This window comes from Topomyia yanbarensis, chromosome 2 (assembly GCF_030247195.1).
Source record: "Topomyia yanbarensis strain Yona2022 chromosome 2, ASM3024719v1, whole genome shotgun sequence".
Taxonomy (NCBI): Eukaryota; Metazoa; Arthropoda; class Insecta; order Diptera; family Culicidae; genus Topomyia; species Topomyia yanbarensis.
In genome coordinates, this window is record NC_080671.1 from 16618455 (window position 1) to 17195170 (window position 576716).

A 576716-nucleotide genomic window follows, 5' to 3' on the forward strand; every position below is an offset into this window, starting at 1 on the left:
TGCTCAAGATAACCTTGAACGCGGATTAGCACTATTCTTTGTCGATATACACCAGTCGGACTGACAATAAACACTTCTATCTCGACCGAGCGCTCGAAAACGAATGGCCTTTCATTGTTGTCCGACATCTCTTCACTTTCCCTGATACGGTCTCTGTTACTCTGATGTTGGAATCAATCTCTCTCGTGTATGTCTTTTACCTTATAATGTTTGTTTACCAATTCTAGTTAAAAAAATTCAAAATGTTTGTCATTTAATATTTCCAACTGCATCCTATAGCCTGGATAAAATTGCATTATTTTTTTGTATTATTGTATAATGAAATATTTGTACATTGAAAATGTCAGACGAACGCATTTTGTGCTCGAGATACATTCTTAACTGTTTCCTGAACTCGCATATGCTTTTAAGGGTTTATGGGAACCCTTCATGATTTGAAAAATTTATTTCCTGCAGTGTTAATCGTTGTTATATCCCCACAACCAATAGAAAGGTCTGCTAATTTCAAAAATAGGTCTGATAACCCAGTGCGTTTATAATAATTAAAATTCGTTTATTGCATCATAAGTACATTAAGTAAAACATTATAATAATACACACTTAATTTTTTCTGCCGAACCTCAGCTTTTTTGCATCTTTTGCCGAAATATCAACAGCTGAGATCTCAGTAAAAGTGACATTTGATACTGAGATTCGTAAAATATTTCGCCGAAAATCAGAAAACAAATTTCACTTTGCGGAGATATCAGTTTGCAAATTTACTGATTATACGGCTGTTGATAATTTGCCGAACCAAATTGAGTGTGTATAAAAGCATGATACTCGTTGTATTATCCATAACCAGAATTCGATCCATAGATCATGCTTAATATAGATCACTTACTGAGTCTTGGATTAAATCTGTAAGTAGCGGTTTGCTCACTACTCGGGTTCTTAATTGCCCAGTGGACCCTTCTTGTCAGGGCGGCCTAGGTGCTTTTATCGGAACTTCGGATTTTCGTAACACAACAAATAAATGGAATACAAACAAACAAATTTTACCATGTATTTTCACTCCTACTCTCCACTGCTGCTGATACGGGATCCCAATGCTACTGGTGAAGGGAGGGCGGGCGGTTTCCTTCCGGCAGGCCGGGACAACAACGACCGTGTACTAGTCCGGATTTCGTAGGCTACGCCGGCAGCGGTCCTTGTCTTTTAGCTAGGAAGGTGAGCTTGACTCCTTTGTTGGAACCCACCCTAGCAACGGTGGTGTTAAATCACCGGATCGTCTACTCGCCGTAAACGATCCTGGAAGTCACCGAAGTACACTTCCCATGGGGAATCTTTGTCCGCTTTGCTTCATTCTCCTTGTCAATTAGCTATAGAGGAGCGTTTGGCTTATTCGACTTATTCACTTTAGCAGTGATTCTAGGAGGGTCGTTGCTGGGGGTCCGCGAAGAAAATATATTTTCCGAGCGCAGATTGAAATTTCAAGTCTTGTTTCCTAACAAGCTGAAATTAACATAACATAGCATACAAAATCGATGTTTATCCGTGGGTGTCCACAGCAATCCAAGGTGATTTCTAAGGAGGTTCGCGGTACGAAAAAGGTTGAGAACCGCTGCTCGCGGTTCTCAACCTTTTTCGTACCGCGAGAACGGACGATGTCGTGATTCCTTTTTGTTTAGCCGGGGAAGCGAAAGCACTCCTTTACACTTAGCTTATCCCTATTGGCGAACCGACACCGTACACATCACTGCGCCCGAACCAAAGGCCGGCAATCTCGACAGATAATTTTACAGTCGCACGCGCGCTTCGCTACACTGGCTATCGTGGCGGGAAACTTGACGTCTGTTTGATGCCGTGGTCCGTCACTTTCTGACGGTCTTAGTTTGCCGTCGCACACGCGCGCTGAAACTTCTCTAGTAGCGGAAAACTGTCCCACATAAACTGGTTACGGACGCCTGTTAATCGCCATGGTTCGTCACTTTAAAACCTTTATACGATGGCCGCCTTCTGCACGATCAAAACAAATCGTCAAACCGCCTCGGTGCATAATTGTCATCACCCTTGCAGCCTAACCAGCAACCAATTTAACAGCAAAAGGAGAACGGTGACCTAACTAATTCCTATGTTATTTATAGAGAAAAAAAAAACAAAATTTTCTGCACCTATCTAAACCAAAAGAATCGTTCACAACAGCTAAAACAAACAAAATTTACGAGAAAAAGTGAACGATCATCAGCGGCTCTTACACATTCAATATTTTTGGCCATACACGATATTGTTCCAACATTTCAACCTCATTTGAAATCCACATCGCCTATACAACTTTTTTTCCATTACACGTACAATACTTTTGTCAATACTCTCTAGTATTGTCAAAAATATTGAATGTGTAAAGGCCACTATAAGGAACAGTGGTTTTTTTTATTCATTTCGTTTATTTGATAGGCACAAATGCGTTAGCTTGGCGGTGCCAAATTCTTTTGTTTTTACATTTTGGATATTTTAAAACTAGGAGGTTACAATGTTGAAATATTTTCTTTGAAAGAGAAAAATTTTACAGCTATCTTAAGACTAGAAATAAGATTCTATATACATGAGGGGGCAAAAGATTTTTTTTATGAAAAATTTTAAAACAAGGAATTCAATAGTAATATTTTTTTAGGAAATATTTACAGTTATCTTAAAACTAACAATATAGTTTGGTACACAAAAGGGGGAACAAATATTTATGAGAAAATTCACAGGTGTTTTAAAGCTAGGGATACAATTCTATTTACAAGATGGGGGACAATAGTTTTAACAAAGAGGAAAAATTACAACTATCTTAAAACTAGGAATACAGAACACAAATTTGAACTTTTTTAACGGAGACTTATGCTTGGTCAAGATATTCAGAGGGGGGCTGTAGAAGCAGTTGTATCAAGGACAGGGGAGAGAAAGCGTTGATGGTGACCGTGAGAGAAGAGCAAAACTTGCAACTTTCGGGCAAACGGGAGATCAGCGAAACAAATTAGCGCCTCAGTCTAATAGGTCGGATTGGCGGATGGTATTCTTCGGACCCGCGGGGAATCCTTCAAAAGTCATCGGACCTCGAGTCGCTCTCGCTTCAGTTTCCGTAGTGGTAAGTGCGACGGCGGTTACATAGTTGCAGTCTGGAGCTGATCGGTCCCAAAGGGCAGGAGAAAACTTCTAAAACGAGAAAAGAGAAAAGAGCGGGGCTAAATTGGGATATTTATCGTTTTTATGAAAGTATAAATAAGGGACATATAGGGGAAATCACGATTTGCCAGCATATCTCGGACTGGGACATTGGGTGGTCTACCTCGGGCCCGAAGGGAATCCTTTAACTGAGACCTGGCGTCCAAATACCCGGCGCATACTCAGACAACGTGCTCGATGTCGTGATAGCCCTCGTCACAAGCGCACAGACTACTCTCCGCAAGCCCAATACGCCGCAAATGCGCATCCAAGGTGTAGTGGTTGGACATAAGTCGGGACATTACCCGAATAAAATCCCGACCCACATCCATTCCCCTGAACCAAGGCTTCGTTGATACCTTTGGGATAATGGAATGTAGCCATCGTCCAAGTTCACCATTGCTCCACGAGGTTTGCCAGCTGTTGAGTGTCCTCTGACGACAAATACTAAAAAATTCGTTGAAGCAGATTGGTCTTTCGTATATGTCACCATTTATAAGGAACAGTGGTGAGCATTATGTTACATAAACAAAACACTCTACGGAGAGAGTACGCGCAAATAGGTATGTTTCCATCCAGTGCTAAATGGTTACCCTGACGGATTACAAATGATTGGCATTCACTTTCTCGGTTCGAACTGTGGCGACCCGCTTCGGCATTGGACCTGAAGAATCATCTTCAGATGGCCGTCGTTTCACAGGAAAGGTTCTCGTGGCTTGGCGACAAGCTCTTTCGATGTGACCACTATTACGCTGGTTACCGTAGGAAACTGCTGCAATGTTTGGTTGCTCCGAATCTTGGTGATTCTTCGCAAAACGAGCTTCATTAAGCTGTTTGATTTCGTAACCACGTATTTTGTCCATCAATTCAATCAAAAATTGCCATGCTTGAGTGTTTTCCATTCTGCATCTCGAACTTTGACATTGCCTGCGTGTAGTTGTAGAACATCCACAGCATTTTCAACCAGCTGCTCTTCGACATAATCGCATAGCTTGGCCACTGACATCACTAGTTTTACGTAGCCTACATCGTTTTCTCCAGATCTCTGCATTGTAGTCGCGAGAACCGAAAAATCATCCAATCGGAAAATAGCGTTCGAATATGACGCTGAAACAGCGTCAGGTGTCGTTGTAGATGACGCAGTACTTTCTAGCACTTCCAACAGTTTACGTCCAGCCTTGATTCTGAAGATGTTCATCTTCATTAATTCGTCCGATACGCCCACGAGGTTCATAGAAGCTTCAAGAAGTTCTTTTTACTGTTCGTAAGATTTTTTATCAATATCATCCTCTCCGTCGATGTGTCGACATTCAAGTAGGTTTAATGTCGCAAAAGACATGGACGTTAGTATCATGGATTCATTTCTACGGTTACTGAAATCATCTAGGAATGTTGAATGGCTTCGAGGATGAATACTCACCAAATTTATTGCTTCTTCCCGCTGTTTATTTCGACAGAGAGGCGGTACGTTTTTTCTCTAATTCAAGCGCTTTCTCAAGCTGTTTTTGGTTGGCTTCCTGAAAGCAAGAAACAATGCTTTATCATAAACTTGGCACATCTGCAGTCGAATTTATAAGTTAGTTTCACTGATAAAGTTACTTTATTTTACTTATCAACTGCTAATCCTTGCTAGTAAACATTGCTAATTCATCTTATTAACAGAAAAGCTACGTAGCTACTCAAAAGGAGTCAATATAAACATCTGTGCAGTATTCTCGTGTTCACATCGGCGCCACACCAATGTAGCGAGCAAAAAGTCACTCACGTTAGAATAGGTGTAGTCGATGCTGCACCGATGTAGCGCAACTGCGAAAACGAAAATGTCATTTTTGATTCCACTCGTGGTTCCAGGGAATCTGGCAACCGTTTCCTTTACTCAGAAGTAAACACTCACACACAAGTGGCTCTCTCGTGTAGATCACACAAACCACGTAAAGTTCGGGCTCTTCTACTCACTCACGCTAGAGTAACGGTAATCAGAACCATGCGAAGTTCGGTCTGTTTATTTACCCACACTAGGAAAAAACTGAGGTCTTACAAAAAGACCAATTCCTTGACTAAGTCTAATTAAAACCACTCAGAGATTACCTAAATTATACCCGCACAAGGGTAGCCATCTATCAAAACTTGGTCTTCTCACCATTTTCTGGATCTTAATATTGTGTCCAATTAATGTTTCGACCAAGTAACTTTCCATCTAAAATAAAATCGACTTGCTCTTGAATTCGTGTCATCGAGTTTTCTTTATCTGAATTGCTTGTAAATGTGTGTGTTTGGTATGTATCGATTGAAATTAGGGTTCGTCGCGGTGCGGATGTGGGCGGTAAATAGATAGTCCGCAACGCAACCGCAAAAAAAATAATAAAACCGCACCGCTTACCGCAACCGCATTGCATTTACCGTACCGCACCGCGCGGTAATGCGGTAAATGCGGTAAAAATTATGCATTATAAAAATTGTGTTGAAAAATTAATCATTTGTTTTGTGTAGCCATATATAGTAAAATGTTATTCTTATTTACACGAAAATTACCTTTGACGGACTCCTCCGAATGTAACATTTATGAAAATATTCAACTTTGCAAGTTTTATTAAGAGTGGTAAGGGTTTTGGCGTGAAAAAAACACTTTTTCTCGATTTTTTTGAAACTTTGCGTGAAGCGAACTGATCAAAACTTTTGTACATTATAGTGTATCATTTCAATAACATGCTGTAATTTTTCCATGCAAAAATCTGGTATCTGGAAAAATATGATTTGCGGTGTTACCTTCCATTCAAAAACTACTTAACCGATTTCTTTCAAACTTTGTCTACAGATTCCATGTAAAAATACCTAACCCGCACGTTAAAGTTTCGAGATAAATTTTCAATTAAGGCAAAAACTGTCCAAACCATGCAAAATTTGGCATCTGGGATAACTTTGACATTTGTCAGCAGACCTTGAGGCAGACTTTGAGAAACACAACAAAAATCGCAATGCCCTACACTAACTTCGAAAGCTTTACTTTCAAAAAGATACAAAATACTCCTAACTGAAAAAAATATTCGTTAATATGGTAGAAAATATTCCCAGTTGGACGAACGATGGACGCACGCGAAAAAAAATTCCTCCAAATTCGTTTGGTTTGATGATGATAATTACATTCTTTGGATTGTTTTTAAGTCATAGTATCATTAGTTCATTTCTAAGTTCTCCAAATTGATCAAAATTCACTGTCGAGAAAATGCCATTGAAAAGGATTCATAATTCCACGATTACCAAGAGGAATCAGGAGAAATGATGCATTTTGTAATTGGATTTGACAGAAAAATTCAATTGTTTTTCAATGATTGGATTTTGCGTTTTATGTATTTGAAAAGGTTCGTTTGTAATTTTTTTCTTTGAAGTATAAAACAAATAGTTTTCAAAATATGTCGTAAAAATAATGGTGCCAAATTATATTGGGCACAGCTTATAGATTTTATTTCTTAGTAACAGTATGTTTTATCATATTTGAATGACCAAAATGTAAAAAATCAAGTAGCGATAGGTCGAATACAGAATATATTCGGATTTCTTTTCAAATCATTGTCAAGTCTATGGAAATTAGAGCAATTAAATGTTTATCATGTTTCTCTATTGTAGGGTAATAGATAAAAATCGAACGTTCTGAGAGAGAGAGATGTTCCTAATAATGAGATTGCTAAGCATTCGTCCAGAAAATAAATCTAGTTGCGTCCTTCTCAAATGGTAAAAGTCATAGTTTTAATTCACTTTTTAATGCAGACTGCATACTTTATCAATTATTTTTTGAAGAGCGGTTGCGGTAATACCGCGCGGTAAATGCTCATTTCCCGCACCGCATCCGCGGGAAAAAGTATCTCACCGCACCGCAGTTTTTGCGGTGCGGGTGCAGTAAATACCGCGCGGTTGCGGTAATTACCGCAACCGCGACGAACCCTAATTGAAGTTATAACAGGAGCTTTTATTCAAAACGCCTTATCTAAAATGAGTGACTTTATGTTTACCTTCTTTCGATTTTTACGGCATCACTACAACACTTTTCACTTATTTTACAGCACCCGGACGCGGACTTAACCCGGTCGAAAAAAATGCGGACGAACATGGTCAGGCGATTTAAAAAGTTTGACGTTTGATTCAACTCGCCTGTGCTAATTGCCCCTCGGAAAAAATGCAATTTGCGAATGCGATTTAAAGGCAATTTCAATACTTAGACAAATTTACTGGCGGCTGAAATGGACATGGTTGTTTTTCGCGTTTTTCAAACATGGCGGTTCATGTTTGGCTTAAGCTTAAAATTGTTTTTTTTAACAATTGGCATGTTCTCGCATGAATTTTGTTTGCTTCGTGCACTTCATTAAGCCAACGAATGTGGAAAATTGTGGAATCATGTGTAAGTATAGTAGAACAAGATTTTTGATCTAAATTCCTAATGAACTTCAGATTGTGGTAAGTCTTGGTGTGCAATATCATATTCACCATTAATTCTTCATATAGTTCGGTGGTGTTTATGTGAGTAGATAATGAATCCGAAAATTAGCATTATTTGTAATTTTCAAAACTAAAAGCGATTAAAAAGCGCGTTCCGTGGGCGATTTGGGGGCGATTTAAAGGCGAGTAGGGCGGCAGAAAAATGACGGCGGCAAATCGCCCAAATGTTGCATTTGAAATAGCCCCCAAATTGCCAGCCCAATTGGCTAATTTAAGGGCAATTTGCGCATCCGAGTTGGCAAATAGCCACCCGTTAGCCAGCAACTAGCCCTTTTTGACTGGGAATGACTAAATGACAGCAAGAGTGGGACAACGTGTAGAAAGGAAGATGGACCCACTCACTCATCTCAAATGAAGAGGTGAACTTCCATCTGACGCAGTTTTTGTCCGGGCATGGTTGCTTTTGGAACTACCTGCATCGGTTTGGAGATGCTTCGTTTTACCCCTTTGCCCGGAGTGTCGGAATGTGCAAGAGACACTGAAACACGTGCTCTTCGAATGCTCGAGGTTGACTAGGAAGGAGGTTGAGTTCGAGGAAGTTCGAAAGGATATGCCCAATTTGACAGTCAACAATATCATCTAAGACAGTGGTGTTTGTGTATCATGTACCCTTTTTGAATATTGATCTCCATCGTGTACCTCTTTCTGATTTTTTTTTTACCAGCAGTACCTCGTCAGAATCATTTTCATTTGGATGAATACCAAACTTTTTTCCAATTTGAAACCTGTTCCTCGAGACACTCAGTCAGCATCTTAATTCTTGACACACTGAAATAATATACAAAGACAAATTTCCAGCGGGAATGTTAGGATAACAAGGTAAAATTTACCCTGCCAAATTCACTATCACTACATATCCTGGAGATCAATTCACTCCCGGTTGAAAACCACTGGTCTAAGAGATGTACTAAGACGAACATGCTTGGGTTACTGTTAACATAGTAGTGACACGGATACTCTCCAAGCTGCAGGAGAAATGTCGAAGGGATCAACTATAAGTAGCGCCAATGGCTAGTAGGCTGCCGCGAATAGCAAATCGTGTTCGGAAATTCCTTCGCCGGGGAACTCTGAGACCTCAGTTGAAAAGTAGATTTTGGGAGCGATTGCCTCTTATTAAGAAAGGCAAATTCTAATCTTTTAAAAATTGTTGTTAACAAATTCCTAGCTCTGGAAAAGCTGAATAACTCTGTCATCGATATTTATAAACATGCTGAGCAATTAACATATTTTTCATGAAAAATCGCAAAATAATGGTGATTTTTGTATTGTTGTCCCAAAACCGTACAATATTTCTAGCGATATAGCAATACATAGCATACCATTTTAATGCTGTGCTTTATGCATTATTTTCCATTCAGAACTGTTGCAGAATTGAAAATCGGCTAAATATTTTTTATTTTGTAGCCATCCAAAATTTCATTGTATTATATTAAGGAATATAGGGGAGAGAGGGTAACAATGAAACACATTTTTTCTACAATTTAATTTTGATGATAATACTTGTTATTTGTGTAACCAAAAGTGATACATAGTGCCACTCTGTTGTTAACTAATACATATATTTTTTCCAGCTGGTAAAATTCACGGGAAATAACATTTTTTGGATAATAAACAGTCGGTGGTAAAATGTATCAGTGTGCCCCATGGGTAGGAACTATGAAACACGATGTCGTCTATAAGGAAATATTCTACTTATAAATTTTATTCTTTTGTTTTGACGAAGAATGATCCTAACGCTTTGAATTTAAGTTATATTGAGGCGAAAATCGTTTGTTTACGAAAGAATTCACTATAACACTGTAACATTGAACCACCATATATGCATATCAGCTGCAATCCTGAAATAAGAGACAATTTCTACAAAACATGCCCAAATTTACTAATTTTGCACTATATGAGTAGTATTTACCGTTGAAAATCAGAACCCATTCACATTTTGAGACAGACCACAAAAACAAAAAATAATCACTGTTCCCCATACTCCTTCGTTCCACAGTTACCCAATGGGTCTATTCATGAAAATTGTGAAATTACACAGAACCATGAGAAGTTACCAAAAAACTTTGTTCGCGGCATATATTGAGCATAAAATTTGCTATAAATAGCAATAGACTAAACATTTATTCAATGAATGGTAACTCATAAAGATGGCATAATGTTTTTCATTGCAAATTTACTCTGGCTATCACAAAACAAACAAATATCCATTAAAAGAGATACAGTTATCAGATCTCTTCCAAAATATAGCAACACGTGTAAAGAATTAGAAATCGTGAAATATGAGAGAATGAGACGATTCTGATCATGCGTTATGATTTTATTGCGTTCCTGCTGATCCACTGTTACCCTCTCTCCCCTACGTCATTCGCTTATTGATTATATGAAATGCACGAAAAATTTCACTGTTGTTATATTTACACCGAATTGAAAACGTTGCTTTTGGCAGTTTTCGTTATTATGCTTCGATCGGTTGAAAAAACTACCACCCTAATAAATCGCATATAAATCCATAAATCCTATAGCAATGTGGACGGACAAATGTTTAGATGAATAATAGTTATTTAAAATTGAACGCCAAAATGTAGGCTACATCCATGTGGTTGTCGAAAATATTCATTCCCACTGTATCGCGGGTTCATCATCATTGAAGTTCTTTTTCAGTGCCGGGTATCTGTATTGACATTTCACTTGCTCCTCTCACGTTGTGCCTGCTGTCATATTCCGCGAGAGAGAGAAGTTTTGTTTATACCGTATCTTTGGCTTGTTTGCCATCGGTGCGTGACAGCAAAAGGTTCGAAATGAAAACATGTTTTTTATATTCGTTGTATTGATTAGTTCACTAGAGGTAGGAGTGCAGAGGAAATCGCATTGAACAGGTCCATAGATTTGCATTTTATTTACAATGTTTTTTAGTGCAAGTGATAACAAATGTGACCGAAGAACGGGTTACGAGCGAAATTGCACCTGCCACTGATCGCTACAAACGAGTTTGATTTGGCTAGGAAGATTATCTCGAAGGTTAATTCCAGTGCCAAAAAGCAGGTGGACTGCTGTGAAATAATAAACATCAAAAGGGAGCATCGAACGGCAATGTTTCGACTACGGGTTAAAATTTTCTACGTGTACATTATTATTTCATTTATGCTGTCCGTGTACTTATTTTATCTCATTTCGAAATACTCGGTGGAAAAATTCATCAACTACCAGCGGAACGTGAGGTTAGAGTAGTGGAACTATTCGTTTACCATCTTTCTACAAGGTGTTTCTCGTTTTAGGAGCAGCAAGTTTCAAAGCAGACCACGGATACCACAAATCGTAGGTCATTACGTAGGAGCTGGGGTAGTCGGTAATGTCTCTAAAGATTTCCTTAACACAAACAATTTTTCGCCTATCCCGGGAGCTGGTGAAAATGGAGATCCGGTTGTGATACAGGCAAGGGACCTGCTGAAGATGCAGCAGTTTTTTCAGCTGAATCGCTACAACTTACTGGCCAGTGATCGGATTGCTCTCAACCGTTCGTTGCCGGATGTCCGGAAACCTAAATGTCTGTTGAAGACGTACCCTTCCAAACTGCCAACAACGTCAATTATTATTGTCTTCCACAATGAGGCATGGTCAGTATTGTTGCGAACCGTTTGGAGCGTTATTATCAGATCCCCGCAGCATTTGATTAGAGAAATTCTGCTGGTGGATGACGCCAGTGATAGAACATTTTTGAAAACTGCGTTAGAGAACTATGTTCAGAAACTTCCGGTTGCGGTTAGTATTCTGCGGCTAAATAAACGAGAAGGATTGGTGGCTGCTCGCTTGATGGGAGCTAGAGTTGCCACAGGCGATACCTTGACCTTTCTGGATGCTCATTGTGAGTGTTCTCCGGGCTGGTTGGAGCCACTGTTGGCACGGGTTCAGGAGAACCCACATAAAGTTGTCTGCCCGGTGATCGATATCATATCGGATGATAACTTTTCATACATTAAAAGTTTTGAGTTCCACTGGGGAGCATTCAACTGGCAGATGCACTTTCGATGGTACACGCTGAGTGATGAGGAGTTAGCCGAGCGAAGAAAGGATACTACAATGCCGTTTCATACACCGTCGATGGCGGGTGGATTGTTCACAATTGATCGAAAGTATTTCTTCGATATTGGAGCATATGACGAACGGTTGAAAATTTGGGGTGGCGATAATTTGGAGATGTCGTTTCGGGTGTGGCAATGCGGAGGAGAAATCGAGATTGCACCCTGTTCGCACGTAGGACACTTGTTTCGGAAGAGTTCACCATATACATTTCCCGGCGGTGTTAGTGGGGTATGATACAATGGTTTGCGGTGATTAGATTTTTTTAAAGAAATTCTTTGCAGATTCTCAATGAAAATCTCGCTCGAGTAGCTCTTGTCTGGATGGATGACTGGGCGAAATTTTTCTTTAAGTTCAATAAAGGAACTGAAGAATTTAAGAGTTTGGTAAAGTATTCGATATATGTATATTTGCATTTCACATGTAATTGTTCGAAATTTCCTTTTTAGAATGTTTCGAATCGAGTTGCTCTTAAAAAACAGCTGAACTGCAAGTCTTTCGACTGGTACCTGCGGAAGATCTGGCCCCAGAACTTTTTCCCCGCTCCCAACAAGTTCTTTGGTCGTATTCAGCCCATCGATCTCAGTACCTTTGACTACCAGGAATACATCGTTCTAATGAAAAAAATCAATCTGATCGTGAAAAATCTTAACCCAGAGCTGAAATGGAAATTTCTCATCAAGTACCTATCGGAAAACGTTAAAAAAATTGGGGAATCCATGAAAATTGCCAAACACAGCTCATACTGCCTGCAGAAACCCAAATCCAATACACTCATCAATCAACCGGTCGGTCAATCGTTCCTGAAAAAATGCTCTCTATTGATCAACATCCTCGACGAAGAGTTCGTGATAGACGACTACGGAAGGATCATGACCGACGAGGGTGTCTGTTTGGATTCTTTTCGGAAAACATCCACCGATGGTGAGCAGCTCATCGAAGGGGAGAGGAAAATCAAAATGGTGACCTGTGGAAGCAATAAACCTGGCCAACGTTGGCTGTACGAAACGGATACCTATCACGTGAGGAACATCAACAGTAATGATTGTTTGGAGCGTGGTCTTACCCTCATAAAGGACGACAGTGAGGATAAGTTCGAGGTGTTTCTTAATTCGTGCGACGTGCGAAACGAACTGCAGAAGTGGATGCTGTTTCCGGTGGCTTGGAAGTGAAAGGATTATTTCTATTCCGTCTTTACTGAATCAAACATTTTTCTCTTAAATGCACTAGTTAACAGCATGTAACAACACCTCGTCCATAACTAAAACTTGGTTTCAACCGGCGCGTACAATTAGTATTAAGTTCAATCATTTCATCGTCTAAACGGCGCATTTCACGCAAAGGACTGTAATTTCAAAAATGCACTTTGGATAATAGGTAGTTCCGTAGATATCGATTATATTAAGTACTACACAAAGTAAGATAGTTTTCGGATAAGACTTTTGTTAGAATCGGGATTAGCTTTTGCTAACATTTTAGCGCACAGCTCAATATTACTCTATTTTCGTTCGTTAAGATTAAGTTACAATCTGTGATATAAAAGTATTGCATTCAAGGTAAATAAATATAATATTTCTTCTAGTTCGACACATCATGAAATCAACTTGTCAATTGATCTTCCCAAAAAATTTCTGTCTCGTGAATTTTGTGCTCAGGTCCGTGCGCAATGCGCCCGAGGGAAGGTTTCAATAACTTCCTGTTTGGAGAAAATTTGAATACCGTGAGCCGTTTCGAACGCGATTCGTTCGAGTGTGTGTCTGGCAGGTTTTTCCAGTTTTTCGGTACTGAAAAAAGCTTTTAAACCAACCAGGTGTTTTTTTTCTCGTGATAATGAGGTCACCGAGCACTTCTTCAGATTTACACGCCTTCAGTTTATTATATACCTATCAACGAAAACTGGATACTAATATTGGAGAAATCCTCAATATTCAATTGAGCGAATCAGATGAGATATGTAGAGATCATCCACGAAGGACAATCGTGAAGTTTTCAGCACTGGATGTACACCACTAAAGTACAGCAGAAACATGAATAGTACCAGTTGCCTTCCTTGGGATATTTATTGATATTGAAGTAAATGTGGGTACCTGGTTATCTCTTTCCCTCGATCCGTAAGGCTGGATCGAAATAACTACAACAAATATTATTGATTCTAAACGTCTGCATTTTAGTAATTTTTGTCGTGGTTCTATTTTTTAAAATCGTGAAGCCATGTTGATCTTCTTAAAGATATTGTTTACAGTGACCCATAAGAGGTTCCATAAAAACCAGCTCGAAAAAGCTGAAGCGCTCAATGAAGTTATTCCATGATAATTATTGACGTTTCGCTTATTTCCTTTTCTATGAACTGGAAACATGTTTGCGGATTTCCAGCTAAATGGAAATATGCCACTGGTAAGTGATGCTTGAGAAATGGGAGTAAGCGAAGACACCAAAATGTCGATGTGACTTTTCAAAAGGTGCGGAGGAAATCCGCTGGATCCACGATTGAAAGGCGATAGCTCTGGTAATCATTATTTTTTTTTCAGCATTGATAGCACCCAGAGTTTGATCTACGACCGGAACCGGTTCGATTTGTTTACTTTGTGACCAGAACGAAACAAGTGTAAACTCAGCTAGACAATTTTTTTCTTTTGGATTTGAGGAGCAAAACAAGGACAAATCAAGAATTTTTCTCGAAGTACCAGGACACCAGGACAGTGAGTTAAAAACCAGCACGTCTGGTCACCCTATGTATATGAATATGGTGGGATACTACAAAAAGCTCGTTAGAGCTCCTTCTCAAGGTTCAAGGAATTCTGCTGATGACTATCATGCTCAAGATTCTGATGTAATCTTGTTAGTGGCGTTGATAGTGGAAGGAGGGGATGGGGAGTAGGGTATTACTAAGGAACTTTTTCAAGTGATCATATCTAACAAGGATAGACTCTCTTTGTTTACTTCCTCGTTTGAGTATTACTACGCCATCATAAAATTTTTCAATTATTTATTATTGTAGATCGATAGATGTTTGTTTGGGCTAGCATTTTCTGCCAAGGGTTTATGGACCGACCGAAAAATGACTGAATAATAGTAAGAAAAGAATGTAAACAATGAGAGTCATTGTTAGATATTAACTATAATTTTAATTGTTCAAGTACGTTACCTAATCTCCACATTAACCAGCTATTATTCATCATTGGGATTTTTTGGAAAATTGTGGTAATATATTAATAGTAGAACTGATCATTACTTTCAACCTTCAAATTGGTTTTGACGTAGGACTACGTTTTTATGAGGTGTATTTCGCAAATTCAGTAAAAATGATATGTAACGAGAAGTGTTTAGTAGAGTGGGACATGGTTATATGAAAAAAAAAAATAAAATTTCGCTCCGAGTAACTTTTTGGGTCCCATTTAGCTCCCAGAACAACTCTGCAAATTTTTAGTTCGATCGGTGAAACTATATTTTTGCGCCCACGGTTTAAAGTTTACATGGGATTTCGTATGGGGAAAACGTCTTTTGCAAATTAATTCTTCCAAGAGTCACCCGTTACCTCCTAAAAATAAATGGATATCTGATTTTTATAGGAAATTTGTCATGGAAATAAAGTCTAGAAGACTGCAAAACAATCTGATGCTTGTGGAAACAGTTATTAAGCAAAAACCGATTGATGCCCTGAAGAATGATGAAAATTTTACTTTTCATAGCATCACTGCTGCTGATGGTCGGATTATATACAAAATTTTTAATTTTCTCTTTTTATATACAAAAGAAGACTCAATTTATCCCTCAAAACTCTTGCGAAGTGGCCAAACAGTATGCGAAAATGATTTAGACACATTTAGAGAATATCAAAACACAATTGCATACAATTGGACAACCAACAACAGTGGTGCTAGAAAAAATGAATATTTTGTCAATCGTCAGAACATCAATTGGTTTCAGCTTAATAACTTTTTTCTTAAGCGTCAGATCGTTTCGTAGTTTGCGAGACTTTGTTTCTGTGTTAAATTTCCTACAAAAGCCACATAACGGTTTATTTTTAGGAAGCAATGGGCGACTCCTAGAGTAATTGTTTTGTAAAAGTTAATTTTCCCATATAAAATCCCATGTAAACTTTAAACAGTGGGCGCAAAAATATAGTTTCAGAGATCAACCCAAGAATTTGCACAGATGTTCTAGGACCCAAATGGTACCCAAAAAGTTGCTCGGAGCTGGAATCTATTTTTTGTCCCACCCTAGTATTTAGATAGATAAAACTGATTCCAGGTTGATTTTCTCGAAAGCTATTTGGCCGAATGAGTCATCTAGTTGGATGCCGTTAGGCCCAATGTTATTTGGTTGTAAATAGCTATAATAATACTGTATGTGTCCACCTTCGCGTGTACTTCAATATTATTACTATCATCTCACATTTTTGGTAGTTGCTACAAAATGTACAATTTGACTAGTTCCTGGGATGCGTCATGCGAAGACAATATTCTTTTAATGTTGAATACATTTAAACATATATTGAATAGGGGTGTTGTTTCAAAATATCGGCTGTGGCAGCTGCGTCAGTTTTTGAACGTTAATAACTTCCATTATACTTAACAGAATAATTTGATGGGTAAGATCATTTTATTGAAAATATGCTCAGCAACGTAGGGTATACGTGCCCTTATTCATCTCATTAGTCACAATGTCACATTTTTTCGCTGATAACTCGGCTTACACTAATTGGATTGCGCTTAAATAGGTATCAACATCCTTGCTTCGTTCATAAGAAGCAGATCAACTAAAAATCTGGCTTGGAAAATGTAAAATACTCGCGTTAGAGCGAAGCGAAAAGTCGAGTACAACGCACCCTTATTCATCTCACCATTTGAGCTAATGCGTTGAATAGAGATAGCAGACACTGCTCCAGCTAATGTGTTCAAATGGGTGGGATGAATAGAGGTGCTAAGATGAATTGGGGCACAGTAACCCTAGTATGAAAATTCGAAGTATGTGTAACATGCATTAATAACGATAAAACTGTGCTTTGAAAAATCTTTCGAAAACTTCTTGGAAATGTTGAAAATTTTCAGATCATCTCGGTCAAAGCCGTCAATATGGAGCACCAAACGAACGCTTGAAAGATGAAAAGTTTTAAATATAGATCCGCTACAGATTTGTTTCTATTATCATTCGCATTTGGCTGCACCTTGCACGGCTGGTGGAAGAATAAGTTTGTGTCGTTACGTGCTACTATCAGAGGCAATCATTTTCATTACCGATTGGGGAAGGTAGTATACACACCGGGGGGGGGGGGGAGGGGGGCTGCAAGAACAGGAAGGACAGGAGTTCAGGGACTTAACGACCATCTCCCTCCGGACCTACTGCGAGTTGCGGATTCGTGCTAGTATATGGTGGGGTTTGAATAAGGCTCGGCTAAACCTCTGCAAAAGACATAATTCCGAAATCAGCTCCGACTAAGCGAGTCTGTGCCGCTTCTGCAAAGATCCTAAGATTTCGGTAATCAAAGATCTCAGCAATAAAAGCAATCTAGTCCAACCGGAGTGCCAATCGGCACTTCAGGATCGACGCCAGTAACATCCTGACTACGGCATACTTGCCAACGTCAACGGACAGGACAAGGATCACAAATTGAAAGGCTACTTTGGGCTGACAAGCGTGAAGTTCTATTCCCTGATTAAGGTAGGATGACACCGATCTGAAATGGTGAGTGGGCTAACAGCACGGTTGCCTCAGTCTCGTCAAAACCTTGTCAGGTCTCCGAGTACGTTCAAAACTCGTCGCCATTTAGTTGGTGGTACCGTAAAACAAGGGAACATTGATCACCTTTTCTTAAGTTTTTCGAATAGTTTTTTTTCAATTCAGGTAGATGTAACTGCTCTAACCGATTAACGAAGGACGAATGTCGGTTGTTATAGGAGAAGATTTTAACGCTTGGGCCGTAGAGGTGGGTAGCAGGCTGACACACGCAAGAGGTTGCAGCCTGTTGGAAGCCGTGGCGAAGCTGGATGTAAGACTGTGCAAAGAAGACTCCGCTAGCACATTCCGTGAATACGGTCTGGAATCCATCATCTACGTAACATTCTGCAATACGTCGCTGATGGATAACATGAATTGACGAGTTAGTGAGCAGTACACACATATTGACAATCAAGCGATCCACTGGCAAGCGGAAGTGGAAAATAAAGGATTTAGATAAGAACCTTTTTGTTGAAGAACTTCGTGCTGACAGTGTCACTCCAATTCCGAGCTCCGATGAGCTGTCGGAAGCAGTAGGGAGGGCATGTGATGTAACAATGCCGAGGAAAATGGAGCCAAGCAACTACCGGCTTCCAACGCACTCCGGGCTGCTTTCCTAAAAGTCAGAAGATGCGTTTAGAGAGCAAGATTTGAGGCAGTCAGAGAAGAATGTAAGGCGACATTCCGAGCGGCCAGCGCTGCTTTTAAACGCGAGATAAAGGTAAACAAGTCTACCTGTTACAAGGAGCTGTGCAGAAAAGTAGAGGGGAACCCTTGGGGTAATGCTTACCGTGTCGTGTTGACTAGGATGAAGAGTCCAAGAAAACAGTCGAAATTTGCGCTGACAAATTGAAAATTATCGTTTGTCAGCGCACATTTCGACTGTTCGGGTCTTTTCTCTAAGCACGACCCAACTGCTTGGCCGCCTACACCGTACGTTGATGCAGACGGTTGAAATGCTGATGACAATCGAGTTTCCAATGACGAGATCTTTATAGTGGCAAAAGGGCTCACGGTGTCTCTGGTAGAACAATATTTAGGCAAAAAAAATCAGTATCGCTGAAATATTCACTAAATGAATGCTTAGATACTCCTCTTTCATCTGAGACTAAATTTGATATGTTCTATCGGGGGGTCTAGAACAAATTTTTTTTTAACATTTTGATGATTATTTTTGAAAATTGCGTTTCAATGAAAAACTGTCAGAAGCAGAGTTAAAAATATTCAAATTCATTGAATGAAATTTGATCATTTTCAGCCGCATTCATTTTCAATATTCAGTGACGTAGCTGAAAACGTCAAACGAACAAACCACCCATTCATCCATGCAGATTTTCATTCGTCTCCGATTATGACTCGAAGCGACCGCGCAGCAACGAATCAAACGCATCAAAGTAGGCCGTGGCACAATGTAAGCGATGATGATTGTTGTTTCATATGCTTTACAGACATTTGAAAACATTTTCCTTGATAATTAGTGAAATGAATATATTGTACGATATTCAACTGAATGAATAACATGGATATTTGAATGAATATTTTTTCTATTCACCGCGAGTCGCATTAGGTTCATTTTCAGCAGTCAAAAAAGAGCTTCGATTATTTTTAACTCTGGTCAGAAGATATACCACTTTCAGGGGGATGGATCTTTGGACATACAGTATCAGAAGAAGGGGCTTGTTACGTTAATGAATACCTCTGAAGACACCAATGTCCGCCATTTATCCAATTTCGGGATGATTTAAATTTTTAAAATTTGAATAATATTTTTATTCGGGACATTTTTTGTCGCTGGCAGAACAATATTACCACAAACAAATCAATATCACTGAAGTACTCACTATACGGCAATTTGCTTCTATTTTAAACGAGACAAGTTTTGAATTGTTTTTCCTAAGGTTCTAGAACTTTTTGCCTTTCTCAATAGAAAGGTATTGCAATTGCTCTGAAAACCGACTTTTTAATGGAGGCCCGGAGGGCCGAGTGACATGTACCATTCGATTCAGTTCGTCGAGTTCGGCAAATGTGTGTGTGTGTATGTATGTGTGTGTATGTATGTGTGTATGTATGTATATGTGTGTATGTGACCAAAAATGTCACTCATTTTTCTCAGAGATGGCTGAATTGATTTTGACAAACTTAGTCTCAAATGAAAGGTGCAACGTTCCCATAGGCTGCTATTCAATTTCTAATGGATCCGACTTCCGGTTCCGGAATTACAAGGTGATGAGTACGAACACGCAGAAAATGTCGATTTTAATAAATTCTGCAATGAATGTATAAAGGTGAAATTTTTTCCAAAATATGACCACAACTGCTTCGATTTGTAGTATTAGGTCACTAACATCCATTCAAAGTCTATTTGGCCACATTGGCCACCATCATCGGTTCCGGAAGCCCCGGCGGAAGTATCTAAATTCAGAATAACAGTCACTTCGGTTTCTCGGAGACGGATAGACCGATTCGACTAAACTTGGCCTCAAATGAAAGGTATTGCGTCCCCGTAAATGGTTATTTAATTTCATCCCGATCCGACTTCCGGTTCCGGAGTCACAGGCTGTGGCGTGCGATCACATAGCAAATTGTGATTCAAACCGATACTCCGATGAAAGCAAAAAAGGGAAAAATTTCGCTAAAATGTCTCTCAAACAACTTAAATTTGCTGTTCTAGGTCACCGACGGCCAACCAAACTTGCGTTGACTACATTGACCACCATAGACGGTTCCGGAAGTGCTCGGGAAAAGCGGCCATCTTTCAAAATTTACGAACTCACATCAGTTTCCCGGAAATGGTTGGGCCGATTTTCACAAACTTAGTCCCAAATGATAGCTATAGTATCCCCACAGATGTCTATAAAATTTCGTACGGATCGCTTATATGGGTCCGGAAATATAGACTAAATCGTCCGGTCACATACGAAATTCCCATATACGTAGGAACTCTAAGTTTTTTTTTCAATGGGGGGACCCCATGAAGTTTCAGAAATAGAATTCGTATTTTTGATGCCAAACATCTTCAAAATGCATGAAACATCGAGATTTTATGTTATCTCGAAAACATTTTTTTAGAAAAATCGACTTTTTGGGACTTTGCCGATTTCGCACCTTTTTTCAGTTCAATATTACCGTGGCTGTTTTTTCTTTTTCAAAATTTTAGAACTCGAATAATGATTTATTTTCCTGTATATAGTTGTCATGTGATGTATAATAATAAAATGTAATATATGCATTTAAAAGTTTTTAATGAATATAAACAACGCACACATTATCGTGATTCATGATTGAAAAAGGCACAATTGCACCGCTAGGTGGATTAAAATAGGTTTTTTTAATATGAAGAATAAATATCTATATTTGTATACGTATGGACACTTCATTACTCGTTTTTACGTCGATATATGAAACTAACTTTTTTTGAAAATTGATGAATAATTAGTATCAGAATATAATTTCTTAGTTATTGATTTTTGTGTTCTTTGAATTCAGTTAGTTATGTGTATGTATTGTTTAATGCTTAAATTTAGAGCTTTTTTCACAAACGTGCGTCCCTTTGAGCGAGAAGTCATTTTGATGTGTACCAATTTCAATGATTACAGCGTTTGTTAGTTCACTTATTATAAGTACATTGGCCTAATACCTAAGATGCTACCTATTTACTAATATCTGGTTCCTACTTCCATGGTAAGTGAGATGAAACTGTCTTTGTAGATTTATCTTCTGAAATTGGCTGAAATTTTGAATGCTTTCTTTTTGGATTTACGATCAATGTACTAAATATTACTATATTTTGCCTTAAAAATAAATATATAAAAAGCGTTATAATTTTTCGCATCTACCAAGTTGTGAAAATATTTAAAATAATTTTTTTTAAATTTATTTTCAATAATTGAGTTTTTGGGCCAACATAGGGTTTAAACCTGTTATAACAACTTTTTAGAATTTCTTCAAATTCGCAAAACAATACCCTTTTGTTTATATTTTATAATAAGAGATATTTTTTGCTCGGGATTCTTTTCCGACCCTTGTCTTGCTCAAAATTATATTAGTTTTGGATTCCTCAGAATGGATTATTTTGTTTCGTTGACTACTCAAATCAAAATACTCGATAAAGTGCAATTTTCCCATATTTGCCATAATAGAATTGCTACTTTGAACCAATAAACAATCTTTAAAACACCCTACTGCTTTCAAATATTTTCTCGCCTCCTCCAAATCAGATAGTATGAAATGATTTTGCGGAAAATATAATTTTCTTCTAACCACTGCTCCTATGTGTTTTTAAAGGAAGAGTCTGTCGATCGTGTTTAAACTCGTAATTTTCAAGGAAACTAAAAACTAAAACAAACCAAATTGAGCTAAAATTATTCGAAGAAACCATAGAACAATGATAGTATTATGAATGTAACATTAGTTACAAAGAAACCCCGAGCAAAAATATATTCCGAAGAGAAATAAATTGAAGGAAACGATTTGTTTTACAAATTTCAAGACCCCTTAATACCAATGCGAAGCTGGCTAAGTGGTGTCTTCGAAGCATTTCATTAACGTTACAAGTCCGCTCCTCAGACAGTGTGTGCTCACTGATTTAACCTCCTAAAAGGGAGATGTATGTTTTGAGCTACTCATTGAAAAATTACCTAAAAATTCATCAAAATGTTGAAGAAAAAAAAAATAAATGTTCTAGACCTCCTGATAGAACATTTCAAAATTATGCTCAGTTGAAAGAGAAGCATCTAAGCTTTCGATTAGTGAGTATTTTGGCGATACTGATTTTTTTTTGTTTAAATATTTTCTACTAGAGAAAGCTGAAAGCGAAGAAAGCTCCTGGACCTGATGATATCCCCAACGTGGCATCGAAGACCGCGATTCTGGCGTTTCCGGACATTTTCAGGATAGTCCTACAGAAATACATGGACGATGGCTACTTACCGGATATATGGGAGATCCAGAACCTGGTGTTGCTGCCAAAACCAGGAAAACCAGAAGGAGATCCAGAATCGTATCGGCCTATATGCCAGCTGGATACTCTTGGTAAACTTCTGGAAAGGGTCATCATCAACGAACTACGCTGAAAGTGATAACGGACTATCGTAAAGGCAGTTTGGGTTCCGAAAAGTGATATCCACGGTGGACGCCATCCGCATAGTCATCGCGAGCGCGGAAAAAGCATAGAAGCAAAAGAGAAAGGGTAAGGGGCTATTACGACGTGGCTACGATCGACGTGAAGAACGTGTTCAACAATACTAGCTGCTCAGGGGAGTTGAGATCGTCGGCTTTACAGATGATGTTGTCCTGACGATAACCGGCGAGAGCCTTGAGGTGGTGGAGATGTTGACGGCGGAGGCAATAGGCATCGTGGAAACCTGGATGGCTGACGTCAACGAGGACAACTAACGCATTGGTAAGGATCATGCCGAATCGCGGAGGAGCAAGAGGCAGCACGAGAAGTCTCCTGGCGGGTGTCTCATCCTCAATACCAAGGTATGGCATACCGGCCTGCGCTGAACTCAAAGCGGAACCGGACGAAGTTGACAAGCACGTTTCGCCTAATGGCTGTTCGAATCGACAGTGGGTACAGAACGATATCGTCGGAGGCGGAATGCGTAATTACTGCATCTGCATCACTCTGGCTGAGGACGTGGAATGTTACCAGCAGAGAAATGCACGTAATGCAAGGAGGCTGGTCCGAGTGGACTCGTTGGATAAGTGGCAGCAAGAGTGGGATAACGCGGAGAAAGCAAGGTGGAACCATCGACTCATCCCAAATGTGCCTGCTTGAGTACATAGGAAGCATGGGGAGGTGAACTTCCATTTGACACAGTTTTTGTCCGGGCACGGATGCTTCCGGAAGTACCTGCATCAGTTTGGACATGCTTCGTTACCTCTTTGTCCAGAGTGTCTGAATGTGCAAGAGACACCGGAACACGTGGTCTTCGAATGCCCCAGGTTCGTAGAAGTTCGTGTGACAGTGGACGCTATCGTCGAAGAGATGTACCGCGACGAGCATATCTGGGCTGTCAACAGCATGGTTACGAGTATACTCTCCGAGCTGCAGAGAAAGTGGCGAAAAGACCAACAAAATAGCGCCATTGGCTAGAATACCGCCGGGAGACCACAAATTTGGTTTCGGGAGAAATTCCGCCGGGCTAACTCTCCGACGGTGTAGACCGGGTCCATCGCTGGGGACCAGTTGAGCAGTACGTGACATAGCACCAGTCTTGTGTCGTCGGGGCGTCAGTTAACCGGAAGTTATGCTGCACTCGGAATCGCTGGATGTACCTCGGCACCTACTGGCTGGCCCGTTGAGTAGGCTAGGTTCACCGCCGGGGACTAGACCGACTAGACAAAGCGGGAGCCTCACAGAAACGTACATCGGTATCGGGAGCAATCTACCGCCGACAGAATCGTGGCAAAAAGGGGAGCTAATTGGCTCACGAAATAAACACCGGTAACGAAAGAAATTCGGTTGTCGGGGAACTCTCAGTCGGAGGTGGATAATATCTGAGTTGATCTCGATAAAGCTCAAGGAAGAAGGTGTCGGTGTCGGGGAAAATTCCTCCGTCGGGAAACTATCATAGATCGTGATAAGGCAGGGAGCTGAATGACTCACGGAAGCATGAGCTAAATGGTTCAAGAAATCAGCACCTAAACGGCTCACCAGGACGAGAGCTAATGGCGACGTAGAAGATGGAGACAAGATGTAAGAGAAGAATCGAGAGTTAAATCAAAGCTCATAGTTCGAGCCATTCCACGATCCAAGTGAGGATCCGAGATGGAGCAGAAGAAAGAGGTGCGACGAAAGCACAACGCTCCTCCCCAGGAAGTAATAGCTTGTCGTAGTTCCATGGGGAAGAAGGGTGTAAAAACTAAGGATTGTTTTTAGTGGTCAGGCACGAACGTGAGTCGTGAGTCTCACACAGTGCCAATACACTACAGGCTTTTGAAGTTTTTTTTTACTATAACAAATACACACATGCATACATACATACAGACTTTATCCAATATCGCCGAACTGAGTCGAATGGGATATGACACTCGGCTCCTCGGGGCGGAATCAGGTTGACGATTTTCAGAGTGATTGCATAACTTTTCTATATTAGAAAGGCAAAATATTCATTCAGAAATTCATGTTTTTCATTCAATTGAATATTGTACAATAATATTCATTTCACTAATTGAGTTCCACAAGATGACGACACGAATGAACTCTTGATGAATGAAGTTCATGTTTGACAATTCTCGGTGGTTTGTTTACTTTGTCAGTTGCGTAAGTGCGAGTGCAACGGGTGCCCATCTGTTACATTCGAACTCACGTAACTCCCATGTAAACAAACCACCAAGAATTGTCAAACGAAGTTCATCCGGCTCATTTTGCGAGGTTATGTCGATTGGTGTAAAACCTAATTGAATACTTTACGGTGACGTCACAAATGAACTGAATGTTCATTTTTGACAGTTCGCTTGTACTGTTTACATGGACTTAGGCTCTAGTTAGGAATCTAGTCGTCCACAAATTTAACACAAAGTCTATATTAACAGTATACGCGAACTGTCAAGAAAAGTGAGGTTAACTGTGTCTGTAAAAAACCTAATTATCTATAATTTTTTTTCCAATTATGGTAAAGCATATGAAGTAATAATTATCATTGTTTACAACGTGCCAGTGCCTACTTTGATACGTTTGATTCGTTGTTGCACGCCCGTTTCGTGGAATAATCGGAGACCTGCATTGAATGAATGGGCAGTTGGTTCGTTTGACGTTTTCGGTTGCGCCACTGAATTTTGAAAATGAATGCGGCTGAATATGATCAATTTTCATTCAGTGAATTTGAATATTTGTTGCTCTGTTTGTCGGTTCTCACAGTAAATGTTAGTAGACTTCCGTGATTCGTAGTTATGCAGCCTAAGCTCGACTCCTACCAACAGAGGACAAAATATTAGTCCGTAAGTTTTTAAGCCTGTTTCTAATAACCCTGCCACTTCTAGTTAACCGATCTGTATATTGCACATCCTTGCTCTCACTTGAGTACTACGGCTCAAAATTTTCATAACTTTTCCTACACAGTATTTTCTAGCTAATTGAGTGTCGTTAAAAAGAAAAAAAGAAAATGTGACTACATATTAGTCGAAATTAAAAATGAAGTAAGCTGATAAACTTAAAAATTTAAGAAAAATACGTCGTGGATTCGAGCACAAAAATTCAATTTTCTCAAAATCTCGATATGATCCAAATCGAAAAAATATTTTTAAAACCAAATCCGTCCCTAACGCGTTGAGTATGAACGGTCCTAGGTTGTCATCATTTACCGAGAATCAAACAAATTTTTTTTTAATTAATCATTTTATTCATTACAAAGGTACACATTTGTCGATTCGCACTGTCAGATCGACGAACGACGAGCGCCGTGTGATTGGATCGCGTGATTTTAACACTATTCGGCCTGCATCGCGTATTAGACTAAGGAGTTTTGTGTGCTGACGATTTTATTTGATTAAGCATTGCTTGGGAGTAGAAGTACAGTAGGATATACCGATTCTATTTCGGATTGAATTAGTTTAGTTAGATTTTAAGGGGGATGGGACGATGGTGCGAAATGGAGAGGGTTTCTCATACTCGTTTAAACTTATTCTTCGTTGCGCGAACGAACTAACCTCTGTAGTAAAAAATGGTAAGCGATTCTTCAATTAAGTTAGTGTTCTGTAATGGTAACTTATCTTCTTGCTTGTAAACCGGTGCTCATTTATAAGAACATACTTTTTTCTATAAGGAACACTTTCTGTGAATTGTATCTGTGTAACATTTAGGATCGAAAATTATTTTGACGAATATGGTAAAGATTTTTCTTCGATATCACTAAGATTTCCTCTCGTTCACTAGGCACTGGTTCAAAAAACAAACAATACTTTCGTTCAGATCACATTTGCGTTGGAAATGGGGTTTTGAATAGCCATTGTTTTTATTTCGTTCCGCTTATTTTTCTTCTTCTTCTAAGGACTAATTGAGTAACAATCGAATATATTAAACTAGGTAAAAGTGAGTTAACAAGGGCAAAAACTTGGAATCTAATCAACTAACCAATGATAAACTTCAACAAATACTTTTAACGTTCTTGTTCGTTTCAGAAACAAATCAAACCTTTACAAAACGTGTCATCTTTTCATAACTTTTATTTCTTTTCTGCAATAATACACATATACACGTAATTTTAGTACGAATATCGCTTATTTGGCTTTGGTTGAACTTTTTATTTTGCTTCTTTCGTGTCACGTGTGCATAACTTGCTGCTGCTAAAATTTCGCCGTCTTCACTAACCCTAGCTGCTAGAAACAAAGATCATATGGCAAAACGAGTATTTTGTATTTCCTCCTGCCGTCGGGGGACCGGGTGAGTTGTACCGGAACCCTATTCGGAGGAAATAAGTGCTATTTAAAACGCGATCTATCGCTAAACGTTATCTATCATAATACTATTCGAATGAAACAAACTATAATTTCTATTTTTATAAAACTACAATTGAGTTGTTCGATTTGATTGGTTCCCTTTTTTACAACTATTAGCGCTTACAAGGACTACATTGGTAATCTACAGTCGACGAACCTTGATCCCACACCGGGGATCGAGGACTGTCAGAGAGTTTTTTATGAGAAGAGTTATAATCTTATCGAGTGCTAACAGGAATTTCATTTAATTGTACATTGCGTAACATTGCGTTGGTTTTTTGGTGACGGATTCGGGGCCTCAAACTTTAATTTTATGTAAGAAAAAATATTTGACAGGTGTTCAAAAAATATCGTAGACAAATTTTGGGACTGAAAAGATCCTACTAATTTCACGTTTCCATAGGACAAGTCACCCCACAAAAAACCGCCACCAGGTGACCGGCGATCACCATCACCTTCTTCTATACCGGACCGTAGGATTGATAGGAGCTAGCCTGCGGTCAGGTAACCTGCACCTGATCCCCCTCATCCTCATCGTCATCGTTCGCCTCCATTTTGATCTCCAGCTGTGCACTGTGTGAGCTTCCTGCAGGCGAGGCTGGATCGGATGGTGTCGAGCTGCGGGAAGAACTCTGATCCAGTTGGGCGTGTTGTTGCTGTTGCTGGTGCTGCTGTTGATGCTGATGCTGCTGCTGCGCTGCCTGAACGTGCGCCGCCAGAGGCGAATGTTGCTGGTGAAGTTGCGATTGGTGCGGCGCATGGTGCTGAGGTTGCATCCTTAGCGGAATCGGTAGCTGGGTAACTTTGCCCATGAAGGAACGAATCTCTTCGAAGTAGGAATCTTCCGGAATTCCTCGACTATTTCGTCGCGCTGCTCGGAGACGTTCGTCCAGACCTAGACCGAGACCGGCGGCGTCCGCTTCGTGCTTTTTGAGGTGGCGATCGAGGTTGGTCTGCTGACCGAAGCAACGCTCACAGAGGGCACACTTGAAGGGACGTTCTTTGTTGTGGATATTCCGTACGTGGCGTTGGAGGTTGCTCGATATACTGAAGGAACGTTCGCAGTATTTGCACTTGTACGGCTGTTCGCCGGTGTGCGTTCGGAGGTGGCGGGTAAGATTTGCAGATCGGGGGAATACTTTGCCACAGAATTTGCACGAGTAGCGATCCTTGTTCTTAGCTGCCCCGGGCGGAAGGTTATGGTTGATGCTGTTGGAGTTGTTATTATTGTTGTTGTTGTTATTGTTATTTGGGATCCCGTTCCCGTTCGCTCCTTGGCGGAGTTGCGAAAGACTGGCGGCAAGGACATCGCGTTCCTTTAACCGCTGAAGATCGTAGGCAACCGGTGATCGGGCAGGCAGGAATGAGTTTCGGTAGCCTGGCAGGGGTAGACCTGCTTTCGCGATCGCTTCCAGCATGAGCGGGTTTATTCCCGGCGGCGGGAATATAGGAGGATTGTGACCGGTTAGGTTAGATATTCGGAACTCGTCCTTAACGTTTATGTGATTGTTGTTGGTATATTTTACATTATTATTATTATTGTTGTTGTTGTTATTGCTGATAGGACTCGGGCTTTTGCGATTATTTGCGGTATTGTTATTACTAACGTTGTTATTGTTGTTATTATCCTGGAAAGGTATCACACTGCTAGGTTTGACATCCTCCGCGGACGTTCGCGGTAGTTCCTCTTCATCGGATGTCGAGCTACTGCTGTTGGTGGACTTTTTGTGATCAACCCGCAGATCCAGTGGTTGATCTAGCAAACTCTGCTGCTGGTGGAGCAAGTTTGAGGACGATGATCGGTTGTTGGTGGAGAAATCGTACGGAAGCTGGGCTGACACGGTCGAACCCATACCAAGTAGTGGGTAGACCGCCCCTTGCTTAGGACTGGGAAGCATTTTTCTCGGTGAGTGATCTTTTTCTCGCATCTTTCCAGGAAGCTTAATCACTACACGATCTCCCTTGGCATTCCTCGGGTCGGGGAGAAACCTGAAAGTAGAAGAAACAAGAAACAGGAATTAATTGAGTCATTCATTATTGTTGTTACTCTGTGGAAGAAAAGAGGTGAATGTTTTGAAAGCTCGACAACACATTCCGCACAGAACAATGAGTCGCATTCAAGCTGAGGGCAATTGTGCAGTCCAAGTCCCATAATTCCTTGCCAGGCGGATTCACAGCGAAAATAAATCCCAACTGTCTCAAAGCAAATATTTAAATAGCTATTAACTTTTGATATTGTGAAGTAGGCTTTCTTTCCTGTGCGACAGCAGCCACGACAAAAGGAAACCGCGTCGGCATCTCTCTGGCAGAAGCTGATCCGTGGTCGTCGTCGTCGTGGCGAGAGACTTTGGAAGCCGGATTGAATTGTTTCATAGTTTATTGCAAAAGCCGAAAGATTTCAAACATTTGATCGACGACAGCAGAATTGAGGATCCTTTCAAAATTGTTGAAAAGTCCCGTCCATCAGTCGTCAAACCGTTGAGCAAAGATTGATTTCTGAAAGCAAATTTCCTCTTTTCAAATAGCAACCGATTGATTCGGTACAGTTTAGTCTTCCCGTTCCAATTAACCAGGTCGGCTTTAAATTGAAAATCTCATCATGCCGATTTGACCACACCAGGCGCAGGCACACGATCAACGGAGATCGAAACGTCGCGCATAAATCTATCGCTTTCCATATTCAATTGCAAACTCCTCCTCATCCTGCTCTTCCTCTAGCTCTAGATTTCCATTTATGCATACTATTTGGTTCCCCATCAATCCGCCCTTCCTCTAGCTCCCATTGAAAGATATCCGTTAGGGCCCCCGTGTCGAAAGGGCGCACGAGGGCACTTGAACGACGTGGCACGTGGGTGTCTGAACTCGATCCGATTGACTGTACATTTTGCAGAAAATTGTATTTGGTGTTTTCCTCGATCTTCGGCGTTCGCTTGTTCTTCTTTTTTTTCTACTCCCTTCCGTGATCTGTTCGGTCTATTTGCAGACCACTTCAGGTATTCCCCGCGTGCCCGAAGAAGAAAAAGTACGCGATCGCGCGAGCCGTGCCGCATAATAGAGATCATTCTTTCGGTTAATGTTGCTGATGTGTTGTCTGCGCCGGGGTGTCTTCAACAAAACGCGCGCGGCAAGGAGGCGCCCCATCATTCGTGTGGTGGCTCCATATTAGCAGCGGCAGCTACAATGCGGCATGCCACAAACCGACCACTTCCCGGGCGTTTCGACGAGCGCCGAGGTTTGTTTGTTTTCCGTGATGTTGTTAGAGAACGACTCTCGGCTTTCAACTTTGGCGCGTGATACGAGTCGGGAAATACTATCAGCCCGCTTCTCCGGCAACAACAACACCAATAACAACAGCAACAGTAGAAAAATAAGACGCGAAAATAGAATCGTGATGTTCGATCATTATCTGGTGTGGTTTTTGAAGCAATTTTTGAAGACTCTCTTAAGAGGCTTCCACTGGAGCAACTACCAGTAACCTCCAGGCTCGGATGGGGGGGAGGGATGAGTTCGGTGGGTGGAAAAAGGTCGTAATGATTTGTAAAGACCATGGCGGAAGGTAACGATGATCAAATTGGTTTGCGATTACTCGCAGTCTCGTGCGCGCACCACGAGTGCACCCCATTCGCCATTTGTGGCCAGTTGTGAATTGATTGCATGTTTCAATCTATTTGAAGCCTAATGGCACGAGGAGCCACAACTGGATCGGGCATGCCCCAATAGGTTTCCTCCATTTATGACGGTTGTGTAGATTTATGGTAATGGTTTTCTTTGCGTGCCCAGTGTGTTGGCTAACGTCCCAGCCCAGCGGGGCTGATTAGACTGATTGAGAAATTTCTATTTTGCAACTTTGGATCGAATCGAAACAATTGAATATTTTGAAGTTTTCATCCTTCTTCCAGTTGCCATGTCGTCAAATCTTCTTGTGCGTAAGGCAAGGCTTAAATATTCATGTCCTTAAGTTGTCAAATCTTCATGTCACTAAGTTTGCAAGTAAGATTGACGTAGAGGTAAGAAATTAGCGAAATCCGGTTCAAACATAAAAAATACTTTTTTGAAATGGGTTTTATTCTGAAATGATCGCTGGAAATATTTTCAAACCTTATTACCTAAACTAAAGTTTCAAAATATTTAGGATTTTACCGAAATTTCCTGCCAGAAAATGTTAGGTTCTACGTACAGGGCCGCCGAGAGGGAGGAGGGACCGAGGTGTTCCCCCCCCCCCCCCCCCCCCCCGGGCCCGGAGTTCTGAAGGGGGCCCCGATTTTTACCAGAAACTAAAATTTTGACAAATACTGTTTCGACAAATATTTATTTGAGAATGCTATTAAAAATTTAATGTCTCGTGTATGAGGTAACTAGATTGGCGAAAATTCTAAACTACTGCATATTTGGTATCAACTATGTTTATACCAACCTAATTCTCGCATCGAAACAAGATCAGACTCGAACGGGCATAGCGAAATTTGTACATTGAATGTCATATACGCAGCTCACCTGGGTTCGAATCCCAACCCCGCACACAGGAATAGAGATTTTTATAGGAAAATTCCTAACCAGAATGCAGAAGCGAATGACCTTAAGGTTAAAATATCCATAATCGAAACAAAAATATGATCAGACTTGTAAGGGTTAACCATTTAAATGGTTTGATTAGAAGTCATGAGGTTGTCTTCAAATTTCGCCAATATGAAATCGATTTTTTGCCTTTCTCATATAGAAAGGTTATGCAATCACTCTGAAAAACGTCAACCTAATCCCGACCCGGAGGGCCGAGTGTCATATCCCATTCGACTCAGTTCGTCGAGATCGGAAAAAGTCTGTATGTGTGTGTATGTGTGTATGTGTGTGTGTGTATGTGTGTGTGTATGTGTGTGTGTATGTGTGTGTGTATGTATGTGCGTATGTGTCAAATAATGTCACTCATTTTTCTCAGAGATGGCTGGACCGATTTGCCCAAACTTAGTCTCAAATGAAAGGTGCAACCTTCCCATCGGCTGCTATTGAATTTTGGATCGATCGGAATTCTGGTTCCGGAATTACGGGTTTCAGAGTGCGGCCACACAGAAATTTCTCATAAAAACTATAGGAACAATTAAAAATAGAATTTTTATTTTTGATGCTAAATGTATTCAAGGTGCATAAAACGTCGAGATTTGATGCAAACACGAAAAAAATTTGACGAAGATTCACTTTTTTGGATTTTGCACATTTTTGCCTTTCTCATATAGAAAGGTTATGCAATCACTCTGAAAAACGTCAACCTAATTCGACTCGCGTAAGGTTTCTGGATTTTAACAGGGGCGTAGTTGATGGTTTACGGAGAGGGGTTACACCCGCCCTCTACTGTTCACTCCCCTCCTTTAAAAATCTCCTTAAATCACCCCTCAGACCACCACCTCATACCCCTCCCTTTCAACCCCATCATCTTTAAACCACCACTATATTACAAAGCATACCAATTTAAGCTGGGGAGTCGTTCGTTCATGGGACTTTCGCCCTCCTCACATACCCATCCCCGCATGACAAAATGAGTTAGCAAGCAGATAACATTGATCTAATGCTGATTAGGCTAAGGAGTATGATATTTTTTTGTTTCAAGTGTTTCACCGTCGACACGTAGCTCATCAACTTCGTGGCTGGCATGCCATTGTGTATAAGTGCAATGTGTACTAAGAATGTAATGGACATTTCCACAATTATGTTGAACATAAAAAGCCTCCGTGCCATAGTTTAGAGAAATGAGAAAGGCACAATTGCACCGCTAGGTGGATTAAAACAGGTTTTTATATATTGAATTTCCAATCTTCGAAAGCGCTGGATTAGTATCGAAAGTAATTATTGCACGAAAAAGCCCTGTTTAGGGTTGCCACACCGGTTTTTGGAGGCGAATTCCGTGTCTTCGTTCAGGTAAATCCGAATTCGCCCGGAAGAATCCATTGGATTATTTTGCGTTGCCCTTTTCTCTACCAGGAATCGTCCAACACCCAGTCCTCGTAAGCATCATCCTAGGGTTGCAGACCCTAATTGTTAAGGAGGGCCCCTCTTGGCGTTGACAAATATTATTTTAAAAGTGCCATTTGGGTTTACTTTACCCCACTGAACCTTCGCTTCAATGGATCAATGTTCCTCACAAAGATTCTCGAAAGAAACTGAAGTGTGATTTCACACCCCGTGTTTGTTTACTGAGGAGCATGAATATTTTTCCACAACAGAAGATCGCTTGCCAAACAAGGTTACGTGGTGTGCCGAACGTTTGATTTTTGTTGTTAAAAATAAATTGAAGCTTGAATCGTAACTTTGGATTAACGTTTAAACTAGTTCAATAGCCATGCAGTGCCTCGTTTCCTGTCGCTCTGATGCCCTTCAAACATCGCATTGGATACAGTGCAATGTGCGATTCCGAGCTGCTAATGTTCTATTGTTACCGTTCACGCTAACAAAAATCCCGGGGCCCCTGGCTCTAGTCCAGTGTGCCCATGCGTGTTTATATCCATATCAGTAACAGTATGATGTTCGAAAAAGCTGTGGTGCACAGAGAGAAATCGAATAATTTATGGTCAAAAGCGATTATTTTTTATTCTAAGGCATACTTACTAGAATATCACAACATGACTGTACTAATTAAGATACAGAAAATATATTAAATTTTGATTTTCAATATTGATATTCATTTATATAAATTTATGTTGAAACAAACGCTTGAACGCTTGAATTTATGTTAGGGTAAATGATCTTGACTGCAGAGCTGCCAGATGGTTTTTTTTGAATATCTGTATTCTCGTTATAAAAAATCTGTATTCAAGAAAACGAATTTTGACAATTGATGCGTCTACTATAAATTCAAGCACTATACAGGAATTTAAATTGAGTACTTTAAAGTAATCTGTACATTTCCTGTGTTTAATTTTTTTGAAAATAAAAAAGTGTTAGGGTTCATTTGACAATAATTTATTTAAGAAACGGCCATAGGTTATGAAAACGGCGGCAGGAAGGATCCGTGTCGGCACAATTTTGTTTTTGGCTCACAACATTACTCCAATTGCACAATATATGGGAATAAGCATACCAATGGAAAGCTAGAGGTCTTAGTTAATAACTGATGAAAGAATTTAATTTATTCTGTCAAGATGAAAAAAATTCTTAACGATTTCGTAAAATGATATTTTTTTTAGTGGTCGTTTGTCGGCACCCTAAAAAATTACTTAAAATGAAAAAATATGAATGAAAATCATGAAGACTCAAAGAGAAAAGAAAATTTATTCATTTCAACAACCATCAAAGGCATTTTGAACATCATACTTCATCAGAACCACAATCTGTGTATGTGAAAAATTGGTTCGAATATTACGCACTGCTAATGCACTGACGAATCGCATTCACTGCAATTGAGTGAGTATCTGGCAGCCCATTTTTTGACCAGAGATTCAGACAAATCAGATACAAGTCAAAGGAGCAGGAAACTTCAGGGTAACTCCCCCAAGTAACAATTAAAGTTTTATAGCACGCCACAAGTGCAATCTAAATTTTATAAGTGGCTATAAAAGTACGATAAAACCTCAATTGTTACTAGGGTCCGTTACACCCCAATTTATTGGTCGTGACAATCTGGTATATACAGTGCGACCCAGCGGTAAAAACACGACCAGGTGGGTTTTCTTTATGTAAATGTAAAACGCTAAACCGGAAGTCGCCTTTCCTGGGTTTCAGAATGGTCCCAAAGATCGAGCTCTGCTATCTAGCCATAAAACCCTTTCTAAAATACCTATATTGATTAGGTTATTGAGAACTCAGTATTTGCCATAAAAATGGGGTACCGACAACCGACCATGTTTGGGTGCCGACAACTGATTTTAGTAACCTTTTTGAAAACTGAACAAAAAAAATTGTGGCGAACTTTTCTGTGCCATTCAATGTTGAATCTCAGAATAAATTCACATCGTAAATATTCAATACGCATACTTTTTCGATCGATTTATAACACTAAGCAAATCATAAAAAAAAACTTTTAAGTAGAGTTTCACTTGTTCAAAAAATATATTGGTTGTAGAACAGAACATTCGAGTCTGTTTGCTGCAGCAATCGGCACAAAATGGTCGTGCTAATATAACACATAAATGATATTTATCAGAATGTCCATGTCTACTTTCTGTCAAAAGTTACGTAGGGGTGCCGGCAACCAACTACTTTTCCCTACATATAGCTTCTTCTAACGTATGCGGAATAAAATTTGGACAAAATTCAAAAGCAATTTTTTTGTAGAAAGCCCTTTATTAAATGTTTTCTCTGTATGAAAACATTTGTCAGCTTATTAATGTAGAAAAAAAGGAAAGAAGCCGAAAAAAATGGTGTTGGCATATTCTTAATTTCTTTCATTAATTTGGTTATCATGTTTGTTAGTTTTAGGTCGATAATTATTGGCATATACTCTCTGCTTCAAGTTATCCCAGAAATTCTTATTTGGACGTAGTTGTGGTACATTTGGAGGCTTATCAGCCTTTTGTACAAAAGATATGCCATGATCCTCCACTGCACCAAAACTTTTTTTGTGGCATAATAGCTTGGTACCAGATTTGGCGTTCACTGCCATGTTCACATGGTAGGGTAAAGTGCCTATTTTCGTCATACTAAGGAGGGTGCCTCACTAGTTTATTAATTACTTGGCCTATAATTAATGGAATGCGTACAAATTGGCATCAAAAGCTTTGCTTCGTTGTTAAGAACCAAGATTATAACACAAATGTTCTGAAAACGGTGATATTATCGTATTGGAGCGCAACGAAAACTCGAATCGAGTGCTCCTATTGTTGCGCTACCATTTGACTCAATGCGTTGAACAAAGATGCCAGATGCTGCTCTAACCAACGCACAGTGGGACGGAATCAAAAAAGCCGGACATTGATATTTGCGACGAACCTATTGGTTATGGCACTTTGATGTCTTCGGAAAGGTTTCTTTATTTTTTAAGTAGTTTAATATAATGTTGGAAAATTTTTATTTAAGGGGGTATATACGCAGATAAAAAAAAAATAACTTTGCAAGTTGTTGCCAAAATTGATAGTCATGTATGGAAAGTTCGTAGACAAAATGATTTTATTAAACTTTGTTGAAGTAGCGAAATAGCTATCTGTTAAGCGAAAAAAGTTATTGGATGAAATTGAAGTACATGTCGGAATACCCCCTTAAAAAGTGTTTTTTCATTGTAACTTTTTTATTTGATTTTTTATAGTTTCTCGATGTTCTAGAAAGTTGTAGATGCTTTCAAAACACACCTTTTTGCGGAATAGGCCAACTCGCTATCTCTTCGTTTTTAGGGTGTATGTCTGTTTATTTGTTTTTTTTTTTTTGGGCTAACTTTAAGGGGCTATGGTTTGTAGAGTAGCAGGTAGTAGCAGCTAAATTTAGTTTTTTGATGTTCAGCAAGAAATACCCAATTGATACATATATAAATCATAGCGGGATCTAATAGGATCCTTGGAATAATGTGGCGTAAAATAGACTAGCGTTTCAATAAATTATTTGTATTATGAAGCATGAAAAATAAACTATTATGCGAAATTAATAAACATTTGAAATATTATAATTCATTCCATATATTCCGACATTCAAATTTAATTTTTTTGTTATTAACATGCTCATAAGTCATCAGTGTCCTGCTAATTATCTTCCTCGTCATTGGCTGAACAAGGTAATAATATAACCGAGTATTCTAAGCAATGAAATACCTTGTTCATTCAATGACCAAGAAGATAATTGGCAGATGACTTATGAGCATGTCAATAACAAAAAAATTAACTTTGAATGTCGGAATATATGGAATGAACTATAATATTTGAAATGTTTATTAATTTCGCATAATAGTTTATTTTTCATGCTTCATAATACAAAAAATTTATTGAAACGCTAGTCTATTTTATGCCACATTTTTCCAAGGATCCTATTAGATCCCGCTATGATTTATATATGTATCAATTGGGTATTTCTTGCTGAACATCAAAAAACTAAATTTAGCTGCTACTACCTGCTACTCTACAAACCATAGCCCCTTAAAGTTAGCCCAAAAAAAAAAAAACAAATAAACAGACATACACCCTAAAAACGAAGAGATAGCGAGTTGGCCTATTCCGCAAAAAGGTGTGTTTTGAAAGCATCTACAACTTTCTAGAACATCGAGAAACTGTAAAAAATCAAACAAAAAAGTTACAATGAAAAAAACACTTTTTAAGGGGGTATTCCGACATGTACTTCAATTGCACCCAATAACTTTTTTCGTTTAACAGATAGCCATTTTGCTACTTGAACAAAGTTTCATAAAATCATTTCGTCTACAAACTTTCCATACATGACTATCAATTTTGGCAACAACTTGCAAAGTTATTTTTTTTTTCTGCGTATATACCCCCTTAAATAAAAATTTTCCTACATTATATTAAACTACTTAAAAAATAAAGAAACCTTTCCGAAGACATCAAAGTGCCATAACCAATAGGTTCGTCGCAAACATCAATGTCCGGCTTTTTTCGATTCCGTCCCACTGTGCAACGGCTTCAAATAGATAGGGTGATAATAGAAATATGGGGAAAATAGGTTCATCACCCTATCTCCTAGCGGGTCGAAATTAACACTGTATTTTTAACCCTTTAAAAGGTCCAGAGTTTGGGGCTATTAATGGATGTTATATTAATAGAAATACGGTTCTTTCACTTAGCTTAGAATATCTTTACATTTATTTCGTAATAAAAATATACTTGGTACCGGGCGTTAGAAAACGTCAGTCTTCGTAATGTTTGATGTATTTCCTGTATCCGAAAGTTATTCGAGAAAATGATCTTCTTTCGCCTCGACAATTGGGTTGAAGCAAATGGCTTACTGTAAGATACACAATTTGGTTTCCGCAAAGGCAAAGGGACGACCGATTGTCTTGCGTTGCTCTCAACAGAAATTCAAATGGCTTATGCTAGCAAAGAGCAGATGGCATCAGTTTTCCTAGATATAATGGGGGCTTTTGATTCAGTTTCTATCAAAATTCTTTCTGAGAAGCTGCACCAGCATGGTCTTTCACCGATTCTAAACAATTTTTTGCTAAACTTGCTGTCTGAAAAACATATGCAGTTTTCGCATGGTGATTTATCGACATAACGAATTAGCTACATGGGTCTTCCCCAAGTCTCATGTCTAAGCCCCCTTCTCTATAACTTTTACGTAAATGACATTGACGAATGTCTTGTCAATTCATGCACGCTAGGGCAGCTTGCAGATGACGGTGTGGTCTCTATTACAGGTCCCAAAGCCGTCGATCTGCAAGGACCATTGCAAGATACCTCGAACAAGTGGGTGGGCGTAGCGTATTGGTAAATCGATTGCCTTGTACGCAGCGCACCTGGGTTCGAGTCCCAACCCCGCACATAGGGTTAGAAATTTTTCATAAGAGATTTTTCTAACCCGAAGAGGCGAATGACCTTAAGGTTAAAACCTCTATAATCGAAATAAAAAAAAAAACCTTGAACAATTTGCCTGTTTGGGCCCTCCGGCTAGGTATCGAATTTTCCACGGAAAAAACTGAGCTAGTCGTATTTTCAAGGAAGCGTGAACCAGCGCAACTACAGTTTCAATTAATCGGACAAACTATTGCTCAGGTTTCAACTTTCAAATATCTCGGGGTCTGGTTCGACTCTAAATGAACTTTGGGATGTCACATTAGGTTTCTGAAACAGAAGTGCTAATTACAATAACCGGAACATGGTGGGGTGCCTACCCAGGAGACCTGATCAAGCTGTACCAAACAACGATATTGACGGTGATGGAGTACGGGAGTTTCTGTTTCCGCTCCGCTGCGAACATACATTTCATCAAACTAGAGCGAATCCAATATTGTTGTTTGGGTTGCATGAACTCGACACATGCGATGAGTCTAGAAGTGCTATCGGGCGTCCTTCCGCTGAAAAATCGATTCGATTGAACCCGTTAATAATTGCAAATTTCGAAAGGCTTATCGAGCTCGATTCTCAAACCCAATTTATGTCCTTGTACTTTGATGACATGGCACAAAATATCAATCCTTCTTCATATTATACCAACCGTGCTTCTGATTCAACTGTATTCTTCGACACATCCATAAAGGACGAGATTCGTGGAATCCCGGATCACATACGTCCGCAAGTGATCCCAAGCATCTTTCACCATACCACTGGCTTCGGTATATTCAATCAAAACCTCACCGCTTCATTCAAACTCAATGATTCTGCTTCAGTTTACGTCGCAGAACTTGCTGCTATTCAGTATACCCTTGGGATCATTGATACTTTGCCCACCGATCATTACTTTATTGTCTCGGATAGCCTCAGCTCAATCGAGGCTCTCCGTTCAATGAAACCTCGAAAGCACATTTCATATTTTCTGGGGAACATCTGGAAGCGCCTGCGTGCTTTGTCTGTAAAATCGTACAAGATTACTTTAGTTTGCTTAGGTTCCCTCGCGTTGCTCCATTCCAGGTAATGAAGAAGCGGACTCTTTAGCTAAGGCGGGCGCTTTACAAGGTGACATATATGAAAGACCAATTAGCTTTAGCGAATTTTTCAGTATTACTCATAAGAGAACCCTCGAAAGTTGATAAACTTCATGGAGCAATGGTGAATTGGGAAGGTGGTTTAATTCGATAATCCCTAAGGTATCGACGAAACCTTGGTTCAGAGGGATGGACGTGGGTCGGGATTTCATTTGCGTCATGTCTTGGCACATGTCCAATCACTACACGCTGGACGCTCATCTACGGAGTATTGGGCTCGCGGATAGCAGTATCTGCGCTTGTGGCAACGGTTATCACGAGATCGAACATGTTGTCTGGGCATGCGCCGAGTACTGTTCTGCTAGATCTCAACTATTCGATTCCCTTCGGGCCCGAGGAAGATCACCCAATGTCCCGGTTCGAGATATACTGGCAAGCCGCGATCTCCTCTACATGTCCCTCATATACACCTTTTTAAAAACCATCAATATCCAGGTTTAACTGCCCCTATCATATTTTTCACATCATTCTCAGAAGCGCCCTCTTTCGTCTACCGTACCCCAACGATGGTTTGATGCGACTCCAAGACGAGACAAAACATCTGTCGAATGACCCAACGATACGAGACCTACAGTACAACATCACACGCGCAACGCGGTGTGTTGCCGATCCGTATCTGAGCCGTACTACGAAATTGTCTGGAGGAACCCCTGCCGGCTCGAGGAAGACCGCCCTGCGTCCCAATACATGATGCATCCGTCCGAATCTGTAATCCTTGCCGTTGATTCCTGATGCCGGAAACTGAAAACTTATATCCCCCCCTGTCGACCTTGTCCACCAGCTCTCCTATGTCTCTGATACACAGATGTAGGACTTCACCCCCCATTCTTCCCCTTTAATATCTTCCCAAAACTTACGTGCCCCTCCCATCTTCTAATTTTAGTTGATCAATATTTAATCTCGTTAAGAAATGCCCAACACTACCACTACTTAAAAATAGCCATAATTAATCCCCCCTAATCTTAATAAAATTGAACCACTCCCTCTAGTTATTTCTAGTCAATAAGCTTGTAAAATGTTCCGCTTAGTTAATAATTATTTGCTCCAACAACTTTCCTTCTAAAAATCATTAAGTGCATTACTATACAAAGAACACATGAAATGAATATTATATTATCCCTTCTTGTATATGTATAAGTTAGCTGTAAAGTAAAAAAAAACACAAAATAATATTGAAATGTGTAACCCCCTAGTTTTAAGAAATTCAAAATGTAAAACAATGAAAAAATGGCACCTTTAAGGCTCAAGTCGATTTATTAGATTATCACGATTCAATTCATGCAAAATACCTGCTGAAAAAACTATGGGCTTAGCTGAATGGTGCTTTTGAAAAAGTGGCTGTGGGTTTTTAATTGCGCAGTTGTGTTGCGTACCCCAGCACGTTGTGGTAGTTAGACAAAAAATCACAGCCACTTTTTCAAAAGCAACATTTAGCAAAACCGATACTTTTTCAGCAAACTATTTTGTATGATTTGAATCGTTGTGATCTAATAAATCGGCTGATATTCTTCTTTTAGAGTTTTGAAAAGGTTTAAATCCGGTGGCAAAGCTGAACACAATTTTTCCAACCCATACTACCCAGCGTTCAAATCTAACACATGCTCAAAAAAGGTAACTTGAACCTTAAGCTAACGCAAACGTGCCTCATCAAATAAACGAATTGAATAAAAAAACACCTGGACTGCGACAATCAAAGAAAGTGAAACATTAGAGCATCTACTCCGCGAAGCCTTTTGATATTTGGACTGCAGTTCCTAACTGAGAAGAGTGTGTATCTTAATAATGACAATCACTCATCAATAGTGATATGTCATAGTAGATAGTACACTTAGATTAAGAAAGAGGCATACCACAATGGATCGAAATACTTGTCGCAGTGGTTCATCTCCTACTAAAAAAATACTTAGCTTTAATATTTTTATTTATTCGAAATTTCGCAACTTACTGACTGTGTTTTACGAGCCTACCGCTTTTCCTAACTTGAAAACACAATTTAAAATTATAGTAATTTTTTGGATCAAGAGAAAAAGTAAAAACATGCTCAAGAAAGGATTTACTCATTCGTTTTCGAGCTCTCCATCGAGACAGAGGTTGTTTTTTCTAGTCCGTAGTGCTGTGTGAGGCGATAAAGAATAGTTTTAATCCGCATTCAAGGTTATTTTGCCAGTTCGGTTCGGTCCTCAGTCTTTTGTTCGCGTGTGAGGATTAAACAATAGCCAGCTGTATAAGCTGGATCGGTTCGTCGTTGGACACCAGTTTAAAGCTAAGTAGTTTTTGTCTTTTGTAACACATTTATTGCTTTCTTCCGTCTGCGCGGGCGCTGACCCCGTGCGTTGACGTTTTCTATGGTTCCCTCTCCGGATGGTCAAATGGAAGTTGAATCGGGTTCAACTTGTAAGGCTCCCCCCCGGCCCAAATGCTATCCAGAACTCTCAACTGGTCCATTTGTGGTCTTCTTTCGGCCCAAGACTAAATCACTGAATCTTCTTCAGATTTCTAGAGACCTGACGGAACGGTTCTCGGCTGTGACCGAAATTTCAAAGGTCCGCTCGGACAAGATAAGGGTGTTGCTAGCCAACTCAAAGCAGGCAAACGATATTGCTTGCTGTGAGCACTTTACGCGGGATTATAACGTGTATATTCCGGCGGTAAGAGTACAATCCGAAGGCGTCGTAACCGATGAGAGTTTGACGTGCGAGGATCTGCTGAAGTACGGGGTTGGCCGATTCAGAGACCGCTTACTTCAGCCAGTTAAAATATTTGAGTGCAAACGTTTGCACTCAGTAGTGGTTGCGGGGGATGGTTCAAAAACGTACCCCCAATCAAACTCTTATCGGGTGACCTTCGCTGGTACCGCTTTGCCAAATTTCGTCCTCTTGCACAAGGTTCGTCTGCCTGTGCGTCTGTTTGTGCCGCGGGTCATGAATTGCACAAAGTGTAAACAACTGGGTCACACAGCCACCCATTGTAGCAATAAGGCCCGCTGTGGAAAATGCGGGGAGAATCATCTAGATGATTCGTGCAGTAAGCAAGCCGAAAAGTGTCCTTACTGTGCGGAGAGTCTGCATGATATCTCGGCATGTCCCGCGTACAAACTACGCGGGGATAAACTGAAACGTTCCCTTGCGGGACGATCCAAACATTCTTTCGCAGAAATGTTAAAGAATGCTACGCCACCATCCTCAGCAAACATCTATACTCACTTGCCTCCTGACGAGGGCGAGGCTGGTAACCCACAAGAGGGAACATCTACTAGGGTGCCTAGAATTTATAGGAAGAGGAGGAACATTTCCTCTCGTAAAGTTCCTTGTAAAGGCCAGAAGGTGTCCCTTGACGGGGCTCCGAAAGTGACATCTATTGGAAGTGTTGCAACCAAACCGAAGCAATTAGCTCCTGGTCTCGGAGGATTAAGCTCAGAGAAGGAGTTCCCAGCACTTCCAGGAACATCAAAAATCCCAAGTGTTCCTTTGTTTCAGTTCGAGAGTAATCACAGCACTGGAATTATAAAACTCTCGGACATAGTGGACTGGATAATAAAAACTTTCAATATTACTGATCCTATTAAAAGTCTTATGTTAGCTTTTCTCCCTACAGTGAGAACATTTTTGAAGCAGTTGACTGCTAAATGGCCCCTCCTCTCAGCGATTGTATCCTTCGATGGCTAACTCATCGAACGAGGTCACGGATTTGATCACTGTTCTACAGTGGAATTGCAGAAGTATCATCCCGAAAATCGATTCCTTCAAAATTTTAATAAATAATGTGAGTTGCGATGCATTTGCATTATGTGAAACTTGGTTAACTTCCGACATCGATCTCAACTTCCACGACTTTAATATTATTCGCCTGGATCGAGATACCCCCTATGGAGGAGTGCTTTTGGGGATCAAAAAGTGCTATTCCTTCTACAGAATTAACCTTCCCTCGATAACAGGTATTGAAGTTGTCGCTTGTCAAGTAACAACCAAAGGCAAAAGCCTTTGCATAGCTTCCATATATATTCCCCCCAACACCGCGGTTGGGCACCGACGGCTACAAGACATCTTAGAATCCCTGCCAGCACCGCGACTAGTTTTAGGAGACTTTAACTCTCACGGTACAGCATGGGGTTGCCTCTATGATGATAACCGGTCTTCTTTAATTCAGGATCTTTGCGATAACTTCAATTTGACAATTTTAAACACGGGTGAAATGACACGGATTCCTGCTCCTCCAGCGCGCCCGAGCGCCTTAGACTTGTCCCTTTGCTCAACATCGCTGCGGTTAAATTGCACGTGGAAGGTAATTCCTGATCCCCCCGGCAGCGACCATCTGCCGATTGTAGTCTCAATCAATAACGGTTCAAGGCCATTGAAATCAATCAATATTTCGTATGACCTCACACGAAATATCGATTGGAAGAGCTATGCTGCCGCGATATCCGACAACATCGAATCTACCCAAGAACTTCCTCCGGAGGAAGAGTACAGCTTTTTGGCTGGCTTGATTCTCGACAGCGCGAATCAAGCTCAGACTAGGCCAGTACCCGGCGCGAACATACAAAAACGTTCTCCCAATCCCTGGTGGGATAAAGAGTGCTCAGACGTGTACGCAGAGAAGGCCGCCGCGTTTAAGACCTTCCGGAACGACGGGTTACCCGCTAGTTTTCGACAGTACGCGACGTTAGACAAGCGAATGAAGAGTTTGATGAAAGCCAAAAAACGCGGTTATTGGCGCCGGTTCGTCGACGGATTAACGAGAGAAACATCGATGAGCACTCTTTGGGGAACAGCCCGACGTATGCGAAATCGAAACAGTACTAATGAGAGCGTGGAATATTCAAACCGTTGGATATTCGATTTCGCCAAGAAGGTTTGTCCGGATTCCGCCCCGGCACAGAAGATTTACCGCGCCGCGTCTCCTCACGATAGCGCGAACGAAACACCTTTTTCGATGGTGGAGTTCTCACTTGCTCTCTTGTCGTGTAACAATAAAGCTCCGGGGCCAGACAGAATCAAATTCAACTTGTTGAAGAATCTGCCTGACTCTGCCAAGAGACGCTTGTTGAACTTATTTAATAAGTTTCTCGAGGCTAACATTGTCCCACTCGATTGGAGACAAGTGAAGGTCATCGCCATCCAAAAACCAGGAAAACCAGCCTCCGACCACAATTCGTACCGTCCGATCGCAATGCTATCCTGTATCCGGAAGTTGTTCGAGAAAATGATCCTATCCCGCCTCGACAATTGGGTCGAAGCAAATGGCTTACTGTCAGATACACAATTTGGTTTTCGCAAGGGCAAAGGGACGAACGATTGTCTTGCGTTGCTCTCAACTGAAATTCAAACGGCCTATGCTAGCAAAGAGCAGATGGCATCAGTGTTCCTAGATATTAAGGGGGCTTTTGATTCAGTTTCGATCAACATTCTTTCAGAGAAGCTGCACCAGCATGGTCTTTCAGCGACTTTAAACAACTTTTTACTAAACTTGTTGTCGGAAAAGCACATGCATTTTTCGCATGGTGACTTATCGACATCACGATTTAGCTACATGGGCCTTCCCCAGGGCTCATGTCTAAGCCCCCTTTTATACAATTTCTATGTCAACGACATTGATGAATGTCTTGACAATTCCTGCACGTTAAGGCAACTTGCAGACGATGGCGTGGTGTCTGTTACGGGACCCAAAGCTGTCGATCTACAAGGACCATTACAGAATACCTTGGACAATTTGTCTGCTTGGGCTATTAAGCTGGGTATCGAATTCTCCACGGAGAAAACTGAGCTAGTTGTATTTTCAAGGAAGCGTGAACCAGCACAACTACAGCTCCTATTAATGGGTCAAACTATCGCTCAGGTCTTCACAGTAAAATATCTAGGGGTCTGGTTCGACTCGAAAGGTACTTGGGGATGCCATATTCGGTATCTGAAACAGAAATGCCAGCAAAGGATCAACTTTCTTCGTACAATAACCGGAACATGGTGGGGTGCCCACCCAGGAGACCTAATTAGGTTGTATCAAACAACGATACTGTCGGTAATGGAATACGGATGCTTCTGCTTTCGCTCCACCGCGAACATACATTTCATCAAACTCGAAAGAATTCAGTATCGTTGTTTGCGTATCGCCTTAGGGTGCATGCAGTCGACCCATACGATGAGTCTCGAAGTGCTGTCGGGCGTTCTCCCGTTGAAAAATCGATTTTGGGAACTCTCATATCGATTGCTCATTCGATGCGATATCTTGAACCCGGTCGTGATTGAAAATTTCGAAAGGCTTGTTGAGCTCAATTCTCAGACCCGTTTCATGTCCCTGTACTTTGACTACATGGCGCAGAATATTAACCCATCTTCTTACAATCCCAACCGTGTGCATTTCATAAATACTTCTGAATCTACTGTTTTCTTCGACACATCCATGAAAGACGAGATTAGTGGAATTCCGGACCACATACGCCCACAAGTGGTTCCAAACATTTTTTTTAATAAATTCCGAGAAGTCGACTGTTCTAAGATGTTTTATACTGACGGATCAAAACTCGAAGGATCCACTGGCTTCGGTATTTTCAATCAAAAGTTCACCGCCTCCTACAAACTCAGTGACCCTGCTTCAGTTTACGCCGCAGAACTAGCTGCCATTCAGTATACCCTTGGAGTCATTGAAACATTACCCGCAGGCCATTACTTCATCGTTTCGGATAGCCTCAGTTCCATTGACGCTATTCGCTCGATGAAACATGGAAAGCACTCCTCGTATTTTTTGGGGAAAATACGGGAGCTACTGAGTGCTTTATCTGACAACTCTTTCCAGATTACCTTGGTATGGGTCCCTTCTCATTGCTCCATTCCGGGCAATGAGAAGGCAGACTCCTTAGCTAAGGTGGGTGCCTTAGAAGGAGACGTTTACGAAAGACCAATTTGCTTCAGCGAATTTTTCAGTATTACTCATCAGAGAACCCTCGAAAGTTGGCAAACTTCGTGAAGCAGTGGAGAGCTGGGAAGGTGGCTACATTCGATAATCCCTAAGGTATCGACGAAACCTTGGTTCAAGGGGATGGATGTGGGTCGTGACTTCATTCGTGTGATGTCCCGACTCATGGCAAACCATTACACGCTGGATGCACATCTCCGGCGTATTGGGCTCGTGGATAGTGGTATCTGCGCTTGTGGCGACGGCTATCACGACATCGAGCACATTGTCTGGGCGTGCACCGAGTATAGTTCCGCTAGGTCTCGGCTAATGGATACCCTGCGGGCCCGAGGAAGACCAACCAACGTCCCGGTTCGAGATGTGCTGGCAAGCCGCGATGTCCTCTATATGTCCCTTTTATACACCTTTGTGAAAACCATCAATATACAAGTCTAACTGCCCCTTGTTAATTTTCTTATCATTCTCAGAACCCTCTTCCACCTGTATCAAAGCATCTGTATCGAATGAGCCAACAAACACGGGACCTACGGCACGAACATAACACGCTTAACTCGAAATGTAGCCGATCCACATCTGAGCCGTACTACGAAATCGTCTGGAAAAACCCCTGCCATTTTGAGGAGGACCACCCGGCGTCCCAGTACATGATTCCCCTGATGAAGGCCACCCGAGTTTGTGATCCATCCGTTGATCTCACGATGCCTGAAACTGAAATAATTTTCTCTCCCTGCCATCTTTGTCTACCCTCCCTCCCCTGACTCTTATACCCAGAAGTAACACCCCTACCCCCCCCAATATCATCACGAAGCATTTAGCTCTTCTTGTCTCTTCTAGTTTTAACTATTATATTATATAATCTCGTTGAAAATGCCCAACTCTACTACCCACAAAAATAACTATAATTACGAATCTTTACAAAATTCAATCATGTCCTCTAGTTATTCCTAGTTTTAAGTTAGTCGTAAAAAATTGTCCCCCTTAGTTAAACATTATTGCTCCAATTATCTCACTGATAAAAATGTCAAACCATATTGCCACAAAAACTAAATGACCCCCCTAATCTTACGAAAATAATATTATCCCCTTGTGTAGATATATAAGATAGCTATAAAATCGCATTTGTTTCATTTTAAAAAAAATCAATATGTAATCCCCTAGTTTTAAGCAATTTAAAATGTAAAACAAAACAAAATTGGCACCTTTAAGCTAACGCAACGTGCCTTATCAAATAAACGATTTGAATAAAAAAAAAAAAAGGATTTACTCGAATTCAGTCTTGTTCGTCTGCTAGAGCCCATCAAACATATGTTCATATTTGGCGGATAAAATCGGGGTTTCAATGTATTATAATAGATATTCAGCATTCGAAGTAGTTTCTTGTGAAAGAGTGTAGAACGACTTTGTTTCTACTTGAAGTCAGCGGCGTAGCCAGAAATTCGGTTTGGAGAAAATCGATTTTACTGTTCAAACGGCATAATTCTGAAACCGTAATTTTTGAAGTTTTAAAATTATGCAGAATTAATTTTTCAGAAAATAGTAACAGAGTTCGCGTCTTTAGCGAATTTGTTGACTCTTTATTGTAGTCATGAATATTAACCTGAGAAAAATCACCATAAATACTTCTTGGACGATATACCGTCAAAATTATTTTATCAAATGATGCGCTGTTTAACGTTTGTAAAACTCATCGAATATACTAAACCTCCGAAATTGGCGGTTTCAAAATGATGCTATCTTGACCTTAAATTACTGTTTTTGAACATTTGACCTGTACATATAATTGGTCATACAACAAAAATCAAATGCTCATCAAAATCGATCAGAACCTGCTAGAGTCGAATGGAAATCGTCATTTTTCATAAATTTCTCTCTACATTCGGAAAGTGTTATCCTCGTTATTAATCATATTACGTTTTCGTCTCAACTCGACGCATTCCCAAAATATAAACCTGTTTTAATCCACCTAGTGGTGCAATTGTGCTTTTCTCATTTGACCAGACTACGCTTCCATGGCTGCTTATGTTCAATACAATGGTGGAAATGAATATTACATGTTCAGTACGATTTGCACATACATACAATGGATCGACAGCCGCGATCTTGAGATACTATGTGTTACTGAAACATCGCTTGAAACCAGCGGCGGATCATGGAGAAAGATCCGGGAGGTCCAGGTCTTGCCGAAAATTATCAACTTGTTAAGAAATTTTAAACTAGTTTTAATTTTAAAGTAGCAACCCCTCACTACATACTTCCTCTGGGCCGGTATGATTGGCGATTTTTAGAGTGATTGCATAACCTTTCTCTATGAGAAAGGCAAAAATGTACCAAAGTCCAAAAAATTCAATTTTTGTCAAACATTATTTTTTTCGAGTTTACATCAAATCTCAATGTTTCATTCATTTTTAAGTCATTTGGCATCAAAAATACAAATTTGATTTTGAAAATTTTTCATTTCAGTTTTTATGGGAATTTGCTGTGTGATTGCACTCTTCAACTCGTAACTCCGGAACCGAGACTAACTTTGTGCAAATCGGTGCAGCCATCTCTGAGAAACAGAGGTCACATTTTTTTTCCTTATACACACAATCATATTCCGATCTCGACGAACTGAGTCGATTGGCATATGACACTCGGCCCTCCGGGTTGGGATTAGATTGACGAATTTTAGAGTGAATGAGAAAGGCAAAAACATTTATAGCAAATGTTGAAAGTTATGCGTTTTTTTGGTGAGCAGTTCTATGTTTCATAGACATTAAATCAATTGTAACTTCGCTTCCTATTAAATAAAGACCCTTATTACAGTACATCTCTACAAAAGCGAGCTCAATTTGAAAAGAAATCTGAGGATTATGATTGATTACAGAACTCTGGAATTTTCTATTGGAATATTTTCAGGCAGGAATTTGATATTGATGCTATTAGACAACTGTGAAATCAAGACCAATAGATCAGTTACATATCAGGACCCCATTCCGACAATTTATCAAAAGTCCTCATGATGTTTACAACAACAGGTTATCAATGTACGGATCAGATAATTGTTATTGTAATATTGAATTAAATCAGTCTGCATCAATAAATTTTCAACTTCAATCCAATTTTTTTTGTGGGTGTGGTGGGGGGAGGGGCGTTGTATGGTGTTAAACCCCAAAACCTTCTCTTGGCAACGCCGTTGCTTGGAGTTATTTATTTCGCTTTTCATTTTCCGATATGTTTCAGATCGATCCGATGGTCATGAGTTAGAAAAATTGCAGTCAGAAGGTTCGCACAAATGAACATTTTTGCACTGATAAGTTATCAAGATCCTTCCAGACAACTTGGAAGTATTCGGTGATTATTTCTAGCGGTTGTAGATAGAAAAATGAAATACAAAATTCGTTTTATCGAAATAATGTTTGGCTTATTTCAATGGATTACTACTATAATGAATAGGCGACGAAGAGTTATCAACAAACAACAAGCCATAACTTTTAAAGTATTCAAAATAGATATTTGAAGTCTTCAATAAAGTTATTCGCAAAAGTAAGGGCTACAAATTTGCTGAAGGCATCATTTCGATATAATCACTTCCAAGAAAATTTGTGAAAATATCTCACTCGTCGGGAATAAATCAGCAAAAGCACAATACCAAAAGAAAGGGCATATTGCCTCCATTAAATTCTCCGAAGATACTATTGATCTAAAATAAACCGTTTTGGCGTTAATAATAGATTACATGTTTTTGGTCATATTTCTGGCAATGGGAAATGATAAAAATCTTTCGTCCTCATTTAATGTTTAATATCTCTTTTAATAATAGTCCGATTTCAACAATCTTGTTCGAAAGGTATTCGTATAAGCTGCCTAAAAATATATAAAGTGTTAATCTATGTTATCAATTTCGGCAGATTATTTAAAAAAACTGCAAAAAACGCCATTTTTACACATTCAAACATTCATATCTTAAAAACTAAACATCAGAATCGAAAACAAATTAATAACGTTCTTACTGTTTGATAGGTCTTTCATTTAAAATTGGTTTGCATAAGATCGGTTCAGCCATTGCTGAGAAACACGAATGAGAGTTTGTCCGTTACATACACACAGACACATACACATACATACATTGTCCCAAATCGTCGAGCTGAGTCGATTGGTATATAAGACTCGGCCCTTCGGGCCTCGGAACAAATCTTGAAAGTTTGAGCGAATTCTATACATTTCTTTTATAAGGAATGTAAAAGGAATTAATTTCTCCGTTCAAATAAATTTCAGATTATTTCTTATAAACCCTCAAAATATCGGTGTTACTTTCCCATCGAAATAATAGAACGTAAGTATTCCTTATAATAAGAAGTTAAGTATTCGACATCCAAACTCCTCACGAATGACTTTCTATGTCATTTGTTTAATGCCTACTGTGTGTATTTAGTTCGTTTTGCACTTTGGAATTTAAATTGTTTCAGATACACCAATTAAATGAATTAAGTAGGTACGTAAACGTTTCATGTATTGACATAACCATGAAAGTCGTAATCGATCAGCCAAGTGAATTTGACAAGCATTGAGAAAAGCATGGGGTTTCTACTCTTTTTCACACGAGTAATGATTCTCTCTGCTATAATCGAATAGGTAACAGCCGAAGTCGAAGCCGTCAACACCCCCTACGGGCTTACACCCTGGAGGTAAGAAGTCACAGACAATCGAGTTTAAAAAAAATACGCGTAACACAAACGCTCCAAGTATACGCGATCACTCTCAGCGTGCAACGTTCATAACTCCCCATTTATCAGCCAGCAAGCAGCGCCACAGTGGTGGAACTAGTTTCGCTGTATCGCGAACTCATCTCATATGTGATCTCTCTCACATACTAATTGACACGCGGTGTGAGACTGTACCAGGCAAAATTACAGAATTCCAGTTTGTCTCGTAAAACCAACGGGATTCCCCGGAAAGCTTGGCCATTCTGCAAGTGACGTTCTGATTTCAGTCTCCCCTCTGACATGCTACTGTTCGGATCTACGATTGTGTTATTCTTAGGACTGCTTTCGGAAACCACTGCCGGTAAGTTTTTTTTATTATTATTGTTCATTGAATACGGTCATAGGTCGAGGACAATTTTTCTAAAACACACTTTACTTATCAGCTGGCAGCTGCGGTCAGAAGAAAGCAATCGCTCAACAGTTTATAGCCCATGGCTACCGAGCGTTGGCAGGATCGTGGCCCTGGCACGGTGCCATGTTCATCCGGATGCAGCGATCATCGGCTTACGCGTGTGGGGTAACGATCCTGACGGAACAGTTCGTTATCACTGCGCAGCACTGTACGATTGATCCGGCCGAGAGGCAAAGACTACCGGCGAGTCGGGCTTTCGTCAAGATTGGAGTGACTAATTTGGACGCTCCGGAAAAGCATGCCCAGCAGCACGATGTGGACAGGATTATACGGCACGAGGGGTACGATGATATTACGTTTGAGGATGATATTGCGCTGCTGAAGTTGTACACTGAGATTACGTACTCCAGTCATGTACAGCCAATTTGTTTGTGGCCGGGGGATAGATCGTTGAAGAAAATTGTGAATCAAATTGGATACATTGCCGGTTGGGGGTTGGACGAGAATTTTGGGTTACCGAAAGATTTAAACGAAGCGACTATGCCGATTGTGTCCAAAAAGGATTGTATCGATAGTGATCCAGATCATTACTCGAAGGTGTTCCATGAAGCGAAAACGTTCTGCGCAGGTTACGGGAATGGAACTGCGGCAGGTCCCGGTGATAGCGGAGGTGGCATGTTCCTGCGAGTCGGTAATCACTGGGTGCTGCGGGGAATTGTAAGCAATGGCAAGACTGATCCGAATACTTTGAAAGTTATAAGTACCAGCTATCTGGTGCTAATGGACGCTGCTTATTATATTGATTGGATTCGGTCGCATGTTACTATTATGACGACGATTGAGATTGATGAGGAACCGGTGGAAGCTCCAGCGGCAAGCTCCCCGTCGGGTGGACAGGCAAATCTTCTTGGAATTGCGCAATGCGGGAAGGATGCTTATCCTCTGGGCACACCAGAGGAGCTTAAGCGATCCCTCAACCAGTACCCGTGGTTGGCGGTGATTGAATTTGTGAATGTGAACAATCGTGTACTGGAGGACATGTGTCATGGAGTTTTGATTCATCCGAGCTTCCTTTTAACGGCTGCACATTGCGTGCAACGTAGGAGACTTTCCACCATGTAAGTAGGATTAAAAAGCTAGCAGATTTGGTGAAGTTCATAAATTTTATCCTTCTTTCAGACGCTCAATCCGACTCAATGACTATCGTCTTGACACGGTGAATGATATTTTTGAAGTTGACGGAAAAACTATTAGGACAACCTCAGAACGAATCCCGGTTGTTGGCGTTTCGGTTCACGGCGATTATAACAATCCAAAGTACACAAACAACATCGCCCTGGTAAAACTGGGTCGACCGACAATGATGACTCCGATCTGCCTTCCGACGAAGGGATCTTCACTGCCCACTAACAAATTAATGAGTATAGTCGGGTGGAAAAAGCATGAGCGACCGGAGAAGCATCTGATACGAAATGTAGTTCAGTTGACTGATTTCAATGCTTGCAGAAGAAAGTACACTGAAGTCAGCATTCAGTTGGATACAACCGGTGGTCAGATTTGCAGCACCTACAGTCATGCCGATGATGATGAAAACTGCTCCCATTACATGGGATCCGCTCCCTTCCAGTACGTTAGGAATGGTCCGAGGGAAGGACGTTACTTCCTGGCAGCGATTTCCAGCTTTGGACATTCGAACTGCAAAAGAGAAGACTACTCCGACGTGTTCACCAATGTGGTCCACTACAGTGATTGGATCTACGATAAGGTGAAGCAAAATGAGTGAACGTAGATGCGACGGTACTATAAAATACGTAATTTGAATAATTTTAATTTTGAATTTTTTTAACGCGAGAAATGAGCCTCAACTTCCATCTCCAAGGCAGTATAAAATTATCTGAGCTTTCACAACCGGATACGAGCGACCCCCATAATGAAGCTTTTTATCTTGAGCCAAGGATCAGTTTTCCCAACCGTACAACAAAAAAAAAAAACAGATGCCTTCGCCATCCTGTCACAACATCGGTTCAAATTGAAACGTTATAAATTCAGTTGTTCGCCGTATTCCCGAGCACACAAAGCTCGCTTGATCTGGATCAACCGTGGATCAGCCGCAGTTCCCCCTCCCCCACACTCATCTATTGCGCTCTGGCCGGGTCGGGTTTGGGGAGGTCTTGCGACTTAATTGAATCATTAATTTCCGGCCTAGGAGAATAAATCTTGCCTCGCATCGCATTGGGTAGGTACACCTCGTGCTAACGATTTCTGCTTCGTCCAAGCCTGTTATTCGCTTTCAAAAGAAATTGTGGATGATCCTGAGATTGCGATCAGACTCTCCTCGAGAGCTGCATGACTTTAGAAGTCGCACTTCCAGTGCACGGGACAATTTAGCCAATTAACTTTTCATTGAAAGTGTCCTCTGGTCCCCCGCTCCTCCGTTGCTCGTGCTATCTTTCTTTCTCTCGCTCTTTTTTGTTTCTTTGTGAAAGTGAAAAACAGGTGAATGAAAGCCCTAGTCCATGTTGCCTCTGGAAGGGTGCACTCGCAGAAGAAGACCGATGTCGATTAACCTGACAACGGTCGGAGACACGCGATCATCGCCGGTCGGTTTGAATGAAGCTAGCCATAGAGCTATAAAGTGGAGGCACTAAATTGGAATCCGACTCCGGAGGGGCAGAGTAAAAAAAAATTGTAACAGAAACCCGCGACAATGCCATCAAGCAAGCGAGAGGTGGTAAGCTCGCGGGGGTGAAAATATCAACACGAGACGATTGTAATAGACCGAACCGAAACCTATGTCCGTAAATTCCGACGATCAACCGCAGCAGCAGCAGCAGCAGCGCCATTGCCTCACGCCACCACCCCCTCTGCTAACAAGAGAAAAGTGAGAAGTTGCGGCGGAGGATCTGTGTGCCCGGGTCTTACATCCGCATCATTCCGCGTGACGGTTGAATGAGCCCGAAGCCGAACCCGTCTCATCAGAGTGAAATTAAAAGCCACAAAAGGTCTCCGGCTGTCGGTGGACCAGAGATGGCTGGCGTGCGCTGATTTGACGCGATGCTTCCGGTGACGCGTGACAGACAAACTGATGAGCGGCAAGGTTTGTCATCTTCCATCTATTTCTCCTATTCAGATCTGTAGGTACTGTGACGAAGGGAATTTTCGTGAAATTTGATGAATAACGGAGCCCCGAGATGCTACTCGTTCAGATGGGCAGGGGGATGGTGACAAGAGGGTTGCGCTATTTTGTTATAGGATAGCTTTTATGTGAGATTGATTAAGTTTGGCACGATCGTGGTTTAGTTTGGTGATGAGTACCAATTTAAATAATTTCAGCTCGTTGCCAAAAATGCAGGACAATTTGTAATGATACGATTTGGTTGTTGGTATATGTTCCGTGTCTATATTTTGTTTTAGTAGTCTGTGGGTTTTTGTAGAATGAAAAATGTTTTTTTCTTTGTCCGACGTTACGATGCAAGTTAGAATCATCTTTAGGGGATACTATGTTCGGAGACATAAAACTATTTACATAACAATTAGATCGACACAACATACAAGACATTACTTACAATGACTTATTTCATTCCCCGTGGTTTTCGTCGTTTTGCAAAGCGACGGTAGTTGGTACATTGGCTGTTCGATCGGTTAAAAAAACTTGAATTGCTTTGTAGAAAGCCGAGGCTGTTGCGGTGAAGCTGATACTGTCGGGAATAGGTGATGGCATCATCACAGTTACTCTATGGCGGAGTGGTTAACGCACCCAACTAGAGACTGTGAGATCGCAGGTTCGATTCCTGCTTTTCTCAGTGTTTCCAACAAAAAGGTGAATTTCACCGTTTCTTCATTCTCACCGTTCCGATCATTGTTTCTCTGTCTGTTTTCCAGTGGACACGTTTCTCTGGAAGTCGCGCAAATGACCCACTGAACAAGCAGCCGTAGCCAAGGATGCAAAATTCCTACCCCTTCTGCGGCTGTAGTTTTTCTGCCTACATTCTCATTTCTCTTTCGACGCTGCTGTCGTTCGCTATTGCAGGACGCCCAGCGCTGTACGGCAGTCTGTAAGCAAAGCAGTAACATGACAAAAGAATACTGCCCCCAGTACAGCCACTAGACGCGAGCGATACAGCTTCTCTTTCCTTATTTTACACTTTTTAATATTTTTAATCTAATCAATATTTTCAATCACAAACGACGACAATGAATGCTGTTCGTTTACGCAACGACCGACATCAACGCTTTCGTGTGCGGACATCTCCCTTTGACTACGCAGAGAAAAGTGTACAACGCGAGAGAACAAACTTTACTACGCCTCACTCTCACCGAGCAGTCGGAGTACAGCAGCAAAACAAAAATGTATTCTACTGCTGTACGGGAAAATGTACTCGGTTTGGCTACCGTTCTGGCAAGAGCTCTAGTGATGCGTCGCTGTAGCGGCTTGTGCAAATGTAAATATACCGAAAAAAATGTAGTTCACCGGTACCTTTGGCATCCCTGGCCGTAGCTGCTCTAAGACGATTTCGCTAGATTTCCAGAGCAGCGTGCACTAGCGCAACTGCCGGAAGGTTAAAAATCCTATCCGTTTACGCACTATTATGAATCGGTCACTTGTAGAAGATCCTAGCAGTCCAGGTCCTTACCTTCAATTTTCGCCTAAAAAACAAACTCATTTACACTACAAGCTCTACGGCTCATACTCTAGTAATATAAGGAAGCGCACTCCCTTCCCGCGATTCACGCGATCTTTCAAAAGCCCATACGAATATGCAAGCATATTTAAACAAAAGTTAGTTACAACACGACGTACACACCCTTACATTCAAACCCGTTAGCATACAAACGCTCGAGCTCTGCGTGATAATACAACCCTGGTCACAAACACGAACGTGCATTTGCGATCACCAACGCAAACATGTACCCGCGATCTTGGATGTCCCTGCGATTAAGCGCTCGTGTTAACATCGACGAATTTATGAACGCGTTCACAAATGCCTTCATGCCTTCAGTTGAACCATTCTCAAAAATTACGCTCGTATACACTAGACAACAAGTTTCAGGTCGACATTTGCCGGAAATTCTTGTGATACAGTGGAACTCTTCAAGTATCTAAACCGTACATTCAACATTAAACATCAGACTCGCGGTCCGCGCGAACATTCAAGAACCAACTTGAAAAAAAACTGTTATACGATCGCATTTATACACGTGAAGTTTCATATAAGCTAGCACACGCAACATACAAACGCTGGCGTTTTCAAACACGGTAACATACAAAAGACCGAACCCTTCGCGTTAATCTAGGCACATTTACGCCCGTAATCTCGAAAACCTGAGAACATCCAGGTGATTAAGCAGTCTTTCCACATGAACATCGAACACAATGTTCTCTCTAGTTCTGTGCTCATCTTAAACCCACATTTCGTGTACAAACACCCCAATGCATAGACACAACCGCACACCATGTTCTTACACGGTGTTCGTACACATAGGACACTAGCCCTCTCCTTTCCCCACACGCCATCATTAGCGCTGACTTGTTCTGCTCCGTGAGTATTTCTCTTGTGTACGCACACGGTGTACGTTCACGATGTTAAAACCTAAGTTTGCACATCGTTCGCTTGGGTTCACTGTTCGAGGAAAACCTGTGCACAAAGGCAAAGCATGTTTGGGTATATATAAACTCCCGAGGGGATATTGTGATAACCTAACGGAGGGATTCCATGAGAAACCGGCCGACCGCAAAATATGACCATCGTCGATTCGAACGAAACTGTGTTCGGTTTATGAATCTCCATGATTTTTTCTGGCAATTTCAATATTCTGATGCAAGGACAATTTTTCAAAAGGGCGTAGACGTTTCAACGTGCAATAATTTCAATTTTTTTTGTTCGATTACACTATTTTATACAGTATAACTATCTGAGAACGAAATACAGGAAATGAATACTTCTGCATGAAAAAAATGTTGTGTCATTTTTCACAAAAACAAAAATTTATGATAAAAATTCAAATTGCAAAAAACCAATTTTTTCTAATTTTTTATATTTTGTCAACAAAAATCTAAAGAGAAAAAAAAACATTTTGAGTGTAATTTCATGATGGAGAAATTATCAGCAAAAAAGTTTTTCTAACAATAACTTAATACATGTGTTTAAATTTCATACTAATAGACATACAAAACTGTAATTTTATTACAGAATATAATTCTAAGTATCATTTTAAATCAAAATGCGTTTAACAAATATCTTCCAAAATGCGATAGTTTTCGAGATATTTGAAATTTTGCTCCAACAAAAACAATTAATTCATGTAATTATGTCCTTTTTAAAAGTTATTAGCGTTACCCCATCATAAATTGTCAAAAGTTTAATGTTTATCGTTTTAGAGACATAAAAGAAGCTTTTTCAGTGTATTTGGATCATGGAGAAGCTTTTAATTAAAAAGTTTTCCTAACAACTTTTGTCAAATTTTTATAACTCATACTATTTGCAGTCAAAAGTATAATTTTATTTTTGAATATGATTCTAAACGCCATTTTAAATCAAAGTGCTCTCGAGATATTTTAAAATTTGTTTTAACAACACAATTATTTTGTTTTATTATGACCTTTTCAGAAGTTATTCGCGTTTCTCCATTGACAAAAATTAGGTTTTCGTAAGGCCCATAACATTTTCTATAACTTTCCCATTGACATCGAGGCGATATTGTAAACCGTTTGAAAGCTATACAAAAACAATCAAATGATCTGATGACTAGACTGGTTGAATTATATTTTGGTTGTTTTCATATAGCTTTCAAATGGTTTACAATATCGCCTTCACGTCAATGGGAAAGTTACAGGAAATGTTAAGGGCCTTACGAAAAACTAATTGTTGTTGATGGAGAAACGCGAATCACTTAGGAAAAGGTCGTAATAAAACAAAATAATTGTGTTGTTAAAACAAAATTTAAAATATCTTGAGAACTACTACATCTCAGAAAATTTTTGTTATAAGAATTTTTATTTAAAATGTCGTTTAGAATCATATTCAAAAATAAAATTGTAATTTTGACTGCAAATAGTATGAATTAAACAAATCTATCAAAAGTTGTTGTTAGGAAAACTTTTTAATTAAAAGCTTCTCCATGATCCAAATACACTGAAAAAGCTTCTTTTATGTCTTTAAACCAATAAACATTAGACTTTTGACAATTTATGATGGGTAAATGCAAATAACTTTAAAAAGGACATAATTACATGAATTAATTGTTGGAGCAAAATTCCAAATATCTCGAAAACTGTCGTATTTTGGAAAATATTTGTTAAATGCATTTTGATTTAAAATGATACTTAGAATTATATTCTGTAATAAAATTCCTTTTTTGTATGTCAATTAGTATGAAATTTAAAAACATGTATAAAGTTATTGTTAGAAAAACTTTTTTGCTGATAATTTCTCCATCATAAAATTTCATTCAAAATGTTTTTTTTTCTCTTTAAATTTTTTTGACAAAATATAAAAAATTAGAAACAATATGTTTTTTTGTAATTTAAATTTTTATCATAAATTTTTGTTTTTGTGAAAAATGACACAACATTTTTTTCAGTGTATATTTTTTTCGTGCAGAAGTTTTTATTACCTGTAACTCATTTTTAGATAGTTTTACTCTATAAAGTAGTGTAAATCATTGCACGTAGAAACGTTTACGCCCTTTTAAAAAATTACGCTTGAGTCAAAATAATCTTACTGACTGTGGAAAATGTTTAGTCTTCCATGCCGGTTGAACCTAAAAAGTTTTATCGGAATCTAAGATGGTCGGTCACGATTTTAGAGATTTTCGGACGGACCTTCGTGGAATTCCTCAATTGACAACACCCCTGAAGAGATATTGTCATTCCAACTGGGCCTAAACCACTTTAGGTTCATAAACTTTCGCTGCCATTTTTTGGAAGCCATATTTCAGTTCATAACCCATTTCCGACAAAAATTTCGAAGATCGGTAGACGATACTGCAAAAATACTACTATGTTACTATGTTTTTTAATTGCCGCAAGGTTCTACTATGTTCTAGGCGAGGATTTGTGAAGTTTCTTTTGCCGGCGATACAACATGATGGTGAGTTATGTTCTATCAAAGACCATGCGGTAGACTTGAGTGCAACGCTCAACTCCTACTTAGCAGAAGGTAAAAGACTCTTCACATTTCCTTTTTATCATAAAATGTGAGCCTGCCTAGTCCTAGTATTCCGTTCTAAGTTTATAACTGATTCGCTCTAGAATACCTATCCGTCTTTCAATTACATTGCTTTCGTACTACTGTATTTTATCTGTAATTGACTTGATTCTCAGAACTTACCAGCAAACCGTCCGCGAACAAGGCTTATAGAAATGTAGCCTCATAGAAACATCAGAGCTCTTCAAACATTCCTTGTAAACATTCCTTATTTTGGTGAAGGTTTTATGGTTCGACAATAAAACAGAAGTGTCCTGTCTTTCCACCTATCTCCTCCAATTTCTATTTCAACCAGGTACAGCTTTGTTCGTTATCCGGAGAGAAACAAACAATACCATACTTTAAGCCAAACCCACTGAAACTGGGAATGAAAGAGCTATGAGGGTTTGAAAAGAGACACTCGTGAAGATCTTTTAACAGATCATCCTTCAGCGCAATCGAAAAGTGACCTTTCTCCAACCTTGCTTGCACTCGGTAAGTATTGAGACTTGAAGACTCTGTACAATGAGCCGATGCGTTGTTGAAGAGATCACCTCTGCGATTATACTCCTTTTCTTTAATATTGATTGAAGAATTTTCCCATTTTTAAGGAATTAGAAGGAGCACGCTTCCCGCAATTGATCTTCTATCGAAGTCCACACATTAAATCCATTTCTTTACTACAACTTATTCAAAAATGAATCAATGCATCGTAGAACCCCAAGAGGTTGCTACATTTTGATGTTTAAATGATCAAAGACGATGTACCTATGTTTAGAAAAGAACGTTTCGAGCTCGTTGGGGCTAGTTTGCTAACTCATGCGTAATACCGTTAGAGCAGAGAGTTACATCGAACATCTCTTCTCTACCGGATCGTGCGAATGTTGGGTAATTTCCTATATTAAAAAGGTGCTGCTTAACTAGTCCATCAATTCTGTGCCTCTAAAATTGATATCAATTTATGTGGTGTATATTTGCATCACTGACGATTATGAGTGGAAATCCATTTCTGCCACAGAATGATGCAACCCTTTTAAAGTCATCGAAAGGAGATGATTCATGATGCGGCAGATATTACGAACAATAGACGTATTTCCTGTTTATGTTATCAACAGTCATATTCACTGTGGCTGCAAAAATATCGCGAGTTGCAAGGTCGGATAAAAGATATGCGTCAATAGCACTATTCACATGTTTACATGCACGAGGCATTTCACGTGGATTTAAAATACCATTTTTGTTGAAAGCTACGAAGATGGGCTTAACTCATTTATGCCCATGTTGTTTGTGGACAACAACGTTTTTAAGCAGCTATAACTTACACGGATCAGCTCTAGAACTGAAGTTATTGCAAATAGTCTGATTGGATTTCGATGAAGCAGTGCTGCCAGGGACAGTTTACGTTGACGACGGAAAATGTTTTTTTTTCATATATCTTCGTTATGGTGCAATATGTTTGAAAACTGATAAAACTTATCAATTTAGATTGTCGTTGGCTACGTTTTCCACGTAATTGGACTATTGTAATTATTCTAGGAGAATTGTATTGAGCATTAGAAGGTAGAAATTGACCAGCTTCTAGCACTGCCATGGAAGCACCTATTTTTATTAAAATAGGCTTTTCGTATTTCTTGACCCCACTGTTTTCAAGAAAACATAGTTTTGAAACCCTACATTCACTAGAAAAAAGTTGGGCATGAAAGGGTTAAGTAGCTTACTAGCATAGAAATTTTCCATTCAAATGCGGCTGTTTTACCAAAGCTTTTTCTTCCCTCAACAAAACGATATAGATTCATAGATGCAGTACGTTCATGCTGAAGACAAATGTGTGCTACTCTAATCAGCACCGATAAGAGCATTGCACATTTCATCACCGGTACTTATTGTACAGCAATTAATGCTTCCCTGTTTTATAGTAGGTACAGCAAAATTTTTCACAATGCAAATTTCTAAATGAAGAACTTTCAGTTCAAAATCTATGATAGTCACGTTCAGTCGATTTACGCTCACCTATAGGACGAATGTATGTCAAATTGGAAAACTATGTTTGTTTTAATAATTATCTATGAGGATAAGTTATCATTTTTTCATATTGGCGGAAAAGGTCATCCAAACATTCAAAAACATTTATACGGATAAGTGCGCAATGTTTCGAAAAAACCCGACCCGACCCGTACCCGATGATAAAAAACCCCGAACCCGCTCCGATTCCTACGGGTATGGGTTCGGGTCTGGTATTGGGTAAAAATACCCGTACCCGCCCATCTCTAATCGGGAGAAATACCACCGTCGAGGAACTCTCAGCACCAGCCAGCAGATAAAATACTTGCAACGAGTAGTGCCAAGCACGATAAAAAGTCCTGCGAAAATGACTGTGAAGAAATGTAAATCATTATGGTCGACATCTCTGGATCGGCTTGTGCTTTAACAGGTGACGATATTTGTAGTACAAATGAGTTGGTCAGGTATACCGTGAAGGTTGGACAGCAAGCAACAGCAAGCGAGTAACACAAAATAAAAAGTGCAAGATCACAATTCCCCCAGTAGTAACGCCTAACGGTTGGCCCGCATGGAGATACAAGAGGTAGGGGAATTATGGGTAAAACCGACACCTTAAGCTTAACAATTTTGCTGAGTTGCCACAAAACCAATAAAATTATAATTTTTATGCAGAATTCTTCTTCAGAAAATTCTTAATAAGACTTAATTTTTTCAGCTCTTCAAAAATTAATTTCATTAAAAATTATTGGTTGTAAAACTTGGAAAACAAAATGACTCTTTGTAGGCACTGCGGGTAAAACCGATACCCCATAGGGGTAAGATGGACACCCCCTTTAATTTATTTTCTCTCCACTTTATTAAAATCTTTATCTTTATTAAAAATGAGATAAATGCGTGATTAATAAAGTGTGAGTATGTATGATGCAAACATGTGCTTTTTATTGCTTCATCATGTAGTGAGGGGAAGAAAGTTCGAAAGCGTACTACTATAAATAAGACTATTTTATGCTATAGGATTATTTATTGATATGAGTATTTCCAAATAATCCTTGCGCACATCATTGCAACCTCCAGTGTCATTTTATTTCGTAATAAAAGATTTGCAAGCGTTCTACGTTCTGCCAATCGGATTCATTCACTTATAACTTATAACACAAACTAACTATCTATCTAAAACTGTTGTTTTCTCAAGGAAGCGTGATCCAGCTCAGCTTCAGCTTCAATTGGTTGGTAGAACGATAGCCCAAGTCCTGACTTTTAAATACCTTGGAATTTGGTTCGATTCTAAAGGCACATGGGGAGGCCACATTAGATATCTAATAACGAAATGCCAACAAAGGATAAATTTTCTGCGAACAATAACTGGATCATGGTGGGGTTCTCATCCAAGTGACATGATAAGATTGTATCAAACAACAATACTTTCAGTAATGGAATATGGGTGCTTCTGTTTCCGTTCAGCTGCGAACACTCACATTATTAAACTGGAACGGATACAGTATCGTTGTTTACGAATTGCCCTAGGTTGCATGCAGTCGACCCATACAATGAGTCTTGAAGTACTAGCGGGAGTTCTTCCTTTAAAAGACCGATTCTGGGATCTCTCTTCTCGTTTACTTATTCGATGTGAGGTTATGAACCCACTGGTAATTGAAAATTTTGAAAGACTTGTCGAGCTTCAACCCCAAACCAGATTCATGACAGTGTATTTCAATCACATGTCACAAGAAATAACGCCTGCTAGGTATGTTCCCACATACGTCAATATACTAGATATTCCTGAATCCACTTTATTCTTCGACACGTCCATGCAAGCAGAGATTCGTGGAATTCCGGATCATCTACGCTCGCGGGAGATCCATAAAATATTCACAAGTAAATATCAACACATAGACTGCCTTAAAATGTTTTACACTGATGGGTCACGAATCAGTGAGGCCACTGGTTTCGGTATTTTCAACAATAATTTTTCAATTTCTCTCAAACTTGCAGAACCCGCCTCTGTTTATATAGCGGAACTAGCAGCAGTTCACTATAGTTTGCAAATAATTAATACTTTAACCCCGAACCATTACTTTATCCTCACTGATAGTCTCAGCACAATTGCAGCTCTACGCTCAAAGAGGATTGATAATCACGATCCATTCTTTTTGGTGAAGATACGAGAATCTCTGAGTAACCTGACAAGAAAATGTTATAAATTTACCCTAGTGTGGCTCCCCGCCCATTGCTCTATTGCGGGCAATGAGAAAGCTGATAATTTAGCCAAGATTGGTGCACTAGATGGTGAAATATATGAAAGACCCATCGCTTACAATGAATTTTATAGCGCTTCTCGACAGAGGACACTTGCTAGTTGGCAAACATCTTGGGACAATGGAGATATGGGACGATGGCTACACTCAATTATCCCTAAAGTATCAACGAAGGCATGGTTCAAAGGATTGGATGTAAGTCGGGACTTCATCCGTGTGATGTCTAGGCTCATGTCCAATCATTATACTTTAGATGCGCATCTCCGTCGTATTGGGCTCGCTGAGGGTAATCATTGTGCTTGTGGAGAAGGTTACCATGACATTGAGCATGTTGTTTGGTCCTGCACTGAATATCGTGAAGCCAGATCACAATTAGTAGATTCTTTACAAGTCCGAGGAAGACCAATCCATGTTCCTGTTAGAGACATCCTGGCGTATCGCGATCCTCTATACATGGAACTTATCTATCATTTTCTAAAAACAGCGTCTGTCAGAATTTAATTAAATTCATCTCCTCATACTCTCATCCAAGGCTAATCATTCACCAATTAAAGTGTCCTAGAATATTTAGTTTTTAAATTTAGACAATAACAGAAAAAAAGTAAATAAATACACCCGAAAATACTAGATCATTATGAAATACAACAATGTAAGGAAAAAAGCAAACAATAAAGTGATTTCAGTGTTAGTTTTAGACAAAGTACTAGTATAGTTAAAATTAGTCTTAAGGATTTTTGTAACGTGCTATGTAAAAAAAAGAAACTGGCGTAAAAAGCTTTTGCAAATGCCGTGTCAAATAAACGTATGGAAAAAAAAAATCTATCTAAAACTATCTTTTTCGGATTTGATTTTTCGGACTCTGATCATCAACGATCTATTGGGGTATACATAAGATCATTGTCTCATTGTGATAAAGTTCGTCTATGACAAACCAAGAGAACACTAGAAATTCGATTTGATGAGCTTTTTGCAGAAATAGCAAAACCTTCGATAGAATCAGATAAGCAAAAATTCCAATTTTTGATTTTTAAAGAGCCTTACAAGAAATAAACACAATCAAAGTTTTTCTGTGTATTTCTGCTATTACTATAGTGTGTTAATATTGAAGTGTCCCCCCAGATCCCCAGCATTTTGTAATGAATCACAAGTATACACAACCATCTTAACAGCGTGTCGGTTTTACCCTAACTGCGCACATTTCTGTATAAAAGCAATTAAAAATATTGAATTTCTCAAACTCGTTTTCAATGCACCTAGCAGTGTTTCGAAATTTCAAAATCAGTTACCTATTTCTGCCTGTATTTACCGAAACCGACATTGAGATTCAACGCCTCCCTCATGCATTTACTTTCCCACTGACTGAAATTTCATGCAGAATCGAATGCTTGAGTGCAGAGGAAATATAAATTCATTCACCAACCAAAGCATTCATTTGTTATTATGTCGACAGTTTGAAGGCAGAATTTAGCATCTTCTACATTTTCGATCATAAGTGAACTGCGTACTTTATATCTGGTGCACCTTTGATCAATAATCCCTCTCAGAGCTAGCATAGAAATAAAATTCACTTTGCTTCTGAAACTGAACATGTCCGTACCTGAAAGCGCTGCGTCGGGAGAACGAATGACGATGGAAACGAATCAAAAATTTCATTCATCGCAGCGGGCGTGAATTGACTTTCGTTTTCTTTCAAATTCATGCAGCGATGTCAATTTTTTTACGCTCTGGCACCTAGTTGATCATAGGAAAGGCCGATAATAATAGGGGTGCTGGGTCATTAGGCCGAAAGCCGGTAGGCCGAATGTCGTTCGGCCGACTGCCAATAGGCCGAATGGGTCATTAGGCCGAATGGGTCATTAGGCCGAATGGGTCATTAGGCCGAATGGGTCATTAGGCCTAATGGGTCATTAGGCCGAATGGGTCATTAGGCCGAATGGGTCATTAGGCCGAATGGGTCATTAGGCCGAATGGGTCATTAGGCCGAATGAGTCATTAGGCCGAATGGGTCATTAGGCCGAATGGGTCATTAGGCCGAATGGGTCATTAGGCCGAATGGGTCATTAGGCCGAATGGGTCATTAGGCCGAATGGGTCATTAGGCCGAATGGGTCATTAGGCCGAATGGGTCATTAGGCCGAATGGGTCATTAGGCCGAATGGGTCATTAGGCCGAATGGGTCATTAGGCCGAATGGGTCATTAGGCCGAATGGGTCATTAGGCCGAATGGGTCATTAGGCCGAATGGGTCATTAGGCCGAATGGGTCATTAGGCCGAATGGGTCATTAAGCCGAATGGGTCATTAGGCCGAATGGGTCATTAGGCCGAATGGGTAATTAGGCCGAATGGGTCATTAGGCCGAATGGGTCATTAGGCCGAATGGGTCATTAGGCCGAATGGGTCATTAGGCCGAATGGGTCATTAGGCCGAATGGGTCATTAGGCCGAATGGGTCATTAGGCCGAATGGGTCATTAGGCCGAATGGATCATTAGGCCGAATGGGTAATTAGGCCGAATGGGTAATTAGGCCGAATGGGTCATTAGGCCGAATGGGTAATTAGGCCGAATGGGTCATTAGGCCGAATGGGTCATTAGGCCGAATGGGTCATTAGGCCGAATGGGTCATTAGGCCGAATGGGTCATTAGGCCGAATGGGTCATTAGGTCGAATGGGTCATTAGGCCGAATGGGTCATTAGGCCGAATGGGTCATTAGGCCGAATGGGTCATTAGGCCGAATGGGTCATTAGGCCGAATGGGTCATTAGGCCGAATGGGTCATTAGGCCGAATGGGTCATTAGGCCGAATGGGTCATTAGGCCGAATGGGTCATTAGGCCGAATGGGTCATTAGGCCGAATGGGTCATTAGGCCGAATGGGTCATTAGGCCGAATGGGTCATTAGGCCGAATGGGTCATTAGGCCGAATGGGTCATTAGGCCGAATGGGTCATTAGGCCGAATGGGTCATTAGGCCGAATGGGTCATTAGGCCGAATGGGTCATTAGGCCGAATGGGTCATTAGGCCGAATGGGTCATTAGGCCGAATGGGTCATTAGGCCGAATGGGTCATTAGGCCGAATGGGTCATTAGGCCGAATGGGTCATTAGGCCGAATGGGTCATTAGGCCGAATGGGTCATTAGGCCGAATGGGTCATTAGGCCGAATGGGTCATTAGGCCGAATGGGTCATTAGGCCGAATGGGTCATTAGGCCGAATGGGTCATTAGGCCGAATGGGTCATTAGGCCGAATGGGTCATTAGGCCGAATGGGTCATTAGGCCGAATGGGTCATTAGGCCGAATGGGTCATTAGGCCGAATGGGTCATTAGGCCGAATGGGTCAGTAGGCTGAATGAGTCATTAGGACTAATGAGTCATTAGGCCGAATGGGTCATTAGGCCTACTGGATCAAAGAGAATGATAAATATGCATTGCGGTTGTAACTGAAAACTTTCAATGAAGGGTGACTTTTTACGATTTTTTAAAACTTACAATAATAATATGTAGAATATTTACAACACCTTTCTCGTTACTGTAATGGAACAAATAAATGAAAGCGACGCCTAATGTGGCTACGCCACATCGCTTTAGGTCAAGTGTTGTCCGACATCGCTCCGCTCCGTCGGACTTAAACTAAAAAAAAGCCCCTATGTTTGAATAATCCGGGCAAACGAGTGGATCACAGATTTGCTTGCGAGAGGCCGCCGCTTCCGACGGCGGGTCGGCGGCCACCTCGTGCGGCGGATCCTCAGCGGGTTTGCGCCGCTTCGGATCCTTGGCAACGGTTATGTGGCTAGGCCGCATGCACTTGAGCAGTGTAACAACCGAAAAATAGTTGTGGCTAGTGGTTATATTAAGTCAAACTGATTTTTTTATTTTAATTTTCTTTTATTACCTATGCTTTTTATAAATGGGATTTTATTTTGAAATATCAATCATTGGCAATATACTTTGGGGTTGATTTTCTGGTGAACGGTACATTCTGAGAAATTATTTCCGGATATTGATATTATAATCAGAATGGTTTTGTTTGGTAATTGTATTTTCTAGGGAAAACTCTTCGACATTATATTTTCTAGGGAATGTTTAGCTAAAACTTAGAGAACCACGTTGGACTCCATTTGATTGCAGTTAACATCGTATATTTTATTTCGGGAATTATTACTACAAAAGCAATAATATATTCATTAATTGCATAGGTATTAAATTTTTTAACGACTTTGCGGAGTCGTTCATTCTTCTGAGCGTATTCATTCCTCTGTGCGGTTCTTCCTCCAAAAAGGAACACATTCGCCGACACACTACCAGATTTCTGTCAAAACGAAGTTCGTCAATCATCTTCCATGTTCCCACATGCGGTGCTCCAACAAGTTTCGACTGGCCATGCCCAGTGATGTACCGATGGGAAAAATTCCATCTTCCCGGGTTTTTATTTTTCGGTTTTAACCGGGCTTTTTTCCCAAATCATTTTAACCCGGACAAAATATGGGTTTTTTCGTTATATCGAATGTATGTTGTTCATTTAATGTTTTTTAACCTTTCGACAGTCGCGCTAGTACACTAAGTGCACGCTGCTCTGAAAATCTAGCGAAATCGTCTTAGGGCACCAGCGGCCATAAGCGCGACTTCCGGAGGGTTAAAAAATCTTGCATTTGCATTTGAGAGACCGAAAATAAAAATCGGAAGGATAAGACATACTTTGTAGAACCCACTACAGATATCTTAGCATGAAAAAATCGAATATAAACATCAAGCGTAAAAATCGGACAGATCCTTGAGCATGAGAACCGCTTAGAATATTCTCACCCGAAAAAGTCGGCAAGGATGAACCTCCAGTATAATTCGCTCACAGGAAATTCCGTACAACATTCAAGATTAAAAGTCGGATAAAGAAAAGTCCTTTGTAAGAACCGGATATACTTTTTTACGGTTTTTATTCTATAGGACATAATCGAAAAGCTCCTGTCCAATTTTGAAACTTGAAGTTCAAATCCAATTTTCACATTCTAGTATATTTATAACGGGTTTTACGAAGCATTTTCTGTTCCATATTCCAACTTGTTTCATATAATACTGGGAACAATAGTCATTGTTACTCTGACTAGTGAAAATTAGAATAATCGTGTGATGCCCAAACTAGTTTTATTCTGCTTGTTACTCATTTTAGGGGTTGCTATACTTTTAGCGAAATAAGGTATTCACACAAAATTTAGGAAATACTCATTTAGTTCGGTGAAAAGTAAAAGAGAGTAATATGCAGAAAGCGAGTGGCCTTGTAATTCGTCTTTAGTATGAACAGTAATCAGAACTCTCACAAATCGCAACCCGAATTCTTTCGGCATCAACTACATCAGCAACAGTAGAAAAAATGTTTAGTACGTTTAGGTGGATTCACAGTAAGAAACGCAATCGACTTAGCCCAAAACGCGTTGAAAAGTTTTATTACTTATTCAACCATAATATTTGTAAAGAAATGTTGGATCACCGCTATAACAAAGATTGAATCGAGGAAAACCATTCAGAATTAAAATACATGCAAAACTTTATGACAATAATGCTCATAAATTAAATAAAAATGTTTGGATACATTAATGTTCAATTACTAAAATATCAAAAAATTGCAAAAAACCCAATCTTACCGCGAAAAAACCGTTTTAACCGGGAAAAACCTTGGGTTTTTTCCCCAAAATTATAAAAACCCGGTTTGGTACATCACTGGCCATGCCACGTTTTGACCTGGTTTGTTGTTCTTTGTAATTCAATATATTGAAATATACAGATAAAAAGACGGAGGGTACATAGGAAGACAGCGCTACGGAGACTAACTAGCTAACGATCGTTAATCGAGGCTACCAACTCACATGAAGTACTCCAAATTGCATGGTACATCGTATACTAGATCTTTTGAAGTAAAGAAGAAAGAATGGTCCCTTCAGTTTTTGCGACATTGACAAACAAATTTGATGATCGAATTTTCCATCAGGCTCATAAAGCTGGTAGCAATTGTTTATTGTTCGTTGCTAAGTTCGTTTCTAGGATCGTTGCTACATGCATCTGTTATTTTTTACGAGCAAAAATGCGTAAAAAATTTTAAATCATGCAACTCCACCGAGATTTGGAAAAAGTAGCTCGTTAAATGGACTAGGAAAATCGTCAAAAGATTGGTGAAGCGTGAGGAAATTAAGTACTCAAAGGGAGGTTCTACTTGTACTCGTAAAGAAATTTTATGACGAGATGTTTTGATGCGCATGCTAACATTAAAACTGACAGCGAATATGCGTCATTGTGCCAGAGAGACCTTATGACGCACAAGGGGTACGTTGCAAAAATCGGAAACAATTTGGGTTGAAACTTTAATTTTTCGGATGTCATGATACACACTCAATTTTTGATCTTATGACACACTGCTTGTGCATCTTAATGTTCCGGATGATACATGCAATGCTAATGAATACGTATTGGTATCTGCAATCAGCAAATTTAAAAAAAAATGTCCTTAAATAAAATACATATAAATAAACCCATCACAACCGATGTTAAGGAATATACAGCACTCTCCAAAGAAAAGCCAAGCACCTTCGATTATCAACGCGTTTTCTGTTTGACATTTCGTGGGACCCTCTAGTACAACATGACCATTTTAGCCATGCGAAACTCGTGAACCCGTCATCTCAATTAGTCTCTGAAACGATGCCTTTAATCAAATGACATTCAGCGCAATGGTACATACGGTCTAATGAGCCATTCGGCCCTACTGCCTCATTCGGCCTAACGACCCATTCGGCCTAATGACCCATTCGGCTTAATGCCCCATTCGGCCGAATGGTGTTCGGCCTAATGACCCATTCGGCCTTATGGCGTTCGGCCTTGCAGCATTCGGCCTAACGGCTTTCGGCCTAATGGCCCGACACCGTTTGAGCATTTCTATACCTTTCTTCTATGAGAAACGTAAAATAAATCAAAACCCTCCCCTTAGAAGATTTCTGCGCACGGGCCTGCTCCAGGCGATTGGTAAACTGTGGTGTCCCAATACCAGTGGAGCTTTCAAGTAGGCGGACAGTGTCCAATTGGCTGACGTGGTTTGTGCGCTCTGGTTTCCGGAGGTTCAGTTTTCCAATACAGTATTTTTGGGACCTATAGATTCGATCAAATTGATTCCTCTCACACCCCAATCAATGCCCTTGTTGATTTTTCGAAAAAAAGTATACGTACGAAGTACGAAAGCTGCTAGTCAACATTTGAAAGATTTCACATATTTCATCGAAAAAAGCGTTTGATTAATGAAACCGTTTCGTTATAAGCCTAAGAAAGTCGTTTCGTGGTTTTTATGAAAAACTCGCAATTAAAATAAAAGTGTTTCCGTAAGACTACGAATCATATGTACAAAAAATTCAGAAATTTTACGAAAGTTGTCTGTACGAAACTAATTTAACGTAACAGATTCACGAATATGTTATCGCAAAGTATAAACTTTTTTCTATCAAACACGTTCCGGATGAATAGGGAAGGAGATCACGCACCTCCGTGCTCCTTTTTAGAGTCGCCAAAACAAACTATAAAATCAAATTGAATCAGTTAGATGACTCAATTTATTTCATCCTGCAATACCTTCAGCACCTTAGGCATCTAATGTGATTATTAACGGTTGCACTTATGGCATGATTTGTGCCCCACACCCTGTGCGAAGGTCGTCTGGCATGGAAACAGTTATATCTCGTACTTCCTTCTCTTGCCCGCTGAAAATGCTGCGTGTATGTTGAAAGTAATCAACTATACGGCACTCTCTCATACACACTCAACTGATCTGGTTTAGGCGTGGACAAGTTAGTCAAGCACCGCGTCACATTCAATCCGTTTTCATCAGCAGCGAACCGTTTTGCCTAGGTGTAATCATTAATCTCAAGCACGACCGGTTCTACAGTTCCGGTTTCATAGTTAATCACAATCTCTTTCTAGTTTCAAACTTCACCGAATTGAATTAAACTTCGGTTTAGGAGCTGTCCTTTCACAAGGAATTGGTATTTGTGAAAACGTGACGTTATTTTTGTGCATTCCCCAAAACTTGATGATCACACCATATTCAAACAGCAATTCCTGGAGGCAAACGCCTGCCTCCCTATCTAAAAGATCCTGTAACCAAACATTCAACGCAGATAGGATGTAACTAGAAGATTCGAAAAACGATAAACGAACGTGACTGCAACAGTCCCATACTACACTATTGGATCTGGGTTCGTCGAAGGCCTTGAGCGGTAGTGCAATTAAGAATGGAACGCATGAGCAACGGATTATTTTTAAAAGATCTAGTTCACAAGGCGATCAGATGGCTTAATCAATTTCACGACTTTATTGCCCCAAGGATCGCCCGTCCGCTCCGTGAACTTGAAACAATATTGAAGTAAACCGCACTGATGCTCATCTCCGACGCGATGCTTAGGTGGCTGTCGGTGGCATTTCACGCCTCATTGATCCAATGCGTTTTGCTACTTAAGCTCGAGTTCTCGAAACTGTCCCGCTGCTAAAAGTGTGGTCTGTGCCACTTTTGATCGACTGCTGACTATTGTAATCCAGCGTGACTCGTAATCGTTTCGTTTCGAAGCGCTGCTGATTTGATGGAATTGAGTGACATCCAATGCAATCACAATTATTCGGCGATGAACAAGTCTTGTTATATTCGTGTAAATCTACAAAACTCGAACGTATCTTACAATTGACAATATTTAGCCAGCTTAGCTTATCGCATAACAAACGGGTCGTTGCTATTCGGTACTAATAAGAAGCAATCAGTTCCATAGTTTAGCATCACAGCGCGGTGTCTTCAAGCTCCGTTCAAAGAATAGCCGCCAAGACCCGAACATTTATTTCCGTCGTACGCAGTTCAGTTCGCCGACGCGAGGCACACAACATCGATCATAAAACAAGCGACATCGAATCCATCACGTTTGCTGATTTATTTCTTGGCTGCTTCTGCTCTTTAATCAACCAATAAACTCTGACTGACTACCACAGACACCCTGAAGTTTGCTATTCCTCTCGTCAACCCGGCAGAAACCCCATCGACCACATTAAAACGTCACTTTTCCACTAAATAAACCAGACTGACGTATCGTCCCTGACGAGTTCCTCGTTCCTCCCCTCAGATTACCCCATTGGAACAACTTTAGGAGGTTCGGGAGGCTATTAAATTCCAAATCACCAATCTCTGCCAACGCAGGCACATGGCACAGAGCTCCTGAGGCAGTAGTAGCAACCGACCAACAGCAGGGGGTCCGGGAGATAGTTTTCGCATCACCGGAGACCGCAACCGAAATGGGGAGGCTTCTGTTTTCTGGTGAAAAGCCGAACTTTGATATGTACTGCGAGACGATGGATGGGTCCGAATGTTCAGACTGTGTAGCGATTTTTTACTTTCGACGGGAACTTGGGATCGCCTCGTCACGTGATGCGTGACGAGCCGGAATGTGAGTAGGATGGTTTATCAAAAGAAAAAAACCACATGAAATGCCAGTTCAGTCTGGAAGATCTATAGCATTATTGAGTTTGGAGAAGACGTGATCCTTTTTCGAGACACAAAATATGCGTTAAATGTAACAACCGAAGTTATTCCTGCTAGAAACGATGGTGAAAAAACATTGGTGCCAGTTTGTTGGGTATGAATATTAAAAGACCGTAAAAATGGTAGTGCTGGTTTTCTACACGGAAAAGAATTTATTCCAAAATTCGTGAAAAACTTAGTATGGATTTTGGAACAATCAATTTTTTACGTTACGAAAACAGGACCGTGGGAAGCAATATTTTTTGCAATTGTGTCAAATTCTTCCGTGGCGCATGCAGAACGATTTATTTGTGACGATGTTTATTTTTTTGTGAACTTCAGTTATGGTTTCAGAAAGTGAGAGAGTAGCAGATCATAAAACTTGACCATCTCCGAGTCAAATAAAACTTTTCTGGTGTGTCGGTTCATGATTCTTCCTGTCATCAACCGGAAATTACTCCATTTTGATTCAAGCGCATTCATTCAACAGAATGTGGGAGTATTTGCATACACAACTCTCAAAAATATTGTTGGAGAGCCGTATTTTGGAAAGTAAAAGCGTCAGAGAAGAAATATGCGCTGAAAAAAACGTGGTGACATTTTTCAAAACATTTATGTTTAAAATTATATTTAAGGTTATGTTTAATTTTTTTACTTTTATTTTTTTTCAGCAAAAGCGTGAAGAGGAACAAAGTATTTCCAATATGATTACATCATGGAAAAGCTTTCGGTAAGCAAGTTTTTATAACAATTTTACACATGATTTTCAAGTGCATACTAATAAATAAATAAATAAATAAATAAATAAAAACGTAATTTTATGATTATAAATGTCATTTCAACATAGATTTGACCATAAGCAAAAACATTCTAAAAGCATTCGTTTTCAAGAAATTCTAGATTTTGTTTTAACAAAACATTTTGATTTGTGAATTCATTTATGACTTTTTCGTGTCTTAATTTCTGGAACATTCACATTTTTAAGATTCGAAAACCAGATCAATAACAATAATCATGTGTTTTATAGTTATGATCAATTTCCCTTCAGTACCCGACCAGAATAGAATAACAAGCTTATAACAGAATACATTTTCTGTAACATACTGTGTTATAAATTTGGTCTCGTTAGTAATTAAAATAACAAAAAATTATAACAAGTAACAAGACGAAATACATGTTTGCAAAATTTTTGTTATGTGTTTCTGATCGGGTAACGTCTGCATAACTCCGTTATTAGAGGAACCATTTGTTTTTGTTTTGTGAACTTCAGATACCGTTACCAACATGTCATTACCAAATCGATTTTCTGTATGTGAACTAGCTCACAACTATCGATGTTCTTATTCGTACACGTTATTTTATTCATAGATTAGGGAACATTATTCAAAGCACGATTAAACGACGTGAACTGATTCATGATTCAACCTGATCATGTTTTTGTTTTCGTGGTTCTGTGAATTTTAGCTAAGACACCTTTCAATCCTCGCGAACTAATTTACGATTCAATATTCGTGCTCGTGAAATAGCTCACAAAATTATGTGATATTATGCATGTATTCGTGAAGTGGTTTTTGCGTGTCCATGAAATAATTTACAAAACCATAAAATTTTCATCGATTCGTGAACTAGTTCACAATTCTAGTTCATGATTATATTGCATGTTTGTAATATTTAGAAAATATTCCTAATCATTTTCAATTTCATGCAACTCTGCACATGGTCATAAACTATTTCTCAAAATTACAATTCAACAATTTTGTTTCATAAACTGTTTCCCTTAAATATAGTTGTATCCATCTGCTAGCGACCAGGAATAGATATGAGCAGTAGAATACGAAACTATTAGGACCTCGAACCTCGGTCTTCATTTGACGAGGTTCAGTGTAATGTCCGAATAGAAAATGAAAACTGCACTGAGCATTAGAGTGGCTCGCGGTTGTATGGGAAAACTTCAAAATGATTTAAACTAGCGGGCACAGCACTTTTTGAGTTCCTTTTGTGGTCCCAAATGCCTGTGCAAAATTTGGTAGCGGTTGGTTGCTTCCCGGGTTTGCGCATTGCGTTCAAAGTTTGCATGGGATTTTATATAAGGAAATCAATTATTTTGCATTTTAATTAATAAAGATCCCTATTTCACTGATAATGAAAAACCAGCTACATAAAACTATAGTTCAAAGCTTGGTTAACAACTTTGCCAAAGACCGTAACTAGCTACGAGTTTTCAAAAAATAGTTATAACGATTTTAAAACTTATGGTAAAATCCAAATACAGAAATTGATTAGTTTTTCCAACACTGCCGGTGCACCACCGACATCGACATTAACAACTTAGATAAATGAGAATATATTCATCGCAGAGACTTGGTATCTTTGAATGAAATATTCAGAATGAATTGCTGAATAAAATAGACGTAGTCAGAAAATGAAAAGAAGCGGGGGTGGGGGGCGGGGCTTGTGTACTCCCCAGTCCCTTTTTTAGATTGTTTTGTATAAGACAAAGAATCATTACGTCCTTGTAAAAGTCAACGACTGAACTTTCTTATTGTTTTGATAGACCCAAATATGAATCATACTACAATCTTTGTTGTGGGAAAAAACATTTACAATATTTAGGATTTACACCTACAAATTTATGTTATTTTTGCTTGATGCAAAAACTAACTCAGGTCTGGAAATCGCGTTGGGTTCTAACCTGAAGTATATTGCTGGTTCACCAAGATCACCTCTGTTTTGCGTGAACCTAACTCAATTTCATCAAAAAACTCTTGTTTGAAGTAACTATCCTGTAGTAACAATTCCGAGACTTCAAGGAATCTAAGGATATGCATTTTTTTTTTAAATTCTGACTCTGAACGGCTAAGAAATAGGGTTTTAAAATATGTAAAACTTATAAATCGCTGTACCATTTTAAATGAGATAACAGTAGAGCCCTTAAATAGTAGCACTCAAACACGTAAGATTAATTTTTAATTCGACGGTACAAACATGCGTTGAAGATGTGCTCCTTATGTTATACTAAACTATCTAAAAAGGGAACTGGGGAGTACACAAGCCTCCCCCTCCCTCTTCTTTTCATTTTCTGACTACGTTATTCAGCAATTCATTCTGAACATTTCATTCAAAAGTACCAAGTCTCTGCGATGAATATATTCTCATTTGTTTAAAGTATCGGTGTCGTGGTGTACTGACAGTGTTGGAAGAAATAATTAATTTCTGCATTTGGATTGAACCATAAGTTTTAAAATCGTTATAACTATTTTTTGAAAACTCGTAGCTAGTTACCGGTTTCGACAAAGTTGTTAACCAAGGTTTGAATTATCGTTTTATAAACCTGGTTTTTTCATATTGAGTGAAATAGCGATCTTTATTAACGTAAATGCAAAATAATTGATTTCCCCACATAAAATCCCATACAAACTTAAACGTAATGCGCAAACCCGGGAAGCAACCGACCGCTCCCAAACTTTTCACAAGCATTTGGGACCACAAAAGGAACTCAAAAAGTGCTGTGCTGAAAAATGTCATTTTCGAGCCACTCTACTGAGCATCATATAAGCATTACAGTGTCGCGTTACTCGGAGTGAAAATTTTGACGATAACCGAAAAATAACATTTCATGATAAGGAAAGAGAAATTGCGAATGATAAAATTTTTAATATCATTAACACGAATCACATTACTTTACGTGTCAAATTCAATAGTAAACTCAAAACTAAAATATCACGATAACATGTATATAAATTACGAAAATCGTGACTAAGTACCTGAATTCATCAACATAAATCACACTACTCCACAGTGGTTTTTTGCCAAAATTGTGCGATCTTTAAATTACGCCAAAAATCGTTAAATTTAGGCCAATGACGTCTTTGGAGGAATTTGTCGACACTATAAGTCCTTTTATATGGTGTTGTTATTTTAATGATTAATCTTCTTAAAAGTAAAATACATTTACCATCTTTCTAGCAGATGAATGCATTAAAATTATGTCTTCGGCAAATTTAATAAACAAGTTTTGGCAAACAACTGCTGAAGATACAAAGTATGTATATTTGATATCTTCCACATTTTTGCTGGTTGTTTGCCCTTTAAAGCCAATTCATTAATAAATATTACATTCGAAATATCATTCTGACAAGTTCGTTTTGTTCAGTAAAAAGCTTTAAATCATCAATATAAAAAACTTTCTATATTACAATTATAATAATTTTTAAAAATAAAGTGTTTCAAATGGTGATTGGTTGTTAGCGGGGAAACGACTGAGTTTACATCAATAGTGTATTCGAACTACCCATCGAAAAATAGCTAGGTTTGATATTGGCTGCTATGTTTTCGTGATTAATCCTCATATAAGTGAAATTTTTCAACTGATTTTTTTAGTAAATGAAATCATCCAACATCTTTGAAAAAGTTGTGGAGATTGCTTTCACAAATATCTGTGATTAATACACGAAGTCTTCTCTTGAAATGCTTAAGAAGTTATAGCACGTTATATTTGGCTGACACCCAAAAATATGATTTTGTGAATATCTCTTCAATTATCATTCCAACGGGTTTCATATATTCTACGAAGTTATTTCAATCCTCAAAATACACAATTTTGATTGTGCATATTTTTTCTTATCTCGGCTATTTTCTAAGATATTTGATATTTTTTGAAAAACAATAGTTTTTTTTCAAATCATCTGGAGACAACGAGAGACAAGTGAACTCTATTGAATTTTATAGTATTGATGTAGCTTTTCTAATTGCCATTAGAGCTGGCTGTCCGTTTTTTCCCGTTCAAATGTTATTGCTTTTAAAACTTTTGCTAATTTTATCAAAAAATAACCAATAACTTTTAAGTCGCAAGAGATTGACCGATCTTTTCTGGAAAGATATGTATCTTGACAAAACGAACGACTTTCTTGAACGTGCTGAAGCTTTATCTACGGTTTTTAAGAAATCAATAACTTCGAGTGTACTATAATCGGAGATTTTTGGTCTTCAGTAAACATGTTCGTAAAAACAAATTCTCAGGCATTTCTAAAGAATTCATCTTGTTTTTCATACTTAAAAAAATGTAATAAATATCTCACTTCACGGGGATTAATCACTATACATATATCATCAAAATAAAGGCCTTGGATCATCATAGAACATCCCAGAAGACGTTTTTTGCAAAAAAAAAAACACTGTGTAATCTGCCAGAAAAAGCTGACCAAACCCCTAAAATCATGAACATAATTCACGCTACTTTGCCAGAAATATCTAATAGTAGGCTTATGAATTTTGTTCTCTGTAACTCATCAATCGTCGATCTTCCAGATAAAATTGATAGATTGAAAATCAAATTGCAATGTTTGAAGATAGTTAGGTTTGAAGAAACCTTGTATAAATCACTTGTAACTATGCAAACAAAAGGGTGCTACAGTGTAAATGTGCTCAAATAAAAGTTCCAAAAATCTATAGAACAATGCATTTGCCAGAAATTAACACATCAAAAGATAAAATAAGCAACCCTATTTTTCAAGAGCCACCCTACCTTAAATTAAAAAAAATCATTACAAATTAACCATTATAGATAGCCTTGTTTATTCAGCAAACTTGCTTCAATTTATTTGTGTTATTATATTGTAGGGCATTGCGCAGGTAAACTTCACCGATAGCGTGGTAACATGATGAGAAATTAAGAAAATCGCGACAAAGTTTCTGAAATCATGAACATAGTTTTACTATCGGCTCTTTCAATTTATATAGGGTATACAAACTAGTGTATCCCAAAATTATGAACAAAAATCATATCAAAAACTAAATATGTTCAGGGAATAACAATAATAACCCATCCAAATATTTGAATGTAACGCCATACATATTTTTGGCTCGAGGTTTCATGTATACAAGGTTCTTTTCCATAACTCAGCAACTTGGTCACGATTTTCGTAAATTATTTTTTCATGAATTTATAAACGATTTTTTCCGTGTAGAGATGGTTGAGGTTAATTAACTTTAACTCCCGAAGAATTTGCATTCATATTTATCATTCTTGCACGAATTTGAAATGTTCTAAGTATTTTATAACTCGTCGCTATCTCAACAAGTGAGTAAGTCAACAAAACAAACAAAAATTTTAATGATGATAGTTTCAAACAACTTTGTTTGTCGTGCTCATCCAAATAATTTTTTTTATTGAACACCATTTCTGCAGGAGCAGATTTTTATAGTTTAAAGCATAAATTTTCGAAAATCTACCTACAAGCATGTTATCGTATTTAACAAATACCATACACATTTTATACCTGAAACTGTTGCCAATTTCTATTGCCGCGTCCCCCCCCCCCGCGTTTCGTTAGTTTTGTTAAATTTCATTTGAGTTCAGTCACTAGAAACAAGTCGTTGAAAATACTAAGGAAGAAACCTTGCGGAGGTAGCTATAAAGGGATGTAAGCATCCGGAATCACCGGATAGTTTCACCGACAAGTTTCGACACTAGCAACAGGTTCACAAAAATGAGCATTGATATCGGGAGAAATACCGCCATCAAGGAATTCTAAACACCAGCTAGCAGATAAATAGGAACGAATTGAAACCCTGTGAAAGTGGTTGCAAAGAGATATAAATTATTATGGTCGACACAGCACAATCTCTACTGAAGTAGTAGGCTTAACTACTACCAACCAATCCGACACTACCACGAGGCTGCGGTATCTGTCGAAGGTTCCTTCTCGATAACAGGCATTAACTTAATTTATTGAGCTGAGTCGTTTGGACCACCAGATCGGCAAAAATCTTCAAAGTTCTTTTAGTTAAAACCCTCCCCTTGAGAATTTTCTACGCACGTTCTTAGCCGAAAGTAATACAGTGAAGCCCCAATTTTGTGTGCCCTAGATTTTGTAAACTTTCAGATCCGATTTTGACAACCTCACATGGGAATCCGTTTGGTGGATTGTAGCAGATGAACGAAGACAAATTCGAGTAGATTGTCGTTTTGTCATTCGGAAATTCAGTAAAGGGTTGTTAAAAACTCGGAAATTCAGTAAAGGGTTCTCTGTTGTTCTAAAAATGCCCATTCCATTGGACTTAATAACCTTAATATAAAAATACATAGATCCGAACTAATTAGTAACGAATATGATTTGTTTGTCTTAAATTGAATACTGTATTGTTATTCTTGAATATATAATGTTTGTTATTGGTCTAAACATTCGGTGGATGTTTTACTTATTTATTATATGGGCTGTTCTTTTATATGTTTGTACCAGAAATTGAGCAATATTTTTCATATCCATCATAAGGCTTAATAAAATTCTCTGTTTTTAGAAAGAGAGAGAGAGGAGAAATATTGATAGACGATACTGACATTAAAATTGACAAAGGTTTGCAATTTATTTGGTTTTTTGGATTTCTCGACTCATAAAAATAATTGCAAGAAATGTTGAACTATTCCATATTATGGTTGATTCCATTATGTTAGAAAATACAATCCATATTTTGTTTTTGTCGTAGCTGTCCGAACCTTTATTTGAGATGTTTGGTAATATCCAACGAAACAACAGACTTAAGTTATTCACATTTCGATCTGTTATTCCGTCGTAGATTTCCAAAAAATCCTAATTTACCAATAATTTGCATTTCGCTAATAATCCTTAAATAGGTCTGATTGCACTGAGGTATAATATTACTCTCATAATCCTAAGAAGAACTCAAATCTCAAATGAATTGAATTCATTAATACCAATAATAATTGGGAACGATTTGAACGAATCCTATACATTTCTTTTGTCCAGCCCAAGTAACCAATAAGCATTATAACGTAGCCTAATATCTACTTTAGATCCACATATAAAGATGCCCTGAAAAGCCATGAAGCCCTAAATACTTATATAATGCTGATATTATGCCAGAAAAGGCGAAATATAGTGCTATTACTGTGCAGAGATTGACAGCTCGTTTCTGCAGTACTAATGCTATTATATAGCAAAAGCGCCCAAATGTCAAATTTTAAAGCTTTATATTGGTAATACTAATGCTATTAAAAACTTCAGTTGGTTGTCATTGTCCGCCATGGTTTTAAAACCATTTCTTATGTTTCCTTTCGGTATGATGAGCAAAAAGGAAAATTTTAAAATAAAATATTCTGTTTAAAACCGTAATTGACTCTTTTCTAATGCATTGTAATGAATATCCTTAATGGGTTTTCGTTCTCACATGATATGAATGTTTACGAAAATTACCTTTAGTAAGTCTCGAACTGAGGTACCTTGTCCCGTCCTTCACGGTAAGTGCGCTGCGTTTGCTTCCTGGACTATATTGCATATGTTCGATTGAAATGAAATATGCCGAATATAATCTTCAATAAGAGTTGTATAACAAATAAACCCACAACTTTACAATAGCATTATATCAGCTTTATATTTGCTCTATAATGGCATTAAATGCACTTGTAAAGCTTACATGCTTTAAAGATCCTTGAAGCATGTACGCGTTATATACGCATATAGAGCAAGCGATAATGCTATTGTCGGCTGTGCAGTTATGCATTATTGATGCTAATATAGAGCTTTATTGCGTTGTTAATGCTGTAATGGAGTTTCAATGCAACATTCAGTGGTGCAAATTTTCATTTTCAAATGCCAACTTCTAGTTCAATTCAGCCCCAACTGTGATTCAAAATCAAAGCCTCCCTTAATCATTCACTTTCAAGTTGGCGGGATTTTCATGACCAAACCGTACGTCTTCATTTCAAATTGATGCTTTTTCATTCACTAATTAAAGTTGTCATGTGCTCTGTAGATGCCAGTTTAGGTCAAATGTTGAAATATTATGCGTTTTCAAGCTTACATGAACAGCAAGAAGTATGTTCAGAGTAGTTTTGCTTGAAAAACCTAGTCGATACCCCAGTAGAGTGATATTCACAGGGTCGATGAAATTGAAAATTGGATTGGAAAATGATTGAGCATCTCGGCTGTTTGAATGAATGATGCCAACTAAAGACTGCAAATTGAACATAGTAGGGCATGATTTGAGATTTGTCTTTCCTTCAAGATCAAAACTACCTGTTGAAAATTTGCAGCTCTGGCAACATTACTGCAAATGTATAGCCAATATAGTGCAATGGCTTAATGCTTATGGTTATTTGGGAGAAGTCGTTCATTGCCTCCTAAAAATAAACTGATATGTAGTTTTCGTAGGAAATTTAATAAAGAAACAAAATCTCCAAGACCACGAAACGATCTGAGGCTCGTGGAAAAAGTTATAAGGCATAAACCGATTGATGCTCTTACGATTGATAAAATATTTATTTTTTCTAGCACCATTGCTGGTGGATCCCGACTTAGATGCAACGTTTTTTTATTGCTTTTATTGGATCCAAATCGATAACCTGGGGGATAAGAGAGACAAGAGAGAGTTATATATCATTCGACCATTAGCAGCAGTGATGCTATGAGAATTGAAATTTTCAGCAATCGTCAGAGCATCAATTGGTTTTTGCTTAATATCTTTTTCCACAAGCATCAGATCGTTTCATGGTTTTCAAGATTTTGTTTCATCGTTAAATTTCCTATATAAAGCATACGTCGGGTCATTTTAGGAGGCAATTGGCGACTCCAGATGTTCTAGGGCCTAAATGGTACCCAAAAAGTTGCGCGGAGCAAATTTTTACTTTTTTATTACAGTTCTAAATATTACACACATGCGAGATAAATCGTGAATAATATACTATTAGTCAAGAATCAGTTTACGAATCCATAAATAATAGTTTATAACGCACACGACGCTGAGTCAAGACTAATTTATTAGAAATCATGCATTAGTTCGCGAAGATTGAAAGAAATAATGAATAATATTCCGAGTTTCGTGAAATCCTTCACTAGAAAATATCCAGATTGTTTTGATTTTGTGAACTAATTCACAATCACGGATACCAGATCATGATCAAGATGTAATACCTAAATCACGTCGTATGGTTGGACAGTAAACACTGTTCCTAAATTTATTAATAAAGTCGCGAGTCTACCTGTGGTTTATGAATAACGCTCATAGAATTGTGAACTTGCTCACGTATAGCAAAACGATTTGGTACCGACAGAACGGAAACTGTGACTTAAGTTCACGAAACAAAAATAAATATCTCAATTAATAAAAGTGTTATGCCGGCGTTACTAAATTGAAATTGGACAAAGCTACAAAAGACAAGATTTTTGATCATGATAATGATTGAACATAAAAAGTGATTGTTTCAGAATTCATGGCACTTTATACACAATTTTGGGAACAGTATTTTCTGTGTGCATAATATCCAAATGGCAATGCTTCCTCGAATTCATCATTTGACTATACTGTGCTTTCGAAAGCTCCCATCAAACGGATCTGCCATCGCTCATACATCTTCATCATTAGCAATATCGCTTGAAAACTATCGCTTCTTAGAGTAGCTGGCAGGTTGACTGCTGCTGATCCTCGCCATATTCCCCAGCAGGAGGTCTCTGCAAACCGAAAACCTCCCAATTTAGCTTGACAGTAGAAATTAGATATAGCCGTGCTGTCGGTCAGTCTTTTCTGGTCCGATTGAATTTTTATCCCACCAACCAGAGAGAAGATGTCCATCACTCAATCAAAACAGAAAAAAATCGTCTTTCGAGATGAGTTTACGCTCTCCGTAAGATGCCCGAACGACCGGTTTAACGGAGCAAAAATTCTACCGCAGCCGCTAGGATTGACCCAAAACAACTTCTGTGCACGATTATAGGTGGCAGAGGGTGGATCCGCCCAGTAAACAAAAATAGAAACGATCCGAACATGATGCACTGGATGCCATAAGCGAGCACGTTTCGTGCCAGCCCAGCAGCAGCAGCAGCAGCAGCCGGTCAATCTAGTCCCAACCTACAGCCTGGGCCAATTAGTCGTGGTACCGTGGCTACCTTTACCCAAAGGGCTACGACCATACACGATGAGCCATGGTGGCGGCGGCGGCAGCAGCAGCAACAGCAATTTGGTGGCGAAGAGTAGTCAAGTCGTGATAGCCACAATCAACGGGTTGGCCTAATCGATCTGCAAGCTGCACCCTTTCATTCCCTTGACTGTTACATGCCTGCTCCATGAAGGGCGGTGTATTTGGAATCATAGGGGAACATTTGTGGAGTGCTCGTTTGGAGCTCAACTGTACTCCTAGCGTAATTAAATGATGAGCTAGCCCCAATATGGGTGGAGTTCGACCAAGAAGAATATTTGAAAGCTCATAAACTTACAACCAAACAGCTTCTCCTTATGTGGATAAATCTACTATAGAATATTATTCGAAGGTTTTTGCACAATTCAAAAAGGATCGAGGAACGATTACTCCATTCTGTGACTTTATAAAAAAACAAGAACTAAGAATCCAAAACAAAACAAGTTTCCTTGTCGAACCAAGCGTAAATCGGATTAGCGCCTAATCACCGACGCAGCACTGAGCTCCGATGGCGATGTGATCAATCATCATCATCAGATCACGACTTCTGCGTGACTCAAATGCCGAAAAAATCAATAAAGCCAACCACTCAACCCGACTTGTTCGTCCAGTCCCACGTAAATGTGCCGAGAATCTAACCTTCACGCAAGAACATCCCAAATGGTACTCCCCTCAGTCGATAGGTAGGTACCAGTTTGGCCAGTTTTTCGGATCGGTTAGTAAAACAACAAAAATACGATGATTCGCCCACCACCCACTTCACGAGTGTGGCTGTGCACGGGAAGATTTATATATACTTGGTTGGTGAACTACGCAAAAAAACATTTTTATCAGCATGCTGAAGTGCATTGACTTGAATCATTCCATAGATTGCGCAGCAAATGGATGCAATGATAATTTAGTCTCTAGCATAATCAAATCAGTACTATCTGGAACTTGAAGCATCCGATTGCGACAAAACAATGCAATGTAAATAGGCAAAATCCAACGCGCAAGCGCACTGTCGTTTATTTCTATTCCAACTCTGTACAATCGCATTGCTTTGTTCCTGACTGGCTATTTATTAGTTTCTCATTAAATTTATATCAATTTCACTGAGGAAAGCGGGACGAGGGTACACCAGAATGGGTAGGTACAGACAGTGCGAACAACTCGAGCACGCTTCTGCTATTTATTAGACTTTATTAGTTGGAGCTTGAGCTTGCCGGAGCGATGAAGCTGCAGTGCAAAAACAAAACAAAAATGGGTTACTGCAAACAGATGCTCTCGTCAGGATAAGCCGACTGGCCGGGCAGTCGTAAATATTTAGTACAACAAAACGGAATTGTGTAACTAAATTGTTGCATAAAACGAAACGGTTCGATTAAGTTCAGTGGGTCTATAACTTGTCGGTGAACTGGATGTTGTCGCGAGAATGGTAGCTTGTGTTGCGAAGAGCGTATGACGACGATGAAGTTGGTCAAAATAATCCGTGTCTGAGATTTTAACTATTTTGATCTTGATTTGAGATTTCTGAGTATTACACTGAAGCCTCCATTTATGAACTCTTTGTAATATTTGATTTACGTAACTTTGTGTATGAACTAATTTCGAAATAACGAACTCTTTTTTTGAGAACCTAGTTCGTAAAAAAAGTTTTAATACGTACAGTACAGCATGTATTTGTTTACAATTTATGATACTCCTAGCTAACTATTACTAATAGATATAGGGTATTTTCGGCAGGGGTTAACGGGTAGATGACTGAAAAGTATGTCTGAAGCCATTTTAAAATCCAAGATTTAGACTTGCGACTTCCGTTTTAGATAAATCCTCTAATGAAAGTGTCCAAGACCTTAGTCTATAACCTCACCCGAAAATCGCCAGCTTGGATTTCAAAAAGGTTCTAATTGTAAAGGGGTGGGTGTAGCGTAGTTGATAAATCGATTGCCTTTTACACAGCGCACCTGGGTTCGAGTCCTGACCCCGCACATAGGGTTAGAATTTTTTCGTAAGAGATTTTTATAACCTCTATAATCGAAATAATAAAAAAATGTTCCGATTGTCCATTTTCATCATCTACTTGTTAAGCCCGTTTCAATAATATGCATATCGTTAGGGTTATTGAGAATATTGCTCAACCAACGTATTTTAATAACAATGTGAATGCACTTTCTTCTACCAACTAACTCCCAAATGATTATCTTTCGAACTAGTTCAATTTACGAATCCCTAGTTTGGTACATAAATGAAGGTTCCAGTGTATTAAATACTGATTACTGAACTTGTAGATCAAGTGTAGTACGTTGGAGTTTAACTGGATTCAAGACTGAACATTAACTCAGATTCAAAAAATCGTGCATGACTTTTGGGCACTACAGAAGAGCTTTTGGAATAACTGGGGGTTTCAAACCCATTGGATATTTAAGGCAATTGTATGTCCAATGAACGGGGATTAGGGCATTGCAAAACATACTTATTTTTTAAAAATCTCAAAGGCCCCGTTTGACTTTGACATTTGTCCTCTCATATTGTGACAAATGTCAAAGTAAACTCAGATGCTAAATATAACATCATTTAAACAATTCTAGACTCCCGCTCACTTCACTTGAAGTTTTAACATTGGCATTATGGAAAATACGGGGAAAATATAATAAAAGCCATAACTTTTGCGGTAGCACTCGGAAAATTAAGGTACAATTTTTTGTTTTCAATTCCATTTTAATCAAACTATCTTTGTTTCCCAAAAAATAAAGGATGTTTTTGTCCCAAAACGACCCCATTCTTGATAACCATTCTGCTCTTTGTTTGAAAACATACACTTTTTTCAGCTTCTTTAATGTGAAAAAATCACAGAAATCAAACGATACCTTTGCGATCTTTTCCAGAATACGAGAAGTTGGGGCTCTAGGGTATTTTGTCATTCATATCAAATTTAATCAATATCTCGTGCATATATCTCTATTACTCCTCATTAAATTTTTATTAAAAGTACTTTGTTGAACGTGGAAAATTCGCAGAAATACAAAAGAGATAGACTCGTTGTCAATAAAATTCAGAAACATCAAATTATTTGACATTTAGTCTAGAAATCTCATTTTTCCATCAAATGCCCTAATACCCCTACTGGCTGTGTTTTCCCTGAAATGAAACATTTATCATGTGATTCCTGAACATTTTTTACACTGAAAATAGTGAAGTAAATAATAATTTGAAAATGGAGTTGATATGTTGATACTAAATAAATGATAAAATGTGGAATCGAGACTAAATGTCAAAAATATAATGTATCTGAATTTTATCTATGGCAAATCTACTTTTTTATTCGTTAAGATTTTTCACGTTCAACAAGGTTCATTTAATTAAATTTGATTGAAATGCGCTAGAATCCCAACTTCTCGTATTCTGATATAGGTCGCAAGGGTTCCGTTCAATTTCTGGGCCTTTTTTCATTTGAAAAAAAGCAAAAAATGTATGATTGGCAGCACAGATCAGAATAGCTATATAGGGGATGGGGTATTTTTAAGACTTAATATCACAAAAGCCCAATTTCCTGTATTTTTTGAGAAACAAAAACGTTTCCATTGAAATGCTAGGAATGTTTCCTTAACCCTCCGGAAGTCGCGCAAATGACCCACTGAACGAGTAGCCGCTGGTGCGCCTTGACGATTTCGCTTGATTTTCCGAGCAGCGTGCACTCAGTGCACTAGCGCGACTTCCGGAAGGTTAAAAACAGGTATAAAACGCAAATTTCAGAGTACTACATTTAATATATTTTTTTCCACAGCTTTTCTCATAAAACAAATGTTTAACAAAGTGCTTCATTAGGGCATAGCAAAAAAATATTAATTCTCAAAGGCTCCCCCTCTCATATTGTGACAAATGTTGAAGTAACATCATTTGGACAATTCTAAACCCCCACCCACTTCGATTGAAATTTTTGAAATTAGTACTATGGGAAAATATGGAAGAAAACAATGTTAAATGCTATAACTTTTGATGTGTCACTTAGAATTCACAATTCATACCTCATTTTAAAGGAAATAACTTTAGTATTTCAATTGATCTATCTCTGCTTCTCGAAAAAGTGGAGTACTGGGTCATTTGTCCACAAAATTCATTATTTCCAATAATTTTTCGGCTCTATGATGCAAATCATACATATTTGGCAGTTTTTCTAGCGTAGAAAAATATTTGAAATCGAACGGAACCTATTTGACTTTTTTCTTTATACGAGAAGTGTGCGATATAGGGCCTTTTGTCATTCATATAAAATTTTATCATTTTCTCGTGCATATATCTCTATTGTTTTTCACTCAATTCTAACCCTCGAGCAGTCGCGCTGTTGTAGGGGAGACCGCGGCTAGTTGGCGGTGTTTTCAGTTTTCATTTTTTACCGCTTTGAATTTGGTAGATCTTGCAAAATAGAACACGTTGCATGAAAGGGCAGACTGTTGGCAACATCTCTGAATTTTATGAAAATGTTTCTCTAGAGACAAAAATATGTGACGCGGAAAAGCCGCCAACTTACCCCAGCCCCGGGGTAATTTGGCGGTATGTGTGGGGTAAGATGGCGGAATGCCAAAAAATAAGAAACCAAATGGAAATTCGATTACATCAGTGGTCCTTTTGAAATGTTCCGATTGTCTTTTCAATAAAACCGTTTATTATTCGACACTTTTCATTATATTTCAGTCTCAATACCCCGTCATTTTGACTTTGACGCGTACTCCATATTCAAAAGCAAATTTTTGAAATTCTTCAGGCGATTGGCCGAAATAATTGTCCCCTGCATTGACGAGAGACACAACAAAAAGTTTCTCATACTTTGGAGTGAATTCTAGAAATGAAAATATTTGATGACTATTTTTGCACTGTAAATAGTACCGCCAACTTGCCCCTGTGCGTCACCGCCAACTTATCCCAACCGCACTTTTTATAAAAAAGAATTTAATGCTTTTGTGTATGGATAGCCCACGTAGCATTTCTGGTTTTATAGCGCACTACAAGTGCAATTTAAGTTTTAAGGAAGGCTTCAAGAGTACTATAAAACCTTAATTGCTGCTAGGGAGGTGTAATATTTATACGGATACTGAAAGCTCTTTTCAAGCACTATCGAAAAATATAATCATTCGGGGAATATGTTGAAAACCACCTTACATAACACAAAATATTTAAAATTAAGAAAATTTTCAAAGTATGCTCAAAAACACAATATTGTCCACAGCTTCTACAAAACAAAATGTTTTACAACAAAAACACATTGGATTATGCGTTTCACATTACTTGAGATTCACAACGAGAGACAGCGCTTTATGTCTAATAGAAACGGAGAAAAGGGGATTCCGCCAACTTACCCCAACCGCCAAATAGCCCCGGGCTCCCCTATTTTGTACAACACTTTGGATTTTTTCGTTCTCATTTAGTTGCAAAGACATTTATCAATGCCAAACCACTATGTATTCCTCAGAAATCATGTTTTAGACAAGATACCCTCTTTTTGGTGCACTGATATACCTCAAGTGCAACAATACAATCTGAAATTGTTTGATGAAACCAGACCAATAGAACGCGCGATGTGGGAAGTTCGACCAAACAATATTCTGTTCAATATATCTCGATTATGTGGGTGGTTACTTCCTTCGGCAAACTTGTTCAGAAGATCCAGAGCTAGTCAGTGGAAGATAAAATAGTTTGATATAAAATTCTGCCCGCTAGGTGACGCCAGTGAGCATGTTATTTTTTCTGCTTACTATATCTCAAGATCTAGACTTTTTAGAAAGTCAGTATCTTCGACAAAGTTGCTAAGCATATCAAAACCTATGAGGTGGTATAACGGCTGCTTCAGAAAACTATCGGTAGGCGGCGCTCGTGAGCTTGTCAGTTGTTCAACCTAATGTATCTCAATTTGGGATCATCCATATATGACGTAGCATTATATATAAAGCCTTCTAGGTGGTACATCGAATAATATGGGATTCTTCCGCTAGGAGGCGCTAGTGAACTTGAGTATGTAATTTTTTCGACCCACTGTATCTCAGTTTCCTGTCTCTTTGGAAGGTCGTTGTTCTATTTTTTCTTCGAACTAAAACCAAAAATGGTGAATATCACCAAGGGAAATAATAAATCGATGATATTCCGAAAACAAGTTTACTAAATTGTCCGATGACGTTCCTCTAACTCAACCAAACTAATTTATTCATTTATAATTTTGGAATATGTGCACATAGAAATTAAGATTTGGAAGTCGTAAAACTCATGTGTACCATTTATGTAACACCAATCAACCACTCGCGATGGTAATCTGTAAAACGGGCTGCTTATAACATGCACAGAAATTATGGCACAATTTTCCTAAGTACATAAAAATGCTAAACAAACACAATTGTTCTTCAATTTCTACAACGCACTGATTTGATTCGAAAATAGTATATCTCACTTATGACATGAATTATACTATCATACTTCTAAACAGTCGCAATCTTGTGATTCAGAAATCAATATGAATATGTATGCTCACTAGCGCTACCTGGTGGCAGAATCTCAAACTATTCAGTGTTTCGCTTCGTAGGTATTTATCTCTTGTGCAACTATATCGAAGATACCGTCCTGCTAACAAATCAGGCATTCGAGATACAGTAGACCTAAAATGATATGGCCACTAGCGCCACGTAGTAGCAGAATATCGAACTATTTCGCAAACCACCTCGTAGGCTTTGATCACCAGAACAACATTGCCGAAGACACATATCTGCTGAAAAATCAGACACTTTAGATACAGTAGATTGAAAAAAATTATTGTTCACTAGCGCCGCCTGGCGGTAGAATTTCATCATGTTAATTCACCCATCCGAAAGGCCTTTATCTACTGCCCAAGTTTGCAGAAGAAAGTAGTGCTCCAAATGATACGGATCACGAAGTATTCTAAAGACTATCTGTGTTGTACAAAGTAGGGGAGAGCGGGGCTACTTGGTGGTTGGGGTAAGTTGGCGGAATCCCTTTTTCTCTGTTTCTATTAGACATATAGCGCTGCCTCTTCTTGTGTACCTCAAGTTATGTGAATCCCGTTATCCAATGTGTTTTTGTTGCAAAACGATTTGTTTGGTGGAAGTTGTTGGTGATATTGTGTTTTCGAGCATATCAAGTAAATTTTCTAAATTTTAAATACTTTGCGTTATTTAGGGTGATTTTCAATTTATTTCCCGAATGTTAATATTTTTCGATAGCGCATGAAAAGAGCTTTCAGTATCCGTATAGATATTACTTCTATCCACAAAGAAAAGTTATTTTTTAAATAGTTTTTAATAAAATATGCGGTTGGGGTAAGTTGGCGATGCTGCACGCGGGGCAAGTTGGCGGTACACTTTGGAATTCACTCCACAGTAAGAAATTTTTTTTCTTGTGTATCTCGCCAATGTAGGAGACATTTATTCTGGCCAATTGCATGAAGAATTTCGAAAATTTTCTTTTGAATAGGGAGTACACGTCAAAGTCAAAATACCGAGGTATTGAAACTGAAATATAATAGCAAATGTTGGTTAATATACAGCTTTCTTGAAAAGACATTCAGCATGTTCCAAAAGGACCCTTGAAGTAATTGAATCTCCATTTGATTGGTTAGTTTTTGGCGTATCCTCACATACCGGGGCCGGGGTAAGTTGGCGGGTTTTCTGCGTCACATATTTTTGTCTCTAAAAATGGAGGCAATGCATCAAAAACTTTAAAAAAAATCGGAGATGTTGCCAACAGTTTGCTCTTTCATGCCGCGTGTTCTATTTTGCAAGATCTGCCTAGTGCCGGACGGTTAAAAAGCGTGAACGTGTAAACTCCTTAGGAACAAAATAAAAATTCGTTACCGGTAAAATTGAGAAACATTAAATTTTTTGACATTTAGTCTCGATTTCACATTTTTATCATTAAATCATTATTAATTTTCTATTTTTACTGTAAAATACTCTTAGGAAAGTTTCATTACCGGAAAAATAGGGAAAGTTGAGGTATTAGGACATATAATGAAAAAAAAATGTGATTTGTATAGATAATGTCAAAAAAATGAATGTTCATGAATTTTATCGGTAACGAAACTATTTTTGTTTTATTCCCAGGAATTTTCCACGTTCAACAAGTTACATTTTACGTAAATTGATTGATGAATAATAGAGATATATGTGCGAGAAAATGATAAAATTTAATATGAATGACAAAAGGCCCTATAACCCCAATCTCTCGTATTTGGATAAAAATCAAAAAGGTTCCGTTCAATTTCTGCGATTTTTTCAGAATAGAAAAAAATGCAAAGTATGTATGATTTGCATCACGGAGCAGAAAAATAATTAATCTGGGGACAAAATGACCCAGTATTTTTATTTTTCGTATTTTTCGAGGAACGGAAATTCAAATACTAATGGCGTTTTCGTTTTTTTTGGTACTACACCGGTGCAGTGCAAAGAAAGAGATAGACTGATTACACCCAAGTTTGAATGAGTGTAGCACCGACTACACCGGTGTAGTGTACTGTCAAAAACGAATATGCCATAAGGTTATTTCCTATAAAATGATGTATGAATTATAATTTTCTGAATGCTACTTCAAAAGTTATAGCATTTATCATATTTTTCTTCCATATTTTCCCATAGACAAGTTACTTGTCCGGACATGCCGTAGACTCAGGTGATTAGCATTTCTAATGCCAAAAGACCCTGACTCCTACGGTAGCAGACAAAAAGTTAAGTCGCCGGTGAGCTCTAAGCTTGCATATATGATCCTTCCACGCTTTTCTAAACTTTCTCCCTTCAACTCCTTGCTCTCCCTTGAGTACTATGGCTCTAAATATTGAAAAATATACTTCACCTTCCAGTCCCTTGCTAATTAAATGCCGTAACAACTGTTGACAAATTGACTCAATAGTTCGTTAACAAAAATGGTTCACAAAAAAATGGTAAAAATACCCATAGAACCAATTTCAAAAATTTCAAGCGAAGGGCATCTGAGCTTATTATGACATTTGTCACTATATGAGAGGGGGACCTTTGAGAATTATTTGTTTGCTATGCTCTGTCTCCATAACAACGTTTGCTACACTAATACTCGTTCTCTTCCCCGATGACTGTAAGGGCGTGGCCGGCGCTGTGATTGGTATTTAAAAGTTTACAACTATCGAAACTTGAGGATGGATAGCTACTTCCATGTCCCATTCGTTGATTCTCTGTGCAATTTCGCTTGTTCTGGTCAATCACGGTGTTGCAACTACGAATTGTATCGTCATCATGCTCATGCTCATACGAGAGTAACTATATTAGTTTCACTAATTGTTCTTCAAGTTCAGGGTTACTAAAGAGAATCTCAGAAACTGCCTCGATGCCAAGGCATAGGATTGTTGAAAATCAGAAATGAAATCTTAATCATACTTAAACTTTACGGACAGAAAACGTACTTTTCTATGCCTTACACTACGACAACGATGCTAATTGCGACTGTACCATGAGAACACGTAAGTGCATTTCTGAGGATACACATTAGGTACATATTGCTGTCAGCAAAGATCACACGAGTGTGTACTATAATTTTGATAGTTTTCAAATCATATCATATTGCATTTACCACTAACAACAGGGAGAAACCACCAGGATTGAAACGACTTAGACAGGAGAAGTGAAAAGGCCAACTTATTGTTGCTAACATTGCGTGGACACCCCCCACCTCGAAATTTTCCAAAAATAAATTAAAGAAAAAAAATCATGTGTTCGAAGACTCGAAACAAATTTGTAGCTCTTTTGGTTTGAGTAAACTAATGAGAAAATGTTGAAGAAGACGACTTTTGCCCGAGACAGTGCGAAGCGAACGTACATAGTCTGCAAATCAAAAGAAACTGCTACCTTAATACTTGCGCCGTGGTGATATGACGAGAGGAGTGTGTCGCAGAAGCAAGAAATGGTACCACGCCCCGACCACATACGGTTGATTTTGTCTTCCGGCCTCTTCGCTTTTATATCAGGCAAAGCAACAAATTTGCTCAGGCGAAATTGTTCATTTTGCATGACAACGTAAAACACGTGATCATGTGTGTGAGTAAATCAACGTTCGACTACAAAAAAATGATACCACTTACTTGCACTGTGGTCAATAAAAGATTCATGTCACATTTTGAAGAAATTGTATTCAACGCAAAGAGCACATGTGGAGAGAGTCTAGATGGATGGACCAATTCTCTCCTATAAACCTTAATGCGATAATATCATTACACAGATAATTCCTTGAACATTCATAGTCACCTAAACCATTACACGAACCAGAAACAATTGCCATATTGTGGCACATTTTCAGGTAATATTGGTAATGGCAAAACATGCGTCAAGTGCCTCCAATTCAATCGCCAGTACAATCATTGAGGCAATTAACACCCACGAGTCATAAGAGTTAAGAGGCAAGGCATAAATCAGATGTTCGTGAACATGAAGACAGCAACCATGATGATGCCACGGAAGTGTACGAGATGATAATGAACGACCTCCAAGGCGCAGTTGGTGAGGAAATTTCCCCGCCTCGTAAACAAGTTTCCGCATGTAATGGCTATTCGCTCCCGTAAGATCTGCTGGACAAGCATCAAAACTCGTTTTATTAATTTTATTGTGCTATATGAGCAAGAAACAAGCTGGACATGAAAGGGTTAACAATGGATAATAAAACAGTGTTAAAATAAACTGTGAAAAAACCGTAAAACAACGGTTAACTGCGATGCGAGTTCACTTATTCACGAAATACATACACCGGTGTATTATTAATTTTATGGATATGAAGAAACGCACACAGTAGTAATAGGTTATTTGCCCGTTTTTTTTTAATTGGATGCCAATTACTGTTAATCAATCAATCATAATGAACTTATGGTTGCAACCTGCAGCAGCATTTTAGTCCCTTTCTATGGTTTTCAATTCACTGCCAACATAAGTTTGAAAACGACATGACGACTAGATATAAATAAGCAAGCATGGAGAGCGACTAAAATGTTGTGACTGGTTGAATCTATAAGTCAAAAAATTGGAATTATCGTTTTGATTTCATGTCTACAGAATGTGATAGTTTCTCGTTCTATTATTCCTTATCGTAAAACGAGAGATGATGAGAAATCATGAAGAGAAGAGAGGAAAAAATCAATCAATCGAAATCGACTCAAGAGCGCCCCTTCTATCTTTCCTATACACTCAACATGTTTGAAGCGACTGGTACGACGGCGAATGCGAGCAGTTAGTCGAAGAGAAGAATGCAGCATGGGCGAGAATGCTGCAACACCGCACGAGGGCGAACGAGGCGCGATATAAACAGGCACGGAACCGACAGAACTCGGTTTGCCGGACCAAAAAGCGCCAGCAGGAAGACTGAGATCGCGAAGCGATGGAGCAGTTGTACCGCGCTAAAGACACACGGAAATTCTACGAGAAGTTGAACCGCTCGCGCAGGGGCCACGTACCACAGGCCGACATGTGCAGAGATACAAACGGGAATCTTCTCACGGACCAGTGTGAGGTGATCCAGAGGTGGCCGCAGCACTACGAAGAACACCTGAACGGCGATGCAGCAGACGACGAGGATGGCACGGTAACGCACCTGGGAGCACGCGCGGAAGACATTACACTACCGGCTCCGGATCTCCAAGAAATCCAGGAGGAGATTAGCCGGCTCAAAAATAATAAAGGCGCTGAAAGGGGTTGACCAAATACCAAGCGAGCTACTAAAACACGGTGGCGAGCCACTGGCTAAAGCGCTGCACTGGGTGATTACCAAGATTTGGGAGGAGGAGATTTTACCGGAGGAGTGGATGGAAGGTGTCGTGTGTCCTATCTACAAAAAGGGCGACAAGCTGGATTGCTGTAATTACCGAGCAATCACCCTGCTGAACGCCGCCTACAAGGTACTCTCCCAAATACTATGCCGTCGACTATCACCAATTGCAAGAGAGTTCGTGGGGCAGTACCAGGCGGGTTTCATGAGCGAACGATCTACCACGGACCAGGTGTTCGCTCTTCGTCAAGTACTGCAGAAATGCCGCGAGTACAATGTGCCCACACATCATTTGTTCATCGACTTCAAAGCCGCATACGACACTATCGATCGAGATCAGCTATGGCAGATTATGCACGAGTACGGATTCCCGGACAAACTGACGCGATTAGTGAAGGCGACGATGGATCGGGTGATGTGCGTAGTACGTGTCTCAGGGACGCTCTTGAGTCCCTTCGAATCACGCAGAGGGTTACGGCAAGGTGATGGTCTCTCGTGTCTGTTATTCAACATCGCGCTGGAAGGTGTAATAAGAAGAGCAGGGATCGACACGAGTGGTACGATTTTCACAAAGTCCGTTCAGCTACTTGGCTTCGCCGATGACGTTGATATTATTGCACGAAACTTTGAGAAGATGGAGGAAGCCTACATCAGACTGAAAAGAGAAGCCAAGCGCGTCGGACTTGCCATCAACACGTCGAAGACAAAGTACATGATAGGAAGAGGTTCACGACAAGAGAATGAGAACCGCCCGCTTCGAATTTGCATCGGTGGCGACGAAATCGAGGTGGTTGAAGAGTTCGTGTACTTGGGTTCACTGGTGACCGCCGACAATGATACCAGCAGAGAGATTCGTAGACGCATCGTGGCAGGAAATCGTGCTTACTTTGGCCTCCGCAAGACACTTCGGTCGAACAGAGTTCGCCGTCGTACGAAGTTGACCATCTACAAGACGCTGATTAGACCGGTAGTTCTCTACGGGCACGAGACCTGGACCATGCTCGTGGAGGACCAACGCGCACTTGGTGTCTTCGAACGGAAAGTGCTGCGTACCATCTACGGTGGAGTGCAGATGGAAGACGGCACATGGAGATGGCGAATAAACCATGAGTTGCATCAGCTGTTGGGGGAGCCGCCCATCTGTCATACCGCGAAAATCGGACGGCTACGGTGGGCCGGGCACGTAGCCAGAATGTCGGACAATAGCCCGGTGAAAACGGTTCTCAATTGCAATCCGACCGGTACAAGAAGACGTGGCGCGCAGCGAGCACGATGGATCGACCAGGTGGAAGACGATTTGCGGACCCTTCGCTGCGTGGCTGGCGACGCACGGCCATGGACCGAGTGGAATGGAGGAATCTTTTGTATACGGCACAGGCCACTTCGGCATTAATCTGTTAATAAATAAATAAATGTTTGCTTTCGGGATTGCGATTTCGGTTTGAATAAAACAACATTTTTGAAAGCTCTGTACGTCTTCACTATTTGTACGACTTCAATGCATTGTTGAAATTGTTACGCTCATTCAGATTTACGGTTTATAGTTATTCTGGTGGGGTAATCAACGATACATTCAACAAATTCAACGTAAATTAGAAGACAACAGATCATATATTAGTATAAAGTGATTTTCTCTCGATTTGTGTACAATTTCTTGGCAGTTTCCTTCAGTATCGGTTATACCGGGCAATTTTCTTAAATAAATCACATCATTGAAATACCAAAAGTCCACGAATCCCGAAATAAATAATTTGGTGGGATACCTAGAAAGCTTGATTTGCTTAAAATATGATTTGTTTAATCTAGGAAATTTTATCAAGTCCCAACGGTTTCGCAGGACTGTTCAAAGTCGATATAACTAAAGTACTTATTCTTGTTTTGTACAAAAATTTGTCGTCCTTGTTCACATCTTTAGAAAACACCGGGAATATGACAATGGAAATTACTGGTTTCGTTTGGTCATTATTTAAGGGTTCTAGTAATTATTCTGAGCTAGAAAAATCCCTCTGCTACATTTTTAATTAGCGAATTCAGTAATATTAATAGTAGTTATTAAAAAAAGGATCCGTGAAGGAATCTGAATATTTAAAAAAAAATTGTCTGACAATATTACCGAACATATTGCATGAAAGAACACAGTAGTCTTTAATGTAATAAAGCAAAGCACTACATTCCATAAAGAAACTAAACCTTTTGTTTCAACAGACTTCGCAGCCGATTCTTAATATACAGGACAATTGCAGGCCTAGTGCTACTGATCGCTTAGAATCTTTCTTGGCTAGGCCTCCAACATACGACCAGTTCCTTATGAAACCATCGCCTGACCCTCTGATCCGCCAGGACAGGGTTTGTGTTGAATATAGTTTTGAAAATTGAACGACATTAGCCTTATTTGAAAATTTTCTGGATATTTCATTAGCGTCTTCCACACCTTGTAAATATGTAATATAGAATACCTTGGATTTTCTAATATCATCAGGTATTGTCATATTCGGTAAGCCCATAAATAGTTTTAACTTTTGAATTTAAATTGTTGTTACTAGAATGAATAGTAACTTGTAACTAAATAATAAAAATCAATCTTCTGAAAAAGAAGATCTCTTTCGCATACATACTGAAGTTGGTCGGTGTTAAGTCAGACCGGACTAAGTCGTTAAACATAAAAAAATGAGATAATGATAGCATTGAATAAAGAATATCGTCAGCTACATTCGACTTTTGCCATATTTTAAATATGCAGCAATAAACAAGAAATTTGGCAACAATTAATTTCCAATCATAATGTAAAGGATGCTGCGATTCAAACTTTAAACTCGTTTTTCTCGAAATCAATATTTTGTCACTTAGTCCGGTCTGACTTAACATCGACCAGTTCATTATGCAATGAATTTAACACTATTCCGAATTCGGTGAAAACACTTCACTAAAATTTGTTTATACCCTAAGTAGGTGTCTCAATTTATTGTTATTGAATATTGTTCGATCTGGTTTAACTAGAGCTCCTGCGCCACGGAGCAGCAGAATCCCAACACTAATCCTTCAATTGTCAGAAAGTGCTAGATGTTTATATAATATAAAGATTCATTATCATTATAAAATATCATATTTCTGGACTCTTGCCTCTCTCGAAAGTGTCGACGCTTAAATCTTGTTGATATTCCAGCCATCCTACATAAATAAACACGGCTTTGTTTTCTATTTTATCGCAGTTTCTTGATCCCTGCCTTAATTCATTCAATGAAGATCAACCTCGAAGACGAACTTGGCATAATGTTTTCACTTCGGCTTACGAAGCCAAAACACCACAACCCATTTAATAGCTACTTATTATGTCCCTCCCGCTGTCGAAGATGAAGAGCAATCCTGCTGTGCCATCGATTAGACCAAACAGGGTCTAAGCACGGGGGCCCCAACTACACTACGCGCAGTAATCCGCTTGGGAAACTATAGAACCTGCGCTTTCACAGAAGTATCGGACGACCGTCATTGCCGTCGTCAGTCCTCAGTCGCTCATTATTACAGTAGGTAATCACCGATTGGATGCGACCACTCAGAAGCGGATCACGTTCAACGATAGATGAATATCGTCGCTGCTGTGGAGCGAAATGGAAAGAATGTGCTAATCCTACAGCAATAGCTATGTCGATGACGGAGCAGATTCTTTCCTAACACCGATCGCGGCAGGTAATTACCGATGACCTAGTAAAACACACCCAACCGAGTGAAGACCATAAAGCGTAACAAGTGATGAGTCTGAAGATGTGACTCCGATTCCCATGGGGCGGAGATAGTTCTTGCTCTCTTTCTTCGGGGGCCTGGGAAGCATTTGTCGCTACAGAAACGATGGACAACAATGCGCTGGAATTTGCAAATACCGCGGACATCGTCAACATCATCATTAGCCCCGCAGGTCACAATTACTATTGGAACAGGCGAACCCAGTTCATGGTGAATCTGGCCATTTACGGTCTTTATGCAAACAAACAATAAACGACAATGTATAGTACCAGCTCAGAAACGACGCGACTCGATGATTCACGCGCGAAATTAATAAGTTAATTGATGATGGTGGACGGTAGCGGAATGCAACTTTTTGCTCGGTGTAATGATAGACTCATCTCTTTTGATATGATTTAATTACGCAAATGATGTCGGAGAGACCCAGCCAGCAGAAGACAAATGTATTCATGCAGTGAAAAGCGTCTTCATCGGGATTGCGCCAATGCATGGTGGCAGAGGATAAGTGTACCTGGTTGACACAGGCCGGAGGTCAATAATGATGATGTTGATGGTAATGATGATGAGTCTCTTTATGCTTTATGATATTGTAGCTAAAGTAGCGCCACTTGTAAATTGTTGGCAAAGCTTGCGAATCTGAAATCTGAACAAGTTTCAGATGATTGGCTGAGCTACTGGCAGGGAATGGTACCCAATTGTTCGGGTTGGAACCTTGCCGATGGCGGTTAGATTGTGCAAAGGCAATTTGAAACAGTTGTGGGGTTTAAGGCGGGAGTACTGTATAAATCGCCTAGCGCAATGCTATGACTGATAACAATTGAGACAGATTGGAGACGAAATATGTTACTGCCATGGCTCCCTATTTCCGCGATCATGTAATAGTTCAAGAATATTGACATATTAAATGTTAGATACGTTTACATCACTTTTCGGTTCGTGAGCATAATTTATTCTAGTTTTAAATTTTGAAAAAATAGTTGAGGTTTACAACGATGATAATTTTTGAATAATAACCGGAATTCATTCAGGCTGTGAATTGAAATGTAACACATGTGTCTGCTTCTTAAACATTGAATTAAATCAAGTTTGTGAAGTCGGGAATTTGTAGCTTAGCGTGTCTTCCCATAATTTCCGCGATCAAAAGGAAAGGAAAGAAGAATTGAATGCGTGGGAAAGATAAGGGCACTAAAACAAACAGTAGTTCGAATCGCCTGCGAGAAAGCCTATAGCTCTTTGCCAAACTGGATTAGAAGCATTAGTATATTACTTTGTTTTAGTTGTCTAAGCACAGTTTCGTCTATATAGGAGTAAGCAAATGCTCAAAAACGCAATCATGTGACTTCTGGGCATATCAATTAATTCCATAGGCGGATTAACAAAGATCACATGAAAATAACTCATCGCCTGCGAAATGTAGTTATGTGACAAAATAGATTGCAGTGGTCGGTTAAAGCCCTGATCAGCATTCTGCAGTGGTGTTGCAAAAAGTGTGAGAGGTTCTGGTTTTTTTTTAAAAAGCTTTTGGTTTGTAGGTTTGTAGACTTCGCCAATAATTATAGTGCTGGGATGAAACCCAACACCGGATCTTTTTTTTATCCAACTCGTCGAAATTGTCAGATCAGGTTAAGAACTCAATCTCTGCCTCTGGCTTATTAGTAAGATCATTCATTCTCAGTAGTATCAGAAAGCCAGGGAACCGAAACGGAGTTGATAGTTTTAACAATAATGATTTTTTTAATTTGAACTAGTCATGCGATCACTAGCTTAAAATGTGAGTTGTTCCAACTTGATTACAGCCAAGCTATAGGAGCAAAAGTGTATAATATTGTCAAACAAATCTTCCTTAATAGTCGATTGTATACCTCACACAATTGTAAAATCACAATTATTTTTTCTATCAAATTGTGGGAATCGACTACTGATTCACCACCATACATTGTTAAGACCAATACAAAACTGATTCAAAGATCACTTCGTTAAAAGTTTTATAACTACTCCTAACAACGTTGGGTTGAATTGCAGTCTTCGACAATATTGTAAAAAAATCATCTTTCTTGTATTGCTTCTAGTGATTTTTCTAGTGCATGTAATGTGACAATTCAAACTACTCGTTTTTTCCAAAAATTAAACAAAAAATATCGCAAAATACCATACAAACTTAAAGCGCGGTTGGTTCTAGTAGAAAAAGAAATCGTTTTAGGGTTGTCAGGTAGTCTTCTCTTCAACTAGGTATTGACGAAACTCGATGCATGTGTCTTTATCTACGATGAAAATTATGTCAAAGCCTTATGTTCTATAAGGTATCTGCTTGCGGCAAAGTTCTTGGTCGATTAAAGTTTGTTTTCGCGTATAAGTTTTCAAAAAAGATTATGGTTTGGCAAGGGAACTGCTACTATGGCAAGAAAAGTTTTTTTTAACGAATGAAACTATTGTATCGAAAGTATATGAAAGGGATTCTATCCTACATTAAGTTCCATTACAATCCAGCTACGTGGGATGAAGAAATGGTGGGAGCAGCTAGCCAAGACCGTGATCTAAACGAACAATCGGCAGAGACCCACGCAATGAAAAAAGGACTACGATTGAAAACATGGAACAAGGAACTTCAGGTCACTTGGCTACCTGGGTTCGACTGAATCCTGCACGACGAAGCTGCCTGCAAGGAACACTTTCGTCGCACGGTAAGCCGCAACGCTGAAGGTCGATACGTAGTTCGACTGCCACTGGAGCAGGACTGTGCTGTCTAGCCTCGTCGATAACTGTCGCATCGCTCTGCATCGTTTACATCAGCTAGAAGATCGCCTCGTCTGCAATCCTAACTTGCATCAACAGTGCGTAACTGACTACGAAATTCCTCCGATTCCATACTACCATCTTCCGCATCACAATGTAGTACGCGAAGATAGCACAACGACCAAACTGAGAATAGTTTTTGACGCATCGTGTAAACTTCAGTGAATCGACACTCCGATGGAAACCTTCCAATTGAAGAATGTAACGTACGGAACAGCAAGACATACATTGCAACGGGAGTTCTTTAGCAACTAGCCGACGACGAAAGCAAGGAATTTCCCGAAGCAGCTGAAGTCCTACGTGGGGATTTTTACGTCGGCGATCTGTACTCTGGTGGATGCAACGCGGAAGAAACAACTGCGACGCCCTATTATCCAAGGGTATAATCGAGCACCGCAAATGAGCATCCAACGGCTTGTTCGTACTGGAGAATATCCCACCTGAAAATCGTGCTGTACAAGGGACAGTCGACCTAGACCAAGATCCATGCATCAAAACGCTTGGTCCGCACTGGGAACCGTCCACCGACAAGCTCCGCTACAAAATTCAGCTTCCGCCGTAGAAGACAGACGCACCGCTTACGAAACGCATCACATTACGCGTTTGTTTCATTCGCTCGGACTTGTCGGACCCATCATTACATCCGTCTGAACATTTATGCAGATTCTCTGGACCTTGAAGGAACGCTGGCTATCAATCGAGACTCCCTCGGCTGAACGATTTGCACATCGACCGTTGCATTCTCCTTGCCAATCTCGTAACACGCATTCCCACCCTATGCCCACCCGGTAGATTCTTCGGGTTCGGTCAAGGTTTCTCTGCTGACTGCCAAATCGAAGGCCGCGCCCCTGACAAAATAGAGCATTCCGTGACTAGATGTCTGCGGTGCGCTTCTGACAGCTGAACTCTACAAGAAATGTGATGTCATCGCTCCAAATACTGGCAGTAACGTTCTTTTGGGTCGATTTGACAACGTTCGTGGCCAATCGAGTCTCCAGGATCTGGACTGCCACGCAAAACTGTTCTTGGAACCACGCTGCAGGCAAGCAAACCCTAGCAGACCACATTTCCACGAAAATACCGACAGAAACACTTATCCGATGTGATATCTGGTAGCAGGGGTCGCATTGGCTGCAGAATGACCAAAGCGACTGGCCTATACAACGGCACGATGACGTTTAGTATTCCGAAGTTCTCGTAGAGGCACGAAAGGCATTGGCAGCAGTGGTTTCGAGCAACGTCGAACTATCATTCGTCGACGAATTCGTCAAAAATTTCTCCAACTTCCAGCATAAGGTCCGCTTATTGTCGACGGTTTCTTCAGGACTATCAAAAAACTTCAACAGCACAAGCAAAATCAGCACACCTCACAGTTGACGAGTGGAAAGAAGCAGAAACGGCGATCATCCGACCGCTTTTGAAACGAGTTCAAGGCCCTTCAACGGGTGAAACCAGTAACCCCGAAATCTCGCATCCGTTGGTTTAATCTTTTCATAGGCTCAGATCAGCTGATTCGTATTCGCGGAAGGCTTGGAAAGGCCGATTAACAGCAAACACCAGATTCTTCTTTCGGCTTCGCATCGCTTCTGCGTCCTACTCGTTCGCTATTTCCACAAGATCTATAACCTACAAGCAGCACCCCAACTTCTGCTCAACCTTCTTCACTTACGATACTGGATTACTGGGGGGCAGAATTTTGGTCCAACGAACAGTTCACAAATGTGTAATTTGCATTTGAGCACGTCCCAAAGTGCTTGAACACTTCAGCTTGAGCACGTGGTTGAACTTCCCTCAGCTCGACCATTCTTATCGACCGTCGGCGTCGACTACTGGAGAACGGTTATTTTAAAACCACCCCATCGACGAGCTGCACCCACCCACTGGTGAGAGACCTAAGCGAAGCCAAATTTATCAAAACATTTCACAGGTTCGTCTCCCGACGCGGATTGTGCACCAAAATCTACAGCGACAACGGCCGCAATTTCGTAGGAGCAGCCAACGAACTTCGTCAAATTATTAGAAATCCATTAGCATTTGAACTCTCCAAGAGTTTCGCATTTTGGTGGCCTATAGGAGGCCGCGGTAGCATCCATTCAAAAACATTTCATTCGAGTGCTTGGGACACACAGACGCTACCCTACAACTCGATGAAAACCCTGCTGGCGCAAATTGAATGTTGCCACAATTCACGCAATTTTGTGCCGCTATCAGATGATTCAAGCGATTTGGTGGCGTTTACCCCAGATTACTTCATCACTGGTGCTGCTTCGAAGTCTGTCGATTTCACCGAGATTCCCTTAAATTGGTTAGTCCAAAGGAAACCCACCTGTATAAAATGAACACTTTCTAGTTTCGCAAGCAGGGAATGTCTCTCGTGAGTATTTGATCGCCGAGCACATCTTCAGTTTTGCTGGCACGCGTTTCTTGCTATACCAACGAAGGTTTTGAGCTATTTTTGGAGAAATTTGCAATCTTCAATTGGGTGGATGAGACGATATATTTAGACATTGACTGCGACGGACCGACGAGGAGTCTTCAGCACTAAATACATGTCATTGAAATAATGCAGAAACAGCAACGGTCCTAAATAACTTCCCTGGACTATTCCTAACGTAGTATTGAATGTGGATGCCTAGAAATTTTCTGTGACATCCATTATCTCTCTGTTTGTGAGCTAGGATCGAAATAGCTGCAAAAAGTACCGTTGATTTCAAAATTCTCCATTTGAAGGATTGTTAAGTCGCAGTTCACTCTACCGAAGGCGACTGATAGGTCGATGCTAATAATATCAGTTTGAGCGTTGCGGTCCATACTCCTTGTTATGTAGGTTGTTAGACGAAGAAATTTAGTCGTTATTCAACATCCAGACGTGAAGCCAGATTGCATGGAGCCTGAAGAGTTTCCATTATCACCAACTCGAGACAGCGCTCAATGCAGTAATTCCACGATAGCTATTAATGCTTATTTTCGTTCTTATGAACCGGAAACATGTTCAGGGTTTTCCAGCGGAGTGGAAAAATGCAACTGACAAAAGATGTTCGAAAGTGGAGTCAGCGGAACGTCGATGTGTCTTGTCAACATCACCGAAAGATGAATTATAAAACGATTAGCAACGATTAACCCCTACGTTGAGTTTTTCAGATGATTTTTCGATAAGGGGGTTTTTTACTTATAAAATGGTGCAATTTTTCGTGAAAGATTGCAATTTTTATTTCAAATGAGTTAAAAGCACTGAACAATTATCTCAAAAACACAGCGTAGAGGTTAGGTAGTTTTTACATAGAATGTGTATGCAAAGTTTGAAATAAATTGGTTAAGTAGTTTTTGAATGACAGGTAACACTGCAAATCGTGTTTTTTTCAAAGACGTTCTACAAAAAACTTCATCACCGAGTAGCTTGTGGATGTTTTTGCATGAAAAAATTACAGAACTTTATTGAAATGATACATTATAAACCACAAAACCTTTAGTCAATTTTCTTTACCCAAAGATGTAAAAAAAATCGAAAAAAACAGTGATTTTTTCTTGCTGAAACGTTCCCACGCTTAAACTGAGAAGATGCACTGGAAATCATCATGTAATCGACATCGATAGTAACAAGAATTCGGCACATAGCTGGAACCGGTTTGATTAGTTCTTAAAATTTTCAATGTTTATAAATGTTATTATAAAATTTTTTCTATATGAGAAAGGCAAAACATGATATTAGTAACTATAAATATCAATTTTGTCCTTTTTAACTTATTTGATACTACATTCTATTGATTTTTTGGTAACTGCCATCCATCTTTTTAATTTAAGCCTTTATAATGCGGTGGCAATTATATTGCTACCTTTTCGTTTCGTTCATAACGTAACGAAGTGAGAAGTGTTCCAATCTTATGAAATCTACTTGTTACGAGTCTGGCAACTCTTCTTATTACTTTTTATTGATATACAGTGAAAATTGTCAGATCGGTGAAAAGTTTTTTGAAAACAATGCGGCGATTTCCTTTTGGACAATAAAATTAGCTTGATTTTGAAAAAAAAGTTCTAGACCCTATAAGTTGGTGATACAAACTTTTAAAAACAATTATTTTTAATCCAAAAATTTAGTTTGTATATGTTTAAAATTGCAAAGAAAAAACTGAATGAATAAGTGAACGTCTGTAATCTGTGGTCACATTTTTCAACTTATCCTCAGAATCCAGGGGTTATTTACTGTTAATCAGGTAATAACCAGTAACCTACCTTAATTTCTTTCTGAATTTCTGATCCAGCTCGATTTGTCTTTATATTTGCACCAAACTCGTTGCAAGTACATCAAACATTATGAAGACTGACGTTTTCTAACGGGCGATAGGAAGTATATTTCCAAAACAGTTTTTATTACGAAATAAATGTAAATATATTCTAAACTAAGTTAAAGAATCGTGTTACTATTAATATAACATTCATTAATAGCCCCAAACCCTGGGCCTTATAAAGGGTTAAGCAGCGCTTTCATTCGAAGCCATTATTCATATTTCGAAGCATCTCTTCAAAAAAGAGCTCATGATAATTTGACAACTATAGGACCTCGAGAGATCAGTTACAAGATCCAATTCCCACAATTTTCCCAATAGATGCTTAAAACATTAGGTTCGCAATGTAGTGATTAGACAATATACTTCCAAAAATTATTAATGTGCAATGTTTCATTAAATCAATCAGCAGCAATAATTTTTTTTCAATTCAAGAAATTTTGGTTGGGGGGGGGGAGGTTGAAAGTAAGTTTAGTAGAAACCTATTGGTGTGAGTGTAGTAATAATGGTAGTTTTTAGTGCTAGTATACAATTGTTATGTGCTATTCGTATGTCTATCTGTCTAAGTGTTCGGCTGAGTATTTGTGATAGCTGGGTCAGGGAATGGATGCAGAACTGGCTCGTATGATAGAATAGTGAGGAATTCACACCGTTCTCGGTCAGCATAGCATGATAAAATTTTAACAGAATGCTGTTATCGTTAATGAAAAATAAATATCATTTGCTGGCATTTGATGAGTTTAAGTAACTTGATTGTACATTACATGTGTTCTTTTTATTAGACTGTTTTTGTTGTACTTCTATTAGTTTACTTTCCACTGCTCAAGTATACCAAAATTAATACCAGTCAATTTATACATGTCCAGTTAATCTCATTGCATTTTATATTTCCTTCTATTACTATATCTTAAATTAGATTCATACTAACACTCTCTAACACAATCAGTTGCATATTCTCTCATATACATTCCCATTTCAAACACACAGACGCTCGTGGCCTTCGCGATAACACAATTCTGGTCACAAACGCGAACATTCAATTGTAATTGTCTGCTCATACTCACGCCCGCGATCTCGCCAACATTAAAACACACCAGTAATTAAGTGAACGTTTTAGCATCTATAAATTTACAAACGCGGTTTCAAGTATAAATCTAGCGCTCCAGAGTAGTTTTTTCTTCCAAAATCGTGCTATCTATTAATTACGCCTAAATCGTTAAATTTGGGTCAATGACGTTTTCAGAATTTATCGACACTATAAGCCCGTTTATGTGGTGTTTGCCATTTGAATGATTAATCTCCCTGAAATAAATATATCGTCCAATTGAACTTTCTTGCAAGCACATATATTAAAATTATGTCTCCGATAAAGTTGTGCAACAAGTTTTTGCCAACTACTTTGCTGAAGACACAAATTAAATCTTTAATTTCTTCCAGATTATTGCTGGTTGTTTGCGGATGACCCTTTTAAAGCTAATTAAACCAATAACTTTTGAAATATTATTCCGAAAAGTTCGTGATGTTCACTGAAAAGCTTTGGATTATCAAAATGGAATCTTTGCTGAATACACGAAGTCTTCTTTTTATATGCTTAAAAAGTTATAGCTCGTTATATTTGGATGACCCCCAAAATTATTTTTTTGTAAATATCTACTCAATTATCACTCCAACGGGTTTCATATATTCTATGAAGTTATTTTAGTCGACAAAATACACAATTTTCATTAACGCATAATTTTTCTTATCTCGACTTTTTCCGAAAATATTTGACATTTTTTGAAAAACAGTAGTTTTTTCAAATCACTGGAGACAACGAGGGACAAGCGAACTCTATTGATTTTTATTGTGTTGATATAGCATTTCTAACTGCAATTAGAGCTGGCTGCCCGTTTTTTCCCGTTCAAAAGATATTGCTTTTAAAACTTTTGCTAATTTTACCAAAAATTACCCAATAACTTTTAAGTCGCAGTAGATAGGCCGATAATCTCTTCTGGAAAGGTATGTATCTTGATAAGACAAACAACTTTCTTGAACTTGCTGAAGCTTTATCTACGATATTTAGGAAGTTATGTTGAATAAAATCTTTTAAGGGGTCATTTACAATCAACGGTTAATAACTTCGAGTCTATTATAAATATAGGTATTTGATCTTCAGTAAAGATGTTTGCAAAAACAAGTTCTCTAACATTTCTGAAGAATTCATCTTATTTTTCGTACTTTAAAAACTTTGTAGCAAACACCTCACCGCAAGGGGGATTAAAAACTATAACTATATCATTAAAATAAAGATCTTGGATCATCATAGAACATCACGGAAGACATCATTGCTGAACGCTTTACCGTTTTCGCGTGAATGATTTTTCGCACTTTTTGGTGAGAAAACCACCGTGCGCTCACGTGAGCATGCCTTCAATTGGACCAATCACAAAAATGACACCCATATTCACTAGACAACACGTTCCATGGAGACATGATCGGGAACTTTAGTGATATGGGGAATCGCACTCTCTTCTAGCATTAAGTACGTTAACATACAAACGTTTAAGTCCCTCGCGATCATCCACGTACACCTACGCCCGTGGTCTCACAAACCAGAAAACACCCCGGTGATTAAGTGAATGTCTTAGAACTAATAAACTTATGTATGTTGTCTCAAGCGGGAACCTATGTTCGCGTGATAATGCATCGGTCACGTCCGGAAATCTCATCATTCAGTCTTATCAGCATAGGTTCATACCTTCAGTTGATATAATAACAAATGACGTTCATTTTCACTAGACAACACGTTCCATGGCGACCAAACCATGTTCCATGGCGATATGAGTAAACTTACTCTCTTCCAGCATGTGCACTACACACTAAAAATTAAGCATCCGATTCACGGTCCGCACGCGATCATTCAAGATTACACGCGAAATTGTGAATGGACACACTTCTATAAAATCGAATTAGGCACTCGACGTTACATACACGCTAGCGCAACCTACAAACACAATAACATACAAACACTCGAGCCTTTCGCGATCATCCACGCACACCTACGCCGGCGATCTCGCAACCAGAATAATATCCCGGTGACTAAACGGACGAATTAGCAATTATAAATTTACAAACGCAGTCTCAAGAATGAGCCTATAACCGCTTCAGTTGCACCAATCACAAAAATGACGCTTATATCCACTAGACAACACGTTCAATGGCGACATGACCGGGAACTCTAGTGATGTGAACTAGTAAACTCACCCTCTTCTAGCATCTAAACCATCGAAAATTAAGTATCAGATCCACGGTCCGCGCGAGATCATTCATGCACACAGGCGAATATGCGAATGGACACACGGTTATAAAATCGAACTTGTACACGCTATCACACGCAACATACAAACGCCTACGCGATCGAAAACGTTAACGCACAATTGCGCGAGCCCTTCGCGATGATACATGCGATAGTGAAGTCCCTACGTCCGCACATATCTGAGCCGTACAATGAATATCATATTTCGCTGCAATTGGCCTTAAGCAGTGTTTTAATGGGTGACATTTCCCGTCTCGTCTGCAATTGTAGTGAATGATTATGATGGGGAGCCATTCCAAGACCCTAGTTCTGCAGCTCCAATAGGACAGCGCTCGAATTTAGAAAAGAAATTAATTTAAAATTTCTCAACAAGTCCAAAAATTGTGGAGGGGATGCAGACCCCCAATAGCCTCCCCTGGACCCGTCACTGGTTACGGTATTTTAGCTGACAACATGTACGCAGAAAGTCTTCGAGTGTCCCGACGAAGTTGCCGCGTGAAGCGGAATTTACAAGCGAAAAAGAAAGGTCTGGAAACCATTGCAGAAACTATCGTGGACGAAGTTGAGCTGCGATTCCACGTGCTAAAGCTGAGAGTTCAAGTGCGACTGGCTAGAAAGATTTGTACAAGGTGTCATGTGCATAGAGCTGTTACTGATGTACCCAAGATGAGCTTGTTACTCCGCGCCAGGTTAACGCCGTATTTGTTTACGTTTGTGGGCATCGATTACTTTCTTTCATTTGTGAGCCAGCCTAGCTCTGGTCTCTCTCTCTCTCTCTCTCTCTCTCTCTCTCTCTCTCTCTCCAAAAAAAAATTGTCTTGGGAACCGTGTTCCCAAATTCCAGGAACCGGTCATCAAGTGTCCGCATGTGTCCGGATGTCTTCATATATAGTTGAAAATCATCGAGTTGATGTTTTTTGATGTGCCTCATACCATGATAATCTGAAAAAACCGTCCTGTGAACTATGTTCTGGAATTTCCGGAATGTGCCATCAAGTGTCCGTACGTGTCCGGAAGTCTTCGTATATGATTGCATTCTTCATAGATCTTCGCGTTGATGTTTTTTGATGTGTCGCATGACAGAATCAGACAAAAAATTGGTCCAGAGAACCGAATCCCACTATTCCCGGAACTAGTTAGAAAGTGATAAATCTGTACTACAACTTAATTATATGAATTATTTGCTGCGCTAGGTCGACGATCTGACATGATTTGTTGGAATAAATGAGTGTTTCTGATGTAACTAAAGCAAGTGCAAAGTATGCTCATGTTTGGCCACTTTTGGGAACCTCTCCCAGGAGCTTCCCAATCAGTGATACTCGCATATGAAGGTCATAATAAATTCTTGTCGGAAATTGTGAAATCCTAAGGTTATTTTGAAAATATTTATATAAAACTGAAAATGGCCAACTGTTGGACCCCCTGCACTGGAATCTGGATTTATGCCGGGGTCATAGCTCCAAATGCAAATTAAGCAGCATTTTTGGAATAATTTTCGATTCGTTTACAAAAATGGCATGAAAATCAATGAAACGGAAAAAAGGTAATGGCAAATTGAACGTCGATTTTAGTGTATCGAAGAGAGCTTAGTAGCTTAAGCTTGGATATTAATCGGCTTTTGATCTCAAATTTGCCAAAAATAGCCAATAAAATAATAAAATTCAGTGATTTAATTCACATTTTATTGTGTTCATACTTCATGCCACAATTGAGATTAAGTTTGTGGAAGCTTATGAAAAGAAAAAAATACCAAAAGATCGTTTTAGGAAAATTCTAGTCGCCATTTGATTCAGTTCCCTCCAATCGCACGAATTTTAGCCCGAGACACCATACTCCAGTATTTCTTTGTGATTGTCTGCCCCGCATCGCTCATCACGAGTTCATTTGACGTCTAGAGTGTCGGCAGCTGATTTACTGTCCATCAAACTCCACCCCGGCTAGGCAGATGAGGAGCGGAAAGAAGCGTCCCGATGATCAATCAAAGCGTCGGTAGTTCTGTTACGATTTCGGCGACGGGTCAAAAGCGAGCGCGCGCGGATTGACACATTGATTGGTCTGCCTGGTAACCTTTAACTGCTGGGCTTTTTGTCTCAATTTTATTCGAGTCACTATAACCGCCACAATAGCTGACCGATCTTGCGATCTGACACGCTGTGAAGGCCGTTTCGAATATGGTCTGACTGAGCCACTGTCGCCGCGCCGCGACCGCCTCCACCGGTCAAAGTTTCCGATCCGCACTGGAACCGACCGGTGCCGCCTCGGTGCTATTCGCCGCTGATTGAGGCATTATTTTCAAACTCAATTACCAGCCGACGTGTCAGTCGGTCAAATCGTACGGTGACGCAGGAGGTATGTCTCGGATCGCCAACGCATTTTGTTTACCTCACCGTTCTCCCAGACAGTGTGGATTGGGGAAGGGGAAGTGTTTGTAAAGTATGGAAGTACCCTGCTAATGTTTAGGCTGAAAATTTCAAACTGATAGACACATGTTCGTTCTGATCGTCAGCTTCTCAGGAACCAGCCACCAGCCGCCACCGCCGGTAGACTGTCCAGCTGCATGGGTAGGATCTTAGCTGGCTATTGAAATGCTCAATCGAGGTACGTCGCTTGTCTAGAGGTGTTGATGCAGTGTCAAACACGGTGTAGATGTTTCCTTAAAATGTGCACGGGATTCCGACGGGGAAGTGTATGAGTGACTGCTGTGGAAGTAAATGGCTTCATTTTCGATGCAGGAAGTATTGTTACTAATGCGTGGGATGTTTGGTAAATAAATGACTATGCTGGTTTCATCTTTTACTCTAGTAGTAGGAAGAAGGCGGTGTCCGTTAAATTCGATGGAGAGCATCGAAGTGGATAACATGAAATACAATTTTCATTGCTTTATTTTGGATACTGTACAAATTCTGTTACCTTTGTGTACTGTAAAGAAACTATATGTAAGTATTTATATACGTGCACTATACTCTTACCCAAGCTGACCGACTCTGACCAACGATGAAACGTAATCGTTCACTGTGTACAGGTACACAGGTCGCGTAGTGTGTACGCCAGATTTCTATAGTATGGTAACTGTACTATTATATGTTCTACAATTTAGATGATAAGGTCAACTTTTTGGAACAATTTATACAGTGTCACCTCGCTAAGTTATGCCATAAATGACAACTATTTTTATGCTGTATCGGAAAAAGCTCTAATTACTTTTTTAAACTACAACATGTATTTCTATTATCTGCTATTATTGGGATATCTGAACACCACCATGGCAAAAAGTTCAGATCCACAACTTTGTATCAATACTCTAGCGTACCATCCAATTGACCCCGTTATTTTGCATCCGATCTATTTTCAAACCCCCTTTAGCCGCGATTGATTGGAACGCGATAACCTCCAAAACCTCCACTGCGATCTCAACTCATCATTTTTGCTCGCGCGAGCAAACCTCCGATCGATCACGGTAGGAAAAGTAGGTGGTGAAATCCAACTTTGCCGCTTCCGCTTGATTCCTTCGGGGGGTTAGGTTCGATTTTCATCACCAGATAAGCCAGTCAGCCAGAACGCAAAAGGCAAACGGTTCGCCGCGATGCGGTTAAACTACATAGTCTGTTGCGGTTGAGGCATCGGAAAACACCATACACACGGCTGTAATTTATTGTGTTTGAAAATGGGAAAATAAAGACGTTTCATCACATTTTTTGATATGGATGAAGTGAATAGGTATCGTTACGATTGGATCTCACATTTTCTTTGTTTCGCACAAGTTCTTTTGGATTCTATTTTCCCCTTTTTGTTGAGATGCCCAAACTGGAACTTGGCCTTCGTAAGTATTTTTTGTTGTTTAAAACACCCATGTAGATATGGGGAACTTTCTTACAGGAAACTCCCCAGAGTATAATTCGAACTCGTCTCTCCTAGGAGAGGACCAAAAGGTTGAAACGTGATCCAAAACAATGCGTCACTTAAAGTCCCATAGAATCCATATCGTCTATAGTACAACGGGAACTAATCTTAGTGCAGGCGAAAGTCGGTAAAAACGGACGTCTTGATTAATTTTTGATTTGCTCGGTCAATCAATTATTTACTGTATTGATAACAATTATTAGATAAAACGGAGGCAGTAGGCCACCACCGACACAAGCCTGTTATACGAAGAAAATCTGGTGAACAGTAGTGGATTGATTATTGGAGCGGTTTGAATGGAAAGAACAATAGGTCTACGTTCTAGCTCTTCATCAACTGCCGCATCATTTGCAATTTGAAACGGCCATTCTAGCATATCTCCTGCTAACCACTTGGCACCGTGAAACCATAGCATATTTTCAACAAGTGCCTCTGCTGACAATCCTCTAGATGCTAAATCTGCAGGATTCTCTGCCCCTGCAACGTGCAACCATTTTGAACCGTGTGTGATGGATTGGATTTCAGAGGTTCGATTTGCCACAAATGTTTTCCAAGCATGATGAGGTGATTTTAACCACTGCAACACCACGGTTGAATCAGACCAGAAATATGAAGATTTTATGGGTATATTCAACGCTGATTGGACCTTTTCGTATAGGCGGGCGCCCAATAATGCTGCACATAACTCAAGCCTCGGAAGAGTAATGCGTTTTAATGGTGCTACTCGGGATTTAGCTGCCAGGAGATTAACATCTACGGATCCATCTTCAGATATTGACCGGACGTAAACACAGGCTCCATAAGCAGCTTCCGATGCGTCAACAAAGGTATGCAGTTCTGAAGTCATGAGGGAGGTTCCAAAAGCACACCGCCTAATACGTAACATGGAAAGTTTTGGTAGCTGACGACAAAATCTCTCCCATTTATGTTCGATTTCAATTGGAACTGGTGCGTCCCAATCCAAAGAAAGTGTCCAGAGCTGTTGCATTAAAATTTTGGCCTCAATAACAACCGGTGCCATTAGTCCAAGTGGATCGTACAGTTGGGCTATTTTGGAAAGGATATTCCGTTTGGTTGCCATTTGGTTGGAAATGTTCGAGTTAATATCAAAACGAAAACTATCTTGAGCGGGTTCCCAACAGATTCCTAGGGTTCTGACAGTCTCCTCCGTATCGAAAAACAAGGTAGATTCTGTACCGAGCATCTCGGATGGCATTCCCGCCAATACCGCTGGATAATTGGAACACCATTTGCGTAGCCGAAACCCTCCCTTTTTAATAATTCCTCCAGTTCAATCCGGAGTTGAATTGCCTGTTCAATCGATTTCTCGCCACTGATTAAATCATCCACGTAAAAATCCTTTCGTATTACTTTACTAGCCAATGGATATTCCTTTCCTTCATCTTCGCACAGCTGATGAAGGGATCGGGTTGCCAGAAAGGATGAGGGTGATAGACCATACGTGACCGTGATTAGTTCGTACGTTGTGATCGGCTGGCAAGGTGTGAAACGCCAGAGTATACGTTGAAGACATTGGTCTTCAGTGGAAATCAACACCTGGCGGTACATCTTCTCTATGTCTGCCACCAATGCAACGGGATGTTTCCGAAAGCGAAGAATGATGCTCAGAAGGTCATCCTGAATAACTGGACCAACAAGAAGGGCGTCATTAATGGATAGCCCGCTGCTGGTCTTTGCTGATCCATCAAAAACAACCCTTGTTTTTGTAGTGGTACTGTTTTCTTTGAATACTGGGTGGTGAGGGAGATAGCACACAGTTTTCTGGTCATGGACTGCTTCATGGACTGGTTGCATGTGGCCTAAAGTCAGGTACTCTTCCATGAATGAATTGTATTGTAATCTAAGGTTATGATTATTGATTAATTTTCTTTCCAACGATTCAAACCGACGTAGTGCTCGTGATTTGGATTCACCTATCATCCGTTTAAATTCACCATTCTTTGGAAGTCTTACGACATATCTTCCTTCATCATTTCTGACTGTGCTCTCTTTATAGTACTCTTCGCAGTGACGTTCTTCCACAGAATAGCTATCGTTCCGCAAATCCTCAATTTTCCAAAATTTCTCCATCGCTATATCAAGGGAAGCTAGGGTGGTAGCATGACACATCAAATTCGATCCTGTCGAACCCAGTTCTGCTCTTCCGGATACCAACCAACCAAATTCTCTTTCAACCAGCGTAGGAAGAGATAAACTAAGATGAATACGTCCGTTTTTAATAAATTCGTAATAATGCGCTGCTCCGATTATCAGATCTACGTCTCGACTTATATAAAAATCTGGGTCTGCCAATTGCACTTGTCGAGGAATATTCCAGTTCGATATCGACACGGTTGTACTAGGAAGCTGTCCGGTGACCTTATTCACTACCAAAAATTCAATCGGTATTGAGAAATGGTTCAGTCGAGAACGAACATGAGTTGTTACGGCGCTCTTTACCCGGGTGGATGATTTATCCACACCACATATTTCGATGTCAACTTTTCGGGTGTTCAGGCAGAGGGTTTGGCGCAACTTATCACTCATCAAATTAGCTTGAGAAGCACAATCCAGCAGCGCTCTTGCTCTTGCTCACGTCCACTAGCATCGACTACAATTAATACTACAGTAGATAGGAATATGTTTGCGCTTCTGGTAGTAGCATTCGTGGAGAAGGGAACAGTTTGGCTTCCTGAATTTCTTTGTACTGTACAATTTGTTGAAAGGACATTTGACGCAAAGGTTGTTTGGGGCGTCGAAAAGAAGGAAGTCTGAGTTGTTTGATTGTCGTCTGGGTTGAAGGACTCAAATCCAGGATGAAGAAGAGTATGATGTCGTCTATTACATACTCGACATGAGTATTTTGATTGACAAGCACGCACAAAATGATCATTCCGGAAACAATTACTACAAATTTTATTTATATTGACGAGATCCAATCTCTCCTCTACAGACATACCTTCAAAAACAGTGCATTTTACCAAAGGGTGATTCTGTTTGCATGCAACACAATATGGAAATGTTCTCTCAGTAGTGGCATGAGATACCAGCTTGAATGGAGTTGTTTTCTTGTAAGTTAGCATGTTTCTATCCGATTGGGGTTGAGAAGGTTGATGACAGTTAACTGAAAGGGACTCCAAAATGCGGGTTCTTCGTTGCAAGAATTCGCATAGCTTGTCATAATTTGGGTCCTCCAATGTAGCTGCGAAATCCTCCCAAGCTATGAGCGAGTTGTCATCTAAACGAGATATAATCATCTCAACTAATAGAGAACTCCATTCCTTTGTAGGTTCGCCCAGTTGCTCGAGAACTTTTGTGTGACGCTGAAAATCGTCCACGATAGAATGAATGGACGCTGCCGATTCCTTCCTGATGCGAGGGTATTCCAGAAGCGCTTGAATATGCTTCTTTCGCAATAAATATTTGTTAGAGTAACGGTTGAGAAGAATTTCCCACGCAACTGCGTAGTTATTTGTGGTAATGGTCAGAGTTTCAATAAGACGCGCAGCCTCGCCACTCAGTGATGCTCGAAGGTAGTGAAATTTCTGCACCGATGTCAGTTCAATCGATGTGTGGATCAATGCGAGGAATGTGTCATGAAAGCTCAGCCAGTCGTTATAGTTTCCATCGAATTCCGGTAGTTTAATTGTTGGTAATTTTATCCCAGCCAAAGGCGATGATAAGCCCTGTTGGTGAGTTGATGCTTGTTGATCTCGGACGATAGCAGTCGTCGGAGGAGGGAGTTTGCTCATGAGACCCGCTTTGACCCGAAAATATTGCTCTTCAAATTTTGCTCGCACAGTGAAGTTGACCTTCGCGAACTCATCGGAATCCTCAAAGGCTTCATACTCTCCCTGAATCGTCTCGAACAGTTCCATATAATGCTCCAACCGTTCCAATCTGAGTGGTACTTCTCCAGCATCCCGTGCAGGTTGGTAGTTATGCAAAAATTCTTCAATCCGAGCTACTGAGGCAGTTATATTCCTCCGTTTAAGCTCCTTCTGCTTCATTTTCTTCTCCGCTTTCTCGGACATGGTGATAGCGTTGATGAATGGGTGGTTGTTGATCCACTGATCGTTCGATACTGGAAATCAAAAGGGATCCGGAAGTACCGAAAAACTGGGATAATATTATTGGAATGGTACTCACCTGGTACCAATTCGCAACAGGCCTTGTAATTATAAAATTCCTTGGATCGAAGTTATGGCGACACGTGTAGTGATAGCAAATCGATGATAACACTCGGTAAGCAACGTCCTTGGGTTGAGGTTATGGTCGTCACGTGTACGAAAGGGAATCGATTCGGAACCGATGTGCCTGAATCCTGGTCACGGCACCAATGTTGTGGGTGGGATTTCAGGCGGGACTATAGGTTTCGATTCCCTTACCTTCAGTTGTTCTGGTCCTTCTGCTCTACAAGGCTAGTCACAGCACAGCATCTCCAGCCGTCATGAGAGTCCTGATAATGGACTTGCTTAACGCACTTTATCTATTTTGGCGCACAAGCGCCAGGTGGAATTAAAAACCGTTTTCTTCACTCGAGCAACGTAAACGATCGAGATTGCCGAGATACAACACCAAAATGCAATAACGGAATGGAGAGATAAAATAAAGCACTACTTTCCTTGATCACTATGTCCGGAAGAAGCTTTTGGTCTTTTTTAACTGTCACTCGTACGTAACGAACTTGGCAAGAAGTATAAAAGCGATACCAACAAAAGAGGCATAACGTATAGGGTTGCCACGTTAAATAGTACAGGACGTATTCAATTTCGTTCACTTATAACACAAGCCTTTCATATGTAATAATGTAATCGTTTTACATTAAAATATGTTGAATTTATAAGGAAGTTTGTTGTGGGCCTGGTTTTGCTTTCTATCCATAAATTCTTGCGATCATTTGAATGCTATACTCTATCAAAATTATAGAACATGTGGTCGGTGTTAAGTCAGTCCGGACTAAGTGACAAAATATTGATTTCGAGAAAAACGGGTTTAAAGTTTCCTATTTGCAGAGTGATCTTTAGCGACGTTCAATATTTTCGTCAATACTAGAAAGTATGGACAAAGGTATTGAACGTGTAAAGGAAAAAAGGTTTGTAGCGAGTATCGGCGCTTTAAACTAGGTTTATTAGCCAGGGCAAGGTGTAAATTTCTCTGTCCCATCCCAAATGACCAAAGGAGTGACATTAATTTTCTTAGCCAAATCACTCCCAACGATTAATTTATTATATCCCCTTTAAATTGAAACGGCCGGTACGGTTGTTCTCGTTTCTTCCTGCTTCAAGATTGAAAACAATTCGTTAATTAGATTATTCATTACCTGAATAATTTAATTGCCATCTGATTTTGAAACATCTTCAAACCCAACTCTGCACAGTAGGCCTGGCCGTTTTAATATTTGCGACATATGAAAATATGCTTCAAATGTTAATGTTGACAAGAAAAATACTACAGAATATTTGCAGTGTTTTCCAGGATGCTTTTCAATACTGGCTCTGTAAGGGTTAGAGTAGAATAGAATAGAATGATTCTGGTTCTGTAGCGCAAAGGGAGCAGTTTGTCAAGCGACTTCCAGTGGATCTGCCCACTCTGAAACGAAGTCGTTAGAATAATGCTAAAATTCGCGCCACTGCAGCCGCTGTCTGTGGTACTAGAGCCATTCAGCTGGAAATCAGAGCAATTCTGGTTCTATCTGAGCCGTTTGAATAATTTGACATAGACATGTGAATACTACATATCTTGTATAACATTCCGCAGACACAAACTCGAGAGCAGGTGTTTCAGTTCGATGACACCAATTTCTTTCGTGAATTCTGAGGGTGAAAATAATGTTACAATGCAGTCGGATGTTCCCTCATTTATAAGTAATCACATAAAAAGTTTAGCTAACTTGACAAAACAGTTTCGTTTGAAAACCGTTGGAAATGTCATCCCTTGTGGATTCCCACATGTTTCAATTTATTATATCTCCCGTAATTTCTGTCTCTGGCTTCGTATTCTTTAAGCTTTAACTTTGCGCCGAGTTTTAGACCCGGATATAAATAAACTCTCCTGGAAAGACCCAGAGTCCGACTTCTCGTTTAAAATCATTGATTGAACTCGGTTGGACCATATTTGAGCTTTTTTCGGACCAGATAAGGTCAGAATTATTCTGTCTAAAGTAAGCAAATGACGTTAGTGACGATAAAGCTGAAGAACTACCGCGTCTAAATGTCCGCTTACCAAGTTGAGATCGACAGTGAGGTCAACAATTCGAAATTGTGCGTGGATCTATTGAAGCACGGGGCTGGGTGTTTCATGGTCCCTTTGCTTTATTGAGCGAAGGTTTTTGAATGAAAATCGCGCTGGATGGGACAAAATTGTACTCGTATCGGGTGAACTTTGGTGCTTCAATATGCCTTCTTCGACAAGAATCGTCTGTCTGTTTGGCTGTTATACCGAGAATCGAGAGGATGACTCTTGCATTGAGAATGCTGAAAAATATGTATGCCTATTATGAGAGAGTCCATATGATCCCCTAGGAATCTAAAGCGTTCTTATTGAAGACGATCTAAGCACACTTGCAGAAACACTAAAAAGTGCTACGCTACTAACAACGACAAATCATTATGCTCTTTTAGAAGAGTAACACTGCCATGGAAGCACCTATCTTTAGGAAAATAAGCTTTTTGTGTTTCTTGACCCCGCCGTTTTCTAGGAAAAATAGTTTTGAAACCCTACATGCACTAGAAAAAAGTTGGGCATGAAAAGGTTAATTATTCACCTTCAAGCAAAAGAAGATCATACCGGCTTGAACCTTCGTTCGAACCGGTCACAAATCTTGATAGCTGCTGGTTTACCTAGAGTTTTTCAACAGCAACAGTCTTTCTCAAGGCTACCTATATTTTCGCTCGATCAGTCTTTCTCAAGACTACCTATATTTTTATCGACAATTAGTCACCTTTTCTACTCAATCAGTCTTTTTCAAGACTAAAACATTTTTCAAGAACAATTCAGCCTAAAGAAATATTTAAGTTTTCCAACATGCCTGGGTCCTCCCAGAAAGGCCTTGTACCAAAAATTAAAGCTAAACGGAAAAGGGTATCTTCTCCATCCGAAAATTCAATTGACTGCAGCAATTCATTTGATGTTTTATCCGTATGTGAAGCTGATGAAATTTCTAAATTTCCTCGCATTGTGCATAATGACAATGAGAAGAAAAGCCTTTCGAACTGAGCTTTCGACGTTCCTTTCGGACGTGAAAGTCTCTTTTCAGATTGGCCGAAGAGGAGAATGTCGAGTTACAGCGGAGGAATTGATTGGCCACAAACGACTACTCCAGTATCTTACGGAGAAGTTATATAAATTTTATTCATATGATTTCAAGACAGATAGACCATTCAAGGTTGTCTTGATAGGGCTACCTCAAGGTCAAAGTTTGCATGAAATATCCAACGAATTGAAAAATTTACTTGGCTTTTCTCCTTCACAAGTAATTCTTATGAAGAGAAAGGCTAGTGGCGATAACACGCCAGTACGCTCTGGAATTATCCAGGAGCTTTATTTAATTCATTTTAACCATAATGAGGTTAATAATTTGTATTTGTAAAAGCACGTTTTATGTTCCACGTGCGAGAAAAGTGGGAACATTATAGACGACATGGGGGTAGAATTCAAAATCTGACCCAGTGTCGTGGATGCCAAGGCTTTGGGCACGGCACAAAAATTGTCATTTGGATTCCAAATGTATGATCTGTGGTGATGAATCGCACACTAAAGATACTTGTACGGTGAAAAAACCACAAAAAGTTTCAAATGCGCTAATTGTAGCGAAAATCATAAATCGAATTTCTGGGGTTGTCCTGTTCGAGAAAAAATTATAAATTCTTCTACCTCCGTCACACCATCCTACAATGGTGTGTCATCTTATGCTTCAATGGCAGGTAACAAGGCCAAAATAACGGCCACCGTTACCATGCCTACAAACTCGTTTGCACCCAACGCTTCCTTTAGTCCAATGGATCTAGGTAGCGTAACGGAAGAAAAATTAAAATACTTGCAAGACTCTATGTTACCTATGATGATTGCTATGTTAAATTCTACTTCCATGTTTGAAGCGTTTCAAAAGGGGTGCTAACAAAATTGTAATGAAATTAAAGTTTAACAATGACTTTAAATAATCATTTAAATTTATTAAATTGGAATGCTCGTTCATTAAAAACGTGCGAAGACGATTTTTTTCAACTTCTTGAGGATATGCATAGAGCCGTTGCGACCGAATTTTTTTTAAAACCAAATATTAAATTGAAGAGTAACTTTAATTTTGTTATTCATCGATTTGATCGAATTGTTGAATTCGGCGGAGGAATCGCAATAGCTATTAATCGCAGGATCAAACATTCCGTTACGCCGTCTCTTGACACCAAGGTGATCGAGAGTTTAGGAATCGAAGTTGAATCTGATCTTAGTATCATTTTTGTTGCTGCAGCCTATTTGCCTTTTCAGTGCACTGGCGAGCAAATTAATTTCTTGAAAAGAGACTTACAAAAACTTACAAGAAATCGGTCGAAATTCTTCATAATCGGTGATTTTAATGCCAAACACTGAGCTTGGAATAATGCTCAAAACAATTCCAACGGTAAACTACTTTTTAATGATTGCTCTGCTGGTTATTATTCAATTTTGTTCTCGAATGGTTCTACGTGCTATTCGTCTGTAAGGAATCCATCAACAATTGATTTGGTTTTGACAGATCAAAGTCACCTTTGTAGCGAATTGATTACACATGCTGACTTTGATTCTGATCATCTTCCAGTAACTTTTTCACTTTCTCAAGAAACTGTTTCCAATCATATTAGCTCAGTGTTCAATTATCACAAAGCGAATTGGGAAAGGTACAAAACTTATATTGAGAATAATTTTAATCATGACCTTGAATTTAAAAATAAAGTTTACATTGATACAGCATTACAAAATTTAAGTAATTCTATAGTTGATGCTAGAAATTTATCAATTTCAACAACACAGAAAAAAAATTAATACTCCTATTATTGACGACGATCTTCAACTTCTGATTCGCTTGAAGAATGTTCGAAGACGTCAATATCAACGTTCTCGTGATCCTGCTATCAAATGTATCTATCAGGATCTACAAAAAGAAATTAACCCTTAAAGGCGCAAACCAATTTTTTTCAAATTTTCTAAAAATTGTCTCACAGCTTTGATACGTTACTACGATAATTGTGAGATGATTTTTGCAATGTTGTTTTAAAACAACATTGCGCATTTAAGGGTTAAGCATAGATTCACACTCTTAAGAAATGAAAATTTCGCGAAAGAGGTTGAACAAATCAAGCCAAATTCTAAACCTTTCTGGAAACTTTCCAAGGTTCTTAAGAAACCTCAGAAACCAATTCCAGCTTTGAAGGAAGGTGACCACATACTTCTTACAAACGAAGAAAAAGCTCAAAACTTTCTCAGCAGTTTGAAATCGTCCATAATTTTAATCTCAACGTTGTGAGTCCTATTGAAACCGAAGTCTTACAAAAATATGAGAACGTTTCAAATCAAGTATTGTCTCTAGACGATATTGTTGAAACAAACTATGATGAGATCAAATCCATTATGAAAAAGTTAAAAAATATGAAAGCTCCAGGTTATGATGGAATTTTCAACATTCTTCTTAAAAACTTTCCCGAAATCACCATGAGATACTTGGTCAAAATATTCAACAAATGTTTTGAATTAGCATACTTCCCTGAAAGATGGAAAAATGCCAAGGTTATTCCTATTTTGAAGCTAGATAAAAACCCAGCAGAAGCATCTAGATATCGACCAATTAGTTTACTCTCTTCTATTAGTAAATTATTTGAAAAAATCATCCTAACTAGAATGATGTCACATATCAATAAGAATTCTATTTTTCTTCCTGAGCAGCTTGGATTTCGCATTGGACATTCAACTACTCATCAACTTGTGAGAGTACCTAACATGATAAAGGCAAATATCTCAGAGGGCTATTCCACTGGAGTTGCTCTTCTAGACACCGAAAAAGCTTTCGACAGTGTTTGGCACAAAGGATTAATTGTCAAAATGTGGGATTTCAATTTTCCAATTTGCATAATAAATATAGTTAAAAATTATCTTGCTGACCGTACCCTACAGGTTTCTTATCAAAATTGTAAATCTAATAAGCTACCTGTTAAAGCAGGTGTACCTCAAGGATCAAGCGTCGCACCAATCCTATACAATATTTTTATCTCTGATCTTCCAAATCTACCTACAGACTGACTGACTTTTCTGTGATGATCCTAGCATCTCAGCCACTGGTAGGAGTCTTCGTATTATCTGCAGTCGACTGTAGCGAAGCTTGAATATTTTTATTGATTACCTGAAAAAATGGAAAATTTCCACTAATGCAGCAAACATGCAATTAATTGTGTTTCCGCATAAGCCAAGAGCTTCTTCTCGTAAACCAAATAATAACCATATTATTAAATTTAATGGTTTGATTTTAACGTGGTCACATCAAGTTAAGTACTTGGGTTTGATTTACAAAAAAATACTCACTTTTAAGGATCACATTGAAGGAATCCAAACAAAATGCAACAAATATATAGAATGTTTATACCGTCTGCCTAAAGAACAAACTATTAATTTATAAACAAATATTTAGACCGGCAATGCTGTATGAAGTACCAATCTGGGCAAGTTGTTGTGCTACTAGGAAGAAAACGCTTCAAAGGAATCAGAATAAAATTCTGAAAATGATTTTGAAGCGTCCTCCCTGGTTTACCACAAATAAGTTGCATAGACTCGCAAACATAGAAACATCAGAAATTATGACGAACAGTATTATAAGCAACTTCCGACAAAAAACGTTGTAATCTTCAATTGCAACGATTAGCTCTCTTTATAGTTTATAAGTTAGTGTATAAGATTTGTTTAGCTCCTTATTCAGAAAACAAGTAGGTTTAAAACATCCTACTGAAAAAAATAATTAACAGCGAAAGCATATTATATATTAATAATAATTAACTGAATCATGTAAACAATATGGATGAAAAGTCACCACTTGTAGCAGAACACCCAATATACTAAATTAGAAATGTAATGCAAACAATACAATATAATCAAATAGAAAATAATATATAAAAAACCAAGCAAAAGAATATCAACAAGCAGCATCAAACTGCGTGAACGGGATCTACCGAACAAGAAATAAATGTAACTGTTTTACTCTTATTTTCTCACAAAGTGTAAGTACAAAAAAGAGCTACGGCTCAGTCAGGCTGTCGCATTGAGCCGTGTCAAATAATTAATTGAAAATACAGTGGTAATTAATTTGAAAAATTGCATGATTCGACCAACAATGTCGAACTTTTATAAAAAGAGAAGAGGTCAACTGTGCTTAGTTTCGTCACGTTGAGAACGCGGTTATGCAAATGAAGAACAACAGTAAATTAAATATATCGGATGAAGTTGATCACAACATTGGTTTCATAAAAGTGTAATTTTATAAATGCCTTTATGAAAACACGAATGGACCATATTCATTTGATGTATTAAGCCTTCGCGAAAAAAGTGATCTCTCCGATTTCGTAATATTTGATATCTCAAATTAACGGTTTTTAATGGAGCTTCAAGGGAAAAAAAAATAAAAAATCTTTGATTCCGCATAAAAAAGTTTCGTTTTAATTAATTTTTCTTGATTTTCACTGCGAGAGGTTTACTACATACTTTAATATTTTAAATTAAAAAATCATTTGATCCTACATAACATATAAAAAATAAGCTGTAAGCATTAGCTGTTTCGCAGATATATTTTTTATAAAAAGAATCATTGCACCGGAATATATGAACCACACATGCAGTGCATGGAAACGACGAAGACTCATTCTCGTGCATCTCCATCGAGTCAAAGCTTATTCCAACATTCGTTTTACCCTGAGGGCTGTCCATTAAACACAAAGCTCAAATTTCAGACGTAGAATATCCTGTGTTTCTCCTCGTATTATTTTCTAAACTTTAAAATGTTTTTACCGAGCGTAAGCTTTGGGTAGATTCTCCTCACACATAAATGTGTATGTGGCTTTAAAACAGTTCATAGTTGGATAGCGTTGATTTGGTAACATTTCAATTTATAACTTTTGTGCTTGCTGGCGCTAATCTACATCCACCAGCCTGTTGTCGAAGTCAAGATTAAAGTTGGGTTATTTACAAATTTGACATTTAGCAATTTCACAAGAACAGTAATTCTTGAAATCATTTATTATATTGCGGACATCATTATAATTTCATAAAATATTTAATTTGCGAGTTAAGCATTGTTCATTTTTCCTGCTGTGTCCGTCTTTGCTGCCAATTCCCTCTATACCTTATTGTTGAAGATTCGAACCGATGCTTCTGGTACCTATACAACCAATTCGTGCCGCTTGTGCTTAGAAGCATTTTACTTGCCTAGTTGTAGCTTTATTAGTTCGCTTTTAAATAAGCGGAAAATTATGATCGCCGTGGATCTGCACGGAAGATGTTGTTCTATGGCGGAGTTCACTTCGAGGGTGGGATGCGAAGAAAAGAAGCGCCTGATGCTTGGTGCAGGCCTAGGCGCCCTTTGTGGCTTCCAAATGAGGTGCTGTACTCAAAACGGCGATGAGAAGCCAACTTAATGCGGAGAATCGATCGATTGAAGTCGATATTGTTCGCAGTTCAATGGAAAGTGGTTTAGGGTGAAATGCGGTTTTTATCTTCTTTCTTTTCGCTTGATAGAGGTGAGAGGGTCTCCTTAGGCATTTAATCATCTTTAAATTGGCTACGCCATTAGGTCCCCGGGGGTGCCTTACCGTGCGGAGGCAATAGAAGAGGTGTGAACACTTCTTTGCGGTGCCCATTTGCAACGAGGTCCGCAAACCTTTGTGCGGGCGATTTCCGACGGGAAGATGAAACTAATCTATGTTTTAAGTAGAAATTGAAGATGACTTGAAGGTTCGTGGAATGAGTCTTACCCGTCACTTGGTGAAGGCGAAATCATCTTACCTGAAAGCAGAAAAGAAAGGGAATCCATTAGATGATTTGAAATTAAGTGTACCTACGTGTGTAGGCTGTGGGGGAAAAACAGTATCAAGCAAATCAATGAACGTGCATTTAATCGTGGCATTTGAATGTTCTCGCGGTCGGCAGCTATCCAAATCACAAATTAAGATTCCCGCCCCCGCTAATAGCACTGCCATTAGCAAGTGTGCAGCTCGCACATGTTAGGACTCGTATCGAGCATCTTCTGACCTTATCCACCCTTAACTGAACTGACTGCGAATACTCAAACCGATGATGGTGTAACGCTGATGATCTTCGCCTTAACAACATAACGCCCCGACCATGCTCACCATTGCCATACTTCATATGTATGTGGGTACCCGCGAGGATCCCAGCTCGCTCCGCGAATCGGTGGGATAGCTGGATTAGTGCACTTTTCCTCGATTGGTTCAAAATAATACTAATTAAGATTAAACGCTGAATGCAAAGGTCAGGCCTTGTCCGGTTGCGGCCCTGGAGCAATCTCGAGCATAACACAAAAATAACCATCATCATCTGCAAAGCGCAGGCCATTCGACGCCGTCATCGCCACACAGCCACTGGCGGTCTGCGCAGAATAAAGTCGATCCAATGATGTGGTTGCTTCTATCAACGGACTAGCCCCATACCGCACCGAACGGTTCCAGCCGAATCATGAATCATAGAGAGCGCACAGAGCGTGTCTGATTGCCGTAGAGTGTTTTGCACTTTGGGGCCGCAGATTTCCTTATCAGGCTCAAGCAATCATTGGTATCCTCCATGTAAATAGCTGGTGCTTTTCAGCAGCAGCTGCTGATGAGCCCAAGGATTGGACAGGGTGCCGTAGTGATGACTTCAACGCTTCTAACCAACCCCCTCCCGTTCCGAACCTTGGTAAACCAATTCGGCTGCCGGCTAATGGAAATTGACATCAACCAAAGTTTAAGCCATTCAACAGAGAAGCGCTAACAATCACTCCTGAGACGGCAAGCAATCTCTCGGTCAGACAAGGGCAGCGTACAACAATTGGGGAAGATACGAGTGGCCCGATAAGCTCTAACCTCACCCCGATCGTACGGCACGGTACGGCCCGGCCCGGATGATTTGCGTTCGGGTTGTTGCTGCTGCTGCTGCTGCCAAGATGCGCATAACGAAGACGCAAGAAGAGCAAGGTTATCCGCTGGTTGCGGCTGGGGAGGATGCCTAACGAGCTCCGAAATGATGATCCGATACTGCTGGGTTAATCTTAAATTATAATTTCAAGTACAGCTTAATTTCAGGCTGCGCCTTGTTGAGCCTTTTCCTTTCGGCTGCTGCTGCTGCTCAGGCTGACGATGATGGTGTGATCTTGACTGTGACTGCGAACTTGGTTCGATATTTTGCATTCCTAGGTCCAGGGTCACGCTGGAAATGGAAAGGAGGGTGGTACCTTGCTGATGGGTTACGGTTTATGATGGTTACGTATTGGATAACAAGTAATGTTCGGCGTACTTGTGAAGAGACTGGCTTATTAGAGCTGCGCGCGCATTTTTGCTATGAGACCGTGGTGAGTTGGCGGTTTAGTGCGAGGGATATCTTTAGGTAGTTCATCTGTTCGAAATGAACGAATAATACGATTTGGTTTGTCATCATCCGTTTCGAATTTCTTATCTATTACATATTATCTAAAATGTTTCAAGGTCTAAAATGACACAGCTCTATTGTCTGTCACATAAAATATAGGCTTAATTTCAACCAAGTCTACAAATCGATTTGAGAACACCAACTGCTTGAATTCCTTGCGAAGGACAGGGCTTGTTCTCAAGCTTCCTTCAACCATATAGGCAGAGGATTGCCGGAGGTTGCTTGCAAACGAGCAAAGCTTAAAGTGTCAAGGTATTTTCCCTAGTCGCATTCTCGTGATACTGTGAAATCACCAACCTGTGCATCGACCGGTTGTGCTGGAAAAGAAATAAACAGTAATCTAGCTTCAATAACAAACCAACCGTACTGCGCTGGACAACGCCCTGTTGCATCGATCATGATTAGAACTAGCTGCTCTGCTTAGCTGATGCACGAGTTCTTTACTACAGTGTAGTGCTATTAGTAGCTGAGGATTGCTAACACCATCGTTCAGGCCAGTTTTAGAACGCAGCGTAAATTGTCAGATGAAAACTAGTAATATCATGTCTGGTAAATAACGTAGTTAGTTTCAGAAATGTGCAGTAGTTCTTGCTCTGTATGCTTATCCTTGAATCCGAGATTTTATGAGATTCATTTAAGTTTATTGTTCTACAGTACTGATTTAGGTATTGAGCATCTACAACCAATGGTGTGCGCACGGGGGGAGGGAGGTTAGAAAAGGTAATAATCCCCCTAATCTTCTGGAACATTTTTTTTAATTTCAATAATTATAATTACAATGTTGAAGGCATTTTATTTGAACAAGCCATGTAATCCTGAAACAAATCATTCAAATCAACCGTTGCACAGTGGTCCAGAATGCAAATTTAGCAGGAATTTTAACTTTTTGCTAATATTAAATGACTTAGCCTTACAATATGTTTGGCAAAGTTGTTGTACTTTACAAGGCCCTTCTTTTTGTTTAAACCGATGCTAGGGTGGTTCTAAATTTAGTAATATTTACAATAGAACTTTTTAACGGTTTGAGATAGAGCTTTACTGTCTTCTGTCTTTAGCAACACATTTTAGACAAATTTTCTTAAGACATGCAAGCTCTAGCTTTTATATTTTCCATTGCACGAGAAATTCAAATGTAAGCTTTAGGGTGTTCCTTAAAAAAACGGTTTCATTTCTATAACTTTTGAAGTTTTTATTTTACGCTAAAGTACTTTTTGGACAACTTAAAGATTATTTTAGGGTGCATAATTTGCTTTAAAACACCAACTACTTAACTTTTTTCGTTTTAAAGTTATAAGAACTTTTATATAAAAAATATAACTTTTTCAAATAGAATTATCTTCGATTCGGGCACTCAACATTGAATACTGTTGCTTTCATATGAAATAGCATGCTTTGTAGTATAGACCACCAATAAATGGCAAAAACGATATTCTATTATATCTTGCAATATTTACTCAAAAAATTGTTTATTTTTAGTAAAAAGTATATATAACTTTCTAACGAGTGAAGCTAGAGGTTCAATATATTAAGACATTGGGTGGTCTACCTCGGGACCGAAGGGAATCCTTTAACTGAGACCTGGCGTCCAAATACCCGGCGCATACCCAGACAACGTGCTCGATGTCGTGATAGCCCTCGTCACAAGCGCACAGACTACTCTCCGCAAGCCCAATACGCCGCAAATGCGCATCTAAGATGTAGTGGTTGGACATAAGTCGGGACATTACACGAATAAAATCCCGACCCACATCCATCCCCCTGAACCACGGCTTCGTTGATACCTTTGGGATAATGGAATGTAGCCATCGTCCAAGTTCACCATTGCTCCACGAGGTTTGCCAACTGTTGAGTGTCCTCTGACGACAAATACTAAAAAATTCGTTGAAGCAGATTGGTCTTTCGTATATCGTCGCTGTTGTGCTATCTTATGACAAACGCGATTTTGAGGTAAACTGAGTTAGATATGCCACATTACTTGTTTGAAAAATCTCTACAAAGTGGCGTTTTCAGAATTTAGAAATTCTACTTGGTTACTTAGATATAGCTAGAAACATGATGAGAAATTGTGAGTTTTTTGCTTCATATCACTATATCTAGGGATAGGCTCAAGTTATATTGAAGTTTAAGACGGTTTTATGTGTGAAAATGTCTGAGGAACACAATGGCATAAACATTTTCGAAAGAAAATTATACGAGTTGTGAGAAAAACACAGTTTTAGTTTTGAACTGGAAATAAAAGATATTTGGCAACACTGTAATCAAAAATAACATTTTTTTTCTAGATTCCCTGATTTCCTTTAAAATGCATTTCACCGAATGTTCATAGACCATAGCAACTCAAAGATATGAATAAAAGTTAAAAAGTGATGATTTTTTTCTATGGAAAATAGAGCATATGAGTTTGGGATAGAGCAATGAGAGGGGACCCAAACAAAGGTAATCTGATAAGATTTTTCAGATAACGTACACAAGGACTCCCGTATCTTCCCCAGGAAATATGGGAATTGCTTTTTGGGCTTCATCGCACGAAGAGCCTCGATGGAGCTGAGGCTGTCCGAAATGATGAAGTAGTGATCTGTGGGCAGAGTGTCGATGATCCCAAGGGTGTACTGAATTGCAGCTAACTCTGCGATGTAAACTGAAGCGGGATCATTGAGCTTGAATGAAGAGGTGATAGTGTTGTTGAAGATACCGAAGCTAGTGGACCCATCGAGATTTGATCCGTCAGTGTAGAACATTTTGTCACAGTCGACTTCTCGGAATTTGTTATAAAATATATTGGGGATCACTTGCGGGCGTATATGGTCCGGGATTCCACGAATCTTTTCCTTCATGGATGTGTCGAAGAATACAGTAGAACCAGAAGTATCTAGGAAACGAACACGGTTGGGACTATATGAAGAAGGATTAATGTTTTGTGCCATGTAGTCGAAGTACAAGGCCATAAATCGGGTTTGAGAATTTAGCTCGACGAGCCTCTCGATGTTTTCAATCACCAACGGGTTCAGAATGTCGCATCGGAGGAGCAATCGATATGAGAGTTCCCAAAATCGATTTTTTAGCGGAAAAACGCCCGCCAGTACTTCGAGACTCATCGTATGGGTCGAGTGCATGCAACCCAAGGCAATGCGCAAGCAACGATACTGGATTCTCTCCAGTTTGATGAAGTGAATGTTCGCATCGGAGCGGAAACAGAAACAACCGTACTCCATCACTGACAATATCGTTGTTTGGTATAACCTGATCAGGTCTCCTGGGTGGGCACCCCACCATGTTCCAGTTATTGTTCGGAGTAAATTGATCCTTTGTTGGCATTTCTGTTTCAGATACCTAATGTGACATCCCCAGGTACCTTTAGAGTCGAACCAGACCCCGAGATATTTAAATGTGAAAACCTGATTGATCGTTGCACCCATTAATAGAAGCTGGAGTTGCGCTGGCTCACGCTTCCTAGAAAAAACAACCAACTCAGTTTTCTCTGTGGAGAACTCAATACCCACCTGAAGAGCCCAAGCAGACAAATTGTCCAAGGTATTTTGTAATGGTCCTTGCAAGTCGGCAGCTTTGGGCCCTGTAACAGAGACCACCCCGTCATCTGCAAGTTGCCTTAGCGTGCATGAATTGACAAGACAATCATCAATGTCATTCACGTAAAAGTTGTAGAGTAGGGGACTTAGACATGAGCCCATGTAGCTAAATCGCGATGTTGTAAAATCGCCATGCGAAAAGTGCATGTGCTTTTCAGACAACAGGTTTAGCAAAAAGTTATTTAAAATAGGTGGAAGACCATGCTGGTGCAGCTTCTCTGACAGAATATTGATAGAAACTGAATCAAAAGCCCCCTTAATATTCAAGAAGACTGATGCCATCTGCTCTTTGTTAGCATAGGCGATTTGGATTTCTGTAGAAAGCAACGCAAGGCAATCGTTCGTCCCTTTGCCTTTGCGGAAGCCAAATTGTGTATCTGACAGTAAGCCATTTGCTTCAACCCAATTGTCGAGGCGAAACAAGATCATTTTCTCGAATAACTTCCTAATACAGGACAGCATTGCAATCGGCCGATACGAGTTGTTGTCGGAGGCTGGTTTTCCTGGTTTTTGGATGGCGATGACCTTCACTTGCCTCCAATCGTGTGGGACAATGTTACCCTCAAGAAACTTGTTAAATAAATTCAACAAGCGCCTTTTTGCAGTATCAGGCAGATTCTTCAGCAAGTTGAATTTGATTCTGTCTAACCCTGGGGCGTTATTGTTGCATGACAAGAGAGCAAGTGAGAACTCCACCATCGAAAAAGGTGTTTCGTTCGCGGTATCGGGAGGAGACGCGGCGCGGCACGCTTCGAATATCCAGCGTTTTGAATATTCTACGTTCTCGTTGGTACTGTTTCGGTTACGCATACGTCGAGCCGTACCCCAAAGAGTGCTCATCGCTGTTTCTCTCGTTAACCCGTCGACGAACTGGCGCCCATAACTGCGTTTTTTGGCTTTCATTATACTCTTCATTCGCCTTTCTAACGACGCGTACTGTTGATAGCTAGCGGGTAACCCGCCTTCCCGGAAGGCTTTATATGCAGTGGACTTTTCCGCGTACAGCTCTGTGCACTCTTTATCCCACCACAGGGTGGGAGACCGTCCATGGGTATTCGCGCTGGGTACTGGTTTAGTCTGAGCTTGATTCGCACTGTCGAGAATCAAGCCAGCCAAAAACCTGTACTCTTCCTCCGGAGGAAGTTCTTGAGTGGATTCGATTTTAACGGATATCGCGGTCGCGTAACTCTTCCAATCAATGTTCCGTGTGAGGTCATACGATACATTGATTTCCGATGGCCTTGAACCGTTAGCAATTGAAATCACGATAGGCAAATGATCGCTACCGTGGGGATCAGGGATCACCTTCCACCTGCAATCTAACTGTAGCGAGGTCGAGCAACGCGATAAATCCAACGCGCTTGCCCGTGCTGGTGGTGTAGGAATCCGCGTCATTTCTCCCGTGGTTAAGATGGTCATGTTGAAATTGTCGCAAAGATCTTGGATTAATGTTGATCTATTATCATCGTGAAGACAGCCCCATACCGTGCCGTGCGAGTTAAAGTCTCCCAGAACTAGCCGCGGTGCCGGTAAGGATTCCGTGATATTACAAAGCGTTCGGTGCCCTGCCGAGGCTCTAGGAGGAATGTAGATGGAAGCAATGCAAAGGTCTTTACCTTTGATTAAAACTTGACAAGCGACAATTTCAATGCCTGGTGTCGAAGGGAGGTTAATTCGGTTGAAAGAATAGCACTTTTTGATCCCCAAAAGTACTCCTCCATAGGGGTTTTCTCGATCCAGACGAATTATATCAAAGTCGTGGAAGTTGAGATTTATATCGGAAGTTAACCAAGTTTCACATAATGCGAAAGCATCACATTTTAAACTATTTAGTAAAAATTTAAAGGAATCGATTTTCGGTAGGATACTTCTGCTGTTCCACTGTAGAACAGTGATCGAATCGGTGACCTCGTTCGATGACTTAGCCATCGAAGGATACGATCGCTGCAAGGAGGGGCCATTTAGTAGTCAACTGCTTCAAAAATGTTTGCACTATAGAGAAAAAACGTATCAAAAGGCTTTTAAGAGGATCAGTAACATTGAAAGCTGTGAAAATTAAGTCCACTATGTCAGAAAATTTCATTAGTCCGCTACTGGACTGAGTATATGTTTGAAAAAAGGGGACACTTGGGGTTTTTGGTGTCCCTGGAAGTGGTGGTGGATACTCCTTGTTAGAATTAATATTTCCAAGTCCTGGAGCAACTTGCTTCGGCTTTAGTGCATCACTTCCATTGGATTTATTGATTATAGTTGGCGCACTCTGAGTGGACGACACCTTGGCACCCTTACGAGGCAATTTAGGGGAGGCTAGATTTCTCCTCTTCCTGGATTCCCCTGGGTTAACCAATGATGTTTCCTCTTGTGGGTCGTCGGATTCTTGCTCAATGCCAGTTAAAAGAGCAAAGGAATTTTCGGAAGGGACAGATGGCGAAGCATTCTTTAGCATTTCTGCATAAGAGTGCCTCGAGCGATCCTTAAGGGAGCGCCTAATTTTATCCCCGCGCTGTTTGTACGCCGGGCATGACTTAAGAGCATCCGGAGGGCCCCCGCAGTAAATACACTTCTCAGATTCTCCACCGCAAGCGTCATCCTCATGCTCTCCCTCGCATTTGCCGCACCGTTTTTTATTCCATCGATCTCCACTGCCCTACAAGGCACATACACCCTGAATTGCTTCGTAAAACGCTCGCTGCGAGCAATCTGGTTTGCCTGATCGAGGTCATTTACTATAACGCGTATCTTATTAGCTTGAACACGTGTTATCTGAGCTACGGACGGGTAGTTAGCAGTCAGCTCCCGTGATATTTCTAGAATATTGGGCGATTTCGTGTTGGGTCGGAAATACACCACCCAGGGTCCATTTGAACTGGCTGGGTATGTTTTAATACGGGGAGGACTGGGGGAATCAGGGGAGGAAGTAATTTCGGGTTTATCCGGTAAATCCATGGGAATTTCATTCCCATCCAATGTTACTTCGCCCTCGGCCATACAGGCACGAGGATAACACGTGGTGTAAACGAGAGATGAAACTTATATTCAGGGGGAAGGGAAGAAGTAGAGACCGATAGGGGAAAGGGAAATGAAAGAAAAAAAATACTTAGTTTATATAGAACTACGAACGATTCGTATTTTATGAAAATTTTCTATATTTTATGAAAATTCTCTGTACGTAAAAATTCGCATGTTTTTTGAAAATTTTCTGTACGAAACTAATGCCTAGCGATTTACGAATATATTTTATCAGTGTATAAGTGTAGTATGAGTTTAGAAAAAGATGGGTGGGTAATGTCAGAGACATAACCGGAGTGAAGTAGAATACACTTTAGGCTGTTAATGCGAATGCTACAATTTTGACTATATTCTGATAGGTTATATTAAAACCAGCCATTTCGTTATTTCTAATAAACATAATTTCAGTTAATTCCGAATTTTTTGGCGATAACCGTTCATAAATAACAAAGTTATTAGCGTTCAACATAGCAATGCAACAACGTGACGTCGTTTGATTTTAGATTTTAGAACGACACCTTGCCCCAGATAGTGCAGTAAGAGATTTTCAATGTCAAAAGCTACAATTAAAAATAGGAATTGAAGGAGTTCATCATAGAAAACATCTCATAGCTCGATTACTGTGAGTGACAGAGACAACATGTCTTATGCAAAATTTATATTTACGTTTATCTGTTCAATAATGAAAAAAATAATTAGAATCGGTCAACAAACCATTGAGATATGGCCATTTGAAGTAAAAATTCCAACTTTTATTCATTTTTTTAGTTCTCACATTATATTTAAAGTTTGGTAGACAACCCTATTTTCATATTTTTTCAGTGTACCATATAAATAACACCTTTTGTACATTATATTTATGTAATTAAATGGTCAGGTTTTCCTTTAAAAACCGCGGCACGTATAAACGATCTAAATAGTCAATGGACAAACATGGATTCACGCTTGAAGTCTGGTAGAAAACCCGTCCATGACCGCATACCACATCCAAACCGTTATAAATTTCGATTCCGTCAATGAAATATTTTCAAACTTGCAGGGGATATACTTGATTACTATATCTTTCGAATGCCATGTACTAAATAAGTAGACAAAAAAATTTTTATTTGTAGAGATAGTACCAAACCCGTGGGTGTTTGCTGGTAGCCTTATGAAACGTGTCATAAAACTTCAAATTGCAATTTCTCTCGAATCCCTCGATGGATCATTTTGAAATTCACTGAGAAGATGCTTGGATACTGTATCTTTCGAATGCCGTATGACAAATTTATGGTCATTTTTTTGTTAATAACGGTTTTAGGAACACCGTGTGTAACATAGCCTACTATGATAAATTAAAAAAAATTGCCAAAAGATAGCGCTTTGTACACATACAAACATTGTAGAATATGTGAAATCGCTAATATGGATAGTTTTGACTCCAATGAATTAAGTACCTCAAAACGCTGTTTTGAGCCACTGTGCAGCGGAGAAATGCACGTAATGCAAGAAGACTGGTCCGAGTAGGCTCGTTGGCTAAGTGGCAGCAGGAGTAAGATAACACGGAGAAAGGAGGGCGGACCCACTGACTCATCCCAAATGTGTCGGCTTTGGTGCATAGAAAGCATGGAGAGGTGAACTTCTATTTGACGCAGTTTTTGCCTAAACGCGGATGCTTCCGGAAGTACTTGCATCGGTTTGGACATGCTTCGTCACCCCTTTGCACGGAGTCTTTGGATGCTCTAGGTTCGAAGAAGTTCGTAGGGGTGTGCCTGGTGTAACAGTTGACAGTATAGTCGAGGAGATGTGCCACGACGAGCATACCTGGGACGCTGTCAACAGAGTGGTTACGAATATACTCGCCGAGCTGCAGAGGAAGTGGCGAAGGGACCAACAAAGTAGCGCCATTGGTTCGAAAGCCGCCGTGAAACCACAAATCGGGCTTCTAGAGAAATTCCGCCGCCGGGAAACTTTTCGTCGGTGTAGACTAGGCCCACCGCCGGGGACCAGTTGAGTAGTACGCGCGTAACACCGGGTTCGAGTCGCAGGGCGCCAGAGAATCGGAGGGCATGCTTCACCGGAATATCCGGACCGACCTCGACACCCTAGCGGATAGCTCATGAGTAGGCTATATCCACGCCGGGGTTTAGACCACGTCGAATAGCTATCAGTGCGTCGTTGGGGCGTTAGTGAACCGGAAGCTACGCTTCACCTGGAATCGCTGGATGGACCTCAGCACCTACTGGCTGGCCTGTTGAGTAGGCACGGTAGTGTAGTTTCGCCGCCGTGGACTATCCCACAGAATCGTGAAGAACATGGAAGTTGATTGGCTCACGAAACTGACACCGCTACTGAGAGAAATTCCGTTGCCGGGGAACGATCGGTCGGAGTAGGATAATATCCGGGTCGATATCGATAAAACTGGGAGCTAAATAGCTCAAAGAAGCGGGTATCGGTGTCAGGAGAAATTCCCCCGTCGGGGAACTATCGGCCGGAGTAGAGTGGGTTCACCGTCGGGGAGTATTCGAGTAGATCGTGCTCAAGCCGGGAGCTGAATGAGTCACGGAAACAGGAACCAAATGGCTCATGGAGTCAGCATCTAAACGGCGTACGGGGACGGGACCCAAATGGCGGCGTAATAGATGGAAAAAAAGAAGCAAGAGAAGAATCAAGAGTTAAATCAAAGCTCAAAGTTTGAGCCATTTCATAAACCAAGTGAGGTTCCGAGATAGAGCAGAAGAAAGAGTCGCGACAAAAGTAGAACGAGCACCCCCCCCCCCCCCCCCCCCCCGGAGTAATACCTCGACGTAGTTCCATGGGGAAGACGGGCGTAAAAAGAGTAAGGAGTGTTTTAGTGGTTAGGCACGAACGTGAGTCGTAAGTCCCACACGGTGCCAATACACTACAGGCTAGGCTTTTGAAACCTTTTAAATCTTACTTTAAAAACACACACACATAGATATTGTCCCAAATCGTCGAGGTGACTCGACCCTTAGGGGCTCGGAAATAATGTTGACAGTTTGAACGAATTATATATATTTCTTTTATGAGAAACGTAAAAAATATACTTTTGTTGATATACTTCAGTCTGCTTTCTAATCTAAAAACTACTCTTTTATTGCTATCAATTAATAAAGCAATCAATTTCTGCTGCTTTGTTGCTCATCCACTGCACAAACAGTAAAGCATCGTTCCCCCGGCTGAGCAGTAAAATCAACGTGCTTCTACTACAAGCATAACCATTGAGACTAACTTTAAACTAATTCGTATTAGACCAAATGTGCACTTGATGGAACAGTTCCAAAAGTTGATAACGGCGCTAGTTCTCACGGAAGTGGCTACATCGTGGGCGTAATGTGATACTGTCAACGTTCATAGAAATTTAATTGAGGCTGGAATCGTCATTGTGCAGAATTTCAAACAACACAACATCGAATATAACAACGTTTGAGCCAAGATTCCCGTGAATATGAATGATGATGAATTCAAGGTCCGTTGATTTGCAGCGCGCACTAACTAGGAATTCCTTATCATATCGAAATAAGAATATTTGAAATCCATTAGTTGAAGAAACTTTTTCCCATATACTTTCAACAGTTCGTGTTGTGAGAATCCAGATGACGAAACATATTCCTTCTTACGTGGCTTTGGACACAAATCACATATAATCGAACAACGCTGATCACGAACAAAGTCAGATCCCTATGTGCCCTATTTAGATCGAGGTTAGGAACTAAGTCGGCGTTCGTTATTTTATAGGTTTATATTTAACAGCAAAATATATTTAGTCGTGACTAAGGCCCGAGAATCATTAGTTCTATTTATTTTCGAATCGAAAAAAAAAATCTATCCAGATACGTACAACGGAAGTTATATTCGCTAATCTTCTATTTATTCAGTATCGGTATTTCGGTACCAAGAATGGGTCAGTATACCCTTGGATTTTCGATACCGGTACTACCGGCACCACAACCCTAGTCAGACCTGACTAAGTCGCAAAAGCTCAAAAAATTAGATAATGATAGCACTGGATAAAGATTTTCTTCAGCTACATTCGATTTTTTCCATTCTTCAAATATGTTACGATAAGCAAAAAATATGGCAGAAATTCATTTCGAACTATAACGAAAAATTCAAACTTAAAACTCCTGTCTCGAAATCAATATAATGTCACACAATTCGGTCTGAGTTAAGACTGGCCAGATTATGTTTTCATGTTCAATTATTTTTCGAATATTTAATAAATGCATTATTTTTGCTGAAAAAAATGTTTGCGGTTAACTTTAGTAAGTTAGCATTTACCGTTTCGTCTTCGGCTCATCACCAGTACTAGGATATCTGTCCTATCCAAACTTCAATAGAGGGAATCTTGAACTTTATGCATGGTGCTCAAGTTCGCTGCTACACACTGATGAGTCGAGGGCAAAACGTTCAACCCTAACTTACTATATAATATTCATAAAGCTAAAGTTTTGCCAATATTTTTTTTTAAATTTCCAAAGACCTAGAGTGTATCTAATTGGAAATCGAAACCAATCGTTCGTCAGGTCGCACAGTGGCGTAACTAGACCAAACGCATGGCCTTTCTCCAACAATCAAACCCACTGAACGGAAATCAACTTCCAAATCTACGCCGAAAGCCTCGTTTCGTGCCAAACGATCAGTCCCGCTGGCCAGAAAGGCCAAACGACGGCAACCGCTGATGATCTCCACGCCTTATCGCGCAAACCACATCAAAACTCATCTATCTCATCATAATCCAATTCCTCGGCAAAACGGTCGATGTCAGGCTTTACAATGCCATCATCAGTTTTCTTTTTGCTTCGTTTTATTTTTCCTCTGAATCGCATACCATGTGCCCTCTGCTGCACTGCCCAACGATATGATGAACTAGTGGGGGGAAGCGACCCGCAAGCCTCACATGTGCTGTTTCGTTTCATTTTTTCGGAAAAGGTAGCAACCATAACAAATCTTGTTCGCTTCAGGAGAAGTCATCAAACGCGCATTATTCAGCAGAGTGTATAGTTTCTTTTTCATTCCGTGTGGCATGCGCTCGTAGAATATTAATGGTATAACAAGCCAAACAAGCGGTAAATAGATCAACCAAATACAATCTTCACAGAGCAGGCGATCGGGGGACGGGGCGTTGGGGGTCACAGTGTTGCTCGAGAGCGGGCGGTCCGTCTCGGCTATCCAACAGTATGATGGATCTCTTTCATGTATGATTTTTCGGGTTCGGAGTTTCCAAAAAAGCTCATTTATCATCCACATTCGTTTGGCATTTTTGCTTTCTGGCTTGGCGGTTGGTGTGAGGGAAGCCATCAGGCCGAAGTAAGAGCATGTTGTTTTGGAGGATCCACGACTCATCCCATACACACCACCGGTCCAAATTACGCACGAATCATTCACGTCGGAACCCTTGTGACCCAACCGTTAGAAAGTTTGTAAATATTTGCTTCTGAGCTCAGCTCAGCGTTGCTAAGAAAAGGCCTTCTGAACTGGAGGAAACTGTAGCTGGACATTCCGAGTCACGGAACGGCACTCGTTCGGACCGTGCGCGTGGTGGCCGAGAGAGACAATTTTTCCCCCCAGGAATTCGACGGCGCACGTTCCACCATTCGTTTTCCGCTGCAGGGTCATCGTGAGACAGTGATTTCCACTGGACCGCTAAATTCGATCGAATTAATCGAAACGCTTCCAGCCTCATCCGAAAATAAACCCGCACCAATAACCAACATTCGATGCAGTTGGAATTTCTCCTCATCACTGCGCTGGTTGCACGGAACCTCACATATCGTTTCGTAATTAAGGTAAACCAGATCCGAACCTCAGCGGAGGTCGCGCGGAGCTGCGGTACGTAGCAATTTTTAAGACTTAATTACTTGCCGGATGTTGTGTTCTGGGGAGAGGCGAAATAAAATGCAGTCGGTATTTGTGGGCAAGTGCGTGGTTGCGAGCTGCGAGATCGATTAAACGAGTTGCGAACTCACATCAGTCTCGCTCGGGTATCTGTGCCAGTGAAGGTGACATCGATGAATCGGGTCGTCCGCTCATGCAGCATGCGCATCAAGCGATAGAGGGTCCACCCGGTTTTGGGGGCTGCCGGTAGTCTGTTGGTCGGTCGGTTGCGGTTGTGGGGGTGGTCATTATTAAAAACGGGTTCGATTCAGCACCGGTCGCGGTGGTTTACAGACGATGCAGTGATCTCATTTGGCGGTAATCGGCTTGGAGGATCAACTTGATGTGCACTGCTTTGCTTGTTGAATTGTTGGGGAACAATTTTGTTTTTATAATAATGGTTCGAAACATGCTTTTGAGGAACGTAATTTGATGGAACCAGAAGTACTCATATTTGCGAATTGACATGATCTATTATGTTTGTGTGTACAAAAAGCGCTATCTTTTGGCGCTATATTTAAAAAAAAATTATCAAAATAGGCTATAGAAAATCCAACTTTTAAGTAAACTGAGGTAGAGAAAAAGCTATAGAGGAAACACTTCCATAAATTCGGCTGGAGACATCTTTTCTCTGTCGCTTATAGTTATCAATTTATGGGACGTTTTCTATAACGGCTTGTTTGTAGCGAGTTGTGACAGATTTTGTGTTAATTTTTCCCTGTTTTTGATCCTGTATAACTTTACTATAGGTTGAAACTATATTTAAATCATTCATCATCCTGAAAGTTTTTCCCTTCAAAACTGGAATAAATACATTTGTTCGTAAGTACCCGTTCAGAAGTTGTAAGCTGTTGAAATCTTTGTGTCTGGTTCTCTTGAAGTTGCATGAATGGCTCACTGAACGAGTAGACGCTGGTGTTCAAAGACGCTTTCGCTTGATTTTCTGAGTGATGCGCACTCAGTGTAATATTTTGTCTACCGGAAAGTTAACACCGATATTGAACGATTTTCTAACAGATGATGTACATCATCTCGGTCCGGTTTATCGTGTGAATTTTAGTTCAGGGTATGGAAGAAGAAACACGCAATTGCTACATTTACTGAAGTATGAAATATTTGAAAATATCCATCCGGTGAATGCAGCAATTTTATGAAAAATGTGTTTCTTTTACTTCTTCGTCTATTTCTGGAACTTAAATTCACACGATAAAGACACATTCCAGCATTAGGGGACATCGTTTACACGCCTTACGCAACAAATTTAATTGAATACTTTAAAGGTCCTAACACAACGTTAATGTTATGGGTTCGTTGTTTTTCAGACAGTCTATTCATTCTGAAAGGTGAAAATGTTGCGTTACGGGACAACAGAGCAAAATATTGATTTTCCAACCTATACTTATATTTATAAAAAATTGCCCTATATAAAATTTTAGATCATTCTTTTTTTCTAGGAACTTGATCACCGATATGCACAGAACAATACTGTGCACTTAAATTTTTGAGTTTTTATAATATTTTATTTTCACGATCATTTTGGATTTTTTTTTTTGTGTCTAACTAGTGCTAAATTGGGTACTAGTTTAAATACATCGTCTAACTAGACACCCAGTTAGTGCCAATTACTGACGAGATGAATTCGAAACACACAAAAAAATCAAATTTAGGTTTGTTTCATTAGAACAGGCTGGTAGACTTGAGCGATTCGTAGTAATGCTGCCTAAGCTCGACTCCTGCCAGCAGAAGACAAAAGATTAGTCCGATTTCAACCCTGTTTCTAATGACCCTGCCACTTCTAGTTTCCCGATCTGTATATTTCACATCCTTGCTCTCAATTGAGTACTATAACTCTAAATTTTTATAACTTTCCCTACTCATATAAGGGCCTATTTCAAACATCGGCCAGCAAGTTGGCATATGAAGATTAACGAATATTACTCACGTTGTACGTAACTGGACATTTTAACTATTTATTAGAAAATAAGTACAACTAGCTTTTATTCATGTATTTTGAGCTAGCATGGATAAAACAACAATTGATTTGTTCTTTTCTGGAATATCCCATGAGCGAAATTCGGATTCTTTCCCATTATTAACGGTATGCCGAAATAATAAGTTTCGGACCTTAATCACACCTATATAGTTGACTTAGTACCTAACCTCGACCCGAGTAGGGCACCTAGGGATTTGATCTGAGTTTGTGATCAGCGTTGTTCGATTATATATGATTTGCATCCAATGCCACGTAAGAAGGAATATGTTTCGTCAACTGGATTCTCATAACCTGAATTGTTGGAAATACACGAGAAAAAGTTTCATCAGCGGATTTCAATTCTTATTTCGATGTGATTCCTTTAAGAAACTCCAAGTTAGTGCAACTCGACGTACTTTGATTTCATCATTATCCAAATTTATGGGGAATCTTGGCTCAAACGTTGTTATATTCGATGTTGTATTGCTTATAATTATTCACAATTTCCAGTTTCGAATATTAATTTGTTTAAAGTCGCAATGGTAATTTTCGTAGTAGGAGCACGATTCTCATTTGATGTTTTCTGATTTTACTGCTCTGCCGGAGAACCGACGCTGTACTGTTTGTGCAGTGGATAAGCAACAAAGCAGTTGAATAAATTGCTTGGTGCATTGACAGCTACAATGGAGTAATTAGTTGCTTCTGCTTTGGGCGAGATTAGAAGGTGGACTGAAGTATATATAAGATTACCATAAAAAGTAAATTTTTTAACTTGTTTGTTGCTTTGGAGTTTTTAATTTTTTTAAATGGTCAGCCGTACGATACAATTTAGTCGCGATGCTCTCACAAGAGAGCTGGACGGCACTGAAGTCCGTATTCCGGGTACAATTTCGGATCCTGGTGGTCAACTGCTTCGTATCCTTGGCCCGCCAATTATTTTTGTACACTAGGGCACTGAGGGAGCCGAAAAAATCCTCATTTGGACGCCACTGGGGCAAGTTGGTAGGGTTCCATTCTTTCGGCACGTACGGTATCTTTTTCTGCTCAAGATACTCCAGCGTCTTCTTGGCGTAATCAGAAGACGCCTTGTCCGGCCAGAAGACGTACTTTGCATCCGCATGATGCTCCTTTAAGAACGGCAGAAGAATTTTCTCAAGACACTCCTGGTCCACTTGTTGATGTATGGTCAGACTGCTCGGTATGAACTCCCGCGGTAGTTCTTCGTCATCCACCGGCACTGCGATTTCGCGATCGCTGTCTGCTCGTCCGTGTGCTCGGGAGACCGACCGAGGGTTCGGTGAATCAAGGTATGGGAGCAGTGATATTTCCGGCCGGTATCACGATATGTTGTCGAACAGCTTTTTCCACACTTTCTTCTTCTTCTTCATCGGTCTTCGGTTCGGACGGTCTTCCGCTCCACGTTCAAGGATGCCAGGATCCGGTAAACTGTACTCACGGGCACGTTTTCGTCTCGAAATTGATCTACCGTAAACTTTTTTCCACGATGACCATGCGTTTCGTAAAACCGTACAACACGCTCGCGGAGTGCTTGCTGTTTCGACGCCATCTTCGATTGAACTGACAGCACCCGAGCGAAAAGAAATATGCCACCCATTTCTAGGGAGTCCAGAGAGCAATTCTCTTGAAGAGGAAAAAAATTACGCTCTTTACTTTAATTACAGAAAAGTATTAAAATCATTCACATTTTTCAGTGAACATTCATTATAATATTTGATTAGTTTAATCAGCGTAAGTTCAATGTTGTCTTTATGTAAACATATTTTGAAATGCGGAGTGGTGGAGTAGAGGGGAGGGATAATTAGTGGGGGGATGCGTCGGGAACCACCTAAATTATTTTGGTGCGGGTATCAGGTTGGTCTGAGAGAGGTGGAGGTGAGAGAATGAGTTGAGGTGTGAGTGGTGAGAGGAAGGAATAGGAGGCGTGGATGGAGGCGCTACTACCAACTGCATATTATATCTTCCATTTGACGCTAGGTTAGTAAAAATGGTTCAGCCATCAACGAAATGTCCTTAGTGGCATATAACTTCAACGAATCTTGGATTCGCCATCAGTGATCTAGAACTGCAAATTGAAAAAAAATAAATTCAATGGCATCCAATGGGAGTATCATATCTTTCATTTGAAATCAAGTAAAAAACCGGCTTAGACTTTGCTGGAAAATAGGTATGACATTAGCTTAGAAACTTGACGAGTTCGTCGGCGGCATCAAGAACTGCCATAGGTCACCAATGCGGTCAAAGCTACTTTGATTGGACATTAATCATCTAGACTCGAAAATGCAAGTAATGTTGAACCGATTTGAATGTGTATTACATCCTTCGGACATCATAGTGTTACCAGTTTATAAGGGAAATTGCTTTTCAACCCATAACCCCAGAACCGGAAGACTAAACAACTAAAAATTCAATTGCAATTTATGGGAGCATTGTCTCATTCATTTGAAATTAAGTTGAGTGACATTATTTGGCACACACAGACATTTTGCAATCTCGACGAACTGAATCGAAGTGTATATGACACTCGGCCCTGTGATCATCGGTTAAAAAGTCGATTTTTAGAATAGTTGCATAGTCTTTCTTTATATGAGAAGGGCAAGAAAGATTTTTGTGGTGACTATGGCTAAGCTTTCAAAATATAGGGGATCCTTTTCAAAATAAGAGATAAGACAAGTATGTAATATTTCGAACGATGGAATTGCACCAATTTTGCAGTAATATGTTGGACAAATGTTTACCAAATTTGTGTTTAATTTTCAAGTATGCATGACTTCCAAAAACAATGCAATAGCTGATTTTCAGAAAATATTCCGGATGCGACGCGAAATACATGAAGTTATCCAGTGTATTAAGACAGTGCCGACAACATAGAGCACCCAATCAAATATTGGAACGTTATATAAGACCGGCATGTATTTGTGTGCTTCATTCGTCGCTTGCTAGTCGATCGAGAAGCATGTGGAAGCAGACGGTTGAGTAAGAATAAGGTGAGCTGGATTATCTTTGCCCATATATAGTTGCATTAAGGGTACATCCGTGAATTAAGAGGAACAGTAAAAGCATCGTTACTGTGCAGCTTGTTAGATAATCACATAAGAAGTTTTATTGATTTGACAATGCAGATTTGGCTAAAATCCATCAAGAATGCCGCGTCTTGCAGAACCTCAGACTTATTAATTCTTCGCCCAGTAGACACAAAGGGCGAAATACACCGAAGACAAATTGAACAGAATAAAAACATCAGTTGGAGAGATTTTAATTTCCATTCAATTTCGAAGTATGCATGGCGTTTATCAGTGGCGGATCCAGGGAGAGGGTCTTGGGGGTCCGGACCCTCCCCCCTCCGAATTTTTTTAACTTTTTGAGAAATTTTAAAATAGTTTCAATTTTAAATTTATTGTAAGTTCAAAATCATTCCAAACCAGATTCAATTACCAAATACTTAATATTTGAATGAGGGTATTACATTTTACGTATTGTACAATGAACATTTAAAAGTCGAAATTTTGGAACCCCTCCGAAATTTTTTTCTGGATCCGATCCTGGCGTTTATAAATAAACTGCGGAAACTAATTATCAGACGATCTTTCGAAAGCGACACAGAAAACTAAAATTGTCCACTTTATTTCATGCAAAACCAAAAATACGGAGCACCAAAAAGACAGAAATTTTAAATATTGCGGTGATTGAAGACGGACAGAACATTTTCTCGGAAGACTTTGTGATGCTAGGTGTTCGAAGGCGACTGATGGAGCATTTTTCCCGGTGACTGTACATGCAGATCGGTTAACTGAGCAGACGATTTATTAGAGAATTCATTCTATCGTAGAAAAATTCGAATTGATTTTTATGGTTATTTGTAAGGAAACAAAATAATAAATATTTCCGATGCTTGAAAACTTGAAAAACCACCGAAAATTCGTTTTCCAAATAACTGTTTGACTGTGAAATCAGTTGATGATAGGCGTTTTAACACTGCATATCAAGACCAGCATACAAATGAGACAACTTTAGGAGCTGTTTACGGTAAATATTAAAGTTGAATTACTAGTCCAAATGCCGTTATCACATTTATTTTGCACAAGCGAGTAAATAAAGATTCTGTTAAAAAAAAATTCTTGCCATTTTTCTCAATCGGTTTTGCCATTTGGTACCGGTAGCAATTTCTTATATATCCCGTAATTGCTGTCTTTTCAACTTTTCATTTTGCAGTGGGTTCTAGGACCGTGCGTAACTGAACTACCCTGAAAAAGGCCTATTTTCAAAAGCTGATACAGAAATATTAAGTCTTGAACGAATATGACGAAAGTCCGCCCAAATACCCTCAGCATTGTGATGTCCTATATAAAGAAAGCAAATAGTATTACTGACGACAAGTATTTTATAAAGGGCTATCGTGTCTACATTCTCGCCTACAATGTAAAAATTTGCGGCGTTATCACCGACTAGTTTCAAGTGCTATTTAAAAAGCTGCTTTTGTCAAAATAAACGGCTATATCACTGCACTTCCATTAAAATCCATTTTTAGTGGCGTAGTGAATTCAAAATGGCGTCAACTAACATAACGTTTTTAAATAGTTTATACCGCAACTCTAATGCAAAAAATAATCTAATTCAAATCACTGCCCCCGTGATAAGATAACGTTCCCTGAAAGGACTGATAGACATTTTGTCAAAATATTCAAATCGAATGATTTGTATCAGAACGTTATTGAGGGTAGTATTTGGTAAGCAGATGTTGGTTAAACTATTAAATTTAACTTCCAACTTTGGTTCATTATATATACAGATTTCGATGATTTTCGATGATAAATAGAACTAAATCGCTTCAGTCCAATAATCCCAAGCCCTTCATAGAAAGAAATTTTTCTAAACTTAACCCATGCTTTTGTCTCATGTTGCACCATCTAACCGCTTCATAACTTCTGCCTGTTCCGCAGGAATATCAAATATCCCTTATCCTGAATGAAATAGGTCAAATCAATAATTAATTATATTTACATAAAGCACCTCCACATTTGACCAAACAGGTTTTGTTTTTCGAAATAGGTGTGTCCCATTAGAGCTCATGACTAATTTGTCTAATCTATTTCGAAACTAATCTAGCCCTTGCGAAAACTTTCTCAAAAGATCAAAGATGTTCGCGAAATTGGAAAAACAAACAAACCGCGAATAGGATTGATATTTTTCAAATTTATTATTTCAAAACACCCGGCGCTCCTCACCATGCCAATAGTAATGACAGACCGCCGATGAAACTAGAGCACAAAATACGACTCCTAATGATGGGTGCGATCAGATCGATACCACACTTCGTTCCTTCAATCATTGGCTGCGCTCACGCTAGACACCCATAAAAGGCACAAAATACGATTATTCAATCTCGAACACATAATTTTTGCGATACCTACGATACGTTGTCGGCTGGCGGAGTGAGGCTCCCGCGAGCTGCCTTAAAAGTGCCCAAAAAAGGAAACCTTTTCTGTTGCGAGTGATATGCCGAAAAACAAGAAAAGATCCAACAACCGAACCGAAAAGATATAAATTGAATTAAATTAGTGTAATTCCTATTAGTCGGAATTATGAAAAGACATGTAATTTAATCGAGGGAAGAAAAACATATGATAATACGGGTATTGTGAACGCATCTCGACTTTTTCCCTCTTTGTGCGATGGAAAAAGGTGGTTCGCCGAAAGAAGGAGGATGTGACCACACACATGCTGGGGGCCCGGATTCAACAGAGGTGTAGAGGAAATTCCCATCGTCGTCGGTCTTTCGGGTCGGGCTGCCGGTTCTGCAGTAGCGCATCTTCGCCGCGAGTACAGGTGTATCTAACCATTTTTCCGCTTGAGAAGTTGAGTGCGTCCATTGCATTGTAGAAGAGCCTTCCGGGCTCGCTCATTTTTCGAATGGAATATGAAACGGACGGGCAGACGGAAGCGACGAGCGGAACATATCGCTTCTTCATAAATGTTAAACGAGAAAATGATGAACACATATTCCTCTCCGTGTTTCATTCATTCATTCGATTTTACGATTTGTATTATGTTTCTCTGTCATAAAAATGTTCAATTAATTTACCTTAATGGTAATTGACGGGTTTGCGTTGATCGCCCTCCGCCCGTTCTCTCGCGGTAGCTCTTCCCAGGGAACGATATTTTGCGGCCGAAGATTGACCAGAACTGCGAACGAATGCGATGCAACCGGACCGACTCTCGGACCGCCGACGAAGATGACGGTGGCCACGACGACAAACAGAAAGGTCCCTGTTTACGAAACTGGGGGAAAATTCGAATCGATTACTATAATTGGATAATTCTATACGCGAATTCGTCTCGCGGATCGAAGCTCAATTCGAGAAAATAAAGTGGCATGCCGGGGAGGTCATCCACTGCGACAGTCGTTTGTTCTGGCAGAAATTTACGTCAACTGACTGGATGGCTCGGCCTGGCTGTGGTGGGCCGATTCGGTTTCAAGCTGACCTGAACTCACTTCGATTCAATTTAGATAACACCATCTCACCGTGGCCGGGGAGTACCGCAATAACCATAATAGTAAGCTTTCGCGCGCACTTAAGGTCATCCCGCGGTTGCTCGCTGATGATGCGACAAGGGTCATTATTGCAGACCACCCAGAGAGAGCGAGAGAGAGAGAGAGTGAGCGAGTGAGTGACACACGGTGTGAGCTTGCCGCTTCTGCGACCGGCTGTCGTTTGTACGCCGTCAGTGGCTAAAGCGCGGCAGGTCAAAGTGTGATTGCGATTTCATGGTTCGTGAGATGGACGGCGAAGCTCGTCGAACCCAGAAACGTGATGAAGTATTTAGGTGTTTTTTTGTTTTTGTTTATTTTTGGAATGCTTTTTTATTACAATTAAACGTTATATTTAAAAAAACAATGAGTTGTTTTGATATGAGTTTAGGGATATCAGTGATCGCATTTAAGATTAGAAAAATTTAAACGCTTGCATAAATGAGCCAAACGAACTGGATCCTATTATCAAGGCTTAAACATTCCTAACTCGCATTATACAAAGTGACGGGAAAAAGTCCTGAATTTGAAGCAGATAAACGTTTCTCACGGTAAAGAGGGACAAGTCTGTCTTTGCCAAGAGCTTTGCTGGTGAACTTGAGTGATTCGTAGTTATGCTGCCTAAGCTCGACCCTCATCAGCAGAAGACAAAAGTTAAGCCCATAAGGTATTAAGCCTGTTCTAATGACCCTGCCACTTCTAGTTTTCCTATCTGTATACTTCACATCCTTGCTCTCACTTGAGTACTATGGCTCTACCTTTTTTATACTCTTCTCTCCCTACTCAGTAATCTCTAGCTAATTGATTGTCGTTAAAATGTTAACAATAAAGTTTTCTTAAAATTTGATATCTCTTTTCATTAACTCTCCACTAGTGCACTCTGAAAATCAAACGAAAACGTCTTTGAGTAGCTGCTCGAAACAATTGTAAAGTTTGGGTAAATTTGACTAGTTAACACTTCAACTAGGTGGTACTACAGTGGTTAAAATTCATCTAAAACGAAGATTATAAAATCTATAATAGGGTACTGAGCATATTTCCATCCTGTTTTTCTTGTCACTCTACCCATTTCACCATTCTCAGGCCATTTTTATCATATTGGTTCCTAGGAACGAAGCAAAGTTGCTGATACGATTTGGTACACATTCCATCGATTGTTAGCCATTTTTTAATGCAATAGTGTGGTACCCACTCCAATAGGGCCAAAATAGGTTCTTTACCTTATATTGAAGAAGCAAAAATTTTCAATGGATTTTCTAATTGGAGCATCTGTGTGGTTCGCAGGTTCGTGCGTAGGGATTGTTGATCGTTTTACCCCATCGCCCCAATGAGAATTTTAAACAGGTTTCGAAAATCCTGTGTAGAATTCTGATGTAATTCCTAGCATGATTCTGTTTGAATTACTTTGAGGATTCTGAAGGGAATCTCGATAAAATCTTTCCTGGAATTTCGATGGAGTTTATCACAGCGCAGCGTTCTAATGTAATCGTTATCCCTATTTCTACACTGTACCGGATTTCGGTAACATTGATCTCAAGTTTCTTGTTGTATTCTACTCAAGATTCAAATTGTGTGCTGCTCAGAATTTCGATGGATCCTGGTGCTATCCTTAGCAGGGCTTCTCAGAGTTCTTGTGGAATCCATCTCCATCTTTCTTAGAATGCTAATAAAATCATGCTGATATTTCTATTTCTAATTCTAATTCCTTTCGAATATTTTGATGAAAATATTGGTCTAACTTGTGGCGTTGTTCCGTTCAGCATTTTGACGTAATCTTGCTCACGATTCTGAAAGCATTTCCTTCAACATTACAACGAAACTCACCTCTGAATTTAGACTACCAAGATTCCATCAAAATGCTGATACAGATTAAACAAGTTTACGTAGTAGAATTGCGTCAGAAACCTGAACATGGATTTTACCAAAACCCTTCGGCAAAACTGGATTTAGTTAGAAGCACGAGCAAGATTCCATCAGAATACATTCCAACCTTCCGTCAGAATTCGTACCATGATACCCTCAGATTGCTATGCAGGAATCCGTCAAAATCCGCGTTATTCCCAAGCGTCCCTGTTAAAATTCAATTAACCTATTAGAGAATTGGTTACTGCAACAAACTAGCAACAGTCTATGAAAAAGCATAGTAAGACTTTATGGAAGAAAATTATTTCACATTCCGGTGTCTTCTATTAAACAACCAAGGGGGGGGGGGGGGATAAGAAACTCTCTCCAGTTTTCTGTGAACTATTTATGGCAAACTTAGAGGAATGTTTAAAAGAATTACTACAAGGGGCAGCCCTATGGGGTTGCACGAACTGTAGACGTAGGAATATACTACTTAATGTAAAATATTTATTTTCTTAGTACATTTAGAGTAATAATTTAGTTAAATTTAGTTAAATCAAATATATTTCTTACGTATAGTTTAAGCACAACCAATCTACATCTAATGTAACATATTGAACCAAACCTTCTTGGTTATCAGGTCATTTCATTTGCAGTAGGTGATCGAATACGATTAAACTTATTTGAGAAGATCTGAAGAAAGAAGACAGAAAACCGTGACCGAACTAATATCTGCAACTAAATCTTTATAGCACAAGATCAGCTTTTGAAATATGCTTTGTAATGCTGAGTGGAAATTAATCACGTGAAGTGGAAATAAATCAATGAATTGATCGAACATAAATAATTAATTTTCGATGTGCTTTCCATCGATCCGCGTAAATTTGTTGCAAAGAAAGACTTCGTCTTTACGCAACGAAAGCACAGATTGCTATCATGCAGGCTACGTATGCAACCGCTAATAAACAGGGATCCTACATTCAAATCTGTGTTTCGGTCAAAAATATCTTTTTTAACATCTGTGATAACTGGAACAGGAAAATAAATTTATCATAAATTTCCGAAAAATCTGTGAAAAATCACAATATTTTTTCAAAAATCTGTGAAATTTTCATCAAAATGCCAAAAATCTGCCATCTGTAAAAAAGAATCTGTGGCCAAAAAGTGTACAAAATCTGTGACATTACAGAAAAATCTGTGAATATGGTAACCCTGCTAACAAATTAGATGTACCTACCTACACATTCACCTAAAGCAAAATGAGTCAACGCTGATGATGATGTGTAGAGCGAAAGACACAACTAGTACCACGACACTATGTTAACCGTGTTTGCAAATGAAGCTCGACTGTACAAGCGATTTTGTGTATGAATACTTGTGTTCGAGATTGTACATAAAAATGTGCTGGAAACGAGAACAACACAAAAGAAAGTGTTTGCACTGACAGGCTCAGTCACGTTGGACGGCACTGGGTAGCGTATCTGCACAACTAGTGTAACGGACTTCTAACTCAGCTACACTGGCTGTAAAATACACAGCGCAGTGTTCTGCTTCGCCTGCCGTTCGACAGGCAACTGAGCTTGTCCAGCCAAAACCGTTCTATAAATAGTCGATGATGACGTCATTCATAGAAACGTAGCGCGCTAGGTGCACAAATCTGTCGTGCCGGACTTGGGAAGCGCTATCTTCTGTGTGTAAATGCGCGATATTTTGACTAGGTAGTACATTATTTAAATTTTAAAATTTTTTAAATTAATATCAAAACTCTTTTGGTTTATCTATTGGAATCTATTCTTAGAAGTATTTCGGGGCGATATGTGCAGAAAATTTATCGTGAGATGGCTGAATTATATGCGTTTAAAATTGGACCACTTTTCGTTACACACCATTTTTGTAGAATTTGCAAAGTGCACCCCCATATCGAAAACAAAGACGTAGTCCTACGTCAAAAAGCGAGTTCTATAAAAATCATCTATAAAAATATCAAATTTACACATGAAGAAGAGAAAAATAACAAATTGCCCTTTTTGGATGTGCTTATAAGGAGAGAGGGTGTGACCTTGACTTTCAAAATTTATAGAAAACCTACAAATACGGAAATAATTATACCAAATGCTTCAAAACATTCTTATCAGTATAAAATGGCCGCTTTTCATCACACGGTCCACAGAATGCTTAGTTTATCATTAGGGAAAGAAGCAAAAAATAAAGAAATAGAATTCATTTTCGAAATAGGCAAGCTCGACGGATATTCAGAGCAAACCATCCAATCAATAACTCACAAAAAATCTATGGTATTTAACAAGCTAAATCTCACAACCTTAACCCCAACAACTGAAAGTTTAAAAAGGATAGCAGTAGATTTCAATAAAAATGTGGCTTATCCACTTAGAACAAAATTAAAATAAGTTTGGTATATACCTGGTTTTCAGTAGTAGAAACTATCAAATAAGATCAATACTATAGGATCCACAAAGGATCCGATAGAAACACTATGCGAATCGGAAATATATTGAACAAACCAAGAGAATATTAGGAATTCTGGTCAAGGAGCACATTGCGGAAATAGCAAAAGCTTCTAGAGAATCTGATAAAGATTTACCATATCATTTCAAATCCAAAGTAGGGCAACCTGCTTTTTCTGAAAAAAATATAACCTAACTATTGAAGATACTAATATTCAACGTCAAATCTCCAATCTTTGGAAATTTGACGTAGCTGAAAGCCTGAACTCTTTCAAACATTCCTCTCTTTCCATACTAAATCGAAATCAAGGCAACTGCTCTTCTAAATATTACCTATATGTAAAAACCGGTCAGCTTCACGGTTCTAGGTACCTACTGACCACAGCCTACCCGTTTTCTAGATAAAATACTGTAGCAATCCCGTTATTTCCAGTTTGTAAAAATCTGAGAAATATTTTGAAGCTGTAGTTGCGCTGATTCACGCTTCCTTGAAAAGATAACTAGCTCAGATTTCTCCGTAGAGAACTCGATACCCAGCTGGCTGGCCCAAGCAGACAAATTGTCCAAGGTATCTTGCAAATCGACAGCTTTAGAGCCTGTAATAGAAACTACACCGTCGCAGGCTGCCTCAGCGTACAGGATTTGACAAAACATTCGTCAATCTCATTCACGTATAAGTTGTAGAGTAGGGGGCTCAGACATGAACCTGGGGGAAAGCCCATATAGCTAAATCAATAAGTTTAGCAAGAAGTTGATAAATTATGTATCTGACAGTAAACCGTTGGATCGACCCAATTGTTGAGGCGAAACATGATCGAACAACTTCCGGATACAGGATACAGCATTGCAATCGGTCGATACGAGTTGTGGTCGGAGGCTTATTTTCTTGGTTTTTGGATGACGACGACCTTCACTTGCTAGCTAGCTATGAACTAGAGTTAGCAAGTAGCACTAGCACCGATGAGCGAGAGCTCTCGTTAGCACGGTGATAGCTAGCACGCTGCACGGAGTAGAACAAAAATACAACGCGTTAGTGTTAGTAATAATGCCTGCATCGTTTTTTCAACAACCTGTCGCACATTTACCAACGCATATTTAATGTTTCAAAGATTTTCTTCCATTTAATTCCACTAAACATAGTGGAATTAAATGGAAGAAAATCTTTGAAACATTACGTACATTCCACTAAGACCTCCGTTCGCGTATATATTGCAACGCATATTTCTTGCTTTGTCCTATTCTTTCGTTCCATAGCTTACACTACTGCACCGTTCCACACAGAAAAAAATATTTTGAAATTTTACATTTATTTTCATGCACATATTTGGAGCATGAATATAAATGTAAAATTAAATTCCTGAGGTTCATCAGAGTCGCATTCGTCAGTAGAGAAGATAGTATGCATAAATATTCGTAGGTACCGGTGGCATAGCAATCTTTGTCATTTCTGAAAAACATCGCTTAAAACATCGTTCATGAAGGAGACGCTTAAGTTTTTCCTCGCGCTGTTTGTACGCTGGCCATGTCGGGATATCAGTGCATTTCCATCACAGTAAAGACACTTTTCATATCCGATCCACAGGAAGCATCCACATGATTCCCACCGCAATTCACACAGTGAACCTTATTTCTACAGTGGGAAGACGTGTGTCTCAGTTGTTTGTAATTAGTACAGTTCATGATACAAAAAGGTGGACAGGTAGACGAACCTTGCCAAAGGGAAGGTAGTTAGATAGGGCAGACCCGGCGAAGGTCACCCGATAAGAGTTTGAGTTCCACCCGATAAGAGTTTTTTCCATCAATTGCGACTGATGCTAAATGCAAACGGGTCTTGGAAAATGCTATGTTATTTACAAGGGGGTGGTAAGAATTTTGTGACCAAATGCTACAAGGGGGAGGAAGGGGTCGAAAATCGCCGAAAAAAGCTACGTCATTTGTGCATGGTCCATTTGCAGTTTTCAGAATTTTAATACATGACATGAGTCATCATTTGACTTCAAAATTTTAGTTACATCTTTTACGCCATGAGGACGCCAACAATATTTTTAAAACAAAGAGAAATAGAATACAGATATGCTCGCAAGAATTACTCAAAAAGGCCTGTTCTACAACTTTGCAGAAGACACCTAATTTCTACCTCTCTTCGTTGATAACATAGTATTAGTGGTGTGGTGAAATGGAGAGCTTAAAATTTCTAGTTCAAAGATGATTCATATCATGTATTAAAATTTTTCCAGGCATTCTCTTCAGCTAAACTTAACCATTATTTCACAAAAAAAGTTCGTAAAAATCTGATTCACCACCATTTGCTGTTAGACCTCACGAAAAACTGATTCAATCATCACTTAATTTAAAGTTTTATAGCTTCTAAGGAAGTTGGATTGATTTTAGGCATTCGACAAAATTGTTGGCAATAAAGTTATCTTTCTTGTTTTCCCTGCCAGTGATAATCTGCGCTGGAAATGCTTTCTCCATGTAAGTAGTGGAAAATAATCGCATACAATCTTCGAACACGTTCCGTAGCTCCTACATTCTCATTTCTCTTTTGACGCTGCTGTCGTTCGCTATTGCAGGAAGCCCAGCGCTGTACGGCAGTCTGTAAGCAAAGCAGTAACATGACAAAGAAATACTGCCCCCAGTATAGCCACCAGACGCGAGCGGTACAGCTTCTCTTTTCTTATTTTACACTTTTTAATATGTTTAATCTATTCCATATTTTCAATCACAAACGACGGTAATAAATGCGGTTCGTTTACGCCACGACCGGCATCATCGCTTTCGTGTGCGAGCATCTCCCTTTGACTACGCAGAGAAAAGTGTACAAAGCGAGAGAACAAACTTTACTACGCCACACTCTCACCGAGCAGTCGGAGTACAGCAGCAAAACAAAAATGTATTCTACTGCTGTACGGAAAAATGTACTCGGTTTGGTTACCGTTCTGACAAGAGCGGGTGCTGTAGCGGGCTGTACGGTTTGTGCAAATGTAAATATATCGAAAAAAATGTAGTTTACCAGTACCTTTGGTATCCCTGGCTGTGCCAATCGATCTAAGTTCAGCACTGTGTAGGGTTTGGAGTCGACTCCTCACAAACAATCATGTTTGAAAACGAAATCGGCCCACCCCTAAGTGGATTCGTCCCATCACCAGTGGTTACTCCAAATTTGAAGCAAATCGGATAAGACTAGCTACCGGACCGATGTGCCTGAAGTTTGTATGAGATTTTTCGATATTTTACATGGAGAAATCCTACTAGCTCGCATTTATACTGCTAGGTGGCACTCAGATTACCACTGCAAGTAATCATAAAAAACAATTCAATTATCTACAACTTTGTCGAAGACTGCAAGTCAATTCAGCTTTCATATAAGAAGTTATCAAACATCTAACGAAAGTTTAAATGTATTTATTTATAATTGATATCAACAGACACAGTGTGGTCCTAATGATAATTTTTTAATCTATTTAAAAAGTCAAATTGTAATCTGCTACGTGGAATGTGAAGATCGAACTCGGATGAAACTCTGTTGAAGGTCCGCTGCAAACCAATGATGGCACCGTTTACTCCATAGTTAGTCCGGCGAAGAGGTAATCGGAGGAATAAATTATTGCGAAGGGCGCGAGGGCGAACGTTCATATTTATCGCACTGAGAAGCTCGGGGCAGTCAATTCGATTTTGCAAAATATCCGAAATCGTCCTAGCACGGAATAGATCCCGCCGCACTTGCAATGTATCAAGTCCAATAAGCAAACCCCGGCTTTCGTAACTTGGCAGCTGGTGAGGGTTGCTCCAAGGCAAACGACGAAGGGCAAACCGAACAAATCTGCGCTGTACTGTCTCAATTCGATGGACACCGTTCAGAGTTGATCGAACGAGTGAGCAGTAGAGAGATTTCAAGCAGTAAATATCTGAAAAGTGCTTAGATATTCTCATTATGAACCCCAAACAGCGTGATGCCTTTGCGACAATATAGCTGATATGCTGTTTAAACGTCAGTTGTTCATCGAGAAAAACTCCGAGATCTTTGACACAATTCGCTCTGTCAATCGTGGATTCAGCTAGACAGTAATTGAATCGAATTGGCGTTTTTTCCTCGAGAACGTAATGACCGTACATTTCCTGAGGTTTAGGGTTATTCGGTTGAACTCGCACCATTCCGCAAAGGTTACCAGTTGGCGTTGAAAGAGAGCTGCATCATCAGTATTCCGGATTCTATGGTACAACTTGAGGTCGTCGGCGAAAGACAACCGTGGTCCTTCTAAACAAAAGTTATTGTCTCAAAAGCCTATACTGCTCTTTGGTGCGCTCCACGCTGGAGTATTGTTCGGCGGTCTGGAACCCGAATTACATGAACAGCAGCGATCGAATTGAAGGCGTTCAACGAAAATTTATACGGTATGCTCTTCGACGCCTGCCTTGGCGCGATCCTGTTCATCTACCAAGCTATGAGAGTCGGTGTCAACTCATCCAGCTCGATACTCTCCAGCGTCGTAGAGAAACTGCAAGAGCCTTATTCATCTCTGATCTTCTGTCAGGACGCATCGATTCTCCAGATTTACTAGAGCGAGTTAACATCCAAGCAAGGTCCAGAGCGTTACGCGGAAACGTTCTTCTGAGAGTGCCGTTTCGACGAACTATTCAAACAGCTAACCCGAGCAAACGAAAAGCCCATAATACCCCCATGCTCATGGGGTTTGACATGGGTGCTTGAAATGAGTTCAACCCATGAAAACACCATCACCATGGTCCGATAGATCCCATATAAAATACCATATGCTGGTGTATTTATGGGTTATTGAGGCCATTTTATGGTGTCTTGCCCGATCAGAACGACATAACAGAAAGCTATCAAATTTATATCTCATGTTGATATTTACTACACACTGTGTTATTTTTGTGATATCCCAATCAGCAAGGCAAGCAAACTTATATCAAGATTATATCTTCTGGTGATATCATTGAACTGCTAATATGATGTTAATGTACGCATATAACGGTGATGTTATAATATATTACATATTCTTTCACAATTATCTTTGAACGCTAACTGTAAACTGTAAAGCGGGCAAATGACCAGTTGGTTAAAGCCCCAATAAACAAATCAATCGATCAACTGTGAATGATTGTTATATTACACAAATGATCGTCTATTTGCTAATACGCTGAAGCCTCTTTTTATGTGTATTTATCCAACTTTTTAAAGCAAATTTTCGAAGTTTTTATTGATTTCCTTATATTTGCGTTTTCCACATGGACATTCAAAGTTCCACGATTTTGAGAATAGATAAGTTTTAGATGCAAGAGGTCGGAAAACTTGAAAATAAGGTGTTTAACTTACTTGGTTGCATTTTGATTGAGAGATTACCTATTTTCTGAGACACTCATCTGACACGCAATTTCGAATATGTGGCTTATGATTTCAATGTTGAAGCCTTTATTCAAAAAGTTTTGGAATCGCAAAGTTATCAACAAGCGGATTCAAATAAAAAAGCATTTTTAAACTATTTGTTATGGTTTAGTCAAATGATTCTATAAATAATTTTCTTTTAATTAATTGTGCATATTGCGAAAACGAATTTTCAGAACATAAAAAACTGTTTGATATATACTGATTTCCACAATACCGTTATGAGTTTTGAGGATCTTCGAGGATCTTCAGTCCGATTTTTCCAATTTATGCGGGTTTTCAAAAAAAACCGAAAAGGTTGTGGGTATCTGATTTTGTGCGTTCTCCGAATAACCAAAGTATTGTATTTTTTTTTATTTCAACCCCCGCATAAAAATGTGTGAGTTTAAGATTGTTGTATCTTTTCATTCCACCTAAGACAGTTTGACATTTACAATGAACTAACAATTACTTTGAATGCGCATATGTTCTAATATTCGATGGTACTTCGTTCGTCTTAAAAAACATCGAACTAACAAATTTTCGTAATAATCAAGGTACTTGATTCATTTAGTAGAAAGTTAAAAAAGGAATAATACGACCTGTTCAAATTGTTGAAAGATTAATATTTGTGAGTATGTTGCATAAAGCTATCAATATTTCAAAAAGGCCTAGAAATCTTTGAATAAATTCACATCCCAGCTGGTATTATTGTTTGCTGTTACAATTTAAATATGTGTTTTAGATAGTGCTTGAAATAGCTAAAAATTTTAATGTAAAAATATTGAATAATTTCCTCCTTAAAATTAAATAAAATTTAGATAAGAAAATGTATTTTATAAAACATGAAATATTCTAAAAATCGTCACACCGAAGAATCCTCAACAATTTCTCGAATTTTATGATTATTTGTTATAATATTTGCACTTGATAGATTGAACTATTTTAAAAAAATTGTATTTCTGCGAATTTATTAGATGTGAGATAATTGTACTGGTTTGCTTAACCTTCCCCATTTTAAAAATGCCGATAACAAAACCCCAAAAGCGACTTCACTTGAAATCTCAACATGCAAGCCTCAAAACATTGGTATTTGTTTCTTTGAATCTATTCGGAATCATAAGTAACATTTGTCGTATCATAAGTAACATTTGTCGTATTCTCCGTAAAATAATGTAGGTAAATTATCCGCTAAATGTTACCATATCACATCGACATTATTCCTAAAACTCGTGTAAATCATGTTAACGTACAAGAGAAGCACCGAAGCGCACTATTCAGAATCTAAAAATAGTTCCACTTTCCTGATCTGAAAAGATATTATAAAGCTATTCAATCTATCGTAATATAGGCAGCTGTAGTAGTGCGCAAAACTGTATGAAAACAAGGCGTATTATACAAGGAAAACAAACAGTCCTTTGGCTTTGGCAAAGTTCAATGTGTGCGTTCTGGAAACATCTTCTGCATCTATAATCGTTTTGCCCTTGACGAATGCGTAGAATATTATGCTAACATTAAACATCGGTCGAAAGTAACGTCGTTGGTTCATGCAGGAAACATCCCCATAAAACTCAGAATACCCAGGTTCAAATCGCTATATCCACTAATAACAATCAGCGTGTGTCATATATTCATAATAACAATCAGCCAGCATGTATGCAATCATTTAACAAAACTATAGAAAGCTTCTGCTACATGAAGCTTTTTGCTTCCAAACGAAAAGCGCCTTAAAGTATGCTATATTTTTCTATTTTATTCTATTTTTAGACCTGCACGCTAAATTCGTTGATACTATACAATAGGTAATAAAAGCTATATTGGCCGTGGGAGAACCTAACAAATTTTGTTATAATTCTGATAGAAGCCTATCACAGGTTGTCATATTTTTGATATATACTAGAAGAATTTCTGTTATGTTTTCTGTTATTTTACCAACTAACGAGACCAATGTTACAACACAACTTGTTATCATAACAAAGTAACTCAGTCTGTAATAATTTTGTTATTTCTTTCTGATCGGGTGATGGTTGTGAATTTTGGCACGGACCATATTTAAGGTCTTTTGAAGGGGCTATGTGGTGTTTGAACCCATGAGTGTTTGCTCGGGAATGCCGCTATCACGGGACTACAACGCCTCTTCAATCGTGTGTCGCACCTGTTCGACTTTCATTTGTCTCGGATATCATTAAGAAAACGATTCCAGCAGTTTTTTAGATGTAATTAGTTTAAGTCTCCATCATTGGGGCCGAGTACGGCCTGTTGATGTGCGTGATGAATAAATAAAAAATAAATAAAAGTTGACGTCGTTGAAATACAGAAGAAAAATCAATGGTCCGAGATGGCTGCCTTGTGGAATACCAGAATACCAGTGATGTCTAAGTCAGTTCATGGTTTCAAGTATGCCAATTCCATCCATAATTCTTTATATGTTTTCAGAAACGTTTATTTGCAGTCTAGAGACAAATGAGTTATCACTGCGTAATTCATTCCTTCTTCTTCTGGAGAAAATCCCTTTCGTCCATCTCCGTCTAATTAATTAATCGTGAATAGTAGATTATATTCCGCGTCGTTTATTTCGGGGATTGTCAATGGCTGAGCTTTCACTTGTTTCCTGTGTCTGGATAATGACTTGATATATGCCTTAGGAGCTGCAAATTATTCCTGAATTTCTCTCCGATGTGCGCTGGTTGTCAGAGTGATAATCGGCCGTTTATTTTAGTTTACGTAACTTTTATCATTGTGACCCAATTGCTGATTCCACCTCCGTGGAACTGATTTCGATTCCAAACACTCTGATATAAACGGGACACATTTTTCCATAGATCTCTCTGGTAATTTCCTCCTTTTGCTCCTCGGCGTCAGCTTTTGAATGGAAGTTGATTGAGATACTTTCCCAACCTGCTTTGTCAATTTTCCATGTGCGCGAACTGGCATTGGTAGATAATTTCCGGAAGTGCAGTGAGTATGGGCAATTGTTCAGTTATGTGGGTATCATCGACAAGAAACCATTCTAAATCTCCTGCCAACTGCGTGGAGTAGCGGGCGATATCGATGCAAGATTATTTTCCAGTTCCGTGGTTTATGTATATTGGGGTTCGCAGTTGTTCAGCTTCTGCCTTGACTGTTCCTCTAAGCTTTTTGAACTTAGATCATCAGTTGGTATGAGTATTAGGTCGCCTACGAGCAGAAGAGTTTTTTAAACAAGATGCTGGATTTCAGTTTTAGCTATGGTTTTTCGAGGTGGTAGATATATTTACTTTTGACATGTTACTAGGGAGTCGTGCTTCTACCACTATAGCTTCTAGGGTTTCTTTTAGCTCGTCACTAGATGTACCGAATTTGATTGCGACAATAACTCCACTGGCTGATCGACCGCCACCTATACGCAGGAAGTGGTATAAGTTGTAATCGTTAATGCGAGGTGAATCACAATGTGAGCAAATGCTCTCCTGCTGGCAGATGATGAGAGTTTGGAACATTTCCATTATAAGATCGAGCTTGGGTTTTTTAGGTCGAAATCCCTGGATGCTCCAGAACACAATGCAAAAACGGAATCCTGTTTCATTGTGGTTAGCCGTGGTACAGTACGTGGCATATATTGAATTTAAACCCTCTTCAGACAGATTTTTTAGCTTAGTTCCAATAATAATAATAAAATAATGCACTTGCTTTTCGCCATCAAAACAGTCGTCAGTTGGTAAAATGAACAGCGAAGATCATCAGGTACTGCTTGAAAAACGTTTCTAGTCCTACTTTCGACGTTTGCGATCTGCTCAGTTGATTTTTCAACAGAACAACGCATCGATACATTCCAGCAAGTCAGCTAAGAATTGGTTAGCCAAGGTTCTCTAGATGGTCAACAGCTTCAAACTCCATAGAAATGACATTCATTAACCCAACTTCATTCACGAATGTCATTAAAGAATAATCATCCCTGTTCCGGTGCACTCAGTGACACATCGAGTTATTTTTTTATTTCGCTAATTTTGTCGTCCCACGCGAATACCAATGCCGTTTCGCGGATTGCCATCTGTCACACTTCGAGCAGTGGAATTCCACTCGAAGACAGCTAATAAAAACATCACATAAAAAGTTGCACATCAATTGCCATCTTCGGTTGCAAACTGCCTTCGTCCCCGACTGCAGTCATCGCTCATTACACCAAACTCATTACTCATCCGCGTTTAGAGATGATCTCCTAGCTCGGCGACCAAACGATTAGCAACAACAACAACAACAACAGTAATATCAGCTCAGCTAGCTCATCAACATCGATCATCATCCTGAGCAATCGATGCAAGTGATGCTTTCAAGTATGCACATCTCTGTGCACCGTGTAACTGAGATTATCGACAGATGACTTCACGGCTCAGCGTGCAATCGTCTTAATCAAGATGGTAGTTAAATCCCATTGCAGAAGATGGCTTGAAATAGTTTTGGACGCATACGAGCAACCACTCTGTTAGTGATATGTACTGAAACGAATTTGTTTGTCGTCACTAGACCTGTGCGCCGCCGCGCCACGCCGCCGCCGTCGGTAATTTTTAACGTACGCCGACGCCGAACGGTAGATCGGCGGCGCGCCGCCGATGCATTTTTCCCGCGCCGACAATTCGCGAACTCCAAAATTGTTGACTCATAATTTTATCCACAAATCTAAGAAACATTGTTTATGGACCGAATATACGAAGTTAACTGATTCATGATTTATCACATCTTGATCATTATTTGGTACTAGTGGTCGTCAATTGGATTACAAAATTAAAATAATCTTGATATTTTCTCGAAAACCATTTCAAGACACCCGTTATATAATTCAAAGATCCATACTTGCTTCAACTGGTTATGATTGTGAGCATTTTCAATGCACCATTCGTGTGCGTGAAATGGTTCATAAATTAATAAAAAAAAAAACTTGGACCTTCAAGATACATGGACCTGAAATTTACGATTATGTGCTTGATCTTAATCTTTGCACGTAATCAATTTCACTGGAACGCAGTGTATTATTCATTGATTTTTTAACCGATTCTTAATTCCTAATATGCTACACACGATTCACCAGTCGAGCTCGTGAAACTGTTCATGATGTAATTCATGAAGTAATTAATTTTCCACATAATCTTATTATACTTACGTTAACAATTACAAGGAACTCAGACTATTAGTCATGGATTATTTGCTCTGCTTTTTGGTTTTGAAATTTCTATGTGAGCTATTGTGTACAACTGCTAGCAACCAGTCTCATAGGCACGAGCAGTAGATACAAAGACATTACTAGGACCTGTAACCCTGTTATTCCTTTGTTAAAATTCAGAGAAATGTTCGGAATTAAATGAAACTGCGCTGAGCAAAATACATTACCTAGCCACAATTCATGCCCGTGAAATAATTTAGAAAACTATAAGACACGTGACTCTGTGTAAAAAATCCAACGGTAAGCTCAAGACTAAAATATCACGATAACACGACGAGAATTTACGAAAATCGTTGCACGTCGTTCAATTCTTGACTGTTTTAGTCAATAAAGTTAATACAAATCAATGTTTCATCGAGTTATGAATTAGAATCATAAAAATATTAAACATATTCAGACACAACCACCTACTAAACATTTGAGTATAATGTCATCTTTTTTTTGCGTGAGCTAGTTTTGTGAAAACACAAAAATTATTTTCAATACGAGGTTTATTTATAATTGATTGAATCGTTACCTATTTTAATTTTTTTTCTCGAAGAAATGTTGAGCAAAATGATCTTGACTTTTCGCGACGCTGGTGCATAGATGTGGCGATGCAGAGGGTAAGATTTCTAGTCTCATAAATTATTCATCGTGTGATCTAGCCCCACTCAAGAAAGATTTTCAGTGTCAGTTGCAACAGCCCGGTATCACAGACAAATAAGACGTAACACGAGATGAATTTTTATCACTCATAGATAAAACGGTCGATTTCAATTACAAATCGGTGGCGTTAGTGAAGAGATTTTGACACAGAGCTAAATGCGTTACTTAGTTTCCGCACCCACCTGAAAACGTTACGGTCTTTTTAATCTCATGCAAACCAAAACAAACAATATGGACCGGAAATGTGAAATTCATTCTTGTCGAAGTGCCCAAGGTGGGAGTTGTTCACAACCATTTCTTAAGTTTCAACACGATGCCGATCGGCGAGTAAGCAAATAACAGGATGTTAGTATTTTAATTGATTCGGTGTATCGAATGTATGCAATGGATTAGAATTTGTTGGTCCCCGGAACTGCTGGAGAAATTGGCGGGGTGCAGGTGCTACGAATACTAGAGATACGCTCAGACCATTTTCAATCAGACTTGTTTAGTGATCAGTTTCAACCTAACAGGAGATAACACGTCAAGTCGTGGAATGATTATGATTGATAGTACCGTAAACCGGGGTGACATTGATCACTTTTCGAAGTAATCATTACATATTTTTAGACGCAATACGTTTATTTCAAGTTTAATATTTTTAAACCATGTACTGATGTATGGGGAACAAGATGGTTTTACTTAAAATTGTCCGCTTACAGCTATTTTTTCAAAAATGATTTCAAGTTGAAGTCCGTTTTCGTGTTCCGGGGTGACTTTGATAACCTGCATGTTCACCCACATTATGTTATTGTTGTCAATGTTTTTCATTCAAATGTTTGTTTGAACTAATTCTGGAAAGATACTCATTGTTAAATAGATGTTAATTGGTATTATACGGAGATTTCAATGTACTGTAAAATTCGAGTAACCAAAATTCGTATAATTTGTATCCAACTAGAATAAAAGATTCTGAAAACCTTTAAAACGGCTCAAATTGTTTTGTTTCAGTGTTTTATCAATGTACAAAAAGTTTCATCCATTTTAACACGTTGGAATATTGAACAATAAAAAATGTTGCGAATTATAGCTTAAAATAATTTGAAATAAATGACAACTAGTTTCACAAAAAGTGTAGTAAAAATAAACAAACTCTTAAAACTAAATTTAGCATATTCCAATCTAAAGGAAAATAAAAACTAGCTTGTAATTTATTACTCTTGCTCAAATCTGAGATTTGTTTGTTTTATAAAAAATAGACACTTTACGAAGCTTCGTAAAAATCGGGTAAAGTCAAATTTCGGCTTTTTGTAGCTTCTGTACCCAAAAACCGAACAATATACTCAAAAAGTATCAGTATTTTATAAGTTTAGAGTAAAAATAATTTCAAATTGAAATGATTCGGTACACTATTCTGGTTTAAAAAGCGATCTACGAAAAAAGTTTCGGGTGATCAAAGTCACCCCGATGATCAAAGTCACCCCGGTTTACGATAACTGTATATTTAGGTTTCGTCAGGGTGTAGATCTGTATGATTCCAGCACATCGAGCATACTTTACACTCAAGATAGAAGCAGATCGTACGTTGTAAGAAAATGTAGTGCCAGGGAATCGTATTCCTTGTCATCGTGGCGATTTTGTACTTACAAGAAGTAAAAGTAAACACCACCCTGGAAAATGAAGTAATGTGTCTACCTTGAAAGGTGTCCTTACACGATCATTAATAGTGACATTTCTGCGCAGTAATGCTAATAATAACGCCTCGTGTTAAGGTACCTGATATCTGCGGGATTCTAAAAGATCGACGGTAAACAACCCAGGGACAACTTGACAGATAGTGCTTGTTTCATATATGCACCACCGATTTGATGGTGGCGCTAGTATGCCTTCTCTGTATGAGTACCACGAACAACGTAACAAACAAAGTTCGGGCAGAATCTGTGCAGGAGTTAGTCAACAGTCAGTGACAGCGAATTAGATATGCCACGTGTTTTGTTTTGTTTTTAACAACATTATCTTCTTTTACATTGAAGAAAAAATTCATCCCAATAGCCCTAAATTAAAGTAATCTACAGATTCTTGAATTGGGTCGCAATTTCAACCACAAGCTACCAAATTCAAAATTAGTGGGATTTGATGAAGATAAAGAAGAATGGATCAAGTGATTCAGACAGAAAAGTTTTTCTCGGATTTTTTATACGATTTCCTCTGATTTTTTTGATGATAGTCGCCATCGATGTTTTCAATTTTCATTTCAATTTCATTTTTTTATAAGCACTATTTTATGCAATTGTAAGACTATTTCAAAATCTTGAAAAAAATTAAGGTAAGAGCTCACACCAATGACGATACAAATTACAAAAATATAATGAAAAATCTACGTGTATATTTCACATACATTAATAGTGACATTTCTGCGCAGTAATGCTAATAATAACGCCTCGTGTTAAGGTACCTGATATCTGCGGGATTCTAAAAGATCGACGGTAAACAACCCAGGGACAACTTGACAGATAGTGCTTGTTTCATATATGCACCACCGATTTGATGGTGGCGCTAGTATGCCTTCTCTGTATGAGTACCACGAACAACGTAACAAAAAAGTTTCAAGAGAAAAGCGTGTTTCGTTACGTGTGTTACGAACGCCGTCAATGCGGCTAGAACAACATTTAGAAAAAGTTTATTCCAAAATGTGAATAAAGAAAACTATTATTAGAGAATAAATTTATCCCTAACTGAAAACCATCAGCAAAGTTACATAAATCTTATTATATATTTAGCTGGAAGTCGTTGTTATTAACAACCGGCTCTCTTCCTTCCTAAACATGTTTTAGTTTTCTTGTTGTGTGAAGTTTGAAATCGTTAAATCATTGGTGCTTTTTATCTTGAGAAATGTAGATGAAAAACATTTTGGCCAATGAAAGTACATCACCACTAAGCTTAACAATTTGTTTTGAATAGAATTTGTGTTTTTATCAGAATTCTAGCAGCAAAAAGAAATGGTAGATATGCTTAAATTGATTATTTTTCACAGATATGGAAAATAATAAATGGTATGCGCCTTTTTCAAATTTTGCTCTATTCGAGCCGCCATGACATCACCAAATCACCCCAAAATTTGCTTATGAATTCAATATATGGGAGCTGTCAATTGTCCCCGGGCTTACGGTAAAGATGACTAAATGGAAACAAAAAACAATGAAACGACAACAACAATTAATTTCCTCAAACAAAACAAAAACTGTTTTACCGTTGCTTAATTTCCCAAATATAGAAGAATAAATAATTATTATGGGTCATTCAAATACAGTCGTTACTCTGTATTCTTCAAATTTGTCCATTGCAATCATTATTTCATGCGATGTCGTAGTATGCGTCATCGACAATTTTTCTATTTCGTTCTTCAAATTTTACAACTGTAAAAATAGTTCCACCTTTCATTTATTATCTTGCATTTGGCAAGGAGGGTGGGCACTATTGGAGCTTCAGTTGAAAAAAAAAATTTATATGGTTGCGAGAATTACATTTTGTGCAATGTGTTCAACAGATGTCGCTAGTACATCGTGGGCGATGATTTTTTTTAGATTTTCTTTAAACTGTAACGTTTATTTGTATGTGCTGTGAAGTCTGTTACAATAGAAACCGAAAATTTGGGAAAGGAATTGTACTGTCAAGAGTTTTTTTAGTTACATAGGCGTCAATATTCGCCACGCCGACACACGCCGGCGCGCCGCCGCCAGTACGGTCCAACGGCGTGACGCCGCCAACGCCGCCGGCCAAAAATGTCGCTTGCGCCGCCGCCGATTAAAAATGCATCGGCGCACACCTCTAGTCGTCACGCTGATGATGTCCGAACTGGTTCTTCTTCAATTGCAGTCATTGGGATTACTTCCATGTTACAAAAGGAAATAAATAATAAATTTTCTGATAATTGGACCAATAGTTTCCAATTGGAAATCCATTACTGATTATTGAACCCAGCACTTTCTGAGTTGGAAGCAAAACGTGAAATGATCTTCATAGATGCTGAACATAGTCCCCCCTGACCGTGCGCTAAGTTGGCAATAAAAATTCAATGACATGATTCGATCGGACGCGTTTCGCACATTAATAACCGGCTACTGCCCGACCGGTACTGGAAGTTTTCCTCCCCGTTCGATCTGCTCGGGCTGGAGAGGATCAACCGCGCGCCGGTTTCACACGCCAATGCAGGCGGCGGTGGGAGCATCAGCAGTTGACCCTCCTAATGTGAATCTATTGCCGTCGGTTGTGTGGAAGGAATTATAATTACAAATTTTTCATCACAACCATTTTCGTGTGGTGGCATAGTGCATAACTCAGCTCGACTCAGGTCGGTTCCCGGCGAAGTGGTTTTAATCCGAGTAGGGGCTACTGCTCTGCGAAGGGGCGCTTCAGCTGGCGGGGATGTGCTGGCAGGTTAGATTTATAAGCCTCATCAACGCAATTCGCAGTGATCGCAGCTAGTAGCGGATGGGTCGGCATGATTAAGGATTTAGTTTAAAGGTTGGAGTAGTTTAACGTTTTATCGATGGTTGTGCGATTAAAGTTCGGGCAGAATCTGTGCAGGAGTTAGTCAACAGTCAGTGACAGCGAATTAGATATGCCACGTGTTTTGTTTTGTTTTTAACGACATTATCTTCTTTTACATTGAAGAAAAAATTCATCCCAATAGCCCTAAATTAAAGTAATCTACAGATTCTTGAATTGGGTCGCAATTTCAACCACAAGCTACCAAATTCAAAATTAGTGGGATTTGATGAAGATAAAGAAGAATGGATCAAGTGATTCAGACAGAAAAGTTTTTCTCGGATTTTTTATACGATTTCCTCTGATTTTTTTGATGATAGTCGCCATCGATGTTTTCAATTTTCATTTCAATTTCATTTTTTTATAAGCACTATTTTATGCAATTGTAAGACTATTTCAAAATCTTGAAAAAAATTAAGGTAAGAGCTCACACCAATGACGATACAAATTACAAAAATATAATGAAAAATCTACGTGTATATTTCACATACCGCCACCTCCCTCCCCATGGACAAGCGTGGACTTTCTCGTGACCCGTACCCATACCTAAATTGTCCTCGTGGTATATGGATGGCCCCTTATGAGACTATGCGCAATAATTCTTTGAAGTTTTTGCGATATAAGAAAAAAAGCAATATTATTATAGACACCGTCACTTGATAGCCTTCAAATTCCCCGAACAATTTCAGTAATTTTCCAACCTAAATCAATGCCAGACTTTATCTCCCTTCACACAATTTCCAGTTTATTGAAATCTGCGATGCCCGCCCTGGGGAAATTATCGTCTACACAATTTTGATCAAAAAGAGAATGTACGCATTCCAAGGGTTCCTCTTTTCGTATTCGGCCCTCGACGCTGTACATAAATAACGCAAATCAGGAGACGAACGGTTCGCGCTGATGGACGCGCATGCATCACATCGCAGCAGCCCAGCGATCCCTTTCTTTTTAATGCCGATTTCGTCACACTTTTATCATCCCGCATCCATCTCCGCAGGCAGGCTTTTAAGGCCGGTTCCATCGCGCCGTATCATCCCATTAGCGGGAATCAGTTCGCTCAGGTTCCCACCGAATACGGCCAAGGCTTACACAGCTGGTTGCACGCACCGTTCGTAGCACATAAGATACTTACCAAAAACTCTTGGGGATTATTCAACCTGTTTTACACCTGGCCACGAACAAAAGCCTTTTCCCCGCGTCGGATGGACCTGCACCGAGGATCCACTGTTTTTTTTCTTGCTACAGCCGGAACAATGTGAGAAATTAAAAGCATCCAAAAAATGAAGCCCGCTTTTTCGAGCCTGAGTTTCTGAGTATTTTATACACTTCCCGACTCTCAAACAGGACTGGGAACATCTTGAAGACTCGGTTGGACCCTAATTGACAGCTTTATAGATGGCAGAGCCGCGTGCGATCGTCGAAGTCGTGAAAATTGTTTTTCGCTCTTTCTCCTCCGGCATTTGAACCGGGCTTTTGTCGCTCATCAAAGAGGATCAAGCTGAACATTTGTGACAGTGCGGAGGATTTCGTGCGGCGGTGTCTGAATTTTCGAAAGAAAGTCTAGCAAAGTTTGAAATCAACCAAGAAATAGTAGCAGACCGGTTGCATACTTCGTATTTTTCCCCTAATTAATCCTCAATTCAGCCCACCGCCACTCGGAAGGGTGTTATGTAAATTCACCTTACTCTGCCCGCACGTTCGTCTGCCAAAGATGGGCAAAAGCGCAGCACAGCCAGCCACCATAAAAAAAAAAGAGAGCAACGTCAACGAGAGCGGTTAAGTGCACGTATGACAGGCCAATCAGGGCTGGCGGTTCGAGAGGTGGCGGAGGTTTTACAATACCGTAATGAATGAGGAGCTCGGGGTGGCCGAATAAAAATAAATTAAAACAAGCGTGGTCGAACAAAATGTAACAAACCGGCCAACATGCGACGCGATCTCGCTGCATACAGGGTTTCTAGTCGGAAGACGACACATCACCATCACACCGGGGGAAACTTAACCAGGGGAAAAAAACAAAAGTGTCGCACTAGTTATCGTATCTTGGCAGCGATGCAATTTTTGTCAACTTTCACGAAAATTAACGATTTGTGTTAATTATATACGGTACTCTGATTTCGAACTACACAGTAACTTCAAGTTGGCTGCCTTTTGACGCGGAATCCGCAAGTAGACAGTTGTTCGATTCCCCCGGAGCTTGTACGGGGACTGTTTCACTATGTCTCCTTCTTCCTCTGGTGTGTCATAAAGGTCTCGAGCAAAGTCTCGCGCGCAGTTTTGTAGCATTATATCGCTTAAAGGCAAATAAAATAAAACATTAAATAACATAGCTTTTTTAAACGAGAGCAATCATCAAGTGCGAGGGGTCTCGGCAATCCTCTAGGATACGGAGAATGGTACAGCAGGAGCGGTGGACCGGAGGATGCAACTTAAAGTGATACATAAATTTAATTTTACTTTCAATTCAAGCGCAAAGAGTGCGGTGAGTCGATCGCGCGGGGGTTCGTCGCTTGTTGATAGTTGTTACGCGGAGAAAACAGTTCAGCGCGGGACTGGTTCGTATCTTCAACTTGTCATCTTCAGTTGAAATTGGTCGTAAAGGAAAAGTTTCAGTTTTAGCTGCGAGGCAGAGCTTTCCGTGTTATGTTCGAGCTGTTACTGCTGCTGCTGCTGTTGCTGTTGCTCAGTGTTGAGCCTCTATTGTATGCTGGGTGGAATGCGACCCACTTACGGCAAGGAGATATGGGGGTCGGTGGCCACAGCTGGTGTACAAAATAACGATTAAAATGGAAGCTACAAATTAGAGTAAATATAAGCCTGTCATCGAAAGGGAATTTTCATTCATTAAAGAGCAGGCGCGATCCCGCTGCCCGGTGCCAAGTAGTCGTAAATCTTACTATAGATTGGTACGGTACATGAACCGCTCGTGGGCAAATGGAGTTTTTTTGGAAACATGAGATCACGATGATAGTGAGGGGAAAAGTGCTGATGAATAATGGCGGGTGTCGGTGTGCTCATGCACTAATTCAGTTGTTTTTTTGGGCAGGTTGAATTAAACATGGTTATATGCAAAAAAGAAAATTGTTGAAACTTTGTTACATTTTAAGACAAGGTGGACAAAATCAATCCACCTTGAATAATCTGGATAACCACGAAGGATTTTTATTATTTGCGACCTGTTACTGTAATTCCAGATTCCACCGATTCTTGGGAACTATTGATATCTTTTAAACAAGAAGATATAGAGTAAAGCAGATAGAATTTGTAAGAAATTGGTAATCTTTTCCAAGCTGCTGGGTAATACATCAAATAAAAACTATTTTTTTCTATAACAAATATATTCGTTTCCTTTTTTTAATGTCTTCACTCATTCTAGAGGATAGCTGATGTAATTTTGAATCAACCTCATTTTCCGTCAAAATCTTGTAAAATACAGTTAGCTTAAATTCAACCTATCAAATAGGAACAAACTCGATTAGATGTTTCGAGTCATTTGATTAGAATTTGGCTGAGAATCCTGACTGATCGTTTTAAAATTAATGTTGAGATGGGATACAGAAAACATTTCCATGAGTTTAATTTCTGGAATAGATGCGAGGATTTTACGGAATCGCTATACGCCAAACACGAAAGGAGTTATTTATTTCGCTTTTTGTTTTTCCGCGATATGTTCCAGATTGATCAAAGGATCATAAGTTAAAAAATTAGCTATCGGAAGGTACTGGCAAATAAAAGTTTGCAAACTGATAAGGGATCAAGGTACATACAGACAACTTGAAATTGTTCGGTGGTTATTTCTAGTGGTGGTAGGTAGAAAAATGAAATACATAATATGTTCGATATCATCTTTTTCCATTCTATTGAAATAAAATTCTGCTGGTATATTAAAACGGATCATTACTATATTGAGCAATAAATAACATGCTATAACTTTTAAAGTATACAAAATGGACACAAAATTGTTTGCAGAAGAAAGAGCTATAAATTTGTTGAAGACTTCATCCCAATATAATCACTTAAAAGAAAAATAATGAAAATATCTCACTTATAGAGGAATTAATCTGTGAAAATATAATATCAAAAGAAAGAGCATATTACATCCAATAACTTTTTTGAAGGTGCTATTTCGGCGATATTATTTGATTGCTTGTTTTTGGTCTTATTTCTGGATACTGGAAAACGGTAAGAATCCGTCAGCCGTATTTAATGTTTAATATTTCTTTTAATAATAGTTTGATTTCAACAAACTGTAGCTCGTTCGAAAGGAATGCGTATAAGCTATTTGAAGATATATAGAGTATTTATCTATGTTGTCAATCTCGACAGTTATTTAAAAAAAAAACTGCAAAAAAACCTTTGTTACACATTGAAACACCCATATCTTGGAAACTAAACATCAAAATCAAAAAACAAATTAATAGTGTTCTCCCTGGGTGTTAGGTAATTCATTTGAAACTGGTTTGGATAAATCGACTGGTATATGAGACTCCCGACTCGGAAACAATTTTGAAAGTTTGAGCGAATTCTATACATTTATTTTATAAGAAATGTAAAAATATTGATGGTGACTGAGTTAATTCAAAATCACAATAATAATTGTCTGATCCATTGTCAATGTAATGATTGTTTTGAGCATTATGGTGACTTTTGGCGATTGTGGGAATGTGATCTTTTAACTGATTTCGTAGTAGGAATACCATAGTTGTCAAATCATCCCAATATGATTTAAAATACCTACCTACCTAAGAAGACTCCAATAGAAACTGATCCCTGAGCTTGGAAACTAATAGTCATAACACTAACATTTCCAATCATTCATAAGCCCACTTTGAAGGGATGTACCGAAATATGGATTAGGGACAATTTTTCGAATGGGAAGCGAATTTCGAATAGGCTGAATGCCTATGAATCAGATTAGAACTGCTCACCGAAAAATTACATAAATTTCAAAATTTTTGTGAATACAATTTTTGTGTGAAGTTGGATGGAGATGAATGGCATTTACCGTTTGTCTCTAGCAGATCAGAGTCGATTTTTATGATAACTTGATTTTTGTTGTATGATCAGTGCAATTAATAGCTAGAACCAATGTTCGAAAACTGTTATTTAAGGTCAGGATAACACAATTTCAAAACCGTCAACATTGGAAATTTAGTTCTTCGAAAAATGTTACAAAGTAAAACAGCACAAATTTTTGATAAAATAAATTTGGCGTTAAATCTCCTTATAGTAGTTATGAACAATTTACTCTTCAAACAAAGTTAGTTCGAGATTGCTATTACAAACAACTTTCTTGAAGATTTGAATGCTGCACACGTTCAGGGTATCGAAATATATTAGGCTAATTGTGAAACAAAATCTTTAGAATAAGTTATTTTGATATTACTGTGTACGAAAAATCTGTTTTGTTGTTGATAAACAATAAAATTCAAATTTTGTTCAAGGTATGAGTTTTTGAAGCTTTAAATAAAAAGAAGTTTGTAAGAAAACTTGATTAAGGAAAATTTTATAAATATCGTTTTAAAGCTCGATATGCTGCAAATGTGCAGTGTTCATACTTTCAACAAAGTTGTTTGTTGATATTTTTAACAACTTTGATGAAGACATGAAGTCTCTCATCGTTCTTTTCTACTACTTCTAGGAGAAATAATTACAAAAATTATTATATCAGCATACGCGGTGTTTAATGTTGGAAAACTTCTTCGAAGTTTTTAAAACTCCAAAGATGACAGTTTCTGTCATTTAACCGTAAAAAAGTTTTTGAACATTTATTCCACTTCAAAAGACTTTATTTTTTAACTTACCACATCTTAAAATAAAGTTATCTCTTGTGGTGTAAAATCTGTTTAATATTGAGAGATGCCGCACATTTCTTAAAATCGATCCTGCATCAGAATAAACTATTCAATATTTGATAAACTCATTTTTATCAATTACAACAAGTTTCTAAAATACTGTGAAATGGTTTTTATTGAACATTTTTTTAAAAAAAGGTCATTGCGGGAGAGATGCCGCATGTGCGGGTGAGACGCCGCATCATGGTCACAAACTGAAAAACTGGTGAGCAAAAGTATTTTTTAGCTATCGTTGATGTTTTTGTGATTAGGGATCTGCAGTCGAGTTTCATGAAGTTTGATTACACCTATAAATCGGCAAGGACCTTCATTTTTCTTAAGGGGGTTATAACATTTCTAGAAACAATTTTGTATTCAACATTTCAAAAATAATTTTCTTTTGCAACCTTGTGTAACGATTAAGTAGGAGTAACTTTACTAAGGGTACTATTTACTTATATGTTCGTACGAGCGATATATATCTATGTGTTGGTAGGGGTTCCTTAAAAGCTGTTTCTGGGATGGCATTACGCATCTCGATTCGATCAAAATTCTATCGACTCGACCTTGTTTCGCATTATGTGTTTCGAACCGAGCTCGAAAGTAAATTTTCGTTCGAGTTCGCTCGAAAAAGTACTAGATTATCATGAAGTGTTGGCATTATGGAACCATAACAATCGAACTCGAAAGCGACTCGAGTCGAACGTATTTGCTCGATAGTTTTATTGCTGTCGACTGTCGTTCGAGATTAGGATTTGTGTTTTTATTTCATGTCATTCTTTAAATTGGTTAGCAATCGGAATATAAAATTACCAAGAGGTGTGAAAAGCTCCCACGCACTTTGAGCTACTTTATGTTATATCCAATTTCACCATCAGGAACATACTTTTTTTTTGGATAAAGTAATACTAAATATTGCTAATAAATTATCCTACACCAAGTAATAATAAAAAGTGTTAAAACAAATCGAGGGAGCAAAGTGAAGACACCTTGACTTGTCTAATCGCTATTTGATAGATGTATAGAATCACAATCATTCTTGATTTCAAAGTGGCGATTTAAACAATTTTATATTCTAATTGATGCATTTGTTCCCGACTATACCTCAATTGTTTTCAATATCACAAAATAGCCTTGAATTCAGTGCCATAATGTACGTTTTATACTCCAACAGAATTAGGTGTTATATGTTATATGTTAATGCATGAAAATACAAAATTTTATCTTCTATAGCAAAGAACTTTGAATCAAATTGAATTACTAACCGATTTGATTGCATCAACCGTTTAAAAATTATACCATCTACAATTTCTGGAAACACTTCTATTTGATTGTGTTCTCCCTATCTCTTGCTGTGTGCTATAACAAAATAATTAACTAACAAGTTAAATTTTAAATTTTTGCGTCATCAATTGCTGAAAAAAATTGTTGCTTTTGGAAGATTTTTTCCTGAAAAAAGACTGAAAACCAAAATTTAAATGCAAAATTAGCCATTTTTATTGTAAAGGGCGGATTGCTCGCTATGAATATTTTCCAAAAGATTTGATATAAGCGGTTTCTGCAGATAATACATTCCATCATTCGACTGAGGTCCGAATAAGAGACACTACCAGCTAGGTATTACGATGTTTCGGTGCTTCAACTTAAACAGCGAGATATATTAAAATTTTGTGATAAGAAGTTCAAAAATACAGTTATATAAAACTAAAATAATACCCAAGCATTGAAAAAAGGTGGTAAGGGTGAGTGACGTGAACAAATTATGAATATGTTTGGGTCAATTTATTTACCACTATCACTATTTTTTCTGTGAATTTGACGCTCATCGGCAAAAAATCAAAACAAACTGCAATTTTGATTACACTGAAAAAAAAATCTTAAGTGGAACTAAAATTATCACACGATGAACAAAACCATTACTCGTTTTCTACAACGAAGCATTTTCGTGCATTGTAAATAGCTCGTTTCGTTTAATTCACGAACTGAAAAAATGGCATCTTGATGAACGAAAAGTTGAGTAGTTTTACATATTTAATGTACGGGTTATTCCACGTAAAATTTACAACCACAATTTTAATTCTTACCAAAAAGTGCTTCTTGCGTTCTTAGCTCAAAATAATTGACATCTATTTTTCTTTTGGCTGAATACGATAGATTTATTTTCAAGTTATGAGTTTTTGAATTTTATGAATTGGGCCATTTTTCAACCATTGATAACTCGGAAACTCTTAGTTCCACGGAAAAATTTATTAATAATAAAAAGTGCGTTTTCGAATGAGCTCAGCAGACTGTTGGCAACATCTCTTTTTACCAACAAATTTTCACCCTAGTGAGAAATTTTGGTTTTTACCAAATTTTCCTCCTTAGGGTGAAATATAGCATAGAACATCTCTGATTTTTTTTAAAGTGTTTGATGCATTGTCTCCATTTTTAGAGACTGACGCGGAAAACCCGCTAACTTACCCCGGCCCCGGGGTAAGTTGGCGGTATGTATGGATGCTCCAAAAACTAAGCAATTGAATGGAGATTCAATTACTTAATGGGTCCTTTTGGATCGTGCTGAATGTCTTTTCAAGAAAACTGTATATTAACCGACATTTGCTATTATGTTTCAGTTTCCAACTTTAAAAAAAATCTCAATTTTTGCGGCAAGCTCATGCAAAAATGCAACTTATTAAATTTAATATTTTTTCCATGCATCAAATACTTTCCGAGCTATAAGCGATTGAAAAATGTTCATGTTTTCTAACTTCAAAAGTTTAAAGCTCATACATTATATTCAGCCATAGCAAAAATATCTGTCAAATATTTTTAGCTAAAAAAATTGGAATGAACTAAAATTTTATTTGTAAATCTGACGTTGATTGGCCCGTACGGCGCATAAAAGTTATCATCGATGTCTAAACTATGTTTCGTAAATTAAACGAAATGATTCATTCTTTTATCAATTGTTTTATACAGTATAAATATTTTTGGAAATGGTAAATTTATTTTTCGTACATAAAAGGAAAAAATCGTATTTCTATATTACATCGGATCTTTTTGGATCGATGTTTGACAACATCGATTTTATTTCAAAGTTCTCACCCCCATTGTGTACTAGAAAAAATGCTATATTTGCGAAACTTATCCATATATATTTCGATAACAGTCAACTAAAAACTAAATAAATTAACAATTCTTATATTTTACCAGTGTTGGTTTTATGAAACTTATTATAAAAATATTTTTTTCTCAGTGTATACTCCTACTTGACAGTTTGCGCACGAACACGCAGTCGAAATCTAGTACCGCAATCTAAAAAGCCCGAACGTTTGGTCAAATGCGATACGTAATGCCGCAATTTATTCGAAACGACTTCAAAACGTTTCGAATCGAGTCACTCGAATCGAGATGCGGAATGCCACCCCTGGTTGTTTCTCCCAACAATGAATTTATACAACTTAGGTTTGTTCTTAAAAGATGCATTACGAAAAAGCATCAATTCGTTGTTTTCATTTTTATCCCAAGATTGACAGCACTAGAAATCAATGCGTTCACTAAAATTAGTGTCTGAAACTTTAAAAAATAAACCGAAGTAATTAATACTTAGATACATATCGCCCGTTTAAATGTATAGATAAATGGACTCATATTCCTATATGTCACCATGTTTGGTCCAATAGTTTGTAGATATACCTTATTAATAACCTATACCTGACGCAAATGATTATTGGCATTCCGAGGTGAAAAAAATACATTTTAGCTATGTATCGTCCGTTATCGAGTGCGACATCTCACGCGCAATTTTTATGCGGCATCTCTCCCAATTGTATGGGAGAGATGCCGCACGGCAAAATTTTCCTCTGAAATTATGGATGACCGTGCTCATGTTCAGAATGCCTTCTTAAAGCTCCCAGCTATTCAACCGATACAAGATTTACCAAAAAAAATCGAAAATTAAAACAAAAAAAAAATTTAATGTGGTACTGAAAAACTTTCGGCACTCCGCACAGTTGGACGGAATCAAAAAAAGCCGGACATTGATATTTGCGACGAAACTATTGGTTATGGCACTTTGATGTCTTCGGAAAGGTTTCTTCATTTTTTAAGTAGTTGAATGTAATGTTGAAAAATTTTGATTTAAGGGGGTATATACGCAGATAAAAAAAAATAACTTTGCAAGTTGTTGCCAAAATTGATAGTCATGTATGGAAAGTTTGTAGATGAAATGATTTTATGAAACTTTGTTGAAATAGTGAAATAGCTATCTGTTAAGCGAAAAAAGTTATTGGGTGAAATTGAAGTACATGTCAGAATACCCTCTTAAAAAGTGTTTTTTATTGTAACTTTTTTATTTGATTTTTTACAGTTTTTCGATGTTCTAGAAAGTTATAGATGTCTTCAAAACACACCTTTTTGCGGAATAGAGCAACTCGCTATCTCTTCGTTTTTAGGATGTATGCCTATTTAGAACTATAGGTATTACGTTGCTTAGAATACTCGGTTATATTAATACCAAAGTTAAGTTAGCCCGAAAATACCAAAAAAATAGGCATACATCCTAAAAAAGAAGAGATAGCGAGTTGTTTTATTCCGCAAAAAGGTGTATTTTAAGGCATCTACAACTTTATAGAACATTGAAAAACTGTAAAAAATCAAATAAAAAGTTACAATAAAAAAAACACTTTTTAAGGGGGTATTCCGACATGTACTTCAATTTCACCCAATAACTTTTTTCGCTTAACAGATAGCCATTTCACTATTTCAACAAAGTTTCATAAAATCTACAAACATACAATTTCATCTACAAACTTTCCATACATGACTATCAATTTTGGCAACAACTTGCAAAGTTATTTTTTTTATCTGCGTTTATACCCCCTTAAACCAAAATTTTTCAACATTATATTAAACTGCTTAAAAAATAAAGAAACCTTTCCGAAGACATCAAAGTGCCATAACCAATAGTTTCGTCGCAAATATCAATGTCGGGCTTTTTTTGATTCCGTCCCACTGTGCGGAGTGATGCAACTGGATGCAAACAAACATTAATAAAATTGTCGTGAGATAATAATAAGGATTATTTTACATCTTCAGTGTTGTAATTCTTCGAAAGACAATCTCACGATATCATATTACCGTATAAAAGTGACCCTATATACGAGATATAGAAAGTGCGGCATCTCACCCGACGTGATATCTCTCCCGAAATTACCCTATGTCAAAGTTGCATTGAATTCTAGCATTTTCGAAAAATCATCGGTTTTCACTAACCCCTCCCCATACCGAATTTCTGGCTACGCTACTGATACAAACTCTAATTACGCCATTCTGTTCAATACTCAAATCTATCTTAGAAATAGCCACTTACATTAGCTTTTATTTTTTCTCTCTTAATTTTCAATCCCACTAGTTTTTATAATCGATAACACAAAAAAACATCGAATACTCATAAGAACCGATACTAGAGACAAACGGAGAATTCCGTTTTTCATCATTTTCGATTTATATTCCGATGAACAGTTTGTCTTCACATCTCGCCCTGAGCAGAAGCAAAAAATCGTCCCGCGCAAGTGAAACAGTCAATTCTACCTAAAAATCAATCGGTGCCTATCACACAAGCAGTCCATATAACAATAGCCTATACCTACTGTGCGATTTAGTGATGAGTGACGGTGCCTAGCAAAAAGCAACCCAGCTGCGGTTGAACTGTGTTGCTGTTGATTTTTCGAAATGCCCCGTAAGACCAGCCATTCGGGAAGTGGAACAGTTATTAAAAGTGCAGATGAAACTCAATCTGGCTGAAGTGAAAACCCTACAAATGCATCATATCAAACATTGTGTGCTGATTTCGTTCAACAACATTAACCAAGCTGAGTCATTCGCCTCGCGAAACAACATGCAGCACACCGCCGAATGCGGCAATGTTAAATATAGCATTCCCGTATACATGGAGAACGGCGCTGTAGAAGTTCGTATCCATGATTTGTCTACGCGTACCCCTGACGGCGCGATTAAAAAATTCTTGCAAAAATACGGAGAAGTAGACTCCGTTACACATGAGACTTGGAGGAATTTTTTCCCGGGCATCCCTAACGGTGTTCGTGTGGTGAGAATGTGTGTGACCAAGCCAATTCCCTCATACATAACCGTCACAGCGTTAGGAAGTGACGATGTTCTCATTCATCAAACATCACTAGTCACGTATCCAGGGCAAATTCCTACGTGCCAGTTCTGCACGAAGAAGCTGCACCTCGGAAAACCTTGCGTAGAAACTGTTAAGGAAAACTCAAATCCAACTGAAAGCAGGAAAGTAGTACGGATGAGGACATGGACGTGAACGATAACGCGAAAGACAAACGAAATGAACCTCAACTTGCAGTGGACAACACTGGCAATATTTCGCCCCCTAGAAAAAGGATCTCAACACGCAGCAGAAAGCTGCGCCTGAACGAGACCAAAAATTTAACGAAGCTGTTTTTTTTATTTATTGTAAAAAAACAAACAATCGGCCTCGTCGAGCTACCGCATTTGGGCCTAAATAAATTAATTAATTATAAAAATATATTCCGATAAACAATATCCGGTCTCAGCACCACTTGTTTTAGTTATTTGCCTAGTCCCTAATTCGTTCAGTGCAGCGCATTCATTCAGTTATTTTCCGGTTCAAATTCATCTTCAGTTTCAAACTGAGCAGACTAATCTTTGCAGTTCCCTTCCAGTCTAAAATGTAAATGATGCACTCTTCTTCTTTCTGCATTAAATAATCGAATGCCTTTGCTGAAGAATGAATGTATATTTCCTCTGAACTATAGGCATTCGGTTTTATGTGAAACTTCAGTCAGCTTGGGAGCGAATAAATGGGGTGCTGGTGGTGATTATGATACAACGTGTTTTTGCTCTACCGCTTGTTGTACAAATATAGCGAAAGTCACCATTTCGGGTTTTCTGAACGATAAATCAATTTTCAGTTGTGGAAAAAGACAAGAAATGCTTCTGTTCTAGCAACATACCGTGATTTGGTTTGTTTGACGGAATCATACGCGTCATTGAAAAAACACACATGTAAATGATCCGCTCGTTGATAAATAACAGAACGATGTTTAAATATCCGGTCCATCCTCATCGGTTCACAATTCTACAATCAATTACCCCGACAGTGCAGTTATTTATTTCCGCAACAAAATTTTCAGAACTTCGTGAACACTTTCGCAATCTATCGAGACCCCAGACCCCAGCCCAGTGTGTTCACGCATAGAAACGACACACGGAATACCTTATGGAAAATAAAATATACTCTCGCTAATTAAGTATACAATTCTGTTTGTGGGTTAGAAAGATGAAATAGTTTCATCAACTACTTGAAGCAAATTAAAATAGGTTTCTAAAAATGATAACCATTCAACATAATTACCTAAGAGTAAATGCAAATCTCAAAGTAGCCGTATTTTATTCAAAATAAAAACCAACACCACAGATCACTTCTATACCACACTGATGAGTAGATCAGTGATCTACGTTTTTCGCAGTGGAAAATTTCCAGACGATCTGCCGAGAAACTGACATAATTGTCTCGAATCGCCAATTTCAGTTCATCAATGCAAAATCAATTTCAATCTCGATTCGGAAATGAGAAAGCATGTCATTTAACTCTATTCAATGAATTCACAGTAAAATATGTCATCTCGTCTGGGATCCCATTGATTTCGAATAGAAAGAAAAAAAAACAAACACAAACCAAATCACGACCCGCAATAACAACAGTGATCACAATTAGCGCCCGTTTTGGCTGCTCAAACAAGCGACTGCTTCAATCAGCTCACTGCTATCTACTCTATCTTGCTCTTTCATCAGACAAAATCCATCATTCCAGCCAAACAATCCATTCAACACCTTTCGTAATCGGACAATGAGGCAACGAGGCTCGTGCGAGCAAATCTAATCTTTTCCTTCCCTCGCTGCTGCGTCTTCCGAGCGGGCGGCGCAGCACTGATCGGTCGGCGGTTCCCCTGCTGCTGCGAAAAGCAAACCATTACAAAACGCTTTTAATTATAGTAATAAACAGCGGAGGCAGCAAAACGAAACAATAAGACTAAAATTTAACCATCGTTTTCCCTCACCGCCTCGCAACCCGACCGCAGATCATCATCGTCTTCTTCCAGGTGTTTGATACCGTCAATCGCTGTCTGCCGCCGCCGGTATGCTCGGGGGCTGCCTGGTGGGCTTCTGTCTCGACATGCCTCAGACCCAGATGTTCGTTCGGTCTTACCAAATCCCACGGTGGGAACAAAAAATCACTATTTTTGCAACAAGAGCACTTGGCAGTCAACAATTACCCGCCCCGGTAATATGCGATCTTCAAGTGCGGCCAGCGAGGTCTGGGTCTAACAATCGAGACAATCAGAGATGAAATAATTGAAATTTAACATTTGAAAGACCGACACTGGGCCGAAGAATAGCCGAATGATTTGAAGGTTCTCAGGACATTTCCTAATCATACATACATATGTGAAACGGTGCGTTGCGTGTGGCCCCCATTCCGAACCGGCAGAACATTAGACCCCGCGCTGCATATCATGGTAAACGACGACGATGACGACGACGAGTACATCGATTGCTGAAATTCGGTGGGAGTTTCCCACTTAATGATCGTGGCGCTCTTAAATGAAGGGTAATTTTGTGCCGTTCATACACGAATGTGTCAGCTTCCACCCGTGGGAGGCCAAAATTGAGAAGTTGTACACACAACAATGTGTATTCTGTGATGACTGAGTTGTGTTGTAGCCTAGATTACGACGCCGGTTTGCGGTCTACCGGACGGAAACAGACGGATGGTTCACTCCCGCGATAGATTGCGCAGATGGCACTGATGGAGGTCATTATCTGATAGAATTCATTCGGGGGGAGGTTAATGAGAGGGTTGCATTACAGAAATTGGTTCTATTGCCTAGTTAGATTAACAAACTAGTTCCAACATTCGATGGTATAGTTCTTGTTCACATGATATATTCACTTTTACTACCCCAGTTGACACGTTTCCTGATATGTGAGCCCATTAATGGCAGCTCTTGGGAAATATTATTGCACTTGTGACGAAACATTCGCGCGATTGAAATTCTCCGGAGCACATGCGAAAGTGCCACCAAACGACCGCTGATTGATCTGGCGGCGGCGAGGTTGGCAAAAAAAACGACATTTCCTTTCTCGATACCAATCTGTAGCTGACTCGCGGATTTGGCCCGCAGTTCGACATCTCATCAGCCTTCTTCGCATCGCTGGATGGCTGGCTAGGACCCTCTGTGAATCCGCCAGGTTGTTGCCTCTATCTCGATATAAATCAAATCACGCTCATTAGAGAAAATAAATCAAAGCTCAATCTTGCTGACTGACTGGCTGGCTGGCTGGCGTCGGAGTTGCCTCGTGGGGTTCGCTATTGTGGCACACCGGAGTCCAAATGTAGTGAAGAAGCAAGTTTCGATCTCATGTTACGTGCTCGTCGATGATGCCGGTCTCGGTAGTGGTGTTGTGACATAAACTCGATCCGCAAAAGGTAATTTTTCTCCACTTTTCAAACTATCTCTCTCAGTCTCTCTCCCTGTATGTATGGTATGTTCAGAGCCATCGGGTGGCAGTTTGAGTTCGATTTCGATTTCATCCAAGAAGCAAAGTTTTGAGCGACAATCTGACATCGAGCAGAAGTCATAAATAAAACATGAAAGCTCATTCACAACCACTTTGTGCGAGGTTGCTATTTTCGGCTAGTTTCACCGACGTCGGTCTCCCCCGGCGAATAGAAAATCTTTCTAATTAATTTCTCATTATGCCAGCTGACTAGCTGGCGAAAACAACCATTTGGCGAACATTCGAAAGCATATATATATGTCTACCACATCGATTTCCTGGCCCAAAAATACTGCACAAACGATGTCGCCGATGCAAAACAAACTGATTGAAAACAACGATTAACTCAAAAGTATTAAAATCCTGCTCGAGACTTTCAGTACTACCGCTCGCCAGTTTCATACATTATCAATCAAAAGCTGATACAACTTGGAAAGTTGAGTGTCACTTTTCGATCCGGATGGTTACTTCTGGCTTGTCAATCAAGTTTCCGTTTCTTTCGTAGAGGGGAGGTAGTCTTGACGGGGTTCGTCGCTTCGCGGGAATTGAAGATTGTTTGTGAACGAAAGGGAAATATCGAGATGTTGTTTAATGAGACTAATTTAAGAATTAGTTTGATTTTTTTAGTATTTCGGTAATCTATTTATTCCATTGATACCATCAATGATATTTTTTATTCAATTCGTTTATTTGATGAGGCACGTTTGCGTTTGCTTATAAGTGCTAAATTGAATTTACATCAGCTGCTCAGAAATGTCTTTCTCAACTTTCTCTAATTTACTCTCAAATAAAAGCTACAGAATCCCTTTGACTCTCTATAATTACATTGGAATCGAAGATTCTGTGTTACGGGTTGAAGTATGCGGTTATCATTATACCTAATAATACAAAATTGAAATGAGTTCTGAATTGCTTGAAATTTTTGATCCATAGCACCAATTGTAAATTAAAACTACATTGAGAACCGTTGAGGATTCCGGAAGATCAGAGGAAATGGCCATTTTTCGAAATTAGATTCACACCCGGCGTTTCTCATATATTGCTGACTCTCACAATCTTAGTCTCAAATGAAGGGTATAGTATTTAGCATCCCCCCATACCCCCACAGAAATAACGTATTTCAATGTGACATGACTAACTTTCCTTATGATGTCACGTGATTAGTTGCTTTTATATGGTTTCATCCTCAAACTTTAACAAAAGCCCTTAGTCTATGGTCTCTCAATTATGTACAGTAAATGGAGTAGTAAATACTTCTTTCAAAGCAAAGCGTTATGTATTACACCTCACCTTTTCCAGCAGACGTAAAAGTTTGTTATTCTGCTTGTACTGCTCATGTACTCCAAGAGTTCAGAGGCTCTCAGCTTGATATCAGTGCTGCTGCAAATGTTTTTGTTACTACCCACAATGAGTGGAAGCCCATGTCCATTACAATATGATGTAACGCTTTTGAAATCATCAGAAGGTCGCTCGTTATGCGGCGAGCATGCCGAGTAATATGCATCTATTTTTTTCAAATGTACGGGTTACTGTGGTGGTTCTCAAACATGTTTAGTTTTTGTTATGATTCTTGTTCATAATTTGGGGATACGCTAGTTTGTATATATGTACTATATCAACTAAAAGAGTCGACAATAGAACAATGTCCATGATTGCAGAATCTTAGTGGCAATTTTCGTAATGCTTCATCATCATGATAATTTGTTCATGAGTTCACTATCGCATTTTTCTAGCAGAGTAGCGTGATTTTTGTGCATGTTTTCAAGATCTTAGTACCGATTTTCGCAATTTCCATTCAAGTTATCGTGATATTCAAGTTACGAGTAGAGAGATTTATGTTTGTGATTTCTGGATCTTCGTCACGATTTTTGATATTTTAGTCACGAGTAGTGTGATTTATGTTCATGGTTTCACGATTTTTGTAATTTATTTGCACGTTTTCGTTAAATTTTAATTTTGAGCTTACTTTCAAATTTGACACATGGAGTAATGCAGGTTCACAATATCATCAGTTTGATCATGTTGTTCGTAATTTTCTCTGACTCTTTTGCTTTATCGTGATACATTCTTTTTGGTTACCATCGGATGTTTTACTCGGGGTAACGTGTTCATGGCCGTAAAGTAAAAACGCTTTAATCCACCTAACAGTGTGATGAGACATTTCTTATAACTCTTATCACTCTCTTCGGATGTTATATCGTTTGAGAACATTTAGAACTTGATGCTTCGCGATGTTTTTGATAACACATACTACATGGGATAGTAGCAGGACTCAGAGAATCGCTCAAATCAGCATAGAACAACATCAGTGCTAGAAATCTCAAACCAAATCAATGGGAAAGCGAAAAAATGGCCCATAAAATAGACATACCAACGAATTATTGTCAATGCTCTGTTAATAAAATATCTAAATTGTGGTGGGAAACCTGAATTTGCCTAAAGGGTCCGTACACAAATGACGTAGCTTTTTTTCGGAGAATTTTGACCCTCCCTCCCCCTTCGTAGCATTTGGTCACAAAATTCTAACCTCCCCCTCGTAAATAACGTAGCATTTACCTAGCCCCTCCCCCTCGTCCCCTGCAAAGTGCCCGGATGATGAAAAGAATTACATGTTTTTCAATTATTTTAAATACATGTCCTTTCAAAATGTTTGACGACTTTTATCAACATTTTCATTATAACAGCAAATTGCGTGCAAAATAAGCCCATTTCATCACAAATACAGTGTTGATAGTTTTGTGTTGAATTTTATATGTCAAGGGGAGCATAAAGAGAACTTCTCTCAGTTCACAATCCTGCAGCTGCCAATGATTCTAAGAAGCATACGTTCATCTAAATTACTAAATTTTATTTGGTTGAATCCGAAGTGAAAATTTAATTCAGCTTCCAAACTAAGTCTACTAGTTAGCAACATTAACTAACTAATGTAGCAAGTTAAATCCGAATACAAAATCTTTTCGTATTTTTGTGAACTTGTAATTCCGCGAATCGTAAAATTTACCTCATGAAAAACCGCAGTAACTTGTTTGAATTTAAATTCATTTCTCTTGGGAATGGAGGATCCTTAAATTGTTTTATCTAAACAATGGGTTTTAAATTTAATGCTACGTCGCACAACTTCTGACCCTACCCTCCCCCTCGTCACACTTCGTCACAAATTTAGTATACCCTCCCTACCCCCCAAAATGCTACCTCATTTATGCATGGCCCGGTGTTATATATTGCACTGAGCCAAAAAAATCGATTTTTTTTTTGAAACGATTTGAAGTTTATACTTTACTCAAATTTCCAACGCGACTGAGAACTAAGAAATCAACGTTTTTTTTTCTGAAAAGGGAGATACTAGCAGTGATACCATTCAAAGAAAATCAACAGTGAATATTTCCAGACTTGGTTTTATTTCCTATTTAAGAACTATTGTGTTTTTTACATCCTAGATTGCATGATTCAGTGATCGAAACCCAAAACTTCATAAAGTATTTGAAATTATTAAATTAAAATTTGTTTGCTATTGAAATTGACAAAATGATAGTATCACCCCTTTGGCGATTGTTTACTTTTTCGGTCTCACCTATCAGCATTGAAGTATCGCCCTTACGTTTTTTTACAATAACTACTGTTCTACACCACCGATTTCGTCCGTGTTTTTTCAATAGCGATCATTGTTACTATTTTCAGCTGGTATCAGCTTGATAATCCTAAAAAAATACGAAAATAACAGTTTCGCCTTTAAACTGCTAGCAAAAAAAAGTATCGCCATGGAGCGTGGAGGGCGAAACTTTAAATAAACAAACAAAAATACAGTTTCGCCCGTTGTATTTTTTGCTGGAGTTTAAGAAAGCAATATCGTAGAATCAAAATTTTTAGATTAATTTGTTGCGTTTCAAAGCCCTCATTCGCATGTATGAAAAAAGCCTTATGTTTACATTTGTAAGTATCGCCCTTTTCACAAAAAAGCGTTGAAATGAAATCCCAGCTGCTGATATCACGCTATCTCTGAAGTGCATGCGTGCATAGTTCCAAACTTTACTGCGACATCGACTTTTTCTAAAGGTGACTTCTCAGATTATTATCGCTAATCCTAATGCCAAAGAACAAACAAAAACCTCTCGAAAACGAACCGTTTGGGAAAATCATCATCATTACTGGAATTTTCATTTTCACGAAACTTTTCGATAACCTTCCGTCACTTGCGTTAATGCACTGGGTGCACAGTGCTCTGAAAATCTAGCGAAATCGTCTTAGGGCACCAGCGGGTCTAATTCAGAGCTATCTGCGCGGCCAGTTAAATCTGTAAAGAATACTAAAAATTAATTTCTATTCCATAATTTTCAGTTCAGCAATTCGAGAGATCGTGCTCACCGCAAGCCATGAAAGATAGACTACTTTGTGAAGTTTTTTGATTCTAAAATTATTGTCGCAGATCAAGTTAAGTACGTTGGGATAATTCCTGACCCAAAACTCAATTGGTCAGCTCACGATTTCAGAACCAAAAGAGCTTGCATGGCCTTCGGCCAATATGGACGAGCTGTCGGCAAATCTTGGGACTCAAACCCAAGCCTATTCATTGTATACACACAACAGTTGTTAGATCAAAACTAGCATTCTTGTAAGGTGACAGAAGGGAGAAATTACGAGAACGCCATTACTGCTCTAGAAACAATATTGAACATAAAACCACAACATGTGTTTCCGAACCCTTAAGGTATACATAAGCTGACCAACCGTACGGAATTTGGGAGGACAGTACGGATTTTTGGTCGTGTGTCCGGAAAAAAAATACTTGTACGAATTTGTCCGGAATTTGTACGGAATTTTCAACCTCAGTGGAAGTGGAAGTACTCCCAGGACAACAAAAATTCGGAAAATAACTAAATAACGTTGCAAACTCGTTTCCCATTTGCATTTTTGTTAGAAAAAGGAAACCAGTGCACAAGAGTGATAAAAAATCGATTTTTGTCAATTTTCTTAGGAGCTTTGAGACTAGATAAACTTTAAGATTTTTTCTAATATAAGTGAAAAAATTGAACAGCTATGTATCCGTCTCGACTAGTCGTTTAAACCGTTCTTTCAAGTTGGGTGGAATTTTTAAATTCAGTGTCTAGCAGCCGCCATGTCGATCTATCTAAGTCGAAACACAATTTAGCCGATTAATTTCCGTGATGAAAAATATAGTGCTCGGTATTCACATTTGGTTCAACTCAGTTTACCTTCTATGAAGGTATCTCAAAATAATTCGGATTATACATTTTATATTTTTAATCTTTTTCAGAACCAAATTATTACCGCTGCAGTTCGAATGTATTCTGTAGTTCTGAGACATAGTACAATTATAATCAGCAGTAGATTCTGGAACTCCTTCAAATTTCCATTTACTTAACTTAATAGGTTTTTCCTTTTATTTTATTTGAAAGGTTGACCCGAAAATTTCAACGTACTCGAAGAACATTAGATCCAGAAAGGACGCTGTTAAGTACAATAGAGTATTTGATTTTACGTTGGATTTTCAGCCAGATAAACTGATCGGGCAGCTTGATACACACAAGGAACATGATAAGCATAAGTGAAAATGCGTGGGCACGTATTTTTTATATTCAGTAAACAATTTCTTTTTGTGCAAAAAAGCAGCTTCTTTGACTATAATGTTGTGCGCTTACTCTGCGCGGTTTCAGGAACTTTTATGAAATTATGGCATAATAGAAATTGTGTTGTATATCAACGGGTCAGAAACTGATCAAGAACCATCCATATTTACTGCTGTAAGTTGTCGCGCAACCATTTTTTACTTCTATTTCAGTTATTTGGATGATTTCATTTGAAGTTGATTATCACGCTGGAACGAATGGAAGAGAAATTCTTTTGGAGTTACCTCTTTTGCCATGGCTTTGGAAGAATTACTCTAGGAGAACTCACTCTCTTCTAGCATCTGAACTATACACTGCAAATAAAGTATCAGATTCACGGTCCGCGCGCGATTTTTCAAGACTACGCGCAAATATGCGAATGGCTACACGGATATAAAATCGAATTTATACACACGTAGTTACATACACGCTAGCACACACGACAAACACGTTAACATACAAACGTTCGAGCTCTTCGCGATCATCCACGCACACCTTCTCCTGCGATCTTGCAAACAAGTTGACATCCCGGTGACTAAGTGAACGTTTTAGCACTTATAAATTTAGAAAAGCAAACTCAAGAATGAACCTACAAACGCCCGTGTTCACGGGCATGAATTGATTACGTCCAGAAGTTCCTTCTCTCGGCTCTAGCAGCCTAGGTCCATGCTTTCAGTTCAGCTAATCAGAAAAAAATGACGCTCATATCCACTAGACAACACGCTCCATGGCGACATGACTGGAAGCTCTAGTGATAGAATTAATAGTGATAGACAACTCTCTTCTATCATCTGAACTATACACTGTAAAATATGTAGCAGATTCACGGTCCGCGCGAACATCAAAGAACACACGCGAATACGTGAATGGACACACGGTTATAAAATCGAACTTATACACACGAAGTTACACACTAGCATACGCGCCATATTGTCCGCGCGACAAACAAATGCCCACGCGATCAAATACGTTAACATGCAACCGTTCGAGTCTTTCACGATGATACACAAAGACGAACATACGATCACGATCATCCACGCATAACTACGCCCAAAATTTCGCAAACATAAAAACGCCCCAATGATTTAGTGAACCCTCTAGCACTTCTAATCCGATTAACGCGGTCTCAAGCGCACACAAACGCTTATTCCCACGCGATCGAATAACGTCTATACGCCCACACAACTGAACCGTACACTCAATATCACAATCAGAATTACGGTCCGTTGCAATAGACCTTAAACAGTGTTTTAGGGGGTGACATTTCCCGTTTCGTCTGCAATTGTAATAAGTGATTCTGACGGGGAGCCCTTCCCTGAACCCAGCTCTTCAGTTCCAGTAGTACAAGAAAGAAAAATAATGAAAGAAAACAAAATTTAAAATATCTTGAAATCTTACAGATTTTGCAAATTTTTGACTACGAGCATTTTGATTGAAAATGAGAATCGTATTCTGCAATAAAATTATGTTTTTATCTGCCAGTTATTATCAAATTTTGAAGCATGTTTACAGCTGTTGCAAGAAAAACATTTTTACCAATTATTTTTCCGCGATGCAACCACATTCAATATGTTTCCATTTTCTACAGACTTTTTTGACAAAAATTAGAAGTTTTAAAAATAACAAGTACAACAACTTGTTATTTTTAAAACTTCTATTTTTTTACAAAAAAGTCTGTGTTTTAGTTTTTAACATAATTTTTTTATTTTTTGAAACATTAACAACTTTTTAAACAGTTATATTATAAATTATAAATTATTCCCTGTAATTTTTTCGCAGAGTGTTTTGCTGTACAAAATAGAGATCTCGAGCAAATTTTTTTTTGAAACGGTGCCTGCTAAAACCCTTAGGGACTTTTAAATATTGCTCTCGAATCAAAATGCTTTGCATTGCTGTGCAAAATGCTCTGAACCCATGCTGGTAAAACGTCTAATGTTTCAACTGTATCGAAGATCTTGGAGAAATTACTGTATTGTAGCATCTATCCGGAAGTGCCAATTTGAACAGCAGTCGCTGTATCCAATATATTTTCTACTTTGGTTCGAATCAACGAAACGAACGAAAAAGTTGTCTTATATCCGGCTTGCATTGTCTCAAGAACAAAGGAAACTGTTACTTCAGTTTTTGCCGAAGTGATCGTTTAGTGTCGAGATGTGTGAATATGGAAAACAAATCTTCAAATCTTTTCGGTTTAGCCCGAGTATTGGAATATTTATTTACAGGTTTCAGAGCTTAGGCTTGCGAAAGTCACCTCTATCCAATGCCATCATATCAGGTATTCAATAATGAGAATTTTCGATAGATTGCTCCAGGTAAATAAAATCATTTTCTAGAACAATCTATAACAGTAATTCTCAACCTGGGGTCCGCGGATCCCTAGGGGGCCGTGAAGTCGTTGCCGGGGGTCCGCGAAGAAAAATTGAATTGAAATTTCAAGTCTTGTTTCCTAACAAACTGAAGGTAATACATTGATAGCATACAAAGTCGATGTTTGTGGGTCGTGGTACGAAAAAGGTTGAGAACCGCTGATCTATAACATGTCGCTGATCGTGACCGCGTTAGAATCAAATTCAATATCCTCGTGTTTATGGATAATGACAAAATCGATATTTGACTACACGATATGGCACCTCGAACTTGCGATACGGCCTTTAAAGTGTAGCTGCATAGAAAAGTGGAATCGGTTACAAAGGATACATGGAAAATACTAATTATTCCTAGATATTTCAATGATGATTACGCGGTAAGATTGCAGCTTTCCTACCTGATCCGACAATACAAAACACAAGACAGTACCATGTTTTGCAGTTATCAATGACAGATTCCTACATCTTCATTCTATGATGAAACAGCTCACTATCATAAACCGTAGACAGCAGTCGCTAAGAAAAACTCATCTCCGACAATCAATAGCACAGTCTTCAAAACTGTCGCCTGATCCCCAAATGGTTACCAACTTTGTGGCAGTTGTTCAGTTAATAACGTCAACTGCAAAACCGCAGAAACTGTGTGTATTAACTCCAAATCAAAAGGCAGAGTTTTCAGTTAGGATGAAAATGCCAAAGAGGACGAATCCACATCTGTGATTTGTAATGGCCAGAGGTAAGAAAGAAAACCTACCTATGAGTCCCGCTACGAAATAGGATTTTCACGTACCATAGCAAGTCGCGTGCACTTTTTACTAGCAAACCAGAGATTTTGTGCTTGATTCTTCTACTTCACTTATGATTTTTTCGGACTTGAGGTCTAACCGGTGCTAATACGGTGGCATTTACTGATGAGATGAATTCGAAACGCAAAATACCCCTTTTTTACCTTTCACTTATAATCCGTCGATTTGTATAGCACTCTGTTAATACGTACAGCTGATTTAGTGAATTTGAAGTAAATACATCCTCTTTATTCCAAGATTCAAATTTAAAAAACAATAATCAAGCATTTCAGGTCTTTGGTCTCTGCATTTGAATCGTAATCATTATGTATGCAGCATTTTTTGGTGTGTTGTAACATTTTTTTTCTGAAATCGACGATGGCGGTGACACATATCTCTAGCTGAAAGGAAATGTTTACGATTAGACTTTTAAGGATGATGTGAACAAGAAATCGATTCTAAGCCGTCTAACTTGGTTTGTTATGTTTTCATTTCTACTATTTAACTCTTTTATGTCTAACTTTTTCCTAGTGAGTAGAGGATTCCCAAACTATCTTTTCACAGAACTGTTGTGGTTCAAAAACTCAACAATACTTATTTTGATCAAAATCAATGTTACCGCTGCAGTGCGAGAAGCTGCAAAAATTTCCTCTGATACTTAATTCAATTCTCATAGACTATCGAAAATAGTCCACTTACATGAAAAAGGTAACAAGAATCAATCCAAATTACATGTGTTCAAATGCTTTCAAAAATTAAATATCTCCATCATAAAAAATCATGGAAAAACTTTCAAAATTGATATTCGCGGCACTGAATGATTACATATCTGTTAGATGATAGTGGCCATGCATTTACAGATACATTTGTGGCCGTTTTCGCAACTCCCTTCGACCTGCAATCGGCGGATATTGCGGCACTTCCACACGTAATGTGAACCATGTCGCTACCGCTTAGAAGTTCTCAACATTGTTCTGGCAGTTAAAGTGCCCATACACTGGAGAGCCCGCTGGATGCTCCGAAAGGTGCACAAATTTCAACATCTTTCAACCTCGAAAAGTGCAACAATGCCACCTTGACTGCGGGAAAACTCGCGCGCGGCTCTACATCAGCCGTATGTTCTCGTTCGTACCTACGCCTTTTCGTAACGGAGATGCCCTAGAAAAATCGTTTCCACAATCTGCCTTAGATCTGTGCCAACGCTTTGATATCTGCCTGCAATGCCTCCCCGCAGGGGATGTGGAAATTGAAAACGGAGTGGAAATTGCACTTATGCTGCCGCTATTTCAAACCACAAGAAGCAGAAGCTTCGAATTCAAACGCGGACACACGAGAGCCCACAAGTAGAACAATGCAATCAAGCCGAACCGAACCGACGACGACGACGATGATGATGACCCGGAGGCGATCGGACCTCGGAACAGCCACGGCGGCAGCCGATCAATTTAGGTGTGCACAGTGTGCGCCTCGATTATCCGCCTGAGTATGAATTTTACGGCCAGGTCGGAGTGGGAGCCAGGGTAAGCATCAGCTGCCTGATTGCAGCAGATGCTGCAGCTCTAATGTGCAATCTGCACACTATCGCCGCTAGAGGAATCACGCCTCCCCTTCTCCCGCGATGCAACCGCGCACCGGCGAGGTACTGATGGTGCCTGTCGGAGCCTTCGGCAAAAGTAGTCCAGTGTGCGCGGGCGCGGTCCGGATCAAATCGATTTGATAGCGCGGGGTTAGAGCGAGAAAGCTCACGTCCATCGTTAAACGGCGCACGAAATGGGATGGCTGCAGGTTATCGGATTCCAGAGCGCAAACCACCAATGCTTCCACGTTCAGAGTTCGAAAAACGATTAAATTCGCGCAAACCTTGACATGTTTTTTTCCATCACCTCAGCACAGCACTTCAACCAAAATAAACATCGTTTGATGAATGAACTCTCGAGTGCTAAATACTCACAACAATCCCCGCGCGGTCTATTATTAACTCGAAAGCTTCCAATAAACAACAACGGACCTTGGCTCGAGAGGGACTCGAAAACGGAAACCAATAAACTAGCTGTTCCAAGGGGGGGAGCGCAAAAATATTAATGAGCCACAAATAAATGAATGAATTTGAGTTAATTTCGTGCGTTTGGCCTTTGCTTTCTTTCTATACCTGGTCATGGGTTGATTGGTGTGGTCCTTCCCGGTCGGATAGTTTGTAAACAAGTGTGTTCACGCTCACTTACAGCTACCTCTCGAGGGACCCTCATCAGCGCCCGTCGGACGAAGTTCGGCCTGGCGAAGGCTGCCTCCAAGTAGCTGCTGCTGCTGCTGCTGCGGCCGGTCAGTCAATGTAGGCACTTGGAAATTATCGAACCCGATTGAAAAGTGCTATGAATATTGATTAACAATTTATGTGAATGAGCTTCAAACATCTTTTGGACTGGTGGAGTAGCTGAGCGGTTGAGATGCGAGCTTGTACTTGCGAAAAGAGATGTCAGAGTTCAATTGTGCTCGTATGCTGGGCTGCTGGACGGATGCTGCTGCAGTGAAGAGCATGTTTAGGTGGATAATGCTTCGGAATTTGAGGGGGAAGGGGAATGTGAAGAGGAAACATTTTTGAGCTCTACTGCTTATCTTGAACTTTTGCGGTTCAGCACCGTTTTTTTCTTCTATTCGGCCAGTAGTATATTTTCCCGGCGACTGAAACATCCCAGTTGGATAGATTAGGCTGCTCGTTGTGGTTGGCGATTCGACAGGAAGGAGGACGAACGACAGAAGTGCTTTCGCTAATAAAAGCTTATGATGATTATGGTTCAGGTTACGAAGGTGAACCATAATTTCATGTACTTTGCTGTTTGATGAAACTGAGCCTCGGCAAGATGCCGGCCGTAGTCAAACGCTGTCTGCTCGAGAGTACACGCGGGGGTGGCTTGAATAATGAGTGGCAATGTGCCAGTCAGGACTGCCTTGAGCTAATATATAGCTTGGAATTTGTTATCGCTTCAGAAGTGTTCCGCAATATGGCACTGGAAGCGATGCTGGAACACGTGTGAAATGGTTTGGAAGTTATCTAACGAAGCGTTCTCGTTTAAATGTGGAAACTTAAATATTCCTTCATATTTTATGTCGCGAAGGGACTGGGCAAAGTGCAAACTTGATATCGACCAAATTGGATTGGAATAAATTTTTTAAGAAAAAAACCAACTTGAGTGTATAGAGTTTGTTTTGTTAAACCGTTGTGTGTCCAACAAAAACACTGCTAACAAGCTGACAAGGGTCCCCAAGTACCGCCAACTAAAAAGCTTTAATTTGAACACTTTTGGATGTTTTGTAGTTTTACTACCTGTGGAAATGAACGGGATGAATGCATCTGGTTCCCGGTAATGCGGATTTCCGGAGGGATGTTCCAGTACTAGAATATGATTCGTCAACAATAGTTGTTGTATACAATGTCGTGCAAATTTTAGTAATAACTATTTCAATGTTCCGATTTATGTAAATTAATTTCACTAGTTCATAAGGAATAAAAAGTATAAGTACTTTAAAAGCAATTATTAGTCGAGTAGATATGTCCATATAAAGTTTGATAAATGATTACATCATTTGAGGTAAATTTATTATTTACGGAATATTTTCTATAAGGAAAGGATTTTTAATTTCAAACTTTGAAAATTACCTTAAGGGACCGAAACAAGTATAAAAATATTTTTGATTTTTTTTAAGAGCCTAGTAGAGCTAATCATAGCTAATATTAAAATTCAGCGCTTGGTCAAATCTCCCTTTGTTCCCCTATAGGGATCAAAATTCTTAAAATTAACTCAGAAGTCGGTTATTTATCGTTACGGGACAATGTGAACATTTGACTTCGGAACGACCACTCAAGAACCCACAGGAACCTGCTCTGCAATGTCGGTTCTGGGATCAAATTACCAAATAGTCCCATGACTTTGTGATACCTTGCAATGCGATTTATACTCATCACGTCCCACTGCGACGGTTGAAAAGATAATGCCTCTATGGGGCCGTACACAAATGACGTAGCTTTTTTGACGATTTTCGACCCCTCCCTCCCCCCTCGTAGCATTTGGTCACAAAACTCAAACCTCCTCCTTGTAAATAACGTAGCATTTCCCTACACCCTTCCTAGCGCAGTGCGGCCCGGGGGTTCAAAAAATTACATGTTTTTAAATTCTTTTAACCCTAGAACGTTATACTGGGGTACAAATAAACCCCACGCCTTCTTTGGAGCCGTCTGAAAATGAGAATTTGGCATTTACCGACCTGGGACCCTCACCATAATTCAATTTAGAGTTTCTAGTAAGAGTAGAAAAAGGTAGTTTGCTTATAGCCTTTGTGGAAGCAGGTGTCAAAGTTGGCGTGGGGTACATTTGTACCCCAGTGTACGGTTGCCGTTAGTGTTTTGTCAGGTTTCGTTCTCTCAATGCAAATGTGACTCGTGACAATACCAGTTTAAATACTGGTTGTTTTACTACAAAATTAACAATTAGTGTTATATAATCGTTTTTAATCATTTATTCAATTAATTTAATTTAATTTTGAGGTAGAAAAAATCGTTCTCATTTTTGCGGATTTCTATTGTTTTATTGTTTATTTTTTACAGTTTTTCAAAACAATAACTCGCAAGTATAATTTGCGCACAGTAACTGCTGTAACAGTAACGTTTCTTGTTACCAATGTACTACTGGTCAGAAATATTTTTTCATTTCAATTTCTATCCCATTTCGTGATATTTTCCAAAACCCGATTTTTCCAAATAATTAGCCACTTTTCAAAAATATCGAAATTTCATTTTATAACGTTTCTAGACCATTCTTTCAAGTTTTAGAATCATTTGATTTTTTCTCATATCGGTTTAAAATTCGCAAAGTTATAGTAATTTTTGTGAAAAAAGTCAAATCCGCTATTTTTTCACTCTTTTTTTGTTCAAACCAATTTATGTATCATCGAGTCAATAAATTCCGTACTTTCACTTACACAGCTGTTTTCGCAGTTAAAAAACGAAGAAAATTATGTATTAACCATTTGTTTTGCTTGCATTTTTACCTGCGAAAATTGCGATTAAATGCGTGGGGTACATTTGTACCCCAGTGCAACGTTTTAGGGTGGAAAACGCAAGTGCAACATTCTAGGGTTAAATACATGTCCTTTCAACATGCTTGAAGGTTTTTATCAACATTTTCATTATAACAGCAAATTGCGTACAAATTAAGCCCATTTTATGACAAATTTAGTGCTTATAGTTTTGTTTTGAATTTTATATGTCATGGAGCATGAAGAGGAGTTCTCTCAGTTAAAAATCATGATTCTAAGAAGCATTCGTCCATCTAAATTACTAAATTTTGTTTGGTTGAATCCGAAGAAAAAATTTAATTTAGCTACCAAACTCTACTAGTTAGTAACATAAGCTAACTAATGTAGTAAGTTAATTTCGCATACAAAATGTTTCGTTGTTTTTTTCAAGCTTGTAATTCCGGGAATCGTAAAACTCACCACATTAAACATCGCATGAAAAGTAACTTGGGTAAATTTAAATTAATTTCTGTTGGGAATGGAGGAACATTAAATTGTTTTCTCTACTCTTAAAAATTTTTATCTTAATGCTACGTCGCACAACTTCTGACCACACCCTCCCCCACGTCACACTTCGTCACAAAGTGGGTATACCCTCCCTACCCCCTAAAATGCTACGTCATTTATGCATGACCCCTAAAGAAATAAATTGAATTATAATCCACCTACACGAGACACTTGAAGTAGAAAGCGATAGTACGATAGAATGCGAAAGTTAGAAAACTCTTATAGAGCTCGTGAAGTTGAAGAAGGCCAAATTGTGCGGCGGGCGGTCAATGCCTGTGTAATGCGACACTTTTGTTTGTCGCGCCACTTGAAATCGTCGATCTGATTTATGCATATAAATCAGTTCGATTGATAACATATGGTGTACACATGTCACATGTATTCTGAGGCAATCCCAAGAATTTTGCCACCCATATTTCCAGTATTCCATTGAAATTCGCAAGTAACTTCTTGGCTTCTCACGATTCCTTCGAAAACACGAATTCGCGCGAACCAGACGAGTTAACTCGGTTCATTTTACAGCATAATTAGATAAGTTCCTGAATCCAAAACATCAAAATCGATTAGAAAATGCTGAAGTTATGAGCATTTCAGTTTTGCGAGTACCCGGGTACTCCTTGTCACTGCGTCAATAAATTCAGAAACTATTCCTCAGGCCCCCGTTTCCCGCAGCATCAATTTTATTTCTCCAAAAACTATTCGTAGTGATGTTCCAAGATGTCACAAAATATTGAAGTGAGTGATAGTACTGTCGTTAGTAAGATCTACACGGTACCCGCACTCAACCGACCAAGCTTCAAAGTCACCATCGATGACGAAGTGACCTGCGAGCAGTAATCTCTTCCGTAAGCTTCTCTAGCATCTGTTTTGAGAGCTCTATAGTCCGTCATGGAGGTATATTTTCATCGTTTATATTGCCGCTATGAGGATTTCGCAGGGTTCCAAAATGATAGCTACATCGACACGAACTGCCACAGCAGTTGCTGTGTTGTGTCATAGTGGATGAGGTACATTTGCGTTAACGCCACTGTGATCTAGTAGTGATCTTTGACTTGTTGGCACGGGTCAGGAAATTTTGACAATTTTCATGCACATTATGTATAGTTTGATCCGACCCTTCGCAGTTCTATGCGCTGTGGCCGAACTCTTGGCACCTAACCTTCGACTGTAGAGGGATATTCAGCGGGTACATCGACTAGCCTACTATGATTTTTTCGCTCTCCAGAGCTTAAAAAAAATTGACATCCCTGCGTGAACTTGAAAGGAAATTAAATTCATGTCAGCTGCTATGAATGAAATTTTTGGTTCGTTTCTGTCGTCATTCGTTATCCCGACACAGCGCATTCAAGCTCGGACTTGTTCGGTTTCAGAAGCGAGCTGATTTTTTTTCTGTGCTAGCTCTGAGAAAGATTATTAATCAAAAGTGCACCAGATATAGATTATGCAGTTCATTTATGCTCGAAAATGTTGAAGATGCCAACATCTGCCTTCAAACCGTCCACATAATCACAAATGAATGCTTTGGTTGTTGAAGGAATTTATATTTCCTCTGCATTCAAACCTTCGATTCTGCATGAAATTTCAGTCAGTTGGCAAGTTGATGAACGAGGGAGGCGGAGAATCTGAATGTTGGTTTCGGTAAACACAAGCAGAAATAGGTAGCAGAAATAGGTGTTTTGAAATTTCGCAGCACTGGTCTATAGCGTCTTATTGGCTGCTTCAGTTGGAATTATAATCGTATTGTATTCCACACGGTCCCCATCTCGTGATCATCTGCGTTCACTGAAATTCGCTCAAATAACTTTATTTCTTCCTCCATAGAAAACTCATCGAAATCCTTGCGTTGGAGGGTCGGTTCAATCGCGTCTCCCATGGCTTTCGCAGTTAGATTTTTCTACAAAGAGCTACTGGCTGTCGAATCTTTCATCAGCTCGCGGATCATCTCATCTTTGCGGATTTGCTTGATTTTCCGTATGTCTGCACCTAGATCCTTGAGTTCCGGATATTCTCACATGGCGCGTTGAAACATCCGACCGAAACTCGTTCGTGGAATTTTTTACCGCTAGTTCCATGCATCGAGCCGCATATTTTGAACATAATGTATTATGATTTCAGTCGAATGCTGCTGTTCAAACCCTTCGAGTTGGCTCTCTTTTCGGGAGACTGTATATCAACAGGAATAGGAAGTAGCCATCTCGGTGGACTGGCTGTATTCTTTAGTTTGTCGAGTGTCGTGCTAATAGCGATGGGAAATCGGATAAAATCAGGTATATCAATAACGGGTTAAAAGACGATTATTAAGGGCGGAGTATTTTAAGAATTTCTTATGGCAAAATGAAAAGACATACGATTTTCAAGTTTTGATCTTTTATTTATCTATGGTTAGAAAATAATTTTCTTTTTCGAAAATTCAAAATGGCGTGTTTCTCGAAACCTTGTTTTTTCTTCTAACGTCAACATTGAATATTGAATGATCTGATTTCCTTTATTCAAAAAATGTTTGAATGTATATACTTTTAGTGTGACTTATACCTAACAGTGGCCTGAAAAATTATTTATTTATAATTTTTAACCGAGATTACAGTAAAAAAAGGCAAATTTCAATTTTTTTTCAACGTTTATAATACAGTGAAGACCCGTTTTTATCAGACCCTTGGCGAATTTTAGGCTGATAAAACAGGGACAATAATAAAATCGGGACATATATTTTTCTGTCTTTTTAATAAAACGAAGCTCTTAATTTTTTTTATTTCGACTATAAAGGTTTTAACCTTAAGGTCATTCGCATCTTCGAGTTAGAAAAATCTCTTATGAAAAATTTCTAACCCTATGTGCGCGGCGGGACTCGAACCCAGGTGCGCTGCGTACAAGGCAATCGATTTGCCCACTACGCTACGCCCACCCCCAAAGCTCTTAAAATATTCTTCTTCGATCCTTAGATATAGCCTCGCAACCCTTTCCGATTATTTGCTTTAAGTTCCTCTTAAGGGGGTCTGACAGCGCAAAATTAAAAAAAAAATATTTTTATTTTTGCATTTTCCGGATCTCTAAGATAAGAAATACATATTCATATACCCAAGAAAGAATTTACTCGAATTCAACTTGGTTCGTCTACTAGAGCCCATCAAACTATCAATTTTAATATGAAACTGATAAGATCCGGTCAAAAAGCTGATAAAATCGGGAGTAGTTAATATCGGGGGCTAATAAAATCGGGTGCTGATAAAATCGTGCGCCGATTAAAAAATATATAAGGAAACAATTTTAGGATTCAAAAGGCTTACATTTTCGTATTGTTTTTTTTTCAATAACATTTATTGAAATTAGTTATAAGTCATAGGAAATTTTATATATTTTAATAAACTATATCCATTTCTTATTTCAGTTAACTACGAGAGGCCCTGCACTTGATAAAGTAGGACGATGTTCCGCGCGCAGAGGCCGACGAGATCCACCACTTTGATGCCGCCATTTTGAATTAAAAAGAAATCATTTTCTAATTATCGATAAACAACGAATATACGATCAAAAGTGGTTTGTATATCTTTTTATGTTTTCACAAAAAATTCTCAAATATTGCTTGATTTTCCGCCGTATCCAGGAGAAGGTCCCTTTAAAGAGAGGTTCACATTCAAATGACCAAATAGTTAGAAAAAATTTAATTTTTTTTCGTGGGCCAATGAAAAAATATATAAGGAAACAATTTTAGGATTCAAAAGTCTTACATTTACGTATTCTTTTATAATTTTTTTTCAAGACGAAAAAAACAAAATGGTGACATTCTGTCTTGGGTGCTCTAAAGTAAACTAAATTTATTGGTAGAAAGACCTACGAACGTGTAAAAAACTTCAAATATGACGGAATAGCGCGATCATAAACTTCGAGATCGATTTTTAACACATTTTGTCCACTTTGAGGCTTCACTAAAAATAGTGAATGTAAAGAATTTGTAGATTTTATAGGAGATTCCTCCAATGGAAAAGGTTTTCTTGCGAGAGGTCAGTCTTTAAATTCAACCGTTTTCAAATGAAATTGCACGCAGTTTTGAAAAATCATGTTTTGAAATAAACGTGTTCAAAGTTCCGAGAACACTTTCGATGAATTATTCGTGGTGGAATGTCAATATGTATTATTTAACAATTACATGCAATTATGGGTTCGGACTTTGCTGATTACGAATCTTAAGTCAGTTTTAAAATGGTCGATACAATATAGCGAACCCCACTAAAAAGTGGTACTTCAGCCGAAACGGTGAACAAAAGTTTTTTGGTTAACGCATTTGAGATAATATGCATTAAAATAAAATAAAATGCGATTCCAATATGGCGGACAATATGGAATAACAGCGATTCCAATATGGCGGACTATCACAATCTTGATCAAAATTTTTCGTTTTTTCACCATTTATGTGGTGGTTTGATAATTCACAATTAGTCTACCATGCCTGTAAAGATCTCGCTGTGAAATATGTTCTCGAGACCTGTACACTAGGGTGGGACAAAAAATAGATTCCAGCTCGGAGCAACTTTTTAGGTACCATTTGGGTCCTAGAACAACTGTGCAAATTCTTAGCTCGATCGGTGAAACCATATTTTTGCGCCCACTGTTTAAAGTTTACATGGGATTTTGTATGGGAAAGTTAACTTTTACAAAGTAATTCCTTCAGGAGTCGCCCATTACTTCCTAAAAATAAATCGTTATGTGGCTTGTATAGGAAATTTAACAAAGAAAAAAAGTCTCGAAAACCACGAAACGATCTGATGCTTGAGAAAAAAGTTCTTAAGCAGAAACCGATAGATAAAATATTCATTTTTTCTAGCACCACTGCTGTTGGTTGTCAAATTATACGCTATTTTGTTTTAATCCTCTCTTAATGTGTCTAAATCGTTTATCTATACTATTTGGCCACTTCGCAAGGTTTTGAGGAATAAATTGAGGCTTCTTTTGTACATAATAAGAGATAGTTAAAATTTTTGTACATAATTAGAACGTCAAAAGCAGTGATGCTATGAAAAGTGAAATTTTCATTATTCTTCAGGGCATCAATCGGTTTTTGCTTAATAACTTTTTACACAAGTAAAAAATTTAAAATTTCTACTGTACGCATGTACAGTGCAACGCCATTTTTGGGAACATGCATTATGCCATGACAAGGTTTCAACCTGAGGCGCGCGTCTCCAGCCGAGAGCGTCCCAGGACGCCGCTTCCAGTGCTGCGAAATTTCAAAATCAGTTACTTATTTCTGCTTGTATTTACCGAAACCAACGTTCAGATTCACTGCCTCCCTTATTCATTAACTTTCCAACTGACTGAAATTTTATGCAGAATCAAATGCTTGAGTGCCGGTGCTCAACCTAGGCCCATTCAGCTCAGCGGAATCTCTGATTGAAATGTTGATCAACTTGGGATTTTTTGTGTTCCTGGAAGTGCTAGGAACTCCTCGTTTGATCTCCAATTCTGTAGGCCAGGCGGTTTGCCTCGGCTTTGTGTCAGCGTTTCCTCTAGCTGTCATATTTAGGAACTACTCTAGAAAAATATTAGCCTTTACAGCTCTTTAAGGAGTAGTAACGGATGTTCCATAACAGGATCGTCAGAGTTGCACTCTTCCTCATCCAAGAGAGAATAATTATCGTAGTCAATGGCGTAGCTCGCTCTTAAGCATTTCTGCAAAAGAGTTCTTTGAGTGTTTTTAAGGGAACGCTTTAGATTCTCCGGGCTCTGTTTGTACTCGGGGCAAAAGTCATACTAATGAATCTCTGTGCACTTTCCACACCGGGTCTTATGGCTACAATGGCCCATTTGCTTGTATTTAGTGCAACGCATCACGCGCGGTACAAATAGCCGATACGAGTTTGAAGGGACATACAATTTTGTTCCGTCTTGAGCAATTACTATTCAAAATTTTCGCTTACTGAAACAGCCAACCCCCTTCGTCCAGTAGATCCACTAATTATAATCTCGAATCGGTGACTACACTATCGATCTCAACTAGGTTGGCGGGCATGTTGACGCCGTAGTCTTGCATCGAATACTTGTAACCAGTAATGTCATTCGCTTAGTTCAGATATGATATCACAATTCTAATCTGTGTAAAAAATCGATATATCATACACGGTTGTGTATTTCTGTCTCAATTCATTTTAGAATCTGGATTATCTGTGATGTGCCAGAAGATCGAATGTGATCCGAAGGAGTTCAATATGTTTGATTTTAAACGAAAGTCTCTTATGACCAGTCTTGTTCGATATCAATCCTCCCATCAGTTAGGCGTAAAGTAAAAACCTTCAAACTACAAAAGAAAAGATAAAAAATATGGGACATATAGGAAAAGAAAGACGAGTCGTGGGATTGTAGAGCAAAAGTGCCGTCAGGAATCAGTAGCGTCTGGCTCAAATGGTACGTTCCCCATGTTGATCGGAGATTTGTGCCTTCTGAATCTGAATTCGGAATTTTATCGTTGACGTAATCCCAAACTAGCCACAATCTAACAAACCGTAATTGACGAAATGACGAAACAAAACCGTGTTCTGTTTAACTTTACATGAAAGATGCACTTTCCATGAGCAGTGCTATAAAATTTCACTCTTTAACATTTTAAACAAACGCCATATGTGGAGTAAAATTACGTGACTCGCAAAATTCAACAACATGTAAAAATATAATCAAACCTAACTATGTCATTTTTTATGCTCGTATATGTCATGATCAGAAAATGTAAATTTACACGATTTTTTCTAGGTGTGCGAAGTATGACTGGATGCTACCAATTTTCTTGACAAATGTTTTTTTTAAATATGGTGTAATGCATAACGTGGCGGCACTTGGACTTGTAATTCAAATCTAATGATTTTCACCACAATCAAAAATTTATCAACAGATCACAGCTCCTAAAATTGTCTCCCCAGTCTATTAGTGTTGAAATATAATCCCCCGAATAGATTCTCCGTCCGTTACATTTGAACACCTAGCGTCAACCGATTTCATGATTCTAGAGTTCAAAATTTGCGACTATCAAACACGAACGAGCTATGGATGAATCTTTTGGAAATCGAGTTTTTCGGTGTTTTTTTAGTTTCCAAAATTCGGAAATAATAGTTGGTGAAGGAACAATTCGTCAAATAAATTGTGCGATTTTTTGAATGATAGAGAATGAATAGAATGGAAAATTTCGCTTTTCTGCATCGTATTCGAAATTTTTTCTAAAAATTTGTTTCCACATTTTTTCCGTTCTGCTCAACCAGTTTGTGTCAGTGGATCATGTATGCAACTACAGTTGTATTCACTTGTTTATGTAAAATTGTTCATTCTTTAAACCAGAAGTTTGTCCATAAGGGACGTTCAAAATGCCGGTTTAATTGTCTTATTGACACTCAACTTTAGATTTCTCGTTGCATATACGCTGCCATTGCGCTAGCGTTCACTAATGACGCAATTTTCAATAATTTCATTTTATTTTCGCAGACCTGTAGCATGCTAGTGGCCGTGCCAAGGACACCCGCCTAAGGATGCCAACGAGAAACTGGAAAAGAACTGGGACAAATATTAGGATGCGAGATGTTGCAAGCAGACTTTGGTATCTAGCGGGGAAATTAAATAAATCAAATGTGGGTGATCTCTCTCTAGAGACAGGGGTACGATCACTTTCTCACTGCTGCCAATGCGATAATCATGTGTTCTTCCTGGGACGTCATCATAACCCAGGGATAGCATAACGATTTGTGTATTGTTCTTTATGAACGTGTCCACTGGAAAACAGACAGAGAAAGTATGACCGGAACAGTGAGAATAAAGAAATGGTGAAAACTCAACTAGAGACTGGGAGATTGCAGGTTCGATTCCTGCTTGAGGACATATCTTTTCTCAGTGTTTCCAATAAAGGTGAGTTTTCCTTCTCACTGTTCCAGCCATTCTTTCTCTGCCTGTTTTCCAGTGGACACAGGCAATATATTGTTTATTGTGCCAAGTCGCAAAGGTTGTAGGTTCCAATCCTGCCTCTGGGGGCAATTTTCACATAATTGCTGTCGTTTGACTCACAATTTTAATCTGCTTTTCCCGTTGAATAACATCAAAAAAGTTTTAAATAATGTATTAGCACTTTCGTCAAAATCCAAAAAATAAAGTATTTGTTTTATTCAAACAACGCACAGTGGGAAAAATGGGCCCAAAACGCGACTCTTTTTGAAAAGGCTACGTTTTCCATGAAAGGTGTTTTTATGTAAATAGGTCTGAAAAATTGATTGCTAGTATTTAGAACGACTGCACGGTAGGTTATCATGTCCGTTTTGCACCGATTCCCCTTTTTGTTTGAGCCCATGTTCAAGACTGAGTATATAACTCGGAAGAAAATTGAATACAGCTGATCAAAATTAGTATTTCTCTTGTAAAAGAGGTCAATCAAAGAGGACAATCGATTGAAGATAATTAGATTAATCTTACGAAACGTATACACCCATTTTACCTCAATTCTTTGCACGGCTGACCAAAATTAGCAATTGTTAAGTGTGAAAGTCCAGGTTATCGTTTGAACATAATTAGACTGACCGCCCAAAACGTGTGTACTCGTTTTACCCCAATTCCTCCCATAGCTCAAGTATAAAGTTAGATCTGGCTCTACATATCAGAAAGAGGCTAGTATTTCTTATGCAAAAAATTCTGGGTTGAAGATAGTTAGAATGACCGCACGAAACGGGTGTACCCGTTTTACCCCAATTCTTCACATATTAAAAGTGTGGACGTACCCCTTACTTAAAATTTAAAAAAGGCTAAAAACGGCTGATCGTAAATATTTCTTTTTATGTTAAATAGGCCAGGAAATCGTTTGAAGATAGTTAGAATGACCGGACAAAATATATGACCCCGTTTCGCCCCAAATTCCTCCGATAACTCAATTGTGAAGTTAAACCTGGCTGTACTTCTCGGAACAAGTCAGAAGGTTGATGAGAAGTAGTAAATCTTATGAATAAAATTCCGAGGAATAGATGAGAGATAGTTAAAATGACCACAAGAAACGTGTATACCCGTTTTACCCCAATTCTTCTAATTAATGAAGCGTAAAGTTAAACCTGGCTGTGCTTCTCGGAAAGAAGCTGAATGCGGCTTTTCAAAAGTAGCGATTCTTATGTAGAAAAAGCAAGTGAGGAGTTATACCTTACTCAACATTTTAGAAAGAGGCTAAAGGCGGCTGATGAAAAGAAAGAATGCTTATCTACAAAACTAAGGGGAATCTACTGGTGAAAATTAGAATAACCGCATGAAACGTGTGTACCCGATTTACCCCAATTCTTCCCACAAATCAAGTGGGAAGTTAAACCTGACTCTGACGCTTCTCGGAAAGATTCAGAATACCGATTTTCAAAAGTATCAATTCTTATGTAAAAAATCCGGGTAATCCATTGAAGATAGTTAGAATGACCGCACGAAACGTGTTTACCCGTTTTACCCGACTTCTTTCCCTTAAACAAGTGAGAATTATGCTTACTCTACATTTCACAAAGAAGCTGAGAGCGGCTGCTAAAAAGTATTTTTTATGTTAAATAACCCAGGGGATCAATTGAAGGTAGCTAGAATGTCCACACGAAATATTTGTACCAGTTTTACCCAAATTTTCCTCTCATAACTCAAGTTCGAAGTTCAACCCGGCTGTACTTCTTGGAAAGAGGCTGAATGCAGCTGATGAAAAGTAGTAATTCTTATGTACAAAAAATTTACGTTCAGCCTGTTTTCGCAATGTATTCAGGTTTAACTGAACACACGAAATATGAGAAAAGGTAGGATAAAACGGGTTCATACTTTTCACACAGTCATTCTAACTATCTATAATCAATTTCTCGGGTTTTCATAAATAAGAAATATTACTTTTGATATTCGGCATTTAGTCTTTATCTTAAATGTTGAGTAAAGATTAACTTCAAACTTGAGTTCTGTGAACTGAGGTAATACTGTATAGGGGAATTATGGTTAAAACCGACACCTTAAGCTTAAACATTTTTCTAAGTTGCCACCAAACCAATAAAATTATAGTTTTTATGCAGAATTCTTCTTCAGAAAATTCTTAACAAGACTAAATTTTTTCAGCGCTTCAAAAAATTAATTTCATTAAAAATTATTGGTTGTAAAACTTGGAAAACAAAGTGACTTTTTGTAGGCACTGCGGGTAAAACCGACACCCTATAGGGGTAAGATCGACACCCCCTTTAATTTATTTTCTCTCCACTTTATTAAAATCTTTATGTTTATTAAACATGAGATATATGCGTGAATAATTAAGTGTGAGTATGTATGATGCTAATATGTGCTTTTTATTGCTTCATCATGTAGTGAGGGGAAGAAAGTTCGAAAGCGTAGTACTATAAATAAGAGTATTTTATGCTATAGGATTATTTATTGATGAGTATTTCCAAATAATCCTTGCGCACATCGTTGCAACCTCCAGTTTCATATTATTTCGTAAGAGAAGATTTGCAAGCGTTCTACGTTCTGCTAATTGGATTCATTCACTTATAAGTGACACACACACTTCTTAGTAAAACTATCTTTTTCAGATTTGATTTTTCGGACTCTGATCATCAACGATCTATTGGGGTACACATAAGATCACTGTCTCATTGGGATAAAGTTCGTCTATGACAAACCAAGAGAACACTAGAAATTCGGTTTGATGAGCTTTTTGCAGAAATAGCAACAGCTTCGATAGAATCAGATAAGCAAAAATTCCAATTTTCGATTTTTAAAGAGACTTACAAGAAATAAACACAATAAGAGTATTTCAGTGCATTTCTGTTGATACTATAGTGTTCTAATAGGCTAATTGAAGTGTCACAAAGATCCCCAGTATTTTGAAATGAATCGCAAATATACACAACCATCTTAACAGCGTGTCGGTTTTACCCTAACCATAGGGTGTCGGTTTTACCCCAACAGCGCACATTTTTTTATAAAAGCAATTAAAAATATTGAATTTCTCAAACTCGTCTTCAATGCACCTAGTTGATCATAGGACAGGCCGATAATAATAGGTAGTGAAAAATGTGGTGATTTGAAAAGCTTTTGTTCGGTTAAAACCTTAAAATCTACCAACGAAATTTAAGATCCAGACGAGTATGAACGCTGCTGTCGTATGTTTTGTTTATTTTTATTACATTCGGCGTACTAACATAAATCCAATTTTTCTTCAAATGCTCTAAATAAACGTACTAATAATAATGTATCATTATGAAATGAATAAAAATTTGATTTCTAGGAAATGTTGTGGGGTGTCGGTTTTACCCACAGTGTCGGTTTTTCCCACAATTCCCCTACACTGTGATCATTAAAAAAATCTAAACATATTTAGGACACAACCACAGTAAGCCGTTTGGTAGGGTTGAGTGTAGTAACGCCAGGTATTATTTGACGTGAACTTGTTTTGTGGAAACACATAGGTTCATTAATACGAGAATGGCGTCAATCATCAGTTTTTGTCATCTGCTGACTACCACTATTCATATGACACCTATATTGATTTCCTCTTAGAGATCAACTTTAGCTCTATTTATAGAACTGATACATACTTCGAAATATAATATACGATTTGTTCAAACTTTCAGAAATTCCGCTCAGTACAATGAAAGTTATTAACGTTTAAAAATTTTCATTCCCATTTATTTCTAATTTTCAAATAAGGGCCCCTATATTGAAAGGTACGCCGTAGTCACGACAAAAGTCAGGCATATAATAAACAATTTACAAACTGGAAGAGGTACCACGCAATTATAAAAGGTTACTAATTGAAATACATTTTTCAAATAACGACCACCATTCCCTTCCAGCATCAACCCCTGTCCACCAACAGTTTCACACTGGAAACAACAAACACGTCCATACACTAATTAAATCCATGAAACAGCCTTCAAAATATGTATCAAATCACAACATCGGACACGTCGCTGTCATCTTACTTATAAATCTTCCGAGTTCATCGTTAATTCCGTTCGATTCGGTGGACCAAACTAGTAACTGCCGCCCGCCTCCTGTCTAAACATGGACGTTGAAGAAACTGGATCCCAAGTCAGCCAGGCGGTGCAGCAGTGCGGTCAAATCTATCACCCATCATCCATCATCGAAAGGTGTATGTAGCCCTGCCAAATCCAACTTCCACAACAACCCGGTTCGGATTAACAAACAAAAGTGAATCTCGATGTGTCTCCCCGCACCCTCCCTCTCCCCCAAAGCGAATCACCCACGGGAACTGGGTGGTAGTGATGGCGAGTGGTAAGAGATGAACATCAGCTTGTCAAACTTTGTCGGATGATTTCGTTCCGATCGAACTGATTTTCTCACAGCGTGGTGGTTTTGTGGGCCCCGAAAAAATCTTTCTACGAAACCCACGTAACTAACTCTAAGTTTTTTTGGTACAGCAGGATCCGGGGTGAACGATTTCGAATTTAATTCAAAGAGGATTGATTCTACCGAACTTTAGGAGTAATTTTCTAAAGTATCAAATTTGTCACTCACCTTTTCCCCAATCAGGTGCGGTCCGCGAGGTTTCTATTTTTATACGAAATCGCCTCGGAAAACAAAAAAGAGGTGGACGAGAGTCGCTGAAACAATGCCGCAAAAATTAAGATCTGTGCCCGATCGCGTCTTTCGTCTCGTTACGGCTGTTTTGTTACGACCGAAGCAGCGTCTGAAGTGATTAGAGTCGATCCATTTTTTTTTGTGTTCTCTCTAGCAGGCAGTGTTGATGTGGCAGGTTGGTCAGATTTTTTTATGTTCTGTCTCTCTCTACGCTGAAGAGTTGATTGATTTTTTCAAGGTTTCAGCATCCAATTGGCGGAGTGGCAGCAGGTTTCGCAAGGTGGGTCTCGTTTATGTTGTTACTGATGATGATGATGATGACGATATCTGGAATGACAAGTCCACGAAAAGAAGGAACGGTTACATTTTGCTTAATAAAACACGATCTGAAAGAGTGATTAATTAATATCAAGGTTACAGGTAGTACTTTCGACATGGCGAAACTGTAGCAACACAGCGTGGCAGATGAGATTCCACTCTTTGATAGTGGCGAGCCGGATCGAAACGGTAAATCGTAATGTCGTCTAGACGGGAAAACAATTTACTTGTTACTAATTATAGTGTTATTTAATGGACCATTTCCGTACGGTTACTATTTTTGAAAGAGGCTCTTTATTGCAACGATTCCTCCGGTCATCATCGACAAAACGAAAGATCCCAGCAGCATATTTTCAACTGTTCGTACTCCCCTTCTCGAATGCGCTTTCACAATCGCGGAACCAATTGGCCCGGTATTGTACCCAGCGGTGATGCTGGGTGCAATCGATTTCCGTAGGCGTGCCCAATTATGCAAATGCGATTGACACTCGGTGGTTCGGTGGCTGCGACTGCTGGCGGTTCCTTTCATCCGCGAACCGCCAGCTTCGAATCCAATAAATCCATTGATTGATTATTTGCTCGGCGTGAAGTATGCTCATTAGCCGCCGAACATGGGCTCGAGTACAAAGCAGACCAAATACCAATTACCTGTGATGGCTGTGCGCCCGAATTCGAGCTATTCGAGTTCGATGACGAAGGCGCAAAGTACCTACCTACCCAACTTAAAACTAGTAACAACCGGCAAACCACCCATGACAGATAGAGATAGAGCACAAGAGCAGAGTCAACACCGCAGACAAAAGAATGTAATCTTGGAAATTGGGTCAAAAGTAGGAAGATCATTGTCTACACCGTTCGGGGTTTGATGAAATCGAAATCCGAGGTATTCATTAGATCCGAGGGTTGTGTTCTTTTGTGTGCGCGATCCACCCGTGCTCGGGGTGTTCGATTTCTCTTTTCGCGCCTGCCTACCAGCCAACCGCCACCTTCCTTCGAAGACGACGAGTCGACGGGCAACAGATCGCGTTGTCGCGCTATTTGATTAGGAAACTCGCAACCATAAGGCAGCCGGGGAACTCGTCGTGTACGGATGAGAGCAACGTCTGACAAAATAAGTATATACATGTTACTCCATTATACCCGGCAAGCATGTATCAATTATCATCTACAATCTTCATCAGCATATGTTCGCTTCGAGACGGTATCTGACTGAGGTTTTGCCAGTTGGTGGAGCACACGTTCTTCCTTTTCGTTTTTGTTTCAGGTCGGTGTTTTACTATCTGAGTCTGAGTTTGAGCTCCGGACGATTTCTTCATCGAAACTAAACAACCAGGCGGCTCCATGCTAATGAGTAAATCAAATAATATTTTGTAAAACTTGTGCGCACGCGGTTCGGTATTCAAATGGTCGCGAAAACAGAAACAATGGCTGATTGTGTCTCGCGTGCCTGCCCGAGGTCTCTTAGGAGGAAAATGATCCAAAAACTCCCACGCTAGTCAGTTGTTTACCGCCGGCGGTCGTTTCTATTGCATCAGGATGCTGTGTTTTGCATGCGTACGTCATGTTTTATCTCCCTGCGCGGTTGCTACCTAGTGTTGGCTTAACATTCAAATGAGCTTAGGTGGACAGAGCCGTCGGAGACGTGCTCGTCAAAAATTTGTTTCTGCGTGTAAACTGTTTTGCATTTCGAGTAGAGAAGATGAGCTGGCCTTTTTCTCACCCACTCGAACTTGGCTCTGGTTCGGTACGGGGTTTGTTTTATCTTCAAGTGTTTCGACCGTGGCCTTTTGTGTTTGCTAATGCGGAGATGACTCGAAAATGTTACAACTTTGACGGATATGCTAAATGATGTCGTATTTAGATGTGGCCTTGCTCTCCATTTGCTTAACTGTTTCGTAGTGATTGTTACTCTAGCATTGTTACTCTACCAAATAGGTTTCATTTAAATCACTCAATTCAATTCAGTATTTTGATGACATTAATTTAAGTTAGACAACATTTGAATGATACCAGATTTCTGGTAAACTGAAATCATATTTTGATATATATTGATTGAAAATAAAGCAAATTGAAGAATTTCGTTAGCTCAGAGTTATTCACCTGTAATAAGTAAATCTTCAAAATGAAATAAAATACTTCAATTTCTCGTATATCTCCATTAGAACGTTTTGTGTATAGCAGCTGACTTAGTTACATAAGCTACATACATAAAGCATTAAATCTAAAATGGAACACTAGCGTTCACAAGTGAACGACTGACTGACAGATGATGCTCCGTAAGCACAGAAATTTCAATTGCCGATGAAAAATAGTGAAATAGAAATATGATTCGGCCAGCAAGTCAGAGCGACACAAATAGTGTTCTTTTTTGGAACTTCCGATTATGTAGTACTTTAATGGAGTGTAATGGTGAAAAAATCAGGTAAAAAATATTTTCCCCACTAAGGAGAAAATAGTTTTAAAACACATTTGCGCGTTGAGGGCACAAAATTTATAACTAAATTTTATCATGGAATTTGTGTTTTGACTTCGTCTCATCAGAATCCGACACTAACTTACTGCCTATGATCGCAAGTTAGTCCCATAAAGATAGGAAAACCCATAGAAAACGGGACAAATATATACGATTATGGGTAGCTTAGTGACAGGAGTAAGCTAGCGCCGGATTGACGCTAGCTCCAAAAACGACAACACTATAGTGTACTTTGAACACGTCTTTAGTCGATAAAGTGTACTTTAATATTATTACTAGTATCCAATATTTTTGCTAGTTACAGCAAAACGTACAATCTGACTGGTTCCGATCTGAAATGGGAACAGGAATTAGGCATCAGTAGCGACTGGGTCAAATGGCACGTATCCCATGTTGATCGGTGATTTTTGCTATTTTTTCATCATTTCTCTGATGGGAAGGATTAGAAAAGTGATAAGATAAGGGGTAAGGAAAACGACACAGAACAATTAAAACAGAGCATTCTGCACCCCCAAAGGGATACTGAACGATTTGCAGGTGCTACAATAGCAGGAATTAAACATCCAACCTCTGGAGGGATTTAGAATTTTTATTTAAGCAGTGAGCGGATATATCAACACCCCCGAGGAGATATTGAGATAACAGAAGGACAACACACCCGAAGAGATATTTTCATTCAAATGCGGCTAAAACTATAGCTCATTACTACACTGTATTAGCATATCCTTCAGTTTCAGCTCTCGGTATATAAGTTCATCTATATATGGAGAACCAAAAATCCGAATATGTAATTGCATTACTACAGGGCAGTTGCATATCAAACAGAGTGGGACATGGTTATATGAAAAAAATAAAATTTTGCTCCGAGTAACTTTTTGGGTCCCATTTAACTCCCAGAACAACTCTGCAAATTTTTAGCTCGATCGGTGAAACTATGTTTGCGCCCACGGTTTAAAGTTTACATGGGATTTTGTATGGGGAAATCGTCTTTTGCAAAATAATTCTTCCAAGAGTCGCCCTTTACGTCCTAAAAATAAATTGATGTCTGATTTTTATAGAAAATTTGTAAAGAAAACAAAGTCTAAAAGACCGCGAAACGATCTGATGCTTGTGGAAAAAGTTATTAAGTAAATACCGATTGATGTCTTGAAGATTGATGAAAATTTCTCTTTTCATAGCGTCACTGCTGCTGATGGTCGAATTATATACAAAATTTTTAACTTTCTCTTATTATGTACAAAAGAAGCCTCAATTTATCCCTCAAAACTCTTGAGAAGGGGCCAAACAGTATATATAAATGATTTAGAAACATTAAGAGAAAATTAAAACAAAATTGCGTATAATTGGACATCCAAAAGCAGTGGTGCTAGAAAAAATGAATATTTTATCAATCGTCAGAGTATCAATCGGTTTTTGCTTAATAACTTTTTTCTCAAGCGTCAGTCAGGCTTGTTATTTGCTCACACAATGAGCCACAAAGAGCGAAATACACCGATTAAAAATAGAGCAGCACAAAAACACTGCGATGTGCAGAACGACCGCACAAAGAGACACTTGAAAACGAAAAAGAGTGCACCAAGAGCTGCACAATTTCGTTCTAAGAGTCACCTTGAAGAGCCACTTTTTTGTGCCTCCCCTCACTGGAAAGCAGGTAAGAAGGCGAATCAAACTACAAATCAGATAAAGTTTGACCGGAAGAACATTTTAAAAATGTTTTTTGGTTGCCTTCTCTACTTACGTGCGCGTGGGACCAAGATACGCACTAAAGAGCCTCTTTATTTCTACTCTTTGTGGCGTGCAGCCATGGAGTAGAATACATGTGTGGGAGCAACACGCATCGGAGTGAAGAGGTTTATTGTGAAAGAGAAGAGCGGTGGTTCGCATGAAAAGTGCAAAGAGCGTTTATTTTTTTCTCTTTATTTGCTCTGAGGTGCATAACATCACTGAGCGTCAGATTGCTTCGTGGTTTTCGAGACTTTGTTTATTTATTAGATTTTCTATAAAAACCACATAACGATTTATTTTAAGGAACCAATGGTCGACTCCTGGAGGAATTATTTTGTGAAAGTTAATTTTCCCATATAAAATCCCATGTAAACTTTAAACAGTTGGCGCAAAAATATAGTTTCAGGGATCAAGCTAAGAATTTGCACAGTTGTTCTGGGACCCAAATGGCACCTAAGAAGTTGCTCGGAGCTGGAATCTAATTTTTGTCCCACCCTAATATCAAATGATATGATGTTCGGAAATCGGATTCACAAAGACCACATGAGTAATACCCAGTTTGCTAAATAGTAACCATGTGATAATTGAGTTTGTAATGTCCAGTCAGTGCTCTGACTAGAATACTGCAGTGCTTGAAAAAATGCAGCAGATTCTTTGACATTTTCCGACACACATCCGGCAGAAAAGTCTTTGTTTGAAGTCTGCAAGCTACACCAATGGTTGGCATGTTCGGATGTAGCCCAAGAGCGAATCTTGTGCTTTATTCAAATTATCGAAAGTGGCAAAACTGGCTCTGGACCAACGAAGTAAGTTGCAGCGCTCGCTCTAGCCAATTCGTTCGTTCATTCATTTCCAGTAATACCGGAATATCCGGGTACCCATAGAAGGTAGATAGCATTTGATATGCGCAGTTTTTCGACATGAGTTCGACATGCGAACTGTCGAACTAAGTGCTTTCAGGGCAGCCTGGTTGTCGGAGCAAAAATAGATTCTTTTACCTCAAATTCCCTGTTGAAGTGCGAATTGTACGCCACACAGAATTGCAGAGATTTCTGCTTGGAATACGGTACAGTATCTACCAAGCGAATGAGATTGGTTTAATCTCATTTCATGACTGTTTGCAACGCAAATCGCAATACACAATGGCTTCTATAAACCTTGATAATGCACCAGCGATGAAAGAAAGGCAACATGAAATTCACCACACAGGTCAAGCGAAAATGTTTCATGGCACAGATGACACCAGGCTATCAGTTTTTCTCTAGTTCAATCAAGGGTTGATTATAAAACAGGCCAGAGTTTGTTTAAGTTTATTTTAATTAAATGATGCCAAGTTTACTGAAATAAATTACATGTATTACTTAGTGGCGAGTTTTCTTGGAATTTTTCGGCGATAGTGATTTGTATAAATGGCAATTAGTAGTTCGCGGCGACAAAAAACAATGACAATAGACACCAGCAGCAGCACGGTCCTTCAATCCATCCAGCCAGACAGCCACTCTTCGCGAGTAGGAATTCTTACATTGAAAGTTTTGAAAGGAAAACTACGTGTAAGTGTAGGGGAGACTGAGGAGACTTGATCCCCGGGGAGACTTGATCCCATCATTGGAACTCAAAGGCGGATCAGAATACATTAATCGAATATACTAGAAAGTTGCGTAGTTTTATCTAAACATAAGTTTCTTTAACACAAAAAAATTAATTGGACATGTGTTACCGAATTTTTACCGACTTAAAGAAAAAAATCTCAGAAAAACTGAAGAAGATTTATTTTCCAAATTTTCAAACTTTTATACAATTGATAAAGTCACCCACTGCATACTATACTTTTGCATACAGACATACAGGAGAATGTCAATTATATGAATACGCTATGATTGAGCTGATTTTTTTGTTCAACTATATTTGTACTAAGTTTGCTGAAATAGATGCTATGGGTTCACTTGATCCCTTCAAATTCGTGGAGATTTGATCCCCTTCGCCAAGCTTCATACACACCACTGTAAATAACCAAATTCACACCAGAACAATTGAAGTCATTGTTGCTATAAAATAACAAAAAATACTGTCAAAAATGAACGCTTCATCGTACAGAAACTTAACTGTAATTGTTTACTACAGTATACGTAGAAACCATGCATCTCACATTTGTTGTTCCTCAACAAAGGTTAGGTACCTATTTTTGCCCTATTAGGAAGGGTACCATATAATTTCATTATTAATTTTATTATTTCAGCTTCTTTGCTTTGTTATTAGGAGCCATTTTTTTAATTCGATTATGGAGGTTTTAGCCTTAAGGTCATTCGTCTCTTATTAAGAGCCAATATAATAACAAAATTGTCTTAAGAATGGTGAAAATCTTCTGTTTGAGCGCAGCAAAAACTCTAATCGAGTACCCCAATTATCGTAACACCATTTGAGCCAATGCGTTGAGCAAAGATGGCAGACGCTGTTCTAACCAAAGGCTTCAGATGGGTAGGATGATAATAGAAACAGGGTAAAAGTAGGCTTATTACCATACATGCTCTTTTAAACACGTTTTCAAAAAATAATCAAGTCTCCCCAAATTAGGGATCGAGTCTCCACTAATCAAAAAATTTTCCATTTTTTTGTTGTTTTCCAAAAATGCTCATATCTCATGTCCAGTATAATATTTTCATGTAATTTTTGTATGATTATCAGTCAACCCTAGAAACAATATAAAACTACAAAAAATACATAGTTTTTTTTATCATTCCACGGAGCAGGATTGAAAAATAAAAAAGGGGATCAAGTCTCCTCAGTCTCCCCTAAGGTAAACTGATCTCAAGTATCTATTTGGGGCCACAGCCTTATGTGGCTAGTTACACGATCTATTGGGTTACTGTTTCAAATCCCACTAACTTTAAGACGGAATGCACAAGAAAGTGCTACTTGTTTCAAAAACACATAGTGGTTTTGTGCTCAAAAGTCCGTCTAAAGCAGCAGTAGGTGTTTGACTTTGATTGGATTGCCATAACTTCTGATTTCTGCCACTAAACAAGGCAGCCGTAAGCCAGTATTGGTCGATCAATTGAGCGACCGAAAATAAAAGTCGCAAGGATAGAACATGCTTCAAACATATTAGAATATAAAAATCAGAAATAAACTTCAAGCATAAAAATCGGACTGAGATCCTTCAGCATAAGAATCGTTTAAAAAATTCTCACCCGTAAAACTCGGCAAAGATGAACCTCCAGTATAAAAATCGTTTAAAAATAAATAAATCGTTCGTAGGAGCATCCGTAAATCCTTGATGTTCAAGATTAAAAGTTGGCTATCAAAAACTACTTTGTAAGAATCGGATATATTTTTTCCGGTTTTTTTACTGAAGGTTTTTTTTATCCGACTCTTACAAAGTAATCTCCCAGTCCGATTTTTATGCTTGAAGTTTATATCCGGTTTTTATATTTTAATATATTTGAAACTGGTTTTAAAAAGCATGTTCTGTCCTTGCGAATTTTAATTTCGGTCGCTCAATTGTTCTGTAGAGTCCACGAGATTTGCCGAAAGCTAATGCTTCGTTGCGCGAAAAGCACCTTTCTATATTAACTTTTGAATAGGGTTATAAGATTTGTAAACAAACTTTTGGTTTGCTGATTTTCGTTAAAATTGCTACAATTTCAACGCATAAAAAATTGAAATTGCTTTTACGAAGAGTAAAGATATTGGTTAATGTGTTTTTCTCTTGAAATTTCACTCGGCTGCGGAATAATGAGCGAAACAAGTTTGTTTACATAAATCCTTTTAGCCCTTTTGAGGAATTAATATTACCTTGATGTTTTTTGGATTAACTGATAGTCCACCATTTAGACACCATTGTACAACAACACTTAAGGCTATTTTTCAGTGAAATAAACAAGCATAAGTTTATGAAAATATAATGATAATTGACGCAGTTATGGCTTTTTCCCCGAAACCCTTTTTTATTTAAGAGGTTTGCGGTGATCACGATTGAAGACCAATAGATCAACTAAAATTACAAAACCCAAAAAAATTCATTGGTATATGAATATTCCTCGTACTGTAACGATTAGTTGAATAGATAATAATTTTTTCCTGCATTCGGGAAGGTTTTTCTCAAATAATCCCTATTTAAGGCTCTGAAAATTGTATTTAAAAATCTAATCTACAAACAATCTCAAAACAAAAATTTATGCATAAAAAAGGAATCGTTAAGGTGCGAGAAAAATTAATTACGATCAATTGAAAAAAAAAAATAAGAAAATCGGTTGAGTGGTTTTTCGGCAATCAGGATAACGTTGAAACCATATTTGGAAAAACGACTTTTCGAGATAATCGAGTTTAAAATTTCATGTAACCACTACTATTGGTAGAAGAAGCGCGCTTGGAAGCGCTGTACTTTTGGTTCTATTTCTAGAATCTCTATAAAAAATTGGAAAAATAGTCTCAAGGAATTGTATTTTCAGATAAAATAATAAAAATAATTTCGATTTTTTGAGCAATAAAAGGTTATGTAACCCCTTAACTTTTCGAAAAGTGAGCTTGCGGCGAATAGATATATTCAGGGGTGATTTATAATCACAATAGCCAAGTATTAAATGGAGAAATTTTAATTTGAACTATTATTATTAGTACTTTTGTCACAACGCCACATAAAAAAGCCGAAAAATATAGTTTTTTGCAGAAGAAACGTCACCATTCTCGAAGAGAAATTATTTTAGGCAAAACTCTTCATTCTATTAATGACGACTGCTGTACACTAAAAATGTTCTAAATCCCATAATTTTCAGTTAGGCGATTCACGAGATATCGTGGGCATCGAAAGCGATGAAAAAAGCTGCGTTTTGTGGCGAACCATATCTCCGTTGACGGTGAAAATTACTCGTTAAAATTTTTTAATAAGTGTTTTGTGATATGTACAACTTAAAAATAACTACACGGAAAAAATTGTTCCCAAAATCGTGAATAAAGTGCCATGAATTCTGGAAGTTTTTTCGTTACCAAAAAGAGGGGCCATGAGCATCATGTGTTTTAAAATTATGTTCAATTTCCCTTCAGTAACGCCAGCATAACACTTTTATTAGTGGAAATATTGGTTTTTGTTTTGTGAACTTCCGTCGCGGTTTCCGCCCTGTCACTACCAAACCGATTTTCTTCACGTGAACTAGTTCACAACTTTATGAACATTATTCATTAAACCAAAAGTTGACTCATGTTATTATTCCTATATTTAGAAACATTAGTTCACAATTTATTCATGAATCCATTTAATTCTCGTGAATAAGTTCTTGATTCCTAATATATTAGTCACGATCCGATATCCGAGCTCGAGAAATGGTTCACAAAATCATGAAATATTATTCATGAAAGCGCGAACTATATAAATACAAAATTATAAAATAATGTTCATGTATATGCGAACTAGTTTATGAATCCTAGTATAATAGCCACGACTTACCATTTGTGCTCGTGAAATAGTTAAAAAAAATCATGAAATATTTAACATGTATGCGTGAACTGGTTCATGATTCCTAGTACATGATTTACGATCTATCTTGTATGCTTCAAATATTTTATATTTATATTTCTAATTATTTTCAATTTCATGCAACATGGTACTGAAATTTTCACGTGAGATAAATCACAAAATTTGGAGTATTATTCGTGGAATCACTGTTGTTTTATGTACTTTTTTATGAATTGTCCAGCTGCTAGTACTAATAATAGGTACGAGCAGTAGATATGAAAAAACTATTAGGACCTCGAACATCGTTATTCATTTGAAAACTGCATTGAGCAAAACAAATCGTGTTCCTGATATATGTCACAGAATAAAACTGCTGATATCATGAACATGGGTCACATTACCTCACGTGTCAAATTCGAAAGTAAGCTTTATAAGGGAATTTCCACTGATGAAGACCGAAAACAACGGTCGAAACATTTGGACGTTATAAAACGTTTTGTTCAACTTTTATTCTGACTGTAGAGCCGTAAATATTTCCCTATAACAAGGAGAGTCCTAAAACACCAAATAGCTTTATAATAAAATATCACGATAACGTAAACAGAAATTACGAAAATCGTGGCTAAGATCCTGATATCATGAACATGAATGACTGTACTCATGACTAAAATATGATGATAACGTGAACAGAAATTACGAAAACCATGACGAAGTTCTCGAAATCATGAACATTAATCACATTACGCGTGTTTAAATTACCAAAAATCACGACTAAGGTCCTGAAATCATAAACATGAACCACTCTACTAAAATATGATGATAATGTGAATAGAAGTTACGAAATTCGCGACTAAAATCCTGAAATCATGATCATAAATCCAGCCAGCCTGACAGAAAAATCCGGTAGTAAACTCATGAACAAAATAGCAAGATAACGTGTTGAGAAATCAGAAAAAATCGCGAATAAGCACCTGAAATCATCAACATCATGTGACCAGCGGATCTGTATTCTCAAATTATGAACAAACATGTCCAGAGAACAACAACAGCAACCCAAGCTAACATTCGAATGTAACGGCATGTATACATTCGGGGCGAAGCTTTTTGAAAACACAAATAGTTTCATGAATTTATGAACAGAAAGTCACAAAATCGTGACTTTCTGTTCATAAATTCATAAACGGATTTTTTTCCGTGTAGTACAACCAAATTTTGCTTTATTGGTTAGAGAACATGTTGGAAATTTCCAAAATTTCTCGATCCGCAACAATTAATCCACCATGTAGGATAATTTCGGGAAAGATGCCGCGTCCGGTGAGATGCCGCACTCTCTATATCTCTAATATAGGGTTACTTTTAAACGATAATATGATATTGTGAGTTTGTCTTTCGAAGAATTACAACACTGGAGATGTAAAATAATCCTTTTTATTAACTCACGAAAATTTGATTAATGATTGTGTGCGTCCAGTTGCATCACGGTGTGCCGAAAAATTTTCAGCGCCGCAGTAAAATTTCTTTCATTTTAAATTGTTCGATTTTTTTATAAAACATGTTTCGGTTGAATAGCTGGGACCTTTTAGAAGGCATTCTGATCATAAGCACGGTAATCCATAATTTCAGAAAAAAATGTCGTCGTGCGGCATCTCTCCCCTACAATTGGGAAAGATTTCGCAATAAAATTGCGGGTGAGATGCCGCACTCGATGAATGCGTAGCTAAAATTTATTTTTTTCACCTCGGAATGTCATTAAATGATCATTGGCATCAGATATAATTTTTGAATGAGTTATATACACAAACTAACGGACCTAACACAGTGACATATAGGATTATAGTCTATTTATCTATATATTTAAACGGGCGATATGTATACAAGTATTAGTTACGTCGGTTTATTCTTTAAAATTTTAGGTACCAATTTTGGTGAACGCATCAATTTGTAGTGATGTCAATATTGGGATAAAAACGAAAATTTCAACGAATTAATGCTTTTTCAAAATGAATCTTTCAAGAACAAACCTAAGTAATATAAATTCATTTTTGGGAGAAACAACCAAAAACTGCTTTTAATGAACCGCTACCAACACATAGATATATATCGCTCGTACAAACATATAAATAAATAGTACCCTTAATTAAGTTATTCCCACTTAACCGTTACACACGGTTGCAAAAGAAAAATGTTTTTAAAATGTTGAATAAAAAATGTATCTAGAAATGGTAGTCCCCCTTAAGAAAAGTGAAAGTGCTAGCCGATTTCTAGGTGTACTTAAACATCATGGAACTCAGCTGAAGACACTTAATCACAAAAACATCAAAGAGAGCTAAAAAATACTTTTGTTCACCATTTTTCAGTTTGTGACCACGGTGCGGTGTCTCACTCGCACATGCATCATCTCTCCCTCAATGACCTTTTTTTGTAAAATGTTCATGGAAACTTTTTTTTTCATGACAAAAACCATTTCACAGTATTTTAGAAACTTGTTGCAATTGATAATTATTTTAACAATTATTGAATGGTTTACTTTGATGCAGGATCGATTTTTAGAAATGTGCGGCATCTCTCCCCAAATTACCCTATATGAACTGTATTCCTAACTTATGCAATCTAAAGCTGTCCCTGACTATAGTTCTTAAACATATTTTTCTAATAATTTCTTATTTTAGCCCTATAGTTCAAAGAAATTTCAAATGTAAAACGCAGGCACATTTAAGCTTCAACGGTGTCTTATTAAATAAACATGCCTAATTAAAAAATGTGTGATATATTTAATATTTTCTGTTATGTCTTTCTGATCAAGTATCTCCTAATCTATAGTAAACATATCCGTTCCTATCCGATTGAGAGCAAACGCGTTCCAAAGCGACATTTTCCCAAGGATGATAAGCAGCTCGTTCGATAGCGAAACTTGTCGCGGCAACTTTCACGCGCCCTGCTCTGATTTGACATCACCGACCAAATCATTGTCGATGAGTTGTCAAACGTACCTATTGCTGAGAAACGAATACCGCAGCAGCAAAGATCCGGCCTTTTTCATCTGCACCCCACTGACAGTTGACACATCTCCATCCGAAACCTCCGTCACCTTCGGACTGATGACATTCATCGCCCCAGATGGCGGCACAAAACAATCGCTGACTCGATGCTGTCAGTTACCACCGTCATCACCGAGAAAAGCTATCGCACAAACAACGTATTGGTTTTCCTGTTTCCCCCCCCCCTCTCGCGTACCTTTCTGTTTCGCTCGAACGAGGGATAATTTCTCACGAAGCGCCACCTGCCTTGAGCCCACCGACTTGGATCTGTTTGAAATCGGTTCCGTTCGGATGGCGGACGGTAAAAGTTCCCACCGTAATTATGAACATTACTACAAGTTTAGCACATTTTTACGCCTTGCTTACACAGAGAGGTGCTTTTTCGTCTTCGGCTGCCGGTGTTTCCTGCTTGCCGCTGATGGTGCTACCACTTCCCCGTGAAATGTTTTGACGAGCGGCGTTTAACGCAACAAGATACTGGAATTGTTTGAACATTTAAATTAATGTGTATGTTTAGACAGGCGATTATGATTATCTGCTCTTCCGTCCGGTGTGCTTTGCCGTTTTCTGCCAATTATAAAATCAGGGAAGTTGGACCGTTCATGATGATGGGATCAGTGAAAGTGGCGACGGTGTTTCACGATATCTACGATCGATATGGCGACCCTACATCTACGATACATCGGATGGAACATCCGGGGCAGCGAAACGACTGAAAATGTTTAACCTTGACATAGACTTAAATAAACTGCTTACCGTGCTGAAAGAAGATGATTCACAATTCGCACCTAAAGCCGTTCCCACGCTTGACGAAACCTCAACCGATCCCGTCAGTAGTTGTGTAAGCGGACACCTTGCTGAGTGAGCGGTAGTCGGGAACCTTCAACCTATTTCTCAAGAAACAAAAAATGTCCAAACCGCACCCGTTAAAGTCTCCCTAAGGCAACCCGCAGTTGCACCTTCACACCGTTTGAACAGTAGCCGCCAACATTTGCATGGCAAGCCGACAATTAATCATAAATTAATCCAATTTCGGTAGCCCATGTCTACAGCAGGGTGCTAATAAAAACATTTTCCGCCAAATTATGGAAAAAAGCAATGCTCGATACGGATCCGGCTCTTCTTCGGCCAGCGGCGGCTGGTGTATCTTTTTGTGTTAATGAAGTGCGACCGTGTCGTTTGCGGTGTCCGAAAGGTTAATAATAAGTTTATTATTTATACTGCCCTCTTGCTCCCAGCGGAAATGACATGCCCATAAAAGAAGCGCTTCCCCCATTCCGAGCGTTCCATCAATCCATCCTAATAGCGTTGAATGCGATCGGAGCGCGAAGAAAAGTCAAGCTTAATCGTCCGGGTAATTATCGCCTCCCGTTGCTTGGCCTGGCCGCGCTCGTAGCCGTAGCTGTTTTTAGGGTTCATCGCCAGCGTATTCTCACTCCGAGTTTATTGCGCTTTTTTACGGATCTTTGCCATGTTCATGTTCGCGCGTATGTGCCATGTGCCATGTGGGGGACATGTGCCATGACAACGACACTTCTTTTCGGGTGGATTATGACTTATTGGAAGTGGATGACGCCAGCTCAAAGGGAACCTTGGCATCGCCCCTCCTCCTCACCACCGGCGAATCGATGAGATGAATTTCTGGCCCTCGTGTGGTATATCTGTGTGTGTGTGCGTTTGGATTATCTTTATTAGCCCCCGGTATCGACAGCTCATTAGGACTAATATTTTTCTGGCTTATTGACAATGGGATGCGAAAAGACGAACTTGACGATCTTTCGTGTTCTCACGCTCACGACGTGTGAAAGGAAAAGGGGTTTTAGTCGCAAGAAGATTATTTATCTATAAATTGCCAATCGATTAAAAATTATTCGTTAATCGATTGATAGATTGATCGAATCGTTATCGGACATCCCTAATCATTAAGACTATGAGTCATATTATTTCGAGTGAAAATCCGATAGTAACCTGAATTATAGTACAATCAGCCACCAAGGGATTGCGAAAATCATTCCTTCCCGAAATCGACTGTTTTAACCGATATATCTAAAACAAATCAGTGTATCTTTAAATTATGTAGGGTTACCAACCGTCCTTATTTTAAAGGACATGTCCTTATTTTCTACGACTTTGAAAAGCGTCCTTATTTTACGTCAAATCTCCTTATTTTAGTCTCAATCCGTGGTAGGCATATTTGAAATCTTTCAGATCAAATTTATTACGAGAGAATTAAACTATTCAATCATTTTCATTCTTCACTTCTTTCCAACGAGTTTTTTGTCAATGAATATGGCTACTTTTACAATGTTAATATTGACCAATTTAACAAATTTTACTCATGTTTGAGTTAGTGTTTTTCACTGCGGCGGATAAACCAAATTTCCGACAGAAGCCAGCCAAACAGATTATGTAGGTCTTGTGGAGAAAATTAGCAGTAGGTACTGAAAAATATGTGCATGAAAACGAACATTGATTCTTTTATTATATTAAATCATAGTTAAAGGCGATAATAAATCGATTGTTTTTCAAAATTAACTACTCGTTTGTTCATTCATTTTCGTTAGGATATAATCTACTGATACTGAAAGGGGGAGGGTAGTTTGCGGCGGTCGACATTCAGTGTGTCCTTATTTTGCTCTTAGCCCATTTGGTAACCCTAAATTATGGCATGTACCCATAAAAACGAAACCTGTTCATTAAAGCATCCTCGATGCATAATTATCCGCTTCTTGCCCAATTTCTCTCGCACTTCTAGAAGCTACTTAATTTTCATGCTCCAGTGCTCAATATAATACTACTAGAATATTTTTAGGTGACCAATTGCACGAAAAAAGTTGTAGGTTCATCAGTTTTCAAATGTCAATTTTTCATGTTTTACCGTTGTCAGCTTCTGGCAGCACTGCTCCAACAGAATCTAGTCAGACTAATTCAATATTAATTCTTCAAAAGGGCTAAAGAGATTTTTGTAAACAAGCTTATTTCGCTCATTATTCCACTGCCGAAAGTGAAAAATACATATGAATCAACATCTTTACCCTTAGCAGAATCAATTTAAAACGTTTTCTGGATTGAAATTATTACAATTTAAGAGAAATCAGCAAAACAAGGGTTTGTTTACAAATCTTATTAGCCCTATTCAAAAGTTGATATGGAATTGACGCCTTCTGTTCTATTGATAAAACTAGTAACATTGATAATACTTGTATCGATGATTAGCCATGTTGGTGGGTAGGGTTGTTTTTGTTTGTATATTATTTTCTATTTGATTATATTGTTTTGTTTGCATTACATTTCTAATTTAGTATATTGGGTGTTCAGCCACAAGTGGTGATTTTTCATCCCTATTGCTTAAATGGTTCGGTTAATTATTATTAAGATATAATATGCATCCGCAGTTAAGTATTTTTTTCAGTAGGATGTTTTAAACCTACTTGTCTTGTGAATAAGGAGCTAAACAAATCTTATAAACTAACTTATAAACTATAAAGAGAGCTAATCGTTGCTATTGAAGATTGCAACGATTTTTGTCGGAAGTTGCTTATAATACTGTTCGTCATAATTTCTAATGTTTCTATGTTTGCGAGTCTGTGCAACTCATTTGTGCCAAACCAGGGAGGATGCTTCAAAATCATTTTCAGATTGGCACTGCATATAGCATTGCCGGTCTAAATATTTGTTTATAAATTAATAGTTTGTTCTTTAGGCAGAGCCTAGAATTTATATTTATAAGAGGGCATAAACATTTTATATATTTGTTGCATTTTGTTTGGATTCCTTCAATGTGATCCTTAAAAGTGAGTTTTTCATCGTAAATCAAACCCAAGTATTTAACTTGATCTGACCACGTTAAATTCAAACCATTAAATTTAATAATATGGTTATTATTTGGTTTAAGAGAAGAAGCTCTTGGCTTATGCGGAAACACAATCAATTGTGTTTTTGCCGCATTAGTGGAAATTTTCCATTTTTTCAGCTAATCATTGAAAATATTCAAGCTTCGTTGCAGTCGACTGCAGATAATACGAAGACTCCTACCAGTGGCTGAGATGCTATTATCATCACAGAAAAGTGACTTTTTACAGCCTGTAGGTAGATTTGGAAGATCAGAGATAAAAATATTGTATAGGATTGGTGCGACGCTTGACCCTTGAGGGACGTCTGCTTTAACGGGTAGCTTATTAGATTTACAATTCTGATAAGAAACCTCTAGGGTATGGTTAGTAAGATAATTTTCAATTATTTTTATTATGTAAATTGGAAAATTGAAATCCCACATTTTAGCAATTAAACCTTTGTGCCAAACACTGTCGAAAGCTTTTTCGGTGTCTAGAAGAGCAACTCCAGTGGAATAGCCCTCTGAGATATTTGCCTTTATCATGTTAGTTACTCTCACAAGTTGATGAGTAGTTGAATGTCCAATACGAAATCCAAGCTGCTCAGGAAGAAAAATAGAATTTTCATTGATATGTGACATCATTCTAGTTAGGATGATTTTTTTTCAAATAATTTACTAATAGAAGAGAGTAAGCTAATTGGTCGATAGCTAGATGTTTCTGCTGGGTTTTTATCTGGCTTCAAAATAGGAATAACCCTGGCATTTTTCCATCTTTCGGAGAAGTATGCTAATTCAAAACATTTGATGAATATTTTGACCAAGTATCTCATGGTGATTTCGGGAAGGTTTTTGAGAGGATTGTCTAGAGACAATACTTGATTTGAAACGTTTTCATATTTTTGTAAGACTTCGGTTTCAATAGGACTCGCAACGTTGAGATTAAAATTATGGACGCTTTCAAACTGCTGAGCAAGTTTTGAGCTTTTTCTTCGTTTGTAAGAAGTATGTGGTCACCTTCCTTCAAGGCTGGAATTGGTTTCTGAGGATTCTTAAGAACCTTAGAAAGTTTCCAGAAGGGTTCCGAATTTGGCTAGATTTGTTCAACCTCTTTTGCGAAGTTTTCATTTCTTAAGAGTGTGAATCTATGCTTAATTTCTTTTTGTAGATCTTGATAGATACATTTCATAGCAGGATCACGAGAACATTGATATTGACGTCTTCGAACATCCTTCAAGCGAATCAGAAGTTGAAGATCGTCGTCAATGATAGGAGTATTAATTTTTTTCTGTGTTGTTGGTACTAAAAAATTTCTAGCATCAACTATAGAATTACTTAAATTTTGTAATGCCGTATCAATGTCAGCTTTATTTTGTAAATCAAGGTCATGATTAAAATTATGCTCAATATAAGTTTTGTACCTTTCCCAATTCGCTTTGTGATAATTGAACACTGAGCTAATGGGATTGGAAACAGCTTCTTGAGAAAGTGAAAAGGTTACTGGAAGATGATCAGAATCAAAGTCAGCATGTTTAATCAATTCGCTACAAAGGTGACTATGATCTGTCAAAACCAAATCAATTGTTGATGGATTCCTTACCGACGAATAGCACGTAGGACCATTCGGGAACAAAATTGAATGATAACCAGCAGAGCAATCATTAAAAAGTAGTTTACCGTTGAAAGTGCTTTGAGCATTATTCCAGGCTCGGTGTTTGGCGTTAAAATCACCAATTATGAAGAATTTCGACCGATTTCTTGTAAGTTTTTGTAAGTCTCCTTTCAAGAAATTAATTTTCTCGCCAGTGCATTGAAAAGGCAAATAAACCGTAGCAATAAAAATGATACCAAAATCAGTTTCAACTTCGATACCCAAACTCTCGATCACCTTGGTGTCAAGAGACGACGTAACAGAATGTTTGATCCTGCGATTAACCGCTATTGCGATTCCTCCGCCGAATCCAACAATTCGATCAAATCGATGAATAACAAAATTAGTGTTACTCTTCAATTTAATATTTGGTTTTAAAAAAATTTTGGTCACAACGGCTATATGCACATTATGTATCCTGAAGAAGTTGAAAAATTCGTCTTCGCACGTTTTTAATGAACGAGCATTCCAATTTAATAAATTTAACTGATTATTTAAAGTCATTGTTAAACTTTATTTTCATTACAATTTTGTTAGCAAATTCCCATCCCGCTTGAAAAGCTTCAAACATGGAGGTAGAATTTAACATGGTAATCATCATAGGTAACATAGAGTCCTGCAGGTATTTTAATTTTTCTTCCGTTACGCTACCTAGATCCATTGGACTAAAGGAAGCGTTGGGTGCAAACGAGTTTGTGGGCGTGGTAACGATAGCCGTTATTTTGGCCTTGTTTCCTGCCACTGAAGCATAAGATGACACACCATTCTAAAATGGTGTGACGGAGGTAGAAGAAGTTGTTAATCTATTTTGAATCGGATTAACACGTTTGGACGTGTTTTCTTGAAGTGTACCTGAAGAAGTAGGTATATTTTTTTATTTGTTGTTTTTGTTGTCTAGAAAGAGAATTTATAATTTTTTCTCGAACAGGACCACCCCAGAAATTCGATTTATGATTTGAAACTTTTTGAGGTTTTTTTTTTACCGGACAAGTATCTTTCGTGTGCGATTTATCACCACAGATCATACATTTGGAATCCAAACAACATTTTTTTGTGCCGTGCCCAAAGCCTACGACACTGGGTCAGATTTTGAATTCTGCCCCCATGTCGTCTATAATGTTCCCACTTTACTCGCACGTGGCACATAAAACGTGCTTTTTCAAATACTTTCAAAAGATTAACCTCATTACGGTTAAAATGAATTAAATAAAGCTCCTGGATAATTCCAGAGCGTACTGGCGTGCCATCGCCGGTAGCCTTTCTCTTCATAAGAAAAACTTGTGAAGGAGAAAAGCCAAATAAATTTTTCAATTCGTTGGATATTTCATCCAAACTTTGACCTTGAGGTAGCCCTTTCAAGACAGCCTTGAATGGTCTATCTATCTTGAAATCATATGAATAAAATTTATATAACTTCTCCCTAAGATACTGGAGTAGTCGTTTGTGGCCAATCAATTCCTCCGCTGTAACTCGACATTCTCCTCTTCGGCCAATCTGAAAAGATACTTTTACGTCCGGAAGGAACGTCGAAAGCTCAGTTCGGAAGACTTTGAAGTCGGAGATCATCACTGTTATAGGCGGAGGTGATTGCGTTTTCTTCTCATTGGCATTATGCGCAATGCGAGGAAATTTAGAAATTTCATCAGCTTCACATTCGGATAAAACATCAAATAAGTTGCTGCAGTCAATTGAATTTTCGGGTGGAGATGATACCCTTTTCCGTTAGCTTTAATTTTTGGCACACGGCCTTTCTGGGAGGACCCAGGCATGTTGGAAGGATTAAATATTTCTTTAGGCTGAATTGTTCTTGAAAAATGTTTTAGTCTGGAAAAAGACTGATTGAGTAGAAAAATTAGGTAGTCTTGAGAAAGACTGATTGTCGAAAAAAATATAGGTAGTCTTGAGAAAGACTGTTGCTGTTGAAAAACTCTAGGTAAACCAGGAGCTATCAAGACTTGTGACCGGTTCGAATGAAGGTTGAGCTCAACATTGCAGGGCATGGCATGTATGTGCTGATTGTGAGTTTCCATTGGTATAAATAAATTTATTATTATGTTTGTTGTGCGTTGGGTAGACGATACGGAGGGATTTCTCTTGCCAAATTATTTCTCACAGTATATAGGTTCGAAGGGTAATGATCCTATTTCGGATATACGTGCTGCCTTTTTATCACTAACGCATCCGATACCATGCTTCTTTGGGTATTTTGAAAGCACGGGCGGACTCAACCAGTTTTGCTCCTACTGAAAGGCGGCGGTTAGTTGGAGATTTTAGTGGGCGGGGAGATTGACTTATGTTAGAGCAGTTTCAGTTTCATGTTTAAAAAGTTGCGAAGCTAATCACAAAAATAGTAACATGGTATTGAACGTGTTTTACATTAAACAAAACAAATCGAACGGCGGCATATACTTATTTAAATTGAAAAACAAAACTATTGTTCATCTAAGTTCATTAGTACATTATTGAAAATACTATGAATTAAAATGAAATTTTATATTTCGTGGAAGAATTGAATATTTCCTTTGGCTTCCACACCACAGCCATATGATGTTTTTAATTGACTTTTGGAACAGACTAACCTATTTTTGCTTAATTATTTTCCACATGCCAAGAGATAATTTATTATTTGAAAGAATCGATTACTTTGAAAGTATAACAGAGCGCATAGTGTTGTATTAGGTTTAAGAATTGTGTTACTGCTAGGGAATAATTATTGAATTATGTTTTAACTGAAATGGTCTATAGAAAATTGTAACATATAGAGAGTAAGCTAGAACGTGATGTAGCATGTTTCACAGAAGACAATATAGTCTCCAGTCCTGAGATGAATAATATTACACGGTCTTTAACAAAGCTTCATTTTTAATGTCACCGTCATTTTTCAACAAATGATGAATCTACCATAAATTCCCAGCAGCCGGCTACCCAGAGCAATAAACACACGATAATTTCTCACTTCAAAGTATAGAACTTTCGAAACGTATACATTAAGGATGGATGGCCACTCCCAGAACTCATCCATTGATTCTCTGTGCAATTTCGCCAGATTTTGTCAATCGCGGAGTATCAACTATGAATTGTATGGTCATCATGCTCATGCAATCTTTCTGTACGTGTCGCGAATATTGAATAAATATTAGTTTACCGCACAACGACTAACCCTATCAATGCCACTTTCAACGAGGAAACGGTTTAGAATATCTCAATCTTCAACACCGATGATGCACTATTCGAAGCTGACCGGGTCCCGTAATGATTCATGTGCGTCGACAAACACGTGACCAAAGCGAGAATTTCACAGACGTAGGTACCTACTATTAGCATCACGACCGCACAGAAACATATGTCTCTATCGAGTTCTTTCTAGCCCTGAGTCCCCGAACCAAAAGGGGTTCCATTTTCAGAATCTAATTATCTCGGCCGTCTCGCAGTTTTCGCATTGTATTCAAAGCAACCAGCCACATCTTCATCGGTGTTCGGTGGTCTAGGTCCTCGGCAGGCCCTTGCACTCTCCTTGTCGCTCAAATAGGGCATAATGACGCTCATTCAACATATTAATTTATTAGCGAGCATACTTAATTTAATACAAATTATGCAAATACTCGCCCAGGAGACAAAACCACAAACATATTGGTTTTCTCGAATTCCATAATTGAAAGGTACTCGGTTGCTTTCGCGCGAGAGTCTGCAATTATACCCCGGCGGCAATGGAAGCAAGCACACTGAGCGGAAAGGGAAGGGAAGGGAACGAAAGCGAAGGTAATCGCTGCAGCCACCCAGCGATGGAGATGAGTCTCATTAGCATTCTGCATAATTGGAATAATGTCATTAGGAGAGGCGCACACTGATGCTGATGCTGGCCTGGCGATGCCGGCGGCTGCTGCTGGGTCCGGTGGTTGGCGATGACACTGACATGCACAGCCACAGCACGGTACCTAGTTGCTGCATTCAGGGAGCACATTCGGTGGTCATTAGATTGAATATTTCATTTTTTTTGCCCCTTTCGGAGCCCGCCAGGCGCTGATGCTGTATGTACGCTGGTACTGTGCATTTGCTGGAAAGGGGGAGCGGAGGCGGAGAAAGAGCCGAGCAAAACTATTTCTGTCGGTTGTTTCGCGAAGGCATCCCGCTGATTCGAACGCGATTGCCCAAGCGCCTGAGCCATTTAGCGATTTCGAAAGCGTTGTACTATCGTGAAATAATGGTAGCAGCTCGCCAACCGTCTCTCGCGTTGGCTGGCCGGTTGAAAGAACTGCATAATAGGGAACAGATAAAGAGTCATGTCAGGACTGAAGAAATCCAAAGGAATTCCACTTAACATATGCACGAATAAATGGACTATTCGCTCGCTTTTTACACGCGAGAAGTTTCGATATTGTGCTGCCTTGTTGGTGGCCACCCACGACGGTACGGTCCAACTCCCGAGCCAAATGGAGGACTTTGACCGATCACCGTGTTGCTCCGTTCCAGCGAGAGATTGCGTCCAACTGGTCTACGAACATTGGCCTGTGTCTAATTAGCATAAGAGTAGCAAACGTAACACCTGACACAACGCCTATCCTACCCCCCCCCCCCTCCATCACCCCCACCCCAAACCGAGCGATGTGATTGGTTGATCCTCTCCGACAGTCACACGGAAGGCGTTGTTCAGTCCGGCCAATAATGATCAGGCAGGTTGCCGGTGACGGAACTATTTTCGGTGGCCTACGCAGTCGAACGGGCCAATGATAATGCCGATCTACGGCCGATGCTTTAACTGGTTGATCATAAACGAGGCGATTCGTCTCCGTGCGTCTGTCCGATTGGGTGATTATGCAAATATTTAATCTGGGTGCCAACCTGAAAGTGGTCTAGCTTATTGGTTATTCAAATATCATGAACTATTTTATCGTCCAGTTTGTTCGGGTACGTCTTCCGATTTTGGAGAAATATATTCAAAACAAACGCCGTGTTGGTGTGAGAAATTTGGACTGAATGGATATTGGTCGAAAAGCGACGACATTGGTACAAAGGAAAGAACTTTGGCAATATGCATATAGATCGTAAGCTACACCTTCATTATTTTTGGTAATACTAAAATGTTTTGACAAAAGTATTGGTAGTGTACAGGAAAAAAAACAGTATTAACGATGTACATTCAAATGGGAATTCCATCAATCCATCAATACGTCATTAAATTGAACGTGCACGGCACCCTATGAAGTAGATGTAATGAACCGTCATAATGACTGGCCTTTCTAGCACCTCCACCCATTTATTTCCAGTAAGGTTCTACTAAAACCTCGCAAAATAAGCCAAATACTTCGTTTGATGATTCTCGGTGACATTTTTAAGGTTTTGACGTAAGTGCCAATACCTTATTCAAGACTTTTTTGGTGGTATCCAACAGGGATAAAAGATTCAACTGGTGAGTTGATCGAAAACAATTATTTAAAAAAAACACTCTAACGGCATGATTAGAACTCGCAACCCCTAGCAATCAGGCCCAATTCACATACCCTTATGCCATCTTTGGGCTATGATGACACCCCGGGAAGAACACGTGATTATTTCATTGTCGATAGTGGTTTTACCACTGTCTTTAAAGCAAGATTTAGTCGGAGTCCCAAGGGTTGCGGGTTCGAATCCTGGCTCCAGGGTGATTTTTTACACAAAACGTTTAGTTTAACTCACCATTGCGATAAGTTTTTCCGGTTGCATACCACCAAAAACTCTTAAATTCTCGATGGTATGTTTATATTTATCCGTGGCATTCAAGTCTAAGTAACCGACAAAGTAAACAAACCACCGAGGCCAAAAAGCCATCTTGAAGCATACGTAGATCGTCTGTGGTTGCTACTCCGTTATTGACCAGAACGAATTCAGATTACAAAATGTTCATTGAAACAACATGCTTGGGTATTGTGCAAACTATATTGATCCCTGCATGCTGATCAATACCGACGCCGGCCACGTCCGAATGCAGATCATCTAGAAAGTAAGGAATGTTAGTCGCTACTAGAGACCGAGAAATCATCTGCATCTCCATATGTATAACGGAAAAGGAAGAGTTGTTATTAAATGTGCCAATAGCGTTATCATGTAATAATTGCTCTGGGCAACCAGCTGCCGAGAATTGGGGAAATTTATCAAATTTTAATACGATTGACCAAATAAGCAACATGAACTGCTGATAGCCGACTAACGGTAACGTTCACTTTTCTATCACGCGACGAATTTTTCGTAGTTTCTATCGTGTCGATGCTGATTTTATCCGGAAATCGTTTGAATAAAATGCGGTATACGGAAGACAAGAGATATTTGTACAAGTCTTAATTTTTGCTTGTGTCAGGTATTATTTTTGTAGATAGTTGGAATTTTACATTTATAATGGTTTCGTAGGCTTTTAATATTATAAAACTGGAAAAATAATATAAAAATAGAAAGGGAAACAGAGTTATATCGGAAGCATTAGTATTACAGAATGCCTTATTTATTTATTGCTATCATCACCACTGGTTATGTCAAGTAAGTACCAAAGAAGCATAAAAACATGAGATAGTTGACAGCACTAAGTACTGAGTGAAGATATAGAATACAGTTTATGCAGACATTATTCCTACAGAAGACAAACCAGCAAAAGGAAAAGCAACAAAAAATCTTGAATAGAAAAAAACAAGAGTAGAAACGAGCTGGGGCCACAACTAAATAATTTAGACTGTTTTCGGGACAGGGATTTGAAAAAATTTCATCGTGCTGACATGACTAAGGAAAGCCGATAATTGGCCTTCGATCCCTTTCATGAATGATCAATTCTCAACCCTCATACACGACACAAGTCAGCATTTCACTCAGACAAAAGCATGCGTCTTCCCCACGCACACCTAGTGCCCCGTGGATTGATTCTCTAGTTAGACAAACAAGCACCAAATAAACATAGAAATTAGTCTGCGTCAGTCCGATTGGCATCAACTGGTGGAAACGTCAGTGGTCGCTCCCCTCCTTACTCAATTATCCACAGCCTCACAAAGTTTTTTAATGTCTGTGTATAATGATAGCAGGTGAATTGTTGAAACAGCAAGCACAAACGTCGCTAATACAGGTTATTGTAGAAGTTAGACAAAACGTCTAGTGGGGATAGCTACATACCAGTAGTGATGCAAGTGCGATGGAAATTTGATCCTTGATTTGCAACTATTTTTAACACGCTTTTATGAAATGTGGGAAACTTTTTGTGTTACTCGACTACAGATTGCGAACTGAGCGCGATGTGTGAACACTTTTTGTTGGGAATTACACATAGACTGCCCAGAAACTAATGAATTTTTGGAAACTCAATCGGTATAGCTATCGGACCAACGTGCCTGAAGTTTGAATGGAATTTTTCGACAATTTACATAAAAATCCCACTCGTTCGCATTTCCGCCGCTACATGGCACTGTATGCAACGTAGAATCACTGTAAGTGAAAATGTGAAAGATAATTAAATTGTCTACAACTTTGTCGAAGGCTGCTATTCAATCCGGCTTTGTTAAAAGAAGTTATTAAACGTTTAACGTTAATATCTGAGTCAGTTTTGCATGGGGCCTAGCAGTGCATGGTTGCGGATTAGTGCTCGATTCCCATGGACTATACATTTTCGCGAAATAATGATTAGATTTAGCTGAATAGTATGTTCAGAAGAGTTGTAGCACATGATACGAGTTATGTTTTGGTTGGAAAATTTTAGTTCCACCTGTGACCGCATAGAGAGCGCCAACACTAACTTTTCATGGAAGAGAGATAGAATATCATGATATTCGGAAGAATTACTGAAAAATGTCTGTTCTGAAACTTTGTAGAAGATACCTAATTTCTATTTCTCTCCGTTGAAAAGTTAGTGTTGGCACCCTCTATGCCGTAACATGTGGAACTAAAATGATCTAACCAAAACATGACTCGTATTATTCATTATAATTCTTCTGAACATGGTACTGGGCTAAACGTAACCATTATTTGGAAGTATCATCGATCCTTAAATTTCGATTCAAGTGCCTCAGTGCTACGAAGAAAGTTAGGAAGGGCAGTGTGCAAAGGAAAGCATCAGAAGAAGTGCGCTGAACTGAGTAATACAAAATTTTGATATGTGTTTTAATTATATACGATATGGAATGATATTAAGTACTTGGATGTACTATTTTTTAGCACTTTTAGTATGTTGGGATTTCGATGGTCTTTACAAATATACTTAATCAGTTTTGTCGAAAAGTGATGCTGTTAGTTTCGTTTAACTAAATCATACGCTGCCTTGAATTTCACAAACAGGTTAATGTTCCTCAAGTCATATTTCTGAAAATTATTTATGAATTGTTCGTGAGATAAATATCTGTTCCTTCGTAGATCTGCTCGCAATTCTCTATGATATTCACCTGCCAAAGATCCTTCCAACAAGCGCAGTCTGCTAAACGGGCATTAACTCGATAGTTTGAGACTCTTCTTGATGTAGAATTTATGAGACCCGAAGGCATTTCTTCTACCACCTAGATCATGTCGATTTTGGTATAGATTATCTCATACAGCCAGTCACTTCCGGCTTTTAAAAGTTTAACCGGGACGCCATCCTTTCCGTTGTTCGTACTTCGTATAGCGTGGATGACCCCGACAGTTTGATTGTCATCCTCAATCCTATTTCTCAGACTTCTCATGATCGTCGACAAGTTTGTATCTGTGTGCAAAATTTCGTGCACGCCTCCAACCTCAAACATGCTTCGTCTCGATGTACAGGTTCGCCTCGAACATTGAACCCAAGCCAACTATGTACAAACTCTACTTTAAACATCCGTGTACGTACACCGGGTACGTACACGAGAACGATTCGCACAAGGCGAAGAGAGTCAACGCTAGTGTTAATTAGATTGAGAAAGAAAAAACTAGTGCCACGAACCTATGTGTACACACACCGTGTTCGGTTGTGGAGGCGAACATGTGCACGTGTTTTAGTACGAAATAGCGTGTTTGAGTTCGTACACAACCTGTGGGTTAAAAATGAGCACAAAACTTGTTCGCTCCGTGTGTACGATGTTCATTTGAGAAGCCTGCTTTTACTATTTGTGCTTTCTCTACGTTATAAAATGAACAAAATGCCATTGAAATTATGCCTCTTGTGGTAGAGCGAAAGTAAGCAGGACATTTAATTTTCAGGGGAAACTTTCCGTTTTAGCCTGTTTTTAAATTTGTTCTTTTGACGCGCTTCGATGAATGAGCTTAAAGGAGTCGTGGGTCTTTTCAATATTTAAAAAATAATAAAATAATATTTTTAATTTGTAACCATCGAATACGGAACATGTCATTTTTCTGTTCGTACAGAGATTCATTTCCTCGAGATTGGAGCTTTTTCGGCGTCGCTTGAGAGTCTGTTTCCTTGATCATCGCTTCCGTCCCTACTATCGTCTCTACTTGACTGGTTTCTTCGGTTTGCGGATTACGGTCGTGACCCATCTTCCCCGTTTCCTGTCATCTCATTGGTGATGGCAGCTTCTTCTAATGCACTGAAGAACGGTATTGCTGACAGTTTAGCTAGCGTTATTGGTTGGCCAGCAGTTTGTACTGTAGTTTCTGTATTTGATTTTGTCTTGGGTACTCCCGCGCAAGGTTTTCCGTTGTGCGCTGAATGATTACAGTACTAACACGTGCTGATTATCATAGGGGCACAGGATTTTTTCCAAGAATAGACAGATCTTAGTTCCAGAGTATTGAAAAAATAATGCTCTGTTTGCGGAAATAGATCGTGCAGTTTTACTTCGACTGTATCATCTTCAAAGTACACGAGATTTTTCTACCGAATTCGAAAGAAGCAACGAGGCTCAACGCTTGGCGGAATTTATTTTCAAAACAATTCTAATTTTAAGAATTCCATTCCGTTTGGGTCTTTTTCTCCAGAACTTCAATAGGGTTCATTTTATATTTCATATTCTACATTTAACAAGGTTGTTGACTAAAGATTCGTCATGTCTCCTTACTAGCGCTGTGATATCTTTTACTATCAATGCAGCCGCCCCGGATTACATATTCACCGTAGGGGAGACCGAGGAGGGTTGAAACAATTTTTTGTTTTTATTAGATAAATCGACAAAAACTGTCATTCGATGATTTGCTTATAAACAGAACTTCTGCTCGAACGGGACATCACGTTTGATCAGTAATTCGATTGAAACACATAGTGTGTTTTAGTTTTAAGGGATTTGCGTCAAGCCGGCGCTAATCTATTCCGACAATAAGTTAGTGTCGGTTTCTGATGAGGCGAAGCCGAAACGCAACATAGTATGAAATAAGGATTTGTGCCCTCCTGTAAAAAGACTGGTTTTTACCAACAAATTTTCACCCTAGTGAGAAATTTTGGTTTTTACCAAATTTTCCTCCTTAGGGTGAAATATAGCATAAAATCCAAGATTATTTTCTCCGAAAAAATCGTAGCTAAACTAATGATCTGACAAGGAATTAGTATGTTGTAGACTCAAAACCATATTTTTAAGAGCCACACGATGGACTCGAATCAGTATAAGCAAGGGTGTCTAGAGAAATCTCACAAAGGTCCAAATAGCTTAACGATTAGCTTTTGTTATTGGCCTCGATTATTTCTCGTTCATCGTGAAGTTGCTGCTTGTATTGGCAGTGCTTAGTCTAATTCTTTTTCGAACCTAACTCTGGAGTTCCACAAGGCAGTACCCTCGGACCACTGCTATTTTCGATGTTTGTTAAAGACGTTGCCGATGCGTTAAGTCCTGGTAGCACACTCTTAGAATATATTTCACCATTCGTAATCAGTTTGACTTCTTGGCACTGCAAACCGTTCTGGTGTGTGCAGAATATGATGGTTTTGTGTATTCTAAATGGTACTGACTTCAACTTATGTCGCACTAGAAACACCATCGAATATGACTACAGTATTTCTGGAAATCGGGTGCAACGTATTGACTACATTAAAAGCCTTGCTGGAAGTTTTGGATTGCAAGCTTACTTACTCCCATCACCTCTCTGCTACAATCGAAAACATCCCGTCATGATACCAACTATGCTGTCAACAGTGCAGTCATAAAAATAATTCAGGCGACAACTTCTCTGAACTATTTGATTTTATTAGGACATTAGATCAGATAAAAAAAGTTTGCCAAATACAAACTCTGCCTAATCGAAAAATAGTGACCGGAAAACACGACTCAGAACACTGCACAAAAGGTTCGATTTTGCAAAAAATGGCCGTTGGCTAGTCTAATGTCGGGTTCTTGACGTGGATGTGCAGGATCCATTTTCTTATCTCGTCTTTCATCCATTTTCTCAAAAATGGATGAAAGACGAGATAAGAAATTCCACTGCTATAGAATAAATAAAGTGTCCGGATTTTAGGCGAAATAGTCCTTAGTGCACGCCTAGAAATTTCATACGAAACCTGGTTTATTTTACATTTTATTGAGAATTTTGCATTACTTATTCTCATTAATTTTATGAAACAAATCAAGAACATGGCCAACAGCACGCTTCGGCTCTGGGTGTGAGTTGTGAGTTTGATTTGATTACATTGCTAAAATTGAAGTAAATTTCATACCCATTTGTACTGGGTTATAGAGAGCTTCGCTAAACTGGAAGTCGCCATCTTGAATTTCAAAATGGCATCAAAAATCAATTTCTGGCACCTGCTCGTCAAGACCATTCCGAAACACCCATACCGTTGAGGCGCGGGCCATAAGGAGTCTTCCAGTCCCGTCTCTTCCATCTTTCCGAAAATCTTCTAAGTCTTTTGCATTCAAAAGGACTGAATATTTTTGCTAAAACCGTGTTTATTGCGAAATCCGCGCAAAGAATTTCTAAAATAGTCTTTTGCTGTGGGTTTTTTACGCGGATTATCCAATGGATGCGGTTGTTTTACGCGGATTTTCCAATTAACACAATTTTTTACGAGGATTTTCCAATTAACGAGGTTTTTTTATATGGATTTTCCAATTATCACGGTTATTTTTACGCGGTACGTATCCCCCGCGTAAAAAAGCCTGCACACCTAGAAAATATAGTGTAAATTTACGTCTCCTGACCCTGACATATACGAGCATCAAAAATGACTTAGTTTTACGTTTGATTTTAATTTTACATGACGTTTAATTTCGTAAATCATGTAATTTTACTCGTCATACAGCGTTTGTTCTGAATGGTAGGAAGTGTAATTTTATGTCATTGCGCATGTAAAGTATTTGTTTCATGTAAAATTAAACGGAATACGGTAATGTTCCGTCATTTCGTAAATTACGGTTTGTTGAATTGTGTCATGTTTGCAATTACGTCAACGATAAAATTCAGATTTTTTTGGTGTGTGGGTGTACTATAACACTTATTCGATCGTGTCTTCATGAGATTACGGATAGAAATACTCGTATTATTTGTACCATTGACTCCGGGATAAATGATTTCTGGACAGTAAGTCAATTGTGTTATTATCGAATGTTTTTGCAGTACATATATAAATTGGATTAAGATTAATTATTTGAATTTTTTTAGATGAAATAATACTTCCCATTAAATTTGAAATATAATAAATATAAATTATAAATAAATATAAACATTTTTGGCACAATAATTGGGTTTTCGAAAAAAAATCGAAATGACGACAAAGAATAATAATTTTTTAGCAAATAATTCTTTTTTTATTTTTAACATAAGTGCTAATACCTTAGACTTTCTAGTGGTGTCCAACGGAGAAATGAAATAGAAGTTATGTGAAAAAACACCCCAGAGACAGGATACGAACCTGCAACCCTTGGGACTCAGGCCCCTTATGCTATGATGATGTCCCAGGAAGAACACATGATTATCGCATTGACGACAATGATTGAATCCCGCCTATACAGCGAGACATCTTACAACCGCATCTGCCACCCAACACATTTTATCTATTGAATTTCCCCGCAAGATACCAAGACCCAGCGGATTCGCTCGCGTCATATCTATGTTAACCTTCCGGCAGTCGCGCTTCGTGCACTGAGTGCACGCTGCTCTGAAAATCTAGTGAAATCGTCTTAGGGCACCAACGGCTGCTCGTTCAGTGGGCCATAAGCGATACTTCCGGAGGGTTAACTGGGCAAAGGACCAGAAAGTGACAGTTTTCATTAGCTCTATCACCTACCGAAGTCCGATGAGTGATGAGCTCAAACTAGGCACTAGATGACAATAAAAACCCGGGCCTCCGTATCTAGCGGAGAAATTCATTAGATGAAATGTGTTGAGTGGCAGCTGCGGTTGTGTGTGATCTTTATTTAGGATACGATCACTGTAGCCAATGCGATGATCAAGTGTTCTTTCTGGGATGTCATCAAAGCCTACAGATAGCGTAAGGGTTTGTCCATTGGGCCGGAGTCCCAAGGGTTGCAGGTTCGAATCTTGCCTCTGGGATGATTTTTCCACATAATAACTTTCGTTCAACTCACCATTTCCATATGATCTCCCCGTTGGATACCACAAAAAAATTTAACGACAAGTGAAATCCGTACAGTGACCAAAATCAATGATGGAGCTTCAGAGAACGGTTAGAAAAATCTGCCTGCCTTTTCAAGTTTAAATTGATGATGGGCTATATCTAGTGTTGTAAAATTTGCTAAAATATAACATTGCAGAATAAATGAAAACCGGATATTCGATCACGACAGCTTGAAAAGAACATCTGGTTACTTTCATCGCCCATCATGAAACACGCAGCAGATCTCGCACTAAACTTTCCAGCCGCTCCTAGGAGTGGTGTCATCCCAGCTAGATTTTCGATTAAAATTCACCACGGTTCATCCCATTCGGCGCACTTTCCCGGTACGTACCGCCCTGCCCCCCTTCAGCATCGAGCGAAACAATGCGAATAAATTTGTCACCCATCATCGCCCCCAAACCAAACCCGTCCCGAAGTCGAGAGATGAAATATGATGAAACACTGCCTTCACCGGCCTATCAAAGATCAAACATCTCCCCCTAAAGCGTACTTACTACATGCACTGTAAATATACCCATCCCATGTTTGTCACTCGGAAATCACACCGCTGATTCGCATCACACTCCGGAAGAGATCTTCGCCCATTCTTGGAGTTGGAGCTCGTCGATTGTTTCAAGCCTTCGCAACAAGCAATCGTCACGTAGCTACACCCGTGCCTTAACCGCATTCCTAGCATCGTCGCGTCGCCTCCGTGTCGTTTCGCGTGTGCTTGTTGGTGCAATGTTGTTTATTTAAATTTCTTTTTTTGCGACATACTCGACCCTACATGTATGAAATTGATCCTGCTCACCGGTTGTCTCACATCTCACCCCACCTCCCCAACAGCCAGCTGACACTGATATTATTATTAGCTGACTATTTGCATATAATTATGTTCCTTCGTTCGCCGTTGACAACGAAACGACGTTCGGTTATGCAACTGTGCTAATCGTCACTAGGAATTAATTGAAGCACCACGAAAGGAACCACCTCACAAATCACTGTGGGTTGGCATGCTCCTCTCGCAAAGACACACACAACAGACACGGTGAGGTGCAATGTGGCACACGTTTCGGGCGAAAATATTTCTATAATGGCCTGGAACCCCTACACAATACGTGACTTTTCGTCTTCGTAAACTCCGTACTGTTTCTTCTTAGTCGTCGTCGTCGTCAACATCATCGCGACTAGATACTCCAAAAGCCTAATGTTTTTGATTCCATTTCGCGGCTGGAGTTTCTAGTCGAAATAATTCAATTACTAATGTTTCCCCAACAGAGATCTAGGTGACTCGTGCCGAACGACATCAACCCGCGATCGGGTTGTCTGTTTCGTCTGTGTATGTACATTTGCACTTACGGCGCGGAGGTGTCATACCGAAAACAGACGCAAATTTAAATTTAATTAAATTAGGTAAAACACAACCAGGGGAAAATGGTTAGCGTAGCATTTATGCTCCGGAGAGGTAATGATCGCGGCGAGTCAACGAAGGTGCCGTTTGCTGGTGTGAGCACGTACGGTCTAATGTAAATGTAATGCAATAAATGTCATCATTTGTTAGTTGTCACTTCCATAAAACTTTATTATTATTATTGCGGAATTCGTACCACGGCCTGGGGAAGACATCCTACCCATGTATGGGTGCCGTTTGCCGTCTGGCGGGCCAGAGGGGACAGCCACGATGCGAACCTGGTGGACGTGTTGTGATGAACGATCCTAACGACTTCACTTGCCACTGGTGCTGAAAGTAAGCATTTGTCAGTTGTTCGATCGGGTTGCTGAAAGGTTGAAGTTGGTGGCGAAGGTTCCTCTGAGATGCACTGATAAGTTGATGAGTTCGTGCTTGGCCAGGTTTTCAATGTCATTGAAATGTGTTTTTTTTCGGAATGCTTAGGGTGGAAAAAATAAGTACAATTCCATGAAATTCATTTTCATTTTTTTCTTTCCAATTTTAACAGTTATTTGTCCGACGCGGTACCCGGCTAGCTTTTTAGGTTTCAATTAATGAAATTCCCATGTTTTATCTATAGCTGGAAATAGAAACTTTGTGACATCTTAGAAATTCACTAAGTCAAGCTTTTGGGTTAATAATATTATTGATAAATTAAGGGGGAGTGAGGAGGGGCTCCTGAATTTTCATACTACGTAACAGGCCGACGTGGGTACCTGAGTACCCACAAAACTGAAATACCAATAACTAAGGTAATTCCATCCGATTTTGATACTTTTTTAAGCTTTGGTTTCGGGAACTCATCCACTTTTAGATGTGGTAAAAATGAATCGGTTTACTTTGTTCGATTCCCGGGAATCCGGATTTCCGGAAGCACGTTCCAGTGCTGGAATACTATTTGTGAATTTCAATGGAATACTAGCAATATGGGTATCAAAATTCTTGGAATTGCACCAGTAGGCTATATCTTGTGGTTTTGGAACCATTTGGTGATTTGACCCCGGAGCGGACATTCCGGAGCAGGTTCCCGTGGGGCCGTGAGTGGCCATTTCATCCCAATCCCATTTTTCAAACTGCCCTTGGCTCCCGTAACAACAAATAACAGACTTCCGAGACAATTTGAAAAGTTTTGATACTCATATTGGTGTGACATTATTAAAATTTACAAATCATACCCTAAAACTGGAACATTACTCCGGAAAATCCGGATTACCAAGAACCAGATCAATTCATCCTGTTCAATTTTACAAAATCAAAAAGTGGATGCGTTCCTGAATCCAAAACATCTAAAAGTGTTGGAATCGGTTAAAGGAAGCCATAGTTATGAGCACCCATCAACCCCCGTTAACCCATTCATGCCCATGTTGTTTGTGGACAATAACGATTTTAATCAGCTATAGTTTGATTGAGGCAAGATTTGCTCACAAAAACAAGTAAGGTTCATAAATGTGACCATTGCCTTTCATTTGAGTATTAACAATTACAAGGATCAGCTCTAGAACTGAAGTTATTGCAATTAGTCTGATTGGATGCCGATGAAACAGTGCTGCCAGAGACAGTTTACGTTGGCGCCTGAAAATGAATTCGTTGGTTATGTTGAAATATTATTGAAAAATTATAAAACCTATCACTTTAGACTGTCTTTGGCTACGTTTTTCACGCAATTGAACTATTATAAATATTTTAGGAGAATAGTATTGAGCATTGGAACGTAAAAGTTGAGCAGCTTCTAGCACTGTGAAGAAAGCACCTATCTTTATGAAAAAGGGCTTTTCGTGTTGTTTGTCCGTACCGTTTTCAAGGAAAAATAGTTTTGAAACCCTACATGCACTAGAAAAAAGATGGGCATGAAAGGGTTAAAGGTGTTTTTAAATTAAACAAATTAAATATAACAAACACTTTGAAAAATAGTTATACTTTGTGAATTTCAAACTGTCATGAAAATTGAATTTAGAACATACTACTATCTACTATCAGTGACTAGTTTAAAAACGTTGTTGTTCACAAACAACATGGGCATGAATGGATTAACAATATTTTAGTGCAATAAAACCTGGACTAGACCGTTTTGCGCGTTTAGGGCACAAGACCTAATTTTCATTTAGTTTTTTTTTTTTTTTGAAGTAGAATACTTCTAACGTCTAAGGGGTCCCGTTTCAAAGTTTCTGCTGACATATTTTCCCAGATTTCAAAAGCGAATAACTTCTCTTGTACTGATCAAAATCGCTATATTTTTGCACTATCTGATCGGAAATATGTGCACGTATATTGTATTTGATTCCGTAAAATGTACTATTACTATAAATAACAAAAATATTGTATTTTGTGAAAGTGGTAACTATTAGCGCTGATTGGTTCGAACAATTCAACCAAGCAGCGAGCGTTGCTAGGACCGACTCTTTGCATCCAATGAACCGCGACTCACATATAAAAGCAGCACATAAGAAAAAAAAATCGTCAGTTTGCTTTCTGACTTCGTAGTGGTTGTTACGTTCCGTCAGCTCGAAGCAATATATTCTATGGCTGCCGCCAGACATCATTTCAATGATGTACAGGCACGCCTGTTTTATGCATAGAATGATCACAGACCACAGAAAAAACAGAACGCTCTTTCTTTCGGAGCTAAATAAATGAATTTCAAGTGTTCGCTGGCGGTGGGATAGTTGGATGAGAAATAAATTCACCACGGCGCGCGCTCCAAAGTGCACTGCAAAGGAGTGTGCTCTTTTATTAGTTTTCTTATAGCAAACGGTATTGTGGCTGTGATTGACGATTTGAAAGAAAATTTTGTTGGTTTGTTGAATGCTGATATAAGTTTCTGTTGATGGTTCGATTCTGGGGGCAAACTGGGAAACGTGGATTTTTATTTTACTTATTTTGTTTGCGAATTTTACTGCTCTACAGGTGAAATGCTCCGTTAAAAGTAATGTTCTGGAACTTCATTTGTTATCGGTTATTATCATACGTGACAATTGCAGGGTTATTGCAAAGAAGCCTGGTTGGTTAAGGTTTGAATATATTTTTTTATGGGACATTCGCCTGAGCTCTCTAATGTTGACATTACACGCGCAAATGTCCTTCCACTGGCTCTTAACTCTGGAGTGAGTTTTACTTCCAGTGAGACAAAAAAGTATTTGTTATCCGATTTAGCCTTAATTTCATTTGTGCATGCCATGCTGTAAGGTGGCCTATTTCTAAAATAAAGCAGCTAGATGAATGCCTTTTGATACCACTATACAATGCGTAATGAAATATTCAATAATGTTAGTAATAAAGGCAGTACTATCCACTTGAAAAATAATTACCCACTGGAAACTTGGAAACAAACCTAGCAGTTGAATTTAGCCACACATGTGTTCGGGCGGACGTTTGCAAGTTTCGAAATAGGGCCGAAATTGCTTTTGCATAAGCGCATCGCAAGTGATGTACGTGTAAGTAATGCATATTTATATAAATAACAGAAATACTTGATAGCTGAATTCAAAATTACAGTAATCGATTTACCAGCCTAAGTGTATTCTACTTCACTTCGGTTATGTCTCTTACATTACCTACCTGTCTTTTTTGTGTTTCGAATTCATCTCGTCAGTAACTAGCACTATCTGGGTGTCTAGTTAGACGATGTATCTAAACTAGTACCCAAATTAGCACTAGTTAGACACAAACAGTTCACACGACATATGTGAATGCCTAAAGCCACATGTCCCGAGTGATGTCCCGGGAAGCAAATACAGCTCTGGTTTGCTGACGAGAAAGCGAAGACGAACTCTTGTATTTTCGTTCAAGAAACCAAACGCCTGGTATTATGCCATAAAAATTGGACTAAACCTAATTTTAATTAAGTTTTTTTTTCTTAGTGCTACTTAGGAAGATTTATGAATTCCGAAGATATACGACCGTTTTAAGGACAAACGTTTTGTCTGGTCAGGAATAGAAGTGAGCTTTTCAGTAAGATCAAGTTCGCTTTCGCTGATAAGTTTGCCATAAAACTTCTGAACTAGCATGTAATTTACGGTTGCGGACAAAATCCCAGTTACAAACAGAAGAATGAGTATGAAGATGTCTTTAACTTTTGTTTTCTTTTTCGAAATCTAATAAGAAAGAAGTTGGTTTAGTAAAAAATATTATCCACCTAATTATTCCCAATTCAATTAATATTGGCGAAGTGTAGGGGAACCGGGGGTAAGACGGATATATTAAGGATATACTGAAATATAACATAGTAAGAGCATGTTTTTGTCAACATGTAATACTCTGTGTTGTAGCTCCATATATTGGCTTTTGAGTGCCCAGAGAGAATATATTTCAAAAATTAAAAAGTAGTATTTTTTAAAGAACTAGAAAATGAAGGAGTATCTGCACTTTTTCCAGACTGTGGGTGAAACGGACAAATAGCGGGGGTAAGACGGACATGGATCTTTGGATCTTTGGATCTTTGGATTTTTGGATTTTTGGATCTTTGGATCTTTGGATCTTTGGATCTTTGGATCTTTGGATCTTTGGATCTTTGGATCTTTGGATCTTTGGATCTTTGGATCTTTGGATCTTTGGATCTTTGGATCTTTGGATCTTTGGATCTTTGGATCATTGGATCTTTGGATCTTTGGATCTTTGGATCTTTGGATCTTTGGATCTTTGGATCTTTGAATCTTTGGATCTTTGGATCTTTGGATCTTTGGATCTTTGGATCTTTGGATCTTTGGATCTTTGGATCTTTGGATCTTTGGATCTTTGGATCTTTGGATCTTTGGATCTTTGGATCTTTGGATCTTTGGATCTTTGGATCTTTGGATCTTTGGATCATTGGATCATTGGATCTTTGGATCTTTGGATTTTTGAATCTTTGGATCTTTGGATCTTTGGATCTTTGGATCTTTGGATCTTTGGATCTTTGGATCTTTGGATCTTTGGATCTTTGGATCTTTGGATCTTTGGATCTTTGGATCTTTGGATCTTTGGATCTTTGGATCTTTGGATCTTTGGATCTTTGGATTTTTGGATCTTTGGATCTTTGGATCTTTGGATCTTTGGATCTTTGGATCTATGGATCTTTGGATCTTTGGATCTTTGGATCTTTGGATCTATGGATCTTTGGATCTTTGGATCTTTGGATCTATGGATCTTTGGATCTTTGGATCTTTGGATTTATAAATCTTTGGATCGTTTGATTCGTGGATCTCTGTATCTTTGAATATATAAATCTGATATTGGCGTTGAAGGAGATAGACTAGCGACAATCGCACTCGGCGTGTTTGAAAGAAAAACTTTGCGTTCTATATTCGGCAGTACAATAGAAAATATAGAATGGCAGAGATGTATTAACCATGATCTGTATGAAGTATTCAAACATGCTAACATCGGAAGACTAATAAAGTATTTCTGACTACAGTGCATATCTTAGCATGCATTGCTATATTTAAACATTTTTGGTGATATTTAATTTAGCCAATCACTTGATGTAAAAATTTCTTGAACGTTTATTTGCGCTGTGTCGACAAAATGAAGCCATTGGGTTTGAAACGCTGAAAATCACCCAATATTTTCACAGCGCGTCTTTGAAGAAATTACTCAGATGAATGTTCTACAAAATCTGATACACATTTAAATTTAGCATGGCTTTCTATGATAAAGCTAAAATCATAACCATTCCTTCTGAGAATATAGAAAGTTCGTTCCTTCGACTTTTTTTTCATATTTTCTCGCGAAATTAAATAATTATGAGTGCAAAGAAATTTGTTTAAGAAATTGACAAAATGATGACCGATTTGGCTCAAATTTGAAGTCTCACTGACATTCGATGACTTTTGAAACAAATGGCTTCCTAACGCTTAGGATTCTCAAAAATTTTTTAAAATCTTGAGCGCCCTAGTACTCAGGAAATAATAAACAATATTATTCATTTCTAAAATGGGAATCGTAGATATATGCCCAAAATCATATATTTAAGGAATGCATATCATAATATTGCGTTCTCCTACTTTCTAGTTGTCTGATTTATCCGTTCCATTAGTCCAGGTATTTGCGTTATAGATTATTCAATTATAGATGACAGTAGTATAAGACCCGACTATTCAAACAGTTCGATAAATTTATTTACCTGTCCATATATAACTTAGTGATATTACCGCAATCAACTGTAAAATGCCGCAATAAGGACATTGTCAACAAATCTGCGTTTTGCAATTGTACAATGATAAACTCAATCCCCAACATCCCCATCACCAAATTTGGCTCAATTTAAATCCCTCGCTGAATCCAAATTATAAACTCCCAATTGTCACCAAAAAAACGAACGCTAATTCGCGATTAAACTGCATCCGGGTTGCGTATCACCACAGCCGTATCATCGAAAGCGCGATGTTACTCTACGCGCCTGAACGACCACGCACTTACCTACCTCCCATTCATATTTACAACCTTGCGGTTCGACATGGCGGCTACGCTATCTGGAGCATCCAGACCAGTCGCGGTGATGAAAGGTTCCAAGCAGCTAACAAATCGAAATCATTGTTTTAACTCAACCAGCAAGCCTCAACCGGCCGTGTTGGGTACTTCCGTGGTCACTTCCCTGTACCCCTGTACCAGTACCGCGGTAAATTGGTGAGGGGGGAAGGGATGGATCTTCGGACCATGTCAACCTTCTGATAGAGTGGGTAAAGTGGCCGGTTTGCGAGTGGACAAGTGAACGACATGGCTCAGCTCAGCGCTCTCTTTTTCCTTTATATGTATCGAGCAGCTTTTCGGGTTTCTTACCCTCGCAGTGCTCTTGTTTGCCGTCGTACTGTCATAAAAGAAATTCGGCAGATAGTGAAAGGTATCTGCGGACTTTCATACTTACGCCGATCAGTCGCTCAGTCGGGCGGTAAGCGCTTCGAGTGGTCCGACATATCTTGCAACATTTCTCAGAGCTCTTGTTTCCTTATTTTATTATTGTTCAATAATCAACCAATTTATGGGTGACTGCATTAACATTCGCACTCGCCCGCCATCCTCCGTCGTTCGTTTCGCAGATCTCCTTTAAGGGAATTATCGTCAATCAGAGACTTCTGCCAGCGGTCCGGACTAATTGGCTCCGGCAAAACAGATCCCACATTGCGGCAGGGCAGAGTGAGAGAGACTCCGAAATGCTCGTTCCAGTTTCATCACTTTTTTTGAGCCTCGCGTTCTGCCAGAAAGGCTTATATCCGAAACCATCAAACCAATCCGCATCGGGACTCAATCAGGAAAATCAGGTTACACAACCAGCGAGCATTAATGCGCCTTATTAGTATGCTTACCAACCGTATGTTGAAAAACAGAGCAGCGGTAGTGGTTGGGGTGAGTAAAATACTCTTAATTTGATATGAATCGTCCTTGTGACGAGTTTTGAGTCAGCCGCCTCAGATTCCCTTTTCCTTGTTGAAGGAAAAAAAACTGTTTTTATTACTTTTCCATCACACAAACACATTTTGTACCTCTCACCGATCAATATTTAGTACCTTCAGCGCTGACCAAGTTGCACTCAATCTATCGGCAGCATGACGTAAACCAGTTGCCGGAGCCGGTTTTGATACAAATAGACTTTAATTAAAGCACCCAGCAGCACATCACTGCAAGGTCCACGTTATTCAATGAAGACGTGCGTGGGCGTGTCCACACGACGGCAATCGACGCCCAGCGTGTCATCATTATCTCGAAACCAGCACTGCTTCTAGCCTACAGCAGTAGCAGCCGCTGCCAGGGCGAATGATCAAAAATCGAAATTACATTTTCTGCCCCCAAAACCGTGCCACCTCTCTCGTTTCATCAACCACATTCATCGATTTCACCCAGCATTGACTGATGGGTTTCAATTTTCACGCTGTGTGCCACCAAATTAGATCTGAACATGAATGATATGGTTTGATTCGTGTTTTTTTTGCGGGAGTGGCAACAAGAGATGATGCGCGAGCGACTTCCGCTCGATGCAAGCGACGAACCCGCTCGTGCTAGAAAAACCAGCAAAAAACAGACTCCACTTCCTCGCGAGTGTATCTTATTAGTGGATAATTGCATAACGAAGAAGATCCGCTCCCCTCGCAATAAGCAACGTATTCAATCATCAGCCTACCCGCCCGCATCACCGCTCGATCCCGAGTCGGCACTAAGTGGGAAGAAGAGCTAGAGAAGCGATATCACAAGCACGCGGGAACCGAAATAACAATCAAGCACGTGCTCATCATTTGCCCATTCATCAGATTCCGAACTGAAGAGGGCGCTCGCGGTCTTTGAATGCTATTTCAATTACCCCTTGGTCTGGTTCTTCACCTCCACCTCCTCCTCCTCCTCTTCCGGGAGAGTGCCGGTTGGAGGCTTAGAACGAATCAACGAGCAGCTCGTTACCGCGGTGGTTTTCTTAAGCCGGGGCTTACTTTTGGAAATGGATTCCGCTTAGTAGGTAGAAACGGGTGGGCAACGGGTGCTGCAATGCGATAGGTGGATTATGGATTGTAATTGCCCCGCGCCGAATGGGTCGATAATGGTTATTATTTCCACTCGTTTACTTTTCGTTAATTTTTCACTTTACCAACAATCATCGTGGATTTGGGCGAAAGTGCGGCGGTGATGGTGGAGTTAGCGTAAGTCCAGCGCTAATTTCGCGAAGGTGCCGGTAGATTTGGCATTCGGTGATAGTCGGAAATTACTTTATTTAAAAATTATTGGTATTGGGCGGTGGGGAACTGTTTGCTGGAGGTTTATGCTTCCCGAATTGGAATGTAGATAAGTAAACAGTTGTCGAAATTGATAGCAACTGCAATAACAAGCGTCGTTTCGTTCAACTGCAATAACGGTCGTCGTGAAAATATCCGAGTAATAAAGATAAATGTCCACCGACAATCTTTCGCAGCCAGTATTTTGGTATGAGGTCAGGTATTTTTTGGCAATACTGTTCATTTTTGATATCGTGTTGTATTTGGTAGTATTACTTGAGATTGGTATACAGACAAAATTCTGTTATTTATTTTATCGTAATAGCATATAATAGTACCTTACCTTAAAGACGCCTCTTAAAAGTGCTTCTGTTATTATACGTAAACAACACCTTTTTGGAAACCTGAAAGATTTTTCCCAAATAATTTAAAATAGTTTTCGTTAAACTGTGCTGAATCCTTCATGTCTAGCTTATTCTAGAACACATAGAACTCCGAAACTATTTTTTTTTTCGAATTACTGAATTCAAAAATAATGCAATCTTCTATACTTTTTTCCAAGGATAATTATTCATTTTGCGCACGAAAATCAGAGTAACTAACTTTGGTAAGTCAAAGACTTTGTGTTTCGATTTCGTCTCATTGGTATCATGGTCGACCTACTAAGCGGTTAGATTAACATTAAATCCAAAATATATGGAACAGTGCTTGTGTTCAAAGCCAATAAACAGACCACATAGAATTTATCAATGGTAATATTTCTCCCTAAAAATAAAGGTTTAAAACTTCATTGTGCGTAAAGATACAAAACCTAATTACATAAGTTTAGGGGCTTGCAATTCGACTTCGGCTCTTCAGAACCAGGACATTTGGCGCCATGGTTCTGAGGAGACGAAGTCGAAACGAAAACCCCTTTGCCTTATAAATAGCGGAAACCTTACAAACAATCATTGAACAATAATGATTATTACCAGTGATGCCACAAGTACAGATTTATCTAGAAAGGTACAGATTTTTGAAGCATTTCTGGTACAAATTCTGTACGTTACAGATTACAGATTTTTGTAAAAAGGTACAGATTTGTAAAAAGGTACAGAGTACTGATTTTTTTACATGACAGCATGGCAAAATAATTTAACCCTGCGATGCATCCCAGTAAACAGCAGGTAAACGTTGAGTTAGGCAGCAGAGATGGCAAGATTCTGAAGTGGAGCTGGTACTGATTGTGCTTGAACTGAAGCTGACATTAGAACGCGATATGCGAGAAACCTGCTTCCAGCAAATCAAAGGAATGATGTCTAAATGGAAGCTGAGCGAATCTTCTCGGAGTTCATACGTTTACTTTGACATGCTCCTTTTGAATTCCTGCAAGGAGGTTTCTCGCATCTTATTGATGTTACCAGCCCCATCTCAACTTTTGGCCACCTTTGGTTGCAAACAAAGTGGAAGCGGGAATCTGAACTGGAGCTGATAGTGACATTACCCACTCAAACTCATCCGGAATTCTAACTAGTTTCTTGCGGAATTTCAGCTTAGCCGAGTCAAAATGTCTAGTTTGATTTCCCAGAATGAAAACTATGTAGAAGAAAAATGATTTTTTTAAAACAACCTTGTTATTGTTTGGGTACAGAATCCGGTACAGAATTTTCCATAGAAGAGTACAGATAGAAAAGATTTTTCATCTCCCGATACAGATTTAATTGTGGCAACACTGATTATTACTGCTTTTACATCACTCGACGCCAAGTTCTTCCAGTAGCTTTATAATAAACTTTTAGTAAACAGATAATTTAACTTCTCAACAAAAATATTTCCGAGAATAAATACAAGCAAAAATATGGATCGGTAATATCTGTAGCATAACCGGTATGATGTGACTGCACTTAGGGTTGAAATTCAATTACGGCCGTTACACGATCAATAATAACTAATAAGTATGTAAGCAGTTAGAAACTGGTGCCTTTTCGCAATAATTGACAATTTGTAATTTTTTTGGCTGTATCCAGTTTTTCATATTTTAGTACTAATGTAGCGGTTAGATCGCTTCCAACAATTTCAGCAGACGGTGACAATGAAATATTGTTCTCAAATGATGCACAAAACCCAAAATGTCACTGAGAAAGTTGGCAAAAAGTTCGGTGGGGATATCACATTTGAAGCTAACCCGACAGCGGGTCTAAAATACTTTTCTGCTAACTCTCATTAGGACCAACGCATACTGAAGGCGTTCGAGCAAAAGAAGATGTTCTTAATCTTGTTAAAATAGGTTTGAATGTTCAAACATATAACAATTCGAAGAGGCCAAAACGCGAATCATATAGCAGTTCCAGAGTGCGAAAGCTATACGATGCTTGCTGAAAATTCAAATTGAATAATTATGGACAACGACACCTACATAAAATTCGACTACATATTATTGGCATGGCCACTACATTGGAAGGATTGAACTTGTTCGAGACATCCATTCTAATCCAAAACAATTGATAAGAATGCTACGGTTTGGCAAGCTATTTGTAGCTGCGGTAAGACTTCGCAATCCTACATTACAACTGCTTTGACGAACCTGCGAAATAGTAAATATTGTTTATTCGTTTATCATAATGTAGCGCATTCTGCAAATATTGCCAGAAATTACATGCGGAACCACAAATAAGCGACGGAGATCTAGAATGCCGTTTTTTTAACCCGTCGTCTGAACGTGCTTCCCCATGCTTCTCGTTCGACTAGCAAGTGATGAATGACGCATAAAAATGCATGCGGGACTTATGTTTGGTCTACACTACACTAAGAATCGGCTGCGAAGTCTGTTGATATAGAAGGTCAAGTTCAGCGAAGTAACAAAGTACCGATAATAAAAACCCGTTTTCATTGATTTTACATTGAAATTTGTTGTAGAAACGTTAAAGCTTATTTTTTTATTGCAGGTCAACATAAGACTTTACTTGTAATGTATTGGAAAATTACTGCAGTGAAACTGCGAAAACTATGATTTTTTTATTATATCTTTCTATTCAAGAGGTCATGAAGAACACCTTGCAAACGCAGTAGACCTGATTTAGAGAGGTTGACATAGCGTAGTTGGTAAATCGTCTTTCTTGTTCGTAGCCCACCTAGATTCCATTTCCAACCTTTCATATAGGGTTAGAGATTTTTCTAAAGATGTTTTGTAGGCTATACTACGGAATTTACGTTTCGACTTCGTCTCATCAGAATTCGACAATAATTTAATGACAGGGGCCAAATTGGCCCTTTGAATACAATAAATACAACAAGAGGAACATTCAGAATTAGTCATCAAGACCAAACCCGTAGCATGCGGTTGGACATGTTGACCCCCTCGAAAGGCGTCAAGCTATGAGGGCATCCTAAACTGCTTTTTAAAATAAGTCTGAATAAGTGTGTATTTTCCATGAGATTTCAAACTTTATCGTTTGTGGAGTAAATCTAGAACAATGATTTCGTGAAGAAAACCCCATGTCGCGCCGTAAAACTTAATGTCTCCTCGTAGGAGTTCCGCAATAACATAGTGTTACCAAATCTAAGTTCAATCCCTGGTTAAAATGTTAAGCCATTTGATATTTTTAGCGTTCCTGTAGGCACTGAAAACACCTCGTTTGATCTCAAATTTCTACGACCAGAAACTGTTTACTTCCGCTTTGCGTCAGCGCTTCCTCGAGCTGTAATATTTGTCGGCCGCTCTGGAATTTTTTTTTATGAAGAATCTCATCAGCCTACAGTGGTATTAATTTTGTCCCGTCTCGTGCGATTGACATTCAAAATCTTCGCTCACTGCAGTAAGGGGTGCTTTAGTACATCCATACACAACAAACTCCAATCGGTGACCACACCATTGATCTTAACTTTGTGGGCGGGTATGTAAACGTGGTAGTCCTTCATAAAATACTTGTCGTCAGTAGTGTCATTTGTTTGCCTTAGACAGAATATCATAATTCAGAGCTTATCTCGGCGAACTTTCGCCTTAAAATTTCTTGCGTTAGTTTTTTTTTTTATTGTTCATCGGAGTGTGCATATTGTATGAAAAAATAATAAGCTTGAGGATCAATAGATTTATAGACGCTTCTTACAATTGTTTTAAGAAAAGCTGCCTCCTAATTCACGAATAAACTTTGTCCGATGAAAGTGAAAGTCCTGCTCATGAATGATGTCAGTGCTATAAAACTTCTGTTGTTGTCACATGTCAATTTAAAATTGTTCTTTTTTCAAACTTTCACTGCGCATTATTCGCTGACAATACTGCTAGCGTCCATAAATTCCGAAACTTTCAACAATTTGGCTTCATCTGCGCAGGCCCGTAACTTGCTGCTAACCTGGTTGAACCCCGTTGAATACACCTCCAAATGCTTATGAAAGTGCCTCAAAAAATCGAGTGGTCCACTTTTGTATACCTACGCGGAACGTGTTAAAAGATCGTGTGGAGAGTTCACACAGTAGGAATACTTTTCAGCATCCCCTCAGCAATAATAAGTTACTTTCTCATTCGCCGCGATTTTGCTAAACATAACTACGTCATCACTCTCTACTTTCCGAGCGGGTACGTAGATACGATACTTCTACGTGAAAAGCTCGCACCGAAAAATTTTGTCAGATGAGATGGTTTTAAAAGTTAGCACCCCATTGTTCTACAGATCGCATTAATGTGCTCTGATTTTGATGATACTTTGCAGTGTTTGTTTATGTATACGTGAGATAGACTTCAGTGTAGTACTATAACGGAAAGTTGACCACAACGGGCATTGAAAATTGGCCCGAAAAACTCCCTTAGCTTATATTTAACTTAATTAACTATATTCTATGTAGTTTTTTTCGGTAAAGGCTTTGGGAAGGGTTGAAAATAGGATATACGAAAGATGCTGAAAAAATATCCCTCGGCACGATACTATTCCTTGATGAGATCTGGGGGATTTCCCACTAAAGTAGCATTACAGTAATTATATCACATAGAAACTTTTGGAACGACTACTCTTTCTTTAGTTAAGCTACAAAGTACCAGATGATCTTCGGCAGCCCTTCTCAATAATCCACGCATACCAACGCGATCTCCTAAACACTATAAAAGCCCGGTAATAAAATTCAGTACAGCCGTTCAGTACTTGTAAATTTAGCACCAAGGTCTCGAGCGTGAAACTACAAACGCTCGATCATGAATCGTTCAAGTCCGGAAGTCTCTACCCTTGGTACTAGCAACCTAAGTCTATACATTTAGTTAGACTAATCAAAAAAATAACGCTCATATCCATTAGACAACAGGTCCCATGATGATACGGAAGAACTTACTATCTTCTAGCATCTGAACCTCACACCGAAAATTAAGTATAATATTTACGGATCATTCAAGAATACACGTTACCACACAGCTATAAAATCGAATTTATACATGCCCAATTACATGCAAACTAGAATACACGACATACAAAAACTCACGCGATTTAACACGACGACCTACCAACGCTCGAGCCCCTCACCATGATACACAAAGGCGAGCATGCAGTCGCGATCATCCAAACACAACTACGTCCGGCTGTTTGGAGTTGAAATTGCTCTTGTAAACTAAGAACTTCCGAGTTAATTCAACAAACAATAAATCTATCATATCATAAATTTTCGGTAGCCGGCTGCCCAGAGCAATAATCATATGATAAAACTATTGAGAGTTACACTTATCAAGGTGAAACCAGTTTGGTGAAACTTGTTACCCCATCCCACTACCAAATTTCCTTCCCGTGACAAACGAGCAGTGAAAAAACTTAAGAAAAAACTGGCTCTTAAATGACATTTTTCGTACGAAGTACCTTCCAGGTGCCCGTTGTTTTAGATGATTATTTTTGGTGTCGAAAAGAGACTTATCGATATTACTTTTTGCATCATACCGATCATTCAGAAAAATGTTCGAAACGAACTTCATGAGGCCCATGGGGCTTTATTTATTTTCGCTTGGAAATATTTCAAAATTCAAATTTTTAACATAATTAATGCCATGTTTTCAATATTTTCATAATATATTCGCTATAAATATTCAACGACATATTTCCAAACATAAAAAGATTGAATTTGAACATTTTTTTAATTAATTTGGAATCGATCATTTTTGAAATCAAATATATCTAACAATTTGACATTTCTAGTTGATGATTGAAATCTAGCCATATTAAGGACAACATTCTCATTAAAATTTCGCAATGCATCAAATCAGTAGATGAAATCTATGGCAAAATTGTGAAGTTGATAAAGCTATATTAAAACGATTGTTTCTATAACGGTTCGCGCACCAGGTTCAACCGACTGCATTAGAACAAGATAGACATGCAAGGTTTCATATTTTCGTTTTGTGAATTCTTCACAGTCCATATCCACATTCCACCCGTCGAAGTAATCTAGAGCAGCCTCCTGATTCATCTCAAAATGTTACGCAAACCGGGTAGCTCCCAATCGAAACCGAATACCGCTCCTCAATACGTCAGCATCCTTCAAGCCGTGCTCAGCTCAACATAAATTTAAATACATTTCGCGCGAATTTATCAATTTTTCGCCAATCAACATGGCATGCGTTACCCACTACACTCACTCCGTCCGTCCGGCCACTAGTTAACTGTGCGGACCTCAAACGACCTCGTCGCGTCGTCATCGTCTCCGCTCGGACTGCGAAGTGTACGGTGCCGTGTCGGAATGGAATGTGGTGCTGTGTTGCCTTCTATCTCAAGCTCTAGCTAGCTCTCGAGATGTAGACTCCGCCAAACTGCAACCCCGAACCTGGCATGCTTCAATTCATAAAATCGAATGGAATTTTATTCAATTTAGATAAAGAGTCTAGCGCAGAAGTGTGCCCTCCTTGAAAATAAAGAACAAAATAGCGAAATGAGGTTGCACCATCCTTAGTGGGGCAGACTCGGCATGGGCAGCGCGGTGATTGATGAACATGAAAGCGAACTTCGCGAAAAGCGTTTTTTTTTCGGTGGAATGGATAGCCACCCCAGCAGACCCCATAGATATGTAAATGTCCCTAGGGTGTCCGGCGAAACCTGCGAACAGTTGCTACGACGGCGACCCATAGAAGCGGTCAGACGGGGGAAGAGGGTTTCAAGGGAAAGACCAATCCCATTAGATATAGCCCATAAAGCATCAGGCAGGCGTCGGGATTCGTGTTCAATCGCGCGCGCTGGCGCAGTTCAGATTTGCGAAGTAATTTCTGACCTCCCCGTTTCTGATCCGCCTAGCCTAGTCTGCCTCCCGCTGCTGCTGCTGCTGCTGGTGGTTGAGTTCGGTTTTGAGCAGATGTGAATACCAGGTGCAGTCGTGACTGGTTTGACAGTCCCTCCACGCTCTACTCGGGGTCTGATCTATACGGAGCGTTGGGTGGTGCGCTGTAAACCTCCGCTCGGGCCTGGGCCGATCTTCCCGCGTGACCAATCGAAGTGCTTCCATGTATGTAAGGACGCGGGTGGCATGGGGCCCCGACTGGTGCTTGGTGGTGGTGGTGGAGACGATCGGTATCCAGATTTGGTGTTAATTTAATCAAATGTCGCCGCGGGTCATTGAAATGAGTGTCGAGAGTGTTCAAATGTTTAACTGTAACAGATATGAGCTCGGGGATGCTGGTTTTTTTTTTGTTTGAAGTAATATTAAATAAGAGATTCCATCGTGCAGATATGGGACGGATCGGTTACGCCAGTTAAAGGTTGGGTAAGTTTGGCCAAGTGTTGTCCGGCGAGCAGTTGCTGGTCGTGTTACGACGGAACGCCGTCTGCCAACAGTGCTTTTTTTCTGTTGAGGCCCGTGGGCGTAATTACTTTGGTATGTTATCTCCGGTGAAGTTTCCTTGATCGCGTGTCTTGTCTAGGATTGAGCCGGAACTGAAGTTGGTGGCCACTGTCGACAGGCGGATTTATCATTTTCGACAATGAGGAATTGATGAATGTGCTGCGCCAATGGTACTATTTTTTTAACGTAGTGTTTGGTTATTATAGAACTTTCCCCTGACAGATATGGTTATGAGCAACAAATAGTTCGAAATTCAATTTAACATTTTTGTGTCAATTTTCGTACTCATGCAAAAATGATATATTTCAGAGTAATGAAGCTGCTTTATAATGCTTTCAAAATCTTTCATTCTGAATTCATTCAGTATTGCTTCTATGAGTTTTTCGTAACTATTGCAGTTGAACTGAGTTAGTTTTTCTCTCACTTAATATACCAAAAATCTAGTGATCAAGATTGAAACAATATGCATTATTTCAATCTTGATACAAACTGTGTAGTAAAGGGCCAATTTCTGTTATAGAACCAGATACCGTATGTTTGTAAAAGTTGTTAAATTACGTTCGTTCAATCTTTGAATTTGGCACAACAATAAATTGGAAGGGACACCGGGCTTCCAGGACTCCAGGATATATCGTATAACTGGCAGCAAGTTAGTGTCTATCATCGGTTGGTGGAGCAAGAGGTGGACGTCATTTGTGTGTAGGTTTTGTATATTGTTAAATTAGTGACCGGTTAATAAGGAAATTCTATTAACACCGATTTGGAGCAGATCTGATACAAATAAAATTTAATTTTTTTTTCATGTAAGCCTAACTTTGTGTATGTCAATCAAGTTTGTAACTAATTTCGCTGAATGTATAATTACTAAAAATAACTAAACATAGATATTGTGAAAGCAGCAATTATCTGCGCCATGATTGGTCCTCACTAATCGACCAAGCAGCGAGCGTTGCAAGGACTGCCCCTTTATCATCCAATGAACTGCGACACACGTATAAAAATGAAATGTAAGAAAAATTTGCCAGCTTGCGTTTTGACGTCGTAGCAGCTGCTGTGTTTCATGTTAGCTCGCATATATCAATCCAATGATTCATGGCGTGCCAGTTTCATGCATTCACAGAGGAAACAATGATCACACACATCACTTGAAAATCAGAGTGCTCTTTCTTTCGGAGTTGAATAAACGGATTGCAAAGCATGCGCTGGCTATGGGTTGGTTTAGTGCGAGAGAACCACGGTCTCTTGCTCTTTAATTTAGGTGTTCAGGTAAATTCACCACGGCGCTAGCTCCGGTGTGCACTGTGGTGTTTTTTTTACAATGGAGAAGACCTTTACGTCCTAGCCATCCGCTGAATAAGGGTATCAGGGGTTGTGTCCCAGCCACAGACGTCAAGCATTGCTCTTCTTTCGACGTCGAACCGATGACATACGAACAGTATGTGTTCGGCAGTTTCGTCTACACCTGGGCAGTCCGGGCAGGCTGGGACCTCCGTGTGCCCGAACCTGTGGAGGTACTGTCGGAAACAGCCATGGCCTGACAGGAATTGTGTCAGGTGGAAGTGAAATTCCTCATGGGGTCTTCCCACCCAGCTCGATATGTTAGGTATCAGCCGGTGGGTCCACCTACCTTTCGAGGAGTTATCCCACTCACGCTGCCATCTGGCGACCGAGGTAACCCTGGTGCGCTCGCGGGCTCCTCTATTTCCACGTAGCTCAAAGCACTCCTCATCTTCCCGAATGACCAGCCCGACTGGCATCATGCTCGCTATCACGCAGGATGCATCATGTGATACCGTGCGGTAGGCAAATATCACTCTGAGGCACATCACGCGGTAGGTGCTCTCCAGTTTCTGTAGGTAACTGGTTACCCTCAGTGCTCTTGACCATGACGGGCCGCCGTACCTGAGGATAGATACGGCAATGCCTGCCAGTAACCTACGTCTACTGACGCACACCTTTGAGCTGTTGGACATCATTCTCGATAGAGCCGCAACAGCAGTCGACGCTCTCTTGCATGTATAGTCGACATGGCTGCCGAAGGTCAGCTTGTCGTCTATAATGACTCCGAGAGACTTCAGACTTCGCTGTGAAGTGATCGCGACTTCTCCCACATGGATAACTGCATGTTGTGCCGACTTGCGGTTGTTGACGATAACTACCTCCGTCTTATGCTGAGCGAGCTCCAGGCCTCTCGCGCTCATCCATTCCTCCACCGTGTTGATCGCGTGTTCTGCGGTTAGTTCTACCTCAGGGATTGACTCTCCGTAGACCTCCAAGGTTACGTCGTTAGCAAAGCCGACGATCTTGACCCCAGGAGGGAACTTCAGTCTCAGAACCCCGTCATACATGAGGTTCCATAGCACCGGGCCTAGGATCGAGCCTTGTGGGACTCCGGCGGTAATCGGAACCCTTTCTGACCGGCATTGGTCTCGTATATCAGTACGCGGTTTTGGAAGTAACTTTCCAGGATCCGGTACAGACCCACCGGTAGGCTAAGCCGGTGTAACGAGAGCGCGATGGCATCCCAGCTTGCGCTGTTGAATGCGTTCTTCACGTCAAGTGTCACTAACGCACAGTATCGAATGACTCGCCTTTTCCGTCGGATCGCTATTTCGGCAGTACTTATCACTGAGTTGAGAGCGTCCACTGTGGACTTACCCTTCCGAAAGCCAAACTGGTTGCTTGACAGGCCGTCCGTACCTTCCGCGTACGGGGTTAGCCTGTTGAGGATGATCCTCTCAAGCAGTTTGCCAGTCGTGTCGATCAGACAGATTGGTCTGTACGCCGATGGGTCGCCTGGCGGCTTCCCGGGCTTCGGCAACAGCACCAATTTCTGCCTTTTCCATCTATCGGGAAAACGGCACTCGTCAAAGCATCTCTGCATAGCTAGCCTGAACATGTTCGGGTTCGCTATGATCGCTGCCTTGAGAGCGTTGTTTGGAACTCCATCCGGCCCTGGAGCTTTGTTCATTGCTAGGGATTTAGCCACTGCGAGTAGTTCTTCATTCGTCACTGGAGCCACCATTTCGGCCGTGCCCGCACTGTCTCGTAGTGCAGGTGGCCAGGGGCTTGTGGCTCGAGACGGGAAGAGTACTTCGATAATCTTTGCCAACCGGTCCGGAGACCGTTCTGGGGGTGAGGAGCCCCCTTTGGTCTTGGCCATCACAATCCTGTAGGCGTCACCCCACGGATTCGCGTTGGCACTCTCACACAGGTTGTCGAAACACGCTCTCTTGCTGCTTTTAATAGCCTTGTTAAAGGCCAATTTCGCAGCTCGAAACACTTCACGGCGGTTCTCTCTTGCATCCTCGGTGCGAGCTCTTTGCATCCTACGTCTAGCTCTAAGGCAGGCTGACCGTAGAGCTGCAATCTCGGCACTCCACCAGTATACCGGGCATCTGCCGTTTCTTGGCAGTGTTTTTCTCGGCATAGTGGCGTCGCACACGCGTGATGGAACAGCTACCAGCGCATCCCCGCTTAGACTGTCGGTGTTGGCCTCCAGTCCCAGGGCCGCGGTGAAAGCTTCGCAGTCGAAGTGATTGGACTTCCACCCGCGTACCTGACAGGGATCTCCCGCCCTCGGATGCTGCACACCATATTTGATCCTAAAGCGGATTGCTAAATGATCGCTATGGGTGTAGCCTTCGTCTACCCTCCATTCCATGCTTGGAGCCAGACTCGGGCTGGCAAATGTTACGTCAATCCACGCCTCCACCCCGTTTCTACGGAATGTACTAGCGGAGCCATTATTAGCTAGCACAGTATCGAGTTTCGCAAGCGCCTCCGTTAGCGCTTGACCCCTGCTATTTGTACAGCGGCTGCCCCACTCCACTGCCCAAGCGTTAAAGTCTCCCGCTATGACTACCGGTTTCCGGCCCACTAGGTCCGACGAGAGCCTGTCGATCATCTGGTTGAACTGTTCCATTGGCCACCTTGGTGTAGCGTAGCAGCTGCAATAGAACACACCATTGATCTTGGCAATCGCAACACCCTCGGAGAAGGAGTGTATTACCTCTTGAACCGGGAACCGTCCCGTTGTACAGATTGCCACCGTCCCAGACCCGTCCGACATCCAATTTCCGTTGCCGGCAGGGATGCTGTACGGGTCTGATAATAGGGCGACATCTGTCCTCGACTCCGAGACCGACTGCCACAGTAGCTGTTGGGCTGCTGCACAATGGTTAAGATTTAGCTGTGTGACTCTCACGGCTTCTTCTTATTTAACTCGCCGAAGGGACACGAAGGTCCGCCCATAGCATGTTTATGGGCTTGCTTCTTAGCGGTACAAATAAGGCACTTGTGCGCCTTAGTGCAACTCCGCTCCTTATGCCCCTCCTCGCCGCAGCGACGACATAGTTTGCTCCTGTGCACTGCGGTGTATACATTGAAGTGTGCACTGGGGTGTGCTCTTTTGTTCATTTTCATCTGGTAGTGGGGGCGCGATTGACGATTTGATTGACACAAATTTAGTGAAACATGTTGAATATTTCTTAAGAAGATACTGTATATTCTGTTAAGAAAATGTATTGAGATATTTAATCCCTTCATTCCCATGTTGTGTATAAACAACTATGTGTCTAAACATGAATATCTCTTGAGGTAAGCAAGATTTGCTCACAAAAACAAGTAAAGCAAATAACTGTGACTATTAACTTTCATTTAAACACCAGTTGTAAATATTATCCATAGAGCTGAAGTTATTACAAATAGTTTGATTGTATTCCGCAGGAGCAGTGCTGGCAGAGACAGTTTCAGTTGACGGTGAAAAATGAAATTTAGATATACCTAACCAGTGCTGTGAAAATTCAAAATCAGTTACCTATTTCTGCTTGTATTTGCCGGAACCAACATTCAGATTCACCGCCTCCCTCATTCATTAACTTTCCAACTGACTAAAATTTCATGCAGAATCGAATGCTTGAATGCAGAGGAAATATAAATTCCTTCGCCGACTAAGGCATTCACTTGTAAATTTGTGGACGGTTTGAAGACAGAAGTTAGCATTTTTTTACATTTTTGATCATAAGTGAACTGCGCAATCTATATCTGGTGCACTTTTGCTCCATAATCCCTCTCAGAGCTAGCATAGAAACAAAATTCAGTTTGCTTCTGAAACTGAACATGTTCAAACTTGAATGCGCTGCGTCGGGAGAACGAATTACAAGGTAACGAACTAAAAATTTCATTCGTCGCAGTGGGCATGAATTGAATTTCTTTTCCTTTCATGTTCACGCAGGGATGTCAAATTTTTGAAGCTCTGTACCCAACTTGTGTTGAAATAGTTTTGAAAACTGATGAAACCTATCAATGTAGACTGCTTTCGATTACCTTTTCCATGCATTCGAACTATTCCAAAAAATATTGGAGAACTGTATTGAGTATCGGAAGGTAAAAATTGAGCAGCTTCTAGCACTGCAAGAAAAGCACTCAACTCGATCAAATTAGGTTTTTCGTGTTTCTTGAGCCTAACAGTTTTAAGGAAAAATAATTTTGGAGCCTCATATACACAAGAAAAAAGTCGGGCATTAAGAGTTTGAAATGGACTTGTTTAGTTTTTGGTTTGGAGCGCTGACAGATAATACATTTCTGGCGCCAATTTGACCCTTGAAAGATTCTTTTATGAGAATTTATAGAAAGTTGTTGACTACATTCTGAGTTACACTTTAATTTTGTTATTTCATTTGAATAATTTAAAACACATGGATGTGCGTGACAATGCTATAATTAAGAGCTTCAGATATATGGACGGTGAGAAAATCTATGTTTGATTACAAGATCCGATACCGATTACTTGCGTGTGACATTTGGGGAAATGCAGTACAAAACATACACTACCAGTCAAAAGTTTAAGTTCACCCTACAATGTTAATGTAATAGCTATGGCTTTCTCCATTTATTGTTATTAATTATTATTATTTATAATTATTTTTTGACCCATTTCTCTACCATAGACGCATAAAATATGCATTTTTTTACTTTTCAATAATAAATTGGTAATCCTCGAATTAGGTCAATTTGCAGAGATATTTTTTTCGACAGTTACGATTTTCAATATAAAAATTTTTCTGCTTACCCTTTAATAAAGAAAAATATAAGAAAATAATTTGGAATATAATTTTTGGGGTGAGCTCTCGCAGCACTGAGATGTTACACGTATTATATACTCGACGCATCGAACGAATATAATCTGTCATAACAAGTTTTTTTTTGTGATGCACGTCTTACCGAAAATCGCCAACGACCCTCCTACACTCTGACCAGTAGCGTGTAGCAACATGATATATTCAAGACGAACGTATTTGACAAAGTCTATTGAGAAACCCACTCAATTATGCAAAAATTCAAAAAAACAAGGGAACTTAAACTTTTGACTGGTAGTGTATACGATAGTACACGTAGTATTCTTTGCACGTATATCAAAGACAACCTAGTACGTTCCAGTTCTGTGAAAAACGGCACACTGCGGTTTACCCCGATGAGGAACCGCTGAACACAAACAATTACCAAATCTGTGGCACCTGTTCCGGTAATACTGACAACGACAAAAGCTGCGTCAAGTATCTCAAAATCTACAACCAGCACAATCATTGAGGAAAATCACACTCGTAAAGACAATAAGCAAGGAAGAAATCAGATGATCGCGAACATAAAAGCATCAACCACGATGATGACACGGAAGTGTTCAATAGCGAGAGAGATTGATTTCCGAGTCCCGCATGTAGTGCAGGAGGGAACGGGTGCGTTGGCGCTGGTATGCTCATGGGAAATCCTGGTGTGTCCGGTCCGGAGCCGCGAGAGGACCCTTTGCTCCTTCCAGCTGTGCCGGTCATCCCATTTGGCGGGAGTTCCCTTGACTTTCTGCAGATAACCACGAGAGATTCGCCAGTGTTGGACGAAGTGATTGTAGATGGCCTGGGTGAAGTGGCGAACAATGTCCTTGGATGGAACCTCCTTGGTTAGCGCTTTCCTCGCTGTCCTACCCCGGGCTGCAAGGGAGTCAGCCTCGGCGTTCCCCTTTATACCACAATATCCGGGGATCCAGCAGAGGGTGGTGAGAGAGTCGATCTCCTCTTCGATGGCCTGTACGAAAGGGTGGCGGGACTAGCCGTTCTCGAGGGCGCGAAGAACCGAGAGCGACTCGGTGAAGATGACGGTTGCAGAGTCAGAAGGTCTTCGGGCTAGGGCCAGAGCGATGGCTGCTAGCTCGGCTGCGAATACGGAACACTGGGGCGGAAGCCGGAAGGAACAGCCGGGGGGGGGGGCGTTGCTGACGCCGACTCCGACCTTATCGTCCTTCCTCGATCCGTCGGTGTATATTTGAGTGTGGTTGGAATACCGTCGCTCCACCAGTTGGCTATATGCTGTGCGGACGACTTCAGGAGCTTTTCCGGCCCGGAGAGATTTGGAGAGGGAGCATGGGAGGGACGTTCCACCGGCGAGGCCAGACCCGGTGCAGTCGGGAAACTGGGGGAGTGGTTCCCCGGTGATTCGGGTGTATATCTCCTGAGCTGTCTATAGTGTCGTAGTTTTATCGCTGCCGTAGGTCCTCTCGAGTACGCCCAGGGCTCGTCGGAGAATAACGAGAGCGATCCTCCAGCGGAAAGGGAGCACGCCGGCCTCAACGCATGCGCTCTCGGCTGGGGTGCTGGGTAGCAGCTTGGAGGCGTTTCGGATGGTTCCGTGGTACAACAGTGCTAAGATTTTGATGAGGTTTTCGTAGTTGTGTCCCGTAATCTCGATTCCGTAGAAAATTCGGCTGTAGATGTGGGCTTCTCCGACCCGCAGTTCTGTCCCTCTGTTGCACTTGGGATGTCTGGCCGAAATTGTTTGTGCCAGACGCTTGCGGTTGGCACATTCCCTTTTGATTCTCCTGAAGATGTTTTGCGGTCGAAGGTAACTCCGAGGATGGTCGGTTCCTTCTTGAAGGCGATGGGCGTGTCGGCCATACGGATCGGGCGTTCGGTGGTCCGGTGGAACGAGTTGCAGAAGTGTGTGTAGAAGCTTTTGCTAATAGATAACCTGAAGCCGATTTTAGTCGCCCATTGGAAGACGGCGTTGACAGCAGTTTGTAGTTTGATTCGTGTTCGCTCTTTGGTTTTACCGATCGAGACTGAAACAATATCGTCTGCGTAGACGAATATATAAATCCCCCTGGGGAGGGAGACGAAGATGGAGTTCATTGCTATGAGGAATAGGGTGACCGCCAGGACCGACCCTGAGGTACCCCGTTCTCCTTATTGTATGTTCCGGACTCGTTGCCGCCGATTACGACTCGGAACTGGCGGTTTTGCAGGAAGCGTTGAATGTAAAAAGCTAAATTACCTCCGATTCCACACTGGTCGAGTTGGCGAAGGATGCCTTCGCGCCATACGGTGTTATAGGCTTTCTCGATGTCTAGGGCTGCGACGTCTACGTGGAGTCCGTCTCTCCTGGCCTGGGCGAGTGTTTCTCCGAGAGATGCCAGGTAGGATCCGGTTCCCTTTCCCCTCCGAAAGGCGTGCTGTCTACTGTCAAGCAGCTGGCGATGTTCAATGATGTCGATCAGTCTCCTATTAGCCATTCTCTCGAAAGTTTTGCTGAGGCAGGAGAGAAGACTAATGGGTCTAAAGTCTTTGACCGTTCGGGTTCCCTAAAGTTCTTATTTATGCTTTGTGGAGAAATCATTAGTTTTCTGTGCACACTTGTTAACAAACAAAAATACTTGTCTGCATTTTGACATAGTTTTAATGATCTATAGGAGAATAGCCTAGAAAAATCAGACTGAATAATGATATAAAATGTATCAATTTCGTAAAAAATAGGGTCTGTGAAAAAATCTGAATACTTAAATAGATAAATAATTGGCCGAAAATAGTCTTTAATGTTTTATCATTTAAATTGAAAATATTCTAAATATGAGTTAAATAGGAGTTGAACCGTTTCTCCCCTTCTACAAATCGCCTGCCTGATCAGAAGATTTGTAGATAATTTCCACATTCTCTTGCAGTTGTATTTGTATTTAAATAATTGAAGTCACACTGAGTCTTAATGAACTAAACGAAAAAGAAATGACCTAAAGTGGCAAAAACGGTTGTGAAACTGTGTAGAACTAATGACGAAGTCGAAGATGTCGCTGTAATCAGAGGGCACGGGTTGGTGCGTATTTGTGGAAGGAGATCGGGTACATCCTTTTTGAGCCAGAAGAAGCTTAGACACGAAGGTAGCTTGCGAAGCGTGTCTACGATCTTCAAAAGTGTGTAGTCCTAATAATCGACAACGGTCTTTACTTAAATCCCAATTAAAGCTATTCAATCCCTGAACTATTAACAGGCGATTGCTTTCTCAGAGCTCATTTTTTCAAGTTAGACAAGGCTCAAAATAGTGCCTGCAGGGAATGCCACCAAGTGATAATTGAGCCAGGTATTCAAAAAACCCTATTTCCTAGGAAACAGACCAATGCATTCCAAGGCCCTCACAATGAACTTAATACAAAGTTTCTCAGAATACGAATATCAATACAATTCGTATGGCATTGTGTTCTAATTGTTTCGAAAGAAACATTTTTGAACGAGTCACCTTGATGATTCTAAAGATAAAAAAACTAACCCTCGAATCGATGACTCAATGGTCCGATTTAATCTCGTCCTACAATTGACCGAGCACTGATTGTCCTATAACAATGAAGTTTATTCATCAAAGCATTACGCATCCGATGAGCAAGTAAGCACCAAACCAATCGTAAAAAATAAACCTTTGACAGCTGTGCACGCTTAACCAATTATTACCCGCAAATCACTACAATAAGCGGGTATAACTTTAAACGAATGTCATCCAATAAAACTACCTCGCAAAGTTCGCGTTCATCGCAGCCACCGCCATGTGTGCGCAGCACCCGTTATTAGGTTGGAAATCGGCGAAACGATGGCCGCGAGCATCACGGGGCTACTACAATTTGGACCAAATCAGGCGCGATTGCTTGTTAACAAACGCTTAAAATCCAGCTAAAATTACCACTTCGGTTTGGTTTGGCTTCCCGTTTGCATCACAATGCGATGAGGTTTTGCAACTGTCGCCTCATTCGCGCACGCTAGTGCCCACGACAATTGGAAAGAGGACCACACACAGACGATGTAAAATTTGCAATTTTCGAGTGACAAACCCCGTTTTCGGATTGGATCAATCACACATCACGTCAAAGTGAAGTGAAGTGGTGTTTTTTTGTTGATACCGAAGAGCCGAAAAGAATCAATGCGATGGGATAGAAATGGGTTGAAAGACGGTCGCACCGCCAGCAGCAGCAGCTTATTCATTCATAAAAACGACGCCATCCGCGGTCGAGGAGGTCTCCAGGGTTACGCGACATGCTCTTGAAAGCGAAATTACCGCCAAATAGCTCTCTCGAATAGCCCCAATAACACACATCGTTACCGTCGTTTGCCCCCAAGGAAATTCGACTTGTGCATATTTTGGGTGGGCGCGCGATTCATGTGCTTGAAAACATATACAACACCTCGGTCAACGGTAACGAGAGTCATCTCGAACGGATATTTTTTTTCTCTTGTTACTTCTGTCTCTCGCCCAACTGGGAGCGTCTCAAAGCTGATTTGAATTACCTAGTACACTGGCACTATTTGGTATATCTCATCCAACACTCCACCAGTACCAAACCGAGAGAGACCATCAGGGTGCACTCTACAAACCCGACATTCGAAATCCATGTCGGACCACTGGGTAAGAGGCCAATTTTCGACACGGTTTCAGCCGGGCGCTGAAAATAACAGTTTTGCGCCGAGCTCGTTTTGATGATGAGGTGATGAACTGAACCGCCCACGCGGTCACCTTCGCGAAGAAACACACTGACGAGTGCGCTGTAGTGTGATCCTCGCGACTGTTGTGGTGGCGGTGGTTTCATTAGAGGCTGTGGCTTATTGTACACAAGGAATATTTAAGATGATTTCGATGGGTTTGACGCCCCGAGCGGATGTCGGATGATATTTGAGATTTTTTGGAGTTGATTTTTTCGTGTTTTGCAGTCAACAATAATTGACTGTTGTTATATGGCGTTGCATTCGGGATCATGTACGGAGGTGTGCGGTGTTTCGTTAGTTGCAGTGGGTGTGAATTAGGAGTTTTAGAATGCTGATTTAATTGCTTAGATTCAAATGTCAAAAGTTCAGGAATACCGCCTTCAATAAGCCTTGCTTATAGGATTTCGGTTAATTGGGGTTGTGACCGGTTATTTCGTCCATGTCAACTTTCTTGGACAAACTTTTTGTGCTTGTTTGGACTCATCATTTAAAGCTACTGAATACCAAATTAGAAAACTTACCACCAAAGACACATTGTAGTGAGAGTAATTGCAATATCACTTGACTCCGACTATTTTGAAAAAAAATGTCTCCGTAAAAGTTGTCCAGTAAGTCAGGGAAATTTTCCGATCAACCGACCCTAGTCTTCAGCTAAATTGATTGAGAAATCAACTCTAAATAAATGCCGTTAGTGAGCATACTATACATACTACTGAAAAGATAATTCTTTGACAACAACTGGAGAAAAGTTTGCTTGGTCGAATGGTCAATTTTGATTCTAAATTCCAAAATTTGAAAACTTTCTTCATTCGTATATTTTTGCATGATGGCATTGCTATGAAAAATGAAGTAATTCAAAATAGAATCATCATGATACGTCAACTCAGTTGTCAGAAAATTTCGTTTGAAAAAAAAAACGTTAAAAACAACCTTTTTATTTCTCCCTAAGGTCGGGCGAAATCCAATTTTTTCTACTAAGGAATAAATTAGGTTAAGCTTGTTTTGCACGAGAAGGGCGCAAACCCACCCTCACAACTAAATTAGTTAAGGAATTTGCGTTTTGGCTACGTCTCATCAGAATTCGACACTAATTTAAAGCAAAGATTGACGCTAGCTCCAAAACGAAGACACCCTTAGTCAAGCGTGTTTCTCCTTTTCTTGTTAAGCCGAACCAATGTTCCGATTTCACTAGTTCACATCAGCTAAAAATGAATTCCGTTTCGTATGGAATACGCTTAACTAGTGGTTTCCTTAGTTTTTGGTGCTAGCTTAAGCCATGTATTAAATTAAGCACTGCCAATTGGCAAGTCGTATTCGACAGTTTACACGACGTCACCCGCGTTACTAATTGGTACGGTCAAACTTAAACCTGTGTCGAAGGGTGTCAATCAAGATTCTCTGTCGCTTTCTTGATGACACATGTACGTGCGATAGTAAAGATGCCTCGACATCTCCAATGGAGTTCTCGGAACAACTCCAAACTTCTACAAATCCGCTCATGGCTTGAACAGAGCACACAATATTTTTGAGATTAATTCCTTAAAATAGTGGAAATTCATGTATTTTGATGAAGGAATTCGAATCATGCAACGGCCTAGCCCGGGGACAATCTGACAGAAAGTGCTTGTTTCATATATGTACCACTGATTTGATAGTGGCGCTAGCATACCATTTCTATTTGAGTGCCATCGGCGATAGATTGTCTCTACTTCCCGTAGATTCTTCTTGCTTAAACCAAATTTTTTTCTCCGAAAAATTTACTTTTACTTGGTTTATTGATGATTATCATGAAAAGTAAATCGCATAGATTAAAGTAAAGTAAATACAGTTAATACTACAAAATGAGACTAGGTGTTGTGTGTAGACTCAAACACCGTCAAGAAATGGTTGGGTGTGATCTGTTCAAAAACCCGAACCAGATCCGAATTCGAAAATTCCAAATTCGAAAAACTCAAACCCGATCCGAACCCGAAAATTTAAAATTTCAAAAACCCGAACCTGACCCGAACCCGAGAAATTGAAATTTGAGCCGAAACCCGTCCCTACATAATTTTGATGCACAAATTAGGATTCTCGAACAATTGAATGTAGTACATGTCAAAATCATACCCCATTTAAAAAATGCCATTTAGACAAAATGGTTTGATTACTATAGATGGTCGGGTTCGGGTTTTTGGACCCGAAACCCGGACCCGACCCGAACCTGACGGGTTACGGGTCGGGTTCGGGTTCTGTATATTTAAGCTCCTCTGGTTCGAACTTGAACCTCTCGGGTTCGGGTTTTTGAAATTTTGAACTTTCGGGCTCGGGTCGGGTTCGGGTATTTCAAATTAAAAATTATCGGGGTCGGGTTCGGGTTTTTCAACAAAACAACCCAACCATTTCATGACGCTGTTTGCGTCTGTACATAAAACGCAGTCTCTTTTTGTAGTAGTGAATTATACTTCGAGATACGAATGGATGCCACATAAAAACCGTACCAAATGTTAGCACCTTTGAATCGCTAGAATTCGTCGTATTTTCTGATGCTCAAATATTGTATTTTTTCATTTTTGCATGAAATTCCGTCTCTTCACATTCGCAAACTGCCTGAAATTTTTAATTTTTTATACGAACATTCATGAGAGAGCATTCTACAATTCGTGTTTCACACCTAAACCTCTTGCGATTTATTTTTCATGATAATTAGTAATAAACCAAGTGAAGAGGAATTTATCGGAAAATATCGGTTCAAATTTCTATTATGGAATATAAATTTCGACAGGTACTTTAAAACCAATACTTAGGCCGCGGCGACTTTTTCTCTGCGTAAACGGTTCGTACCCCAGAACTAAAATCGCTCCAATATGTCTTATTTTTATTAAATTTATAATTAAATTGGATATTTTTATTCTATAATCATTCATTAAGAAACCTGTTTAAAAAATATTCGTGTTTTGACCATTTAATTATGTAATATTTCTTTTTTCTAAAACAAGTCTTTAAAATACGTCAAAATTTCCTGTTTCCTTCATATTGCTATAACTCCAGTACTTTCAAACCGATTTTGACCATCTATACGGCGTTGTAAAGATTATTAAATTTCTTTTTGAACAAAACTATTCAAAAAGCCGGTCAAATAGTGTATTTCATCCGATGCCTTTTTGAACACCAAACGACAATACAAACGGTAAAAATACAGCAAAATGCAGTGACAGAGATGAAAAAGGAAGGCGTCGAAGGAACAGCTAGAAAGGGTGCATTGTACGTGAATATAAAGTAAGTATGTTCCACAGCCTGGGCTGCAGAAGATGACGAATCGAATGGTACGCCTTGCATACTATTTTCAATTAATAGTCACGAATGTGTTTTGCATCTTTCATCCGCAAAAGCAAAAATTACGATACCGATCCAAGCGCATTTTCTAGTTACTTTGCTGTAGTGCTTTCTAATGTCAATTACGGATTCTATTATTCTGCAGAGTTGGAACTTATACAATTTTACACAAGTTTCTCGCTTACTATGTATTGATATTTTGCCTTTAAAAAATGATAATAAATTTTCCGAATTATGTACACTAGACAAAACACTAACGTAAACGGTTTGTGGGGTACATTTGTACCCCAAACAAACTTTAAGCGAGCACTGTTAAGTTGGTCAAATGAAACAAATAAGTTGTACCTGCTTTAACGGAACTTTAATAATCAAATTGATTTATGATAAAGATTGATTGCAATTAAAATAAACTGTAACGGAATAACAAGGATTTGAACTCACAAATTTGGTGGTACTTTGATGGCATTATGGCAGCTAAGATTTAAAAAGGGCACATTATTTTTTTAAAAGCAGATAGTTTGAGCCAATTTTTTTTCTGACATCATCTAAACTGTCGAATACGAATTGCCAATTGCCATAGCTTTATTTAATACATGTAATAAATTATACAAAACTGACTTGCAGGAATGGTTTTTGATAAAAAATCAGAAATTTTGGTTAAGAATGACGGGCAAGGTTGTTTGAAACTGTGACCATTAAGCTTTCTGTATCCCCATGAGTTAGCCGCCGATTTAACCTAATTTCCGGTTAAGATATCGAAGATTTATATACGAGTTTCTCAGAACATTACAAATTCGACGTTCAATAAGAGTAAATATAAATGCGGATTGTACTCGCCAGTGATTCGTTTTGCCATAGGCAGATATAACTCAATGCGTATGGTGCTACTTCAGATTCGAGTGATTCTACTATTCTTAGATGAGCCTAAGGTCCAGCTCGGGTGCCTAGAATTAAAAATCTTTGGTTGATTCTCCGTATTAGCAAGTTGGGTTCGGATCGGGCTTCCCAAATTTTAAATTTTCGGGTTCAGGTCGGGTTTTCAAATTTTAAAATGCTCGGGGTCGGTTCGGGTTTTACAAAATTTTCATTCTCGGGTGCGGGTCGGGTTCTGGTTTTTAGGGTTTAAAATGTTCGGGCTCGGGTCGGGTTCGGGTTTTTCAAATCTTATAACTTCGGGCTCGGGTCGGGTTCGAGTTTTTCAATTTTCATGCTCTCGGGTTCGGGTCGGGTTCGGGTTCGAAAAAATTGAAACCCGACCATCTCTATTGATTACCAGTGACAAACTCTGACTCTAAGTATATCTTCTGACCTCGCCCAAAGCACAAGCGAAAAAATCGCTACATATTCTACGCACTTGTATCGCTTACCTCATGAAAATAAATCTGCTAATATAAATAGAAGTTGTTCTGAAATATGTTGGTATAGGTTTAAGGCTCCCAAATCATAGATATATAGAAATTTTTCAAAAGAATTTCATGACGGTCGTCAATGAAAACCAATAACACATTTATGACTCGTTTTTAATAATTGAATCTATTTTTCCGTACCTCACCGGTAGGTTTGTAATAAAATTAATCTGGAGTAATCTTAAATCACATTTTATTGTTTACATATTGTACAAATATTTCATTTTTGGACGCAGATTTATTGAGTGAATGTATCGCCGGATACAAGGTGGGCTAAAATTGACCATTTCTGCGTTGTCCCCTAACGCAAAAATTATATTTTTTTTTCAATTTTTCACGAAAACAATGCACGCTTTCCATGAAATCTTTTTTGAAGCTATTAGTACTCATCAATACTTTTCTAAAAATGTGCTGTATGTATATAACAAGCTTTGAAATCGTTCTCTCACAGGGGTGCACTGAAGTGTTTTCCCCTAACGCTTTCCGTTTCAGTAAGATAAATCCTTCTGCAAAGTTACTTTTAGAGCCTACAGTACAGGATATAGATACAAAAGATATATGCAACCTATTTGAGCAATAGCGCAGCCATGCAGTGGTATGAGGAGCCTAAGTGGCGGAGAGAGGGGGGGGGGCGTATGCCATTAAGGGGGAGGCCTACCTTATAATATCGAAAAATAATCGAGGTTTTTATTACATCTATCAATAGATAAATCAAAAAATTCACAACAGAGTTCGAAGTGATTTCAAAGATATAAAATGGAAGGCATCAGAATGTCAAACAAGTATTAGAGCGCATTGTCGAATTTGGTCATAGGGAATAACACTAACACTCACTTTAAAATTCTTTCGAATTGACGGGATAATTATTAACCACTTGGAACGAAGCACGGTTTGTCTTTTCGAAATTGATTTTCTTCTACATGAACCAAACATCTTAGTTTAACGCAGCTTTTTAATGTTTTTCTAGCACGTTAAAGTCAAAATTTTATCCTGAGGATACGCATTTCTCAGAATTCGCAAATAAAAGATACGATTTCACGAAATTCTCCAGATTTCTATCATTTAGGTAATTCAATGACAATTCGATCAACTGACCCATAAGACCGCAATTGTGTGAAATTTTTTAACGATTTTTTTGTGCTGTAATATATCTAAATTTTCAAAAAGCTGGGTCTTTCCCTTCTTTTCCAAAAATCGCGTAAAACGGCTACATTTCGAGTAATATCCGCAATGGTCACTATTAAGTGTCGTCTTGCACATCTATGAGTAGAAACGGTTGTACAAACGCCAGAGGTTGAACTGGAAGGGCGATATTCTCTTTCGAAATGTTGACATCAACCGTATTACTGGTATTTCGCGACAACATTGTATACAATATGTAAATATAATAACTGCTTGACTGAGTATAATCGCTTGACAGTATTATCTTTGTTGAGTTGCTTGAGAGTTACATTTGTTTATTTTTCACGCAATAAGAAAATAAATAAATAAAATAAATGACGTATTTTTGATCTGCCGTAATCAACAGTCAATTTTATTTTCATGATTTTATAATGTCAAAAAACAATGTCAGAGCACCAACATTACTTGAAAAAAACTTATTTGATCAACAACAACAAAAAATTGTTGAGTCACTCTAATAAACAGATAATTTTATTTAATATATTTTCCTATGTCAATAATATATTCATTTTACCAAAACTGCTTAAAACTACCTTTTTCGAACCATTAGAAAGTGTCGATCGTGGTCTATAATCTCTTCTATACCGAACTACACTCTGGTATGCGGTGTGTCCTGTTCTCAACCCATATTAATTTGATTTCTAAATATCATTTGTCAAATACATATGCTGGTGAAACTAGAAATACATCTGGTTTGGCATTTCAAATCTTTATTTTGAGTTATGTACAGGTTTAGAGATAATATAAATCGCTTTGTTTGAGCTTCAACAAATACTTCAGTCGCGTTAGGGGACAACACTTCATATGCGACCGTTTGTGTTTATTTTGGTGTTGTCCCCTAACGCAGCGTTCGCATCGGTCGTGAAAAAAGTTTCCTAAAAACTCGAAATTCTAAGTATACAGTATTGTTCTGTGTTTATCGATGATCAAATTTCTAGTACAAATAGATGCTCTATAGTTTAAGACAGAGCATTTTTTTTTTGAAAAATTCAAGTGTTGGTTGGAAAATCAATATTTTGCTCTATTGCTCCTAACGCAACAGTTTTCCCTCTCAGAATAAAAGGACAACATGAGAAACAACGAACTCATAACATTAACGTTGTGTTAGGACTTTTAAAGTATTCAAATAATTTTTTTGAGCGTACATCGTAAGATTTTTCAAACGTCGAGCTGTTAACAGTTGCATGATGCGTGCAAGCGTTGTCCCCTAATGCTGGATTGTGTCTATAGCTGGCTATAGGCACCAGTGCATCAAGCCAGCTTTTGTTCTATATCAGTGGACAAACAAATTGTATCGTTGCCTTCGGCTGCGGGGTGAAATGAGTTTGCCAAATGAAACAAAAGTGCCCGTGCTACGGGATAACACAATTTCGATCGACTTTAATAAAACTCGTGTTAGACCCACAGTTCAGGAAGTGGAACAATTAGTTAAAGTTAAAATGGAGCTTAATCTCGCTGAAGCTACGTATACTCAGCTACATCACGTAAAAAAACTTAGCACAGGCCGAAACATTGCAAAGAACAACATGCAGCACGAGGTCGAATTTAATATCACCAGAATCAAGATACCCGTGCATATGTAAAACGACATGATGGACGTGCGTATCCATGATTTGGCCCCGCGCACTAGGGAAGATTACATCAAACGAATCATGTCGCAATATGGAGAAGTAGAATCTATTACGAATGACACCTGTTGAAATTTTTTCACCAGCATTCCCAACGGCGTTCGTATTGTTAGGATGCGAGTGACTAAACCAATACCTTCTTACATGACTATCGAATGCAAATCACCGAAGGATGGCGTGACCTATAAGCAAACAACGCTAAACACATATCCCGTGCCGAGCCCAACATGCCAATTCTGTAACCATACAGCCCACTACGAAAAAACATGCGCCGAAGCAACTAGTCAAAACTCATCTACTACAGCCAACTCTAACAAGCGGCCACCGACACCTTCAGATTAACCAAAAACAACGACCCAATTAACCAATAATACAGGTACAACGACCACGACAACCGCTTCTAAACCAACAACAAGCATCGCCAATAAAGAAGCAAATTCCGATGAAGACGGATTTACAACAACGAGCCGTGAGAACAAGAAACAAGTAATAACATCTGATCATGAACAGCAAGAAAGCAGTACCGATGATGACATGGACGGGAACGATAACGTGAGAGAAGGCAGACTGAATGACTCCCAAGCAGCAAGGAACAGGATCTCAACACGCAGCAGCAAGCTGCGTCAACAGGATCTGGCAGACCCACATTCTTAGAATTTTTTATAAAAAAAATTAAAAGACCTACGTCTCAGTTGTGCTAACGCTTTGAGCCGTTTCAAATAAATCTTTACATTAAAAAAAAAACTCTGATTCTAGTTGAAAACATGGAATCACAACTGCCAAGTGTCGTTCAAACCGGGGATTGTTGAGTTTTATGACTTTCCGAGTTGTCAAGATCTCCCTCAGGTTTAAAACTTTGAGTCCTCATTATTAACACTATTGAGCGTGAGCACGAGCATAGTGCCCATACAATTCGTAGTTGCTATTCCGTGATTGACCGGAACAAGCGAAATTACACAGAGAAACAACGAATGGGACCTGGGAGTCGCTATCCATTCTAAATGTGCACATTTCGTGGGATCTACACTTTTAAATGACAATAATGGTGCTGGTCACGTCCTTACAGTTATCAGGGAAGGCAAGGAATGTTAGTGTAACAAACATTGTAATGGCAACCGTATATACCTCTGCATCTCCACGTTTGCAACGGAAAGGAGTTTTTATTAGGTGAATGGGGTAAAGAGTAACACATATCTGGATTCACCTTGATAAGTGGTACGATCTATGCAACTCTCAGAAGTGTTATCATGTGTTTATTGCTCTGGGTAGCCGGCTGCCGAGATTTTGTGACAGATTAATCGTTTATGGAATTAATTGGGAAATTCTCGGTTTGTAAAAAAAGGAACATGCAGAAACGAAATTCATGCAGTTAAACAGGGAGAACCAACCAGTTAGCTGAAGTCTAATTATATTAACGTACACTGCAGGATGTACGTTAATGTAACCAAGCCTAAATACGGAATTCCTAGAACCTGGAAAAGGTAGACGACTTTGTGCAGGTCCCATACTCTGGCTGTGTGAAATCGATCAACTGATGTTACCAATTACGCATTTAAAATATAACTTTCTATTTTTGTATAAGTGATTGTGAGTGATCACTGGAACTGATTGGATAGCTCTTCTTTATGACAACGGCAAAAACGATATTAGAAAATACATAATTTGTTTCAACTTCAAATCGGACCCCAAAACGTTATTTTTCACATCCAATTCAACATAGGGAAACCCGGGATTATTCGGACCTACTCAAACAAATCTCCCTTTTTGGGTGGATATATGTGAATAAAGTTACCGGTCAACAGGCGTAATTGTTAGTTTGAAACCTCAGCTACATTTTGGTGCCATAAAAGGTTTATATGCACCACTCAATGGTAGCGCTAGGCTACGATATGCAAACCTCTACGTTTTTCCATCCTTTTACAATGTAGGGGTAATTCGGACCTCTCTACGGTACATTTCAGACCGTCATTTTTCTTTAATTTTTTTACATTATAATTATGTTTACCTATGAATTAGTTACAAGATACACTCCTTAAGAAGCAAAAAATAAATAAATTGCTTCACAAAAACTTAATCTGGTAGGTTACAGCTGTCGATTGGCGGCCGATGCATTTTTGTTCTGTGGCGTGTGCAATGGTGTGCGCAGCCGCAAGCCGCTGAACGGTGGTTAACGGAATAGGGGGTGCGAATAGCCCCGTACGCTCATATCGCACAAAAGTGGTGAGCGACTCGAAAATATCTCTGTTTTCACCCAAACAAAAATCATTCCTTAAAATAGAAGCCTCAAGCTTTTCAAAACACTTATCTTTTATTTTTTCAGTTTTATTTGTTGCATTTATCACGGTTTTTCCATTGTAATGATTTTTATTTTGAAATCAGAAAGTCTTGCTATTTTCTGAGAAATCTAGGGGGTCCGAATTAACCCCACTGTCTTAATAGATTCGGGTTCCCCTATATATTAAGAAGAACCTCAATTTATTTAAACAATCCGTTATAAATAGTAAATTGTAATATTTTGAGTTGTGATCATTAATAAATATCTTTAAAAATTACTTTAGCTTTCGGAGCAAGACCGAAGGTAGATTAATACGTTTGTTAGTTTATATACGAATCACGCTTCGCCTGGAAGCAATGTATTTTCTCGTTTATGCTACATATTTACAATCTATCATTAGGGTAGCGCATGTTAGTTAACAAGCAAAATAATCAATTGTGATTATTTACATTGGTCTGTTTGCAACAATCATCATTCCCAAATACTGAAGAGTTGAATTCGAAACGATAATCCCAAGTTATTAACTTAAAGATGCATCCAGGTGCAACATTTTAGTCGCCCCTGTGATTGTGTATTGATTTATTCCTGCTGATTGCAACTTTTAGCTTCTAGTGAGACCATAGTGTAAACGGCGATCATAGGCAAAACTCTGTAGATACTTTTGTTTGTCCCTGCTCTGATTACGTGTCTGTCTGTGATAGCACTAAAAAAGCTAGTTGTGAGCTCGGATATGAGAAAGATAAAAGTTTCACAAAGTATTCCAAGTAAATTTGAGCTGCAGAGTTTGTCAAAGGAACAAAGTTAACTTACTATCGAACTTAGAAGTGGAGGTGCTAATATTGAACCAAAGATCTGAAACATGATCTTTTTTGCGAAAGGTTTGATAGTTTGATAGCGGTTTTGGTAGAAAAATATTTGCATTTCCCTACTTCAAAATCATAACATTTTAGTAATGATCAACAAAGTGATATTTTTTCTTTGTTTCCCTTTGACTAATCAAATGAAAGATTTTTTTTAATTTGGTAACAAATGCAATTTCGGATGTTTTAGCAATAAGCAAATAATTGTATCTATTAGGGTCGTGCCACCGGTAGTACCGGTATTGAAAATCCGATGAATATCGACCCTTTTTGGATGCCGTACGATCGGTTTCGAGTTACATATTGCCCATCTACAGAACGTTGTGTCCTATCTCGCGTCGACTAAGTTCTTGCGTTATCATAGCCCCAAAATAAGCGGAATACCCGTCCTGATTAAAACCAAGTACCGTTATAGGGGCGGGGGTAAATCGGTTAGACTTTTTTCGGAACACCATTCAATCGAATGGTACATGCCTTTGTAGAGCGCAGTTGAAAACTCGAAATTGCAAATTGGAAATAAACTATACCGGACACTGGAAAACAGACAGAGAAAGAATGACCGGAACGGTGAGAATGAAGAAACGGTGAAAATTCACCTTTATTTGAAACACTGAGTAAAGACATGTCCTCAAACATGCCCCTGCACAGCTCTTTCACTGCCAAAAGTCTGGCGGCGACTGAGTTAGGAAAGGGTGCAAACAGTGATAATAAATATCTCAAGCGTTGAGCGTAGTCCACTGGACCTAAAAATAGATAACGAGAGAGATTTGGACCGATCGATGAGAGGGAGAGGTAACGATCTGCTTATAGGAGACATTGGGGGTCGATGGGTCAATTAGAAGATATTGGAGGCTGCGGCAGTGATCACGAAACTGTTGGGAACATGTGATGGCATCATCACAGTTCCTCGATGACGGAGTGGTTAATGCACTCACCGTTCCGGTCATTTTTTCTCTGCTTGTTATCCAGTGGATACGTTCATAACAATCCTTGAAAAGGAAAAAAAGACTCACTACCAAACAAGGAATTTACCGTACAGTTTTACCCTGATCAAACCTTTGAATATAAATTCCCATTAAAAAATATTGACCAGCAATGTGGTTTTATATGTTCAATGGGTCGAAAATAATTTCAATGATCTTGTTTTAAATTTCGAAGTATTTGCAACGAATCGGAAATATAATTTTTTGAGAATGTTTCGAAAGCGAAGTTCTGATTAGTTTCTATTATTCGCTATGTGCCGACATAATTAGTTTGTGGCGTTACGTCTGGTTTCAATTTAATAATATTTTTCTACAAAAGAACGAATAAATAGTTTAATAAATGGTGGAAATTACGATTGGGCTGTGGTGTCATAGTGGAAGAAGCCGTGAAGATCAAAGGAGATAATCAGGAAAACCGAACTTTAGTGTAAGGCAGTTGCAGGTTAATTGTGCTCCAGATGTTGTAGCAAACTGAGCATACTTCATTGATTTATTGTTGAGCATAGGGTTTCTACTATCCACAAGCTTCAAGTTCGAAAGAAAGTAGTAGTAGTAATTGAATCTAAAAGCGCGTTAAACCGCGGAATCCAATAAAGTGCCACTTTAGATTAAAAATCTTCTACTAATGTCAACAGTTGTTACGGCATTTAATTAGCAAGGGACTGGAAGGTGAAGTATATTTTTCAATATTTAGAGCCATAGTACTCAAGGGAGAGCAAGGAGTTGAAGGGAGAAAGTTTAGAAAAGCGTGGAAGGATCATATATGCAAGCTTAGAGCTCACCGGCGACTTAACTTTTTGTCTGCTACCGTAGGAGTCAGGGTCTTTTGGCATTAGAAATGCGAATCAACTGAGTCTACGGCAAGTCCGGACAAGCGTAAAGTAACTTGTTACTTTATGCTGTCGGAACCGAATTCTACTAAAATACGAAATATTGATCAGAATTCTTGTTAAGCATACAGAATATGATAAAAAATCATGATTTTGAACGTTCTATTTCACTACGAATTTCTTCTTGATTAAAATAAATATTTGAGTACCAATATTTTCTGCGGTACTGACACTGAGGGTGTTAGTACCGCGATATGGATTTACGCCAAGCGGGGAACCCTAATTTCTATATTCCGATGCTGGAGTTTTTTTTTTCAGAAAGATGGCATGTCTCTAAGTGTTAGCTTAGGTAACTAGTAAGTCTTTTATCTAGTAAAAGTGTCATTTAATGCAATAGAGCAATATGTGTAATATGTAAATGCAGTGTGAAATGTATGTGGTATGTGTTCAGAATATTTTTTTTAAATTTTTGGCCCAAGTGCCAATATTGTGATAATGAGTGAAACGGAACTATTAAGTGGAAAAATCGCCCCCAGGCAAGATTTGAACCTGTACCTTTCGGGTGCCCGGCCCCTACGCTATTTCTGGGTATGATGTCTCAGGAAGAGTACATAATTATCATATTGATGTACTGACTGACTCGTGATCTGGTGTACGTAGCTTGGACTTATAATTTGATATCGTCAGGTGTGGTAGTTATTAGTATTCCATCATTCAAACCATCTGAAAAGAAGTTCTTTCAAACGTCATATCACCTTTCTTTAGTGCGACATCTTTGTCACTGTTCTTGTACCTTCTTGTATTCGTATAGACGAATTGATACGGCAATAATTAACATCAACCGCTACGGTTTAATTTCGCATTATAGGAATACAACACATTGTTCTTTGGTTTTGCATAATGTACAAGTAAACAATAAAAAAATCTATCGAGTTAGAGCAGACTGATCTACTGATTTTAAAGATTGAGTTATTTTAGGATACACGATTCGTTATAATCGATACAGTGCAAAACTACAAGTTATAGATCTCATGTAGTGGCAAACGTCTAGACAATTATCAGTGAGTTAGACAATTTTATGCACTAAAATATTTCACTGTTTTTTCGTAAGGGGATTTAATTGTGTCCAAAACAAATTTTGTGGTAGTTACTAAAACAATTTTCTAAAGCTATACTAAACTAAATTCAGTGAGAAATTGATAGTATAAAATATTCTTTCAGCGCTTAGAATATTTCCTATGCCACAAACTCGAAAATTTCAGAACGATTTCAAGTTAGCAAACTTCAAACAAATCGATAGAACCAAGGTACAACGTATTAAAGGTAAGATAAATTCAAAATGGACATCTTTCACTTTCAAAAGCATGTATTTTTAACTATCCATATAGAAACTTCAACGCACATCTTCTTCAGTCACGGTCTTGGCACGCTAATTCCACCAATTCTTCATCTTACCAAAGTCAGTGGTGAGTGCCCCTTTACCTACAGTTTCCGCTTCGTTATCGTCCAATATGAAAATATGAACTGTGGAAAATTTTGTGAATTCAGATTGATATTATGGCATCTGCCCATAACGTAACTGAACCATTATGAGACAGCTGGTGCTGATTTTCTTGCCACAGGAACAGTTTCCTTGCCAAATCGTTTTTTTTTTGATAATTCATCCACGAAAACAAACTGTAATCTGCTAGAAAGCGTGAGCTGTAGCCTTGTAAAATTCGGGCCCCGAAATTTATTTGAAATTGACTTTCGTATAAGTTTCATCGTCGATCAAAACACATCCATCGAGTTTTATCAGCACACGGCTGTACAGTAGAGTGGGACATGGTTATATGAAAAAAATAAAATTTCGCTCCGAGTAACTTTTTAGGTCCCATTTAGCTCCCAGAACAACTCTGTAAATTTTTAGTTCGATCGGTGAAACTATATTTTTGCGCCCATGGTTTAAAGTTTACATGGGATTTCGTATGGGGAAATCTACTTTTGCAAAATATTTCTTCCAAGAGTCGCCCGTTATCGCCTAAAAATAAATAGATGGCTGATTTTTATAGGAAATTTGTCAAGAAAACAAAGTCTAGAAGACTACGAAACGATCTGATGCTTGGGGAAAAAGTTATTAAGAAAAAACCGATTGATGCCCTGAAGATTGATGAAATTTTCACTTTTCATAGCAGCACTGCTGCTGACGGTCGAATTATATACAAAATTTTTAACTTTCTCTTATTATGTACAAAAGAAGCCCCAATTTATCCCCCAAAACCCTTGCGAAGTGGCCAAACAGCATAGATAAGTAATTTAAACACATTAAGAGAAGATCAAAACAAAATTGCATAGAATTGGAAAACCAATAGCAGTGGTGCTAGAAAAAATGAACATTTTATCAATCGTCTGAGCATCAATCGGTTTCTGCTTAATATCTTTTTTCTCAAGCGTCAGATCGTTTCGTGGTTTTTGAGACTTCGTTTCTTTGTTAAATTTCCTATAAAAGCTACATAACGGTTTATTTTTAGGAAGCAATGGGCGACTTCCGGAGGAATTATTTTGTGAAAGTTAGTTTTTCCATGTAAAATCCCATGTAAACTTTAAACAGTGGGCGCAAAAATATAGTTTCAGGGATCGAGCTAAGAATTTGCACAGTTGTTCTAGGACCCAAATGGTATCTGAAAAGTTGCTCGGAGCTGGATTCTATTTTTTGTCCCACCCTACTGTACAGCTAACGGGGCCGGGCTCTGGCCGTTTTTTGTTGATTGAGGCTACCGTTTGGTTGTTTACTGTTTACTGACATTTGTAGTCTTGGAACCCATCTTCAATCACCGCAAACACTACATCACCGAAACTCACTATGGATTTATGCCGTATAGTTCAACATCTACGAATCTTCTGTCGTTCACGACCTATGTGACAGATACCATGTCTGACCGCCTTCAAACTGACCTAATCTATACGAACCTTTCAGCTGCTATCGACAAAATTAATCACGCAATTGCAGTGGCAAAGTTGGATAGACTTGGTTTTGGAATGTACGGAGTACTTTCCGTTGGATGCAATCGTATCTCAGTAATCGAAGTCTGGCTGTCAAAATAGGTGGTTGTGTATCCGAAGAGTTCTTCGCTACATCTGGTATGCCGCAAAGCAGTCATCTCGATCCTTTGATTTTTCTCCTGTATTCCAATGACGTTAACTTTTGCTTAGAAGGTCCACGGCTGCCATTCGCTGATGATCTTAAGTTATACCACAGAATCAGGAATACAAATGACCCTAAACCCTAAAAAATGCATGTTCATTTTGTTTTCGAGGAAAAAACGCCAATTCGATTCGAATACTGTCTGGCAGAATCCACGATTAACAGAGCAAATTGTGTCAAAGATCTCGGAGTTTTTCTCGACGAACAGCTGACATTTAAGCAGCATATCAGCTATATTGTCGCATTGACCAATAGAAACAACACGAAAAGAATTTTTTTCTGTTTGTAATGAATAAGAATCTTCGCCATTGATCCTTCATGTTTTTTTCAGGAAGGTGTGCCTCTCCTTTATCAGCCGGTTGGAGCCGCCTATGATTTTATCAGCAATTATTCTATAGATCTAAAAGATACCGAAACATATGGTCTTATAATATAGGCCTATAAATTATGTATGACATTCAATAGCGAAATGATTTTTTGCCTAATATTTAGTGATGTGTTAAATATGCAGCCAACGAGTCCCAAATCCCCTAGATTAAACCACCACATATGACCTAAGGTTATTCCATTCGCTTTATGTATTTTGAAGGTTAGTTGTATTCTACATCCAAATCTTAAATCGTTAATAAGATACATTTTGATAGGAAAAAATCCCCCCCCCCCTCTTCACCCATTGACTCAAGCCGCCGATGAAGGCATTAACCACAAAAGGAGGCCTTAACCTTCAAACTCACCCGCAGAAAGAACGACAAAAAAAACGAAACCACTCATCTTCCTTCTCAAACTGTAATCCAACACTTTGCAGGCTTCTCAAAATTTACAAGATTGTAGTTCTCTCGAACCGATTCAATTCGAGACACACACACAAACCACGAATCCATCAAAAGTCATTTTGATTGAAAGCAAAATTTACATATTTTTGGAACTCCGTGTGCCTCCGTCCTAGCGTCGTTCCCATCCTATGATTTTCGGGAACGGTAACCCCACCTGTATCTGTATCCCTTCCTCTTACTGGTAGTCCCCCCATCACCACGGAAAAAGGGGATGAAATGGTCTGATTTATCATCGATAGTTTCGCCTTTCGGGCCCATCACGGGCTCTCGGAAGACGCATCGCTGGTGGCGATGAGAAATTAATGGCTATTTTATTAGACAACGTTTTATTAGGCCTGATTGGCGAATCATTAATCAAGTGTACCGTAGCCCAGCGTAACGAGAAATAGAGATCCTTTTGCTCGAGATCATTTCGGTTATGAGACTGGCTCTGCCGTTTACCATTTGGTGTAGGTACCTACACTATCCAGCACGGTGAGGCGCGATTGATTTATTCAATTTACTGTTCGTTTTCTCTGCCTTCCTGGCTGCCCGTTGCTTGGTTGGAACAAAATCGCACTAATCAATCACGAGCTATCACAAATCTAATAAATAGCTTTAACTACTTTATTTCTTCTTCGTCTCCCCACCTTGGACTGGGCAGAGTGGTGGTAACTTTTTTTCGGGTGCGATCACTGCTGAGATGTTCGACCGTGTCGTTGTGTCTTTTATGGGCTTTCTGGTCGCAATTTGGATCAGCTTTAAAGTATGTTTTTGTGTTGGATATTTTTTTTCGGAAGAATATTTCTCTTTTATTTATTTAATATCGTGCTAGTCGGTGTGTTGTATCACTTGATTTGAAAGATCCCGATGTTGCAGATTGCCCTGATTTATGGTCCTAATCTAGCGTGACAAGTTCGCTTATAGTCACCTCATTCAACGCTCGTAATAAAACTGCAATTTCGTATAAATCGTTATGATTTGATGAGAAAATGCATTAGCTTCACTAAAAGTTAATATCTATCTGCGAGCCGGAATCAGCACCCACAAAAAATTGACGTTTTAGGAAGGTCACCTTTCCAGAAGGCTGTGCCCGGATGATTCAATCGGGATAGCTGCTGGTTGGTAAAAGGCGCTGAAGGCCACGGGATATGATACCATCAGCATTCATCAATGCGGACTCGTCTCCGAGGATGCCATAATTCATTGGAGGAATTATTCGGCATGTGATTGATTGCCTAGGCACGGAAAGGCCACTGGACACTTCACCTGGAACGGCAATCGAATGTTGATCTGTTGTTTCGCGAAGCCGATTAGAGTGCTAATAATGTTATCCAGTTTTTGCAATCACGTTTTGCCACATGCGCAGATGGTTTTCGGCAGAGTTCAGGCGAGAGAACCTCTTAGGGCTCCTCTGCCACGGGTCGCGTCTGTCCACTTATGTTTTATGAGTTAATGTTTTGATTGACCAATTTTACCTGTGGAACTGCAGTGGTTTGGTCCAATAAATAGCGAAAAATCGTCTAAAATCGGTTTCAGCCGGGAACGGTGCTGCACTCTAGAGAAAGGCACTGATTAGTTTGATGGGTCGTGCAGCTGCAGTTAAATGGATCGCTGGTTTATTGCTTTACAGTTGGATTGTAAAGCGACGAAATGTCACAATTTGGTGCATAAAAAAGGCAGCCCGCGTAACCAATTTGGGCTAGCGATATCACTGTTTTCAAACTGTTTGTTGACGGTTATTAGATATGATAAAAGCATCGAAAAGAGTAGTTTTATTGATGGTATGCTATCGAGCGCCATGCACCAAAAACGAATAGGATAACCTTAGGCGATAGGGAAGCGGGGATTCGTCGGCTGCATTTTTTAACACATCACTAAATATCAAAGAGACCAATTTGAGTCTGTGTCCATTGGGCACACAAAACCATTTCGTTTAGCGTTATTTAACACTGCCTGCAATGCATACAACAAGTATGACTAATCAACGTAAAATGCCTCGTGCATGCATTCTTGCAGATAAAGCTATTGACGCGTGTCTCATATCGGAGCTCACAACTCGCGATATCTGTGCTGTCAAAATTAATCTGACTGTCATAGACAAAATTATGTATTTTGTTGTACGTATCTGACACATAACGAGTCATTACCTTCTGATAATTTCAAAAGCGTTGTATCATATTGTAGCAGAAATGGATTTTCGGCAGTGATGCAAATAATCATCACATCATTTGGGGCAGCTCAGACATCACCCTGAGCGGCTCTGAACTGATGGAGTACACAGGTAGTACAAATCTCAATATTCTGAATGTAGAAAACCGACCAATTTTGACGAGGTCTGGGAGAGAGCAGGTGTTAGACATAACACTCTGCTCTAAAAAGTTTCGCAGGGAAATTGGCAGATTCCAAATGAAACTCAGCCGTCTCTTTCCGATCATAAGTATATGCTGTTCGATCATCTAGATACCACCCTCAATGTGGTAACATATCGTAATCCTGGATCCACAAACTGGGATCTCTTTTTGGCGACTAAATTTCAGGGATATTATCCAACAATTAGTCAACTAGACGACTTGGATGACGTCGTGGATATGACAAACAATAGCATCCTACGAAGAAGCTTGTCCACTTCGTATTGTTAAATCGACTAGCAGAATAAAAAAAGATACGAGTAAAAATTGGAACCGGCGTCAGCGTGATGATTGCAGGACTGTCGGGTCAGCTCGTAAAAATATCTTAGATCTGCAGAGCGGGTTGACTGACAAAATCTATGCACTAATGTCTAAGCTAGTAGGTTAAATAAAATTATCTCAAAATCGAAATCTGAAAATTGATGAACTGCCCAAAAACTAGAGATGGTGTTTATGAGACGGACGAAAAAGATGTTCTTAATTGTTTCTTCGACGCACACTTTCCAGATTGTATCGGTCAGGACCTGAACAATATTCTTGTTCTGGTTATTCGGATTTGTGGGCGCTAGCACGCACATTGGTTGCCACTGAATCTGTCAACGGGTCATTCGATAGCTTTGCTCCATACAAATCGTCTGGAAACCATGGAATTTTTCCCGTGCAACTGCAAAAGCGATTTGATATTCTTAAACATGTCTTGAAGAAGTTTATGCTCCGTTATGTCTTGCTATCGGGTATATCCTGAAAGCACAGAGAACAGACATCCATGATCGAACAAAAATATTTAAAAAACGTGTGTAAACATTCGAATTAATATACGATAAACACTAGCGCCGTCACACCAATCTATCCCAACTATCCGTCAAATCGATTCCGGAACCGGTTCGAAATCCAGGATGGATTCAGCATGGAATCTAGCTCAAAGAAAACAACCGATTCCGACTCAATCGGTTGACGCATTTGAGCTGGAAATTATGCTGGAAGTCCGAATCGGTTCCGGACTAGTTTGACTGGGTAGATGAATAACCGCTGTCAATTCTGTCGAACTCAGCCACAAAAAAACATGACGACAGTAGCGCACCTGGTTTAGATATCCAAACTACCTTCGAAACCGTTAGAGATTTTACACAAGTTGAATGCTGAAGATGGACGTCTGTTCTCTGTGCTGAAAGCATGACGAGAAATAACTGTTAGATTTTTTTCCCAAAGGGGGGGGGGGGCATTCTAGCTATGACGTATCCAAGACTTTTAGGCCTATGAACTTAAATTCTTTTATTCTAAAAGCAGAAGTTTGGATAAACGTATGCTGGATACACGCAATGCTTAACAACCGCATTTTTTTGCGCGTCACTGAGATAGATAGAGATAAGGAAGGTGAGTATTTGTGGCTAACCTCAGGGTGGCGTTCTGTAACCTTTGCTATGGAACATATCTCCCGATGGCTTGTTGAGGGGAGGTTTACCATTACCAAATTACCAAATACTAATTACTGTACTTTGAATCGTAGCAATCTTTGAATTTAAGCAACAAGCTTTAAGATCCGTCAAACAGGGCTGTCGACAAGATAAATTATCAGCTAACCCTAACAAAACTTCAATGGTTCTTTTCACGATGAAATGAATAACAACCGGGGTTCTATAATTTTGAGCTACTGTATGCAGGTCAAGTCAGGTACGTTGGAGATATATTGGATTTCAAACTGAACTGGTCTGCTCACATTAAGTTCAATGTCAAGAGAGCGTACATGGCCTTCGGCCAGAACAGACGAACTTTTGAATGACCTGGGGTCACAAACCCAACTACGGATGACCCGTGTGGAGGCAGAATGGGCAGGTGATGACGGCCCACCAGCTTTCATCACAACTCCGACTGCTGCTCTTGAGGCCCTTCTAAATATTAAACCATCACAGATAGACCTCAAATAAGAAGCACTATCGTGTGCATATAGACTGCACGTTACTGGGCTTCGAAGCAATGACCATGTTGATCTTGCTACCAGTCATACACGAGGGTGGTCACAAATGAGCAAGGGAGTGAAGAAATTCTTTCTCCCAGTGATATTACACTCACCTGCAGGTTTCCTTACAGGATATTCAATGTTAAGATCCCTCTCGAGAGGAGTGGTTGTCTGGATATATGCAGAGATATTAACAAACTGGTGTTTACTGTCGTAAAATGAGATTGGAACAGTCTCACTCGCTAGGTAGATACTGTACTGTATCTCAAGCAGAAATCTTTGCGATTATGTGCGGTGTACAATCGGCCTTTCAGCTGAGATTGTCCGGCAGAGATATAAACTTCTGCTCCGATAGTAAGGCTGCAATCAAGGCCCTTAGCTCAGACAAATCACGGTCCAAGCTAGTGATCACGTGCCGAACTCAAATCGAAGAACTAAGCATTGTCAACAGTATCTACCTTGTCTGGGCGGCCGGATATTCCGGTATTACTGGAAATGACGATTGACTTCGTTAGTCTTGAGCCCACCATGCAAATTTCGACAAGTTGAATAAGAACAAAAAATAAGGTGGTGGGCTTCGTCCATGAATCACAATTATTGGGAAAATCTATAAACATGCCGCTAAACAAAAGCGCTTATAGAACAATCGTGCCCAGTGATTTCGAAAAATTTACGTTTTTCAAAACTCTACTGCGGCTTGCTGACCAGGGCATTAATTGGTCACTGCAAACTCAATTATGGCAACTATTCAGCACGCTGAGTCATTTTCATGTGATCTTTGTGAATCCGACTATGGAGCCTCATATCAGATGTCTGTATTTGCCCGGCAGTAGCGCAATTACGATTTCTCGTTTTTGTCCGCCCTTATATAGACGCAGGCCCGTAGCGTGCGGTTGACCAGGTTGGCCCCACCAAGGGCGCCAACCATAGGGAGGGTGCTGAAATCTTGATAAGCTTTGTAAAATAAGTGGGATGTCATGAAATAAGTCAGAATAAGTGTCATTTTCAGGTACACACGAAACTATTGATCGAAAGTCGTACTGACCAAGAAAGCCAATGCAAACAACAAAGGGGCGTAAGACTGGTACTCAATCAAAGGCATTAGATGATAACGCTACGGCCCTGTCAATCTCATTCAAATTTATTTTCAATAAATGGTTTTGTTCTCAAATGTAAAAAGGATGAAAGAGTAAATGACGATTGTGTTTGAGATGAACGACACGAATATTTCAACTGATAAGACTGCACTTAAATTTCAAATTCAAATGAAAAATGGCGCAAATCCCTCGTTTACTCAGTTAAAAAAACCAAAATGGGTCAGATCACCCTCAATGCAAATAAAGAATGCCAACCCCTTTAGAGGTGTAGCAAATTTTGCGGAGCAAGCTAGATCAATTATTATCAACCACATGCCGAACAGTTAGAATTTAATTCTCCTCGGTGCCGGGAGGAGTTTAGCATTTACACAAAGTTACCGGTGCTCAACTTAGACCTATACAGTACTACATTACATTCAATCTCTGGTTGAAATATTAAACCTGCACTATCTCGAACTGTTATTTTTGACGGTTTCTTTAGAGAAAAAAAATATAGTCTATACAAGAACTCTCATCAGCCTATAGTTTTAAGGAGCAGTTACAGATGTTACAGGGGACCGTCAGAGCCGCACTTTTCCAGGGCCAAGATAGCATAACGAACTGTCGTGGTGAGTGGCGTAGCTCTCTTTAGTATTTCTGCAAAATAGTGATAGTATTTTGTAAAGACAGAGACGAACCTCGTCGAACAATACGAAATTAGGTATAACAGTTCCATCCGTCGTTTCGAAGGTCACCTGATACAACATTGAACGGACATTCAATGTTGTTCCGTCCTGTGCGATATCCTTTTAAAATCTACACCCACAGGGGTCCTCTAAACAGCGAAATCGAATGGGTGAACACACTGTCGATTTCAACTTTGTGAGCGGGGATGTAGACGCGGTAGCCCTTCGTTAAAGGCTTACCGCCAGTAACATCATTTGCTTGCTTAACACAGGACGAACTTACGAGAGTCTCTATAACTTACGAGTATAGACGTTACGTAAATCGAATACAACTGAACTTACGTTGGAACCCCAAGGGATTCTGGTCGTTTGTTAACACTAAGAGGAAGGAAACGGGTTTCCCATCTGAAATGTATCTCGATAACGATGCGTCTTCTCTCAAGATTCGGCATCGACTGAGGTGATTGACAACGCTGTTCGAGACGTCCCTTCTGACATTTTCAGCATGGATGTTTTCGTCATCAACGATGAAATGGTTCGTTCGGCTATCCAGAAGACAAAAGCGTCCTTCTATCCCGGTCCGAGTATTATGCCTACAGCTGTATTGAAAAAATGCTCGGACATCTTGGCGACACCACTCGCGCAACTTTTCAATATGTCGCTTCAGCAGCAAACGATTCCAGTGCACTGGAAATGTTCGACAATAATCCCTATTTTCAAAAAAAGGCGACAAGCGTAACGTTGAAAATTACCGAGGAATTACTTCGCTTGGAGTTGAATCAAACCCGATTGAGTCACTGGTTAACGAAACATTATTTGCTTCCTGCCGACACTATATTAGCACCTGTCAGCATGGTTTCTATCCTGGCCGTTCGGTGGAAACCAATCTAGCGAGCTTTACGTCATTTTGTATGGATAATATGTGCAAAAAACTTCAAGTGGATGCGATATATACAGATTTGAAATCCGCTTTTGACAAAGTGAATCACAATATCCTGATTGCCAAACTGAAAAAAACTTGGCTGCACGACTAGGTTTTGTGAGTGGCTTCGATCATATCTCGTTCATCGTCAAGTTGCTGTTTGTATTGGCACTGCTCAGTCTGATTGCTTTTCGAACAGCTCTGGAGTTCCTCAAGGTAGTACACTCGGACCGCTGCTATTTTCGCTGTTTATTAACGACGTTGCTGGTATTTTAAATCCTGCTGGCAGACTATTTTTCGCTGACGATGTTAAACTATATTATGTAATTCGTGATCCGTCCGACTGCCTGGTACTGCAAGCCGTTCTGGATACTCTTAACGACTGGTGCGTGCGGAATATGATGGTTTTGTGCATTCCCAAATGCAGTGTCATCAGCTTTCATCGCACTAGGAACACCATCCCTTTTGATTATAATATTTCTGGAAATCAGCTACAACGTGTTGACTTCATCAAAGATCTTGGAGTAATACTGGATTATAAGCTAACTTACCATCGTCACTTCTCTGCTTCAATCGACAAGGCCAATCGACAAGGCCAATCGACAACTGGGATTCATGTTTAAGATATCCAAAAAATTTCGTGATCCTTTGTGTTTTAAAGCTCTTTACTGTTCATTAGTGCGTTCGATGCTAGAATTTGGCAATGTCGTTTGGAAGCCTTACCATGCTGTTTGGATCAATAGGATCGACAGCGTTCAGAGACGGTTTGTCAGGTACGATCTGCGTTTCTTGCCATGGAGTGATCCGCACAACCTGCCGCCGTATGAAGACCGCTGTCGTTTGTTAGGCTTGCACACCCTTGCTGAAAGGAGAATGACATCGCATGCAGTCTTGGTGGCCAAAATACTGCTGCATGAATACGTTGTTCCTGACCTATTAGCAAAAATGCATTTTTATGCACCATCTCGTACTCTTCGCTAAAGAGTTATGCTTGTTCCTGAAAGGAGACCAACTGACTATGCTGCCAACAGTCTTGTCATCGCAATGGTTCGGAGATTCAACGAGTTTTCCCAACTATTTGATTTTAACCTCACCGCATCTGGATTTAGAAGACGAATTGAATCCCACTAGTTTTAGGAAATTTCATTAAGACATTAAATGTTAGATGAATAAAATATTTACAAATTCAAATACAAATACAAATATCTGTAGCGGTTGAATACTTCTGTGTCAGAATTAGAATTGAAGTTAGAATACTTGCATTAGAATTATTGGCGGATTATCTTTGATCGGAAAGGAGATGTAGTTTGACCTAGCTCAATATATATGATTTTAAACGGAAAGTCGAAATCTTTGATGACGCATCTTGTACGACATCCATTTTGCCACCAGCTGGATTTTATTAGAAGTGTTTCTTTATGTACGGACTTCGAGTCAGGTGAAAACTCAAAACGTAAAGAATACGACGGAAGAAATAGAAATAGTTAGGTAGGTATAGTTAATTGAAAAACAAATTAGAGGATAGCAAAGCAAAAATGTTGTACCTATTTTCACTCATTATACGGCTGAAAGATCGCCTGTTGTTTGTTTTTGTGCTGTTTTGATTCCCACCCTTCCAATTTTACTTCCTACCTCCTCCTTCTCCTTCCTTTCTTCAGGAAATGATAAAAAGATGCGACAAGTTTCAATTTCCCGACTACATACGGGGAACGTACCAGTTGAGCCATTATATTTTGATTCCTGATTCCAACAAGCCATCGGCGACAAGGTCCCATAGAAGTGGTGATAGCACACCACCTTGTAGACATCCGCAGACACTCAGTTTGATTATCTCTACTTGTCTTAACGGTGAGTGCAGATGTCGGTTGTTAAGCATTGCGTGTATCCAATTCGTGATACATGAATGCAGTCCAAGTAATGTTAGTTGTGTTCTGGCAATCAGTGCTTGTTGTTTCTTTGGATAAAATATTTTCTGTGCGCCAGCTTGTTTACCATGTTCACTTTAATTTTTTTTTCTGTAATTTGTGTTCCTGGATATCCAGAACGGCTTTTTCTGTCATTCCACAACGAATTGCTTCAATACATGTAGTTTAAATGCTTCTGGGAACGAAAGCGTTTTTATATTTTTGCATCATTGCAAAAACAAGACCATCTACTCAACTTACAAATTATGGGGGTTGGAGGAATACGACTTTTTTCTCAAAACTGTCAAACTAGTACGCTAATATAAATCTGCTTTGAATTAGAATCAAACTACAAATACACAGATTGTATAATACATATTTGAGTAAAGCTTGGCGTAAAGTAACCCTTATTTAGATAAATGGACATATAGTTACCAATTAGCAAACAATCCAAAATACGGGCAAAAAGTACGAACAATAACAACTGCATTACATTGCCTGATTAATTTTACGTAATCTATATCCTCCTATCTAATAATTTGAGTAATATATCACACTTTTCCAAGAGAATTTAAGTTGCAATGTTTTTTGAGTGTATTTTATGTTTCTGTTTTTCCGCCTGCAACGATTGCTTCCACGCATCCTCATAAGCCTATATTCAATATTTATATAAGTGTTGAACTAGTGAATAATACTATGTTTTGCTTTTGTGAAAAAATAATCCAAAATTTAAACTAGAAGCTCACATATCATTCTTAACTTTTAGCGTAAAGTAGCCCCTGTGGCGTACAGCAACTCCCGATGACGGTGGGCATCTACATCACTGCCGATTATGAGTGGAAACCCATTTCTGCCACAGTTTAGTACAACCCTTTTGAAATCATCAGAAGGTGATCGTTCATTATGCGGTAAATATGCCTACCAATAGACGTACTTTCTCTTTATATTATCATCATCAACACATTGACTGTGACAGCACAAATATTGCGAGTTGTGAGTTCGGATATAAGACACTAGCTAATACCCATCGCGCGTTGCTGCGACTTTCGTCGAAATATGAGGAAATCACAATTTGTTCAGAAGCGCCATCTGTCGGGCAGATAATCCCCAACCAATAGCACATAAACACGCTCCATAACAAACGCCTACTATGTACAAATTTTTACGGTAATCGGTTAAGCCGTTTGGGAGTCTATAAATCATATACATACAAACATTGACTTTTATATATATATATATATATATAGATAGATAGATAGATAGATAGATAGATAGATAGATTGTTTTGGAATACAATTTTATAACACTGTAGAATATCATTAGGTTTATAAATATTCCGTTTTTTTATTTCGATTATATGGCCTGTATTAAGCCAAAGAGGACCAAGCGCCATTTTGGGGTACCTGTTTAAAAATTGCTGTCGATTCCAATGTAGCATTAGAAACATCCAGGTCAATTTATTTCTGAGGACTCAAATAGTAATCGAAAGTAAATGAGTCCCCCAAAACTTTCTATGATAATAGTAAATTATCGAAAAATGAATTTTGGCAATAAAAATACCAGGAAAAAATATGGCGCTCAGTTCGGTTTGGCTTAAAGCAGGTCATATAAGTTTTAACCTTACAGTTATTAGGCTTTTTGCGGGTAAGAAATTTTTTAAAACCCTATGTGCGGGGTTGGGAATCGAACCCTGGTGAGCTGCCTACAAGGCAATCGATTTACCAACTGCGCTATGCCCACCCCTATGTTATTCTCTTTATTACTCGGTTTACAATCGATAGAATGCGCTGCAAATCATATCAAATTATGTTTGATTAGTAATCGGTAATTATCAGCAAAAAAACTAAAAAGAAAAAAGGTAAAATGAACGAAAAATTTCACTCAGGTCGCGAGTCGCCTCATAGTTTACATAATCCGTTGATTTAACGAACGTCCGCTTCTCTCTCTCCCACTCTCACGGCTACCAATAGACGCACGACTCCCTTCATATCTTCGGCATGTGTTTACGTTATGACCCGCCTGGACAACCTTTACGTGCTAAATTTTTTATTGCTTCCGCTTGAACGCTCATGCTGTCTCGATCGATCCATTCATTCATTCATGGCACATAGACCATCTGACGAAGAAACGAAAAAAGAAACATTCCATTCTTCTCCCGCCCCGAGGCCACATCGCTCGAAACCATCAATTTCCAGAAGAGACGGCACTTTTGTCAAACTTTTATTCAACTCATCGCGAATCACTGTCACTCTTGTCGGTCGTCGTCATCGGCTTCGGGTCACCAGCAGCCGCCACTGCGCCGGGTCTGCGCCGCGCGTGACCTACCCAAATCGGTCCCGCTTGAGACGTGCTCCTAACCGTACGCACGGTCACCGCGGTCGCGGTTAATTGATTTCAAAATTGAAAATGGCAGTCATCTGCCGGCCCACGGTTGCAATGACAAATTTCCCCTCTCGGGGGCCACCACGTTCACGCAAATCACCGCCATTAGTGGGTTATGAAATTCGCCGCAAAACTAAAAGTGTGAAATTGATTTGATCGCCATCGGAGACTATTGTCGCCAGCTGCCACCGCCGCCCGGTTGAACAATGAAGCGAAGAAATTGCGAGCATGAAATGGTCTTATTTTTTTCCAACCCAATTCAAGCAAGGCCGCTTTGGAAAACTTTCTAAACTCGGCGAAGCTTGTCCAGGCTTTGGTGACGGATTTGCAAGGTTCATGCCAGACCGAGCTTGAGCTTTGCGAAATTAATTATTCCCGGCATCGGCAATCTTCTTAAACTGGTTCGTTAAATTTCAACCCCTTCTCCGTCTATCCCCCTAAATAAAAGTAAGCTACTACCACCCTTATCGGTACTGGAGTCGAGTTTGTCCCCGTGTGCATAGCTCAACTTCAGCAGACCCCCAAATCACTGATTCCGTATGTTCTCCTTGACTGGATCGTGATATCCTTTTCGGGTTCACGCAGGGAACTAGTCAGACTACAATCACTCGAGATTTCGAGTGGCGTTCGTCCCAGGGCACGAGTTAGTTGTGTTGCACGATGATGATCGACTTTGGTATGACGCGCAAAAAAATATGCGGTAGCGCTTTTTGTTTTCAGTGCGGGTCGGCTGGTGGGTGGCGAGAAACGAGTTGGTGGTGAGGTCTAGGTGACTAAGATTGATGTGTAAATACGAATGCTTCAATATTAAAAAAATTAAAGGTTTGAGTACAAGATACGACCATAGTTACATTGAAAATGCAGCATGAAAACCATGCGCGATTTTTTTCCATTATGTATTCGTCCTAATAAGAACGGTTTGCTGATAACTATGTCTTGTGATACGGTATGAGAATCCTATGAAACGATTTGGGTCTTGCCTGTACGACTCATACGCACGGTATAAACCATCAAGTCGCTATCTCACCTCTGTTCCGCCATCGTCGCTTGGAACAGCTAGCGAAATCCTTCCAGTGCATATAGACAAACGTGGCTCGTGTCAAATGAAAGATGTAACAACTATCCTACCAGCAGCAGTAGCGATAATCTAACTCGTTCTGCCAGCAGAGTAGGCATAGCAATGAAGGAATTCGGTCAGAAATATTCCTTTTATATCAAGCGATGAAATGTGTAGAACGCTTATGAGTGCCGAAATGTGAAGATTTGTGAAAAGTTGTATATGTTCTCTCTTTTTTGCAGATTAACGGATTTTTAAATAGTATGCTAATAAATTTGATAACATTTTTTTACTGGCAATATTCTGAATCAATTGGTGTTCGAATCACGAAAATCTATCAATTAACAAAACGTAAACGATAACTTTGTTTGCTTTCTTACATTTTTACAATATTTTTACAATAATACGTATTTTCCAACAGTGTACATTTGAAATACCAATCATATTTTAAGTAGGACTTTTCTGAATCGATTGATCAGTTTTAACGATAACTACACTCATATATAGAATAAAAATCTGGCCACCAGAGCCGCTTCGACCATCTGCTGCTTGTTGGTTGTTCAGTCTGCATTCTCCCTCGCTCTGTACGTGTACGTCTATGTCAATGTCGCTAGAGCAGCTTAGGTTTTCACTGATGGTTGTTTTTATGTTGCTCCTTGTGTTTCTGACTGACCGTGGTGTATCCGTCTTCTTTATTGATTATTACTTTGGTAGTTGTACTGCTTGTTGGCTTACGGTTATCGAGGATTCTTGTTTGACCGGCTGTCTCTGGTTTAACAGTGGAATGCTGTTTGTCAGTGTATGTTGTAGTAGATATATTTTCCGTAGGAGTTTTGGTGCATGGTTTACAGCAGTGTGCCGTCTGGTTGCAGAATTGACACGTGGCCGTCTACACATTTTTTGAATGCTGATGACACCTTGAGCAGATTTGCGTACGAAGGATTACACTTTTATGAATTTTGATATGAATTTTATATTGTTCTCGGAGCTGGTACGCAGTGCCAAATCTTGTAGGCGAATTTCAAAACTGATGTTTGTATAAACAAATGTGAAGCACAACGGAGAAGTAAAAGCCAGAATCATACATCAATGATTACCTTGCTGTTGGCGGTAAGTGAATGATTTAGAACCAAATGTGCTTGCTATTATTTATAGTTTCGAGGAATTTATTAACACTTTAAACAAGTTTGAGTAAAGTGCGGTTAATAGTTTTATTTCAGTATGAGATACAAATTGGCTATTAGTTGAATAAAACATTGTGGGAATGAGGATATTCAATATTTATAACGTTGAATCGGACTGTCATTTGAAAAGGGCTGAGTATTTCTTCGCTAAAAAATTAGATCTGCAGAAATATTTCAGAAAATTGCTTGAATATTCATTTTAAATGTAAAAAATAATGAAAAATTATATCGTACACTAGAAATCTTTAAAGAATATGTGTTCGAATTTGATCACTGAATTTCTTATATGTATTATTTGAGGTAGTGTCTGACCGGAATAAACAAGGTTCGAAAAACGTGCGCTGCAGCACCATGCCAGCAGAACGAAGAAAATATCACAGGGAAATGAGCACGGGGTTGAGAGTCGAGCCAATGTGTGCAAAGCAATCGACTTACCAGCTACGCTATGAAGTTATATTTTCAGGACAAATATCGTGAAAATTTCAATTGAGACTCATATTTATCTTTTTCGATCCAATCACAACAGTCAATACCAAAATGATGTTTAAAAGTTACAATTTTTTAGAGAATTCAAAACGAAGTGTCAAAACAGGTTCCTGGGACAGATTTGCACTAGATCAAATGTGAAGCGGAACTTTAAGATATAAAAGAATCGCTCCTTCAGCTGGATGTCGACTAACTTTGTGGAAATTTCCGATAAACGCACTTGTTCGCATGGTTCCATTAATGTCTGATACAGCAAGAAATTTGTAGCTGTGGATTTAAAATCGAGGCTTCCGTAGCATATAAAACTATAAATCAGAATACTTTAAAAAGTGCCTTTTGAAACGAGATGTTCAATCTTTTCTGTATCACTTAGAATCTGATCTATATAAAACAATTCCAGAAAGGTTTAGAATATGGCTTGTTTTGTTGAACCTCTGTCGCGAAATTCTCATTTCTCAAGATTGTGAAACTATGCGTAATTTATTTTCATAGCTTCTGATAGATAAATACCATAGCAGGATCACGAGAACGTTGATATTGACATTTTCGAACCTTCTTTAAGCGAATCAGAAGGTGAAGATCGCCATCAATAATAGGAGTATTAAATTTTATCTGTGATGTTGGAACTGATAGATTTCTAGCATCAATTATAGAATCACTTAACCTTTGTAATGCCCTATTAATGGTAATTTTTTTTGGTAAACCATGATCATGATTAAAATAATTTTTAATAAAAGTTTTATACCTTTCCCAATTTGCTTTGTGATAAATAAACACTGAGCTAATAGAATTGGAAAGGGCTTCTTGAGAAAGTGAAAAAGTTACTGGAAAACGATCAGAATCACAGAATGTGTAATCAATTCGCTACAAATGTGACTTTTGATCTGCAAAACTAAATCAATTGTTGATGGATTCCTTACAGACGAATAGCACCTAGGTCCATTCGGGAGCAAAATTGAATAATAACCAACAGAGCAATCATTAAAAAGTTGGAATTGCTTTGAGCATTATTCCAGGATCGGAATTAAGCATTGAAATCAAGGATTATAAAGAATTTCGGCCGATTTCTTGTAAGTTTGTGTAGGTCTGCTTTCAAGAAATTAGTTTGCTCGCCAGTGCATTGAAAAGGCAAAGACGCTGCAGCAGTAAAAATAATACCAAGATCGTTTGCGACTTCGATACCCAAACTCTCGATCACCTTGGTATCAAGAGCCGGTGAAACGCGATGTTTGATTCTGCGATTAACCGCTATTGCGATTCCTTCACCGAATTCAACAATTCGATCAAATCGATGAAAAACTAAATAAGAGTTACTCTTTTATTTAATGTTTGGTTTTAAAAAAAGTTTCGGTCACAACGGCTATGTGCACGTTATGTGGTAGAAAAATTTGTCTTCGTAATGTTTGTTCGTTTTTAATGAACGAGCATTTCAATTTAATAAATTTAATTGATTATTTAACGTCATTATTTAACAAAAAAGGAAGTACAATTTTGTTCGCAAATTTCACAGTTTGTAAAGTTTCAAACATGGAGGTATAAATTAGCATTGCAGTCATCAATTGAAACATTGATTGCTGCAAGAAATTTAATTTTTCTTCCGTTATGCTACCTAGATCGGTTGGAGCAAAGGAAGCGTTGTGTGAGAACGAAATTCCAGACGTGGTAGCCATCGTTCTTTTAGTTGTGTTACCTGCCTTTGAAGCATAAGATGACATACCATTGTAGAATAATGTGACAGAGATAGAATATGGGTGTATAGGTAGAGAAGTTGCATTTATATTTTGAAGCAGATTAACAGGAAACGTTTTAGTCTTGAAAAAGACTGATTGAGTAGAAAAAATAGGAAGTCTTGAAAATGACTGATTCTCGAAAAAATAGGTAATTTTGTGAAAAACTGTTGCTGTTGAAAAATTGTTTATTTTATAATTTTATTTGAGAAGTTTAAATGTCAACTGGGTCCGACCTAACTTAGTTTTTTTGGAGTTGCTAATTTCTGATACAAGTAAGAGGTTTTACCGATCGCCTGATTTGATTCGAACTGACCCAACATGATGCAGTTTAAAGCCTGTTTCTATTGACCAAAGATAACGGTAACGATACTCAGTCTACTGCCTGCTTCGAGCAGAGTTAGCGTGAAGTGAACGAGAACGAGATCACCGTCGAAATAAAATTATCTCTCTCATCGGATGAAAATTTAAAGAACATCACGTATTTGAAGCGAAAAAAATGTGGTTTCGGAAATGAAAAACAGTATAAGATCCTATGTTAAACCAGAGGTTAAAACCATATTCATACAGCTTTCATGCAATTTGGGAAATATGTTATTTAATATATGTGAAGCCTTACAAAAATAAAAATTTGAATGAATTGAACAACTTTTTTAGGTTCTGTCAGGTCTCCGGCCATTGTAAGTATGCGCATAAATTTTTTTTTGTGTATCTGTTCCAGGGCCTAAAATTCTCATATCCTTTCAATGAACGATGAAACCCACTGGATTCACTTTCGTCTTTTTGCTACCTCCTTCATTACTAAATACATACAAAACAAAACAAGAAAGACATAACCGGCATCTTCTTTTGATTCTTTGAAAGCGAGTAGCAGAAGCAGCGACTTTCGTTTTCCTATGACAATACGAAAATTCAATCTCGTTTTAATTTTTAATCAGCAAATTTTGATCTTCATTTTAATTTTCATTAAATGAAATTATAGCAATGTGCGTCATAGAACTGCAACTAGAACGCGGCAACGACGGGAAATATGCACACCAATAGTGCTTCAGTCGTCCAATGTCATCGCTAGCTTCTAATTCCACGAAATCGAACAACGACAAGTAAATATCGTTAATAGTGTATTTTCATTCAATATCGAAAGGACAAATGTCGCTGTCAATCTCAAAACGAAAACGAGTGTGCGTCGGAAATAATGAAATTGATGTTACTCGTATGCTTTGTCCTAGGCCGTTGTCTAATTTTCGTTTTCCCAAAGTTCCGATGCCTTAGAAAGTAGCGTCGCTGTTTCGTCATTTTCACTTAATTTTGGAAAATGAAAAACACATTTTTCGACTCTGATCTGTTCCTCACTCTAATACCCACAGAGTGCATTAGAGTCGCGGTTATTTGCTTTCAAACAACATATAAACAAAAAAAAAACGCTGGATCTACCTATTCTCAGACAACGCTGTTTACTTTTGACAATCAGTCTCCCACGTGTCAATCCTGTAAACAATCAGCATACTACGGAGTACCCTAAGCGGGAGTACCCGAGACAAAAACAATTACCACAACAAAAACCAATACATAGAAATTTCAGCACCAAAAGTAGACCAAACAGCAATACCCAGCCAAGACACCAGCAGAGACGATAGTATGAACGAAAGTGATAACCGAAGAAGGAGAGCGCATCACAGTGGCACGACTTAGAACAAAGGGTGGATTAAAGTCAAAACTTTACCGTATTGGTTGAAATAGGACGGTATCATGGAATTATGGTACGCTGAATTGGTTTATGATATTAAAGCATATTAAAATTGAACATTTAGTAATCATTAGGGTGTCTCAAAAATATCAATTTGATCGAAACTGTTCTTAAAAAAAAAATATTAATTTTCGTGCGCTAAATCGTTTTGGATATTAACACTTGTTTACAAAATTCTTCGTTGTACATTAGGGTGGCTCAAAAATAATTATTTTGCTGTGAAGGTTCATCATTTTTGCCTTTCTCAATAGAAAGGTATTGCAATTGCCCTGAAAATCGACTTTTTAACGGAGGCCCGGAGGGCCGAGTGACATATACCATTCGATTCAGCTCGTCGAGTTCGCCAAATGTCTGTGTGTATGTATGTGTGTATGTATGTGTGTATGTGCGTCTGTGTGTACGCGAACACAATCTCACTCACTTTTCTCAGAGATGGCTGAACCGATTTTCACAAACTTAGTCCCAAATGAAAGGTGCAACGTTCCTATAAGCTGCTATTGAAGTTCTAATGGTTGCGGAATTACAGGGTGATGAGTACGATCACGTAGAAAATGTCGATTTTATTAAATTCTGCAATGAATGTATAATGGTGAATTTTTTTCCAAAATGCGACCACAACTACTTCGATTTGTAGTACTAGGTCACTAACAGTTATTCAAAGTCTATTTGGTCACATTAGCCACCATCATCGGTTCCGGAAGCCCCGGCGCAAGTATCCAAATTCAGAATAGCAGTCACATCGGTTTCTCGGAGATGGCTAGATCGAATCAACCAAACTTAGTCTCAAATGAAAAAGGTTGCGTCCCCGTAAATGGCTATTAAATTTCATCCCGAGCCGACTTCCGGTTCCGGAGTTACGGGTTGTGGCATGCGATCACATAGCAAATTGTGACTCAAATCGATACTCCGATGAAACCAAAAAAGGTAAAAATTTCGCTAAAACGTCTCTCAAACAACTTAAATTTGCAGTTCTAGGTCATCGGCGGCGAAACAAACTTTCGTTGACTACATTAACCACCATAGACGGTTCCAGAAGTGCCCGGGGAAAGCGGCCATCTTTCAAAACTAGCAAACTCATATCAGTTTCTCGGAAATTTAGTTCCAAATGATAGCTATATTATCCCCACAGATGTCTATAAAATTTCGCACGGATTGCTTATATGGGTCCGGAAATATAGACTGAACTGTCCGGTCACATATGAAATTCCCATATAAGCCCCATGAAATTTCAGAAATCGAATTCGTATTTTGGATGCCAAAATGCATCAAACGTCGAGATTTTATGTCATCTCGATTTTTTTTTTTAAATCGACTTTTTGGGACTTTGCCGATTTCGCACCTTTTTGCCTTTCTCATATAGAAAGGTTATGCAATCACTCTGAAAAACGTCAACCTAATCCCGTCATATCCCATTCGACTCAGTTCGTCGAGATCGGAAAAAGTCTGTATGTGTGTGTATGTATGTGCGTATGTGTCAAATAATGTCACTCATTTTTCTCAGAGATGGCTGGACCGATTTGCCCAAACTTAGTCTCAAATGAAAGGTGCAACCTTCCTATCGGCTGCTATTGAATTTTGGATCGATCGGAATTCTGGTTCCGGAATTACGGGTTTCAAAGTGCGGCCACACAGAAATTTCTCATATAAACTATAGGAAAAATTAAAAATAGAATTTTTATTTTTGATGCTAAATGTGTTCAAGGTACATGAAACGTCGAGATTTGATGCAAACTCGAAAAAAAATTTGACGACGATTCACTTTTTTGGATTTTGGCACATTTTTGCCTTTCTCATATAGAAAGGTTATGCAATCACTCTGAAAAACGTCAACCTAATTCCAATTTTTTTTTCGACTCGCATAAGGTTTCTGGATTTTAACAGAGTTGATGGTTTACGGAGAGGGGTTACACCCTTCCTCTACTGTTCTCTCCCCTCCTTTAAAAATCTCCTTAAATCACCCCTCAGACCACCACCCCATCCAGCCCTCATACCCCTCCCTTTCAACCCCATCATCTTTAAACCACCACTATATCAGGAAACTAACTGCTTCAAATATTTAGGACTTCACTTAGACCCCACACTATCCTGGATTGAGTATATAACATCTATAGAGAGAAAAGTTGCAGCGTTATGTGGGGCTATGCGTAAAGTATGCTCTTTTGTTCCCCAGCATGTACTTCTAAAATTTTATTATGCGCACATCCACTCATTGCTGAACTACCTTGTATCTGTGTGGGGCCGTGCCAGTATCTCGAATCTGAAAAAGCTACAAACGCTTCAAAACAGATGTCTTAAAATTATTTATAAAAAACCAATTATGTACCCTACTATTTTGTTATACAATAATAATGCCCATAACATTTTACCTTTGCTTGGGTTGACTAACTACCAAACAATAATATACATCCACAATGCTTTGCATAATACTATTGCTCATAATAATCTAGAATTCACAACAGGCATTCGAGCTCACAGCACTAGACAAGCCAATCATTTATTATACTCCAGAGTATCCACGAACCTTGGTCAAAGACGCATTTCTTTCATCGGACCTAAGTTATTCAATCAGCTTCCTACTGATTTAAAGCAAATAACATGTCGCACTCGTTTCCAAGCAAAATTGAAACTAATTTTAAAAAATAAAATACGAGAATTTTTAATATAAACTTCGTTCACCACCAATCGAGCTTATTCCTTTAGCTATAATTGGTTAACATTTTTTTTAATAAAAACGATTGATAAATGAATTTTTTCTAGCAATAAGTAAAAAATAAATTTAAATTATTATGAGCTTCCTGCAAAGCTACGATGGGACCCTTAAAAGGATTCTTTTCCGCTGGGTACTCGCCGTAGCTTCTTGTCAAATTTTGTGTTTTGTCGGTCTCGTATTGTTTTTTTTGTTCTCAGCGTTTCCGCGATTCGTAACTTTGTTTTGTTGTGCTGACCTTTTTTGTACGCTGAGAACTGATGTGTCCACTACCAGGGGGCTCCGTTTGTGAGCTTTTTGGTGTGGGGGTAAGAGCCGGGCTATTAAAAAAAAATATCACGTAGCATACCAATTTAAGCTGGGGAGTCGTTCGTTCATGGGACTTTCGCCCTCCTCACATACCCACCCCCGCATGACAAAATGAGTTAGCAAGCAGATAACATTGATCTAATGCTGATTAGGCTAATGGAGTATGATATTTTTTTGTTTCAAATGTTTCACCGTCGACACGTAGCTCATCAAGTTCGTGGCTGACATGCCATTGTGTATAAGTGCAAAGTTTACTAAGAATGTAATGGACATTTCCACAATTATGTTGAACATAAAAAGCCTCCGTGCCATAGTTTAGAGAAATGAGAAAGGCACAATTGCACCGCTAGGTGGATTAAAACAGGTTTTTCAGTTTAATATTACCGTGGCTGTTTTTTCTTGTACAAAATTTTAGAACTCAAATAATGATTTCTTGTCTTGTATATAGATGTCATGTCATGTATAATAATAAAATGTAATTATTTGTAATGCATTTGAAAGCTTTTAATGAATATAAACAACGCAAACATTCTCGTGTTCATGATTGAGAAAGGCACAATTGCACCGCTAGGTGGATTAAAACAGGTTTTTTAAAGAAATTTTTGTACGCTGTATTCTTTTCTTAGTTTTGGAATATATAAGAAATTAAATTTACTACTTATTAGGGTGGCTCAAAAGAAAGTATTTTGTCTTTACGAGAGTAATGATTTTTTTAATAGTAATTATGGTAAGCTGATTTCATTTTCAATGTTACAACGAATTGATTTATATCTCATTATGGTGCTTCTGAAATGGTTATTTAGTTTTTACGGATCGACTAAGATATATTCGAAAAATTCTGGAACGTTAAATTCATTATTCGATTATTTGATATGAACACTACATTTTCATTATTTTGTAATACAAAACTTTTGAGCGACATAGTGGTATGTTTTATTACATTCAGTAATCAACAGGATGGGTAACGAAATTTTATTTCTCATGTGTCTTTTAAGTAACTAAGGTCGCTTATTTCATATCTTACATCAAACATCATTTGAAAACCGTTTTTCGCCTATATGATCATTTAAAAATGATTTAATTTTATTTGAGTAATAAATTAGTACTATACAAATTCTGATCAAAATAGTTTTACCAAATTACTAGAACTCAACTGTGTCAACTCAATTTGACAGTTACTGCGTACATTAGCAGGAAATGTTTGCAAAAACATTTAATGATATATTTCAATAAGTTGAAAATATTTACTGAATTTTAGACATTCTGAATACCTTCACCATCTAAGAAACCACTCTTTCCACTAGGCTCCTTTCTCTGAATCCCTAGTAAAACCCTCGTAGATCATGCTCTCAATGCTATTTGAAAGTTGTGTATGTATTCATATCATTATTCTAGCTATGAAGTGATTATTCCAATGCAATATCAGTAATAACCATGCGTCTGCATTCATAGTTTATTTTTTCAATTTGACAGCTTATCGCAAGTTTTCGCGAAACTAGCACAGACTCAAATTAGAGAGAAAATTAATAGCTTTCGAATGAGTATAGTGTGATCGTGGGCTTTCACGGGCGTCGATGTTGTTATCAGGATGGAAGTTCAAATTCAATAAAAGTAATTGACGAACAGTTATCTAAACAATAACTAAACCAACTAATGACTTATTTTTGGTGATTTTAAGACGTAATTAATCACATGGATAATTTTGGTGAAGTAATGTAATGCATAAAACTTATCGCTTCGTAAAAAAAACGAAAACAACCCAATGTAGTTCCTTTGATCAAATTATGCAATGCAATTCAAAAAACTATCAAAAATAAATTTTACGCCCAAATCATCTAAATTCTCACAAAAATGTTACTGATAACTCATATGATACGAGAAAAATACTAACGAAAATATAGCGTAACATTCATATATGGACTTAAGTCCGGGCTCGCCCCACTGTGCGAATGATCCTCCTGCGTTATCAGCTGTTGCGGGGAATATTCCACGTTGATGTGGGAAAGATTCCATGGACAGCGACACGCATTATATTTGTTTAATACATTATTTTCTACAAAAAAAAGACATACGGCTCCGTTAAGCTAACATGTAAAGGAGCGATTTAAAAGAAAAAGAAAAATATATTCTTTTTTAAAATTAATATTGAACTTGACTAACAGATGGCCGACTCCCTCAACCGTTAAAATTAACCCTCTCTGCATTGGAAACCATACGCTGGCTACGAGATTCACTAATTTTTGTAATAGAAATTATGGTTATTTCTTACATTGTCTCTTTTGCGCGGAACGCTCTTACGATGAGAACAACGTGTTTTATTATAGTTTTCGACAAACATTTTTCGCAATCACTCATTATTACAACCTCGCGTAGAAGGCGAACTGAGTTTCTAATAAATTCCTGCTACACTTTCAAAAATATTTAGGGTTACTGTGCCCTAATTCATCTTAGCTCCTCTATTCATCCCACCCATTTGAACGCATTAGTTAGAGCAGTATCTGCTATCTCTATTCAACGCATTAGTTCAAATGGTAGGATGAATAAGGGAGCGTTCTACTCGACTTTTCATTTCGCTTAAACGCGAGTATTTTACATTTTCCAAGTCAGATTTTTTATTCATCTGCTTCTTAGAAACGAAGCAAAGATGTTGATACCTATTTAAGCGCAATCCAATCACTGTAAGCCGAGTTATCAGAGAAATAGTGTGACATCGTGACTAATGAGATGAATAAGGGCCCGTCTACCCTACGTCTCGAAAGATGTACATAAAAGGAGCATCTCAATTCACTTGAATTAACATTAAAGATTATTTAACAGTTCACAGCTTGTTCAATCGTGTTTTTCGCCAAAAGAGATGCAATATTTTATTTTACATGTCAAAACATGTAAATTGCAATGTTGTTTACATCAAATCTAATTTTTATTTTTTCTAAGTGTGTATTCAATTAAAGGATATTTTTTTATCGATGGAAACAATAGTGTAATGCACCATGTTGATTGTTGATAGCTAAATGGTTGTTTAGTCAGTTTCACAAATTTTTAAAACTAAAATATCAACATCACATTAAATCTATAAATACTAGCCGCTCATCTCATTTCAACGACAGCCGCGTGTAAAAAGGGGAGCAGGAAGGTGCACCTCGTAATTTTCTTTTATGCTTGCCGTTCATATTATTGCAACTATTTGTGCTTGGAGATTGACAAAATATAAAAAAAAATTGTTTATTGGAAAATTTACTATTACCGTAATAAATAAAAAAAACTCCAATCTCGGACAGCGTCATAATCGTTCGTGCCGTCGTCGTAATCTGGTTCCTTTTACACGTAGTTGTTCCCTGCGTAATCAGCGTAAATGATGATTGCACAGTTAGTGGTTCGATTTTAGAAGATAATAGGGAGTTTGTTCCGCTTGCAGAGATAGACTGAGGAATGGATTGAGATATCTTATGTCGTTTTTAAATGAAAACCTACCCGGAGCAGTGAATTGCATTGGTATTCTACTGAACGTATTTCACTATCACCTCTGCTCCAAAGGGCAACATCAGTTCGATCCACTGCTCCAGTACTGTTCAATGAAAAACGAAATTAATGTAGTGCTTATAGGTAACGTATGAAGATTTAAAGTAGCCAGATAATGATTGATTTAATTGAAAATAGTAAGTAAATTCGAAAAAAATCTGCCACGTGAATGTTTGGTACTTTGCATCATTATTCTCACTCATACGAGAAGCGGATTATCCGATATCCATACCCATTATATTAGCAAGAAAACCAAAAACAGAGTGTTACGGTGACTACGACCGAACCTACACGTCCCCTCGTGTGCAGTGTCATTACTGCGATTGACAATGACAGGCGAGACAGTTCGAGGGCGATTTGTCATAAGACCGAGAGCAAGTCATCCTAAACCGGCATATAATATAAAAGTGCAGACGTTAAACACGTGAATTTATCCTACGGTAATCTATTGTTTCTCATTTCTTAGTACGATTAAAGTTAATACATTATTATAGGCTACGAAATATCTATTATATAACTATTATATACTTAAAACAGATACTGCGTGAATTTAATCAGATGAGCATATAACTGTTGGATTATTGTAAAATTGGAGGTTATCAGATGTGAGTTCCATGCTTTATTACTTACGAAATATGTACTGAAATATACCCTTTAGCTTTTAGCATTTTCCATCAGAACTAATTGGTGGATTCGCTACGAAGAATCCGAAAATTCATAATCCAACAAACTAAAAGATCTGTACGGATCTAAAAGATGCCAAACAACCAAAGCTGTCAGGCTTGTCAAGGATCGGACAACAGCCGGATGGTCGCTTGTGACAAATGCGGATCTTGGTGGCATTTCGACTGCGTCGGTGTTGGGGAAAGTATTAGCGAGAAGGACTTTTGCTGTCGGAAGTGTGTCTTTAACGACAAGGAAGACGAAAATCCACAGAAATCATCCAGCGTGGCCAACTCGGAAGTCGGAACATCCACAGGTAGCACCCGGAATCGAACAAAGCTTCGTCTTATGAAACTGCAGCAACAGAAAGAGCTGATGAAGCGACAGTTAGAGCTCGAACGGGAGGAGCAACGCAGACGTCACGAAGCGGAAAGATTGCTGAAGGAGAACGAGGTGGAGAAAAAGCAGCTCGAAATCGATTCGATATATTTGCAGGAGAAGTTTCGTGCATTAGAGGAGGATTGTGACAACGATTGTGATGATCTAAAAAGCCGGAAATCTGCCCAAAGCAGCATCAGCAAAGTCAACCAATGGCGAGAGCGACATCTAGGGGGCTTGGTTAATTCAACCTTAGTCACCCAAGAAACTGTTCCAGTTGCGACTACGACTTCGACCGCTGTAGTGGCAGATCCCACGCATTCCGATGCACTCCAAACGGTAGCAAGCTCCCCTGCTGTCAAAAGTGTTTCTAATACGCTCTCCACGGGGATAGCAGCAACGACACCAGTGTGCAATAAGACCAGCACTATCCTGACGACCGTTCAATCGATCCAGTCGGCAATTCCAGCTCCAATATCAAGTTCCGTCGCGCCGGTGTGTGCAAACCATCCATCAGTGACACAACCCGTCATTCAATCGGCTGTGGGTGGTCCACCGAATTTGAGCAGTTTGGGTGGGTTGTTAAATCGAACGTCTCAACAATATCCGTTTTGGTTTCCGCATGGAAGCGCAATAGTTGGAGGAAATCCATCAATAGGAGTAAGCAACTCGCAAGGTTGTGCGATACCAGCGCAGATAGTAAATCAGGGCAACAGTAATTATCCGTCAGTTGGAGTAAGCATATCGCAAGGTACCACGATACCCGTACCGGTAGGCAATCAGGGTGGTACTAGTAATTCGTTTCCTGTATATTTTCCTCCTTTCCCGAATTATATTAATCAATACGATCGACATTGTCCCTTACCTCCCGAGCTACCATGGGAACACCCACCGCGAATGGGCATGTATAATCCTCCCGCCGTCCAACCATCGACGGAAAACGAAATAGGACCCACATCGCGGCAGCTAGCTGCACGCCAGGTGATGTCGAAGGAGCTCCCTCCGTTCTCAGGGAACCCGGAAGAATGGCCTTTATTTATTAGTTCATTCACCAATTCCACTAATGCTTGTGGGTTTACAAACGCGGAAAATTTGATGCGATTGCAACGTTGTCTACGAGGAGGCGCTTTGGAAGCTGTTCGAAGTAGGCTTTTGATTCCGGATTCAGTTCCACAAGTCTTAGCCACGCTACAGACTTTATATGGGAGACCGGAAATCTTGGTGTACGCTCTACTGAAGAAGGTTCGAGAAGTTCCAGCACCGAAGTCAGACAAACTTGAGACGCTCATCGGATTCGGAATGGCAGTTCAGAACCTCTGTGACCACCTTCACGCTAGTAACCAGGAGGCACATTTGAACAATCCAACGTTGCTTTATGAGTTAGTGGAAAAACTTCCTGCGAACCTCAAGCTGGACTGGGCGATGGTCAAACGTCAACAACCAGGAGCCGATCTTCGAACGTTTGCTGCGTACATGTCCATGATTGTGTCTGCGGCCACAGAGGTTACTCTGACCATTGACGCAAAACCAAATCATCAAAAGAACGACAAGTCAAAGGAAAAGAATTTCTGCAATCCACATTCAGCGCCTACTGTCAGCCACCCGAAGCCCGAGGAAAATTGTTCAACGGGGAGGCAGTGCCTGGTGTGCCAAGACCCCTTGCACAAAGTGAAGGATTGTGCTACGTTCAAAAAGTGGGACGTCGATAACCGATGGAAATTGGTTCAAAAACTATCGCTTTGTCGTATTTGTTTATTTTCGCATGGAAGGCGTCCATGCAAGTCGAAAGGGCGGTGTGGAATAGATGGTTGTGATTATAGACATCACCCGATGCTGCATTCTATCTCAAAGAGAAGCGATGCATCTACGTCAAACAACAATGCAGTGCAAAATCATCACCACACCGGGAGAGGTTCCCTTTTTCGCATTGTTCCTGTGACACTCCACGGAAAGACACGATCGATCACGACATTCGCCTTCCTAGACGACGGTTCGTCGATAACGTTGGTTGAGGATTCTATTACGAATTTCCTTGATGTTGATGGTAAAGCCGATAATCTATGTCTGGCCTGGACGGGTAATGTTACTCGTTCCGAAGAGCAATCTAAGCGGGTGAAGTTAGACATATCAGGTGTTACACACCGAAAGAAGTACACCATTTCTGAAGCTCGAACGGTGAAAAGCTTGGGATTACCAAGGCAGACCCTATGCTATAAGGATCTTGTTGAACGTTATCCGTATTTGGCTGGACTACCCATTCCGGATTACAAGGATGTCGTTCCCAAGATTCTAATCGGTAATGACAATGCTCATTTAAGTGTCACCTTGAAAAGGCGTGAAAGGCTACTAGATGAGCCTATCGGCACCAAAACTAGACTAGGGTGGTCAATTCATGGTCCGATAGCAACGATGAGGAATGAACCATGCTTCAGCATGCACATGTGCCAGTGCGTACATGAGGATGAGGACTTGCACAATATAGTCAAGGAGTATTTTTCCCTTGAGAATATGGGAGTGTCCCTACAACGAAACTTAGAGTCCGAAGAAAATCAACGAGCTAGGCGGACTCTGCAAATTACCACATTGCGCGTAGGCTTCCGATTCCAAATCGGGTTGTTGTGGAAGTACGATACCTTCGAATTTCCTGATAGCTACTTCATGGCTGTGCGAAGGCTGGAATGTCTGGAGCGACGTATGTTGGCGGATCCTGAACTCGGTTCCAATGTTCGTAGGCAGATAGAGGAGTACAAAATAAAAGGGTATATTGAGAAAGCATCCAAGGCTGATTTGATCGCGGTGGATCCACGAAAAGTTTGGTATTTACCACTGGGCGTGGTTATTAATCCTAAAAAGCCAGGTAAAATCCGCATCTTCTGTGACGCAGCAGCGAAAGTGGATGGGGTGAGCTTAAACACAATGCTGAGTAAGGGGCCGGATCTGCTTGTACCGTTGAAGTCAGTTCTAACCGGATTCCGAGAACGACAAATAGCTCTATGTGCGGATGTGAAAGAAATGTTTCACCAGATGCTTATGCGAAAGGAAGATAAACACGCCCAGCGAATTTTATGGAGAGATGACCCAAACCATGAGCCACAAGTGTACTTCATGAGTGTGGCCACTTTCGGAGCTGCCAGTTCGCCGTGTTCGGCACAATTTGTTAAGAACCTAAACGCAAGCGAATATGCAGATCGATATCCAGAAGCTACAGACGCAATAATACGTAAACATTATGTTGACGACTATCTGGACAGCGTGGACAGTGAAGATGAAGCGATCAAGAGAGCGAAAGAGGTTGCTTTTGTTCATTCCCGAGGCGGATTTATTATTCGTGGGTGGATGTCCAACTCGAAGGAAGTTCTGCAAAAGCTGGGTGAAACAACGAGCGCCGACGTTAAGGAGTTCTCGATGGAGACTGGCCACTGTTCGGAACGTGTGTTGGGAGTGTTGTGGTTACCGGAAGAAGATGCGTTCACGTACGCGGCTAATTTTGTGGCGGTACCTGAATGGCCTACCAAGAGAGAGCTGCTGAAGACGGTGATGACTTTATATGATCCTCTGGGATTTCTTTCACACTTTACCATTCATGGGAAAATCCTAATCCAGGACGTTTGGCGCAGCAAGGTTACGTGGGATGAAAGAATTCCTGTTGAGTTAAGACAACGATGGGACCAATGGGTTGCCCTTTTTCCCTTCCTTAGCAGCGGTGCGAGTGCCGCGATGCTATTTTCCAAGACAGCTGTCATCGAAAGTCAAGAATATACAATTACACATGTTTGTAGATGCCAGTTTAGCCGCCTTTGCGTGTGTGGCCTATTTACGCGCCGAGGTAGATGGAAAAATTCATTGCGCATTGGTGACTGGGAAGGCAAAGGTCGCCCCTCTCAAATTGACGTCCGTGCCTCGGCTGGAACTTCAAGCTGCGGTGTTAGGAGCGCGTCTAGTCGAAGACATCTGCTCCACTCACACTCTACCTATTGCGAAGAGATTCATTTGGACCGATTCTAAAACAGTGCTGGGATGGATTAATTCGGATCAACGAAGATATAGCCAGTTCGTAGCATTCCGCGTCGGAGAGATTCTGGAGAAGACACGTGCTACTGAATGGCGTTGGATTCCTTCGGATATGAATGCGTCTGATGATGCTACAAAGTGGAAAGGCGAGCCTAATCTAACCCCGGAGGGTCGCTGGTTTGGGGACCCTGAAGTTTTGCATATTAATGAGGAGTACTGGCCGTCATCTTCCGATGTCATGTACGATACAACCGAGGAGCGACGGTCCAATTTGGTGATCGAGCATCATGTAGTTCACTCAGTTTTCGACTGGGAGAGATTTTCGAAATGGCACCGTTTGTCTAGAACCGTCGGGTACGTTGTGCGATATGTCGGCAATTTGAAAGCCAAAGCCCGAAAACATCCCACCACAAAGGGTCCATTGTGCCAAGAAGAGTTAGCAACAGCGGAGACGTGGGTCTTTCGTGCGATTCAAAAGGAGGTCTACCCGAAGGAAGTGGACATACTGTCTTCTATTGGCACTCAGAAAGGAGGCTCGAAATTAGGCTGCGACAGTAGGCTTTTCAAACTTGCTGCATTCATTGATGAGAAAGGGGTCATGCGTATGGAAAGCAGAATCAGCCTGGCTTCGTTCGCGGCTTACGACACAAGGTACCCCATCATACTCCCTCGGAATCACCACGTTACGACCATCATCATAATGTGGTATCATCACAAGTTCCTGCATGGTAATAGGGAAACGGTGATCAACGAAATGCTCCAGCGTTTCCACGTATCCTGCCTACGCGTTGTCGTTCGAAGCGTAACCAGAGAGTGCCAGCAATGCAAGATTCGTAAAGCGAAACCATCGGTACCTAGAATGAGCCCTCTACCAGCTGCCAGACTAGGAGCATTCTTCCGGCCATTTACATTCGTCGGTCTGGATTATTTCGGGCCAATGACTATTAGAGTTGGTCGAAGCAACGTGAAACGCTGGGTTGCGTTATTCACATGTCTTTCCATCCGTGCGGTGCATCTAGAAGTCGTGCATTCGCTTTCAACCGAGTCATGCAAGATGGCAATTCGGCGTTTTGTAGCCAGGCGTGGCTCACCATCAGAAATATACAGCGATAACGCGACAAACTTTCTCGGTGCCTGCAACGAACTTCGAAGCGAGATTAAAAGCATTAATGAAAGCCTTGCGGAGACCTTCACAAACGCCAGTACGAGATGGCTTTTCATCCCTCCGTCCGCTCCGCATATGGGCGGCGCTTGGGAGCGGATGGTACGCTCAGTTAAAACAGCTTTCTACGCGATGACAACTACCAAGCTTCCAACGGAAGAGATGTTCGGAACGGTATTAGTGGAGGCCGAAGGTATTGTCAATTCCAGGCCTTTGACCTTCCTAGCATTGGATGAAGGCAACCAAGAATCATTAACACCCAATCATTTCCTCCTTATGAGTTCCAACGGAGTCGTGCAGACTCCGAGGAAAATCTACGAGTCGAATGCCATATGTCGGAGTGACTGGGACCATTGTCGTCGCATGGTTGATCTATTCTGGCGGCGTTGGATCCGCGAGTATCTGCCTGTAATATCAAGAAGGACAAAATGGTTTGGGGAAGTAAGATCGGTGAAGCAAGGAGATTTGGTAATAATTATTGACGATGGACTCCGCAATGGATGAGTGCGTGGACGGGTTCTGAGGGTTCGCAAAGGTCAAGACGGCCGAGTACGCCAAGCGTGGGTGCAAACATCAGCCGGAGTGCTTCGAAGACCGGTAGCGAAACTTGCGGTGCTGGATCTGGATTCTGGTAAAACTGGCACTCAGAGCGGTGACCAGTGTTACGGTCAGGGGAATGTTACGGTGACTACGACCGAACCTACACGTCCCCTCGTGTGCAGTGTCATTACTGCGATTGACAATGACAGGCGAGACAGTTCGAGGGCGATTTGTCATAAGACCGAGAGCAAGTCATCCTAAACCGGCATATAATATAAAAGTGCAGACGTTAAACACGTGAATTTATCCTACGGTAATCTATTGTTTCTCATTTCTTAGTACGATTAAAGTTAATACATTATTATAGGCTACGAAATATCTATTATATAACTATTATATACTTAAAACAGATACTGCGTGAATTTAATCAGATGAGCATATAACTGTTGGATTATTGTAAAATTGGAGGTTATCAGATGTGAGTTCCATGCTTTATTACTTACGAAATATGTACTGAAATATACCCTTTAGCTTTTAGCATTTTCCATCAGAACTAATTGGTGGATTCGCTACGAAGAATCCGAAAATTCATAATCCAACACAGAGTAAAAACCTGTTTTAATCCACCTAGCGGTGCAATTGTGCCTTTCTTATTTCTCTAAACTATGGCACGGAGGCTTTTTATGTTCAACATAATTGTGGAAATGTCCATTACATTCTTAGTACACTTTGCACTTATACACAATGGCATGCCAGCCACGAACTTGATGAGCTACGTGTCGACGGTGAAACACTTGAAACAAAAAAATATCATACTCCATTAGCCTAATCAGCATTAGATCAATGTTATCTGCTTGCTAACTCATTTTGTCATGCGGGGCTGGGTATGTGAAGAGGGCGAAAGTCCCATGAACGAACGACTCCCCAGCTTAAATTGGTATGCTTTGTGATACAGTGGTGGTTTAAAGATGACGGGGTTGAAAGGGAGGGGTATGAGGGCTGGATGGGGTGGTGGTCTGAGGGGTGATTTAAGGAGATTTTTAAAGGAGGGGCGCGAACAGTAGAGGGGGGGGGGTGTAACCCCTCTCCGTAAACCATCAACTACGCCTCTGTTAAAATCCAGAAACCCTAAACGAGTCGAAAAAAAAATTTGGCCGGGATTAGGTTGACGTTTTTCAGAGTGATTGCATAACCTTTCTATATGAGAAAGGCAAAAATGTGCCAAAATCCAAAAAAGTGAATCGTAGTCAATTTTTTTTTTTCGAGTTTGCATCAAATCTCGACGTTTCATGCACCTTGAACACATTTAGCATCAAAAATAAAAATTCTATTTTTAATTTTTCCTATAGTTTATATGAGAAATTTCTGTGTGGCCGTACTCTGAAACCCGTAATTCCGGAACCAGAATTCCGATCGATCCAAAATTCAATAGCAGCCGATGGGAAGGTTGCACCTTTCATTTGAGACTAAGTTTGGGCAAATCGGTCCAGCCATCACTGAGAAAAATGAGTGACATTATTTGACACATACGCACATACATACACACACACATACACACACACATACACACACACATACACACACATACATACATACACACACACATACAGACTTTTTCCGATCTCGACGAACTGAGTCGAATGGGATATGACACCCGGCCCTCCGGGCCGGGATTAGGTTGACGTTTTTCAGAGTGATTGCATAACCTTTCTATATGAGAAAGGCAAAAATGTGCCAAAATCCAAAAAAGTGAATCGTAGTCAAATTTTTTTTTCGAGTTTGCATCAAATCTCGACGTTTCATGCACCTTGAACACATTTAGCATCAAAAATAAAAATTCTATTTTTAATTTTTCCTATAGTTTATATGAGAAATTTCTGTGTGGCCGTACTCTGAAACCCGTAATTCCGGAACCAGAATTCCGATCGATCCAAAATTCAATAGCAGCCGATGGGAAGGTTGCACCTTTCATTTGAGACTAAGTTTGGGCAAATCGGTCCAGCCATCTCTGAGAAAAATGAGTGACATTATTTGACACATACGCACATACATACACACACACACATACACACACACATACACACACACATACATACATACACACACATACAGACTTTTTCCGATCTCGACGAACTGAGTCGAATGGGATATGACACTCGGCCCTCCGGGCCGGGATTAGGTTGACGTTTTTCAGAGTGATTGCATAACCTTTCTATATGAGAAAGGCAAAAAGACCTGTCTCGATATGTTTATAACGAGCGCTAACAAGATAGGGAGCATAAAAATTGTACCAAGATAAGCCTATTAACTCATTCCCCGGCGGATTTATTTATCCGAAGAACTTTTGAGAATGATAATGACTATTTATGTAAAAATCTGAGTTTTTATTGTCGAAGAGATGAATTATCCGGACGATTTTTCTCCCTATGATTAATAAATGCAATTATCTTTACTAACTGCGTAGTCCCTAAAACCCCGCAGGCACTTGTCATATCACAGTGAGCCCATGCATGCAGACGGCACCGATCGTAAGCCAGCCACCTTCCCGCATAGGAACTAATCACTGCCATCCACGTGATTCGAGTGGAGCAGAAATAGAAAGCGCATTCTAATCAAGTTTCAATACCATCAATCACTTACGTCAAAAATGACACACATACCCGAAACACAAGAATAACAAATCGTTCATATACAAATCAACGGAACACACCTCCCAGCTGTTCGAAAAAATTCCCACCCAGCGACATTTTGTTCGCGATCCTCGATGTCCCGACCCACAGTCTCGAAAAGACTACCAACAGCCTGCAGCAGCAGCAGCATAGATAATTTCGGCTACTGTTTTCTTTACCCAGTCACTTTTCAATCGCTGGTGTTGCTGGTAGCAAACGCAGGAGGCAGTAAACGACTAACAAAGCAAAATATTATCAAACCAAACAGAAGGCTTTTTGCGCCTACTGCTTTTCAACACACACGCACACGCTACTCGCTCAGCCATCGATTTGATGAACTCCGACATGACGTTCGAGTGTTGTATATGCCCCAGAGCATAGTATGTCATGTTTGTTCATCCAATATTCAAATTATTTACTACCACCCGTCCTAGCCCTCGCTCGTTCAAATGGTCATTCGGGGGGAAAATTTGCCAACACTCACCTTCGCTACAGGTGCTACAGCTCCTTCCCCGACGGAATCACTCCAGTCGAAAGCACGACGAAGGCGATAAAAAAAATCCACCAAAACACACACACTCGGTCCAGTGCTTTCGAGATATGTTCCACTTCACTCTCCCAGAGCAGAGCTGAGGTCCGTCGTTTCTGCGAGGGTCCACCGCACACCGGCACACAGATGATCCACACTTGAAAGTGTGACTTTTCAAAAAACGAAATAAAATCAGTTTTGTTCTTCCTCGGCACTCTGGCACTTGACGGCGACCACCACGCGATTCGGTGCTACCCAATATAATGGGCACTATTGTACTTCAAAGCTGGCCGAGTGGGCTCTTCTTCACACCCGACACAAATCCGGGCGGATTTGCTCCACCAGGTCGGTATCCACTGGAGTTTTGTTTGTTTTTCCAGCCGTCTGCACTTTTTTGGGCTCGTGTAGCCCGCAGCCTCTCCACTCACTTTCTTAGCTTCCCCGAAGCAAACACATCAGCCAGCCAGCCTGCCAAATAAAGATGATTCTTTGCAGGCTTCCTCGACCTTTACCAGATCAGTCAATCCGGCGAACGACCAGACACACGTTCGCTCTTCTTTTAGTACAACTTTATCTTAATGTCATCCGAAGGACGCAGCAAAAAGTCAAAACTGTGGAGGGCACTGCACATTAACACAAAGTGTCATTTAGTAAATGTTCGCCCGATCTTCACTCGTTAAAAGTCACTCTTTCGACCGAGACAGTCCGGCCGAGGTTCCCGGTAGGTAGGAGCTGGTAGGGCAAGCGGGTTGAGAAATATTTTACACGCAGGAAGATAACTCTTCGTTGGAGGCTGGGGCACTTGAAATTATTTATAACACAAACACGACCACTTCGAAGTCGTCAAAGATCCACACAGGAAAGGTCAGTCCGAACCGAGACGCTCGAGTGGCTGACTTTTTGAGCATATTTTCATCATTCCGCCGACATGAGCTGATTGTTGAACCGGAGCACGGAGTATGATCTTATTTTTCTTCGTACATTCCATAACCACCGCTCTTGAATGTCTTCTGCTTAGGTCCGTTTCGCACTGATCTCTCTCGGCGTACGTGTGTGTGTATATGTATGTGTATATGGATAAGGAATTTTACGCCGAAAGATCACACCGCTATCGCAAAGGTCAGGAACAACTACTACGTAACGATCACTTCAGGACCTCAAAAAGTCAACGCATCACTTCACCTCTCGTGGTTTGCTCTTCCCGCAAAGTCTTTTTGTATGTCTTCTTGTTTTCAGTCCGTGTGATCACACTGTCCTACGAATCTTCACCTTACGGTTCGAAAATTGAAACCACGCACTTTGAATTCCCGCGCTCGTCGACGCAGGACAGCTAATTAGCATAAGCCGCCGCAGTCCATCCGATACTTTTTTATTTTATAATTTAATCCCAAATCGAACACACAAAAAAGGCACTTTTTCCCTTCCCCTTCCCACCGCTTCCCGGTTCATTCGTTCGGTTCGATTAATTGCAAATGACTTCACTACAATCCGCCGACGGGGGTACCGTGGGACACTCGCCAACTTTTTTTTCTTCTTTACTGCACTCCACACGTACGAGAGCGGGAAAAAATCCTTGCACCCAAGGTCTGCCTCCGGAGAGTGCTACAGTTTCACTTTCTTCCAGTAACTAGCACAACTCGCACACCTGCTCTCGCTCTGTCGCACTGATGATGGTCGAGAAAACAGCGGGATGAAGTCGGTAATCATTCGTCATTATCTTTAATCGCGCACTAACTCAGTCGTCTGTTCAGTTTTTTTTTTTTGGCGTTGTTGTTTTTGTTGTGTTTGTATCGGGAATCAGACCGCACGAAACTTCACCTTTTTTTGCTGTTGTTGCCCGTTGTTGTCCTGCGGTGTTATCAGATCACAATCACGCTCGACACGATGATTCGCGATGGTTACCTAATTAGTCTAATGAACGTTGTCGCAGAAAGTTTCGTTTGCCAAGTGACTGTGAGTGACAGGATTTGCTGGACGTGGTACGGTTTGAGTAGTAGGCTGGGTGATCAAGTATTATATGAAGGCTGGTTCGTCGCTGCTTTTGCGTTGATGTCACTTTAATGTTCGTCCGTTTATATCAATCCCAAACGATTGCGAATTGGTATCTCAAAGTGGCAGTTCACTGTATGTTACGAATAGTTTTAGTTCATGTCGAAGGCGAATTGTTGGTATCTAGAACTGGTTTGAAAGAAATATGTTTGTTAATATGATATCAACTGTATATTGGGTGATACGAAACCGCTACAGTTTTTCGTGATAGTGAGATTAAGCATCTTTATGTGGTATTGTGTTACCCCAAAGTGGAAGTACATTTTGTTACATGGTGTCGGCCATTTCGATTCGATTCCGTTTTCCGACTTTTCGTACATTTCACAAGAGGCTCTATTCCCTGTTTGACAGAGATGGAAAGCAGACCAATTTTTTATTATATTATTTGCTGCTAGAAAAATTCACTGCTTTCAGAGAAAAAATGGAGAAGATCTTGTTCAAATTTCCTAATTTTTGGATCCAATAATAATCGGTAATTTGACAGCCTGAAGAACATAAAATTTTTACTGAGACATGGATTAGTTTTAATTTGAACTTGTTTCAAAATATCAGATAAATAGAAAACTACCAAAAGTAACTTTTCGTCTAACATTGTATCTTGAATGCTTCTTTACTAATTTTTGGAATAGGTTTGTACGAAACTAATGTATTTTTAACTAAGTTTTTATGTGAGTGCCTGCTATTTTTAGATATTTTTTCGAAATCAAGAAAAATCGTGTTTTTGCAACAAAATTAACAAAATTTGAAATGTTCGATTACAAGCCGCTGTGATAATCTTTAGCACATTAAAACCTACAATAAAAACTAATGAGCTCGTTTTTATGTTTTGGGCCGTTCTTGTCATTATATTTAACATGGTTTTAATCCAATTTTCTCCTTAGGAAGTAATATAACAAAATCAAGAATTTGGGACCATTCATAAAATCCTAGGTTCGGGGATTCCAAAAAATGCACAAATTTCAAGACTGCCGAAATATAAACACTTGGGTTCAACGGGGGTACGGAATCAAATTGCATCACTTTTAAATAGCTGTAACTATTTTCCCATTGGGTATTCCGAATTGAAATTTTAAGTGAAGTTCGTTCAGTGTACATTGTTTGCATTCTATAAGTTTCATTATCAATTTTTCAACCGCTGCGAAAGTGGAGTTGGAAGAACATCAGCGACATAAACAAATCCTGAGCACGTTCTTAGAAAATCCGGATCTCTAATCTAGTCTAAATCGTGTTTTTAAAATGGTACAGAGAACTTTTGACCGTCGATAGAAAGCAAAACGTAGATAGATTGGATCTTAATAGTGTGAAGGATCAGAATCGGATAGCCGAAACTTTCACGAGAAACCCTGATAGGTCAGTGGAAGACGTAAAGAAAACACTGCGTTTTAGCAAAACTTTTGTTCGAGATGGAAAAAGAACGTACACGCACAAAGTACCAAATCGCGAAGATTGGCAGAATACAGTGGAGAAATCGCGCACGTGGCAGCTCTACACTCAGCTAAACTAGCCTGCAATGTCTCGAAATGGATGAAGAGACTTATGTAAAGTAAAATTTCCGATAGCTTCCGGGACTCCTTTTCTTCACTGCATATATTCAATACCCTAAGAAAGTCAGAGAGCAGAAGATGTTTAAGTTTACACGATTTGGCAGGCAATTTGCTCGCGTGGAAAGTACCCCGGTGTAGCAACCAGAACGATCAACTGTACTTAAAAGAAAGACTCTAAAACTGGTTACTTCCACATCTGAGGTCTCCACGATGGCCAAATGTCTTTTGGGCCGCATTTGGACAGATATCATTAGCTATTATAGAGTGACACAAGGCTAACGAAGTAAATTTCGTGTTAAAGGTTCTTAATCCTCCAGAGCCGTCTTAAGACCACTCGGGGCCCCTGGACACAACTGAGCGAAGGGGCCCCTATAATTGAACAGGTATAAACTGCTGTAGAGTAAGATGATCTAAAAATGATCCCCAGCATCAGAGACCCATCTATGCCACTTGAGATTTATTTTTCAAATTTAAGCCAAATCATTGAACCATGTGAAATATTAAACATACTGTGGGAATCAAAATATATGGAGAACATTTTTTAGATTTCCATCACTATAGGCGGCATTGTAAATGTCCACGTACCGCCGAAAAACGGAAGATGATTTTGATAGATCATAAAAAGATATTATTATTTCTGACCAATCTGACCAAAAGTGACAAAGGCCCTAACACACTATATGCGGTTGTGGGAGTTCGAACTTACGTGAGCTGCGAATAGTGTAATGGACTTACCAGCTGCGCTATTCCCCCTCCATATGATATAATCTAACCTTCATAGTTTGTAAGACGTTGTTTGAGGCTGAAGAGTGGCTCCGTCAATAATGAGGAATGATGAAGTAAAACGGTGTCGATGATTTATTCAATAATAGTCCTTACACTATGACAATATAGGAAAAATGTTTAGCTATATGCCAATAAAATTCAACTTGTTAGTAGATTACGACTACGTGATTTTCAAAAGTTATCTTGATTCGTACAATATTGTTCTCACTTTCTTTCTGTTCCGGCCCCGCCATGATACTGTACCTTGATGTGGTCCGGGGGCTTTTCCACCAAAGCAGTATTACAGTGATCATATCACAGATCTTTATTATCCACTGCCATGGTCAAATAATATACAATGTGGGTTTGGGCCCAATTCTCTCTGCTGGAGGCACCCTTCTTTTGTTGCTATATTTTAAATTAGATCCATGCTAACATTCACTAATACAAAATGCTTACTCTCTCGTATACACTCACAATCTCTCATTCCAAACGTACAAACGTGGCCTTCGCGATAACACAAACCTGGTCACAAATGCGAACGCCAGCGATTTCAACAACATTCAAATAGTCCCGTAATTAAGTGAACGCTTGAACCTAAAAATTTACAAACGTGGTCTCAAGCATCAACCCACCGCTCACGCAATCATGAATCGGTCACGTCCTGAAGTCTCTGCCCTTGATCCTAGCAGCCCAAACTCATTCTTTCAGTTGGACTAATAGGAATAAAAACTAGACAAGACATCCACGCACATGTGACAAAAACGTCAACATACAATCGCTCAAGCCCTTCACGATCATCCACGCACAACCGCACGCACGATCTCGTAAACAGGACCCCGGTGACTAAGTGAATGGTTTAGCATTTATAAATTCACAAACGCGGTCTCAAAAGTGAACCTCCAAATGTCCGTGCTCACGCGATCATGAATCGGTTACGTCCGGAAGTCTATCCTCGATTCCAGAAACCTAGGTCCATGCCAGTTGAATCAACTAATAAGAAAGCTCTCATATCCACTGGACAACACGTTCCATGGCTACATGACCGGGAACTCTAGTGATATGGAAGAACCCACTTTGTTCTAGAATCTGAACCGTACAGGAAAAATTAAGTATCAGATTCACGGTCCGCGCGAATGCGAAAGGCAAACGGTTTTAATATAGAATTTATACACGCGAAGTTACATACACGTTAGCATACGCGACATACAAACGAACACGCGATCGAACACGTTAACGTACAAATGCTCGAGTCCTTCGCGATCGCGAAATCCCTACGCCCGCATATACCTGAACCGTACTATAAATATCAAATTCAGATATAGCTAGATAGCTTTAACAAAAAGCCACATTTTTCAATCATAATTCAACTATATTTATAGTTGGCAATATTGAATATTGCAGCCATTGAAATCAATCGATATTATGTCGAATCTAAATGCGCGATTCGAGGTTTTAGATATTCGCATTTTTCGCTGCAGGAATAGAACGAAATAGTGAAATAGTGTCTCTTCATGCCCAAATTGTTGGCGAGGTAAATTTTTGTTATATATTCTGACAGAAGTTTTGTTTTTTTTTTTTATAGTGAACGGATCTGAGAGGCGAAAATGGCAAACAAGTGAATTATAAGTAACATTAATATTTTCATATTCAACGAATTGATATCTCAAAGACAGCACCGGTAGTTAAGTGGCAAGTCTAGTGTTTTGATGGTAGAGTCACCACTCTGGTCTCGGTGATAGGCACTCAGTGCAGAAGGAGACCGAAGGAAAAAAAATTTAATAATAACAATAATTAGCCTTTTCACCTTTCGAATGTACAAATGTTCTATACCTTCATTGTTACGCAAACAAATAAACATAGCGAAACATCGAAATTACTCAAACCTGTTAATATAAGCAACACAATTCATTTCACTACCACAAGTTTTTGGAGTTCATTCATAATCAAATCATTCATAATGCAAATGCTGTATCACTTAGAACGAAATATTATACAAAATGTAAATAAATGAATAAAAATTTAAGTTAATTAAAATCATTTCAATACCAGTCATGTAAAACAATCGAAACAGGAAACATATCGAATGCACGCTGCCATGAGGTACAAATCCTCGACTACCTACGGGATACGTTCTATTTGAGCCAGTATTTTCCGATTCCTGATTTTGACGGCCTCAAATATTTTTGATAAGGCAGAGTGTCGTACAAAAATAACATAATTGGTACTATACCAGACTATGACGGCATAGTAGAAAATGCCTAATCTAGCCGCGAAAGTATTATGAGACCTCAAAAGTTGCGGGAGTCATTTTTTAAATGATCCGATATTCATCCTAAATTGGGGGCCCCTAAAAGCTCGGGGCCCCTGGCCCTGGCCCAGTGTGCCCATGTGTAAAGACGGTACTGTAATCCTCCAAACGCACCGGAATTGGGGCCAGTTGAAAAATACTAAGCAATCATGAAGCAGGCATTCCGAAAGTACCCAGTGAGATCGGAAGTAGAAATAAGGAAAAATGTATTTCCGCATGAAAATAAGTTGGTCTAAACGTTGTACAGTATATTATGAGCAATGTTGTATAACATAAGTAAAAAGCGTGATGTCCCGCAAGATAAGAAGCTCATTTTAAGCTGATGAGAACTAATGGAATCTAAACAAACTGATTTAGTTATAGGTTTTGTGCTCTTTACGAGCGCAGATGGATTTCACAGAAAAAAATATTTTGTAATTTTAAGTTTATTTTCATGCACATATTTGGAGCATGAATATAAATGTAAAATTAAGTTCCACCGTGCTTTCTTCAACTAATTTTATTATATTTTTACACGTGGATTGAAAATTACAGTTTCTTTAAACGGAAAACCAATGCACATCAATGTATTTTTACTTGAATACTGCAGTAAAATGTAATATTACACGAATGAAAGTGTAAAATTGTATGCTGCTTGATGCTCCAAAGGATTTCAACGTAATTTTCAATCAAATTTTTGTTTCAATCGTTGCATGTTTACATTCGTATTGATTTACATGTTGTTTAAATTTCATTATTTTTTGGTGTGTTTAAACAATTTTCTTCTTAATGGAGAAAAAATAGTTTTTACCAAAATTGTACCAAAATTCTACTGAGGAGAAATATAACATAGAACAGGAAAATGCTTGCAGACAAAACCATTAGTTAACTTACTGGTGGAAAAAATATTATGAAAGGAAAGCAGTTAAAGAAATCGTAGATTGAAAACCATGGGAAGCCAAGCGCGAGTAAAAACATAAGACAACGTAACTGAATTTTCAAATGAGAAACATCATCACCATTTGCAACCTATATTTTAGAAAAAAAAATTGATTAACCAATTTGCGCATAAGGGCACTAGACCTAACTTTGCAAAGTTGGATTCTAATGTTTCGTGTTCCAGTCATCAATGACACCAACTTGCTGCCTGTTAGACGATATATCCAAACTAACAGCAAATTGGCGCCAATTGGACAATATATCGATTACAGTTCGCATAACGTGTGTGAACGCCTAAAGCAACTGGTAGATTCCTAGTGATGTCTCAGTTAGCAAAGCACAGAAACTCTGGGTCGCTGGCAAGTATAAGGGAACGAGTTATCTTTTGACAAGAAAGCCAAACGCCTGCGAGTACTGATGAGTGGAACATGAAACAATAAAATCCAACTTTTTACAGTCAGGTCTTATGCCCTTCTGCGCAAATTGTTTAATCCATTTTTCCATAAGAATAAAATATATGTTGCATACTCGCAGGCTTTGTGTGAACTGTTTGGATTTAGTGTCTAACTGGCGTCAATTTGGTATTAGTTACCGATGAGTGGAACACGAAACATTAAAATTCAACTTTTCATCACCATACCTTCTAAACCGTTAGTGTAACAATTCAGCATATAGTGAAAAATTACCATTTGTTTGTTAGACTCGGTGTAGTATCTGAAGTGCACGACGGTTAGACACCTGCCAAAACTGTCGTGGCAATAGTGTACAGTTTTACAACTGTTCGCCATAGAGGACTAACTAATACAAAAGCAGTGTTCACGCAACCTCCATTAATAAAGAAAGAACTGAAACACCAACCCATTCTCACTGTGGGGATCGAATGGGCAAGAATGGAGTAAGTCAAAAAAGATTCCACCTGAGAAGTTCGCTGTGGTGAGTTTTCAAGCTCGTTTAAGGTTAGTAGCGATAGTTCGCCCCCATCGTTTGGGCAATTCTTACAAAAAAGACTAGCCAACGGTAAAGCATAGAGATAGGACTCCGACCACTCAAAAGAAAGGAGCTGTTAAAAAGTTTATATTTTTGGGCTTCGTTTTATATGAGAATGTACGAAAATCCAAAATTCTTGTACAAGCATCTGTGTCGCTCTGACACGGTGGGTCAGCTGACTAAATAAAACTAAACCCGAATAGTGGTAAAGTACAGCTTACAGCCTAGTAATACCAGAACTAATTTGATGAATTTTATGTGAAAACGGTTATTTTATATAACTCATAGATTGGACTTTATAATGATAAAATCTTACTCTTGACGTATTATGTTGTATTGTTTAACCTTGATGGGTCATTAGCCCTATACTCGACGTAAAATTTGATTTGAAACTGATTACAATTGCAGCTTGATTACAAAATCACAACCAATTGACCCGTGTGGAACTGAAGAAGATAAAGTATCATTTGGGGATCTTTCACATCGCTAATTGCATTATTTCAGAGAATTACGGTAATAATCCGAAGAAAACAAGGCATCTGAGGACCTTTTCGAAGTATGAATTATAAAATGGAAAATTTCAAAAAGAAAAATGTTTACTCTCCGTTCGCCATGTCAAGCCAATCTGCGAATCAGTTGACAAAGTTATATCGACCATCAGGCAAAAATTCCAATAGTCGGTTTTAAAATAAAACTTTTCGAGGCGACTTAGTGGTATGTCCCAATCAACAATCTTAGGGCATCTGTCTCAAGAGCATTAATCCAAACTTTAGGTCGGAAATTTGTAAACCTTTAAAAATACCGGAAAAAGCTGGTGATATTCACGGTGATGAAACAGTGAACCCACCATCACTGCAAGGGTACAAAAGTGACTGAAGTGGCTTTTAACAGCAAAGCCAAAATTTTATTAACAAATGACACACGCGCAGTTTTCAAAGGTGTTTGGTCACAAAATTATCACGTGACAAGTCATAGGTGTACAGGGGTGCGCGATGTTTGGCATAAATACGTTAGGCATAAGTTCATTAGGCATAATGGACGGTTGGGATAATGTTCGTTAGGCATAATGGACGATAGGCATAATTCACAAAAATATAACAGTAATCGCAAGGCTTTCGTTATTATAGAGATATAAATCCTACACGTGGTTTTTCGAGTTTAACGAGATACTCCAAAATGAAAAATACCATGCGACATATTTATCCTGTGAAACTGTAGGGTTTTTTTCTATTTTTTCCTTGGACGAGATGAGGAAAGTAACCCTTGATTTAAGTCAACAGTTTGGTACAAGCACATTTAAAGCTGTTAGCCTATTATATGTATAACCAATACAGTTGCATCCAAATATTCAAAAAAGTCAAATAATGAACAAACATTAAGTTTAGGAGCTTATGGAAACTAGCACTGTTATGTACAGCATCAGCCTTAGGTTACAGATTTTACATTTATGACGATACTTTTTTCGTTTCGGTACCTCGTCACAGTACACAAATAAACTCTTTCTCGTATCAGACAGTTCACGTAGTTCTATTTTGATGGCCTCAAGAATATAATCATTGAACTTAATAATATAGGAGAAAATCAATATTGAAGCAGCAATATTCTTATATTCGTTGAATAAATAATAATATGCATTATTATTTCTTTCATGAGCTGTTCTTCAAGAGCACACATTTTCTTGTTGGACATGTATGTATGCACCATACATGTATGTAAGAGCTAATCTAAGTTGATGTGCGTTATTTATACCTTAAGGGGTTAAATACATATTATTATATCTTGTGGCGATAAAATGAGCTAAGTTCGTGATTTTCTGCAAATTTTATTAGAAAAAGCGAAACAGTTCGTTAGGAGTACTATCAAAGATAGAACAAACAAGTTGAATTACATTTTTTTTACGAAATTCAAAAATTTTTGAGCAACTTGGCGGAATGTTACAATTAATCTTTTTTTAGAGGCTTTAACCTTAGAGTAATTCTACCACATGTAAAAAGTTCAAACATGTACGCTTTTATCATTCTAGGCATTAACCGCCAAAATTTATTTTATTGAAGTTATAATTTATGCCTAACGTCCATTATGCCAATCGTCCATTATGCCTAACGTCCATTATGTCTAACGTATATTATGCCTAACATCCATTATGCCTAACGTACGTATGCCAAACGTCCGTATGCCTAACGTATTTATGCCTAATGGAGTACACCCGGTGTACAGTGTAGTCTGTTCATAGCGGATGCGAGACTCCAGGGTCACGAATGAATATAACTGTTTAACCACAGTCTTACCACCCGAACACTATTGCCAAAAGTCGAGTTCACCGTATTGCGCCACGAATCGGCGGATTCCGCTATCAGGTGTACCAGGAAACAGATAATGTAGTAGATAAGACGATCGCATCATCCTCCATATACACTGGGATCTTGACCTTAAGGTTATCATGTTCTACAAAAAATTTCATGTGGATAAAATGATCTACTGCGATGCGATTTTCGAATTGTATCAGTACTACATTTCTCATCTGTTGCAGCTGAATAAAGTTAACTTTAGAATTGGAAATATACTAGCGCTCAACCTCCTTTAAAGGCAGGCGAACTCTACAGGTTTTAAAGCAATGACTTCTGTGTAACAACGTCTCGAGGTCCACTCATTGGGACCAGATGGAGACATCTCGATCCACAAAATGCGCACATTGGTTTACTCTTTCGGTAATTTGTATATGAACAAAACGGGTACACGACGTTAGGCATAATTACAAAAATAAAGATTTTAACTTTGGGCTCGTTATTGGTTCAGAGAAATATGTATTATTATGTATGTATGTGCAAGTGCGATGGACTCTGTTTAAAGTTTGTTGGATCATCTGTGAGTACTTTCGAGCTTATTCGTTTCTTCCGTGCTGGTACAAGAAGCAATATTGAATTCTAAAACTTTCAACCTTTTGTAGAATCCAAACAAATGACCTTTAGAATCGTTCAGAAGCGACGCATCTGTTCAATTTAGTCATCAAATAAATAAATTTTATTTCAATACACAAATTGATAGTTAACTTTCTATAAAAGTAACAATATTGATAACCAACATTTTAAGCTCCAGTATGATTTTTAATTGATTTACTACGACACTATCGGTCTTACTGGTTTTCTTATTTATTGTTTTAGCCACAGGAGTTTATAACTTTAACAATTAACTCGACAAAAGGATTAGTGTCAAAGTGGTTGAATGCAAGGTTAACTCAATTTCATAAAACATATCTTATTGATTATTTATGCACTAAAAATAAAAAAATGTGGATCGACTACGTATCTTTAATCGTAGCTGCATCGTACAAACACGAAAAACAGCGCATGGCTTAATGACCTAATTGGTGATCTAACATTATCAAACGTTGATCAATATTTGTAGGAACTAGACATACATTGACCAATGTATCTGTAAAAAAAATGTTCCACATAACATATGCCTTCATGATGAAAATTCGGGTTAGATTTATTTGCATAATTAGACTAAAATCTGATTGTATTGACTTTACAACTAGTTCAATAGTTTCCAAAGGAAATATTAGCAACATTCAACACTGAGATGTAGATCCAAGGAAAAATAATATGAGATACACAAAAGGAAAGGAGCTTTCGATCGATTTTAGTTGAAATTCAAACGAAGGGTGTTCAGTTTAAAAATGATATTCAGCATACATCTTTCGTTGGTTACAGATGTTAAGAGCCCATCATAAACCACATAGACTGACGAGGGAAGAAGGAAGCGATCCGATAAAGTGTGCGTTTGTTTATGGAGGGAGAGCAGTGGAATATCTCTAAAGTGGCCTTATTTTTTTTCTTCCTTGGAACTAGTTTATTGTATTTGAAAAATACTATTGACGTAGAATATGGAATAAAACTATATGTTTTCTAGATTTTTTACATTACTTTTTCAGTATGTTATTGTCCACTAGAAATCTCTCAATTATTTGGAACAAAATGGTTGAATCATGAATTAGAACAAATTTGAATGAAGTTGGAAAATTATAACTCGGCCTCTCGAAAAATTTTTTTTTTTCATTTACACCATGCTTTTCTAGTTCAATACTAGCAACGGAAAAGAATGAAATATTTGAATTGAATCAAGCAAATCTATTGTTTTTATTTCGATTATAGAGGTTTTAACGTTAAGATCATTCGCCTCTTCGGGTTAGAAAAATCTCTTATGAAAAATTTCTAACCTTATGTGCGGGGGTCGGGACTCGAACCCAGGTGCGCTGCGTACAAGGCAATTGATTTACCAACTACGCTACACCCAACCCCATCCATCTATTTAATAAACTTTAAGAATTTAGATTGAACTTTAAGCATGCTATAAATTCACATTTGATACTTGGGAGGAAAGAGTTGACTAAAAAATGTAGAATTTATACGTAAACCGACGCAGGTTAATCATTTATCCCATTGGATGCACCTTAGACATCAGAAAACTTTTTGCGCACGGAATCTGTACAGGACCATGCTGATGCGGTTCGATTGCTTGATAATGGGCTGAAGTTTTATGCAATCATATTAAAACGTCAAAGTTCGCTAAGAAACATCCGGTGGGGCAAGCTACCTGTAGCTGTGGTTTGAAAAGTGACAGTTTAATTGCAATCGGGAAATTGGCATAAAAAGTGCCTTATTCTGAAACAAAACACGGCTGTTTCTTGAACTTCAAAAAGAAAAATTATTTAATTTTTCAAGCAAAAATATATCAATTTACACACAATTTTGTTTGACCAAATTTTGATTGCAACCCCCTGTAACCGAACAATGTCAGTCTACTTTCTACTTCTGCCGGAGTCAGACCTATAATAGAGCCAAACGAAAAACAGGCCTCTCGATCTAGTGTGCATTGTCTCGAGAACAAAGAAAACATTTGTTTATTCTGGTCATTATAGGGGTAGTTGACAAAAAACTCTACTTCGACCCATCACCGCGGTCGTTGGCTTTAAATTTTGTTCCATACGACCGAGTTACTGTGAAGATGAAAATGTAGTCTAAGATGACGGAAGTCGCGTACCTTTAGTATCATCATCTTCGCAATGCAGTGTTAATATCATTCAATATGTTAGCACAAGCCGAGCGTTTCGTTTGCAGAACAACTTAAAACACGTGGTTGAAAGTGACAAAGTTGAAATTAAGATTCCCGCGTATATTGAAAATGACAATATAGACGTAAGGCTACATGATCTATCACCTCGTACCCCTTCTGCGCCAATTGCAAAATGCACGTTGCAATACGGAGTATAGTACGTTACACCTGATACTGGGAGAAACTTCTTCCTTGGTACTCCTAGCAGCGTTTCTGTGGTAAGGATGCAGGTCGAAAGACCCGTTCTCTACTACTTAGCTCTAAAACTTAAAAATCACGGAACTACAATTAAACAGACTACGTTATGCATCCACGAGGGGCAAACTCCTAGGTGCAAGTACTGTAATCGGACAGCACATCATGGACAACTTTGCGCGGAAGATGAGAATGCATCTCAACCGATTGCCAACTCATCTATGGAAACCAATCCAAAACAAAGTTTTTAGTACCTGCCTGGGCCAGAAACGGTGGCCAAATTTGTAGCAGCTATTCAGACTATAATAAACACACACACACATACGGTTGACACTGGTCAACCGTAAGTGCAACAAGGGAGAATTAAATGACTATCCCGACGCAATACGCGAGCAGACAATTGTTTCACCCTCGTGAAAGAAGATCGTCGCTTGTACATTTTACAAATATATAAGAGGTCCATGGCTCCGTTAAGCTATCGCTATAAACCGTATCAATAAAGGAATTTTAAAATAACGAACAATGTTTCGACTTCCTTATTATTTAATTGACAATCCGAACTTGTGTGCTTGCCGGACATCATCCGTAGCTTGTGAACCCAAGTAATTTTTTCCGTTTTGAAATTAGCATCAATCTGGTAATCAAGTCGGTCTGGTAGATACTGATGAGTCGAAACGCAAAAACATTAGTAAACTTTTTTATGATTAATTGCAATTAATCACAAAAAAAACAATTTACAAATGAATTAGCGTAATTTTTGACGAGTTTACGATCTGGTTAACGTGGAAATAAAAAGAACTTTTTTTCTTAATCATGATGGCTGTACAGTGAATTAATTCGCGTACGAGAAAAACTGCACTCCTAGAATAAATGAAAATTACTTTTAACGTTTTTACGACGTAATTTTCTGTCTGATAATAGGACTCTTTTGATGTAAAACTCAGGCCTAAGAAAAGCCGAGCAACTCACATTTTTACATGGTATTAAAAGTTAATTTATGTGAATTGGGACGCTCCTTTTATGTGCATCTAGCAAGACGTAAAGTTACAAGTTTTGTTTGCTGTGTGTGATGCAGTCTGTGATTCAATTATTGGATATTGAACTATGTTTTAATTTAGAGCGAAACGATAAAAGCAAACGTAATTCAGTATGAACTACATACTTAAAAATATTTACATCTCGCAAGATGCACATAAAAGAAGTGTGACAATTCACTTGAATTTACATTCAAGAACATGCGGTTTGTTCACAATTCCTTATCTCCATTCAACCTAGTTCTACATAAAAAGAGACACGATATTTTAGTTCACATGTCAAACCATGTAAAATTCCATTATTCCAGACAGTAAAATATGTCTCAATGTTGTTTACGTCAAATGTAATTTTCATTTTTTTTTTGCTAAGTGTGTATATCATGAAGAGAAGGGTTCTTCGATACTTGTGAACTTGTTTATAACCATGTAAAATGTACTATGAGTCATAAGATTGTTTACGATGTTTGATTCGGAGCATGATAAAACAGGAAAATTTTAGACCATGATCAGACGTGATTGATCTATAAACTAGATCGTAAAAACTGAGATAGACGGAGTTCTCCAATGTTATGAACTAGTACACGAGCACATTAAGTATATCTTTAACAGTGTACCATAATCCAATTCACAAAACAAAGGCTAATATGTGAACAACATCACCTTTTAAGGTGTGATCAAGTTCACACACAAAACTGATTAAATTATGATAAACTTTGAACAAAATGAGTAAAAACGACATTTTTTGTTCATGCTCATGTTCCTGCAGCTTAATAACTTCATTACTCTAGAATTTAAAACCAGTTGTTTATGAATTTGGGAAAACATTTTTCCTTTAATTTATAGTAAACTCTCCGTGAAAATTTTGCTCAATTTTTTGATAAACGATGCCCCTCATCAGGCAATAACCACAGATTGTTTTGAATTGCTTTCCTTAGCTATCGTAAATTTAACATTGACATTCTTCCGGTGCGAGGAACGAACATTGGGGCTAACGACACTAGTCGAAAAATTCTGATTAATTTCAGTCAGATTCGAATAAAATTTTCATCAATTTCTTCACCATAACAATTTCGTAGCATGTGACGAGAATGTTGGTTAGACACTGTTAAATTTACACTTATGCCACCGTTTGCAGAAATTGTCCTAAACTGATTCATCCAGTTAACTTTTCTTTATAATGTTTTCTTCCAAAAATGTAGTGCTGACATAAAGACTACACCGGTACACGTTTCTTAAGTGATGAACAATTTGAGGAACAAATCAGAATTATTACAGAAGACAACCCAATACCCAACACCAGAAATATTTCGAGCCTCGTTTATATACGAAAAACACACGATTACTTAAACTGAATCGAAGTCTAGCTGAACATTATTAAACACTTCCCTCTGTTTGTACCATGGTTGATTGTAGAATGTACAAGATGACAATAATCTGATGACAATCGAGTAGTAAATCCTTGGCAGTGTTTTTAATAAATTATTTTGTCATATTAAACAATAAAATAAATACTAGAATCGGCTAAGAAAGCTGCCGCAACACTCTTTAAACAGTCACAGTAAATTGGAACAAACGCTAAGTGTCAGTCAGCAAGGCGATCGTCTAACCAGACACTCTCATATGGTGTGGAAAAAAACTAATAAAGTCGCGATCCGACGGTGTTTGTGATGATCGTCATGTGCATATGTTTAACTGAAAAAAAAACGTTTCCTCGCCTACAACTCTCGCGCGACTCAATTACCCGACGAACCATTTCACGGACTAGAAAAAAACATCCACAATACCTTAGTCATCAAGTAGTTATCACTCAACCACGTGCTTAATCCCATCTCAACTAGCTCTGCTCTACTTGCAGACGGTTTTTATGCCTAGCCTCTGGCCGGGTTTCGTAATACCCAAACAAACTGTTGATGGCGACAAAAGCACCTCTCGGTGCTCAACCTTGCGATCTGGTTATTGTGTATTCCGATAGCAACGCACATGTTCATGATTTTTTTGCCACTCTCGATAAGTAACCGTCGTCACCAATTGCGTTCGTCGCTTAATCACCCGTTGATGTTGTTTGTTTGAAACTTTCAAAAATCACCTTTACATTCATCACCCGCTCGATATATCAACCTTTGAAACACGAATCGTATCCATTTATTGTTAGCACTGATCAATTCTAGCTTTCCTCTTCCGCAGTACAATCACTTCCGTTCTCGAGGAACTCGGTCACACATCCACGAGTCAGAATAGAACTTCGCACTACTGCTCCAGATTCTGATTCTTCTCTGTTTCAGTTCTGTTTTGCTGTTTTGTTCTCGCAGTTTACCTCACCTCCCAGCGGCGTCAGGTATTCCAAACTCCCCGCGCTCGCCGAACACACTCACAACACAACCAAGTTAAGTTCTTCCCGATTCGTCGCAGTTTCTTCCTTATAGCGTGCCGTGGAGGACCACGGATCGGAGAAATAATAGTCACTGCCAATAATTACAGCCTGCGGCACTCGCAACCTCAAGCACCAGCTAGCTAGATAAACGGTAACAGCGAACCATCGAATCGGTGGCTCTAGAATTAGTTACTCTTGCCGAGGACGATGACGGCGACGACGATACGGGGACTCCCTTGGTCCTACGGGGAGGATGACCACTACCGCGCGACGTAGATTTCGTTTTTGCGCCCTACTGTAGTGGCGCTGAGTGGCCACCAAACCGATCAATCCAACCAAATCCAGCCAGGGAAAAAAAACCGCGAGAAGCGCACGCGAGTTTAGTGCAAACCGACAGCGACGACGAGACGATGCGATGTGCCGCCCGCTTGAGGACGACAAACGCAGCAGAGCTCTTGAGACGCGCACGATCCGAAGCACGCCGAGTGGAGCGAGATGAAAGAAGAAAAAAAAAATAATACTAATAAAAGCAACAATCTCGAGCAGAGCAGCGAAATAAAATAGCTGCTAACCCGGACCGCGGAGACCACGAAAGCAGAGCAAAGTCGGCGATCGCGCGCGCACGCTCGAGATGATATGTCTTCAGTGCCCTCGCCGTCGTCGCGCGGAGATCAGACCCAGGCCGGACTCCGCAAATCCGATCAACTAGTACCAGCTGCGGTGTGCAGAGCGAGTAGTCGCGATGGAGAAGGAGAAGCTGCGAAGCTTCAATACGGTAAGCAATAAGGCATCAACCAGCGAACTCGCCCTAGCCATCGGTCGTCGTGCTACAGATTCTTGCTATAAAAATTTCCTCCAGTTGCTGCTGCTGCTGCTGGGCGAGGTTGACTTCAACCGAACGAAAGCTCGTATGTTCGCGAGAGAGAGAGAGAGAAATTAAGATTGAGAGAGTGTCAAGCTGAGATCCTGTCGGAGCTGCTCGAAAGAAAAGTTGTGATAGCGAGTTTGCTGCTCTCTGTTTTTGCTGCACTCTCCTGTCGATTGAACGGCGGCGGTTCAGCCCGCTGCTGCTGGTCATGCATCAGGGAAGCGTCTGCCACCCCCACCACATGGGGGACTGATGTTAAAGTAAGCAGAACCAGCGTACTTAGTAAAGAGTGATATGGGGAGAGTGCTTTTTGCTTTGTGGATACTGCTGAGTGCTGAGTGGCTTCGCGTCAGTCCTCGTTCGATGATAGCTGAGTGGTTTGAGGAGATTTAAATGCGTGCAAGTAGCGAAAGTTTTGTTTGAAAAATATCAATCAGTTTGATTACAACAGAAAAAAAATTCGCATAGGTTTGAAATATATTTGATTCTGAATCTATTTTTTAGCTATATTATCTTTTATTTATTTATTTTATCTAATCTACATTGGTCAACATTTATAAATATGTTTCAGAGGCAATGACTGAATGTGCATAAAACCGCCCCTATTTTGCATACCTTTTCATAGCTCTGCTAACAATATCTTAGTTGCAGATCACAATTTTCAATATTATGCAACACACAGCATGGCATGAATACTATAAAATACAACAGAATTGAATCGTATACCGAATCCACATTCTAATTCGATTTTTCTAATTTTTACTAGAAATAAAAAAATCTAAATAGTCATAATTAAAGCGTCGTTATTAAAACATTACACGGTGTTCTCTCACGCGAGGAAAAGGAGACGCTCATTGACACTTGCACAGTTTTCAATATTTTGCAATAAAAATTTGGGGCAAATAATGATCAAATGTTGCATTACTGTATGGAAATAGACTACAAAAATTAAGACTCTTAGTATCGTCAAAAATATAAATAATACTCATACTCCCAGTAAGAGCATTTTGTGCCAATTATTTATTCCACTATTTATTTATTTGTTTGTCTATTTATTTATTTATTTATTTTTTTTTATTTCGATTATAGAGGTTTTAACCTTAAAGTCATTCGCCTCTTCGGGTTAGAAATATCTCTTATGAAAAATTTCTAACCCTATGTGCGGGGTCGGGAATCGAACTCAGGTGCGCTGCGTACAAGGCAATCGATTTACCAACTACGCTACGCCCACACCCTCTATTTATTTATTTATTTATTTATTTATTTATTTATTTATTTATTTATTTATTTATTTATTTATTTATTTATTTATTTATTTATTTATTTATTTATTTATTTATTTATTTATTTATTTATTTATTTATTTATTTATTTATTTATTCATTTATTTTTGCCGTGTTTATTAACGACTAATATTGAGTCAATTTTCCTTTTTTATATGTTTTAACGACATTCAATTAGCAAGGGACTGAAAAATTAATTATATTTTTCAATATTAAGAGCCATAGTACTCAAGCGAGAGCAAGGAATTGAAGGAAGAAAGTTTAAAGCGTGGAAAGGGTCATATGAGCAAGCTTAGAATTTACCGGCGACTTAACCCTTTGTCTGCTACCGCAGGAGTCAGGATCTTTTGGCATTAGAAATGCGAATCACCTGAGTTTTCGGCATGTCCGGACGAGCGTCAAGTAACTTGTTGCTTCATGCTGTCGGTACCGACATTGATTTATTTATTATTTTTTTATCTTGATTATAGAGGTTTTCACCTTATGGTCATTTGCCTCTTTTCGGATTAAAAATATTTCATTTGGAAAAATCTCTAACACTATGTGCGGGGGTTGGGAATCGAACGCAGGTGCATACGAGACAATCGATATTTATTTATTTATTTATTTATTTATTTATTTATTTATTTATTTATGTATTTATCTATTTATTTATTTATTTATTTATTTATTTATTTATTTATTTATTCAATTATTTATTTATTTATTTATTTATTAATTTATTTATTTAATTATTTATTTACTTATTTATTTATGTATTTATTAATTTATTTTTTTATTATTTGTTTATTTATTTATTTTTTGCCATATTTATTAACGACAAAATGTGAGTCAATTTTCTTTTTTTATATGTTTTAACGACATTCAATTAGCAAGGGATTGAAAAATTAATTTTATTTTTCAATAGTAAGAGCCATAGTACTCAAGGGAGAGCAAGGAATTGAGGGAAGAACGTTTAGAAAAGCGTAGAAAGGGCCATATGAGCAAGCTTAGAGTTTACCAATGACTTAACCCTTTGTCTGCTACCGCAGGAGTCAGGATCTTTTCGCATTAGAAATGCGAATCATCTTAGTCTACTTCATGTCCGGACGAGCGTCAAGTAACTTGTTACTTCATGCTATCGGTACCGATATTCATTTATTTATTATTTTTTCTCTTGATTATAAAGGTTTTAACCTTAGGGTCATTTGCCTCTTTTTGGTTTAAAGATATTTCATTTGGAGAAATCTCTAACCCTATGTGCGGGGGTTTGGAATCGAACCAAGGTGAGCTACATACAAGGCAATAGATGTACCAACTACGCTATGCCCGTGTCGAATATTTATTTATTTATTTATTTATTTATTTATTTATTTATTTATTTATTTATTTATTTATTTATTTATTTATTTATTTATTTATTTATTTATTTATTTATTTATTTATTTATTTATTTATTTATTTATTTATTTATTTATTTATTTATTTATTTATTTATTTATTTATTTATTTATTTATTTATTTATTCATTTATTCATTTATTTATTTATTTATTAATGTATTTATATGTTTATATATGCATTTATTTTTTAATCTTAATTACAGAGGTTTTAATCTTAGGGTCTTTCGCCTCTTTTCGGGTTAAAGAAATCTCATTTGGAAAAATCTCTAACCCGGAGGTTGGGAATCGAACCCAGGTGAGCTGCATACAAGGCAATCGATTTACCAACTAAGGTATGACCGCGTTGAATATTTATTTATTTATATATTTATTTATTTATTTATTTATTTATTTATTTATTTATTTATTTATTTATTTATTTATTTATTTATTTATTTATTTATTTATTTATTTATTTATTTATTTATTTATTTATTTATTTATTTATTTATTAATTTATTTATTAATTAATTTATTTATTTATTTATTTATTAACTAATTAATTTATTTATTCATTCATTTTTTTTGCCGTATTTATTAACGACTAATAGTGAGTCAATTTTCCTTTTTTATATATTTTAACGACATTCAATTAGCAAGGTACTGAAAAATTAATTATATTTTTCAATAGTAAGAGCCATAGTACTCAAGGGAAAGCAAGGAATTGAGGGAAGAACGTTTAGAAAAGCGTGGAAAGGGTCATATGAACAAGCTTAGAGCAGGCACGTAGCCAGAGGGGGGGCTAGAGGGCTAAAGCCCCTCCCGAAATTTTTCAAAAATAAATTTGAGAAACAACATGTTTTTCGGTGACTCGCAAAAAATTGTATCTTGTTTGGTTTGAACAAATTAATAGGAGAATGGTGAGGAAGATTGCTATATCGAACCACCGAAGACAACGTTCACGATATCTACTGAGTATGCTGAGTGTGATAAAATAGTTTCTTTCATATTGCGTGACTCGTCGGAAGAACAAAATAAACTGTTATTTTAATTCTTTCTGAGGTGACCCGTCGGATGATTGAGTCGCAGAAGCAAGAAGTGATGCTTCAGCCAAATACGGAGGCAATTGATTTGATGAATATTCATAAAAACTTGTAACACGTGGTGGTTGATCCTCATATATATGGACGATGAGAAAATGTTCGGCTACAAGATCTGATACCATTTACTTCCCAGCAAACCACAAATCGTATATCAATGTAGAAAAAGACTCGAAAATTTGTCTACAAAAAATCAAAATCGTTTAGTTAGTCTATTTCAGATAGAAATTGGAATTTTATTAGAAGAAACGTGATTTTATAACGACAGTTTGGTCAGTATCGCATTGATGTATAAATTGCATTGTGTTTGATCGGAAATGGTCGTATAGCACTGAAAACTTACACTCATATAGCTACAATCATTCAAATCCACCAAAATCATATTTTCATTCACATTCAATCGAATTGTAGTTCAAACTGTGTCGGATTTAAAGCTTCTCAAAGTTGATTCTATATGTTCATTATACAACACAAACTTATGTACGACTTCGATATACATCACAACGGCTTCAAAAAGTTAGATACGATTTAACATATCATCCCAAATATGAACACGGATTTTCCGAAGTCTTTTACGACTTCCCTCATATGTTTCAATTCACAGTGCTGCATATATGGCGAAGATTTATCGGATTAACGTTTCTTTACTTACAGATGAATTATGATTACGAAATATTGCCAAGTTTCTCATGATTGAAACAGATCAACAAAATTAGTAATATAGTCGTTTTTGTGCTACAACTTAGATGTCGCAAGTTTGAATCCGACTTTAAGATGTGCAAAATATCGAAATGTGTTTCTAAACAATTCTGGCAGCGGCCACAGTGTATATTAACAGGAGTTTCTTTCAATGTATTCACTCATTTTTGGCGTATTTAAGTTAGAGATGATTGATGTACCTTATTGCAGTTCTTATATGTTGACCTTCTTTATCGACAAAATATAGTTAATCGTATATAGTGTTCCGGAATCGTATACGAGTTATTGACATCGCATAAATTGTGAGATTGTGTCGATTATTCATCTGTAAATATTTTCTCTAGAAACGTTTTAATACGAGAAGTAATCGTATTCAATGTGTATATTGTTGACAGGTATCGTCAATTTCAGCAGCTATGTGCGTATAATGCCTCCAGTTTGGTACGCATATGACGTTTTTCTGCATTTAGTGCGACTCTTTTGGGGGTATATGAACACTTATTATTCAGTTGCAATTTGAATATACCATCAAAAAGGCTGGCTGGGGCACCGTGGCCACTAACAGATTCCTGAGACATTTGGAAAAATGGTATTCATTATAAAGGACACATCTAGGAAATAATTTTCACTATATTACATGGTGTTTTTGTGATGCGAATCTTGGTGGAATCCTGGTCGTCCTAGTTGACCCTAGGATTATATAGAATTATATAGAAAACCGAGTACTGTGAGAATTTATCGCTAGTGATTGCGCCTAACAAAACTAAGATTTTATGCTAGATATTGACCAGAATAAAGTGATTTAAATCACACGCAAATTCAATTTCGGCAATATATTAGTACGCTTAGTATAAACATCAGGCATCTCACTTACGTGTGCTAGACACAAACATTTCAATTAGCTTATGACAATATAGCCGAGAAGACAGTTTTGTTTTCGCGTAATTTTAATGCAATAGTATTTCTATTGGCACAACATTTCATTTTATGCGGGGAATACGTTCCGTTTAAAACACGAACAATAAGCAAGGAAAACCGTGAAAAAGTAAACTAGCCCAGAAGCGGTAAAACAGTGATTTTCTTGAGGTATTCATCAATCCACTAATTATATACGCTTGTATATTACTAATTTTGTTGACATACAGAAACGTACACAGTAGCGGTGGGACGAACTGTCGTGATTTTACCCTTACTTTCCATCGGATGTCAATTGATGCTAAACCACATATTAGTCAATCAATCATAATAAACTTAATGTTGCAACTAGCACCAGCATTTTAGCCGCTTTCGATGGTTTCCAATTAATGTCTATGTAAGTTTGAAAACGACGTAACGATACAGTAAACAGACATCAGTAGGCTATCACGGAGAGCGGCTAAAATGTTGTAACTAGTTGAGCCTATAAGTCAATCAGGGATTATTGTTTCGGTTTTATGTTTTCAGTATGACAGTCTTTCGTTTTATTTTTGTCGTAATGGAAAATAATGAGAGATATGATCAGAGATCACGTTGAAAAAGAGAGCAAAAAGGAATCAATAAATTGAAGTCGACTCAAGAGCAGCTCTTCTATATTTTCTATACACTCAACTCGGTTGCTTTCGGTATTGCGCTCTAATCTTTTCATCTTCGAAAGACCCTTATGTCTTCGTTATGCGTAGGGATTTGGTGCGTTTGGTCAACAGCTTCAATTGAAACTATTTCTCAAATTGTGGTAAATGAACCTGTAATAAAATAGACATTACAGCTTTGTTCAAAAAGTCGAACATCTTCCAATCTTTATGGTAATTGTGGAAAAAAATTTAGCGAATTATTTTTGTAAAAAAAAGATAAATCGTCTTAGAAAGTGTAACCGAAATCATTATAGAAAGTTGGCCTTACACCTACTCTTCGGCAATGGGGAAGCAAGTGCGAAATATTCCCCTTCTATGTGTCGGAATCAAGAGATTGATGAAATGAAAGATGAAATTATTGAGCTTGTTCATATTTATAGTTTTTAGTTACATTGGTGGTTTCAGCAATGATACATTTAACAAATTTTACATAAATTAGAAGATATTAGTATCCGTGTTAAGTTATTTTCATTCGATTAGTGGACCAACTTTCTTTGACAGATTAAATTCTGGTCAGTTTTCTTTACTTGATTAAATAATTGAAATATATATATTTTGTTTCTATTGATCACCAAAAATTCTTCCTAACTAGGGACAGGCCAAGGTCAGTTATGAAAATAGTTTCATTTAAATAGAGTCTATCAAAAAATTGTGTTAGCATGATGCCTTAGAACTGGTAGTAGTTGCAGGAAGCCAGATCAAGAAAATAGATGTTGAACCGTTTCTGCGCATCTACAATTCGTTTTCTAAATCAGAAGATTTTTTTTGGAAATTTCGACATTCTCTATGTTCGAAAATTTGATGGATTTTTTTTTCTACTCATTTTTATTTAGCATCTTCTACACCTTTTAAACGTGTAGCTCAGAACACGTTACGTTTTCCAGCACCGTGTAGGATTGCAATATTCCGTTAGCGCATAAATACTGAGAACTCTAGAATATCCATTGTTGTAACGAGAGTAAATTGTAGCTTGTAAATAAATATTATAAATCAAATTCAACGTCAATAATTCGTTGATGTACTACAGCCTTTCTTGTGATAAAGAACATGTTTTTAGAATTGTCTTAAATTTGGAATTGTTTTCGTTGAGAACGTTTCAAAATTTCATTTAGTTTCTAGAGACTATATCAAGACGGCATCAGAACTAAAAGCTTTAAGCAATAATTTTTTAAGCCCCTCCCGAAATAAAATCCTGGCTACGGGCCTGGCTTAGAGTTTACCGCGCGAAAGGTTCAAGGCAAGTGCAACGGACCTTCGCGGCTTTGAACCAATTAAAAAATGCGTATTGCGAGAAAAATATACTTTTAATTTTTAACTGGAAAAATCGCATTGTTGGCAGCACTGCCGCTATAAACTAATATTTTTTATAGCACAAGATTTCCTTGAGACAGTTTCCGCAACCAACCAATAGCCGTTCGAGTCATCCCCAGGGAAGGTCTCAAATTTAGTCGGGCAAGCAAAAAACTCGATCGCGAGAGTGGCGCTTAAACCACATAGATCGTATTGGACTCGTAGTGCGAACGGTTACACAGTCCAGCACTAATTTGAAACTCCTTGTTTTATTTAATATTTTTAAAACCAGGGGATGTTTGCTTCGACTTTGTGTGATAGCTTCCTTGAGCTGGTATATTTGACGGTATCTAAAGAGAGAAATTTAAACCTTTACCAGGAAGTTTATCTGCCTATAGTTTTTGGATGCAGTTGAAGTGGGTGACGAGTAATTCTGCAAAACCGTACTTAGAGCATCGTGTAATAGAACGCTTCAGATTCCTTGGACGCTATTTGTACGTGGAGCATGGAAATAGAAAACATAATTTAATGCGAGGCAGTCCTGTCAAACATCACCCGACATAAGGTAGATTGTTTGCCCCGCCCAGTGTGGTGGTTATTCAAAATATTCGCTCACTGGAGCAAGGGATGCTTGAAACAGCCACATAACACATAACAAGTTTGAATCGATAACTACACCATTGATTTCAACTTTGTGAGTGGGTATGTAGACGCACTGTTTCTTTAAAAGACTTTTTGCCACTTTTTACCGCCATTCGCGTATTGCCAAGGTTGGTCACCGTCAATGCCGCCAGCATTAGGCGAGCGTTGGAATCTTGAATTGCTTTGTAAACTAAGTGAGAAAAAAAACCAGGATGAGCATAGCATTTCCATATTCATAAAATATTGTTTGAAAGTCGAACTGAGAAAGAAAGCTAAAGTAAACACCAAATGGGCGAAAAACTAAGACTTCACCAAGAACACCTGACGGCCATGCTACCGCGCTGTTGCTATCATGGTCTGTCCACCGCTCGCCTTCTTTTCTTTATTTAAATGACTTGTTTAAGGCTCCTCCAGTGAGTGAGATTTAGCAGAGCTGGCCTAGCGATTTACAGCTACCCGTACTCCAATAAGACGGGTGGCTTTTCCTGTAATGAAAATAATAATATCGTCCGCGTAGATGAAGACGTATACTCCATTTGGAAGAGTAGCAAACAGCTAGTCCACGATTAGTTATGGAATTTGCGTTTCGACTTCGTTTCATCACAATCTGACATTAACTTAGTGACAGGATCAAGCTAGCAAATCCCTAGTCCTGCGTGATGTCCCACAAGAAAAGCAGCTCAGATTCTTGCGGGACATCACGCAGGACTAGGGGTTTGCACAGAGACACAAATGGAGTGTTCGTTTTTTGGAGCTAACGTCAATCCGGCGCTAGTTTGATCCTGTCACTAAGTTAGTATCGGATTCTGATGAGACGAAGTCGAACCGCAAACTCCATAACTAATTTAGTTATACATTTTGCGCTCTTCACGCGCAAAGATGGTTTTAAGGAAGAAAAAATAGTTTTTGCCTAAATTGTTCTCCACTAAGGAGACAAATAGCATAGTGTAGTCCACGATGATCAGAAACGGCAAAGCTGCAAACGCCGATGCTTGTGGTACTCCGTTAGCCTCATCAAAATGCTTTGACTTACTGCCACCGATGCCGACCTGGAATGTTCTTTTACTGCGAAAATTGATTAAATTTCGGACCAAATTATTGGTGACACATCAGCACATCAGTAGATAGAGTATTCCTTCGCGCCAGGATAATCAGTATTATGTACTTTGGCGATATCCAGAGCTCAAATATCACCGTGTAATCCGTCTATTTGGGCCTATTTGAGAATCACGCCAAGGCTTACTGCTAGTCCGGAGGTTACTCTATTTAGAGGCCCGGGTGAATCTGTTGACCAATTCTTCCGGTGAGTAGTTACGGCTACGATCAAGAGAATTCTTCTTCGACTTTAGCCGAAAATTTCTTCGACTCTGGCCCAAAAAGCGTTGTCATAGCTCCAGCGTGGACAACGAGAGGTGAAGGTGAGTAGTCATGTGTAGATCTTGATAGGAAAGGGGTCATTGTTCCCTGAATCTGGGAGGACAGACCAGCCGCATACCCTGACTATGGAACTGGATGTACATAGGTTCTTCGAACCAGCAACCGCCAGAGACTCTTCGAATGATATCGGGACATCCCGAATCGATACCAGGGAGGAAACGGGCATTATTGATAACAGTGGTAAGCAGAGGTGTTGAATGTGATGTTTGTGTTAACGCTCTTAAGGCAGATGTCTTCCGTTTAATTCCGTCGTGGTAATCATAAAGTGTACTTGCATTTCACCATCAAACAGATACAACTATTTCGACATGATTTAACATGCCGCAAATTGGTAACTGGTTTTCGGTCACTCTCGCGAATTGTCAATTTTCAAAACTCGGACAACAATCATCGTTCCACTCAGACAAGACTATGCGTTTTCCTCAAGCACATTTAATAATGTGTGGTTCATTGGTCAAATAAACACGAAGCAAATGAAGATATTCTCATGGAGGACGAGTTAATCGAGCCAATATATTCTGATCCTTGATTGCTCAGTCAAAAAAAAAAAATGTCAGCTCCATACGTGGCAATGCTTTCAAATTAGCGAACATTTATAATTACATACGACAAAATATGTGCAATTTTGGAAATAAGAAAATGAAGACTACTACTTATTTACAATAAATGGATTTTAATAAACCATGTTCAGCTCGTCAGTAACTGACGCCCACTTGAGGCCAGTTAAGAAATTAATTCTAACAACAAATTGCTGCTCGTTAGACAGAAACCGTTCACACAACATAGCTAGTCCCGAGTAACGACTTGCTTAGCCAAACACGAAATCTTTGGTTTGGTACTACTCATTTGCAATAAGAAAATACAAAAAAATCTGTGGGACTCATACCTAAATCTAGTATTACTAATTATTTATGTATAAGTTTTGAACGTGGTTCAAGTGAAAAAGTTCCAAATAGGTATTGAATTTAGTATGAACAACAAAACTTTCTCGATTTGAAAACGTTTCTAATTACAAAACTGAGAATTTATCTGCCGAGTTTTAGTTTAAAAATTTACTCGAGTTATATGACAAAAAATAAACCCTTATCCCACGCTATCTAATTGCGATCAAATGCATTCCTCTTTGTACATGATCGCCTCGCAAATGACTACACACACTCGATCATAAAAGTCACTCACTCACGTACACCCACAAACCCAGCCAACCGTACAAGGCAACAAGGAAGCGACCGTCGCACCAATCGATCATCGAAACAAGAGCAAAATATTTTCTCTCTCTCTTTCTCACTCTCTCGCTAGTCGCCGATCGCTTCGGACCTCTACCCAAAGACCTACAAAGCCACGGTGAATCGAGCACTTTTTGCTCTCGTTTCACTTCGTTCCAAATGTTGAGCCCCATCGGGAGACCCCGACTGCTCGAAACATTCACTCACTCTCACTCTCTCCCCCCAGCGATCGAGCGCTCACAGTTTCTTCTTCGCCTTCGCCATTGTTTTGAATTTTAATCGAGTCAGGTTCTCCCACTCCACGATGCCCGATGCCGAGTCGGGTGGCGATCATCTTTCACTCTCGCCTTCGCTGTTGCGATGTTGAACCGGACTGGATCGTGGTGGAGCAGCAGCAGCACACTTGCGCAAACTAGGACTGGGCTGGGATGCTGCTGTTGGCTGGCTAGCTGACTGCCTGCACTGCTACCGATCCGTTCGTTGTTCGCGTTTATCATTTTCAGTTCGGCACGAGCTTTCGCTCGGGACTGATCGTCCGTTGGCCCTGGCTGGGGAAGGGGTGCGCTTACGAAAGATCACTAGCAACTGGCCGGGTTGTACGAACCGTAAAAGGAACTCCGCGGTTTGACGCGGTTTCAACAGCTTACGGTATAACGAGAGTAAAAATGATTTCAATTTCCATGACATATTGCCCGGATGGTTAAAACTCGTTCAAACGGGATGGGACGGATGGTTAGGTTCGCATGGTGATGGAGATAACGCACCCGGAGGTGTCCGGTACGGATATTAAACGGAGTGATGATGAGGCTAATCTATGTGATGCTACACGGGACCGGGTTGTAATTGCGGAATCAGAGCGAAAAACTGGACCTGGGATTGATGAGTAAATGGGGGGGATTTTGTCAGCATCGTCGTTGCCGGTTGTTTGATTACTGGACGCAAAAAGTTGATGATGATATCTTGTTATTTATGTGAGGATGTGTAGATGTCGTAATTGGGTTTAGCGAAGCTGTGTTAGATTGCTGTAGTAGGATCATTAATATCTGCTGCAATAATAGGTAAGATGTTCACTATTTGTGAAAGTTTCTTGCTGAAACGTACTCGTGCGCTATCAATAAGACCAATGAACAAAAATAAAACACAAATAGTAAGACAAAATTTTATTTTTACTTATACCATTGGGTCAATCTTCTATCTTTATTATCTATTTTTTTAAATGGATTTTAATGTCTCATGTTCCACTCGTCAGTAACTGACGCCAACTTGGGGCCAGTCAGACGATTAATCCTAACTAACACCAAACTTGAACCATTAAGACAAACCGTTCACGCAACATAGCTGGTTCCGAGTGATATCTCAGTTAGCTAAGTACGGAAGCTCTGATTTATTGACGAGAAAGCAAAAAATGCTACGAGCTCCGTACCGTAACCTACGGCACAACCAGTACTACGTTTCTGGCATCAAGGGTGCGGTAGAAGTTCGCCGAAGTTAAAGGCCCAAATTTTCTGCTAGCGGAACCTACTGTTTGTCACCTGTGTTTCAGTGTGTTGACGGTTCAGAGGATACTAAATCTCTTGCCCTTGCCTGCGAACAGCTCAAGGCTATGCTCACTTGCGCAGAATTCCGACAATAGTCTTCGAATCGTCAAGCTGTTCGTGATACCATTTCATTAGAGCTCCGATACATGGTATTCATCGATGGATTTCCTTTCGTTCAAAATGTGGAATAGGAAGAAATCCTTACATCGTTGGACCAACCAAGCGAAAATCGTGCTATGACAAATCCTTCTCATTTATATATTGCCTTTGAATACATAATTTCCGTTCAGACTATAATGCTGTGCTAACTTAAACCTATTTTTCATTTGAACATTGCTTATATTAAAGTCGAAAAAGTAAAAAATCTACGAATATTGCGTACCAGACTGAATTGTATGCCTTCAGATAAAAGGCGTCGCTGAAAGCTCGGCTGTTTCGTTTGATGAGTGCTAGTATTGCATAGGCTTTAGCAGTTACTGCGTTGAAGTGTTCGATGAAACGTAGCTTATGGTCAAGTGTAACACCATTGTCATTGATGGATGCAACTCGACCAACGATCGCCTCTAAATTTGCGAGTGTGTTCGTCAGTGAGACTCTGTCCTCGCAGCAGATTGACGTTGCAGCTAGCGGCGTGGCCCAACTCGAACGGTCAGTGAGTGAGATTCGTGTGGAGCACTCGGATATTGTATCAGCAGCATCCAAGCTTAAAGCATCGTCATCTCCTGGGCCAGATGGTGTCCCTGCTGTGTTTTTGAAAAAGTGTATGTCTGGTTTGGTGGAAGTACTCTGTCAACTATTCAAAATGTCACTGACAACCCCAATTTTTTTCAATTGTGGAAAGCAGCTTTCATCTTTCCTGTCCACAAAAAAGATGATAAGAGAAACATTGACAATTATCGAGGAATTTCGCTCTGTGCCATTTCCAAGCTCTTTGAGTTAGTCGTGGTGGAGTCAGTGTTTTTTCACTGTAAGGAATATATTTCTAAAGACCAACACAGATTCATGCCTAATCGATCTACGTCGACGAATCTACTATCTCTAACCTCTTTTGTGTCCGAAGGGTTCGATGCGAATCAACAAATTGATGTTATATATACTGACTTATCTGCAGCTTTCAACAAAATCAATCACGATATCGCAGTCGCTGAATTGGAAAAACTTGGCTTCAATGGATCACTCCTGCGATGGTTTCGATCCTATCTCGTTGGCCGTCAACTCAGTGTGAACATAGGTGATGCATACTCCAAACTGTTCTCCGCAACGTCTGGTATTCCGCAAGGAAGTCATCTCGGACCATTTATATTCACTCTCTATTTCAACGATGTAAACTATCAGCTGAAAGGACCACGGTTGTCGTATGCACATGATCTAAAAATTTTCAACAGAATTAGGAGCCGAACGGACGTACAACATTTGCAGCAGCAATTCGACACTTTCAGCAGATGGTGTGAAAACAACCAAATGATTCTGAATCCGGCTAAATGTTCTGTGATATCGTTCTCCAGAAAAAAAGATCCCATTGAGTTTGAATATAACATGTCTGGAGCTCTTGTTTCCCGGGTGAGCTGCGTTAAGGATCTTGGAGTGCTGTTAGATTCGAAACTTACATTTAAGAATCATATTTCGTATGTTGTTGGTAAAGCATCGCGAAGCCTGGGCTTAATTTTCCGTACGGCTAAATCCTTTACAGACATTTATTGTCTCAAAAGCCTATACTGCTCTTTAGTGCGCTCCACGCTGGAGTATTGTTCGGCGGTCTGGAACCCGAATCACATGAACAGCAGCGATCGAATTGAAGGCGTTCAACGAAAATTTATACGGTATGCTCTTTGACGCCTGCCTTGGCGCGATCCTGTTCGTCGACCAAGCTACGAGAGTCGGTGTCAACTCATCCAGCAACTCGATACTCTCCAGCGTCGTAGAGAAACTGCAAGAGCCTTATTCATCTCTGATCTTCTGTCAGGACGCATCGATTCTCCAGATTTACTAGAGCGAGTTAACATCCAAGCAAGGTCCAGAACGTTACGCGGAAACGTTCTTCTGAGAGTGCCGTTTCGACGAACTATTCAAACAGCTAATGCCGCTATCACGGGACTACAACGCCTCTTCAATCGTGTGTCGCACCTGTTCGACTTTCATTTGTCTCGGATATCATTAAGAAATCGATTCCTGCAGTTTTTTAGATGTAATTAGTTTAAGTTTCCATCATTGGGGCCGAGTACGGCCTGTTGATGTGCGTGATAAATAAATAAATAAATAAACTGGAGCAGCCTTTACTGCATACTCAAACGTAATTGGCGAGAGTACTCGTGTGTCCATCTGAAGTACACAATAATCTACCAGAGTTGTTATGATGCGATAAATTTTCATATCATCTGCGTACACCACACCAATTCGCTGCAAAGGTCATTTATGAAGATTTAGGATTTGAAAGTGCAGTTCCAAGTCCCACAAATGCACTTCGACTTGTAAGGCACGAATAGATCCAATTGGTCAACCAGTCCGGAAAACCAATTCGCCTCAGCTTTTCAACAGCGAGCTGATGAGGAACGCGATCGAAGGCTTTTGAGAAATCTATATACACTGCATCAATTTGTTGTAGTTTGTCTAATTTATCAATCAGCGTTGGCACATAGCTCATTAGTTTCGTCGTTGTTGAGCGCTTTCTAACAAACCCATGCGGGTCTGCAGTGATGATGTGTTTTACTGATGTCCCACGATGTGATGGCTGGTTGCAGTACTTCCACGTAGGAGTCTGCTCTTCGTGGGTGCATAGCGCATGATGTGTTTGGTAGAACAAGTTTATTCGAAAAAAAATCGGCATTGCTAAAACTTCAGTATGCGATAGAATGGACTTTTCTCTTTCATTTACAACCAAAAGTAAAATAATCGCTAGGGGGCTCCAGACCAACTTTTTATTTTAAAGATTTTTTGCTTGAAAACTTAGGTTTTGCAATGAAACTGTTTCACATTTTTATCACTAGGTTTTGCTATAGATATTTAAATATTACTAAAAGTGAGAATCTGATGCGCAATTTTATTATCTACAACTATATAGAAAACTATAAATCAATTTAAAATCGCCCGGGAAAGTTACTCAAATTTTATCAAAGGTTTAGATTTGCTTACTGGTTAATAAGCCGATTTCAAAAAAAATATTTTCATTTGTGAAAAATGGTGATAAAGTCCCTTGAAGCGGAGAAAACGTAATTCCAGAAACCACCGGCTCTCGCGCACCAATGATAACTTATGACCTAGGACATTTTTTTCTCTTTCAGTCATCTTTCTTTTAATATTGAAAAGGACAAACAGGATTTTCAACCAAAAGTTGCAATAAAATCCGTCATTAATTACAACGACTCGAATTATCTGATTAAGTTCATTCAAATAGAAAGTTTTGAATTTAATCCAATTGCATTTTACCAGGCAGGATCTGATCAGGAAGGAGGGTAATTCTAGATTACAATTGCCATCCCCTATAATTAAAATAGATATTATCAAAAAGACAGGAATAAATGATAGGAAAAATAAAATCTGTTTACTATTTTATTATATTTTTTACTCAGTGGTAAAAGTATAAATTAGTATCCTTGAAAAACCTACGTTTTTAAATAAAAATCTTTAAAATGAAAAGTTGTTCTAGACCCCCCGACCGATTATTTTACGATCGGTTGCAAAAGAAAGGGAAAGTCCGTTCTTTCACATTCTGAAGTTTGACGGATACCATATTTTTTTGAATAAAGTTGCTCGACAACGACACCGTATTGCGTGGTTTGTTTGATGTTAGTTCCGTTATATTTGAATAGTATAGTCAAGTGGTATAAAATAGGCCCTACGACCCGCATCCTCACCACAAGAACACCGCAAAAAATACCCGGGAAGAAGTTTTTTCAAGTATCAGGTGTATCGAATTCCACTTCTCCGACAAACCATGTAGCCTTACATCTATATAATCATTTTCTATATATACTGGTATCTTCACACTGTGACTTTCACTCTTGTGTCTTAGGTTGTTCTGTAGAACGTAAACAGTACTGCACTGCGCAGGTGATGATACTGAAGATAGGTGGCATCCTTAAGCCTAAACTTCATGTTAACCTTCAGGAAATGTTCCACTTCATGAAAACTCGATCGTGTAGAACAGAATCTTAAGTCAACAACGGGGCTGTTGGGTCGAACAGCGCTCTTTCATCCAATTCACTCATGATACAATGTTTTCTTTATTATAGATACACTAGCTGTCGTTCACTCTGCTCGTTTGTTGCTTTAACTTGACAGAGGTGAAAAGTAGATCGAATGGTTTCCTTTGTTATTAAGACAATGCACCTAAGATCAGTCTCTCAGATCAACTCACAATCGCTCCGCTGTAGACGTTAGTGAAGCAAGTAAACAATTTACCTATCGCACACTGCTGAATACGGGAACGTTAAAACCCGCATCCCCGTATGTATTGATAGTGACTCTACAGAAGCTCGCTTCATGACTTATCCCCGCGCACCCCTGGTATTGTGATTAAAAAATACATGTCAAGATACGGAGAAGTGGATTCCGTCACAGCTGATACTTCGAAAACTTCTTTCCGGGTGTTTCAAATGATGTTCTTGTAGCGAACATGCGTCCGACCAAATCAATCCCTTCATACGTGACCATTATATGCAGATCGACCGAAAATGGGACTTTCAATCAGAGAACGCTGGTCACGCACCCATGGTAGATTCTTATTTGTCAATTTTTAATGAGTCACTACACCACGGAACACATTTCGCAGAAGCAGCTAAGGAGAGTCCGTCTACTACCATCAGAAACAGCACGCACGACGTTTCGTATCCCCGTTAAGTTGCATCAAACCATCGTATGGTACAACCGAAGGCGGGCACTTCTGAGAATGATACTAAGAAAGAAAGAGGGTAGTTAAATCTGTATGTTGATGGTCTGTAGGAAGGGATGACATATAAAGAGGATTGCGGCTTGCCAGTACATCTCGAACCGTGAGATTGGATGATCTTCCTCGGGCCCGAAGGGAATTCAATAGTTGAGATCTGGGATATTCTCCCAGATCTCAACTATGCACGCTCAGATAATATATTCGATATCGTGATAACCGTCGCACCAAGCGCAGATACAACTATTCGCGATCCCAATACGGTGGAGATGAGCGTCTAACATGTAGTGATATGACATGAGCCGAAACATCACACGAAAAAGGTCGCGACTCACATCCATTCCTCTAAACCAAGGTTTTGTTGATACCTTCGGGATGATCTAATGTAGCCACCGTCCTAACTCTCCATTGATGATTGATGCCAACATTCTAGCGTTTTCTGATGAGGTATTGAAAAATTCATTGAAGCATTCATTGAAGTCTTTCGTAAATGTCACCATCAAAAGCACCCATCATAGCTAGTTCGCGTCTTCATTATACAGGATAGAATTATGCAATGGGATCCAAACTATGGCAATCTTATACGATCTTGTTTATAAAATAAGGCACGAAAGAAATGCTATTTCCTGGTATTTTGCAGTTCGAAAGTCGAACTGAAAAAGAAAGCCAAGGAGTGTAAAGTGGATGCAATGGTTTCGATCCTACCTCACTGACCGAGAGATAGCGGTTGTCATAGGAGAATGCCAGGCGCCTACATTCTCTTCTACATCTGGAATACCTCAAGGAAGCCACTTAAGACCGTTGATGTTTCTGATATACTTCAATGATGTACATCTAATTTTGAAGACTCCACGATTATCCTTCGAAGATGACCTCAAGATTTTTCGCCTAATTCGTTACATTGAAGATTGCAGAGTTCTCCAACAGCAGCTTCAAGTCCTTGCTGATTGGTGCAATACGAACCGCATGTGTGTAAACCCGAAAAAGTGCTCGGTAATATCTTTTTCACGGAAGAAGGATTCGATTTATTTTAACAACCGTCTACTAGAGACAGAAATCGAACGTGTCAATCACGTGAAGGATCTGGGAGTGATTCTGGATTCTCAACTTACGTTTAAACAACACATATCCTATACAGTTGGTAAAGCGTCTCGAGCACTGGGATGCATATTCAGGATAGCCAAAAACTTTACGGATGTTTGTTGTCTCAAATCGCTGTACTGCTCTTTATCCCGATCAATTCTAGAATATTGCCCTGAAGTGTGGAGCCCGAACTATAATAATGGCGTTGAAAGAATTGAAAGTGTGCAGTGACGCTTTTTACGTTTCGCGCTCTGTAGATTGCCGTGCAGAGATCCTGTCCGACTACCTAGCTATGAAAACCGTTGTCAGCTGATTCAACTAGAGCCCCTACATGTTCGAAGGAATACCGCAAGAGCTTTGCTCATCGCTGACACTCTGCAAGGCCGTATAGATGCCCCAGCTATTTTGGAACAAATCAACATAAACGTCGCACCTCGAGCACTACGTAACAACAATATGTTCCGGTTGTCATTCCGACGCACAAATTATAGTATGTATGGAGCCATCATTGGTCTGCAACGAATTTTCAACCAGGTAGCTTCAGCATTTGATTTCAACGTTTCCCGACATACTCTGCATATACGTTTCTCCAGACTGTTTAATAATTTCGTTATCAACACTTGACCTTTTTATTCTTTGTTTGTAATTATTGTATGATTATTGTTTTTATGTGCGACTTGATTATTAGAAATAAGATTAGTATTTAGACCAACATCATTGGGGCTTTGATATGCCTGTTGATGTATTAAACAAAATAAACAAATTCACGGACCAAATAAACAAATAAATTAATAAACTACGAACGTGTTCGAGTTTTACGATACCAAAATTTCAACTGCAAAGACTTCAAATTCAAAAAAAAAACAGCGAAAATTATTGCAAACCTGTTTCGCTCGTTGTCTCAGTTTCATCGAAGCACTATTAGAATAGATATGTGGTCATGGGAAATGAAGCGGGCCACCTTCCTAAAGCTGTAGCAAAGATCGTGATGTAAGCTAGATCAACTGTCGTTGAGAAGACAACCCCATGCCGTACCGTTAGAATCAAAGTCTTCTCGATGCTAGAAGGAGTTCCGCAATGTCACAAAGCTGCCGGTACCTAATCTAGGCCTAACCAGTCCTACGCTATCTCTTGAAGTACTGGACGCTCCTTGATTGATCTCAAATTGCAAAGATCAGAAGATGTGTCAGAACTTTCTTGAGCTGGAATATTTGGTGGCATCTCAAGAAAAAATTGTAACCTTTACAAGGAATCTCATCTGCCTATAGCATTTAGAAGCACCAAAAGATATCCTCATATGGGGATAATCCGAGTTACACTCTTCCTGAGCCAAGAGAGCATAATAATTGGTCCTGGTGAGTGTCGAAGCACTGTTTTAGTACTTCGGCAAAAAAGTAATTAAAGCGACGTTTAATGCAACACAACATATTTGATCACAGGTGCAAAGCGTCCTTGAAACATCCCACCCCACACTGCACTAGATCGACTCAACACATGCCAAACTTGAATTGATGACTACACCATCGATCTCAACTTTGTGAGCGAGCATGTATATTAGAGTGATAAGAAAAAATGATCCCTATCGGCCTCTCCCTGAGTCGATTCTTAGTCCCACCAGGAGTACTTGCTCCAAATTTGAGGCAAATCGGACAAGTCTAGCTACCGGAGCAAGGCGCCTGAAGTTTGTATGGGATTTTTCGACAATTTACATGGAGAAAAACTCTAGCTCGCATTTTCGCCGCTAGGTGGCAGTTTATGCATCATATTATCGCTGTAAGTGAAAATAACAAAGATAATTGAATTGTCTCTGGAAGTACTGGACACTCCTTGATTGATCTCAAATTGCAAAGATCAGAAGATGCTGTGTCAGAACTTTCTTGAGCTGGTATATTTGGTGGCATCTCAAGAAAAAATTGTAACCTTTACAAGGAATCTCATCTGCCTATAGCAGCTGTCGAAGGCTGCTAGTTAATACGGCTTTGTTAAAAGAACTTATTAAACTTTTAGCGAAGTGATGTCTGAGTCAGTTTAACATGGAGTCTAGCAGTGCATGGCTGTGTATAAGGACTCGATTCCCTCGAACTACACATTTTTGTGAAATAATGGTAAGATTTTTCTCAATAGTATGTTCAGAAGAATTATAGTGCATAATACGAGTTATGCTTTGTTTGGATAATTTTAGTTCCACCTGTGTCTGCACAGATACGATGCATAGAGTGTCACCTAGCGGCGAAAATACGAGCTAGTGGGTTTTCTCCTTGTAAATTGTCGAAAAATCCCATACAAAACATCAGGCACGTTGGTCCGGTAGTTAGACTTGTCCGATTTGCTTCAAATTTGGTGCTTCTGGTGGGACTAGGAATCGACTCAGGGGTAGGCCGATTGAGTTTTCAAAAATACATTATTCCTCTGGGCAGTCTAATGTATACGTGGTAATCCTTAACGAAAGGCTTGTCGTCAGTAACGTCTTTTGTTTGCATTGTATACTAAATCACTATTCTCTGCTCATTTGGGCAAACTTTAGAGATATCTGTCACTGCTAAACATTTCTGCGTCAGTGGCTGAACCGAATTTATCAAACTTAGTCTCAGAAGAAAAGTACCACTCACCTAAACTGCCGTTCTAAGCATAATTGTCGTTATGCTTATAACGGCAGTAAAGGTTGCTATTGAATTTCATTTAATACAGACTTCCGGTTCCGGAGTTACGGGCTGAAGAGTACCGCCACGCATGGAATTCCTATGTCAATCTGAATCAGCATGTTATCTAAAACACAATTATGCGGGATAAATTTAGACTTGTTATTCTAACATTGCTGTCGGAATTTTGTTTTTATGTATTGTTTCAGTGTGCCAAGAGTTGAGATGCTTACTGAGAGTGAAACAGGAACAGGCTTCTAATTGGAAAATTATGATTTTTGTTCAATTAAAAATAAATTTTTTTTCTGACAAACAATTTTCAGAATGGTGTACATCATAAGGATCAATATTCGGAAAGGGGTACATGGAACGAAAAGGGTTGAAAACCAGTTATCTAAAAAATGCAAATCTTCATATAATGTGTTCTAAATCGCTTGAATTTATAGCTTCAATTTCCTCACCTCCTGCTGCCCATTCATACCCACATTGACAAATTTGGACACCTTCGGCGGAGCTTCGAGAATGTGGCTAAAATCCTGAATTGAATTCACATCTACTTCTCATAAAGGTCTGACTCGATTTTATCAAATTTAAACTCAAATAAAAGCTACAACATCCCTGTTGACTACTGTTAAATTCCATTGGAAGCGGAGTTCTGGTTAGTGTGTTACGGATTGAAATACGCGGTCATATGCAGAATTTCCATATAAACCTGTATAATCATTATATCTGAATGATGCAAAACTAACTGAGATGAGTTCTAAATTGCTTGAAATTTTTGGTTCTGATCAATAATTGAAACCATATTGAGAACTGTTGAGGATTCCGGAAGATACGAAGAAATTGCCATGTTCCGAAATTAGATTCACACCTGTTTCTCATATATTTCTGACTTGATTCCCACAATCCTAGTCTTAAATGAAGGGTGTTCGGAAACAGAATAATAATAATTCACCAGTCTTGCCGTAATGCTTTAAGCTGTAAATATAGAATTTATTTTTAGGGATCATTTGACATATTTTAGATTTTAGGCTTACAAATTCAGTGATTCGTGATTTTTCATTACACCTCGAACAATTGTTTTTTAGGTTAGAATTTAGTTCTTTAAGGGTTAAAGTTAGACTTAATTAATTGTAATTTTACCTCAACCAAACTGTCGTTGAAAATAAGTATATCGAAAAAACTACAAAGAACTATATTATAAAAAATACTTATTAAATACTCACGTTCACTCTGCCTTAATAGAAACCGCGTGCTATTCCGGCACTCGTGTAGCATTACTAGGTTGACAGATATGATTGGCCTCCACTACATTCACTGTAGTGGTGTAGTAAGGGCTTCCAGTATCAACAAAGGTATACAGTCGGGTCTCCTACTGCGCGAATTCCTACTGCGCGGTACCCGCGTTGCAGGATACCCATAGCTTATGGGATTTCGAGTAATTGGGGCTGTGGCCGATTATTTCGTCCGTGTCAACATGTAGCACCATACTTTCGTTGGCAAAGTTGTTGTACTCACTTGGGCCTACAACTTAAAATAATTGGGTATCCAATTAGTTGAGAACTATGCCACCAGGGGTGCTATGAAGAAAGAGTAAATAAATCGAAATTCTCGTCGTAAATTCGACTATCATCAAATGGATTCAATGCCAAATATATCAAGACCCTGATTATTTTGAAAGGTGATGTTTTCGAGGAATTTATAAAAGAAGTCCAGAGCTTCTGGATGGTAGAAAGTATAACTCGCAATTACCCCACCAGGTGGCGCTGGTGCTAATGCAAATATTCAACACATGTTAAAATAATTCTATATCTCAACATCGTGATTAGATAGAGTAGTACTGACTTCAACAAAGTTGCTCGAGAGGTCTAGGACTACCCAACGGTAACAGATTAGTTTGAAATACTCTCACTATGCGGCGCTAGTGAGCGTTCATGCTGTAGTAATCTTTTACCTTAACGGGTGGGAGTGGGAGTTAGTAGTCTTAGTCACATATGCGTGCACCACCTTTTCCATTAGGGGGTGATGGATGCAAACAGCGCAAATACCATCAGTATTTTTACAGCTATACCTTGCCCGTAATCGTTATCGTTGAGAAGTTTAGCCAGGGCAGAAAACTTTATTGCAAAAAACAAAATGTAACACTAACTCGAACATAACAACGTTTAAATCCAGATCCCTGTTTACATCGATGACGTTGAAATCGTAGTACGTTTGCACGATCCAGCACTGCGCACCAAATCAGACTACATTAAAAATTCATGTTCGAATATGGAGATGCGATACTCGGAGAAACCTTTTCACTGGCGTCCACTACGACGTTTGTATGATTGGTATGCGGATGACCAAATCTATCTTTTCCTAGCTGTCTTTTTTAGCCAACATTAACATTAACTATAAGCAAATATCGCTGGTCTCCAACTTTAGTCAGATCCCTACGTTCCAGTTCTGTAGCCAGATGGCACATTACGGAAAGCCATGCGCCGAAGCCGAGACGAAAAATCAACCTACTACAATCAACACCAATAAACAGCCTTCGACAACGCTGCTAAAACACTGTCAAAAGGGCTACCCAATAACTGATGCATTTTATCTCGAAACCTACTGCCAATACCATCTGAGCGGAAACAACGATTGTACCCAGTGCCTCCAAAGCAAGAACCAGCAACACCAATAAAGAAGCGAACATCGATAAAATAACGACAAATAGTATTGTCAAATATTCTGTCAATGGGCATTGTCTGCTAAACAGAACACGGGAGAGTAGTGTATAAGCATTATTGAGCGGCGTTGTGTCTCGATAATTATCACAGTCGATAAGTCATGGGGCCATCCAATTATGCGAAATTTTTCCTCTATAATCATGACGGAGGGGGGGGGGCGGTCAACGGGTTTCAGTGTGAAAAAACAATTTTTTTGCGATTTTTTTAGAAATTTGGGTCAAGCAAATTGACCAAAACTTTTGTGCATTACTATCATTTCAATGACATTCTGTAATTTTGCATGAAAATATATATAACCAAAATACTAAAAAGGCGAAATATTGTATTTTTACTGTGCAGAATTTCATAATTCGATAAATTTTCGTTGCGCTCATGTTTCCTTAGTGGTTTGTTATAAAGCTCGAAAAAAAGACATTAAGTGCAATCAAATCACTCCAAATTTGTCGTTTATTGCTTGGTGAAGGGACATTATTGATGACACTCAACGTCTCAGCTCAAAAATCCAAATTTCGCCAAAATGCAAAAAAAAAAAACACAAATCAGCAGAAAACAGAAAACCAATCAGTATGAGGTCTAGGCTAATCAACCGAAACGCGTGCCCCACATACACCGCAAAACCCACTGCACCAAACGTCATGTAGAAATTAGGAACAACCATTTGCTCGGTTAATCTTCCCGAAATGACATGTAACGGAAGTTTAAAATTGACTTCTCACTCGTAACGATTAGTCTCAAAGCAACAGTGAAAAGTTAAAGCAGATTTAAAGGGGATACACGAGAGAGAAAAAAAGACACGGTTCCACTGCTGCTGCTGCCGCTATGCTTGCTCTAGTTACCTACAAGAAAAAAAAACTTGAGGGCTTTTCGATTGTCTTTTCTTTTTGTATGTGTTCACTTGAACTTGCCGATCGTTATGATGGAAGCGTTTAACACAGACTCGCCGTCGGAGGAATTTGATGGCGTGGTGCGCGATGCAGACGCTAACTGGCCAGTGCAATAAAAACAAACGAAAAAAGGGAAAAAAAACTGTGAACTTAATCGTTTGGAACACATGTGTAGCAAGATTGGATGGGTTCAATTTTTTTTCTGAATTTCGCCGCTCGCACCAACGCGCCGTCATCGTCGTCAGTCGGAAATTGGGGTTCGTCACTTGAACGATGTGTGACCGTTTGTTGAGGTCTTTTGTGATTTCCGGTGTTTGTTTTTATGGGTTGGTACTGTGAAGAGTGAAATTAGGGCCACTAGGAGAACGACATTAATTGATGTTAAATGTCTTTTATAGGCATAACATGACAGGCCGTTAGTTTCGACCGCAGAATGAGCATTGCATCTCTCAATTCGGCTACAGCTCGCTGACCTACTATACAAAACGAAGAATATGCTTTGGAAAATATTTGTTCTAGCCACTTCCTCCACCGTCTCAAAAGAGCCCTTTGAGCTAAAATCACCATCAAATAGTCAGCAACAAAGTCAACAAACCACTCACGTGCCCATTTCCTGAGGTCATGCGACTGCGGTCGAGCGAAATCGAAGAACTAATCAAGTTAGCCACACATTTTTCCAACCCGCATCTAAATAGTGATGCTGCAATGACATCTCCTCCTGCGCCCAGTAGATCCAAAGGGGGGTGGATAAAACGCTGTTTCTCTAACCGCAGAACGATTATTCATAGGGTATATATTTTGTTCACGCTAGTAGTAGTCTGGTGCCCGCTGTCGGGGTTGGATTGGTGCCAGACGGACAGCAACTGCCTGCTTGCTTCGATTGTACCTATGTATGTCGCTTGGGCTGCAGCGGCTGTACTGGACGACGCCAATGCTGCTGCTGTTGCTGACGACGAACAGCGTCACGTTGATGCTGCAGATCTTCGTTTAATATCATTTCGGTAGGATGGTGATTTCAACGGGGGTACTACGACTTGAAACAGAAGGGGGTTGGTTCTCTTCCAATTACAATTTCCAGCTGCTCACAAAGAGACTAAGCAGCGGCGCGTATTGGCTTTATTAGAAATCGTAATAGCGATATTAGCTGGTTGCCTCTTGAATAGGATTTAGATAAGTGGCGAAACGACGGAGGACCAGGTTGAAGGAAAGGGAAGCAGTGCAGAAAGCGAGTGAGCAATTTGAAAAGATTTAACAAATTGAGAGGAAAGATGATTAGTCGAACGAGGAACGTGTAGAGGAGGAACGAAGAAAAATAAATCGCATAATGATACAGTTTCGCGAAGAAAACATTACGTTGTCATTGTGCTGCTTTCACGCAGCCTGGTCAGAGGGCGACAATTGGCTGTTTATATTTTCAGTCGGAACGATGCTATCTATGTGAGAAAAGTAAAACAGTTACTTTAAATTTCAATACGTGCACATTATTTCACGATTGAACCTAATGACGTTTTCGATAAGACCACCAGCGTTTCACCAGCTCAGTTTGGATCCATCGCCACGGAGCTTACGGTCCCCGAGGATAATTAATTTGCTTACAATCGGCCCATTTTTCCTATTAGCGGACCAATAATTACCTTCCCGGCTCGATCCAAATGGGTATGGGCACCCATTCCAGCCGCTAAAACAGCAGCATAAATGTTAACCGACCACTAATAACAGCAAAGAAAACTGCATCAAACTGACTTTTAACGAGTGTCAAAGACGGGACAAGGAGGGGGAAAGAAAGCCAAAGGAGCGATCGGGGCGAAACACTAGGCCACACGACCACCGACGTGCGCGGCTGGTAGACGAATCCGTCCCGACAATCACTCCACAATCAGGCGGTTTGTTATTTTTAAAATTAAACATATTAATTCCATTTATCAAGCCCCAACAGGGACCTTCACTGGCTGTTTGAACGCCGGATTGGACAGTTTGTGCTGCACTGTGGCTGGATTCAAACGAATGGGCCGTGATCGAAGCGGGAAAGCTTATACCTAGCTGGCTTGCATATACTGATATCCTACACCTATATGAATCGATATGAAGCTTTCGATGCACTGCGGCACCGCCCTGTCAAGAAGTAACACACTGAAAAATAGTTGGCTATTCGGGGAATGTTTTTCTAAATAGTGTAATGTAAAAACTTTTGAAATTCAGTCAGTTTGTCATGTTTCACTAGCAATCGAAACAATTAAGCATTGGTAATTTCCGCCGAAGCGATTAGTATGCCCAGATCAACAGCCAGCATCATCAGCAATGATGCGAATACCAAAAGCAACGTGATCATTCAAGTGTTTAGAACAAGGGAAAACCACGGCGGTTTGAGCTGTGATGGTGTTAGCACGCGCTGGCAGAGAAGAGATGTTAGATGTAACTCTCTGCTCTGACGGTATTGACGGTGTGATCTGTCAAATTGGTTCGTATCAACCGAGCTCGAACGGTCATTATCTGATCATAAGTACATCGTCTTTGATCATTTAAACGTCTGGTTATATATTGCTACAAATCGTAATCCCAAATCTACGAACTGCAACCTCTACGAAGCGGGCTTGGCGATCAGTTTTCATGGGTATTTTCCAACGAATGAATCTCCTAGTAACTTGGATGAGGTTGTGGATAAAACAAACTCTCTCATAGTAGCAGCATACCAATAGGCTTGTTCGCTTCAAGCTATGCGTGCTTCTAGAGGAACGCCTTGGTGGAATACCGAATATGTTCGATTCAAAAAGTTATGTGAAAGAGCTTAGAATCGCAGACGCAAGGACGATTCGGAGGCATCTTAGCTGTCACGCAAAGCATACAGAAATGCACATCGAGCCTCTGAGCGGAGTGATTTAGAAAGCCTCTGTAGTATTAAATAAACTGCTTTCGATATCGAAAGACTTTCATGTCAGTTCGATTAGAACTGCTAGTGGCGATTACTCGTCTGACGAAGATGTAGTACTCAACTGTCTTTTTGACACACACTTTCCAGGCTTTACGGAGTCATCACTGACGACTGCCCCTGAGTTTAGTTCAGGTAATGCAACGATTAAATTAAATGGACGACTGAAAGTTTTGCCCCGTATAAGCCTCCGGGAAAAGATGGAATCATTCCAGTTCTTCTTCAAAAAGAATATGAACATTTCAAGCACATTTGAAAAAAGAATTTTACTTGTCGTCTTCTACTTAGAGGTGTGCGCCGATGCATTTTTAATCGGCGGCGGCGTAAGCGACATTTTTGACCGGCGGCGGCGGCGTTGGCGGCGTCACGCCGTTGGACCTTATCAGCGGCGGCGCGCCGGCGTGTATCGGCGTGTGTCGGCGTGACGAATATTGACGCCTATGTAACTAAAAAAATTCTTGACAGTGCAATTCCTTTCCCAAATTTTCGGTTTATATTGTAACAGACTTCACAGCACATACAAACAAACGTTACAGCTTAAAGAAAATCTAAAAAAATCATCGCCCACGATGTACTAGCGACATCTGTTGAACACATTGCACAAAATGTAATTCTCGCAACCATATCAATTTTTTTTTTCAACTGAAGCTCCAATAGTGCCCACCCTGCTTGCCAAATGCAAGATAATAAATGAAAGGTGGAACTATTTTTACAGTTGTAAAATTTGAAGAACGAAATAGAAATTGTCGATGTCGCATAGTACGACTTCGCATGAAATAATTATTGCCGTGGACAAATTGAAAGAATGCAGAGTAACGACTGTATTTCAATGACCCATAATAATTATTTATTGTTCCATATTTGGGAAATTAAGCAACGGTAAAACAGTTTTTGTTTTGTTTGAGGAAATTAATTGTTGTTTTCGTTTCATTGTTTTTTGTTTCTATTGAGTCATCTTTACCGTAAGCCCGGGGACAATTGACGGTTCCCATATATTGAATTCATAAGCAAATTTTGGGGTGATTAGGTGAAATCATGGCGGCTCGAATGGAGCAAAATTTGAAAAAGGCGCATCCCATTTATTATTTTCCATATCTGTGGAAAATAATCAATTTAAGCATTTCTACCATTTATTTTTGCTTCTAGAATTCTGATAAAAACACAAATTCTATTCAAAACGAATTGTTAAGCTTGGTGGTGATGTACTTTCGTTGGCCAAAATGTTTTTCATTTACATTTACATACATTCATTCGAGATAAAAAGCACCAATGATTTAACTATTTCAAACTTCACACAACAAGAAAACCAAAACATGTTTAGGAAGAAAGAGAACCGGTTGTTAAAAACAACGACTTCCAGCTAAATATATAATAAGATTTATGTAACTTTGCTGACGGTTTTCAGTTAGGGATAAATTTATTCTCTAATAATAGTTTTCTTTATTCACATTTTGGAATAAGCTTTTTCTAAATGTTGTTCTAGCCGCATTGACGGCGTTCATAACACACGTAACGAAACACGCTTTTCTCTTGAAACTTTTTCGTTTCGTTGTTCGTGGTACTCGCACAGAGAAGGTATACTAGCGCCACCATCAAATCGGTGGTGCATGTATGAAACAAGCACTAACTGTCAAGTTGTCCCTGGGTTATTTACCGTCGCTCTTTTAGAATCCCGCAGATATCAGGTACCCTAACACGAGGCGTTATTATTGGCATTACCGCGCAGAAATGTCACTTTTAATGATCGTGTAAGGACACCTTTCAAGGTAGACACATTACTTCATTTTCGAGGCTGGTGTTTACTTTTACTTCTCGTAAGTACAAAATCGCCACGATGATAAGGAATACGATTCCCTGGCACTACATTTTCTTACAACGTACGATCTGCTTCTATCTTGAGCGCAAAGTATGCTCGATGTGCTGGAATCATACAGATCTACACCCTGACGAAACCTAAATATACAGTTACAATCAATCATAATCATTTCACGACTTGACGTGTTAGCTCTTGTTAGGTTGAAACAGATCACTAAACAAGTCTGATTGAAAATGGTCTGAGCGTATCTCTAGTTTTCGGAGCACCTGCACCCCGCCAATTTCTCCAGCAGTTCCGGGGACCAACAAATTCTAATCCATTCGATACACCGAATCAATTAAATTACTAACATCCTGTTATGTGTTTACTCACCGATCGGCATCGTGTTGTAACTTAAGAAATGGTTGTGAACAACTCCCACCTTGGGCACTTCGACAAGAATGAATTTCACATTTCCGGCCCATATTGTTTGTTTTGGTTTGCATGAGATTAAAAGACCGTAACGTTTTCGGGTGGGTGCGGAAACTAAGTAACGCATTTAGCTCTGTGTCAAAATCTCTTCACTAACGCCACCGATTTGTAATTGAAATCGTCCTTTTTTTTCTACGAGTGATGAACTACCTCTCGGTATTACTTCTGGGGGGAATCTTACCCTCTGCATCGCCACATCTGTGCACCAGCGTCGCGAAAAGTCAAGATCACTTAGCTCAACTATTTTTCGAGAAAATTTTTTTAAATTAGGTCACCATTCAATCAATTATAAATAAACCTCGCACTGAAAATAATTTTTGTGTTTTCACAAAACTAGTTCACGCAAAAAAAAGATGACATTACACTCAAATGTTTAGTAGGTGGTTGTGTCTGAATATGTTTAATATTTCTATGATTCTAATTCATAACTCGATGAAACATTGATTTGTATTAACTTTATTGACTAAAACAGTCAAGAATTGAACGACGTGCAACGATTTTCGTAAATTCTCGTCGTGTTATCGTGATATTTTAGTCTTGAGCTTACCGTTGGATTTTTTACACAAGCACGTGTCTTATAGTTTTCTAAATTATTTCACGGACATGAATTGTGGCTAGGTAATGTATTTTGCTCAGCGCAGTTTCATTTAATTCCGAACATTTCTCTGAATTTTAACAAAGGAATAACAGGGTTACAGGTCCTAGTAATGTCTTTGTATCTAATGCTCGTGCCTATGAGACTGGTTGCTAGCAGTTGTACACAATAGCTCACATAGAAATTTCAAAACCAAAAAGCCGAGCGAATAATCCATGAATAATAGTCTGAGTTCCTTGTAATTGTTTACGTAAGTATAATAATATTATGTGGAAAATTAATTACTTCATGAATTACATCATGAACAGTTTCACGAGCTCGACTGGTGAATCGTGAGTAGCATATTAGGAATTAAGAATCGGTTAAAAATCAATGAATAATACACTACGTTCAAGTGAAATTGATTACGTGCAAAGATTAGGATCAGGCACATAATCGTAAATTTCAGGCACATGTATCTTGAAAGTGAAAGTTTTTTTTAATTTGTGGACCATTTCACGCACACGAATGGTGAATTGAAACTTATATGTTCACAATCATAACCAGTTGACGAAGCAAGAATGGATCTTTGAATTATATAACGAGTGTCGTGTAATGGTTTTCGAGAAAAGATCAAGATTATTTTAATTTTGTAATCCAATTGACGACCACTAATACCAAATAATGATCAAGATGTAATAAATCATGAATCAGTTAACGTCGTATATTCGGTCCATAGACAATGTTCCTAGATTTGTGGATAAAATTATGAGTCATCAATTTTAGAGTTCGCGAATTTTCGGCGCGGAAAAAATGCATCGGCGGCGCGCCGCCGATCTACCGTTCGGCGTCGGCCTACGTTAAAAATTACCGGCGGCGGCGTGGCGCGGCGGCGCACAGGTCTATCTACTAGCGTGGTGGAAAATAATTGTAAAATTCTTTCAGATAGCCGCGCTACTTTTGAGTAGACATAGATATTTGGAACTCTTTCCTCTTCAAATCAGTGGAACGTTTAATCTACCACTACGTTCGGGATGTTAGTTTGGGCGAGCACCCGCAGCATAAAATGCAACATGCATATAAGCGGGGGAAGTCTACTACCATCCAGTTACATAATGTTGTCTACAACATCGAAACAGTTTTTTCAACAAAAGCTATCAAGTTTAGGAGTTTTTCTCGATATTGAAGGTGCTTTTGACAATGTGTCTTTCGAATCCATTTCGGAAGCAGCACGAGGTCATGGAGTACCTTCATATATCACGAACTGGATACACGCAATACTTAGCAACGAAAAAAAAAATTGATTGTCTCCGGATGTCTCCAAGGTAGTGTGCTGTTACCACTACTATAGATCTTGTCGCCGATGGCTTGTTGAAGAAACTCAATAAGCGTGGGTTTCCGACGTATGATTACGCCGATGATTAGCATATAATGATCACTGGTATTTTAATTAACACACTTTTTGATTTGGTTTAGCAAGCCTCATGTGTTCTTGAGGAATGTTGTCTTCATGTTGGACTATCCATTAATCCAAATAAAACATCAATGGTGCTTTTCACGCAACGAAGAATTGCAATCAGAGCTCATCCGCTGTAGTTCTTGGCCTCTGAAATTATTGTCGTAGATCAAGTTAAGTACTTTGGGATACTTCTTGACTCAAAACTTAATTGGACAGCTCCCATCGATTTCAAAATCAAGAAAGCTTGCATGGCCTTCGGCCAATGTAATGACAAATCTTGAGGACTCAAACCCAACTACATTCAGTGGATCTACACAACAATTGTTAGACCAATACGGGATTACGGGTGCCTTATTTGGAGGCAGAAAGGAGAAGTTAGGATCAAGGATGCAAAATGCCTACCTTTTCCACGGCTGTATTTTTTCTGCCTACATTCTCATTTCTCTCTCGATGCTGCTGTCATTCGCTAGTGCAGGACGCCCAGCGCTGTACGGCTGCCTGTGTGTAAAGCAGTAACATGACAGAAAACTACTGTCCCCAATACAGCCACCAGACGCGAGCGGTACAGCTTCGCTTTCCTTTTTTTACATTTTTTAATATTTTCAATCTTTTTAATATTTTTATTCAAAAATGACTACAATGAATGCGGCTCATTTACGCCACGGCCGGCATCAACGCTTTCGTGTGCGGGACTCTCCCTTTGACTATGCAGAGAAAAATGTACAAAGCGAGAGAACAAACTTTACTACGCCACACTCTCACCGAGCAGTCGGAGTACAGCAGCAAAACAAAAATGTATTCTACTGCTGTACGGCAAAATGTACTCGGTTTGACTACTGTTCTGGCAAGAGCTGTAGTGATGCGTCGCTATAGCGGGCTGTACGGCTTGTGCAAATGTAAATATATCGAAAAAAATGTAGTTTATCGGTACCGTTGGCATCCCTGGTTAGGATAATCCAATCAACGTTAAACCATCTTCAGAGGTTGGTCTTGATGGCGATGACTGGTGCGTTCTCGACAACAACAACTGCTGCTCTAGGGGCACGCTTGGCCATAAAACCACTATATGTCTTACTGAAACAATAAGCACTCTTAAGAGTACTGGGCCTTTGAACAGTAACCCAATAGATCCGGCAACAAGCTACACGAGACTGTGATTACAAATGGATACTTGGGATGAGTATATACTTTCTTACAATCACATGTAATAATCCTTTTAAAGCTTTTAATGTGAGAGTCTCTCCTCTCTCCTCGAATGGTTATCTGGCTGGATTAAGAAAAAACTTGAAAAATACGTTGTTTGTTTCATTGACGATTCTTTGTTGGAGGGCCGAGCCGGTATCGGTGTCTATTGTCGTGTAATGAGATTAAACCAATCTCATTCGCTTGGTAGATACTGTACCGTATTCCAAGCAAAAATCTTCGCGATTTTGTGTGGCGTACAATCGACACTTTAATAGGGACTTTTCAATTAAAGAATCTTTTTCTGCTCTAACAGGCAGTGTTCAAATGGTGGAATCAACTTAACCAAAGTAAAGTTCCTTCAAAACAAGACAAGATTTCTATTCCTCGCGTAAACAAAACCATTTCCTCTTCCAAATCCCCACGTATCCGGCATTATACCGAATGTGGCACAGATCAGCACAAACTTTGCGTTGCTCTTTCTAGTCGAAATCATGCCAACGCGGTTGTGAATCAGCCAGGATTTAATATCGAATATGTGGATGAATTTGAACGGCTGTCTCAGTCAACAAAAAGGCAAAACGAATTTTTTTTTACTGCCCGACGTTTCGGCCAAGGGAAATACGGTCTATTAGACAAAATTCAGCCTTAATTATATTGCTTAAAACAGGATGTCACCCTTAACGGTACTCCTACTGCACTGTTGCAGTCAAATTGCGCAGTTGATAACAAACAAAATGTCGTACAAACTGGATTTACGTTAATCTGTTGCCAACCTATTTGAACAAAAGTCATTCTTCAAGCGTTCAGAGATAAGCCTATTTAGTGGACAACTATTTTGAATGTTTTTAGGGATTATCGTAATGGCAAAAAGTCGGAAAATAAAAATAACACATCCAAACTAAATGCCAGAAATTAAATTAAAGGGTTGTGTACAGGACATACGCACGGTGATATTAAAAATGTAGCTTTTTTCAAGAGCGCGCAATTTAATTTGCGAGTGAATTTTAATCCATCACATCTATTTACTCACGTTCAAGCTTAATCTCCTGCTTCCATATGCTACAATTTGCTATACATGCTCCCCATTATTACATAATTTATTGAAAGTCATTTAACAGCACCAAATTTTTAAAATTAAGTACTACACCATGCTCTCTGCTATACTTTAAAACTAACCCATTATTTCAATCAAACAATCATTTTACTAGCAGATTGACATTATAATGACCTGACCCATCCAGAAAAAAATAGGCTGGGCTATCCAGAAAATATCCTCAAAACGAATAGCTCCATATTGAGGACTGTGATGAAGAAGCCCACGCTCGCCTAAGGAAATATTCAGTTCTTCCACGAAATAATCAAATTTCATTTTCCAATTAAATTTTAAATTATGTACTAATACACTTAGGTAAACAATCTTTGGGATAAATATTTCTTAATCGATTGATGGCCAACAAAATTAAATTATTTAAAAATTTACGGTGTTATGAGTTCTAGTTTGGAAATTAAAATAATATCACTGTTTCCGTTCCAATTCCACTCTCTTATAAAATACTACGCTGCTGAACATGCCCTAAGGAAGTCGATCGTTATAACAGAATAATGTAAACAGGGATGCGAACGGTACCTGTAAACTACATTTTTTCCGGTATATTTACATTTGCACAAGCCGTACATCCCGCTACAGCGACGCATCAGTACTGCTCTTGCCTGAACGGTAGCCAAACCGAGTACATTTTTCCGTATAGCAGTACAATACAGCAATTTTCTTTTGCTGCTGTACTCTTACTGCTCAGTGAGAGTGTGGCGTAGTAAAGTTTGTTCTCTCGCTGTGTACACTTTTCTCTGCATAGTCAAAGGGACAGGCCCGCACACGAAAGCGATGATGCCGGTCTTGGCGTAAATGAACCACATTCATTGTCGTCGTTTGTGATTAAAATTATTGAATAAATTAAAAATATTAAATAGTGTAATATGAGGAAAGAGAAGCTGTACCGCTCGCGTCTGGTGGCTGTACTGGGGGCAATATGTTTTGTCATGTTACTGCTTTGCTTACGAGCTGCCGTACAGCGCTGGGCGTCCTGCACTAGCAAGCGACAGCAGCGTCGAATGAGAAAGAAGAATGCAGGTAGAAAAATTACAGCCGTAGAAAAGGTAGGCATTTTGCATCCTTGAATGTAAATATATGATAAAAACCAATCAGTGCTTTCTTTTGTTCAGTCTCCTTGTCTAACAAAATCTGCAACTAATTCCTGCCTTTCTATAGGCGCACATTCGGTTGAGTCCGTCCGTGCTTTTAACATAACTACAGAAGCATGTTGTCAGATGTATCACATGTATCCGAAATATGAAGCATGTGTGCCAGTAGGCTCATTACCCTAAATACTTACAAAACGCCGAAAACATGAATTGAAGCAACGCACACACAAGCATATATTTTTTCAAACGCAACCTATCAAGCAGCACTCACGTATGAATGATTTAAATCCATTTAGTAATAGCGGAGTTAAAAACGTGCAAACCTATAGTTTCGCGGCATAGCAGATATTTTAGATTTTAGAATGACACGTAGCCTCAGATAGTGGAGTAAGAGATTTTCAATGTCAAAAACAAGGTTGGACAATGAACACGAAATTGGCATGAAAATTCGGTATTTAAAGCATAACTGTATTTTGAGGATAAGGAACGTAATTAATTATAAACGTAAGCGAGCACCAAAGTCTGCATATTACGATATTTATGATAAATTATGTTGTTTTTCTTCCAAATCAAAGAAAAATATTCAACCGTACATTACCATATTGTCTTAACAGTTTTCGTATTAATTGTTCAATCTTTGATACTTGACACCACATTTTTTCATACTGCTTTTATTAGGCAAGCGTGTTTCTTTTTATTTTCGGGTTTATTGCAATGAAGACAATCCTTCAAAACATTGAAAATTGTTGAACGCGAGATTGGTTGGTCTTTGTGCACTTGAATAATTCCTTTTGTACAACTAGAAAAAATACCAATTTGGTGCCGTACACTTCACCGTAAACACTGTTCTTATTTATTTATTTATTTATTTATTTATTTATTTATTTATTTATTTATTTATTTATTTATTTATTTATTTATTTATTTATTTATTTATTTATTTATTTATTTATTTATTTATTTATTTATTTATTTATTTATTTATTTATTTATTTAATTTTCATTTTTCATCTGACCTCCATAATCTTTTCGTACGTGTTTTCACTCGATTACAATGATCTCACATTACAAATTAACAAATTATATACATGTATACAATAATATTACAGAAATATTTTAACATAATCTTATAAACAAAGTCAATCTCCTAAGCCTATTCTTGAAAATATCACTAGAAACATAAAAATCGAAATGGTCATACACCATACTCGGTGCGCTGAAAGTCGAGTCTTAAAAAACTACGTGATCTAAGGTTTCTGGGGGTACATTGATGTTGATTTGTGAAAGAATATCTGGGGCATCCAATGGTTTCCCAACAAATAACGCTCTGAATGTATTTCGCTTTTTGCCAGTGTTTTCATTTCGAGCAGACGACAGCGATCGATGTATGGTAGTAGCTCTGTTCAGTTGCACAACGGCAAAGAGCAAAGTGGAGGAATCTTGCTTCTACTGCTTCCATTCTGCTAGTCCAAATGTTCGTATAAGGACACCAAATGGCTGCGGAAGCTTCCAGGACAGGCCGAACAAGTGAAAAATACAGTACCTGCAAACAATACGGATCAGTAAACTCGTTAGTGATTCTTATTGTGAAGCCAAGGTTTCTATTTGCCTGTGCTATAGCGTGAGAGTAATAGTTTCTTCATGTCGATTGCGAATCCAGAAGTACGCCAAGGTCTCTGATAACTAACACTCTCTATAGAAATTAGCCGGCGATGTAGCTACAAAGCATTGGATTTTTTTCTGCGCATGAAAGAAATTATAAAGCACACTGAGAGTTACGATTACACCAATTACAGAAAGCATCTTGATCTCGCTGAAATTCGATACAGTCCTCTATTGACCGCACAATGAGAAAGAGTTTGAGATCATCAGCGTATGAAAGTTAGAACCCTGGCGGTATAACATAGCAAACATCATTGAAGAATAAAGAAAGAAGCAACGGTCCGAGATTGCTCCCTTGAGGTACATCCGACATGTTGCGCTTGCGCATCTTTTCAGTATAATGGAAGGAATCGCATCTAGCCCCACCGATGTAGAAGACTTTAACATGCTTATGGCAGCTAAAATGTCTTCGTCGGTAAATTGAATGTTTCGAAAATTGATAACATCGCAAGGAACATCTTGAAGGCCACAGTCCACCTGAGTTAAGTTAGCCGATTCATTTTTAAACACACTTGAGAAATGTTTTGCGAACATGTTAAAGATGCCGCTAGGAGTGTTAGACGTTTCATTTGCGAGAAACATACTGGAAGGAAGGCCATTTTCTTTACGTTTTCCATTTACAAAAGGCCATAACTGTTTTGGGTTTCGTCTTATGTTGGATTTGGTTTGTGCTACGTCGTCGCTGTTGTGCTATCTTATGACAAACGCCATTTTGGGGTAAACTGAGTTAGATATGCCGCATTACTTGTCTAAAAAATCTCTACAAAGTGGCGTTTACAGAATTTTGACATTCTGCTTGGTTACTGAGATATAGCGAGAAACGTGCTGAGAATTTTTTTTTTTTGCTTCAAATGACTGTGTCTGGGAATTGGCTCAAATTATCTTGATGTATAAGATGTTTTTATATGTGAAACTATCTGAGAAACACAATGGCATAATCATTTTCAAAACAAAAAATGCAAGAATTGTAAGAAAAATGCAATTTAAGTTTTAAACTGGAAATATAGCATACCTGGCAACACTGTATGCAAAAATAATTATTTTTTCTAGATTTCCTGACTCATTTCCTTCAAAATGTCTCTCACCGATTGTGTATAGTCCAAATGAAGCCAAAGATATGAATAAAAGTTTATAATTGATGATTTTTTTCTATGGAAAATTTTCCATGCACGATTATGACGCCATACAAATTTTGTCATCAATACACACCTATGACACGTGTGAGTGCGACTTTTGTTTATATTTATAGTAAAAACTCGCAACATAGTCAACCGATCTACGTAATATTTAAGAGATTAATACAGGACAGATAGCAGCATCTATTGTATTCTTTGAATTGTTTACACTATTTATAAGTTTCAAGATATTCAATCTCAAACTTTAAAAATCGTTTTTCTCGAAATGTGCAAAATGGCGCTTGTCATAAGATAGCACAACAGCGACGATGTGTCTTGAACAGAGAAAGCGATCATATGTTTTGTACCTATTACTGGGTAGAGTGAAATCTCTTTTTGTAATGGACTTCAAATTCAATCTTCATCATTTTTAAACAGCAGGTCCAGGATTCTATTTCGCTTATTATTCACTGTAGACATTTGTCGCATGTTCAGTACAGACATTCCGTCCAGTGAGTAAGTGCTCGCCCTCGGAAAGTTTCACTCAGAAGCGTCGGCGAAGGCATACTCGGAGAGGGTGCTCTTCCAAAGAAGTCCAGGTTGGTTGTAATCATCAATTAGTAGATGTGCCGTGTTGGGTTCAATGGAAGTTGCGATGTCAAGTGCGGAGTCTATGTGCTTCTGAATGATTTCTACATCACTTGCGGAATCGGGGGGAATATATACAACACCCATACAGAGATTAGTATAGGGGCTACGAATATTTGCCCAGAGTTGTTCGAGATTGTGAGTGTTATTTTTGTGTTTGGATGAGAGTCGGGTGGAGACTGCAATGGGCACACCACCACCACGTTGCTTCCCAGTACTATTAGGATCGCGATCGTTACGATATACCGAATACCTTGAGCCAAATAATTGTAGTGAGTTGATTTGATCATTCAGCCACGTTTCTGTCAAACAATAACATAATGATCAACATCTGATCTCACGTTCTGATAGTAGATTTTAAGATGTCCCTGCAGGTTTCCTCCTGACGGTTGAACGGTGGTAGATCAAGTGGTTGTGGAAGCAAACGCCTGTAATTGGGTTGGGTTTTCAACGGGGCAGCATCTGTATGTCCTACTTCGGAAGGACATATACATTCATTGTATTTACCTGGGAAAACAGATACAGGAATTCCATGTCCTTCCAGTTAGTCTGACTTGTTTAGAGCATTGTTATCTGACCGGAAAAGATCGTTGTCGTGTCCTCCAAGTTCTGTGGTAGACGGATGGGTGTCGGTGACGGAATCGACCTGAATTCGTCTGTTGAAAAAATTCATCATTTGGGATTATGAAAAATTCATTGAGGATATTTTCGCACCATAAATTAAGTGAAAGCGATTGCTATTTCACTGACAATATTGAAGCAACGTCAGAAGATGTTAAATACCGGCCGACAAATTAACATTTGGGACGAAGGTGTTGATGTTGGCAGCCGTTTCTGAGAAGGGCGTTTCAGTGCCACTGATCAGTCTAAATACAGTTAAATAATTCTCCGCCTCACGACTAGAGCTTCCATTTCCCGAGGGTTTTCAGCTTGCCGGGATTCGGGAAATAAATAATAAATTTCCCGGGAAATCCCGGGAATACAGAAGAAAAATAAAGAGGTGAATGATTTTCTTGAAAACAGAAGAATAAATTGAAAAGTTTTCAATCCCGTTTGATTGCATGTATATCGGTCCTAAAGCAGTTGTCAGAAGATGGCGATTTGGTGGCCTATACATCATTCAATCATTTGATAACTCGTCAATAAGTTTACGCAACATCAACTTCTTCTTGGCTATATGTATAACCTAAATTTTGGTAATTACGATTACGATTGGGACGATATACTAAACGTAGCTACTGAGGTTACTGTCCAAAATTGGATTTCGTTGTCCTGATGCGATGGAATGGGATCAATTTAATGCAAAGTACCTTGTTTGGTAATTTTGAATGAAAAGATTGAGCTGCTTCAGGGTAGAGTTCAGTTACTTCCGATCACAATCATTTCCGTCACAGTAGGATCAGTATCATTTTGAATTAAGTGTGAATCAAAATCAAGCAGATAATGGACGAACTGTGCAGCGATGGATGAAGCCTACCAACAATTTCCTGTTACGGGCAAGTATCTGGATTGCTTGATCGTATCGCTTCAAAAATCCTGCCTGCATCCTTGAAAGCGACATTGTTTGGATGCGCATGATATTGGACAGATACAACGTAATGTATTTCTTTTCATACATCTAAAAATTTACAGATATTACAGTTACGGTATAACAAATAAGATGAAATATACATTCGATGAACCGACCAAATATTGCTGCAGACATTCTAGAAACATACCTTATTTTAAATATCGTTTGTGTTAAGCATGATATCACTACAATCCACCCAAGTTTTGAAACAAACACACATCGATTTTTTAGGAAAGTAACGCAATTTCCATTACTAATTTGATTGCAAGCCCTTTCATTAAAATAAATTATAAGAAGAACTGTTAAAAAATCTGGTCAATCGGCTCATCGGTTGCAGAAATATCGTGCGCGTCACTAACGCTTCTGTAAGGAAATGCTTCAGTACAACGGTCAGCAAATTAATCCATTTTTGAATGAAAAAATCAACATTCTTTAGCAGTGTTTTGATAATAGCTTGGACTTTATACCTAAAAAAATCACGAAAACATAGTCCATTGATCTGCAAATCAGTTGAAAAAGCACAATCTGCATTCACTGCTCACTCCAAATGTATGCCGGTAAAGATATTTCCTACAGAATTTCATTCGCAGAACCTAAGTCTTTTGGAATAAATTAAAAATCTTTTTTCCCGGGATTCCCGAATCCATGGAATGAGAAAACACAATTTCCCGGGAATCGGGAATCCCGGGAAATCCAAAAATCCCGGGATTCCCGGGAAATAAATTCCCGGGATGGAAGCTCTACTCACGACAGAGGGATTAATCTTACTGTTCCTAGAATCGACTACTACTGTGTTTCTTTACAGCAAGAGAAATATATGTTGGCATTCTAACTTTGCAAGCATTGCATAAAGTTGCGAGTCCCATAAGTTTAATATATCCCTGTCCAGTCATCTGCAGTTTATTGGAAATCGAATAGAATGAAAAGTAGTCAATTTAGAGAATTGAACACGTTTGAAAGTAATTTTATCAATATCTCAAGGATATCAATTTTAGTTAAAAAATTATATTTTTTCCTGCAAACTAAAATCGTCATTCCACATGTTAACCAAGAATCCAGAGAGGTTTTGACATATATGCATTTTTAAATTTACAATATGCCATGCCTTTTGTAATTCATATTGTGTTAAATTAGTTTTATTTTGAGGATGTGATTTTTTCTGGAGTTCTTCCGTACTACAATAGCTAGTTCATCAATTTTTACTGAAAAATTTAAATGTCTTTTTCATGGTGCACTATCGATCCGCTGGTAACATATGCTTACTTACTTGCACTGATCGCCGCTGGCCAGTCTATCGGAGCCGTTTCGCATACGAAAAACCCACCGCCCAGGTGCACTGCTTGCCTCGAATTAAGAGAGTCCCTTAAACCGATTCTAGTCGAAATAGAAAGTGAAAATCGATTCGACTGGCGTGCACTAGCACGAAGACACACACACACACAGACACATCGGCATCCAACTGTCCATAAGTGTAAGCAAATAGGCGTCCAAAGCGCGATCCATAGACCGACTGGTCCAAGAAGACGAAGAAAAGGAGCAAAGCGGCACCGCCTGGGTCCGCATCAGCAATCCGCAAGCCAAGAGTCAGCGAACAAAAAAAATATAACATAAAGAAGAAACATCGCTCCAACCGCTCACTTTGGTCCAGTTTTAATCTATTCCATAAATATATTTGTGTAACTCCCTTTTTTCGCGCCCCCTGTGCCCCAGCGTCAGCGTGTCCGTCCGCGTATGGGGGTTTCATTCGCCAATCGTTTGATATTGTTATCGCGGAAACCGGACTCCAAAGCATCGAGAGTGCGCGCGCCCTCGCCTCGTTGGCGAATTCCGGTTACGAAGCTGGCTGCGACCTCCTATTAGACCAAACTAGAATATAGTTAGCCCTACACGGCCAGCAGCCAGCGGAGCCAGCCAAATGCTGCGCAGTTTGGCTCCATGGATTGCTGTTGCTGCGGCTGCTGCTGCTGCTGCTGGTAGCGTTATAGATAGTGTGATTGCACACAATTTATGGGGTCTCGTTCTCTCTTTCTCTTTCTCTCTAGTTGCCACTCTTTCCATTGGCTGTTCTCGTCCAGCAGATTGCCGAGAAGTTCGATGCGGTGTGGTTTGGCAAACATTGTAGGTACACGGATAGATATTTAGGAATTAGCTCCGGGGCAGTATATCAGTTTCATAAATTGAAACGACCTGATACGTGTAAATATACTATGCCATGGAAATTAATGGGAAACTGGCGGAAAAATAGACTTCATTCATGCGATTGCAGTTATTGTTGGCTGGCAGCTCTTTACTTAGCGGATAGAGACGGAACGATGTGTTCGGCGAGTAGGCACTTCATACAACGAGGTAGTATTTTTGAAGATCCCATCAGTAATTGGGAATTGATGCCTTCTTTGTGGCGTGTGTAGTGTTTGAAGCGAAGCTCAGTCAAACCACCAGCGCTGAGTGGTTTCTGCCTACCGCAGGGTCAATCAGTAAAAGCTATTACGGAGTGGTTGGTTTCGGTACACTTTAACTTTAACCACAATTGTTGTTTCGAAGTAGATACCCTCACTTGGGATGAAAAATGCATGAGATCTAGCGAATATTATTCGTATATGTACCGAGCGAGTTTTACTTGTAAAATAGAAAACAAACGAAAAAAGGAACTGTCACAATAGTTTCCAAAAATCAAGTAAGATTACCAGACCTTGAGCACCAGGATAGTCATAGTGATGACGACAAGAACGCGACAAACTCGTAACCAGAAAAAAGTGTCGGACGGTGCCCAAGAGTTTCGAAAGAAATACTGGTTTTCAAAACATATGCCAGAAATGATGGTTTTGATATACACAATTTTTTATGCTGATATCTGGTATTACAACCACCATTTGTAGTTAGCTGTTTGAATGTAACAAAATTTTTACTCCAGGGCTATGCAACAAGACGTTATACAGAAAATAAATCATTCATTGTGCAACTTCTGGTAATCCAATGGTATTCATTAACCAATACCGGCACTGGCCAGGCCCGTACGTAAATCGAAACAGGAAAGTTAGTCCGATACTAACTACTTAATACTACAGGCGGTTTATACTACTGCACACTTCACAAGTGCGACGTGAAAAATAACAAAAACCAAAAAACGGAGGTGCCGAACCCCTTTGCTAAAGGTGGTTTGATGAGGTCTCCCCCCAGTGGGGAGAGTAGTGGAGCGACGAGGGATGTATCCGACAGCACCAGTGACTCCCCAGCAGTGGTAGAAAATAGCCCTATCAACGCGCTGGACGGGCCACTATCCACGATGCGCAAAGTGGTGGAGCAGCTCGATACAATAATCGAGTTCACTAACGCGAAGCAAAATATCAGCAAGGAGCTGAAACAGAGCCTGCTGGTGCTCCGGAAGGCTGTTCGTGTCGCAAGACAGGAACAGCAGGCTTACGCCAAGAGGGTAAAGTGTAGAGAAAAGTCCGACAGAGGAACCTAAGAGGGAGGGAAGGGAGAAGGCCGACATAGGTACCCAGACAGGGGCCTTCCCCTTCCCCTTCTATGGAGCAGCCAAGTCGCTCGAAGCGGCGGCTGAGTTCCCCTCGAAGGGTAAGGGCAAGGGCAAGCGCAAGACGGCGTCGAACGCGAAGCGCCCTAGGAAGTCACCAGGCGAGGGTGCAAAAACCAACACCATACAACGTGTAACCGTCACGGCCAAACGCCGTTTGGTCGAGGTAAACCGGGGTGAAAATGACCCCGCCGGGCAGGAAGAAGGCACCAGCAACTTGGCGCAACCGGGACAGGGGACGTAAACCCCTGGACCCTAGTCACTAAGAAGAAGCCGACACCGACAACGGATGCACCGCGGCCCGCGAAGAAGGCCAAGGACAGAGGCGAGGCCTTGTGGTTAAAGACCGACAAGGACAAATACGCTGACGTCCTAAAGTCGATGAGGGCGGCCGAAAGCCTCTCGGCCCTCGGGCAAGACGTGCACAGCGTGAGACGCACCAATACAGGCGAAATGCTTTTGGTGCTGAAACGAGGCGTACAATCCAGTGCTGTCTATAAGGCCTTGGCCCAAGAGGTCCTGGGTGAAGGTGCCCAGTTGAGGTCGTTAGGGGCGGAAATGACTCTCCAGTGTAAGCATCTGGACGAGTTCACGACCGCAGACGATGTCGTCGCAGTCGTCAAGGAGCAATGCGACGTAACAATCGAGCGGGCCTCTGTGCGCTTAAGAGGGGGACCCTCCGGCACCCAAGTAGCCTACCTCAGGCTACTGAAAGCAGATGCCAAAAAGGTTACTGTGATTGGTAAACTGAAGATCGGCTGGTCAGTATGCCCAATTATCATACCCCAGCCGCCTGCAGTGGATAGGTGCTATCGGTGCCTTGAGTCCGGCCATAAATCGTACGAATGTAAAGGTACAGATAGGAGCAAACTATGTCGTCGCTGCGGCGAGGAGGGGCATAAGGAGCGGGATTGCCAAGATCAATGGTGTGTTCTATTGTAGCTGCTACGCTCCACCAAGGTGGACCATAGAACAGTTCAACCAGATGATCGACAGGCTCTCGTCAGACCTAGTGGGCCGGAAACCGGTAGTTATAGCGGGAGACTTTAACGCTTGGGCAGTAGAGTGGGGCAGCCGCTGTACAAATAGCAGGGGCCAAGCGCTAATGCAGGCGCTTGCGAAACTCGATACTGTGCTCCGCTAGTACATTCCGTAGAAACGAGGTGGAGGCATGGATTGACGTAACATTTGCCAGCCCGAGTCTGGTTCCAGGCATGGAATGGAGGGTAGATGAAGGCTACACCCATAGCGATCATTTAGCAATCCGCTTTAGGATCAACTATGGCGTGCAGCATCCGAGGGCGGGAGATCCCTGTCAGGTACGCGGGTGGAAGTCCAATCACTTCGACAGCGAACCGCGGCCCTGGGACTGTAGGCCAACACCGACAGTCTAAGCGGGGATGCGCTGGTAGCCGTTCTATCACGCGCGTGCGACGCCACTATGCCGAGAAAAACCCTGCCAAGAAACAGATGCCCGGTATACTGGTGGAGTGCCGAGATTACCGCCGTGAAGTGTTTCGAGCTGCGAAATTGGCCCTTAACAGGCCCGTGCGAAGGGGAGGGTTTTAGGGGTTCTAACCCCTGCCATGGGGGTGTTGAATTACTTTCAAAATATTATAAACTTCCTGTTCAGGGATGAAATTATACAGCGAGCCGTGTCATTCGAGTTCGGTCACTCTAGAAACAAGTCGTTGAAAAAACCAAGGAAAAAACCTCGCGAAGGTGGCTGGTAAGGGGTGTACGTTATGTTGGTCGCCATCTCTGAATCGGTTCATGTTTCGGCATGTTTCGATATTGGCACTAGTTGTGATTAGATTAGCTTCACAGCACAGGTCGGTTAGCGGACTATCAAAGTGATCTAAGGAAAAAGCATGATGTCAGAGAAAATCAAGACATCGTTATTATTATTTATTGCCGATGATCTCTCCATCGGAGTGAGTGACAGCTAAATGGCCCGCGAAAATGGTCATCAGTATCGGGAGGAATACCGCCGCCGAAAAATTCTCAGCAGCAGCTAGCAAATAAATAGAAACGACTAACGCCAAGAAGGATAAGAAACCCTGCGAAGGTGGTTGTAAAGAGATGTAAATCATTATGGTCGACATTGGCTCATGTCTCAACAGATGACGACATTTGCAGCAGATCTGAACAGGTCAGATATACCGAGAAGGTTGGACAGCAAACAAGAAAAAGCATCAATGGAAAAAACACGAACGATTAACACAAAATAAAAAGTGCATGAGTACAATCTCCACTGAAGTAGTGCCTACACGGAAAAAATCCGATCACAAATCCATGAAAAAATGATCGCTATTTCGTGAACTGAACGATTTACGAAAACCGTGACCAAGTTCCTGAAATTATGAGTAATAAACCTCGTATCCTTGAAACAATTTGTGTATCCACAAAACTAGATCGTCCCGACATGGCGTTACATTCAAATGTTTGGTTGGGTTACTGTTGTTCGCTGGACATGTTCAGATTTTGTTATGAGTCTTGTTCATAATTTGGGAATACACATCCAACAGTCAAGCGATTTTGATGATTTCCGGAGCTAATTCCCGATTTTTGTGATTTCGTTTGACGTTACCGTGCTATTTTTTTCATGAGTTTACTATCCGATTTTTAAGCCATGGTAGCGGGATCTATGCTCATGATTTCATAATCTTTGTCGCGATTTTCGTAATTTATATTCACGTTATCGTGAGATTTCCGTCATGAGTAAAGAGATTCATGCTCATAATTTCAGGATCCTAGTCACGATTTTGAATATTTCATTAACGAGTAATGTGATTTATGCCCATGACTGCAGGAGCTTTGTCATGGTTTTCATAATTTCTGTTCATGTTGTCGTAATATTTTAGTCACGAGTAGGGATTCATTTTTATTTATGTTCATGATTTCAGGATCTTTGTGACAATTTTTGCTATTTTTGTCATGAGTTGTGTGATTTATGATTATAATTTCAGTACCTTAGTCACGATTTTTGTAATTTCTGTTTATCTTATCGTGATATTTTATTGTAGAGCTTACTTTCAAATTTGACAAGTGGAGTAATGTGATATGATATCAGCAGATTGATAGTGGTATTTTCGCCTTGTCGTGATCTGTTATTTTTGGTTACTATCGGTTTTTTACTCGTTGTAACGTGATAAGGTGAACTGGATCATAAAAGTGTAAACTATATATCACGAACACAATTTGTGGCGCTCAGCGCAGTTTTCTATCCAGACATCACACTGCACGGTATCAAATGAATAACGATGTTCGAGGTCCTAATATTTTTTTGTATCTACAGCTTGTATCTATTCTTTGTCGCTAGCTGGATATTTCATGAAAAGTGCACGGAACAAGAATGATTCCACGACTAATACTTCAAATTTTGTGAAATTAATTCCCGTAAAAAATTCATTATACTAGAAATCATGAACCACGATTACATGAGCAATATGTAATGAACTTGGGAACCATTTCACGAGCACGGGTATTGGATCGTGAGCAACATACTAGGTTTTACACCAACCGACATAACCCAACAAAATGAACCGGATGAACTTCGTTTGACAATTCTCGGTGGTTTGTTTACATGGAAGTTACGTGAATTCGAATGTAACAAATGAGCACCCGTTGTACTCGCACTCACGCAACTTACAAAGTAAACAAACCACCGAGAATTGTCAAACATGAACTTCATTCATCATGAGTTCATTCGTGTCGTCATCTTGTAGAACTCAATTAGGAATCATGAACCTGTTTACGATTACATGAATAATATTTGATGGATTTGTGAACTATTTCACATGCACGAATGGTAACTTGTGCCTATTATACTAGATAAAATGAACTAGTTCACGACATGATTAACATTTTATAATTTTGTGATTTATTTCACGGGTACGCATGGTCAGTCGTGACTATTATACCAGAAATCATGAACGAGTTCTCGAATACATGAATAACATTTCATGATATTGTGAACTGTTTCAGGAGCGCGAATGGTAATTCTTGACTAATATATTAAACATCACGAATTAGTTCACGATGAATTTCATGAACCCATTCAATAATAAAATTCCGAGTTTCGTGAACTAGATCATGAGAAAATATCCACAATGTTTTGATTTTGCGAACTAATGTGCCTAAATTTTTGAATATCATCATGAGTCAACTGAGTTTAATGATCATAAAGTTGTGAACTAGTTCACGTACAGATAATCGATTTGGTAATGACAAGGAAACGGTGACTGAATTTCACAAAACAAAAACAAATATTTACACTATTTCCGCGTTATGAGGGCGTCACCAAAGCGAAATTGAACATAATTATAAAATACATGATTTTTGTTCATAGTTTTGTTTTCGTAGCGTAAAAACGTGAATATTACAGAATTCATGGTACTTAATTGACGATTTTAGGAACAATGTTTATACGGTTTAACGGTGGCGCCGGATGGATGAGGATGGCAAGATACAGGAGGTTGTTTAGTCGGTAGGATTAACTACTTCAAACCAATCAGACACTACCGCTAACCAATTCCATTCCTTCTCGATAATAGACATTTACCCAATTTGTTGAGCTGAGTCGATTGGTACGCAATACTCGGCCTTCCAGGTCTCATAAAAGTCATGAAAGTTTACCCTTTCTTTTATAAGAAACGTAGAAAAATCAAAACCCTCCCCATGAGCATTTTCTGCGCACGGGCCTGGCCCTTAACAAGGCCATTAAAAGCAGCAAGAGAGCGTGTTTCGACAACCTGTGTAATAGTGCCAACGCGAATCCATAGGGTGACGCCTACAGACTCGTGATGGCCAAGACCAATGGGGGCTCCTCACCCTCAGAACGGTCTCCGGACCGGTTGGCGACGATTATCGAAGTACTCTTCCCGTCTCGAGACAGTGCGGGCACGGCCGAAATGGTGGCTCCGGTGACGAATGAAGAACTACTCGCAGTGGCTAATTCCCTAGCAATGAACAAAGCTCCAGGGCCGGATGGAGTTCCAAACAATGCTCTCAAGGCAGCGATCATAGCGAACCCGAACATGCTCAGGCTAGCTATGCAGAGATGCCTTGACGAGTGTCGCTTCCCCGATAGATGGAAAAGGCAGAAATTGGTGTTGTTGCCGAAGCCTGGGAAGCCGACGGCGACCCATCGGCGTATAGACCAATCTGTCTGATCGACGCGACTGGCAAATTGCCAACAGGCTAACCCCGTACGCAGAAGGTACGGACGGCCTGTCAAGGACCAGTTTGGCGGGTAAGTCCACGGTAGACGCTATCAACTCAGTGATAAAAACTGCCGAGATAGCGATCCAACGAAAAAGGCGAGGCATTCGATACTGTGCGTTAGTGACACTTGACGTGAAGAACGCATTCAACAGCGCAAGCTGGGATGCCATCGCGCTCTCGTTACACCGGCTTAGCCTACCGGTGGGTCTGTACCGGATCCTGGAAAGCTACTTCCAGAACCGCGTACTGCTGTACGAGACCAATGCCGGTCAGAAAAGGGTTCCGATTACCGCCGGAGTCCTGCAGAGCTCGATCCTAGGCCCGATGCTATGGAACCTCATGTGTGACGGGGTTCTGAGACTGAAGTTCCCTTCTGGGGTCAAGACCTTGGAGGTCTATGGGGAGTCAATCCCTGAGGTAGAACTAACTGCAGAACATGCGATCAACACGGTGGAGGAATGGATGAGCGCGAGAGGCCCGGAACTCGCTCATCATAAGACGGAGGTAGTTATCGTCAACAACCGCAAGTCGGCACAACATGCAGTTATCCATGTGGGAGAAGTCGTGATCACCTCACAGCGGAGTCTGAAGTCTCTCGGAGTCATTATAGACGACAAGCTGATCTTCGGCAGCCATGTCGACTATACATGCAAGAGAGCGTCGACTGCTGTTGCGGCTCTATCGAGAATAATGTCCAACAGCTCAAGGGTGTGCGCCAGTAGACGTAGGTTACTGGCAGGCGTTGCCGTATCTATCCTCAGGTACGGCGGCCCGTCATGGTCAAGAGCACTAAGGGTAACCAGTTACCTACAGAAACTGGAGAGCACCTACCGCGTGATGTGCCTCAGAGTGATATCTGCCTACCGCACGGTATCACACGATGCATCCAGCGTGATAGCAAGCATGATTCCAGTCGGGCTGGTCATCCGGGAAGATGAGGAGTGCTTCGAGCTACGTGGAAATAGAGGAGCCCGCGAGCGCACCAGGGTGACCTCGGTCGCCAGATGGTGGCGTGAGTGGGATAACTCCTCGAAAGGTAGGTGGACCCACCGGCTGATACCTAACATATCGAGCTGGGTGGGTAGACCCCATGGGGAATTTCACTTCCATCTGACACAATTCCTGTCAGGCCATGGCTGCTTCCGACAGTACCTCCACAGGTGACTGCCCAGGTGTACACGAAACTGCCGAACACATACTGTTCGTATGTCCTCGTTTCGACGTCGAAAGAAGAGCGTCTGTGGCTAGGACACAACCCCTGATACCCTTATTCAGCTGATGTGTCAATCGGTTGAGAAGTGGAACGCAGTCTCGACTGCAACCACCCAGATTGCCTGTAGGCTACAGATAATTTGGCGAACCGAGCAACAGACGACGGGCACGACTAACTAGTGATTGGTTAGTTGGAGCGAAAAAGGCCGAGCGCAAAAAAAGTGAGTGAATGGTCTGTCCATGCTGAGGCAGGTTTGGCGCAGCGACTGGCAACCGCGTAAGGGGTAAACCCAGCCACCCCGAAGCAAGGCAGAAGAGCGAGTGTATAGGCGTATATGTGGACTGCCTCATGCCAAGATGAGAGGGTCGTAGCGTAGTATGTTGAGACTTAGCTATCGATGCCTCGTGGCGTGGCAGAGGAACGAAAGGGTGAGCATCCAAGTCAGTCTCATGTGGAGTGTTTGAGAGTGAAGGTGCGATAGAGAGAGCACCCAAGTAAACCTCATACAGGACGTATGAACGCGTGAGTGAGAGTGAATGAGTACATTTAGTACAACCATCCCCCCAGAAGTAATACCGAGAGGTAGTTCCTGGGGGGGACGATGGCGGAGCCTGATGGAGTTTAGTCGGTATTAATGGCAGCGTCACCATTCGAGCCCGACACGCCCCCAGTACACCCCGTGCGGTAGCTTGGACACCTACCAATAGCATGTGTACTGGGTTAGTACGTAAAATGTATTCAGAGTGATTGCATTACCTTTCTATATGAGAATGGCAAAACTGGGAGTACCCCTTTAAGGGGGGCGTCTGGTGTAGAGGGGCAAAAATAATCGACTTTTTATATCCGCTTAATTGTTAGTATTGAACCTCTAGAAAGGTCCTCCGGAATCTCGGTGGCCACACTTTTGTTTTAAAAAGCCATGCATTCCACGGGCGTATTTGCTATAACACACGCAGATTTCAATCTATCGGCAACAATTTTCGAAAACCTGACAGCGATAGATATACAGTGTAAACAATGCACTCTAAACTACACCTACCCAAATTTTCAAGAGAAAATACCCAATGGGTCATTTTCTACAGCGTTTTTTCCTTGATGCAATTTGATACGGGACACCCTTTAATAGCGTTTTTCTAGAAGCAGCTTCTTCAATTTTTTTTTCAAATTGGCGAACATGATAACTCAAAAACTAATCAAAGAATTGGCTTGATTTTATTTATGAGGACGCCCAATATAATTTCTCTCTATTATTTTGTATATAAATGAACGTATTTTACAGGAAAATATGAGATTTTTCGGTTTTCATGAAGCCATTTTCGGAAACTCGAACTTTTTCCATTTTTTGTAGTTTATCGACTTACTACAAGTTAAAGCTTTACAAAATTTATTGAATTTACCATATCAGACAATTTTATCGAGAGTTATCGTGTTCGCCGCGGCGCTCCTCGACATGGAAATGGTTGGACGTCTACTCTTGGAACGCTCGCATATGTGGCTCTGTGTGCCTGAAAATATTTTTTTTCATGCACAATGAATGTATAAAGCAATCTCAACATCACACAAAAGATCAATTGTTGCCTTGCCTTCAAAATCGTAAAAACAAAATAACTTTCGTTTTCAACACTTTACACCAGATTCCCTCGTTAAGAGAAGTGTGCTAGCCGATTTATAGGCGTAATCAAGCTTCATAAACTAAGCTGACGACACCTAACCACGAAAACATCAACGAAAGCTAAAAAATAAACCACCATTTTTCTGTTTGGGATGACACGCACATGCGGCATCTCTCTCGAATCGACCTATGTTTTTAAAATGTTCGTGGAAATTTAATGATTTTTTTATGACAAGAACAATTCCAGTGTATTTTAAATACTTCACGCAATTGATAAAAATGATTTCATCATATATTGCATGGTTTATTTTGATGCAGGATTGATTTTATGAAATGTGCGGCGTCTCTCCCAAAATTATCCTGCACACACATATGCACACACAAACATTTCGTCGCTGATGTGCTATCTTATCACCTACGACGACGATTCATCAAACTCTTCCATAGGTGTCGCGGAGTAAGAGATGTAGAAGGGTTAAGGCTTAAGATTCGCTCTAAGCAAGTGATGCGACCTGTAAAGCATAGTTTATTAGTTGCTTAGTATGTCTTCGAGTACACGGTAACTCGAAAAGAAAAAAAATTGTTTAGTTTTTGATTTTTTTTAAATTCTGGGCATCCGGTTTCCGAGAGTGATGTATGTTTTTTTTTTTAACAAAGGTAATTTGAGCTCCGCGACCATACTTACCAACCTATAACTCCGGAACCAAAAGTCAGATTTGAATGAAATTCAATAGTAGGCAATGGGAGTGTCATATCTTACATTTGAAATCAAATTTGTAAAATTCGGTAAAGAATTTACTTAGAAATAGAAATTTCTACGAAGGAAACGCATGGAAAGTATATTTCTCATGTAAAATTAAACGAAACACTTTGATATTTCGTCATTTCGTGAATTACGGTTTGTAAAATTGTGTCACGTTGGAAATTTCGTCAACGATAAAATTCATATTTTTTGGGGTTTTAAAATTACCGGTCGCACCAAAACTGCTCTTTTATACTCGTTGATTGTATTGGCCGCATGTGACACCTTAGACAATGAACACAACTCTATCATTCACGAATTAAAAGTTAGTAGCAAGACAGTTTTTAGCTTTAAGAAAAAGTAATAACTGTTGGTCTTACTAATTTTTTGGAAGTAATTCTTGGCTAAGTTGATGATAGGCAAGATAGATGTTTCGCCAATATCAGTACGAGCGCGCATCTCAAGTTTTGGTCTGATAGCCATTTCGTTCTACCGAACCGATTGCCTGACCTGCCCTCGCTCGGTAATCCCCCCGTGGCACCCACCGTTGAAATAAGTAGAAGAGTTACTGCGCACCGCTGAAAAGATCCGCTCAACCGGCTGGCCTCGTGAACGAACGAACACACGATCGATAACGTGCAATTACAGGGAGCCGCTGGCTAGGGTTCTCTCTCGACGACTTTAGCTGTACACCACTCCGGCCGGAGTGAAGCAGCAAGTACTCAGAACTACTAAACTCTAGTATCCAATCCACTCATACACACACCCAAGCAACTGAACGGCGATCCGCGTATTTATTCTCAATCATTTTACGAGTACCGAGGGGGACGGGCTGGTACAGCAGGAGTGACAAACGAGAGCAAAACTCGTCCGGCTGCGCTGAAAGGAACCCCAAGCTGGGCTGTTAGATCTAGTTGAAGTACCAACACATCGGTAAAAGTATTTCATCTTCTCCTACCACACCCAAGAATGGAATGGATTGCGCGTTACAATTTTCTGTTGTGGCCTCAGCTCTACGAAATGATTGCATTCGCTGCGGCGATCCGCGCTAGGGTGGATATGTGGAAGGATCAATCAAAGCAGGAGAAACGTGGTACACTTTGATCAGTAGGGCCCTCCCTCGCTGCACAAACCCGCGAGCTGGCGATTCCGGGGTGTGGGCCTCTGGGTGAAGGCTGTAGATAAACAAGAGGAGCTCGGTATGGCAGCACAAAAAAGGCGCATTTTATGCGCCTTCGTTTGGCCGCCTTTGAGCGCGAAGCCACCAGGGCCTAGCCTGTACATATACGTATGTAGAGTGCGGCAGGCAGAGTGGTTCGTTGGTGATCACCTGGGCTTCCATCGGTGCTCGCTGCCACTGCCCACGAGCTGATAGCGAGCGTCACCGTCACTTTCGCTGCCGCCTGGTTATATGCACAATCATTCCTAGCCATTACCGCGTCGAGAGTGATGAGGACGCGGGGGGGGGAGGGGGGACTTTTTGCATCATGTAGGTTTATTTATTATTTATACGTATTTATTTGCCTGCCCTGATACCGATGAGGCGGTGTTGAGCGCGATGCCAACTTTGAGACTTCTCAGATTGGTTGTTTATTAATGCTGTCATGTGTGTTTGTGTGATTCTTGCAAACGCAATCGGGCATCGCATTTTGCGAAAAGTTTTGATGTGGTTTTTGCTATCGGTTCATTCGTCGTGTGTTTTTTTTTTTGTTTCTTCTGTTGTACAAGCTATCTCAGTGGGACAGTAAAAAAGCGATTGTTTGTTGGGATAATCATTTTATTATATAGGTGGACTGGCAATGGGACCACATATCAAGTGGTCAAGTGGAATGAGCAATTGTAAATTCCTAAGGAAATCGAAAAATAAACAGCAAGAAAAATATAATACTCAGCTACATATTCACTTTGTTGAAAAATATAAAACATTACTACACCAACATCAGAACAGTTTAAAGTCGCCAAAATGTTCATTCCGCAAATCGGTTCTTCAAATTTGACCTTATTCGAACCCGAGAATTTTAATTTTTAAAAATCCGAATTCGATTAATTAAAAAATCAAAAACCGATTTAATCCACCTAACAGTGAGATGAGACATTTGTTACACATTTGGATCATTCATTGGTTTGCAGAATTCACGGGAAGTTGGCATACAATGAGAGGTGAGATGAACACAGCTTTGAGTCATGCACGACTAAAACCTCGAATAAACTGAATAAATTGTCAAGGACGTAGCCAGGCATAGGACTCGAAGAGACTACCAAAATTTAAAAAATAATGATTTTGGAAGCAGAATGTAATAAGAAACTATCTTATGCTTGGGGTCCCAAAAACCCGTACTGATGTTGTTTAAATAAATTGCAACGTGGCTTCACAGTTTAACGCCAAAGATTATTTATCATTGCGTAGGTATTAAGATTTCTTTTGAAGACTTGTATTTTTACTGTGACATCACACTTCTATTTTTCATGCATTTTGAAATCATTTAGCATCAAAATGTTTTTTATTTTATTTTCGAGCATGTTTTTGAGGTAATAGTAATATTAGGCACTCAACAATTCTTGTTTCAATTAAATTTACGATGAATGTGTTTTAAATAAAATATTGATGATGTTTAGAAATGGAAGATGTGTTTACAGATATTCTCAATCAATTATAAAATTTTGGTAATTGATGATATTGAATCTAATAGTATAATGAAAAATAATATTTATCTTCTACAAATCCCAAAATATGTTAGGATGTAGAAATAAGTTCAAAATTTATTACCATATTGTGAAAATAAACTTAAACGGAGTTCAAAATAAGATTTATAGGGGAGGCCGGGGCTAGTTGGCGGTGTTTTAAGTTTTCATTTTTTACCGCTTTGATTTTGGTAGATCTTGCAAAATAGAACACGTTACATGAAAGGGCAGACTGTTGGCAACATCCCTGAATTTTATGAAAATGATTGATACGTTGTCTTCACTTCTACAGACAAAAATATGTGACGCGGAAAAGCCGCGGTATGTATGGGGTAAGTTGGCGGAATGCCAGAAAATAAGCAATCAAATGGAAATCCGATTACATCAGTGGTCCTTATGAAATGTGGCGATGGTCTTTTCAATAAAACTGTATATTATTCGACACTTTTTACTATATTTCAGTCTCAATGCCCCGTCATTTTAACTTAGACGCGTACTCCATATTCCAATGCAAATTTTCGAAGTTATTCAGACGGTTGTCCGAAATAATTGTCCCCTGCATTGACGAGAGACACAAGAAAAAGTTTCTCTTACTTTGGAGTGAATTCCAGAAATGAAAATATTTGATGACTATTTTTGCACTGTAAATAGTACCGCCAACTTGCCCCGTGTGCGTCACCACCAACTTACCCCGGCAGCATATTTTATGAAAAAGGATTTAAAAAATTACTTTTGTGTATAGATAGGTGTAATGTCCATACGGATACTGAAAGCTCTTTTCACGCACTATCGAAAAATATAATCATTCGAGGAATAGATTGAAAACCACCTTAAATAACACAAAATGTTTAAAATTAAGAAAATTTACAAAGTATGCTCAAAAACCCAATATCGACCACAGCTTCCACTAAACAAAATGTTTTGCAACAAAAACACATTGGATAATGCGTTTCACATTACTTGAGGTTCACAAAGGGAGACAGCGCTTTATGTATATTACAAACGGAGAACAGGGGATTCCGCCAACTTACCCCAACCGCCAACTAGCCCCGGGCTCCCCTATAAGGTGGATTCGGCACTCTTATGCTGCTCTCAATTGCCATTGAACCATTGTCGCACGTCATTGCTACAATAGTAACTGGCTTTTTCGTCACAAAAACGCTGATTTTATTGCCACAGGAACAAATCCCTTGCCGAATCACAATACTTTTTCGTGAAAACACTCTTGAATTTGTCGGTCGTCAAACGGTGAGATAACATAGTCTTCACTAAAGGGATTAGAATGGCAAGGAGACGCCATGTTTGGAGTTTGGAGTTTCAATTCAGCTGTAGAAGCTTACAGCTGAGTTCGGATTCAAGACGGAGCATGTCGTTTCGTTGTTTTTTTTTTTTAAATTTCTTTAGTTCTCAAAAGTTTTCTATCTTATGCCTCCACGCGAGTTTAAGTCTATTGATGACATTTGGTCCTTAGACCGGCGACGACTGGGTGCTATCAGCTTTCTGCCGATAGTAGCAGAATGAGAGGGTGCCGCAACAAGTCATTAATCTGACTAGTGTCGATGATTGCGGGTCAATACTTACTGAAAATTCGCCGCGTCTGTTTTTATTAATTTAATTTCAAATTCCGTTATTGCTAACTAACCAGTGTATCAGGTTAACAATTCTTTGTATTTCTCTTCAGTGGTCGTTATTATCGCTCGTATACGTGTATTTTACAAATCATCCGATACGTAAAATAGGAAATACATACCGTGATTTTTTACATCTCGCGCTATCATAACTCTTAGTCTGTATAACGTGTTATCACTCGGTAGTTTTCAACCAAATAAATATATCGTAGAAGTAGCGAATTCTGTCTAAATATCGTTACAATAGATAGTGATCCGGCCAATTACGCAGATAAGATTAGCTTTTCTAGGCAATATTCCCACGGTCGGCTGTGTGGAGTTCAAATTGCTTTTGTTTAGGAAACATAGGATACTCTCGGTAGTTGGCTGCCCAGAGTTTAAAAAGAACCAAAAACCAAGCAAGATCTTTTCTTTTTCGAGTGATCGTGTACTCGAAGACTAACTAAACAACTACATAATAAAATATTATTTACATCGCTTGGTTGGAAGGAATCCTGATTGTTGATTGAGGCAAGATTTGCTCACAAAAACGAGTAAGGCTAATAAATGTGACTGAGTTTTAACAGTTACAAGATAAGCTCTAGAACAAAAGTTATTGCAATTAGTCAGATTGGATTATGATGCAGCAGTGTTGCCAGGGCCAGTTTACGTTGACGACGGAAAATTAATTTTTCATCTTCGTTGTGTAGCAATATTATTGAAAACATGAGCATTGGAAGGTAAAAATAAAGCAACTTCTAGCACTGTGAGGGAGGCACCTAAATTTATGAAACAAGGCTTTTCGTGTTGCTTGACACCACCGTTTTCAAGGAAAAATAGTTGTGTTACCTGCTCTAGAAAAAAAGTTGGCCATAAAAGGGTTAAGGGTTTAATCGACACGGCTCAATGCGTTAGCACAACTGAGCCGTGGATCTTTTAGATTTTTACAAGACGTAAAAGATAAAAAACACTGGCGCAGTTGTTGAGATCCTTTTTCTTGGCGGTGAGCCAATATATTCTGATTCCTGGCGGTGAAGCACTTATTGGCTAATCCGCCGCAGCTCGGGGATTATTCAGTCTACTTTTTTTCGCGGTATAGTTCGCGTCCATGACACAATCGGTGCTGCTTTCTAGCTGTTCACGGTCAGAGGTTCCTATTTGTTCATGTTGCATGTTGTTCTTAGTATTGAAGTATTCTGCCTGTGCTTCGAGACGTAAACAAAACACAATTTTTGACGTGGTGTAGTTGAATGTACGTAGCTTCCGGGAGGTTATGCTCCATTTTAACTTTAACTAGTTGTTCCCTCTCCTGAACTGTGAGTCAAATACTAGTTTTTAGGTCGAAATCGTGTAATCCCGTAGCACGGACACACTTGTTTCCTTTGTCAGACTTATACCACTGTGCAGCCGGGGGCAATGATACAATACTGTTTGTGCATTGGATATAGAATAAAGCGCTGGCTTGCTTCACTGGTGCCTATAGCGTAGCGATTTTTTGCTCCTGCTTTGTGCGAGGCCAGAAGATAGACTGTGACATAAAATGTTAAAAAATATGCGTTGATAAGCCTTTATATGCTTCAGTCCACCTTCAAATCTCGCAAAAAAATTTCTGATATAGCTATCAATAAACCAATCAATCAATTTCTACTGCTTTGTTGCTTATCCACTGCACAAACCGTACAGTATCGTTCCTCCGGCTGAGCAGTAAAATCAGAAAACCACAGAAGTGAAAAGTGTCTTCACAACTGACTGACTTTAAACAAATCCGTATTAGACCAAATGTGCACTTGGTGGAACACTTCCTAAAGGTGAATCATATCAAAAGAAGGAGAATTGAAATTCACTAGTTGAAGAAACTTTTTCCCATGTATTTCCAATAGTTCAATTCTCACAGTCATGTCATTCCTCTAGTCACTTAGTGAGGTGACTGTAAAAATATGGCCCCAAATGACGAAACATATTCCTTCTTACCTGGCTTTGGATGCGAATCACTTATAATCAAACAACGCTGACTACAAACTCAGGTCAGATCTCTACGTACCCTGTTCGGATCGAGGTTAGGTACTAAGTCGGCGTTCGTTCTTTTATAGATTAGTATTAAACAGCAAAATGTATATAGGCGTGAAACTTATTATTTCGGCATACAGCGAATAATGTGAAAAAACAATCTGAATGCTTCGTACAAAATTGATAGCGTGATATTGGAAACAGGATAAAAATGGGATAATTATCCTACCTGCTCTTTAAAATATGTTTTCAAAGAGGAATCGAGTGTTCTCTAGCTACGCATTTTCCATTTGTTTGTTGTTTATTAATCATCCTTTGAAACAATATACAACTACAAAAAATGCTTAATTTTTTATCATTTCACGAAGTTGGATTGAAAAATAGAAAAGGGGATCAAGTCCCCTCAGTCTTCCTTATACATAACACGGTGTCTTTGTCGAACAACTTTATTCAAAAAAATCGGCATCTGTAAAACTTCAGGATATGAAAGCATGGACTTTTCTTTTCATTTGAAACCAAGTGCCCTTGGTTTCAAATGAAAAGAAAAAGTCCATTCTTTCATATCCTGAAGTTTTACAGACGCCGATTTTTTTTGAATAAAGTTGTTATAATCGGTCGGGGATCTAGAAAAACTTTTTATTCTTAAGTTTTTTTGAAAACTTAAGATTTTTAATGAAAATAATTCGTATTTTTGACACTACTAAACAATACTACTTGCAAGACTAAAAATGAGAATCTGATGAACAATCTCATTGCCTACAATTTCGTAGAAAGCTATTAATCGATGTAAAATCACCCGAGAAAGTTATTAAAAATTTATCAGTTTTTAGATGTCTATTGATTAAGAAGTCGAAGTCGAAGATAAATTTCAATGTCCCATTCTCAACAGAAAAAATATATTTTCAGATTCCTCCGGTTCTTGGGCGAAAATGACAATTTATTAACAAAGAGGTGTGGAAAGGTGTCGACCAAATTTATTCAACATTTTCACCTTTTCAAGATGTTGATTAATGTAGTATCGGATTTTATCACGTATTCGTGCCGTTTTTAGTTCTTTGATCGCTCTAGAAGCTAGAATATGTGGTCTAGAATGACCCTTCTTCCTGATCCTATCCTGGCTGGTAAAATATAATTGGCTTAAATTCAAAACTTTATATCTGAATGAACCATTGTAACAAACGACGGATTTCATTGCAACATTTGGTTGAGAATTCTATTTGTCCTTATCAACATTAAAAGAAAGATGATTGAAAGAGAAAAAGCTCTTTGAGTTTTGGATCCATGTTTGTTATCTTTTGGGGTAGATTCATTTCATCAGAATTTATAGATGCAGAGTTTTGCTTGCCCTCAAATTGCGCTTTATTTCCAAATAGAACACATTTCACATAATCTTAGGAAAAAGGAACAAAACCAAGTTTCATAATTTTCTTTCAGAATCAGTTCCGAAGTCGTTACTGGCAGAACACGGATCACAACAGGAAACGAACAAGAAAATATCAGGCTGCAGCATACATTCAGTAAATTCTCAAAGTAATTTAAGTCTGTTTATTGAAGATTTCCTCCATAATATGGGTTAAGAGCAAAGACCACATATTAAGAAAACAGAGTTGCCAGCTCAGTGCAGAATCCGGAGACAGTAACAGCAACACAGCTTTCGGGTAAAGGTGATACTTTCTATATCTACTTTAATATTGAGATCGGTATCTTCGTACAGTAGACAAAACCTTTATTTCTCTTTTACTATTGCGAATTTATCCCAAAAGTTACCAAACTTGAACATAAATCTCATCGAATTATTTTTCTATCCTTCATGAAACTATCAATCAGTATTATCAATCTTCTGCACACACTGTTAAAATACGACAAGTCATTTTTTACAAAGGATAATGGTTTTGGAAATCGATTTCTTAACCCCGTGTAAATCTGGAAACTTTGATATAATTTTAAGAACTTTCTCTGGCGATTTTAGATCGAGTTGCAGTTTTCTACAAAGTTGTAGTAAATTATTTGTCTATATAATCACTTTTGGTAACATTTTAATGTCTATAGTACCACCAAGGGGCAAAAATGTGAACCAGTTTCATCTAAAAACCTAAGTTTTCAAACAAAAAAACTTTAAAATAAAAAGTTGTTCTGGAGCCCCTGACAGAATATTTTAATTTTACTTTCAAATTAAAGGGAAAACCCATTCTATCATATGCTGAAGTTTCAGCGATGCCGATTTTTTTCGAATAAAATTGTTGTACCAAACACAACGTGATAAACGCTCAGTGTAGAATCGAATAAAATTAGAGTTGATGTAGTTTTCGATTTTTAGTCACATGACTCTCCTTCGTGCAACGTTTCGAAGGAATAACACTTCATCTTCAGGGGAAAGTAGGGTCTGAACATAAATTAATTCTAGTTTACATAAAACAAACCTTTTCAAATTATGTCATTATGTTCTTTTACAAGTGGAATATAATATAACGTTTGTTTCCGCGAGTGGTTCTGCTCTACACTGAAATGTAAAAATTATTTTTATACGGAAACTGCAGACAAAAATAGTTTTGTCTTCCTAAACCTAAACAGTTACATCGCAAGCATCAAATTGGCTTGGGCATTCATGCAGCTGGTAATTTTTACGCCGTAACGACCACATTATAAATCTTGCAAAAAAAATCAAATATTCAGTAGAATTTTGAGATTTAAAAAGACAGATGGTCTCGCTGATGCTACGAGTTGGTAAATCGATTTCCTTGTACTCAGCGCACCTGGGTTCGAGTCCCGACCCCGCACATAGGGTTAAAAAAACTTCATAAGAGATTTTTTAACGCACAGATGCGAATGACCTTAAGGTTAGAACCTCTATAATCGAAATAAAAAATGAGTAATATGAATATGAATTACATTAGATACATTTCTTTTGTAAGAATTGTAAAAATGGTTTTGGAGCTCAAAATCTTAATCAAATTATTTCTGCAAACGTTTATGGAACAACAGCGTGGCTTTCAAGCTATTGCACTATTCTATTGCATTGATAAATGCAGCAGGAAAGATCACATTATTTAATGCTAATCAGTTCCGATGGCGATAACGAGGATGAATCCTCTCAGCATCCATTCATAAGTGGCTTTTTCCAAGTGAAGAAAATTGCCAATTCCTTTCGCTTCAGGTGCATATTAATAGCATTTTCTGCCACCGCATTCGGTGTCAGGAAGCCAAAATACATCAACACCAAACTCGATCACCGAACTGATGAGGCTGGTGTCGTCGATGATGCTCCCCGGATGGATGTAACCGAACCGCATTACACTCTCTCCCTCTCTAGAGTCTCTGACTAACCGTTTCTATCGGAGCCGGTCAAAAGCCGGCCAATTCGGTGCAGCGAAAGCGAGAAAACTTTTTTCCGGTAGGGAATTGTGCGCTTTTTTGAATTTAATCAAATTAAATTGTGACCATAAATTGAACCGATCTGGTCCAACGAGTGCGCGCATCAACTGACTGACGCTGGACTGACTGGTTGGGAAATGGGGGAAAACAGTGCAATGACGGCGGCACTCTCTTCTCGTTTCGCTGCGCTAATTTATATGTAAGACAATGATCGTGTTATGCGTTCTGCATGATCATCTCCGGTGATGGATGAATAGCCATACCGACCGGATGGTGCACAGTGGGAGAAGTTGTCGTTACTTTTTGAATAGTCACTCATTCATACATATATTAAGAGTAGATTCTCTACTTATTAAAAATAGTCATTTTTTCCTTTAATCACAAGTTTATAATATTTTTATTTTTGTCCGAAGATCATCCAACGATCGCACTATCCATCTTTTCCGATCGAAACCCAAACGTCCAGTGTCCCCTCTAGACCACGACAAGGCGAAGATGCGGTCACCGCTGTTTGCGGTGATGCTGATTGAAAAGGGAAATTTATGAATCCGTACCATCCCGATTCCATTCGCCGCTGTTCGTTGTTGCCACACCGCTCACCCCCACGGTTTCACCATTCGCTTCATCGAGGCAACTGGTTCCGGCTGATCAAACTTCAATCGTCGTCGTTGTCGTCGTTTCTAATCTCAACGCCGCATCGAATTGCATTTTGCACATTTCGCGAATGCGAATAGCTTTTCCGCGCCTTCCTCGGCACTTACGGATCAAAACAGTGTGCAGCGATGGCGGCACTTCACCAATCCGAACGAGAGCGAGAAAATGAATCTTCAAAGTCGTATAATTACCAATAATACATCAAATTTCTCCTTTATTTCCATTATTTTCCCCCTTGCCCCTTTCCGGCCTGTCGCTTCCAATCAATTTCATGTATTATTTACATTTCCCGCGGCTTTGTCCCCTCGGCACGGATGGTTCCGATCGAGGATGTAGGAATGCGATGATCATCGTGTGTCTTTCAGCGCAGCATCATGTTCCGTTTGCTCCTATTAGATGGTATTTTCCAAGTCACTGCAGTACCGTGACATAGTTGGGGGATGCAGGGTGGTGGTTGGGTGGAAACGAGTGTCGATAAAAATCAGCTTTTTCTATATAAGGTGTCACTGATTGTGATGCGGTTTTTGTGTGTTGTAATTTTTTATCGTTATGTTTTTGTACTTGTTGGCAGCAGTTTTTTTGTGCAACGATTCAGCAACGATTGTTGCGCACACTAACTGGCAGGAGAACGCTCCATCTGCGTTTCTAATGAGGCTGGTGCAGACTGTAACCGTATGACTTAGTTTGGACTTGGTTTTTGTGCAATGTGGTCTGTTTCCGGTTTTTGATGGCCAGCTGTGTTTAGCAGGTTTACGTGTTTTCCTTTAACATGGATATGGAAATCTGTAAGTAACAAATTCGAAATTTGCGTTGTTAAGCCTATATGATATGAAAAGTATTAAAAAAAGAATGGACGTGTCTTCAACACTGTAGACATTCAACGAAAATCCATATGTTACTGACAAAGTGAGTGATTAAATAAGGACTGTATTAAAAATAAATTATCCACATAATTCATAAAAAAATCGTATAACAATGAAGTTTGATTCAAACTGTACGTACCATCACTGTACGAGATTGGACTTGAACATTGTGAAGACTAGATGTTATTCCTTGACGCATTTTCGAATTTTTGATGAAACACATTTCATCAACTCCTGCATATTTTCAGTTGCTTTGCTAATCTTTTTAAGACTCTCTTCATAATCGCACAGTAACAGTTCCATGGGCCGAAGCTGAGGGCATTTTGGCGGATTGATGTATTTCTCAAAGAAATCTATACCCTATTCCATGAGGCTAAACTAAACTGGCCTGAAACAGTGGAGGAGTACTATTCTAGTCATTTAAAGGCAGTAACTTCTTCATCAGACATTCTTTATCAGACATTCTGATCGAGTGATTCCCACATTTCTAGTTCGGTAGTGGAAAAAATTGGGGACTTCAAATCGGAGGAACATAATATTTGCCATATCAGCATTTTTTGATAATTTTTTTTCACTTGGATCAATATGTCCACTTGTACCCTCTTCTATAACGGCGGTGGACTCAGGAAGGGGTCACACAGATCTCGCCGTTCATATACATACAAACGTCCGGTCGCTACAAAACTTACGAATACAATTTCCGGACCATTGATACAGCACGTTGCTTGTCGATTTTCCGCTTTGTTTCTTTTCTTGATACATTGTATCATTCCGTGGCTCATTCTCGCCTTATTGTCTAAATCACGCATCAATATTGAATTATTCTTCCAAATTAGAGATACACCTTTCTGATCCAATTTCGGGTTTAAATATTGGTCATTTTTTTACTCCTATACTTATGCTAACTCATTTTTTTATTGGAGACGAACCACTGCGACCAGTGTTTAGATCTATTGTGGTATGCCCCTTCCTTAATCTAAGTGTACTATCTACTATGACATATCACTATTGTCGTTATTGAGATACACACTCTTCCCAGTTCGGCACTCCACTTCGTATGAAGTTTATTACCTGCTTGGGATTTGCAGTCCAAATATCAAAAGGCTCCAATGTTCCTTTACCTAGGACTCTTAGTCTGCGTTGTATCAATGCACTGCATTCGCAGAGCAGATGCTCTGATGTTTCACTTTCAAATCCGCAGCCGCGACATGTATCGTTTGTAAGCTTACCAATTTTTTTAAGATGACATTTACTCTTACCGTGTTCGGTAAATAGTCCTGTCATGATGCTTAGCTCTTTTTTGTTTAGTCTAAGTAACTCCAGGCTTTTTTTCTCGTTGGGTGAGATAAATTTCTTTGATTGTCGTAGTCCAGGTGTGGTACTCCAATTGTTCTTTATAGCTATGATTTCCCATTTTTTCAATTCCATTTTGAGGGCACTCGTTGAGACGCCACAGAATGGTTCTGGGCCAATAAAATTAGTGGAAGACCCTCTTCTTGCTAGCTCATCGGCCTTTTCATTCCGTGCAATTCCACAATGCCCTGGAACCCAGTATGAATTAACATGATTTTTAACTGCCAATTGTCGGAGTGCAAGAAGAGACTCCCATACTAGTTTTGAGCGACATATAGGAGCCCTTAATGCGTTGAGCGCAGCCTGACTATCTGAGAAAATGCAGATATTTGCATACCGATAATTTCTCTTCAGACATACGCAATGACGAGGTTATTTATACACGGAAAGATAGAAATCAGCTCTAGTGCTAAATCCTATTTCTGTTTTCAAATTAGTTGAATTTAACAACAAATTCCTAAAAATAACAAGCGATTTAGTTAAAAATCAGCTTTTATTTTTCTAATTAAGTTTTTGTTTTTAAGAGAAGGTTTTAGTTAAATAAAATCCAGGACACAATCCAGCAAAACAAAAATTAAAAATAAAATTTGCATTTTCAACTTTGTTTGCGGTTGAATTTAGGAATGAAAACAGCATTCTCAACCAAATAGATCAAGAATGCTATTTTGTTATTTCGGGGCTGTGTATATATGCTGTGAAAATTCAGCACGGCGAATAACAAAAACCTTTACTGAATTTTATAACCAGAAACATTGTTAAAAACAGAACAGTTTTTGCTCATGTCAAATTCACTTGAGCGAAAAAAATAAATTGTTAGTAATTGGTGTTTTGGCAGATTTGTGCACGAAACATTTTGTGAATTAACGTTGTTTAGTTTTAGTTCAAAGGGATTATTGTCAATAAGTAGTGCTCAGATAAAATGAGAAGTTAGTGTTGCATGAAATTGTCCACGAAAAGTGTAGTATTTTGGTTGAAAATGGTGATAAGTTTTTATTTTTCGCTTATATTCTGGGTTGGTGGAGTGAAATTGTGGCAATGTATGTATTGTCAAGAAAGAATACTTAATGTCAGTGAAACAATTATAGTATCATCGCATAATGTATTTATTTAGCATGTTTACGTCCGTTTAGTTCCCTACGTATAAGATGTGTCAGAGGTGGATATTAAGCGCCATTTTGAAATCCAAGATGATGACTCCCGATTAATCAAAAATTTTTGCAACACAATCATTATAGGAATTTTTAAAAATGACTGACGAGTGAGTATCGATGGTTGATGTTTAGCGCCATTTCAAAATTAAAAATAGCAACTTTCGGTTTAACCTAACCTAAGTTTAACCTAATCATTAAGGTTATTCTAGGAATGGTTCGGATGAGTTGTTTCCAGAGATATTATTTAAAATATTTATTAAAAAATGGAATAATATTTTTTTTAAAACAATAAATAAATTTTATTGAAATAAAAATAAATAAATTTACTGTCTCCCGACCAATAATTTTATTATTGAATTTAATCCATATTTTTATTGAACCTATTTGTAGGTTCTACCTATAATCTAATCACAGTTTTTTCGAAATGGAGGTGACGAATAGGTATTAGAGGTCGATGTTGTTTGGGGTTTTATGTGATTAATCCAGAAATTATGACAGATTCAAATAAGGAATATTTGTTAAAGTTAATGGTTTACGTTTTAGATCCCATTTACGGGAATATAGTCCTAACAAGAAATTGTTATAAGCCAAGGTTGGGAACCAAGGTAAAATTCTCGCAAATATTCATCAATCCTATTCGAAAACAACTATACTGAATGAGTTACAGAATTATATGTATCTTGATTGGGTTAACCCTTTGCGACGCGAGTTTTTTTCATTGTTAATACTGTTATTTTTAGCTTTATATAGGTTTTAGGGGTCACTAATTCTGATTCTGACGTCAAAATGTAAAATTCAAAATGCGGATCCAGTATAACGACTATGCGACCCAAAAAAAATCGTGAATCGAGTTTTTTACTGACGGTAACAAAAGTTGCCAAATTCGTAAAAATGGTTGCTATTTTGTAGGCGCCATTTTGAATTTCCGAATTCTGGCATCAGAATCGTAATCAGGGACCCCAAAAACTCTCGTTAATCGAGTTTTATGCGCATTTTTTTGAAAAAACTGACCTACGAAAAATTCTGCAAAAAATATATTATTTAGTTCAATGTTTGAGATACTTTCAAAAAAATGTTTGAGTCTCTAGGAATTTTAGTTCAGACACAGCCGAATTTATTGTAAAAAACGAGATATTCGAGTTTTAATTGTTTATAACTAATAAGTAATTAACAAATTCACATATTTTTTGCGCTAGTTATACTCATTACATCTCTAAGAGTTGATTAAAGGAAGAAATCGTTTTTAGATATCAACGCCAACAAACGTAAACCATTAATGAAAACTTAGGAGAAGTAAGTGGGACGTCGCAATGTTTGAGGGGGGGGGGGGGGGGGTTTCCGAAGGTTTCAGCATGAAAAAAAAAACTTTTTTGAGATTTTTTTTAAAACTTAGCGTGAAGCGAATTGATTGAAACTTTTATACATCACAGTGAATTATTTCAATAACATGTTATAATTTTTCTATGCAAAAATATCGACAAACGACTCGGTGACGAAGCTTTTTGTAGAACGCCTCTGGAAAAACATAATTTGCGGTGTTACCTGCCATTCAAAAACTACTCAACCGATTTCTTTCAAACTTTGCATAAACATTCTATTAAAAAAATACCTAACTCCTACGTAGAGTTTTTAAGATAAATTTTCAATTAGGGTTTTTTTTACTCATTTAATTTTTTTTCGCTTCGCGAGAAATTCCGCCTTTTTATTAGTAAACACCCCTTTAATCGAAAAATTATCTAAAAAACTCAACATAGGAGTTAGATAGTTTTTGAATGGCAAGTAACACCTCAAATCAGGTTTTTTCCAGAGACAAAAAGCTTCGTCACCGAGTTGCTTGTCATAGTTTTGCCTAGAAAAATTACAGCATGTTATTGAAAAAATACACTATAATGTACAAAAGTTTTGATCAATTCGCTACACACAAAGTTCTAAAAAAATCGCAAAAAAGTTTTTTACGCTGAAACCTTCACACCGCCCCTCCCCCCTCCCCCCTTAAAGAAAATTTCGTTAAACCGGAAGTCGCCATTTTGGATTTAAAAATGGTGCTAAACATTGTCCTCCGACACCCTCGTCAAAACCATTTCGAAAATACCCATATTGATGGTATTCTAAAGGACTTCAACTGAATCAAATTAATGTCGAAATATAAGTCTAAAAAGCAGGAATTTTATTTTTTTTAAATCAGTAATAAAAACGCTAAATTTAACCAAAGCTGTCGTAAGTTTAAAAAATTGACATTCTAAATTTAACTACGAAAAATTTTAAATTTAAAAACAGAATGGCTTAAATTCATAACTGACATTTGTTGAAATCAACTGAGGAAAAAACTAGATTGAACAAAACAACCTCCCTAGAATTAGCATATTTTTTCAGGAATTCAACTAAATAACTAGATAATTTTAATGTCAAGAAGTTTTGAATTTAGAGTATATATTAGTTGAAATAACAGAAAATAGCACTCAATTCAGCACAAAATTTAGTTGAGAAGATGGAGAATGTGTCTCCGCTAAAAGTGACAGCATCATTTTCTCGCCAAATCAGCAGAGAAAACAGAAATTCCAACTAGCATTTTAGCTCTTTTCAGGAAGATCGAGAACAACTAATCAAAATCAGCAAATTGAGAATTTGCTTAGTTGTCCTAAATAATAACTAATTCAATTCAGTAAATCAACTAAGGTTTTCGCATCTGAGCCGAATTTTGGTTCTCCGTGTAGGAAAATCTTTCAGAACCGCAAGATGTCCCGTTAAACTTCCAGATAATAATTGGTTATGACGACTTATTTTCAATGCACTTTTTTCCGCCTCAAGTTGTATCACCTGATGTAGCGGAAGGAGATGCAACATTTTGATGGAGTACTTCGCATGGCACCGGTTATCGCTCCACAAGCAAGCCTTTGAAGTTTACCCAGCTTTTTTGAGTTGATGTCTCTTTCGTTTTAGGCCACCAAACTAGCGAAGCATATGTTTTCTTGGTTTGACTATTGTACAGTATAACCAGTGAACCATACTTAGTCTGAGACCCCATTTTTTACCAATTGTTCTACTGCACACCCAAAGAGCACTAGTTGCCTTGCTTATAACCTGCTCAATGTACGCATTCCAGTTTAGTTTTTTTTATCGAGTATCAATCTCAGACACTTTACCTCAGAGGACATTTCAATTACTGTTTAGTTGATATGGAATATTTTCTTTTTTGAATAAACGGGATTATGATTATTTTGGAGGGATTTATGTTCAGGCCCTCCTTTTTACACCACTTCGAACTGAAGTTCAGTGCAGATTGCATTCTATTTGAGATAACATATTCACATTTTGCCCTCACGAGGATTACAACATCATCTGCAAATCCAATCACTTCGTATCCCATTTCAGTTAATGGTTTCAATAGCTCGTCTACAACTAATGACCACAATAAGGGTGATAGAACTCCGCCTTGAGGACATCTCTTATTTGTTTTCATAGTCAGTGACGTGTTTCCAAGCGTGCTAGTTATTTCACGGTTTGTAAGCATTGAGTTGATCCAATTTATTGTGTAAATGTCAAACCCATGTTTTCTCATAGCATTCCGCATTGAACTATGAGATGCATTGTCTAAAGCTCCTTCTATGTCTAAAAAAGCTGCAAGTGAGATTTCTTTTGTTTCAATAGAATTCTCTAGTTTTCCGACCAACATGTGTAATGCATCTATTGTTGATTTGTGGCTTTGATATGCGAAGTGAAATTCGCTCAGTGGAGAGTCTTTCAAGTACTCTGCTTTAATCTGTAAGTCAATCATTTTCTCCATTATTTTCAGAAGTATGGAGGTTAGGCTGATTGGCCTAAATGATTTTGGAAGTGATGTATCGCGCTTCCCCGGTTTTGGTATAAATATTACCATTGTTTATCTCCAGCTTGTAGGTATATAGTTTAGCATTTGACTTGCCCTGAACATTTTCGTCAGGTATGGAATGATGTGCTGTTTGCTTTTCTGTAGCATTATTGGCAGTATTCCGTCCATCCCCGGCGATTTGAATGGTTCAAAGGAGTCGATCGCCCATTCAACCTTTGCGTCTGTAAATATAGCACTGAATATTTCGTGAGCTCGGTACTAACTTCATATGAGTCTGGCTCTGCTACAATTTAATTCTGTGTTTGTATATTATTAATGGGAAACGAACCAAGAAAATGTTTCTTCATCATGATACTGTTTCTTGGGAATCAATGGTGAAAGTTCCGTCGTCCTTCGTCACACTACCTAACCCGTTTGTATGATCTTTTGAGAGAGTTTTTTGTAGTCTTGCAACGACGGGAGTTTGTTCAACCCGCTCGCACATCAACCTCCAACTCTTTCTTTGCGATTTCCTAATTTCTATGTTATATGCCGAAAGAGACTTTTTATACTCATCCCACTGTCCAGTCCGTTTAGCCCGGTTGAACAGTTTCCTAGAAACTTTCCTGAGCTTTTCTAGGGTTTTGTTCCACCATGGTGCGTCCTTATTGGATGTACGCGTTATAGATGGACAGCTATTATAAGCATCCATCCTTTCTGTATGATGTACTGTATGATGGGTGTTTGTTTCGCAACCAATAATGAGCTGCTGATTTCTTTCCCTACAGTAGCCAACAAACTCAGTTACTTCCTGTGGAGGGGCTTCATCCGATTCCCCTAGGAAGTAAGCAGAAGCGACTATAATATCAGTCGTCCCTCTCGTTGTTGGTATATTTAACTGTATTGCCACTATGTCTCTTTTTATAAATCGGTTATTGGTGTAAAGTTAACATTTGCACTTACCATAATAGCCGCACGTGGCATATTAATCGAGTTGTCTTACCCGTTTGTGTAGATATTTCTAGAATATTGTTGTTCAAAGCCCATGGTTCTTGGATTAAAGCCACGTCTATATTTTCTTTTGTGAATCTGCGACAAAGGATTCCAGTTGCTCCTTTCGCATGATGCAGATTCGCCTGAATATTTTTTTTGGTTTTGTCACTCATCATTTGAGTCCCACGACTTGCGAAGAAACAAAACGTCCACTGTGTCAGAGATTCGCTTTACACAGTAAGGGCAAAACCCATGATACTCCGTTCGCGACTGGCATATTTTTCCCAGCCAGCCATTCAGTCCTTGACACGGAGATACATCTTGACTTAGGGATTTCTGCTTTCAGTCGCCTCTTACGACCTGGGAGCAGAAGCCCAGTGGATCCATTCTTGGCTGAGATATTTCAACCCGCCGGATGCCACATGGCCTATAGGCTGTTTTTTCAGAGCAAGATAATAAACTTATCAGCCTCCTAGTGGATCACAGCCAACACGACAGGTTCGTCCGTACACACCGAAATTTGAAAACAGAAATCCAGCAAAACTTCAGCGAACTTCCATCAGCTGAAACCCCTAGTAAGCATAAGCATAAGAGATCGCCCGTAGTTGCTACTCCGTTATTGACCAGAACCAAATTAGGTTGCAAAATGTTCATTGGAACAACATGTTTGGGAATAACATGATGAGCCACATTGTACAATCTATTCTGATCCCTGCATGCTGATCAATACCGACGCCGGCCACGGCCACGTCCGAATGCAGATCTTCTGGGAAAGGAAGGAATGTTAGTGCGATACATGTTGCTACTAGAGACCGAGGAATCCTCTGCATCTCCACAGGTATCACGGGAATGGGAGAGTTGTTAGTAAGTGTGCCAATAGCGTTATCATGTAATAATTGCTCTGGGCAGCCGGCTGCCGAGAATTTGGGAAATTTATCATTTGTTGTATTAATACGATTAGCAAAATAAGCAACTTGAACTCCGGAAAGCCGGCTATAAGGATCACTGCTTATATTTCTTAATAATATTCAATCACGCGACGAATTTTTTCGTGGTTTCTATCGTGTCGGTGCTGATTTTACCCGGCGATCGTTTGAATAAAATGAGGAATCTTATACAGAAGGTTCATCAGACTCTTCCATAGGTGTCGCGAAGTTGGTGTTCTAGGATTCGCTCCATGCAAGCGATGCTACCTGTACATAGTTTATTAGGTAGTAGTTTAGTAAGTTTTCGAGAACACGATCGCTCGAAAAAGAAGATCTTGTTTAGTTTTTGGTTCTTTTTAAACTCTGGGTAGCCGGCTACCGAGAGTATCCTATGTTTTCTAAACAAAAGCAATTTCAACTCCACACAGCCGATCGTGGGAGTATTGCCTAGAAAAGCTAATCTTATCTGCATAATAGGCCGGATCACTATTTATTGCGACATTATTTAGACTAATTTCGCTATACCTTCTCCACGATATATTTTTTGGGTTGCAAACTACCGAGTGATAACACGTTATACACACAAAGAGTTATGATAGCTCGAGATGTTATAAATCATTGAAAGTATTTCCTATTTCTAATATCGGATTGTTTGCGAAATACACGTATACGAACGATTATATCGAACATTGAAGGGAAATACAAAGGATCGTTAACCTGATGCACGGGCTTGCCACCAATAATGGAACTTGAAATTAGATTCATTAAAACAGACGCGGCGAATTTTCAGTACGTATTGACCCGCGATCATCGATACTAGTCAAATTAAAGTCTTATTGGAACTGATTTCCCAACAACTATTCATTTTTACGGTATTGTTTTCTCCGCTAGATCTGTTCGCACCCTCTCATTCTGCTGCATTCTGCTCACTATTGGCAGAAGGCTGATAGCACCCAGTCGTCGCCGGTCTAAGGACCAAATGCCATTAATAAACTTAGACTCGCGTGGAGGCATGAGATAAAATTGAAAGCTAACCAATGAACATGACAGCAAAACACTTATTCTTCGTGCTGACATAACTGAAGGTAATTGCTTACCGGTCCTCGATTCTTCTCGCGAATTGTCAATTCTCAAACCTCATACATGATTGAAGTCATCATTCCACTCAAACAAGGCCATGTGTTTTCCTTAAGCACATTGAATGCTCTTTGGATTAGTTCCCCCGTTGGTAAAACAAACCCTAAAGAAACATAGAAATTAGTTTGCTCAGTCCAAAGAAAAGTTTGCCGACCGGCAGATACGTGTTCCCTTACAGTGCCATCACATCAACGAACACCCAAAATTTACATGCGACAAAATATCTGCAATCCCGAATATTAAAGAATCAAAACCTCTACTCATTCGCAAAAAAATAAGAAAGTAAAAAAAAACAGTTGAATATCCAAGGCGGCTCCAGAGATGAATGACGCCTATGAAACACCCAATGAAAAATACGTGAAAAGGGACGCAGACGAAATTAGCTGAGCACCGACTGACTGGTTTGCCACCTATTTTTCGGGTGAAGAATTTTGGGGCGACACCTGGTAGTCGCTAGTCGCTGGTGAAACGCCAATTATTTGAATATGCTAGTTTTTGTTATTGCCGTATCTTTTTTCACTTTTCGGATTGAATTTTTTTTCTCTGAAAAACCATTTTTCACTATTTTTAGAATATATCAGCTGAAACCCCTAGTAAGCCCCCAAACTGTTGAAAACCCAGCAAAATTCTGCCTAACCTCTGCAAAGAAAATTCGGTGTGTAGAGTGAACAGTCACTGCATCACTGACATAGGAATGCAGAAAGGGCTTCATACTGGGGAGTTCGCCCCGATACTTCCCAGGCTCCGTTCGCCATTGAGAATATTTTAAACCCCCTCAATAATTTTAACCATAGCACGGGTCGCATGACACTGTGGAATTGGGGTTCCCTGTTTGGAGGTTTTACCACCGGAACAGGTGGTCCGTAGTGTAATTCTTAGCCGGTTGAAACAACCACTACCGTCACTACACGGCTAGATAAGGCTGTTCGGAGAAGGAAGCTGACATTGAAGGACAGCTTCCATATGGCCGAACAGCCGTCGCTAACTCATTAGCCTAGCATCGATCTGACCTGCAGTTGGATGGACGTTGGTGAACGGTGATGACGGGAACTGGCTGGTGACTGGGGTGGCGGTAACCGGAACTGGTTGGTGACGTTGACGGGCGGCAGGCGTGAGCGACCGCGTGCGTCGATTTTCGATGAATTTACGTGCGCAGAAGTTTCAGTAGGCTGCTCGATTCGTAGCAATCATCCCCGAATTTGTACCATAAAAACATAAGTGTCTCAGAAAGCTTCGTGATAGGTTTGCTATTCGCCGCTAGGTGGCACGTGGAGAATATAGTTCCGATGTTGCACGTAATGCTCGGCGGGTGGCTATGTTGCCGATCTACTATGCGACAATGTGTTATGTAGCACAATTCGGACTGATTCGCTACTTGGCTTGCCTATTTCACTGGTTTACGTTTTCTTCTGAGAATGGCTGTAATAAAATAGGTTTTAGCCCTATGTGCCTAGCACGTGTTCAATGACGTCGGTTGGAATTTATCTCACCTTACAGGAACAGTAATCTTATGCACCGTAACCGTGCTCTATACCAATATTGCCAATTTTAGCGGAACCGTTGGTACAATATCACATCGAAATAAATTTAGTTAACTTTCTGGCTAATGGCTTCACTCTCTACCTAACCGCCGTGTAAAGGGTTCGACAGTCTCCATTTAAGTGACATGATCAGTCTTTTTTGAGACAGTTAGTGGCGTGATCTTGGGAAAACAAAAGCATTTCCTTCTCGCTCAGTCCCATCGGCATTTGTAACTGATTTTTCTCCGGGTGGGAAAAACGAAGGGGAGTGCGTGGAGCAGATCTCGGTGATTTAAATTTCCATCAGCAAGACAGTCTCCCGTTGACGGATAGATGGCACTGAAAGTAATGCTGTCAGTCGTATGCATATTGGGCTAATTAATATCGTTACATTTATACTTTCGTAACTTTTCACAACGTGTCCAAAACCATAATTTCTATTTCATTTTCAATGCGCTTTTAATTGAAAATGAAGAATTAAAACCACACAAAAAGTAAACAAACGCAAGCTGGCCGTGAAACACACAGCATGCTGTGACCGGTACATTAAAACCATCACCCTATGCACAACACAGATGTAAGGTTTGAAGCTGTAGGTTAGAGCTAGGCCCGTCGAGACAGGTTTGCGGGGGCAATTGTCCCGGGGCCCGTATCCTTTTTGGTGGCCGCATTTTTCTCTGAAATAGAACTGGATGGATGAATATAAAATACAAAAAAGAACATTCGTGATCAATCTCCTAACATCATAAATAATTCATGAAACTATTTGTGTTCTTGCAAAACAAGCTCATGTCAACAAATGTATGGTGCTAACGATTGGTTGGAATCACGACTTTTATTGTTTTCCCTGTATCACAAACTTAATTAAGTAGGTATTGGGAAACGAATCTATAATTTAATAAGGATTCAAATTTCATTAACTTCACCAATGCTTTCCTGAAAATGTTGCGTTTTTATGGTTGCATAGAGAGACGCACTGATTGGTTCCTGTCACTAAGCTAGTGTCGGATTCTGATGAGACGATGTTGAAACGCAAATTCCATTACATATTCAACCATCGATTTCGCCAACTCGGCGTGCGAGTCGCTCGGATTTTTGCGTTGCGCGAGTAAAATTTTCCTCCCTTTTTTTGGTAATACCAAACGGGGAAACAGATCAAAACGAAAGCAATTACGTAAAAAAAATATCCCAGGGACAGGAGCCTGCTTTTGGAGTGTTTTTTCACGTACTTTCTTTCGTGTAACTTTCCATTTCGATCTTTTTTTTCCGTTGGATAGCTCCAAAACATGCCTAAATAAGGTATTGGCACTTACGCCAAAACCCAAATAATGAATCAATTGGAAAAATTATTACATCTCGATTTATGTTTGCTTTGACTTGGACAAATTTGTTCACTGTCATTCTCCCCGCAGACTGTTGCATGCCCCTTATAATGGGAAGCACCTTGGTGTCGACTACATGTAGACCAAGTTCGGAATCTGTACAAGAAGTCGAGCATGAAACTGTTCTGTAATATGGTCGGTGTTAGGTCAGACCGGACTAAGTGACAGTGCATTGATTTCGAGAAAAACGCGTTTAAAGTTTGAATCGCAGCATTATGATTGGAAAATAATTTTTACTATAATTCTTGTTTATTGTTTCATATTTAAAATCTGGTAAAAGTGGAATGTAGATGAAGAAATTCTTTATCCAGTGCTATCATTAACTCATTTTTGATGTTTTGCGACTTGGTCCGGTCTGACTTAATACCGGCCATATGATGGATGCCTCCTCGATGTTTGTCATTTCTGAGAGTGCACAGATAAAGTCGAAAGCCGAAAAATGATTCTTTATCTAGCAAGCGATCTGCGGATGTAGCAATCTGGCTTTTAATCATGACTGTTACAAAGCAAATCAAATTTTGTGCGGAAAGAGATCAATCCGCCAAATACTCCAGAGATTCGTCCTATCGTGATATTGTGAACCACAATGAAGGTAAGAAAACTTCAAAAATGATTGGAAATTAATTTAAGAGCTAAGGCGACCATGCAATTTAAAAAAATTCAATTTGTCGGCTCAAAACTTCCCTAAACCCTCGAAAATAAACGTTTTAGGTATCGTGGACAGAAACAATGTCGAAGTGACCGTATACGATAGTTCTCGGTTTACCATTGAAAACTGTAGATGCGTTATTTTGAAAACACCATTCCTCGAATCGAGCGAAGTGACAATTTATTGACAGGTTTTTAGAGTATCCTTAGACATAGCAGATAATGTAAAAAAAAATCATTTATTTCAAAATACAACCATTTGGCAGTGATTCACTTTCAGAAAGTGTGGCGAAAACCGCACCTTACAAAGTTTTTGGCGGCTCTTGGTTGAGTATGTTGATTTTTTGGTTGTAGCCAGTTATGGTGGCTGTTTGGTTCTTACCTATGTCAGCACAAGGCTTATCGTAACAAGCTGTTAGTGAACAATATGTAGAGTTTCGGAAGGTGGGTGGATAAATAGTATCTGTCGGTAAATTTCGAACGATGCAAAACATTTTACAAAACTTAGCTCCAATACACAAAAAACATCATTGATGCCTTTTACCAAAATAAAAAAAATCTCCATTTCTGTTCGACAGGTCATGTAGTCGAGCTTCTATTGCGCTATCTTCAATTATAGACGAGAATCTTGTATTTCGGTTAGTTGAGTTGTCTACAATAAATTGTAGTAACAAACTTAGTGGTCAACTTTTCGATAGACATCTTAATTGGTACAAATTACTGCCCATGGTTTTAACTTTGCCTGTCAACATGACTAACTGCACAATATCACTAAAGGTTCAATGGGTAGGAAGGCTTTCGAAACCTATCGCTGGCGTGTTGATGTTTCATGACCATAGACGTCCGGAACATTATGATGGACATGGTGTGCGTCAGTACATGCAAACCCAAAAATTGCGTCATCAGATCCTGGCTTTAATTGCGCGTCACTCAGAAATTTTCCCAGCTTTTAAATGCGAATAACTTTCGTTATACTGAAAAAATCGCAATATTTTTGGTCGGACATATGTGTACATTTGTTTTGTATTGAATTTCGCAAAATGTGCAACATCAATAAATAAGAAAACAGATTTTTAGAAAAACCTTCGAAAACAATGGAGAAAATGCGAAATTTGCAAGCCTATTTCAGGACGAGCCGCCAAAAAGGAGCAACTAAGAATTTCATCACATACGTGAAAGTTATTTATACAGGTCACGCGTACTCGTTTTGTACCAGTCAATGTTCGCTTGCCAAACGAGCAACATGTTGACTGTATTGTCTGGACGGTACAATCGTTCGTTTACATGTAAGGTTTCGGTTCGCGCGGCTGAGTAGGGAGCAGTTTTACACGGTTTCGTTTCTAAGATATGGATATTTGTATGCGTAAAAAGACACTTTTTGCACTGTCAAAATTGATAACTTGAGTAAAAGCATTGCATATCACCAGAAAGTTTATACGAATACATTTTCACCGAGTTATAGTTTGGTATAATCGAACTGTTTTGAAAAGAGATACTTAACAGTGAATTAAAACAACAGAATTCATCGCTTTCCATAGTAAGAAATAGGACCAAACGTGAGCAATCTATTATTAACGCCAAAACGGCTAACTTTAGGCCAATAGTATCATCGGAAAATTTAATGGATGCAATAAACCGTTTAATATTGTTTTTGCAGATTACTACCCATACAAGTGAAATATTTTCATTAATTTTCATTTACATGATTATATCCTCCTTTAGCGATCGACATTAATCTAACCCAAAAAAGAGACAAAAAACTTCAGAATTAGCACCTCTAAATTAAATTGGTTATGGAATTTGCATTTCGACTTCGTCTCTTCAGAATTCGACACTAACTAAGTGACAGTATTAAGCTAGTGCCAGATTGATGCTAGCTCCAAAAAACCGAAAGCGATATTTGTTTTTCTGAGCAAGCTTCTAATCCTGCATGATGTCCCGCAAGAATAGGAGTTCTAAGACGACGAGATGAAGTCAAAACGCAAATTCCATAACTAATTTAGTTATAGGTTTTGTGCTCTTTGTGCTCAAAGTTGGTTTTAAACAATTTTCTCCTGAATGGAGAAAAAATAGTTTTGACCACAATTTTTCTCCACTGAAGAGAAATATAGCATAGTAGCTCTAAACTAGTTGTCTTAAGGTTGGACAGAGAAAGGGTAAAATTCGTAAACGAAAAAAGCAGTTTTTTTCCACACCGTATGTCAGATCTTCATAAAAATCAATCAGCAGTACTGTAACAACATTCTACATACGCTGATTGATTTTTATGAAGATCTGACATACGGTGTGAAAAAAAAACTGATTTTTTCGTTTGCGAATCTTTCGCATTCTCTTTCCAACCTTAAGAGTAACGTCGATTCTCTGAAAAATATCCAGTAGTATTCATATTCATAACCGGTATCCTACCATCCAACAATCATCTCATCCAGTGCGACAGCGAAACCGGCATCTCATCACACGTGAGCCGCTGTCAGATTAGCTAGAAAGTGAAATCTGCAACCAAGAAAATGAAATATTGTAATCAAGCTGACATAAATAATAAATAAATAACAGCAGATCTTCCGGACCGGCAATGAGTGCAGCCGCCCATCATCCGCACTTGAATTAGCAAAGAAAACACACAACGATAGGGCTCTCGTCTCCGACCTCCAGCCAGAGCGCCAAGGCCTTTGAGGTCTTCGAGGGCCATCCAACTGCAAGCTGCAACAGCCCACTAGCCAAACCACAACACCCAACCACGGCCGAGTGCGGAATCAATAATCAATGCATCTCGCGCCCCATTGCAACACATGTACCCACATCCTAGGTTTATGGTTATTAGCAACCCGAGCCTCCTTTTACCATCATCTTCTGCGTACCGTCGAACCGAGCGGAATCCGATGGAAGGATGATTGAAGGAAAATGTAAACTGATTCCATCGTCCATCGTTCGCCGACACTTTGCTCTTCCCACTGCTGTTATTAGACTTAGTTGAAGTTTTTCTCGTTGTTAGATGTTCAGTGTGCACCACATTTTTTTTCTTGCAAATACATCTTGGTAAACGGAAAGTATCGTCGGACATGGACTACATCGCTTTATGCCACAGGTAGTTGAAATTCATTCGCCTAAAATCAGTTTCTTTGTTTTCATCACCGAGAAAATCACCAACTGTGCTATACTTCTGGAAATCGAGTTCGACAGATTTGATATTAAGCGTAACTTCTCTGTAAGATGGAAATAAATTTGTTTAAAACCATTTTATGCTTGAAGGGTACAAAACCCAACAATGAGTCAAAGAATTTGCGTTTGGACTTCGTCTCTTCAGAATCTGGCCCTTAACCAGGGCACCAGTCAAACGCAAGGTTCTTGATTTGATGATAATACGTTCGACAAGTTTTTAGAATCATCTACCAAATTAATACAACGACCATAGGGCTTTTAAACAAATTAATCCAAAATTACTAAACGCTTGATGCAATCGAATCAAATAAATATAACATAGTAGCCAGTTAGATCTCAATGCAATAAAAAATAAACCCGGTTCCTCAGTTCGATCACAATCTCGTACGCAATGATGCAAATGGCCGTACCAAAATTATTCGCTACATTATACCAACCGTACCGGCGATAGTTCCTAACAGGTTCAGCGTCTGTGCCGATAGGCAAGGCCTTCGCCTCTCCAGCCACTGCTCTAGTTTAGGTTACTCGCCGAATACCCGCAACGACACCTCATCTTTCCTGCCCGGGGGTACTCGTGAAACACGCAACATCACCGCCGAGGTATTCGCTTTCAATACGCCGCACCGCGCGCCGCACAGTGCACCAGTGTGTGTCCCTGCAGCCCCACACACGACAACCATCCGGACGACCGGTCGTCGAAGATGGGTGGAGGGGTCAACCTTGTACCTTGTGTCCGAAGCACCTTGGGCGTATTTTAGTTTTTTTTCTTTTGTTTTGTTAGTTACTTGCCATCGACTACGTATCCAAGTTGACTGAACATGTGAGAGATGTTACGCACTCTCGAACTTGATCGCCAAGCCCCTTTACACCACGCAGATTCCGCTCAACCTGAATGGTGATAAAACAAACTGGAGCAGTTTGGCGGCTGGACAGCGTGCGAAGAGCTCGCGAGGTGTTTTGAAATATCGGGCAGCCTTTTCTCGACGCAATAACAACAATACTGTTGATTTTTATTTTGGCGATCCATCAATCACTGACCAGCCAGCCAATCATTTTTCTTTGTTTTTCGCCGGAGCGGCGCGACGGTAGTCTGGCGTACAAAAACAAACCGAACGTCCGCAATTCGATCCGCTAAGGTTGATGTTTTTGCCGATGGACTTGTCCAGTCGAATTCTCATCGATCATGGGACCCGGGGATCACATGTCAGGATTGTTTGGTTTTGAGCTGTTCCTTTCCAAAAAGTGTTTTATTTTTTCAGGAAATGAAAACGATGCGAAAAAAATATTTACTATCAAGTGGAAGATATGAGGCGAAATTTAAAACCCCACAATGACTAAATATTGGAAATCACGTTTAATCCAATCAATGACGGTACGAAGAAACCCCTCTTATTAGCGATAATATTTTTTCTCGACATGCTTCCGGTAACCACAAACAGCATTCCGGAGCTAGCTGAATAATTCGTTTTCACTTTTCTACCTACCGCAGTTAGATTCATCGATGGATGTACAGTGTGTAGAAATCAGTGCGGACTGTGGTGATAGCACTGGATTCAATAGAGTACTACGCTGTCACTATACGCATAATAGTCCTTTGTTCTATGGGTTTCTCTATTACCATGAAACAATTATGCATACAGAGCCGTAGCAATTCTGTTTTGCATGGGTGGATTTTTTAACTATATTTTACGTACATTAAAAAAAACTAAAGGGTTGTGTACATGACACGACCACGGTGTAATAAAAAATGTAGCTTTTTTCAAAGCCTTGCAATATAGTTCAGGAATGGATCTAAACTAACGACTCATCTGAGGCCCGGGGACTATAACTTAACTTAAATCTGATTAATCTTAACCTTTATGCGTCCGGCAGGGTACCCGGGTACCTTTTACATTTCATATAAAAGAAATGTATAGAATTCGCACAAACTTTCAAGATTTTTTCCGAGGCCCGGAGGGCCGAGTCTTATATACCAATCGACTCAGCTCGACGATTTGGAACAATGTCTGTGTGTGTGTGTATGTAACGGACAAACTCTCATTCGCGTTTCTCAGCAATGGCTGAACCGATCTTATCCAAACCAATTTTAAATGAAAGGCCTATCAGCCAGACAGAACGCTATTAATTTGTTTTTGATTCTGATGCTTAGTTTCCAAGATATGATTGTTTGAATGCGTAAAAATGAGGTTTTTTAAGTTTTTTTAAATTATCTGCCGAAGTTGACAACATTGATTAACACTGTATATATTTGTAGACAGCTTATACGAATACCTTTCGAACAAGTTATAGATTGTTGAAATCGGACTATTATCTCTTTTGATATTTAACATTAAATACGGACTAAAGATTTTTATCATTTCCCACTGCCAGGAATATGACCAAAAACAGGCAATCTATTATTAACGCCAAAACGACTAGTTTTAGGGCAATAGTATCTTCGGAGAATTTAATGGAGAAAATATGACCTTTCTTTTTGTATTATGGTTTTTCTTATTAATCCCCCTACGAGTGAGATATTTTCATAAATTTTCTCGAAAGTGATTGTATTGAAATGATGCCTTCAGCAAATTTGTAGCTCTTGCTTTTGTGAATAACTTTACTGAAGACATGAAATATCTATTTTGAATACTTTAATAATTATGGCTTGTTGTTTGTGGATTACCATTTGTCGCCTATTTATTGTTCAACATAGTAATAATCCATTTAAATAAGCCAAATATTATTTCGATAAAACGATTTTTTTATTTCATTTTTCTATCTACAGCCGCTAGAAATAACCACCGAACAATTCTAACTTGTCTGGATGGAACTTCATCACTTATCAGTGCAAAAATTTTCATTTGCGTGAACCTTCTGACTGCAAATTTTCTAACTTATAATCTGACTTATAACCGATCTGGATCATATCTCGGAAAATGAGGAGCGAAAAAAATAACTACAAGCAGCAGCGTAGCCAATAGAAGGCTTTAAAGTTTAACACCATAACCCCCTTCCCCGCCCCCTCACAAAAAAATATTGGATTGAACTTAAAAAATTATTGATGCTGACTGATTTTATTCAATATTACAATACGAATTATCTGATCCGTATATTGATAACCTGTTGTTGTAAACATGATGAGGACTTTTGAAAAATTGTCGGAATGGGATCCTGATATGTAACTGATCTATTGGTCCTGATTTTTGTCTAATAACATCAATATCAAATACCTGCCTGAAAACATTCCAATAGAAAATTCCAGAGTTCTGAAATCAATCATAATCCTCAGATTTCCTTTCATATTGAGCTCGCTTTTAAAGAGATGTACTGTAACAAGGGTCTTTATTTAATAGGAAGCGAAGTTGGAATTGATTTAATGTCTATGAAAAATAGAACTGCTCACCAAAAAATTGCATAACTTTCGACATTTGCTAAAAATGTTTTTTTTTTTTATTTTGGGAATGCGTCGAGTTGAGACGAAAACGTAATACGATTAATAACGAGGATAACACTTTTCGAATGTAGAGGGAAATTTATGAAAAATGGCGTTTTCCATTCGACTCCAGCAGGTCCTGATCGATTTTGATGAGCATTTAATTTTTGTTGTATGACCAATTATATGAATAGGTCAAAATGTTGATAAACAGAAATTTAAAGTCAAGATAACATAATTTTGAAACCGCCAATTTTGGAGGTTTAACAACTTCGATGAGTTTTACAAACGTTCAACAGCACATCATTTGATAAAATAATTTTGACGTTATATCCTCCAAGAAGTATTTATGGAGAATTTACTCAGGTTAATATTCATGTCTACAATAAAGTTTATTTAAATGTTAGTCTCAACAAATTCGCTAAAGACACGAACTCTACTATTTTTTGAAAATTTACCCCCTTTACCCCCTTTAAGCGAAATTTCTATTAAATAATTAGAAATAGTTATCAGACTACACCAAGGGACGGGAAGTGTATTTTAACAGCTTCAGTTTATTATAAAGAAAAAGAAAATTGCCCGATTTAGTCAATGTCCCCATTTTGTCAGCCTAAAATACACCATGAGACTGATAAAAACGGGCCTTTACTGTATGTATTATTCACTATGTTTCACATTAATAGGTGCATTCCATTTTTGGGGATTTTTTTATTGAATAGAACTACAACAATTTTTAGGTAGTTTTCAAGGGGTTATTTTATAGACTTCTTCCAAAATTTGGCGAACCTATTCCAATTCGTATATCAATTAATTGGTATACGTAAGGGTTTATATGTTGCAGATAGAGAAAATACTGAAATTTTCAACTTTTTTCCTTCACAATATTACGAAAGCTTATTTAACAATTTTTCCTATTAAACAATTTTTCCTAATAAGTTTGTGAAAATTAAAAACTATTTGAAATTTTTTAATAGTTTTATTTTTTTATTTAAGCGTGATTTTTTAATAAATAGTGACCATCGCTTCACAACGTGGTCTATTTTTCATGGCTTGCGGTGAGCACGATCTCTCGAATTGCTGAACTGAAAATTATGGAATAGAAACTAATTTTTAGTATTCTTTACAAATTTAACTCACCCCGCAGCTGGCTCTGAATTAGACCCGCTGGTGCCCTAAAACGATTTCGCTAGATTTTCAGAGCACTGTGCACCCAGTGCATTAACGCAAGTGACGGAAGGTTATCGAAAAGATTCGTGAAAATGAAAATGAAAATTCCAGTAATGATGATGATTTTCCCAAACGGTTCGGTTTCGAGAGGTTTTTATTTGTTCTTTGGCATTAGGATTAGCGATAATAATTCAAATCAAGGATACTACTGGGAAGTCACTTTTAGAAAAAGTCGAAGTAAAGTTTGAACTATGCACGCATACACTTCAGAGGTATCGTGATATCAGGAGCTGCGACTTCATTTCTTAGTTCTCAGTTGGAAATTAGAGTTAACACTATTGAGAGTATAAACTTCAAATCGATTCAAAAAAATCGATTTTTTTTTGGCTCAGCACAATATATAACCCCTTGAGGAAAAGTCAGTTTTCCCACCAGAATGCATTGATTGAGGAATTTAGATATTTTATTAACAGAGCATTAGCAATAATTCGTTTGTATGTCTAGTTTATAGGCCATTTTTTCATTTTCTAATTGATTTAGTTTGAGATTTCTAGCACTGATGTTGTCCTATGCTGATTAAAGCGATTCTCTGAGTCCTGCCACTATCCCATGTAGTCAGGGCCGCCGAGAGTGGAGGGGGAACGTGGTGTTTCCCCCCGGGCCCGGAGTCCTGTAGGGAGTCCGGATTTTGAACAGAAGGAGTTATTCTGTCAAATATTTTTTCAATAACATTTTATTTGAAAATTCAATTAGAGTTTCAATGTTGGTATGATTATAAAGTTAACAGTACATTATTACATTATAAAGTTTATACTGCATGAAACTAATCAAAGGAAAACTTTGAAAATTGGAACTCAAAAACGATTTTAACGCGCTGTGGGTAAAAAAACAAGATCTTGTTTTGTGAATTGTGTTTTAAAAACTGAAATTTACTTTCTATTTCATACTTTACAACAATTATCTCATAATTTTGACCAACTATTTAAAAAATTAAGTTAGTTAAAGTTGAAAGTTCTGGGCTCTCGAAATTGATTTTGATTCGTATTTTACTAATTAATTCGAAACTTTCAATCTGTGTATGGGTTTCAAGAAAACAGTGTTTTTTAATGATTAGTACAATTGCGATGTTTTATTTTTTCAAGACGACATGTGTCTTCTATTTCTACTTATTTCAATCCGACGTGGCTGCTAAATGAATCACAAAATAATGTATTAGAAATAAGAAAAAACTCAGCAACCTTCTTTTAGAAAGCTCAACTGGTCAAATACGATTTGTGAAACTAATTCTGAATAACTCCACAAATCAAAAAAGAACATGAAAATCCACGAAGAAATCGATCCACAGTAATTTTTAGTATTTTAGTTTAAATACGAGAACCCGACAGTTTTTGCCATGTTTAACAAGCTTTCTCAATTCAAATGAATTTTCGTATTTTGCTTTTGTTTCATATTTGCTTTTTTGTTTCTTTTTCCATTTCTTCCAAGTTTTGTATTCTTTCTATTTTCTTCATTCAATTCATTCAATTCCTATTTTACTTTTTTATATATTTTGCCCCATATTTTTCTTTTTCTATTTTAACCATTTTTGTGTCTTTCCTAAAATTTGTCCCATTTTTTGCATTTGTCTCAATTTTTCAATTCGATTCATCTTTTCATGTTTTTTTTCATTTTTGCTTTTTATCTATCGTTTTATTCGTTTCTTTGTTTAACTTAACTTTTATTTTTTATGATTTCTTTACATTTTTTCATATCTTCCAATAAACTTATTGTAGTATTTCTGTATCGTCCTTTTTTCCATATTTTTCATTAGAAGTTTCTCTGATTTGCTTTTTTTCTATTTTTTCGTTTCAATTTTTTTCGTGAAATTTTCTGTTCTTTATTTATCAATTTTGAAATTTATACTTTTCTTTTGTATGGATTTTTTCAATATTCACCCATCTTTATTTATTGGTATGGTATCCATTACACTTGGCATTTTCTTTTTTTACACATTTAAACAATTTTGAATTCTATGTTTTCTATTTTATTACATTTTTTTGTGGATATTTTTCTTATTACTTTATTTTGATCATTTTGTGTTTTGTGCATGTTTTCGATTTTCCATTTCATCAAAAAAAAATTTTTTTCCCGATTTATTTTTTTTAAAGATTTATTTATTTTTTAAATTTTTTCTTGTTTTTCTTCACTATAATATTCCTGTTTTTTTCAATTTCTTCTAGGACTTTCATTTCTACCCATTCAAACAATTTGGATTTTACATGTTTTCTATGATTTCACTATTGTCTGTTTTTGGGCTATTTCCACTTGTTCCTGTTTCCTATTTTTTCTTCAATCTATTTCCATTTATTTTTATTTTTAATACTTCTTTGAGCATTTTTTTATTTTTCATAGTTTTTTTTTCATTCCATTCTTGTACTTTATCATTTCTTCTGTTTTGAGACATTTTTTACATTTCCTTATTTCCCTGTTCTCATGCTTTCATATTTAAATGTGGTACTAATTTTTTTATTTCAAACATTTTGTATAATTGTTATTTTTACGACTATCTCAGTGGATCCATTTCGTTTATTTCTATATTTGGTATTGTGGTCTTGTTTTTATATTATTGCTATATTCATTTTTCTTCCTTTTTAATTTTTAATGTGTTCCATGTTCATGATGTTTTAGTTTTAATTTCGTTATTTACCCGTTTTTCACTATTTTACCCATTTTGCAATATTTTTCTATTTCCGCAATGCTTTTCCAATTTTCTTTCTCATTTCCTTCGTTTAATTTGATTGTTTTAATTATGCATTCGGTTTTATTTTGCTATTTATTCAAATTGTTTTCAGACATGCAATTTTTTTTTAAATTTTTACGTTGTCTTAATTTTGTACTTTTTCTGTTGTTTCTCCGTTTTGGATCTTTTTTCTTTATTTGATATTGGCAGGTTTTAAATATTTGCATATTTTTAATCTTTTCCATTATTTTAATGTCATTTTGTAGCTTTTTTCTTTTGTATCTATTGTATCTATTTATTAGTTTTTCCTCGTTTGTTCCTTTTGTTATTTTTCTCCCTTTAAATTCTATTTCCATTGAATGTTCTTTTTGTTTTTATTAAAATTTATAACAGTTTCATTTTGCTACCATTTTTGCAATTTCTGCAAAGTTTTAATTATGAGTTCTTTAATAAAATTGCACCAAATATATAAATAAAGAACTCGCGATAATCACCCGAATCAGATTTCTCTTAAACCAAAAAAAATCAGCAACACTACCGAACAAATGAGAAGTTGTATTTTCAGAGACTGGCAATGGTGTAGCGCACCGACTTGGCCGAATGCGTTGATTTTTAACGAATTCTAGATGGAACCAGGCAAAGATTCGAAAAAATCCATGCAATACCGACTTCTGGATTAAATATGAAAATATTGATAAATCGGCTACTTTCAAAGCCACTCCAAATTTCGTAGATATATTTAAAAGGATTTACGATAAAAATTTCAACAAATTCGAAAAAACCCTCATTTGCCTTCGTGCAGGTTTTTTTTTATTTGACATTTGCTCTTGGACAGTGTCGTCCAAGCAAGAGAAGAAACACAGGAAAATTTTGCTCGCGTATTGCCTGAATTCGAAGTACTTGCACGCCAAGTTGAAATCGTTAAAAGTGGCCAAATCAACTACCACCAGCCTAAAGGCAACCGGGAGGAACAGTGGCCGATATTTTCAAGCATATGAAGCTGTCGAAGATCACACAGAAATATCTGATTCGGCAGGCTTTCTGTACCTATGGTTTGATGTGACATTTTCATTGCGACCGAGCCCGTCAGCAAAGAAATTTATGTGAAAAAGTGCATGAAAATAACGTCTTTCATGAAGCAACACGATTATTCCACGCTATTTTGTCCGAATTTTGAATACTGCCATGACGGAAAAAGGACATGTAGTGATATAACGCCTACAAGGATCTGGTGGCGCCCAAGGACAAGAACTCTCCCAACACACCAGAACTCAGCCCTAACGAGGAATATTGGTCCATCGTCAAGCGGAACCTGAAGAAGACTTAAAACTGTCAAAGTAAACTGTATGTGGCGAACAAATGGGACGAGGTGGTTATACAGAATTTGATGGCAGTAATTAAATGACACACAACCGAAAGCATAGCTGAATATTTTTCTGTATTTTATGCTATTTGAACTTAATCAATGATTGTTTGACAAAACTTTGATTATAGACGACGCCGGTGGTTAAGTGGTGCGTGACCGCTGCTCAGTCCAGTGGGTCTGGCTCCAATCCCAACCGAGGTCGTTAGGATGTTCTGAGGTGAAAACTCTGTGTCACGTCTTTATTCACAAGGGAAGTAGAGTCGTTGGTCCCGGTGTAGATGAACCGATATCTGGTTTTGGAGTCACCTCTCTGATGTCAGTTATAGGCACACAGTGCGGACAGAGACCGACGGAAAATAAACAAAAAAATTGACCCTACCACCCTTTGAAATGATAAAAGTCATTGAAATTAACAGCACTATTCTCCTATAGTTCTCCATGAAATAAATAGCTGATATTTATTTTTCAGATTTGGAGATTAACAGTTTCTGTGTTCGAAAAATCTACAATGATGGAGGGGGCCCATATTCTAGATCCGCCGGGCCCGTAATTTCTCTCTACAGCCCTGCATGTAGTATGTGTTACCAAAAACATCGCGAAACATCAAGTTCTAAACATTCTCAACCGATTTAAAATCTGAAGAGAGTGATATTAGTTATAAGAAATGTCTCATCACACTGTTAGGTGGATTAAAAGCGTTTTTTAACAACGCGCAAAGATTCAGTATGATTTTGATCGTTTGTATTTTAGTCCCCCCTTAAACACGTCCAGTACTGGGCTGACTACCAAGAATCACTATAGATTAGCTTCGCTATAATATAACTCAATCTGCTAGCCCACAAAAATCTCCAACTAACCCCCGCCTTTACGTAGGCGCAGATCCAGTTGAGTCTGCCCGTGCTTTTGCAATACCTACAAAGCATGCTGTCAGGTGCGTTACTGATAAAAATCACGTATTTGGTATGACAATTCCCCCCGTATCGTCAATCGAATGAGCACACAAACAAAAAATAAATTAATTTGTCCCTACGCAAACCCACAATCAGCGCACACAGGTCACACCCTGCAGTGCTGAATTCAATCCAAACCCACACTGCTCACCGCATCGTGTACACGCAACCCGCGCCTATCGCATTGCTATACATACATCGTACATGCACAGTCTCAAATCACCCAGCAGACTGCAGAGCGCCCCTTTAACTTTGTATACAGCGAGAAAACGCACCGGAAAAATTCGTGCACGGCTTAAGCGGGGGTAATTGAGAGTATTAGTATTAGTATATTCATTATTTTTCTATATGATAATGCCACAATTGAACAATGTTTCTTTAAATTATCAAGGTAAATTACTGCAAATTGAGTGAGTGACAGTGAGTCGCCTGGAGGCGCCTCTTCGAAAAAGTTGTTGTGCGGTGTACAGTATATTTCAAGATTTACCATTGGATTAGATTTTAAATTTTGCAAAGTTCTTTTTCACATAATTCTCCAGGTGAATATAGGTGCTTTTATTATTTGCTCGATTTTTAAATGTTTGGTAGCACTATGAAGCCAAAAGTCCGATTTTTGCTGAAAAAGTCGATTGGCATGTTATTGTAAAAATAAAAATATTGATGATTTTGTAAAGAGATCCTACAGTGACCTGGGCAAAGATGTGAAAAAGAACAGTGTAAAACTGTAAAACTATTGGTCCAGGGGATTATGCTGTACACCGCATTATTTAGAAGAATCTCCAGAAGATTCGCTCTCAATCACCCAATTTTCAATATTTTGCAGTCAAAATTAAAAAAAAAATATTGTTTGAATGTTGCATTTTGGATGAAAATTAACTCAAGAGATTAACACTCTCTGTATCGCTTAACATTTTTAAGAACGACATTTTGCATTTCTCAATAGTTTTTCACTGAAAATGTTTTTCCCCTTCCTTATTTTTGTGTGCGGGCCATGACTGCATAATTGCCGAAAATCCTTATTGTCTACCGTCTATTGCTTGTCGGCTGCTCGACCTTCTGTGAAAGCTGTCCCTCAATATCAGCTTCTTCCTCCGACCAGCCTAGATAAGTCGGTAATGTCGGTATTGGTTGCTTCAATCGGCTAAGAACTACACTACGGACCACCTGTGCCGGTGGTAAAAAACCCACAGAATAGGGTTCATAGTGTCATACGACCCGTGCTATGGGTAAAATTGAGGAGGTGGTTTAAAATATTCCCAATGGAAAACGGAACCTGGGAGCAACTAAGTGAACTCTCCAGTATGCTGCATTACGCAGCGGAACGTTCGCTCTACCAAGTGATTTTTTTCGCCGATGATCGATGATTATTTTTCGAATTTTTTGTTGGCTAGGAGTTTGCTGAAACTTTCGGCTGTTAGTAGTTCGATGAAATGTTGCTGGATTTCGATTATCGAATTTCGATGTGTACAGACGAACCTACCCAGAAGCCGCGTGATATTCGACCAAGAATTGAGCCACTTGCTTTCTGCACCCATGACGTAGCAGGCGACTGAAAGCAGGAGTCAAGGTGTAGTTCCATGCCGATAACTTGATGGCTGAAGGGTCTAAAATAAACCAGTCGCGCACGGAGCATTTTGGGTTTTGTCCTAACTTTAATATGCGACACACTGAACCATTATTTACTTCGCAAATCGTAGGAATCAAATGATCGTGTCCCACTTAAACCTGATATGGCTCACTAAATTGGTTCAAATACCAACTTGCTTGGTGTCGTCTAGTTGCTGTGCAATGTATGATGAAAAGTAAATGTACAGTTTTCTAATGAACAATGGCTAGAATAACACAAATAAATTTCCAGCATAAACGTACAGTAACTATGAATCTGTCTCGATTTATGCAGGTAGTTAAAGCTTCCCAAGCACTGATTCAAGAAAAGTTTTTTCACTTCTATATTGAATAGTTACTTAACACTGCCTTCATTGCTTACAACAAGACAGGCATGACTAACCCACGTGAAATGACTCGTGCATGCATTCTTGCAATTGACGCGTGTCTCATATCGGAGCTCACAACTCGTGACATCTGTGCAGTCACAGTTCCACTGACTGTCGGAAACATTGACAAAAAGTATATATATTGTTCAGCATACCTAAGAGTTATCTCCCTCTGGTGATATCAAAAGCGTTGTATCATATTGCAGCAGAAGTAGGGTTCCACTCATTCTTGGCAATGACGCAAATGCTTATCACATCACCAGTTAAGACATCAATCTGAGAGACTCTGAACTAATGGAGTACATGAGTAGTAAAAATCTTCATTTTCTAAACCAACTTTTCCGAGGTCTGGTAGGGGTGTTAGACATAACGCTACGCTTTGAAAGAATTTCGCACGAGCAGGGAAATCGGCAGGTTTCAAATGAAATCGATCTGAGTCGAATGGTATATGATACTCGGCCCTCGGTTGGAAAATTGATTTTTGGAGGAATTGCATAATCTTTCGATATTAGAAACAATCATACAACTGGTTGTTCTATCCGAATTACGTAAGGCACATCGATAAAGTTGTTCCCACCGCTACGACTACATGCTGGTGTTTTAATTCACTCGAGTCTTAAGCAACGCCATTCAATTCGAGCTCATTTGCTGGGACGTAGACTCTGCACTTCCTCGGTCAGGACTCTGGACATCTCCAATAGTTGCTTTGTCCTTGGACAGAATAAAGAGCACAAAAGGCCCGATTGAGGAGCATGGTCATAGTTTTGGCCGACCAGTCGATTTTAATTTCGACATCCAACTCATTTTGATGCATATTTTCGTCAGAGGAAGTTATTTTTGCTCGGACCCAGGGCTTAGTTCAAAATAGTAAGAACGACAAGGATCGGAATAGTAATATAACAGTAGTACTTAACTTTGTTCAAAGGTATCCCGGTGGCTCCCACAGAAAAGAAGTAGCGTTTCTAATGCTAGAATAACGGCTATTCTCACACAAAAATAAAAATAAATTAGTTATGAAATTTGAGTTTCGACTTCGTCTCATCAGAATCCGAAACCAGCTTAGTGACAAGACTAAGCTACCACCGGACTGACACTAGCTCAAAAAAACGGAGACGCTAATCGTGTTTTTGAGCAAACCGTGATGTCGTCGTGGTTTGGCTTAGCAAGCCAGTCGAAACGCAAATTCCATAACTAATTTAGTTATAGGTTTTAAGCTCTTCGCGCGCAAAGATGGTTTCGAACAATTTTCTCTTTAATGGAGAAAAAATAGTTTGTACCAAAATTGTTATCAACTAAGGAAAAATATAGCATCATATATCATGGGATCAATTTGGTAAAATGTTTAAAATGTCGGTTTCTATATCTTTCATCAATGAAAAACTTCTTGGTGGATGCAAATCAAGCAACAATTGATGATTTCTCAAATGGTTGGTTTGAAGATTTTTTGGTTGAAGTGTATTTAGGAAAATATAAGTATCTCTTAAAGGTCTATCGAACCTATTTTAAATTTATTTTAACCAGTGAAAAGAAATTGAAATTGAGCAAATTTGAAATTATGTGCAAAATATAGAATGAATTCCTTTGTGATGATTTACGTGAGAGCTGAACCGAGTTCCATTTCCACAATATAAATACCAGCTCGATTCCCTACACAACCGCCACGTCCTGTAATAAGACAGCCCGGGTGATGACCGTAATCTCTGTCGGGGAAGTGCCACCATTTAAAGGCAATTATTATCAAAACAAGCAGCACAGCTTCGTGCGCAACCGGCAAGTGCCATCCACATACGGATGCTAGGTTGCACTGCAGTAGTAGCTAGCTACATTCAAAAGGCTTCTGGAGCTTCTTGCGTAAACATCCGCGAACCTGTTCGAACCACCGCACGAGATGCACATCCGTACGTATTTAAGTTAGCCGCAAGGTGATGCACATGGTTGTCGTGATTAATGAATGAATTTTCACCGCCGGGGCACATTCGCGTATCTCGCAATCAAGAAGCGATTCACTTCACTACTTCAAAGAAATGCTCAAGGGGATTACCGTCGTGCCCTTCTGGCTCCATTTCTACCCTCCACCGTTGTCGATCAGTTGAGCTGATTCAATTAGAACTGACCGCACTCCCATTGGACCAAACGTCAGGTGAACCAGTTTTCACTCTCTACTACGATCGATCTCTTCGCTGGATGCTGGATGCAGCGAATGAGAGATGCAACGCGTCCAACTGCATCACCGGATTTAATTGCTGCGCGCCGCGGAAGGAAGCAGAAAACTTTCTATTTCATTATTTATTGTCCACCGACCGCAGTGCGGCGCTTTGCACTATTTCTGCTACCTCTTCTTCTTCTTCTTCTTCATGATCCAGCTTGGGAACTTGGAAACGGTATCATATAACATCGATTGCACTCGGATATGAACCGTTTCTGATCACTTGTCGTAAAACATGAGTTTATGCTTTTGCGCGGTGCGGGCATCTTTTGCACTACACGGTCACCAACCGCCGCATCGCTTAAACGTGGACCCCGGGGAAGGGTGGAAGAAAAAAAAAGCGAAGCCGTTGGTTTGCTGCTACATCATCTTTTTGCCATAAATAGTGAAATTGCCCACTTGCATCGGATGGCAGTTTCGATCTTGTTATGTGACTCGTATTTTCACTAGTTTCCACATGTTTATGGTTGTTACAAAAGCGGTAGATCATTATTTTGTCCAGCCTCAGCGGGATCCGCAGTCCATCTAACCGAACGACCGGTGAGTGTAGTGTTTGGGATCGTAAACCCGCCAAGTGAGTGGTGCAATGAACGAGCTGGATTGTGTTCCTGCTCGAATTGGAGCAATTGAAGCTACGAAATAATTGCGATGGTAAATTGAAATTGGTAGAATATGGCCCCTACTTTAGCCCTAATTGACTGCGAATCTCTGTGGGATAGAGTTGTACGCCGTAGTCAGTTGGACCCATAATGGATTCATTGCCCTAAACCTAACAGCATAAACATATACTAAATTGAGCATTTCTCTTTCTTCTTCTATTCTTACAAGCACATCGGAGACACCGACTGTCAAGATAACGTGAGTTGGTACGAATCTCCAAAAACTCCAAAACAGATTTGTAATGATAATTTTTTAATTAAGTACAGATTTCAACCGCTATCAGCTGCTATCGATCGACGGAGGTCGTTGGAAGCTTGTTTTACCACGGTCATATGGTTATTTTCGGCGTTGCACCAGAGCTTCGTTACGCTGCCCGGTTGAGACTGCATTGTCGTAAAAACGGAAAATAAATTAGTTTTGATAAAGGATTAATTTCGGATTTTGTCATCTCGGTTTGAGGTCAGCAAATTCTGCCGACCCGGGCAGCAGTTAAAGGGAATAATAAAATAAAAAAAGTCAGCGCCAGATTCCCAGGCAGGCATCTTTTTGCTGAACCGCGAATTCGAATAGGGGCGTACAAATCCATCCTACCCAGAACTGGCAGGCATGGGACGGGTCCCCCTGTTTGCGCTTTTTGTGGTTCGCGCGCCGGTTTGGATGGAAGGATGGAATGAATTAATGGCGAACTGGGAGGAAAATTGATTGAAATTAAATAACCATCAACGGTACAATTTATAACTGATAATTGATACCGAAGCTTAATGAGGCTGTTTTGCAACAGAGTTGTTGTTGGGTTGCTGGGTCGGGTCCACCGTCGCTTTTTTTTCTCGCGAGCAGATGAAACCGTGGAGATAGATCTTCTCAGGAGAGTTGGTAATTTGAGGCAATTTGCATCAGCATTCCGAATGGAAGCGTTATTGCTTTATTTGAGGCAATTGTTCCGTAACGCTGGCTTCTGTTAATTGGAGTGTGTAATTTTGTTTTTTGCAATCACTTTCAATTGGATGTTTAATGTTCTGTAATTGATCAAAATGACAGCTTTTGTTTCTGGTCAGTTGGTAGATATCAGTATCAATACAATGTCCCATGTTTGTGGACATTGGTAAACCAAGACATATATGTCACGGATCAACCACTTTCCAAAATCATTGTATACATACAAGTTTAAATTTTCTTGCATCGTTCAAATCATAGTGCATCTTTTGTTTTTAATAAAAAATGAACCAGGAACTAATTTTTAACTAATATAACAATAAATTATAGTAATTGTTGCGGCGATCACAGTGTCTAACGTTGAAATATAGGGTAAACAGGTTTAATTTGACCTCATCAAGCAAAAAAATATTTCATCGTTAGGCACTGTGATCTCCGCTTCAATTACTCTTGTTTATTGCTATATTAGTTAAAAATTAGTTCCTGCTTCATTTTTTTTATTAAAAATAACCTAATACAACACTGATAGAATATATTCGTAAATCTCTAGGAATTAGTTTCGTACAGACAATTTTCATAAAATATACGAATTTTTCGTACATATAATGAATTGTTCGTAGTTCTATTGAAATATTTTTATTTTTTATTACGAATTTTTCGTGAGTACCACGAAACGACTTTCGTTGGCTTACTACGAAACAGCATCAATCGGCAAACGAATTGTTCGCTGCTATATACGAATATCTTTATAATATTTACGAGTACTATTCGTCAAACCGTCAACGTCAATAGAGGTAGAATATGGAGTCCTTGTTGCTATACGTCAGATAATTGTTGATCATCACGACGGTCGGACTATTTAGTAGCCGTATCCGTGCTCGCCAGTTTCAGGAAGATTTCCTGAACCTCTTTCGCTTCCAGTTGATCCAGAATCCGGAGCTGTACGGATTCAATTGAGCCATCGCGAACTGCTTGTTGGTTTTGTATGAATAAGATTGAGTTTTTCTCTGCCGGAGCAATGTCGAAATAATATGCCATTTTTTCTGCTCATTATATTATTGAAGAATTTATAAAAAGAACAAGTTCACGCGCATCACTATCTTTAACCTTTTAGGTATACGATCAAACATATTAGTCAACGCACCTATCCACCGCTTTCTAACCATCCTTCTCCCGGCGGCTCAAACAATCTGCTCCAGTACCAGATCCTGCACCGAAACTTGCGATTCGTCCATATCGAAATCGATGGTGCTTGGTTGATTGATAAAGATTCTCACCTTTTTCTTAGTCCGTGAGAGGGCGGTGCTTTGAACTTGATGGCACTGATTTTGACCAGCTGATTGAAGGTAATCGAAATGATCAATTGTTCGTCACAATTGGACACCAGATGACCACCGCTGGAACTGAGCGCATTCACCATCGGGTGGTCGTTCGATTCGTTCAAACATTCGCACTGGTTCTTCTGGATGAAGGTGTTCAAGTCCAACATTCCATGACCGTAATCTTCTACAGATTAATCCACGCTGGCGACGTAATGTTTCTGTATTTTGGCTTCAGGTCCATTAATGTCTGCACCCTGCATCCTGTCAATCTTTGTTCTGGCTCGGTAGAAAATAAACATTGGCATGGTCGACACGGACTGGGACGGCGCCGTTTCGGCACATCTGTCGACGTCCACCTTGAGAAACACAGCCTTTGGATATTTCGCCGGAAGCTGATCGAACAAATGCGATATTATTATTATTATTTATTAAGGCTTTAACCTCGAGGGTCATTCGCCATTTTGAAAATAGTTAACATTTAACATGCGATATGTTTCAGAACGGTCCACACCAAGCTGCGGTAAAATCCACGACGACTAATTTTCCTCCGGCTGTGGCTAGTTCGGTTTGGAAGTGAGCTTCATTGGTGATTGCTTTAACAACCATGCTGTATGGTTTCTTTCACTGCTATCGGTTAGATGAAGATTCTAGTTACCGGGCCACTACTTTACCCGGAGAAATTAATTACTTAATTAACGAATAAACACACAAAATTTATCTAATCGAGAATGACGAGAGATGAATGATGAAAGATGAATACGAAAACTTCTCTTAGATTAACGAAATGAATTCGTGCGAGCAACGAGATTGTTCGTAGTATATACAAATGTTTATTAAAATAAGCAAAACTTTTTTTTTAATGTCGTTTTTAACAACATTCGTGTAATGTACACTAAATAAGTAAAATTTACGAAAACTTTCGTTCATCAAGCGGCCATTTCTTCACACCACAGTAAAATCGATTTGGCCACATCGATTTTTTTAAATTAAAAAAAATCGATGTTGTCAAACATCGATCCCAAAAGATCGACTGAGAACAATAAGAGGCTAACAAATACGAAAACTTTTCTAAAATAAACGAAATGAATTCGTGCAACCTACGAAGTCGTTCGTAATATACGCAAACATTTATTGAAATAAACGAATCATTTCGCTTCATTCGCGAAAAATAATGTCGTTGTCAACGATAACATTCGTGGCATGTACACTTGATAAGTAAAATTTACTAATACTTTTGCTCATCAAGCGTCTATTTCTTCACACCACAATCTTTCTAGTCCTCAATAGAGGTGAGGAGGTTGAAATAAAATCGATTTTGCCAGATCGATCTTTTTAGTTAGTTAAAAAAATCGTTGTTGTCAAACATCGATCCTAAAATATCGATTGAAAAAATAATATGCTAATGAATACGAAAACATTCGTAAGATGAACGAAATAAATTTGCGTGAGCAACGAAATCGTTCGTAATATACACAAACGTTTATTAAAATAAACGAAACATTTCGTATCATTCACGAAAAATAATGTCGTTATCAACGATAACATTCGTGCAGTGTACATTAAACGTATAAAATATACGAAAGCCTTCGTTCACCAAGCGGCCAGTCTTGTCCATGAAATGAACGAAACCTACTACCCAAGTAGCAAATCGCAACTAGTTTTAATCGTCTAAGTCCAAACTATGTTGCAACGAGAAAACAATAAAGTTATTTTTGTTGCACTGGTCGAACATAGATAACATCAAGGTTATTAAATAACATCTTTTGTCACCAAATGGTCATTTATGTTGCCAGCTATAACATCTTCAATAATGTTCCAAACTGATTGCTGATGCTGAAGAGTTTGTTGAAATTTAGTTACGATTTTGATTTTGTGATATATATTTTGACAATTTCACATTTGTCCAACACCAAGATTCATACTGAAAACGTTTCAGTTTACAAAGTCATATTCGTGTTATACGTATGTATCCGTCACATACCATCATTACGCCTTTCAGCACAAACTCACATGTATTAACAAAATGCTTTCGCAACACTGGATCAACAAATTCACAACTAATATTTAGCAAAACGAGAAATAAATAGTATTTTGGTTGGCATTACATTGCGAAAATTCACCGACGACACTTCATGCGCTCCACTTGACATTATAGAGGCATTGAACTGTACGGTGGCGCCAACTATAAAATGTTCGGTGTTTTGGAAAATATAAACAAATAGCAGGTATGTTATTACTGATTTTAAACGAAACGATTAAATCCTTTCCACACAGATCATATAATTAATATATTAGAAAATAATTTTGGAACTGAGAACAAGATGGGTGGATCGAGTAGTATGAACTTGAAACAAATCATTTACTTAGAGTACCTTCCGAAAACAAAATAGCGTTATCTTAGGAGTAATACTATTTAGAAAATTCCTTGTTTAATATGTGAAGCGTCTGAAAATACTAGTCCATATATTAATTTTCAATTTCTTTTTTTGTAATTGTTTTGCTGAATGACATTTTGTCTATGAATGCAAAAATTTCTTGAGAACTCCACCCGGAAAGGGGGCCGTCAACAAACCGTGTAGACAAAATTCCGGCATTTTTAGATCCACTCCTCATGAAAAAATCTGCGCTTAAGCTATGTTCTCGAATTTTGATATTTTACATAAAACAACTACTATTTTAGACGAGGCTAATTTTTGGTTAAATGGGTATGAAAAAACAAACAAAAGGATGTTGTCGATATGATGAGTGGCCAAGAAACTCCATGGCATCCTATAAATTTTGTGTTTTTCTTCAAAAAAGTTGTAGAGAACTGCTTGTTTCCAAATGTTGCCCTTCAAGGTTTGCAACACCTTTAGTTTCAGTTTTAGTCGTGTAATAAGTCATACGGCTGACCATCGATTAATTGAAACCAGTGCTGTGCAATCTCACGATGGTCTTTGAATTGTGACGGTAAATATGAAGTGACCGTATCACCACAAAAATGACAGTTATTTCATTTCCATTTTCCTCGGATAGTGTTTCAGTTAACTATCTCTCACAGAAGCCGTGCGAGAGAGAACGCATTGAAATGATAGACAGATTGAGTACCATTTGTTTTGGATTGGTATGGTGAACTAAATATTATCAGTGTACTGTATTCAGGCAGCATGCGGTGCTTTGTTGATTTTTTCTCCACCTTTCAGTTTCTTTATGCATAGCTTTTTTATGTGAAACCGCCTGTTTGTTAATTCTAGCTCGTTGTTTGTAATAAGATGACCGTCATAACCGTATTTATATTGTTAATAAAACGACGGTCAATTTCCCTTCCTCTCAATAATGATTCCAATGAATGAGAGATTCAGAAGAGAACCGTCTGACTGTTGTCAATTCATTGGAATGAGAACCGTAACTCAAAAAAGCATCGCTTACTGCTTTAACTGCTAACCGTTTCATTCTCTTTTGTCTAGCTGGTTTGCCATCAGTACCGTGAGGGAGCTCAGCACTGATTGAAACCTAGTTCGAATATTGAAAAAGAGTAATGTGCATTGACCGCCTGCTCTTGCGCTTCGATACCATTCGAATTTATGTCTCTCATAATCTCAACAACTGATGAGCTAGATGCCATAACTGAATACTGTGGAACTGGGTGAACTAAGGAAAGTTCGGTTCAATGGATTGCCATTTGTAATGATTCACAAGATTGCGAAAACTGAAATAAGGCCATTACAAATATTTTTTAAAAATTTTGTCACCCCCCCCTTCAAAATCACTGAAAAAAATCAGGGGGCAAATAATTTTTTTAAAATAACCAAAATTCAAAAAATTGTCACGTTTTATAGAACAACAATAGTTTCCATAGAGTTTTGCTTTTCGTAACTGAAAACTATTATGGTAGTTTTAGAAATTACCATCCCATAATAATTTTTATTTTGACCATTCTCGGGTAAATGTGAAGTTTAAATGAGATCATCGATCCAGTCCAACATCAAATGAAACGTTTGCTGGTCGCGGAAGGAAGGACCCATCTGTGTATTATCAAACAAACATCTCATGGAAAGGGTAATACAGACCGACTTCTGAATCGATTCCATTTTAAACGCAACAGTCGATAGAGACATAATCGATCGTTGCATTCGAAAATAATTTCGATAAGGAAACAATCTGAATTCAAATCTGACTCCAGGAGATTTATATGTGATTCAATATTTAATATACATGAGCTTTACCGAAAGGTTTTTGACATTTAAAGATTTCATATGGGATCGTAGTGTTCATACCGTATTTCCGCCATATGTGTGATTCTTATGAACTTGATCAGATCAAAATCTGCTACCAAACCTTCCATTTAAGGCTAAGCTTGTGAAAATTGAATAAGCCGTTTTCCAAGAAGCCGAAGAGACATTAATTCTGAAAAATTCCAAGAACCAGAAACATGCGAAATTTTCGAGATAGACGCTGGAATCAAAAGAACTTTGTCTGGCCATCAGCGATCAAGAATGCTCTAGCAAAGCTAAATATAGGTCTTACAAATAATGGTATCATCGGCACTTACCGCAGGAAGAACCGGGAATCCATTATCGATGTCAATTTTTGTAGCCTTGGAGTAACCGGAAAGATGGACTGAAAAGTGTGCGAGGATATATCCACAGCGATCACCAAGCGATTTGGTACAGCATTGATAACAGGACTATGAACTACACATGAATATGAATATGTAGGAGATATATAAACGAGTGAAGATGGAAAGCAGCGATTTTTCACAGGAACGTGTCCGTCGAAGAACTTGAATTTGAGGGTATCCTCTTCAACCTAAATACGAACGAGTACACGGCACTACTAACAAAGGCGTGTAATGCGACCATACCAAGGGATGGGAAACTGAGAAACGGTCGCCGGGTGCAATACGACGATTATCGATCTACGTATAAGTTGCCTCCGAGCTTGGAGAAGAAGTCGGAGATCACTTCGTTTTCTCATCTCGCTCAGTTCATAAGCTAGAAATCGCTCCGCTGCAATAGCAGGGCAAGTAATCAAATTTACCAGCGCGACGCATGGCAAAAATTGATTCCTTCTGCCTAGTGTGTGATACGTGAACAAACAATGAGTGACAATGCCAAGCAAAAGTATATCACGATGCGGGCAAACTGTGTTGCTGTTGACTACACGAAATGTCCGGTAATACCATCAATTCATGAAGGGGAGCAAATGTTGAAGGTGAACTTGAAGTTCAACGTAGCTTGCGGTACTTTATGCGGTGCAATTCCACCATTTACGTCATGCGGTACTGAATATGTTAAAAAATATTAGTCAAGCAGAATCATTCGCTTCCCAGAACAACATGAAACACGTCATCGAATGTAATGACATTTTATACAGTATCCCAACGTATATAAATGTTGACATGACCTGGCACCACGTACTAGTTCCTTCGCTATCAAACAAATCCTGTCAAAATACGGAGAGGTGAATAGTGTTAAGGAAGATAGTTGGAGGAACTTCTTCCCAAGACTCCGCAACGGAGTACGTGTGGTGAGAATGCGTCCGACAAAACCTATTCCCTCTTACTTGACTTTCACATGCAAATCACCTCATGGTGTTGAATATTCTCATCGAACACTAGTCACGCACCCAGGACAGATTCCTACCTGTCAATATCGTGATCATCCGCTACACCACGGGAAACCTTGCGCAGAGACTGCTAAAGAAATTCCACCTGATACGACCAAAGCCGGTATACAATCATCGTATGTTAAATCACAACCAGTTGGTAAACCAACGACTGCAGACCGGACATTCACAAACACCAGCTCAACAACGATCGGCCCCAGTACCACTCAACAAACTGCCATTACCAACAGCGAAGTAACAACGATTACAGCAAATGTTTCCAAACCAACACCACCAATAAGGAATCTAATACCGATGAGGAAGGATTTACAATAACGACCCGTAAGCACAAACAACAAATAAGAACATCCGACGATGAGCAAGATGAATGCAGTACCGATATTGACATGGACGTAAACGAAAACGCGAGAGAAGACGGACCAAATGACCCCCAATGTGCGCTCCACGGCTCAGTTGTGCTAACGCATTGAGCCGTGTCAAATCTATTTAAAATTAAAAAGAAGTCAGAAAGCTCGAGGGAAGCGAGCTGCAAGAACCGCTCTTAACAAAGCAGTCACGCTGTACAAGAAAGCCTTGCCACAAAGCCAACGCGAATTTCCTTAGGAGAGACCTACAAAGTTGGCATAACAAAGATAAAAGGCTCAGCTCCACCACCTGAAAGGTGCCCGGAAAAGATGGAGGTCACCATTGAAAGGTTTTCCCCACAACATGAATCTATTTTCGCCGTACAGTGAGGAGGATGATCACAAAGATGAAGATCGATTTACCAACAGACAGCTTATCGAGATGGCGAAAGCCATAAAAGTGAAGCGATACATGAGAGCCCGGATATGTTCAAAACGATCCGATAATTGGAAGCGACAAAAGCTGATGTTGCTTCCGATGCCGGGACAACATGGAAATCTTCCAGCGTAGTCAATATATCCCTTGGTAATGTTAGAGAGAAGGAGTAATCCTGAACAAGCTAACGAAGTACGCGGACCGTGAGAACGGCATCTCGTGTAATTCGGCTTCCTTATAGGCAGGTCTACAGTGAAATCCATCCAAACGGTTGTGGGAGCTGTGGAGACAGCAAAGATAAGGATATCGTTTTTGCGTGGTGGTTCCCTTAGGCGTGAAGAATGCTTCAATAGTACTAGCTGGGAAGCAATCGCCCATTCGCTGTACAGCATGAGTAACTCTGCAGGATAGTATAGAGCTACTTTCAGTACCGAACACTGATCTACGAGACAGACAAGGGGGAATCACAACTACAACTGACGTTCCTCGACTCGACGCTGTGGAACGCAGTGTACGATGGAGTATTGAAGCTGAACCTTCCCAGAGATATAACGATTTTCGGCTTCACGGATGATGTGGTGTTCCAAGTAATCGGACAATCGCTAGAAGAGGAGACACTCGACACGGAGACGATTGCCCATCATAAAACAGAGTTGGTGATGACTAGCAGCCGAAAGACAGCGCGGTCGGAAAATATATCATCGATTTGAACTTTTAAAGTCACGACGATTATGTTAAGGGGAAGGCTGTGAGAGCAACCACAGCTTTGCTTGAGGCGCCAGTGTACTGGGTACCACGATCCAGCGGAAATCGCTGGACCGAGCAGACTAGTTTCACCGTCAGGGACAAGATCGAGTAGGTCGAGTGAAGCACTAGCGGTGGGTCGTCGAGTTTTCAACGAACCGGAAGCAGCGAATCATCCGGTATCGCCGAACCGTCCTCGCCAAGTACTGGTTGGCCCTTTGAGTAGGATTTATTGACTATGCGAGTAGATTGCGACAAAACTGGAAGCTAAATGACTCGCGCAACAGGCATCGGCATCGGGAGAACTTCCGACGAGGAATTGAGATGGCTCGCGAAAACAGGAACTAAATGGTTTACAGAAACGGGAGCCAAATGGCTAACGGAAGTTCATCACTGCGATTAGCCGGATATGTGTTCGGAGCTAAACCGCTCTAATGTATCATTTTGTCTTAAGACTGAATCAGCCTCTCCACGATATAACACTTCGATGCAGTCTCGTGGAACAAAAGGAAGAAACGAAAGTGAGGACTGTTAGTAGTGGTTAGGCACAAAAGTGAGTCCCACCTAGGGCCAATGCAGTTTTGAAGCTATTTAACCATACTATAAAACATTAATTAAAAGGTTAAAAGCGACTAAAAGAGCCGCTCTGAAGAAGTACTCCAAGTTTGGGGGCTACGTGCTGCGACAACACTACGTTCATGTTAACCAAGTCTATAAAAAGACATCGAAGCGTTGCCATGCCGATTACTTGCGAAACGTGCAACGTAAGTTGAAGTCCGAACCTAAAACATTCTGGAAGCATGTAAACGAGCAAAGAAAGGAATCCGGGTTGCCTTCAACGATGAGCTATGGAGGACGTATGAGCTCTAGTTTACAGGAGATCTGCCAACTATTCTCTGAAAAGTTCGTGAGTGTTTTCTCCAACGAGAAACTGACACCGACCCAGGCTTCACGCGCGGCTCTCAATGTACCTCAATCATACCAGTCTTTGAACTCTATCAATATCGACAATAATATGGTACAACTGGCGATTAGCAAAATGAAGGCTTCAACCTCGGCAGGCCCAGATGGTATACCAACTATTATTTTTAAAAATGCTCTGCCGGTCTAATTGAACCTCTTTGTCATCTGTTTCAATTGTCGCTATCAACCGGAGTATTTCCCGAACTCTGGAAATCCTCCTTCATGTTTCCAGTTCACAAAAAAGGTGATAAAAAGGTAGTTGACAATTACCGTGGTATTACAACGCTAAGCGCAGTTCCCAAGCTGTTTGAAATGGCTGTGTTGGAACCCATCTCCAGCCACTGCAAACAGTATATCTCCGAGACTCAGCATGGATTTATGCCGAAACGTTCAACATCTACGAATCTTCTGTCGTTCACAACATATGTTACAGATGCTATGTCGGACGGCCTTCAAACTGACGTTATCTACACGGATCTTTCCGCTGCTTTTGACAAGATAAATCACGCTATTGCAGTGGCAAAATTGGATAGACTTGGCTTTGATACTAATATTCTCCGTTGGATGCAATCGTATCTCAGTGATCGTCGTCTAGCAGTCAAGATAGGTGATTGTGTATCCGAAGAGTTCTTTGCTTCATCTGGTATTCCGCAAGGCAGCCATCTCGGTCCATTGATTTTTCTTCTGTATTTCAACGACGTTAACTTTTGTTTAGAAGGACCACGGTTGTCTTTCGCCGACGACCTAAAGTTATACCATAGAATACGGAATACTGATGATGCAGCTTTCCTTCAACGCCAACTGGAAACCTTTGCAGAATGGTACGAGATCAACCGAATGACCCTAAACCCCAAGAAATGTACGGTCATTACGTTCTCGAGGAAAAAAACGCCAATTCGATTCAATTACTGTCTAGCTGAATCCACAATTGACAGAGCGAATTGCGTCAAAGATCTCGGAGTTTTTCTCGATGAACAACTGACGTTTAAACAGCATATCAGCTATATTGTCGCAAAGGCATCACGCTGTTTGGGGTTCATAACGAGAATATCTAAGCACTTTTCAGATATTTACTGTTTGAAATCTCTCTACTGCTCACTCGTTCGATCAACTCTGGAATATTGTTCAGTTGTGTGGAACCCTCATTATCTCAACGGTGTCCATCGAATTGAGACAGTACAGCGCAGATTTGTTCGGTTTGCCCTTCGTCGATTGCCTTGGAGCAACCCTCACCAGCTGCCAAGTTATGAAAGCCGGGGTTTGCTTATTGGACTCGATACATTGCAAGTGCGACGGGATCTATTCCGTGCTATGACGATTTCGGATATTTTGCAAGATCGAATTGACTGCCCCGAGCTTCTCAGTGCGATAAATTTGAACGTTCGCCCTCGCGCCCTTCGCAATAATTTATTCCTCCGATTACCTCTTCGCCGGACTAACTATGGAGTAAACGGTGCCATCATTGGTTTGCAGCGGACCTTCAACAGAGTGTCATCCGAGTTCGATCTTCACATTCCACGTAGCAGATTACATGTTGACTTTTTAAATAGATTAAGAAATTATCATTAGGACCATACTGTGTCTGTTGATATTAATTAATTATAAATAAATAATTATAAATAAATTATAAATAAATACAGACATTTTCAGATATCGACGAACTGAACCTAGTGGTATATGACACTCGACACTCCGGGTGTAGCTTAAAAAGTCGAGTTTCAGAGTGATTGCACAGTCTTCCTTATATGAAAAAGGCAAAAAATGAACTGATGATTGCTATACATTTCATAAATCCGTACGACTATCAAATGAATTTCTGTGATGTGGCTACCTACTGCGCAACAAGATGGAGAAAAATGCAAAGATTTCGAAGATACACACGGAACCGAGCCGAATTACTATCATGTACCAAACAAACAAATCTACAAGCTTTCAAGCACAAGCGATAAACCAAAGCTGATGTTTCCACTAGAGTTCGAAAAAGTATAGTATGCACAGGATGTACGTTCACCAGGCTACTGTATACGAAATACGCAATAGAAAAAAATATCAGAGAAAACCATATCTGAGATGAATAATTCCATTGACGCACACTTTACCTTTGGATTCATTCCAGAATGTTTTCCAAAAGTCCATAAGTGAAATGTTGCAATCCTGTTTCTGTACATTGTTATCAAGCAGGTTCACCTTTGACCGATTTTCATGCCTTGTGTGTACAGTTGGTCCATGTGCCGCCACAACGGAATGAAAACTATTCAAGCAACCAAAAGTTAATACCTTAATGTACTCTTAAATGTTTACATTAAGCTCTAGAGAACTTTCAAGCTTTTATTGGGAATTTAGAAATTGCACTGTTCGGAAAATTATTTAAAACGAAAACTTTAGCATCTCTTTCCTATGTGAACTTTTGATTGATTCAGTAATGTTTGCTTGAATTTTTCTAGTAAAACAAATAGCTCAACCCTGCTATACGAAATCACCCTGCGGAAACGTCCACGATCGTTCAATCGAAAGAAAATGTAAAAAGAAAAAAAATGTGTTTATTAAAATAAATATTTATTTTTTGTTTGCCCCCCCCCCCTTATTGACTTATTGACATGTTGACAACAATATGATTTCATTTAGCTATTCTCAAATCGTTATTGCAACGAAACGGGTACTAGTTTTTACAGTTTTGCTCAATCATAAATAAGTTGAAAATCAGCCTAAAACTGCGCTTTTTGGGTCGCGCGGGAAGTTAGATGTCAGTTGCAACAGCACCTATTTTTTGTTACCAACTGGTTATGAAATAGTTACTGAAACAAAAATTGCTACTTGGGATATTTACAATGCACGAAAATACTTCGTTGCAGAAAACGATGAATGAATTCGTGCATTGCACGATCAATTTCATTATATTTACGAATTTATGTTATCAGTGAAGTATTGTTACACATTTTTCAAAGACGCTCAAATTCTAGTTTCTTCTTTCACCCAAGGCAATATGGCTCCGGTTATAATGTAATATGCCCCATAACAAAAGGATGGTATGCCTCACAACAATCGGTGAGTATGTCCAACATCAACAGGTTTATAGGCCCTAAACGAATTATTGAAATTTTTATCATGCTGAAAAAAGGTTACACAATATACGAAACTTCGATGCACGTCAAAAAATCAGTATAACTGTTGTTTAAAAAACAAAATTGCTTAAATAGTTACTTTCCTCTCGTGCTAAAATACCATACAGGGCGATTTGTCCGGTAATGAGCTCTTGTGAAAACATGTATAATTCTACGAGCACACATAGATTTGAGCCATTCTAAAAACTTAAATAAGAACTTTAATATTCTAATGAACTACTCGAAATAGTTCTATCAAATCCGACTCTTTCTAATTGGTTGAAATGCATATAGAAAAATAGCAGACAATTACATCGAAATGGCACTTTTGAGACTTTTGTGCATATTGTTGTTTTGCAGCATAATAAAAATGCCGTAGTTTGTACTTAGTACGTTGATTTCATGAAATGCTGCTGTTATCAGTCATTCTTGCTCTTCAGATAATTCGGGAGGACTGGAAATAGAACTGGGGTTTTTTCGCCCCGGTGGGCCGTATTATACCCTCTTCATCTAGTTATTTTTGATTAAGGGGGCATGTTAGACCTGTTTACCGTTCCGTGGAATCCGTTCCGCATGACACCTGTAGAAGTTTTTCCCTGGCATTTTCAACGGGGTTTGTGTTGTTAGAATAACGACACCCACGTGCCAGTTCTGCAGCCTGACGGCATACTACGGTGAACAACGAGCCACTGACAAACAGTCTTCCATTGTTAAACAGCCGATCAAACAATAATTCTAGATAACGCTAAACCAACATCCAGTACACCTAGATAAGGAATAACCACAAACGAAGACGGATACACCAAGGTCACTCAGAAACAACCTACAGTGTAAACTAAAACTGCACTAGCGACAGCGATATGGACGTACACGAGAGCGAGAGAAAAAATGTAGATACACGAATACTATTACAATTTTTGCCTTTCTCATATAGAAAGGTTATGCAATCACTCTAAAAACCGTCAACCTAATCCCGGCCAAATTTTTTTTTGACTGGCATAAGGTTTGTTGATTTCAACAGGGACGTAGTTGGGGGTATACGGAGATTGGTTACCCCCCCCCCCCCTCTACTGTTTACTCCCCTCCCTTTAATATCCCTTTATATCACCCCTCGGACCACCACCCCATCCAGCCCTCATACCCCCCCCCCCCTTCTTCATCTTTAAACTACCACTATATCACAATGCATAGCAAATTAAGCTGGAGAGTCGTTCGTTCGTGGGATTTTCGCCCTTCTTACACATCTACTCCCGCATGACAAAATGAGTTAGCAAGCAGCTAAGATTGAACTAATGCTGATTAGGCTAATTAAGTATGATTTTTTTGTTTCTAGTGTTTCATCGTCGACACAAAGCTCTTCAATTTTGTGGCTGGCAAGCCAATGTGTATTAGTGAAAAGTGTACTAAGAATGTAATAAACATTTCTACAATCATGATGAACATAACCAGCCATAGTTTAGAGAAATGAGAAAGGGACAATTGCACCGCAAGGTGGATTAAAACAGGTTTTGTTCCTGGCTCCCACATATCTTCTCCTTAAAATGAGCAATCTGTCGATTCCGGTTTTTGTCCAGCTCCTTGTGGTCCATTGTCATCCGTTCCAGGAAACTTTGGAAAACGTTTTAGACGGTCGCAAAATATACATATGTTCATCAGTTTTTTTTTCAAGGCGCAATGCAACAACCCAAAATTTTGCATGTGGGTGAACAAAATATTTTCGAGAACGGTTTGCTGATTTTCTTCTATCTAGACTGGAATATTACTGAAAATGTCACCACTAAGCGGGTATGAACAATACACTTTAACGAAAACTGGGCACGATTGAGTTTGTTTCGGTCAAGTATGAAAAAGTTTACGCAAGTTTCATAATAATTAGCGACGCACCCTTTAGTAGCCTAATAATAAGTCATTGTATCACAGGAAAGATTCGCGTTTTATTTCCAAGTCTTCAAAATTAGACGTATTGTAATATCAATTGGAGCAAAGCATTTAAAGAGTATTAATAAAAATTTTTCTCAACTGAATTTACATAACGTAATCCGCAGTTTAGTTGTAGTACATCGCAATAAATCGTGTTCCCTTATACGCAGCTCACCTGGGTTCGAGATTGTTAAGTTTGTTAAGATATATTTGGTATGGTAAGCTATCTGTAACTGTGGCTTAAACAGCGATATTTTCATTTCAATCGGGACCGTCAATTACGAAATTTTCATGATAGAGTGCCTGAAAAAAACGTTTTCCTGAAACAAGGCGATGCTGTTTTGACCAGTTATATGTGCACAGGTAAATTGGTGAACAGAGAAATATATATCTGGTGCATTTTTTCTCGATAACCCAGAATCACCATAAAATAAAATTCAGTTGGCATCTGAAGTGTACATTGAACAGATCATAATTGAATTGATTGAAGCAAACTGCCGAAACATGATCTTATTCCATGAATTGAAATCTAGATCTGGTTGCTATCTTGCTGATATATTTCTTGTTTTCATATTCATCGACATGTCTTAGATAATTATATTAGCCGAGTCACTACTATGATATAGTCCACCCTATTATAGTGTATTTCTATATCACAAATAGTTGTACTTCACGTACAGTTGGATGGGGCTTAATGATCTTAAAATTTCCCGTGAATGATATTACATCTTAAATGAGCTTGTTTGAAAAAATTGTTTTATAACTACATAAACTTCTGTGAAACGATTTTAATGGGACTATTTTATTGCTTTTTACAATTTATTAATTTGCAGATATTTTTATCAAGGTCCCTGTTGAAACGAACTGAAGCGTTCTTCTATGATAACGTGAAAAGTGTTAAATATTATGTACATGATTTGTAAAATAATCGGGTGTAAAATGCTTTACACTCTTATATCAACATAATTATTGTTTGAGCTTTACCTTGTTGCAAAACAGTGAAAACCGCTTGGGCGTTACTTTTCACAGCTCGCTTCCACACAGTTGCAACTGCAGGTACGTACAACACTCCAAATTACATCTTTGTCACGTCAACGTCATTCAGGCAGCAACCGAAAGAAGACAGAATCTGACCGGTAATCTTCCACTCGAGCGATATCCATCTCTCGGTGCGGGTCTCCGCTGCTGGGCTGGCATGATGAAGCTCAACACCGAGTGACCATTCTTGGAGGCTCTCCGGTCGGTCGGTCGGTCGGTTGTTTGTGGCTTCTCTTTTAATTACATGCTATTTAAGCTGATACGCGCGTGGTTACGTAATTTATCATGTAAGTCACCTCTGCACCGTTACCACCCTGCCTGTACCTAGTGCTGCTGCTACCAACTGCTACCAACCACCGACCAGTGACTGACGTAGGGTGCGAGAGACCATTGTAATTATCTTTACGTTTATATTATGCTCTGCACTTCTCGCGGGGTGAGGCTGCAGCACGTTGGCTCCTGGAGATGCTTGAGACATATTCTTGCACCAGTTTCGTGACGATGAAGAAACATCTCTGCTACCGTGTGTAGTGAACTACTACTGCCACCATCTGGCAGAGATCATGTACGATCTGTATGAGGGCTTGTTTTTTTTCTCTATGGAAGCTAGTTTAATGCCGCCGCCGATCACCAGCTAACATACATACTAGTCAGAGGATGACTGCGAATTCCAATGCGTACATCACATCAGATAGCAGCCGCGGCTCGAACTAAGTGGTAGCCACAATTTCATAAATCATATATGGTTTGTTTAAGTCGTTCTGCTTTTTGCTGCTGTGTTGTAACTTCCCAGCGTTTGAGCAAGGTTTTTCCACCGCAGACAGATGCTATTGATGGTGGTTTAAGAAGAGCGGAAAAGGTGGCATGAAAAGTGGCTGGTCTGTGCGGAAACCCTTTTTACCTCACTTGTATGTGTTTAATTTTATAATTCCACACTAAAACCAATCAACGTGATATCTGCGATCGCGTCATCCCACATGCAACGCAGCTTCCAATCAATCGTCACAATTCTTCGAAATACCAGCGCCAGCAGCAGCTGCCACATTACAAAATTCAATCATACCAGTTTCGCGCCTCAACTAAAGGCAACCATCCGTCACTACACTTTCGCTTTCGATGTGCCGTTCAAGACAATTAAAATGCCACCAGTAGCGTAGTGAGATAAAACACTACCGATAAGAGCTGGACTCCGCGTCAGTGCGTCGGCCACCATTGTCGATCGGTTATAGGGTTTCTTTTGAGCATCAAATGTCGTTGGTACTGGTCACGTCCCCGCGTCAAACAGTTTTACTCGTCGTTTTCTGTTCAGTGGTTATAGGGCTAGTGATGGTCAGACCGACATACACCCCGTAGTCTTTTTTCCTGTAAACAAATTTTTAATCAATTAAAAATGACATTTTACATTCATTCGTTAATTTGGACATTGTGAGATACGTTCAACTCACATTTTTTCGTAAATGGTGCGATTGTGCTTTTCCCATGTATCCAAACTATGATTTGTTTGCAGGTTATGTTCAATATAATTGGAAATGGCTATTAGATTGTTATTACGTTTAGCACTAATATACAAGCGTTCGACACCCACGAACTTGATAAGTTACATGTCTACGCTGAAACATTTGAAACGAAAAAATATACTTTTTGCTTTTCTCGTATAAGGAGGTCATGGAAGTATTTTGAAAAAAGGATTGTTTAATCGAGGTCCGGAGGGCTATCGATTTTTTTCCGATCGAAGCTTCGAATCCGATGTTACATTTTGATGAGTACACAGTAAATTCCTCTATTAACTGGAACTCTAAACATGTCAAAATGATAAATATATTAAAACGGGTACACCATTGCCTTGCTTTGTCTAGAATCTCAAAAGGCTTCATTTCAAATGAAAAATACAATACTTTCATTGACTAGTATTGAATTATTTTAAAATCGGCGTTTCTGTACCGGAGATACACGCAGTAACGGTCATATAGGAATTCCCCATATAAACCAGCACAATTGTAACACCTCAAACATCAAGAATCTATTGAAGTGGCTAAGAAAATTACCTGGATCTGCTTGTTAAGATGGCAAATCAAAGCTTCTCTAAATGCAAGTTCCGGATTCTGGGCATATTCCATAATTTAAATCGACTGTTTAACCGAGACCCCGAGGTCCGAGTGCCATATACCATTCGATTCAGTTCGACAAACCTAGACTCAAATGAAAGGTATAATGCTCCCATAAGTTGCTATTGAATTTTAGGTTGATCCGACTTCCGGTTCCGGAGCTACGGGTTGAAGAGCGCAGTTACACAGCCAATTCCCATATAAACTGGGGGTGTACTCCAATAGGCATAAACACGCTAGGCATTGACGTTTGGCATAAAGACGATAGTCATAATGGATGTTAGGCATAATGGACGATTGGCATTTCTTTGTTAGGGGAAACTTTGCCACTGCGACCATTATTCAGGTTATCTTTTGTGGCTGCCCCTGTTTGCTCTACTTGTTACAAATTGCCCGAATCCAATGTAGTTGGAAGCGAGTTGTTTGTTTGTCCACGTGTGTCGTCCCAATCGGGTAGTACATTAATAATGCAGCTAAGGATCCGTTTGGGACAGGTATGCCATATCTCGTGAGGCGTCATAAGATGCCTTCCGAAGTATCGCTCCCTTCGAAGAAATAGTACTGCACAATGGCAGAGAATATGTTCCGAGCTCTCGGGCGCGTAGTTACAAAATCGACAAATGTCATCTTGACTTTTGCCAATATTTTTCAGATGATACTTAGCAGGACAATGTCCCGTAAATAAACCTGTGATTATACGTAAGTCTTTTAGATCCATTAGTTTTTTGACTCTCGCTGTATCTCGATGTATGAATTTCTTAGCTTGTCGAGCGCCTTCTACGTTAGACTGACTGGTTTAGTAGTTGGTCTCTTGCCCAAGCCGAAAGTTCTAGTTTAATGGCACAAGTAGATATACCTAGAAATTGTTCTAGTCCAACAAACGTGTTTGATGAACCACGCCTGGCTAATTCGTCGGCCACTTCGTTACCATCGATTCCTTGGTGCCCAGGTACCCAGAATATCATTACTTTATTCCGAGTTGCCAGTTGCTGTAAAGATGTGATGCACTCCCAAACTAGTTTGGACTCACATTTCGACGACCTTAATGCCAACAGTGCTGCTTGGCTGTCCTAGAAGATTACGATTGTTGCATGTCTGTAGTTTCGTTTCCTACAGACCTCCGAGGAGGTGTATATTGCATATACCTCTGCCTGGAAAACCTTAGGCCACTTTCCCATTGATATCGCTTCTTTAATTCTTGGTCCGTAGACTGCCGAGCCAGTCAGCTCATCCATTTTAGAACCATCCGTATAGAATGATATTGTACCTTGAGGTCCTATACTACCTATACCCCCTACATCCCACATCTGACGATCCACTATGTGTACCTCATATGAGATATCGAACTTCGGTTTAGCCTCCATTTTATCTTGAACTGTAGTCAAGATAGGGTTTAGTTTGAGTTCCTTTATTATACTCAGGTAACCATTTAAATCTCCATCAAATAGTGGTTTATCCTTTAGCACACTCAGAGAGCCAAGTCTCGCTTCCCCCATAACGTGTTTGTGCAATGAAGGTAGATGAAGCATGGCTTCCATAGCTGTGGTGGGTGTTGATTTTATAGCGCCTATGATGGAGAGGCAGGCTAGCCTCTGAACTTTAGTTAGTTTAGCTTGGGCGGTCTTTTGCTTAACTTTGGCCCACCACACAATGGAGGAATAAGTTAATCGTGGGCTGGCGATGGTCGTGTAGGACCAGTGTCGGACCTTGGTTTGAGACCCCAAGTTTTCCCGAAGAGTTTACTGCACGCCCACAGTGCTGTTGTTGTTTTGTTAACGGCGTATGTCAGGTGCGAGTTCCAATTCAGTTTTTTGTCTAGGATAACACCTAGGTGTTTCGCTTCTTTTGCGTAGTTTATGGTAGGTCCACTGAGAGTTGGGGGAACCAACTTCAGATTTTTTTTCCTATTGGTAAATGGTATAATGACCGTTTTTGCAGGGTTCACGTTGAGTCTCTCTTTGAAACACCATGTTACGATAAAGTTCAGGGCTAGTTGAATCCGATCGCTTAGTACAGATTCATGTTTCCCCTTATAATTAGGACAATGTCATCTGCATATCCAAAAATCTCGAAACCCATTTCAGTCAGATCATTGAGAAGATCATCCACCACTAGAGACCAGGGCGATAGCACACCTCCCTGGGGACAACCTCTATTGACTGTTATAGTTGCTTCCGTGTTTCCCAACGTTGCTGTGATCCCTCGACTCTTGATCATTGCAAGAATCCAGTCCCCTATCGGTTTTCCCACTCCTCTTTTTGCCAGGGACTTGTGAATTGATATGTAGGACGTATTATCAAAAGCACCCTCGATGTCAAGAAAAGCACAAATTGCTATTTCCTTGAAATCGAGGGTTTTCTCAATAAGTGTCACTAAGGTATGTAGGGCTGTTTCCGTAGACTTGCCCTTTTGATATGCAAACTGGTACTTGTTTAGCGGAACTTTCGATAAGTACTCCGTTCGAAAATAGTGGTCCAGCAGTTTTTCCATCAGTTTTAGAATACTTGATGTCAAACTAATAGGTCTAAAGGTCTTGGTTAGTGTCAGGTCTTTTTATTTATTTATTTATTTATTTTATTTATTTATTTATTTATTCTTATTTTTCATCTGACCTATGTTGGTCTACATGAAATGTAGTTGAATGGGAAAAGCCCATTTCAGGATATACTTCAGAAGCAATCCTCAAATGGGCGTAAAAACCAATTATCTTTTCATATATTCACACCTGATTACAATGGATTGACACTACAACAAAATTACAGCATTACATAAATAAAAAATACAAATATTACAAAAAAATGAATCTTAAAATCTAAGTCAACCTTCTTAGTCTATTTTTGAAAACATCACAAGATACAGAAAAGTCAAAATGGCCATAAACACTATTAAAAACATTACACATCGCCATAATCGGTTCGTTTTGACCATACTCGGTGCGTTGAAACTCGAGTCTTAAAAAGTTATGCGATCTGAGACTTCTCGGGGGCACATTGACATTTATTTGTGAGATATCTGGAGCATCTATTTGACCAGTAAATATCTTCCCAACAAATACTGCTCTAAATGTGTTCCGCCTTTTGGCTAGGGTTTCCATATCGAGCAGACGACAGCGATCGATGTACGGTGGTAGCTCTGTTGGGTTACGCCACGGAAGAGTTCTAAGAGCGAAACGAAGGAATCTTGCCTGCACTGCTTCTATTCGGTTGATCCAAATGCTTGTGTGAGGACACCAAATGGGTGCTGAAGCTTCCAAGACAGATCGCACAAGTGAAAAGTAGAGTGCCCGCAAACAATATGGATCAGTGAACTCTTTGGCGATTCTTATAATGAAACCGAGATTTCTATTTGCCTGTGCTGTAACATGAGAGTAATGATTTCTGAATGTCAGTTGTGAGTCCAGAAGTACACCGAGGTCTCTGACAACTGTCATTCTCTCTAGCGATTCCCCAGAAATGGTGTAGTTCCACAGTATTGGATTTTTTCTACGTGTAAAAGATATTATGGATCACTTGGACACGCTGAGAGCCAGCAAGTTGCGATTACACCAACTACGGAAAACATCTAAGTGTTGCTGTAGTTCCTTGCAATCTTCTATTGATCGCACAATAAGAAATAGTTTGAGATCATCGGCATATATAAGTCTACACCCAAGAGGTATAACAAAACAAACGTCATTGAAGAACAACGAGAAAAGCAACGGTCCTAGATTGTTCCCTTGAGGCACTCCCGACAAGTTGATGAAACTGTATGACTCGTTATTTCCTAATTTAACACACAGAGAACGATTTACGAGATATGATTTAAGCCACCCTATAAAATAATCCGAAACGCCCAGCCGCTTCATCTTTGCCAGTAGAAGAGAGTGATCTACACGATCGAATGCAGCCTTGAGATCCGTGTATACAGTATCGACCTGAGATCCAAGTTCAATATTTTTAATACAGAGCGAAGTGAATTGGGCTAGATTAGTAGTTGTCGATCTACCAGGAAAAAAGCCATGTTGGTCCTTCGATGTATATGCTCTGGTCTCACGAAACAGCACATTTCCTACTAACATTTCAAATAACTTTGAGCCAGCGCAGAGTGAAGTTATGCCACGATAGTTCGCAGCATTTTGCTTATCACCTTTTTTAAAAACCGGAAACATAACTGATTTTTTCCAACAGACGGGGAACGTTGATTGCGACAGCGATTGGTTAAAAATTAGTCTTAAAGGCGTACACAATGCGCTTGCGCATCTTTTCATTATAATGGAAGGAATACCATCTGGTCCTGCCGTTTTTGGAATAAATATTACCCTAGCTTCTCTCCAGCTTATAGGTGTGTGCCCAAGCATAATACTGGATCTCAGGATGTTTAGTAGATCCGGAAGAATTGTTTCTGCCGATTTTTGTAGAAATACTGGAAAAATGTTATCAGGGCCGGGCGATTTGTAGGGTTCGAAGGTGTCGATAGCCCATTTAATTAGAGATGGTGTGAAAATCTAACAGGCCAGTTTTTGTGATGCCTCACAAGTCCTGTTAGGACGGAGTCCATCACAATCCCGAGCTGTCGAATTCTCGTCTTTCGCAACTGACCCAGGAAAGTGGGTGTTCATTAGAACATCCAATGTTTCACTATTGCCAATTGTGAGAGAACTATCGCCTCTTTTCACATGGCCTAGGCCATTTGATTATCTCGCATATTTTTCAGTTCAATGATAATATTCTTGAGGCCATCAAAGTATAACTATGGAAACTGTCTGAAACGAGGGAGTGCTTTTTCGTGTACTGCGCCGAGTTACCGAAACGAATAAGATCACTAACGAAACATTCGCAGACTAATGCTGATACTGTCCGCAACACTGTAAGTTTCCATAGGTTCCAAAAAAGAGATTATAACTACTAGAGGTCGCATGTCGTTGTTAACACTGAAAATTTATCTTCTTGCTCTTACATATGCTAGGCCCATTAGTTTGACACATATTGCCCCGGGTACACACATGTCAAAGTAATAGGACACAATATGCTCGAGCGAGATCTCATGTTTCAGTCCGTGAATACATGGAGACAGTAGCGCTTTGCTCCCTCTAGTAGTTATAATTTCTTTTGTTCCAAAACAAGTTTTGGTTCATTATTTCGCTTTAGTTTTGACGAATTTCGCGCCAAATCGTATTCAGAGTTGGCAGCACCCTCTCAGATTTTAATGAAACTTTCTGCTCATGAGAACTTTGTCACAAAAAGCCACTTTGCATAATTTGTTTTTCCAAAATTGATCTAGACTGTCTTTTGCAAAGGGTCAAACTTTTTTTACCCATTTAATTCAAACGGCTATAGTCTAAAAATGACAAATCCTACAAAAAAGTGTTGTAGGAGTGATTTGCACAAAATTAGTTAAATTTTTGAATAAAAGAATATTCCCACACTGAAAAAAATCGATTTTAAAAGTCGATTTACAAAAAAAACCCATCTTTGATTTGAATGAAATTTGGTACCAAGATAGGTAATTATGTTCCCTATCTACCGTCAGAAATTCAGAACATTTAAGGAAAAAAAGTTATATGAATAAAAAAAATTCCTTGTCCAAACTGAATTTATTTTTTCAGTGTATTATTTATCGAAAACTAAACCAATGAAAGTCATAATCATCTCAGAATCCAATTTCTGAACTGCTAGTTGCCTGATATGCCAAAAGTATCAGTAACGAATTTAGTATATATTCATAACAAACTTGAATGAGGGCAAATATAATCCATTTAACATCATCGATATATGCGAGATTTAACTAAATACGACTTGCTCGTGTACGAAGAAGTATTTTGTCTATGTACCCGCCTGGGAAGTAGAGATTGATGGTGTAGGGACCTTCATTGCGAAGTATGGGGTTCGCTTCTTCAAGAACCCTTTGCTTCGGCCAGTGAAAATTCTGGTTCGCCATCGTATAAATTTCCGAAAGAGGAAAATCAGTTTGCTCTGCTAAGCTTCCTTGTAAAGGCCTGAGAGTGTCCTTTGAAGGGTGCTGTTATAAAACCGAAGCAAGTGGTTCCTGGTCTCGCTAATCTTAGAAACTAGCAGGAATTTCTACGTGGTACATCAAAAACTCCAAGTGTCCCTATGTTTCAGTCACTACATTTTCCCCCAGGTTTTACACAATGCATTTGCACTACGATTAAAGGTCAGACGAAACGAGTATCCGACGCGAACAACCGTGAACAGTCTCCTACTTTGTGGTGGGTAGAGTTTGCTTAGAATTATACGCGAAAGGGACTTTTGTACGTCGGGTCGCCCGAATTTTTCCCAATATACGCGACGCAACAAATGCAAATGAAAAACTGCAAAACGTGATTGTTGGCACCGGTCCGTCAACGGATTAACGGACAGATCATCAGAGAAACAATGTTTCGTCTGGTGGCTAGGGCCAACGTTGTGTATTCGATTCATCCTCTGATTGAAATACACAGAACGTTCGTCATATGATGACAGCTATGAATCGCTTTATGCTAATTATTATGACATTGGTGTTGAGTGCAATCAAAATTGATGGTTTCATATTAACACTCGGAATACCAAGGGGGTAAAAAGTTACGCGGACTACCAAGGGGGTCCAAAAAAATGGGAACGCTTACTTTAACCGGTCATATCTCAGCCGTTACATAATCGATTTCAAATCTGTCTTCACCAATAGAAAGATATGTCTTTTGTGAATACGTCAAATAAAAAAAATAGAAGAATAGAGTTGTCTACCGTAAGTTACAGTAAAAAGAGTATAACAAAGTCAGTGAGAAAAAAATGGGAATGCTTCTTTGACTTGCCATGTCTTAGCTGTTTGCTCACCAATTTTAATTCTTTCTTCACCATTGGATAGGTAAATCTTTTATAAAAATAGTGAACAAAGAATGATGGAAAGCAAATTTGTATATCTGAAGTAATTGTAAAAAAAAAGTAATTGAGAGTCAGTGCAGACGAAATGAGTTTTTCTGTTCAAACAATCATATCACGACCATTTGTCAGCCAATTTCAATTTTCCTTACACCAATGCAATCCCTAGAGCTTCTAGACTTGTAATATATGCAATATAAATAGTAGATTTTCAAAAATTACTATACTTTTTCGAGTTTTTAGGAGATAAGATTTTTACAATGTACGTGGCATACGGCATTGAAATTCTTTGCGACTTGTTAGTTTTACGGTTTGAAAATTACCTGTTTACTCAATAGTTCTACATATTATACATGGATATTATTATATCAAAATGTTTGCACAAACGTGGAGAAACACAATATTGTATGTAAGTTACTTAATAATAGAGTGTGTTAGGACGATTCAGTAAATACGAAGAAGTTCAGAATTTTAAAATATTCGTCATATAACTTCAAATTTGAAGCGATGACCTATACATTTTAATACACCAATCGATTCTAATTGATGGCGGCTACAATTTCTGAAAAAAGACATTTTTATATTTTCTCAAAAAATAGCCAAAAGTACGTAGAAGTACAGAAATTTCATTTAGTTCGCAAATAACGTCGAATTCAAAGCGATGGCCTATACCTTTTTATATACCAATCGATTATAATTGATTTGGTTACAATTTCTGGAAGAATAATTTTTATATTTTCTCAAAAATAGACAAAAGTACGTAGAACTACAGTAATTTCATTTAGTTGACAAATAACTTCAAGTATTCAAATCTATCACCTATGCAATTTATACACCAATCGTTTGTAATTGATTTTGGCTACAATTTCTGAAAGAACAAATTTTTATATTTTCTCAAAAAAATAGCCAAAAATACGTACAAGTACAGAAATTTCATTTAGTGGGTAAATAACGTCGAATTCTAAGGGATGATTTATACTTTTTTATACACCAATCGATTGTAATTGATTTCGGCTACAATTGTTGCAAGATAAACTTTTTATATTTTCTTTTAAAAAACGACAAAAATACGTAGAAGTACAGAAATTTCGTTTGATTGGCAAATAACTGCAAATTAAAAGGGATGACCAACACTATTTATACACCAATCTATTGTAATTGATGGCGGCTACAATTTCTGAAAGAACAATTGTTTATATTTTCTCAAAAATTAGCCAAAAATACGTAGAAGTACGGAAATTCGCAGTTATGTGCCAATCAGACGAAATTTCTGTACTTCTACGTATTTTTGTCGTTTTTTGGGAAAATATGAAAAGTTTATCTTGCAACAATTGTAGCTGAAATCAATTACAATCGATTGGTATATATAAAAGTGTAGGCCATCATTTTGAATTTGACCTTATTTGCCAACTACATCAAATTTCCGTACTTCTACGTATTTTGTCTATTTTTTGAGAAAATATAAAAATGTGTTCTTTCAAAAATTGTAGCCGCCATCAATTACAATCGATTGGTGTATAAAAAAGTATAAATCATCCCTTAGAATTCGACGTTATTTACCCACTAAATGAAATTTCTGTACTTGTACGTATTTTTGGCTATTTTTTTGAGAAAATATAAAAATTTGTTCTTTCAGAAATTGTAGCCAAAATCAATTACAAACGATTGGTGTATAAATTGCATAGGTGATAGATTTGAATACTTGAAGTTATTTGTCAACTAAATGAAATTACTGTAGTTCTACGTACTTTTGTCTATTTTTGAGAAAATATAAAAATTGTTCTTCCAGAAATTGTAACCAAAATCAATTATAATCGATTGGTATATAAAAAGGTATAGGCCATCGCTTTGAATTCGACGTTATTTGCGAACTAAATGAAATTTCTGTACTTCTACGTACTTTTGGCTATTTTTTGAGAAAATATAAAAATGTCTTTTTTCAGAAATTGTAACCGCCATCAATTACAATCGATTGGTGTATTAAAATGTATAGGTCATCGCTTCAAATTTGAAGTTATATGACGAATATTTTAAAATTCTGAACTTCTTCGTATTTACTGAATCGTCCTAACACACTCTATTATTAAGTAACTTACATACAATATTGTGTTTCTCCACGTTTGTGCAAACATTTTGATATAATAATATCCATGTATAATATGTAGAACTATTGAGTAAACAGGTAATTTTCAAACCGTAAAACTAACAAGTCGCAAAGAATTTCAATGCCGTATGCCACGTACATTGTAAAAATCTTATCTCCTAAAAACTCGAAAAAGTATAGTAATTTTTGAAAATCTACTATTTATATTGCATATATTACAAGTCTAGAAGCTCTAAGGATTGCATTGGTGTAAGGAAAATTGAAATTGGCTGACAAATGGTCGTGATATGATTGTTTGAACAGAAAAACTCATTTCGTCTGCACTGACTCTCAATTACTTTTTTTTACAATTACTTCAGATATACGAATTTGCTTTCCATCATTCTTTATTCACTGTTTTTATAAAAGATTTACCTATCCAATGGTGAAGAAAGAATTAAAATTGGTGAACAAACAGCTAAGATATGGCAAGTCAAAGAAGCATTCCCATTTTTTTCTCACTGACTTTGTTATTCTCTTTTTACTGTAACTTACGGTAGACAACTCTATTCTTCTATTTTTTTAATTCGACGTATTCACAAAAGATATACCTTTCTATTGGTGAAGACAGATTTAAAATCGATTATGTAACGGCTGAGATATGACCGGTCAAAGTAAGCGTTCCCATTTTTTTTACCCCCTTGGTATTCCGAGTGTTAACCTATCAACGACCATGCCCACATCGTCACAGTTTCAGGAGGCTCTCCATTTGATGTAGCATGAAAGCACTCTGTATTTCTTGGGGAAAACAGAAGTTTTCGAGTACTTTATCTGAAAAATCATAGCAGATTACCTTAGTTTGAATTCTTTTGCAGTACTCCATTCCGGGTAATGAGAAGGCGGACACTTGTATTAGAATGATAATGAGAACGTGGACATTTAGGCACTATTTATGAAAGATCGCATAGCTTCAACGAGTTTTTAAATATTTCTTCTCAGAAGATACTCGAAATTTGGCAAATTTCGTGGAGCGATGGATGTTTAGGAATCCCCAACGTATCACAAAACTTTGGTCTAAGAGAATGGATGAGGGTCATGACTTCATTCGGGTGATACCTCGGGTCATGTACAATCATTATACGTAGAAGGCCCATCTTCAGCGCATTGAGATCGTGGAGAGCGGTCTCTGCACTTGTGGTGGCGGTTATCGCGATATTAAACATGTTGTCTGGTCCTGCGCTAAGTATTCTAGTATCTCCGTTAAACGAATCCCAATCCAGTCTACACCAAATTCGTTACTGATACTTTTTGCATGTATCAGGCAACTATCAGTTGGGAAATTGGATTCTAAGATGATTATGACTTTCATTGGTTCAGTTTTAGATAAAAATACACTGAAAAAAATTCAGTTTGGACAAGGAGAAGTTTTTGTCAAATAACTTTTTTCCTTAAAAGTATCCAACTTGAATTTTTTACGGTAGGTAGGGAACATAATTACCTATCTTGGAACAAAATTTCATCCAAATCAAAAATGGTTTTTTTTTGTAAATCGACTTTTTTTTAAAGCGGTTTTGTTCAGTGTAGGAGTCGATGAAGCATTTTTTCAATATTTTTATTCAAAAATTTGACTAATGTTGTGAAAATCACTCCTACAATATTTTTTGTGGAATTTGTCATTTTAGACTATAGCCGTTTAAAAAAAAATGGTAAAATTTTTTTGACTCTTTTCAAAAGACAGTCTAGATCATTTTTGGAAAAAAAAAGTATGCAAACTGGCCTTTTGTAACAAAGTTCTCATGTACAGAAAGTTTCGATAAAATCTGAGAGGGTGCTGCCAACATTTGTTCGAGTTGGCGCGAAATTCGTCTTTTTCAATATTTGGACACAGTTGGAATCAATATTTAGATTCAATTGTACTGGTAATACATCTAATAGGCTTGAATTGTGTTTGAACCAAAACTGTTACCTTAAATAAAGAAAGCATTCAGTTCATCCACGGAAAATGTAAAAAAAATAATTTTATGTTTCATTTTGCAGTCTCTGATTAAAGTTATACGAAGGCATGGAATAGCAAAGCGAAGTTTTTTTCTAAACCGAAAAAACGAGGATAAGGATAAAATGGCTACAGTGAAGAAAGCTTTGCGATTACTTTTATATTTTTGTGAATTTTGCCTATCGTCCGTTATGGCTAACTTACGTTATGCCAATCGTCCATTATCCCTAACGTATATTAAGACCATCGTCCATTATGCATGGGTATATTATGGGTACCGTAAACCGGAATGACCTTGATCACACGAAACTTTTTTCGTAGATCGCTTATTCAACCAGAATAGTCTACCGAATGATTTTAATTTGAAATGATTTTTACTGTAAGCTTATAAAATACTGATTTGTTATACTTTTTGAGTATATTGTTCGGTTTTTGTGTACAAAAACTACAAAAAATCGAAATTTGACTTTACCTTATTTTTGCAAAGCTTCGTAAAATGTCTATTTTTTTATAAAACAAATAAATCTCAGATTTGAACAAAAGTAATAAATTACAAGCGAGTTTCTATTTTCCTTTTGAGAGGGATATGGCAAATTTACTTTTAAGAGTTTGCTTATTTTAAATACAATTTTTATGTGAAACTAGCCTCTCTTAGGTTGACGGGTTTGACGGTATTGCAAACATCTTCAAGCATATTTGAGCAGACACCCGCTTTAAGATGGTTATTGCATTACGCCTCGATAGTGGTGCATCGAGGAGACCAAGAGGGCTTATGGGCCTTTTTTATGTTTTTTGTTATTTCATACTCTGCACCAGCCCAAACTAACGGCCAGCTAAGAGCCTGTGCACACTGGGGTGGCCGATTGGTGGGTCGCCTTGGATTGACTTTTTCTGTGGGCTGTGTTTGCAGACATTGTTCAACAGCTTAACGGCTGTCTTTTTGAGCACGGCTCGTAGTGGGAGTCATTGTGTGTCGATTTATCGGTCGACCTCGTCAACGTGCACAGGCGCATTAAAAAATAACAGTTGAACCCTATTAGTTGTGTTGTAATAATTGTAGTTTTTAGTACTAGTATAAAATTATTATGTGCTTGTCGTATGTCTATCTGTGTATGTGTTCGTCTAAGTATTTGTGACATATGGGTCAGGGAATGGATGCAGAACTGGCTTATATGATAGAATAGTGGCTAATCCTTCTTTGGATCACTTTTTACCGGTGTTCAATTCGTGCATTCGATTCGACTCATTCGGATTGGATAAATGAAGGTACGATTAATTTACCCACGCACATTAATCATCCATTCCCGGTCAGCCTAGCTTGAGAAACTTTTAACGGAATGCAATCGTGGATAATAGTAAATATATATCATTTATTGGCATTTAGTCGATTCCAAGTAGTTTTATTGCATGTTACATGTGTGTTGTTCAAATAATACTCAATAATAATACTAACTCTTCTCTTTATTTCATTTTGTTTAATTTATTTTCGGTCTCATGCGTCACATTCCTATGATGACCTCTCCGAGTTCATTCATCAAAAAAAGGGTAACATTGCTGCCAACAATGACTATTCGCAACCATCAGACGTCGCCAGGTTTTAGAATAATTGAGATGTACTCTCATACTCAATTGAATCAGATAAGTAGGAACGACCAAAAACTGCAAGTAGCATATTACACATGAATTATTTTAACACATTAAATATTATTTGTATTAACTTATTATTTACAGGTAACACACATATCTCAACACACAACACTTCCCATACACACGTAAACATTCAAATTCGCAAATATACAAATGCTCGACAGGTGACTGGGCCAAGTGCATTCACTCGTAGGATCTATCATTTCGATGATCGCCTCGATTCTACGAAACCAGTGCACAATTAAGCTGACATAAGCTAGTCTCGTCTGGTGAATGCATGTAACCTGGAAGCCCCAGACACGACAGGACGAGACGGACAGATGACGGACTGGACTCGACGGGGCCTAGTTCGGAGTTTTAGGCATTCTTCAATGCACGGCTAGCAACATAAAAAAAAGAAAGGATGTGCTATGTGTGGTGGTTGGGTATTCAAGTATTGGTAGAGTTTGAAGTACTAATGTATGTCTTTCATGTGATGATCATAAATTCAGCTGTATCTTGTACCTATCTAATCCATTACGTCTCTCATATATTGTCCTTTATTTCTTCTTTTCGAGTCCTATACCGCCATTCTACACCCGCTTTCAGCTGGGTCAGCAAAGATGGTGATAGTGAACGTCTTAACACTCACACATTCTCAAACGCGGTCTCAAGCGGTAACCTACAAAAATGCCCTCGCGCACGCGATTGCGAATCGATCACGTCCGGAAGTCTATTCTTGATCCTAGAAGCCTAGGTCCATGCCTTCAGCTGGACCAGTTAAGAAAATACGCCCATACATATTAGACAACACGGCTCATGGCGTCATGACCGGGAACCCTATCGATATAAACGATCCCACACTCTGCCAGAATTCAAACCGCGCACCGGAAATTTAATATCAGACTCACGGTTCGCGCGATCATTCAAGAACACACGTTACAAAATCACGTCAGCGCACAAACGTTAGAGCCCCTCGCGATTTTCCAAGCAACCTACGCCCACGAACTCGCAAACATGATTACACCCCGGTGATAACGTGAAAATCTCAGCACTAAACTTAGCAACACGATCTCAAGCGTCAACCTACAAACTCCCGCGCTCGCGCCATCATGAATCAGGATCGTCCGGAAGTCTTGTTAATTAATAAAAAAAAATAATAAAATTTAAAAATAACTCCCATATCCACTAGACAAAACGTTCCATGGCGACATGACCGGAAACTCTAGTGATATGGGGCAACTCTCTCCCTGTCAGAATGTGATCCGTACACCGAAAGCTGAAGATCAGAATGACGGTCCGCGAATATATGAATGGCCGCAGTGTTTCAAAATCGAATTTATACACGCGAAGTCACATACACGCGAGCACACGCGACAAACACGTCAACATACGAACGCTTAAGCCCTTCGCGATCATCTACGCACACCTATGCCCGCGATCGCGTAAACTTGATAACACTCCGGCAATTTTGTGAACGTTTTAGTACTTACGAAGTTAGAAACGCGGTCTCAAACGCGAACCCGCAAACGCGCGCGATCATGAATCGGTCACGTCCGGAAATCTTTAGCCTTCATTCTAGCAATTTAGGTCCATACATTCAGTTGAACCAATCAAAAATAAAATAAAGCTCATATCCACTAGACCACGCGTTCTACGGCGACATGAATGGGAATTCTAATGATATGTAAGAACCCACTTTCTTCTGGAATCTGAACCGTACACAAAAAATTAAGTATCAGATTCACGTTCCGCGCGCGATCATTCTAGAACACACGCGAATATGCGAAAGGCACACGGTTATGAAATAGAATTTATACACGCGAAGTTCATACACGTTAGCACACGCGACATACAAACGCATACGCGATCGAGCACGTTAACGTACAAATGTTCGATGCCTTCGCGATGATACACGCGATCGCGAGTCCCTACGCCCGCACATACCTGAACCGTACAATGAATATTACATTCAGAATCACGGCCCGCTACAATTGGCCTAATGCAGTGTTTTAGTGGGCGACATTGCCTGTCTCGTCTGCAAATTGTAGTATGTGATTCTGACGGGGAGCCCTTCCGAGAACCTAGCTCTACAGCTCCAGTAGGACAACTCTCGAAAAAAAGAAAAATTTATGTGAAACTAGTTGGCAATTATTTCAAATTATTTCAAGCTAAAACTCGCTACATTTTTTTATTGTTCAACATCCCAACGTGTTAAAATGGATGAAATTTTTGTACATTGATAAAGCACTGAAATAAAACAATTTTAGCAGTTTGAAAGGTTTTCAGTATCTTTTATTCTAATTGGACACAAATTATACGAATTTTGGTTACTCGAATTTTACAGTATATTGAAATACTTTGTATAATACCAATTAACATCTATTTAACAATGAGTATCTTTCCAGAGATAGCTTAAACAAACATTTGAATGAAACACACTGACATCAATAACTTAATGTGGATGAACATGCAGGTTATCAAAGTCACCCCGGAATACGAAAACGGACTTCAACTTGAAATCATTTTTGGAAAAATAGCTGTAAGCGGACAATATTAAGTAAAACCATCCAATCTTGTTCTCCATACATCAGTACATATTTTAAAAATATTAAACTTGAATAAAATGTGTTGTGTCTAAAAATACGTAATGATTACTTCGAAAAGTGATCAATGTCACCCCGGTTTACGGTACTTGTGTCTAACGTCACGCACCCGAAATAACCGGCTGCGGTGGCGTGGCGTGGCGGTGTGCATGTCTATCGCCATATGAGTTCCAATAGACAGAAATCAAAAGTATAGGATACGAACATTTCCTCTGGTGGGATGAATACAGGAGCTAAGATGAATAAAGGCACAGTTACCATATACAAAATAATACAAACCGAAAATTCTCTTTTTTTCTTTACTGTGTCAATTACTTGACGGCTGAGACCGTTCTCGCCGTAAATTCTCTTTGTATTCTTACATCTGAAAATGAACCATCTGCGAGTGTCATCTCACGGATGCAGACTGATTTCCAATCTCTACCACTACCAGCGCCCCGACCGACCTAAACCAGCGGAGATTTCAACGGGAGATACGCGACGAACTCTTTCGTGAACCCGCGGCGGTGGCGGCGGCGTCGGCAACATGTTGCAACTAACTGCAGCCCTCACAGTTACAGTGCACACAAACGCACCGCATATCGACATCTCAGAGTTCATTTCGCCGCCCGCTCGGTGCACTGATTTGTTTCAATTAAGACGTTGAAATTTGATCGAGATCCGACGATTGACAGGGCAGTAACTGCTGCCGTTTTTCCAGCAACCGACCGATCGACCGACCGACCGAAGCGGGAACAGGAAACGTCACTTTTGCCGGGGTCGCGTCTGGCTCCAGCTAATTAGGTGCGGATGGACGTGTGTCTGGCGTAGGTAATGCGTGCCGATCCGATGCGAAAGGATCCGAGCGCGATCAGCGCGAGTCGGGCGGCGGGCGAAGTTATTATTTTAAACATAATTTATGTAACGAAGAAAATGGTACCTTTCACTTTTTGACCTGGTTATGAATCGAATTTTTGACACTGGCCATTAAAGGCTAATTTTTTTCTCGGTGGTGATCCTTTGTCGGATGCTGCGGTGGTGCTGCCAAAAAATTCGAAAGTCGATTGGGAATGGAGTGACCTCAGCGCTCGGCGCGGTCCGAAATTTATGGGCGGTTTTATAGTCCCGAAAGAATGAGGAATGATTTGGCAATGAAAAATTTGATGACTGGAAGCGTACTTAATAGCTTGTAAACTGGTTTACCTACTTGATAAGCAGGACAACAATTTAGACGACTAATTTTGCGAGTCTGATCGGCTGATAACAGGCAAAAAATCACAGCAATAAACTGCCGTTGGGATGGTATTGGCGTCGTAAAAACTGATGAAGTGATGATCCTGGAAGCAAACAAATTAACTAATCAGAGGATTTGGTGTGGTTAAAATAAAATTCACCCAAGGAAGACATTAAACTCGCAGCGATCATGTTCGAACGATAGTGAGTTGAACAGTCTACCGCTATTTTAGTAGGTAGAAATAAAATGGTCATCTTTCCACCAGTTATAGATGCTTAGATAATTATGGAAGTCAGAATTCACCACTTGTCGAATAAACTAACGGAAGTGGTTACTAAATATGTAGTTGAAGCAAATTTTTGGACTTCAACAGATTTGTATACTTGAATTTGGTTGACAAGTTCTTATTAAAATTCAGAGAAGCTGTCGATGACCGATTTTAACCCTTTCATACTCAACTTTTTCCTAGTGCATATAGGGTTTCAAAACTATTTTTCCCTGAAAACGGTGAGATTAAGAAACACGAAAAACCTTTGTTCATAAAGATAGGTGCTTCTCTTGCAGTGCTAGAAGTTGCTGAGTTTTTACCTTCCAATGCTCAATTCAATTCTCCTAGGATATTTACAATAGTCCAATTTCCTGGAAAACGTAGCCAAAGACAGTCTAAATTGATAAGTTTCATCAGTTTTCAAAAATATTGCAATATTGTTATTTCCTTCAAGACATATCAGTAAATGAAATCAAATCAAGCTTGATGCAGAATTCGTGTCCCTCGATCTGGAACAGATAAACTTTTTCCAGTGACTCTGCATGGCTTCCCAGTACGACCGACATTACATACAACATCCATCCAATGAAATGCAAAAAATATTTTAAATTAATCAAAAATAATAATTATACACACCTTTAAACTGCACTGAAATTTGATACATTTTTCAACACTATCATTCGGTGCGAACGAAGCCCATCAATACCGCCAATCCCGCAGAAAAGATGAAGGTGTGAAACCACCCCGAAGCCATCAACCGACCAATCAAGAGAGTATGTGCGGATCGTATCCTGTAAGCTGTACTCTGCTGCTGGAGCTGCTACTCAGCAAGAATGAGCTGAGAGATGTTTCACAGTTCACTCATCGAAATTCCACGGTTCAATGGCAACGGTTGATATATTCGAAGCGATGCGTAAATTGTCACCTTGTTAACCACGTGACAACGGCTGCGGTTTCACACGACGACGACGACGACGACGATGACGGCGATGTATATCGATTGGATCCGGGAACAGCTGCAATGAAGTGTCAAATGTTTAATTAACTCAAGGTTGCAACACATTTCGCAATGTGGTATAAAATGAAAATGCAGATGTTTTTTTGACTACAGGATCGTGAAATCAATACATTATTGGAAAAAAATATGAAAAATTATTACTGCTCCAATGTGCTTCAAAAACTGTTTCTAAGTGCTTTTATATAGGGGCTGAATCGCCAATTTGAGAAAAGTATTTCACGTATATCAGTATAGTCAACATATCAAAGCAACTGAATATAGCTTAATTATTATTAACCTCTACTTATTCTAAGTAGGTCAAAAACGGTAAATCTTTAAATGAAGTAAGCAGATAGAAATCAGAATTTTAGCTCCATAATAGAGTTTTATACGTAAAAATTCTTCATTTTGTACTATGCTATACTTAGTGGAGAACAATTTAATAAAAACTATTCTTTCTAGGAAAACCTGTTTAAAAAAATCTTTACGCGAGAAGAGCACAAAACCTACAACAAAATTAGTTATAGGAATTTGCGTTTCAACTTTATTTCATCAGAATCCTGCAACAACTTAGTGACAGGACTAAACTAGCGCCGAATTGACTAGGAGTTTGCTCAGGAAGACAAATTGTACCTCCGTTTTTTTGAGCTGGCGTCAATCCGGCGCTAGCTTAATCCTGTCTTTAAGTTAGTGTCGGATACTGATGAGAAGAAATCGTAACGCAAATTCCATAACTAATTTATTAATTTTGAATTTGGAGGTGAAAAATGATCATAGTCATGACCATAAACAATCCAGGTGCTCTAAATTAAGATTTTCGATTCCCAGGTTACTCAATATAGTCTCCCGCACACGCATCTTCTTCAGTTACACACAGCCAGTAATTGCAAGGTCTGGTCGGAAATCAGCGACCTCTTCCAAGTACTCTATCTTCTGATATCCGCGTTACATTTCTAGGCCACTTCAGTCTGCCGTGTTCCGTAAGTCTTCCGATGTCAGCATACACTAGGTACAGCTTGTGATTCATTCATTCATCACACAAACAGACCGAGCACTTGATAGTCTGTTTCCTTCAACGCCCATGTTTCACGGATACGTGGAACAACAGAGAGCATGAGCGATTTGTATAGAACTAATAATGAGTGCATCTGTAGGCAACGGGGATAGAACCGACTTCCCAAATCACAGAAAATTCTATTGGCAGCTACAACACACCTTTGCACCTCGCGGCTATCACCGTTATCACATGAGACTAATATTCCAAGTGTTCCAAGATATATGAGTTCATCGTCAAGCTCGTATACCCCCTCGACTTTCACCATTCGATCTGCTACGCTCTCTACCAGCTACCGTGTGCTTTGTCTTGTCAGAGTTTATAGTCAGACCGTTTCTTGCAGACTGCAGAGTTAAAAGGCATACCTCTTCCACTGCTCTGCGATCAACGTCAATGGTATCGCTATCGTCCGCGAAGCAAGTCTGCAAGTTCTGTTCCCTGATTTTATCCAGGATTTGCGGCAGGGTCCAATTTGATCTATCTCGAAAGCCACATTAAAAATGATTATTCCGTCGATATAATTTTATACCAGGAATCTTTTTTTTTTTAATTCACCAGAACTGATGAGATGTTGAAATTAATTTTTATTTCACAAATGCAGCAAATTCCTAGCTACCGATTTGCGCACTCACTAGGTTGTTCTGAGAATCGATCCGTCAACAGCGAAAATACAACAAAATAGTTGCGGTGGTGTCGACCGCCATTGAAGCTCTCTCGTACAGACCAGTAGCTAAAACCACACCGCTCCTTCACAGCAAATCAAATGAAATAATTTTACCTACATCGCTTCGTTACTTCTGCTCGCTAGTAACAAAAGGTCTGGTTGCTCATCCAACGAATGAGTAAACCGAAATTCAAAGAGCGAAAGTACGATAACAATGGAGCTTGCTCTTACGGTAGTGACCCACATTCAACTACATCATATTAGAAATGTGATACTGATAACGTTCAATATGCTATTCGATGCAGAACACTTTATAGTGATGAAGAACGAATACGACAACATTAAAACCAATATCTCAGTATATGTGAACTAAGATACGACTCGGATCCTCCTGCATGATCTGGTACCACGCACCGGCTCTAAGCACCTGAGAAAATTCATGTCGAAATAGGGAGAAGTGGAGTCCGTTACGAATGACACATGCAAAAACTTTTTCTCCTTTCTATTCCTACTTACTTGACCTTCAAATGCAAATCTAGACTGTTTTATTGTTTTATTCATTGTTTTATTATTGAGCGCACGGGAGTGGATTTTCAATAACTCCTTCTCCTGTAGACACAAAACCTCTATCTTTTAGGTATCAACAGTACCGTCTTTACACATGGGCACACTGAGCCAGGGCCAGGGGCCCGAGCTTTTAGGGGCCTCCAACTTTGAATATAGAATCATTCTGAAGGCTATGTTCCAAAAAATAGTAGCACTCAACTGTTTATAACTCTTTAGCGTGTGGGTGATAATGGATCAGTTGCTCGTATTCGCACAATGCACCTTAACCCATGTGACATTTTAAGACCATTAGACAATCAAGCGGAGTGATGGTAGCGGTAGGAAACGAGACACGGCATGACCAGGATGGTATTGGACCAACCCTCCCGCAACTTGACGTTTAGCCTAAGTTGCTTGAAACCACCGTGTTTCGAATGATGTCGCCACCATAGAACGCCGTCCACTAATAGCGATACTGTAAATTTCTATGCGAGGAAATAATTTCGTGACGTCTTTTACGAACTTGTTTTCTTTATTTACATTCGGAAGAGATAATCAAGATGATCATTTCAAAACAGCGTAATAATTTAAGATAAATACAAACAAGTTAAGGATTACAAATTGTGCCGAATGTAAAATATAAAATGCATGATTTGATTTGAGTGCGCTTCTAGTGTGAACTTTCTCCTCTCCCATTGCCCTTGAAATATCTTTCGCATATGACAATTCTCGAAAGTTTGTCGTTGATCTTTAAATACATTTAGCTTTGTGATTATCATTTTTCACTTCGCATTTAACAAAGGCAGGATTGACTTCGACTGTTTATTTCTGACAGTAAGCATCTAACTGATAGGTGCTGCGACATGTACGGTGCAAAGGTGTCCACGAAATTCAGAAGTGATGACAGTTCATTTTTTATCGGAGAGGGAGCAAAACAGTCCAGTATCATTGTGTGTGTTTTTTACATTGCAATACAAATATTACTACCTAATATCTTAAGACAAAATAAAGGTGCTCACTAACTAGTATAAGCGCAGCTGGTTTGTATGCTGATGATTCCCAAAAATCATGAATCATTTAAAAATAATGCATCGGAATAAAGATGCATTTTTATAACAAAACAACACCAAACGCCCAAAAAGTCTTCAAAAATGAATTATCGAAAGTAAAAAAAAAATGAACAAGAAAATTTTCACTATGAACAAGTTTACGCTTATTTTAGAAATTGTTCTTGAATAAAAATTGATCCGCCAGTTTTAGACCCACAGACCCAAATAAAGTGGTTTCAACGATTTGTATAGGAGCTGTCAAGTTGTTCCCCCTCTGTATTGGACCAATTCAAACGTCAATCCAACATTTCGATTGAAGTTTCAATTCATTTTGAGCAAAAGCAAAGAAATCAATATTAATTCTTCTAGAGGGCTAAAGAAATTTTTGTAAACAAACTTATTTCGCTCATTGTTCCGCTGCCGAGTTGAATTTCATGAAAAATACTTATGAATCATCACTTTTACCCTTAGTAGAATCAATTTCAAATGTTTTCTAGGACGAAATCATAACAAATTAAGAGAAATCAGCAAAACATTATTTTGTTTACAAATCTTATTAGTCCTATTCAAAAGTTTATATGGAAATGTTCTCCAACACGTATAATAAGTTCGAAAGGCACCAAGTAGGAGCGGCAACCAGCAAGGTGGCAAAATCTGCACAAGGAAGCTGTACAGAAAGTGGAAAAAGATGATATCGAAATTCGGTACACAATCATTGTTGGGAAAGCGATCCGCGCTTGTGGCAAATTTTCATTTCTTCATTACATCAGGTATTGTGAATGGACAAATCTACATGAAAACCTCTAAAATTGACTCCTGGACTTCTTGAGGTCTCACGATACTTTCGCGGCCAGATTAGGCATTTTTCACAATGACGTCATAGTCTGTAGGTGCAGTACCAATAATTTTATTTTTGTGCGACATTCCGCCTTATCAGGAATCAGAATATATAGGCTCAAATGGAACGTATCCCGTAGGCAGTGGAGGATTTGTGTCTCACGGCAGCGTGCATTCGATGTGTTACCAATTTCGACTGTTTTACTAGACTGGTGTTGAAATGATTTTTTAACTTAAGTTTTTATTCATTTATGTTTGAGTTTGTATAATATTGCAGTCTAAGTAATATAGTATTTACTTTTCATCATTGATGAGCTTCGTTAGTAGATGGTTGCATTTCTGTAAATTTATCTTTAAGGCTGATCATGAATAAACTCTTAAAAATTGTGGTGGTGAATAATTGAAATGAATTGTGTTGCTTATATTATTAGGTTCGAGTAATTTCGATGTGTCGCTATGTTTATTTGTTTACGTAACAATGAAGGTATCGACCATTTGTACTATCGAAAGGTGAAAAGACAAATTATTATTCTTTAACTTTTTCCTTCGGTCTCTTTCACTGACACCAGAGAGGCGACTATACCATCAAAACTCTAGACTTGCCACTTAGCTACCAGCACCGTCTTTGAGATACTAATTCGTTGAATGTGAAAATATTAAGATGTATTACTTATACAGTGAAAACCCATTTTATCAGCCCCCTGTTTTGTCCGATTTCGTCAGCCAGCCAGGATTATAAAGTTATATCTACGGATTATTGTTATATAGTTTATCAGCTTCGCATGTTTTACCCCCATTATGTCAACCAAAAACGCACCAAAGGGGCTGATAAAAACGGGTCTTCGGTGTAATATACTTCTTTGCTATCTTCGCCTCTCAGGACCGTTCACTATAAAAGAAAGCACAAAACTTTTATCGGAATATATAACAAAAATCTACCTCACCAAAAATTTGTGCATGAAGAGACGTTATCTTAAAGAATCGTTCCATTCTTGCAACGAAAAATTCAAATATCTAACATAAATAAACCTCGCGCTTAGTGTCGACATAATATCGATTGATTTCAATGGCCGCAATATTCAATATTGTCATCTGTAAATGTAGTTCAATATGGCTTTTTTGTAAATGTGGTAATTAACTTTATCCATCTGCATCATATCAGGAACACTAAGAAATTGAGAACAACATTGTACGAATCAATGTAACTTTTGTAAATCGCGTCGTCGTCATCTATTAACAAGTTGAATTTTATTGGTAAATTAAAATATTGAATGAATCGTCGACATTGTAGTGTTGACTTTTAACCCGCTTTAATCCATCATTCCTCATTTTTGACGAATGCACTCTTCAGCCTCAAGCAACATCTTACAATTATAATGGTCAGATTATAGCGTATGGGGATGGAATAGCGCAGCTGGTAAGTCCATTACACTGTACGCAGCTCACCTGAGTTCGAACTTCCACAACCCCATATGGTGTGTTGTCCCTTTTGCCACTTTCGATAATATCTATTTAAGATCTATCAAAATCTTCCGTTTTTCGACGGTAGCTGGACATTCACAATGTCACCTATAGTGATGGAAATCTAACGATCATCCTACTCTACAGCAGTTTATACTTGTTCAATTATAGGGGCCCCTCAACACAGTTGTGCCCAGGGGCCCCGAGTGGTATTAAGACGGCTCTGGGTATCAACAGTTAACAAACAAACCAAATTATACAATGATTTACACTAAACACTCCATAAGATAAACACTTCTTGAACTCTATTTTACATAGGTATAGTATTAATATAAACATAAAATTTGACTAACAATATCAGGTATGGTAAAGGGTGCGCGCAAAGAATATTTTAAAGAAGTGCGAGACAAATTGAAATCAAAGACATTGTAACATTGATTGAACACTCTACACATACTACTGATGGGTTCATTTTTGCCATAATTAGTGCGAGACACGGGAAGACGAACAAAAGAGGGAAAAAGGTTTCGGACGCGAATATCAATGTTGCGAAGACAGCACTGGTTTGAGCGCGACATTTCAAACTCCCTGTTATGCAGGATGGTAGACTCAGCGGTTAGTCGCTGTTCAGCGTCCAGGCGTGAAGGTATGTTAAGCGTCCATTAGCTATTTCATTTATTTGACACGCCTCAATGCATTACCTGAGCCGTGGATTTTTTAATATTATCAATGTGTAAATAAAAATAAAAAAATCGAATTTTATTGTATATCCATCGGATCTTGTATACGCGATTTGTTACTTTGCGTAAAGATCTTCTTTCTTGTTGAAGATGTATTTACTTCACTGCCTCTTGTTTCTTGTGGATTACTTAGTCCGCTTTCTCTCGGTTTATCGTTTTCGTTCATGCTATCATCGCTGTTAATGTTGTATGGGCTTGCACGATTACCTGGTTTGAGTTGTTTGTGGGTCATGATCGCATATCCGTGTTCTTTGTTATTTCCTTTATTATCGGTGGTGCGGGCAGTTGATTGGGAAGTAATAGGCGCATCACAATGATCGTTCACGTTGTGCGTAGGTTCTGCTGTTTCAGTGTTCGTTGGTCCCTGAGCAGCAACTCCGGTGGTTTGTGATTTAATTAATGTTGATGAAGGGCTGTGTGATGGGTATGCTTGCAGTTGATATTGCTTCGTTAGAGGTTAGTGTAAATGTGTAAAACGTAGGGCACGCAGGGGTCTGTCCTTCATACGTGCAAAACGTGATTTGAGATTTGGTCACGCATTTTGCTTTGAAAGTTCAGATATGACGGGATAGGTTCCGTCACTTGCATTCCAACAAAACAAACACCGTTGGAAATACCTAGAAAAAATTTCTCCATGTTTCAGACTTAAAGGATTCCACCGTTACGTATTCCGACATGATGATTGTAAAAAAAATTATTAGTAGTACCTAGGTGTAGATCGTGCACACGCATATCAATCTTACCATTGTCAATATAAACGGGTATCTTGGTCCTAACATTATCATACTCAACGACGTATTGCATGTTGTCTTCCATAGCGTAGATTTCCGTTATGGCCAAAGTTTTAAACGTTATCAGTAACGAGTGTGGTGGGCTTGTATAACGACGACTTCCGTTAGTCTAAACTGCATTTGCAAATTTGCTGTTGAGTTTCAAGCATTTTGAAATGAAAGATCGATATCGCACCAATGAAAGTAACGCTGCTTTATTGTTCACACTGGCTTGGAACGAATTTTATTATTCGATTGCTTTGCTTCTTTATAGTACTGGCACGGTGCATAAAGACAGCAGACTTCAGGTAGAAACGTTCGTTTGATTCACTGCACTGTTAACAAGCAGAGCGACTGATTAGGTACTGATATCGACCCTGTAGTAATTCCATGATCCCCAGCTCGAGAGAGCGCTCAATGACATTATTCTACGATAGTCGCTATTTTTCTTTTTATGGAATGGATTTCCAGTAAGACGAAAAAAGCCACTAGCAAGGTAACTCAAGTAGAAGCAGAAGCACCAAAACGCCGATGTGTCTTTTCAGAGGTACCAAAGGGAATTCTTCGGGTCCCGGATTGAAAGACGATTTAAGTCGAGAAGAAGCGCTGGTAAACATTGTTTCATCGATATTGACGAGGCCCTATTGAGAGATTAAAAAAACCATCCGAAGGTACAATTGAGAGATTCGACTGAATTAAGTTTTGTTTTTCGCATTCCGATTGAGGATGAGTATACGTTGCAGTTATGATTGCAGTCGGTCGTAACTGCATCTGGAGCATAGTGGAAAGCGAAGACTGAATAAATAGAAATATATTAGGCTTACAGGAGAAAAAACAGGACAAATCAAGCATTTTTCTCGTCTTCCCAGGACATCAGGACAGTCAATGTAAAACCAGGACATGTCCTGGGAAACCAGGACGTATGGTCACCCTATTCACCCAGTGACATAGAAGTGGGCACTCACGCCTCTGTTCAATAACGTAATTCCAATATGTTTTGGGATTGTTACGAAGGTTGCTCTGAATACGATGAAGGTATGAATTGAAGAGACACTTATTAAGTCTCTTGTAACAATGATGGAGATATAATAATTATTTTCCATATTTAGAATACTTTTTAAAACTGAGCTTTTGGCCGATTTAAACTTTTTTTAAACTTTTTGTTGCGCTTCAAAAAGGATGTGCATTTTCTTTAGATGTAAAGTTTTTGAACATAAAAATCGGTCGAAAAAATGAATGACGCAACTCTACTGGTTCCTTAAATATCGCTTGAAATATTTTTAGGGATTATTTATTTAAAATCGTATAGTGTTATCGATTTTATCTTGCACTACATTGGTGTTGTATAAAAAAGAATAAACTGATTACATCCAAGCTTGAATAACACCGGATACATCATTATTGTACGCGAAAAATTGTCAAAAAATAAGATACAAATAGTCGTTACTCTCAGTAGAGTACATTTGTTTTAGTTCAATAAAAGCAAATCATTGAATGTGTGATTTCTTCGTGTGATGTCAAATAGATTTTTGTATTAATTCCATTATTCAATAGTGAAATACGAACGGACAATCTTTTATTTTCGTTGCATTTATTATCCCTAAATCACTCCAACTATGCAGTGTTCGTACAGTCAATTCCTTTCAGCTGCTTGGTGAAATTCACGCACACACATCAAAACTCATAAATTGCAGTTTAAGTACTGTACTTTCAACATTTGCTGAACATATCCATTTTACAGATGATGATAACTTTGGTCAAAATCATGCAACTTGTCTAAAATCGTGAGGGTCTGCTCGATAAAACATCACCCGAGTGCATCGCTTCGTCTTCCCGGTGCACCAATATCTACAATCTTCGAAGCTCTCGAAAACCTTGTTGAAGCTGACACCGAAACCAGTTCTCGTCCCTGATCTCTCCCCTCCCCCTCCCTCCTTCCATCATCCCTTCGACTGATGCCATGTTTTCCTCCTGCATCATCACTTACGCTAACAGTTTTTATCAATTTACTCTAGTTTTCACTTTTCCTTCGAGATGCAGTTTTTCTTGCTTCCCCCCGCGCTCACCATCCACCAGGTTCCAGCACGGCTGAGCTTATCTATATCTCGCAGTCTGCATAAGCAAGCAGCGAATAAATAAACATATGAATATCTGACCGGCCAGCACAGTGCTCCGTAACACCGGCCCAGCTGAGCCGGAGGAGGACGTCAGCAGTTTTTGCTCTGAGGTCGATCTCGTGCGCCGTGCCGCCGCTAGGAGCCCACCCCATGCGGAGTGCTTAGGAATCTTTCACCGCCAGGCCCGGACAACCATCGCCATTTCGTGGAGTAGCTTGTTGTTTTGCTCGTCACTAAAACAATTTCAATGTATCTCTAAGACCTCCCCCGTTGCTGGAGTCCTCTGATCCGGACACAGAAGAGAAGGTATCGCTTTTCCTGCCCAATTGATTATATCTCTTGGAGTGGTCCACGCGAATGTGCTACAATTTTCTTCTCAGTTCACCGGTAGAGCAAGCCAGCAGAGCGTGTGGCCATGATCCGGGCTGAGGGTGCAGCACACGGCGGTCCCCCAGAGATCCGAGTCCATCGATCGGTTTGGTCAGTCAGAGTGTGTTGGAAGATGCTTTTAGGCGATAATTTTAAAGTTATCAATATTAATGAAGCATACGGGAGGCAGTATTCGGGGCTGCCGAGTTCCGCAACTGTTTTTTTTCGAGAAATAATGAACAGTTTCCACACTGAATGACGCGGGTAAAAGACGTTTACCCAGTAATGGGTGAATGTCAGAAATGTTACAATAAAGAATAAACTGTACTGTTATTCCTCACAATGAATCATATTAAATATTTAAAGGACTACAAAATAGAGTCTACTATATAGCATAAGCATAATTCTATGCTAGAGATTTGAATGTATAATATTTTCAAAAAACAAAAATTAGTATGAATTCACTGTACTCAGCTTCCCAGTGTACATGGTGATCATAAACGGCATGAAATAATTTGGTTAGTTGATTCCATTCAGCCAATTTTCTAAATCTTTATCGTGTTAATTAATGCTATAATTTCCACGACTTTTCCAAGCTCATAACCACAGGCGGCTTCAGTCGGATCATAAAGGGGAGGGCCCCCTTTACGAGGGGGTGGGCTCGTCTTCTTAGCAAAATGTGTCTGATGCACGATTTGGAATATCAAATTTAGAATTTTGGAAATGCTACATATACCTGACAAGCAGCGAGAGTGGCGAAAAGTTTGGTAAATCAAATACATACATTATTTAAGACGTTACTAAGGACTACTCGTAACTGTTTGCTTTCGCTATAACCACCAGTGCTCATGGCTAGATGTTATTGTTTGCGTTTTACATAAGATGTTATGGCTTTTATTCATTCGTAGTTTTGTACTATAACAATAATTTGTACTTCAATTCACGGGATCAAGTAGGAAGGAATCGGTTTGCGGCTACCACTTTGTCATCACACGAACATCGCTGAGAGCACCGTTGAGAGGGCGGGTTAGTGGGAGCAGTTATTCCAGGGCCCGGATCCTATTTGGGGGTCCGCATTCTATTCTGAAATTAAACTGATGGAGAGAGGAAGGAACAATTCCGTCTTTACACAAAAGCTGATGATGATGTCGACAAGCAGAATACAACGCTTCGTTGATGATTGATTCAAGCACTGTGGATTCAATTCCTAGTCAAGTGATTCCGCGAAAATTCTCCTTTAATTTGTCACCCTTTCTAGATACCGGAAACATTGCTGAGCATTTCCAATCCTCAGGAAATGTTTGCTGACGAAGCGGCAGATTGAAAATCTATGCAAGTGGGACATAAAATGGATTGATTTTCGGATTCCAGATATAACCATTTGTTTAGAGATTGTAAACACAACAATATCCACAGCACAAACAGCAACGTTACGAGCAGTACTGCCGATTTCGGTTGTGGTTGGCGAGTCAGTTGAAAAAATATTCGAGAAAAATGTGACAAGCTGTGTGCATTTAGCCACAGTTGTCGTAGCTCCTTCGCCGTTGTAAAGCTTAATTGATGGAGGTCCAGTTTCTTTTCGCTTCGTGTTGACAAAGGACGAGAAACCCCCTATGGATGCGCCCAAGTTACAATTAAAGTTTTATAGCATGCTACAAGTGCTATCTAATTTATATGAGCGGCTATTATAGCTATAAAATATTATTATATATTCTATAATAGAACTACCATAAAACCTCAATTGTTACTAATGACAAATTTCGCGCCTAATCGTATTCAGAGTTGACAGCACCCTCTCAGATTCTAATGAAAATTTCTGTACACGAAGACTGTCTCAAAAAGCCACTATGCATATTTTGTTTTTCCAAAAATGATCTGGACTGTCTTTTGAAAAGGGCCAAACTTTTTGCCTTTCTCCTATGGAAAGGCTATGCAATCACTCTGAAAACCGGCTTTTTAATCGAGGCCCGGAGGGCTGAGTCTCTAATACCATTCGACTCAGTTCGTTGAGTTCGGCAAATGTCTGTGTGTGTGTGCGTATGTATGTGTGTGTATGTATGTATGTATGTATGTATGTGACCAAAATATGCACATCGGTTCCTCGGAGATGGCTGAACCGATTTTATCAAACTTAGTCTCAAACAAAAGGTATAACGTTCCCATAGGCTGCTATTGAATTTCATTTAATTCTGACTTCCGGTTCCGGAGTTACGGGGTAAAGAGTCCGGTCACGCATGAAATTCCCATATAAATCGGCATCAGCATGTTATCTAAAAGATGCAAAACTTCATAAAATGTGGCCTAAATTATTTGGATTTGTAGTTTCAGCTCATTGATGTCCAATCAAACTCACGTTGACCAATTTGGACACATTCGGTGGAACCGGAAACTTCGGGAAAATGACCCAGTTCCTGAGTTTAATTCACACCTGCTTCTTAGAAATGTCTGTCTCAATTTTCTCAAATTTAGTCTCAAATGAAAGCTACTGCATCCCTATTAACTGCTCTTAAATTCCATTGGAATCGGAGTTCTGGTTCCTGTGTTACGGGTTGAAGTATGAGGTCACATGAGAAATTCCCATATAAACCGGTATAATCATTACATCTAAATGATGCAAAACTAATTGAAATGAATTTTACATTGTTTGAAATTTTTGGTCCTGATTACTTATTGCAAATCAAAGTCTCTATGACCACTTTGGGAACCATCGAGGCTTCCAGAAGGTGCGAATAAATGGCCAAATTCTGAAATTAGAGTCACACCTGTTTCTCATATATTGCTGAATCGATTCTCACAATCTTATTGTTAAATGAAGGGTATAGTATTCACATTAATTGCTACCGATTGTCATTTTAACGAAGTACTGGTTCCGGAGTTATAAATAAAAGAATATGTTCACACCATAAATTTCCCAAATAAACCTTTTTGCCCTTCTCCTATAGAAAAATCATGCAATCACTCTGACAATCGACTTTTCAACAGAGGTCCGGAGAGCCGTAACTCTTATACCATTCAACTCACTTCCTCGAGTTCTACGAATGTGTGTGTGCGTATGTACATACGTATTTGGTTAACAATCGCACATCGGTTACTCAAGGTAGATAGTATTGCTAGGTTGCTTTAAATTCTGATCTGACATCCTGTATCAGAGTTGCTGGTTGACAAGTGCGATCATACAGTAAATTCCCATATAAACTGGTACTGCCATGATACCTAGAAGACGTAAAACTTATTAAAATGCTTGTTAAATTACTTAGATTAGCTGGTCTGTAGTCACTTTGATCACATTGGTCACTTAGAATGTTTTCATGCCCCGGAAATCTTACCAATGTTCAGAGTTAATTTCACGCCTATTCCTCAGAGAGCATTCTTGACCGTTTTCCATCATCTTCTATATATGAAGTGATTGGTGCGATGCTTCAATTGGCTGCTATTGAATTTCATTCCGATCTGACTTTCGGCTCCTGAGTTATAGGTTGGTTAGTGCGGTCACACAGGAATTTCCTATATACAAGTACATTACTTAAACGGTTAAAAACCACAAAATGTGATTATTGCAACCACAGCAAATAAATTAATTTCGACCGAAGTTCTGGCAACATTGCCCAGACCGACTGTCAAATGAACTTTTTGTTGCTTTGGTTTTGAGTTATTAGTGGATACGCGAAAGTATTGCGAATCTTTTCTAAAATTCACTTTGCGACTTTTCAGCCATGCACATCCAGGCCGAGCGTCAAATTACGCGCTCGTTTAATTTGCTCCACTGCGAGTGTAAAAATACTTTGACGTTTTTGCCTTTCTCCTATAGAAAGGTTATGCAATCACTCTGAACATCGTCAATCTAATCCCGGCCCGGGCCGTCTGTCATATACCATTCGACTCAGTTCGTCGAATTCGTCAAATGTCTGTGTGTGTATGTATGTATGTGAACAAAAATAAGCACATCGGTTACTCGGAGATGGCTCAACCGATTTTATCAAACTTAGTCTCAAATGAAAGGTACAACCTTTCCATAGGCTACTATTGAATTTCATTAAATTCCGAGTTCTGGTTCCGGAGTTACGGGTTTAAGAGTGCGGACACATAGCAAATTCACATTTTTGCCTTTCTCCTATTGAAAGGTTATGCAATCACTCTGAACATCGTCAATCTATTTTTTTTACTTACATAGGTTTTCTGTATTTTAACAAGGTTGTAGTTAGAGGGATACGGTGAGGGGAACCCCCTCCCCCCATCACTCACCACCCTTCTCTAAACCGCCCTCTACGCAAATAATTCCTCTCAAATGTTCTAATTCCTATAAAAAAAATTTTCCTTGTGGGTCTGAAAAACCAGGGAAATTTTTTTTTTTGAAATTATTTTGAGTTGAGAAACCAATTTAAAATTTCTTAACAATTTGAAAATGGTGGATTAAAACGGGTTTTTTACCATATTTTTTCTTCAAATGACTATAGTCTAAAAATGACAAATCCTACAAAAAAATGTTGTAGGAGTAGTTTTCACAAAATTAGTCAAATTTTTGAACAAAAATATTAAAAAAATTCTTCATTGACTCCTACACTGAAAAAAATCGGTTTTAAAAATTTAAAGTTGATTTACAAAAAAAAACCATTTTTAATTTAGATGAAATATTGTTACAAGATAGATAATTATGTTCCATACCTACCGTCAAAAATTCAAGTTTTAAGGAAAAAAAGTTTAAAAAAAAAACTTTTCCTTGTCTGAACTGAACTTTTTTCTTCAGTGTATTTTTTTCTAAACTTATTTTTTTTCTTCAGTGTATTTGTATCGAAAACTAAACCAATGAAAGTCGTAATCATCTCGGAATCCAATAAAACTCAGTTTGTTAGAAGATTTTGACTAATTTAGCAGCTAAGTATATTTTTTTTACTTTTTTCATACGTTTCCGAGCTCTCGAGCGAACCAGATCGTTTTCTCGTGCCGCACATAGAGTGAATAAATATATATACATTGCCAGTGAAGATCAACCATTGTTATAGGCAGTCTTTGTTCGCCGGTGCCTAGGCTGGTAAAGTGAATAGTGGAATAGCCGGACACGCCGCTATATAAGCTAAGTATTTTTTTTTTTCATTTCCCTTTACCCCGATCGGTTGCTACTTCGTAGATCCCTTTCCCTGAATATAAGTTTCATCTCTCGTTTACACCACGTGTTATCCTCGTGCCTAAATGGCCGAGGGCGAAGTAACATTGGATGGGAATGATATTCCCATGGATTTACCGGATAAACCCGAAATTACTCCCTCCCCTGATTCCCCCAGTCCTCCTCGTATTAAAACATACCCACCCAGTTCAAATGGGCCCTGGGTGGTCTATTTCCGGCCCATCACGAAATCGCTCAATATTTTAGAGACCTCACGGGAGCTGACTGCTAACTACCCGTCCGTAGCTCAGATAACACGTGTTAGAGCTAATAAGATACGCATAATAGTGAATGACCGCGAGTAGGAAAACCAGATTGCTCGAAGCGAGCGTTTTACAAAGCAATGTAAGGCGTATGTACCTTGTATGGCAGTGGAGATCGATGGGGTCATCGCTGAACCGGGTTTGAAATGCGAAGACGTGTTGAAGTATGGGGTTGGTTGCTTTAAGCAATTGTATTCAGCAAAAACTGATAAGACAACTTATTCATTGTCAGACTCGCTTCGGGTGACTTTCTCCGGGTCTTCCCTCCCCAACTATGTCCTCCTGGATAAGGTTCGTCTACCTATTCGCCTGTTTGTACCGCGTGTAATGAACTGCAGCAATTACAAGCAGCTGGGCCACACAGCCACCTATTGTGGCAATAAGAAAAGGTGCGGCAAATGCGAGGGAGAGCATGAGGATGACGATTGCGGTAGAGAAACTGAAAAGTGTATTTACTGCGGGGGCCTTCCTCTTGATCTTAAATCATGCCCCGCGTACAAACAGCGCGAGGATAAAATTAAGTGCTCCCTTAAGGAACGCTCGAAGCGCTCTTATACAGAAATTCTTAAGGCTTCGCCATCTGTCCCTTCCGAAAATTCCTTTGCTCTTTTGGCTGGTGTTGACCAAGAATCTGACGACCCACAAGAGAGAACATCTTTTGTTAACCCAGGGGAATCCAGGATGAGGAGAAATCTAGCCTCCCCTAGATTGCCTCGTCAGGGTGCCAAGGTGTCGTCTCCTCAGAAAGCGCCAACTGCAATCAATTAATCCAACGGAAGTGCTGCCCTAAAGCCGAAGCAGAGGGCTCCAGCACTTGGAAATTTTAATTCTAACAAGGAGTACCCACCACTTCCAGGGACACCAGAAATCCCAAGTGTCCCCTTTATTCAAACAGATACTCAGTCCAGTAATGGACTAATGAAATTTTCTGACATGGTGGACTTAAGTTTCACAGCTTTCAATGTGACAGATCCTCTTAAAAGCCTTCTAATACGTTTTTTCCCTATAGTGCAAACATTTTTGTAGCAGTTGACTACTAAATGGCCCCTCCTTGCAGCGATCGTATCCTTCGATGGCTAAGTCATCGAACGAGGTCACCGATTCGATCACTGTTCTACAGTGGAACAGCAGAAGTATCCTCCCGAAAATCGATTCCTTTAAATTTTTACTAAATAGTTTAAAATGTGATGCTTTCGCATTATGAAATTGAAAGTGAAACTTCCGATATAAATCTCAACTTCCACGACTTTAATATAATTCATCTGGATCGAGAAAACCCTTACGGAGGAGTACTTTTGGGGATTAAAAAGTGCTATTCTTTCAAACGAATCAACCTCCCTTCGACACCAGGCATTGAAATTGTCGCTTGTCAAGTTCTAATCAAAGGCAAAGATCTTTGCATTGCTTACATCTACATTCCTCCTAGGTAGGGCACCGAACGCTTTGTAACGGAATCCTTACCGGCACCGCTGCTAGTTCTAGGAGACTTTAACTCGCACGGTACGGTATGGGGTTGTCTGCACGATGATAATAGATCAACATTAATCCAAGATCTTAGGGACAATTTCAACATGACCATCTTAAACACGAGAGAAATGACGCGGATTCCTACACCACCAGCACGCGCAAGCGCGTTGGATTTATCGCTTTGCTCGACATCGCTACAGTTAGTTTGCAGGTTAAAGGTGATCTCTGATCCCCACGGTAGCGATCATTTGCCTATCGTGATTTCAATTGCTAACGGTTCAAGACCATCAGAAACAATCAATGTCTCGTATGACCTCACACGGAATATTGATTGGAAGAGTTACGCGACCGCGATATCCGTTAAAATCGAATCCACTCAAGAACTTCCTCCGGAGTACAGGTTTTTGGCTGCCTTGATTCTCGACAGTGCGAATCAAGCTCAGACTAAACCAGTACCCAGCGCGAATACCCATGGACGGTTTCCCACCCTGTGGTGGGATAAAGAGTGCTCAGAGCTGTACGCGGAAAAGTCCACTGCATATAAGGCCTTCCGGGAAGACGCTAGCTATCTACAGTACGCGTCGTTAGAAAGGCGAATGAAGAGTCTAATGAAAGCCAAAAAACGCAGTTATTGGCGCCGGTTCGTCGACGGGTTAACTGTTAAGAAACAGCGATGAGCATTATTTGGGGTACGGTTCGACGTATGCGTAACCGAAACAGTACCAACGAGAACGTGGAATATTCAAACCGCTGGATATTCGCTTTCGCCAAAAAGATCTGTCCGGACTCTGTTCCGGTACAGAAAACGTACCGCGCCGCGTCTCCTCGCGATACCGCGAACGAAACACCATTTTCGATGGTGGAATTCTCACTTGCTCTCTTACAATGCAACAATAACGCCCCAGGGTTAGACAAAATCAAATTCATCTTGCTGAAGACACAGCAAAAAGGTGCTTGTTGAACTTATTTAACAAGTTCCTTGAAGGTAACATTGTTCCTTATGACTGGAGGCAAGTGAAGGTCATCGCCATCGCAAAACCGGGAAAACCAGCCTCCGACCACAACTCGTACCGACCGATTGCAATGCTTTCCTGTATCCGGAAGTTGTTCAAGAAAATGATCTTGTTTCGCCTCGACAATTGGGTCGAAACAAATGGCTTACTGTCAGATACACAATTTGGCTTCCGCAAATGCAAAGGGACGAACTTGCGTTGCTTTCTACAAAAATCCAAATGGCCTATGCTAACAAAGAGCAGATCGCATCAGTCTTCTTGGATATTAAGAAGGCTTTTGACTCAGTTTCTATCAACATTCTGTCAGCGAAGCTGCACCAGCATGGTCTTCCACCTATTTTAAATAACTTTTTGCTAAACCTGTTGTCTGAAAAGCACATGCACTTTTCGCATGGCGATTTAACAACATCGCGATTTAGCTACATGGGTCTTCTCCAGGGCTCATGTCTAAGTCCCCTACTCTACAACTTCTACGTGAATGACATTGATGATTGTCTTATCAATTCATGCACTGTAAGGCAACTTGCAGACGATGGAGTGGCCTCTGTTACAGGGCCCAAAGCTGCCGATTTGCAAGGACCATTGCAAGATACTTTGGACAATTTGTCTGCTTGGGCTCTTCAGCCGGGTATCGAGTTCTCCAAGGAGAAAACTGAATTGGTTGTCTTTTCTAGGAAGCACGAGTCGGCGCAACTCCAGCTTCTATTAACCCTTAAATGCGCAATGTTGTTTTAAAACAACATTGTAAAAACCATCTCAAAATTATCGTAGCAACGTATTAAAACCGTGAGACAATTTTCAGAGAATTTGGAATAAATTTGTTTGCGCCTTTAAGGGTTAATGGGTGTAACGATCAATCAGGTTTTCACATTTAAATATCTCGGGGTCTGGTTCAACTCTAAAGGTACCTAGGGGTGTCACATAAGGTATCTGAAACAGAAATGCCAACAAAGGATCAACTTACTCCGGACAATAACCGGAACATGGTGGGGTGCCCACCCAGGAGACTTAATCAGGTTATACCAAACAACGATATTGTCGGTGATGGAGTACGTTTCTGTTTCCGCTCCGCTGCAAACATACATTTCATCAAAATGGACAAATCTAGTGTCGTTGCTTGCGCATTGCCTTGGGTTGCATGCACTCGACCCATACGATGAGTCTCGAAGTGCTGGCAGGCGTTCTACCGCTAAAAAATCGATTTTGGGAACTCTCATATCGATTGCTCATCCGATGCGATATCTTGAACCCGCTGGTGATTGAAAACTGCGAGAGGTTCGTCGAGCTTAATTCTCAAACCCGTTTTATGTCCTTGTACTTCAACTATATGGCACAGAGCATCAATCCTTCTTCATATAATCTCGACCGTGTCCCTTTGTTTGATACTTCTGATTCAACTGTATTCTTCGACACATCCATGAAGGAAGAGACCCGTGGAATCCCGGATCATATACGCCCACAAGTGATCCCTAATATATTTTATAATAAATTCCGAGAAGTCGACTGCGCAAAAATGTTCTGCACCGAGGGATCAAATCTCGATGGGTCCACTGGCTTCGATATCTTCAATGATAATATCACCGCTTCATTCAAGCTCAATGATCCTGCTTCAGTTTACGTCGCCGAATTAGCCGCTATTCACTATGCCCTTGGGATCATCGACACTTTGCCCACAGATCACTACTTCATCATTTCGGACAGCCTCAGCTCTATCGAGGCTCTTCGTGCGGTGAAGCCTAAAAAGCAATTCCCGTATTTTCTGGGGAAGATACGGAAGTCTCTGCGCAAGTTATCTGAAAAATCTTACCAGATTACCTTTGTTTGAGTCCCTTCTCATTGCTCTATCCCGGGTAATGAAAAGGCCGACTCTTTAGCAAAGGTGGGCGCTTTAGAAGGTGACATCTACGAAAGACCAATTTGCTTCAAGGAATTTTTCAGTATTTCTCATCAGAGGACACTCGACAGTTGGCAAAACTCGTGGAGCAATGGGGAACTTGGACGATGGTAACATTCTATTGTCCCGAAGGTAACAACGAAGCCTTGGTTCAGGGGAATGTGGGTCGGGATTTCATACGTGTAATGTCCCGGCTTACACTACACATTGGATGCGCATTTGCGGCGTATTGGGCTCGATCACGTTGCCTGGGTATGCGCCGGGTATTGTGACGCCAGGTCTCAGTTAAAGAATTCCCTTCAGGCCCGAGGTAGACCACCCAATGTCCCAGTTTGGGATATGCTGGCAAATCGAGATCTCCCCTATATGTCCCTTATGTACATCTTTATAAAAACGATAAACATCCCAATTTAGCCCCTCTCTCTTATTTCTCGCTTCCAGAAGCTCCCTGTCCTTCTTTTATCGACCCGACCAGTGCCAGAGTGCCACTATGCGACCGCTATCGCCCTGCATAGAAGAAAGCTGAAGCGAAAGCAACTCGATGGTCTGATAACTTCCCCGCGGGTCTGAAGAATACCACCCGCCAACCCGGTACTCAACGACCTACTGACAAGGCACTGTGTCGCTGATCTCTCGTTTGCCTGAAAGTTACAAGTTCTGCTCTTCTCTCCATGTCATCATAGACGCTTTCTCTCCCCTGTCCTTGATACAACTGCTGCTACATCGATGATGGAAATAAGCCCCCCTTTAAATATCTTAACCAAGCATAAGTATCCTTTAAAAAAATCAATGTTGTATTCTGTATTCCTAGTTTAAAGATAGCTGTTAATTTTATTCTTCATTGAAACTATTCTCCCCCATCTTGTAAATAGAAATGTATCCCTAGTTTTATAATATCTGTGAAATTTCTCATAAATATTTTCCCCATTTTGTGCACCAAACTATATTGTTAGTTTTAAGATAACTGTAAAATATTTCGGAAAAAAACTATTACTCCCCTTTTGAATATAAAACTGATTCCTTGTTTGTTTAAATTTTTCATAAAAAAATCGTTTGGCCCCACTCTTGTATATAGACCTGTATTTCTAGTCTTAAGATAGCTGTAGAATTCTTCCTCTAAATATAAAAAAAAATATCTGAACATTGTAACCTCCTAGTTTTAAGTATTTAAAATGTAAAAAACAAAAGAATTTGGCACCGCCAAGCTAACGCATTTGTGCCTATGGGACCATTCATAAATTATGTAACGCTTTTAGGGGGGGGGGGGGGGGGGTACAACAAGTTGTGACATGTTGTGACATAGGGGGGAGGGGGAGTTAGCTAGATCGTTACGTAACATGTTTTCACCGAAGAAAAAATTTTTTTTCTGGAAATTTGTTACGTAATAGGGGAGGGGGGGATGTAGAAATTTGTGACAATTTGTTACATGGGGGGAGGGGGAGTCAATTTTGGGCAATTTTTGCGTTACGTAATTTATGAATGGTCCCTATCAAATAAACGAACTGAAAAAAAACTCAGCGTAAATCGAACTACATCCGTACCGTCGCGCAGATCTCAACAACCGAATCAGCCGGCATCGATCGTCGAAGATTAGCTTCAAACACTCGAAGAAGCGATACAAAGCCTGAAAATAAAAACCACGGGCCAGTTGAAAATGTATGTCGCGCTGCGCTGTTTGCAAAACATACGAGACGTGAAATGGTTCATTTATTTGAAATATGATACACCGAAAACGTTACGAAATAATTTATAGATTAGGTTACAAACATTTTTGCTTCGTGGCCCCAGCACGAGGTGGTAAGGAAAGCGAATTACATGAGCTTACAGATGAGCCCGCCTCCCGGCGACATCTACCCGGGGTCCAACATGGCGGAATCAAATTTATTTCTATAATTAAAATGACCGGCTGAGCGGGTACGGGGAGGAGTACCAGACCTGAATGGTTTTGTATCGGTCCATGCGCATGTGCGCTAAATCCAGGCGAACGCTATCGCAAATCCGATTAGCGTCTCGGCCCGTTTACTAAAGGCCACTCTTCGCCTACAAATTCGAACACAACACCAGCCAACTACTACGCGAGAGGTATCCAATCGTTAGAGCGGGATCTACCGAACGAACGAACGATCGCTAATTAAAAGTGAACGATTCCGATCTTGATCGATGTTCGTCGCGAATAGGATGCTGCTGCGTTTTTTTTTCTCCTAACGACAACGGACGGTTTAAGGACCGACCGGGCGAAATTCCTATTCGCGTGTGTTGGTCGTCGCATTGCACAGTTCAGCGCATTGCTCGAATTGAGATGGGTCGAAGATATGGCAATAGATTACTGGAATTACACAGCAGGTGCGCGGGGGTCGGTTTCAGTGTGGCAAAGCAATCTCTGGTAGCGTTCCTGGGTGTCAACATAATATATGTGATGAACGGCGTGGCGATCGATCTGGATGGTGTGCGATATTAATCTGCTTTACGCGCTTGGGAAAATATGCAGAGATTACAACTTCCTTTTACCCGTATGAGTTATGTAATAAAAATTTCACAAATTCTACAGCACAGGACAACAAAGGCTTATGCTAGATATGTGGTAAGTGAGCAACAGCGGCTCTTGCAATAAGATCAGACGATGTATTCATGCTCCGCCGTGACCTAATTCTCGATCTGTGAACACTACCTATCAAAAAATTGAATCTAGCTCATATCAAACAATTTTGCTCACAAATGCTAGAATTACTTCTTATAATGACCACCTAATTTTCAAAGATATCCAACCGCCAACAACGGCAGTGTTTTCCCTATACGTCATTCTCACGACTAACTGATTATCACCTGCCGCAATGATCAGACACCTCAAATCTCCACACTCTAATCAAATTAAAGAAAATCGACCGACCCGTTAGTTCTGATTAACTTGGCCGCTTTCGAGTCGGTACCGATGTGCGGCCTATTCCAGTTAGTCCACGGTCGTCGTCGTCGTCGTCGCGCAATCAACTTCCTGGCTCCCCGAAAAACAAAGCAATGAAACCATCATCAGCCAAATGTGTCTGTGTCATTGGGGCAATCACAATAATCAGTGTCGTTTGTGGTGCCGCTGCCAATCTCGGTGCGCGGAATCAGACTGGAACTCATCCGGATGATCCGATTGATGGAGCGAGAAATCGAGACAAACGATCGTTGTTTTTCCCGTACAATGCTGCTATGGGCGTGAGTTTCGACGATGGCCGGTGATATTTGCGGAAATCGGTTTGTTAATGTGTTGTGTGCGATTTTTTTCAGCTTCTGATAGCCATCGCAGTGCCGTTGAGTATACCGGATAGGAATATTTTTGTGTCGTACAATTTCGAAGGAAACTACAACAGTCCACAGCAGTCGAATATATTTACCGAGGGACTCTTCAACTTTGTAAGTATTTCTTTTGAAATGAGATTGTCTTATACTGTAAGACAACTAAAAGCATCGGATCATCTTGTTAGCAAATGATATTGCCACGAGCAGTATCGTCTTTATGAATGGGTACATCGATCTAGGGGTAGGGACCCTGTGATTCTCAGGGATAGGAATCACACTAGCTGTCTGCACTGATGACGCCAAGGAAACTATTAAAGTGCTGCGAAAAATATTTTTATGAGCATTCTTGGATCAATACACCGATAACATGTTGAATATGCTTGTGTTGCTGATTTTGTTTTTGGTTAAACTCAAAACTCAGTATACGATTTAATGACAAACGAAAAGACAAATTGTTAGCCACGGTGACGCACACTCGACATTGAATACTACCTACTGTAAAAGGGACCTTAAACCCGTTGAACGTTATCCTGCAGCAAGAAACACGAGGATGAAAATGTTTTACTCCACTATTTGGAGCTAGGCGTAATTGAAAAGTTCACAAAAAAGGGAAATTTTCCATCAACGAGGCAGCTATTTCAGGCAGAGTCGTCAACAGGAAGCACCTAAGTGGCTCGATCAAACACGAAAAGTAATAAATGGACGTGGCGCGTGCCTGTTTGCATCAATGGTTGTTCTTATAGCAAACGAGCAACATCATGGCTGTACCGTCTGGACGTTACAATAAGCAGTAGACGCTAACGGGTTTTCGGAAGCGGTGGCATCGCACACAGTTAAACCGTGTACGAATTTTTCGGGTACCAGTACGGTGTCACAGAATGCATTGCAAAGTGGGTGGATGGGGTGGTTTTTGATTGAGTCCAGTACTGCAGGGTGCGACGTGTTTATGCTGCTTAAGAGTTTGCGTTTGAAAAAATAATTTATTTTTATACTCGTGTGCGCGTTGCGTCAAGCAATGTTTTCGGCTGTTTGTAGGTATGTAAGGTACACATGTTTCATATTTCGGATATATATGATACGTTTTTTATCACTAAGTTATCTGACAACATGCTTCTGTAGTTATTTCTAACGCACGACCAGACTCAACTTGATTTTAGCAGGGGCGTTGTTCAACTATCTTAAGACCAGGACTACAGTTCGATATACAAGATGGTGAAAATTGATTTTTATCAATATTAAGTGGGAGAGGGGGTTTATTACAATATATTATTCAGGACTGGTAGTTCAGATCTTTTACAAGAGATATTATTGGATCGAGAAATTAAATCTAAAAAAATGAATTCAAATTTGATTTTTGTACCCGAGCTTTCGCAAAATATTCAAAAGGAGACTTATTTCTAACATCGTTGTAGCACCAATCGCATCAGTTGCAAGACTTGCAACTTTCAGGCAAACGGAAGACCACCGACACCAATTAGAGCCTCAGGCTACCTACAGGCTACACGGACCGGGTTGATGGGTGGTTTTCTTCGAACCCGTAGGGATTCCTCTAAACGTGGTGGTCGTGCTTGTTTTAAATTCAGGTAATACCTGTGGTGAGGGCCAAAGCAATCAAGCGACACTCTGGTACAGGCCAGCTCCATAAAGGCAGTGGAGTGGACTACCGAGAACAATAAATAGAAGACCGGGGCTAGATTAGGATATTTATCATTTTTATAAAAAGGTAGATGAGGGACATATACAAAAGATCACGACTTGCCAGGATAGCATATCTATCTATCTATCTTTTTTTTTTAGAGAGCAGTAAAAAAATTTCAGGAAAACCCTGAGTGAGGGAAAATGTTCAAAAACCCCAATGTCTCAAGGAACGGGTTTGGGCTGCCATCACCCGACCCGCTAAAAACCACTGCTCTTGCCCAGAACCTGATTCCTCCCCGGCACTATCTTACGGCATTACTTCGGAGAGGTGTTTTTATGTGCATAGCACACACTCTAATTCAACTACTTACTAATTCGTTTCTTCCGCAGGGTTACAGCCCCACTCCTCTACACACCACCAATTCTCTACCATCCATACAGACTGGCAAGTTCTGCATGGCAGTCGAAAGGCTGGCTGTGAGTCGAGACTTAGTGCTCCTCCCGAGGTCAGTTCGGCGATTCCGGTGGAGCAGGGTGCCCCGATGACCTGCGACTGGTGGTCCCCGGCGGTGAATGTAGCTTACGCCGACGGAGAGTTCCCCGGCGAAGGAAGCTCTCCCGATACCGATTCTTCTTTTGTTTTAGCACCACAATTTCTTGAGCCCTTTGGCTTCCTCTCGTTCCGTTTCGCTCTACTTTCCCGATGAGCCATTTAGCTCCCGCCCTCACATGTTCGCGAACTACTCGGTCTAGTCCCCAACAATGGATCTAGCCCGTTCTCCTGCAACCGAGCGGTGGATTTCTCCTGATACCGATGTTCGTTTTGTGAGCCATTTAGCTCTCCGCGTCGTCCCGATCTACTCGATCTAGTCCCCGGCGGTGGATCTAGCCTACTCACGAGCTACCCGGTAGGGTGTCGAGATCGGTTCGGCGATTCCGGTGAAGCTTGACGCCGGTTCACAGGCGCCCCGACAACCCAACTCGGTGCTACGTCACGTACTTATCGACTGGTCCCCGGCGGTGGACCTAGTCGACACATTCGGAGAGTTCCCCGGCGGCGGAATTTCTTTCGAAACCCGATTTGTGGCATCTTGTTGGTCTCTTCGCCACTTCCTCTGCAGCTCGCAGAGTATGCTCGAGACCACTCTGTTGACAGCGTCCCAGGTATGTTCTTCTCAACACATCTCTTCGTCGATATTGTCCACTGTCATACCCCTACGAACTTCTTCGAATCTAGGGCATTCGAAGACCACGTGTTCCGGTGTATCCTGCATAGTCGCACACTCTGGGCAAAGGGGTGACGAAGCATGTCCAAACCAATGCAATTACTTCCGGAAGCATCCGTGCCCGGACAAAAACTGCGTCAAATGGAAGTTCACCTCTCCATGCTTCCTATGTACCCAGGCCGATACATTTGGGATGAGTCGGTGGGTCCACCTTTCTTTCTCCGCGTTGTCCCACTCCTGTTGCCATTTAGCCAACGAGTCCGCTCGAACCAGTCTCCTAGCGTTACGTGCATTTCTCCGCTGATAGCATTCCACGTCCTCCGCCAGGGTAATGCAGATGGGGATCATCCCGGCGATATTGTTCTGTAGGCACTCGCGACTCGTACGACCATCAGTCGGAATGTCCTGTTTAGCTTTTCACGGTTCCGCTTGGTTTTCAGCGCAGCACTCCAGGCAGGAACCCCATATCGGAGTATCGATGACGAAACAGTAGATAGCAGACGTCTCGTGCTGCTTCTCGCCGACGTTTGGCATTATTCTCGCTATTGCGTTCGTCGCCTTCGCCGATATTTCGCAGGCGTAGCCGACGTGGTTATTGAAGCTCAACCGGTCGTCGATTATAACTCCCAATTACTTCAATGCACGCTTCAATGCAATCACGTGCCCTCCGACGTCGATCTGCATCCGTTGAACCGTTTTGCAGTTACTGACCAACAACACCTCCGTCTTGTGGTGAGCTATTTGCAGCTTGATCCCGTTCATCCAGCTCTCGATCGCGTCTATTGTCTCCGTCACCGACACCTCCACTTCTTCAAATGTCTCACCCATCACCGTTGGTGACACGTCGTCCACGAAACCCACGATTTTCAATTTCCTGGGCAGCTGCTGCGTTAGGACTCCATCATACATCCCGTTCCAAAGAGTTGGACCGAGAATGGAGCCCTCGGGAACGCCCGCTGTGACTCGCATTGTCTTCTGTCCTTCGCTACAGTACAGCAGCACATCAGCAATCTGCTCTGGAAGTAACTCTTCAGGATCTGGCATAGACAATCGGGAACCCTCATTCTATGCAGCGCAGCAGCGATGGCTTCCCAGTTGGCACCGTTGAATGCGTTCTTCAGATCTATCGTGATCACAGCGCAGTATCGATCTCCTCTTCGCTTCTGTTTAGATGACTTCTCAGCACTCTCGAGCACTATCCGAATTGCATCCACTGTCGATGCTCCTTTGTGGAAACCGAACTGCATCTTGGACAGTCCGCACTCACCTTCCGTGAATTTCGTCAACCTGTTAAGAATGATCCTTTCCAGGAGTTTTCTGAGTGTATCCAGCAGGCATATGGGCCTGTACGAGGTCGGGTCGCCAGGGGGTTTCCCTGGCTTTGGCAGCAACACCAGCTTCTGGACTTTCCACATTTCGGGGAAGTTGCCTTCATTTAGGGACTTTTGCAGCACCATGCTGAACATGTCCGGATATGCCAGGATCGCAGGCTTCAGCACCACGGACCGGGGTCTTTCTTTGATTTCAGGCGCTTCGATGCTTCTGCGAGCTCGTCGTTAGTCACTTGCCGATCGTCCGTGTTTGTTCCTTCTTCTTCGCTGTACGGTGCAGGTGGCCATATAGTTGGAATGTGCTTCGGGAAAAGACCCTCGACGATTTTCTACAGCTTGCTCGGACACATTTCAGCTGGCGTCGTCAGGCCCTTCATATTCGCCGTCACGACTCGGTATGCGTCGCCCCAGGGGTTGGCGTCTACTTCTCGGCACAGCTCCTTGTGGCAATCTGACTTTCTAAGTCTGATCTCCCGTTTTAAAGCGGCCCTAACTTCCCAAAACGCTGACTTGCGCTCTTCCCTATCTGGCTCCGATATTGCTCTTTGAGTCCGCCTTCCGGCTCTGAGACAAGTAGCGCTTAGCATACTAAGCGTCTCATTCCACCAGTAAACTGGACGCCGTTTATTGCGTGGTCCAGATTTCCCGACATTGTGGCGTCACAAGCCACCATAATCCTTCTTGCTAGGTCAACCGCATCCACGTTCTCGGTCTCGCCGTTCGGCCGAAGTGCCTCGACGAAGAGGTCTATGTTGAAGGCTTCCGTCTTCCACTTTCGCTCACCGGTCATCCTTCTCCGTACTGCAGCAGGGTTCCGTCAACCGATACGGTAGCGAATCGCCTGGTGGTCGCTATGCGTCTCTAATCCATGTTCGCCGACGGTGAAGGACTACAGAATGTGACGTCGATGATGGATCCCTCCCGTCTCTCTGAAATTTACTAACAGAACCTTGATTGCACAGTCCTACGTCTAACTTCGCTAGAGCTTCTTGCACGATACACCGTCTTGTGTTGGTTACTCTACTGCTCCACCCCAAAGCCCAGGCGATGAAGTTACCACTTACGTGGCTTCTCTTTTGTCAGGTCTCGCGGCAAAGAGGGACAAGTCTGTCTTTACCAGGAAACATAGAGGTAGTTATGCTGCCTAAGCTCGACTCCTGCCAACAGAAGACAAAAGATTTGCCTGTCAAGTTTAAAGTCTGTTTCTAATGACCCTGCCACTTCTAGTTTTTCCGATCTGCATACTTGACATACTTTCTCTCACTTGACTACAATGACTCTAACTTTGCATAACTTTCCCTATCCAGTAAGCTCTAGCTAATTGAATGTCGTGTTTCTCAATTCATGTCATTCTGCTTACGTAATATGGACGCTGATGCTCAGATCGACACGGTATATACCGACTTGAAGTCATCATTTGACAGAGTTGATCACGCAATATTTCTGTAGTACGGTTGGAGTTATTAGGAGGGTCTCTTAATCTGACTCCTTGGCTCGGAACATATCTGAGAGATCGAACACTTGTAGTAAAAATTGGATGTGTGTTCTCTGCCCCATTTTCGAACAACTCGGGTGTTCCTCAAGGAGGTAACTTGGGCCCATTTATATTCACACTCTTTATCAATGATCTAGCCACGGTATTATCACTGGGTTGTCACTCTTTGTCTTCTCTCACTGTGCTACGCATTAGTACGGTGGACATTGGCTGAGCCTTAGCAACCTAAGGGGCAAGGAGGGGCTTTGCCCCCCCTCACGCGTTTCCACCGCACCACGCATGTTTCTCATATATGAAATAGATATAAGAAGGAAAGAAACGAAATTAAAGATTAATGAAATAAAAAGCAGTAAAGAGATCTATTTGTATAGTTTATACTGTGCTAATTGGTATCGGCCTGAAATTTCACCGTCGTAAATTGTCACAACACATCGCGACACGGTACTTGTTTGTGTTGGTGGTTTACAACCCAGTAAACGGCCAGTAGGCGACATCTGGCAATTATTCCACCGTGAGTATCTACCAGATTGTGATCCAGTGGAACGGCGACGTCGAGCCTTGTCATAGACTAGTATATCTGGGCGGTTGTGATGTAGGAATTGGTCCGATACAACAGTGTGATCCCAGTACAGTTTGAAACGGACATTTGCCAGAACAGGCACAGACAGACAGATAAACGTAGTTCGGCATAATCTCAATCAAAAGACCATGTTGCATGTGCAAAATCTTAGCAACGCTGTTTTGACGCTCGGTATAGGCTGCGTTGACTGGTACTCAGCAACCTGCCGTAATGTGATCGCAGATCTCGTGTAATGCATGGCACATCCAGCATATATACTCGACGTCTTGGTAGCAAATATACCTCCTGCAATTCCTCGACGGCATTATCCTGTCGTGGATGGCAGTCATGTCGGACTCGATCACTAAATAGAGCTTACCTCGCTTGAGCCACAGGTTAGATGCAGCCTTGTCGATGTACGGCTGCGTCAGCTGGTGTGGATGGGCATTGTGCAAGACGGAGCAGTTCGGCAGAAAGTGTCTGATAGCGGGATTGTGAAGACGTGTTATACCTTTCGTCTAAAGGAAACGATCGGCAACCGAAAGACGGTGAACAAAAGATCCAAAGCAGTTTGAAGCCGCCAGATTGGGCGAGTTCTTTGTCCTGGATTCCCCGACGAGGAGTTTAAAGCCGATAGATTGGACGAGTATTTTGTCCAGCATTTCCCGACGAGTGCGAAGGAGTGGAGATTTGCCAACGTTACCTCATGTCCAGTGCAGAACGAAACGGTACACGTCAGACGAAGCTGCCCGGCATCTAAATCTTGCTGTTTAAACTTATCCCGAAAGACGAATCGGCGAGCCCCGTGCTGGTGACTGGCGAGTGTGCGTTATTGTTTCGTCACACATTACGTAAGGACGGTAGCAAAAGTTTTGGAGGTGAGGGTTCTAGAGAGGTCCGGCGGGACATCTCCCGCTTGCTAGAGCTCAATATCCGATGCGCTGCCGATCCATGAGCGAGCACGTGGGACGTCGTATGGAAGTAAGAGGACTTGTCGGAATAGCAGGAAGAAAGGACAAACCTCGTAAAGACCTGCTAAGAATCGTAGCCGGAGAATCCACTGGTCAACTTCTACGTGGTCGGCTGGTGAGTCCCCGAAAACGAAACGTTCCAGCAATCGATCCGATGCCCGGAAACTCCACCCAGCAGCTGAAGAACAATGCAGGATGAATCGTCAGCTGTGAAGTGGCAAGTAATGTGTGGTAGTCGTAATTCTTCCTCTCTAGTGACGTTACTGTTCCTGCTCGGCCATAACGAATCCTCCCTTCCCCATTCCCCTTCTTTCCAATAATGTGAAACAATAAAGCAAAAATGATTGGCTGACTTCCATATGTTTCGTGCCACATTCCTTTAATATTTGGTTTCTTTGTGTGACCATTTTGGCTTTATTTCATTTCATTGAATATCTAAGGTGGTTACGGTAAGTGTGTTCTCTCGAAGCAAGTAAGAACGTCGACCCTGAGTGGGCATAGCCGTGAGCTAGTCGGTATTAACGCATCCCGTGGCAATGTGAATCTTCCCAGCGCCGACTGAGGATGGCGCATTCCCGCTAATTCTAAACGCCTTCCTCTATTTGATGACGCCGAAACTGTAGGTCAACACGGGGACAGCAAACGTATTGATTACTCTGACTGTATTCCCCGCTTTCAGGGAAGATTTGAAGATACAGTTCACTTGACTCAAGAACATTATTTCGGAGTTTAAGCTTGATGTCGGTGTGGCGAATCTCGGGGTGCTGCAGATATCCGATATACTTATACAATTCGTCACGAATCGTGTCCCGAATCATCTCGCCTACGTCGATCTTGCAGCCTCCTGTGTCGACCAATCGCCCTGATAGTGGCTGAACAGATCTGCATTTCTCTAGACCAAACGCCGTATCGATGTCACCACTAATTCTTTCGGCTAGTTTGATGACTATACCCAGTCGTTCTGTCGAGTCAGCATAGATCTGGATATCGTCCATGTAGAAAGTAAGGGACAACTCTTAACCGATGAGCTTCCTCTATACCTTATCTGATAGTCCTACTGAGAGAGATAAAAGAGTCGTCTTGGAAGGTCCCCCTCAAGATGCGGAGCATTCTAGACCGCAATACGTCTTTCTCACTTCTGAGCTGAGCAGTGTTGTCGTCCTCCTTAATAAGGAGCGAGTGCGGAAAGAGTTGTATGCCTTCTTGTAATCGCTATTAGGTTCCGTTGGTTATACACTACTTCTACCAACTATGACGATAATAATATACGATGGTCTTTCCAGTCTTGTGTGTTTTTCTTGCATCCCTTCTGCTCCTCAGTCAGGATGCTATTCTTCTCACAGTGGGCCCTTACGCATGTAGTGATGAAGGTGCTCATGATCTTGGGCAGACTAGTTAGACAAGTAATTGGTATGTCCTTTGGGAGTAGATAAGTGGGGCTCGCGTAACGCCCAATTCCTAAGGTATCACATACTCTCGCGTACATCATTGACATCTCGTCAATTTCTTCGCCTGCTTATTTCTCCTCGCGCCTTAGTCACGGATGCCCTTCGCGATATTGTCCGGAGGCCTCCCAAATACTGGTTCAAAAGCTACAAAGCTAAAAATATTCACATCTCGCAAGATGCACATAAAAGGAGCGTCACAATTCACTTGAATTTACATTCAAGAACATGTAAAAATGCGCTTTGTTCAAAATTCGCCATCTCCATCAAACTGAGTTCTATATCAAAAGAGGCTCAATAATTTATTTCACAGGTCAAAACATGTAAAATTCCATTATTAGACAGCAAAATACGTCGCAATGTTGTTTACGTCAAATATAATTTTCATGTTTTCTAAGTGTGTAGTGACATCGCTGATGTCCGGTAGGCCTTCGCTGAAATTGTGCCTCTTGTGGTTGATTTGGTCATAGAAGAGTAACGCCTTAGCCATTTTGATAAGACACTTTATTGCGGATGAGATTCTAACATGCAAAGATCAGTAGGTGCAATGATCGCACATAATTTCGCCGATCTTCTGCCGTCTCTACGCGGTCAGCTTTCCAATAGCGGAACGATTTTTCGAGATCCTACTTTCCAATCTCTGCTACCTTGGCTGTGCTGGCTTTTCCCGGTGATGTTGAGACTGATCGCCTCTAGGTGTAAATCGGTATCCTAAACATCTTGTGGTTGCCACTGCAGCACAGAATACTTCCAGCTTCAGCACAAATTCCAGGTGAACTGGAAGCACGTAACCATTTATGACCTGGAGTTCACAGGTCAACTTATAAGAATACTGCAGCTTCGGGATGCTGGCACGCGACATTGGATCCATGTCGCGACATTGCACAACTGCTTCATCCACATTAAAAACCGAATCGCGTAGCAGCTACCGATCAAAAGGTGGGTCTTCTGGTAACGATTCTCTTTTTTCCTTTTTCTTAACGACTAAGAGTGAGTCATGTTTTTGTTTTTATCTTGTAAAGAGCGAGACGATGAAGGAAGAAAGTGCAGAACAGCGTAGAATAAAGTCATCAAGCTTAGAGTTTGCTGACGACGCACACGCAACCCGTTGTGTTCTACTGCAGGAGTCAGGACCGCCTTGAGTACCGTGGCTCTTAATATTAAAAAACTTTTTCTTCCAGTACCTTACTTTAAATATACGTTAAATTTAATCAAAAAAATATTTGCCCACTCACGTAAAACAGCATTGCTACGGCTCTGGACATTGGAATCTAACTCCATACTATGGTGTCCGTATCAAACAACATGGATAGCAAGAATTGAAGCAAACGCCTTCCGTGGTAGGACCCTATTAATCTTCCGCCATACGAAGACCGCTGTAAATTACTAGGTCTACACATGCTTGAAACGAGAAGAAGAGGAGCCCAAGCTGTTTTCAACCAACCATATACAAAGAAGCTGGACTGCCCATAAAATCATAAGAGTCCCATATTGAAAACCAATAAGTCGAGAAAAACGCTGTTCAAGATTTACATTTTTGTTGAACCTTATAGATGGGACAACCATGTTTTGGTATTTTTTCGATATTTTTTTAACGAACCTGGCAATCTTATTTGTGCATTGTGATTCAGTGGTGATACAGAAAACAGTTCAACTGATAACTCATTTTCGACAAAAATCCATATGGGACTCTTATGCTTTTATGGGCAGTGGAAGAGACCGTTGACTACAGGTCAAAATCCGCACTCACAATCGAGGAAGATGCGTTAACGGCAGGCGTACAACAAGACTGAACGCTGGCGGCCCAAGATTTAGCAACATGAAAGTTTGAGATATATTCGGTCATGAATCGGATCACTTGGATTGTTCAGCCACGAGAACGATGATGATATTAACTGTTGTGTGTCCAACAAAAAAAACTCCTTTAACAGGCCGGCGTGGATACCCGGGTACCCACAAATTGAAATTCTCATCGCTATGGCTTCCTTTAACCGATTTATACACTTTTAGATGTATTGGATTCAGTCCAGTTTTTGATACTGTGAAGTCGAGCCGGATGAATGGATCTGGTTCTTGGTAATCCGGATTTTCCGGAGTAATGCTTCAGGACCAGGCCATGATTTGTAAATTTTTCTGATATCCTAGAAATAAGAGTATCAAAACATTTCAAATTATCTTGAAAGTCTGTTATTAATTGTTACAGGACTATATCGCAATTTTACCTCGGAATGGCCACTCACGGCCCCATGGGAACCTGCTTCGGGATGTCCGGAACGGTTAGATCACCAAACGGTTCCAAAACAACGAGATACAGCCTGCTGATGCAATTCGAAGAATTTTGATACCCATATTGCAAGTATTCCATTGAAATTCACAAATAGTAACATACTACCGGAAAACCGGATTCCCGGAAATCAGGAATCAGAAATTATTGGCTTAAATGGCACGTTCCCCGTATGTAATCGGGAATTTGTGCCTTGCCGTGTGTTTTCATCATGTCCTCAGCGGAAGGAAAGGACAAGGAGGTCTGGGGAAGTAGAATTGGAAGGGTGGGAAAAATAACAGCACAAAAATAAAAATAAACAACAGATAAGTTAAGCTCACAAGTAGTTCAACTCGCCTGCGAGTAAGCCTAAAGCTCTTTACCATATTGGATAAGAAACTTTAGTATGTCTCTGAGTTTCAGTCGTCCAAACATGGTTTCGTCTATATAAGGATGGCCGAATACTCGTAATCGCAATTGCGCTACCGCTGGACAGTTGCACATCAAATGATATGAGGTTCCGCAGTCGGATTCACAAAGACCACATGAAAAAGACTCAGCGCGCTGAATAGTTGCCATATGATAATTGAGTTTGCAGTGGCCGGTTAAAGCCCTGGTCAGCATGCCGCAATAGAGCTTTGAAAAATGTAGGAGATTTTTCGAAACCACTGGACATAATTGTTCTAGAAACGCCTTTGTTTGGCGACACGTTTGTAGATTTCTCCAATAATTGCGGTGCTCGGACGAAGCCCAGGACCGCATTTTTTCCCTTATCCAACTTATCGAAAATGGCAGCGCGGGCTCAGGACCAACGAAGTCAATCGTTGAACCTACCCTGGCCAATTCGTCAGCCCATTCATTTCCAGTAATTCCGCAATGTTCGGGCACCCAGACAAGGTATATAGTGTTGACAATGCTTAGTTGTTCGATTTGGGTTCGGCACGCGATCACTAGCTTGGACCGTGATTTGTCTGAGCTAAGGGCCTTGATTGCAGCCTGACTATCGGGGCAGAAGTTTATAACTCTGTCGAACAAACTCAGTTGAAGGGCCGATTGTACCCCGCAAATAATCGCAAAGATTTCTGCTTGGAATACAGTATAGTATCTACCTAGTGAGTGAGATTATTCCAATCTCATTTCACGACAGTAGACACCAGCACCAGCACATCCCTCCACCAGAGAACCGTCAGTGCAACATACCACTTGCGTTTGTTGTCGTCTTTCCATATAGCCATACAACCACTCCACTTGAGAGGGAATCTTCAGACGGAATTTCCTGTAAGGAAAACTACATGTGAGTGTAATATCGCGAGGAGCAAGAATCGTGTCGCAATTTTACCTCGGAAGGGCCCCTCACGGCCTCATGGGAGCCTGCTCCGGGATGTCCGGAACGATTAGATCACCAAATAGTTCCAAATGCTGATGGAATTCGAAGAATTTTGATACCTATATTGGAAGTATTCCATTGAAATTCACAAATAGTAACATACTTCCGGAAATCCTGATTCCCGGGAACCGAATGAATTAACCATTTTTACCAATCTAGAAGTGGATGAGCTTCCGAATCCAATACACCCAAATGTGTCAAAATCGGCTGGAAATCTCTTTAGTTATTAGCATTTCGGTTTTACGGGTACCCGGGTGTTCTCGTCGGTCTTTTACGTAATAAAAAAAAATTCTGAAGCCCCTTCACTATTTCAACAATATTATTAACCCAAAAGCTTTACTTAGTGAAGTTCTAAGATGTCACAAAATTTGAATTTCCAGCTAAGGATAAAACAGTGGAATTTCATTTATTTAAACTTAAAAAAGTACCCAGGTACCCCGTCGGAAATTGAATGCCAAACGACTTGAAGATATACGAATCGTCGAAAAAATCGTAAAAAATAATACTTGCAAATTCTTGGAATCTTGCGAATTATTGAAAACAAATATTTCCTCCAATTTTCTAGATTAGAGGTATAGCACCTCCCCTTACATCCCCGGTGATCGCAATCAACCGAGCCTTGCAGGGGAATCCGGCGATCGAAGATGCCACTGGCGTTGCCAGCAGTCAGGAGCAGCCACTCGAAACAACAACACAATCACAGGAGGCTATGCAGCAAAGAGCGCAACGTGACCTGCTCAGTTCTTACCCTAGAAAATTCTTCACCCGGAAGAAGATTTACCATGCGATTGAGGAGCAGATGAAGAAGTACACAGAACTGTCAAGTTATTTGAAGATTTGATATACATGGTTGAAACATTTATTTCTAGGAATGGATTCAACGGCAAAAAATGTTTGTTGAGAGCGATTTGCGAAGCTGCCGAAATTCCGATGCTGGAGAATAACGGCGTTGTGGGCGATTTGGTTCACATAATTCTTAGGTGAGAGTTTCATTCAGATCGTTGAATGCCGTATAATTAATGTTCTAAATTACAGCCCATCGTCGTCGCAGGACGAAAATCTGCCTGCAGAATTCTACAAGGCCGAAAAATTGGGTATTGAAGGAAACTGTCAAAAATACTACAAATACTGTAAAGAAAATATCCTTGATACGTTCAGTTTCATGATGGAATAAAATGTTTCCCGAAATTGAGCAGTTAGTTTAGAGTGACCGGGTGCAAAACAACATTCCAACACCTAATTACGATCGGCGTATTAGGGAAACACCCCAGTCGCATTTTTTCCCTCACATACGCGATAAACCTGGCTTGAGTTGTCACAGTTGTACCCTGCGGCATCCGCTCATTAGGGGGGAGCTCTAATTCATAAATGGTCTAATAAACAGCGTTCAGAGCAAAGTTGCCGCCGCTGCCGTCACCATTTCTTAGCAGACACTTTTGGTTCGATCTGATGTGTCATAGCCATAGCCACATACATTGTGGAGCAGAAAATTAATCAAGTTATGTAGTTGAGACGAATGTGTAGTACCAATAACCGATCAGCATGGGAATGGGTATACCTGACTCGCCACCAGCCTGTCACAAGCGATGAATCGTTCAAGTGTGAATTATCAATTAATCCTCCGGTACAAAATGCTCAGGAGATAACATAATGAGCTACCTAGGGAGCTGATACTAGATGTAGCATAATCTACAGTAATTAGAAATAATGCTGAATTTTGATATTACGTTGAAACTTAGAAAACTTATAAATCAGGTCGGAAACATATCAAGAACCGTCCACAATCCAAAGCCCACATTCATTTCGTTCTCGTTCGCCCACAGGCGATTCAGGTTTTGCAACACGCAATCAAGTTTCACTTTCAACCAGTACGCACCTCTGACCAGGACAAGTCGTCTTCCATATCTCGTTTTGCTCCAGTTTAGACGACAACATCCACGCACGCATTAGCTCTTCAACCGCCTCAAAAAGGGTAGTAATTATTGCTAGACCGAAAGAGAGAATACCCTCTCTAGCCATAACTTGTTTTTCCTCGGACCGCTCCTTAGACTCCTTACACCGCGCCAACCCTCTACCCTTTCCTCCTCCATACTATACCATACCTTCCCAACACAGATGCGCGTTGCGGCCAGAGTGACCGGATTATGCAATACATCTCCGCGTGTGCAGCTTCGTCGTGGTGGTGCTCTCGTTTTTTATGCAATATTTAATGTGCTTCGATGGCCCACAACCGAGATCAATCCGCTCTTACTGTTGATGCTGCTGCTGCTACGTTGGTTGTGGTCAACCGAAGGCACGGGGCGGGGTCTCCAACGCGATAATGATGTTTATGAAAATAGATGGATGAAGTGGTTGGACCACACCGTACCGCAGCACACCTCTCTCTCGCTCAATCACTGACTGAGCCTGACCAGCAAGGAGCAAAGCTAAGAAGACTGGCCCAGGACAGTTGTTGTTGTTGTGTGGCTGCGGCTGGAAAAACAAAAATGGATGTGTGTCAGTTGATCAGTGCCACGCCAATGTGATGTGTTTTTGCTTACCCGTCGGGGTTCGCGCGCCAAGCTGCGTCCGTAGAAATCGAAAGTTGTGGATGGGCGGCCCGGTTCGGTCAGACCAGACTGGTTTCTCGCAGTAGACACTCCGCATCTGATCCAGTTCTGGGCCGCGCGATGTTACGGAACTTCCTTGCGATAACTGACGGTGATTGAGGGTTGGTCGATTTATCGGCTGATCGGTAAAGAATTAATGTATGCACGATCGCGATTTGCGTAATGTTTACTGGCACTGCAGTAGATTAATCAACGTGAATGTCATCGGCAGAGATGACTATCGCAAACATGTTATCTAATTTGGGAGGTACAGACAGTATTACAAAAAATGAACACACAGTATCTGATATAAAATTTAAATTCGAAAGATTTCTAATTTTCTCAAACTATGGTAATAAAATACTATTCTGAATTCTGCTTGGCATACCGTAAACCGGGGTGACATTGATTACTTTTCGAAGTAATCATTGCATATTTTTTGACGCAACACATTTTTTCAAGTTTAATATTTTTAGACCATGTACTGGTGTATGAAGAACAAGATTGGATGCTTTTACCTGAAATTGTCCGCATACTATTATTTTTCCAAAAATCATTCCAATTTGAAGTCTGGTTTCGTATTCCGGGGTGACTTTGATAACCTATATGTTCACCCACAAATGTTAATAGATGTTAATTGGTATCGGACAAAGCATTTCTATATACTGCAAATTTGAGTGACCAAAATTCGTATAATTCGAGTCCAACTTGAATAAAAGAATCTGAAAACTTGTTTAACTGCTAAAATTGTTTTATTTCTCTGGTTATTCAATTATTAAAGAGTTTCATCCATTTTAATACGTTGGAGTTTTGAATATAAACTAAATATTGCGAATTCAAGCTTGAAATAATTTGAAATAATTGCGAACTAGTTTCACAAAAAAATGTTTTTCAAATAAGCAAGCGCTTAAGAATCAATTTGGCACATCCGACTCTAATGAAAAATAAAAACTCGCTTGGTATTTACTATTCTTGCTAAAATATAAAATTTATTTGCTGTATAAAAAATAAACACTTTACGAAGCTTCGTCAAAATGTGGTAATGGATTATAGAATATTTTGTGCTCAAAAATCGCACAACATACTAAAAAAGTAAAACAAATTAGTATTTTAGAAGTTTCTAGTAAAACTCATTTCAAATTTGAGTGATTAGCTAGAATATTCTAGCTAAATAAATAATCTACGAAAAGTTTCCAGTAATCAAAGTCACCCCGTTTTACGGTACTTACTTAATTCTAGTTATTTTCCTCAATCTATCCAACCTGAGTGCATGTGCTGAGTACTCTTTATATATTCAAAACAGTTCCAAACGTATTACAAATGAAGCAACAAGGGGAACGGCAGAGTATACCAGTTATACAGTTCGAAACAAAACTGTTTGAAATAATAATTCAAGAGACTATGCAAGAAATGTTATTGTTTCCGTTCCGATACCACTTTGAAACACCCATGCTGCTGAATATGCCCTGGGAATTCGATCGATATGAAATAATAATGCAATCCTGCGATAAAAAGCAACCAGTGCTTTCTCTTGATCAGATGGCATTACTTTTGAGTTGACTTCCAAGAATCATCCACACCAAAACTGAAACTGCTCTAACATAACTCAATCTTGTCACCCACCAAAAAGAATACGCTGAACCCTGTTAGTATAATTATTCGCCATGTCGATTATTTCCTTACTATTTATCTGACAAAGTCATGCCAATCGAGCACAAAACCTGTCAAAAGTATTCAACCCGTAAAAAATCTCTTCGAATCCTTCTCAAAGATGGGTCTCGTGCTCGAATAGAGTGACACTGACAGATAAATGGTAAACAAACGATAGAGATGGCGAGTTTTTATATAGGAGGGACTTAGCGTCTTTAACGAAAATTTCCAACTAACATCTGCCTTTCGGCGCAAATTAAGTTGAGTCCGCCCGTGCTTTAGAAATACCTACACAAGCATGTTGAACGTGTTTGCTAATAGACACATTATCCTACGACCTACAAATTGTCGATAACATTTCGGCAAAAGATTTCCAACCCAATGCATAAAAAAAACCGTCGCAGGATCATAAGAAGCGCACGCACGTTGCGCAATGCAGTGTCGAACTCTACCCGGCCCGGACTTATCCAGCTCACCCAAATTACAAATCGTGTGTACGCGACTCGAACCGGGCTCACCCTTTCACTCCTCTGCCACTCCACGAGGCATCGATAGCTAAGTCCCAATATACTACGCTACGACCCTCCCATCTTGGCATGAGGCAGTCCACATATACGCCTATACATTCGCTCTTCTGCCTTGCTTCGGGGTGGCTGGATTTACCCCTTACGCGGTTGCCAGTCGCTGCGCCAAACCTGCCTCAGCATGGACAGACCATTCACTCACTTTTTTGCGCTCGGCCTTTTTCGCTCCAACTAACCAATCACTAGTTAGTCGTGCCCGTCGTCTGTGAGGCACAAATCCCCGACTACATACGAGGAACGTGCCATTTGAGCCAATATATTCTGACAGGCAATCTGGGTGGTAGCAGCCGAGACTGCGTTCCACTTCTCCACCGATTGACACATCCGCTGAATAAGGGTATCAGGGGTTGTGTCCCAGCCACAGACGTCAAGCATTGCTCTTCTTTCGACGTCGAACCGATGACATACGAACAGTATGTGTTCGGCAGTTTCATCTACACCTGGGTAGTCCGGGCAGACTGGGACCTCCGCGTGCCCGAACCTGTGGAGGTACTGACGGAAACAGCCATGGCCTGACAGGAATTGTGTCAGGTGGAAGTGAACTTCCCCATGGGGTCTTCCCACCCAGCTAGGTATCAGCCGATGGGTCCACCTACCTTTCGAGGAGTTATCCCACTCACGCTGCCATCTGGCGACCGAGGTCACCATGTTGTGCTCGCGGGCTCCTCTATTTCCACGTAGCTCGAAGCACGTCTCATCTTCCCGAATGACCAGCCCGACTAGCATCATGTTCGCAATCACGCAGGAGGCACCGTGTGATACCGTGCGGTAGGCAGATATCACTCTGAGGCACATCATGCGGTAGGTGCTCTCCAGTTTCTGTAGGTAACTGGTTACCCTCAGTGCTCTTGACCATGACGGGCCACCGTACCTGATGAGAGATACGGCAACGCCTGCCAGTAACCTACGTCTACTGGAGCACACCTTTGAGCTGTTGGACATCATCCTCGATAGAGCCGCAACAGCAGTCGACGCTCTCTTGCATGTATAGTCGACGTGGCTGCCGAAGGTCAGCTTGTCGTCTATAATGACTCCGAGAGACTTCAGACTCCGCTGTGAAGTGATCGCGACTTCTCCCACATGGATAACTGCATGTTGTGCCGACTTGCGGTTGTTGACGATAACTACCTCCGTCTTATGATGAGCGAGCTCCAGGCCTCTCGCGCTCATCCATTCCTCCACCGTGTTGATCGCGTGTTCTGCGGTTAGTTCTACCTCAGGGATTGACTCCCCGTAGACCTCCAAGGGTACATCGTCGGCAAAGCCGACGATCTTCACTCCAGAAGGGAACTTCAGTCTCAGAACCCCGTCATACATGAGGTTCCATAGCACCGGGCCTAGGATCGAGCCCTCCGGGACTCCAGCAGTAATCGGAACCCTTTTCTGACCGGCATCGGTCTCATATAGCAGTACGCGGTTCTGGAAGTAGCTTTCCAGGATCCAGTACAGACCCACCGGTAGGCTAAGCCGGTGCAACGAGAGCGCGATGGCATCCCAGCTTGTGCTGTTGAATGCGTTCTTCACGTCAAGTGTCACTAACGCACAGTATCGAATGCCTCGCCTTTTTCGTTGGATCACTATCTCGGCAGTCTTTATCACTGAGTTGAGAGCATCCACTGTGGACTTACCTTTCCGAAAGCCAAACTGGTTGCTTGACAGGCCGTCCGTACCTTCTGCGTACGGGGTTAGCCTGTTGAGGATAATCCTCTCAAGCAATTTGCCAGTCGTGTCGATCAGACAGAATGGTCTTACGCCGATGGGTCGTCTGGCGGCTTCCCGAGCTTCGGCAACAGCACCAGTTTCTGCCTTTTCCATCTATCGGGGAAACGGCACTCGTCAAGGCATCTCTGCATAGCTAGCCTGAACATGTTCGGGTTCGCTATGATCGCTGCCTTGAGAGCGTTGTTTGGAACTCCATCCGGCCCTGGAGCTTTGTTCATTGCTAGGAATTTAGACACTGTGAGTAGTTCTTCATTCGTCACCGGAGCCACCGTTTCGGCCGTGCCCGCACTGTCTCGTAGTGCAGGTGGCCAGGGGCTTGTGGCTCTAGACGGGAAGAGTACTTCGATAATCGTCGCCAACCGGTCCGGAGACCGTTCTGGGGGTGAAGAGCCCCCTTTGATCTTGGCCATCACGATCCTGTAGGCGTCACCCCACGGATTCGCGTTGGCACTCTCACACAGGTTGTCGAAACACGCTCTCTTGCTGCTTTTAATGGCCTTGTTAAGGGCCAATTTCGCAGCTCGAAACACTTCACGGCGGTTCTCTCTTGCATCCTCGGTGCGGGCTCTTTGCATCCTACGTCTAGCTCTGAGGCAGGCTGATCGTAGAGCTGCAATCTCGGCACTCCACCAGTATACCGGGCACCAGTATACCCCCCCCTCCCCACCGTTTCTTGGCAGGGTTTTTCTCGGCATAGTGGCGTCGCACGCGCGTGGTAGAACAGCTACCAGCGCATCCCCGCTTAGACTGTCGGTGTTGGCCTCCAGTCCCAGGGCCGCAGTGAAAGGTTCGCTGTCGAAGTGATTGGACTTCCACCCGCGTACCTGACAGGGATCCCCCGCCCTCGGATGCTGCACACCATAGTTGATCCTAAAGCGGATTGCTAAATGATCGCTATGGGTGTAGCCTACGTCTACCCTCCATTCCATATCTGGAGCCAGACTCGGGCTGGCAAATGTTACGTCAATCCATGCCTCCACCCCGTTTCTACGGAATGTGCTAGCGGAGCCATTGTTAGCTAGCATAGTATCGAGTTTCGCAAGCGCCTCCATAAGCGCTTGGCCCCTGCTATTTGTACAGCGGCTGCCCCACTCTACTGCTCAAGCGTTAAAGTCTCCCGCTATAACTACCGGTTTCCGGCCCACTAGCCTGTCGATCATCTGGTTGAACTGTTCTATGGGCCACCTTGGTGGAGCGTAGCAGCTACAATAGAACACACCATTGATCTTGGCAATCGCAACACACTCGGCGGAGGAGTGTATTACCTCTTGAACCGGGAACCGTCCCGTTGTACAGATTGCCGCCATCCCCGGCCTGTCCAACACCCAGTTGCCGTTACCGGCAGGGATGTTGTACGGGTCTGATAGGAGGGCGACATCTGTCCTCGACTCCGAGACCGACTGTCACAGCAGCTGTTGGGCTGCTGTACAATGGTTAAGATTTTGCTAACGTAACGTAATGTAACGTTCACAGCTTCTTCTTATTTGCCTCACCGAAAGGACACGAAGGTTCACCCATAGCATGATTATGGGCTTGCTTCTTAGCGGTGCAGATAAGGCACTTGTGCGCCTTAGTGCAACCCCGCTCCTTATGTTCCTCATCGCCGCAGCGACGACATAGTTTGCTCCTGTCTGTGCCCTTACATTCGTAAGATTTAATGCCGGACTCAAGGCACCGATAGCACCTATCCACTGAAGGCGGCTGGGGTATGCTAATTGGTCAAACCGACCAGCCGATCTTCAGTTTACCTTTCACGGTAACCTTTTTGGCATCCGCCTTCAGTAGCCTGAGGTAGGCTACTTGGGTGCCGGAGGGTCCCCCTCTCAAAGGCACTGAGGCCCGCTCGATTATCACGTCGCATTGTACCTTGACAGCTGCGACGACATGGTCTGCGGTCGTGAACTCGTCCAGTTGTTTACACTGGAGAGTCATTTCCGCCCCTAACGACCTAACCTGGGCGCCTTCACCCAGGACTTCTTGGGCCAAGGCCTTATAGACTGCGCTGGATTGTGCGCCTCGCTTCAGCACCAAAAGCATTTCGCCTGTATTGGTGCGTCTCACGCTGCGCACGTCTTGCCCGAGGGCCGAGAGGCTTTCGGCCGCCCTCATCGACTTTAGGACGTTGGCATATTTGTCCTTGTCGGTCTTTAACCACAAAGCCTCGCCTCTGTCCTTGGCCTTCTTCACGGGCCGCGGTGCATCCGGTGTCGGTGTCGGCTTCTTCTCAGCCGCCGCTTCGAGCGACTTGGCTGCTCCATAGAAGGGGAAGACCCCTGTCTGGGTACCTATGTCGGCCTTCTCTCTTCCCTCCCTCTTGGAGGTCACTGTCTGGGTTTCTCTGTCGGACTTCTCCCGACATTCCACCCTCTTAGCGTAAGCCTGCTGTTCCTGTCTTGCGTCACGAACAGCCTTCCGGAGCACCAGCAGGCTCTGTTTCATCTCTTTGCTGATATTTTGCTTCGCGTTAGTGAACTCGATTATAGTATCGAGCTGCTCCACCACATTATGCATCGCGGTTAGTGGCCTGTCCAGCGCGTTGGTAGGGCTATTTTCTACCACTGCTGGGGGATCACTGGTGCTGTCGGATGCAGCCCCCGTCGCTCCACTACTCTCCCCACTGGGGGGAGACCTCATCAAACCACCTTTCGCAAAGGCAAACAAACAATCGGAGGAGCCGAATCCCACGAGTCGCGCGAGAAAGAGAGGTCCGCCACGCCAGAGGTCCGCAGTAACGTGGTAAGGGACAATTACTCTGGGAGTTGCCCAGGTACCCCACAGGCTCCGTTAACGATCGAGCATCTTTTTCATCCCCTCGGCACGGCTCGCTTCACGCTTTGGACTTGGGGTTATGACCTTTTTTGCTTTACGTGGTGACCGCGGCTCAGATCATCACAACCATCCTCCTTTACCAGGGCTTTGGACCTGCAGCTCTGGTTCTCAATAGTTCCAAGTACGTAGGTTATTACAGACATGCTACTATTGAGATCCGTCATTCGCTAGCGGAGTTCACTGCACATAAATTCCCCCAAACAATCATAATTCCATTTACTCGAAAAAGAAAATGTTCCAGAGCAACACTTTTGCTTTGCGTAATAGAAATGTTCTCTGAGGCAAAGCATCTGGGACATATGTCTGAAAAAATACCAGTATTCAAGTATCTGCATTTTCTCAGATAGTCAGGCTGCGCTCAATGCGTTAAGGGTTCCTACGTATCGCTCAACACTAGTATGGTAGTGTATTCTTCGACTCCAACAATCAATGGAGACAAGTCATGTCAATTTATACTGGGTTCCAGGACATTGTGCTAGTAAGAAGAGGGTCTACCACTAATTTCATCGGCCCAGAACCATTCTGTGGAGTCTCGTCGAGTGTCAACAGTTTTTTCGGCATTTAATTAGCAAGGGACTGGAAGGTGAAGTATATTTTTCAATATTTAGAGCCATAGTACTCAAGGGAGAGCGAGGTGTTGAAAGGAGAAAGTTTAGAAAAGCGTGGAAGGATCATATATGCAAGCTTAGAGCTCACCGGCGACTTAACCTTTCTGCTGTCGGACTCGTCGAGTGCCCTTAAAATGAAATTGAAAAAGTGGGAAAAATTGAAGTACCATACCTCGTGGTCCAGGTATGGTACTTCAATTGTTTCCAATGATTGTTGTTGTTTCTAATGACCCTACCACTTTTAGTTTTCCGATCTGTATATTTCATCTCCTTGCTCTCACTTGCTCTAAATTTTCATAACCTTTCCTACTCAATAATCTGTAGCTAATTAAATGTGGTTGAAAAATAAAAAAATATTTTAGTATAAATCAATAAGTTGTATCATTTTCAAATACTTGTTTTATAACTTTCATTAATCAAGTTGTAGATAAAAATAAAAAGTAGATAATATTAACCACTATGAGCCAGAATTTCAATTTTTCTGTATAATAAAAAAATAATAATGTAATAAGATACTTTTGTTTCAATTAAAAACATATAAAAGAACAAATAAAGGACTAAAAAACTCTGCTCCTACCATCGGTTGCGGTGCGCGTGCGGTTTTGAGTTTTCAATTTTTCGGTAGCGGTATGGTGCCCTGGTCTCAAACTCATCGTATATAATAATCTGCCAATCCTAAACATACCAAGGCACGCTAAAGGTGTCCACTTGCTATTAACATTAGTTTTGGAATTTAAACTCGGTATGACGCAACGTTTTTAACAAGCTCTCCTCCATCGAATCCTCCTTGTAATCAAGTTCTGAACGTTATTCGCCCTGAAAGGGAAGTCATAATTTGTTCATGACTCTATCGAGTGAATATTTTATATGTTTAATTAAAATAATCAACTTGTTTAAAATTCGCGACATTTGGACATTCTACCTAAAAAATGTATATATTCCCAATCCAAACAGCATTACCAAAACAAAATCCAGAGTAAAAAGGTTTAAATTTTGCAACAATAGTGCACCCGGTCCGTAAAGTTATGAGCAGTTATAGAGTCGTTTTAAACCAAATGTTAAAACGAATAAAATCAATCGATTTAAAAATCGGTTACCTCTACCAAAACTGCGCTTGCTTTAAATACAGCTTCATTCGGTTGCTGATTTACAGCCAACTCAAACAACAAAGCTCATTCACCATTTCGATTATTATACATCTTCCAATTATACGGCACAAAAGACAAAGCCAAGATGTACAGATTATTAGCCACCCGGCAGAACAACAGCCTGTTGTATTCATCAAAACGGCGCGATCTTCAAATCGACCGGCTATGGCCGAGGAGTCGTCCCTCCAACACCGAATGAAACCAACGATTCCGACCCGATCCCTCTCGGTCGCACTAAGCACTAAGTCAAAAACGTAAAAAATAAATAAATGACGAGAGGCAAAACTTGTTAAGGAGATTAAGAGATTAGAATCGAAAATTCATCGCAACGAGTTCCACCGAGACGACCGCGAGACCGCGACGGCGTGTGTACCATGTTTACATGTTTTCCCCGCAGTTACCGGATTCCCACCCGCCCATCACATTGCCGTGCCCAAAGCAGTTTTTTTTTCGGGCAGCTCTCGTTGGAAATAGTGACATCTCGTTATTAATGACAGCGTGAGTCCTCTTATTAGCCCCGCACCACGCACATCGCGATCTATTGCCACGCCGCAAACCACCATGCGCTGCATGGCCTATTCCTTCTTTCCCGAACGCGAAACGGCGCGGCGGAGATTTAATTTTGACGAACCGAGGTCGAATTCCTTTTACGGGTGGGATGATATTTGAAAAGTGAAGCGAAACGAGCAGCTTTGATATTGTCGGATGATTTTGAAATCGTCAGAAGAAAATGTCTCAAGTTACACGACTTCGGAAAGGGGGTCGTTTCCCTATGGGGGTGAAATTGGATTGGAAGGTGTACACCGACTGCTACCGAATCCATTCAACGTCCGAACACACCTCTAAAGCGCTCATCAGCGTGCAGTTTCAAAGCGTTAGCGGTTTAATATTTCAAGGTTTCTGATGGATCAGATGCCCTCGGGCCCACCGAGAGCAAAGAAAAGACACTTAAACTAAGCCAAGCTGCTCACTGCCGTCGAGACATTTTACATGTTTGGAGTTATTCGAGGCAATAACTAGAATCGATAATATCTTCCTTCGCTTTTTGCGCGCTATACTTTATGGCAAGTAGAAATCGATAGGCCGCTTTATGTTCAACCTGGTCGGGTGCTTCTGCAGTACACACAGCTCAACACTCTTCCGCGTTCCGAAACGATCCAATCTTCATCAAAACGATCGCTGATGCAACAATCCTGATTGGCTCCCTTCGGAAAAAAGTGCACACGCTTCGGCATCTGATCATCAAACGGTCCAGTTCGTATGGTAATTAGCCGTGAGCGAAAAAGTGACGATGAAAGATCCTATATTATGTTGCAAACATCGTAGATTAATGTAAGTTTCAATTTCTTAGGGGCAGTAAACGTGAAGGAGGCGAAGAGCAGTTCGTCTCCCTTCTTTGGTGTGGCATAATTATGGCACATTTATCTGCGCGTGGACGCACATTTGCGACGCGGGCGAAAGAAAGACGACGGTGCGCGACCGTATTTGCGATCGAGATCTCCTCCCCAGCAGCCACGGGATGGAAGATGAAGAAATCCTTTCGTATGCAAAGCAGATCTGCAGCCCGATTAAATGCTTACTCGCGGGCGAATGTGCGCCTGATTTGGTATTTACGGGCGCATTCAATCGATCGCGATTTCAATGCGTGGAATGCGAACCTCTGCACGCAATTAAGGATCTGGGTTGGTTTCGTCTACGGGGGTGATCAGCAGATGCTAAGTTCCATACATTGCAGCCAATATCTTGAGCAACAACAAGCTAGTGACTGTCGCGAGTGGAGAAGAAAAACATACACACACCGAACCTGCGTTGATTGAAGAGGTGATTTATTCCTCTGAGTGCATTTCAGTAGCCTTGCTTTGGTCGATTGCTGTCCATGCTTTATGTAATTCGATGTTCTACGTGTAGAAATTACAATCGAAACTTGTGTCCGAAATTAAAACAAGGGCAAATTAGCTTACAAAAAAATAATATTAATATTTACAAATAAGAAAAGCGACCGGAAGATGGTTATATGGATGTTCGACTTTTTCAGTCTATAATATAAGAACGACTGTTTTGTACTGCAGTTGTAGTGCACAGTGGCGCAAAAGTGTGATGTACAAGCTAAATATTATTACCCACCACACCCATGTATATGAAGAACAGAACATAGACCATCCGATCGTTGGTAAACGACGTATTGACGAAGAACGATAGATACCCTTAAAAAAGGCCAAAACCGTGGCCGAAACGTTGGGCAGTACAAAACAGCTGTTATTATATTATAGACCGAAAAATCCGGACATCCATATAATTATTTACAAAATATATATTATTTGTGGTTCGGATATTTCTTTTATTCTGGAATTTCAAATCGACAGAGTCCTGGCGTTATCGTGTGATATAGGCTCTCGCAGATTCAGAGAGTATTGGTGTTAAAGGAAGTCTGGCTGTAGTTTTCAACGTTAACTATAAGACGAGAGATTGTTCGTCATATTTCAAAAAATTTTATGACTATTTCAAAGTTCAAATCTTCAAAATTTTTGGCAAAATTTTTCAAGTTTTGGAACATTTTCGATTCTTTAATGCTCACCAGCGCGCTGAAGCGGTGTAATAGTGACACAGTGATTTGTGAGAAGGAATCTAGTAAATGTTTAAGTGTTAATGTACCTTTTTCGTAAATGTAGACAGGGCCGGCGGAACTCGTGGGTGGTATGGGTAGTACTACCCACTCGAAAATATCCGAGGGGGGAATTATCCACTTGAAAGTTTGGAACAAACCAATACCTAAGATTAACCACGTATGTGTCTCGCGCACAAAATGCATGCGTCTGAAGTTTTCGAAAGACGGAGCCGGTGGTTGAGTGGTAAGCAAGACCGCCACTCATTCCAGTTGGCCTGGGTTCAATTCCAGCCGAGGTCGTTGAGATTTTTCTGAGGTGAAAAAATCTGTGGTCACGTCTTCCTTCGGAAGGGAAGTAAAGCCGTTGGTCCCCGGTCCATGAGTGGATGGATCGATATCTAGTCCAAATGGTCAATCTCGGCACTCCACCAGTATACCGGGCATCTGCCGTTTCTTGGCTGGGTTTTCCTCGGCATAGTGGCGTCGCACGCGCGTGATAGGACGGCTACCAACGCATCCCCGCTTAGACTGTCGGTGTTGGCCTCCAGTCCCAGGGCCGCGGTGAAAGCTTCGCTGTGGAAGTGATTGGTCTTCCACCCGCGTACCTGACAGGGATCTCCCGCCCTCGGATGCTGCACACCATAGTTGATCTTAAAGCGAATTGCTAAATGATCGCTATGGGTGTAGCCTTCGTCTACCCTCCATTCCATGCCTGGAACCAGACTCGGGCTGGCAAATGTTACGTCAATCCATGCCGCCACCCCATTTCTACGGAATGTGCTAGCAGAGCCATTATTAGATAACACAGTATCGAGTTTCGCAAGCGCCTCCATTAGCGCTTTTTTATAATGGAGAATATATTTACGTACTAGCCCCGTACACGTGCTATTTGTAGATGACAAGCTACCACACTGGGTGTACTGGGGGTGTGTCGGGCTCGAATGATGACGCTGCCATTAATACCGACTAAACTCCTTTGGGCTCCGCCATCGTTCCCCCCAGGAACTACCTCTCGGTATTACTTCTGGGGGAATGGCTGTACTTGATGTACTCATTCACTCTCACTCACGCGTTCATACGTCCTGTATGAGGCTGACTTGGGTGCTCTCTCTATCGCACCTTGATTCACTCTCAAACACTCTTTCGTTCCTTGCTAGGCTGACTTGTGTGCTCACCTTTTTCATTCCTTGCTAGGCTTACTTTTGTGCTAGCCTTTACCATACCATGTGAGGCTGACTTTTGTGCTCACCCTTAACATACCGTGTGAGACTGACTTGGACGCTCACCCTTTCACTCCTCTGCCACGCCACGAGGCATCAATAGCTAAGCCCCAACATACTACGCTACGATCCTCCCATCTTGGCATGAGGCACTCCACATATACAGTTGCTGCGCCAAACCTGCCTCAGCATGAACAGACCATTCACTCACTAGTTAGTCGTGCCCGTCGTCTGTTGCTCGGTTCGCCAGATTACCTGTAACCTACTGGCAATCTGGGTGGTTGCAGTCGATACTGCGTTCCACTTCTCCAGCGCTTGACACATCCGCTGAATAAGGGTATCAGGGGTTGTGTCCCAGCAACAGACGTCAAGCATTGCTCTTCTTTCGACGTCGAACCGAGGACATACGAACAGTATGTGTTCGGCAGTTTCGTCTACACCTGGGCAGTCCGGGCAGGCTGGGACCTCCGCGTGCCCGAACCTGTGGAGGTACTCTCGGAAACAGCCATGGCCTGACAGGAATTGTGTCAGGTGGAAGTGAACTTCCTCATGGGGTCTTCCCACCCAGCTCGATATGCTAGGTATCAGCCGGTGGGTCCACCTACCTTTCGAGGAGTTGTCCCACTCACGCTGCCATCTGGCGACCGAGGTCACCCTGGTGCGCTCGCGGGCTCCCCTATTTTCACGTAGCTCAAAGCACTCCTCATCTTCCCGAATGACCAGCCCGACTGGCATCATGCTCGCTATCACGCAGGATGCATCGTGTGATACCGTGCGGTAGGCAGATATCACTCTGAGGCACATCACGCGGTAGGTGCTCTCCAGTTTCTGTAGGTAACTGGTTACCCTCAGTGCTCTTGACCATGACGGGCCGCCGTACCTGAGGATAGATACGGCAACGCCTGCCAGTAACCTACGTCTACTGGCGCACACCTTTGAGCTGTTGGACATCATCCTCGATAGTGCCGCAACTGCAGTCGACGCTCTCTTGCATGTATAGTCGACGTGGCTGCCGAAGGTCAGCTTATCGTCTATAATGACTCCGAGAGACTTCAGACTCCGCCGTAAGGTGATCACGACTTCTCCCACATGGATAACTGCATGTTGTGCCGACTTGCGGTTGTTGACGATAACTACCTCCGTCTTATGCTGAGCGAGCTCCAGGCCTCTCGCGCTCATCCATTCCTCCACCGTGTTGATCGCGTGTTCTGCAGTTAGTTCTACCTCAGGGATTGACTCCCCGTAGACCTCCAAGGTTACGTCGTCGGCAAAGTCGACGATTTTGACCCCAGGAGGGAACTTCAGTCTCAGAACCCCGTCATACATGAGCTTCCATAGCACCGGGCCTAGGATCGAGCCCTGCTGGACTCCGGCGGTAATCGGAACCTTTTTCTGACCGGCCTTTTTCTGTTGAGCTGCTGCACAATGGTTAAGATTTAGTTGTGTGACGTTCACGGCTTCTTCTTATTTGCCTCACCGAAGGGACACGAAGGTCCACCCATAGCATGATTACGGGCTTGCTTCTTAGCGGTGCAGATAAGGCATTTATGCGCCTTAGTGCAGCCCCGCTCCTTATGCCCCTCCTCGCCGCAGCGACGACATAGTTTGCTCCTGTCTGTACCCTTACATTCATACGATTTATGGCCGGACTCAAGGCACCGATAGCACCTATCCACTGAAGGCGTCTGCGGTCGTGAACTCGTCCAGATGCTTATACTGGAGAGTCATTTCCGCCCCTAACGACCTCACCTGGGCGCTTTCGCCCAGGACCTCTTGGCCCAAGGCCTTATAGACAGCACTGGATTGTGCGCCTCGCTTCAGCACCAAAAACATTTCGCCTGTATTGGTGCGTCTCACGCTGCGCACGTCTTGCCCGAGGGCCGAGAGGCTTTTGGCCGCCCTCATCGAATTTAGGATGTCGGCATATTTGTCCTTGTCGGTCTTTAACCACAAGGCCTCGCCTCTGTCCTTGGCCTTCTTCGCGGGCCGCGGTGCATCCGGTGTCGATGTCGGCTTCTTCTTGGTGACCAGCGTCCATGGGTTTACGCCCCCTGTCCCGGTTGCGCCGAGTTGCTGGTGCCTTCTCTCTGCCAGGCGGGGTCATTTTCGCCCCGGTTTACCTCGACCAAACGGCGTTTGGCCGTGACGGTTACACGCCGTATAGTGTTCGTTTTTTGCACCCTCGCCTGGTGACTTCCTAGGGCGCTTCGCATTCGACGTCGTCTTGCGCTTGCCCTTGCCCTTCGAGGGGAACTCAGCCGCCGCTTCGAGCGACATGGCTGTTCCATAGAATGGGAAGGCCCCTGTCTGGGTGCTTATGTCGGCCTTCTCTCTTCCCTCCCTCGTGGAGACCACTGTCTGGGTTCCTCTGTCGGACTTCTCTTGACATTGCATCCTCTTGGCGTAAGCCTGCTGTTCCTGTCTTGCGACACGAACTGCCTTCCGGAGCACCAGCAGGCTCTGTTTCAGCTCCTTGCTGATATTTTGCTTCGCTTTAGTGAACTCGATTGTAGTATCGAGCTGCTATAATCACTTCACGCATCGTGGTTAGTAGCCCGTTCAGCGCATTGGACTTGGGCTTATAACCTTTTTTTTTGCTTTACGTAGTGACCGCGGCCCAGATCATCACTACCATCCTCCTTTACCAGGGCTTTGGACCTGCAGCTCTGGTTCTCAATAGTTCCAAGTACGTAGATTATTACAGACATGCTACTATTGAGATCCGTCATTCGCTAGCGGAGTTTAGTCCAAATGGTGGAGTCACCTCTCTGGCGTCGGTAAAGTAGAATCCAACTTCTATACTTACTAACAAATGTTTTCCTCCCGTGATACTTGTGGAGTGCGCAGTAGTATATACGGCCTCTAGCAAAAGCAAGTATCGGACTAACCATTCCTTCCCTTTCCTTCCGCGATCTACGTTCGGGCCTGGCCGGTGCCGGTATTGATCACACTTTAGGATTACCAGGAGTTGCACTTTGAAAGATGTTTCGCTGCTCCCAAGCATAATTATCCACTTATTCCCTGTGCAACTTCAGCTAGTCCAGATCGATAACGGAGTAGCATCCAGGGCTGGTCGCACAAGCTCAAGCTCAATCTATAGTCGATTCTGTAATCGTGGAACGGAGGATCTTCCGTAATGGATTGCTCCAGAATGAAGAAGAGTATTATGTTTCTGATGTCAATGCTGATAACACCCATTCGAATAGGATCGAACCAGATACGCAGTAGATGAGTAGTTCAAACACAAACGAGAGCGTTTCACTATCTCATACCGCTCAGACACCATTTTGATGAACTTGCCTTTCGCCGCAGAATGGGAACCGATTGGATGCTTGCTCAAATGAGTGAGTGACAGTAAACTTGGGCTTTTTGCTCTCACAGTACACAGGCCGTGTTGGAGTAACAGATTGTGTAACAGATGGAGTTACTGATTTCGAAGAAATGTCATCAAAACACAGTATGTGGGGACTTCCTTCGAACTATAATGTGACTCACAATGGCGCAAAGTTGTTTGATCTAATCTGGAGTACATCATGTGAACTACAATTGTGCTCCAATGGGACGGATCTTATCCAACTTTCTCCAACATCTGAAGATTACGATCGAGTTCACTAATAAGTTGGCTCAATGCATAATAGTTCTCACGTTTCATTTCATTAGTTCAATGCTAAACATGGCATCAAAATAGGCTTTGACCTTACAATTTTCATAGGGCTTCTTGAGCGCGATCGCATAGTTGGCTACGACGACGACAGGTACAAAAGTCTATCGATTGCACTCAGTTGATTGTTGCGATGAATAAGGTTCTGAAAAATGTCACGGAATGTCAGCTGGGACCGGTATTGATATTCCTAGTCTCAGGAATTGCAACGATGATTTCAGCTCACAAAGTAAAGGTCTTCAGTGATCTGAAGGATCAGAAAATTGTCGGCCTCTTGCCTTTCATCAAGAGCTCCCCACGCGAGCAGCACGATCCTCTGGTATTTCCTTAGTATCGAATGCTTCCTTATCGTCGTCTTTGTCAGCTAAGATCTTTTTTTATTTTTTTTTATTTCGATTATAGAGGTTTTAACCTTAAGGGACCACTTCAACGGAAAAATTATATCGACGATGAAAGTATTTTAGGAACACTGTTGATTACTTTGATGGGATATGGCAAGACACGCATTACAAATAAATGAGCGTTACATCTGAAAAGGTCCTTTAGTTGTTACACAAATTAATAACATGCGAATAATGTCGATTTTGCATGAAGCTGATCTCAGATGCGTGTCTAAAGTTTTTTCAGCATTGAACAAAAAACCGAATTGGGTTCTTACATGAATTGCAGCATGGATTCCTTTTTATCACCACTGGTGTTGTGTGAATCCACTCAGCTTCTTCAAAAACAATTGGAGAAATGAAGTAAGTTTTCAAACTGATTTCTAAAGAAAAATTATATAGGAGAATCGAAGAATTCAATGCAAGTCAGTTGCAATGTAATTGACTGTGACGACGCTTTCCAGATACTAAGTTGCCTTTTCTTCCAATAATCATCTGCCAAGCATTACTGATACCAGCTGGAAACTTTCACGTCAATACAATACAGCGTTTACCCCTGTGTGTGGAGCGTATAGCTAATTTAAAAAAAACGACTGTTTATAAGTCTTTGGGTATAACTAGTTTTGCTTCAACAGATTTTTTATTGTAGAAGTTTTCAACCATAACTCCTTGTTCAGGGTTAGGAAAACCCGTGCGATGGTTTCGAATCGGACCCAGGTGAGCTGCGTACCACACAATCCATTTAAAAATTATATTGTATCCGCACCTTTCAAGAGATTTCGAAGCATACATTCAGTATATAGGACAATTGCAAGAAATGAACACCACGACACTGAAAGTATTTGCAGATCGGTTCATGAACATACGACGAAAGTCTCATTGTATGTCTATTGCTGCGTATCTAGTTCTCATAGTCGATGACCGTACGTCGTCCTAGGAAAGGAAGACTCTACATATCACCTGCAATCTTGTCGATTTTTTTCGCCCGCTGACCATCTCTTGTCCTTCTGTTGGATCAGCTGTTGTTATATGAACGACGGGGATGTTATTCAAGCAGTTGTCGCAATTCGTGTTCCATACGTTGTCTTCATGGTTTATGTTATATCTGCTGCCCACCATAAAGGTTTCACAATACCTTCCACTCGAAAACACTGAGGGTTCTTTGGTCCTTTGACAGCACTACAATATCACTATCCTCTGTCTCTTCTCCGTGTTTCTGAGGTTCGCATGGTACTTGGTCGTTTCTTACCGAACATGCTATTCACTTGACTAGTACCATGACTGAATGTTATAAACCACACCATTACGTGGATTTGCTTCAAAATTTTGTCTTAGAAGGGTTACTAGCTACAAAAACAATTGTTCAGTTATTTATAATATAACAAACAAGACCTCGCATTGTTTACTCATCCACCAGCTCTCGATCATACGCTGCTGTAACCCTTTACCGATATTGAAAACGTGCCTGACCTGGCAGTACAGAGATATAGAACTGGTCTTTCAAAAAAGTAATGAAATGTCCGAGGTCCATTCAAAAAGAATTCATGAATTCAGTACATTTGCATCCGTTGTTCCGTTTTGCGTCGAATCTTGAGAACGATGGATTTACTTTGTTTTTGTTGACGCCTAAATTGACACATTTTGACGATTTTTTGCGTACAACATATGGCAAAGGGGCGTAATCGTACACCATGCTCCTGCACACAGTCCGTAAGGTGAACGAAAAAAATGGTAATCCTCGTAAGTAGTTGAAAATAACGGTCTATATCAAACGAATATATTAATTTTATTCGTCAACGTGGCCGAATTTTCCATGACAATACACCTCGTTTGTTTCGATTGATTATGCCAAGCATGCATGCAATGAACCATCAATTTGAATACGCTTGTATGGTACCCGGTAAACTTGAGTTTATCTTTTGTTATACAGAATACTTACAAAAGTCACATGTTATGTATCGTACAATATGATAGATGTCGGCTTATTACATTGCAATTATTATACTGATACAAATTTATCTCCGAAATAAACATACAGTTACATTACAGGTACAATGTACAACAATGCCCTTAGTAGCATGTGAAAAAATAAAACATCGATTCCCCAAAAGTAATATAAACCCTTTTCAACTTGCGGCCTAGATTTAGAATTTGACATCAATGCAAGTCAAGTCATTTGTATCAACAAACAAGCGAAACTGTGGCTAGCTGGCCATGATATATGATTTTATCAAAAAAGCTTTCACACTGTAACAAACGATCGATAATGAATGGTCAATTATGCTTGCAAATGTTCATAGCTTTATTTCAAAGAAATGAGATAAACGCTTACCTGTATTACTTTTTCCGAAATAAAACTTACTCTCAAAGACTTATTTCATGTTAACATTTTACTATGATGCAATATGTGTGTTTCGCAAGATTACATATCCAATTTTGACCACAATCTAAAGATTTTCACGTAGTGCTTGAAAGCCTTCTGATATGCTATAGTGTTGCCGATGGACATGTAAACAAACATATTTTTACACAAATCTTACGGACAGGAAATTTCTGTTTCGGCACTATTTTTCAGGGAACTATCAATTAGGAAAGCTTCTAATACTTATCATAAAGGGATCAAGGTATGTTGAGTGAGTTCTATTATTTACTTACGGAGATAAATGACCCAGAGTGCTGCAGTGTCAGAGAGCGCCATACTGCGGCGATCTGAACTGAGATGCAGATTTTTGGGACAGGAAATCTTCGTAGCGGATGAACATTTTGATTCGCTGAGCGTTTCTAAATGTTTCTCGACTTCTATTTTAGGTATCAAAGAATAATGGAGGCAATGCACATTACCAATGCATAGGAAAACGTAAAAACATACAGATGCGCTATTATCACAGATAACATTGAAGTGGTCCGTTAAGGTCATTCGCCTCTTCGGGTTAGAAAAATCTCTTATGAAAAAATTCTAACCCTATGTGCGGGGTCGGGACACGAACCCAGGTGCGCTGCGTACAAGGCAATCGATTCACCAACTACGTTACGCCCGCTAACATCTTGATTTTTCTCCATACCGAGTAAAATTTCTTCATTGCGGCTTCCAACAGGTCTAACCGACTATCAACGTGACCGATATGCTTCTCCGGTTTGAATTATTGCAGAAACTGCTTTGCGCTGTTGAACGTGTTTTGTAAGTATCGCTCCTGCTGTTTCAATTTTATTAGTTCACTGGACATTCTTATTTCACTCACTCTCGTACTGTTTGGTTTCAATTAGTATTCACTCCAAAGTTTATTAATGTCATTCACTTTTACAATTTTCCTTCACCTTTCCACTCGAACACCGCGAACCACGACTCAACTCGACATCCCAGAGTTGACAGAAGACTGAACAACCCAATAAATTTGACTGCATTGCATTCTCATGCAAAGGAAAAATCAATTTATCTCCACCATCTTTTTTATGAACCACCCTACTTATCGGTGCTCATCTCATGTATGGCGCCACTACAGATCGCATGCAACTTAGTAACTTACCTTTTTCAATGCTTAAATGTTGATCCTGGTTCCTCCTAAAGGTCCTCTGGCTCAAAAAATCCGGCTTGAAGGACCAAAAAATGTTCATAGATCTTACCAGAACCATTGGCCTTGGCGAGTATGTAGTCAAAATGGCACTACACAAACTGGATGCACCAACACCTTGTCGCAATCATACATGTGGCTGTTTATCACGACCGGATACACGTATACCGAAAAGTTTCGGTTGAGAACTTTAGTATCACCACTTATGTTAATCCGAAAGACTGCACTTTATTTAACTTTTATGAAAGATTTAAGCTCGACTAATTTATTCTAGATAAGAAAGTACGATGCAAACGGATGCGTAGTTTAACTGGTACTAATACTGCCCTCGTATTCATTGCGATACGATGGATTAGTGGTGAATATAGATCACGATCGATTCCGAGCGATGGGTGATCGTGCCTAATGCAATCACAATTATCTACTACCTACTTCTGATAGTAGTAATGAAATGCGTATACGGGTTGCTTTAGAGGAAGCGAGATAAAGTGATCCTCGCATTGTGGATCACTTTTGGTGTTGCCAGACGGAGCGGATATTCTTATGTCGTTTTTTAGAACTAACCCAAGTCAGTTGCTCAAACGAAATTTTTTTTATGAAACTGAGTTGGGATCTAGCGAAACAGCAGTGGTGTGAGCGTACCCGAAATATATTTCAGGTTAGGACCCAACCCGGTATTCAATTCAATGGCGCATAACATAGGTTGGACAGCACTGAAACCGAAACTCAAATGAAAACGACATTAGCTTCAACAAATGTACTGTAATATGTTGTAAAACTGCTTAGAAGATCTCCAAAGTTGACGGTTTTGAACTGTATGAACTTGATCGTAACAAACTGTTTTTGAACATTTATTTCAGTGTTCTTGACTTAAAATGTACATAACTTGAGAACGCGACCTTGAATTAAGTATCTACTGCAAATTTGAATCAAATCAAATCGAAAGAGATTTTTCGACAATGTCCATGCAGAAATCATACTTAGTTTTTCACCGCTAGGTGGCACTGTATGTATCCGTTTATCACTGCAAGAGAAAATAAGATAGATCAGTGCCTGCCACTTTGTTGAAAACTGCAAATCAATCCAAGTTATTACACTTTTAATGAAGGGATGTCTGACTTAATTTTTGGTGGGACCTAACAACGCATGGTGGTGAATCCCACGAACTTTATTCTTTGAGAAATATTGGTTGAGTTTAACTGAATAGTAGCGTAGGCACAAATCCCCGACTATGTACGGGGAACGTGCCATTTGAGCCAATATATTCTGAAGCGTAGGTAGGTCAAGTAGGTTAGTTTTCTTTAACGAGCTCGTGCGATGGTATTTTTGCACTGATTTTGACACACAAGCACTCGATGGAAAGGTTATACAGCTGGCGACGTTTTGACTATTAAGATTTTATGCCTGATTTTATATTCTTCGAGCTAAATCCAATAAAACGAAGATACCTTTTTAGATGTCTTTAAAATCTGGGGGTACGAGATTTGAGGTTAAATAAAACAATGTGCACGCCTAGAAAATCAACGGCCTAGCTTTTATTTGAATAGTATGAATACTGCAGATCATTTAAAAATTAATAACAGGAATAATAAATTCAATCCATTGACGTCAATCAAGTAAGAAAATGAGCAAGTGGCAAATGACGTGAAAAATCATGAAACCGCGGAAGGAAATGTCGAAAAACATGTTTTTTTCAGCAGCTACGTCTGGCTTTGTACTTGCGAATGCCTTTGGCGGTGTCTTTGTCGTTGCCAGAGTGTGGAATTGAAGCTGTGCATACCGGTTCGCGTGGTTGCTTGGCTGTACGACGATCACGTTTGCGCTTCGGAGCATTTTTTTGATTACTTTTCCTTCTCTTTTTCTATCATGTTTTGCCTTTCTCATATAAAGAAAGGCTATGCAATCACTGTAAAAATGGACTTTTTAACCGAGGCCCGGAGGGCCGAGTGTCATACACCATTCGATTCAGTTCGTCGAGATCGGAAAATGTCTGTGTGTGTATGTATGTGTGTGTGTCATTTAAACTCACACAATTTTCTCAGAGATGGCTGAACTTACTTTCATCTGAAAGGTATAACGCTCCCATAAGCTGCTATTGAATTTTTAGTTGATCCGACTTCCGGTTCCGGAGTTACGAGTTGAAGAGTGCGGTCATACAGCAAATTCCCATATAAACTGGTACCATAGCCTGGCCCAAAATACCTCAATTCTCGAAATCAAAACCTTGCACCCAAATATGATAGTTTGGGTGGCTAATAAGCTTCCCTGAAAATTTCAGCTCATTCGGTACACTGGAAGTGGTTCCGCAAATGGCTCAAAGTTTGTATGGGAAAATTGACCAAATGTATGGAGAAACGCACCAGTTTCACATTTTCAGATCTAGGTGGCGCTGTAATCGATCAATGTTTTTCGTGAGAAAAATAAAGAATCCTCACGTAACAACAAATCGACTCGTGAAGACTGCAAGTCAATCCAACAAGAACTGACAAAGTTATAAGCGCGCAAAGTTGAAGGTGTCATGAGTTGTAGTTGGGGTGGCTCTGTCAAAAGTGAAAAAAGCGGCTTATAATGATTTGCGTGAGGTAACTATATCAATTTCAACTTTTAATAACGCAAAATGCTGACCATTTGGAAGTGTAAAATCTTCGACAAACTGGATCAGAATGTCAAGGGCTTTCCGATGAAGAACAGGTCAATGCAGAATTATCCCACCAGGTGGCGCTAGGAAGTATGCAAATGATCTATAGTTAACTTATATATTGGGTCATATCTGATGATCGCATACACTTAGTAGGGTGGACGCTTCGATAAAGTAAATCATAAGATTCAGGGCTTTCCAACGGAGCATATTTTAATTTAGAATGGATCACTGGTCAAAGCAGCTTTGACCACATTGGCCACCTATGACGGTTCATGACGCCCCCCGAGTAAACCGGCAAGTTCCTAAGCTAATATCACATCCATTCCCCAACGAATTCTCTACCGATTTTTACAAACTTCATTTCAAATGAAAGATACAGTAATACTATTGACTGCTGCTGATTTTCATTCGGTTCTGATTCTTGCTTCCGGAGTTACAGGGGTGTTAGCAAGGATACACTGGAATTTTCCAAATAAATCGGTAAAATCGTAATACCTCAAAGGCTAAAAACTATTGAAATGGTCACCAAATTACTTCTAATCGCAGATCTAGATCACTGATTGCCAATCAAACATTCTTTGAATATATTTTCCACTATCGACGATTCCGGAAGTCCGGAAATCCGGGCATATTCCACAACTAAAGTCACATCGGTTCTTCGATGATGACTGAACCGATTTTCTCAAACCAAGTCTTAAATGGAAGGCAAAATATGCAGTTGAGTATTGCGCCGCCGCCCCTACCCCCGCCTTGCCCTTACACCTCCCTCCTTCATCACTCCCCTCCTCTTGGACCACCCTCACGCCCGCATTTCCTTCATCCACCCCGTATACCAAAATAAGATGAAGGATTTCTGACGCATCCTCCACTCCCACTCTACCAACCCCCCATTCCCTCCACTTTTAAACCCCATTCCACCAACATTTCAAAATATAATCACATGAAGATAACATTGAACTCATGCTGATTCAGCTAATTAAATACTATTCTTTTGCCTTTCTCATATAGAAAGGTTATGCAATTGCTCCATAAACCGACTTTCCATCCGAGGCCCGGAGGGCCGAGTCTCATATGGCCTGTGTTAAGCCAAAGAGAACCAAGAGCCATTTTGAGGTGCATGCTTTAAAATCGCTATAGCATCCAATGTAACACTAGAAACTTCAATATCTATTATTTTTTGGGAACTCAAATAGCTAACGAAAGCAAGTAAGTGTTCTTTAACTTTTATGTGAATGCTAAGTTAGCGCAAAATGAATTTTGGCACGAAAAATACAAGAAAAAAATTATGGCGCTCAGTTCGGTTTGGCTTAACGCAGGCCATATAACATTTGACTCAGTTTGCCTAGATCACAAAATATCTGCGTGTATGTACGTGTGCATGTATGTGTGTATGTATGTATGTATGTATGTATGTATGTATGTATGTATGTATGTATGTATGTATGTATGTATGTATGTATGTATGTATGTATGTATGTATGTATGTATGTATGTATGTATGTATGTATGTATGTATGTATGTATGTATGTATGTATGTATGTATGTATGTATGTATGTATGTATGTATGTATGTATGTATGTATGTATGTATGTATGTATGTATGTATGTATGTATGTATGTATGTATGTATGTATGTATGTATGTATGTATGTATGTATGTATGTATGTATGTATGTATGTATGTATGTATGTATGTATGTATGTATGTATGTATGTATGTATGTATGTATGTATGTATGTATGTATGTACGTATGTATGTATGTATGTATGTATGTATGTATGTATGTATGTATGTATGTATGTATGTATGTATGTATGTATGTATGTAAGTATGTGTGTGTATGTGCGGATTTGTTAACAAAATGTCCACATCGGTTTCTCGGAGATTGCTGAACCGATTTTTACAAACTAAGATTCAAATGAAAGGTATAATATTCCCATAGTTTGCTATTGAATTCCATTTTCAACCGACATCTTGTTCCGGATTACGAGTTGAAGAGTATGGTTACAAAACAAAATTTGTTGATTTGTCCACATCGGTTTCTCGGAATTTTCTGAACCGATTTTGACAAACTTGATTTTAAATGAAAGGTCCATCAGCTGCTGTTGAATTTTGTGTGGATCCGAGTGCTGGTTCCTGAATTACAGGGTGATACGTACGAGCACGCAGCAAATCCCGATTCTAACGAATTCTACGATGAATGTAAAAATGTGAATTTTTTTCCAAAATGTAAACACAACTGTTGAATTTGTATATCTAGATCACCAACAGTCATTCAAAGTCTCTTTGGCCACACTGGCCACCATCGTCGGATCCGGAAGCATCCAAATTCAGAATAACGGTTATATTGGTTTCTCGAAAATGGCTAGACCGATTTGATCAACTTACTCTAATGAAAGGTGTTGCGTCTCCGGAAACTGATATTAAATTCCATCTCCATCCGACTTCCGGCTCCGGAGTTACGGGTTGTGGAGTGCGATCACATAGAAAACTCCGATTCAAACCGATACCGCGATGAATGCAAAAAGGTACTCTTATATATACTTACCAAGTGTAATAAGAATGAAAGACATGTTATATTGTACGAACCAGCTATTAAATCATAGTTTGGAGAAATGAGAAAGGCACAATTGCACCTCTAGGTGGATTAAAACAGGTTTATTTTTTTCAAATGGCTTTAGTCTAAAAATGAAAATGTTGCAGGAGTGATTTTCACAAAAAATAGTTCAATTTTTGAATAAAATTATTGAAAAAAGTCTTTATCGACTCCTACACTGAAAAAAATCTATTTTAAAAATTTAAAGTCGATTTACAAAAAAAAATATCTTTGGTTTGGATGAATTTTTGTTCCAAGATAGATAATTATGTTCCCTACCTACTTTTCCCTAAACTTTTCCCTGTCCAAACTGATTTTTTAAGTGTATTTTTATGGAAAACTAAACCAAATCACTATAGGAGTTGATACCAACTATCTAACTAACCTAACCTAATTATCTAACTAATTAACTAACCTAACCTAGCTAACTAGCTGACTTGATACTGTTTAACTTTGATTTATACAATTGATCCATATTGATAATTTTATTAAAACTGCTCTTAACGACTGTTCACAACAAGCGTTCGTCAGACTAACGAGTCGGCTAATCCATCCAGCATCCGATTGCATTGCTCTGGTGCCCACCTTGGTGGAGCATAACAGCTACAGTCGAATACTACGCGAATCCGTTCCGAGTTTCGTGAAATAATTCACGAGAAAATATCCATAATGCTTTAATTTTTTAAGAAACACACATTATTTTTGTAGGGAAAATCATTGTGATTGTTACTGATCTAATTTTGCACGAGATGTTGCGATGGAGTGAAAGGAGCGAACCTCATCACAAAATCAGTTTCCTGAGCAATTAAGCTATTACATATAGTACTCTCCGGAGCGATTTGCACCCATTTGATGTCGCCTAATGGTGGAGCTCACGGTAATTGATCCAATTTCTAAGCACCCTAGAATAACAAATTAACAGCAAAAACACCCCGGCATCTTTACGATCTCCACAAAACAAGCGAGTGATCAGAGCTCAGAATATTAATGTAACATCCATTTATCTTTCCTTGTAAAATTTGCTACACAGTCGTAATTAGAAGATCACAAAACATCCATCGGTAATTTTCCATCATACTGCGGTTGTTAAACTGCGAGACTAATTGACGCTTGACTTACAAATGTCGAAGCCTTTCCCACAAATCACCGCAACGCGTCTGCGCTGACGGCCACCAAGGGAGACTTCCGAGTGGGAGTCCTTTGGAACGCGTACTTGTCGGGTTCGTCGTCTCGTGCTTATAGTCGAAATCACACATCGGAGAAGGGTTCGCCTAAAGTACTGCACCTATAAATCACCTGTCAAGGGGGTTGCGTGTTTCCTAGTGTCAAAGTTACAGTAGAGTCATCATCGCGCTCTCCGCTCACTCTCCATGTGTGCGAGGAGGTCACAGCTAAGCTAATTACGCCGGTCGCAGCGAACGGGGTACCGCGTCCAACTAATCAGTTTCAATTTAAAAATGGTACATCATATTCAGAGGTGTTACGGGCGTTCCGCTGCTGCTGTGACTGACACACCGCGGGGAGACAAACCAGCTCAATTAGCACGTCGTCGTCGTCGTCGTCGCAAGGCTCGTCAAGGTATTAGTTGCTGGAACCTCCCGCGCACAAAAGCCACACGGCACCAGAGTGTGCTCATCAGCGTCGAAGTTTGTCGAAGGGGGTAGCAAAAAAAAGAGAGTGTCAAGTGGAAGTCACGTCAGGTGCCTCATTCACTCTCGTTTGTTCTGCGATGTGCCGTTGTTGTCTAGGTAATTGCGCTCCTGTGAAGAGGGGTACCGATCGTCCCGTGTTGGCACTTAAAGAGATCACGGCTGTAACAGGTTGGTGTGTCGAGCGAGAGATAAATATGTTAATAATTAGCATTCGATTATCGCCTGTTTTTTACTGCTGGGCTTACATACACCAACTAGTGTCGGTGTCGGATGGGTTGCTGGTAGGGGGTGGGGAGGGTGAACGAGAGTCGTACTGATGATACCCGCCTTCGACCGGGTCTCGATTCGTCGTGGTGTGCTGAACAGACGGGACATCCAATCAACGTCACTTAGCGAAGCGGGGAGGGGGCTGCGATGGCTCGTGATGATCATAGCGCACAGAGAGCTTCGCAAACCACCCGTGAATCGCGCCGTGTTTCGTGACATGGCAGGTGGGGGAAACAACAACAAACAGGTGCCGGGCGAGAGATTGTTGAGCCGTTTGCTCTACACAAAATATCAATTGAGCAAATAATAGGCGGAACTGTGTTCGTACTCATGTCTTGTTTGTGTGGAGTGAAGATGGATTGGATGGGGTGTTTACATGCTTTTTTTTGACTACTGTGCAAGTTGATTTCATAGCTTGTTTTATATCACTATCAAATTGGTTAAATAGTTATTTTGAATTTGGCCCCAAGTTGATGTTTGTTATTGATGAGATGAATTTTTACATAAAAATCAAACCTAATTTAAGTTAAGTGTTGTACCCTCTATGCACACATTGCTTTAATCAATTTTTTTGCCTTTTGAGAATAACTATTGCATATTTTAAACTTTTATCGCATTTTTCTCAAGTGAATGATTTAGAATATGGGACAGATATGATGGAAAAAGTACTGAATCCCTTTGATGGTCGTAAATTCAAAATAAGACAACGACATTCAATTTGTAATGATTAGAGCGTTGATAATTTATACAGGAGTAAAAAAATAAAATCATAATTTCTTCCACCTGAAGATTAATCAGATTAAGATTAATGCGACATATACATTGACTATGAAGAGTATGTATTTCACATATTTTTTTACACTAAGCACACAACGCGTTCACCGTAATCTTCACCATCACAATCAACAACAACACCAACCGCAACAACTCACGATAATTGATATAGATTGTTTACGTTTCGCCATCTAATCAATGCAAACTAGCATAAACCGAGCAATTCAATAATTTACTTTTGCGGTCAACTGGGTGGTAATCGGTAACCAAAGATCACGCCCCGCCACACCGCCGATCGAGCTGATCAGCTGCTACCACCATCCTGGCATTCCAAGTGGCAAGCGGTTGATAATAATCGTTGTGTGGCAATCAAAATGAGGAAAATTTTCTTGACACACTTCACCGGGCCAGAAGCTTCCGTCCCCGTCGCTGATGATTACCGGTGTTGGGGTTACACGGTTGAGCTAGCCTGCCGATGATGCTGGATGCCGAATACCGGGGGGTGACTTCAAGAGTCAAATAGCAGCCAGCCGAGAGTTAGTCCACAGACATAAAAACGGGGCAGCTCTTGGGCAATAAATCGCGCGTGCCTCAGCTCAGCTAAGCTCAGTTCAGTACAGCGGCACTGCCGTTACGATTAGGTCTCGAGGTCTGGAACGCTCTTCCACCCTTCCCGAGTTCGAAGCCCCAAATGCTCAATTGGCCAGCAGTAGTGGCAGCAGGCGCTGTCTAGGCACGTATCAATCAAAGGTGAATTCGAAATCGTGGTCTATGGCGCACGTGATGGCTGCAAGGATGAGGAAAACCATCCAAAGTGTGCCCCCAGTCAGCACCAACTCCCAATCGATGATGATGATGATGGCGATCATGATGAAAGAGTCAGAAGGCTTAAAATGTTTCACCGAACGATTGTGAAGAAAGAAAGCCGCCTGCCCGTGCACTGCACTGCAGTGTAGATTTCGTGATAATTAAACCCGATCTGTTTGTCTTTCGATGGAGTAATGGAACGCTTCGGTTAGGTTTGATAAATCACCCACTTGGCGGTAATTGCATTGATTTCTGGCTGTAAAGCAAAAACCTCCCAAAGGAAAGCCACTTAATCAACGCCGATCGTCAAACGCCGTACCGGTGATGGATTTTCGATCAGTGTTGTGGCAAGGTTGGTGTCTCTATTATTTCATGGAGTGCAATTACTGCAGCATGAATCGGTGCACTGGTTAATTAGCGGACATTTCGTTCCCCAAGGGATCCTAAAACTATAGGCTGCACCGCGACGGTTGATTGATCATGTATGGTTTTTGCTTCTGGGTGGAAGGGTTTTTTTAGATATTGTTCATATTTTTTTATACCGACAAGCTTAAATATTTTCAATCGTTGCCGTGGGCATTGATACAGTTTACGGAACAAGCACACAGTCGTGGATTTTAATGGTTAGTAATTTATCTGAATTCACTTCAGAATGTTTCTGTTGGAATCCAACTAAATAGATGTTGGGCACTATATTTTCCAAGGGGTTTCCAACAAGCCTTAAGGGGTTTCCAACAAGACACTTAATCAAGAATTACTTCGATTTTCGAAGTAATTCGGTAATCCGTCGATTACATTGGTAATCAATAATAAGCATGGTAATTGTCTGTATTCTTAAAATAATTCGCGTAATCAATCATAAATACAATGTAATCAATTAATCATAAAGTAATCGTAAAGTAATTCATTACTACAAGACCAATTCTATTTTGATTTTCACATTTTTGCTTTCATTTTTAAATATTTTTTTGGTATTCCATATACGAATTTCACAATACCTTTTACTTGCGACTTCGGGGAACTGTACCTAAGACGAACAGCTTATGGTTAAATAGCAAATTCGACTCATCGATTGATGCAGTTCTTGCAAATTGAACGCCAACCGTAATTTTAGATCATATTCCATCAACATAGTAACTGAGGCTAATAAAATTTCAAATTGAAAGATGTTTAAAGTGGTTGTGAAAATGAAGCACAAAATCGTCAATTTAAAAGTGCTATGGACACCTGGCATGGGTAAGATGGACATACGGCATTGGTAAAGATGAAATTAGGACAAGGGCAGAGTGAGAAGCTTCTCGACTAATAAATTTTGTTTTCCGTCGGTACATCACAACGTTGCGATAGTAAAAAATAGAAAAAGGGTGTACAATTTAACAGCATTCCGCTGTGTTTCACCCAATAAATATGCCCATCTTTCTCTACCCTACTGTGTCTGTCATACCCAAAATTACACCAGTATTGTTTTGCTTAAATATCTGATAATTCACGTATTAGATAATAGCATTATCTTCCAGAATCATTTGATATCCTCTAAAATTTAGATAGTTTCAGTATATTTTAACTTTTTTTCCAGTTTGTAAGAAACGGAAGTTGTCCATCTTACCCATATCTTACTCTTCCCTACTTCAATTTCAGTCGGAACCTGTAATTCAGAGTATATCAAAATAATTGGGCCACAAACTCGAGCGTAATGACTATTGAGGAATATTGATCCTCAATGCTGCCTACATGGTAATCTCTCGTGTTCTGTTTAGCAGACTACGCCCGTTGGCTATATCATTTCTCGGGGAATTCCAAGAGTAGAAATGTTATAGTTTATAAATATCGTCGGCAGAAAGGGTTTATTGATAAACTGGATCATATAACAATGTGATCAAATACAGGATTGTGCCTACTTAACATATTTTGCATTAAATAAATTGTTAATGGGTCATTCTGACATGCATTCCCCGTTGTACTTCAATTCTGAATCATATTTAATTTTTGGGGGAAAGGGGATGTTGTCACATAAAAATTACTTTAAAATGTTTTACCCACTAATTCTCATTATTCTCATTTTTACACACAACTATTCGGCCATTTTTTATCTATTTACCTATTCCAATAAAGTTCTTGGAAAAAATCTAATCCGTCGATTTCGATGCTTACTAGACTTATTGAAACTACAGAGGAAAAGGTTTGCACACCTCATGCTGCTTTTAACAACTCGTCCCCAATAACTCCATGGTGTTTTGAAAGTAACAAATACAGTGCTGAAATGTCGCATTAGGGGACAACATAGCAATATATTGAATCTACTATTTGCTCTTGCATTCATCAATAATTCAGATTTATTTAAAGGTTCAGAATGTTACCACGTTGCAGATGTGTACGAAACAATACGGTGTATTTAGATTTTCAAGCTATTATTAATTTTTTTCTAGATAATTACAACTTTTGGCAATGCATTTGGGAACAACGCAACAATGAACACAATCGGTAGCATATTAAATAATGTCCCCTGACGCATATGAAGTGTTTATTTGAGTGCTCTATTCAACTGGCACGTTTACGTTAATAAGTCGGTGCCAACAATTTTGTTGTTTTACAATTCTATATTTTTAAATCTAGTGCGTTTCAGCTCCAAATATTTTTGGAATTTAATTTTTTTTATATTAATAGAATGGCCATTCTAAAACTAGGAATATCGGTAATATACATAAATTGTTAATTGAATTTCTTAGGCCCTAAGATATCAATCATAAACAATTGAATACATAGCATTTTAACAAGATTTAACATTTAAAACTAGGAGAACACTTTTCGGCAATTGGTAGGCGAGAAAAGTATTCTTTGGAAAGACATTCACATCGGGGATCAATTCTTTGGAAATACATTCACAACGGGGTCATTCATAGGAGCGACATTCGAGAAATTTAGTAGTAGAGAGCATATTAGGAACAGCAAAGAGATAGCGGACAACGATGACAGAAACAAGACGAACACAAACTTGCATCATTATGGCACACGGAAGACAACTCGACTGGTCTTTTTTTAGGAGCCCGACTTCCAGTCCATTATTTGCATTCGGTTTTTAATAGTGCAGCAATAGATTTTCTGCTAGTCTTGTATTAGAGATCAGAAAATGATAGAAAAAAGAGAAGAAATAACTTATGTTTGGATATTCATCGCCAGCACATCCAGAACCCAAAAGAAATTGTTTATCTGAGATCTGGCGCCACAATGCTTGTCTCATGACCAGACAACATGTCCGAGGTCGTGATAATCCCTAGCCACAAGGTCAAAAACCGTTCTCCACAAGCCCAATATACCGGGAATGCGCATCCAACATATAATGATTTGACATGGGCATCACCCGAATTAAATTACAACCCATATCTCTACCCTTAAAGCAGGCGTTCGTGGACATTTTGTAGGGTTAAACAATGTTACAAAAACTTCACAAAATCACGTATTTTACAGAACATTTCTTTATTTTCCATTGTAACTTTAAATTTTCACAATGAATATCGCATTTCATTATATCAAAATGTTCGCATTTATATGTTAGACGTGTTTTCAGAACATTATTCATAGTTTTAAAATCACTGAACTACAATATCTTCACAAAATCACGTATTTCATAGAACATTTCTTTATTTTCCATTGTAACTTGAAATTTTCACAATAAATATCGCATTTTATGATGCTAAAATATTTTCATTTACTAGATAAACAAGTTTTTGGAACATTGTTTAAAGCTTTAAATTCAATGAACAACATTATCTTCACAAAATCACGTATTTTACAGAACATTTCTTTATTTTCCATTGTAACTTGAAAGTTTCACAATAATTATCACAATTTATTATGCTAAAATATTCGCGTTTACGAAATAGACAAGTTTCTAGAACGTTGTTTATAGTTTTTAATTCAATGAACTACAAAATCTTCAGAAAATCACGTATTTAAAGGCACCTTTTATATTTTCTTTTGTAACTTGTAATTTTCACAATGAATATCGCATATTATAACGCTTAAATATTCGCATTTACGTAATAGACAAATTTCGAGAACATTGCTTATAGTTTTTAATTCAATGAACTACAATATCTTCACAAAATCACATATTTTACAGAACATTTCTTTATTATTCATTGTAACTTTAAATTTTCACAATGAACAGCGCATTTTATAATGCCAAAATAGTATCATGTATTAATCAGAAAAGTTTCGAGAACATTGTTCATAGTTTTTAATTAAATGAACTACAATATTTTCATAAAATCACATATTTTGCAGAACATTTCTTTATTTTCCATTGTAACTTGAAATTTTCACAATAATTATCTCTTTTTATGATGCTAAAATATTCGCATTTACGAAATAGACAAGTTACGAGAAGATTGTTCGTAGGTTTTAATTCAATGAACTACAATATCTTCACAAAATCACGTATTTTACAGAACATTTCATTATTTTGAAAACATTGTAGTTCAAATTAAATTAAATTCAATCAACAATGTTCTACAAACTTGGCTACCATACATATACAAATATTTTGGTGTCGTAGCATTATTCATTATAAAAATTTCAAGCTACCCATGAAAAAAATGCTCTGTAAAATACGTGATGTTGTGCAGATTGTGTATTTCATTGAATTCAAATATACGGACAATGTTCCACAAACTTGAGTATCACATATGTTCGAATGTTTAGATATAAAAATGTTGCGATATTCATTGAATTCAAGTTACAATGGAGAAAAAAAAGTTCCGTAAAATACGTGATTTTGTGAAGATTTTGTAGTTCATTGAATTTAAAACTAAAAACAATGTTTTGGAAACTTGTCTGTTTCGTAAATAAGAATATTTTAGCATAAAAAATGCGATATTCATTGTGAAAATTTTAAGTTACAATAGAAAATAAAGAAATGTTCTCTAGGACACGTGATTTTGTAAAGATATTTAAGTTCATTGAATCAAACTCTAGGAACAATGTTCCACAAATTAATCTATTAGATAAATGTAAACATTTTGTTTTAGAGTTTCATTCCCTGTGAAAATTTAAAGTTACACTGAAAAATAAAGGAAAATTCTGTATAATACACAAATTTGTGAAGATATTGTAGTTAATTGAATTAAGAACTGAATAATATTCCAGGAACTTGTCCATCACATAAATTCGAACATTTTGATATCATATACATGGCGTAAATTTCAAGTTGCAATGAAAAATAAAGAAATGTTCTATGAAATACTCGATTCTCTCGATGAAATACTCGATGTAGTTCATTGAAATAAAAACTATTATCAATGTTCTAGAAAATTGTCTACTTCATAAATGCGATATTTTAGCATCAAGCATCAAATTTCAAGTTAGAATGGAAAATAAAGAAATGTTCTGTAAAATACGTGATTTTGTGAAGATATTGTAGTTCATTGAATTAAAACCTACGAACAATCTTCTCGTAACTTGTCTATTTCGTAAATGCGAATATTTTAGCATCATAAAATGAGATAATTATTATGAAAATTACAAGTTACAATGGAAAATAAAGAAATGTTCCGTAAAATACGTGATTTTGTGAAGATATTGTAGTTCATTGAATTTAAAACTATAAACAATGTTCTCGAAACTTGTCTACTGAATACATGAGAATATTTTAGCATTATAAAATGCGATATTCATTGTCAAAATTTCAAGTTACAATGGAAAATAACGAAATGTTCTGTAAAATATGTGATTTTGTGAAGGTATTGCAGTTCAGTGATTTTAAAACTATAAATAATGTTCTGAAAACACGTCTAACACATAAATGTGAACATTTTGATATAATGAAATGCGATATTCATTGTGAAAATTTAAAGTTACAATGGAAAATAAAGAAATGTTCTGTAAAATACGTGATTTTGTGAAGATTTTGTAGTTCATTGAATTAAAAACTATGAACAATGCTCTTGAAAATTGTCACTCGCATATATACGAACATTTTAACAATATAATATATGCATGTCATCACTATGAAATTTGAATTATTTCCGAAAATTGTCATTTTCTGTATTGTATGTAATTTTGTGAAGATATTGTAGTTCCTTTCATAAGAAATTATGAACAATCTGCTAGAATTGTCTAAACTTGTACTGAATTTTGATAAATTTTCATTTCCTTCTGCGGTATATACAAACTCTTTCATTTCATTACAATAACAGTCAAAAATTTACACCGAGAAAATTCGTTATATTGAATATATTGATTTCACACATATTTTTTTGCAATTTGTAGTAGCAGATAAAAATTACCTGTCACGCATAGATATCATGTGAAAATTAATGCAATTATAATAATATACCACATAGAAATTTGTTACATAGCAGATATCACATCATTTTTCTGTTTGCCTCTCGTTTATTCTGTTGCAAATTTTATACATTGGACGTTTTCGGTCTTGAATGCATAAAAATCACATCAGAATAAACGAGACTGAATTGAAAAATATGCAAACTCAATTTGAAATTCAACTAAACGGTTTAAAAGCAGGCCATTTTTTCTGCGTGTGCCAAAAACGCGGACCAAAGACTTTTACTAGAGAGACTTTCGATACTTTGACAGATATGTACCGGAAGCAAAACAAACAAGTTCCGAGGCGAAAACAATGGGAACACCAGCGACAATCCTAATCTAGTGTTCTGTATCTATTTCTTTTCTCAAGCTTAATTTAATGGTTGCATACAATATTGCTTACAATTTAGATTCACAATTTCTCACAACAGCTCAAGACGAACAGTACTATACAATACATACATAATTATATTATAATTTGTTTACCACCTATCGTTCGCTCGGAATCAGATCCTAGGGGAAAGCATCCCAAACGGTAACATCACTTCCGGTGAAAATTTCAACGTGTTGACATGTTGGTTTTCACCGAGTGCTAGATAATTCGCTTTTTTCACCTTGATTGGGCGAATTACTCGTGCTGTGGTGGACCAATTTTGTGGCGCTGCGAGTTTATCGTCGGTTAGTCACAAAAAGTAAAGTCCATTGGACTATAAACGAAAACTAACTGGCAATATAGCTTTATATGCTGTGCCATTTTGGGCTTTGTTTCACAAACAAGCCAAACAGAAGCGAAGAAGAAGAAGAAACGGTAACATTGTTTGTCGCGACTTTGGGGTCAGTTCGTTTGCTTTATTTGTTGTATTATTATTATCAACAGACTCCTTCGCCACAATGGTTTGCTAAAACTAATTAAATTTAAGAATGGAAGTTTAAGAGCAGATATATTTCGATAATAGTTTTCACTCAGAGATTCCTTCAATCTTACTTCACTTCCGTGTATGTATAACCTTCTCTCTTATACACCCAAAGGCCTCTGCTTCACAAATATCTTGAAGGTCTGCTTAAATTATCTTAGGTTATTAGTCCACTTGGCGTATTCTGGTTCTTAGCGCTCAACAATCTCAGATTACCGGCTTGTCTGGTTTCATATCGGTGCACATCTCTTCCGCACATAACAGTGCTACATAGGCAGGGCCGTCGAGAGCCGCGCCGGGCCCCGGGGTTCGAAGTACTGACGGGCCGTACCATATATGACTTCTTATTTCAACATCGATTAGAGGAACTATATAAATGCAACCGTTTCAATTAAACTATTTTTTATGAAAATTGTTTATTTGATACGATTCAATGCGTTAGCTTACCAGAGTCGTCAGTATTTTAAATAAGTAATAGATGAAAAAAACAAAAATAATAAAGGAATATTTGTTTGTGGCTGGCCATTAGAATGACTTGCGTCCGATTTGCCATTGCAATTGGAAACCTTTTTTGCGACATTGCCATACAGTCCATATCGCCATCGTTCATGCTCCCTTGACGCACGTTAATGCTACCATCGTTAATGCTGCTTAGAATCCGAGCTTAGAAAAATTGACATCCCTTCGTGAGCTTGAAAGAGAAATAAAATTCTATTTATGCCCGCCGCGATGAATCGAAGGTTTGTTTGTTTTCCTCGTCCGTCCGCTCTGAGATCATCAAGCAAAAGTGCACCAGATATAGATTATGCAGTTCAGTTTGGCTCGAAAATGTAAAAGAACTTCTGCCTTCAAACTGTCCACATAATAACAAATGAATGCTTTGGTTTGTGAATGAATTTATATTTCCTCTGCACTCAACCATTCGATTCTGCATAAAATTTCAGTCAGTTTGGAAGTGAATGAATGAGGGAAGCATTGAAACTGAATATTGAATTCAGCAAATTAATCAGAAATAGGCAACTGAATGTAAAATTTCGCACCACTGATGCTGCCTTTTTTCTTATTGTTGGTACATGTTGATGATTTTGAGGCACTGGATGCAGCTATTATAGTTGTCACTATGACCTGAACGAATTTTCTTTATTGGTTTCTGAACATGGTAAAATCGGTTTTGGAATCAGTTGTTACATTTGCGCTAACATTCAGAGAGAAAATATTCCGAATGCGATGAATGGGATCCAACAGCGAAGTCTACTGTTAGAAAGACTGAGACAGAGAGTTGTGAGAGAAAGAGTTTCAACTTTTGGTGAATACTAATAGGTAGAATAAGTATCTAGTTCAATTCCCACATTTTTCTGCATCAAATGTGTACACTGGAACCTCTATTTACGGACCAAGCCAAGGGTTCGTAAATTGAATTAGTTCGTTTTTTGGGATTTAGATCGTAAAAAATTCGCTTCACATTCTTATCAAAATTCGTTAGTTGAGCAACATTATCGATAACCCTAACAATATGGGTATTTCCGGAACGGGCTTGACAAGTACACGATGAAAATGGATATTTGGCACCTTTTTGAAATCCAGGATGGAGACTTCCGATTGAACAATAATCTCGATAACCCTAACAATTCGGGAATTTTTGAAACGGGCTTAATGAGTAGATGATAGAAATGGTACCTTGGAGCTATTTCAAACAATATCTGTATAAACTATGAGGGTATTTTTAAGCGGGTTTGCCGAGTAGATGAGCGATGCCCTTTTGAAGGCCAATATAGCGTCTTCTGGTTCAGAGAAGTTCTCTATAATCATATCATCCGCATCACAAATGAATATACCTATATCTATTCTATGATTATCTTTTTTCGTAAAATGTCAATATTTTAGGTTATAGAGATGTCTTAACTAGAATTCGCCATCTTGGTTTTCAAAGCGGCTTCATTCATTGATTTTCGTCATCTACTCGTCAACCCCATTCCGAAAATATCCAACTTTTATTAGTAACACTAGCTAAGAATATGATAAATTGTAAACAACTTCATACTGTACACTTTGACAAACACTTGCGATAAATGAAACCAGAATGGTTCTATTGCACTGTTAAATGAATCTAATTGGGTTACGTTCACGTACTTCAGAAAACCATTGGAACGATTGGAACGTAGTTATTATTATTGAGAGGGAAAAACCCGCGGGAATGGATTTTCAAAAGCCTTCTCCCGTAGGCACAAAACCTCTATCTTTTAGGTATCAACATTTAACAAACAAACCAAATGATACAATGACTAACACTAAACACTGCTTAAAATAAACACTTCTTAAACTCTATCTTACATAGGTAAAGTATTAACATTAACATAAAAAATTGGCTAACACTATCAGGTTTGGGAAAGGGTGCGCGAAAACAATTTTTTTAAAGAAGTGCGAGACAAATTGAAGTCAAAGACATTGTAACATTGATTGAACACTCTACACATGCTACTGCCGGGTTCATTTTTGCCATAATTAGTACGAGACACTGGAAGACGGACAAAAGAGTAGGAACGAAGGTTTCGGAGGCGAATATCAATGTTGAGAAGACGGAGTAAGTCAGGGCAGTCAATGCGAGACAATAACAGATCAGAGACAAAAGACGCTTTGGTCACATTGCGGCGCAAAGACAGTGTTTCAAGACCAATGAGGTCGCAACGATCTTCGTATCTGGGCAGTTTGTAGGGATCGCTCCAAGGCAGGTGGCGCAGCGCATAACGCACAAATTTACGCTCAATACTCTCGATGCGTTGAATGCTGTTCTTGTAGAAAGGAGCCCAAACAACGGCGGCGTATTCCAGTGTGGAACGAACGAGCGAGCAGTACAACGTTTTTAAGCACTGTACGTTAGTGAAATGCTTAGTAACCCTAAAAATAACTCCTAGATTACGCGAAGCCTTAGACGAGATAAAAGCAATGTGATCCTTAAATGTAAGCTTTGAATCCACAAGAACCACTAAATCTTTCACTGTAGTTTCTCTTTTTAATTTGTTTTGCAAGATAGTGTAATCGAATGCTACGATGGAGCGTTTTCGTGCAAACGTAATCACAGAACACTTCGAGGCATTCAAAACCATCCTGTTAGTCATGCACCAATAGACCTTTCTCGTCCGACCTAACCCCCTTTTTTCTTATTTTTATTCAAAAGACTACACATTTTTAAGAATATTACCGTTGAAATGAGACTATTTGGAGCTATCGTGATTTTTTAATGGATTTTTTAAATTTGAAAAATGCAAGAATGTTGAGTATTTTTTTCACCTTTGCAAGAATGGTGGGACTCAAAATGTGTGTTTGGGCAACACTGTGTTGTATATTTTTGCTTGAGTTCCTGGCAACGCGGCAAATGAAGTGGTGAGTGGCGGTACAAAGTTCATTGGTTATGTAAACAAACTAAAGTGAACCTCTCGGTGGAGAACATTGCATGATAATGTTTAACCTCACTTTTTTGACAGTTCAGAGAGATTGTTTACATGGTCTTGGAATTTTTGTTGATTCGATCATAGTATGAGAAACTTGGTTTGGTTCGCTGCCAAATGTTAACACTTTCCAAACAAGGTCGCTCAGCTGTAATTTTTTATTTGATGTCGGCATCCGGAGCATCATACATTGTTTCGATAAATTTAACATTTTTACTTTTCTTGTACATGATTCATTGAAGAAGTAAGAAATTTCTAGCCAAGCATTTGAAAAAGGCCTACTGCCAAATGCAAACAAATCGAATTTTCATGTTCTCTATTGAAATCCTGGGACAAAACCTGTGGATAGATGTTTTCTTTTTTTCTGTTCATTTGATCTCTTGTCTTGCATAGCCACTCTTTCTTCCTCACATATTTTAAATGGACTGGCTACATTTGACGATTCCCTTTGGCTGCATTTGACAGCTCCCCCTGGCTGCAATTGACATTAGGTTTTTTCCGTATCCACACGTCACCTCCCAGTTAAAAACTATCTATCTGGCCCTGTGCATAAACATAACGCAACAATGGATTATGAAGAATTTTGATAATGATTTTATAACAAATTATCAAAGGGCCCGGCTGATATAAAAGTGCTAACTAGCAATACGTTTATTATAAAATGATAATAAAGGATTATTGTAACTGATTCCAAAAGGATTATAAAGGCAGTGAAATACGTACTCAATGAATTAAAGGGAGTTCCTGATGTAAACAATATGCACAATCAAACTAAATAAAACAGTATTAAATTTTTAAATAGAATTATAATGAATTCGACCAAAACTTCTTTTGCTTTTCTCAAGGTTTACGTTTGGCAGTTAGACCCTTTTCAAATGTTTCAAATGTTTGGGTTGAATTTAGCCAGTAGCAGACTGCTTCGGTTCAGCAATACGCTCCGGTATCGGACGAAGCTAGCACTCCGGCAGGACGAAGGTTTCAATGAGGGGCTCAGGCATAAGTAGCAGAGTCCTTGCACTTACTGCTTGTCGAGTGACCAATTCCGACGAAACCACTGCCGCTCTCGCCAAGTTTGATCACCGTCATAAGTGTGACGTCAGCGGTATAGTGCCAGGAATAGTCGAGAAGAGTGCCAGGACTGACTTGCCGAGAGCTACAAGATTAAATAGCAGGGCGTTTTTAAAGTGACCGTAGTATAACGTAGAGGCTTTAGGCAGATGATTTATTTAGCAGAATAAGATAGCAAAATTACCCAAAACAAGATCTGGCTGCTGAAGTGAATCCACACACATCATCACCTACAGAGGCAACCAATATTGGAACGCAGCGAAATTCCTCACAATGAATTGATCTCGTTAGATGAAATTCCAGGAAGTACAATTTTCATAGCATAATTTTATCGACCGAAATTGTAGTTCTCAGTCGAGAGAGAGACTGATAGAGTAACAGAAGCTAGAAATTTTCTTTCGAAAGCTAGCAGCGGTTTCGCGTATCCTGCGCTAAGTAGAGAGCGTTAAGACAGATCTCTGAAGCATGTCAAGTGCTATCAGATGAGAAAAAACGTCGCATCTATGACCAGTATGACAAGGACTGTCTGCTGACCGACGGTTCCGTTCCGTACCACCATAACACACGGCACCGGCGACACATATATTCACAACATACTAATTACTTATCCTTCCGAAAAAGTAAATAAATTGACTATGAAATTTATCATTCGCTGCCTAGTTATTTCGTGCCAATTTGAACAAGACAGCAGTTGCAGATAGCTTTATTGCGGTGCCAAAATGATGGCAACTCGGGATATAATATAAATTTACATGTAATTTCTCCTCCCTGATATTCTTCCAGAATGTATAATGCTTTGCATTATTATCACTCCTATCAAATCCTTCTTACTCCTTATTGTCAGTGCCGAGCACTATTTTGTATTTGCCGGCTAAATCAACGACAATGCGATAATCTACGAAACTTTTCCTGTAATGGAACTTGAACACGAATAATAAATAATTGTTCCATTCGAAAGTGATAACCTTGTTGTCCTCATGTTTGCAGCTATCATACGCTGGTAGGCATTCTGACCAATGGAAACGTTCTTCGAAATGGGCATTGACCGATCAAAATCATTTCAACAACTTATCATTGACCGAATTCGTTACCTATAAAGTTCAGGTAAACTTCACCACCTAAAAATGAGTAATCAATCGGATCATCTTGTTAGGACTTAACCCACGAGTAAACAAACAAATGTGTACAAATCCTTATCCATCATCCAGAAAGCAATCGTTTTATAGCCCAATGCTTGATCTTGCGATTCAGCATATGCCACCCTCTTCAGTTGATATTCTTTCAAAGAGCATCGAAAGTATTCAAGTAATGTAAATTTTAAAGTCCATGTAAACAAGTCTTAGGTAAACAAGCACACCGAACTGTCAGAAAAGTGAGGTTATACATTTTCATACAATGCTTTATGTTTTTGACAGATATATGAATGAATCATTTCAGCATCAGTGATGCCAGGTCTATTTAAACAATAGCCTGCAGTAAAAATATAAAAGTCTGCAGATTGCTACAAAAATCTTCAATAAATTTGACGTAGAAATGTAGTATGTATATAATTTAAATGATCAAAAATGTCGAAGGCTGGTATAAATTGGCTGGCATAGGCTTTGTTCTGCTAAATATTTGTAATCTGCAAAAGATCTGCGGTGAAAATGCAAAATCTGCAGATTTACTAATATATATGCAGATCTGGCATCCTTTTAGTATTCCCCACAGGAAATTCATCCAAATGGTGTAAAAATACGGGGAAACAAGGCAAGATAGGTATTCAGAATATGGGGTTAAATGAGCAGCTTGCACTATTTTTGATTTTTTCAATAGTTAGAGGTACCAAATCATCGCGGCAATAGGCAGTAACGAATCGGGGATAAAAAGGGAAGCATCCTATCATATATAAATTTTTGACGAGAAAGGTCTATTAGCGAAAATGTCTAACTGAGATTGCAAAAACAAAGCATCAGAGTAACTTTTAACTATATGGAATAACTTATAATCATCGGCATAAGACACCTTGAAGCACTTAATCAATGAATCCAGATCGTTTATGTATAGAAGGAAAATATAAGGACCGATATGGCTGCCTTGAGGTACGCCGGACGTTACGTCGAAGGATGAGGATAAATGATTCCCGATTTTAACAGACATTTTATGGCCTGACAAGTAAGATCGAAGCCATTGGTTGATTTTATTGAAGGCGGCCGACAGATTGGTGTATATTGCATCAGCCTGCAATCGATCCTGTAGCGAGCGAGCGATAAATGAGGTGTAGGCTACTAAATTAGTGCAAGTAGATCGCCTGGGAATGAAACCGTGTTGAGTTTCTGAGATGTATCTAGAACAACAATGTGTCAAAAACTCGAGAACGATGAGCTCCAATAATTTCGATAGTGCACATAAAGATGCGATTCCTCGGTAATTGGGAACTTCGCTTGTGGATCCTTTTTTATAAACCGGAAAAACGTAAGATGATTTCCAGATGGTAGGAAACACTCCGGAACTTAACGATATATTGAAAACGACGGACAGAGGTAGGCAAAGCGACGACGAGCATTTTTTAATGATAGATGATGGGATTCCGTAAGGTCCAGGAGTGTTAGAACACTTGAGTTTTGTGCAAGCTTTTTGTACAATATCGGAAGATATCGTGAAATGAGGTCCAATACTAGTCCTACGGGGAATGTTGTCGGCTGCTGCGGAGACTTGTTGATTATTAAGAGTATCATTGGTAAAAACACTGCTGAATTGTTGGCGAAATAACTCACAGATGTCCGGCAATGAAGTCGCTTCTAAATCACCCAGCGACATAGAAGTGGGTAAACCTGACTCACGCCTCTGTTCATTAACGTAATTCCAAAACTTTTTTGGATTGTTACGAAGGTGGCTCTGAATACGATGAAGGTAGGAATTGAAGAGAGACTTATTAAGTCTCTTGTAACAATGATTTAAGAAGATTCTGATTCTTTAGCATATCGGTTCGATATTTCGAAAACTTTTTTAGAGCTGACCTTTTGGCCGATTTAAACTTTTTTAGTGTACGATTCGACCATGGAGGATATTCACAGCCATGATTGAGTTTTTTAGGAGTAAACTGGTCGATAGCATAAATCAGTACGTTCGAAACAATTTCAGCCGCTGCGTTTGCATCAGATTGTGGCAAGATTTCATTCCAATTGATACGAGACAAGAAAAGGTGCATTCCTCGAAAATCTGTCTTGCGATAGGCATATGTCAGTTTCTCAGTGGTATCTTCGAATGTACAAGGTACACATTTTCGGAGAAAACAATGAAAAGCAGGGTGGTATTGGCATAGTTTAACGAGAGGAGCTGGAGCACGACAAACGGCAAAGTGATCGGAGAGCTCCTGGCTTCCAAAGCAAAGATCCAAAATACAGTTGTTGTCATTAGTGACGTCACATAGTTGAACTAGCCCCGCGGTGCTGTAACCGTCGAGTAGCTGAGTGATACTCGTGTTAGTTGATGAGTGTGATGCGTCTGGGTACAGAAATGATGTATTATTGCGAACCCAATTAATGCCGCTAAAGTAGAAGTAGTTGATTGTAATATATTTGCAGTGTCGACAGAAACAATAAACTTCATCAATTAAATTAAAATAAATTTAATTCAGTTAAAAATGCGGGCCCCCAAAACAGACCCGGGCCCCAGGGTAGTTGCCCCCCCTGACCCCCCCTCTCGTCGGGCCTGTACATAGGAACTGCGGCGTCTCTGAAGATGAAAACAAGTGTGTTATATAATAAATTTATATCCATTGTAAACAATTGAGCATCGAACGTCGCGGAATTGGTCTTTTACATCATAGTAACAGTCGCATCACCTTGTTTTGTAAAATCTGCATTTGCTTACGCTGTCTCTTGGATGCTGAGAGCAAAATAGAAGCACAGTAATCAAAATGACCAGCTATTATGGTCTTGCAAACAGTTATCTTCGAGTCAAATGTGAAAAACTTTTTAATCCTACATAGAACGCCAAACTTTCTGGCAGTTTTCCGGATTGTATAGTTAACGTGCTCATGAAAACTTAGATTTTCGACCAATGTGACCCCAAGATATTTGATAGTTGCAACTCGTTCAACTCTCTCTCCATCTATTTCAACTGTTGCAGTACTTTTATTCATCTGCCTCCTAGATACAATCATATATTTGGTCTTGGAAATGTTCAGTTTGAGTTTTTTCCACTTCAACCAATCACTAAACTTCGTCAGCTCAAGATTCATTGGCCTAATGCAATCATCGAAATTATTACCGATGATAAACAAAACGGTGTCATCGGCAAACAAAATGTTTCTCATGTCGTTAATGTATAGGATCAACAAAAGTGGTCCTAGTACATTACCCTGTAGTACGCCAAGGTTAATTTTGGCTTCCGATGATGTAGCGCGGTTGTACCTTGTAACTTGCATACGTCTTTCTACGTAACTGTGAAACCACTCAAGAGCATTTCCTATTACACCATATTTCTCCAAAACGCAAATCAGTTTACGGCGATCAATTGTTTCAAACGCTCGTTTCAAGTCAACAAAAACTGCCAAGTCAACTTTTCCATTCACAATGGCCTACTTCCATTTCAACAATAATAGATTAAGCGCTGTTTCACACGAATGATTTACCGAAATCCTGATTGTTCACACAACAGTATACCAGCACTATCCACATAGACCATCAATTGGTCGGTGTTAAGTCAGACCGGAGTAAGTGGCAAAACATCGAAAAATGAGATAATGATAACACTGGATAAAGAATTTCTTCAGCTACATTCGACTTTTGCCAGATTTGAAATATGTAACCATTAACAAGAGTTATGGCAAAAAATAATTTCCAATTAAAACGTAGCTGCGTAGGATGCTGCGATTCAAATTTTAAACCCGTTATTCTCGAAATCAATATTTTGTCACTTAGTCCGGTCTCACTTAACACCGACCAATTGTTCTTTGACGACCGTCTCTAAAACTTTCTCGTCAACCGGTAGCATATTTATTGGCCCGTGATCCTCTGCACGTGATTTATTTGGAACTTTTGGAACTGGAATTTCGACCGTCTTCTTCCACGCTTCCAGAAAAACACCTTGCCGGAGCGACTCTTGTTAACTCTTACGTCCCCAACCCCCATTTCATTAAAAATATTAAATTTCAAAATAATGGTACTCAGCCGGGTTCCAACCAAACTTGATGCGGTTTTTTTAGAAACGATCACGAATTTGTCTAGTTTTAGGAACCAAGACCATCTTTCCGGAAATGACCGTAGTTCTGGATATATTGCTGGGAGTACTGGGGTTACCCCCCTTTCCGAAAAACGAAAAACTTTCATACCGGTGTTCAAACCCGTCTTGTGACACATAAAACTTCATGATTTTGCAAAACAAATGCATTGGAAAACATTCTGAGGGTTTTGGTCGAATTGGCCACACCCCAGGGTATTCCGGGAACCTGGTTCCTCCGGCAAAAAGGACACTTTTCGATCGGTTATAAAACCCACCTTGCCGCTTGTCAAACTTCATGATTTTGCAATACAAGTACCGTGGAGGACATTTTGAGGGTTTTTTGGTCGAATTGGCCACATCCTGGGGTATTCCGGGAACCTGGTTCATCCGTCAAACGTGTTTTTATCGTGAACACAACCTGAAAATGACTGACGGCGAACATGGACTGGAGAGTGTGCGAGAAGTTTCCCCGTAGCGACCACCAGGCGATTCGTTACCGCATCGGCCAATGGAACCCTGCTGCAGAATGGAGAAGGACGACTGGCAAGCTAAAGTGGAAGACGAAGGTCTTTAATCGTTGATCGTACCATTGTGTTGATCGTGTGTTTACCGCTGAAATACAATTTTTAATTTTTCACTTCAAAACCCCGTTGTATTGCTAAAATTGTGTGTCATCCTTATAAATTGATTATCAAGAAGTGCCTAGTGTTTGGAGTTCACCTTGATGCAGTGGCGTAGCCAAGGGGGGGTTTTGGGGGTTAAAACCCCCTCCAAACCAAAATATTTGTATTAAAGAAAAAAAGTTTGATGCTGACTAGTTTATTAAATATTCAAATAATAATTTTGGAAGTTTATTATCGGTTCATTACATTGAGAATTTAATTTTTTTTAATGAGAATTAGATCTTGTAACTAATATTTAGTCCTATAGTTGATAAATCATGTAAATATCAAGCAAAATAGCTCAATGAAAACGCCTACATAGAAACTGATGAAAAGTTGCGTTTTACGCTTGTCTCTAACAGGTCAGAATCGGGTTTTATATGCATTTGATTTTTTTGGGTTATAACTTATATAAATTGCCCTTAGCTAAGATTGGTAATAAAAAAATTTACACGTTTTTCGCTATTTATGGTGTACATTGAACGGCGCCAAGATTGCATAATTTGGAAACCATCAGCTTTTGGTGGTTTAGTATTTAGCAGCATAATTTTGTTGATTAATTTTTCCAGTTGGATGCATTGCTAATTCCAATCAAATTTATTGTCTTCAGCCAAGTTTTCAAGAATGTTATTGCAAATAGCTTGGTTGAAGATATGGATGCAACCCGTGTTTGTGCATTATAGGCCATATTGCACTACGAATTCCCTTACTAACGGTTATAGGCGGCAACAAAGAATTTGGGAGAAAACCTTGTAGATGACATTTACTATCCTAGTATGCAAAAGTGACTTCAACGCCACCTTGGTCAAATTTAACTTTTTCGTATTTTTAAGTTCACTACGAAAATTCGCTTCTTTCAGTGCAAACGACTTAAAATTAAAATAAAAAATAACCTGTTGAAATGCGAAAAGCAAAGTGGCGAAAGCATGCTTTAACCCGCAGCATGCAAGAATTGAAAATTGATTTCCTGAAAAATATACTCGATGGCATTTACGTCACCTTTGCATACAAGGGCAGTTCAGTAATGTGATTAATCGGTAATTAGTTGCAAAAATCCCGCTTAACACCATTTTTATAGATGGGACATACTACTCCCTACATCCTATACTTCGGTAAAATCTCCTTCTTCCAGATCTTCAAAAGCACCCAGTGGAGTGCTCTAGCCAATTCCTCTACTCTGTGTTTGAGTAGCTCACATGACAGCTCACATGATCATTGCCGTGCGGTTCAACCGTCCTATTTTTTCATGTATCTTAGGTAGATCCGGAATCTGTCGTCGACTGCGCGCTTCGCTATTTAGGTGTTCGTCATAATATACTTATCAATCGTGAGAATTTCTGCACATTATTTATAAGGTGTAGCCTGTGCGATAGCCGGTTTATACAATGCCCCGGCCTATCAGGATGTTTATGTCACCGATGACGAGCTTAACATTCCGCCATAGGCAGCTAACATTCCGCCATAGCTCCAGCTGCGCGTAAAATGCATCTTTCTCGGCTTCGTGAGGTCAGTGCACATTGATAATGCTTTAGTCGAAGAAATGGCCTTTGATTGACATTCTTTCACTGATCGCCTGCCACTTGATCACGCATTGGCGCATTTTGCCCAGCTTTTGTACCGTCGCTCGATCCCCGCATTTCCACACCTTCTGCCCGTCTATCAAAGCTCTTCCAATGCTACGGTTTCGAAGTTGCGAATTTCAGCTCATCCTTTTCTGCTTGATTGTTAGTAAAGTGCTGTTTTTGGGGTCACTCTTTGAACTTGACCTAACCTGTCTCGTAGTCGGCCACCTAACTGACACCTGCGACAGGTATTTAGCTCTGCCTACGGTAGGGTTATAGCGCCCATGCCCGCTCACACCATCCCATTTCGCTATTACTGCAGAACACGGTAGTACCCAGTCGATCGCGGCCTACAGAATAAATGTCATCAATAGACCCGCCAACATTTTTGAAAAATCTAAAATTTTCGCCAGAACCCCCTCCAAACAAAATTTTTGGCTACGCCACTGCCTTGATGTATCGCCCTACTTGCAATTACGAGCGATTAAAAGTCGAGTTTTGTAAACAGCAATTGCAATTCGCATTGTTCTACTGGCTTGTTTTTGGCACCGACAGTAGCAGTTATCAGTTTGCTGCAAATGCAAGGATAAGTTGAATGGTCGTAGCGTTTTTTCCTACATCAACAATGCAATAGAATCGCAGCAGTCTCAACCGTCAGACTTAAATACTCTCTCTGCTCAAGTTCGTCAGCTTTTCAACCTGATTGAAATGCTTAGTAAACAGGTTGAAAATATCACAGTTGAGCGCGCTGTTAGTGGACCACCAAACGATTCCAACTGGCCTAAATTAGGTGTTAAACGGCGCCGCGGCAATAATGGACAACCCGTGCAAGCCTCTGCCGAGCGTGGAACGAAGTCCATTGACTTAAGCGATTTGTCAGTTCCGGTCGTTGTTACTTCACCACCACCACCGAAATTCTGGCTTTACTTGTCCGGTTTCCAACCAATGATAACAGTCGACGATGTTCAAAAAATTGTGGCTTGCTGCTTGGATGTAACCGATGCTGTTGACGTGGTGTGCCTAGTTGCCAAAGGAGCGGACGTTTCAAAAATGTCGTTCATATCGTTCAAAATTGGACTGGATCCTGTCTGGAAGGAACAATCGCTCGATGATTCAACTTGGCCAAGTGGACTTCTGTTCAGGGAATTCGAGGAACAGCCTAAAAACGCGTTTCAGATGGTATGTTTACTCCTTTTATCAACGCAGCAGTGGGGAACCAGCAATCGTAACTGCAGCTTCGAATTCACTCCGCTAACATCCTTCTATATAATCATTCTGCTCCTGAGGTCGGTGATGGCAGAGGGGGCTTCCAGCCTGTTATCCCAGGCCAGTATAATAGTGTTTTTGAACCTGCTGCACCTGATAATTTCTCGCATTTCAGCATCGCTGCTTCAAGCAGTCTCCGGATATACTACCAAAAAGTACGCGGATTAAGGACCAAAATAGATTCATTCTTTCTGGCGATTTCGGAATCTGAGTACGACATAATCGTCCTAACGGAAACCTGGTTGAATGATCAAATCTATTCCGCACAGCTGTTTGGTCATCAATACGCCGTTTTTAGGAATGATCGGTCCCCCTTGAACAGCCGTAAGACTCGTGGCGGAGGCGTTTTGATAGCAGTGTCGTTAAAACTAAACGCTTATATTGATCCCGCAACCATCTCCAATACGCTCGAACAGTTGTGGGTCGTTGTTGATATACCACAAAACGCACTCAGTATCGGTGTTATATATTTGCCCCCGATCAAAGATTTGACGCAGTGAGTATCAATGAACACGTAGAACCTTTTAGTCGATATCATCACGATTTAACCCCCACACTCCTGCTATTCTATTTGGCGACTATAACCAGTCAAATTTTCAGTGGTGTATCTCGGAGGGAGACACACCGTATATTGACCCGCTGGTTTCGCATATACCGGCTGCTTGCGGCGCTCTCCTGGATGGGTTTAATTTGCATGGGCTCACCCAAATTAATTCATTATTGAATCGAAACGAACGCCTGTTGGATTTCGTTCTCGCAAATAATATCGCTGTTCCGGTCACTGCTGTATCGGCACCCATTGAGCCCCAGATTGATCTTGATGCTGATCACCCTGCTCTTAGTGTTGCATTCAATTTGCCTACTCAAATTGTCTATGAAGAGCCTTCCATCTCTAATTCTCTGGACTTTCGTCGAGCCGACTATGCCGCATTGAAAGATACGCTCTTAATCACCAATTGGGATTTTATTGAATCGGCCACCACTATTGATGAAGCAGTGGAATACTTCAGCGCCGCTGTGCAGGATGCTGTTTCCTACGTTGTTCCGCCTAAACTGCCTCCGCAAGAACCACCGTGCTCGAATCCAAGATTACGCTCTCTCAAGCGAGCGCGATCTGCTGCTCTTCGAAAGCATTGCAGTTCCAGGTCGCCATACTTTAAACGACAATTGAACATCACAAGCAACCGGTATCGTCACTACAACCATTTTCTGTACAATCGTCATGTTAAGCGCACCGGTGAGAATCTTCGTCGAAATCCAAAACTCCGAATTTTGTGTTCGGAGAGTGAGAGAGGAGCGCAACCGACGTTTCCAGTAGGTAGAGACTCTTTAAAACGGGAGATGAAGCTTAGAAAGCCAGTTTGCTATAAGTAACTGTGCCGAGAAGTAGACGCCAATCACTGGGGGATGTGTACTGAGTCGTCATGATGAAGATGAGGGCCCGTCGACACCAGCTGCAATATTCCCGGCTAAAGATACTCGTTGAGAGTCTCTTCTCGAAGCACGATTCAACTACCTGGTCACCGACAACGTACGGCGAAGAAGAAGGAGCTAACACAGAAGCGTCGATGTGACTATAATCAAAGAAAACTCCCGGTCCGGATGTAATACTAACCATGACACTACAAGCTGCGATTCTTGCATATCCGGACATGTTCAGGATGCTACTGCGGAAGTTTTGAGACGATGGCAATTTCCTCCGAAATGTGGAAGATACAGAAGCTGATGTTGCTGCCAAAGTCAGGGAAGTCACTGGGCCATCCTGCCTCGTTTAGGCCAATGCCGCAGCGCTGCACAGAAGAATGAGCCAGATCCTGAAGAGCTACTTCCAGAGTAGAGTACTGCTGTACGTGACGAACAAAGGGCAGAAGGCAATGCGAGTCGCAGCGGGCGTTCCTCTGGGCTCCATTCTCGGTTCAACTCTTTGGAACGGGATGGACGATAGGGTTTTAACACTGCGGTTTCCCGGGAAAGTGAAAATCGTGGGTTTCGCAGACGACGTGTCACTAACGGTAATGAGTGAGACACTGGAATAAATGGAGGTGTTGGTGATAGAGAGCTGGAGGAACGGGGTCAAGCTGCAAATAGGTCACCACAAGACGGATGTGATGTTGGTCAGCAACTGCAAAGCGGATATAGATCACCGTCGAAGGGCATGTGATTGTATCGAAGCGTGCACTGAAGCAATTGGGAATGATAATCGACGACTGGTTGAGCTTTAACAACCACGTTGATTACACCTGGGGAATGTTAGTCTATTATCTAGTGTTTCGTCATCGATACCTAGCTGATTGGCTCGGTTTCGGGAGAACTTCTCTCGCCGGGGAACTCTACGTCGAAATAGGTCGTCAGGGACTAGACCGAGTAGTTCGCGAACAAGTCGAGGAGCTGAATGGCTCATCAAGGAAGTAGTGATAAATGGCACAAGAAGAGAACTAAAGGGCTTAAAGGAGTTGCGGCGCTAAATGGCACCGGACACGGAGCCAAAGGGCTCAAGAAGTTGTGGTACTGAAACCAAAGAAGAATCGATATAGGGAGACATTCTTTCGCCGGGGAACTCTCCGTCAGCTTACATTCACCGCCGGGAACTAGACTGAGTAGACCGCGACGAGACCACCAGTCGCGCCGGGGCTGCAGCAAACCGGACGCCCTACTCTACCAGAATCGCCGAACTGACCTCGGCACCTGGCTGGTTGACTCGCTTTTGAACTTCTCTCGCTGGGGAACTCTTCGTAGGAGTAGGCTAGATCCATCATAATAAGCGGGTCGGGTGACTACCCAGACCCGTTCGCAGAGTTGGTTTTTGTACATTTTTTGCTCAGATTGTTTTTGAACATTTATATATATATATATATATATATATATATATATATATATATATATATGTTCGTGCACAACGAAAAATTGTAAAAGCGCGCCACCTATATATCAGAGGCGCATGCGGATCACGAATGGCTCCCTCGTTCATCGAGTTTCATCGATGCCCAAAACCGTGGTAGCCATCATCTGCAACTGGCTCCCGGTGAAGGCATATAAAAAGGGGCGCCGTCCGTGGTCGCGCCTCTTAGTCATCAGCTGTTCGGAAAACGTCAAACCGGCAACAACATCTCAGCGAGTATAGTGTACGGCGAGTGCGCGGATTCACAACGATAAATTAAACAATTAAAATTAGTTGAATTATAATAATGATAGTAGTGAAATAATAGTATTTAGTTAAACATTAAGCAATAAACGTGTGTTAGTGAGTGCATAGTGCATTACTTACCTCAGTGGCTGCGCCGGTCATCATTGTTGGTCCGAAGTTCATACACACCTGAAAGGAGAAGAATATAATTGGACTCACCCGCCACCGTCCCACGACGCTGAATCGGAAAAGCACCTGTAAGTCGTCCTCACTCTTGCGTAGTTTCCTGTGCCTATCGACATTTGGTCCTTCGAGCCGGATAAGCGTCGAACTCCGCTTGTCCGCCATCGTGACACTCGCTGGACGCCGTTCCATCCGCCATTCTCGACGCTTGCTGATCGCCATCGCAGCCAGTTCGTCGTTCTTGCTACCTTTGTTGTATAAAGGACGCCACCAGAGGACAATTGATCTGCTGCTACTGAAGAAAACTGCTGCTATTCTACAAATACAAGGCATTCTAATTGCCTTTATCAGGTAATTAGGGTTTCAACACTCGTACTTTTATCGTTTGAGCTGCGCGGTCTTCTGTTTTACAGACCCAGTTGCTGTATTGGTTCATCTGCTGCAAACAAAAGGCATCTTCGTTGCCGTTCGAGGATCGACAGTTTGCGGAATTTGGCTTGTAAGCTGCTCTGGCCGGCTGCTGCACAGTTTACCCACCAGGTACGGTGACGGAAGGAGGCTGCAGTTAATTTAAATTACAAGGCATTCCCCTATTGCCTTTCACAGGTAATTAGGATTCCAAAAACGTTTACTCTCCCCGTTTGGGCTACGCGGTCTTTGCTTTGCAGATCCATTTCGCCATCACGATGTCCACCGATCGTCGCATCAAAGGATTGAAGCTACGACAAAGGAGCCTGCTGTCGTCATTCAACGCGATCAAGCAGTTTGTTGATAACTACGACGACGACGACGACTGCTGTGCGAACGAAGTACCTGTGCGCCTGGAGAGCATCATCAAGCTCTGGGCGGACCTCAATTCGGTTCAGGCGGAACTGGGGTCGCTCGACGAGGCGAATTTGGACGAACAGCTAAAGCAACGCACGGAGTATGAGTCGGCATACTATCGTTCCAAAGGATTTTTGCTCGCCAAGAATAAAAATAATTCACTTTGCGTATCGAGTTCTCCCTCAACCAATCGTAGCCCTCCGTCGTCATCGCAGGTGCGTTTGCCCGACGTAAAACTTCCCGTCTTTAGTGGGAATCTAGACGGCTGGTTGAACTTTCATGATTTGTTTGTTTCGCTGGTCCACTCGTCGGTAGAACTTTCCAATATTCAAAAGTTCTATTATTTGCGTTCGTCACTGTCGGGCGATGCATTGAAGCTGATACAAACCATTCCACTCAGCGCAAACAATTATGTGGTTGCATGGAATCTACTTGTCGAGCATTTTCAAAACCCTGCGCGACTGAAACAGTCATACGTTGATGCGTTATTTGAGTTCCCTTCGCTCAAAAGAGAGTCTGCTTCAGAATTACATTCGCTGGTGGAGAAATTTGAGGCTAACGTAAAGGTGCTACAACAGTTAGGGGAGAAAGTCCAGTTCTGGGACATTTTGCTAATTCGGATGCTGAGTATTCGCCTTGACCCGACGACGAGAAGGAGCTGGGAGGAATTTACAACGACGAAGGATGCCATCTCGTTCAAGGACCTGACCGCATTCATCCAACGTAAGGTCACCGTGCTGCAGAACATTCAGAGTACTACGGTAGATGTCCCCATTGCCGGCCAAGTAAAGAAGCCTTCTCAACGACCAGTCGCAAGTAACAATGCAGCACAGTTCAACGCAAGGAAGTGCATCGTCTGCAACAACCATCATCCACTCTACCAATGCGCGACGTTTTCCAAGATAAGTTCGGAGGATAAGGAGAAGGAAGTTCGTCGCAATCATCTCTGTCGGAACTGCTTGCGGAGGGGTCATCAAGCTAAGGACTGTTCGTCAACGAGTACCTGCCGCAAGTGTCGGGGCAAGCATCATACTCAGCTTTGTTCCAGTCAACAACCAACCAGCTCAGGTCAGAAGACAACCAACTACACAGATGAAAGGTCTACGCCTGCTGCATCTACCAGCAATCCACCCACTGCATCTGTGTCTGCCACCATCGAGCCTGCCAGCTTCGCTTCCGTTAGTCAAGGACGGAAGGCAATTCTACTTGCTACTGCTGTAGTCATCGTTGTCGACGACAGTGGAAGCGAGCACACAGCACGTGCGTTGCTAGATTCCGGTAGCGAATGCTGTTTCGTTACCGAATCATTCTCCCAGCGAATCAACGCGCAACGGAAGAAGGTCCATCTTCCGATAGCTGGCATCGGTCAAGCGTCGACGCATGCTAGGCACAAATTGTCAACCACAATTCGCTCTCGCACAGGAAGGTATTCGACTAGCTTGGAATTTCTAGTTCTTCCCAAAATTACCATCGATCTGCCGTCGACTTCTGTTGATACTTCGGCCTGGGAGATTCCGCCGAGTATACAGCTAGCTGATCCGTCATTCTGCAGCACCAACCCAATCGATCTCATCTTGGGAGCAGAAATTTTCTTCGACTTGTTCAAGGTCTCTGGTCGAATTCCGCTTGGCGATAACCTTCCGGTACTCGTGAACTCCGTTCTTGGCTGGGTGGTGTCGGGAAGGTCCTCTCATGGTCAACCGATTGCTCCAATCGTCGCAAATGTCGCCACCGTCAACGACGTGCACCGTCTAATGGAAAGGTTTTGGTCCATCGAGGAAGACAACGCCTCTCCGTGCTATTCCGTCGAAGAAGCCGCCTGCGAGGAACACTTCCGTCGCACGGTAACCCGCAACACCGAAGGTCGATACATAGTTCGACTGCCACTGAAGCAGGATGTGTTGTCTAGTCTCGTCGACAACCGTCGTACCGCTCTACGTCGTTTTCACCAGCTAGAAGGTCGTCTAGTTCGCAATCCCAACCTGCATCAACAGTATCGAGTCTTTGTCGAGGAATATCACGCGCTAGGACACATGCAGCGCGTAACGGACTACGAAAATCCTCCGACTCCATGCTACCATCTTCCGCATCACGGTGTAGTGCGCGAAGATAGCACGACGACCAAACTGAGGGTAGTTTTTGACGCGTCGTGCAAAACCCCCAACGGACCATCGCTGAACGACGCGCTTCTGGTTGGACCAACCGTGCAAGAAGACCTGCGATCAATTATAATGCGAGCCCGAACACACCCAGTCATGCTGATCGCCGACATCAAGCAGATGTACCGCCAAGTCCTGGTAGACGAGCAGGACACTCCACTGCAGCGAATTGTTTGGCGAGTTTCCCCCGACACTTCGATGGAAACCTTTGAACTAAAGACCGTAACATACGGCACAGCCAGCGCACCGTACCTTGCAACGAGAGTTCTCCAGAAACTAGCCGACGACGAACGCGACGAGTACCCCGAAGCAGCTAAAGTTCTACGCAAGGATTTCTACGTCGACGATCTGTTTTCTGGTGGACGCAACATAGCAGAAACAACCGCTTTACGCAAGCAGCTCGACGCGCTGTTACTCAAGGGCGGTTTCGAACTCCGCAAATGGGCATCCAATGAAGAAGCAGTACTGGAGGATGTCCCAGCAGAAAATCGTGCTGTACAAGGGTCGGTCGACCTGGACCGAGATCCGTGCATAAAAACGCTTGGACTGCACTGGGAACCGTCCACCGACCAGCTCCGCTACAAAATTCAGCTTCCGACATCGACAACAGACGCACCACTAACGAAACGCATCGCACTATCGTACATCGCTCGTTTGTTTGATCCGCTTGGACTTGTCGGACCTGTCGTAACAACCGCAAAAATATTCATGCAGACTCTTTGGACCTTGAAGGACGACGACGGCAAGATTTGGAGCTGGGACAACGAATTACCATCAGCCATCAAGGAACGCTGGCACGAGTACCAATCGCAACTCCATCGGTTGAACGATTTGCGCATCGACCGTTGTATTCTTCTTTCTAATCCCGTATCAGTCCAGCTGCATTTCTTCTCCGACGCTTCGGAACACGCATACGGCTCGTGTGTCTACGTCCGCTCTACAGACGCCTCTGGAGCAGTTAAAATCTGCCTGCTGACCGCAAAATCGAAGGTAGCACCCCTGAAAAAGCAAAGCATTCCGCGACTCGAGCTCTGCGGTGCCCTTCTGTCTGCTGAACTCTACGAGAAGGTGACGTCATCGCTTCAAATCGCTCCAGAAACGTTCTTTTGGGTCGACTCGACCATCGTGCTGAGTTGGCTAAATTCTTCTCCGTCGACCTGGACAACGTTCGTGGCCAATCGAGTCTCCAAGATTCAGACCGCCACGCAAAACTGCTCTTGGAACCACGTAGCAGGCCAGCAAAACCCAGCAGACCACATTTCCAGAGGAATACCCGCAGAAACCCTTCTACAAAACGATCTTTGGTGGCAAGGATCTCAATGGCTGCAGAGCGACCAACGCGACTGGCCAATTCAACAACAGAACGCTAATCAGCCTCCCGAAGTCCTCATGGAAGCACGAAAAGTACCAGCAGCAGTAACTTCCGCCGCCGTTGAACCCTCATTCGTCGACCAGTTCGTTGAAACATTCTCCAACTTCCAGCATATGGTCCGAGTAGCCGCTTACTGTCGACGATTTCTTCAGAACTGTCGGAAAACTTCTACAGCACGAGCGGAATCAGCACATCTCACAGTCGACGAGCAGAAGGACGCAGAAGCGGTGATCATCAGACTCATCCAACAGCAAAGCTTCAGCAACGAGTACAAGGCCCTCCAACAAGCACAAACTGTATCCGCAAAATCTCGCATCCGTTGGTTTCATCCCTTCATAGGCTCCGATCAACTGATTCGCATTGGCGGCAGGCTGGGAAAGGCAAATCAACAGTATGACAGCAAACATCAGATTCTTCTTCCTTCATCGCATCATTTCTCCATCATACTCGTTCGCTACTACCACGAGAAGCATCTGCACGCAGCACCCCAGCTTCTGCTCAACCTTCTTCGATTACGGTACTGGATCACCGGGGGCAGAAGTCTGGCCAAACGCACAGTTCACAAGTGTGTGATTTGCGTTCGAGCTCGCCCCAAGCTGCTCGAGCAATTCATGGCTGAACTACCCGCCGCTCGAATCACCGCATCTCGACCATTCTCATCGACCGGCGTCGACTATTGGGGACCGATTTCTTTAAAACCACCCCATCGAAGAGCTGCACCTATCAAAGCCTACGTGGCAGTTTTCGTGTGCTTTGCAACGAAAGCTGTGCATCTTGAACTAGTGGGTGACCTGAGCACTGCCAAATTTATTGAAGCGCTTCGCAGATTCGTCTCCCGACGCGGATTGTGCGCCGAAATTTACAGTGACAACGGCCGCAATTTCGTAGGAGCAGCTAACGAACTTCGTCAACTTGTACGTAGCAAACATCACCAGAAAACAGTCGCTCGAGAGTGTGCCAATAACGAAATCCGTTGGCATTTCAACCCCCCTAGAGCATCACATTTTGGCGGCCTTTGGGAGGCCGCAATAGCATCAGCGCAGAAACATTTCGTCCGAGTGCTTGGGACACACACGCTTGCCTACGACTCGATGGAAACACTGCTAGCACAAATCGAGTGCTGCCTCAACTCCCGCCCGCTTGTGCCAATGTCCGACGAATCTACCGACTTGGAAGCACTTACACCAGGACATTTTCTCACTGGAGCTGCGCTGAAGGCTGTCCCGGACATCGATAACACCGAGATTCCCTTCAACCGACTTCGCCAGTGGCAACAGACGCAAAAAATGTACCAGCAATTGTGGAAACGATGGCATTTGGAATATCTGTCAACGCTACAATCCCGTACGAAATGGTGCAATCCTCCTGTGCACATAAAAAAGGACCAGTTGGCAGTCATCAAAGACGAAAATTCCCCGCCGATGAGCTGGCCGACTGGAAGAATCATCGAGCTTTACCCCGGTGACGACGGAACAACGCGTGTCGTCACTCTTCAAACACCCAACGGCCGATATACTCGACCGGTATCCAAAATTTGTCTGCTGCCAGTCTCAACAGCAGCAGAAAACCAATCACCACCCACCACAGCATGATTTTCAACACCTACCTCTTCGATGTAAACATCAGCATCATAGCAATACACTCCCTCATCAGCATCGGTTCGTCAGTACTCACCTGTTCCAGCCAGCAGTACCTGAAATCTAAAACAATTAGGGCCCACAAATTGTTGGGACAAGGTAAGCACCTGTCCAACACTTTAACTTTACAAAAACCCTCTACCGGGTCTTCTGTTTGCAATTTCATACTGCTGACGAACTGTCATCATCCGACCATGGGCGAGCTTCCAAATTTTGTTCACTGCCGATTTCATCAGAAGCTAAAAATCCATCATCTGTGCCGGTGTACAGATTAAACAACACAACACTTCAAATTCATCATTTACATGTCGATCATCGTCGCTACTTATCTGTTCCAGCCAGCAGCACCTAAAATCAAAAATTATTAAGGCCCTCATACTGGTTGGCCAAGTGTCTGAACCTGCGGCTGTGGCCGACTTTATGTGCAGCAGACAATTCATCAAACATCGCACTTCGAATTTCACCCACTTACCTGCCGATACCTACCTGTTCCTGCCACCAGCAACTAAAATATAAAAAATAATGGCCCACGTAATTTTGGGACCAGGTAAGAACCTGTCCAACATTCTAATGTTTAAAAAACCCTCTACCGGGTCTTCTATTTTAATTTATGTTGCTGCTGTCATCAACAAACATCGCTCGAGTGACATTCATCAACACAACAGAAACATCATATTCATAGACATCGTTATTGGCGTGTCAGAAAGATACATATTTCTGACGGGGGCAGTATGTTCGTGCACAACGAAAAATTGTAAAAGCGCGCCACCTATATATCAGAGGCGCATGCGGATCACGAATGGCTCCCTCGTTCATCGAGTTTCATCGATGCCCAAAACCGTGGTAGCCATCATCTGCAACTGGCTCCCGGTGAAGGCATATAAAAAGGGGCGCCGTCCGTGGTCGCGCCTCTTAGTCATCAGCTGTTCGGAAAACGTCAAACCGGCAACAACATCTCAGCGAGTATAGTGTACGGCGAGTGCGCGGATTCACAACGATAAATTAAACAATTAAAATTAGTTGAATTATAATAATGATAGTAGTGAAATAATAGTATTTAGTTAAACATTAAGCAATAAACGTGTGTTAGTGAGTGCATAGTGCATTACTTACCTCAGTGGCTGCGCCGGTCATCATTGTTGGTCCGAAGTTCATACACACCTGAAAGGAGAAGAATATAATTGGACTCACCCGCCACCGTCCCACGACGCTGAATCGGAAAAGCACCTGTAAGTCGTCCTCACTCTTGCGTAGTTTCCTGTGCCTATCGACAATATATATATATATATATATATATATATATATATATATATATATATATATATATATATATATATATATATATATATATATATATATATATATATATATATATATATATATATATATATATATATATATATATATATATATATATATATATATATATATATATATATATATATATATATATATATATATATATATATATATATATATATATATATATATATATATATATATATATATATATATATATATATATATATATATATATATATATATATATATATATATACAGGGTGTTTGGTTCATGGTTAAGAATCTCTCGGGGGGTGATAGACTGCTATATTTGGAGAAAAAAATTGTTCTACACATACCATCAAATCTCAACCGTTACAGAGTTATTGAACTTTTTGTGTAAAAAACTCATTTGTCTTAAAATACCTCTAACTTTAAAAGTATACTTTGTATTTTAAACGTTTTAGTTCCATTCGAAAGGTGAGAAAATTTTGCATTGAGTGATGCCCTCACATGTTTCAGCTAATGAGTTTAAGTAGCATTTACAAAGTAATTTATTGAAAATTAAACAATTTTAAACGATTTTTCGTTCATTTCTTGAAAATTCTAATAGTTAACCTCATCATTTTAATAATTCAGATTGTTAGTCTTGATGAGCTGCTTAATTCGTTCTTTGACATGATACACTAACCTTTTCTTATTTTCATGATTTTGGGTTATTCAACTTGGATATTTTTGTCTCATTTTCACTAGTACCAGCTCTAATTGAAAAATTATGGCACTTATTGTACTTTTTTTTCTTTTTATTCGAAAGCCAGGAAAATTTTACAGTGAAAAATGTATTAATACCTTTCAGTTAAGTTAATTTAGTATTGTTTTAAAAGTTAATTAGTTTAAAGTTAGTGCTATTATTAGCATTTTCGTTAATTTTCTTAAAATAGTAAATAATAAACATCACCATTATTATCATGGAAATAGTGCATCTCAGCAAGTTCTGCAGTTCTTTCTTTGACTCCATTCAATTATCTCTCTTGGTTTAGACGCAAAATCGTTTTTATCACATCGTTTCATATGCAAAAATATCGATTTCGAACCCACTACATTTCTGGCGTGCTCTTGCTGTGTTAACTATTAAATAGCAGCAAAATGAAAAGAGATATAGACAAAATGTCAACTAAAAAGTTATAGAGAACATTAAGGGGCATCGAATGAACAATAGTAACGATAAATTTTGTTGATAAATAATTAGAATAATTAAAAAACTCTCCAAAAAACACAAATTTTGAGTTATTTCTTTAGTAAAAAATAATTTAGTACACTTAACTAAAAGATATTTGTACATACACTGATAGGACATTTTCTCAGCTTTCCAATGAAATCTTGTAAATAACGATATAAAGCATATTTTTTAGATTAGAGTTTTTGAAGCACTTGCAAGTCGGTTACAGGAAAAGTATAGTAATGAAATTACAAAGAAATGAGAAGAGATAGAAATATGACGTCCAAGAACAAATTATGAATCGTCCTAAAACCCAACTTTTGGATAATGGATATTGCTATAATCATACTTCATTATTTCGAGAAAATTAGCAAAAACCTCCTCAAAAACACTAACTTTTAACTACTTTACAGCTAAAAGGTAATTAAAACCAATTACTTAAAAGATATGAGAACACTATTCAATAGGAAATTTTCTCACCTTTCGAATTGAACTGAAATATTTAAAATACAAAGTATACTTTCAAAGTTAGAGGTATTTTAAGACAAATAAGTTTTTTACACAAAAAGTTCAATAACTCTGTAATGGTTGAGATTTGATGGTATGTGTAGAACAATTTTTTTCTCCAAATATAGCAGTCTATCACCCCCCGAGAGATTCTTAACCATGAACCAAACACCCTGTATATATATATACAGGGTGTTTGGTTCATGGTTAAGAATCTCTCGGGGGGTGATAGACTGCCATATTTGGAGAAAAAAATTGTTCTAAACATACCATCAAATCTCAACCGTTACAGAGTTATTGAACTTTTTGTGTAAAAAACTTATTTGTCTTAAAATACCTCTAACTTTAAAAGTATACTTTGTATTTTAAATATTTCAGTTACATTCGAAAGGTGAGAAAATTTCCTATTGAATGGTGTTCTCATATTTTTTAAGTAATTAGTTTTAATTACCTTTTAGCTGTAAAGTAGTTAAAAGTTAGTGTTTTTGAGGAGGTTTTTGTTAATTTTCTCGAAATAATGAAGTATGATTATAACAATATCCATTATCCAAAAGTTGGGTTTTCGGACAATTTATAATTTGTTCTTGAACGTCATATTTCTATCTCTTCTCATTTCTTTGTAATTTAATTACTATACTTTTCCTGTAACCGACTTGCAAGTGCTTAAAAGACTCTAATCTAAAAAATATGATTTATATCGTTATTTACAAGATTTCATTGGAAAGCTGAGAAAATGTCCTATCAGTGTATGTACAAATATCTTTTAGTTAAGTGTACTAAATGATTTTTTTACTAACGAAATAACTCAAAATTTGTGTTTTTTGGAGAGTTTTTTTAATTATTCTAATTATTAATCAACAAAATTTATCGTTACTATTGTTCATTTGATGCCCCTTAATGTTCTCTATAACTTTTTATTTGACACTTTGTCTATATCTCTTTTCATTTTGCTGCTATTTAATAGTTAACACAGCATGAGCTCGCCACAAATGTAGTGGGTTCGAAATCGTTATTTTTGCATATGAAACGATGTGATAAAAACGATTTTGCGTCGAAACCAAAAGAGATAATTGAAAGGAGTCAAAGAAAGAACTGTAGAACTTGCTGAGATGCATTATTTCCATGATAATAATGGTGATGTTTATTATTTACTATTTAAAGAAAATTAACGAAAATGCTAATAATAGCACTAACTTTAAACTAATTTACTTTTTAAAGAATACTAAATTCACTTAACTGAAAGGTATTAATATATTTTTCACTGTAAAATTTTCCTGGCTTTCGAATAAAAAGAAAAAAAGATTAATAAGTGCCATAATTTTTCAATTAGAGCTGGTACTAGTGAAAATGAGATAAAAATATCCAAGTTGAATAACCCTAAATCGTGAAAATAAGAAAAGGTAAGTGTATCATGTCAAAGAACGAATTAAGCAGCTCATCAAGACTAACAATCTGAATTATTAAAATGATGAGGTTAACTATAAGGATTTTCAAGAAATGAACGAAAAATCGTTTAAAATTGTTTAATTTTCAATAAATTAATTTGAAAAGGCTACTTAAACTCATTAGCTGAAACATGTGAGGGCATCACTCAATGCGAAATTTTCTCACCTTTCGAATGGAACTAAAACATTTGAAATACAAAGTATACTTTTAAAGTTAGAGGCATTTTAAGACAAATAAAAGTTCAATAACTCTGTGACGGTTGAGATTTGATGGTATGTGTAGAACAATTTTTTTCTCCAAATATGGCAGTCTATAACCCCCCGAGAGATTCTTAACCATGAACCAAACACCCTGTATATATATATATATATATATATATATATATATATATATATATATATATATATATATATATATATATATATATATATATATATATATATATATATATATATATATATATATATATATATATATATATATATATATATATATATATATATATATATATATATATATATATATATATATATATACAAAAAAATCATAAACGCCCCCCCCCCCTGAAAAATTTTCTTACAACGCCACTGTCTCGAGCTGCATTCACTGCCAACGGTTTTCATTGCCTCGGCAGGTGAAATCTGTTTTGCCACGGAGGATATCGGAGTGCGAAGCATATGAACCGGCGTTCAACAGTCACGATTCTTTCAATGACGTTCGGATCCCGAGCAGAAGAAAATAACTGCGGAATACTAAATTTAGGTATCAATACCAACAACTGTTTACCACAATATGGTATTAATGAGCTCTACATAAGAGGTAAAATACCAAAACAAATAACACAGACATGTTCTACAAATAACTATTTGATAAACGAGTTATTATAATACCTGAATAATAATAAAACATTTTTCAACCTTCCAATAACAAAATTCACTCTATAGAGGTATTCAATAAGGTATTGATTTGGTATTTGCAAAAATCACTGTAGTACATAAATAATACTAAAATAAAGTATCATACCTCATTAAGGTATTAAGCAGGTATTGAAAAATGTTTCTTCAACACCTACTCAATACCTCAATGAGGTATAATAATCAATTAATACTAAGTTTTGGTATGAATACCAAAAAATAGTATGCTCAGATTATTGCCCAGTTATTTTCTCCTGGTCGGGATAGTATGGGTTCCAAACAACAGAATAATATTCCAATTGACGTGGGAGTGTCTTGGAATGCTCGAGTCAAACAAATGGTAGTTAAGCTAAATCGGATAGCGTTTCCGCGTAAACTTGACGATTGAGCATTTACTCGGATTTTAAACCATTCTGTTCAGATCACACCGCGTACTAAAGCTCTCCGGTACACTTTGAAGAAACTCGGTATCGGTTTTATCCAGTATTTGTCGAAAAATTGAGATGAAAAGCGACGTTCTTATGATTTAATTTTGACGTCATTAAAATAGAGAAGTAATATTACTGGGGCGAGATGACTTCCTTGCGGAATGCCACATAGACAGTACTTAATGCTGATTTGGAGTTGCCTTTCATCGAGGTAGTAACGAAACCAGTGCAGAAGTTGATTTTGTCAAAGACCGCGGATAGATGCATGTAAATAACGTCGATTTGCAATTAGTCAACGAATCCGTCGAGTAAATATGATGTGAACGAAGCAGGTTGGTCGTTGTCGATCGCTTAGATATAAAACCATATTGGCGGGATTTTATACCATGGCGAACAGCAGTAAGCACACCACCACCTGATTTTTTGTGACTGTTGAAGGCATTGCGGTCACAGCGGTAGACATCGAATATTGAACTAAACACTTAGCGAGACAGAGTGCGGTTATCGAAACACGTCTCGGTCAAGGCATTGAAAACGTAACAAGAGTCGCGAGCAAATGTTGAATTTAATAAACCTCGATATTGTTGGAGGACGGACCCTTGGTTGACTATGGTGGGAGCTACGAGGCATCCCGAATCAACTGCGCCGCACTTCAAAATACGACGATCGTCGTCGGTGAGAGAAATGGAGCAAAGGGAAAATTACAGGAAGCAAAGATTGCAGCTGTACTTGAAGTGTTCGAAGCAGAGGTATACTTGGCATTTATGATAGTTTGGAAGACCCTTTCACCCATCCCACATACAGGATCGGGATGACTGATGATCGCTGATTGCTCGACTGTGGCGGGTGGATCGAGGGCTTCTATAATGTTAACTACGGTGTGTCCCGACCTACGATGGAACGATGCAGACAGCAGGAACGGAATGGTAGTAGCTTGCGACGAGAGTCAGACGAAGAGCTAGAAGCGTGAAACGGTTCAGTTGTTGTATCGTTACGATTTGTAGAATACTTACCGAGAACGGCGGTTTGGTAGAATTGGAGAAAGACTTTAGGAGTCTTGTTGCTAAAATAAAATATTTTCAAGGTTGAGTCACGCAAAAGCAAATGGACTGCGAAAAGTTTCTACAATAATGTTACCATTACATTATTTTTAATTCGACAGGGTCAAGTAGAACGAAATGAGTTAGTCCACCCGCATTTTCACCATAAAAACATTACTTGGTAAACTGATAAGTAGTTTTTACATGTGTTCTTAATAATGGATTCCATTTATCCTAAATATTACATGAATTTTTAGTGGTTACTTTGCAAGTATGTATCTTGAAAAATCTTGTAACCGAACCTCAATTTTCCTATCGGTCATATTATTGGGAATCTTAATTGCAGCGTATTCACACACAATCACTTGTTTTAAGTGGTTATGTAAACTAAATAATCTCATCAGGGCCAATTTACTGTGCGTAAAAGTACTAAATAAAATAGAACTCGATAAAGGCGACTTCCGCAAGTCGAAGATGAAAATAACCTTTATCAAATGTTCCACATCGAGAATGCTCGGTCTTATGCGAGAGAACCGAAAGTCAATAGAAGTCAATTGCTTCTGTGATTCACTCACTTCGACGGATCACCATGACAAGAATGTAATTCTAACCGTTTTTGTCGTTTGCTTTGTGCTGACTCGGGAGAAAGCAGAAAACACACTGAGATTCGTTATTGTTGCCTATGGTGGTTGAAAATATCAATCTTCTTCAACATTTCCGCACAAATTAGTTCAAGCTAAATGAGATGAAAATTTGTTAAGAATCATCGAAATATATGTGTTTTCTTCAAATTATTTTTGAAAATTTTCGGAGGGAGGGCTTGAGCGGCCAAGCGCTCTGGCAACATTCCTAGGATTCTCCTAATTATACTAACTTGAGGAATATTTATTACGATCTTAAACATATAGCGGACATTTCGCGGGAAGTATTTACCAAAAGCATTTAAGAAATTTCTAATTTTTGCGGTTACTTAGTGTACGTACAGGAATCAGTTCCTCTCATCAATACGATCATTCCATCACCACTCGGTACCCTTCGACAAACCGACATCAACCTGCACAATCTGCCAATTCGCGAACAGCGTATTAAAGCCGAACGCTTTCACCCGTGACGACACGCTGTACTTAGTGCAATCCTCCCACCCATCAGCTAATTGAATATGCGCTCGCGGCGCTCGGCGGTATCCATTCATACGATATACAAGTGATCCATAAATCACCATATTGTGAGCATATTTGCAGGTATTTTCCCCCTTATCCACACATCGGTACCTATCGTAAACACGGTCCAATATTGCTGCTGGAGTTTCAAAGCCATTAAAGCGAAAAACAAGCAACGGGAAGTCTACTAGTATGCGGAGGATCCGTCCACTTTGTTGCTGGCTGGTGGAACTAAACTCACCTGTCTCACTTCGGTCGGCACCCACCCACTGACTACCATTTTCCAGTACGGCACATCGGGTGCGGTTGGTTACCATAGCAGCACGCGAGACAAGACTGTTTAGCAAGTATAGAGCATCCAGACTGGAAAGTTTTAAATTAGCATAGTAATAATAATTATCTTGCTGGAAACGATTTCGAGAGCGCAAAAGCAAAAATAAAATGGCGACTCCTGATGGTTCATTCCTTCAGTCATTTGCCTCGAACTGGTTGCATCGAGTGCAGACAGACATTAGACGATGTTTGTAGTGGGGAACAGCAACCCCGTCGTCGTCGTCAAACGCGATGATCCATCGTCGTTCGAGTGGAAATCAAACAAAACAAAACTGGACAATATATACCTATGTGTGAACGATGGTCTCAGCCAGCACATCGGTGAATGATTACGTATTCCAAGCGCATCATCAAATGGTTGGCCGTTCCGTTCGTTGGTATTTAAAACCCTCCTCCTCTTTCGTGCGAGTGGAGGTACCACTGCGTCAGGCTAGGCTAGTCGACCGCTGCTGGTCCGAAGCGTCTGCGCGTGTGCCGTATGTGGGTAAAACACCTGTTGAATTTTTATTTCGATTTTTTCCCTCCGCTCGGGCGAATACTCGAAGACCATTGGTCAGCGGGAATCGAAGCGGAAAGATCGTCCGACCCACCGAAAAC

General features: G+C 39.6%; 6 protein-coding genes across 13 annotated transcripts; 5 read left to right on the plus strand and 1 right to left on the minus strand.

Annotated features, from left to right (window-relative positions):
- Positions 1-7628: 7628 nt before the first annotated feature.
- Positions 7629-13340, plus strand: LOC131681685 (polypeptide N-acetylgalactosaminyltransferase 3). 2 transcript variants are annotated; one of them, XM_058962641.1, is made up of 5 exons: positions 7629-10525; positions 10594-10898; positions 10956-11988; positions 12042-12143; positions 12207-13340. In XM_058962641.1, exons 2-5 carry the CDS (start codon positions 10771-10773, stop codon positions 12927-12929), a joined length of 1986 nt encoding a protein of 661 aa, XP_058818624.1. In that variant the 5' UTR covers positions 7629-10525; positions 10594-10770; the 3' UTR covers positions 12930-13340. The 2 variants fall into 2 exon arrangements, with proteins under 2 accessions (XP_058818624.1, XP_058818623.1); XM_058962640.1 differs by having other exon boundaries at positions 7629-10898.
- Positions 13341-25826: 12486 nt separating this feature from the next.
- LOC131681687 (histone-lysine N-methyltransferase MECOM-like) lies at positions 25827-341229 on the minus strand. Of its 7 annotated transcripts, none has more exons than XM_058962647.1 (4): positions 340341-341229; positions 323292-325514; positions 212146-212535; positions 25827-28905 (listed from the first exon to the last, which is right to left on the minus strand). In XM_058962647.1, exon 4 carries the CDS (start codon positions 28842-28844, stop codon positions 27417-27419), a length of 1428 nt encoding a protein of 475 aa, XP_058818630.1. In that variant the 5' UTR covers positions 28845-28905; positions 212146-212535; positions 323292-325514; positions 340341-341229; the 3' UTR covers positions 25827-27416. The 7 variants fall into 7 exon arrangements, with proteins under 7 accessions (XP_058818630.1, XP_058818631.1, XP_058818629.1 ...); XM_058962648.1 differs by having other exon boundaries at positions 340235-341229; XM_058962646.1 differs by having other exon boundaries at positions 340196-341229.
- On the plus strand, positions 51189-53314 carry LOC131681686 (polyserase-2-like). The gene is made up of 3 exons (XM_058962643.1): positions 51189-51433; positions 51516-52602; positions 52664-53314. Exons 1-3 carry the CDS (start codon positions 51373-51375, stop codon positions 53265-53267), a joined length of 1752 nt encoding a protein of 583 aa, XP_058818626.1. The 5' UTR covers positions 51189-51372; the 3' UTR covers positions 53268-53314.
- On the plus strand, positions 314141-320102 carry LOC131679336 (uncharacterized). The gene is made up of 2 exons (XM_058960046.1): positions 314141-318128; positions 318205-320102. The coding sequence occupies exons 1-2, from the start codon at positions 314141-314143 to the stop codon at positions 320100-320102; spliced, it is 5886 nt and encodes a 1961-aa protein (XP_058816029.1).
- A 152922-nt stretch (positions 341230-494151) lies between the features above and the next one.
- On the plus strand, positions 494152-507910 carry LOC131679337 (uncharacterized). Its single transcript, XM_058960048.1, has 5 exons — positions 494152-494337; positions 494410-494535; positions 507302-507543; positions 507606-507716; positions 507772-507910. Exons 1-5 carry the CDS (start codon positions 494152-494154, stop codon positions 507908-507910), a joined length of 804 nt encoding a protein of 267 aa, XP_058816031.1.
- A 54574-nt stretch (positions 507911-562484) lies between these two features.
- On the plus strand, positions 562485-567746 carry LOC131679338 (uncharacterized). The gene has a single exon (XM_058960049.1). The coding sequence runs from the start codon at positions 562485-562487 to the stop codon at positions 567744-567746; it is 5262 nt and encodes a 1753-aa protein (XP_058816032.1).
- Positions 567747-576716: the final 8970 nt, after the last annotated feature.

Bases quoted from the DNA above. Each gene is read 5' to 3' on its own strand.
- LOC131679338 (XM_058960049.1), top strand. From the start codon at position 562,485: ATGTCCACCGATCGTCGCATCAAAGGATTGAAGCTACGACAAAGGAGC.
- LOC131679337 (XM_058960048.1), top strand. From the start codon at position 494,152: ATGAAACCATCATCAGCCAAATGTGTCTGTGTCATTGGGGCAATCACA. The intron at 494,338-494,409 runs GTGAGTTTCGAC...GATTTTTTTCAG, and splicing joins CGTACAATGCTGCTATGGGC to CTTCTGATAGCCATCGCAGT. The intron at 507,717-507,771 runs GTGAGAGTTTCA...TCTAAATTACAG, and splicing joins TTGGTTCACATAATTCTTAG to CCCATCGTCGTCGCAGGACG.
- LOC131681687 (XM_058962647.1), bottom strand. From the start codon at position 28,844: ATGCGAGAAAAAGATCACTCACCGAGAAAAATGCTTCCCAGTCCTAAG.
- LOC131681685 (XM_058962640.1), top strand. From the start codon at position 10,771: ATGTTTCGACTACGGGTTAAAATTTTCTACGTGTACATTATTATTTCA. The intron at 10,899-10,955 runs GTTAGAGTAGTG...TTCTCGTTTTAG, and splicing joins AACTACCAGCGGAACGTGAG to GAGCAGCAAGTTTCAAAGCA. The intron at 12,144-12,206 runs GTAAAGTATTCG...TTTCCTTTTTAG, and splicing joins CTGAAGAATTTAAGAGTTTG to AATGTTTCGAATCGAGTTGC.
- LOC131679336 (XM_058960046.1), top strand. From the start codon at position 314,141: ATGCCAAACAACCAAAGCTGTCAGGCTTGTCAAGGATCGGACAACAGC. The intron at 318,129-318,204 runs GTGCGAGTGCCG...ACATGTTTGTAG, and splicing joins TTTTCCCTTCCTTAGCAGCG to ATGCCAGTTTAGCCGCCTTT.
- LOC131681686 (XM_058962643.1), top strand. From the start codon at position 51,373: ATGCTACTGTTCGGATCTACGATTGTGTTATTCTTAGGACTGCTTTCG. The intron at 51,434-51,515 runs GTAAGTTTTTTT...TTTACTTATCAG, and splicing joins GCTTTCGGAAACCACTGCCG to CTGGCAGCTGCGGTCAGAAG. The intron at 52,603-52,663 runs GTAAGTAGGATT...TCCTTCTTTCAG, and splicing joins CGTAGGAGACTTTCCACCAT to ACGCTCAATCCGACTCAATG.